Below are 502559 nucleotides of genomic sequence, written 5' to 3' on the forward strand. Positions count from 1 at the left end.
CTCTACCTTGGACCATGTCTGCCTGGGGTTTTCTTGCCACTCTGTGCCTTCAACTCACTTCCTCAGAAAAAACTCCCTGACAGCACTCCTCTTACTCATTTTCAGTTTCTCACATTTTCTCTCATACAATTCAGTTCTTTCCACCATGGCATTTGCCACTATCTGAAATTACACATTTGATGGTGTGTTGATTTATTTACTGTGTCCCCCACTGGGTTGCTTCCAGAAAACAGCTGGGACTGTTTCTGTTTCTCATCACTAAGCACAGAGTGCCTAGCTCAGGAGCAGCCGCAGCCAGGACGCTCCATAAATATTTGTTGAATGAATTCACTCTCTCCTCTTCTGTGCCTCAAAAGTGTGTCCTAGCAGGAAGGCTCCTCTGGTGAGAACACTTTCACCCAAAAGAAAATAGAAATAACAAAAATCTAAATTTTAGGAAAACCCAAAGACTTTGATTTACAAACATATAAATTATTTTATTTACAAAGCCATGTTACAAAAAAAAAAAAAAAAAAGCCAAAAAAAAAATACAATCGCTCACTGGAGAATGTCTCCAGGCCTGGTGCTGAACCACGGCAGTATCAATAGATACACGTTTGTTCTTTCCTTTTTAAAACTGTAAGCCATAGAATTTACTATTTACACCTACTTTAGACATTTATTCTGCTTACAATATCACAGGCATGGAATGAATTCTATCTGATAGTGCTAATACATAAAGGTGCGGGACAAAGAAGGAAAATATTTAGTGTTACAAAATATGGATCGTAGAAAAGAAACCCACTCCACAAGTGTGGCATTTGTTTAGAATGTTGGACATGCTTTCTTCAAAATTCTTCTGGAAAAGGTTCTAAAATCGGTAGTAGGAAAGGACAAATGAGCAGGTGCAAATTCTTGTCTGTGCAACAGTTATTTAATATACCCCATGACTGACCAGCTACGTAAAACCCACAGAGTTTTGTTAAAGTGCCATGGGCCAACAGCATAATAACAAAATAGAAGGTGTAAATAGAAAATTTCTTTTTTCCTTTTTTAAAACAAGAGTTCACTGAGAATCAGCAATAATAGAATATGCTGTATAAACTATTCTCTACAAAGGTTGATCAGCGTTATTTACAATTGGTACATTGATACAAAAGAAGGCATACAAGTTATCCAAGTCGCTTTGTTTTTATGGCTGACAGGTCTATGCATTGCGTTATGCTTAACAACCAGAGCTTTCGAGCCTCCGTGGCTGGCGACGACAAGTCACGAGATCTTCAGGCAAATGAGGGTGTGTGCAGTCAGGGGGCGGGGAGAGAGGGCTTAGTGGGGTGGGCAGAAAAGAAGTACCTAAAGGATATCACCCTAATAGTGCTTTGTAGGCGGGTCCAGTTGAACTCCATTAAAACAAACCCAAAGGAAATCTTATTTGCATTCCATTTTTCAAGCTGTAAGTTTTCAATACATCATTATAAAGTAAACCTGTGGTTGATTGTGAAGGAAGAAACACTGTGGGTTTTCCCTTTTTGCTCAGTTTTCCAGAAAAGTCCTCACCTTGGTCAGAGGCAGTCTTTCACCAAGTCAGCAGCATTCGGTGGGGGGCCCTCTTGATTCCAGCTTGCAATTCAAGATGCAGAGAGCTAAAATGTTTAAACCTACTATCGAATCGCTCCTTCCGTCCCTGTCGAGACATTATGTTCAGAAGCAGCCACTTAATCTCTCAACCTTTGTTTTCCCTCTTTGAATGTAAGAGTTTATAAATCAGAGGGTTATTCTGTTGCTGAGATTTTTTGTTTGTTTGTTTTTACTCCTGCAAGTTTTACAACTCAAAATAAATTATAAAAAACAGACTTCTAAAACCGAACAAGACAAAAATTGTGCAAAAATAACAAAGATATGTACATACTTTTCAGTTTGAAGAAATGTACAATAAAAACATAATTCAAAGGACATTTTAAAAATATAAACATTGCTTAAACTTTCCTAAGTTTCATATTGTTCTGAAACTATTCTGGTCAGTTAGCTCTGTAATATAGTAAAACATAAATTATTACAAAATTAACACTATAAAAATTTACTTTAAGAATATCTTCTAAACTTTTTTTCAAAGGGTCTAACCTTGTTTATAATTTCTTAAACATTTATATGTCTTAAAATCTGCCTTAACCTTTTTTTTAAAAAAAAGAAAAAGTAACAATCTTCCCTTCAATTTGCAGTCTCTTTTTTCCCAAGATGTAAATAAACCAGCATATAAGTGCACTTTTAACACTGTAGAAATAAAAATGAAATCATCTGAACTAATGTCCTGGTACCTAATATCAACTCATGATTTTTTAAAAAAATCTTCATTTTGTATTAAAAAGTTTAGTAATCCTATAAGAAATACTGTCAGTGCAACTCCATTGATGCAAATCACTCCATTTGCTCCCGTCTTTGTAAAATCCAATCGTGTGGTGAAACTGAACAGTAGTCTGATCTTTGGGTTGGGGGGATGGGAAAGAAAACATTGTTTTGGGTGGGGATGAGGTTTGTGTCAGCTGCGAAATTGGCATTAATTTCTGATTTAGGGATAAAGCAAAACCTCTTAGTATCTGTGCCATTATGTCGTTTGCAAAGTTACATGATGAGTAGTACAGAACATCTCTTTTCTACTGAGTTCCTTTCCTGACTGATTCCTGATTAGAGCTTATTAGTATTGCTGTTCTTTCCAAACTCCATTGTGAAGGTTCGTAGCTGCAGGGCTCCAGCTTCTCTCTTCCCAATGGCTCTTCCTCAGCAGGCGGTGGCTGAGCTTACCCCTCCTTTCTGGGGTGGCTGGATCCCAGTTGAGGCCTCTGATAAAGCAGCACATGCTGACTCATGGCCCGTGGCCCAGGGCAGGCTGGTAGGCAGGCCCTGCTAGTATTTAGTCTCACCAGGGCTCTGACTCCTTACCTGCCATGGAAGCTTCCCCCCAGACCCTTCCTTCCCTCCCTGCTTTTGGTCCTCTTGCCTAGACCTTCCACAGCTGTGGGCACCGTGTCTCCTCCTGAGTGGCTTCCAAGGGTCTCGCACCCTCTCCCCTGTGATGCTTCCGTCTCCGGCTTGCCCAACTTTGGGCCTGTGTACGCGGTGCTCAGGAAGGGATTTTACAGCATGGATTCCTAACAAGCTCAGAGGATCACAGGCACCCAGTTCCCATCATCTTTCGAGGGATGTCTTTCCCTACCCCGGCCTCCCCACATTCTGCTTCCGCCACCTCCCAGGTAGGTCCATTCTAGAACTGACCCAGTATATCCTCTCTGAGCTGCACAGCTGGACAGTGGTATTGGGGAAACCACATCATTAAAAGGCTGCTCTTCTCAATTTCACTCATAGCATCTGGTTCCCACCATGCTGGTGCACCACAGAAACCTGATGAGTGCCCTCGGCCCACCCTTCCGCTTCTGCTCTCAGCTCCCCAAACACAGGCTGAGCCCCAGCAAAGCTCCCTCTTCCCAGCACCTTGTCTGGAGGGGAACTTGTGAGAGGCAGCTCTTTCTCATGGTCTTGGGGACCCAGTGAGAGGCAGGTAGGAAGGGCTGAGAGGGATGGGCGGGAAAGGAAAGGAAAGGAGTTCTGCTCAGGCTAAAGTTTCAGTTTCCGACGATGCCAATCAGGAGCTGACATCCGGCACTGTCTGCTCTCACGACTGGAGCAAAAACGATGGTGCAGTAGCAGAACCAGAAGCTGGAGGAGTAACCCCACGCTTGGAAGGATGTGTACATGTGGCAAACGAAAGACAATGGAAACAAAACACTGGAATTGTTTTCTGTAAATCTCAAATTCACGTTCTTTTGCCTTTTTCTTTTTCTCCAAAACTAAAAATTGGTCATTAAAAAAAGAAGAAGAAAGGCCAGGCCAGAGCCATAAGCAGGGCCCAGGAAATGGACACCCCCACTGCCCACTCCCTTCCCTTCTCCCCGCCCCCCACAAGGCCTCCTAGGGTAGGAGTGGGTGGCCAGGCATTGGTTTGGAAGTGGCTTCATAGTCTTGTTATGGAAGAGTCCTTATCCTGCCCGTTCTGTTTGTGGTCTTCTAGGAAAGAAAAGAAAAGCAAAGCTTGTTTTAAAACCATACATTTGGGATTATCACGATGATTTGAAAACGGAGGCTCAGTTTCCTCATCTACAATAAAAAGGAGACCATCCCACTCCCTGCCTTTGGGAAAGGGCAGCTGTAATGAGCATCTGAGAGGATGGCTGGAAAGGACTCCATAATTGTAGGGGAGCCCCAAAGATCCTAGCTGTGGAGGGAAATGCAGGAACGAATCCTGGGGCACTCACGGGGCTCCTCCCCAGGAGACAGGACTTGAATGAGGGATCTGTCTTCATTTGCTGCTCTCTATTAGTCCACCTGTTCCTACCTAACCTACACACAGCATGGAGATTATCTAAGGAAGAGGCAGAGTGTCGGGGTTAGTACAGAGACTTGAGCTAGATGTTTTAGGTTCAAGTTACTGAGGCTCTTAGTCTAGGCATCTTCATCTATAACATGAGGATAACAATTTTGTCACAGTGTGTTAAAATGTATGTATGTATGTAAATTAAATGTATGTAAAGGGTTTAAATGTATGTAAAGGGTTTAGCACAGCACCTGCAGAGAAAGGGCTCAGGAAATGATAGCCATCATTATTATTATTATTATAATTATTATTGTTGTTGTTATTACATTTGTTAAGGCTGATCACCAGCATGCTGGGTTTCCACAGGCGTGCCTGGAGCTTCGGGCAGGGGGCGGGGCACTCCGCTAGCCGTGCAGAGGCAGACTGCCTGAGCACAGACCAGCCCCCCAGCACGGAGAATGGGCCCCAAAGGGCCATAGTGACTCAAAACGGTGGAGACACACTTCTTGATCTGGGGATACAAAGACTGTTTCCCTATAATCTTCACCCAAACTCTACCCAAGATTTGTGGGGAAACCCCAAAGGCCACAATGCAGATAAACACATTGCAATTTGTTGTCTGCAAAATCTATAGCACATCTAAGACAACACAACACAGCCCCATTTGTATTTTTTCCAATCACGTATAACATGCAGTCCCACTCTCTACCCACGCTGCCTCCCCCGGACGCCCACACACTCCACTGGAGGAAAACATTTACACACTGACTACTCTTATACCTCAAGTTTATAAAAACTCCTAAATCTACCCTGAATATTCCCACCATGAAACTACATCCTGAGCAGTGGAGCTCCCCAGAGGCCTTGGGAAAGCACTGAGTGGTATCTGCCATGAGCAAGGCCCTTTCGTCAACATCACCTTATTTAATTTTCACAATAACCTTAGGAGGTAGGTATCGATTTTGCCATTTAATAGATGAAAAAATTAGACTCAGAGAAGTAATCTGCCTAATATTACACAGCTGCTAATAATTAATAATAATAATAATAATAATAAAATAGCTAATACTTGTGTGTTGTGTGTCAGGCATTTTCTGGAGGCTTTATGTGAATAAATTACTTTGATCCTCATAAAAGCCGTATGAAGCACAGGCCATTATGACCCGCATCTTATAGGTGAGGAAATTGAAGCACAGAGAAGTTGATCACTAGAAGGGCCCACAAGGGCACACAGCTGATAACTAGAAGGCCTCGCTGTGAAAGCCAGGCTGCCATGCTCTTAACTGGAGATGACATTTGAACCGGGGTCTGACTCCAATGCCCACATTCTTTCCAGCCTGTTGAGACCCTACGTACTTTTGCCCCCCAGTAACTTACCTGTCGGCTGTGTCCTGGGCTGGATAGGCTTGAAGGACTGGATTGTGACAAAGCTAGGCTGCTATTTTTCCCAACCTGAAAGACACCAGCGAAGTCTTACTCCAATACACGAGCCAGCTTGGGAAAGACCCACTGATACCATGTGTTGCTAGGGGAAAGGATAGGGCTGCATAATAACGTCCTCATTTTCCTCACGTAGATTTGGAACTCGTGTTTCCATTCTTAAATGGCAGAGAAAATGAAAACGTTTCAGGGGGGTTACCCTAATGCGCCTCTCATCCCAGAGGGAAAGCATAATGGAGAAGAACTCTTAATTCTGCTTCCCGGATGTAGAGCCTGGCCCCTCCTGGGAGCATTTCACTCAGCAGACTGCCAGCTTTTCACCCTGTGGCCAGAGGGTTACACAGACTCATCTGCCTCTGACCTCAGTTCCAGATCTGCCTTGTTTCCAGCCCAGACTCCCTTGGACCAGCTGGGGATAAACGCCTGGGTCTTTTTCTGGGTCAGTTTTCCTAGCCAGGAGACACAGTGCACTCCTTACTGTTCTTGAGAAAAATAGCAAGATGGTACAGAGCTTCCCTTCAAGTGGGAGCCTGAGCTGGGTCCTAGGACAGCGCACTGGGAGCATGTGGGTGTGGCTGCCGGGCTCCTCCCCTTCCTGTGACTGCCCTTGGCTGGGTCCTCAGGTGAGTACCTTCTCATAGGCAGCTCCTGCCTCTGGCCTATGAAGAGCTCGTCTTCTACATTAACTGGACTTTGCATAAAAACATTTGCTTTACATTCAGTCTTCTGTTTTGTTCAATTTAATACCTCTGTGGCAAATTCTGGCTTTACACCTACCAGACCCAATTAATTGGTCCCCCAAACCCGTTTACCTTGAATTTCTCAACCTCACGCTATGCCCATCCCAGTCTCCTAAGAGAATCAACAGATTCCAAAGGCCTTTCCCCCAACACCTGGAAATCACTGGTGGTGACCCTGGCCTGGTGATGAGCACCCACCCTGCATTAGAGAACCAGTGCTGGCTAGCCCCAAGGCAGCCATTAAATTCATCATCTTTTCTGGTTTCCCTCCTGATGAGCACTTGCTGGTGGAGGTCCGTCTGTTCCTTTTACCACTGGTGTCAACTGATCCCTAGTGTTTGCTGAACATTTCTTATGGTCCTGGAGACCAGTCAACAGAGCAACATTTACTCAATACAGAGGCATGAGGGTTAAGAGCCCAGACTCCACAGCCAAATGGACGGGGCCTACATTCCAGCCCTACTACTATTTATTTGCTGTGTGACTTTGGGCATGTTGATTAATTTTGCTGTGCCTTGGCTCACTTCTCTATAAAATGGGGATAATAACAAGATTAAATGAGGTAATACATCAGAAGTGCTTGGAACAGAGCCCATCCCTTAAGAAAGCGTTAGCTGCTAGAACTTACCGAAACCGGGTGACTAGCCTTGCTGCTCAGGGTGTGGCCTACAAACCAGTGCAGTGGCACTGCCTGGAAGCCTGTTAGAAATGCAGATGCTCAGGCCCCACCCCAGACCTGCTGACTCAGAATCTGCATTTTAACAAAGCCCTGCGTGATTCATGTACACATTCAGTTTTGGGAAATCCTCGCTGTGCCCTCCATCCTGACACTTGGAGGTGGCGTCGACCAGCAGTTTAGCTTCGGAGTAGGGCCTGAAGGTGCTGGTCCCCCTCCCCCTGCACCCCAGGAACAGGGGAGTCAGAATGGCAGTACATCTGCTGCAGCTGCAGACGTGTGCAAGTGCCCCGGGCTCTACTGAGAGGACCTATGTCTCCCCCTCTCTCACCTTGGCCTCAGTTGCAGCTTGTCTGGCCCTTGGGATCCAAACTTGCTGTTTTTCAAGTGTTTGTGATTTGTGAATCCCCCTCAAGATGTTCTCTTCGTGAGGTTTTAGAATTTCATATAAAGATGACACAAAACAATAAAACATCTTTTTAACAACTGCCTCTCATCTCTCCAAAGTCCTCATCTCCAGACGGGGCGGGGCTTAGGGTCCGGCCCCCGTAATTGTGCGGTGGTAAACCTGGGGCTGCTGCTAGGGTCTGTGCACGCTGCCCTGGCACTGTCAGGCCCTGCGCAGGCCTGCAGACAAGGCCCTCCCGCCAGACTCCGCCCCTCCCGCTTCTGCTTGCTCCTCTGCGCTCAAATGGACGCCCCCCGAGTCCAATGAGGGTGGGGGTGGCTTTCCCAAGTAGCTCCCCCAGCCTGAGGAGAAGACTAGATTTGACGATGTGAACAGAGCTCAAGGGAAAGAAACACAGATTCTTCTTGGACCACGCCACATTCCCCCAGCTTTCCTCACAATACACCCTCCTATGTATACAATGGCATGGAACACTTCTGTGCTGGTGTGAGTTACAATTTTACTTTAGGAGAAAAAGAGTTATATCGGGAGAAGGTGGGGGTCAAGGCAGCCAGGTAAAGTGAGAATAGTTACCTGGGAGCTGCAAGCACAAGCTCCCACCCCCAGGTGGGACCCCGGGTCATCCTGTAACCTGCCTGGGCCTTGGCTCTTCCTAAGGGGACTCCAATAGATCAGATAAAACTTCTTGGCAACAGAATTCTTTAATAAAACTGTCCTCAGAACCTCAAGATATAAAATAGAAGTGGAGTGGGGAACTCAGAATCTCTCTGTGCCTCAGTTTCCTCATCTGTAAAGTGATAACAATCGCACCAACTGCGATGGGTTGTTGTGGGATTAAATGCATATTTGTGTACCGCTTCGAATAGCACTTAGCGAGAGCTGTAGAAAGTGTTTGTTAAATAAACTGCTCTCAGAGCAGAAGGGGACAATCGCCTATGGGGAAAATGAGACGAGAAGTCACGCTTGCATTACCTGTCTGACCCACCTGGCTAAGGGGCATTGCCCAGCTTCCCCTGCTCCCTGGGCTGAGAAGGTCTTGCCAGGAGGCCCCTGGAAGGATGGGTCCCTTACCTGCCGAGAGGAGGTGCTGTTAACGGGATCGGGCACCGGTGCGAGAAGGCTGGGTGGGTTCTTTTTGTGAACGCTATTCATACCAGGCATTTTAGTGATTTTACAGGCTTTGCTACTAGAACTCGAGTTCTTACGCTTTTTTCCTTCTGATTTGTCAAAAGAGAGGGGCAGAGAAGACACGGCATTGTGTGAGGCCAGAGAGAGGTCCCCTGCAAGGGAGGGCACCGAGAGGGCACAGGACTCACTGCTGCCGCCCACCACGCCCATGTGTCTCCCTATGTCCGCGGGGCCGCCGGGCAGTGAGGTCCGTCCTGAGGGCTCCAGTTTGGCACTGAGTGGGCTCACCCCATTGTTTGAGTTGTGCACAGACAGACTGTTATAGGGAGGGCCCGCCTGATAGGAGTTCAAAGCTGAACTGGCATTCAAAACACAGTTCTTTTTGTGGGGCCCTGACAATGGAGACGAGAGGGATGTCTGCAAGGAGAATGAGGAGGAGGAGGAGGAGGAAGTCGAGGACTGAGGCTTCCTCTTTTTGTTACTTGGAGACTCGTCGCTACGGGCTGACAGGTCTTTGACTTTTGAGGATTTGCTGGTTTTGGTTTTGGATGGCTTGTGGGATGGGGAAGGGATGACGGCTGGTATCGGGGACACGGCAGATGGGGCCTTGAAGGTTGAGTCCATGATGCTGAGGGTTGCAGCCACATGAGGGAAAGCTGTGGTGTGTGACATGAGGGCGCTTGGGTCCGGCGATGTCACAAAAGCTGCGTTTGAGAGCATGGCTGATGTCATTATGTAAGAAGAGGTGAGTCTCGAGCTGATGGGAGCTGAAGGAAGATACACAGCACTGGGGTTGCTGAAAGGCTGTAAAACGGATGCTGGAACAGGGGTGGTGATGTGGGCTGCTGGCGAGGGCATGGGGCTATCTGCCGCAGGAGGGATCTTCCTAAACATGAGAGAAGAGTGAAAGAGAAACAGTGAGAAACAGGCTTGGCATTGCTCCAGAGGCTCGATTAAATGTGAGCATCAGGGCCACAGAGAAAACCCCAGTAGAACCAGACTATGGAAAATGAAGCCTTGAAGGATGGTAAAATCTGAATTATGGCCCTTCCCTATGGCTCCCCGCATTGCAATATTCAGCAACCTATTTTTAAGCACTTTCAGGTTTTCAGATCCTTTTCTCCATGCTCGCCTATTGCATAATGGCTTATCTGGGTTCATGAATAAAAGGCGAATGTTATTTAGAATATAAATTTCCCCAACAGCATTCCACTCCTATTTTTTTTTTTTTTTTTGTAGTGATGAAGGTGGTTTTTAATGAGAAGTTGTCATTTCACACTTAGGTCCTGGCTTGAAGTAAGAAGTGAGGACAGGGCTTTGCCTCTTGCACACATGGGCCAGAGAGCCCCCCTGTGCCCCTGCAGGCTGTGTCCACTTCCTGTCAGGGCTTCCCAGCCTCCTCCTGTCCCTGCCTCTCCACCCAGCTCTTGGCTTGAGGCAGAATGAGAAACACCCCTCTCCTTACAGGCCAGCCACCGCCTGCATTTCCTGTCTGCAGCCTCTGGTTTACTCTGGAGAAAGGCATTTCCATGTTAGCTTGTGGCTGCTAGCTCCTGTTGGCCGGGCTATGGAGGCCACAGGGCAGTGGAGGGTTGGGGCTTGGGAAATGATGGGAAATGATGAGAGTTGTCAACTTGCCCAGACCCAGGATTGATTTTTTTTTTCCTGCGCACTGCACCCTTCACTCAGTGGAGCTATACCTGGGGTGTGGCTGCCCTTCAACAGGTCTTCTTGTCCATGTGTTAGGAATTGGTGAGTACAGACACCCTCATTTAATCCAAAGAGAGGGGTCAGGAATTTCTAGTTTGTTCTGAAGATCAATGCAGGGGATGGGCACAGGAGACCATACGGATGGGGAAGGTCTTCCTGGAGGTTGGGGGTGCCTGGGAGCAAACCCCATGCTTCTTACACTCCGTGGAGCCAAGGCCAGCACCAGGCAGTGGGCCACTTCTGGGGCCTCCCTGCAAACTCCATCTTTTCACTTGTGCTGGAAACAGCTCCTCCTTCCAAACCACGGCCTGGACGGATGCTGCTGTTACTTTGGGGAGGAGCACAGAGGCCTTGGAATCATCACTTGTTCCTGATTTTGCAGGAAAAGATGCTGAGCTCAGGAGCCAGGTAAATATTAAGCCGGCTCTTTCCTGTCTCTCTCCTTGACCCCCACCCCCAACTCATGTCCCCTGGAAATATTTCCAGCATAGCTGGGGCTCCCCAGCAGTTAGGAATTTGCTCTTCTTCTTCTTGGAAAGCAGCACTTGGAAGTGGGCAGGCCTGGGACCTGCACCCTGGGAGCTTGCAGCAAGGTGTGAGGTGGGGCTTCTCCAGTCCCTTCTTTCCTGGGAGGCTACCCTCCCAACTGTGGTATCAGGGAACTTGCCTCTCTTAGTTCTGCTCTCTTGGAGGAATCAGAGGAATCTTTGAATATAGAAGCACAGAGTCCTTGAAAAATATCAAAGCGAGGAGATCAAAGAGTAGAGAAAAATGTTGCCCAACCCAGTGTGGCCATGATGGTGTTTGAAAATTTACCTTCTCTTAAGCCTAAAGAATGTTGAAGATCCCATCAGCACTACTTAAGTGCTCTATCGGTACTTACTGCAATGAATGAATGAGTGAACAAATGAATGGATGATGGGTGAGTGGATGGGTGAGCAGGTGAATTCTCAGCAGCAACATAACTATGCATGCCGGGCAAGGACTCCCATAATCAGACCGGGAAGGTTAAGCACGCCCTTAGAACTGCCTGGTACTGCACACCCCTTCCCAACAGCACCACGGGACATTTGTCAGAGTACACCGTGTCAGCACACCTGCCCTGCTGTCTGCGACCTGGCTGTGGCACTGCAGCCCTCCCGCTCAGTCTGTCCTCAGCTCAAGTTTCTTACCAGAGTTACAGTCTGGATAGAAATATATGTGGGCAGAGGCCTGGCAGTTACTTGTTATACAAAGTTATTTACAAATACCAAACGGCTCATGTAGAGAGGACCCCATTCAATGACCTTAACTGGAATCTACTCCGAATGGCCCAATTTGTAAATTTCCCATTAAATGCTTCAGCTTGTGCTGACAAGCCGAGTTGAAGTCCTCAGTCTTGCCCGGCTGACACTCAGGATTAGGACGGGGGCTATTTTTCGGCACACTTTCTCTCCCTTTCCTTCCTCTCACACTGATCATAAGTGGGTAGCAGAGGCAGGAGGGGAGAAAGGGCAGGGAGAAGCAGGGCAACGGCCGCATGGCTGCTCACTGTCCCCGGGAACCCCTTCCCCTCACCCCCATGTTAAGCAGTTTATGTGTTTTCCTTGGGGCTGAACGGCAGTGGATTTCAGCTTTGCAGGCTGTGCCCGGATTAAGCTTTGCTCACTGGCCTAGGGACGTCCCATAAAAAGCCCACAGATGCGAATAAATTACTGACAGTGCCCATCCTCCCCTGCCAGCTGGCATGGAGCTCCAGATGCTGACCTGGCTGAAAGAGAATACTGTGTTGGCGTCTCCTGATGCAGAGTTAAATGCTTGTTAAAGAAAAAAGAGTCTTGGCCGTTCCTTTTCTTCCTAATGTCTTCCACGCCCCCATCGGCTGCCATCCCTCCAGGTTCGGGCCCGTCGGGGCCTGGGGTTTGGGCAGCGAGGTTGAGAGGGCAGCGGGGTGCTACGCTCTCCAGAGTTGACACCCAGGCAGCCCCAATGTTGCTCAGTGACAGCAGATTGGTTAGGCAAGTCCTGAAAAGGGGGGAGGGACCTGATGCCCTGTGGCTCGGGTTTCTGTGCCTGAGGAGGAAAGGAATATGGAGCTTGAGCTGACAGGACACCAGGTAGCGAAATACAGATCAACACATTCCTGCCATGTGTCCGGGATTTACACTTCCACAACACAGGAGAGCAAAGAGCTGCGAGAATCACCAGGACTGGCTGCCATCTCAGGGGAACCATCTCAGAAGCATACATCACCGAATAACCGCAAACAAGGTAAACCCGCACACAGCGCCCATTTGCAGCTGTTTAGAATGGACACAGGTAGGTATCAGGGTGTCTTTTGGACACAGCGGGCAGTCACTGAAATGGGAAGGAATGGTAAGCTTCTCTTGTGGCCCTTTCCTACTTTACAGGAAGTGTTAATATTTAGTCCTAAATCTACTATGAGCGTTTACTGCAGACACAATGGGGCTTCCTCCTCCTACAAGTTCAGGCCTGGAAGCTCTTTGGGCAATCGTGGTGAAAAGGGACTGAGATGCCACAGCTGCCTGGGAGAGAGGAGGAAACCTGAGAGAGAGGGATAAGTTTTGAATTCTGTTCTCATCCCCACTGTCAGTACTCTCCCATTTCTCAGGAATCCCTTTCTCGCCTTTCCCGGGCTTTGCTGGGCAGGGAGAGGGGTTCAGAGTTGCCTTTCCTGAATCATCTGGGCCTAGACCTGAGAGATCCACGATTCTAACAGGTTATGATATCTTAAGAGGAGTGGGGATGGGGGATAAAGCAGGCTGGCCTTGCTTTATCGAGGGGCCAGAACGGCAGTGCCTCATGTGCTGGGCTTCGAGAGGGCCTAGCCTGTCATTCCTTCACAATAGCATGTTCCTAAGTCAGGAAGGTTTCCTCCCCTTTTTATAAATCTCCAATGAAAATGTAAATACATTGGAGGTGTTAGAGAATAAAGGGGCATTAGAGAAATGGCATGTAAGCTTTGTGTTTAGGTTAGAGAGAAGTGTGAAGCGAGGTGAGAAGAGAGTTCTAGGGAGGTGGGAAGGGCCAGAGACAAGCTTAACCAACTTCACAACATCACTCAGGATCTGCCCTGTTGGCCGCTGAACATATTGTTTTCACAGGACATTAAACAATTAGAAATTGGTCCATGACCATTATGAAATTTTGAATATTGACTTCATAGCTTTAACATTACAAACAGAGCATATTCTTTATATCCTTAGATGTCCTTAGTCATAGCAAAAAGGCTCTTTCACATTGTTAAGTACATAAGATCTCATCTAATACCTTTTTCATTTAGAAGATCACTAACACAAAAACGATCTCCAAAGAAGACAATACATTGTATGTGTCTTTGACAAACTGTAGGCAAGCCATTAAGAAGAGCTGACATTTAAGAATTAATCATGAATCCTGCTTCAGAGTCATTTTGTTCTATGAAAAGCCAACTACTGATATTCATTTAGAAAGCTGAGGTTCAGATATTTGTGGGGCAGCTCTAATCTTATATTGCACAAAAACGGCTCACTTACTTCCACATCTGTGAATTCAAGTGTTTTTCTACCATGGAGTTTAGTGCGAATCGAAAACGATCCCATCTTCTGTCAAACACATAGTACCCTCGTCCCATGAGGCGACTCCCGAATGAGCAAAACTGTGAGAAAACAAATTTTAATTTTGATTACAGGTTAATAAGCGAATATAAACCATACAGAGAAAAATAACATTTGCATAAAAACACACAGGGGTATAATTTGACTCAAAATAAAGAAGCAAATAGTACTGAGGCCAAAAATACTTCTGTGAGGCATCCGTTTGAGCTCTGGATTTTCTGCAGAACCTCACATTATGACTCAACAATAGTACTGTGCAAATTTATGAGGCACCGAGGGCTACCTTCTCCACACGCAGGACTAAGCCACCATTTTAGGTTACAAAACCTCCAAACCACACAAGGAGCAGTTGGGGTGAGTTTTCAGCACCAGCTGCTTATCGAATCATCCATCTTCTTAAGGAACTTAGTAGTTCCTTGCTTCTCATCATAGTAATGGAAACACCTCGTTCTAATGTCTTGCCAGCTGGTCACACGTTTCCTATCCATTGTCAGCAGCGCCACTTCACTTCTAAGCAGGCTAACCTCCTCCTTTCGTCGTCCTGACCTCTCCTCCCCTCCTATCAGTACCTGCAGGCTGCCCTGGGACACATTACTGCCTCTAAGCTTCCATGTACGCGGTTCCCCCCACCTGTCATGTTCTCCCCTCTTCTCTGTCAGTCCCAACTCTTCCCACCCTCGGTGCCCTAATCAAGACTCTCATTTCCAATGGCCTTTATCTGACTGACCTTGCCACTTGAACCCCACAGCATACCTACTGCATACTTCATTATACCGTGTTTCCCTAAAAATAAGACCTACCTGGAAAATAAGCCCTAGCATGATTTTTCAGGATGACATCCCCCGAACATAATCCCTAATGTGTTTTTTGGAGCAAAAATTAACATAAGACCCGGTCTTATTTTGGGGGAAACACGGTAGTATTTCACCTTGGAGCACTACCTGGGTTTTTTATGTTGTATATAATGCCCATGTGCCTGTCTTGATTATAAGTGTATAAAGGCCAGGGACCTCAGGCTCCTCTTTAATATGAGGATGTAGGGATTTGGGCTAAATGATGGATTGGTGAGCTAAGGTCCCACAAAATGTTTAAATCAAACCATCACATTGAAAACATATGGCTGAAATATGGGAAGTCAGATGTTTAATAAACATCATTTTATTATGATGTTAGGACAACCAGAAATGCAAGAAACAGCCTCTGAGAAGGTGACATTTGGCTGGTCTAGAGCTCAGACAAGTCTGCAAATGACTCTATAACTCAAATGCCGCTTCTCCCCCTCCCCCAGGCCTCCAGCAGCTCCTGGCCTCCCTCCCAGACACAGTGCTGGATTGGCACTCGTTCCACAAACCCTTCCTGGAACCAGCCTTTAGAACAGTTCTCAGGAGCAAGTGCAACACCTTCCCTTTGTTTCGTTTCTGCTTATGTTTTGGGGGTTTTGCATTACAATCTTGCCACCCATCAAATCTGGTACTCCTGATAAAAAACCCTTTTCTGCACTTTCATATTAAGTGCTTGCTGACTAAGCAAGAAGCATACAAAGGGAACTCTCCAGTGTGGAAGCTGGTCCCCAGCATCATGTGGGAGCCATTCCAGGTCTAGACATCTTTTCTTCCTTCATCCCAGATGCTAAAGACACACTTAACGAGTATTCATTACAAAAGTGACTGAACATATCAATTGACCATGAGAGACAGGACAAAGCAAAGAAATAAATCCATGGCCTTTCCATTTAAATCAGCAAAACATTACGGGCGCACATATCCGCCATGCCCAGAGTTGAGCGAATCCTCTGTAGCCTGGCAGCTTGTCATTTGGACAAACATTTGATGTGCTCCAGAGTCTGGCCTGCTCATAGAACCCGGTCTCTCTTTCAGACTTGGAAGCTGGAGGCCCCTTTTTGTCTGCTATCTGTGTCTCTGTTTTCACAGAGACGCAAGGCCAGATGCCCTGAGAGGGTCTTGTTCCTGATCGCATATTATGCCCTCAGCAGAGCTGTGATCCAGTGTATTGGCCATGGGGGCAGACCCCACAGGTCGCCAGTCTCATCAACTCCCACGCCTCCCGCCTCTCCCTGCCTTTTCATTGCTAAAAGAACCACACTTTTGTTCTGATATTTGACATGGAGCAACGAGCAGGGAAGGTGGGTCTCTTCCTGGAACCTTGGGATGTACTGTGGCTGGCTCCATCTTGGGACAATGCAATCCCACCCTTCTATGCCATTGAATTGTATAGGGGTGGGTACGTGACTCACTTCTGGCAGATGTAAGGGCAAGTCTGCTAGAAGTTCACAGGAAGATTTTCTTCCCTATGAAATGATGTAAGATGGCACCTTAGGACTCCCCTTCTGTTTGTGCCTCTCCATCCCGGGTAGAAGGCTGCTGGGTGAAGATGGGATATTGGAGCCGTGGCAGACACAATGAGATCATGTGTGAAAGGTAAAGAGGGTTGCAGAGATTCTCCCCCAGCTTGGAACCACCTACCTCTAGACTTCTTGCTACGTGAGAGAACTAAGTGACTGCAGTGCATGCGCTGTATGAGTTGGGTTTTCTATTACTGGCAGTCAAAGGCATTCCTAATTATCCATCACTATTTCGGAGTTAGCCAAGAGGCAAAGTCTCAGGCTATGGGTGAACCACAGGTCATCATCATTCCTATCAACAGGAAGTGAAATTGGCCTTCATTCATCTCATAAACTGAAAGGAGGAGGGACTCACTCTATTTTGATGCAGGATTGATTTCACCTGCATAGTCCCGAGCTCTAACAAGAGTCCGGGCTATTCCTGTAGGGCTCAAGGTGGCAGCAGAGCAAATCAGCCGTGGGGTCCAACATGCCAGGCCCCCAGCATTCAGCCCTGTGATGGTAGCACCAGCATTCCTTTCTCAAGTGCTCGTACGGCAAACATAAACGAGCCTCCAGCTCATGCCTCCTTATGGTTCCCACCCAGATTTCAATGACCTGAATTGTTAAAGTGGACTCTAACAAGAGAAAGGATTGGGAAGAAATTGACCTTTCTGTTCATCAGCAGTCATGGTGACATGAAATGCCTTCTCATTTCCTCAACTCTCTCTCTCTCTCTCTCTCTCTCTCTCTCTCTCTCAGTACCGGTGCCATATGGTCACACTGACTAATAACAATAAAACTCCGAACCAACAGGGGAGAGAACCAGCCAGGGCTGGCACCTGGCACACTGCTAAGACAGACGGTTCTCAACGCAGGTGAGCTAGACTAGTAACTGTTGAAATGAGAGGCTCTGTTTTCAGATGGGCAAAGCCGGAAGGTCAGCTCCCCAGTGCACTTATATAAACACCATTTCTCAAGCATTATTGCTTCAAGGTGGACCACATACTCAGGTGTTTAAAGGATTGTACTCAGCTGGGTGACCTTTCCTTTCCTTCTGTGACCCTCAAGGGTATTCCTAAGGCAATCATTCAACCTCGGGGTAAGCCTTTCTGTAAAACACTGTCCTGACGATCTCTCCTTAGAAAAGTGTGCCCGCTGACACAGTCGCTTAAATGCCCACAAAGCACAGTGGAAAAATGTACACAGGGAAACAGCAGGTGGCCTACCGCAAGAGGTCTGGGGTGGTGGGTGGAGAACTGACAGTCTAACTTCTCGGATTCGTCGGCTCCGTCCATCTCCCCTTCATCACTCGACAGTCGGCTGGCGAGGTCACCTCCAACTGGGGGCAGAGGGAGTTCCGGAGTGTAGCCACTATGATTTGAAGATGTGCTGCTGCTTATGCTGTTTGCAGAAGATGGTCTAAGGGCAAGAGAGGACAAATGGAATAATGGAATAAGCGTTTCTGGGGAGACAAGACTCACCCAGTTTAACGGAGCTCAGAACGCAGCCCAATTCTTCTTCCCAGGTCCACGCCACTCTGCATCAGGGAAACAGTCAGGCTGAGAAGGTTAGCAGTGACCAGCTCTCTAGAGATCCGCGGGGCCTGACGTTCTGCCCTGCTTGAATCCAGGCACGAGGGAAAATGCCAGCAGTGTAAGCGGAATGTAAAATACAGTAATGTGACAGAGAGTTAATTTAACTTAAAATGAGTCTTCCATGAGTTCAGTTATAACTATTCAACCATTTGCATGTAATTTGTACCACCATGTATAGTTCCTTCTCTTCGAAAGCGGAACTTGACAGGTAGATCAACGAGGTAAACAAGTTCAAACCAACTGACAAAATATCAGTGATGATGAAAGACAGCCCTAGAAACACTTTTCTTTTGCTATTAAACTACAGCTTTATGAAACTGTTATCATACTGGTGACATGAAAGCATGAGAAAAGCTTTTGTCCCAGTGATGGAGCCACAAGTCCCTTACCCCATAACCAGGCCAGTTTCTTACTATCAAGCCACATGTAGTCTAATTGTGTCTTCTGAGGATGAATGTTTCCATTTAATTTTTGACAAGCCACTGGCAAGGTTGGCTCATAGTAGGTGGTGAAGAAATGGGTTTCTCAATGAAGGAATACATGAATTTCATGTGTATAAATTATCCAACAGAACTCATCTCAATTATGGCTCAGCTTGTAGAAAAGCAATGTCACAGTAAGAGGTAGTACTACACACTTCCCAAGCAGTAAAAAACAAAACAAGGCAAAAACAAAACAAAAAAACAAACACATCCATATCAGTAGAAGAGAAACAGTCAAAGTTAGTTATCAGTTGTTTTTACTGCTTCTCTATTTTCATCAGGGGATTAGCCAGGGAGAAAGGGAGAAAAAGAAGTTTTCGGGGGGAAAAAATCAAAATCCTTAAAAAAATTAGTTTTCTGCATATTTCATTGAAAGCTGCCCCTTCAAGTCACATGAAGCAGCACTGTTGATTTGCTTCCCTTCTCCCTCATTTTCACTCTGGATTCTTTGTTGCTTTGAAATCTTTCTAGGTGTCAAATACCTGCGTTCAAACTAGATCCCCAAAGCACAGTTATTTCAAAGTAAATCCATAAAGGCAGAAACAACTCAAATGGCCACCAGTAGAAGAATGGATAAACAAAATATGGCATATCCAAACAATGGAATATTAAGTCTTAAAATGGAATGATTCTTTTTTTTTAAGGAATGAAGTATTGATACAAGCTACAAAATGGATGAATCTTGAAGACATTATGCTAAGTGAAATAAGCTGATCACAAAGGACAAATGTTGTGTGATTCCAATTATATGAGGCACCTAGAATAGTCAGATCCATCCAGACAGAAAGTAGAACAGTGGTTACCAGGTGCTGGGAAGGGGGAACGGGGAGTTGGTGTTTAATGAGTGCAAAGATTCAGTACGGGATGATGAAAAAGTTCTGGAGGTGGACAGCGGTGATGATTGTACCACAGTGTCAATGTACTTACTGTCACTAAACTGTACATTTAGAAATGGTAAATTTTATTATGCATATTTTACTATAACAATAAAAAAAACACCCCAAACAAAGCCACAGGTAATGTTTCAGTGTTATTGCAAGAACTCTGTTAGTATGACAGTTTATTATTGACTGTCACCTTGCCATACTTATAAAACACGAAGATGTCATTGCTGCTGCGTGTCAAAAGTCACCAGTCCAGAGACATAGCTCCCCGGCTGCATTCCCGGAGACCGACTGCTGGACCAGAAGGGGCAACCACACTATTGCCGCTTTAAAGCCCAAACAGTAAAAACAATTTTGATAATGCTGAAACATATTCAGAAAGAAAACAGTATGTATAATCCTGCCACTCAAGATCAAATGCTATCACATTTTGATTTAAATCCTTCCAGACTACTGTGTATACATAGGCACCTGCATTTTTAAGCAAGAACTGGATCATACTGTGCATACAACTTTGCGACATGCTTTTTTATTAAATCTAATGAAGTAGAAATCTTTCCATGTGTAGAACTATATCATCATTTTTAATATTCCCCAGTATTCCATAATATGGATATTTCCCACTTTACTTAACTAGTCTATCGATGGACATTTAAGTTGTTTCCAAACTTTCTAGGAGGCTCTTTTTGAAGCCTTCCTCACTATGACAGGACCTCCAGGTCTTGCAGGAGATAGAAGTGAGCTGGATTTTGTTAAATGTGGTAATAGTGTCATGGTTATATAGGAAAATATCTTTATTTTTTAAGGATCCATTTGGAAATCTTTAAAGAGCCATGATACCTGCAATTTATTTCAAAATATATCATTAAAAAATATAGATGAAGTAAATATAATTGTAAAACCTTAATATCACAATTCTTAAAACTAGGTATAAGGGTGTTCATTATATTTTTCTCTTTTCTGTACATGGGAAAATTTTAATAACAAGAATCAAAAAGAACCAAAAGAAAAAAGAAAAGAAAGTGAGCTAGTTGGACAGGTATGTGTCAAAAAGTGGCTGAAGAACTTCGTGTTAAATGGGGCAGATGGATCAAACACACTTATCTCCTCTCCCTCCCAAAAGCCTACTAAAATCAAAAGTAAAGGAATAAAAAAAGCATTAGCCTCAAAGAACAAAAAGATCAGCAGAAATATGGTGATAGCTAATGGTGATGACTTCCTAACCTCCACTTAACCCCCAAACCAGTAACAGCATCTCATTCATTTTACTAATGATTGGCTTGGAAAAAGGCATGAGAAATTAAAAAAAAAAAAAAAAAAAGTGTTTTTTGGGGGTGGGGGGTGGGGGAGGGCAATGCTTTTGCAAAGATTATTTTTACCTTTAAAAGAGATACAAGGAAAAGAAGGTCTCCACCTTCACTGGACCTCGTTTTATCTGGATGTGCCTGAAAGTGCTGCTATAGACTTTGAAGATGAAGCTAAAAGACTGAAGACTGTGGAATGAAAGGGGCAGAGAAACAGAGTCAACTTCTGATCTCTGGGGACTGGTGCCCTTTTACCCCTGGACTTCTTATTACATGTGATAAGAAGTTTCCTAATTATTTAAGTGTTTAGTAAGACTAGGTTTGCTGCTACTTGTACCTGAAGAATCCCAACGGATGTAAGTGTGAACAAGAGATTTTAACATTTTCAGAAGACAGAATGTGGCTGGAGAAGTGTTAACTGATGGCAAAGGAGCTGACCTCCTATAGAGAAACAGGGCACCGGGCGCTACCTAAAGCTGTAAAAGTTGTGGGTGAGGTGAGGACTAACATGGCGGGAGAATTGAAAGTCTTAATATGTGGTAGTTGGACCTATAGGTCATCACTACTACCTCACCCAGCCAGGTTACTCACCATCTGTCAGGAACCCTTCCCCCCACCCCCATCAGCTCTCCAAGAGAACAAAGGCTTACTTTCCAGAGTAACTGAACTGGAAAGACTCTAGACATGGGGCCACCAGGCTCAGCAGAGATCAGGAGTAAGGAAGAGGGCTGGAAACAGGGTGACTGTGGGTCATCCCTAGTCAGATCCTTAGTCAGTGCTCCCAGAATGCCTATTTCCAGGCACACCACCAGGCAGGGTTCTTCCCTTGAGAAACTGAATGACACCAGAGAAAGGGCTTCCAGATCTTGCCTCTGGGAATCCTCCAGCAAAAGGATGATGGGTGACATGATGACCTTTTGGTTGATAGTTCCACACATAGACTTCTCATCAGCCTGTTGGAGCCTCTCTGCTACATATGAGTGGATAGGTCAGTCTCCAACACGAGACTGACCAACCAAATACCAAACGCATACACCGAAAAAACCAAAACCAAAAACAAAAAAACCTGGAGGAAATGAAGATAATGAAGAAAAGAGAAAAGCTAAAAAAACCTATCTTCACAGATGTTAGAATGGTATTATCTTTGCAAAATGATAGTATCGCATAGGATACTTTAAGAAGCAATTTGATAAAAAGAACAAGACTCTAAAAACTAAAAAAGTGAGTCATAAATTGATTACTTAATATACAGTTTTGAAGGTTAAAAAAATCTTTTAGAAAATAAAATCTTTCAGAAAGTGGAATAAGAGATTAAGAGAAAATAGGAGGAAAAAGGTAAGAGAATGAAAAGATCCTAGAAAAAGGTCCAACATCCAACTAATAGGAAGTTAAGAACAAGAATAAAGACAATAATAGTAGGCAGAAAATTATCCAAAATGTAACATAGGAAAATATCCCAGAAACAGGTATTTCCCGATTCAAAGGATGTACTGCATATCTAGTACCATAAGTGAAGAAAGACCTACATCAAGAGCAAGCCCTGCGAAATTTCAGAGCCCTAGGCTTCAGAGATAAAAACCGGTCATTGCAAAGAAATGGGAATCAGAATGATATTAAACTTATCAAATAAAAACCTTTGATACTAGAAGCCAATGGAAAAATGTCTCCAAATTCTGCAGGGAAATAATTTTCAATTTAGTTACATACTCAGAGAAATTATCAATTAAATGTGAGAATAGAATAAAAACATTTTCAAGTATGTAAGGATTCTAAAAATTGACCTCCCATGCACTTTTCACAGAAAGCTAGTGGAGGAGATATCCCATCAAAATAAAGGAGCAAACCAAGAGAAAGGGAGGCAATGGGATCCAGGAAACAGGTGCTCTAAGACAGAAAAGGTAAAGAGAGTTCTAAGAAGAGCAGGAAATACTGGTTTTCATTCTAAGTATTCGGTACTGTTTGATTTTTAAACTATGTGCCTATAGTACTTTGGTTAGAAAATGAAGTTTACTTAAAAAAAAAAAAAAAGGTTGAAACACTCAATAGTAAGTTCCAGTTGCCAGATAAAAAAGAGGAGATGAGGGGAGGAGAATCCTGGAGAATGAAGATGAGCATGGAGACTGTGTGCTCTGGAGTAGAACTGCATCTGAGAGCAAAGGCAGAAACATGAATGAAGGACGGCGTGCAGATGTGTACACAGGCACACTGAGAAGGAGCTCTGACCCTGTTCCTTTTTAGGCTTGTTTCATTCAGGATATGTACATCCTCCTGTGACGATGGTTCCAAGACCTCCAAGCTTCGATCGCTGCACTCTAGGAGGGGACTTGGAGGGAAGGAGCTCGCTGGAACCATCCTATGTCTCAGAAAAAACAAGGCTTGATAAGGAGTGATGGGGAACGGGGCAACCAGAAATGAGAAAATGTTTGGGCAAAATGAGAAATGAGAAAATCAGAAACGAGAAAATGGGGCAAAGAGAAAATGTTGAAAAAGTCACCCAAGTTAAAGCGGCCATCCGCCCTTTCTCCCGCATCACTACATCAACCATCCCCTCTCCATGTACCAGTTTGCTCTAAAGACTACGTATGTGATGATGGTTCCTTTCAGTTCCACTCAGGGAAGCTTAGAGAAAATCCCCACCCCTACTGCTTCAAGGAGGATGAGCATCAGTCTGTCTGAGGGCTCTGGGGAAGAGAATGCAAGGCAGCTGACCTTCACTGAGTCCCTACTATGTGCTAGGTGTGTCGTACATTTTCTCGTCCAAGTTACTCATTGCCTTCAGTGCATTTAACTATTATCTACATTTCTCAGATGAGGAAACTGGTTGCAAAGCTAAAGGTGGAAATGAGACTTGACTCTGCGTGACTTCAAAGCCCCCCATATTGAGAAATGAATGTAGAAAAAGCACAGAGACAAACATAAGTCAACGAAAGAAAAGGCTTACAGTTTGGCAACAACACTATCTTAATTAGTCGTAAGTGAAGTTGTTTTCACTCCAAACTCATCTCTGCCCCTTTTCAGGTATCTAGGACCTTCTGCCTCTCTCCCTGCTGCCCTTGTCAGTCTAAGATTCAATGGATTTTGCCATTTTATACTTTAAGATTAGATGTGTGAGCATCCTTAAGACAGATGGGAATGTGCCCAGATTTTGTCAGCGCTGGCTTCCACAGCCGACCTTCTCCCTTCCCTCCCAGGAGCCAGAGCCTGGCTTGTCAGCCCAGCTCAATCTTCTGTTCTTCTTTCCTTTTCCAACAGAGACCTGATGGGTGTAGCTGGACTGGTCATCCATAGCCCTTGGGCTCTTTGGGGCAAGTCATGTGTTGCCTTAGATTTGGGGGCAAAAAAACCAGAGCACATAGGTGTGTTATTTAAGGGCCCCTAGGTTGGGGGACAGAAGCCAAGAGGATGGGCAAATGGAAACCAGATACCACCAAAAACTGCACTTACTCACATTGCTTTCCCATTGAATACCACTACCACCTACTAACCGCTACCATTCATTCAGTGCTTAGTGTGAGCTTGGTACTTTATCTCACTTAATTCTTCTTAGCTCCATTTTACAGAACAGCAAGTTGAGGCTAGAGAGACTAACCAACATGCCAAGGCTAGAGAGACTAACCAAGCATGGAGTTGAGATATGCACTTCCAATCCTGTTTCAACCCATGTTAGCTAACTTTAACTTTTCCAATTCTTTTTTTTTTTTTTTTACTGATGCCACTGTTTTATATTTTGATTAAGGTGTCAGTTATATGCATTCCTGAAAATTCATAGACCTGAACACCAAATGAATGAATTTTACTGTATATAAATAAGAACATAAATAGAAAATATTCAACAATTAACTTTTCCAATTCTTGACCCAAGTTCTTTTTTAGGAACCCCTAAAAAGAATGTATTGCAATTCAAGATTATGATAGTTAAAATATTTTCAAGGTTACCAAAACAATATGTAAGAAATAAATTCACACGTTAGCATTTCCAACAAAATGAATTCACGATTGGGAAGAGATTACGATAATTCTATTCATGTATGATAATTTTTTTGGCCAATTATAGATTAGTGTTATTGAATTATCTATTATATGTATCATTAATATGAGTAAAATAAAAATTTTAAGGTTTATGTGATTCTAATATGAAACCCTGATCATGCTTTTTCAATCTCTGATTGCATGGGGTTTCATCCTAATCTAAAACAAGTGAAAGAGGATGTTATTCCCCAATACCATTGGACCAGAGTCCACCCGAGGTTTCTGGGGCCTATATCAACTTTGAAAAGCATCCTCAAAAATTACTGTTACCAATATTTGCAATGCTCTCCTCTGCCTCCCCCTTCTTTTCCGAGGGTTAACCTCACTGTCTTTTGTTGGTTAACTTCACTGTCTTCCTTCTGCTTCTGTAAGAGAACAGAACACCTGGCCTTTCTCTATCCACAGATATTCCCCTGAAAACTAAACCAAAAAGGAACAGAAAGAAGGTATTAAGGCTCCATTGCCTGTCTTATTTTTTAACAGCTCTCTGCTGGCTTCTCTGTTACGTCAGGTACCACTGCTCAGGTGAGAAGTGCCTTCATCAGTCAAAATCAATAGAGAAATGTACAACAGAAGAGGGTTTTCAAACTGGGTTCCCTGAAGTCCTTGAGGAACACGAGGTGATCCTTCGGACGACCCAGGGGACAGAAGGCTCTAGGTACATGTGTGATGAGAACAGAACTGGCTGGCTTCAGGTAGAGGCAGGTCTGCTTTTATATTGGATCCATGTAAGGGTTTGTGGGGATGAGAAGTCTACAGACACAAAGAAGTTGGAAAGCCACTGTATACAGAATTGAAGCCCTTCCTGGAAGTTTGGAACAGAACTGTCTCTCCATTCTAAAGCAAGGGTACTATATTTCACCAACATCTGGTATTATTGTGTGAAGGAATTATAAAATGAGCTTGCAAAATGAGGGGCAGCAAGGAAAGTGGCATGTAAAAGGATGACAATATGACAACGGTTTTGATGATGGAAATGTGTGTGGGCTGTGATTCCATCTGGCTGTGTCCTCCCGAATGCCTGAGGCTGAGGCTGGCCATTCTAATAGAGGGACTCGGGCTGTCAAACTGGGTCAGGCATGTACCAAAGTGGAAAGATATGAGGATGAGAACCTGGTAGATGAGGAACAACTGCCATCAAGTATTTGCTTTGCTTTAAAAATTAGTTCCTTCCCCCTCTTTTACAATGATGCTCTCTTAATGCCTACTTGCTGACTGGACCCTTTGAGACTCACACTGGATGCATTAAAAATCATCAGATAATACCAGGAGCTGTACTTCTCATATTGCATGTTTCCTTTTTTATGACGTTGCGGATATTCGACTCTTATCTCATCTTCTAAACTCTAAATAAATTCTTGAAAAGCAGGATCTAGTTTCATTCATCTCTGTACCCCGCCTGAGAGTACCTAACACAATACCTTGCTTACAGAGTAAGCACTCAATGAATATTTTTGAATGAAAGGTTTCCTGCCCTACTACCTAGAAATTGGTTTGCGGCTCAATATAGCACTTTACTTCCCATCAAAACAGACATGTGTGGATTGAAAATTGCTCTTAATCCAAACAGGGTTTAATTCTCTTTTCTGTTCTTTCCTTTCTGTCTAGGACAACCAAATAAAATCCCAGATAGGTAGGCTCGGCTTTCTGGGGGTGCAGGGAAATATATGGACAAAAACCCTTGGTTATGCCAATTTTCCCTTCACCTGGGACATCAGAGCGTTGTGGGGAAAATTTACAAAATAGTATGTTGAATGGGCTCCCAAGTGTGCTGACTACCCATCCACTCAGGTTTTCCCCACTGCCTGCTCCAGGAATGTTAACTAATCTAAAAACCGAGGCAGCTAGGAAGTTGTCTGGTGGCTAATGTGTCATCCTTCCAGGTCTTTCTTTCCACCTTACACTTGTTCTGATATGGGTCTGCTATGAAGGATGATGATGATGATGACGGTGATGATGACGATGACAGCCGTAAAATTCACTGAACACTGTACGGCAGGCCCTGTGCTGAGCCCCTTCTGCCCATTATCTCATTTAAACTGCAAAACTGCCTTAGAAGGCAGGACTATCACCACTTCCATTTGACATGTGATCAGACCACGCTCGCCCCGGCAAGGCAGAGTCACTTGACCAAGGACTCTGGGCATCTGGCGGCACAGTGGGACTTACCTAGGAAGCACTGAGTTAGGTGGCCTGGATTTTGCAGGGGATGCGACTTTAGGTTCTGGTGCAGAGCTCCCTGAAGACCCTGGCAGAGAGTCCTGTGCCGGCCCGCTCTGGTTTGGAAGTACTTCTCTTGTAGGAGTCAGGAGATGCTCTTTATCTTTAACTTCTTTTTCCCGGGACTTGGCTTTGTGTTCTGCCAGAAGGAGGTCAAACTGCTTTTTCCGGCCCGGGACTGCCCTCCGATGGCTAAGTGAATGTGTCTAAGGAGAAGAGAGATGAAAAGCACAGCCTCTTTGATCAGCACATAAACCTGCTTCCCCAGGCCCTTCGTTTCAGAAACAACAATTCATGGGAATTTAGAGGTGCTTGAAAAGTCAACTTCAAGGCAACAGCTCCCGTTCTGTGGCTGGGACGAGGCAGAGACCACACAAACGCAACCATGCCCTACTCTCCTGACGTTAAGAAGCCAAAGCTGCCTCCAGAAAATGGCACACGATGACGAGCTTCAGCGCAGAACCCAGGAACACCTCTCTGATGAAAGGCCAGCGTGAGGGAGTGCTCGGGTTAATCCAGGTGCAGGTGGGAGGCCCGCTGTGGCCCAGACACACAGAGCCACCAAGCACAGAGGGCCACAGCATCCATCCCAAGAAGCACTAGCAGTTCAGGAGGAAATATGCGCCTGGGGGCTACCCAATGGCGGCTGCCTTGGCTCAGCTGTCCCCTTGGCCACCCCGGTGTGGCCAGAGCAGGGGCGCGGCAGACCGTCCTCCGGTCTGCGGCCGCCTTTCAGGGCGCTGCCGCCGCCGCCGCCGCTCCTGCATACATTAAAACGTAGCAGGGTTTAGAACCGCCTGTGAGTGCCTATAAATACAATTTACTGTCTGGCCTCACAAGTAACAGGGGAAGCCTTTTTTTCCCCCCCTTCTTAAAAAGCCAGCCAGCTTGAGGCAGGCTCTCTGCTACCATGGAAGAGAAGAAAGCATTTCCCTTACAAAGAACAGCTGGGGGTCATGTCGAGTTCCACACCCTGCTGTGTGCAGAGAGTGGCATGCAAACATTTCGACAAAGGCCCCAGCGAGAGCAGGAAGTATTTTTTATGGAAAGAGAAATACCTTGCAGGTGAGGGATCTTGTGCAAGGTTTCTTTGTCTCGGGATCCAATACTCCACAGTGTTTATTTGGGTCAAATTCTCTCTCTGGTTTAAGAAACAAACAAAAAATATAAGGAAAAAAGGAGACTAAATAGGATTTGGCATTAAGACTACATTAAAAAAATGCACATTTGCACCAACAAGTGAGATATTGTTAGGCAATCTGTTTCTTCCCCCCCCCCCCCAACCAAGTGCTAAAATGCTTCAAGAATCACTCAGGGGAAAATGGTGCACCCCTCTGAACCCCAAGTTCCCAAGTCCAGCTTTGGTAGGATGTGGAATGCAGCACAAGGCACAGGAAATGGGGTAGGGCGGGCACTGGCGGGAAGGAGCCATGCTGCTCTCACACTTCATTTCACTTGAAATGGTTCTCTAGGTACTTGGCCCTTTGGGCATAGCTGGCTGCAGACCAGGGAGAGCCACCTGAGGTCCAAAGACCACTTCTTCCTGGGCGGCTCCCAGAGGACATCGCACTCCCCAGCCCCCACCCTGCCTTCCTGCTAGATTTAGCCATTTGAGTAACAAGTCAGTGTGACCTGCCCCTCCTGCTTGGCACAGTGCTTAGCACAAGGCTTTCCAGACAGCCTCGCTGACCAGAAAAACTGTTTACCTGATTCAGGAACGTTCTGGCAGCGTCGTAGGCAGGGGCAGGGGGCAAAGCCTGGGTGTGTGCCTCATGTGGGTCTGAACTTGAAGGTGCACAGAGGGCAGGGCCTGCTAGTGTCCCAGTTTCAGCTTGCTCTGCCCCCAGCACCTTGGGGCCTGCTGCTCCAAATGGGGAAGGGCCAGGGCAAGCCAGACCCTTGGGATGGCTGCAGGGAGGCCAGGCTTTCTCCAGCGTCTGCCTTCCCACTGCACTGTTGGTGCAGCATGTGGAGTTTCCTTCTAAGGAACTTGCTCTTTTTAGGCCCATTTTGGATCCTTTGTCCCCTCTGGAATACGAAAATGCTTCCCTCTCCAGGAAAATGAGGGGACGTGAGGCAATCTCCTAAGGACCCTTTAGGCTTTAAAGTTCCATCCCTCATGTGGCCTGTGTTGTTTCTGGAAGGCACCCAGCAAACATCTGCCTCCAGCAGAGCAGAAATGACACAGTTCTTCTGGGCGTTCAGGGAGCATGTTGGTGGGGAGGTGAAAGGTGTGTATAAATTTGGTGGTGTCCTTTAGAAATTTGAATAGCTGCAAACTAAAAAAAGGTTACCTAGCCTGAAAAACTGTCTGAAATTGGTGGAGTACACAGAGTGTAATAAATCAATGCGTTCTTTTTAAAAAAGAAGGTTTGGGAGTTATGGGATGGTTGCAATGGTAGTAACGATCACGTGTGCAACAAACCCATTCTTACATCCAAGACAGATTTCCTGGTTGGCTATCAAATGCCTCCTGCCCCTTTTTCCTCCTTTGTCTTCTTCCTCGTTTTTAAAGCTTCACTTTTAAAACAGAAAATGGCTAGACCTAGAGATGCCTGTTTCCTATGAATGCCTGGGTGCCAGGCCCAGACTGACCTTTGTCAGACCCATGCCCAGATCCAGCACTCAGGTTGGCCTGGAACTGAGCAGGTTGTTTGGTTAGGAGGAGGAGCTGGCTGCCACATGTGAAAGCGAGAAAAAACAAGCAAAAGACCAACAAGACAAAACAATCAACAAAACGCAAAACCAACAAATAGCAAAAAATTCCCCAAACAAGTTCAGATTGGGGAGCAGGCTGGAAGCCCTGGTCCTGCTCCTGCCATGACAAGGAATCACGGCCTCTGGACACCGTGCCCAGCCAGGCAAATTGTTTTTTTCCAGGGATGCTGCCACCCACCTCTGCAGCGTGAAACTAAACTTCCCATTGAGGAGGACAGCCAGGATTTGGGGGCTTCCGTCCACACAGTGAAGCCCCACAACGCTCAAAGAGAGCAGCAGGCTCTACCTTTCTCTCTTAATAGTGGGTGAACAGTACATGGAGAGATTTTCAAGGTATTACAACTATATCATTTCAGTGTTTTGGGACGAAGGTACTTTTAAGAGTAATTTTTTAAAAAGTTACAGATGTAAGATAGAAAAACTGAAATACAGATAAACATGAAGTAGAAAATAAAAACAACCCACAATTTTGGGGGTGCTTAAAAAAGTGTGCTCATAACAGAATATATAGTTTCTTTCTCACATGGTGGCTTTGACAATATTTTCTTTTCCTCTGGTCAACATTAGATAAATGCCCACTGTGTGTGAATATGTCGTGAAGCTTATTCTGGTCTTTTGGAAAAAGCAGAATTGCTAGATTTAGTTTTATAACAAATCCAAAGCAAACATCACCCACATGGAGGCCCCTATAGGGCAACCATTGCTTCAAAGTCTGGCCACCTGTACCTTTCCAGGTTCCCCAAGTACCTGCTCCGATAGCCAAGGAGTACACCCGAGAGACGCCCCCCAACACCTCTTCGGCTGTGCTAGAGCGACTGTGCCTGAATAGAAATTCCAACTGGTTATGTGGGAAAGGCGATTGTAGCCCCAGGCCACAGAATCAATCTGGAGACCAAGAAGCCAAAGGAGAGAGGTGTGTCTTTCTGTGGGGCAGTCCTGCGAGGACTGTCCCAAGCCTGACTTGAGCTCCCAGGGGATGTCACTGTGGGTTGTCCACCTTCACGGTAGTGAGGCTTCTGCAAAACCGAGGGGCAGCTTGGCCTTTCAGCCTAGGAAGAAGGCCCTCAGCACCCATGGACTGTTGTGGTTGGTGCAGAGCCTCCTGCCTCCTGGGTCACTAGGGTAACTCCCGCTAAGTTCTAAGCCGAGCGAGAGCCTCATCTGGCCGGGGAATAAGAGGACCAGCTCTCGCTTACATGTGGAGGTGGGGGTCCTGCTTGTAGGTGAACGCCAGGTCTGCCTTAAAATGAAACAGACCTACTTAATTGTAAGAACACATCACTCCTTGGTTATGGACATGACTCAGTTTCAAACTCATCATGAGCCAGACTCGAAGGACACAGACACGTACCTGAAAGTCTCCTGTAAGGCTTGTTGTTGTTTTTGGTGCCATTTTGGTGTTTCTTGTCTATTGTGGTGGACAAAATTCCTTTGCCGTTTAAGATCTTCTCTGGGGAAGGGGGCACTGCCTTGGACATCAAGACCGGCTTAATTAAGGGTGGGGTGGAGACGGCCGAGGACGAGGTGGAGCAGGCGGTGACCGCAGCAGTGGTTGTAGAGTTCATTTTGACATTGGCACCATCTGCCTTCACTAGGTTAGGGATTTTTTCTAAACTGACTACAGGAACCGGAACGCTGAAAAACAAATTAACAAACATACACCATTGCCTTTTTTGATAAATCTTGTCCGCTGAGAAGCTATACCCGCTTATCATTATAAGAATACTTCCTTATCACTTATTTATACTCCTAGAAGTGAGCAGCATGATTCCAGTTTTGATGGGAGGGAGATTCATGCCTCAGAAAGTACCGGCAGGGGGTGCGAGGCTGGCACGGTGCCAGGGATGGCATCAGAGCTGAGTGATTACCTCCTGTACTCACTGTCCCCATAGATTCTGCAGCTCCCCCTTCTCCGTCCCTATACATCGGCTGTCTCCAAGATAGCACCTTGGGAAGAACAAGGCGCCTGCTGTGAAGCTCAGGAAGAGATGCTGCTTGTCCCCAGACGACGGTGTGCCACCGTGCCACTTGCTGAATCATGCCCCTTCCCCCTGCTGCTCGGCTGGTCTCCCACCCGGAGGTCGGGCCTGACATCTGCTTAGCTCAGGAGTGCTGACAGGCTTATGCCACACAGAGGCATGGCTACAGGCCAGCGTGGCACGCTGCATGCTGTTGGAGGACTCCTGGATCACTCTCATATCCTGGGGATGGGCTCAAATTGACTGAGCCGCCATGTAACATTATCTAATATTCCATTTTAGGCAGCTAGTTATGTAAATAGGCAATTCTCAAGGCTGGCAGGTGAGAGGATGAATTTTAAGAAGACAGAGCACAAAGGTTTATGTTTGCTCTTCAGAATCTGTAACCTTAGCCCCACTTCCTGCTATTTCTCCTGTAATGGATATGGAGTTGATTTCTGTGCATTTAATGCTGGAGGACCCTATGTCTGGGGGACTGTAAAGGACTCTGTCTCCGGTTTTAAACGATGAGATAAGATGAATGAGCTTTGCTTTAGTTCCTGAACTAAATTTCCCTTCCTCCTTGCAGGAGGGCAGAATGCTAACACTTCAGTTCCCCCAATTATCTCCGAGCCATCGTAGCCTATTTGAATGCCAAATGGTCTAGAATATGGCTTATACATGCCTGCAGACGATGTCAGGCATGAAAGAGAGGCTGGTTTTGGCAGGGGAGGGATCTTATTTGTCCACATGGCTGGGTGGGTCTCTAAGATTCATTCACAGATCATTTCTTTGATCCATTTGTTCACGAAATTATTTCAGCAACCCTCAGCCCCTGCCTCCTCTCTGACTTTGAAACAGGATCACAGATGTTATTTATAGATCTCTGCCAGGGAAAGGGCACTCTGCGGTTAGGGCAGATTGTCACCGGGCTTCACCAACTTCACTGTGTGACCACGGGCTTTCCTGGCCTGGGGAAGGGTGGTGTGAGGCTTCAAGTACCATGGCGGAGGGGTGGGGGGTGGGGGGGACTGGGTTTTAGTGATACACCGAGTCACTGACCATTCCGCCCTCGATCAGAGCGCCCCAGTCACGGAGACATTGCTGCACTGTGGCTACTTTCTCTTTAATGGCAATTCTCACAGCACTCATATATTGCTGAAGAACAGCTCCAGAAGCCCTTGAAAAGTCAGCACACTAGAAGCGGTAGCGTATTACCTGGTGAAATTAGTGCTGCATTCCTGGTTTTGTCCCAAATGGTAAAAAATACAAAACCATGGAATATGGAATTCTTCTAGAATCATGTCTTCACTCAATTTTAAAGGACACAAATGATAGAAATCAGAGTTTAAAACGATACTTTGTACACCCATGTTTCATAGCAGCATTATTCACAAAAGCCCAAAGGTAGAAGGAACCCAAGTGTCCCCTGACGGAGAATGGGTAAACAAAATGATAGCCCACACAATGGAATATTAGCCAGCCTTTAAAGAAGGAAATTCGGACACACGGATGGATGCTGAAGACATTATGCTAAGTGAAATAAGCCAGTCAAAAAACACAAATACTGTATGATTCCACTTATATGAGGTGCCCAGTGTGGTCAAGTTCATAGAGACAGAAAGTAGCACGGTGGCTGCCAGGGGCAGGGGAGTCTAGGGGGTTGTTGAATGGGAATAGAGCTTCATCTTGCAGTCCTGTAGATGACAAGAGTCCTGGAGACTGGATGTACAACACTGTGACTGTGCTTCCCCGTGCTGAACTGCACATTACAAATTAAGATGGGCCATTTTGTGGGTATTTTACCAAAGTTAAAAAAATTTTAAAAATGTACAAACTAGAAAACATCCCCACAAATTACAAAACTCATACAACTAAATGATGCTTCAATATCTTGACTTTAAAAATACATAAGAGCCTGCTTAAAGAGCTCTTGTTGACTTATTTGTCACCCTTGTTCTGATCTGTTGACTTCTATTTCTTTAGAAAACAAAGTTAAATTTCACATGTGGCTGTGAATGCGTGGACTGGTAACCAGGTGAGAAGGTTCTCTAACACCTTCCTGATACACTTCTTCCTGAAGTTAGGACCTTCAAGTTCCGGCCCTAGCTCTTGTCCATGAGCCAGTGTGAGGAAAGGGAAAACCTCCAGTTTCTGTGAGAACTGCCCCAGGCACATGTTGAGTACTCACGAGCTCAGCAGACAAAGATATGATGTTAGGATAAAATAATCCAGAATAATTGTACAAGCTGAAATGCGTTTAAAAACCGAACCAGATGGTCCTGAAATGCTCATAGTACAGCCTGTTTCTCCCCTACACCCTGACCGTTCCGCCCTTGGTCAGAGCGCCCCAGTCACTCCTCCAGGCAGCCATGACAGCATGACAACACGGGTGCCCTAGGGCTGGCCATCGGGAACAGCAAGAGTTGACTCATCTCGTTGGTGATGCCTCTTCCCAATCGTGTTCAGTAACTCAGCTCGAGCCAGGCCAGCTAATCTGTAACTGATCTTCTTCTTTTTTTTTTTTAAATTGGGGAAGGGGAACAGGACTCCACTGGGGAACAGCGTGCACCTCCAGGACCCTTCTCTAAGTCAAGTTGTTGTCCTTTCAGTCCTAGCCGCGGAGGGCGCAGCCCAGCTCCAGGTCCAGTGCCAGCTGCAGGGGGCACAGCCCACCATCCCCTACGGGAGTCCAACCGGCAACCCTGTGGTCGAGAGGACGCGCTCCAACCAACTGAGCCATCCGGGAGCTCAGCGGCAGCTCAGCTCAAGGTGCCACGTTCAATCCCAGCTGTAGGGGGCACAGCCCACTGTCCCTTGTGGGACTCGAGGAGCCAAACCGGCAACCCGTGGCCGAGAGTCCACCGGACCACGTGGGAATCGAACCGGCAGCCCTCAGAGTCAGGAGCATGGAGCTCCAACCGCCCGAGCCACGGGCCGGCCCTGTACCTGATCTTCTAATCTGGAATTTTCTCCAATACATCATGAGTGTGGCCCAACATACCCTCTCCTGCCAATGCTTCCAGAACTCCAGTGGGACTTCAATCCTAGTGCCCCCAGGCAGGATGTGGAACTGAAGTCCATCATTAACAGGAAGGAAAGGCTGTGTTCTCTGGGGTTGAATTTTATTGGATTGGAATGGGAGGTGTTAGGGGAAAAAAATCGGATCAAGAATGTTTCAAAGGCTTCCAAAGACCAGGTGAGTCAGTAGGGAGCAGAGCCACCGTGTAAACACTCCTGATGCCAGATCAGTAGGCCACATGCTGGCAGTGGGAGAAGGGAGATTGAGTGGTGGGTGGGACTGTGAGGGTGTCCATTGGCTAACGGAAAAGGCTATGGATAGAGTGAAGGAGGAGAGCTGGGGGCCGTCCCTGATCATTTTTCTTTGGTGTCCCTTCTCTCCCCCAAAGGTTTTGGGCTTCCCCTCTAAGGCTACCTGCCTTTGGCCTGAGTTGAGAAGGTACTTCTGCTGGGAATTAAGAGAAGAAAGGGGAGCAGGCAGCTCAATAACAGTGGGAAGGGTCAAACACATCCCCAGAGGATATAAGAGAGAGCGAAGTGAAACTCATCCCCATGTGACCTTGCCACCCTTCTTCCCCAGTATGTATGTTAGCCATGGGTCCATCTGAGTATTCAGCGTCCTTTCTTCACTATTACTGGCAACAGCCCCAAGATCCTAAACTGATGAACGGAGAAAAGGATTGCAAGATGGTGCCACACGATGTGGAAAACCAATCCCAGAGCTTCGATCTTTTTCAGCAAAGAGCTCTGGCTGACATAGCAAACTGTTCCTGCCTCACTGACATCCAGATCACTGCGTGCGTCTATGCTCCAGGGAGTGAGGGAGTGTGGCTATCTGGAAGCCACCGTCTCGGAATTGTCTTCTGCTTTCTCCCATTGTCCCTTTTCTCACTCCCCTCACTTCCTCTGCATGACCTTTCCCAGCTAGGACAGTGTCCCAGCCGAGGGCAGGTGAGGACCCCTTCCAGATGGCAGTGGATCCTGAACAGGTTTAATTTTTTTGTTATTTTCCATTTGGAAAGAAGCCAAAAGATCCTGACCCCTGCTTTCCCAGTTCAGGCATCTCCCCCCTTTTCTGTGTCTCATCACAGTAACTTAAAACACCTCATGTGTGGTTAGGGTCTGAGAGGGGTGGAGAGTTGGCAACACCTGGATGACTAAGCAATTTATTATTGTTTGCTTAGGCAACAAACAAGCCGGGTGTTACCCTCAAGGTCAGCCAAAGCCCCTCAAGTTCCTTCCCTTTCAGTCTTAAGGGATGCACTTACACAGTTCTTGAAGTCTCACTATTAGTTGCATTTATCAACTCACTATTGTCCTTTCTTTGAGGAGCAGTGTTTGAAAGGGATAGATGAGTTCCCCTCTTCCCCTGCTGCTTTTATAATGCCTGTTTTGTTCGCTTGGGATGAACTCTTTCAGGGAGCCAGGCTGCAGCCTGTTCCCCTGCTGTGTCTAATACACTGGGAGTAGTTATCTCCTTGTTATCTCTGTACCTCTGTCTCAGGCCCCCGGAAGAGATCCCACAGCCCAGAGAGAACAACTCTCCCTCATCCTCCTTGTTATGTGGGGGCGATGTCCACTTTGCTTCTTTTGTGTTGCTTTGGCCGCCCATGTCTTCTTCCTGTGTTCTTGGCCTGCCTGCATTTATCTTTCTGGACCAAAGATTTAAGAAAACTGGTTCTCCTGGCACCATTCCCTTCCCTGCCCAGTGATGTCTGCAAAAGAGCAGAGGTGGAGAATCTTACAGTGCCACCAATTGTCATGGGGCCAGCTGCTCTCCTGCCAGCTACACTTTCCTGGCAATCATCATTTATTCTTTTATCATCAACAGATATGCCTTAAGAGAATGGTTCAGAAAATCTTGAGGCCTGCCGAAATCATTGCCAGCCCTGCTCCACTTAGCCGTGCGGGGCAAAGACAGCTTTGACAGGCAGGAGCCTGAAGACATATGGTGTTTGTGCTGTGACTTACGTGGCTGATGGAAGTTCTCAGCTGTCTGGTTTCTTTCCACCAATCCCTTTGACAAAGGCCCATGTGCAGAATTTTGAGGATCTCTGATTCACTGGCAGATCCTTAAAAGGGCCATCTCACCCGGCCCTTTGCCTTGTAAGCAGTGACAGCTTTAAGGCCTCCCAAGTGAAAAGGATTTACCCTATTTTGAAAGACTCCCAGAGAAGGAATTCTATTTGGGTCTCGTGGATGCATTTTGGTCTCGGGGCTCCTATGAGGACATTGTTTATATCAAATTTAAATTCTTCAAGTTGAAGAAATACTTGGGGCATCCTTAAATGTTGGGAGTCAGGCAATTAAAAATCAGCCTAAATAGTGGAGCTATAAGGTCTTGCTATGCTGCAACAATGCAGGAGGCACTACATAAATCCTGATGAATGAGTAAATGGTATTTTTTTTAACCTGGAAAAATATCGGGAAAACTTTCAGAAAGCCGATTTATAAACACCTTAAGCAAACAGAAAGCAGGGTAACCAACCACAAAACTCAGTCAATAAGAAAACCTGCCAGATTTAATCTAATATTATTCTGTGACTGAGTGTCAGGCCAGGGGGTCAGAGAAGAAGCACCGTATACAATCTCTGCTGGCCTTTGCGTAGCTGTGGATTCCCTCGCACATAATATACCCTCATTGGGAAAATGTGGTCAGGCCACACTGCTATTGGGCGTGAGTGGCCCTGGCAGCCAAGGCAAAAGAAAGATTGGTTAGCAGGGTCTCATGCCAGCCCAGAGTGGTACCCAGCAGAGCTCCCAGGGGCCCATCACTGGCCAAGAACGTCTTCATCAGTGACTTGGATGGGCCAAGACCACGTTCCTCAATTGGGGGAAGAGACGATTAGCTGCTGAGAATGATGGGGGACTTTCCCTTAAGCCAGTTAGGAGTCGGGAGTAGGGGGGGGGAATTTGCAAGCTGACTTTGATGAATTGTATATGTGGCAAGTAAATAAAGTCTGGGGGGACAAGCAGGGCTGGCTTGCGGGTCTGTGCCTTGTCACTGTTCTGGCAGATTCATAGAATGTGGAAGGTGTTGCAAGATAGTCTGGGACAATGGTTAGGAAAACAGGCTTTGAAAGCAGACAAACCTAGATCCGAATCCTGCCTTTTTTACTGCTAGATGTGTTATGGTGGGAAAGCATCTGATTTCCTGGCTTCAGGGCCTCGCGAGCCCAGGAGGATTTCTCTGGGAATTAGAAAAACAGTGGCAGGCCGAGCGGATGGCGGCTGGGTTCCGTTCTTCCTTGAGTCCTTGGCAGACACTCTTGTACAGCGCAAAACCCACACAAGCAGATGGAGCTGCCCTGCCTGGCTTCTCTCAGGACTTTACTATGCTGCGCCTCTGGCTCCTTATAGGTAAAGGTCATAATAGATATTCGAAATGATCAAATGAGATACGTAACACACATACAATGCTTAGCATAGTGCTGGGCACAGAGTTGGCCCTTGATAAATAGAGTTAGAATGAAAAGGAGAGTGGATCCCCTTTTGCCACTGACCCCAATGCTTCTGGGGTATACATCTGGGGTGTAAGTCATCGCCATCATTAGAAATTTCTGTCCTCTTAGCTTTTGTGGTCCCACAGTGGGAGAAGGGGTAGATAAAGCAGCAGATGTGTGGGAGCAGATAGCCTTCCACATTCACTGGGAGTGGAGGACCATTTCTGGGGGGTGCAGTGAAGAAGAAAAACAGAACTAGGTAGGAAGCCTTCCCAGACTCGATGACCCCTTTCTAGAAGCCTTCAGCCCTACTTCCCAATCCCATTGGCTCCTCAACCCCTCGTCTTTTAGGCACTGCCCAAACCTGGCTAGTGGGTCAAGCTCCCACATGGATAACACATTCTGGAAAAAGAACGAGCAGAAACTCCAGCTTCCTTGTGTGTAAACATGTTGTCTGCTGCAAGCCTGAGTACATTAGGCAATGGGGGCCCTGCTCTTAGACATCTTCTGGGGAACTAAGCGCATGCACTCCTATCTAGGCTGTCCCAGACTTCCTGGGAGCTGGAGCCCCGGCACCAGCCTCTGTTAGAACCTCCAGCACTTCTGTTAATCGGGGCTTCCCAAGGCCCGGAGCTCAGAAGGCGGTCTCCGTCCCACTGGGAGACCAACTGGCACTATGTGCCCCAACATTCCTGGGGAGTCATAACAGCCCACGATGGGGGGGGGGAATCAGCAAGGCAGAGTAGGGAGGAAGATAAAGAGGGAGAAACAGAGTCCTGGCCCAGTAAATGGTGCTGGATAGGCTGTCTCCGGAGTGCGCTTGGGACCAACTTTCCTCTAGTGACGCGGCCTTGGGCAGTCAGTCCAGGAGGCAGTTAAGACAACCCTAGACCAAGCCAACTACTCCTGCCCAGTGCCTTTTCTTCCAAAAGTGAGAAGTAAAGGTCTTATAATTAAAAACCCAGTGAAATTCACAGCAGTGCATACATGGTATCAGGACCTTTAGGGGGAGGATGATACGGTGGCGACCTGGAAACAAGTGGATTCTGGGGAGAACGCTGGTGCGGAGAGAGACAGAGCCCCAAGCACGAGACAGGAGCAGCAGGCAGGAGCGCTCCCGTCTGCGGCCACCAGAGGTCACTGGTTCCCACTGTTGGAGCCGCACGCTGCTGCTCTGCTCTCTCTTTGGGCCTGTCCCTCACCTTCCAGAGCCAGTGTAGCCAAGACATTTATTGTCTCCCTAAGCTCTGGAGCCAACACCGACCTAGTGGGAGAGAGGAGAACTCCTCAAAGAACATCCTCCATCCTGCCAGGGAAGGCCGGGGGCTGGGACCCAGGCTGGGTACTCAGCCTTCGCTTTCAGGAAGCTGCTCTGAGCACACTGGGGATGAGGAGATGGCACAGCAGCCCTGGCTATCGTCAGTCCCCAGTCTCTGCTCCCTAGCTTCCTTTGCAGAGGAGCAGCCCCACGGAGCACCTTCCCTCTCACATGGCCTGGGAGGCCCGGTGTCACTGCTCTTTCCTTCTCTGTATAGGAATCCAGGACTGGGAAGACAGTCCAGTGCCCAAACCTGCTCTACCCCAAACGCTAAGCACACTGTTTAAATCTTCAAAAGTGTAGTCTTCACATGGACCTATAGCAAACTCAGGAAATTCTTTGTCTCAAATTAAATACACGTTGTACTTGTGTGTGTGTGTGTGTGTGTGTGTGTGTTTTCCAGGACCCATCAGCTCCAAGTAAAGTCGTTGTTTCAATCTAATTGTGGAGGGCACAGCTCCCAGTGGCCCATGCGGGGATCGAACCGGTAACCTTGTTGTGAAGAACACCGCGCTCTCTTCAACTGAGCTAACTGGCTGCCCCTACACGTTGTATTTTTTAAAACCTCTGTCAATCACATCACGGTCCAATTAGAGACCCTGGCTCTCCACGACATCTGGTCACTCAGTCTACCTGCTACAAGACTCCTACTTGCATCATCAGCTCAGGCCTGCCATCATCGCTTGCCTGAATCTTGATGAAAATCCTCCTCACAGTCTTTCTGTCCTGGCCCTCTGTGCTTGAATCTGCCTCCACTCAGCCATCAATGCAAACTTGACCTTGCTACTCGCAGCTTAAAGGGCTCTGCGGGCTCCCCACTGCCCAGAGAACTGAGTCCAACTTCCCAGCTTGGTGTATCCACAGCTCCCGCCAGGGCACCTTCTCCCAGCCTCGTGCGACTCTCACAGCTCTTTGAACACCCAGAGGTCCGCCTGATGCCTGGCCTTTACATGGCCGGACGGCTCCTTCTGCTCCTGTGCCCTTCTCCCCTCGCCGGGCGAACACCCCCCGCATCTGTTCAGATCCGGTGAGACGTCCTCTTCTCTTGGAACGCCGGCTGTTCCTTCCTAAGTGTTTCTGCTACACGTCTCACCTCAAATGGCTAGGTTTTCGTTCTATGTCTGTGTGGCCTGACCTAAGGACAGGAACCTGGACCAAGCGCACACATCGCTCCGAAGTTATCCCAGTGACATATACATTGTCTGGCACTTAGGAAGGGCTTTAAGTGTTTGATGAATGAATTCATGCGCTCAGTGAACACTAAGTCACGGCACACGATAATAAAAACCAAACCAGCTCTCCACCGGAACAAATTCTTTAGTTAAGGACCAGCCTGCAGCTGTCTCTCTTCCTGGTAGGAGAGCCAGAGTGAGAGCCCGCAGAGCCTTGCTGGCCCTTGCGAGTAGCAAGGTCAAGTTCGCACGGCAAAGGTGGGGGGGGGGCTGCTGATATCCCTAAACTTTACTCTTCTCGTTCTACCTTGACACTGACACACTGCGCCCCTGCCCAGGCATGTGCAGGAGGCTGTGGACGCACATGAAAGACGGGGTTCTAGCCTCACTCCCAGTTTATAGAGGAGGAACCTGAGGCTTCCAAAGGTTACCCCAGGGCATTTATTCAGCAAAGTGAAGGGCAGACATGGGGTTTGACTTCAGGCAGCTCTAAGAGCTTGTTCTTTATCACAGCATGGAAATGCGAAGACCAGGGATCAAGTCCCAACTCCGCCACTGACCAGTCACCTCATCAGCTTGGGCCTCCATTTCCTCATCACATGACCAAGTAGACTTGAGGCTCCAAAGGGATTGGGGCCATGAAAGCATCTAAAAATTACAAGGGATGGGGTGGCCGGATGGCTCAGTTGGTTGGAGCACGAGCTCTCAACAACAGGGTTGCCGGTTCAATTCCCACATGGGATGGTGGGCTACGCCCCTGCAACTAAAGGTTGAAAACGGCAACTGGACTTGGAGCTGAGCTGCGCCTCCACAGCTAGATTGAAGGACAACGACTTGGAGCTGATGGGCCCTGGAGAAGCACACTGTTCACCAATAAAATTAAAAAAAGAGAGAGAAAATACTTTTAAAAAATAAATAAAATAAATAAAAATTACAAGGGGCTATGTAAGTATGAAGGACCGTGGTTCCTGATCTTTGTGGCTCATACTTCCTCTTTCCATCACACCATCTTCCCTTGCTGTCCTAGCCTATAGTTTCCGTCCCCAGACTCTAGTCACTCCCTATTCCTAAGCACTTGTGTGACTTGGCAAGGTCAGCGGATACCCAAGGAGCTGTCCATTGTCCTTACCTTATCGTCTGAAAACATAGTGAGGATGCAGCACTTACGTGTTTCAGTTCCTGATGCCTTCCTTTCCTGGAGGGGACTATCTCTGTCCCCCCCACCCCATGTCCTGGGGGTGCTTGAATATTCTGGCCTGTCTACCTCCGAGCCTCTTACCCACCTGCCCTTTATACTCCTTCCTTCTGCTCATCAGAGTAACCTCTACCTTCCTTTTGTCCACCCACCTTTCCCGTCTCATCCTCTGCCCCACTCCTTCTCTCCTTACTCCCAAACCTGAATCACTTAGGGGAAAAAACTGGCCTCAGAATGTATCCCTCATCCCTTGTGTGGAGGCTGTATTTGTACGTGGGAATCAGGGAGGGACTTTTGTGGAATGCCACACCAGCTCCCCAATTCCCTTCTGATGAGGGTTTTCCTCACGTGGTCAAGTGTATCCTGGGACGTGGGTACAAACACCATGAGGGCTGTGGTATGGGGGTACACCGCACACGCCTCCTCTTTAATCTAAAAGAAAATACCTTTCCCTTCGTGCCAGAGCATGGACGATTTTTCCTTTTAATCATCCAGGACCACCATAGTTCTCCCTTCCTAACTCTAATAACTGTAATGAAGAAAAATAATTCCATGATGGGAATTGGCACTCTAATTTCTCCTCAAGAATTCAAAAATTTATTTATACCTGTGATTTCCTTTAGCATCGGAAAAATCTCTGTGAGGAGGGGGAAGGACCAGTTCTATTTCACAAGCTCTTTTATTCATTCATTTATGAAAATACTTGCTGGGTGCCAGATTCCTGTTAAAACGTGGATGCCAAGGAGCTCAAGGGCCGCCTGGGGGCAGGGGATGATAAAGGTGCAAGTAAGTACAATATATGATGGCAGCTCTTATGCTGGCATCTTGAGTGTTAATGGGAGCTGAGAGGAAGGAGCATCTCAGTCTGTATAAAAAGTCCAGGAAGGCTTCATGGAGGAAGTGACGCTCAGGCAGAGACTTTAAGCACGTGTAGGGACAGGAAGGGAGTCTGCTCCTGGAAAGGGAAACAGCACGTGCCAACAACACATGGAGACATGATTGAGGAGCTACAAATAGATCGAGACATCTGGAATAGGAAATGAAGGGGGTAAAATTCTGGCAGCAGCAGTGGGAGAAGTGGCAAATACCAGATCACACATCTAACTGCAAAGGGCTTAAACGTCTACTCTGTGGGCCATCTATAGCTGAGGGCCATCGAAGAGCTGAGCAGCGGGGAGCTGGGGCAGGTGTAGAGGGCAGACTGGAGGAAGGACAGGACAAGGGGACCCGTAGAGGCCACTGCATGAATCCTGTTGAGGAATCGGGGTGGTCAGAGGAGTTAGGTCACCAGGAGGGTCCACAGCACGTGGGGTGTCTAGCATTTGCCAGCCTGAGTGGAAGCCCTGAGACCACTCCTCTGGGGCTACCAATACTGGCTTTTGTCCCCAGTTCATGCCAATACCAGGCAAGAAGCAATAAGCCAGCCTCATCTCTCCCAAGGCGCTCGGCCAGGGTTGCTCAATTATCATTTCCTTTCCAAAACGCGCTGGGAAAGCTTCCAGAGTACTTCTTCAGCTTGAGCCCTCACCACTCCACGAGGACAAGCCTCCCACTGGAAGTGTCCAGGGGAGGAGACGGTCTCCTCTCCTCCACACTGTCTGCACACATGGGAGGCCGGGCGGCTGACTTTTCTCTTGCTCTGGCTCATTTTCCTTCTGGAGCAGCAGACTCATCTCCTGCATTTTTAATAGCTGAGCATGTTTAGCATTCAGCACACACGTGTAGGTTGATAAGGCCCAAGGAGGAGGCAACACACCGTGCAGGGGAGGAAAACCTCCTCCCTGCCCCTGCCCACATCAGCGGGTTGTCGGGTTTTCAGTCCCCCAGCAGCTCAGCACTCTGGACCAGGGGAGCTGCAGCCACACAGCGGGTGGGAGGCCAGACTGGCTGATTTAGTCCCCATGCAAGGGGCCGGTACTCTGGCTGAGCAGATGCTCTTAAGAAAAGTCTGAAATGCTCATCTTAGCTTAAAAGAGCCACACAGTCATAATTCCCTCTTGACTTGCCCCTGGGAACAGACTCATCTTGCCCACCTCTCTGCCTCTACTGGCAGGACAGTGAACTGGCAGAGGGGCTCTGAGAGCCTGGGTGCTGGGCGGGTGGGGCGTGATGCCAGGGAGGTCTGCAGGGGACAAACCCTGTTTCCCCTTTCTCCTAATGCAGAGTTATTTTTAACCCCCTCAGACACAGAAGGGAGAAAACAACAAACCCACAGACCATTTAGTCTTGTGTGAGATGCCGGGAAGTCTGCCTGGACCCAGGAGTAGTGTTTATTGCTGTACACGTGAATTAGGCTATTGGGTAAGAGCGTCCCTGACCTAAAGGCCCGGCCCAGCACCTGCAGGCACGACTGGGCTCTCGAGGCCTTTAGGGGGTGCTGCAGAACACGGCCTGGCTGAGTCCTCCGTGCCCGAGTCTGCATTGACAACTGGGAGCACCAGACGCCCATACGCTGGCTCACGTGAGAAGGAGCGAGTTCCTTTTACTTTGGCATTTAGCAGCTCCTGCCTGGGAGCACAACCTTAAAGATAAGATCTAGGAGCCACCTGAACACGCCTGTGAGTCACAGAACCAGAGGGACCCTCCCAGGCTCACCTGGCCTCGGTGCCCAGGTCCGAGCATTCTGATACAGCAGCCATCAGCCGTTGGTGGCTACTGAGCATTTAAACATGTGGCAGAGGAACTCAATTTAAAATTCTATTTAATTTTAATTAAAATGTAAAAAAAGGTACCTGACTCAGTTGTTAGAAAATGTTTAAATATGTTTGGAACAACTTGAGTATGCAAATCTATTTTATAATCGCTAATTTTTAATCTAAATATGGATCAAATATTTCTGATGAAAATTTAGTGTCCAAATTGAGATGTGCTGTAAGTGTAAAACGCACATAGGATTTTGAAGACTTATATACATACATGTATATATATATACACTATCTCATTGATTCTATGTTGAAATGATAATATTGTGGGTATGTTAGGTTAAATAAAATATATTATTAAAAATTAACTCTGCTGATTTTCCACCTTTTTCAACTTGGCTACTAGAAAATTTAAAATTACATGTGTGGCACACATTGTATGTCCATTGCATAGTCCCAGTCTAAACAATTGTAAGGTTAACAGTCTCCAGGAATGAAAATGTTATAACCCCTTTCAATGGTCAGAGCCATTTCATTCAATTCAACAAATATTTCCTGATGAGGGGAAGGTGTTTGCTGGGTGTGAGCACTTGCTCTGTGCAGGCCCTGCAATACTCTGAGCAGCAGGCATACAGGAGGTCTCATCTATGGCACTAGAGTCATAGGTAAGGCACAAACGAAATGCCATGCAGATTAAAGAGATGCCAGTACATCAGGCGACTAGCAAGCAGGAAGTAAATGAGGTAAGGGCTTGGAGAAGAAGGTGACTGGTGGGCTGGGCAGTGAGGAACAGTGAAGATCTGGGCCAGGAAAGAAGGGACAGGATGCTGTGGAAAGAACCTTGGCTCACCAATCCATGCTTCCTTAGGCTCCTCTGCCCCCAGCTCCCCATTCTCCAGGGCGTGCCCTTGACCCCTGCTCTTCTCAAGCCTTGTACCTTCCCAGGAGGCCCCATCTATACCCATGGCTTCAATGCCCGTGTCTACACTGACAACTTCCAAATCTCCATTCCCAACCCATTCTCTCTCCTGACCGCTGGGTCCATACAGCCAATGCCCACCGACAGATTCATGTAGATGTTTCTCAGATGTTTCAAACTCCATCAACACTCCCCCCCACACACACACACTGAACTCATCTTCTCCTCCCCGCCCTAAACTCTGGACCGTTTTGTCCTTCTGTTGAGGAAGAAGCAGGACCAGTCACCCAGCTGTCCAAGTCAAGAATCTAGACATCATCTCGACTTCTCCCATCTACTGCAAGCCCTGCATACGACCACCCCAGCGTCCTGTGGTTTTCTGCCTTCGTATTTCTCTCATCTGGCCCCTTCTGCACATACCCACTACCGTGGCCTGGGTCCACGTGGAGTGGTCACCACGCCTCACCTAGATTACGTAAACGTGTCCTCACTGTTCTTGCTGCTTCCTGAGTGGCCACTCAAGCCACCCTTAAGCTACTGTCAGAGTGATCTCACTACAATTCAATAACTCCATGCAGCTTTCAGGGTGCAGGACAAATTCCTGAGCTCAGCACATACAGTGGACACTACAATCTGCCCAGCCTACCTGCCTAGCTCACCTCCTGCCTCTCCCCATATGCAAATACTTCTGACATTCTGTTCCGTTTGCCTGGGATACTCTTCCCACTTTCTTTAAAAAAGTCTTTTTAATGGTGGTGAAAAATATACAACTTAACATATACCATTCTAATTTGGTTTTCCTTGTCTAGCTCACTACTACTTATCCTTCCAATTCAGCTCAAGTGCGACCTCTTCTGAAAATGCTTTTCTGAGTCCCCTTTGGTGCTAACAGTATCTTCGCTTTTATCCCATTGTACTCTGTGTTCGCTTATGTCTCTTTTTATAGGCTCCCTAACACAGTGTGTGTCTTATTTAACTGCATCCCTAGGGCTGCAGGGTAAGTTGTACAGGTTTTCTACTGCACAAGGATGCCTGGTGGAGGAAGGGAGTAGGGGATGAAGACCATCGGCCAAGTGTGCGCCCTGCTCTGGGGCTGCATCCAGACCTTTTTCTAATCGGCACAAAGGTGCATAGGTGACATCGGTGGGCCCTACATGTCCCCAGTACTTGTTAGAAAGTTGACACATAGTATTATGGTAGATGCTCATAAAATGGTTGAGTAAAGACAGATGGACATCCTAGGCAAAGGTCAGGGGGACATGTGGTAGGGGAGCTGGAGCAACGGGATGGTGTTGTATGATCAGGGTTCGATCAGGGGGTTTGAGCACTTTGTGGAGAGTCCCTTATGTTGGGGGGAGGGCTAACTCTTAATTCAGTAGGAAGCTTTGAGAATTTTTGAGAGGATTGTGACTCACAATTTCGAGAGGATTGTGAATCACAAAGTCTTCAGGCTTGAAAATGAGATTCAGAGAAGTAGTAACTTGTTCAAGGTCACACAGAAAGTTAGTGGCCAAACCAGGACTTGAACTGGCTTTCCTTTTTCTTTGTAAAGATCTAATTGGCTTTATTAAGTGATTCAGGGATTGGGTAGCCTCCCATCTAGCACCTAGAAGGTGCTCCCTAGACCTGGCTTTTCTTGCCCCTAGCTCAGCGTCCGTTCTACACTGCTCCCTGCAGAAGCCTTCCTGAACTGAGGCTGACCCTTGGAAGTTTCCAAGCCAAATCTCCCCAGCCTTTCCAACACACATCCCTGGTGATGGTGGGTAGGGGGACAACAGCTGGGCTGACGGGAGGTGAGAGTAAGTAGTAGACTGCTGTAAGCAACGCTTAGCCTCTTTCACGATGCACCCCTGCGTCTGTCTTCAGAATGTCTACCTAGTTTGAGTTAGGTAAATCGTCTATTAGCTTTCTGTTCTTCACACAAGGCAAACACTCTAGTTTTGGGAGCCTTTTTCTCATAAGAGCTATTTCCCTCCTTGTAATTCTTCTGGTTGCTTTCCTTTGGGCCCTGGTTAATTTTTTCAGTTCTTTCAAAATCACCTTCTGCCTCTAGCCAAAGGGGTCTTGCCCACAGCAGGTCTTACTAAGTGTGTGCTGAGTCAGTTGAATTGAAGGTGGACAGAGAGCTAACCCCAGCGGTCTCCCCAAAGGCTTGCCTCATGGGAGGGTTCTTGGTGTCATGTTTCACTCTCCAGAGACCACATTTATCATTTACTGCGTTCATTTTACGATCTTCCGTGACTCCTGAGTCTCCTAGCTTATTCCTCCTGAGCCCCTTGCCTAGCTTTCCTCATTTGACAGCTCACTTCTGGACTCTGAATAAATGTTTTTTTTCCTTTTCCATTTTCAACTTCAGTCTGAGTCAGAGCCATTTCTCTACTTTTTCAGAGATTTGACTTCTCGACCTTTATCCCTGGTTGCGGAAGCTCTGTCCTTTGGCACATGTGATAATAATGATAACATTACCATCAAATATTTATCGAATGTGTACTCTGCTCCAGACATTGAACTTGCCGCTTTTCTAAAAAGTTGCTCACTTGATCCTCACAACAAACCATGGGGCAGAACTACTATTAGGCCCATTTTACAGATGAGGAAAACTGAGGCACACCAAGATCGAGCAACTTGCCCAAAGTCACCTAGCCGAGATTTGCACACAGGGGCTTGAGCTTACATCAGGACACCTGATGCTGTCGCAACAAACAACCTTCAGGGGCTTTTTGAGGTCACTGATAAGAGGGAGACTCACACTCCCCGAGGCCCAGAGCCACCACTGCTGTCACTTTCAGGTTGGATTTTCCCTAACCAGCTACATCCTCTTACAGGATGGACCCGAGAGCCTAACAATCAGAAGAGAACAAAGCTTGTCCACGAGGCCCACCTGCATGATGGTTAACTCCCCTCCTGGACAGCTGTGGCTAAACCTTTCCACTCCATCACAAGGCTCTTTACTTGACCTGGCATAATTAGCTCTTTACAAAGTCATCATAATTTGCATCGTGCAGTGACAAACCAATTGATGGACGGTTTTACTCCACAGCTTTCCTAGGTAAGAATGAAGTGTCATTAACTATCACTAATTAACAGACCACTTTTTCTCTTTAAATATGTAAATCAGATGGACGCCACACTTATCCCTTGTCTGCTTTCATGAGGCTTGAAAGGTAAGGCCAGAGGCTCTGTAAGAAGCCAGTTCTGAAGTGCTCCAAGTGAGGTGCCTCAGCGTTTCTTTGCATTTCATTTTGCTGCGCTTCAAGATGTGTTTTTTATAAAGGGGAGACAAGACCCTCCACCAACAAAAAGATTACAACTTGCTTTAGTGCGGTGGTCTGGAATCGAGCCTGCAATATGTCTGAGGTGTGCCTGTACTCCTCTCTGCTTCCTGTCTTGTTTTCATTTTGGTTCCCTATCAGTCCATGCCACAGGTAACCTTTTCTGATGTTTTGGTAAAGACTGAGATTAAAAAAAAAGAATTAAAAGCCTCTGATTTTTTCAGTCACCTGCAGTCAGCTCTCTCCCACCCCATCAGAAGAGTGACATTCTCTTTGGATTTCCTCTCTTCCTCATCCCATGGTCAGCTCCCAATTACCTGCCTCTGCTGGCAGCTATTCCACGGAGCAGACACCCAGCTGCTCACAGCAGGGAGACTCTGTGGGGGGGGAGGGGCTGCCTCCCAGGGCTGCAGGACCACCGATCTACCCCCACTTCCTTATATCACCCCCTCCACCTCAATCCCTGTTGGGCAGACTGACTATGCTTTTGATTATTTACACCAACGGTTCTCTTCACTGGGGCGGAAAATCGAGAGGTGACCGTATAACTGAGGAATATTTCCCTGTTATTCTTTTCCAAGACACAACTTGGTTCAGCTCTCAGGAGCAGACAAAATTCTCCTGTTAGGCATGTGGCAGTTTAAGGTCCTATGTTCTCTCTAGTGTTTAGCTTTCTGACCCTTCCCTCCTCAGTTTCCTCAAATCCTGAACACGATGCCCAGGAACAAAGCCAGAGGGTAAACACTGTTTCCTGTGGTGACAGGGACAAGCATGGAGGACAGACAGCTGCTGGCTGCCAGCACCCGACACTCACCATGGTTTGTCCCTTGATCCTTTCGCAGAAAAGACTGTGTGCTGTTTGCTGCTGGAGGTAAGTAGATTGTCTTTGGGCGTTTTGAATGGCTTTGAGGTGCTGCTGGCAGAGTTATGGCCGCTGAGACAGGCTTTTGTTTTCACCTGTACTAATGATGTCCTGGAATTGGAGGGTGGAGATACTGGAGAGGAAGAAGGTCTGCACATTGAACCGTGTCTTCTCTCTACAAAGGGAGAAAGGTTAGAACTCAGCACCTCATCTGTAGCAAGCGTGTCACACATTCATGTATACGCATAGGCAACAGGCAAAGAGAAAGTGCTCTTCTTGCAATGGCTGCATCCCTGAAGCCTTACTTAGTTCAGTCTACGTTTTATCTTGACATTGTTCCTCTCCTGCCAATTAGCAATGACGACATTCTGAATTTCTGTATCAAATGCTAAACACCATGGTTCTCATAGGAGGATTTTTCAGGCCATTCTTCTGCAAAACAACTTCCACAGGACTAAAGAGGGCACCAGGTGTCACCTGAACACAGCGGGATAACCACATAGCCTAAGTGACCCCCAGGTGGCTACTCTGAGGCCAAAAGGTCCCTCAGGGTGGTGGGCAGCGCAGGACTCTCAAGAAAATAAATAGGAAATCCTCAAACCTGACCCAGAGCAGGACCATTAAGACCAGAAGGACCAGCAAGGGCAGAATGAAAAGGGGCCTCGAGAGCTAGGAGTGGACCCGCATGTCACAAATGTTTGGGCTCCTTCCTTCCTGTGACTCCTAGAGTCTTCCTGCCCCACTCATGGCGGGCGTGGCCGGCTGTGCTCAGCATCCTGATGCCCACTCCGCAGCAGGCACAATGGGTGTTAGAGCAGGGGAGCCTTCTCACTGAGGCCAGCATGGGCCAGCGAAGGACGCAGGGTTAGGACTCAGCTTTCCCAGGGTGGAGTCTGGTATCTGAGCTTAGAGTCCATGGTATTTCCAGCTGTAGCTCCAACGCTGTGTTATTTGCCAAGGAGGGAATCCAGCGCCCAGGGCAGAAGTCACTGAGGGTTCATCAGGCAACTTTCCAGATGGAGAGACACTAAAGCCCAGAAGATCCCCCTTTCTTATGATTCCTACCAAGGCTGCGTCCATACCAGCTATGGCGTCTCCAGGGCTCACAGAGATCCCGGTAACCCTGTCCTAGCTGCTAAGCTAGGACGTGCAGGAGGACACCAATGTCTGAGGCAGAATCCACAGATGTGGGGCCTGGACTTGGGTCACAGGCACAGCTTCCTGGGGTTCTACAGAACATACAAGAGCACTGGGCAGCCAGGGGTCACTTGTTCACTCAGTCAGCCTCGTGGTCTCAACCCCACGGGTGGGATGAGCACGCTGCCCAGGACAGCAGGTGCACGAAGTCAAGTTCTAGGCTCCTCCCACTGAGGTGGGTCTTAACTGTTACAGGGTAACAGATCTGATGAAAGTTGAGAACTCCCCCCAAGAAAAATGCACCTTTATACCTGCCCCCAAACTGAGTCCACTGTTACAGGAAGGAATCCTGGACCCCCCAAAACACAAAGGCTCCGAAATCCTGGGTCCTCACTGGCTCTCTCATGTCTGTGACAGGCCGTCACCTACTGTTAGTGCTTAATTAATATGTGCTCAATAAATAAATGAAATGATAACAGATGGGAAGAACTAGAGATCACAAATCTGGAAATCTGGGTTGAATGGGATAATGAACAAGATGGGAGGCAGAGATGGCAGACCACACTCTCCCTCCACCTCTAAGCTGAATCTCAGGCTTTTCTCATCAGTGAGACATTTCTGGCTGTTACTCCAGGCATCTCACCTGGTCTGTCGGGGATGGGATTTGGGGTTTTCTCTGTGCTGCATTGTACCAACGCTTTCCAGGTTGTCTCAAAGCACATTGACTCTCAGCCTCTGATGAAGTGGGAATTGGGAGGAAAGTATGGATTTTTGAGGATCATCTGATCGTTGGGTATTTTTCCCTGACCAGTGGTCATAGTTTACCTACACTGAATTACATTACAGGGTAATTTTTCTTCATTGAGTCAGAGTAGACCTTGCATACGTGCTCAGTTCCCAGAGCCATCCCGCTGAACGTTTTGGAAACCAAGTTCCAGGGCCTCTGTTTTGATGTAGTAGAAAGAACCTTAGGCTGGGAGTCAAGAGATCAAGGCTCCAGCTCCAACCTAACCACATTATTAGGCTTATGGCTGGGGGTTCACCACTTCACCTTTCTCAGTTTCCATGTCTTTTTCTGTAAATGAAGTGGGTCCCTAGATGGCTTCTAAGGCCTCTTTCTACTCCTTTATCATAAATACAAGGCATACTTACACCTGCTCCTTCTCTTCTCATCCCTCATGATTCCTGAATGTTATAGCAATAATTACAGCCGAAGTATTGAAATATTTCACTCAGGCAGGATCCTCCTTGGAGGAATTCATCCTTTGTAAGATTTTACTGGCCTTTACAGCCGCTGTGAGACAGGCAGGAAGCAGCCATGCATCTCTACCCTCGTCGCGCCTGACTGGCCAGAGAAGACCCAGAGAAATGAGGTGACTTGCCAAGGTCAGGGCCAGTGGCTATGCAAGGAACGGGGACCTCTGTGCCGTGTGCAGGGGCCCAGCTGCTTCTCAGGAAGGCAGGAAACGGGGGGTACTGTGACCGGGATTTGGAACCAGGAAATTAGAAAGTGCGGGAATTAGAATCACTGAAGGTTACGTAGAACTGGGTGTTAAAAGTCAGCTCATCCCATCTCCTTGCTGACCGATGAGGTATCAGTTAGAGAGGTTATTAGTTACCAGCTTGCAGGCAAAACGAGTTGGAGGCAATGCTGAGACTAGAACCAACTCTTCTCGTTTCAAATCCATAGTTCTTTCTGCCCTTCAGAAATGTTCTCCTTAGCAATTTCTTTTTTGGCAGAGGTTTCCAAAACTAAAATAAGACTTTGATTTTTACCAGTACTGTTTTGGATTTTTCTGCAGTCTTCCTTCACTCATTTGCTGTCACTTGCTCAAGCTGGCAGAGGGGGTGGGGGGAAACGGATGTGCAGAAACATGCCTCAGTTCGGGTGAGGAGATAAGTCTTGATAACGAAGAGAAATTTTATTGTGCAAAACTCAGAGTTAAAAATTATACAAGTAAACAAAGATAAGTCACAAGGAAGGGTGCCATTAAGGACAAAAGGAAAGGGCCAGACCAGTGATTCTAAAATCACCTTCCCAGAGAATTCGGGTTAGTGACCCTGACAACACTTTCCGCTACTAAACTCACAGGAAAAAAAAAAAATTAAATCAATGGATAAGATTTTTTTTCCTTGGCTTTACATTTTAGTTCCATAAATTCTTCTTAAATCACCAATTGAAAGAGTAAGTCGCATATGAGAGAATGTTCATCAAAACTTGAAGACAATCCTTTATCCTTAAATTTCTAGTGTGTGATTTTGTATTGTACTAAACAAATTAAAAAAGTTATTTCCTACTAGTGAAACTGTTCTATGTTGTTTAGACTGAATTAAATCTACCCCTATTGCAAGGTATCCCACAAAGAGATCTGCACGTCTGTCCCCTGAGCCAGAGAACTAGCTTGCCAGCCACTGGTGCAGGCAAGAAAGGCTACGTGAGAATTTAATGAGGGGACCAGGGTCTGTACTTCACTAGGCCAAGCTTTTGAAAATGGTGGAAGTGATGTCCCCGGTAGGGCAGAGTGAGGCGATTTTTCAGAAAGATCCAGTTCCTATTCAATCTGTGTTTCCCTATTCTGTGAAGACCTGCCTGTAGATAACGTACAGGGTTTTGTCTTTTGGAAGAGAGGTGGGTGGGCTGGTGATAGGAGACAGGGTCTTCATTTCTTATAAACAGATGTTGCTGTGCAGTGGAGTGTCTCCGAGTAAAGTTTTCCAGGTTTATATTACAATCATTCTGATAGAAGCCCTCCCCTACTTTGGGCTTACTCATTATTTCTATTTTGCCTTAGGTAGAGTCCTATAATTATTTAAATTTCACTTGCCCTACCCAGAAAGAGCGTACAGAGCATTGTGTTGTTTACTTACCGTTACAATATTTTATAGAATGAAGCAATTTGAGAGAAAAAGAACCCATCCCTCCAAATTTTCTCATTCTTTGTTAATGTACATAGATCATTAACAAAACTATAATCAATTGATATTTTGGACTATTCTTTTTCAACTGGCATTACTCCATTTATACGTTTCTAATTTCCATACATGTGTCATTTTATATGGTTAGGTAATAATCATTGACATTCTGTAAATTATTTAGCAACTCTCTTACTATCTACTTACTGTCTGTTTTTTTTCTCCACAATTTATTTAAAAAGTGATTTAGGATCATTTCTTTGAGATACAGTGAAACGTTGCGGTAGTTTATAGCTCCTGCAGCACATTTCTTTCCAGACTGTGTGATAGAAAGACCAAACCAATCTATTGTGCTAATGGTAAATATGAGCACCACTTACCTACTGAAGTGAAACATAAAATCACCGCCAGAACACCCATGCAGAATTAAGTGTCCACAAGATGAAACAACCTCAGCGAGTGCTCTTGGGTCAGTAACCTCTGGCCTCACCTCTTCTGTCCTTTGGCCAGTAGTAATAATAATTTATTAAGACTTTCCTCTGTGCCAGGCACTCTACTAAACACCTGATTTACCTTACAGCATTTAATCCTTGCAACACCCCAAGAGAGGTACTGGAATTATCTCTATTCCACAGATGAGGAAACAGGCTCAGAGGTAGTAACAAGTTGCCGAAGCTCATAAACCTAGGAAACATCAGATCTGAGCATGTCTTTAGAGACTGTGGTCTAAAGTTAAGACTGTGGTCTTAACTCTGAGCTCTACCACCTTGAAATCCCAGATGCAAGCAGATGGAGATCATCTATCTGGAAGAGCCCGCTGGAAACCTCTCTACCCCCTGATTGGGCATTTCAGCAGGGCACCTGACTCTCCTAGGGAGAGGAAAGAAACACCTTTTAGGTGTTTCCACAGCTTTTAGGTACCAATCAGCAGTGCCATGCCACGGCCTAAGACCTCAATTCCAAAGAGTTGGGGACCCCAGGACCAAAGAAATGAGAAACCAAATCCTTTCACTTTTTTGCATTTCAGCTACAGGAAGTCCAGACCATGGCCTCAGCATCTGGTTGTCCTAAAACTCTGCTTCACCACATATGGCTTAACCATCCATGTTATGACCCCAGGGCACAATCCTGGAGACCAGCTGAGTGGGGCACTTAGAGACCCTGACTCTCAGCATTCTAAAAATCCGTTCGGTGCGGGGAGACCTCGTGTCTCCACAGTTCTCTCTCCTTACTCTCCACAGGTAAAATCCACCAGGTTCTCAGGCAATTCCATTTCAGTAAAAATTCAGAGCCCCTCCCCCCACTGTGCTTATTCACTGAGATATTTTCATACTCACAGCATGAATGTCCTGCATTTAAAACCTCAGCAGATACCTCGTGAATGGCTGAGGCAGCCGCCAATGCCCATTGTGGCTCCCTGTACCAGTTTTAGAAAGAACTTGTTGAGACTTTTCCAATATGGTTTTTAAGGGGCCAATTTGAACACCACAATCACTTAAGGCCCTCCTCGGTTGTGCAAGCCCCGTCGGGCTTAGGCTGGCACCTGGCTTTCTCATTTGACAATGCTGAGTCTCCGGCCCCCACCTCTGAGGGCAGGTGCTTGGCAAATCATTAGCCAGGTTCTATTTTATCAATGGATTCTATCTGCTTTAAGTAGCTGCAGTCAGGATGCTTTTCATAAAGGACAACCTGGAATTCCAGGAACCTTCTTCTAAAAGTCGACTGGAGCTGGAGGGTGAGGGGCAGTGCATAGACCTCAGCACGGGGAACCACGCAGGAACCACTTGGGGAGGCAGGTATTTCCCCAGTTTACAGCTGTGGAAACTGAGACCAACTGCATTTGAGAAACTTGCCCGAAGTCACAAGGCTATTAAGTGGACGAGCAGGGGCTGGAATCTGAGCTTATGTTCTCATTTGCCACAATTGTAGTTAGACACTAAATATAGTGACCTGGGGGTCAGAGGAGGGATACTGAATCAGCCTTCCTCAGCGGGGGAGGAAATGAAGACACAGGAAAGTCAAGTGACTAAAGCAGGCCATGAGTGGCAGGTGGAGTGTGCCAAGCAGTTTGTGTGCCAGGAGTATCTGTGGGCTTCTCTGGAGTGCCCACTCCCTCCTCAGGCTGGAGTACCTCTTTAAAGGCTATCAGGCTCCCAGTGGCCCGGGAAGCGTTCCTTACAGCATGGATGCCTGTCACCAATTGGCTTACACTATCCCTCACCTCCTATCCACTGCCAGGCAACACGCATGTTTGAGGCACTGACAAATGCCAGTGTGGGCCGGTGGCTCACATGCTCAGTTCTCAGTCATCTCTCTGTCACTCTGTGCCCATTCATTCAGTTAGGAAGAGAAGAAGCATTTCATGTGTCAGGCACTGTGCAAACTACTGTTACACTTACCAGCTCATGTCTTCTACCCAACAACCCCACAAGAGTGGATATTGTTAGCCTCCTTGTTAGAGATGGGCAATTAAAGCTCAGCAAGATTATGAAACAAGGCCAAGGTCACGCAGACCTTGGCAGTTGGGAGGAGAGCCCAGGTCTGCCTCGGCTGGAGCCAGTGCCCTTTCTACCATGCCTCCCTGCTGGATGTTCTCTTCTCCTTACACGTGAGCAACACAACTTCTGTGACGATTCTTGACAAAGCATTTCCCACAACTCTGAAGTTAGATAATGTGGGATCCTCCTTATCTCTCCCACTTGGTGGCATTCTCCCTCCTACCTGCTCTTCTATTGCTTGTTTATACTAAGGTGCAAATTTCTGGCATCCACCACTGCTCAGTAGGATTTGCTGAATCCCAAGGACTTTCCAGGGCCCTGAAATATTGCCAACAGCCCCCAAGGATGCCCTCACTAGATACCTAACCTAGCCAAAAGAAAGAAAACCACAGCAAATACAGACCTCTGGGGAAACACGCACATGTCCACACTGCTGAGGGTACTTTCAAGGGATGACTTTTCTTTGGAGAGCAACCTGGTGATAATAACAGTTACTAAAACACACCCACAGACCTTGATCTGGTCATCTGGTGATGTTAGTCTGGAGTATAGATCTCAAAGAAATATCTCCCTCCCCTTCCCCCCCCCAAAATTCAAAGATATTCTCAACAGCACTATTTAAAATAATAAAAATAAATAAAATAAAAAGTACCACAATCAACCTGAATGATCCATAATAAAACAACTGGAAACGAAAACTATGAGGGTTATCTCAAATCGAAGGAAATGTCAAGGGCAGGTGTCTTGTTCACTCTTTTGTCCCTGGTGTTGAGCCCAGGGTCTCGCCCTAATAGGCTCTCACTGTTGAGTAAGTCCACTGTTGAAGAAATGAGTGCTGTGAGGACGGCTCACACGTGGAAGGTGGTTATCACAGTGCCAACTCACAGCAGGCACTGCATGTGAGCTCCAAATACATGAAAATCCAAATCCACAAGAAAATTGAAAATATGTGAACACATCATTACTTTACAAAAGCATAAAATGTGAACCTATATATTATGTATGTAAATATGTAATAGAGATAGATGAAAAAAAGAGAAGCATATAGGATAGATTGCTTAACAGACTTTGTTTTTGCTAAAGCTGTTTAAGTCCGTACGAGAAAAAAGACAAACTCAAACAATAACGACAATACACATCCCTAACCAGAGAGGGCAAAGGGGAGAAAACACATGCAAATACCAAGGCAGGAAGGAGAGAAGAACATGGTGGAAGTCAAACCTCATTCATTCACTCATTTTTTTTTTCTTTAAAGCATTTCCTTGGCACGAATCATGTGCCAGGCACTGGGATATAACGGTGATGAGATAGGCACTGTCTTTGCAGAGGGTTCTGTCGGGGTGGGAAGATACTCCCCACCTCCTGGTTGGCCACCTGAACTAGAGAACTGCCTCCCTCTGGGGAGGAAGGCTGCTGCCTGGCGGGCCTGAGGTTAGTCACCGGCCCTGCCGCTCTGCGGGATTCTGCCCGCAGCCAGAGCCCTGACCTGATCCTCTTACTACTGCCCCAGCTGGTCCTGTGTCCAGAGCCAACCTGGTAGTGGAGGGGAGGACAAGGAGTTCCACCCGCACGGTGCTCACCTCCCCATCAGTGTGACCTCCCATCACAACCGCACAACATACCCACTGCACACATCACATGAGTTTAAACATAGGAGCCACCACAGCTTAGATGAAAAGTGTGGCTTCCAGTTTTAGAATAAGCTGTTGGTTCTATCTTAAAATGGCATAGTTGACATCATCCCTGCCCCAGGGGCACCAAAGGGACAGGTCTGGCAGGCAGCTGAAGCTGCACAAAGCGGGAGGCATTAGGCTGAGAAATCTTTGGGGAGAAGACACATGAATGGGGATCCCTAATGTCTAAAATACCTCAACAGTGGGACTGACTCTTCCCAATGCTGTCTTGAGGCAGTGTGGGAGCCTTTACCTGGGTGCCTTGGGTTAAGCGTATGGAAAAGCCCTGCCCCTGTCACAGGCATGCCCTGCCCACACCTCAAGGAAGGGAAGGAGGAGCCTGATACACGTACCGAGAAAATGCCCAGGCCACACGTACACTCAGAGGCCCCGTGGGTACAGCAGAAGGCTCCTCATTCCTGGGACAGCAAGGCCAGGGTCCCCAAACCTGTATTTTTCAAAAGGTCCAGAGGTGATTCACATGCTCTGTTCCAGCTTTGGTAGTCATTGGAAATATGGACCAAACACTGCTGTCTTTGGAATCAGAAAGATCTGGGCTCCAATCCCAGCTCTGCCACTCATTAGCTCTGTGACTTGGGCAAATAACTTAACCCCCTGAGCCCCAGGTTCCTTACCTATAAAAATGGGAACAACAATGCCCACATCATAGGGTTACGAATGGGAAGGTGACCCTACAGCACGCGGAGGGCCCCATCTTAACACACATCACATGTTGTGATCACTGGTTTACTGGGCCACGTGCACTGTCACTGGACATACCTAGAGGAGGGGTGTCCGGTTCGGTCTTTTATCCCTCGCTTTTAGCCCAGGGTCTCGCCCTAATGGGCACTCACTATGTTCACTGTTGAAGAAATAATTGTTGTGAGAATTGGTAGTACATGGAGGGTGGTTACCATAGTGCCAACTCACAGTAGGCACTTCATATAAGATCCCCTAATACACGAAAATGTAGATTAAAACAAAGTACAAGTAGTAGCTTTCCTAAGTGGGCACTTCTCTGCTTTCTCCCTGTCCTTGAATTAAAACTAGTCCACTTACAAGAATCCTATGGGAGCACATTGTTTAAGGAACAACGGCTGATCAAGGAGAGGCCACCGCTGCTTGATTTCTATCTGTAACCGACCTCCGGTTTCAACAGTACAGGGCCCAGCCGTACCTCCTACAATGGAAGGTGCAAAGTCTCAACACATGGCTCCGCTCACAGTGACCCTCAGAACCACTCACCCCACAGGCTGGCGCGGTCCTGCAGCAGCCACTAATAACGGAACCATTTCAGTTCTCCTTGGAGTGGCAGTTGGCAGTGGCAAACAGGAAGTTGCTTTGAAATAGGGTGTGGTTGTGCCCTGTCCATATATGCGTAGAGAGACACACACTTTACCCCCATCCTCTCTAGTCTCCTTCTGTTCCCTCCTGCCCCTTTCTTTAGGAGCAAAAAGTCAGAACTATTTTGGTGAAAACAAAGCTCTTTAAATGATTTAAGATCCATCATCAACACCATACAAACAAAAGCCTAGGGCAGAAAGGCATCTAAAACATAGCGTCAGTCACTCACGGTGGCATTGACTTAGTAACTGCATGTATGAGCATGTGGCAGCTTTGCCCGGTCTTTCTCCGCGAGCACACAGGAAACTACACCTGAGCTAGAAAGCAGGCCAGGTACACTGCCAATCATCCTAGTGGGCTGGCCACTGCCATTTCCTCAGGGCCCACCGTGTGCCCACACTGGACCCAGGACTATCCACGAACAGGACAGAAGGAAAAACACAGGTCGCTAGTTTCAAGCAATTTTTACAGTTTGAGGAAAAGAGGCCTGAAACATTTCTTAACACCAATTACATATACAAATGACAAAGAAAAATAATTGCCGAAGAAATAAATGCATAAAATGTAGTCGGAGCTGCACATAAATGCAGAGAAGTGGGGGTGACGAGTTGGTGAGGTTCACTACCGCTGGCTTCCTGGTGCTATGAGAGGTGTGCTATAAAATTTTCCACTCCACTCCTACCCAGGCCCTGAGGCTTGCGCCTCCAGAAAGGCTGTCCAAAATAGACTGGTCCCCAACCCAACCTCCTACTACTGACCTCTTTCTGAGGCAGCTCCTCTCCCCACTCCAAGCCTCAGCCCTGCTTCTGCTCTGGCACCAGCCCACAGCCCAGGAGCACCAGCTCTGCTAAAGCTTGGACTTGCTAACTGGATTGTGAGCTGACAGCACGCTCCGCCTGCCAGGCTCTCTCTTCCGTGACCTGGGCCCAGCCCCACGCCATCCTGTGTGGCCAACATGCCCTGTGCTCACACTTACACATCCCGGGGAGGCAGCCTTGCTGTTAGGATAAGGAGGCTGAGCCCGTGACACGCTGCTGGGCAATGCGACTCGTGGGAGACGTTTCCTGGCTCCTGGCAGAGGGCCCTGGCCAGTCAGAACGCACCACTTCCCCTTTAAGAGAGCACGCCCAGATGCGATTAGGGAAAGGCAGAAAGAAAAGCCCGGAACAGTCAGGGTTGTCCTGAATTTGGCAGATGAACTTGGCTTTTCCTGAACCATACACACGAGGTGTGGTCAGAGGCAGCGGGCTCCTCTGAGGCTGATGGGAGTCCCTGTTGGGGAAGGGCCGGGCCTTCCTGAAGCCCCACAGCGTGATGGCCCACGTGCAGGCTGCTGGGCCCCAGCTCCTGGAGCTGCTGTCCCCCTTGGCCTGGCGCGGCAGCCTCAGGGCTTTCCACCCCCCCTTCCCTCAGGGCCTGTCCATCCCGATGGGCAGAGTCCACCACGATATCTAGGACTCTGCTGTGTAGAGAGCAGAGACGTCATTAGAAAGATTGAAAAATACTTTTGTGGGATATTTTAACTGTCAATTCAAGCAGGGAATTTTCATTCATTCTATATATTTCAAAAGTTTATGCCCTGCTCTTGGCAAGGGGTGGGGGAGTGTGAAAAATAAACCAACAAACCATGGTTCACAAAAGGTCATGTGTTGTACAATTCCATTGATATGAACTATCCAGAACAGGTAAATCCATCGAGGCAGAAAACAGATTAGTGATTGCCAGGGGCTGGAGGAAGAAGGAAGTGGGGAGTAAGTGCTTAATGGGTAGAGGGTCTCTTGTGGGGGTGATAAAAATGTTCTAGAACTAGGTAGGGGTGATGGTTGCACAACATTGTGAATGGACTCAGTGTCACTGAGTTGTATGCTTTAAAATGATTAATGATTAATTGTTAAGTGAATTTAACCTCAATTTTTAAAAAAACACCCAGTGGTTGAGTGTGTTCTAGGCAACTTTATCTTCTACTAGAATCTCTCCTGTGTTACATCCAACATTTCTTTGTAAAATCTGGCTATTATCTGATAAATCTTTAGTTGGCCCTGGCTGAAGAGTTTATGCCTTTTTAATAAGGGAAAATAAAAGCTCACCGTTAAGAAACAAAAGCTTCCACGACCCAGAAGTATGGCTCTTATAGAGCATTTCAGACTGTCTGGATATGGTATCATCTCAAAGCATGCCACCTAAGCTAGACAGTGCCACCTGGTCTTTATGAAGCTGTCTCAGGTTGGGACCATCTCGTCAGCCGCTGGACAAGGTAACCAAAGCCAGAGAGAGTGAGTCTCCCACAGAAGAATTATTTAGAACAAGACTTCAGGCTCTGGGTTCTTGGCTTCCTTTTCCCCTCTTGTAGAATTTCTTCCCAGGATGGAGAATTAATCAGTTTCTGCGGGATTTTCTGAGGGGGCTGTGCTAGTTGGCAAAGCAGAACTGGTTTCTACAGTTTCATTTCTTTGGAATGGAGCCAGTGGGAATGAGGGGGGTGACGTGACCACCCACCTGACCCAGTCCGCTGGAGGGAGCATCCAGCCTCTCTTTCTATGTCAGCTGCAGCTCTGGCCAGAGATAACCTGCTCCTGAAGGTACGGCTGTGAGCCTCGTCCTCCGGACCCTAGGCCCGCGGGGCAAAGGCTCACAGGCACACTTCCCCACTCAGTCAAGAGCAGGCCTGCTGGTTGTTGCAATACTTAGAAGAAACACAGGTGACCTGGGAGCCTGAGCCTTTTCTAGAGACAAATGTGAACAGCTTTCCTAGAATCTGTTTACTGAAAGTTCCAGGATGACCTGGAAGACAGAGATGTGAGCATCTGCCATGGGCCAGCTCTCCCAGAGCCCTTGGGTCCTTCTGGAGCACCTTTCCGGCCTTTTCCACCCTGTTCTCTCTCCTCACCTCAGGTGCCAAGGTATAAGTAGGTGGCCTAAGTTCTCAGCAAACAGGTGGCTTACGAGAGTAAGATACAATGTTTGTACTGCTCTAGCATTTGAGGAGCATGAAGTTTGGAACCTTAATTCTAAATACAAAAACAAGCAGGCTCAACCCAATCAAAAAATGGGCAAAGGGCTTTGTAATACACATTTCTCCAAAGAAGGTATACATACAGCCAACAGCATATCAAAAGATGTTTGATATCATTAGTCATTAGGGAAATGCAAATCAAAATCACAATGAGATACCACTTCATACCTACTAGGATGGCTATTAAATTAAAAAACAAAAACGAAAAACCAACACCCTCCAAAACCCAGAAACGGAGACCCTTGGGCACTGTTGGTGGGAATGGAAAATGGTGCAGCCTCTGTGGAAAACAGTATGGTGGTTCCTCAAAATATTAAACATAGAACTACCACGTGACCCAACAATTCTACTCCTAGGTATATGTCCAAACGGACTGAAAACAGGTACTCAAACAAATTCTCATATATGAATGTTCATAGCAGCACTCTATGCAATAGCCAAAGATGGAAATAGCTCAAGTGTCCATCAATGGATGAATGGATAAACAAATTGTGGTCTATACGTACATACCGTGGAATATTATTCAGCCTTAAAAAGGAATGAAGTACGGATACCTGCTACAACGTAGATGAATCTAGAAAACATCCAAATGAAAGAAGCCAGAAACAAAAGGCTGCATATTGTATGCATTATTCATTTGAATTGTCCAGAGCAGGCAAATCCATAGACACAGAAAGCAGACTGGTTGTTGCCAGACACCAAGGGGATGGGGAAGGGGAACTAACTGTTTAATGGGCATGAAGTTTTATTTTGGAGTGACGAAACATTTGGAACTAGACAGAAGTGTGGCTGCACCACTTGTGAGTGTATTCAATGCCACTGAATTGTTCATTTTAAAATGGTTAATGTTATGCTACATGAATTTCACCTCACTAAAACAAAACAAAACAAAAAAAAACAACCCAAAAATCCCCCTACAGAATATAAGGGCTAGGACAACCCATAAACAGAACAATCAGTTTCAGGATAACTGAGAGTTTACTTTCTTGGAATCACTTAAGAGAGGTAATTTTTAAGTTAAGGTAATTAAGGCGGCCAGCAGGAGGGAGCATACAGGTACTCCCAGACAGCAGCTCTCAAACATGGCCAATGCAGGTCCAGGAAGAAGTGTTAATTGGTCTGAAACAATAACCCCCCCGCCACACACACACACAGGCAGGCTGCACCTGCTATTTACCAATGGCACACTGAGGCACAGCTCCCCTGTGGCGGCCCCCCCATCCCTGGTACAGCCGGCATTTCCACCAAAGGGACCCAGGTGTTAGACCTTGAAGTGGGACAGAGTAACAGACTCCTAACAGGCAGGAAGCAATGTCACAGGTAATCATTCCCCGCTAAGCCCTGTCGGCCCACTTGCAGGGCTGTGGTCCACTCGTCAGCCTCCACCCAAGGGGCTGCCTAGCCTGGCAAGTCCGCTGCAGGCCCCTGAGTGGATGGTGCCTTCCAGATGCACACCAGCTGAGAGTTCTTCCCTCCGCGGAGCTGCTCTCTAATGCCAGCATGGCACTCCCATTTCTGCCCCATGGGCATCACTTTGAACCACTCTGGTTCCCCTTCCATGGGGCACCTGGCCAAATATTTGGTCCTCGGAATCTCTTTCTCCACATTAAATGTCCCCCAGAGGTCTTTTTTAACCATTCCGCACAAAAGATCATTTTCACTATTCCTCTTGATCTCTGGATCCTTTTTGGCTCTTACTGTCCTTCCTAAACTGTGGAACTCAGAAGGGAGAACATTACAGATGGGGTCGGAGCAGCTTCTAGCTGTTTCCTCCTATTAACGCTAAAAACCCAATCTAGATTTTTTATTTCTGATAGCTGCATCACCCCTAAGTCTTTTTCATACACTTTGCTGCCAAGCTGCTTATCCACAGGTATCCTTGGAAATGCCATCTTGTTGGAGTCAGTCTGTTCTCCTTCCCAAACCTACCACCTGAAAACTTGATAAGCCTGACAACTACTGCCATTCCTCTTCCAAATCCTCATTTATAATGTGGAAGAGGATGGTGCCAAGTGTGCAACTTGACACATCCCCCAGCGTGGCAGCGACCTGTGAACAGCACTTTGAAGTGTGACTCTACCGAGCCACCTGCCATTCAGGGCAGGTGTGTCACTCAGCCCACGTTTCTTCATCTTGCCTGGTAAGGATCTCATGAGGCTAACACTAGCCCCCTCTGACCAGTGGTTGAAGACATTAAGTGTAAAACTCTTAGAGCAGCGCATTGCACACAGCGAGCTGTCAAATGTTGCCCTTACAACTTACAAGAAATACAATAACAGAAAAACAACTGGTTTTCCAAGTCTCAGACAAACTACCCTGCTTATTGGCATCCAAATACAGATATTAGGCAGCTGAAATCAATAGAAAGAGCACTGGTATCCAAGAGCTGGAGTCTGAATCCTGGCTCTCGTTCCAGAATTTCCACGCTCTGAGGTTAACAATACCTACCTTCTAGGGCTATAGGGGATAGTCAATGAGATCAGGCATGTAAGAGGTTTAAAAGTTGAGTCAGGCCAAGCAAATAAACAAACAAAGAAAGAGTATTATGATTATTACTGTTATAAGTCTCTCAAAGAGACCATTCCCATTGCCAGAAACCTGCCTGTTAAGCCAAGGAAGACCCTGCAGCTGCAGTCCAGCTGCCAGACGGCAGTCTTTCAGCACACAGCCCCTGGACCGTGGCATCAAACAGATTCCTGGTCTGCTCTCCCAGCAGCAATCACATTCTCCTATCTCAGATGCCGGGGTAATAAAGGGTAGTGGATCCTCCCACCAGCCTGCAGAAACACATTGTCTCTCTGTTGTCACCTTGTTGAGACCAGGATCTGAGTAATATGCAGCAGGTAATGAAGGGCTGGGAGGGCTGCTTTTAGCTCCCCTGTGGCTTGACCCCAACTAATCCTTGGGTTTCTGTCCTGAATCGCAGTTTCTAAGAACTGGCTTTTGGCTCTGGTGTTCTCAGGGCAGGCCCCCCCGAAACCCTGTTCTTGTCTCAGCTGAGGATGTTTTACTTCAGGGAAGAAATGGTCTTCATTGAGAAAAGATCTGGAAAGAAATATTTGCAAAAGGCTGTTGGAGGCCAACCTGCAGGCCTCTAGCATCTCGGGGTCAAAAATATCCCATAGCAGGCGCAGAGGGAGAGAGAAGAACTGGCATGGCCTACCCTATGCTCCTGGGAAAAGAGCAGCAGTTATTATAAAATGTGAGGCAATAACTGGCTAAATTCTCCTCTCCCAAGCCATGTAAGGTTCCCAACTTCCAGGGGCAACGAACACTGAGGGCAGATTTTAATATATATATATATATATATATATATATATATATATATATATATATATATATATATATATCAAAACACTGAGAGGAGCATGCCAATGAATCTATTAAGAGACGAGGGAGTTTGCTCGAAAAGCCACTGGAAGGAAGAGGCCCAGAGGGAAGGGGAGGTAACAATTTTTGTCGGATGAATTCTGGAGCCCAGTGGTCTGCAGGCTATTCTCAGTCACTCTACCCCTACCACAGTCTCCCCTCGAGACAGGTAGGCTGCTGAAGTCACCTAAAAATCACCCCAGGACACATGAATGCTAACTCAGACTTTCATAGCCATTGGTGACTTCTGAACATGTTCTTTTCTTTCTCGCACTGCATTTCCTTGACTGTGTACCCACAGAGGAGACAGTGCCTGGTTCTATACACGCACACGTGCAGGAACAAGCCACAGATGAATCTCTACATGGCGGTTCCTGCAGTGTTCTGATGCTTAACTGAGTTCCGGCAGGACCAGGCTTAGCTGATTGGTATTATGAGCTGCATTCTGCACCTAAGTTCCTATGTTGAAGTCCCAATCCTCAGGACCTCAGAATGTAACTGTATTAAAAAATAAGGTCTTGAAAGAGGTGAAAAATGAGATGGTTGAGGGGCCCTAATCCAATATGACTGGTGTCCTTGTAAGAAGAGTATGAGACACGAGGGGGTGTGTGCACAGAGGGACAAGCATATGAAGAGGCAGCAAGACGACAGCCGCCTGCAAGCCCAGGAGAGGGGCTTCAGGAGAGACCGACCCTGCCACATCCTGATTGTGGACTCCCAGCCTCCAGAACTGTGAGAAAATTAATTTCTGTTGTTTAACTACCCTGTGGTATTTTGTTATGAAAGCCCAGGCAAATTAACACAAATGGTTTACCTAAAAACTGTTCATGTTCATTGGATAAGGGAGAAAAAGTAAAGTATGGAGGGAGGGCAGAGGACAAGGGACTCCTAACCCCTGACGTAACATAGATGAAATGCAGCTTCCTCCGTGGTCTGTGGAATGCCACACTGATTCAAACTGTAGCAAGGTCAAGGTGGAGACAGTGTCCTGGTCCTTGACATCTGGTAAATCCTGCTTGCCCTGGAGGCCTGGCTAGGTAGCGTACAGGTACACAGCAGCTGGTCTGAAACAGTGACGTGACTTCAAGCCACCGACTGGTGGAAACCAACTCCTTTTCTCAGCTTACTTTCTTACCCTGTGGGTTCTGATGAATCTATTTGTCATTGCTGTCCTTCCAGAAAAAGATACGACGGTGGGGGTAAGTGGGCTAATGGCAGAGTGAGGTAGCCACCAGCACATTCACAGGTTTGACAAACTGACTCAGACCATCTGGCCCAATGCTGCTTTTCACCAGAGATCCACCCAATCTCTGGGTTTTGCCTGGATACCTTGGTCCTCCCTCAGTCTCCCAGGCCCTGCTGGACCCTGGGCTTCCCACTCACTGTGGGGCAGGTCAATCCACTCCCCTGGGGGCCAGGAGAGAGAGGGACCCACAAATGCTCACTGCTGCTAAGGGGCCCTGACAGATCGTTTAACAGTGATCAGTCCCACAACAGATATACAGCAGGTGCCAAAAAAATGTCACACACATTTTAAGAAAGGAAAAAATACATATTAAAATTATGTTGACGGTAACCACTTTGAGAACCTCTTGTAATTTCAGAAGTCAAATGTGACTTGTATTCATCTTTTGTTATTGGTATATACTGAGTATTACAATTTTAATAGTTTTTTCCTTTCTTAAAATGTGTATACATTTTTTTGGCACCCTCTGTATCGTTGAGCTCTCTTCTGCTGGAGGGGGCGGTGGTGTTGGGAGTCTGAGGTAGGGAAATCAAAGCAAGGAAGGAGGGTATTTGAAAGTATTGTCAGGCTGACGAGAGGAGGGGCTGGGAGGGGCAGAACTGACAGGCGGGCAAACGGTAGCGCCTTCACTTTCCCAAGGATAGCAGGGTGGGCAGGCTTGGCCAATTCAAATGCAAAAGCCCAAGGACAGGAGGACTGAGAATTCTTTCAGTATTTACCACCATCCCTTTCCAACAGAAAGGCCTGGAGGGTCCCTTCACATCTCTTCATTCCCTCTGGCCATGAGGTTATTTACACAGTGGGGTGAGAGCCCCCATAATCACTGCAAGCTGAGAGGCACAAAAACCAACAGAAAACTCAAATCTGAGGCCTTCAAAAGGATAGAATAGGACTCCAATCCTATCCCAAACTGAACCATGAGAGGAGAAAAGCGGAAGTGTAATGGGCCCCATCCACGGGGCAGGTCTGAATCATTAGACCAGTTTCCAACATCTGCCTTCAGCCACTTTGCCCAGTTTGGAAGGGCAAGGAGGAGGCCACAGTCTGACGAACACAGTCCAGCCTGAGGTCAACCTCCCCATCTCCACCGAGGAAGCCAAGTCCCATCTCCAGCCTTTTCTAGTGGGACCCAAGGGTTAGACTTATCGTTCACCAGCTCAGTGGGGTTAGCATGAGAAAGCTCAGGGCCTGCTCTGGAAAGCAAGGCAGCCCCATTACTATTCTCTGCAAGCAAGGTTAGAGGAGACCAGAAAAACAAACTCCCCCCTCCCCACCCCCCAGCCACCCCTAACTTCATATAGATGAGAGAAACATGGAGGAGAAAAAGAAATCTGCTCTTGGCAGCACTCAGCAGTTATAACTACGCCAAGCCGCGGCCTAATGGCCACATTTAGTTCCTTGGAAATTTCCGTTTCAACTCTCCATTTTCATTTGTGTGTGTGAGTCGTGATGGTGAGGGGAGGTTTGGGCCTGTCTGTGAGGGACCTAAGGACCAGGATCAGGACAGACTCCCTACTTAGACGGTCTTTCACACGGCGCAAAGGAGGCTTACCGTTTCGCCCTCCTTTTTGATTTGTTTGGTTTAAAATATTTAGCCAGAGGCACAATGAAGTGTCTCATTTACGACATTCTCCTGGACCATTAGTCTGGGACTCCACGCTCGTTACGCTGATGAACGTGGTACTTACCCATGCAAATTCCGGGAGCTGCAGACAGAGAAGGGAGGTGCTCAAGGTAAGCTGTCAAGGGCTGATTTAATTACACAGCCCTCAGTGGGCAAAGCGGAGCAGTTTTTAGCCAACTGTTCTAGTAAATATTATGGGAAACCCTTTCATAGAGTGCTAATTCTGGCTTCGTGATTTCAAACCTTGCCCAGCTTTAGTTCTCATTCAAACATGCACTGGGCCCCCAAAGATGCTACCGCCAGGCCAGAAAATCAAACAGAAAATGCATTAACGTGATGCCACCTTGCAGTTGATTATCATTTTTTAGTGTTATAAACACCTGAGTATTACTATCATTTAGGTGAGGACAAACTTTGAAAACCCACTAACTTTCCTGCGGCCATCCTTCCCCTGCCCCTCCCCCCAGGTTCTCAGAGTCCTGCCAAGGCTTCTGGGCAGCCTGGGGATGGCCAGCGAACACTGCTCCTGCGGGTTGGGCAAAACAACGACTGCAAACCCACTCTGGACATTTGAAACAATACCCAATCACGGCATGCACCCTCCCAGAGCGCCTCCGAGGAAATGGCATCGTTACTTTCATTTTATTCCGTTTGTGACCGACCAAAGGAAAACAACACGTTCTAAGACAACTATCAGGATATCTGAGATCAGCGGCCGGAGAGCGTGCTCTGGAATGTTATCAAATGACCTCGCGGAGAAATTAATTTTCAGGAGCTAAAATAGCCCTGTGCTGCGCACGCACTGCCATTTCTCCAACTGCAGAAACGATTTCACTTTCCACAGTTAGAACAGAAAACACTCACGCATCCCCGTTTCTTCAAGAAAGTCTATAAATAACCCAGGATCAGCAAAATTATGCAAAACATCCTGCTAGAAGAAGAAATGTAAACTAAAACCACTTACAGAGACTCAGGCTGCCAACTTAATCTGATTCTACGACGACTGTAAACATGCTGTACTTTTGGAACCTGAAGCAATCCACATTAGCACGGATGCCGTCACAAAAAAGAAAAAAAAAAAGAAACGCAAGCAAGAAAAACCCCAACAACTAAACAACAAAAGCCTGGCCCGATGGGAGCCCCGAGGTTCTGTGTGCTGCGTGGTCCAGGACCCAGGGCTGACCAGCTGCACTCAGTACCGGCTATCCTAGCTTGCACACGCCAACTGTTTTGACTACAGGCACTTGTTAAACACAGAGTTTCAGGTCCTACCAGTTGGACACCAGAAGTTCATAGAACTGACCCAGTGCCAAGAACAACAAGCACAGAAAGCGAAACGGCTGCCTCGTGCGCCGTGTTTTTGTTAACTGTTTATGCAAGTCCCAAAGCAATTGGGTAACAATCAAGAAGAAAACAGAACTTAAATAACAAAAGCAAAAGATTACCACCTTGAAGGAAATGCAGACGTTGGCAGAGAAAGGACAGACGTCAACCTAGTTTATTGGTGGGGTGGGTGGGGGGTTTTCAGAGATAATCAGTGGGGGGAGGGGCAGCGATCACATGACAAACTGCGGTTATTAGCAAAAGGAACTGGGTGCTTCCTTGAAGCATCTTTTACTTAGAGATTGACTCAAGAGATTTTGCAAATGAAGAGGCCTTGGTACACATCTGGGGTGACTGCAGCAGCATTGGAATTTGGAAGCTGGTAAATCCCACAGGAGAAAAAAGGGGCGTGCTGAATGGAGTTTTCAAGACACAGGAAAGTTCCCTGCTGGGCGCAGTGAGGCCATGAGCCACGCAGGAAGCAAACGGAGGGAGGGGACAGTGTCCCTGGGCTGTTTTTGACCTGGTCCTGAGGAAGGTTTCCCTTGCCCCTTTAAGTTTAGGGTTGCTGGGGGTCAACCTTTCTCCCTTTCAACCCTTTCTCCAGCAGGACTGGACCTGTGCTGTCTTGAGGTGACAGTGACCAAAGTATTTTCATCTGGCAGATTCACTTTTACTGTCGTTCCCCTGGTTCCGGGGGCCACCAGTGCAATGGTGGTGGGTATGAACCCACACAATGGCTGCCACTTGGCTCCCAAGGGAACCCACATTTTATTACAAACTATATATAGAAATGGTTTCACTGGGATCCGAAATGGAGCCCCATCAAGTAAGGTGCAGCAGCTGCCTGACAGATTCTGAGAGAAGAGCAAAGGCAACTCAGAGCATCCAAGACACAGGACAGAACAGGGGAGGAGGAAGGCTAGGTTTGGGTGACAAGAAGGGGGAAGGGACGCCCTAGAGAGAAGCTTCAGGACAAGCAAAGCGAGTCTTATACCAGCCCTGGCCTCGGGCGGCAACTGACTACTTAAAGCGGCCCCAGAACTGTTGTGACCCTGCGGCCCACGTGGAACTCCATACTTTCCTGGTCTCCTTCACGCATCTTCTGTTAGGTTGGTGCACAAGTAACTGCGGTTTTTACAATTATTTTTAACCTTTTAAACTGCAATCACGTGTGCAGCAACCTAATATTATTTGATCTCAGAAGCATTCTGCAGGATGAGCGCGGCTGGTATTAGCCCCATTTAACAAAGGAAGAACACTGAAGCTCAGAGAAGCCTTGGTCTCAGCCCTGCACATGATGACTTGTGCTGGGTGGTGCTTTATTGATATTATTCGCAGAGCACTTGAAAGTGGTGGGCTTTGTGAGTCCCACCTTCACAGACAGGTGAATTGAGATTTTGGAGAGCCCACAAATCACGTCCAAGGCCACACTGCAAATCGTGAACAGCACTGGGGCTCCCAATTCCTAACGCAGTCCTTGCTTGTTTCTATTACTTTACAGACTACACGAAGACAGAATGAAAGAAGCCAGTAAAGTTGTTTTATTATAAAAGCACATCATCTCCATTGATTTCCTCAAAACTCCCTGTCTTCAGGTTTTTCTGTACCGGTTCACAGATTGCAATTCCCTCACGCCGAAGGGTTGGTTCCTCTCCACACTGAGGCCAAGCTTTGGACGTCTGTACTTCAGAGCTACGATTTCAAGGGAAAGCAACCATCTCCACCTGCAGCCTGTCCTTCTTTGATTCGATTAGTTCACCCACGTGCTGACCTTGGCTCCTCACCTCACCCTAGCCTAAGAAGCCAGAGCGGAATGTCCTCACAGGCCTGTCAAGCTGTCCATCCCATAGCCTGCTTCTCCCAGCCGTGCGGACTCGCATGTGGACGGAGGCTGGCTCAGCACACAGCTTGGCGGATCTCTTCTGCAATGTGGTGTTTAAGTTAGGATTTTGCTGAATTGGTTTGCAAGAGGCCCCTGAAAGTAACGGGCCACGTGAAGAGTCCCACTGCCATGTGCCTTGTCTGTGCCGAGTGGGCACACTCAGCTTGATAGGGTGTGCTGTTACTATTATGTGACACACGTGAGCAGGTTCACTGCAGGTTTGGGGCATTTCCTCTGAGGGAACACGGCAATGAGTTACTACATATTCCACGGGGTTTTGCAGTGTTGAATGGAGGCATCTTGTCAGGAGTCCAAGTACTCTGGACCCTGCCCAGCGACGCCGAATGTGCAATGCAAGAGGGGAGATGGTCAGGAGGTGATGCTTAGAAAGTTCTGCCACAACCTCGTGAATCTACTTCTCCTCCTACTTGCTCCCTGAAAACACAACACAACAAAACACAGAAGCAAAGGCCAGACAAGCTGGGTGTCAAGCTGGCCTTTATGTGGAATGTCACTAAAGCAGCCCAGGTCGTAAAGACTAATCACATCTCCTGGTAGGTGACGCAGCTCTGTGCTTCGATGAGATACACAGGTGGTGCCTCTCCCTGGTTTATGTGAGGTTGTTTTGGTAACCACATGACATTTGCGTCCACGCTGCCTGAGGAGAATATGGGGACTGGGTACATCAGAACAGTCTCGGCAGGAAAACTCGTCTGCTCACAGGATACAAAGTGAGTAGAATACAGTATTTCCACATACCTTGTGGCTCCTCTGAGCATAGAGACTTTTTTTTTTTAACCCAAAAAGTAGGGCACACGGTTTGACAAGCACTGGCATATTTAGGGAAGACAGGTAGGCAATTTAAAATCAGAACATCTGAAAAATCTGTGAGGAATGGTCACCAAACTTGTAATATCAAATTAGTAAAAGTGGGCTGATAGGGGATATAGGACATTAGCAGAAATGTGTTGTAGTGAGTACTGGCGTGCTTCACAAAGGTAGTTCTACCACAGACCAGACAAATCCTGCTTTTGATACGGTGGGTTTGCGAAGGCTGGTGAGTGTACGACACCCAGCCCTTGAGGACGACAACCTCGATGGAGACAAAGCTGGGGCTCTACGCCCACACTCTGGGCATTTAGACACCCCCCTCCCCCCAGGGAAGGGAGCTTCATCAGAGTACATATAAAGAGGAAGAAGTGGATCAGAGACCAGTGAGGACTTTAAAACATGGCCTGGATATGTGCAAAGCTGATAAAAAAACAAAAAACCACGATGGAGCCAGGAAAGGACGGAGGCCTAAACTGTCCGTAGACTGAAAGGCAGGGTAAGCATGTCAGCGGCTGTGGCAGCCACTGGCTGCAGAGTTGGCTTTACCGTGATGTTTTCCTGCACACTTCCAGGTCAGAACCTAGGGCTCAGCTCCATGCTCACCATTTTTGCCGTTACCTGGGTTCACAGGGACTGAGCTGGCCTGCCTGACCTTACCTGGCTTAGACTTAATCCTCTGTGACGTGGGCTCATGGCCAAAGCCACGAGGCCAGTTTTGTACATATAGGGTCCACATACCCTAGATTTTTCAGGACAGTGCCAATTTCAATCAGCCTCAGCCAGTACTGCACCACTATTTGCATAACAACTTTATAGTGAAGGACAATAAATGCAGTTGACTGAAATCTGGGTCACTGGACTGTCAGTTCCTTGAGGGCCAGTTCTGAGTCTCTTATCTTTGTGGGCCAATCCCTAGCCAGAGCACGGAACCTTGCTGTGCATTGTGAATCCCTGTTTTGAATGACTGAAGTTCCTGTTAATGTGCAGCACAAAGATATATGCATACCTTAGCAGGTATACCTGAGATACATATCTTTATGTTAGAGATGTATCAAATTTGGTGTTTTCATTAATTAAAATTTTATTTTAAAATTTTTATTTTAAATTTTTTAGGTTTCTACCCCCAATGTCAAATTTGGTGTTTGTGATTCAAATTAGGGAGAAGGTAGAAAGGCTTTCCACTTAAAATTTAAAATACTAAATCTTCAAAAAAATTGTCAGTACTTTGTAACAGGAATCTTTCCAAAAGATCTTCACCCCACTGTCCTCTGTCCTCTTAAATGTTATACTTTGAACATTATTTGATCCTTGTTTTTTGATAACTCAAGGTCACTGTTAAAGGCATTCATTTTTGTACTCTGCCATAATGATGATGACTTCAGGGCCAACAAGTGTAGCTTTCACGCTTCCAAGTCTGCAATGAACTGCATATGCAACTTAGTGTGCACATGTGGGTGTGAGACAAATTCCAAAGGATACTATTTGCCTTTAATTAAGTAAAAAAGCACTGATATTTTCTCTTCTCTTCTAGTCCACTGTTTAAAATGTTGGTCAGAACTCACTAAACTGATTGCCTCACCATCACGGGTGGTGCCGGCCGTGTGCAAACACTGCGAAAGGAGGCAGAGCTATAATATTTGCCTTTGCACAAAGGGGCCTCGGCTCCCCCACTTTCTGCCTTTTACTTTTATTTTCTACAGCCTGGTGTCACTTCTTTTTACTCTCAGGGCAGCCTCCATAGACCTGCTCAGAGCGCTAATGTGCCCAACTTGGAAATCCGACTGTCAAGCTTGCTAGCATGATGTATAAACTGGGCAAGCTTTTCTCAATGAAAGCCTGAAGGGTGGTGCCCCCATTGGTGCCGAGTGGGGCTTGGTGCCCTTCAAGTGCTCAGAGCTGCTGGCTGGCTTCCCCAGGAGCACTACTCAGTGGCAGAGCTCAGGATACTGAGGTGTTATTGAACGCGCCATGTGTAAACACCCGCACGTGTGCAGGAGTTTTTCTTTTTTGAAAGGAGGTTTTTGACAATTGGGCTTCAGGCTGGAAGAGCTATTAAATGACAGAGGCTCCTGGCAGCAATGTTGCTTCGTGAATGACCAGATCTGGGCTCCAGTGTAGGAGGAAGCCGTTCCTACAGTAACTGACCCCACTGCAGGCAGTTTGCACCATGCAGGGTCTGGGCTCTCTACCCTGAGCTGCCCTATGTGGGTCCCTTACAGCAACTTCTAGTCCACACGTCAGCTGTCAGGAGTCCTTCAGCCTAAGTGCAAAGAAGACAGACAGAGAGATAATTTGAAACTTCTCCTGGGGGATTGTGGCAAATGTGCTAAGTTTGTGTGTGTGTTGCGGGGTAGATATCTTATATTGATTTAAAAATATATCAAAAGGGGTAGATGGTACACCCCTAAACAAACCTAAATACCAGGCAATCCCCTGGGGAAGTAAACTACTGGCACATCTATTCAGTGGAATGCTGGGGAGCTATAAAAATGATGACACAGGGCTATATTTACTGAAATGTGTCCACAATTTTAGATGGGGAAAAAAAGCAGATTTCAAAGCAATGTCTATAGTAGGATTCCACTTTTATGTTTTAAAGATATATGCATATAGGTACATATGTATAACACAGAAATAAACACATACACAGAAAAGATTGGAAAGTTTTACACCGACGCTGAAATATTTACTTTCTTATATTTCCTGAAATGTTGGCAGTTTTTATAATGTATTACTTTTGTAATAAAAAAAAAACAAGTAATTTTCACTTTGAAAAAAGTAAAATTCTATATTATTATGCAATGCAGTACTTCTGTTTGGGGCACCCCACCCCATCCTCACCTCATCTGTGACTGTTCCCATGGGAATGTGTGCCTCAGCTTTGCGTCAACAAGGAGTACACGCACGCTGAGCTTTCACACTCGCCTCTCACTAGGTATGTCTTCTCATCAGATGATGTCTCTCTAAGAGTTCTACTCATATAAAGAAGGGTAAGTTGAATCTTTATTGGAAAATTTTTACATTAATGCATCTTAAGGCAAAGGAAGGGCTTCTGGTTTTACTTTTAAGGGTTATGGTCTCTTCTCTGATGGAGTTAAGAGGAAATGTAAATTCCCAGGCAAAGGGCTCGGGCGTTACTTATCTGGCAGAACAGGCTATGGTCTCTCGATTCTCCAAGGAGACGCGTGAAAGAGCTACCGTGATCTATATGCTGAGGCTGGTTTTCGCCCCAGTCAGAGCACAAACCAAGGCTGGGTTTAAGAACAGGAATAATCCCTAACTTGTCAGCGCTGCTCTCTCTACACAGTTTACTCACACCCATGGCAAAGCTGGTATCTCCCCCAAAAATGATGAGGGAGTGAGGGAGGGCAAGTGTATATTATTCTCAGTTTACAAATGAGGAAAATCAGATTTATCAAGGAGAGACGATTTCCCCAAGGCCACCCTAATGGGAACTGGTAGAGACAGAATTCAAACCCACTTCTCCTGGCCTTGTTCTCTTTGTTCTTTCTATGAATAGAGTAACTTTATCATCCTAACTGGACACCTCTGAAAGTGAAAGGGGGTGCTACGTGGACGGGCCCCAGGACGGGCCCCAGGAGAACAGGTGGAAGCTGTGACTGTCCCGAGCAATCCAGGATGTACGGTCACTTTAGATATAATCCAGCCCTCACCCCTCCCCTCCCACACATACAAGGAATCGTACCTCTTGCATAGGAGAGAGAACTGAAGCATGGTTACAGTGCCTGTAATTTACTGTAAAATACTTGTATATGTAAATAAGTAAATGAGAAAGAGAAAGCACTTGAGTATAACGGGTGTTTTACGGTGTCTGAGCCAGTCTGGGCTTTACCTCTAGGGGTGGTAAACTGCACTGGGCAACTGGCATTAACCCAAGAGGGTCAACTTTAAGTCCTTCTGCCATCTGTATAGTTTGATCAACCTTCTGAATATAAAAAAAATGGGATTTTGTTGGTAAAACGTGTGACTTAATATAATGAATGCTAGAAGTGGGTGCTTATCGGTGCAAATAAAGGATTTCAAGACAGGCAGCCTGGCCCCAAACCTTTAGAGACTTCCCCATCCTGGTAAAAAGAGGGCACTGGAACCCAGCGAGGCCTGTCTCTTTACCCTTCACCTTCGAGGCTGCTCTGTGTGCAGCCATTGCATCAGAAGCGCTGATGACAGCATGCTGCTGATTCGGGGACACAGAGTCCCCGAATATTCTCTGGAATATTCTTGCAGCTGCCTCGAGTGAACCTTTCATACAAGGTTTGATGGAACATGTCAAAGCAGAGAGGACTGGGACTTCAAGTTTACCAAATAGCTTGAGTGAACTGCTTTCTCCCTACTTGTTGATAAACATTTATTTGTTTGATAAATGCCTATATCCATGAGTGAGTTCAGTCTGACATCCATGAGTGAGTTCAGTCTGACACTCGCATTCATTATAACAAGTGAGGTTATGGAGGAGAAGCTAATCCTCCCCACCTCAGCTTTCTGCAACCTTCGACAGTGGCAACTGTTTTCTACTAAAAAGAACCTATGAGTTCTGCATGGGCAAGGCAGCTTAGGTCAGCCCACAAAGAATGTGCCTTTGGGTGAGTCTGAGATGAGTAGATTTCAGGAAGTGAGTCCCTTTTCCTCTTCACTAGATTAAGAGTGTGTGACAGATATGTGTCCAACGAATAAAATTAGGAATTCTGTTATTTCTAGAATCGATTTTATTAACTTTAACCTGTGATTGTTCTTTATTTCACTAACGATAACTGATCTTCATCTACCACAATCTATTTCTTGCCCTGGCTTGAGTTAATACTTTAAAAAGCAAGGAATAAACTGGTAAATGAAAACCACTGGGATTGTACAGTTTAATCCTCAGAATAATGTGATGAGGTTGGTATTATCACCCACATGTTTATTTATTTTATTTTTATTAAAATTTATTGGGGTGACAATGGTTAGTAACATCACATAGGTTTCAAGTGTACAATTCTGTAATACATCATCCATGTATCACACTGTGTGCTCACCAGTCACCTCCATGCTTAGATGAGAAAGTCCAGAGAGGTTAAAAGTTAAATTAGTGAAGCCAGAATTTGAACTTAGGTCTGTCTGACGCCAAGTCCACGTACGTACTGCTACCCAGAGTTAGCAATCACTCAGTTTTGCAGGGATTTTTTTTTTTTTTTTTTTTACACCACACTCTACTCGCTTTATGCCATGCGATTGAACACACACATCTCTGTGGCACTTCATCTTATTTTATCAAAAGCTTTTTTTGGGGGGGAAGCTAGATGGATGTTAGAATATATGAACCAGCTTTCCGGTTCTTTTGCTTTTAATTATTTTGATTGACATGTGGCATTGAGGGATGTCTAATGGCCTCTCGTGTCTTTGAGCTGCAGAAGAATCAGCCCCTAGGAATCTGTCACAGCTCTCCTTGTCTCTAGGGCACCAGGCGCGACGGCTCATTCTGATGCCCTCCCCCCAGGCATCCCGCCCTCCAGCCACCCTGGACTACTGAGAGCCTTTTGTTTCAAGCCTCTGTGACTCGGTGCACAGTGTTCTTTCCCTGGAATGCTCGGCCACCCTTTCATTCTTCACCTTGGTTAGCGCTTTGTTTTCTTTTTTCAAGACCCGGTTCAAACATTCCTACATCTAGGATACCTGGGAGACCCCGTCACCCTGCACCTCTTGCAGGTCCCCTTCTCAGTGCACACAGGACACACTGGACACACCTCCCCCTCAGCACGTGGCACAGGACTTGGTAACCATGGCTGCCTGGCCTCCCTTTTCCACTACGCCATAAAGAGCCAAAGTCAGGGAGCTTGTCTTAGTACTGGCACACAGCAGGCACGCAAAGTGCGTTAGACAATGAATGGACAAATCAGGAAATAATTAGCCAATCCACAGTAAAGAAAGAGAAACGCAGGGATCAGTGGTTTGAGGGCTAGCTAACCTTAATTACTTGTCTTAGCCAGCACACTCAAAAATGATTTTTCAAGCCTAAGAGCATGATAGTGGGTTTTTATGAGAGGCAACAGACTATTTAATTCTGAGTGCTCTGCTCCTTTGCCTGTTATAGAAAAAAACCACCTCTGGAGAGATTTTTCCCAGCGCAGTCAGTTCCCACTCATGGGTGCTGTGCCAGCCACCGGCAATCCCTTGGGAGCTCGGGGTGATCCGACAGCACTCCCGTGACAAGGCTGCACTGGCTGTTCCAGGGTGCCCATTTAAGCTGAGAAGTTAGCAGATTCCAGATGCAGGCCAACACCTGACCTGAGTAAGCCACAGCTTCATCCGTCTGTGGGACTCTGGCCTAATGAAATAAACAATTCCCAGCATAGTCTGACCCTTCCAAATGTAATTCTTTCTAACCACACCGTGTAGATAAAAGTAATTTAGTGATTTTCTCCACTAAACTCTTGGGCACAGACCAAGAAATCTGCAGTGTGGCTATTCTGCTGCTACTGTACAACTGTAAATATTTCAGCTTTTCTGAGTTCTCATCAGCATGTGTCAGCAGGGATGCAGCTGGCGTTCTGGTGGGATAATTCTTCCTGGGATGGTTCCATCCCACGCATCGGACAGAGCTTAGCACCTCTAATTCAATCAATGCCAGTTACTATGACAGCCTCAAAAGGTACCTTTCCAAACATGTCTAGGAGTGAGAGTTGTCATGAGTGCTCGGATTCCCGGTCGATTAGCTTTGATTCATTTTGCAGCAAGAGAATCTGGGAAGGGACTGAAGAGGCCACCCCAAACAATGGTGGGTTGGGACAAGGCCCAAGGAGACAGAGAGAGCACACCCGAGGCAAGGGGGTCAGAGCAAGGCCTTTCTGTGGGAGGAAGCAGAGATCCTGAGAGCAGGGAGGACACACAGACATAAAGACAGCGAGGGAGCTGGCCTCATAGAACCAAGACACTGGAGCTGGAGCAGAGGTCAAAATGGGATTAAAAAAAGGATAAAGACTGAGGGGGGCGAGGGGGAAAGCCTAAGCAACAGCTCTGAAGCTGGGCTACACTCAGCCTTCTCCTCCCACCTGCAAGGGAGTCACAAAGGGGCCCAGAAGGTCACTGATTCTGGGCAGCTCAAAGGTCCCACATGTTAACTAGCTCTCCCCTCTTGTCTGGCCTTAACAGGGCAGTGACAACACAACAACCCTCTCGCTGACACCATCACCACTGTGGCCACACCGGAGAGGGCTTCCAAGTCTCTCAAAATGACCTTTAAGGGCATTTCAGTCGCCAAGTGCGAGAAGCTCTAAAACCCACCGCGTTAAGTGGAGGCTCCGCGAGCTTGGACTCATCGCTGATCACTGATTTAACGGCTGGACGCTCCCTGGCCCCAGCAGGATGGCAATGGGCTAAGTTGCTGTGAAGCCACTTACTCCTTTGTCTCATCTTTCTCACTTATTTTAAATTTATTTTATCTTGCTCTGTTGTTTGCTGCTTTATAAGTGGCTTTAAATCCTTTTGCAATAAGGCTGAGTATAAATAAATAAAACAAAGAAATAAAATACATGGCTGCATTGTCAGCACTGCTAGACTGGGCATGAAGTGTTTCAGCTCCAATTTAAGAGGAAGGAGGTGCTCTGTCCCAATGGGAGGGAGGAGGGGGAGGAGGAGAAAACGGAGAAGGCTGGCCCCAGGCCCTCAGAGCCTGCCTGCGTCCTGCCCCGGCTCGGCTCGGCTCAGCGTTAAGGAGCCACAGGGCCTCATGCAAGTTACTAATATCTCAGGGCCCAGTGTCCTTATCTTTAAAATGGGAGATTGGACTGGATGATTTCAAAGGTCTCTTTTTGTCCAAGCACTGAGACTCCTACGCAGTACCCACACTTGGCCTTGTTCCTTTCTCTCTATTCTTTCTCGATGCACTGCCTCTTCTCCGAGTGGAGTGGGTCAATCAGGGCTCCTTCTAGAGGAGTTTCTGGTGTGATGACAAGTGTAAGTTGTACTCAACACCAAAGAGATAACTGGCCACTCCACAGAGATTAATGTCCCATTAAAAGGAACTGAAGCACTACTCATTTGGGAGTACAGGACACCAGGGTTTTATTGGATAATTATTGACCAATTTTCCCGTTGTAAAATGGGATAAAAATACTGGCTTTTATTCACTGATCAGGTGGTAAGCCCTCTCTTTTTAAATAAGTTCCGTTATTGAAAGTAATACCACATTGTTTGTACAGTATCTGTGACTACTGTATCAATCATTATTAACAAAAGAATATTATTATAAGCATATGCCCAGGAAATGGAAGGCATTGCAAATGTTCTGGGACATTCTTTTCTTAGCTGTCCATTTACGATTTCAGCCTGGTTGTGGTGTCCTTCGTTTCACAAACCCACATCACTGGCCCTGTTTGTACCAGAATGGCGCAGGACATCTGTTGCTTTTAGCAGACCCAATTTACAATGTCAGAGAACAGTACCCTAGAGACGTGCTTCTCAAACTTGAGCATGCTCATTAATTACCTGGGGATCTTGTCAAAACGCAGATTCAGTGTATTAATCATGCCTTATTTTTCTTATTTCTGATGCTTTGACATCTTAGGGCTTTGCTGACCCTGGGCTAGCCAATTCCTGGAGATAATGAAGGACTCACCTGCAAGTGCACCTTTCATATGCAAATGAACCAATCTAAAGCCCAGACCCCCAGCCAGCACTTACATTCCAGGCCACTATTCCTCCAGCCCCAGTCAGCCCAGGGGCAGGTACCAGACAACTAGAGACATCCTTATACCCCAAATTGGCCAGTCTTAAGCCTGCTAACTCTGCCTCGCCGGTCCTTCCATGGAAACCACTATCAAGGCTCTTGCCCATGGTTTCCCTCTCCATCTGCCTCCTGACTGACCTGGTTGCTCTGTGTGACATGGCACGTGCCCTTCTCTTGGAAACTGAGTACCAAACTATCTTTTCAATGGCCATCATCTCCCGATCTGTTGGCCTCCCCAGACCTGGATAATAATAAAACCCACATCTTCAAATAGCCAGGGCTTGGGGCTGCCGATGCAGCTGATCTGAGAGCCCCACTTTGTGCAGTAAGCTCTAAGTTACTATGCTCCTGTCACAGCACAGGGAGCTACAGCTGAGCTCTACGGGGAACAATTGCATTGTGTACCTGTGTGGCCTGCCCTGGAGCCAAGCGTGCTCCTATAGGAATAAACGGCGAAGTGGCCGAGACTGCTACGGACACGGCCCTGAGGACAATTGCCAGGGCTTCTGTCTTACTTGCCCTGTGATGTGGATCTGTGGAGCCTTTCCTGGATAAAAATTAAATAAAAAGCTGCCATGGAAAAGAAGCAGGGCCTGAGGCCCGTAAGTTAAAGCAGGCACAGAGGCAAGAAGGGTGACCCGAGGCCCAAGGGTGAAAGGTTAGGACTCTGGCAGGTTAGTGGGCACAGGTTACGTGCTGCGCTGTGTGCTCGCCACCGGAGCCGTATCTAATGTGGGCAATGGATGCCTTGCGTGCAGCCTCAGGGACGCCAGTCAGGAGGCGCCAGAGGACTTCCAGGGTAAGCAAGCAACTTCTGGGTCTTCACAGCAAGAAGCTATCCAGGTACCTCCCCACCAGCCCTCCTGCCTGGAGGTGTACAAGGGCTCTGCAGATCTCCCTCCCAGGGCCAGGACGGGATCTCAAACCTCCTGACTCTAAGGCCAGAGCACTTCCGTCCACGCTAGGACATCGTGGCTCCATGTGTTACTAGTAGAAGCAAATTCTGATTAAGAACTATCAATTGTAAGTACTTCATGTGGCTTATCTCATCTAATCCTCACAACTCTAAGAAGTAGCTGCAATTTAAATCCTTATTTTCAAGATGAGTAAGCAAGCCCAGAGAGGTTAAGTAGCTTGCCCAAGCCACCCACTAATTGGCAGGGTCACAGTTTAAATCCAAATTCTGCAATACAGCCTCTGCTTGCAGTTGGCGGCCTCCATACGCAGGGCAATGTTATTCTAGGGCAGGCCTCACATCAGCAGTATCAGCATCAGCACCAACAGCAATGCCCCGCCCACCCAGACCTGCAGAGGTGGAATCTGTGCTCTCCATGGCCAATCTGCTGCACACAGAAGCTTGAGAAGCCCTGTATCAGAAGTCAACGTGATGGAAACTCGTTTCCCAGGCCAGACCGATAGTAATAGCACAGGTGTAACTTCGAGTGTAGATTTCACTGCTCACCCCAATGCTCTGGGAGGCGGCTTGGTATACCAGAAAGAACAGGCCTGGGTTCAAAACCCAGGCTCGCAGCAGTTACCAGCTCGGAAAGTTTGGGCAAAGAACTTAACTTCTCCGAATCTCCGTTTTCCTCACCTGGAGAATGGGAATGTAGTGTCTTCCTCCTAGAGGTCACGTGAGCATGAAGTGAGGTAACTGTATAAAGTGCTATGCCCCGTGCCTCGTACCCAGGAAATGACCTGTAAAGGGCAGCCCCAGTAATTCCTCAGAGTTTTCCAAGTTTCTGAAATTAATGTCCCTTTGCATTATTCTTCACAACAGTATGAATCCCGAATCTCTTTGGTGGCCAAACTAAGAATAGCTTTCAAAAAGAGTAAAGGTATAATTTTGGATAACTGGAGTAGTGAGCTATGTAAATAAAACCTACAGGCTTTATTTATTACTTTTTTTTTTTTTTTACAGGCATTACTTTTAACACCCACCAAAGGCCTCCAGTACTGTCAGAGGTTCTAACCCTGAGGGGTGGGAGAAAGTGCTCACAAATGAACAGGGGAAATTCACATTTAAGCAACAGCTTTGTTTCCATCTCTATTATCAGACTATTCCTGATACAACTGTTACCAGTGGCATGTCCATTAACAAAGTACCCAATCCCACACCCCGGAGGTGGAGCAGGGATCACATATGGTGACAAATCAACTGTAAGCAGACACCAAATACTGTAGTGGTGATCGCAGTCCTTTCTGAGCCCAAACAATTCTCCCATCTCCAGTCCTCTGCACACCTGGGGGAAGCAGCTCTTCATGCCTATTGTCCTTGAGGCATCTCAGCCAGACACCAGCAGGTATAAGCATAGGCAGAGAAAGGAACCCTTTCCCCCAAAAAAGAGGCGGGAGAGAAAAAAGAAAGGATGTGGGAGAGGAAGAAGGGAGCCTCAGTGTCATCCCTGAGCTGCCTTCAAGTCTGCTGTTCTATCAGGGGAAGGGGGGACAGTAGAATGCAAAGGATTTTTTGAAAGATGAAGAAAAAATGTAATACGAGCTCCATTATATAATTAAAATCCCACTGGGACATGTCAGTAGTTACTCTTCATATCTGTAAGAAAAAATTTCAATGAAAGGGTGTGGGTGGCAAAATGAAAACCCGAGCAGACCTCATCTTATTATTCCCTTCTGGATTTGGAGATCTCCACAAAGATATTATTTTGTATGGGGCCCCAGTTGTTTTACTGTCCTTTTAGATTCTGGCCCAAGTTAAAAACAAACAAACACACACACAAACCAAAATTCCCAAACCAAAATGGGTTCTCATGTATAAAAAGTTAACTCTGACTCTGCTGTCAAGTTATTTGTGCTTTAAAATGAAATATTAACATTTTAAAATCAGAAGTTGAAATTGTTTAAAATTGTTTCTTAATAAGACAACTGTGAAATGGATCATATTCTCAGACATTAAAGAGTTTTTTGTGTGTTGGGGGTGGGAGGAGGACAGGGGGAGTCAAGTTTAAATCAGATAAGAAAAATCTTTGTCACCAAACCTGACCTTGGAATTCTCGTTTTAAAACTGTTCCCCCTTTAAGGCAACAGCAATAACAACAAAACAGCAGACGTAAAACAACGACAAGGAGGTCTCTTATTGAGTCTGTGCCTATGTTAGGTACCTTCGGCCCTCTGAGGGGGAAAGAGCGTTCCGTAGGCACCTACCCACGTGGGTCCAGCCCCAGTGGCCACAGCAAGGGCAGGGCATTTTGCAGAGGTTCTTGTCTGGATTAGCGCCAGCCAGTCAGTGGTCCAAATTCTGAGTTCCTGTGTGCCAGCGGAGCGAGCTGAGTGATCAGAAGAACCCATAAAAATGTGATCCAGCTTCACCCTCAGGCTGGATAGGATGCGAGAAGACTAAAGGAAGCTACAAAACTGTCTGCTCGCCTCACGGTTCAAAAGAGGCGGGGCCACATCCCTTTTGGTGTGGATGCCGGAGGGCTCCCCCGAGAGGTGGGGCACAGACAGTGAACTCTGGAATTTCCCAGGCAAGGAAACAGCTCTTCACACACTTGACGCAGGAGGAGAAAATGTGGTCAGCCAGGTTGGGAGGGTGGAGGGTGAAGACTGATGAAAGGCGGCAACCACCTTACGCTTGGGGCAAACCCAGGTCACTAATTGCAGGGCAGGTATGCAGGTCGGACGCTTGCCATTCACAGGGGAGCTGCGTCTGCCAAGGCATGTGTCCAGGCTACAACTGTTCAAAAATAGAACAGGAAGTCCAGAACAAAACAAAGGCTGGAGAGAAGGCTGCAGCACGGGAGTGCAGGTTGGGAGCGAGACTTTCTTTTGGGGAGAGCTCTGAGTTGAGCAGAGTGCTCCGGGCACAGAAAGACATCACAAACAGGTGATGGATGGAAGCCGGCTCTCAAGGTGTCTGCTGCGTTTCCATGTTACATCCACATTCCAAGATGAGCAGGACGGGACACAGACCAGTTTACAGTAGACACCAGGCCCACGGCCAATACCCACTAACACAAAGATTTTTCTTTTCTTTTGTAATCAGTAGTTGAAGGACAGATAAGTGAGAGGAAGCTAAGGAACGAGAAAAAGGAGTGGGTGGGTAAGGAGAATGTTTGGTATCTGACCTGCTCAGCATTCATTCCCTCTGCATCTCTTCTTCCAATCACAGACCTTGATTTGTCTCTGGGGAACATCCTTATTCCACACTCCGTCCACGAGGCTCCCATGGGGTGGACCCTACCCCACTTCTCTGAGGGTTTGGGAGGCCCTCTCTAGGGGCCTTGCGTAGTTGATAAAGTCATTATTCCAGACATCTGTATAAGGCTTTATAGGTTAAAGAGCTTCCAAGTACAAAAAGCCTGGGGCTTGGATCTTTCTGGTTTCCTAAACTCATTCATTACCTGTCTCTTGGTTCACCAGGTTAGGATTCCAAAGACCCTCATGGCACTACTTGTACCCGAGGAAGATATCCTGGGGCTTCCTTTTAAGCACAGAAAATATTGGTCATGGATCTAGATCTCAGCATCCATTCCCCCTGTGTCTCATGGATCTAGAGCTCTAGATCGCAGGAAGTCTAGGAATGATTAGATTACGTTCTGGGAGAACCTGATACGTATTTAAATTGGGGGTGTACCTGGAGCCCATGGTGGAGAGGGGAAGTTAGGATCTGAGAACTGCATAGCACAGGACATACTAAAACCCACCAGAAAGCAATGGCAGGAGCGAGCGAGCACTGCTTTTGAACTAGACTTCTGCTTTTCGGCAAGCAGTAGACACAGAAAGAGCAGCCCTGCAAAGCCTGGCCAAGCATGTATTCGAAAATTACCCTGCCAGAGAGCCATGGAAGGGAACCTCTCTTCAGCCGTGCCCCAAATTTTGGATTCTTCCCAAACCCAGGGTGACTGCATAATCCCTTAAATGTCTTCTGACCCTCTAACTACCAAAGATATACTGAATTATATCTTAAGTTATAAGAAGTTTGATGGATGGGCTAGAATCTGGAACCTGGAATCTGCCTCTTGCCTCTTTAACTAGTGTGAATACTGCTTAGGAAGCCTGAAATCTTGATCTTGGTACAGCTCTGGGCAGTTATCCTCAGTGCGGGTGCTTAACTCAATACCTGCAGAGTGTAGACTTGAGCGGGCAGAGCTAACACCAACTCTTTGGTGATTTAGTAATCCAGGTACCTTCTCCTTACCTCAAAGGATCTGGTATCTTTTGGCCATCCACTGGACAATCCCAGGGTGCTCTCCACCTGTCTGGAAGAGCCAAGACAAACCTTGGCAAAGCCTTGAAGAGGCGGCCCTTGTTTCACCTCCTTCCTATGGCTTTTTCATTCTCTGCAGACCTCGGGCTATGGAAACTTTTCCTCAGCTCCACACACATGGCTTCTCTGCCCCTGCTCTGACCCCACAGAAATTCTAGCGAGGAGACCCTTCACCACCTAATAGTCCCGGCAGCAATGACCACCGCAACCGAACACCAAACACTGCCACCGGGGTGCTGAGTGGCAGGGCCAGGACGGCGGCTGCAGATGGTAGAGGCCTCCCACTCCACCTCTCTCCTGCCGGTGGGCAGTCAGCTGGCTTGGGGAGAGAGGACACAAATAGAGAATCACATGGTGAATGTCAGGACGTGGTGTCACCTCACATCTCTGACTGTGCTGAGGCCCCACAGCCTAGGGAGTGAGGCCCGACTCAAACAGACGTATGGCAATGGGCAGGGGACAACAGGCGGCTGGACTGAGCTGCTGGCACAGCCAACCTTGAAGCAGCTCATCACTAATAAATGTGCTCCAAAGCCACCAAACGGGTCTGCTGCAGGCCAACTGGAGGACAGCTTCCTTTCTCTTTGTGTCCTGTTCTCTCTTACATAACCCATCTATCACAGTCACTCCTGGAGGCCTTGCCATGTAGGGAAGAGGTCTTGTCCCAGAGCTGGCGGTGGGGGACAAGAGGGTTAAGACATGTGCTGGCCCTGACTTGGGTGTCATTTCTTGGTGACCTCATTTTGCAAAAACTGAACAGCCTAGACTAGAGGAGAGGTCCCTCCCAGAGGGAAACTTGGAAGAGTTCCCAGGGGCTGGCGTGGTGGCCTCAGCCTACCGCTCTGCCACAGGGTTCTGTCTTCCTGTCTGCTGGCTCCTCATATTGGGACAAGATGGCTGGTTGTGGCCTTCCTGGGACTGCCCCTCTTAGATCCAACTCTGACTAGTGTGCATTTTTGAGGGGAGGGAAACTCTCAGGTAAAACTTGTTTTGGAGAAACTTTTTACATTAATGAGAACAGCAGCTTAACTGATAACACAATGCAGTCTTTCTCCTAAATCCCTACCTCTAAGCTTTTGTTCTCTTGGAAGGAACTGGTGTTCCCTCTGTGTAAGAGAAGGGTATGTGTGTGTGTGCGTGCGTGCGCCTGCCTGCACATAAACTTGTGTTTAAAGTTGGGTCTATATTAAGAAGATACAGTACTACTTCAGATTTTTAGGCATTATGATTCCAGGTCTTGATATTCTCCTTCTTTGTGTGAAATGGGGCAAATCATTTTATGTTGGGTCTCTGTGGAGCAGAGGGCTCAAGATTCAACAAACCTGGCTTTGAATCGTGATTCTGCCACTTTGGGCAAGATCCTTTTCTCTCTGTGCCTCAGTTGCCTCATCTACAGATTGGTAATAATGAATCCCTATTGCAAAGCATTGCTGTGATGACTAAATAAGATACACAAGGCACTTAGAACATTTCCTAACAAATAGTATGTATGCAATAAATATTTGGTATTATTTGTATTATTATTCAACAAACACCAGATGGTATTATTATAAATAAAGTGGGGTGGGAAGTTGGACTGAATCATACCTTAGGTCTTTTGCAGTTCTAAAATCCCACAATTTTATGATACCATGGAAGACTCAATGGCTCCTGAATCAATCCTTTGAAGACCACCACCAGCCAAAGGCAGAGAGGCCACAGAGAACCTATGACTGGGCTGCCCGCCCTGATCCCGGGCCCCGTATGCGCATTTTTTGGCAAAGCATGCGTGTTTCAGGTCAGCACAAACCAGGATAGCCCCTGACACTGTAGCCTCTTCTCTGTGAATGCTGTAGAGCAAGGAGCTCAAAACCCTCCTTGTTTTACCTGTTTGTGAATTCTGGCTCCACCCCGAGCGGCAGCTCCACTATGCTGCACTGTTTAGCCCGTCCACTGAGGTCAGAGCTAACAGGCTTCACGTGTCCATGAGGCTGCTGGCCTGTTGGCACTTCACTTTGCCACAAAGCTGGGAGGAACAGAAGGGTTGCTCGCCGGAAAGGCTAGATTTTTGGAACTGAAAGGCGTTGCTAGATGTGGGACTGAATTTTGCTTCAATAGAAACAGGATATTTGGGTTTAAAGCCTCATTTATCAAGAAAACCAAAACACAGGGTGTATTAGTTTCCGAGGGTTGCTGTAACAAAGTACCACAAACCAGGTGGCTTAGAACAACAGAAATTTATTCTCTCACAGCTTAGGAGGCCAGAAGTCTGAAATCAAGTGGTTGGCAGCGTTGGTTCCCTTTGCAGGCTCTGAGGGAGCATTTGTTCCAGGGCCCTTTCCTAGCTTCTGGTCACTGGCAATCCTTGCCATCCCTTGGCTTGTGGCTCTGCGTCACTCCAACGCCTGCCTCTGTGTTCACATGGCCTTCTTCCCTGGCTGTCTGTGTCCAAACCTTTCTCTCCTTCCTCTTATAAAGACACCAGTCACTGGATTCAGGCCCCACTCCCACCCCACCCAAACCAACACAACCTCATCTTACTTAACTTTGCTGTATCTGAGACCTTATTTTCAAATAAGGTCAGATTCATGGGGGCGGGAGGGGGGTAGGTGGATAGTGGGATTTGAACACATTTTTCTTAGGGGGCAGAGTTCAACCCACTACATAGGACAAAAGGTCCAGAATACAGAGTTGAGGAAAGAAGAGAGAGAGTTTACTGTCTGACCACAGATAAAACAAGAGAAATTGCCTCTGTTCTGAGAAAAGGTACAAAACACTTAAGTGTAAGCTAGCTGACTTCTTCTATCTCTGTACTCTGGAGCCAGTCATGGCAAATTATAGGACTATTGGGAGAATAAAACCCCATTAATTAGTGTTCCAATGCAAGTTACTCCATAAAGCTTAAAAAAAGAAAGTCTGGCTCCTTCCCTACCCCCTCCTCAGAGGGTTCCACCTGTGGCTTCCCACAGTTGAGAGGCTGTGTGAGTAGAGCCCTCTCTGTAAGGAGTCTGCTCTTTGAATGGGAAGCACATACCTGGTTCTGATTAATCAGAACAGGGACATCGTGAGCAACTTTAATTTAATTTTTCTACTTCTGATTAAATGGCAGCACAGCAAGTTATTAGCTTTCACACATCCACCTGAACACCTAATCATCTAGGAAATAATTCCAGAAACACAAAGAAGGCAATGAGAGTGTGGTGGGATATAGTGCACATTTGGAAGGACTGAATCTACCATTCACATTATTTTAGGATACTTAACACATCCCCACATCCCTCAGGTAGCTCCGAAGTGCCTCACATGCCCCTTAGTATGGCCCAAACAAGGAGAGGAGAGTCCGAGGTGATGGCTGGCAGAGCCAGGTGTGAGCAAATCCCGGACAGCAGCATGTCACCCTCGCCTCTGTCTCTTCAGTACTGGGCTTCCTGCCTGGTATCCAACACGCACTCAACCAAATGGGAAATGAAGGTTCAGAAACACAGATGCATTCTGGGCATTTCCAGCCTGTCTGAATAACTGGATGGCAAAAAGGCATCCCAGTGCCCAGCTCTTAGCAGACAATCAACCATGACTACTGAATGAATGAACACATGAGCTTCCTACTCATCAGGAGCACATGGAAAGGCTATGAAGAATCTCACCTTGTGTCTCCCATCTTGGTCCTTTTGTGCTGTGGCATCCCAGGCCCCTGTCAAGCAAATAAGGAGGTCCTGCAGATTCATACAACTGCTGCAGCATCTACTTAAAATCAGTAACTGGGAGTGAGAATGGTAGACCAGTAGACCACACTGCCCCTCTCCTAATAACTTAACTATTAACATTTTAAAAGCACTTGAAATCATCACAGCATGAAGTTCTTTTAAATAACACACCATGAGTCTTACCCCCTAGTTACTACTCTCTAGAGAGAAACATTAAGAAAAATGAAATACCAGCAATCTGATTCTTTTTTCTCTCCCACTCAGCCACATAATATGGAACATGATTTTTTTTTCTAGCATGAGAATACTGATGGGCAATTTGACAGTAGCTGTTAGAATTAAAATGTGCAGCTCTATGACCCAGCAATTCACGGAGAAACACTTGCACATGTGCAAGAGAGCTCACTGCAGCACTACTGGTAACAGTAGGGGAAAAAATCCTCACAATTGTAACCAACACGTTTATGCTATGGAATGTTCTGAGGCACAGAGCCATACACAGACTTGAAAGATACCCAAGTTGAATGGTTTGGAGAAAATCGAGTTGCAGAAGTTATGCATGATACCATTCATGTTAAAGCACACATAGCAATACGAGGCATTTTCTTTGTGTACATATACGTAGATATAAACGCAAAAAAAAAGTATGCACAGACATATTTCAGATGAGCAACAATGTTTACCACTAGGAGAAGAACTGGGCTTGGAATAGTATTAAAGGGGAATTTAACTTGTATTAACATATGACTTGTATAATGTAAGAATTACTTTAAAAAACAAACAAACAAGAAAAAGTATGATCGCTCCGCCCTCCGCCCTCCTTCCTCCTCTCTCCTCCCCCACCCATTCCGGTTCAAGCCATTGTTTCTCAGTCTAGTTGTGCAGGACATAGCTCCCTGGCCCATGTGGGAATCGAACCAGTGACCTCAGAGTTAAGAGCACGGCACTCCAACCACCTGAGCCACTGGGCCAACTCGCCACTTTGTTTCTTATGGTGGTTGTTCTCTGTGATTTTTTTTTTTTTATCTAGCTGGAGATAATATGTTAAATTAAAAAGTATCCCCTAGGATCTCAGGAAGGAATGCAGACTTTGACAAGAGAATCTAATGGTATTACAAATGTATGAAACCAACTCACTAAAGAGGGTTGGGGAAAAAATGCTGATCTAAGTTACTTTGAAAATGAGTGAAGTCTGTAAGACCAAAGGCACGAGAAACTGCATGTAAGCACTGTACTCTAGTTGATAAAGTTGTTCCCACGGGGACATTTGTTAACAATTCTGGTACTGCTATGGATGCAGACTGGAATTGAGCAATTAAATGGACACCGTATGGTGGAAGCCAGGTTTCCTACTGTTGGAGTGGAAATTCACAGATAAGCAAGGGGAGGAGGCTAGAATGACCCATATGGTGATAGATTAGAATTGGAGACATCAGCATGAACTCATGCTTACCTTAACATAGGTACAGATGGCTATATATTTCTAATATTGTTCAATAAAAAGAACTAGGACTCACTAGGACAGGGATAAGATATACAAGATGAGCCTGGAGTATCTTGTAGTACCAGAAAGTAAGAAATTGCTCAAAAAGTAAAAACAAATAAACCCCTACAATTGATGGGTGTATGTCAAAGGACTCAGGAACCAACTGAAAGAGCTTCCAATGGCCGAAATTGGACCAATTTGAGAAATAAATAAATAAGTAAATAAGTAAGTAAGTAAGTAAGTAAATAAATAAAGCAGTATTGGACTAGAATCCAAAATATAAACTAAAGATCCATGAGTCCATATTGGTATAAATAAATGATTGAATAATAAATATATGGGTGAGAAGACAGATATTTCTCTTTCAGAAGAATTCCAAACAATATATGTAGACACTCCATCCTTAAGGGGGGGGAGAGAACAACTCTCCACTCTTTAGGCATGGGCTGTGCATACTGACTTCCTTCCAACGAGTAACTGTATGGAAAAAGGTTGACAGAGGGAGTAGCTTTACAGTGGAGAAACTTGACAAACGAACCACAGTCAGGTGATCCAGGTCAACTTCAACAGACAAACCATACTGATAGTATATTAGTCTTTATATGATGTGATGGAAGAGCACCTCTGTGGTCTTCACCCCCAAAACTCATAACCCAAGTCTAATCATGAAAAAAATTAGTAGATACATTTCAACATAGGGCCTTCCTACGAACTACCTAGTCAGTACTCCTCAAAACTGTCAAGGGCAGGGTGGTTTTTCCTCTGCTTCACTTCCTGTCAACGGCCTCTACAGAGAACAGTTACCACACTCATGGCGGGGATTTTACGCTCACTAGTTCAGAGGCCCCCAGGCAGACTACAAACTGTGACAAAAGGTGTGGAGTCTCTCATTTGTACAGATTGGATTCGTCACAAATTCACCAAGTCAAGAATTCCAGATAAAGTGTTTCAGCCCTCACCGGCAGATCATGAAAAATATGGTGGGGATCCACAGCACCCTCAGAAACTGCATGTTGTTACCAGGATAAAAAGTACAAAAAGACGTCCATATTGGGAAAAAGATATAATAAAGATGCTTGGATTAGAAAAAGCACAGACTCCCCAAGTTCACAAGAACATGCCTTCAGTGAATGCCAAACTGCAAAGTGGTGAAACATTTGATAAGAATCAAGCCGCTGAGGTTGCCGCCAGGACTTCCAGCAGAGGAGGACATGGCTCACACGTGCCTGAAGAGCACTGGGGAGTTAGTTGTGCGGTGGCGTCTAAGCCCCGTGGACCAGGACACAACTAGTCCTAATGCCAGGGTGGTTTCAGATGGCTTGGAGGTTGGGGTGCCACCTGGGTGACAACAGCATCGTTTGAACATGTAGGTTCCAGTGTCACCTTAGTAATCACACAGCAGGATACAATTTTCAAGGGTCCAAGTGACTGAAGCGTAGTCACTCTTTTTGTGTGTATATACACATATGTCAAAATCTGTTTTCTGCATCCAAACTTCTTTTCTCTTAATTGATTTTAAGACTGTAGCCAAATATTTAAGTTAGTTAATGAAGAATCCTTGGAAGTCTGGACAGTTTATAAATAAGAAACCGATATAAGGGCGGCCGGTTAGCTCAGTTGGTTAGAACGTGGGGCTGGTAGCACCAAGGTTGCTGGTTCGATCCCCACATGGGCCACCGTGAGCTGCGCCCTCCTTAAAAAAAAAAGAAACAGATACAAAATAGTCACTAAATAAACGTTTTATCCCTGTTAGAATGGCAGTCGATTAACAAATGTTGAAAATGCCTTTGAATAATTTTGTTTATGGTTCTTTCTGTCTCAGAATTATTAAGATAATATGAAGTAAATGCTCATGGAGAGAAAAAAAACTGTCAAGGTCACACAAAACAAGGAAAGTCTGAGAAACTGGCATAGCCAAGAGGAGCCTAAGGAGACGTGACAGCTAAATGGAACGTGGTGTGCTGAATGAGCACCTGGAACAGAAAAACATTAGGTAAAACTAAGGAAATCTGAATAAACTATGGACTTTAGTTAATAATAAAGCATCAAGATTGGTTCACTAATTATAACAAACGTACTATACTAATGTAAGATGTTAACAGTAGGGGAAGCTGGGTGTGGAGCATATGGGAGTTCTCTGTAATCTTCTCAATATTTCTGTAAATCTAAAACTGTCCTAAAAAAAATTGCGTCTATTAAAAAAAGTGTCCCCTTAATTTATGCATTATTTCCTATTTTATCTAAAAAAAAAGAAAAATCCAAAATTTAAGTACAGATTTCAAATGTAGGAGGATAGATCATGGAATTTTTTCCTTGAGAGAGATTTTAGGACTAGGAAACCAAATACTTGAGACTACAGCTGAAATGAATTTAGTCTGCTTTGGCAGCTTGGGGCAGTTGACCACCAAGGCCCGGTGGCACCCAGTGATGGCCGCTGAGGTCTTGGCAAGCCAAGTGTGCAGTTGCCCTGGAGTGGGCATTTGTAGGTCAGTACCGAGAAAAATGGAGCTTATGTTGGGTGGGGGTAGGGTCATCGTCAGCCTGTGTGTAATTGTCAGTCTACCCTGTCTGTCCCTGACTCACCCTGCTGATTTCGATGTGGGCAATAGCTGGCGAAAGCCAGAGCAGGCAGGCCTGGGGAGATTCCATCACTCTTCTGATCAAAATCCTTTAATCTGTTCTAATTCTCTGCTGTGTTTACTCCCCTCCAGTCACACTGGGCTCCTAGCTTTTTCGCAGACCCTCCAAGCATGCCCCTACCTCAATGCCTTTGCACCTGCTGCTTCATCTACCTCAAATGCTCTTCCCCTAGAAAACCTCATGACTTGCCTCCACCACTTCTTTTTGGTCTCTGCTCAAATGTCATGGTATCAGAGAAGGCTTTGTGGCTAAAACAGCAACCCGTACATCATTGCTTAATTTTTTTTTCTCTGTACTAATATGTTGTCTATTTAGTTGCTTATCATCTTTCATCTTCAAATAGGAGGTGGTTTTCACGAAAGCTGAGACTTTACCTTTTGTTTGTTGTTGCTCACTGTTGTATCACTGATAACTAGAATAGAACCTACTACTTAGCAGGCACTCAACACTCTCTGTTGAATGAGTACATGAATAAATGAGAAATTTTTTACATCCCAGTATGGTGAGTAATATGTGTGTTCCTTAGTAATTATGGGTATTCCATATTATATTCCTTAGTCCCTTCTATTCTTTAAAGCTCAGAGACTTACCTTCTTTACAAACTCTTATTTGTCTTTGTACAAAAGTATATGCATACATGGTGGATTATTCATTCAAAAATATTTAAGTGGGTCCTGTATATCAAAGCACTATGGTGGCCATCAGGAGTACAAAGGGGAGTAAGACCCACTTTCCAAATTCCAGAAGCTCCATCCATCCATCCATCCATCCATCCATCCATCCATCCATCCATCCATCCATCCACCCAATCCTTCTGAGGCTCTGCTAAGTGCCAGACATACATGTTAGTAGCATTTGGTACATCATGCTGCCTTTTTCTCTGGATTGTTAACCCTCCTACTGGCAGAGAACTAAAGAATTCAGCCGTAGCTCTGCCACTAATTTCTGACCTGAAAAATCATTAAACTCTGAGTATTAGTTTCCTCATCTTTAAATAAAAGTTTGAGACCTCTGGACTAGTGCCTCATAGTGCTACTGGGAGCGTCAAACGAGATGATCCAAAAATAAATGTGCTTTCTACACCGTGAAGTCCTAGACACATGTAAGGGATTCTCAGCCAGTACACGCTAAAATAAAAAATAAAACCCAAGCAAACAAAACCAAACCCCAAACTCAAGCGTTTCCTCAGACCGCTTCTCAGTGGGCCTCACAGCCTGAGGCAGCAGCTGCTGCTGGCAGGGCCAATCTGCCATCGCTCAAAAATTCAACGGTTGGACAAAAGTCAGGGTAGGCAGCCCAATTCCTGTCAAGGTAATCCTTTGCAGATTAAGTAGAGCATCAATAATCTTTGGTTAGCATTGAATTCAGTGTGCACCAGCTCGTCCCATCCTCGCCTCTGCTCTAGCTGAGGGTCTGTTGGGTATTGTGTGCCGTTCGAAGCTTTAGCAGCCCTCAGAGTCTCCTTTTACATTTTCAAAAAAACCTTGACTTGGCTGACTCTGGAGTTTCTTCTAAGGTGGAGCTTGCTAGTGAATGAAAGTGATTCCTGAATGTCGACGTAGTATAAACATCATTGACCAGGCCAGGTCCTCTTCAAAGGGAAGATATTATAAGTCTTCCAAAAACTAATCAAAGTGAATGGGGTGGGGGTGGGGCGATGGGGGGATAGGATAGAATACGAGTCAAAACGAGGGAGATGGAGCTAGCAAAGAGAGAAAACATGTGCGAGTCTCCGTCCTAGAACCATGATTGTATTTCTCCGTAAGCTCCGGAATTTTCTAGCTTCTATATATGTATGCTCCATTCCTGACGTGGTGCATGACATTGTCAGCATTCACTGAAAAGGGGGAAGCTTTCAGACAGAGCTGGCAAATTTATACTATGGAAAAAAAGACACCCCTCTTCTGTGTGCTCCCACTGAAAAGGGCTAAAATGGTTTCAAATTAAATACCTAGGAGAAATTATTTTTCCTCAGCCTCCTTCCTACTGGATCCCCAAGTTACAGTAACCATATCTGTAATGGGGTGGCCGGATTCAGTTGGTTAGAGCGCGAGCTCTGAACAACAGGGTTGCTGGTTCGATTCCCACATGGGCCAGTGAGCTGTGCCCTCCACAACTAGATTGAAGACAACGAGCTGCCGCTGAGCTTCTGGCTCAGATGGCTCAGCTGATTAGATAGTGTGCGAGCTCTCAACAACAAGGTTGCCGGTTCAATTCCCTCATGGGATGGTGGGCTGCGCCCCTGCAACTAAGATTGAAAACGGTGACTGGACTTGGAGTTGAGCTGCGCCCTCCACAACTAGACTCAAGGACAACGACTTGGAGCTGATGGGCCTTGGAGAAACACACTGTTCCCCAATATTCCCCAATAAAATTAAAAAAGAAAAAAGAATAACGATGATACCTGCTGGCGACCTTTTGCAGAGCACTGACTCTGAGCCAGGCGCAATGTGCAGACACTGCCAACCACGGGCAGCACTGTCTGCCCGGAGACACCAATCCCTCTCCTGGTGCCCCCCTTTTATTTCAGGGTCCAGAACCTTCTGTCAGTTATGTACTGATGGAAGCTCACCCCTACCCACATGTTGTCTCTCCTTGTATTATCCTTTTTTCTTATTCAAACATATACAAAAAGAGGACAGTACAAGAACCGCACATGTATCCACTATTCAGTTTCAACAATCAATATTCTGCGGCTCCCATTTCATTTATTCTCACCCCCAACTGTTCCTTTTAGGGAATACTGTAAAGCAAACACCAGGCATTGTACTATTTCACCACCACTCCTTGATATTTTTCGTCTTTTTAGAGTCACTGTTTAATGACGCAGTGACTGAGAACGCAGGGCGATTTCCTGCGGGTTATTAACTGTGGATGGAGCGGGTGTGGTGTACAGAGGAATCCAGTTTGCATTGCTCCTGTATTAACTGACCAAACCTAAGCCAACAATCAACTCATTTGTTTGTTTCTTATATTGTCATATGGTAAGAAATGTCCAAGTTGCCTTATTATTACCATGACTATTACTATTATTATTTAATGAAACAAGGAATAGAAACTAGATTTACACCTACAACTGGGGCTGAAAATAGATCATGTAACTAATAGAGTTGTCTTGGGTTCTGAGGAGGATGGGTGGTGAGAAGGGACTCTAAGAGTCCCTGCTCAGGGAACCACAACTACTGAGGAAATGGTTTCCAGGACACCTCTCTCTTCTCTGGCACTTACAGGACTGTTTGACGAGGCTTCAGCCATGGGTGGTAACAGTATTGTCCACGCTGTTGCCAAATACAGGAACTGGGGATGGATGAAGGAGGAGAAGATGAAAATTGTGGATTGACTGTGTGCATACTGATAATTAATTATTTATGGAACTGCTTACCACATGGGCTTAATTACCGTGAAGCACAATAATGAACAGGTCTGTCATTAAAGTCCTACTGGATTCCAGAGATTAAAACTCTCTATGGGCTTTCCTAGCCTTCCTTTGCAGCAGACAAAGTTGCTGGCTCAGAACTTCCACTATGAGTGGCCTTGTTGCTGACTAGGTCTTTGGTCTCTGAAGAGAGGGCACCTGCCGTTTTGTGGAACCCCTTAGGCTCTGACGGGAGGCTTGCATGTCTGTGGTCAGCGGCTGCTTCCTCTAGCTCTGATCACATCAAAGTTTGGCAAAAATCTCTCCTCGAATGGCTCTGCTGTGCTGGGATGGTTTGGAACCATAACCCAGGCTTGTGGACTTACGTGATTTCCAGTTTTCTTAAAGCAGTGGTTCTGGGGAGCATGAAAACATAACTAACTAGGGCCCAGCCCTTCCCTAGGCTAATGAAATCAGGAACTCTGGGAGTGGGGCCCATTGCTCCTGGTGTTCTTATGTGCCTCCGGTGGGGACCTACTGCCATAAAGCAAGAGCATGCTGTGCACGGAGGCTTGCTTTCTTCCCTATCCTTCTTTGTTAGGGTCATCTTTTTCCTCACAGCTCTTGAGACAGACGAGACATGTGCTTTTTAGGTTTGAATATTTAGGTCATGCTGGCTTCATAAAATGAACTGAGGGAAATTTTCGTCTTATGCTATGGGCTGAAATAGTTTGAATAACAAAGGACATACCTGATTTTTGAAGACTAGATTGTATGCAGTTATAAGACCAGAAAGGCCTTTAAAAAAGGGTATCTCTTTATAAATTTTCTGAAGTAGTCTATTGTTATTGGTCTATGCAGGTGTTCTATTTGTTTGGGGGCAATGTTGATAATTGACATTTTGCTAGGAAAGGCTCCATTTCCTCCAGATTTTAAAATTTATTACCATAGATTTTCATATTTTATATTTTTTTTACTTCTTTCCCAACTGGTAATTACATTTTCTTTTTCATTCTAATGCTGCTTTTCAAAATCCCTCCATGATAATAATAATAGCTAATGTTTATTGATCACTGGCCGTATGCTAGACACAGTTCTGTTTTCCTTGTACGAACTCACTTAACCCTCATGACAATTCGATCAAGTAGGTACACTTATGATCCTCACGTTACAGATGAATTCCTTTCCTTTGGGTGTGCAGAGAAGTGAAGCAACTTACCATTAGGTCACATAGCACAGCTCTATATGCTGCCTACCGATGTATGTGCGTGTGTGTGTGTTTGGACATAGCCCATCATTGGAGTATATTACAATAGGGTAAAGAATCAAGGGGGAGGAAGGGGAAGGAATAGCTACCTGTTGGAGCTGCAGGCTCCTGCTCAAAGCTCATAACTAGGGCATATGGTCTAGCTGGGAGGTGACAAGACTCCACTGGCAAAGAGTGGCCCTTTGGAGGTGTGGGGCTGTGAGCTCCAATGATTAGATGGATTCCATGCTATGTGACCCTTTTGGTGACCTGGCCCGAGGTCACTTAATAGCCTTGAATGTTCACTCAGACAATGAGAGAAGCTTGTATCAACACCACAAGGTAGACACGAAGAGAGATGAAGAAAATAATTGCAATTACCTAAAAGGGGGGATTGGTTATTACACTCTACTCAAAGCAACACAACACTGAACAATTTTTGTATGAAAAGGTATATTTAAAAGATCTTCTAGGACAGGCTGTCTATTGCTTCCAGAATAAAATCTGAACTCTTTAGTTTGGCCTTCAAGGATTTCCACCATCTGACACCAACCGACATTCTAAGCCCATCAGCTCCTGCTCCCTTCAGGCACACTGCAGCTTCAGTCAGACCAAAACTCCTGATCCTATAGGTCCTGTACGCCTGCCTCTGTGCCTTTGCCCATGCTGTTCCCACCACCATGAATACCCTTCCCCATCTCTGGAGGAGCCCAATGCAGTAACTACGCCAAGCTCCAGCAGGTACTGTTTTCAGTTCTCTCCTCCTATGGCTCAGTAATACTAGCACTTACATACAGCTTACCACGTATGCCAGCACTTCATATCTGTTCACTCCTCTAACCTTCAAAACAACCCTATGAATCATGTACTATTCTTATCACTATTTCATAATTGGGGAAACTGAGGCTCAGTGATTTATCCAAGGCCATACTGTTGGCAGCAAAGCTGGAATTTGAACCCATGCAAATCTGGCTCTGTGCTCTTAAGCTCTCTGCATAGTGCCTGTGCCTCCTAGGGGGCATGAGTTACAGTGACTTTCCCACTTGTCTTACCCTCCCCTACAGGACAGTAAGCTCCTCTAAGAAAGGCTGTGGGTATGGGTCTGGTGTACCTTTGCACCCACGCAGTGGGTGTGCCATAACTATTTGCTGATGGATGGAGCTAAGCCGGAGCTGACGACGGCATTGTTACCTTTAGCAGGAACCTTGCAGGGAAGATCTGTGTACAGCACTAGGTGAATGAGTTGGAGACAGCAAGGGTGAAGAATTTGGAACCAAGGTCAATGATACTATAAAGTACGGGCAGGGAGGCCAACTTTGGATAAATGATGCCGTGGGAAATCACTGTTAAAGAGAAAGCAAATGCAAATCCAGAGAGTACCAAGTGAGACAGGCAACAGAGATGCTGGCAGAGGTGAGGAAGTCTGTAGGTTCTTGGAGAGCTGGGACCATATCTTAAGGCCTTGCTACACAATGTGTGGTCCCTGGACCAGCAACAGGGAGCCTGTTTTGAAATGCAGACTCTCAGGCCCCACCTCAGACCATCGAAGCAGAATTTGCATTTGAACAAGACCCTCAGGGGAGTTACACACATAAAGTTTGAAAAGCACCCCAGAAGGCCATTTAGGCCCACCCCCAGAGAATGTAACTTAATTGGTTTGGGGGAGGCAGGGTGTGTGTGTGTGTGTGTGTGTGTGCGCGCGCGAGTGTAAATATAAATATAAAATGTCATCTGAAGCAATTGCTCAGGATAGGCTCACACAATCCCAGGTACAGAGTTTGCTTAGGAAGGTGAGGGAGCTAACCAAGTAGGAAGTACCAACCTGGGTTCAGAAAGCCTGCCAGCCTACAGGGAGTTTATAAAGGCACTTAAGTTCAAATGACACTTGTGGCAGATAAACAGCAGGAGTTCCATGCTGCAGAAAGAGTGTAAGTGCAAGGGAAAAACAACAACAAAGTGATCCAAACACACGAGTTCCGCCTTGGCTGGGGGTACTCGACCAGCTGGGCGCTAATGTTTCCTGAGCACATAGTGTGATGAACAGTGGTCTACATGCAGTATCATCCAATCAAAGCTTTAGAATTTAAGCCAGTTTCCCAGAATCAGTAACTAGTAAGTAAGCTAGTAAGTGACAGAGCTAGTAAGTGACAGAGTCAGGGACAGACCCCAGGTCAGTTCTAGGGCATCCATATTTTCAAAACCTTTTCAGGTAATTTACCATGCACTGCTTTGGAGTGGTTCTCCTTCCCTGGAGAACTGTGGAATGGAAAGATGGAGGAGGGCAAGGCATAGAGAATCCTAGCATTGCAACTGATGAGCTATGTGACCTTGGGCATGTCACTCAATGTCAATAAAGAACATAGATTAGACCACTGGTTCACAAACCTCAGAATCAGAAAATACATATTGTGGATGACGAGCTCAGGGAGGCCCGCATGGCGGCCTTACAAACCCAGAGACCGAAGTAACCACATAGGTGGTCAGAATGAAAAATTCCTAACTAAAAGCAGGTCATGGTGGGTAGTCACGTCCTAGGCCCGTAGCTTCCTTGATGAAGGTCAGTCTTTACCTTTGAAATTGTCTATTGTCTTTGTGCATCTGAGATAACATACCTTTGAAATGTCAGAGTAATTTTCTTTTCCAGATCTCTCGAAGGCACAACCGCTGGCACCAGAACACGAGACCACATCATTATCTTGTTCTCACATACCATCTCTATGTGCTGTAGATGTTAACTATCCTGTACCCACTGATATGAAAGAAGTGTGTGTCTCTCTGTTTTACTTTTTTATCCAACTCAGAGATTATCCCGCTTTGCTTTCTCCCACCTCCCTAATCTACCACCAATGAATTTCATGTAACCCTTCTTATATCTCCTCCTTTGATTCTAATGTATAAAATAGGCTGCAAAACTGCCATTCTCTGGAGCATTTTCTCAATCTGTTGAGATTTTGCTTCCTGGCAATTGTCATCAGTTTGGCTCAGATAAACTCTGATGAGACTTTTTCTTAGGATGGATGCTCTTTCATCAACATTCTCGGATTGAGTGAATTTTAATTACCAGGGCTGGGCCTAAGGATTTGGCATTTTAAACAAGTGTCCTAGGAGATCCTCATGATGGCTTTGTCAGGGTCTGAAAGCCAGGATCTGGAAGCATCACGTGGCAGACAGCATACAGCCCCAATGATGACGAGTCGAGCCCAGGAACGACCCGAGGCGCAGCTGATCATAAGATGTGAAACTACAAGGAAGGGGCATTGGTTGGGAAAGTTGGAAGTGACAAAAGGTTAGTGTAAGACCCCAGACTCAGGCTGAGGTATTTAGCAATTAATAAAGAGGCCACGTGCACTGTAGCTTCTGGACCAGGGGAGACTGCAGATCATCTAGAGCAGTGGTTCTCAGAACTGGAAACACATCTGAATTACCCGCAGCTCCTGCAAAATACCAGTACCCAGCGCACTACCCCAGAGTCGTTAGACTTCTATCCCCAAGCTCTCCCAAGTGATGAGGCCACGCAGCCCAGCTGGAAAAGCACTGATTTAAGAGTTAGGTAAAGAGGTGGGGTCATGTGAGATGAAAAATGTGGGCTTTGGGGTCCTATCATTTCTTTGAGATTTCCTACCTGTGCAGTGGGGGGATAAGAACACCCACTTTAGTGGCTGGTTGTGAGGATTAAGTAAGATAAGTTACATGCACCTTTAACCTCAGTCCAACGTCACTTCACTGTGAATCCAACTTCCTCAGTGGTCTAATGAGAACACTGAGCCCCGGAAAGTTCGCACAGCAAGGCAGCAGCCCATCGGGGTGGACACTCAGCTCCAAGTGCTACGTCTACCACTGGGGGCCTCCTGTGGGGACAGGAAAAGAGCCCAGAGAAAACTCAAATGACTCCAGTGGCCACTTCCTCCTTCCCACACTGACCTTCAGCCAGAGCGCGGGGATGGCGGTGAGTCCCGCGCACAAAATAGAGCCTTAGCGTTCTTCACTCAAGAAGCAGGTCGTACCGCTCCCGACGACACTGCCAGGGCTTGGCTTTCAACATGTTGCTGATGGTGTTTGATTTGGACCCATTTGAGCCTGATGGTCTTCTCCGATCACATCAGGAATGACACAGAGGCCTCGGTGGTGAAAAGGTAGTCAAAGAATGAGTTCTCACCCAGCGTGTGGAAGGAGGGTAAGAATGGGAGGTGGGCGTAACGGATCAGCTGCTGGAAGGCCAGTTTCAGCAATTCGGACGTGCGGGTTGAGGGACTGTGAGTGTTATGGGTTGAATTGTGTCCCCCGAAAAGATGCTGAAGTCCTCATGTCCAGTACTTGTGAATGCAACCTTATTTGGAAATTGGGTCTTCTGGACGATCAAATTCAGACAAAGTCATTAGGGTGGGCTCTAATCTAATAGGACCATGTCCTGATAAAAGGGAAATTTGGACACAGAGACAGACACACACAGGGAGAATGCCATGTGAAGAGGAAGGCAGAGAATGGGTGATGCAGCTACAAGCCAAGGACGGTCAAGACTGCCAGCACCCATCGGAAGCCAGGAAGAGGCCTGGGACAGATGCCCCCACAGCCCTCACGAGGAGCCAACCCTGCCAACACCTACATCTCAGATGTTTAGCTTCCAGAACTGCGAGACGATACATTTATTGGGGTACTTTTTGTTACAGCAGCCCTAAGAATAAATACAGTAAGTGTCAGATCCTTGTTCAAAGAACACAGTGTCATGTACTGGGGCAGAGATCCACATGTGTCCACTGAAGAACTAGAACTCCAGAGTGTGAGCATGCTCTGCCCCACGTGTGACCCTTATCCACTGTCAAGACGCTTGGTTTTATCTGGTGCAGGGGCCTAGCCTGAAATACAGCTTTTGTTCTAAGTTCACGATTACCAGCCTCTTTGTCGATGTTCTCCAGTATGCCTGGATTTGAGCAAAACCCAGTGGCAATTTTTTTCACCGACCTTCTCATCAGTACAGTAGGTAATAACTCTTACATAGTGCTTAATATATACCAGGTGCTTTTTTCCTAAGTTCCCAAGTACATGGATTCACTTAATTTTCACAATCTTATCCTGTAGGGGCTAGGATTATGCCCATTTTACAGATGAAGAAACTGAGGCACAGAGAGATTAAATTAACTTCCCCAAGGCTACATAACTAGAAATGTTGGAGCTGGGATGTGAATCCAGGCAATCTGGCTCGAGAGTCCCTGCTCTTAAACACTATAAAAATGGTGTAAAAATGGTGTACTATTCTAAAGTCTTACATTCTAAGCCATTTCACATTCACTACCGTTTATCTAAGCTATCAGACTGCTTACTTTTCCCATATTCATATTTCCAGGAAAGCTATTTTAATTTTGGGTGAAAAGGCCCCCCCACTTCCCACAGACATACACACAATCTGATTCCTCCAAGGAAACAGGTCATAGGCTGGTGAGCCTACAGCTACCCCTAGTGGGTATCTTCCAGCGTCCAGCTGCCAGCCCCTGCCCCTTTCAACACAGCCGTGCCTACCCCGATTTCCAGCCCTGATCCTTCAGCTATAATTATGAAGTGAATGCTTCTTTGGGGAAAGCCAGACCTCCTAAGGCCAAGCTCATTGCTTTCCACACTGTGATTTCATAGGTCTTCTTACTTTCCTGGTTGGAGACTCGAATTCCCAACCTCTGTATGTGATTTCATATTTTGGTACAAAACAATAACTCTTGTTTCTACTGAGGGAGTCATAGAGGGAAAAGGAGCAGCAGGCGAATGACATGGAGGAGAACAGATAGAAAATAGAGAAGAGAGAAGAGGAAAAACCAAGGATGACCGCATAGCTGGGCCAGGAACCGGGGCTGGGTGCTCAGCACACTGACCCCAGTGCTGGAAACTCCGAGAGCTTAGGTAGCGCGCTGCACAGAGCCCGCGCTGAACCCAGTACTCCCACCGCTGCTCATGAGAGTTGGGGTGGGGGTGGGCCAGTGGTCCTGCTCAGCGGTTCTGACAAGAAGGGTCTTCTCAAGGACAATTCTTGGTTGGGTAAGGAGGCGATGAGCACCATTGCACCAGTCTACAAGTGATCTCTCCAAGGTTCCATGTGCCCCTTGGCAACACTGAAAAGGCAGCTATGATTGTTGGGAGAGGTTGATGTCTGTGCCATGTCCCATGGCTGTGGCATAGCAGCAGCCCAGGCAGTGCCCACACGCGCATGGACTTGCGCCTTCTGACTCTCTCTATAAAAGCTAATGATGCCGGATGCAGAAAGACTTCCTTTCAGAATGAGCCAGCGAGACTCCCCAGTGGTTACTGGTTCCCTCCAAATCTGTCTGATAACTTCTGAGGAAATAGATCTTTCCGCCTCAGCAACAACAAAATTGGTCTTTGCATCTGTGAAAATTATGCTCTAGATGACAGCAATCCTGAACGTTAATCAAGTATCAATCACTGACATGAGTGGAAAATAGAGCTGGAGTCTTTATTCAAGCCTTGTTTTGAGCAAAGTAAGGGCTGATTGTGGACAAAACTAGCTAACAGGCTTGAAATAGCTCAGAGGAGTGCAAAGAGCGTGAGCTTGGGGACTGAGGCCTGCTGCATTCCTGGCTCTGTCTCGAAATGCATGTGCTCGCTGGGCCTCAGTTTTCCCGCTTGTAAAACAAGAGAAACATTGTCATCCCTCAGGTCCCCGAGGGACGGAGAGAACGCATGTGAAGCGCACAGCCCATGCAGGCTCTACTCACAACCAATGATCTATAGACACACTTGGAATAAGTGGGAGAGAATGAATCTACTGGAGAGAGGGTCCCTTTTCTTGTTAAATATTAGCTGAATGTGCTTATTTAACGGGTGCTGTGTCCACGCCAGGTGAATATTCTCTTTTCGTTCCCATTCAAGTTTCTGAGCTGTCTGGTTCCCAGGCAAAGAGCTAGTTTTTACTCAGTGGCACCGCCCCAACCTCCTTTGTCCTTGTCCCAACTTCCCAGAACTCAAGATCTTAGCCCTCTAAAGAGCCTTCCACCCCAAAACGCAAAATCTGAATCTAACCATGAGGAAACATCAGGTAAACCGAAACGAGGGACATGTGACAACATCCATGGCTTGTGGTCTTCACGAGTATCCAGGCTGCGCACAGTGGATGGATGACGGTCCCCGACTAAAAGAGGCTAAAGAGACACAACAACTCAGCGCAACATGTAATCCTGGGTGTTTTTTTTTTTTTTTAACTTTTTTCCCTTCTATATAGTGTAATTGGCAAAATTTGAATGAGGTCGGTATCCGTGACGTTAGTTTCCTGATTTTTATAATTATACTACAGCTACGTAAGAGAGTATCTTTAGGAAACACTTTGAAACATTTAGGGGTAAAAGGACATGATATTTGCAACCTACTCTCAAACAGTTCAAAAAGTATATAAAACATAAAAAATTTAAAAATGTGTCACATACACACACACACATATATATGGGGGGAAGAGTGTTTGAACGATTTTTGCAACTTTTCTGTACGTTTACAATTACCTTCCTGCACTCTGCCCCAGAAAAGCACTCCACAATTCATCGCACTGTCTCCCTTCACTTCGTGAACGTCCTTGTGATGATTTTCCCATGTGGGTGGGGTACAGGAGTTCCTTTCGTACTCTTCATACCACTTGACTTACAGGCACATAATGTTACAGCTGGAGGGGTCTTCAGAGACCCCCTAGTTTGAACCCTCCCAGGTGATGTGACCAGACCCAGAATTCCAGGTCCTGACCTCCGGCCCAGTTCTCTTTCTTCTTTTTCACACTGTGACCACACAATGCATTTGGCTGCCAAGCAGTGACTCCTGCTTCCCCCTGGCTTTTGGAACAATGGATGGGGACCTGTCAGGATGGCGTGGAAGCCCTGGTGTCAATGCCCTTTTCTCTGTTTATTTCAGAGGGACCATGGTATGAAAAATATTGGGCAGTGGCTGTAATCTCATCTGTTCCCAGGGCCTAAGTAACACTTATGTGCTAATGAGTCTGGTTTGTCTCTCTAACCCTCACCTCTGTCTGAGTCCACACTCCATATCCATCTGCCAACTCCTGCCATTGAATTGGCACCTCTAACGTAACATGTCCAAAACCAAATGCTAGACTTGCCTCCTCACGAGTTTCCTCATCTCAGTCCAGCGTTACTATTCACCCAGTGAGTTCAGCCCCAACCCAAGCCCCCTAGCCTCTGGTTGTCACACCTCGCAGCCAAACATCAGCACATCCAGAATCTGCTTCTGCTCAGTGCCACTGTCACCAGGGCGATCTAGGCCACCGTGATTTCTTGTCTGGACTTCCACAGGCACCTTCTGATGGTGTCCTGCTCCCACGCCTCCCTTTCCACTGTGTATTTCCCACTCAGCAACCAGAGTGAGTCTGTCTCTCCATAGCTCCAAACTGTCCAGCATGTCTGTGTAAATGAAAATAAAACCGAAGTCTCTATAAGGGTTTACCTGTCTGGGCCTCCCTGCATTGTCAAGCTCCTTACTCATCATTCTTCACTCCTAGAACCTCTGGGCGCCACACCCCTTGGTTGTCCCAGAAGCATGACTGGCCTGGCATGCCCGGGCTTCAGGGTCTTTCCCCCGCTGCTCTCCCTGCCCAGAGTCCTTCGGCCGTGGCCGGCTCTCTGGTTTCACTGGGGCCTGGCCTCAGGCCTTTGCAGACAGGCTTTCCCTGACTAGCTCACGTAAGGGAGCACGCTTACACTGACTTTTCTTCACTGGACGTCATATGCTTCTTCGTTCACTGTCTCTGTCCTCCACTAAGTTCTGGGAAGCCGGGAATCTAGTTGGTTCCCTCTCTATTCCTGCCATCGCTTGGCACTTAATAGGAGCTCATTATACATACCTGTTAAAGTAATGAATGCATGAATGAATGCATCATTAAATCAAAAAAGCAAGGAGCAGAATAGTGTATACGTGTATAACACATGTCCTTTTATTAAAAAACAAAAGGGAAGAAACACATCTATGCTTGCCTATCTTTGGGAAGATTTAATAGTTGTGGACTCTGGGAGGGTGAATGGGTGGCTGGGGGCAAGGGTAGCAGGGAGACTTGTCAGTAGGCCTTCTGGGTACCTTTTGATATTTTTAGTAGGTATGTGTATTACTGATTTGATGAATTAAAAAATATATCTACACACACACACCTATATCAAATTATGTTGTATACCTAAAACGAATACAACGTTATGTGTCAATTACATCTCAAAAAAACATCCACCTATAATTAAATCCACATTTCCTTCCCCCGAATGTTGTAAGGTAAACTCGATCATTATGTGAAAACACACATGCGTTACAAATATAAAATCACGATACACAAATTCCGTATGTATAGGACATAATTTAAGATATGATTTTTAAAAAGCGTTAAAACCATTCAGTGCCGTTTATCACAACTCAGGCTAAAAGACATTACATCTTGAGCCTATAGTCAGTTTTCAACATTTCACACATGCAACAGTCCCTTAGAGACCTAAATAAAAGGTTACTGAAAGGAGGACTAAGAAAGAAGAAACAAAGGCAAATTAGCTTTAAGGTGGATAAAAAACGTATATACCTCTTTAAAACATATTAATATATATTACATATGCATATATATTATATAAACATACCTATAGCCAGCCTGTTAATGTTGCTGGCCATCGATAATGCTGATAATCCAATAATTATGAGAAGAACATCATAGCACAATTTGCGTTTGTGAGCAGGGGCAGGGCAGTGGTGGAATGCTGGACTTGGAACACCTGGGAGAATGGCCCAGCTCTATGTCTACCAGAGGGACTCGGGGCAAGTCACCTGCATAGCCTCCGTGGGTCTGTGACAAGGGAGTGCAGAGGTTGAATCTGCCATTTTGGAGGTCTCTTTCCAGCTCTAACATCCTGCAGTTCTGTCTTGAGTAGATGTTACCTGACGGCCCACACTAGTGGACAGATACTATGCCTCTGAGATCCATGTGGGTGTAACAGTGATGTCACAGGAATCCTCCTGCCAGACAGTCACCCAGCTGGGTATCCTCTTGGACCCCTGAGCCTGTGTATGATTGAGCTAGAAAGCTGAAGCTCACCCTCCTTCTCCCAGAGACTTCCTCCTCAAGCCTGGGGCTTGGGGCGTTTGCACTCGGTGCCTCTGCCAACTTTCATTAGCCCAGTGAAGTGCTCTGGGAGCTGCTGCCTATGAGCTGATCAAAACGGCTTGGAGCCCGGTGTGGGCAGAGCTGCCTTTGTGTCCCTAGAGCTGGGGCCACCAGGTAGATCAAGGACATCAGGTGGTTCATGAACCAGCAGGCGGACTAATTCAAGTGAACCTCCTTTGCTGAGAAATGGCTGGAAGGAAAAATGGTGAAGGACAAGTGCTCTTGCCCTGTTTTGGGAAAGGCCCTCGTTGGGGAGGGGTGTGGGGAGTGGGAGAGGAAATTCGTGGACCTCAATTCTCCAACTATCTGCATAAGGGGAAGAAAGGAAATGGTACAGATGCATGGGAATGGGCCTCTCACTTTGCAATGCCCCAAGTTATCGTTTTCCTTATTAGATTTGTCTTGTTAACTGTGTTAGACTGAGACTAATGCTAAGATCGGTTTGCATTCCCTCTGCACATGCCAGCGAATATGTGGAGAGCTGTGTGGGAGTGTGTTGGGTTCCAGAGGGAATTCCCTGGGGAAATTCCACAAAGAATTCTCTCTGGATAGTGTTCAAAATCGAGTGTAAGGTATGGTTACAGTATGGGAGCGTAAGCAGGGATAAAGTGTCAATACTGCAAGGCGAACGAGAACGAGAACGAAAACGTCTTTCAAAATTAGTTTGATGATGCCAGTGGTTTGATTTTTCTCAACCAATGCTTTTCAGCCTACCTCTGCCCTTACTTGAAAGCTCAAGCATTCTAGTGTTTGGAGTTTGGGGTGGGGAGAGGGTGGTGGTGAGGGAGAGAAGGTGCACAAAGGGCCACTAAAAGAAGTTTTGAAAACTCTGTCCCTGGATATTAAAGAAGATACGAGAACGCATTTAGCTGGTGGATTTAAATAGAGGGTAGCTTCAGAATCGTTTGTGGATAGGGCCTGTACTTCTTCATTTCAGAAGTCCCAGAGAAGATTGTAATGCAACCCAATTCTCTGTTGTCACCCCTCATCCCCACCCCAGGTCCAACCCCCTTGTTGAGAACAACTGTTGGACCTGTTCTAGACACTTGTTGCTTAAAAAATGAATCAGCCTGTGAAGTTTCTCCCTGCACTATGGTTATAAAATCTTAATGTACCTACAACAGCTGTGCCCCACAGGAAACTACTAAGCCTTCAAATGGGACAATTGGGGCTTTAACTGATTTTCTTTCTTTCTTTTCTTTTCCCCCCTATTCAAATGCACTCCAGAACAGTGCATAAAAGACTGCAGGTACTTTAGAATGAAGTTGAGGTTGAAAAGTCTGTCTTGACCCCAAAGGAAGCAAACTGCCCATTTCTAGTGCCAGGGCCTGTCATTCACCAGTGTGCCTTTCAAACAATAATATATTTTGTGAGTAGTTAAATATGGTGGATAATGTAATTTTATATTTATATATGCACTTTTAAAAATGCTATTTTTATTCGCAAAATCTGTAAGCCCCTCCTCAAAATAAAGCCCCAACTCTTTGAAAGTGGCTTTGCTCATTTTCAGTCTGCCATTCAAAGCTTTCCATAGTCTGGTTCCAGTGTGCTCTTCCAAAGTGGCCCCTCTCATCCCCCTGCAACATACTCCTATCACGTGAAGCTCGCTGGCTGACTCATGGTTTCAAATTCTTCTTTAATGTTAGAATAATTGCATAGGATTGTAACATTAGGATTATAGACGCATCTTAACTACTTCCCAATTGCTGAACATTTTTCTGTTCTTCTCTAAATTTTGCTAGAAACTGTACAAGGAAGCATCTGGTCCAGTGGTTCTGAAGTTTGGCCAGTCACTGGCATATGGGATTATGGGGAAAGGTGGGAGGTGGGGTGATTTTTTTTTTTTTTCAATTGACATACAACATGCATACAGGAAGGGACACAAATCACAAGTGTGCCTCTGCAGGGGTGAAACTCCGGACCCTTAGCACGGTACCAACACCTGACGACATTGGGCACACAAAATACCCCCATGTCACCAGCACCCAGATCAAGACACAGACTATAACCAGCATCCCAGAAAGGCTGGGTAGGGGAGGCTTTTAAAAAAATTCTCGTGCCAGCCCGGTGGCTCAGGCTGTTGGAGCTCTACGCTCCTAACGCCAAAGGCTGCCGGTTCAATTCCCAAATGGGCCAGTGCGCTCTCAACCACAAAGTTGCCGGTTCAACTTACTCCTCAAGTCCCGCAAGGGATGGTGGGCAGCGCCCCCTGCAACTAAGATTGAACACGGCACCTTGAGCTGAGCTGCCGCTGAGCTCCCAGATGGCTCAGTTGGTTGGAGCGCGTCCTCTCAACAACAAAGTTGCTGGTTTGACTCCTGCAAGGGATGGTGGGCTGCGCCCCCTGCAACTAGCAACGGCAACTGTACCTGGAGTTGAATGCGCCCTCCACAAGTACGACTGAAAGGACAACAACTTGACTTGGAAAAAATCCTAGAAGTACACACTGTTCCCCAATAAAGTCCTGTTCCCCTTCTCCAATAAAAAAAAAAAAAATTCTCACTTTTCCAATCCCTTGAAAGTCTGATTCCCAGATCTGAGTTCATGAAGCCCAGGAATTTGCATTTTTAAGATCCTTCCCAGGGGTTTCCCACACACCATCAGACTTGTAGGTCAGGAATCTGAGAGGTTTTCAAATTGCCCCACAGGTGTCAGTTTGGGGGTATGGAGGTGGAGACAGGGAGCTGTTTCTTTCTTATACTGGGCCAATATCTATGGATAAAAACAATCTCTTACTCCACAATTCTGCAAACCAGTATCAGCCAGGGTTCAATAGAAAAAGCTGAACTACAAGGATGTATACATATATGTATATGAGGCTGGACAATTAAGTTCACGCACTCATCCTAGGAAAAGCGCTACACACCTCATTGCTGAATGTCACTACGGTCACCTCAGAAGTCCTCCCCTGGGGAAGCTGTGACCTGATGCCAGCACCTAGTCCACCCTTCAAAGCAGTTTTGGAACTCTTTTTCTGGAATGGCCATCAGAGCTGTCATTGTATTACTCTTGATGTCCTGAATGCCATCAAAATGTCTTCCTTTCAATATTACCTTTATCTTCAGGTAAAGAAAGAAGTCATTGGGGGCCAGATCAGGTGAGTAGGGAGGGTGTTCCAATACAGTTATTTGTTTACTGGCTAAAAACTCCCTCACAGACAGTGACGTGTGAGCTGGTGCATTGTCGTGATGCAAGAGCCATGAATTGTTGGTGAAAAGTTCAGGTCGTCTAACTTTTTCATGCAGCCTTTTCAGCACTTTCAGAGAGTAAACTTGGTTAACTTTTGTCCAGTCGGTACAAATTCATAATGAATAATCCCTCTGATATAAAAAAATGTTAGCAACATCGTTGCAACGTTTGCGAACTTAATTGTCAGACATCGTATGTATCTGTATATACAGAGGGTGCCAAAAAAATGTATACACATTTTAAAAAAGGAAAACTGCATTAAAATTGTAATACTCAATGTATACCAATAACAAAAGATGAATACATGTCACGTTTGACTTCTGCAATTACAAGAGGTGCTCAAAGTGGTTATCATCAACGTCCAGACACTTCTGATTATGGGAAACTACTGCTTGAGCAACATTGACCAAAGTGTCCACTTGTACACATTTTTATGAGTCTATAACAGATATTTGATCTTTGCAACAGTAATTGATGGTTAAACGGCCTCTATAAGGCTGCTGTTCTTGCATCTGATGCTGGAGTTACATGAAGTCCCCTGGGCAGGCAGTTGGGAAGGAAAGAGTGAAAATAGGGGGAGACCAAGAATGATCTGGAACCTACAAGCCTTAACTGGAACCCCAGCAGGATGGACTGAAATTCACGTTAGTTCTCATTGCCTTTGACCTTGATGGTAAGCTGGGGCCCTTCATCGTGGAGCTAAGCAACACACCTGGCCCAGGAGTCAGAGAACCTGAAGGGGGTTTAAGGGAAGGTGAAACAACCGCAGCCTCATGCCGGTGTGGTGAGCAGCAGACAGGTGACAATGCACGTGTTATAAAAAGGCTGCTGCTTCGTCCTCCAGATCACTCAAGAATCTCTCTGTGGCTCCATCCTACTTAGAAACCCACAGGACAGGGAATTCTGGGAAATGTAGTTCAGCCTAGCCAGGTCGACATGGGACAAAGCCACCATCACTCATCTGATCACTGTTTCTTAAGCTTGGCAACACACTGGAATCATGTGTGGAGTTAAAAACAAAACAAAATAAAAATCTAAAAAACTGATGCCAGGCCTGGCATCAGGATCTGTGAAAGCTTCCTAGGTCACCCCAATGTGCAATCGAGGCTGAGAAACACTGGCTGTAACACACTATCCCCAACCCAGGATCCAAGAAGATAAATTCTACTGTCTTTTTGCCCCAAGAGGAGCATGAAAAGATCTGGTTATTTTTTTAAAGGCCCTAAAAGATTTTCCCCATTATCCTGCCTTTCTGCATCTGTCCTCTCTTCATGAACCTAGCCACAACCCTCCTGCAGTCTCAGTACACAGGCTGTGCCTTGAATGAAGCCTTTGCTGGTTATCTTCCTGGTGCTAAGTGGATTAGGAACACAGCGGGCCGACTGAGGTCATCCTAATGCCATCGAGCTCACAGTGAACCGAAGACTTGGAAGTTTGCACTATTAAGCTTCTAAATAAAGCCCTCTTCCTCCCAGGCATAGACTAATTAAATGATTACAACACACACAAAGCGGTCAGTGAACACTTAACCACAGTAATACAAGAACGAGTTGGCAAGAGCCAGTGCTGTGGATTCGGAGGTGGCAGAGCTGCCACTGCTGGGTCTTTCTCAAGGGCGCTGAAAGAGAAGGCAGAGAAGGGCCACTGTAGGAGAGGAAGTGGGAAAAGAGTTAGGGGCTGGGAAGAGATCAGGTTCAAGTTCCAGTGCTGTCACTAATTAGCCGTGGGGCCTGGACAAGCCACGTATCATTTCTAAGCCTCAGTACCAGTCCCACATCCGACACAGGGGCACTGAGCGCATCAGGAGAAAGAAGGGATGTGAACCGGTTTTGGGGAGGGAAGGCTCAAAGCACGGACATTTCTGAGCTAGGAAGTCGTTGTCATAGACAACACTGATGTAAGTAGACAGATATCTAGATGGTGGATTACTTAAGCCCTTTGCTTTCCATTCCTATCCATGATGGGGATTTTTTTAATGAGCTCTGCTGAAGTGTGAGACTGTACAGTGATTAGTCTTCGGGCTTTCCTCTGGATTCCTAGTATTCACGCTCTCTCTCTCCCCCCATTGCAACATGATGAAGAATACTAACCACCCCCTTCCTATACTCTCTAAATAAATTTACATGGAGAGAACCTTTCTAAGAAACAAAAGCAGGAAAATAACCTTTCATTGCATCTCTGGGAAGGATCAGGCAGGCAGTGCTGCCAAATGTTTGTGGGCCTATCTTTACTGTTTAAGGCAGTTTTCTGTGTCTGAATTAGAGGTGAAGCATCTTGAGGGTAATGCTGGCTCCTGATGCCTCTTTATGTGGGTCTCCACCAGTGCCAAAGACAGTACAGCAAAGGATACTGGATGTAAGGTGCCAAAGTTCCAGGTTCTAGTTATAGCTCTGCTCCTCAAAAGTCATTTTTTGTCCTCTCAGCCTTAGTTTCCTCCTCCATAAAGTGGGAATTACCTACGTCATGGGATTACTGGGTAGTGCAAATTAGGTATGTGTGGGGAAATACTCTATGACTCCAAACGTGCTGTGCAAATGGGAACAAAATGTGATAAGAGCTGTTCCTTCTAAGAACAAGGCACTGGCTGATTTTCTTGTTGAGGACAGAGCAGAAGAGGCTGGGCCGAGGCTGCAGATCGGGGTGCAGGCGAGGGGAAAGGGGACGACCCCAGCAGCCTGGTAACGACAGCACTCCCTTTCTCACTGCACATCTTGGAGGGCTCTGTGCTCTCTCTCCTGCGGGAAGCTGTGTGTTTGGCCTGCTCCCTTGTTTACTCATTCATTTTTTTATCCAGAGTTCCCTGAGCACCTGCTTTGTGCCAAGCACGGTGCCAGGGGTTGCAGTTCCTTTCCTTATGGAGCTGAATCTACCCTGTTTATTCCCAAACAGGGCTGGACTCAGCTCATGCAGAGAGTTGGACAACTAGCTTCAGGCAGCCCCAGGGACAGATGTAAATGGAGTGTTTTAGTGGGATTCTAGATTGAAGCTGGAAAATGTCAACATGTGGAGGCCAGGTCTGATAACAAGAAAAAGGAGAAAAGGTAACCCCTGCCACCTTCTTTTGGGTTGTCCCTCACTGTGACCCCACCTCAGGTTTCCAGAGTCTTGCTCTTGATGACTTTACCCTCTAGTGAAACTAACTCTGACCTCACTAATTCATCCTAAAGAGGTAAATGCACTTAATAGGGGTGAAAGGCTTGAGGTCAAGGAATGATGTCTCAGCCCTAAAATCATACCACTAGGGTGGACACATCAGACTGGCAGATGCAGGGACAAAAGAAGTGAAGAAAGTGAGGGCTTATGACAGGGACAAGGTCCCCTAAATAAACCTTTGTGGTTTTTAAAGATTACCAAAGATCGAGAGGAATGAGGGCAAGAAGCAGTGTAGCTACTGTCAGGGTCCTAGCTCTTATTTAGGAGGGTGGGTTTGCAGGTACTTATTCCATTACGGAAAGCAATGAACTAAGTAATTAACTCTATATATGAAAGTCGGGCGGAAAAAAGACCAGGGGAATCTCTGGTAGCCAGAACCCAGAAAAACTCCACGAATAGGCCATTTCCCCCTCAATTCTGACCAAGCTTCCAGACAACCCCACTGGTCAATTTCTGGATGGATTTATAATTTTCCTCTTAGTGAGAAAGGTAAGACATCGTTTATTAGAAGACACCCAAAAGCCAAATTCCTGAAATTCCTGAAACACTGTAGGTAATGTGAACCCCACGTGGATTCGTTACAAGAAAGATTTTTACGGTACAATAAAGCACTGACATGCAAAACCACGCAAAACAAATGAACGCGGATGCCCTGGGACAAGCATGTGACCGGCTGGCCACCCCAGAAGCCCATCCACGCATCTGTCCCAATTGCAGCCCCCCCCCAAGTACCCACACTCCTGACTGACTCCCTTGAGTTTATTTATGGTTTTGTCACCCAAGTGTGTATCCTTAGACACTGTTTAGTCTTGCCCATTTTTAAGACGTCTCTTAAGCTCACTTAAAGCGACCAGTTCTCCCTCCATCTATTGCCTGTCCTTACTATTTATCTGTTGAAGACTCAGGCTGTCTAACCTGCAGTTTTCTACTGTATTTTCTACTGTACTGGATTTTGCTCTTGGTGCACACTAACACGTTGCGATGCACTCATTCTTAATGCAAATAATCAGCCATTAGGGAAATAAAAACCCCAAAACTGTCTGCAAGCCATGTTCTGAAGGAGGGCGCAACCCACCACAATCACATTCTCATGAGTGTGTGGGCAAAGGGAGCTCTCACAAGAGAGGCAGGGAAGAAAACACGACTTGGAGGGAGCTCTCTATGGAACTAGAGATTTATGAAATTATTTTTTGCAATTGGAAGTGACCGGGAAATGCTTCCCTTAAACGTCTTCCAATATGGTTTGCTTTAGTAGGAAGCATATTTGGAATGGGGTTTGGCATCACGTTATGCTCTGGGGGCTGGGGTGTATACCATTAGGTTTTATCAAAGATGATTGCATAATAAGAGCCTGGATGTAGTAAAAACCTAAGGAATCTAAACCACTAACCAGATTCACCAAATGTAATAAATATAAATGATAGATGAAAGGAAGATTAGATCTGGCCATTTACTTATGGTTTGGAGCAAGAAAAGTTAGCTTACAATTTTTTTCCTTTCTCTAATCTCAGCAGGCAGTCCCACAAACATAATTATTAGCATTTTCAAAAGACTTTATCAAATACTGCCTTAATAAAGGGCACATCCATTTAACAGTGACCTCCAGACACCCCCAATAAGTCGAGGACCCTAAATTATATACTCCAGGGCTATGGCACCCACACAATGAACAAAAGAAATGAGCAGTGCTATACTAGGAGACGGGAGTTTTTTTATACTTAAAATAAAATGTTTGGGGTCTGTTTTGATTTGCACAGGGTAAAAAACAGCTCCAAAACATATGGATGCAATAAAGATTCAAAAGTAAGGCACTCTTCAAACCTAATAGACTACTGACACTGCCTACAAAACTTTATTTTTTTTAAGGAGGGCACGGCTCACAGTGGCCCACATGGCGATTGAACCATGGTGTGAATTAGCACCACACTCTAACCAACGGAGCTAACTGGCCACCCCCTCAAAACTTTATTATAGTATTAGTTATTCAGCTATGAAAGCAGCCTAACAGACATCAGAAGAGAATAAAAGAAATTAGGCAGAGGCCCTAACTGATCACATTCTGGTTCTCTATTCTTATTTCTTTCCTTGGTTCTTCTACGGGCTGCACTTGTGAAAGAAAGCAGGATTGAGTATTCAGGGGGAAGGAGCAGGGCGGGAAAGATACTCGGGAGAAGGATGTGATTCAAATTTGACAGGCAGACTGACTTTTTTCCTGGGCACAGGGATTTTTAAAATCTGCTTGCAAGATTGGGTTCCTGCTCTTATGGTATAGATGGTAAGTGATTTCCAACCCTGGTTTTTATAATGCTTTAGGTATTTCCAATGATTACAACGCTCTAGGTATTTCCAGTGATTACAATGTGTGTGTTTAAAATTCTCAAAACTAAATTAATTTGAAGTCACTTTCACTGAAAAGGCAAATGTGATTCAAAAGCTGTTTTTCTTAGTTATTGTCTAGTTTTCCTTTCTGAGAGATTTAATACTCCTTGGAATTCCTTTCTGCCTGGCTCTGCAACACTGTTATTCCGATGTTTCAGGACTAACCACTTGTCTCCCTGACTGCTCTTGCTTCTCCCCGGGCCCCATCTCTGGATCACTAGGAATTCCTCAGAGTTCTTTCCTAAACCCTCTTCTTGTCCCTTCCCCCGCCCCCAGCCCTCCACTCCAAACCCCTTCGTGGACTCCTCTCTTTTCAAGAGTTCCAACTCCAGCTTCCAAGAACTAGCTAGTCTATGAAATACCCACTGTATGAAAATCCTGAAGGGCAGGCTGGGCTGGCACCTGTGGTGATGCTTGAAGGTTGAGCAGAACGTAGGAAGGGGGTTCGATCTAACATGGCTTCCATGCTTCCATGAGCTCATTTCTCATGCTGGGCTGGGGTTGGTCTAAGCACATTACATGCATTGGGACATTTAATCTTCCACCACCTCTGAGAAAGCATGATTATACCCATTTTCTACACATGAGAAGTTAAGCTTGGAGAGGGCAGGAAATAGGCGAGGTAGAGCCGAACTGTGACCCTAACTCAGGCCCAGCTCTTAACCATTAAGCTCTTCGGTGAGAGCAGGAGATATGTCCTCATGCTTCTGGACACTGAGGGACTCAAGAGCTTTGGGGTTTGCTCCTGCAGTAGAGCCAGAGAAGGACATAGAAGTGGTTATGGGTTCCAGCTCTGCTGCCCCTGCCATGCAACCCCCGGAAAGGGTCCTGCCCCGCCCATGCCCAGGCCTCCCTACTGAGCGCCAGCTTCACCAGGAAGGTACACCTGAAGGCAGATGGATGCGTGAGGTCCTTACTGTGCAACTCCTTCCACTTCCCAGGCTGGACAGTGGTGGGACTTCCAGGGACGATACCATTTGAAGGACGAGTGCCTCGGCATTCCTTCTTAGCAAACTGTATGCCTCAGTTCATAGAAAACCACTCTATTGATGAGACTGAACATTTGAACCCATCGCTGTCAAAGAAATCCTGGATCTGGAAGACGTGAGGAAGAGGAGAGCCATGCATGATGCTGTCATTAGATGAGGAGCATGCTCTGGAGCTACCCCGGCTGAAGACGCACGTAGGGGGCCTTCACACCCTCTCTGTGAACCATTCTCATGTCTTCTGGAATACTACCTCCTTTCCCCAGAGACCTGTGTTCCATACCATGGATGACTATATGGTAATGAAATCTTTGGTGGCCTTTTCTTCTAGTCTGTTCTTACCTTTTCCCCACTGAGTACCTAATTTTGTCAGCCCCGTTTAGAGCACTGGCGTGACAATGAATGTTGAAATAGCCACGGAGTTTCATTTATTCATCGTGTCTTTCTTACTCATCAGGAGTCAGCCCTGAGATGACCAGTATGGGGCTTGGGTTCAGCCTGGGCCACTCGTCCCCAAGACCTACACACGCAGACTGGCTAGATCAGGGCTTGGAGGGGAAGTGAGGGCTGAGCCACCACGCTGGAGGAGAAGCAACCACAGGATAGGAACACAGTGTATGTGTGTGTGTGTGTGTGTGTGTGTGTGTGTGTGTATGTGTGTGTGACTTACTCTATGTGGATGGTTGTGGTAGGAAGTAGGGTATGACCAAAGAGACAGAAAAAAGCTTACAGAAATGTGCAGTCACTTTCAGATGGACCTTTTACTACAGTTTCCTGCCTACACATAACAGCCTTACTCCTACCGGAACACAGGGAGTTAAACATTTAAACAAACAAAAAAAAATCCTTGAAACTGAAACCTTATTGTCCATGGCAATTTATTAAATAACTAAGGATTTCTAGGCCTTATTAGAATAAGTGTTCAGAGTATTCTCTTATCCTCTGAATTCACTTCTTCACTTGTCAGCACCTGCTGGCAGCAGCTGGAGTAATTTCGCCAACTTTGCTGTATGTGCAAATCAATTTGATTTCCCCCAAAAAGACAAAAATCAGTAAAGTGATTAAGTTACAATTAAGGCATGTCACTGAAAGCACAGACAACATGAAAAGGCTGAGAAAGATTTGCTTTGAGGTCACTACTGACTTCCTTCTACCCAAGTTCAATGGTTTTTCCCATCATTCTCCATGCCTGCTCTGCTACGATATTGTGGCTGATCAACAAGCCTCCTCCTCCTTTTTCATATTCTCTCCTCTTTTGGCTTCTATCATGCTATCTTTATACCAGGTTCCCTTCCTGGCTCTTGTACTGGTACCCTAATTGTTAATCCATCCATTCACCCATCCATCCATCCATCCATCCATCCATCCATCCATCCATCCATCCAATAGATGTTTAATGACCCAATGTGCCAGGCTCTGGAAAAAATGACAGAGTTTATGTATGTCTGGTACTACAATAAAAAATATTTTTATATATATATGATTTCATTAATTTCTTGCTACAACTGTGTGAGGTGGCTGTTGGTACTCCCCCTTTATACATGAAACAGGCTCTGTCTGAGAGGATCTGTGATTTATTTACAACAGCACAGCCAGCAGGTGGCAGTCTGGACATGAATTCAGTTTTATATCCGAGTAAGAATTCATACATACTGGTCAAGTGTAATTTCTCAACTGGCCTCATTATTCCTAATTAAAGGTCATGATCCAGTCAATATGTATTTATTAAGGCTGTGCTAGGCTCTGGGGGATGCCCTACCCTTACTGAGCTGTGGTCTAGTGGGAGAGACATATTAATCATATGTTCACACAATAAACATTTGTTTTCAAGGTATGAGGGAGAGGTGACCTTGTTATGAAAATCAGGGAAGTCTTCCAGGAGGAAGTAATCATTAAGATGCATTCTGAAGGATGAGTCAGAGTTAGCTTCGGGAAGAGAGGATGCAAAAAAATCATACACAGAGAAGGAAAATTATGTGCAAAGGTTCAGTGGCAGGAAGACCCAATGTGCTGAAATTCTGAAAGGCCAGCTTGACTGGCAAAGAGAGTGAAAGGGAGCCTGGCACAGGATGTGGTTCAGACCACGCAAGACTTTGCAGCCATGATAATGATTTTTACTTTTAGCTTAAGAGCAATGGGAAGCCACAAATCAAGAGAATGGTATGATTAACTTTGATTTTGATTCTGACTTCCATGTGCAGAATGGATTGTAGAGGAGCAAGAATGGAAGCAGGGAAAACAGCTGGAAGGCTTGTAGTTGTCCAGGCGAGAAGCGATGGTAGCTTGGACCAGGGTGGTGGTGGTGGAAATGGAGAGAAGAATTCCACAGGTGCCCCCTGCTCTGCTCATGCCCATTTTCTCCCTAAACCCTGTCACCAGAGTGTGCTCACGAATTTGCTTGTCCACATTTCGAGGCTCTGCTGGAGTCTCCTCTTCCAGGAAGCCTTCTCCAGACAATGGGAGTCCTCCGAGATCTTTCAGAAGTTGTGTCTATCTTCTGCATTGTCCATTCTCACACTTGATTCTTCTCTATGGCTTGGTTGTTCTCCGGTCCGTTCCTGGAGATGTTTTCATTTCTCTTGTCTTGCTTTCTCCCTTTGGAAAGTAAATGCTTTGTTGGCATTTGCTGAATGGTATCAACAGGGCTCCCTTGGAAACTACATTGGTAAATGATTACTCATGCCAATTGCCTTCCTCCCCCCCCACCCCCAATTAAACACTGGTTGCTGAAATCTGTCTTTATGATCTTGTTCTATCAAAACGTATGTCCCAAATTTTCTATTATTTCCTCTAAATGCTTTTCCATATTTCTCCTAGTAGAAAGCAGTTTCAGAATAGAGTGGGGGTGCGGTAGGGGCAGGAGTGTAATTCTGACGAGAATTCCTATACCTTTTAATGGGGTATTTGATTAATCTTTTCTACAGGCACCATTATTCATGCCTTGATGGAATCTCATTTTATAGCCCTTAATACATGGACCCAATTTATCCACATCACATTGTATTCTAATACTTGTCATCCAAGTTATTAGCTATCTCCTTCTCAGTGTAAAATCATCAGCAAGTTTGATTAGCTTATTCCTCAGGGATAATAGGGGAGATAAGAACAGACGCAATACAATATGACCACCAGTGGCTCTGCATCCTCAAAAGAACACTGCTAAGCAGATTCCATTTATGGAGCCGAGGTGGGCAAAATCAACACCTGCCCCATGGCAGAGTCTCCGTGTGGGACCCAGGAGCCATAGCCACAAAGGGCTGATGGCTGCTGTGCCTAGTGGTGCTGACCCATCATCCTCAGTGGGATCATTGTAATAAAAATAGTGGGGGCCCTCCCCCTCCCGCTTCCCCTTCCTAACATGCTCTCCACCCCCCAAACACCTTTCCTGAGAAGCGCAGCCCAGAGCTCCTCTTTATTCCAGGACAGGACTTCTGCCTTACACCCCCACTCCTTCCCCACCGGGGGCCTGGCAGGCCAGACTATCTAGAAGGAGATGTACAGTGCCATGTATGGCTGTCTCTCTAGCACACAGTTGGCTCTAAGCAGCCAGCTCCTTCTGTTTCTTCTCTGGAACTCAACCTGAGACATGGGACTCATTGGTGGTTTCAGTACTTAGAAGCAAGGTTGCCCTCTGGCCTAAAGAGAGACGGGGCCCGCGTGACCCCTATAAGGACCACGGGCTCAAAGCCCACAGAGAGTTTCTAATGCCCCCTCCTCTATCCATGCACCTCTCCTCAGCCCAGTTGGGCAAAACTCCCACAGCCCCTTGCCATCCTTTTAAAAGCCCCCATCATCTTTTCACCAAAGGCCCTACATTAATGATCTTTGTGCTCCTCTGAGCCCAGAAGGGGAGGATGGCAGAGGCTCCCCCTTTGTGGTGGTGCTGCTCCTCTGGGAGGTGGAGCCTTATTCCCTTTCCCTTCAGTGTGGGCCGGACTTAGTGACTCGTTTCTAATGAACAGAATACTGTGGAAGTGACAGTGTGTCACTTCTGAGACTTGGTCATAAAAGGCATTTTGACTTCCTTCCTGTCTCTCTGGTTGTTGGCTCTGAGAGAAGTTAACTGCTAAGTCGTGAGCAGCCCTATGGTGAGGTCTAAGGTACCGAGAGTGAGGAACTGAGGCCTCCTGCCAACAGCCAGCTGAGTGCGCCATCTTGGAAGTGGGTCCTCCAGCCCCAGCCAAGACTTCAGATGACAGACAGCGGCTCTGGACGACAGCGTCACGGCAACCTCACGAGCGACTCTGAGCCAGAACCACCCAGCTTAGCCGCTCCCAGCTCTCTGATCCATGGAAACAGTGCAAGACAATAAATATTTGTTGTTTTAAGTTACTAAATGTTGAGGCATTTGTTATGTATCAGTACGTTACTAATACATTCTCACTACCATGTTTCCCCGAAAATAAGACCTACCCCGAAAATAAGCCCCAGTTAAGATCATCAGCCAGACGGACACATTTAGTAAGTTACGACAATGTTCCAGAAGAAGATGACATGACTGTATTTGAATAAATGTAGATTGTTGTACATGAAAAAAATAAGACATCCGCTGAAAATGGAGCAAAAATTAATACAAGACCCCGTCTTATTTTTGGGGAAACACGGTACCTCAGAGGAAGGCCTTGGTCCTTTCCTTCCCTTCAATTCCCTGCACACGTTCCAGTTTGATCTCCTCTCTCTGTTCCGGGAGTCCGGTGTCCCTCTAGAACCCTCTATCTGACCGGTCTCGGGCTTCTACTGTGTGTCCTCATGGATAAGGAGGGGCTCCCTGAGGCCTGGGTTTGGAATCCCAGCTCCTCGCCTGCCATCCCAAGTGATCCCTGGGATTAGGACAATGGCTTTTTGCAGAAAGCAGCCTTCCTCAGGCCATGCATTCCTCTTGTTTCTTCTACCTGGGGGTGCCAGTGACTTCATTCAGGCTCACAAGCGAGCATGAAAAGACTTTGCAAATAATGTGTTCCCTTCTGTATCATGTTCATCTCCTGTAAGCATTCTGCTCACCTGCTCTTTCTGCAAAAGGTCATGTCTCATTTCAAGTTTGCAGTTAGGCGCACCTGACACTAAGGGAGGACTCCAAAACTGGATGGAGCTGCAAGCTGGCTTAAATATTTCCAGGTGGGCCACTCCACTCTACCCCTACTGGCCGTGTCCTGCCAGCACAGCCGCAATCATGAAGGAGGCGGCGATCCGATTCTCACTTCTCTCAATGATACAAGGGGTGAACGTAGTTTTTGATTAAAAAAAAAAGATCCAGGTTGCTCTTCTATTGCTCTTACTGGTCAAATACCAGTAACTTTTACAAAATCGATCTCAGTTCTATGGGGCAAGGTCAGATAGTTATAGATGTTAATCTCTTGGAGGGCTTGGAAAAAGTCACAGAGCAGTGGACCTACGCAGTGAAGGACCCCAAAGCAGTTGGTTCTCAAAGTAGAGCGCTCGGGCCAGCAGCACCAGCAGGCGTGGTGGAAATGCAGAGTCACAGGACCCACCCCTGACCTACTGAACCAGAAACTCTGGGGCCAGAGCCCAGCAATCTGTGTTTTAACAAGCCCCATGAACAAAGTATCACTGACGTAAAGGATTAAACATCTAAATTATTCATTCATTCATAAGACATTGATAGAGCAGGTACTATTTGCCAGACACTTGGGGCAGTGAAGAGGAATTAGAAGGAACTCCTTCCTCAAGGAGTCTACAGTACTCCCTTCCCTTGCTTTATGACAAAACTTGAAAAGAGAACTGGAATTTGAAGACGCTAACCCAAGAAATGGAAATCTTCTTTACGTGGAACTCTTTTCAATGGACAGGAGGCACAGGGAAATGTTTTCCCACCCAGGAATGATCATAGTCTCAAAATAGTAACTCTTCTAAAGTAAGTAAACATGTGGCTTTAATGTATCATGTGCAACTGGCTCAGCCTTTTAAGTTTAAAGAAATAAAAAGATTATGTAATTTCACCATGAATGAAACGCAGAATTACTTTAAGGATTCACTGAGGTGTGTGCCTGTCTTTTAATGAACAAACTGTAGTTTTATATTATTTCCGATTAAGCAGGAGTTTCTTCCCTCTTTTTCTATAAGCCTAAATAAGTCGTAACAGCTAAGATGTATTGTGTTTCCTATGGCTGGGCTTGGATAGCACCACATTCATTAACTCATATGATCCTCCCCAACCTTCTATAGGACATGCAGCAAACGTACACAATCTGTAGATGAAGAAGAGGTTGGAAGAGGCAGGAGAGGAACCTGGACCCATCTCTTAACCTCATGTGAATCACCCTCCTGTGCGGTACTCTCAGCCCCACTGGGTCATTTTGTGGCTCATTAAAACTACTGATTAATTGGGAAACCATGAAAAGAAATACCCCGCCCTTATAAGATTTCTAGTATGAAGCCACTGGCTGACGCTCAACTGGGGGACTTATGTAATGTTAAAGTTCATCCTAGATTTCTCCTTCAGTGCCATAAATAATTGGAAGCTGGCTAGGGACTCTGTGTGGCCGCCCGCATTCGTGGCCTGCGTGAGGACCTGCTCCATGATCAGCAGATGCAGCTTCAAGAAGATGCCCCATATATGCTCCTTTCTCAGGGCGCCTCCACGATACTCAGCCACTCACTATAACACCATCGGGACAGACGGTTTTCCTGTGCGTGGGGATGAACTTCACTTGATCCAGCCAAGCCTGGGCCCTTGCAACTGTGGATACCCAGCTAATCCGGCAGCTGCGCGGGTGATGGTGTGACGGATAGCCACGGGAGAAATCAAAGCTGTCTGGCCAGACCAGCAACACACTCAGCGCCCAGGCATGGGCACGAGGCCTGCCCTGGCTAGCCGAGTCCATCTGCCACACAGGCTTCTACTTCATTTGCAGAGCGTCATAGGTCACCCATGTTTTGGCCACTAAGAAGCATCAGGAGGCCTCATCTGCTTATTGCGCCCTTGGGAGGAAGCTGGTAACTTTAGATACACACAAGCAAGAAAATCTGCAGTCTACATGGGCTGTGTAGAAACAGTGCTGGCATCTTTCAAGCCACACACAGAGCATGCAACTCGAGGTGAACTGAAACACATCCACCTTTCCCATTGGCTCTCTGCAATCAAGGCTTTTTGGAACATCAAGTCCAACCCCTATCTATTTCTGATTCAGGGGTGCTTGTTGGCTTCTGCCGAAACATTGATTTGATAAGTGGCATTCTGTGGAACTACAGACATGAGATGTTGAGCTTGCAAATATATAATTCATTTCAAGATTCTGAAATGAGAAATACACCTACCAGTGGCACACTGGAGGCTGGGAGATTCTTTGAAAGCATCTCACGCATGTAAATGGGACATGCGATGAAAAAACGTGCTTATGGTTACAATCCCAAAGCCAGGGACCACCCTAGTGTGCTCCCCATTCTCACAAAGTGATGGCTCCACGGGAAACCGCTGGGATTAGCCGATCTGGCGTTTGGACACCCATATGCTGCCTCATTTATCTGCCTGTGACAGGGACAGTGTTGGAAGAGAATCAAAAGATGACAAATTGCTTCTGGTTTTAAAGGAGCTGTTCAGGATGGGTGTACGCCCAAGGGGAACCAGGTTTCATGCCAGGAGACATCACTACTTCCTATTTTAAGGCCACATTTTGGCAAACACCAACTAGCACATGACTGCTGTCTCCTTTCACCGGTGATTTTAAAGACACTTCCTCAGAAAGCCTGAAATCCAGTCATTCTGAAGATGTGTGTGGCAGAGAGCAGACCTGCCCACACACCGCAGTGAGGCAAGATGGCAGGCATCACACACAAGTCCCAGATGAGAGGGATTTCGCCCATGCTGAGGCAGACAGATAACAAAGGAATGATTTTACAGGATTCTAGAGTAGAGATACACTATTGGGAAATGACTCTGGGAAAGAGGGATTCCTGTGAGATAAGGAGACAAGAATTCCTAGGGCACTGGCCACTGGAATCTGCTTTTGCAGATAAACAATTCCCCAAGCTTCCAACTTCCCTGGGGATGGAAGGAGGCACAGGGTAAGTCTCACGGTGGCCCACCTGAGCACAGGCCAGACCTCCACAACCCTCTGCTTCCAGCTAGGGGTCCAGCCAAGGCTGGGCATCATTCCAGCTGTGGCCCTTCTTTCTTCCATCCAGCTGATGCTCTTTCTGGGAATGACCATATAGTTCACGGTTAACACACTCAATCCTCTGGAGCTGAGCTTGCCTCAACCAACCCAGTTTGTGTTTCTTCTTTGCCGTGTGCTGGAATTCGCAAGGCTGGAGAAGTGCCTCCCTATGCTTATTTATATAGGTACCAGGAGCTCTGCTAAGCATTGCACTCATATCTAGCCATTTTATCCTCCTGTCAATCTCTGGGACAGGTACTAATATTCTCATTTTGTAGATGAGGAAACTGAGGCCCAGAAAAATTGAAGGATTGGCTGAAGGTCAGAGCCACAGTCACTCCCAGACAGCTTGGCTCCAGGGTCTGGCTGGTTACTAACCCCTCTGATGCCTCGCTAACATAACCCTCCTTCAAATACAGCAGCTGACCCCCACATGGACACTGGTTTGCCTGGACCTTCCTCTTTCCCCAGGCCCAACTCTCTGGAATTCAGTGGATGCTCAGAGCTGGAGCACAGAGCCTGCAATGTGAAAAAGCAGGGGCTCATCTCCAATCCCTCTATTCGTTTATAAATGCAGGTCAGATGTCCAAACGTTAATTTCATGTTTGTTTGTTTTGACCATTTCATCATGTTGCCCCCGACTGCTTCATAGATGGTCTCTCCGTTTTCCTTCCTTAGACAAGCACTTGGCTCCCCAGCCCCACCTCCCATCTCTGGCAATGCTGCTGCTGCCAGTGACTGATGTTCCCTGCTTCACCTCATTATATGTTTCAGCTAAAAACTCCTATTTTCCACATGGCAGAGAGGCATATTTATAGCACAAGTCACATGCCAAGGCATTTTCAAGTTTATCATTTCTAATAATAACCTTGGCACATAACCACCATGTCCATTCCAGAGATGGGCAAAGGGAGGTGCAGGGTCACAGCAAGGTTGCAAAGGCGTCCTAAACTGCCAGGTCTCCTGAGCCACTTGTATACAATTCTCTCTCTGATTGCGTCCTCTCATCTTCCTGCTTCACAAAAGTTATCTAAGGCCTGGGAATGAGCGATGCTATCAAGATAGAGTCGTACTGTAGCTCTGTCGCTCTTCTAGTTCTCGGAATACTAACAAGCAACTCTAAGCTCTGGTGGCAGGAATATCAATGCTTAGCCTTCTGCCAAAACCCATTCTCATTAGTGGGTTTACTCACATGAAACACATACATGGAGTTTTTGGTCTGCATGATTTTCTCATCACCCATTGTAATGAATCAGAATACTGAACGGTTTATTCTCATGCAGAACACAACCAACTGCCCTTAGTGTCTGCTGAAATGACTGTAACTTCTGTTCTGATGGAATTTTCTGGTCAGGAAATGAAAGGGTAGATCATCACCTATAAGCACACTGTATAATATTCCTTCAGAGTCAAAACTGTAAGACTGTTTTTCAGATAGTTATTACAGAAAGCTCAGAGCCCATGTGAAAGAGATATGAGAAAGCTAGGGAATATGTTCGTTGCATGTAAGTCAGGAATTAGAAACTGCAAATGTTGGAAGTTTCATAAAAGCAAATTTGCCTCTGAGAGAGGACACACGATTTCACTGGTACTGCGCATTTTTCCCCCACTGGGGTATTTATTCATGGAAAATGAATTGGGGTGAGAGAGTCTGTACTACTAGTCCCAGCTCCGCCCCTATCAGTTGGGTGACCTCAGGAAAGTCACTGGAACTTCTTTAATGCTTATGAATCAGGGAAGCCAGCACCCACCCATCTGAGTTGTTATGAAAATCAAAATGAACAAGCTATGTGAGAGTGCTTCATAAACGGCAAGATGCTGGAGATATTTCTAAAGATATACAATCACCCTTAAAAGGCGGTAGTGAGAACAGAAGCCTCTCATCTCTGTTTTCAAAGGAACCATCTTCTAGAGCTATGGCTGAGAAGTAGCACTCGGGAGTGTGACCGTGGAAGGTCTACGTCACAGCACTGAAAAGCAGGCCAAAGAGCACTGTCTCACTTGCTCACCATCTCTACTCACATTTGCCCTTCACTCCTTATGTCACCATCAGTGCAGTGCATGGCACCTAGTGGGTACTCAGAAACGTGGGACAAATCAAAGGATGCCAGGTTAAGGATTCTGGTGCAGAATGGTCGTCCATGGGAAGGGAACGGGGGCTGAGGGGAAATTTCTGGAAGCCTGAGTCTAAGGAGACCAGCCAATCTGAACTTAAGGGGCTTCCTGGGATAAGCTGGTCACTCTACCTGAGCGTCATATTTGAATATCCATTTTGTCTCCTCCCAGCTGGCAGGAAATAAAATATCTGAACTAGAGGAAGTCTGGTGGACGATATATGTGCCTCTATGTTCCTCAACAGTGGCTCCTTAGAGACTTATAGCCTGGGTATCCTCCCGCTCCTTTTTTTTGCCCCCATTAGTTTCAATTTCCCCAGCTGACACCATGGTCTCACTGTCAGGGATCCAACAGAATCACACCCCTTCTATTTTTCTTGCATCAGATTATCACCTCTAAGATATTTCCCTGGTCCCTGTTAGTGGCTTCCTGCCACCAGCTAAATATTCTACCTAACAGCTTGAGGCATTCGGTCCAAAACTGCAGCTTTCAGCAGCCCGACTTGCACTTGGAATTGTCAGAAGTGCTCTGTGCAGGCTTCACCAGGAACACACGTGTGCTGCAGAACTGCCATCTGGAATGGAGAGGGCTGACTGGTGCTCACGGCAGGGAAATTACATTTTGGGCCAGGGAGGAGATGTGATCAGTGGGGATTTCCCCTTTAAAAACTTACAGCAAAAGCCTGCCTGAGACCATTCAATATTCATAAATGGAAAGCAGAGATGGCGTTTCTGTTCCGCCAAGAGCAATAGCTATTTGTCACGGCAAATGACTGAAATCGTTGTATGTACAATGCTTTACTCAGTGCTGTAAATTACGGTATACAGAAGATTAAACTTAAGCCTAATGCTACCCTTGAGCTTCAACAGCTGAGTCCTATAAATGGATACCCGTTAAGAGGAGAGAATCTTTTTCCTGGTTACTATTTAAAAGTGTATCTCTATTAAAAGCTTGTCTTAAACATAAATTACCAGGAAGCCTGTTCCTGGGCCCAGGCAAGCTCTTCCTTTGGGCACCGACTCACAGAGGCACATCTATGTGACACAGTGACAGGCCTGAGACTTAAAGTATGTGCTGTGCTGATCTCCAGAAGGATGGAGGCAAAAGGGACTTCACAGAGGACTGAATGAGCATTCACTTCCAGTCTGGAGGAGGGGGCAGGGAGGGCTCCGTTGGGCCTTAAGAAGACTTTTGGAATTAAAATGATCCCAAACCCCAAGCCACTTCAAAGACAATGTTTCTTCCTGTATCTATTGTTCTGTGAAACAGCAAGAAAACTTGGATGGCTGGATGGCTCAGTTGGTTAGAGCGCGAGCTCTGAACAACAGGGTTGCCAGTTCGATTCCCACATGGGCCAGTGAGCTGCACCCCCCCACAACTAGACTGAAGACAATGAGCTGTCGCTGAGCCCCTGGAGGGGCGGCCGGATGGCTCAGTAAGTTAGAGCGCAAGCTCTCAACAACAAGGTTGCCGGTTCAATTCCGGGATGGACAGCAACTGGATTTGGAGCTGAGCTGTGCCCTCCACAATTAGGTTGAAGGACAAAGACTTGAAGCTGATGGGTCTTGGAGAAACACACTGTTCCCCAATATTCCCCAATAAAATTTATATAAAAAAAGAATTTTTTTAATTAGAAAAAGAAACCCTGGTCTAGAGCCGAAACCCCAATTTTCCTAACAAAGCTTTATTCTCCAAGCACTTGCTCCTCAAAGTGTAGTCCGTATACCAAAAGCACCAGCATCACCTGGAAGTATGTTAGAAACAGACCTACTGAATCAGAACCTGTATTTTAGCAAGAAATCCCCAGGGAATTCACATGCACATTAAAAATTGGAAATCAAGACAAGTAAGCAGGTGTTAACAGGGAGAAACTGCCCCTTGATTTTCTCACTGGAAATCACTACACATGAGAAATAGCATTCATGGGGACAGGTCCCAGCAGTGGACCCTAGAATTCTAAGTTCTTTTGTCCAATCCTACTTCAGAACATTTTCAGGATTTGAGAGATAAATTTTTATGAGCTAAGAATGACTGTACCACTCTGAACTTGAGAGATAACCCAAAGGACCCCAGGGTGTAAAACAGAGTAAATTAGCAAAAAAACTCATGCTTTATAAGTCAATCTGGATGCTTCTAATCCCCGTGAGTCAGGAGGCTGAGAATGCATGGCAAGTTTTTGTGCCAGGATTTCAATTCTTTGTTGTAATTACCAGTTGACTTTAAGTAAGAAAAATATGCAAAGGTATTTGTGTTGTTTGAGAAGAAAGGTCCAGGATAATTGTAGTCTTTACTAGTAAAAAAAATATCCTTCAGTATGCATGTTAAAAATTTAATGATAATCACTGAACAAATTGATAGATTTATGTACATAGATAGATGGAGAAATGAAATAAAATCCATTGTGGCCAAACAGAAGAGGGGAAAAAACAGGAATAAGGTTAAGAAAACTTTGCTAATCTAATGGAAGGCAGGAAAGGAATACAAAGAAGCAAATAAAATGCAAGGTAAACAAAGCCACAAATTAAAAGACAGAAATAAGTCCAAATATATAACGTTCTCACAATAAATGTAAATGGATAAAACTCACCTATTATAAGACACTATCAGATTGGACTTTTTAAAAAGCCAGCTATATGCTGCTTACAAGAGAGACACCTAAAACAAAATAACACAGAAAAGTTGAAAATAAAAGATTGGAAAGAGATAAGGCAAATACACATTGACCAAAAGAAAATTGAGTAGCAATGTTAATCAGATAAAATAGGGCCTACGGCAAAAGCATTGATAGGGATGAAGGCTCCACCTCTAAAAAGATGTGAGTTATAAACTTACATGCACCCAATGGCACCGCCTCAAAATTGTAAAGTAAAAGCTGTTCGAGTCCCAGGAGAAATAGACACACAGACATCATAAGAGGCTTAAAACCCCATTCTCAGAAATTACAGACCAAGCAGACAAAAATGGTAAGGATACACAAGATTTGAATAACAACAATGAATATACGGACCTTTCTACACAAACAGATTATGCAAATTTTCTAATTACATATGACACATTAATAAAAACTGATCACATGCTAACTAGACACAAAGGAAGTATCGTAAGTTATAAAATGAATAACATAACTAACATTCTCTGGCGACCATCATAAATTGAACTAGAAATCAAAAATAAAACAAGAGTAAGGCTTCCCCTCATCATCTTTACACTTGAAAACTAACACCACACTCCAAAATTACTACTTGGCAGCCGTGTGATTTTTTTCTGTGTAGCCTAGTTGCCATGGGACCAGGTTAATTTACATGACATTTGTTGGGGGTATCACCAGAAACAGGAAACTCCCCAAGCCATTATAGCTTCATTATTTTGTACTTTGAACTAAATTCTAAACCAAAGGGAAGATGAAGTACCTGACTGCAGAAAGAAAAGAAGGGATGTGCGTGGGTTAATTATGACCTAGTCACATGGCACTAGAAGCTGCTACTGGCTTATTCCCCAGACAGTGCCCTGTTTTGTCATCTCGTTCTGCTCATCGATGCTGCTTGGATGAAAGACTGTCCTGGAGGTGCTCCTGGTACCTGGGAAAAGGTGCTATTCAATGGACATGGCATCATAAAATCAATAGCATCCTGGAATCAAGCAAATATTGTAGATAACAATTTGTATGAGACCTTCTGTCTGATTTTTCACAGGGCCAAGCGCTTCTGAAAAATGGTCAGGGAATGCTGCATAGGAGACACATAGGAAAAATATAGGTTCACTGAGTCCCCAGGGGGAAATCCCCCCCGCCCCCCCAAATCCCCCAAAATGAAATCCAAACAAGACCGATGATCCTTCCCTTGGGCTGTGCTGCCAGTCCAACACAATTTCAGTGCTGGCTGAATAATGAAACAAATATTAACAATAAATACACCAAACAACCTAAAAAGGATAGAATGCAGGATCAGAGTAACATTGATTAAATCACTGATGACAGGTCTGCAAGTTCTGCAGGTGAGTGGGGGTGGGGAGATGGAACAACAGGAAGAGAAAAGAGAGGAACATGGCTCTTGTGCCTGTGGCGTGGGAACCCGTGGTGGTCAAACCAGCCTGATGGTTTCCTGGCTCACAAACATTACAAGCCACAGAATAGGGCAGCTCTCATGGGCACCCCGTCTCCTCGGGGCCTGCTCACTGGTCCCTCAGCCCCTCTTGGCAAACACCACCAACTTCACCCCCCTTTCAAAGAACAGCTGAGGCAAACGCTTGTTGTGAGGACAGAGGTTCCTCACCACCATACCCTAGGGCGAGGGCGACTAGTGGTAAGAATATGACAGGGGTGGCTAAGAAAGCAGCCTTTTAAAAGAATTTTAAAAGAGGTGCTGTCCAGCCCTGCCTCCTTAAATGCATGGGGAACTTGATTCACCTGAAGTTGGAGATAGGCTCACCATCAGAATGACTCCTCAAACATGACAGGAACGCAGGTCACTGAGTCAGGGGGTCAGTCAGGGCCGGCCTCAATGTCACCTTACTAAGGGGATTGATCAGCAGGGCTGCTGGAGGAGGTGGGCACTCACTGAAGAGATGAGTGGGCTCATCACATAGAGATGAGCAGAAAACCATAGCCATGACACAGAGAAAGCCACACTTGTGTTAGAAAAACACCCTTGGAGAAGGCTCAGGAATTTGAAGAAATAATTCCTGCGGGAGAAAAGCAAAAGCATCTATGATGCTAATAAACAACCAAGAGGGTTAGTCAGTAACCAAACGTCAGAAATGTGTTATTCCAGTTTTGTAAAACAAAGACTACAGTTGCTTTCTCTGGAAAAAAATTATTATTCATTCCATGTGAAGTAGGATTCATCAAAGTGAAACGGTTTATTCACTCTTTCATCATTTATTCCTCCACTTTACATTTTCCCTTGGACCTATTTATTTCCCATGTGTCTCCTATGCAGCAGTGCCCAATGTGCACTCGTTTTTCAGAAGTGGCTGGTCCTGTGAAAGAGCAGAGGGAAAGTCCTACCCAAAATGGTAATGACAGCACTTCCTTGATTCCAGGATGCCAATAAGTGTAAGACACCACATCACTTTAACAGCACGTTTTTCCTGGGAGGGGCTGAGTGGGAAGAAAACCCACCATAGTAAATATACAATGATGGGAAGAAGCATTTTGGCTTTAGAAACAACAGAGCTTAGAACCTTCTTTAGACATCCGCACCATACCCAAGGTGACCCTGTACCTGGATTGCTCGTGTGTGACCCTTTTGGAGGCAGCTCTCAGTGACCGCAGGCAAAGCACTAAGAAGGAGCTTAGTGCTCCAGAGTGCTCTTAGCAAATGCTCCAGAGGCCCTTCCAAAATGAAAACTCTGACAGTGGAGTTGCAGCTTTGACAGGAGCTGGGTTCTAACATCATGATGTGAGGTGTGAGTCACGTATAAGCAAAACCACCCTCCATACCCTTCTGCTCATGAAGTACAGTCCACATGGTTTGGGGAGAACGGACTCTTTCCATGATCAGTTTCTCCTCCAGGGTCGGAAAAGATCTTTGTTTCTCTGCTTGGGCACCAGATGAAGGAATGGGCTTGTGTTATTAGAAACAAAAGTGCCTTATTATTATTACCCAGTGCATGTGGTTGAATTCAGATAAATTAAGAATGATGAGGCTCCAAAGCAAAAGAGGTACGCTTTTGTTTTGCACTCCAAGCCCTCTGAGTGCTGTGATAGGCGAATAGGTGCTGTGAACCTCCCCGCAGACCGGAATCTGGCTCACACGGTTTCCCAAGTATGTATCCACCCAAACTCGAGCTGTCAGAGTACTGATTCATTACTTCAGGGAAGGAACACTGTTTGGGAAATGCTGCTCTGCTCACTGCTCAGGATAGGGAGAATTCCAAAATGACCTTTTGAATCAGTACTGGCCACATTCTTTCCTCGGATTTAAATAAAGCGATGACTGTTCCCCTAATTTTCTGCGGTTGAAACAGCTCTGAGGAATGGAATGGAGCCTGCACAGTGAGGGCAAGCCAGTGATGAGTCAGAGGCCCGGGGTCATGTTACCGTGCCAGCCCTCCAGAACTCCGCTGTGGTCCCGGATCAAAGCAGCAGCGCTCAGTGAGTTAGGACGTTTCCCCTGCGTCAGCCTCTCCAACCTCTCCAACCGTATCTGAACAGAGACGGTCACGAACTTTCAAGGAGTCCTATCTTCTCAATGAATGTATTCTCTCACATGTGGAACTTGGCTTGTTCACAACTGGCAAGCCAACGTCCCTTTCTTGCTTGCTTCCTCTGTCCTTTCTCCCAAGATTCATTGTTTAAAAAGTATACTGAGCACCAACTGCAGATCCTACGCTCATCGTGTTAACTCAGGGAATACAATGGTGAGCATGTTGATGGGGCTTCTGGCTCCTTGAAGCTCCTAGTCTGGAGTGTGGGTGTGCATGTGCGCGCGCATGCATGACAGACACGGATGAGTAAACAGCACTTGCCAGAGCCGCCATATATGCTGGCGCTGGGGGAGCAGAGGGTGCTGGGAGCACATGAATGGGGGTTGGAGGACTCCTTCCTTCCACCTGTGTGTGCACCATCAGGAAATGTGCTCCACGCTGGGACTCGGGGATGCAAAAGGCACTGTCCAGCCCTCAGGCGCTCAGTGTCCCATGTTCACAGGTGACTCTGCAGTACAGTCGGTGACACACAGACTCAGGGCAGAGGGACCAGCTGACAATTTGGTTGAGTGGCAGCTGAGCTCAGCAGAAATAAGGAAAAACACTTAGGATGTTGCTAGCCTAAAAACAGGTCTATCAGTGACGTAAAAATGAAGTCACTTGCACTTGGAAAAAGTCCTAAGAGACACAGCTAAAATGGTGGTTGTCAAGGTCAATGACAGCCCCTCTTGTTTCCTCCTCTCACTCAGCGTCCTGGCATTTGACCTGGTCTCTGAAACGCTTTCTTCTCTCGGCTTCCGGGTCGCCATCCTCAGCTGCTTTCGGGCCAAGATCCCTCTTTTCCAATTCAATCTATCAGCAAATTCTGTCAGCTACATTTCCAACACGGATCTGAAGTTTACCCTTTTCTGCCCTGCTGCTCCAAGCAGCCAGAGTGACCTTTTAAAAATATAAGCCACATTACGTCTTTCTCTCACTCAATACCCTCCAGTGTCTTCTCACCACACTCAGAATAAAACCCAATGGCTGGACTCTGGCCTGGAGGGCTCTGCAGTTCTGTTCCCCACCCACCGCCCTGAACCCACAAACACACCTTGCCGGCTCTTCAGCAGGCTCGGCTGAATTTTTGCTTACGTTATTTAACCCACCAGAACGCAGCCATGCCCTTATATCTGCGGCACTAGAAGAATGCCTGGCACAGAGTAGGTGCTCAATAAATATTTTTCAAATAAATGAATGAATCAAAGTCACGTGACTTGAAGAAGGTAATCTAAGAGACTCAGCCTTCAAGAAATAGGCTTGGAGGGGCAACCGGACGGCTCAGTTGGTTAGAGCACGAGCTCTCAACAACAAGGTTGCCAGTTCAATTCCTGCCATGGGATGGTGGGCTGCGCCCCCTGTAACTAAAGATTGAAAATGGCGACTGGACTTGGAGCTGAGCTGCGCCCTCCACAACTAGATTGAAGGACAGCAACTTGGAACTGGAGAAACACACTGTTCCCCAATTAGAAAAAAAAAAAAGAAAAGAAAAGAAATACGGTTTGATAAGATTATAAGTAGAAGTTTATTTTCAATTAAAGATGTATTCAATAATCCTAAGGTTATGAAGATCCTAGTAATCTATTTCCAAATTTCAGCTGTACCCTTACATCTGCTATTTGTTTATTTATAACATTTCTACTTAATTCACAAAAACATGCAAAAAAGGGAATTTCGCTGAATTTAGAGGAAATCGTCTACTGCTTGTGGGTCTCCTGATCTGCTCACTTGTTAGAGACAAACAAGAAACTATATGCAGAACTGATGGTGGTGCACACTCCACCTCTTCTACAAGCTTCCTTCTTTTTATTTTTTGATTTAAAGGTCTATTTAAAATGCTGCGGCTAAGGCTCTAAACACATTCACTATAAAGGATTTTTTTCTCCTTTCCTCCTTCCCTCAAAATTGTGCCCAAGTTCGTCACTTATGCCAGTAAGCAGACAGGATCAGTGGCGTAGCTTAGAAAGGTGAGAAAGAGAGAGGGAGCTCCGCTGCTCCCAGGCACCTGTTATTTAGAATCCAGCATCCCACAGGGGACACAAATGACCTTTCTGTATCAAAGTTTAGTTAAGGTGTTGCAGGGAGTTTGAGATCCAACCTATATAGTGGTTAAAGTGATCTGGAGTCAGACATAGGTTGGAATCCTGGTCCTGCCACTTCCATCTGTCTGACCTTGAGCACATTTCTTAAATCCTGAGTCTCCCTTTCCTTGGGTGTGAGATGGGGATCATACGACCATAGCACCTTTGGGTGGCTATAGGATTAAATAACACATAAAAAGCTTAGCACATGTAAGGACTCAACAAGTGTATTAGCTTTACTGTTACTATTGTCATTGTTATTGTTGTCTTTCGTTAGCAGAGTAATAAGAAAAGCCAGGGATTGAGACCAGGTCAACCTGCTATGTTTTAGATCCAGCATTAACTCTAATTTGAGCAGCAGCAAGTTCAAAGTAGAACAATTCGAAGTGGAGCAAACTGTGGTCCTATTGTGTTGTCGATTCTCTCCATTGTAATGCTTGATTTAAGGTCTAACCATGTGGTCATCGGTCCATCATTTCCTCCCTTAGGATCGAGCATTATCACCCGAACTTTACACGGGACGATGGAAAGAGAAAAGAAGAAAACAACAGCAGGTATGGTTTCTGATCATAAGGAGCCCCAAAGACTTATCCGTCCAGGAGTTAATTCTGGATCAGAGATACATCCATCAAAGTTAGAAAAGAATCCTACTAACAAAACAAAGTTTGCACAGATTCACACGCTCGGGCCAAGTCTTATTGTCAGACTTGACCAAGAATATGTTCGATGAGATCAGTTTCCTTTAATTATTTTATACTTCTCGGCTGCACACAACCTAGTCTCATAAAAGACAACTAACACTAACAAAAACAGAATTTAATCTCAACAAACAAATTCAGCTTACTTGATCAAAAAACCCCACACCCTGCACTGCGGCACCTTCAGGAAAAATGTTCTGTGGGCCAATGAGCCATGATGAGCCCCTGGGGGCCAGGAGGTGCTGACATCGAGAAGGACTGTCTTTCTCTAGGGCTCAGAAGCACAAATAGTTTGGTTCCTCCTCAATTCGAGGTAACCTAGAGATGGATAAAATAAAAAGAACGATTGCAGAACACCCTGGAACCTCATTAATGAGGTTCCCATGTGTAGCACTGCTGGGCTCTGCTGCTCTTGGTACACAACCAATACTGGCATCTGGACGTGCCCAGAAGGAATGGAGGTGCCAGCCTCCAGGAGTGAGTTGCTGTCACTCATTTACTTTGCGGCTCAGCCTCTCTGCTTTAGCTCACAGTTCATTAAATTCTATGGATGCATCACCATCAACATGCAAAACAGCTACTTGAAGGGCACTGAAAAATATAATCAGAAAAGGGAATAAAAAGCCCTCTCTGAGAAAAAGGAAAAAATATTAATCCTCTCTTGTCTACTGAATATCTAGATTCGTTGGTTCTAATGCTTTTTTTTTTTTTTTAAAGTAGCAGTGACATCCAAGGATTATCTCTGTCTGATGGATGGGGTATAGGACTGTATGTGTCTCTGGAGAGTGAGCACGAAATGTGGCTGAAAAATTTTGAAGGATCTGTGTGTATGGATGTATTATTGCTTGGTTTTTGCCCTTAATTTCGAGGTGGGAAGGACTGTAATTTATGGATTTATGTAAGATATCATGTTCTACGCTTTGCATGTGACTCTGATGGCGACGTCATCCTGATGACCACCAGCTCTGTGGAAGCTGAAATAGTAAACTTGCTACATGTGATTCCACAGAAGTTATTTCTGAGCTTAGTGTGTGCATGTGGACACACATACATTTTAACCTGGAGAAAATTTTAAATATAGAAAAGCACAGAATATATACATGACAAATGGGGAGGTTATATTTTACAGCAGTGGTTTTCAGCTGGGGGTGATTTTGTCCCCTAGGGGACACTGGCAAAGCCTGGAGACAGTTTTGGTTGTCGTGACTGGGGTGGGGCTGCTACTGGCATCTAGTGGGCAGAGGCCAGGGAAGCTGTTCAATATCGGACAGTGCATAGGGCAGCCCCAGAACAGAGAGTTATCCGGCCCAAATGTTAATGGTGCTGCTGCTGAGAAACCTTGCTTTACAGTAGTTCATTATGTAATTATATTAGGAGATAAGAACAGAAAAAAATCATACTCCTTTCATTTAGGCAAATCATATAAATGCATAAATGTTCAATCCAATTACAAAACTACAACTTGGGTTCACCTATTATTTTTCTCTTTAATTCTAATATTCCCAATTGATTAAAAATATGCTACTACTAAAAGTCATAAAAATACTTTTCTATTGCAGGCACCATGCACTTGTTTTGAGCTTTTATACATGCCTGCATGCAGAGACAGGATTCCCCTCCCCTAATAAACACACATGCACGTATCTGCACGCACACACACGAATGTGCACACACCACACACACAGAGATTCTCTTTGGAAGAAATGGCAACAACACTCTCTGGGCTGAGGTTAGGACCCGCCACAGCACTGAGATAACAGGAAGAGTCCCACATAGCACTCTCCCACTCCGCAGTAATCACAACTGAAAGCCCTTTGGACAAGGTTTCATTATAGTAATTGTCTATAGCTCCTCATTTGGTTAATGATAGCTTAACTTTTTTTTTTTTAAACGCCAACTTTGTTTTACTACTGTGCTAAGTACATTCAATTTGTGAGTGCCTTTAATCATCACAACAACCTTATGAAAAAAAACTACTATCCCCATTTAAAGAATAAGGCAACTGAAGCACAGAGAGGCAAAGCAACCTGTCCAAGGTCACACAGCTAATAAGTTGTAGAGCTGGAAGAGAGGCTATTCCCAACCACGAGGCTCTCACATCAATGCATCAGGTTACAACGTGGGATGGACAGCTGAGAGGGACAGGGGGACTGCTGAGTGGGATCAAGACTCTCAAGGTAGGACTTTTTGTTTCCCCCGCTCTTCAGCCATCCCTAAATAATCTCATCAACCCATCTAAGGGATATTAGAAAAAAACCAACCCCTTAAAATTCTAGATCTCCAGGGAGGAGGTTTTTACAAAGTACCTAAAGGGCTTTTGCACAGACTTAGGAGACAGACCCCCAAGGTGACCAACACAGGTGGCGGGACGCAGAGGTTGGCTTCCAGAGGGCCTCCACGCTATGCTAAGTACAAGGTCTCCCGCACTTTTTACGTCTGGGACACCAGCTTGGGGCACAAGTCAGAAGCATCAGGAATGTGCCAGTCCTGGGAGAGGTGTGACCCCTGTACGCAAGGTTGCCAAGGCCAGATGGTCTTTGGCAAGGGACCCCAGAGAGATCCTGGGAGCTTCAAGGCAGTTTCCAAAGGAGCTGATGTTGGGGCCTAATGTGCATGTAAAGCATAGTTAGAAAGCCAGATCCTCAGGACTCCTGGCAGTGGGATCATTTTCAAGCAGACAATTCTTGCCTCCAAGAGTGTGGGAAGCAGAAGATGAATCACAGGCCACAGTCCATACGCTGAGCTCAGTGTGCAAGTCCCGAGATGGGGCAAGAAAAGAAGACAGGAAGTACTTGATTGAATTGGTTTCCCATTTTTTCATAAGAAACATTCAACTTAATAAAAAATAGCCACACTTTATTGACAATAATAGCTACTCTTTATTTCCTTACCGTGTGCCAGGAAACTACTTTATCTCTGTTTCTCCTAGTAACTCTGCAAAGCAAGAATGATCACCTTCCTTTCAAAGGAAAATGAGGCTCAAAAGGTCAATTAGCCCAAGGTCACACAGCTAGCAAATGTTAGTCAAGAGTCTAACCTGGGTCTGTTTGACTCCGAAATTCATGATTCTTCTACAATGGCTTTTTCACCAACCTCAAAAGTACCCAGAACCAACTGCCTAAATACACACACACACACACACACACACACACACACACACACACACTTTTTAAACCTAAACAAGTGGGATACCAAGATCTCCAGTGCTGCCATGTACCCATCTCTCTGCATGACCTTTAAAATCTGGGAGCCGAATCACAGGCGCTGAGAATGAGCAAGTTTCTAAGAGAACACATAGTCCAGTGCTCTGTCATCCAACAAGGTGACAAGTCTAGGGTCTCAGGGCTGAGCAGAGGCTGAGCTGGGATTTGGCCTCCGGGCAGTGTCCCCGGACTGCACCACAGCTCTGCTGCTCAGGACCATTCTGGGTGCTGGCAATAGGATGGAAAAGGGCCATTCCTGGTTTTGAAAGGATCCTAGAAGCTGCTAGATGTGCTGAGACAGTCCACAGAGAGCTGAAGTGCAAAGCAAAAGGTGGGAAGTGGCACAGGAAAACAGAGTTCTATGGTTATTAAGAGGGGTGAATCAAATCCAGCTGCAGCAAAGGGGAAAGATACCAAGGACAAGTGGGGAGGAAATGAGGCCACGCTCTGGTATATTTGCAGGACGGTCCCTCCCACCAGTAATTTTGCACCAACAACCCCACGAGGCAGGTAGGGTACCCATTTTACGGACAAGATGGAGAGACAGGAGACGAACTGTCCACACAGTTAATGGGGAGTCATGTGAATTGCTGTGTCTACCTCTAAAGCCCATGTTCCCTCTACTACAACAAACTTCAAATACTGTTCCGTGGAACCCTGGCAGGTTGGGAAGTCAGGAGCAGGCCAGGTAGGTGGGGCTCAAGCCCGACTGCAGCCCTGCTGGCTCTGCTTCGCATATATATTTACAGATTGGAATTCTACATGAGATTCCTTTGGGGAAAAAGCTCTGCTGCCAACAAAATTGAGTTTGAAGCCCTATAGTATGTACAACGTGCTACCTGGCAGGTGAATGCCAAGCCCCGGAGTCTGGAGTCTGTGCAGAGAGGCAGTGACTAGTACGCAGGCTAAGCACACACTTTTCTCACCTTGGAGAGATGCTGCTTGGGTTCAAAATCAGGCTCCCCACCTGCCTAGCCTTGAGACCTTGGGCAAGGCGTCCCTAAGCCTTAGCTTCCTCTAGCTCAAAATGCAGATCATACTGGCGCTACTTTGTAGGGCTGTTGAGAGGATTATGCACCGAAAGATATGGAAAGCACTTAGCACTGTTCCTGGCACTTGAGCACAACGGCATTCTTATTAACTTGTTGAAAATAGCAAGGCTCGTCATGGGAGGTACAACAACAAAAAAAGACAAAAGAAGTGTCATGAAACGATAGGAAGAATTCTTAGGGAAACTAAAAGAAATCCTCACTGCCCCTGAAGAGTTGCTATGTTTCTTAGCTCTGCCTTGCGTTCTCCTGGGCTTGATAAATGCCCGCCGGGAATCAACGGGACACACACCTGAAAGATAAGTGTCCTCATTGCTGCTGTCAGTTGTTTCAGCAAGAAGCTCAGTGGAGACGGGGCTTCGGGTGATGAGATCAGTAACCCAAACCCCCAAACTAATTTACTGCTACGCTCAGAGCAGATGCCCTGGCTCTCCCCCTAAGCTCGATTTGGCTCTTGCCCTGAAAGGCCTAGGATGGACGGAGGGACGTGTATCAGCCAAGTCAAACCCTAGAGGCTTCCTTCGCTGGCTAGATGGGCTCGTATATTGGGCAGAACTCTGCAGGGCACAGTGGGGTGCCGGAACCCTTTTAGGTTCCTTCCACTGAAGACTCTGTCAGTTAAGTTCCCAGTGAAAGTGTTAATGGCTTAGGGGGTTTTCATCTGCCTCATTCGCTGCTGTATTCCAGGGCCCAGAACATGACATGTAAATGAATGCATGGCATGTGAATGAATACATGAACGCATTCAGGGTGATCTAGGCTTTGTGTCTTCATGAGACCAACAGAAGCAACTGACCACAGCGCTTCCCTGGCCATTCACCGACCAACGAGTTGTGTGGACCTTCTCGCGGCTGCTCCACGCTAGAACCCCCACCTGCCACCTCAGCTGGCAGCACCACCACCTGGCCTCAGGTTTCCTTTGGGAGAGACGTGACCTTTTCTCTCTTCCCACGAAAGAGAGAGTCATTTGCTCCACAGCACTCGCAAGAAGGCTATCTCATGCCAAGCACAGACTTCTGCCTCTCGTGCTCACTCTGCCAGATGTGAAAATGCCAGAGCTAGAAGTGTCCGTGGAAGTCACTCCTCATGGAAGAGATGAGAACACCACAGCTTTGAGACATTAAGCAAGCAGCCCAAGGTCAGAGAGCTGGCTGAACTTTTAGGGGCCTGTCTGCCTGTGTAGGTCAGAAAGGCATGAAAATGCCTCTAAAGCCCGGATATTCTTTCTACTTACTGTAAACACAAGTTATACCTATAGTACATACACAAAGTTTATATATGTACATACATATGTCTAATCATATATCCACATATTCATAAATGATATTAAGATATATGAAAACCACAGCCATCCCTTGGTATCCATGGGGGTTAGTTCTAGGAGCCCCTGCAGATACCAAAATCCACAGATCCTCAAGCCCCTATGTGACGTGGAGTAGAACAATGCATACAGTTGGCCCTCAGCATCCGCAGGCTGCTGTTTTCGATTCGCTGTTGGTTGAATCCACAGATTCGAAACCCATGGCTACGAAGGGCTGACTGTATAGTTATTGAAAAAAAAACGCACTTATTATAAGTGGACCCATGCAGTTCAAACCTTTGTTGTTCAAGGGCCAACTATAGTATTCTATAGTCCCAAATACATTTACTGAAGAGCTTAGGTAAGCTCAACTCCCTTTACTTTATACTTATTATAATAGAATAGTCATAACTGAAGGGGTAGAGGAAATCGGAAATTCTGAGTGTAAGAAAGGAGAAACATGTAGTTTGCAAAAGCATATTCAATATTATAATTGCTTTGATTTTTTTAAGGCACAGTATTTAATGTGCTTTGAAATTTAACAGTAAAGGATTTAGATTTTATGTTCATCAAAAGGGAGCATGGCTTAAATAAAAAGATTGGGAAATACTGTTCTGGAACTCATAGCATATTACAGCATTGGAAATCGTCTGGTCCAACGCCCCCTTTAAAGATAAGGAAACTTCCACCCAGAGAGGTTAAGTAACTTTCTATCTCAGGTGAATAGCTATTTATTCATTCCTGAGGGGAGCAGCCAGTGTGGACTTTATCTATTCTATGTTCATGGCACGTGCATTGGAGGGGAGCCCAGGGTTTGCTGTTGACCAGCTGAAGGGAATTTATTACACAAAGGATATAAAAATACAGAGGGAAAGCAAGTTCCCAAACAAATCTGGAGGATTCTTGGAAGAAGGTAAGCTGAATCTGAGGCTTTATACACATAGCATTTCCTCGGGTAGCCCCTCAAAGGCCCCCACACGGGGCTGCCCTTGGCTCCCACCCCTCCTTTGTGTAGATCTGGGGAGACAGCCTGTCTGGCCCTCTCTTCCAGGAGAATACAATGTCAGGCTGCAGGAGGGGTTCCTCAAGCTACGGCTCTCCCCTCCCTTTTGTCACCTGTGGAGGCCACCAAAAGGTTGGGTTGATGGTTTCAGTCTAGTCCCATCTACCTAAACAAGTCGCAGGCTTTTTTCTCATTTGTTCTGACAGGACCGAGCATTTCGGCACAAGGACTACAGCTCCTAAAATAGTTAGCCTGTGAGCAGAGGCAGAACTCCAGGAAGAATGTGCCCAACACCTTGGGCTAAGACAGACACAGGGCCAGACTCCGTCTGGGAGCCAAACGGGAGGTGATATGCTCCGAGCGGCAGCTGCCAATGTGTCGCCGGGTGCAGGAGTCCACTTACCGCAGTGCGACTGGAAAACCTGTGGCTTGACGACCTGATTACAGGCACTGCACACTACGAGATAGAAGTCGTCATGTGCTGGATAATGGCCAAATAAGTGCATATCTGTGGGGGAAATGAAAACAGGTGTTTTTGAAAAAGCAATTAAGTCTCAGAAGGTGTATAGTTTCCTCTTGGAATTTCCTCAAGGACAGTTTTTCAAACAAGACACACAGAAAGGCAATAATCTTCACTAAAGGGAATGTGGTTTGTCATAACGCAGTTCCCCAACTCACAGAAGCAACTGCCTCAGAGAACCCCTCCTCACTTCATCCTTGGAAATGGGTTGCTGCTACTGCTGGCTTAGCTGGTGGTCAGGGGGCTGCCTGAGTCGCATTCACTGGGGAACCAGCCTGTCCTGAGAGAGCGCAAGTGATAGCAGGGACCACATGAGGCACAAGTTATTTTAGGGTGGGGTGGCTTCCCCAAACCTATTCCGACTTAAGCAGAGGTCTGTCAGGGGAGTGAGGAAGCGAGGGGGCCTGGGGAGAGAAAGGAGTCATCCTGGCCTCAGCAGTTGCCTATGTTTCGCCATCACCTGAGGGAGACCCCAAGGTGAAAGGAAGCCTCAAAACAAGTGACTTGTTTGCTGCCATCATTATCCATTATTCATTTGACTAGTATTTACCAAGTGCCAAAGTGTGACACGCACCATGCTAGGTGCCAGGATAACTGGTAAACAAGGACACAGGCCCTGCTCTCTTGGAGCTCATGATGACAGAAGAGGGAAACATTAAATAGATAATCACGCAAGTCATCGTTTGGCTGAAATCGTGGTACGTGCTAAGGAGAGGTGCAGGGTGTCATGAGAGCATGCAGACCTAACCTCATCTGAGGCACTGGAGAGACTTCCCTGAGGTGGGGCTATTTCAGCTGAGACCTCAGGATAAGTGGGTGTTAGATAAACAAAGGGCCAAGGGAGGCAAGTTCCAGGTCTGCCAAGGAATGAGGTTCTGTGTGTCGGAGGAACCTCTTGTCTGGAATAGAAGAACAAGGGGAGAGACCAGAAGACGTAAGCTTTGTAGACCAAGCTAACAATTTTGAACCTGATTTTAAGTACAATGGGAAACTACTGAAGGTTTTTATACAAAGAAATGACAGGCTCAGACATATACTGTTAAAAGATCAGTTATGTGGCTTAAGAGACATGAACGCATACGTTCACACAAAAACTTGTACATGCGTGTTCACAGCAGCATTACTCATAATAGCCAAAAGTGGAAATCACCCAGATATCCATCAACCGGTGAATGGAAAAACAAAATTTGGCATAACCAGGCAATGGAAACTATTCTGCCATGAAAAGGAATGAAGGACTAATATCTATTACAATGTGCGTGAACCTTGAAAACATTATGCTATGTGAAAGGAGCAAGACGCAAAAGGCCGCATATTGTATGATTCCATTTATATGAAATGTCCAGAACAGGCAAAGCTATAGAGAGAAAAATTAGATTAGTGTTTCCCTTGGGCTGGGGGGAGCTTGGAGTGAATCGAGGAGTGACTGCTAAAAAATAAAGGGGTTCTTTCTGGGGCAATAACAATGTTCTACGATTGATGGTGGTGATGGTTACCCAGTGCTGTGAATATACTACAAAACTAAGGTGTAAATTTTAAATGGATGAATTGTACAGTCTGTGAATAAAAGGGGTCAAAAAACAAAAAAGACATCAGTTCTGAGGAAACCGGTGGTCACTTCTCCGTGTGCACCACCGCGCAGAGGCAGAGTCTGGCGGCACCTGGGCTGGCTCTTCTGGGCCACTGGCTCTGCCGTGACTTTAGCTCTGAGAGCAGGGTGCTTATAACCACTGACAGAGGTGATGGAGGAACTAAGACAGTGTATGCATGAAAACGTTTTCTGTCACAGCCGCCTGAACTTCTTCTCCCCAACCCTCTAAGCCCTCATTTTCTAGACTCGACCTGAGTGTCTAATGACAACCACCAAACACACAATGGTTCCCCCAGCTGCAGTGCTGGGCCACAGAGAAGAGCTGAGTTCCTCGTGACATGGGATGGCTCATTTATAACCAAACAAATGCTTTAACGGAGGTAACGCAGGGCTCTGTGTTCTCTACCCAGAGCAGCCCTGCTTCTTCGAGGGAAGTGGAATCAATGTCTTTGTCATATGCAAGGGGCTGAGACCACCGCTGCCCTGGAGGGGGGGTGTGCCTGGAAAGGTGAGACTGGCTCCCACTATAGGGTCCTCCTCAGGTTTCTGGGGCATGAGGACACCAGTCACCCCCACAGCGAGTGATGGGGCAGGGCCAGGCCCACTGAATTTCTAATTTGTCGGTGGCGCCGCCTGTTGTTTATTTCCCCTCTCTAGGACTTGCCTCTGTTTCCACTTCTGACCCAGACTTGTTACTGGAGGGGAGCACAGTCAGTGCGGGTAGGCGGGGAGGCCTGTGGAAAGAGAGGCTGAGACCGAAGCCAGCTGTGACAAGAGTCCTGAAGCATAAGGAGGCCCACGCTGGGCCCACCCAACGTGTCAGGGCCCTCGGCTCACGGCCTCACAGCATGGACACGACGCCTCTCGCTCCCTAACTGCTGATGCCACTCCTATTTTACTTTTTATTTACAGGTTATTTTTAGAATATACATTCTTTTTAAAAATAAAAGTCATCCATGTTCTTTGAAGGTACATTTGAAAAATACAGAAAAGCCAGAAAAAAACTTGAAACCAAAAATCACTGGCAACCTTTATTAACACTTTGCATCTCATTTAGATTTAGTCACATTTTATACCCAGGAACATGTGAAACCAGGAGTTAGCAAGGGCTAAGACGCTTATTTATTCAACAAGCATTTCCTTGCCTTACATCCTTCCGCACTAGATCAAGTTATAAAGGAATAAAAAACATTCATTAATAAAAAAAACCAAGCATTAACAAAAATTTCTTGAGCATCTATGTACTTTGTGCCAGAAGCTGGAAGCTGAAACCAGACTCTGTGGGTGTGGGAGTGTGTGTCTGCTCCTTTGTCGTACACGCCTGATGACCGGGAGGCCTGTCAGGACTCCATTTGATGTTCCACTGCTTCTGTATTCCTTCAGAAATCTGTAGAGCCTCATTTATATACACACAGACCTCCTATGTGGCGAGTTGAAGGTAAAGGTTAGGCTAGTCAGAGACTGGCCACCTGGGGGTGTATTCCACTGCAGGCCCTTCACTACTCTGGGACTTTTCTTGATTTCCTCTAGGGAAGTTTTAACTTTGCATGTCTCTGCTCAGAGCACGTCTCCTGAGGAAATAGAGAGGACCTGCTTGCCTGCTTGATTTTTTCCTTGGTGGGTTGACCTTCGAGTCTCCTCTGAAGGCTGCCCAGGTTCTGAGAGCCTGGCAGATGGGGAGCAAGACAGGCCTTGGCTGCTTGGAGGGCCTCCACTTCATGTGGCTGAGCAGTCAGGTCAACCAGCTGTTTGCTCCGGGATGGAGGAAGGAGAGGGAGAACTGAAAACTAGTACGTCCAGCATAATGCTAGGTATTCTATTAATTCTCTCTCTCTCTGTTTACCACCCAAATAAAACATTCAGTGCACAGTTAAAATAAAAACGGTGTGTTGAGGTGGGCTTGTACCAGCTTGTGAGAGCCAGTTGTGCACATCTCTTCCAAGCCTCTTTAAAGCTATCATGGTGGTAGCTTGAAATCAGCCATCTGGGAGTATTTACACCATGGAAATGGGCAAACACTACAAATCAGGTCTTTTCTTTTGGTGAGCTGGTTGTGAAACATTAACCAGTGCACCACTGAATAAAGAGGAGAAAACAGGGGAAAGTGAGACCACCTGTAACATCACCTAGGGATAACCTCTGCTAACATATTAATATACATCCTTCTAGATGGTTATATGATAACAGTATCTTAGTTAATCCTCATAATTAACCTACAAAGTTGCCATCATCAACCCTTTCTAGGCAAGGAAACAAAGGTAATTTGCTCGAGACCCCATGGCAGTGATTTGCAAAATGGGATGAGCTTCTGGCACCCTGACTCTAAAGCCAGTGCTGCCACCTCACAACAGGCTGCTTCTTTCACAATAGAGCAGGACCCCGTTTCACAGGTGAGGAAACCAGTTTGGAAGGGCTGCCTGGATGACTAACAGGCTGTCCCGAGGCTCCCAGGTAGCTGTTGGCATGAGCACAGGCCTGGGGGGCGGCAGGGGTTTAGAGCACAGTGCTCACTTCTGTGCAACCACAGGGAAGGTGCCCCACCCTCCTGAGGGTCAGTTTCCTCATCTATGAAATGGGGCTAACAGTTCCTGCCTCATGGAGTTGGCTGGGATGGCTCATAAAAGCTGCCTGGCCTTATATTTTCTCCCACAAGGGATTTGGGGAGAGTGTGGAGAAAGCTTTAAACAAGGTCATCTCCTCTATTTTTCAGAAAGAACTAGTTCTCTCTCCAGTGGGAGAGGCCTGGCTCCAGGCAACACGATCTTTGACTCTCCCTCACGACCATTCCCAGAAGACCTCCTGGGAAGCCTGGGGGTCCCTCTGACCTGCTGAATTTCCTGTGAGTGCATGTGCACATTGTGCACGTGTACGGACAGATGAGGGCTGAGAGCGGTCGGGAGGGCTCTCCTCTAGGCGGTGGCTGGATTCCAAGAAAACGTGCACAAAGAGGATGAGACTTTGCCCAGTTTCAAAAACAGCGTTCAACCATCTCCCAAACAAAGTCAAACCTGTCTGGTTTGCTCCATTTTGTCCCTACAAATGGATCAACTGTAGGTCAGATAGGGTGCTGGCAGCACCATGGCATCACGGAGGTGGCCTCACTCCTCCTCCTGGTCCTGGGAAGGGAGGGCGCGCACTCCACTAGCTCCATTTTGCAGGAGGGGAAACAGAGGCATGTTTGCTCGTAGGTCAGTATTTTTTGGTTTTTGTCCCCAAGCCACTATACACATATACATACACATCTGTCTATGCGTCCACCCATGTATCCACCCGTCCATCCATCCACCCACCCGTCCATTTATCCATTTACCACCTATCACTCAAACATGTATGTTACACTCTGATTCTGTTCTATTCATTTCTTTGTTTTACTCTATTTCATTAAAAAATGCTCATTGGACATTTTAACGGGTCACAACGCAAATTTTGAAAAACATTCTTTAAGGCAACGCAGTGAGTCAGGGGCTAAGTTGAGCCTGAGAGTTAATTGGGGATTTACAAGGGTCTGAGCTGGTCTGCAGTGGTCACCTGGGAGTCGAAGCCATAAACTGAATCATTATTGCCAATTATATGCTAAAGCCTGCAGTACAGCTTGTGTGAGCTGACTGTGTCCTTTCCTAACTGCACTGAGTGAGGCATGTTGGTAGCCAGACTCGGCCAGGGCGGGTAGTATTTAGACCCTGCCACGCAGCATCCACCATAAAGCAGGGCTGCTTCTCGGAGACTTGGTGATTAAAATACCTACCAGCACACCACTGACTGTACCTACCATAGAATCACTCTTCCCTGGGTCAATTTCCCTAGTTATAAAAATGGAGAAAATTATATTCATTGTCTACCACACTGGGATGCAGAAAAGCTTTTTTGAACTTGGGAGGAAATCATGTATTAACATAAAATTATAGTTATGGTATTGATTATCAACCTCAGAACTCATGCACAAGAGAGCCAGGTAAACATGTCAATCACCTTCTGTGTCAGATGAACACAAAAATTCTACAAGTTGTCCATGGTCTGGTGGCGGGGTTGGGGGAGTGAGGGTGGAGAATTAAGTTACTGGAATTTTTTCCAATGTCTGTCAACTTAATGCTTACTCGTTAAGGGTTATTAATGGAGATTTATCACAGATTAGGCTCACAGTATTACACTAATGCTGCTTATAAGTTTATCAGTGCCCTTGTTCACTGCTCTTTCGTAACTTCTGGTAAAATTCTCATCTGCGGCAGAGTCAACTGTCAGTTGCATTCACGGTATCAACTTAGTCTGGCAAACTCAGTCTGCTTCCGGATAGCAGCCGAGGTTCCTGTGGCCTTCATCTAGTTCTCACAGCTTCACCTCCCCTGAACATACCCCCAAACTCTACGCTCACTGCTCTCCTCTCCCAGATGGCAGAGGAGGGAGGTAGGGGACAGGGCTCGGCTGTGATGAAAGGAGAGACAAAATTTAGGGCAACAGAATGGTTTCTATGAAAGTGGAATAACTGATTTCCTGTGTAGTTGGTTAACTGTTTCTTAAGTCAATACTGAAAAAGAAATTGACAAACGGGAGTAGCATTTTATTTAAGATAAACAGCTTTGTGATGGGAACATTTTCGACAAAATCGTGTGTATATAAACTGTAATTTGTATCTAGTGTTCACTTTTGGAAAATGCCCAGTTAAGAAAAAGGTAGGGTAGCATCAATTCACTATATATTTTTTTAATAAAACATACATTCCCCCAACTCTTTATCTTGAAAATATTCAAATCCACAGAAAGGTTCAAAGAATGGTAAAATGAACAGCTATATACCCTTTACCTAAATTCACCAATTAGAAACATTTGCCACATTTGTTTAATTGCTAGGAGTGTGTATATGAATACAGTTTTAATATTACATGTGCATGAATATAGTTTTACATTTATACATACACTATAGATAGTAAATATTTTAAAAATATATAGCTATATTTCTCTGAAGTGTTTGAAAACGTTTCAGATACCATGATGCTTTCTATATGCACCTTAGGAATAAGGACATTTTCCTCTGGAACTATATAATTATCATGATACTATATAGTATTTTGATACATAAAATTAACAGTAATACCATACCTAATTTACTATTTGTCTAGGACTGGTTTCTAAAATGCAAGACAGTTGGCTTTGTGGATTCAGGATCAAACTAGATGTGTGCACTTTTGACTTTGCCCCCGAATGCCTTCCAAAGATTGCGGTTTTGACATTAGAAGCCACAACTGGTTAGAGTTCAAAAGATGACAAACTTAAGAAAGAGTGAGTCAGGATTGATTCCTTCCTTTTGCAAGTGGGAATGCCAAGTAAAGCATAGGCTGCAAGAGAAGCTTCAAGAAGCAGGCCTGCTTTGAAGGCAGTGAACAGCTTATCAGCAGTTGGCGATAGCTACGCTTGCTACAGAAAACTCCGCAGTGGGAAAAGAAAGCAAAACACACAATTTTGAATTTTAGTTTCTTGAAGAAAAAACAAAGCCCCAGAAAATGGCTTAGGTTTACCCAAAAGTCTTTTCCAGGGTTGTGAAGCCACCTCAGTTGCTATAGGAATTATAAAAATGCCAAGGCAGCATACACTGTAATACTCTAGTGTAACAACAATTTCACATAATTTTAAAATTATGATTCTTTTTTTAACTGACTCTAAAAAATACTGTAATGAAAAAAACTGAGATTGTGTTTATGTAATTTCAACATACCAGGCCCTTTCCGGGAAGGTAGACGTGAGCCCTGCCTGCAAACGTAAGCCTCTGCCTGTGGAGGGTGAGGGGACACAAAGACCTCGGTAGGACCTAAAGACGTGGTAACACTGTGAGGATAGCTGGAGAGCTGGATGCTCCTGGGCTCCTTTGGAAAACTATCAAAAAGATGAGCTGGTGGCTGGCAGTGGTTCTGATTTGTGGGCTTCCACTTACATAACTCAGACGTGGGAAATTATTGGGGAGAACAATCACTGGTTCAAGGACACACATGACTGCTTCCAAGCTGACTCCAGTCCAGACACAGGGGGCACCTACAAAAATGATGTGTGTCACATCAGCAGGAGTACCTCTCACATTGTGCGAGGCTGGTCCTAAGAGCCTTCCTTTCCCCCAATAATCTTACTATGCTCATTCCACAGTTTTTATTAATTTGTCTTTTCCCTCTGCTAGTAGAGTTTTAAGTTGCATTTTAATCACTTATGTCAAATGGAAAGCTTGAGGGGATATTAAAGAAACATTTCTCTTTTGCTCTGACATAGTGATTCTATTTGTTCCCCAATCCCCAAATCTCCTTCAATTCATAGAACAAAACAAGTTGGGGTCTTCAAAGCAATGATCTCAGACCTGACACCTCCCATTCCCCAGCAGAATGTTCAGCTCTCCTCTAGGAAAATGCAGGAAAAAAAAAAAGGCAGCCACTTTCCATTTTTCAGATCTCTGAAAACCCAGGGCCTGACTCAGAGCTTCAAAAATGATGAAATCCGGAAACAAACACGAGGACTATAAAGCAAGCAGCGAGGTGAGCTCGAACGCATCAGCGAGGGCAGGCGAACATGTGTGGGTGGCAGGCACTGAGCCTTTCTTCTCTTACAAACCAAGGACTAAAAAGGGCCCAGCCTCCCCCTGCTGTGGCTGGGCCAAAGGCACTCCCTCACAAGGCTGCAGCCAGGAGCTAGGCCTGGTGGCAGCTGGAAGCTCCCCGTTATGGTGTATGAACCATCCCTTCCTGATCCCCAGCCCAACAAACCCACGAAGCCACGGAGACTGCTAAATCCCTCCTTCCTTAGAAGGGCTTTTCCAGACACGCATGTACTATGCCACTGAGGCGTGGGGGGCTGCAGGTGCTCCTCCAGGTCTTGGCCACAGGACAGCCCCTCTCACCAGCCTCTCCTCTGGCTTCCTTCCACTCAGACCCAGCAGAACACCTGTCCTGCAGCCGAAGGAGGAAAGAGAAATGGGACACAGACGGACCCAGGAGGTGACCGTAGCCCAAAGTTTAGAACAAAAACTATGAGTCCTGGGCCTTGTAAAAAGCAGTGCCTGAGAGCTGGGCCCTGGGGTAGGCAGCCTCGAATTCAAATCCTGCTTCTGCCATTTGGCATGATAATCCATCCCTTCTAAGCTTTTGTTTCTTCATCTGGAATTAAATGACATATTTGTGAAGGGGTTGGCACACAGTAAGGGTAGAAAAAACACAACATATTATTATTTACGGCTTTCTTCCTGTCTCTCCAACTCAGGCAGAGTCTCCCCCACCCCCACCTGCACATGGGCAGAGCTTTCCTAAGGCTGTACTGGAGTAACTGGTTACACCTCTCTGGTCAGGCTGGGGGCTTCCTGGAGTCCTGATCTCCATAGCCAGCCAGTCAGGCACATGGTAGCTGCTTAACACATGGTAAGTTAACCAGGCCGAAGTTCTCAAGAAGTTGATTTACTTGTCACACTCCTTAATTTTCTCTTTTCTCAAAAGGGGGACTTGTAAATGATAATAAATTGCCCTAATATCTATGTTGTTATCTAAGATTACATGGTCAATAATTAGGTCTATTTGTTCATTCTTTGAGCTCCTTGGAAGACAAGGGCTGTGAATCTCAAAAGGAAACATGCTCCCCACCTTAGTGAAGAAGTGGACAATTCCTGCCCCCCACCATGCCAAGCTCATGAAGGTTGGCTCCCTCCTCCTCTGGCAAATGCGGCTGCTTCCCACCCGACCCCAGCGACGGCCCCTTGGAGCCAGCGTTTGGGATGGGCTTAGGGGTGTTTTATGGGTGTTCCCTCTGGTCCCATTTTCTATTTCCTCACTCTGGGACTGCAGGGTGCCTTATACGTCCAGACAGTGAGTGCTCCAGGGCCGGGACCCCTCCCGTTTCAGCTGTCCTGTACCACACTGGGCCACCACGGCAGCCAGGCTCCGGCCAGGCCACACTGAGCGACCTGAGCCCCACCTGGCAGAGGACCTGATGGGCTGGCTGCTGGGCAGTGATGTCCCTGGTAGCCAAGAGTGTCATTTTCCAAAGGGCTGCCCTTTGCCTATGCCTGGCTCAGGGAACAGTGCCAACAATCTGTCCCTAAAAACAGTCCTGGGGATGTAAACTCGGCCCCGATCCTCTCTCTGAAGCAGCTACAGGACACCCCACTCCTCCCTGTCAGGTCATACACCTCCTTGTCCATCATTCCAGCCAGGTGGCTTCTGGCCTGACAGCCCAACCTCTGGCCCTCGGGACAGACAAGGGACTGTAAGCACTCTGGAAGGTTGCTGAGTCCCTATGAGGTACCCTGGCTAAAGCTATTCTTACAGCAAGGGTCGCATGGGCCTAGAGATCAGCGGCATGGACAGGACAACCCAATTCCCTCTCACCAAGTAAGTGTTCCCAGGGCCCTAGGCACCAGCCAGGGACAAGTTCTGTGTAGAGAACAATAATGGGCAAAAACTGTGTAGTTTACTATGACTCAATGAAAGAGAGAAAAAAAATCAATCTATGGGGGAAATTCTAGTCCCTTCCTCCAGCTTCACGCCTAGTGGAACTGACAGTAGATAAGTAGCAGAAACCATAAATCACCACAGGAGTCATCCTCTTGCCTCTCTCACCTTCTCCCATCTGCATCATCTGAATGTTCAAATGTTCACTTAAATCTTTATGCTCACATGACCTTCAACTTGAGGACTATGGTTTAGATGACAATATTCACAACATCACCAGGCCTCCTGGACATTTTTTCTCAACTCTTCTTCAGTATGCCTTGCTTTGTTTCTCTGAATAGGCCTTTTCTACCCTGAGCCTCTCTGGTCTATGTGAGGCCAATTTCCAGTTGATTCCTCCGACCTCCGTCCTGGGGCATCTCTTGGGCCCAGGCTGGGTCTCCTGGCACAGTCTGTGATGCCTTCCCTTTTTCCAACCCCACCCAAGAGTGACTTTTGTGAGGTGAAGGCAGGCACCATACTTCAGGTAAGAGAGCAGAGAGTTTGGGGAGGAGGGATGATGACCCACATATGACGCTTTCCTTATAAGAAATGTCATGATGAAAGATAATTTTTGGACTGAACAGAACAGCGATGAAATGGGGTCAGGGGAATCAATGGGACATGTCCTTTGGTGTCTTTTCATACAGAACGATCTACTTTCCTGTTGTGGGAATCTGACTGCGTATGAAGGACACGTGAGCTGGTCCTAGTTCCTTTCCAGCTCTTCAGTCACGATGACTGGTCCATTAGGGAGTATGTCAGGAGAAGGATGGGCAAGGAAGAGGAGAGAAAGGGGAGGATATTACATCCACGTTACTGAAGAAACCCTGGAAAAGGTAATCATAGCACAAAATCTGACTATTTTATTCTTAAGAGGAGTTAGGGCCATCTATCTATCTCTATCTCATCTATCATTATATCTATCTACCTATCTGTCTGTCTGTCTGTCTATCTATCTAATCTATCAATCTATCAATCTATCAATCAATCTATCAATCTATCAATCTATCTATCTATCTATCTATCTATCTATCTATCTATCTATCTATCTATCTATCTATCTATGATCTACCTATCTATGATCTATCATCTCTATCTTTTTACCTACCTCTATCATCTCTCGGCCTATCAGAGGAAGCATTACATTATTTGAGCCTGTGGCTCTGAAGTGGACTTAATGCAATCGCAATCTGTTTTAATGCAACACCCACTGCTACATTTATGGGTGATAGGGGTGATATGGCTTCACAAAAATAAATTAAACATTTAAAAGAATAAAAGAAAAAAAGAAACTCAGACAACAGCAAAAAACATCAGATGCTGTTCAGGGGCTGCATTATAAGCTACATGCGGCCACGGAGCAGGCCTCGGCTCAGCTCCACCTTCCCCACCCCAGCACAGCTCTGCACATGCACGCGGCAGGAGCTACGCAGAAGTCTGAGTCGAAGTTCTCCCTGGAGGCACCTGAATCCAGCCTTCTCTCTGAAACCTGAATAGACTCTAGGCTTAAAAAATGGCTGCTCTGCAGCACACTGAGGAGCTTGATGTCCACCACCTTGCTTCTTGAGATTCATATACCAAGAGGTTTGTTTATCTTGATGAAAACAAGACCAGAGCCCCAGACAAAGGAATGGGGTGGGGCTGGGCTACCCAGCTGTCTGTGGGAGTCAAACCATGTGCACTGAGGGCTTTCATAGCCCTGCCAAGACCACGACAATGATGAAAGAAGCACTTCTCGTTAGGCTTTCCGGCACTGTTTAGAGATTTTAATTTAGAAAAGGCCTGGAGGGGCCAGGCAGCATCTACTACAGAGCTGCTCCCCCTGTTCCAACACAGCGATCTGGGAGATTTCTTGGGTGATGTGTTGCCAGTCCAAGCTAAAAGCAGAGCCCATGAAGAAGGCCTGCAGAGGTACTTCCTGAATAGAGGAAATGTGGCATTTTACAAGGTACAGGCAGAGGCCTCAGGAGCCAGTGTCACGGCAGCTGTTAAGTTACTGCACCTCATGCCACCCAGTGTACACAGTAAAGACCACATGGTAAAGACAATGTCCAGCCCAGAAAGGGCCGCCCTCATTTCCGACATGGCAAGCCCTGCTCAGCTGTGGGGGGATTCCACGAATGCTCTGCTGGGAGACTCAGGGATGGAAAAGAGGTACACTCTCAGAATCTGTCAGACCGTGGCCAGGAAGGGCAGGCGGCCCCAGTGCCGGGTAGTCGTGCTGAGTCCCACAGCAGTGCTGAGCTGATTCCTAGACAGAGGGGCCCGAGACCCCTGGGTCCTGTGGGCCTTGTCAGTGGCTCTGAGCACAAAGCACAGCTGGCTCTGGCTGTGGTCCATCTGTAACTGACAAGGAGAAGGTGCCATTTTTTTTCAGAGGGCATTTGTCAACGCCCCTCATGTGCCCTCCCAGTTTACAACGATCACTCCAAAGACGCTGCTACCAGCTCGGAGGTAAACGTGTCATTTGGCTCTGTCACAAGATGCGCCCACTTGGTACAGCCAGACAGCAGTGGCAAGAAGTGCTTCATGTTCCTGGGAATCAGTGTCCACAGCACTAAGGCACCAGGCAGCCAGACTGCAGGAAGTGGTTAACAGACATCCCAGGTGTTCCCCTAGGAACGGGGTGCTTACAGGGAAGGCAGAGCCACTCCCGCTGGACCTGCCAATGCGCCAATGCGTGTGAAGGACAGAAATGTGTTAGGTCGGTGCGAAAGTAATTGCGGTTTAAAAGGTTACAAAATAATTGCAAATACCACAATTACTTTTGCACCAACCTAATACCTTTGCTCTAAGAAGACAAAAAGAAGTACTTGAGCATCTCATCACATCCAGGCTCCTCAAACCAGTCACACACTCCTGGCAACCACTCTGACGGGCTGGTGCTTAAAGCCAGGGGCCTTCTGAGCCCAGGAGGAAAAAATCCACCATCGACAGGATTACAGAAAGCTGTTTTAAAGTAATGAAAAATAGGATCGATCAGCTGGAGGAGAAAAATCACAGTGTCTTCAATCACAAATCACGCATGAAGCAAGTTCTGTGCCTGAGGAGAAAAGGGAGACTCTCGGCGACGTTCATTAGGCTCTGGGATCTAGCTGTACCCCTGGGCCCCAGGTTCAGCTTTCAGCACATCCTCACCTCCTGCTACCCCTTCCTCACCCTCTCTCCACACTAACCAAAGCCCTCCAGGCCAGCTTTAGTGCTGCCTCCCCCAGGGAGCCCTCTTGGATTCCCAAAGAGAAAATTAACCATTTCTCTGTATTTGTACAGTCCTCTGCCTTTACGGCTGCACTCAGCCCACTCTATCTGGTGTTTACAGATTTTGGTGGATATAACGATCTTCCTCATTTGTGCACTAATGTTTTATGTACAGACTCAGACATTTAACAGTCAAAACTTAAGACTGCCAGAAACATGCTCAAATGCTTAAGAGTGCCAATGCATCAAAGCCTTACTTTAGTCTAAGAACCACCCCGAGACTTGACTGTGGGGTACTGAGATTAGCAACAAATTTCCACTCTGCCTCTAGCTGGCTGTGCCAGAGTGGGCAAGTCACAGAACCTCTCTGAATCTGCCTTTCCTCTGTTGGAAAACTGTAGTCATACCTTGTTCATAAGGTTGCTGCAAGGATTAAGTAACTTATGCCAGTGGTAGCATCTTACAGGCATTTCATTAAAGGCCCATGAAAGTTGACCTGACCTTTCAGCCTGAGCTAGCCCAGGCAAAAGGCAAAGCCCCTCAGAGGAACACTATTTTACAGAGGCGGCTCAATGTCATTCTTAGAATGAAGGCTCTGAAGTCAGACTGCCTGGATTTGAATCCTGGCACCACCTCTTTGGGAAATTTCTCTAGGCTTTAGTTTACTCATCTGCAAAATGGGGATGGTAAAAATAGGGCAGTTGTCAGCATGAGATGGGGGGAATACACGTCTGATGTCTGGTGCTTGGGGCGCTCTCAATAAATGTATTAGTATGAGTTAGAATCAGAATAGTTAGCTATTAGTATGAGTTAGAATCAGATTTTGCACAGTGGGACTTTAAAAAAAACAACCCTGTTCCATTGGAGCAAAACAGTGAGTGTTGAGAAAGAAAGCATTATGTTAAAAGCCACCAGACCGTAAACTTTCAGTTTATCCCTGAGTGAGTCAGCAGTAGATGAGGGTTTTTCAAACTGTGAATTCTACCTGTAATTTGGTAGCCAGATGTAGATGCCTGGACCTTATCCCAGATCTATGAAATGAGAGACTTGGGGGGTAGATTCCAGGAGGATGAATTTTTGACAAGCTCCTCGAGGGATGTGATAACCCCTAAAATTGTCCAATTGGGGAAACTACTAATGTGGAGACACCTGGTCACGTGACACCCACCATACATCCCTGTCTTCGTCTGGCGATATGGAACTTCTTGCTGGTTAAAAGACTGTGTCAGCCAAAGGGAGGAGTGTTCTGTACATGTAGACAGAGGTGCCACTGCAGTACCCTGTTATGTGTTTTGGCGTGCCCCTCTTAGGTACCTCTACTGGAAACTCTTTGGATCTATGGGTTAGGGACATAGTTCAGTGGTGAGCTGGAGCTGACATGAACCGCTTGCCAGAGCTGACTGTCTGCCTCTCATCGGTTGTTTGAAATTCACCATGGTGCGAATATTTATACCTCGGAAATCGGCAATGGTACAAATCAGGGCTTTTAAATGTGTTCAGTATACCTGTACCACTGGTTCTCATCTGTAATGAAATTCTGGAACCCAACTCTGTGGAACATGGTTCAGAGCACTATATTGAGGTCCTTGGATGGTTTGGGGCCATTTAAAGCCTAGCTTATGAAAATCTACCTAAAATATGATGCTAGCGGTATTCTGGTATTTTAGCCCTCATGGCTTGGCTCAGGAGAAAAAACTTCCTTTGTGCTCTGTGGTCATACCCTAAATCCCAGCACTGGGCTGGCCATTTGGTGAATCGCAGTCTTGATACCAAAGTGGAATGGAGTCAGGGTGTGGACGCTTCAGGGCCAACCCCTCATCACCACTGAAAAAACAACGCTGTTCTCCCGAGGGCTGCCTCGCGGCTTTCATACCTGCAGGAAACCAATCCAACAACGCACAGGCAGGGCAGAGGTTCTTCAGTAAATCTTTCTTCATGCTGGGAGTGGGGTTCAGGTGCAAGGGTGGCCCAGCTAAGCTTCAGCCCCAATCCCCAGCCTGCTGTTCAGACACCCCAGCTGCCTTTCAAAAGGTGACCCATTAAGAGCCATGAGCCCGGCAGTCGGCCCTGGTCAGCAGACACGGCTCGAGAAACACACATTTTTCCTTTGAATTCCTCCACTCAGCAGTCAGGTGAGTCGGGGAGAATTCAATCCAATTTCTCAGTAAATCCTACTATGCTCTAGAAGGACACGGTTTGAAAAATCTATTTTTGTGCTTTTATTTACTTAAGGTCTGCATGCCTGGGGAAGCTTTTTCATAGTGTCGTCAACCTGCCTCTCACTTACCAGGAAGAAAAGGGTCCACCTTCCTGGAATACTCCCAGCAGCAGCCCCGCCGCACAGCCTTAGTTAGCTTCCCATCCCTGCAGGCCTGCAGCCGCTCCACACTCCCCCTGCACAAATGCCATCTGCAGCCCTGGGGTGAGCAGTTTTAGGAAGACACTTTTCCAAAGGGATTGGGGCTCTGGGCCCTTGAATCCCAACGGCAGGTGGCTCCGTCCAGCACCCTGCATAGCTGTCCCCATCCAGGGCTGCCCAGAGCTCACGTATTTTTGTTTTCCTGGTTTAAATGCTGCTTTTGATCCAGATGCACAGCCTGTCTCTGTGGGGTTTGCATCTGCTATTCCAGAGGCTTCCTAGTGTAAACTGCTGGGGGCAGGGCTGGGGATCTTTGGACAGTGTTATCTTTCTAGAAAGGCCCACACACTCAGCTCAGAAGACAAATGTACTCAGTGTCCTCAGGGCCTGGGGCTGTCTGTATTGGTAAATTTAGACCTTGTCCCAATGCTATTTTCTACCTCTGTGTCAAATCCACCCATTTGGGTCACCGTCCAGCCAACTCCAATGTGGACTCTTTACAGGAACCCAATGCAGGTCACACACTGCACCCTCTACCTGCTAGCAGTGGGGGGTTGTGGAGGTGCCATAGGCAGCTTGGGAGGCTGTGGGTGGACGTCAGGGCACCACAGGCCTTCTTAAGGAATGGCCTGAGAGCCCCTCTTCTCTGCCCTGGCCCCTTCCTCGGCTTCCCTGAGACCATGGCTGCCGGTCTACCTGAGACAGTGCCTCACTGCTGGCAATCACCCCAGTGACCCAGATGCCATGGTGGGTGGGAGGCAGCTCTGACCCTGGCTGTTGGGAGAAAAAGGCAGGGTTTGAGCAGTATGTGTGCAGCTTCAGGCCTCTGTCACTAACTTGTCAAGACAGGAGATCTCACTGGGTCCCCAGGGTACCCCTGCCTCTACTGGCAAAATGAAGCAATGGGACCAGGCTTGCGGTTTCGTATCTTACGGAGAGTCCAATCCCAGGAGCTTTGAAAGTAGATTCCTGGATCCCAGCCAGACCAACTGAATTGGCCATCCTGGAAGTGAGTCCCCAACAGCCTATTTTGAACCAAGATTCACAGGTGAGTTTGGTGCAGCTGTTGAACCCGGTGGAGGGCTGCGCTCCCCCAAGAACCCCTTCCCATAAAAACACCTATTATTTTATATACTTTAACTCAGTTACAAACTGGGCTGAGGAAAGGAAGGCAGAGGGGTAAGACTCATTTGCCTCTCCAATAAACAAAGATGGGGCTATGATACCATCTCTTCTCTGACCCAGCTGAGTAGCCGCCAGTCTACCCGCTAGGACAGCTTGTAAGGGGCCACCACAGGGGACAGACAAGTGTCGCCCATGTGAAGGTTTCAGTACTCGCCAAGCCCCCGACGGACAGGCTTTGGGAAGAGGAAGAGGGCAGCCCTCAGTCATGGTGCCCCCGAGGCTGGACAGGGGTTGCCTGTCCTGGCCTTGGAGCCCAGTCTGACCTGAATGCCTTGTCAGGTCCTTTAGGCTGCCTTTCCCTCACTGATGTGCCAAGAAAAACACTATAAGACAAGCAAAAGCCAAGCTGAGACCAGCTCAAACCAGGAAGGGCAAGCCCTAAGCACCTGATGTGAATGGATAGGAAGGGCCTGGCTGCCTTATCTCTTCAAATGCCTGGTTAAAAGGGACTCCTGGTGGCTGGCTGTCCCAGGTGCTTGGTGAATGGGTAAAGGGCAGCCACAACCCACCCAGTACCAAGATAAGAATCAGAACGGAGGTTATGTTCGTAGAGAAGAGGAAAGCTCTTGTTGGAGAAGAATGGAAATGCCACCACTTTCCCCTCCCATCCCAGAGGAAATTAGCCTCTCATTCCAACTAACAAGAGGTAGAATTTCAGAGGCAGCCACACGAAACCACTTACAGGCCAGTCTGACATTTCTACAAACACTTATTCCATGTGTTAGGTACCCAGAAGTTGATCTATGCTAGACCCTTAAGGGGAAGGTTTATTGATAAAATAATTATTAAAAACAGTATCAATAACAGCAGACAACACTTACTGAGTATTTTCTCCCTGCTAGGCACTGAGATAAATGCTTCATATTAAATGTTTCATTTCATCCTCACAATAGCCCTGCATGGGTGATACTACCTCCATTTTATAGACAAGGAAGTAGAAGCTCAAAGACCATAAGCTGTTTGCTCTCAGTTTCACAGCTTTAAAATGGTGAAACGAAAATGTGAGGCCAGGCCTGCTGACTCTTAAATCCTGGGCTATCTGTCTTCCCCAAGAGAACAGCAGCTCAGAGAAAAGGAGATGGGTGGGGAAGTGACAGGAAGTCCAAGCTTAGTTAGGAAGAAAGACCTGTGGAGTAGCATTGACCAAAGTTCCAAACACCAAGAAAGCACAAAAGAAGCGCAAACCAAAGTCTCAGTCCTCAACAAGGGCACGGCTCGGACAACGCACACACTTTAGACAATGAGACAATGAATGAGCCAGACAGTAGAATGTATGGATATAATAAAGGCTGAACTGTGACAGATGGAGCGTAGGACAGCATATAGTGGTGGGAGAACTGAGTAGAACAGGCAGGCAAGGCAAAAGGGACTGGACGAGGGAGTGGTGAACTCCGCGTAGGTGGCAAGGGGTTGGCTTTCTGAAGGTGGTTTATATGGGCAGATTTGGCAGGACCCCTGCTGCAGGGGGGCGGAAAGGGGAATACCCACGCCTCCCAGGCTTGGTAAGTCCTGTGTGCAGACTGGCAGCTGAAGGCACCTGTGCCAACAGGGCATCTGAGGTGATTCAATGCAGGAAAGAGGAGGTTGTGGACTCAACCACTGGCCTCATCCACTCATTCATTCATTCATTCATTCAACACTTATGGATTGTCATTATCATATGCTAGGCACTAGGGTACAGAGAAATGAATAAGATAATTCCCGCCCTCAAGGAGCTCACAGACCAGTAAGGGAAACAGGCTCACAATACACTGTGGCACTTGATAAGGGGTGGTGAGTATAGGGTACCAAGCAGGGAGAGCTCATGCTGCAGTGGAGCGCAGGGGAGGCCCCAGAGCTGGGTCCTGACGGAAGAGCGGGAGTTTCCAGGCTGTGTACGGTGGAGGAGCAGCCCAGGTGAGGGACCTGCAGAGGAGTGAAATGCCCCGTTTAGGTACTGTGGAAAGGAAAAAGGAAAGGCAGGAGATGGGACCAGAGAGGTGGGGATGCAGGGTTTTAAAGTGTGCATATGTGTATGAGGAGGGCGTGGAAACAGTGATGGGTGTGTTTTGGAGGCAATGTTGAACTTGGTGGGACAAGCCTGTGCAGTGGTCTATGCGGAGAGTGGTGATGTCTGAACCGGGCACAGTGGCTACAGGGATAGAGAAGATGAAGGACCCAGAGACAGTCGGCACTGATCCACTGTGGGAAATGATGTACCGCTTTCAAATTCGTATGTTGAAGCCCTAACCCCCAAGGTGATGGTATTTGGAGATGTGCTCACGGGGACCCAACCCATGCTGACACTCCGATCTTGGACCAATTGTAGCCTCCAGACTGTGAGAAATACATTTGTGTTGTTTCAGCCCCCAGTCTATGGGACTTTGTATGGCCATCCGAATGGCCTAAGACCAATGGTGTGGAGAGATTTGTTTTGCAGCCTGTTGAGTTTGAGCAATTGATCTGCAGTTCAATGGGCAACGTGGGGCCAGAGAAAGATTGAGACAATCATGATCAAGTAGCTGGTCCCTGAGTTGGGAGCATTTGGGGATTAGCCTGCGAAATGACACTGCGATAAGGACGGAACTGGGGGAACGCCAGCCAGGAAAGGACAAGAGGAGGGAAGAGTGTTGGTGCAGGAAGCTGAGAAGGAGCGCTCAGAGAGTGGGGGGTGAGTCACGAGAAGGCGCCAAGAAGGACAGAGGCGGTGGGGCCCAGCGCACAGAGGCGTCAGCTTAGACTGATACCTCTGACACGGAGCAAAAGCTATTCTGGGGACAAGGGGGGGTGTGGGAGCCAAGTGTCACTGCTGGGTCATAAGCAACCAAGGAAGAGTGACCTGTTTTGATTGTAAACAAATACTTGAAAAAGGTTTTAGTTTGCAAGATCCAGGAGCGCCTTCTTTGCCCTCCGGGGTCTTCACCTGCCTCCTGGGGCCTGGCAATGCTGTAGTCTAGGGCTCAGCCAGGCCTTCTGTGCTTGGGAAACCCCTGTCACCCTCTCTGCCCAACCTGCTAGCACACGTGCCCTTTAGCTGACCCCCAAGAAAGCAGCCAGTAGTGAGTGCAGACCTAACTCCAGACACCGCGCTACTTCACAAACATGGCCTCATTCAGTTCTGAAGAGCCTTGTGAGGCTTGCTCCGGCTAAGTGTACTGGTGAAGAAACTGGGCCTCGGAGAAGTCAAGGTACCCACCTAGAGTCACATTGCTAGTAAATGGGTGTGAAATTTGATCCCACATGTGTCAAACTCCATTATACTCTCCCGCCTCCAAAGAACCTCTCCCACTCCTATCTTCCGTGAGCGCTGCCCTATACTGACCCTGCACGTTCCCGTAGAGGCACAGAACAGACGTGCCTTAGACATGCCACTCCCGGGGCAGCTGTCCCAAGAATCACCCCCAATTTGTTTACTGTTCTGCATATCCATGCCTGTGGGTGTTCCCTTCCCACACTGATTCTGGGCTTGATCACGTGACTTGCTTTGGCCAGTAGGACAATAGCAAATGTGACCCAGAGACATCTAAAGTATTTGTACATTGGGTTTGTTTCCCCTCTCTTGCTGCTCTTTGGAACCCTGACACCTCACATGAAGAAGCCCAGGCTGGACTACCACAGACTGGGATGAGCGTTTCCTGTCCAGGCCACCCAAGATCGATCACCCAACCACCAGGGAGTGAGGACGTCCTAGACCCCCAGTCCCAGCTGAGCTGTGCACACCAGAGAACCACCCTATTGACCCACAGAATCCTGGTACATGATGTTTATTGTCTTAACCTACCAAGTTTTGGGGGGGATTTGTTTCAAAGAAAAAACGGACTGATATAAGTCCTGAAAGAGGCCCAGACCAGCTTCTCTTCCAGCTATGAAGCAGTGGAAGCGGATTCTTGGATCTCTGATGTCCACAGACTCCTTCAGCAGTGAAAGAACCACCATAAGAACATGGCAGTATCCTTGGCCTGGAGGGTCCTTGTGCTTGAGAGGAAGCAGGAAAAGGGACAGTCTCTGTACCTTTCCTCTGGGACACACAGTGGGCCTGTCCCCAGCCAGCAGTAGCCCCTGACGGACGCCGGGTTATTTGGGGACAAAGTGACACAGTAACATGTTTATGCCATATTGTCCACAGCCTAGTGTTTTTCCACTGATGAGAGAGGAAGATCATCTCTTTAGTGGGAGCAAAGGCTTCAAGGCAGCATTTCATCAGAGGTGTTGGAGGAGCCCTTTCAGGAGACTGCAGAACCCAGCAACCTCCAGCTTCCCTTAGCAAGGAGCTCAGAGAGGCACAAAAATGAGTGAGCACCCAAGAAAGCTAACCTGATCAGTGGCACTTTGATAAGGTGACAAAATTGTTCCCTCCTCCAGTCCAAACCCACTCTCTCTGTGGTGAACTATTATGGGAAGGAAGCATTGACTAATTAGAAGCATCTCTGGGACATGAGAAAAATCAGCACCTAAAATGCCTGAGCAGAGAATTCCTTGCTAAGAAGAGAGAAAACAACAACCAAAAAAATGCTAGGATGTCACTTTCCCCAAGCATATTTATAAAAGGAGGAGGAGATAAGAATTAATTAGGACAGAAGCTTCTACCCAAATGACACAAAAGATACAATTATTTTTTGCTGCTTTTATAGACCAAGTGCCCCTTCCAGGTGGGGACAGATGCCTGAAACTACCCACTATATTGAAAAATGACTTTTAGTCTTTGCTAGTTCTAATGAAGCTTGAAATGAAGATGGTTCTTTTGTTTACTCCCCCTGTTTGCGAAGCCCTAGCTGCCATCAATAACACCAACGTCTGGATTATTTATTTCTCATTGGCCAACCTATGGGGCATAAAAGAATTTTATACAGCCAAAATGTGAGGCATTTTTCTCCCACAGGAGTGTGGACACGCCTTTCCAGTACTGTAGAGCATGGCCCTTTAATAATCTGAAGTTTGACGAACAGGACTGATGCCCAACTTTCGGCAAAGAACCCGGAAAGTCAGAAGCTTGACTCTTGTTGCGCCCTTGCCTGCTAGATGTGAGGTCTTGGACATGTCCCTTAACCTTGAGAAAATTCAGCAAAACAAAGAGGTGACTAAAATATATATATATATATATGCACATATATATACATACATATATATTATATATGTGTGTGTGTGTATATATATATATATATATACATATATATATATATATAATTGTGGCAAAAGAAAAGTCATGAGATCTACCCTCTTACATTTTTAAGCATATAATACATTATTGTTAACTGTAAGCACAATGTAAGGCAGATCTCTAGAACTTTTTCATCTTGTGTAACTGAAACTCTATACCCGTTGAACAGCAAATCCCCATTTCCCCATCCTCCCGCCCCTGGCAACCACTATGCTACGTACTATTCTGTTTCTAGGAGTTTTATTACTTTACATACCTCATGTAAGTGGAATCATGCAATATTTGTCTTTTTGTGGTTTAGTTCACTTAGCATAATGTCCTCAAGGTTAAAACATATTATATTCTTAGAATAACACAGGGTACTCACTGTTAGAATGGTAAATAGTTACATATATTGACTCATTTAATCCTCACAAAAAACATTGTGAGGTAGAATATCATTATTATCTCTTTTTGAGGCACAGGGAGGTGAACTGACATGCCTCAGCTCACCTAGTGTGAACATAACAAACAGTGTTTCTGTACAGTCCAAAATTTTTATTGTACGTGAATAGGTTTACAGAGATACTAAAGTCACTGAGGATGATTGCAGAAGATAGGGCAGCAGGGAGCATAAAGGAGAGCGGTGTCTGAGGGAGTTACCTTTGTGTAGTTGGACGTAGTCCTTCATAGCAGAAAAGAGGGAGGGCTTGGAGCCGGGGGGATCTAGGTACAATTCTGGCTCTACCCCTGCTCCAGGCACCTGGGAAACAAAAATGAACACAACCAACAAGATCCCTGGCCGTGGAGATTACACTTTAGCAAAGGAGACGAGAATAAACAATAAATGCTTCTAACAATGTTTAGTATGTAGAAGGGGGAAATATGAAAAAACACTTAAGCAGATAGGGATTGGGAACACAAGTGGGAAGGCTGGTTGGAATTTTAAAAAGAGTATCACTAAGAAGAGGACATTTGAGCAAAGACTAGAAGAAGGTGAGGGGAAAGCCTCAATCAGAGGCAGGGAGCTACCCAGGGCACCTTCCCCTCCAGGCAGAGGGCAAATGCCCGGGGAGGGGGCGAGTCCAGGATGTATGAGGAAGGGCAGGAAGGCCAGTGTGGCTGGAGGGGAGCAAACAGGGGCCGGAGGAATGACATGAGGGCGGGGCACCATGAGGGTGCCAGGGGTAACTCTGAGTGACATGGAAGCTCCTGCAGGGTTTTGAGCAGAGGAGTGACGTGATCTGATGTTTGGCTTTCGTACTAATTTGGGTGATAGTGGCACAGATCAGAGCAGAGCAGCAGAGTCGGAGGTGGGAGAAATGGCTGCTCTGGACCTAACCCTAAGAGACAGTCGGCAGTGTTTTCTGGTAGACTGAATGTGGGGTGAGAAAAAAAATGGGACTCAAAGGTGACACCAAGTATTTGGCCCACAGCAACTGGAAGAGTGAAGTGGCTACTACATAAGATAGGAAGGCTGTCGATGAAACAAGTTAGGGGTGTCATTGGTTGCACTGTGTCCCCACAAAAGATATGTCAAAGTCCTGACCCCAGTACGTGTGAATATAACCTTGTTTGGAAACAGGGCCTTTGCAGAAGACATCACGTTAAGATGCGGTCATTAGCTGGCCCTAACCCAATATGACTGACTGGTGTCTTCATAAGAGACACAGACACACAGGGAAGGGGATATGAAGACACACAGGAAGAATGCCATGTGACAAAGGGGTCAGAGATTAGAGTGATGTGTCTACGGGCCAAAGAAAGCCAAGTATTGCTGGCAATCCCAGGAGCTACGAGAAAGGAATGGGACAGGTGCTCCCCCAGGGTCTTCAGGGGGAGCATGGCCAACAGCTTGACTTCAGACTTCCTTTCTCCAGAGCCATGAGAATACATTTCTGTGGCTTTAAGCCACCTAGTTTGTGGAACTTCGTCATGGGAGCCCTAGCGATGAATGTAGGGGGAAGACTAGTTCAGCTTTCAATGCTAATGTGGAGATGTCAAGTCGGCAGGGGACACACGAGTCTTGAATTCAGGAGAGAAGCCCAGGCTGCTGCTAGAAATGTGGAAGATGTCTCCAAGCAGAATGTATTTCAAGTCATGAGAGTGGATGAGATGAGAGCAGTAAGGGAGAAAACAGCCTGGGGTGGTGATCCAAAGTTGAGAAACTGGGGAGAAGCAGAAACTAGCAAAGGCATCTGGGATGGTACAGCAGTAAGGTCGGAGGAAAACCAAGGGCAGAGTCCTAGCAGCCAGCAGTCCTTCGGCAGCTCCCACTGCTCCTGCTGGGCTGGGGGCTCTCTGTTCACCCACCCCCCACTTCCTCTTCTCTCCCCCAAACATCTGAAGCTCCAGCTGGGCCACTGAACCCATCATTCTCAATCGCTTGTCTTTGGACAGGGTATCTCTCTGCCAGGGGTCACTTTCCCTCCCGTGTCTGCCAGGTCTCAGCCTTAGAGAGCCCCCTGCGCTGCTGCGAAGGCCCTGGACCCCCGCCCCCCAGTCTCCCTTCTCAAGTCCCCTTGCCCCAGTACTACCCCTACCTCTGCACTAGTGACCATCTCTTCTTACGCGGTTTATGGGCATGTCTGTCTTTGCACGCTGCCTGCCCCCTGCCACAGAGCAGATATTCAATAAACATTTGCTGAAATTAGTTAATAAATAAACGGATGATTGAAATGGGTCTCTTCTGGCAGCTATGTCATAACCTGTATTAACAGTAAGTTTAGAGTTAATGAAAATATATGAACTTTTAAATATGCTTACTAAGTTTGCTCTCCCCTTCTTGTACCTGTTGATATTTAAGTCTCAAGAATAAGAGTTTACATATATTCCTCGTTAAACTTTTATCTCGATAGATTCAACTCAGACTAGTGAGTGAGATATTTGGGGTCTTGGTTCTGTCCATTTAAATACTGTTTTCACAGAGAACAGAATGGTGGTTGCCAGAGGTAGGGGGATGGCGGGTAGGGGAAGTGGGTGAAGGGGGTCAAAAGGCACAAACTTCCAGTTATAAGATGAATGAGTCATGGGCTGTGACGCACATCACAGTGACTATAGTTAACAATACGTTGCTAAGAGAGTAGATCTTAAAAATTCTCTTAAGAAAGAAAACTGTAACTATGTATGATGATGGATATTAACTAATCTTCTTGTGGTAATTTAGCAAATATACATATATAAAATCATTATGTTGTACACCTTAAACTAATACAATGTTATACGTCAGTTATCTCAACAAAACTGGAAAAAAAATACTAGTTTTTAGGCCTTGCTCTCTGTTCTCCACAAACTTTAATGAGCATATCATCAATGTCTTTACTCAGAACAGGAAATAATCCTTTAATGTGCCCCTAAGGTTGTCTATCTCTCTGGCTTAGTAATGGCCCACTCATTGAACAGATATTTATTAAGCACCTACTATGTGCCTGGCATTGTTCTAGGTATCGGCGAACAAAACAAAGACTCCCTGCCCTCACCCACTTATGGTCAGACACAGACTTTCAATCTCCTATGAATTGATCTACCTGTATGATTTTTAGAACTAGATTTTTCTCTTATCCACAGACATTTCATGAGAGATCTTTTGTCAAATGCCTTATTAAAACCAGGGGCTGTGATTATAATATTCCCTGATCTCTCAGTCCAGGAGTCTCTCAGAAGAGCAAATGGTATTCCTCTAGTGTATGCAGTTTCTGTTAAACCCAGGTTGGCCCCTGGTTATCTGCCTTCTCCTTTTGTGTTTACAATCTATCTGTAACACGACAGACTAGACTCTCCCCTGGTCTGTAAATTCTGGAACTCATTTTCTTTCCGTTTTGGGAAACCAACAGAATCACTGACTACTTTCAGTCTTCTGGGACTTCTTTTGACTGCGATTCTGCCAGGCTCACTAAAAACAATTCCATCTCAGTTTTTTTCAGTATCTTAAAATATCATTATCTGGACCCCAAATCTGAACTTAAAATAGCTGCATCTTCTTTAATAATTTCTCCATCTATCCTGAATTCCAATTTCCTGTTACTAGTTATGAGTTCTGCCCTTCATAGTCTGCAAATCTTCCTTCTTCTTTTATTTTTTGAAAAATTACAAATTACTTTATTAGACGAATGCAGCATATATTTACATAATAAAAGCATTTCTATGAAAACCTTATTGAGTTCTTTCAACATATTTACAAACCATGGGTAAGATGTACTGTCGTAAAAACACTGTAAGTCCAATTTAACTTGGTTGACATTAATTTTGATCCAGTGATTGCGCATTTAAAGTGAAAAACTATGTAGATATTAGTAAATTAGCCATTTAGGAAATCTTTCTCCTTAATGCCTCTTTAGCCTCAGTCTTCTTTTCCCTCCTCTCCTCCCCCACTTTACCTTAGGTAAAAGCTGTTTTCCCCCTGGAGAATCTGCTGTTCCTCAGGAAATCTTCCCAAGAAAGAACAGATTGGCAGCACCCTACATCATCTGTAGCCTAACATCACCCCTGGGTGCTCAGACCCTGCCCTTCAGGAAGTGCTCTCTCTGCCAGGGGCCGGCCCTGCCTGCCTGCGCTCATTCTCTCTCTCTCTCAACTTCCAATCATTATCCAGAGCAAGGCCAACAACCATGCTGACCCGAAACTGATTTCGAGGTTCACGGTTCAGGCCAAAAAACATTTAGCAAACTCGAATAAACCCATCTTTGTCCCGCACTGGATTTGAGGCTTTAATAATGGCTGTCATCATGGTGATGCTGAAGAAGGGGTGGGGCTGGGGCGGCAGGATGGCCCCGTTGGTTAGAGCGCGAGGTCTGAACAACAGGGTCGCCGTTCGATCCCCACATGGGCCAGTGAGCTGCGCCCTCCACAACTAGATTGAAGGACAATGACTTGGAGCTGATGGGCCCTGGAGAAACACATTGTTCCCCAATATTCCCCAATAAAAAAATTTTTTAAAAAAAGAAGAAAGTGTGAGAGGAGGAGAAACTATCAATTCAGTGTTTTATAGTAATGTTTTTTTTATCAGAGTCTGTGTCTGAGGACTATAAGAGCTAGAATGCCCATATCCATATGGCTACTGGATTATGTTTACATACATTTGTAGGTTCTAATAGGTATTTTATTATTATTTGAACTTCAGGTGGATTTTCTTCCTTCCTGCATCGCAATTCTTGTTTCATTTCAGGGCCTCCTTTACTCCAGTGTTTAGCAATTTTTAAGGAATACATGCGAGGAAGGATAAAATGAAATATATGAGAAAGGAGGATAGAAAAAAAAGGACTCGAAGGGGGACTGACAAGAGTTGCAAAATACTTGCATAGTTTAAAAGATAACATTTTAATATGTCTCTTCTCACCTCCTCATGGCTAGACATTTCAGGGAAGATACAGAAAGTTTGAAGTAAAAATAAATTCTTCTTTAAATAAGAAGAGAATGTTCTGAACTGCTCCTTCCTGGGGCTTTGTATTTATTACTCTGTTTCACAGAAATTGCTGGTCTAGAACAATCAGTTGACAGGGCTGTTACAAAAGATCATTTATTGGGAACATATAAGAAACAGGGTTGTTGCTAAAAGGGATAGGAGGGCTGTGGGTGGGGCTGGTCTTTCTAGGGGAGGCCCCCCAGGATATTCTCCTACCTCTTGGCCCCACCTCACTGATGCCTCTTCAGGGGAAAGGTGAGAAATCACAAGTCAAGGCGCTCATTCCCTCTCTCAGACATTTTGAAAACTGCTTACTTGTGCCAGAGAACCAGGTATTATGGAGTACAGACCAGGAGAAGTGCCAGGTGCGAGACGATCTGAGAGTCAGAAACCACAGAAATCTCCCATCGGCACTTGGTACCTGGTTCTAGGGGAAGACGCACATTGCAGGCTGACTTTCTACTGTAGTATCAAGAGTGCTGCCATTTCCCTCTAAATATTCTATGTGTGGATATTTAGCTTAAAAAGAAGTATAGTTCCCTTAAAACATGGCTGATCTGACCACATGTGTTTATCTCCTTCCCCTCATAAGTCCCTGGAAGAATATATTACAGTGGCTGCACACTGGGGATGGAGCAGAGCAAGGAGGCCTTGGGGTGCCCACTGCAGGCACACGGGCTGGCATGTCCTCTGTGGGCTCGCAGTTCAGTGTGGCACATGAACTTGAAGCAGATCAATTCACCCCACAGGTCTGGGAAGGCTCAGGATTGGAGGCACCCACACTTTGGAGGGAGCGGAGAGGGGAGGGAAGGGAGAAGCCAGAGGGCTGGCTGAAGGCTGGCTAGAGCGAGGCTGCACCCAGGCCTACCCTACAGGTTCCCTCTAACCTCTCCCCATCTCCATCCCAGCACCATCAAGGGAACGAGAGCCTTATTCTCAGAAGAAACTGCTCCAGGTCGGCTCCTGTCAGGGCAGATTGTGATGCTGGATGAACAAAGGGAATGAAGTGAAAATCTACGTCCTGAACTGCAGACCTAGCACCAGCCAAGGCCTGCATGGTTCACACCTCCCAGGGAGAAGAAACAGAATGGCCCCCATGTCCTTCAGGGAGAGATGAACTTCCTGTGGATAAAAATGACCAGACATTTGAGGAAAGCCTCTTCAAATGAAGAAGCGAGACCAAAATCAGGAGGAAAGGAACTCAAAGTCAATTCAGGAAGAATAAGAGAATAAGAGAGGGAAGAGAAGAAGAGAGAAACATTAATTAATATCACCAGTGATATACGATACTGCATTCAGGAAACAAGGTACTTTGAAAAAGAATCAGAATCGGAAGTACTCCTAGAGATAAAAAAATATGTCAAATGAAATAAAAAATTCAGTGGAAGATATTGGAGAACAGAGTCAAGGAAATAGTCCAGAAACTGGAACAGATTCATAAAAGGATAAGGAATAAGGAGCAAAGGGAAAGGACAGAGGTCCATCTAGGTTGGCCAACATCTAATTAACGGGGAGTTCCAGAAAGAAGGAAGAGGAGAAACAATCAAAGGAATCACTTGAAGTATGAACACATTACAGGTATCTTCAAATGGAAAACTCCCAATGAATGGCTAACTCAATGAATGGACCAAGGAGAAAGGGAGGCAGAGAGGGAGGAAGGAAAAAAGGAAGGGACTACTCAAGGCATGTTATTCTGAAGGATAAAGAGGAGACCGCATAAAGTTCCAGAGAGAAAACAGGTCCCATTAAGGATTCAGAATGGCATTAGACTTTTCATTAGCAACACCAGAAGCTGGAAGGCAATAGAGTATTACCTTCAAAATTTGGAGGGAAAATTATTTTAAACCGAAAAGTCTGTATCCAACTAATCATCATGCAGTTTGAGGGAGGACAGAGGGGTTTTAGACCTATATGGCCTCAGCACATTTGCTTCCTATGCACCCTTTCTCAGGAGCTGCTGGAGGATGAGCTCCCCTCAGATAAAGGGGTAACGTATAAAAGAGTGACCTGGGGTCCAAGAAAAACAGGGATCTAAGACACAGAGGTGCTGTGAAGGGAATCCTTAGATGATGCCCAGAGAGTGACAAAGCTAGGTTGGAGCAGGAAGACGGAGCGGTCAGAAGCTGGAGGGCAGGGCTGAACTGACAGAGTAGGTGATACTGTGCGCACTTGGCAAATGGCACAGGGAGGCATTTGATAGATCCACAGGGGGTATTTGGAAAGAATGTGCAACAGGTATGTAGTAAACAAAGCAATTTTTTAAAGGCAATTAACTCTGAGAAGAACACAGTTGTATAAGAAAGGAAGTGTGATTCCAGTACAATAGCTGGTCCTCTAGTGAGTAACATTTAAATCATCACCGTACCATAAACACTGACCACAGATTTCATATCACTTGATGTATAATTCTACTGGGGAGGGGAAGTAAGGGTGGGTGGTACAAGGGGGCCAGATCCCTCTAACAGGAAGCCAGTAGGCAATGCTTAAAACCCATAAATCAGGAAATGCAGTACAAGCATCTAATTGATGGAGATCAATACCGGAAGAAATAGCTAAGAGATTTTAAAGAGGTTGCTCTGGGGAGTAGGGCTGGGGAGCTGAGAAGGGCACTGCTTGTATACTGTGTTTTCACAAAACTGGTGAAATAAACCTTAATTTAAAAAATAATGCATTTCCTTGAAATTTTTATATAAAGAAGCTTTTAATAGGGAAAATGGAGTGGCGAATCAACTCAAAATGAGGAAGATTAAAGTAGAGGAGGACAAAGAGGAAATATTACAAAATTCTCAGTGTGAAATGGTCCCGATTCAAAACCCATAAATGTGATTTTCTTGCTGCTGCAAACTTCCAAGCACAGCACTCCTGTAATACTATGCTTCTTTCCTCCGATCTGGAGCATTCCATGTCCCTCAGGGAGGGGTCCAGCCCCTGAGAAGTTTCCCCAAATCACCATCACCCTCACCACATCTGCTCTCTGGCAAGTGGAGGCCTCCAGTTAGGAAATATGTCTGTTGAGACTTGCCTCCAGCTGTGAGCGGAATGTTCAGGAATATTCTGGAATGTTTGCTTCCTAGGCAGGAGAAGCCAAGAACTCTAGGAAACCCACAGGCTGTGGGGAGCAGGGTGTGATGCAGCTGATGACAGGTGTCACAAACAGTGATCTCAGAGTTTAGAAAACAATTAAGAGAACAGGAATGGGTCACTTATCAGTGTTTTACCCCAGCTGACAGAGTTCATGATGAAAGTCAATCAAGGGGAAGCTGGGTGAAGAGGGTGCCAATAACATTTTATTTAACTGAGAGCTTGTCCTCCTTAAGGGTTGTAGACATAAAAAGGCAACATTTTCCCCGCAGACTAGGAAAGTATTAAATTATATTAGTGTTTACTCATTTATTTCCAAGGCCTGGGAGTAGGGTAGGATATTTATTTTTACTCTCCCTATGATATATTTAGAGACCCTAATGAAGGCAGAAAGTAAACAAACATTTGATTGAAAACAGAAATGTCAATATGTGCCCTCTACCTATTGTTGACACAGAAAGCAATTTTAGTTAAGATTGAAACAATTAGACTTGAAGATTACTGTATGTGAACCACATGAAAATGGAAGCCTATTGCTCAGTGTGCGGAAGAAAATAAACCACTGTCGGTTAGTGGTTTCTTCTGATTACATTAAAGTAAATGGTTAGAGGTTATATGTACTGAAGTTGATAACTGTATTGAGGTTATGTAAGAGAATGGTCATCTTCTTAGACAGACATGCTAAAGTAATTGGTAAAGTACCATGAAGAATGTAACTTGGCCTCAAATGGTTCAGAAAAGTATTATGTATGACTTTAAACACACACACACACACACACACACACACACACACACACGGTGTCAAAAAATTAATACACATTTTAGGAAACGAAAAAACTGTATTAACTGAACACTCAATATATACCTATACCAAAGATAAATACAAGTCACATGTGACTTCTGCAATTACAAGAGATGCTCAAAGTGGTTACCACCCGCGTCCAGACACTTCTGATTAGGACGAACTACTGCTTGAGCATAGATAACATCTCTTAAAATGTGTATACATATTTTGGGATATATATATATATATATATATATATATATACGTGTGTGTGTGTATATATATATGATAGATATACATATATATATATATATATATATATATATATATATATATATATATATATATATCACATGGATCTGGATCTATCTATTCCATCCATCCATCCATCCATCCATCCATCCATCCATCCCAGCTTGGCCTTAGGGAAGCAGCTGGACTGGGAGATCTGTAGGCTCCTTTCAATTTTGGTCTTTTTATAACTCCATAAAAGATCGGTTATGTGGATATCTGAGAAAGGTACTCAACATCAATATAGAACTCATTTTACAGGCAGGAGAGTAGAGTGGTTACAAGCATGGGTTCTGGAGACAGAGGGAGCTGGGTTTGAATGGTGGCTCCACCATGACCTTGGGTAAGTTACTTTTTCATCTTTGGCTCCCTAATCTGCAAAATGCAAATACAAACAGTGAGGATTCAATGAGATCGTGCACGTGCAGGTTGGCATACAGGAAGTTCAGTACAGTTACCTGGGATTATGGCTACAGTGCTCACAGCACTTACATTAACTGGTGCTTGGAACACTTTATCTTCCCCTTCCATAATGAATCCTCTACTACGCTTGAAGCCAGAGATGCAGTTTTGCTACATTGTGACATTGCACACAGTCAAAATGTGTAAGCCCCAGACACCTTCCAGTGACCTGCTTTGGGGCACACAGACTTGCCGCCAGGTAGCCCTCATAAGTCTATGAAGATTATATCAAGGTAATCTTTTCACAAGGCTCTGGTGCAAGCTACAAAATACACACCATTTAAATCTCCTCACCAAAAGTCACTGATAATAGTAAAAGGAAGACAAAGGAGCAGAATGACCTATTAATCTCCAGAGTTAGTAAGACACTCCCTCAAAGTGACCTCCAAGCTATTGTAACGCATCCATATCAGTTAAAATTTTTAGAGCTGGCACCACAACATATATGTATTTAATTATAAATTTATACGTATATACCATTCTATAATTATAATTTATAATATATTGGGAATATTATGAAACAAACAGATGAAAATTTTTTTTCAGTTAAAACTGTGAGCTAAAAATAACTAGAATTGCTGTGAACTTAAAACTGTTCTAAAAAAAATTAAGTATTGATTTTAAAAAGAAGAAAAAAATAGCTAGAATTTGAAGTTTTAGTGTTTCATCTCCCTAATGGATCATGCTGGGTGCCTGACACTTAGAAACAACTTGCTGGGAGAACGGAACTGAAGATTTGCTCACAGACCCCACCATCACAAGCCACTCGATTCTGGGCCTCCATTTCTCATCTGTGAAGGGATAATAAAAATACTGCAATTTCCCCATAGAGTGGTTGTGAAAAGTGACATGGGCTGACATATCTAGGGTATTTTAAAATCTGTAGAACACTCAACATGCAAACCCAATTGTGTGACCAGTTAGCTACCTCATGTCCCTGACCAACTGTTCTTTCTTACCACCCAGAAATCCTTCTGCTGGTCATAAGAAGTGATGGGGTGAAAGTGGGCAAGTGAAGTAGGGACAGTCTCCCACCTTCGCTTACAGAGACAAAGCCAAAAAGCAACCTCAAGCTCAAATCAGGCAGCTAATGAGTCAAGAGCATCGTCTCCATTCACAGAATGGCCTACAAAAAAAGGCCTCCACGTGCCGATAACTGAACACTCTCCAAAGAAACAGCGAGTTGGCAATGCAGTTCCCCTACACAAGAGGCCACCGTCAAAAGCTCCATTGAAACACCCAGAATCTCCAAGCTGCTTGTGCTTCACTCTCAGATATGAATGGCCAAGGATCACCAGACATTTGAAGAAAGCCACTAACCTGAAAGAGAAAAGAAAATTGCCAGGAATAGAGGGATGTGGAAGCCACATAATGAGCAGAAGAAAACTTCAGAAAAGCTGTTATTAATACCCTCAGAGAGATGAACCAAAAAGCAGGGTGCAATGGTCAGAGAACAAGTAGAGAACAATCAAGAGCTCTTAGAAATTAAACACAATGGGTGAAATAAAAATTTCAATAGAAGTTTTGCAAGATAAAGTATAGTAACGCTGCAAAAAAAGGCAAAAAGAAAGTAGAAACAGATAATCATAGAACCCATAAGGTCCAATATACAACAGGAATTCCAGGAAGAGAACAGAGTAAATGGGAAGGAAGAAAGGATCCCAAAAATAATACAAGAGGACATTCCAGAATTGAAGAACTGGTATTTCCAATTTAAATGGGCCCACCTGTGGAGTACCCAACTCAAAGAACGAACAAGACCTCTATGGCACATTATCAAGAAATTTCAGATCCACAGAGACAAAGAGACCTTAAAAGTTTTCAGGGAGTAAAACGGGTTGTTACCTATTTTACTCAAAGGACTGGAATCTAATATTATGAGTGACATTTGAACTATTATAGAAGGCAATACAAATATGGCCTTAAAGTTCTGAGGGAAAATTATTTCCAACTTTGAATATTGTATAGCCACTAAATTTTAATCAAGCATGAGGGCAGATGAAAGGCAGTTTTATATTTCAAAAACTTAACCTTCTATGTAGTATGCAGCTGGAGGACATGTTCTAGCAAAACCGGGAGTAAACGAAGTAGGAAGGACAGGCTGGCACTGAGTAGACTTGCCAGGACGATGGGGGAGGGAGGCCTCGAGGGCAGCGGCACAGCAGGCCTGGTATCTATCTAAGGGCTCCAGAAAATACAGGAGACTTCCTGGGTTATCTATTATCTCTGCCCAGCTGGGAAAAAAATGCTGATGGGACACGTCCAATCTAATACAAGAAATTAAGGATACATACATAGAAAAGAATGCAAATAAAAACCATGAAGTAAACGTTAATTTTAGGACAAGCAAAAATTTATACATGAGACAAAGTGTAAACACCAATGACTAAAATTGATAAGTGCAGATGCAGTCAATATACATATTATATGTTTTAGAGAAACGGAGATAAATACTCCTAAGCTATGCATTGAGCAACACAGGTGGCATTCCCTCTCCAAACCCTCACTCTCTGTCCTCTGGAAGTACATATATTTGGATATTTTGGGGTACCTGTTCCTTACTCTCTGAACTCCCACTGCTTACATCTGAAACCCAGAAACCAAATAAATTTGGACCATGTGGTGTCCCTCACTTTCTGAACTTGGTATCTGACTCAGGAACTAAATAGATTGAGATGCATGATATTTACATAAGCTTACTGTAACCGCAGACCCTTAACTGGGAACTCCAAGCCGAGTCTGACACACGCAGCATGGAAGGAAAGGTTGAAAAGGAAAGGTTGGGAACTCTCTCTTCACTGGCATAAGTAAGCCCTAGCGATCAAGGGTACAGAAAAAAATCTGACACTCATAGTGGCATCCGTATTTGTTTAAACTGACTTCTCTTGTTGAATTCTGAATCTCTTTCCAAAATAAATAGCATATTTTCTTCTTGTTCAGGAACTAAAGTTCATTTTTATACCATTCATTAAACACTTAAACCGTTCAATAAAAGAAATAAACATCTTTATTGAGGTAAAATAAACCCTTCATACTTAAGGACATAGTATTTTTTCATGTCTTTAGAATAATAATAGCTAATATGTGAGTACTTTCAGTCTAGCAACCATTATTCTAAGAGCTTAATGCAAAATCCCTTGTTTAATCTTGCCAACAACCTTACAAAATAGCAACTATGGATCCACAATACCTTATCCAAAACTCTTGGGCTCACTGGGTTTCCCAAATCACATTTATCAGGTTTTAGTAAGATGGTACATATTACTGTACATAACACTCCAGCAGCATCTGGGGGAGCATATTAATCAAAACCATTAATATTTCTGCAGTGAAACATAGGACTAATTGTACTAATTTGGATAAATAAAGACTACAATAAATAGCCACATGTCAGTTCTGATCAGATTTTGATGCCACATGAGTATGCCTCAAACTGAAGAAAAAAACTTTCAGTTTTCAGAGTATTTGCGTTTTAGAAATGCAGACCCCTAATAATGAACTAGTATATTATCCCTATTTGATAGATAAGGAAACCGAAGCACAAAACATTCATGAAATTTGTCCACGATCACACATCTAGACTCTTAACTGCACTGACATACTGCTTCCTTGCTTACAGGTTAGGATTGGGGTTGGTGGAGGGTAAATGACATTGTCACCATGTAAGTAGTCAAAAAACCTGGTACCCAGATTCAAGCCGAGCCCTGCTGATACGTAAGGCCGTGAGGTGACATCAACGCTTCTCACCCCCAGAGAACACGGAGGATGACTTGTTAGAAGATCAAGGCTTGGAGTTATACACAGCTGACCATAAACCAGAAAGCTCCTGGACACACAGAGCACCTCAGAGAGGGCTGTGCTTGCTCTGCATTCCACGGAAAGGTCAGGATGAGGAAAACACAGAAAAGTCCCCGGTGTAACCAGGTAAATCAGCTTCAGTGACCAGTGAGACTGATGAATATGAACATGAGAACTGAGAAGACAATGAAGAGAAAAGTAACAAGAGCTGTTTTTCAAGCATATACTATATGCCACATGCTGCATTAAGCACTTCGTACGCAATACCACATTTCATCCGTTCAACAATCTTTTGAGGGAGGAACCATTACGGTACAAGCTCACACGGTACAGTTTATCAAAGGCAGAGCCCAAAGAGAGGAAGGAGCCGAGAGGAGGGAAAGCACAGAGTTTGGAAGCTAGAGCACTCCCCGAGGGAGACGAGAGGTTGTGAGCGTCACGGATTTCTACAGGAGAAACGCATGGGCTCCACTGGCAAGGGTATCAAGGCTTACTCAATGAGAGCTACTTCCTATGAAGATACTTTTCAAATTATGTCTTCATGGGATAATGTCTTTGGCAGAGTAAATGAAAAGAGAATTTAAATACTAGATAAGCAGTCTTATTTGCTTTTTCGCAAAGGAAGATGAGAAGATATGTAGCTGCCGCTCTCCAACTTGGAGAAGACAATCAATACCTCTGACAGGCTCAGTCTTCAAACAGCAAAGAGAAAATACAGCCATTTCCCACACAGACATGAAGCTCCTATGGGCCAGTGTGGAGGAGGGAAGAGAAATAATCATGCAATTTTGTGATAATTTGATTAATTTAATTAACAGCGACAAAACGCCCACAAATACACACTCACTGAGATTTGCACTACTGCCAGCTTCCCCGTCTTCAACATTGACCAAAATTGTAGATTCAGTGTGAATTACTAAAATGCACGTACCAAAGTAAGGCGATTTCCACTAGAGGGGAAAATCTTAAAACTCCCTTTCTGAACAGGCCAAAGACAGAAGGTTGTTAACATTCCACACAAAATCACACTTAACAACTGATGTTACCATGATCTGACAAGGACCTTCTCTGGAAAGAAGGGATTAAAAAGACAATATGTAGCTATTACAGACTACTGCCGTAGGTTGGGGTAGAGTCAAGTTTTCTAAAACATTCCCCACATGAAGGCCGTAGGGAAGCCTGTGGCTCCCCCTTCAGTGCCAGGGGTTCTGAGTTGGAGGCCATAAGAAGAGTCCTAGTGGCTAGGACAGTCCAAGTAGCTCACTCAAAGATGACGGCTGCAACCCCACTTTACTGATGAGGAAAAGGACGCTCTCGGAGGTTGATCACTTGTTCTAGGTCATGCCCAGTATAGAAAGTGGAACTAGAAATGACACCGGGGTCTGTCGCACAACCAGGGACTCTGACAGAAGAAGTTGGAGGGATTGCCAGAGGGTCTTCCACCTTCCCTGTCCTACCCCTCAACCCGAGCTGGGGTTCCACTTTACCTGTCCAGTTACTGATCAGACTTTTGCCTAAGAGTTTTTTGGAAAATGGTCTTATTCTGCAAACAGGATGAACAACAAAGATGACAACTTTGACAACCACGGCCCCACTCCTGGGGCATACCTCAATTTGCAACTAAAAGAGTTTTTACCTTCTTTCTCCCTACCCCCGTGGAGGTGTGAGGTGTGGGCAGTGGTGACTGTAGAAGAGGATAAGATGTCGCTGTGTGGGAAATGTTATACATACCTAACGCGTGATTTGGCAACAGAAAATAACAGCTGAGTCATACAGCAGTCCTACATCAAAACAGTAAATCAAAAGCAAACAATGTGGGAAGGCAAATTCCTGTATTCTTACAGAGCCTGCATTCGGAGGACTCTCATCCTAAGGCCCTTAACCCATAAATCAACAAATCCATCCCTTCTCGAAGAGGCAGTGAAAACCAATATTCCCGCCTCTACGTGGGGAAATGGAGATGAGGACAGCGCGTGCCATGCCAGTGGCATGAAGCTGACATGTCCAGTGCCCTGGAGACAGGAGGAGGCTGCACGTCCTGTGATCCCACCTGCGTGTTATCAGAGATTCCTGCAGACCAGTAAACATTTTAAAGGGTAAGGTTCACAGAGCTGTCCTATCGGGAGCTTAGAGACACCTCAAGTCATGTTCTCAACACAGGTCCCCAGGAGCCCTGCGTGCCTCAGAAGTACCTCAGGGTTCACCCCAGGGCCATCTGCTCGTCCTCCTTCAACCTGAACAGTTCCTCTCTGTGTTTTATAGAGAGAGATCTAAGTAAAGTTTGGCTAAGAAATGAGGTGTTTAGCCCACCTTTATCATATCATTCATGAGTCCCAGAGAGGAAGAGTAAGTTGTGCCCTGTGACACAGCTGCACAGCAGACAGGCTCCGGCTGCCTGCTCAATGCCTGCCCCATTCGCCACCTGGTTGCAGGAAGGATTCTGCTTCCCAATAACTGAATAAATTCGAATGCTGTGTAATCTCATCACTGTAGTGGTAAGAACTGAAGGCACCTCAGGTCCATTCAGGAGGCCTCCTAAACTCTGGGAAAATCATAAGGGATTTAAAATGCCTGGAAAGCAACTGGCTGTGGTATGACCCTTCCAAATTCCTAATTTCCAACTCTGTGGACTGAGATGGGCAACAGGTGGACAAATTATTATGCAAGGAAGGAACATCTGCTGACATCCATTATGAAAAGGTTGTGGGCTAGGAAGTATGAAAAGTGCTCTGGAAGACTTCTGGTTAAAGAGGGCAGATTGATCACATTTATCTCTACTCTCTCCTAAAGCCCTACTAAAATAGCAGTAAATTTAATGTTAGAAAGGCATGAACGATAAGAACAATGGGAATAAGAAAGGAGATGAGAGTGAACCCAGGATGTCAACGAAATTTTGGGTGCTGCTGGGGAGCAACTACACAAATGGTGAAAGACTTACAAACCTCAACCAGTGGGCAGTGTGGGGTAGGAGGTGGACTCAGACTGATGTGAGCCCCAAAGATGCAGGATTGCAGGCGCAGGCTGCCCTTAAAAACAGAAGTATGTGCCTGGCTAAACATAGGAAGCTTGCTGGAACATCTGTATAAACTGACACCTCATACCCTCTGCCTCATCCCAGCAAAAGACTCCGGAAACCAAAGAGTTGCTTAAGAAAAGACATGGAATAATAGTATACTAGGTGACTCAGCTGTGAGTAATACTTAAATGGTCATAATGATAGAAGCCCCCGTACTTATTTAGTGAAAAATTGCCATGTAACTATGTTGGAAGGATGGATGGAGGAGTGTTGTGTGGAGGACCTATCAAAATATAAACCTTCAGTAAAACAGTAGTAGAGATCCAAGATGGCAGAGTAGATAAACACTATGCCTGCGTCCTTCCGTGAACACATTAAAATTACAATTAAATTATAGAACAGTCAACCTGGAGAACCATCTGAAGTCTAGCTGAACAGAAGTTTTATTAACTAAGGATATAAAGAAGAAGCCACATTGAGACTGGTAGGAGGGGTGGAAATGTGAAACAAGCTGGCCCCAAACCTCTGTGTGGTGGCTGAGACTCAGGAGGGATATCTGGGCCAGAGGTTCCCCAGGAGAAGTGAGGGACCCCAACCTCCCACCAGGCTCCCCAGCCCAGAGTACTGGTGCTGAGAAGAGGAACCCCGACAACATCCGGCTGTGAGAAACAGTGGGGATTCCGACCATCTTGGTGGGAAGGAAAGCTTCGAGAATCCCAGACGTCCTCTTAAAGGGCCCATGCACAGACTCACTCACTCGCAGGTACTCACCTTGGCTCCAGCAGAGGGACGGTGACTCAGGAGGCATCGGAGACATACAGGGGTACAGACTGAGGTGAGTGGTTTCGGGTGGGGGAGGACTGGAGGACAGTCAGCAGTTTCCCTGTGTGAGGTCCTTCTTCTGTGCAGCCAGGAGGCGGGCACCATCTTTCCTGTGTTGAGCCCGCCCCCACCATCGCCAAATCTGAATTTGACTGGTTTCGTGAGCTCTGCTGCTCCACCTTGCTGACTCACTGGGACCCCGCCCCACCCAAGTCCTCCAACACAGGAGGCACTTTCTCCGAAAGCAGCCAGCCCTACCTACATTGCACACTCTTTCTTAGAAAACTATTGGAGTCCTTAGGCCCCCAGCAGGGGGCGACTGGCACCAAACTGGAATTTACATTAACCTGGTGACCTCAACTCTTCCCACTCTAGTGACTCCCTGAGACCCTGCTTCACCCAACTTGCATACCGCACCAGGCTCTATCAGCAGCTGAACCGTAAGGTTGCCAGCAGGTGGCAGCAGGTCTCAGGGTGTCCTGACTTTTTGTGGAGATACCCCAGGCCTGGTACTGGTGGCAGATGTCCTTGGTTCATAATGTGGCCTCTCCCACACACCTCTACATTTAGCACAAACAGCGAATAACAGTGGATCACTGTGTAGCTACTACCAGACAGTCCCTGAACAGTCACAGGCAGTGGGTGACCTGGGCCTGCACCGGAGCCCTTCCCAAGAGGCTCCAGAACCAACACACTTGGAGGTTGGCTTCAGGCCACAGCAGAATACCATACAATTAGCCCCACAGCAGCACACCCAAAGGGTGATCTCAAAAGGCACCAGAGCCCATTGGGGTGAATCCCACTACAGGGGGTAAGCCCCCTGCACAGCAGCCCGTAAGCTGTGAACATAGCCAAACCCCACAGCCAGTCAGCCTAAGGATCACCCCCACCCACTGATGTGCCAATAGCAATCAAGGCTCAACTATAACAGGTGGACACACACAACCCACACAAGGGACACTCCTGGAGCACCCAGAGCAGGTGACCAGGGAGACTGACACTGGGCCCCAAAGTACATCTATTACCTGAGGCCACCCAGCAAGACTGCTAGACATAACAGATCTACCTAATACATAGAAAAAACACAGAGAGGCAGCCAAAGTGAGGAAACTAAGAAATGTGTCCCAAATGAAAGAACAGGAGAAAAATCCAGGAAAAGAACTAAATGAAATGGAGGCAAGCAACCTACCAGAGACAGAGTTCAAAACAATGGTTATAAGGATGCTCAAGGAACTTAGTGAGAACTTCAATAAAGAGATAGCAAGCATAAAAAAGGACATAGAAATCACAGAAAAGAACCAGTCAGAATTGAAGAATACAATAACTGAAATGAAGAATGCACTAGAAAAAGTCACCAGCAGACTAGATGAAGCAGAGGATCGAATCAGCAATTTGAAACGTAAGGTAGCAGAAAACACCCAATTGGAACAGCAAAAAGAAAAAAGAATCCAAAAAAATGAGGACAGTTTAAGAGACCTCTGGAACATTCACATAATAGGGGTACCAGAAAGAGAAGAGAGAAAGCAAGGGACTGAGAACCTATTTGAGGAAACAATGACCGAAAACTTTCCTAACCTGGCAAAGGAAATAGAAAGTGCACACAGTCCCAAATAGGATGAACCCAAACAGGCCCAAACTAAGACACATTATAATTAAAATGGCAAAGGTTAAAGACAAAGAGAGAATCCTAAAAGCAGTGAGAAAAGGCAATTATAATTCATAAAGGAGCTCATAAGACTGTCAGCTGATTTCTCAACAAAAACTTTGCAGGCCAGAAGGGATTGGCACAAAATATTCAAAGTGATCGAAAGCAAGGACCTACAACGAAGATTATTCTACCCAGCAAGGCTATCATTTAAAATTGAAGCACAGATAGAGTGCTTCCCAGAAAAGAAAAAGCTAAAGGAGTTCATCACCACCAAGCCAGTATTGCAAGCATTGTTAGAGGGACTTCTTTAAGATGGAAAAAATAAATAAAAAATATGAATAATAAAATGGCAATAACTACATACCTATCAACAATTGCTTTTAATGCAAGTGGATGAAATGCTTCAATCAAAAACATAGGGTGGCTGAATGGATAAGAAAACAAAACCCTTACATATGCTGCTACAAGAGACCACTTCAGATTGGAAAGACACACAGAGATAGAAAGGAAAGGGATGGAAAAAGTTATTTCATGAAAATGGAAACAAAATGAAACAAAATAGCTGGAGTAGCAATACTTATACCAGGCAAAATAGACTTTAAACCAAAGGCTCTAAGAAGAGATAATGAAGGACCCAGCAATACCACTTCCTGGTATTTATCCAAAGAAACCCAAAATCGCTACTTTAAGGGGACACGTGCATCCATATGTTCACTGCAGTATTGTTTACAATGGCCAGATATGGAGGCAGCCTGGGTGTCCATCATTGGCTGAGTGGATAAAGAGGAGGTGGTACAAATACACAATAGAATATTGCTCAGCCGTGGAAAGGAAAGGGTTCTTGCCATCTGCAGCGGCATGGATGGACCTGGAGGGTATTGTGCTAAGTGGAGTATGTCAGACAGAGAAAGACAGATGCAATGTGATTTCGCTTATATGTGGAATCTAAGAACAAAATTAACAAACAAAACAGAAACAAACTCATAGATACAGAGACTATTTTGATGGTTGCCAGGTGGAGAGGGGGGTTTGGGGTGTGAGTAAAAAAAGAGGATGGGATTAAGAAGCACAAATTGGTTATTACAAAGTAATTATGGGGATGTAGGGTATAACATGAGGAATATTGTCAATAATATTGTAATAAGTATGTATGATGTCAGGTGGGTACTAGACTAGTCAGGGAGATCACGTCCTAAATTATATAAATGTCCAACCACTATGCTGTACACCTGAAATTAATATAAAATAATACTGAATGTCAACTGTAATTGAAAAATTTAAAAAGGGGGGAAAAGGTGAAAGGGATTAAGAGGTCCAAATTACCAGGTATAAAACAAATAAGTTATGGGGATGTAATATACAGGATGGGGAATATAGTCAATAATATTGTGATAGCGTGGTACAGTGTCAGATGATTTCTGGACTTATGGTGATCACTTCTTTAGATATATAAATGTTGAATAATAATGGTGTACTCCTGAAACTAATATAATATTTTATGTTAGCTCTATTTTTAACAAAAATCTTTAAAAATAAAATAAATTAATTAACCTTTAACTTTTGTGGCAGGAAGTTATTAGATAATATAAAACGTTAAAAAAAATCAAGAAATGGCAGAAAAAAAACAGTTATTTTAAATAATAGAACTAAATATCTGAAAAAATAGTGAAAAGTATTTTGGAAATATTTGCATGTGAGAGTAGTTGGACCCCCAGAAGAAAGGTCTGGGCCTGGAAGCCACCAAGGGTAGGTGGTGCCCTCCACAGTACCTGGCCCTGAACAGATAGTTAAAGAGTATCTGTGCACTTGAGATTATCTTGAAGACAGTCATCAGACCACTGACTGGACTTGTGATTACTCCCCATTTCATCAAATCTATGAGGCCATAAGATGTACCATTATTTATGTACTGGTAAGAAAGAAAACACCAACTGACCAGTTTAACTATGACACAGTATCGACTCTAGAGATGTTAAAATTGTGAAAATAGTGCCTATCTTAAAAGCGTGGATGTGGTAGGTTGAAAGGATACTATCTGACTGTTTTGAGAAGGGGTGTCTGGAACCATGACACCATCTCTCTCCCCCTCCCCACAAGCCCCTCTCACCAGCCTAATGGAAGGGGAGCCAGAATGTAGCGCCACATGATTCGGGAAAGCTGAGGAGTAGGTGGCTGCATGACAAGGGAGCCACAGAACAAGCAGGTCCAGGGCCATATCGACTTCCTGTGGCTCTGACTCAGTCTCTGTGGAAGGGGGACTGGCCAAAGGGTGCAGGTCTCTGGCCACCCTTCTCCACTCACATGCTATGTGGGCCAATGCCAAGCCCATGGCCTCTGTAGGGTGAGCCGTGGGTGTGCTGGGCCTTTGGGGACATTTGCCAAGAGCTCGCCTCCCTCACGAATGATGCCCGCACCTGCGCAATCCCTTGCTGTAGCGCAGGTCCTAAAAGCAGGAGTCGGTGCACAGGAAATGTCTGTGCAAAGAATGAACCAAGTCTTCTCCCTCAGAAAACAGCTTCCCGCCAGTCTCCTTCAAGGGAGTTGAAAAGGAATGCTGCCCATTTGCAAATCAATAACTTACATGGGCTGTGTAGACAATAAAGTGCAATATGTGATCCTAGAGACCCATAATGGCTCAGTGTTCTAACATAATCCTGTCCTCTAAGAAGCAGACAGGAAAATGGCCAGGCCTCCTGGCTGGCCTAGCCAGTGTCACGCCAAGGGCTGGTGGTCTGCCTGCCTGCCTCCCTCCCTCCCTCCCTCCCTCCCTCCCTTCTTTTTCCCTCTTCCTCTTCTTTTTTTTTGCTGGGAAATCACAAGCTTCAGAGGCGAATGCTGCCAAGAGCCAATGACACTCGACATTTTCCCACTTCCCACTTTTCACAGCTATTTGCATAAGGGTTGTTAGGAAAATACCTGTACCAGAAAGGCGACGATTTAATGGAAAAAGCATTTCGATCATTCACTTTCAGCCAGAATTTCACACACTCAGAGGCACTTGACATTATCCTTGGAAACCAGAAGAGAAACAGCTGCCACACAGGCCACACCCTCAGGGCTTTCAGCCTTTTGATACAAGAGGAGGCGCAGTGCAGAGATTTGTTAGATTCTATGAAATCCAGGCCAAGACAGAAGCTGGGAGACCAGGTAATAAAACTGATGTCCATCCCCCTGGATCAGGCCCCTTCTCAACCCGCAAAAATGATAAAAGGCCTGTGGCTGGCGAACTTAATTTTCCCCTGAATGGTCCACTCCCTTCTAATTACTCTCCGAGTCTGGCATTGCAGCACGAGCCCGGAGTGATGTAGAGATGATCTGAACTCCTGGGTCCCTGGGAACTAAGCCAGCTAGGGCTCTGGGTATCTAGGAATGAGCCATTATCAACCCACTTGCCCATCTGAAGGTTGGCTGGAGCACGCCTCTGCTTCCTGTCTACTCACTCCCGAGAGAGACAATCTTAGGAACCTCACTCACTCCCAGCAGAAAAGCAAAGGAACCCATTGCTTCATGAAGGGCAATCCCTGCTCCAACATGCGTCCCTCAGTTCAGACAAAGTCACTGAAGAACCAGCCCCAGCGGGAGGCCCCCATGCAAAGCAACCCGCCAAATGAGCCAATATCTGACACATTTGGCTGTGGGTGTTCTAATACAAGTGCAGAGGTTTTGCCTTTTACAAAGGCCAAATGGCATGCTGTTATGGGCAGTGGCTCAGCTGAGAGAAGTTTTTAGGAAGCTGTTGCTGTTGCATGAAAAAAAAAAAAAAGCTGGTGGATTTTGTGCACTTGCAATGAAAATCAAAACTTGAACCTGGATGATGAGATGCCCGATGGCTTGGCATTCCTAAGCACACCAGCTCCAACATGGAGATTCCCACACATACGCTTTAGCCCCACACACTCTTTACCGGATCTTGCCCCCAATTTGTTGGGCACATGGGTATAATTGCTGGCAACTTCCCTATTTGGACTGGGCTCCAAATGGTGCTTGATGAGCACGTCAGAGTCTGTTTGGGCCATTTGGCCTGCATCTGGGGTGTCTGAGCGGCAGCTGTGACGCAGTTTGAACACAGGAGGTGAACCTTCTCCCCTATCTCCCCACTCAATGTACCTACAAGAGAGGGAGGACCTTCCACCCCCCACGAGGGCTGAGTGCAGGACAGAGAGGACTGGCAGTCTCTACCGCCACAAATTCAGACAACCCAGGAACCCCCATGGAGAAATACACCTATTTCCTGGACACAGGAAAGGGATATAAACGAGTATGAGACACAGACCTTGTCTTAAAGGAACCTGAAGACCACTAGGAAGAAAGACAGGTGAAACAAGAAACAGTAATACAATATAATAGCTGCTATAACAGAGCCACCTGAAATGTGCTGGAAACGTACGAGGACTTGGTTCATTGTCCGTCGGGCTGGGGTCAGGGAAACCTCATTTAAACCGGCGCTTCAAGAATGCGTAGGAAGCTGCCGATTGAACCAAGACAGACATCAGAAACAGGAGCAAGAGGGGAAGGTGACTGGGGCTGGGGCTGGGCTGTGTGAAGGGCCGTATGCTTCCTTCACTCAGCAGACCTCAGGAAGCTACTGACATGATTTAAGGAGCAGAGTGACAACTGGATCTGAGTTTTGAAAAAAATCACTTTCCAGATGGTAAGACGGGATCAGAGAGGCAATGACTAGAAAGAGGAACATCAGTTAGGAGGCTGCTGTTAAGGTTCTAGAGAATGAGGGCATGGACAAGGGCCACGGCGGTGGGGGAGAAAGGAGGGGCTACAGCAAAAGTGCTTCAGGGCTGAGGTCCGCAAGGCTGCAGGCAGGACGGGAGAGAGGCCTGCCTGGGGCCAGCCTGGCATTGCTGCGGTTAAAAAGCCTGGTGCGTCCAGCCTGCCAACACACCTTCCTCTGCCATATTTTCTGAACTTACCTGACCCTCAGATTCTCCTCTGCCATAACGTGAGCAACCTTCTGGCTTCCAGCTCCACCTTTTATATCCTCTCCAGGTCATGCATCCCGTCCCTCCCCCACAGCTTCCAAACCTCTCAGCCACCAACTGGCAAACACGGAGCCTCCCTGTGCTTCCCTGCACCCCCTTGGCCTCTAGGAGCAGAAACCTCAACAAGGAAATGGGGGTGTACTCCCCAATGGATCCCATGCACGGGTCAATTTCCAAATAGAAACAACAAATAATTTACTAGAGGTGAGGTCACCCTCTGTGTCTACCTGCCCCGCCTGGTATCAGGAATTCCAGGACCCATCTGGTCTACTTTGTCCCCAAGTCCTGGCTGGCCCGATGGAGTAAGACAATATTGGTCTTCCCAGACACATTTTTGGTCCATTTTTCTGTGACCAGACAAATCTGGACATGAGATGATAATCCTATTTCTCTGGTGAAGTCCAAAAGGAATGCATCTAGGGTAAGACCAAGAGAAATCACTGGGGCAGACGAGCCCCAGATGTTTTTCCTATCAATCTAATTGCTAATATCTGAGGCAGGAGTCACACTGGGCCTTGTGTGTGCTGTATAGCATTTATGTTTATAAGAGGGTTTCACAGTATATAATTGCATTGGATCCCCACCAGGACATGGGGGTGGGGGGTGGTTACAAACTCCTAGGGGCAGAGCATGAGAATACAGATCTGTGACCATAATGCCTGCATTGGAACCCCACTTTGCCATTCACTGCCTATCTGGCCTTGGACAAGTACTCTACTTCTTGGGCCTCAGTTTCTCCAGCTGGAAAATGGGACAAATACTAATGCCTGGCACATAGTGAGCACTCTGTAAGTATTTCTTAAAGAAAGATCTCTAATTCAGAGATGACTTGAACACTGTGCTGATGGGCTGAGGCACTGGCCTGACGCTGATTGGCTGAAATGTGAGGTGGAAAACTAGACTACCTTGGCTCCTAGGCCATACTCTTCATGCCATGTCAAACCACTCTGGGAATTACTTATTCTTTGGCATGTCCCCACCATCCTGCCTTGGAAAGGGCCTTGACAGGGAAAATAATGTACATCATCATCCTACAGCCATAACCATTAGAGTAAAGTACATCTTTCTTTGAAATTTGTATTGAGATAAAATGTATATAACCTAAAATTCTTCCTTTAAACCATTTTAAAGGGTACGATTCAGTGTTTTTTAGTATATTTGCAATGTTGTACAACCAGTACCACTACCTAATCCCAGAATATCCACCACCCCAAAAAGAAACCCTGTACTTCCCAATTTCACTTCTTTCCCAGCTCATGGAAATCATTAATCTATTTTCTATCTCTATTCTGGATGTTTCATATAAACGGAATCATACAGTATGTGGTCCTTTGTGTCTGGCTTCTTTCACTGAGCATGTTTTCAAGGCTCATCCACGTCACAGCTGGTATCAGTACTTCATTCCTTTTTATGGCTGAATAGTATTCCATTGTATAGCTGTACCATGTTCTGTCGGTCCATTCATAGCTGATGGACATAGGGGTTATTTCCACCTTTTGGCTATTGTGAATTGTGCTTCTATTCACAAAACACTGGTGTACAAGTTTTTATGTGAACTTAGGTATACAGTTAGGAGTGGAATTGCTGGATCACATGGTAACTCTATGTTTAATTTTTTGATGAACTGCCAAAGTGTTTTCCACAGTGGTCGTTCCATTTTACATTCTCACCAGCAATGTCTAAGGGTTTCAATTTCTCCACATCCTCGCCAGGATTTGTAATTTCCCCTCCCTACCAAATATATATATATATATATATATATATATATATATATATATATATATATATATATATTATAGCCAACCTAGTGGATATGAAATAGTATCTCACTGCAGTTTTGACTTGCATTTCCCTAATAACTAATGATCTTGAGCATTTTTTCACATGCAATACAACTTCATGCTCTTGATATCATGGAAATTGAGATAAAAGGTAAGAAGCCTTGGGTCCCTTTTCTTAGGTAAAGAAGTGGGCCTGGTGTATATGGGCAAACCTGACCTACACACAGACATACAGATTACAGCAGGGAAACCTACCGTGTTTCCCCGAAAATAAGACCTAGCCAGACCATCAGCTCTAATGCGTCTTTTGGAGCAAAAATTAATATAAGACTCGGTCTTATTAAGACCAGGTTAATATAATATAATATCGGGTCTCATATTAATTTTGCTCAAAAGACACATTAGAGCTGATGGTCTGGCTAGGTCTTATTTACAGGGAAACACAGTAATACCCAACAGACAGGTTCCTTTGGTCAGTTCCTACGTGTAGGAAGCAAATGTGGTCGCGAGGTAAAGTGAGATTTGGGAAGGCTGCTCAGGCCCACAAGAGCTTTCAGATTCATCTGAAAAGCCCATCCTGCTTTGTTCCTTTTGCTGGGTATTGGGTCACATGTATTTCTATGGGCCTTCTTGGCTGTCTCCACCTTTAGTCTCCACACTTGTCCACAGGTGTGAAGGTGGAATTAAGGAGGCTGTGAGATCCTCAGTGGGTAAAGCAACTGCAGGCCTAAGAAAAGCTGGGGAGCTAAGCGTAAATGCCACATGACAGATCCATCTTGGAAGCTAAGGGAGCAGATGGCCTGCAATGCCAGCCAATGTCAGAGATGGGCACTTACTGAAGCGAAACCCTCCTGTGGTACAGGGGCAGCAAAGTGATCCCTGGTAGACTGGTGCATGAGCACTGTGAGATTTTGAGCCATCTGCCAAAAGCAAAGGCAGAGCACACCTGGGCAACCACCTTTCTGAAAATAGATCACTGGCCACCATGGCAAAGGGTGGTTACCTCAAGTGTGAGTGTCCCTGGCCCGACATTGCCTCTTCGTTACTGTCTTCTAGCCATTTCATCTTTTCCTCAGGGCCTTCCCCAGAAATAGGAGAAGAGAAATCACCTGTGTATGCTCCCACAATCCTTGTGGAAAGGTATGATTGAGTTAGTCAGGCTGAAGCCAATGGAGTCCTGGATTCCTGCTCTAATACTATGTAATAAACTACTCCCCAAATTTTTGGCTTTGAAGCATAATTTGTTTTTATCTCTCATAGTTCTGTGGATTGACTAGACTCAGCTGGGCAGTTTTTCCTTCGGATCAGATGTCAGCAGAGGTTTTAGTCAGATGGAGGATCTCCTGGGGTGGATGTTCAAGACGGCCAATTCACATGGCTGGGATTTGATGCTGGTTCTCAGCTGGAAGTTTAGCTAGGGATGTCCACTGAAGCGCCTATACTGCAAAGGGCATGGGCTTCTTATAGCATGACAGCTGTGTTCCAAGAAGGAGACCATCAAGAGAGAATGTTCTAAGAAACTCAGGAAGAAGTTGCAAGGCCCCTAAGACCTAGCCTCAGATGTTACACAGTGTCACTTCTGCCATGTTCTCTTGGTGAAAAGGGAGTCACAGGGAACCGTTCCCAACTCTACGAGGCCAGTATTACCCTACCAGATAAAGATATCATGAGAAAAGAAAACTACAGGTCAAATCCTTTATGAACATAGTTGTAAAAACCCTCAACAAAATAGTAGCAAACCAAATTCAGCAACCTATAAAAAGAACTATACACCTCGAACAAGTGAAATTTATTGCAGGAATGCAAGGGTGGTTCAACATATGAAAGTCAATTCATGTAAGATTTTATAGAATAAAGGACAAAACCACATGATCATATCAATGTATGCAAAAAAGCATTTGGTGAAATCCAACACCCTGTTCATGATAAAAACACTTAGCAAACTAGGAATAAAAGGGAACTTCCTCAACTTATTAAGGGTATTTATAAAAAGTCCACTTAATGGCAAAAAATTGAAAGCTTTCTTCCCAAGATCAGGAACAAGAAAAGGATGTCCACTCTTACCAGTTCTGTTCAACATTGTGTTGGAGTTTCTAGCCAGGGAAATTAGGCAAGAAAAAGCAATAAAAGGCATCCATATTGAAAAGGAAAAGTAAAACTCTATTTGCAGATAACATGATCATATATGTAGAAAATCCTAAAGAATAAACACACACACACACACACACACACACACACACACAACTATTAGAACGAGTCAACAAGTTGCAAGATAAAAGAACAGTAACAAGAATGAATAATATGAAAATGAAATTTAAAAAAATTCCATTTGCAATAGCACCAAAAAAAATTTCTTAAAATAAATTTAGCCAAATAGGTGTAAAACTTGTACACTGAAAACTACAAGTATAGTTGACAGAAATTAAGATCTAGCGTTAAGATCTTAAAGACATCCTGTGTTTGTGTACAGGAAAACTTGAAATTGTAAAAACAGCCATACTTCCCAAACTGATCTATAGATTTAATACAATCCCTTTAAGAATTCCAGCTGCCGGGCGGCCAGATGGCTCAGTTGGTTAGAGCGCGAGCTCATAACACCAAGGTTGCCAGTTCAATTCCCGCATGGGAATGGTGGGCTGTGACCCCCGCAACTAGATTGAAAACAGTGACTGGGCTTGGAACTGAGCTGCGCCCTCCACAATTAGATTGAAGGACAACGACTTGACTTGGAGCTGATGGGCCCTGGAAAAACACACTGCTCCCCAACTTTCCCCAATTAAAAAAAAAGAATTCCAGCTGTCTTTTTTGCAAAAATTGATCTAAAATTCTGATCTAAAACTGATATAAAATTCATAGGGAAATTCAAGGGGCCCATGTTGTTTCAAGTTGAAATAACCTTAAAAAAGAAGAAAGTTGGGGGGCTCATATTTCCTGATTTCAAGCTTACTTTGAAGCTACAATAATCAAGACAGTGTGGAACTGGCATAAGGATAGAGATATAGGTCAATGGGATAGAATTGAAAGTCCAGAAATAAGCCCTTATATTTATGGTCAAATGATTTTCGACAGAGTTCCAAGACAATTCAGAGGGAGAAAGAATAGTCTTTTCAACAAATGATACTAAGACCGTGGGATAACCAAATGAAAAAGAATGAATTTGGGCCCCTACTTCACACCATTACAAAAAGTAACTCAAAATGGATCCGAGATCTAAATGTAGGAGCTAAAACTATAAAACTTTTAAAAGAAAACATAGGAGTCAATCTTTGTGACCTTAGATTAGACAATGGTTTCTTAGATATGACACCAAAAGCACAAGCAATGAAAGAAATAATTGATAAACAGGACATAATAAATATTAAAAGCTTTTGTGCTTCAAAGGAAACAATCAAGAAAGCAAAGAGACAACTTACAATATGTGGAAAATATTTGCAAATCATGTATCTGATAAGGGACTTATATTTAGAATATATTTTAAAAAACTCTTACAACTTAAGAAAAATGTTTAAATCACCTGATTAAAAGTTGGGCAAAGAATTTAAAAACTTTTCTCCAAAAAAGATTGTATTTACAATCTTTTAATGTTGAGCCATGCTCAACATTATTAGTCATCAGGGAAATGCAAATCAAAGCCACAATGTGACACCGCTTCACACCCACTAGCATGGCTATAATCAAAAAGATGGACAATAACAAATGTTGGCAAGGATGTGGAGAAATTGGAACCCTTATGCATTGCTGTGGGAAGATAAAATGATGCAGCTGCTTTGGAAAATATTTTGGCGGTTCCTCAAAAAAGTTAAGCATAGAAATACCATATACTTCAGTAATTCCACTTGTAGATATATATCCAAGAGAAATGAAAAAAATGTCCACACAAAAACTCGTAGCACACAAATGCTCATAGCAGCACAATTCACAGTAGTCAAAAGGTAGAAATAAACAAATGTCAACTAATGAATGGATAAACAGAATGTGTGGTCTATTCATACAATGGAATATTATTAAGTCATAAAAAGGAATGAAGTAATGATTCATGCTACAACATGGATGAATTTTTAAAACATTGTGCTAAATGAAAGAAGCCGGACAGAAAAGGCCACATATTGTGTGATTCTATGTATCTGAAATGTCTAGAATAGGTAAATCCATAGAGACAGAAAGTAGATGAGTGGTTGCCAGCAACTGGGGGTGCGGTGGGGGGAATGGTGTGATTACTAACGTGTATGAAGTTTCTTTTTGGGATAATAACAATGCTCTGGAATTGGGTAGTGGTGTAGTTTGCACAATTTTGTGACTATGCCAAAAATACGGAATTATACACTTTAAAGGGGTGAATTTTTGGTAAATGAATTATATCTCAATAAAGCTATTGTTAAAACATACACACATTCTCTCTCTGTCTCTCTGTCTCTCTGTCTCTCTCTCTCCCTCCTTTTCTCCCTCCCTCCGTCCTTTCCTCCTTCTCTCTCTCTGTCTCTCTCATCCAAGAGTCAGCCAAGTATCACACAGAGGAGACTACATTGGAAGGAATGCTCACTGCAAAGCCTTCCTTGCAGACAGTTATCACATGCTCTCCAACTTCTTTGTGGACGTAGCTGAGGAAGACCTGACTTGTAAATGTGGTTTAGCCTGACAGTGAGAGTCATCTTGGCAGAGTAGAAGGCACGTGGGTAGTAGAGATGGGAAGATACAGGTTCAAATCCTGGCTCTGCCACTTTTTAGCTGTGTGAGCTCAATCGAGGTACTTAATTTTTCCCTGTCCCAATTTGCTCAGCTCTTTCAAGGTAATAGGATTAAAAGGCTAATACTACATGTGAAGTGCCATGTAAAAAGAGTTGTTCAGTAAACGGTAGCTCTTATTCTTAGTTCTGTGTTGTCAGCATAATTATTAATACTAGTGGTCCTTGCCAGCATTCAGTAACACCTACAATGTGGCTTGGGAATTATCTGGGAATTCTAACTACTTTGGTCCTCCAGTCTAGATGAAAGAGTCACAGAATTTTTGAGCTTTAAGATTTCATAAAAATCATGTGATCCATATATAAATGACAGACATGATAAATTACCTTAATATATACAGAGCTCTTACAAATCAATGAAAAAAAGATTGAGACCAATAGAAAACTAAGCAAAAACTATGAAAATTCAACCCATACAAGAACGTACAAATATTCACCCTCATTAGTAATCATGCAAATTAAAAGATAACATTTGAACTTACTAAATCATCAAATATTTGAAAATCTTTAGTGAGATATTGGCCGAAGTTCAGAAAACAGCCACTCTCATACATTCCTGATGGAGTATTAATTGGTACAATACTTCTAGAGGGCAATTTAGCAATGAGTATCAAAAGCCTCAAAAATAATCTTCCTCTTCTAAATGTTTATACTATGGAAATAATCACGAACATGTGTAAAAATTCAGCTGCAAGGATACTCATTTATTGATTGCAATATTATTTTTAATAATGAAAAAATTAAAACAACCAGTATATTCAATGACCAGGAATTGGTTACATAAATTATGGAACTCATATACAACACAATAGTTAATAATTTGGAAATGCGCTCACTATAATAAAAACAATACAAAATTATCTCTTTTGTAAATTATTTTTTAAAAAGGTCAGCACTGGTTAATTCTAGGTGACAGGATTATAGGCCAATTTATTTCCTGCTTTTGTTGATTTGTCTTTTCTACAGTGATGATTTTTGTATTACAAAATTTTTTAAAAATACATTTGCTCATGTATTTATCTTAAAAATGTACTCAGGGAGGCCCAAAGCCTCCACAAATGCCTGCTCAGTGCGCCCAGCGTAGAGCACACTGCTGTCAGCTCACTGATATCCACTCTTCCACCTTCAAGTCCCTTCCTCCTCCAGATGAGAGTGTGTCCTCAGAGCCAGGTCACTGCTTTCTGCTTGGCTCTAAATCCCCCCTCCTCTGCATTAATTATCACGCCAGGGAATTACATGGCCTCCCAGCACCTCCATTCCCCCATCTGCAGCCTGAAGAGGTAATGCCTGCCTCCCCTCCAACTCCCACCCAGCACTCTGACAAACAGAAACTCTCCACACAAGCTGGTGTGATTCCACTTCCCTGCCAAGGAAGTGGCAGAAGGCTCCCTGACAACACCAGGACTGCCCATGGGCCTGGCCCCACATGGTCATATGCAGGTGGGAGCAGAAGGGTCCTGGCAGGGAGAAAGAAGCTCCAGCAGATCCCTCTGGCCCACCTGAGACATGCCACAAATTTTTTAAGGGCAGCAGGGCGAGGCTGATTGTCCTCCAAAATCTTCGCCAAGACATCAAAACAGCAGGGCTAGGAGCCCACTGGGAGATGCGCAGCCTCCAGCCCTTTTGGAGGCATGAATGGGGTTGTGAGCTTGATTTCATGATCCTTCCCTCCTCCTCAAAGTGCTATATGTACATTGTCCCCCTAAGTGAGCACAGATGATGGCTCCCTGAGGCGCCAGGATGACAAGGGGCGCTCTGGAGTCTGGGGTCACTTCTCCCACCCCAACACTTCCATCGAAACTTACAGGAAGCTCAAACGCAGCCAGCTTGCCCCTCCCCACGCCCAACCCTTTAAATAGTCACCCTGATGGTGGAGGCAAATTCACACACACTGTTTCACATTCTGGAGCTACACCAAGAGCTTTCGGTGTTTCTTAAACTGTCTTGTTTTATCTTAAAAATTAATGTAAATTTGCTTTACACTCTATTTTTGCCCTATTATATTTCATTAATTCTAAGCTGTATCCCCCTGCCACCCTCCCCCCCCCCACACACACACATTGTAACATCTTAAAAATCAGGATGGATTCTCAGACTCAAAAGTGCCTGTAGTTTAATTGGCAGGATTTTTTTTCCCTATGAAATGTACCAATAAAAAATTAATACTTTCCGCTAGAAAGAACACTTGGAGTAGAACTGATATTCTGAATGATGTACCAGGTTTGCACACTGCCAGCTCCCTGCTTGGGGGCCCAGTTTAAGGGCCATTTCTAGATGCTGTTTCCTTAGGATCTGTTAAGGCCAGTGGCATCAGCGTGACAAGGCACTGTGTCTCCTTCTGAAGAATGTCCCCAGTCTCCCCTTCTTAGCGGCAATGAAAGGAAACGTTTACTAAGCATTTACTGTAGGCTGTGCATTGAGCTAAGTGTTGTCTGTTCCCTTCCTTTACTGTTCCCAGCAAATCTATGCGGTACCTGTGATTATCCCCTTTAATAGATGGGCAAAACGAGGCTCTGAGGGGTGATGTGACTTTCCCAGGACGGCACTGAACCCAGGCCAACTCAAGAGGCCTAGCACTGACCCCTGTGCAGCTCGATGAGTAGGCACAGAACAACCATGGGATTTCTGCTGTCACAGTCCAGACCCCCTCCGTTCACTGAGTGGGATCCATGACCCAAGCGGCCTACCTGTTTGGAAGTAGGGCCCTTCTCAGGAGCTCCCCAGTGTAGGGTAAACTGGAAAACCAGACAAAGTCAGAGCCCAGACAGAATGACAGTCGGTATCAAAAGAGACAGAAAACAGGTCTCTGCCCCCAAGACCTTCAGTTCTTACCTCTTCCTATTGCCCCCTTCCTTTTAACCCATCTCTTCATTTTGGATGGTGAGCTTCCAAACTCACCTTCCCACAACACCTCCCTCCCTTGGTTCTCAAATTCTGGCCCATTTTTTGCTCCTTCTACAATTTATGCACAACCCAGCAGTTAAATTTTGGAAACCACCCGATTTCTTAGACCTTTCCCCTCTGCCAGGCAATAATAACAGCTGCCATTTCCTGACTATTAACAGAGTGCCAGCTCGAGTCAGCACTAACCCTCCATAGGACCAACACTGTTGTCAAAATGAGCAAGTTGAGGCACAGAGAGGGGAGGTAATTTGCCCAAAGTCACACAGCGAGCAGGTAGTGGGACCAAGATGTTAGCTAAGATTTGAGTGCAAAGCCTGTGTTTTTCCTTCTCCACGAACAAGCTCCTCTACTATCAGTTATACTCAGGGCTGAGATGCAAAGGTGGCTTCTTCATCTAGCATACGACATTATCTGTCTTGATGTCTGTCTCCAGGTAAAAAGCCTGTCATGTCAGCAAATCATGTCAACAGGGTTCGATTTTAAAGTGGCCCCACTACCCAGGCTTCTCTCCAGCTTTGCACCCCAACCCAGGGAGAACACTTCCTCAAAGAAGATTTAAAGGTGTCATGAACCCTAATACCAAAATTCAACTCTTAAAGCAGCATACACATTCCCTGTTTGCTTGGATCTCATTCCACACAGCTCACTCCATGGTTGTACCTGGGCACATGCATATCTCCCCCAGGGGCTGTCAGTTTCTTTAAACACTTTTTTTTAAAGTGGGTGGGGGGCATGTCTTTGAGGAGGAGCTCAGGAAAGCCACAGTACCCCTCCACAGAAAAAGTGTGCACACACAACATATACCCTGCTGCCTCCGTGAGTCCTCATGCAATTGGAGGGCTTCAGCCACCACACGAGTCACTATTCTGAGTCCCTCCCACAGCGCAGCAGGGGGCTCTGTGCACAGTTAGTGCTAAATAATTTTATTAAGGAAAAATGCCACCACTTCTTTCTCCTCCTTCTTCCACCACCATCTTTGGTCAGAAAGGATGTAGCTGTTCTCTTTATGACACTTTCAATGAGGCACTTTCTGGTTTCTCCCCCTTCAGGTCCCCATTCCATCCTCCCTGTTCTCGGTGAAGGTCCCCCACGTGTTCCAGGCCCTGAGCCTTTGCACCATCCACACCCTACCCCAGAGGCCTGCCTGCTGTGGTCTGAACATCTGTGTTCCTCCAAGTTCACTCGCTGCCATCTGGACACCTAGGGCGATGGCGCAGGCGGTCAGGCCTCCGGGAAGTGATTTGTAGGAGCCCTCAGCTCGAGGTTGGGGCTGTTATGAAAGAGAGCCCAGAGACCCAGCCCCTTCTGCCATGTGAGGACACGAGGAGATGTCTGTAACCCGAAGAGGCGTCTCACCAGAACCTGACTACGCTGGTGCCCTGATCTCAGACCTGCGGCCTCCAGAACTGTGGGAAACACGTCTGTCAGTTAAAAGCCCCCCTGTCTGTAGTGTTTTGTCACAGCAGCCCAAGAGGACTCTTCTCTCCCTGACATATTTGGCTGTCTGTCTGCACTGGGGACCTTACAGTCCTACCCTTCTCTGAGAGATGAAGCTCACCAGGCCTTGCCCCTGCAACTGCCCACGGTTGCCCTGCTTTCTGGCAGAGGGAGACCCAGTTCCAGAAATCCTGACCCAGTTAGTTCCAACCTCCGCACCGGCCTCTACCCAGCAAGTGCTTCCCCTTGCCCAGACGTGCAGTCTGGCCTCTCGGACGTTCAGCCCCAGCAGGGCTCCTCTGGATAGTAAAGCACCTTAGTGCAAGTCACAAAAAGATGACCCTTCTGGGCAGATGCAGCCCAGAGGGCACCCAGCTCCTCTGACCCTTGGGTTGGCACACCTGATCAGGGCCCTCCTGCACAGAATTCCTGGCAGCTCTGACTGGGGACAGCTGAGCTGAGTTACCTCGAAAGAGCTGAGGAATCATCCCAGACAAACCCATTCTCCAGGCCTCCACCTGATTCCATCTGACACCCACAACCCTAGCAGCATTATGCACAGCGTCCAAAAGGAGCAGAGAGCCCAAGAGTCCTCAGTGGAAAAAAATGTGGTATAGACACACAATGAAATATTATTTAGACACGAAAGGAAGGAAATTCTGATACATGCTACAAGATGGATGACATAAGCCAGTCACAAACGGACAAGTAACTGTATGATTCCACTTATCTGAGGTTCCTATTCTGACAAATTCGTAGAGACAGAAGGTAGAGTAGAGGTTACCAGGGCTGAGATGAGAGAGGAATGGGGTTATTGCTTAATGAGTAGCTTCTGTTTGGGATGACGGAAAACTTCTGGAAATAGATAGTGGTGATGGTTGTATAATACTGTGCCACTGAATTGAATACTTTAAAACAATTAAAATAGTAAATTTTATGTCATGTATATTTTTAAAAGTTTAAAAATTAAATATTCTGTATATTATGGCTTTAAAAAAAAGGAAATAGCCGCACCTGCCTTTACCTCATTTTGAAAAGATACGAAGATTTATACTTCCCCTAAGAGCTGGACACACCCAGAACATTACCTCAAACCTAATTCCCATAACTGACAACCTCTTCATAGGGGCCTAACACTTTTGGATACGTGGCAATTTGTGACTCCGCTTGATGAAAGGTGCCACATAAATATAAGCATCCCCTTTTTCTTGCCCATTCCCTCCACCCAGACTCTGTCCGCATAGGCAGCTGGTTTCTTCAGCAAGGCAGTGGCAGCCAGGCACATTCTGGGTAGGCATAAACTGCCAGCCTGTTATAAATCCTTCCCCACAAAGCACTGGAGATTGGTCCTCTTCCTGTGCCAAGAAGTCTTTTTCTGACCATCTGTAATCCATTCAAAGGCAATCGGCAGGAAATGGCGGCAAGAAAACCCCTGCAGAACTCAACTGGTGGGAGCACCTCTCCTCTCCTCATGGCCAGAAACAGGAAGTTGGCCTTTCTCAGGACACAGTACATCTGGGGCAGTTCTGAAAGCTGTTGGGCATCTGTCAGGGGCTAAGTGGGCTCGAGACAGATGCTCACAAAATTTGGTAAGAAACGCGTGTTGTATTGAGTTTTTAAATTAGCTCTGAAGAAAACTCATTTGAAAAACCAAAACAAACCACAGGCCCTAAGAGGGAAAAAAAAACATTATATGAAAACTAACCTCAAAAATGCTTTCTTCTGATTTCTATGGACAATTAGACCATGATTTCAAGTAGTTCAAATCCTGCTTTTTATGGCTCCCCCTCCAATCTGGTATTGTTAGCTGCTTCTTCCTCATAGTGACAGCTTCATTTTTTGGCACTAAAAGCTGAAGCCCTACGAGCCCTCAAAGGTGACCTGGAGGTGGCCCACACAGGCTCACAGGAGCTGATTGTTAAATTTTCAGGAATTTGGTGAGCCAATTAATAAATTATTGAAAATTATTTGACATAAGCTAAAATTAAATGTGTTATATTTTTTAAAAAAGAATAAACACTCAAAACTTGTCACTTCCTATTTATCTTGCCACATTTTACTATTATCTATGCTTTGAGCAGCGGTTAACAGCTATTTTTAGAAAGGTAAAGGTAGTAAATATTTTAGGTTTTGAGTGTCTTTGTCTCAGCCACTCCACTCTGCCATTGTAATGCAAATGTAATCGTCCCACTGCAGGGACAATACGTAAATGAATGAATGTGGCTGTGTTCCAACAAAACTTTATTTACAAAAACAGGTGACAGGCTGGATTTCAAGGATGGGCCAGTTTGCTGACTGCTGTTTTTGAAGTTATTTACATCCACTATATCTGTATGGTGGAAATCCCACATAACAGTGTTCTAATGTACATCTCTTCCCAACTCTGAGTTCAGCAATAGCATATGGACAGCTTGAAATGTGGTAGTAAGAGAGTTTGTATCACAGAAATCACCAAATGCTACACATCAGGGATAGATTTATTATTATTTTTGATTATCTAGATTTAGAAAGTGATAGAAAAAATTTTAGCAATGCAGTTTTAAAAGTTTCATTTCTACAGGCGTAGTGTGAATATGCAAAAAAATGAGGACATAGTCTCTTGATACTTAAAAACTATTATCCAATTCAGCAAGGAAGTCATTCTTGTCACCAACAATCGAGCGAAGATTCTAACATACCTCTTTGTTCTTTCACTTTCATCTTACTCACTGACTTAAATGAAAATATCAACCAACACTTATGTCAGACCAACACTTATTTGTCAATTTCAATCTTAGGTTGGCTGGGAATAGAAGAATTTGGCAAAATTCAACAAAGGCATTCTGTGAGAATCAATTGACTATATGACATTTTACAATAAGGAGTATTAAATATTTTATTATTTTTAAATTGTATGCTAAACAGCCTTTTTAACAGTATAATGTATAATAAACATATATATGTGCAAATTTATATAGAGAGCAAGTTGTTGAACATTCACTAGCATAACACTGATTGTGATAGAATAATTACAGATTAATTGGGCAGCAAGACATAAAAATGTATGTGTGTGTGACAGAGACAGAGAAAAAATAACCCTACCGCCAGTACACTGAACAGACAGCAAAACACATACAAACGTTACCAGACAAAAAAGGAGCCTGTTTCCTGAAAATACTACTTCATTAAAAAAAATGAATCGTCTCAGGTATCAAGTAGGTGTACAACTGGAATAAATTTTGAACTGTTTCTCTTCAATATTAATGGCAGATCCAGGACTCATCCTAACTCCTTTTTCCAAAAGCGACTTTCTGTAGAACTCACAACCCTCACTAGGCCATATGTTGTTCTCTCTCTGTAGAATGTCCAGTGTCAAATCCTAGCCATCCGTGATAAAGCTTGCTGGCTTGCATTCATTCATTCATTCATTCTTCAAAAATTAACTTGGCTCCACTTATACACCTTTCACAGTGCTCCAGATAGAACCACAAACCAAAGAGCCCCGGCCCTCAGGTCAGAGGTCTTGCAGATAGCAAATGAAATCTCTCCCTCGCCTGGGCCCTAGGGCATTCAAGCCACAGTTCACTCTCTAGGCGGCATCAGTTTCTAGCCTGCTGCCTGGAGAATTCCTGAGTTCCGGGAGGGCAGGGGCCAGGGCTACATTACCTTTACATCCAGCATACAGCCCATCCCAGTGCCAGGGGTGTGTGTGTGTGTGTGTGTGTGTGTGTGTGTGTGTGTGTGTGTGTGTAGCCACTTTCTAGTGAATTGTGATTCAGGAAGCACTGTTCTAGCTTCATAACCTGCAGACAGCATCACTCATCCTGGTTTGTAACTGAACTCCAGCAGTTCACCGAATCCAGCCAGGCTAACTGCAGGGCCCCAGCTGGAAGGTGGAAGAAGGATTATTTTAAGTGTAATTATCTTCTTCCTTTCCCAAATTAAAGAAGAGGGTCGCTTGAGTGTGTGGGAAAATGTTTCTTAATGCTTTTAAACTCATGTTCTGCCAACCAAGATGTGGTCACACTTTATTTCTGAGGTTGAACTACAAAGCTCCGTCTACATACCTAGATTTCCCATTATGAGTTTTCACACTATACACACATCTTACTGAAAAGTGCCCAGTTCTTGCCCTTGCCCCTCCTTTGCTTAAATCATGGGTGTTCAGCTCCTTACTCTGAAAGTTGTTAATTAGAGGGTACAACTTTACACTGCCTTTTAAGAGGAATTTAACAGTTGATCCCTGTTGATGAGAAAGAGGTCTTCTTTACAGATGAATGTCAGCCAATACATGCAGATCAGAATGACAGAATTTGAAGATGACCATTCCACAACCCCACCAAAATAACTGATCCAGGGAAGGATCAATAGATGCCAAGACGATTCCAGGAAAGTTGTTGTTGCACAACAAGGTATTCACCTGCTACCAAAGCATCACCCACAGAATGCCAGGCTAATTGCCGAAGGAAAACCTGTCTGCAACGGAGAGAGGTCACCACCTGACCAAGTGATCAATGGAGTGGTGCCCTGACGTCACGCGCCCCCTGAAGAGATGCATAAGGAAGTTCTCAGAATCACCTGGGACAGCGTTCTTGTCAAAATGGCAAGTCTGAATCTGAGACTTTAGCTCTAACTTGCAGTATGGGGGACAAACGGCATAGAAAAAGAAGGTAAATGACACCATGAGGAAGTGATTAGGCAGGTCAGAATGTGAAGCATTTTACACACACACACACACACACAGAGAAATATATGTATACATACATACACACCTTCAGAAGGCACTGTTCTAGATTAAAACTGACTAACGAGACATAACAACCAAAATGCAATGCACGAACCTTGATAGGATCCTGGTTATATGTATTTTAGAGAGCAGCTATTAAAAAAGCAGCTATAAACTTTTGGGAGGATGGACAATATGGGAAATTTGAGTAGGAACTAGATATTAGATGCTATTGAGGGACAGCTATTAGTTTCCGAAGTATTAGGGTGGTGCAAAAGTAACTGCGATTTTTGCAATTATTTTTAACTTTTTAAACCGCAGTTACTTTTGCACCAATCTAACATGATTGGTATTATGATTATGTAGGAGAATGCTTTTATTTTTAGGAAATGCATGCTGAAGTATTTAGAGGCAAAGTGTCAGGCTGTCTGCGACTTACTTCCAAATGGTTCATACATACATATTTATATAAGATGAGGCTCTGAGAACTTTAATAGCTCAAGGTTATACAATTAAGATGTGTCAAAATGATAAACATTTAAAGGTGAAGTGTCACGATGTCTACAACCTAGTTTCAAATGGTATAAAACATATATCTTTATAAGAAGGCAAATAAGATGAAACGTGGACTAATTTTTAACTCTAAGTGGTACTTACATGAATGACCATGGTACTATTATTTCAACTTTTTTACACATTCGAAAACTTTTACAATCAACATTAAGATGGAGGGGCAAAAAAGAAAATCTGAACTGAAACTTTAGACTGCTCAAAGGTGTCTGTGGCTCTGGGCCTCAACTGTGGCACTTTTCTACGGACTTTTCATTGCTGACGGAGTAACCGGTGGAGGGTCCCGAGCTGGACCTGTTTGCCTTGTGGCTGCAAATATCACCTGAACAGAAACTTTAGGAGTCCCGCCAGTTCTTGGAATCTCAACAACTCTGAAATATCGGGTGATAAATCAAAGAAACGCATAGGTCATTTCCAGACTGCTTTTAAAAATGAAAATACTTATAAATGTAGAGTTGTTTAAAGGATATAGAGTTTCAGTTTTACATGATGAAAAGAATTCTGGGGACTGGCTGCACAACAATGAGAATGTGCTTCAACGGTTGAACTGTACCTCTAAAAATGGTTAAGATGGTATTTATGTGGTTTGTATATTACCATACTCGAAAAAGAAAAAAGAAATTAAAATACAGGTATAGCAAGACATGTACCTGGAAAACAAACTGGATGCCTAGACAAACCGTAATACTCCACTGGTTGAAAATAACTCAGGAAAGAAAGAGGGAAGATATGGTCCCTCATGTCCACTTCTACAAGATTACAAAGCAGTTGTGAAAATAAGACACCAGGTAAACAACGGATTGCTTCTGCAGACAATCAAATGGCCATGAAGTGTAACATTTAGGGGCCAAAGTGCATGGTGGACACAGCCAGCAGTACGGGGTCCAGAGGAGATCCAGGGTGTGCAGCCTGAGAGGCTGGGGAAGGCTTCCTCAGGGAGAGAATGTGGCCTGGGCCCTGCAGAAGGAGAAGCATTCATGTGTGGGGAAGGAACTAGAAGCAGAGGACCCCCGCAGAGGCAAAGACTGGGACAGGGAAGGAACATGGTTCGTCCAAAAGGCTGTCAGAGGCAAACCACCCGTCAGGACTTGAAAGGACTGAGGTATGGTGGATCTGGGACACTGTATTAACTGTGGTCGATGGTGAAGTGACGAAAGGGTTTCACTTGAGGAACAACCTGATCAAATGTAACTTTTCGGGAGATTGATTTTGAAGTGGGATGTGGGGAAGATGGAGACAGGGAGGCCAAATAAGCAGCTCTTATAAGAATCTAGGTAGGCTGTGAGGCAGGCCAGGCTGGGGTGGGGGCTGAGGAAGTGGAAAGAAATGGAGAGGTGGAGAAAGTGCTCTGAGGACAGAGCGGGAGGGCAGGAGGGAGGGAGACCTTCCTAACGACAGTGGATAATGGAACATGCACAGGGCCCAGGGGCTCTGGGGTGCAGTAAGAACACTCACAGGGGGCTGTCAGCCAGGCACGCTGAGCCAGGCACGCTGTGGAGACGAGGTCGCACTGGAGGTGGAAGTGCCAGAGTCACCACACAGAGGAATGCCCTAGGTGTGAGCAAGAGGAAGGGTGACCTGACAGAGCAAGCTGGAGGGAGGAGCTGGCAGAAGAGGCCTTAAAGGTAGGTGCCAGCAAAGCTTTGGTAAAGAAAACACGGTTTTCAAAAAGCTCTAGGGCAGGGCTGGCCGGATGGCTCAGGTGGTTAGAGCGCGAGCTCTCAACAACAAGGTTGCTGGTTCAATTCCTGCATGGGATGGTGGGCTGCGCCCCACCCCGGCCCCCGGCAACTAAAGATTGAAAACAGCAACTGGACATGGAGCTGAGCTGCACCCTCTGCAACTAGATTGAAGGACAATGACTTGGAGCTGATGGGCCCTGGAGAAACACCCTGTTCCCTAATAAAGTCCTGGAAATACACACCGTTCCCCTTCCCCAATAAAATCTTTTAAAAAACAATCTCTAGGGCAGTCTACTACTTAACGAAAACCCCAATGATAATTCAGCCCCTAATCGAAGGCTGGATTATTATATATAGGGTTTGCATAAAACGGAGTAGATCTCTATTTTCAACTGTCTTCTGCCAGTAAGTGTTTAGTCTGAGCCTCTGAAAGTGGCAGCATCATGTGTGGGGAAGGAACTAGAAGCAGAGGACCCCCGCAGAGGCAAAGACAGGGACAGGGAAGGAACATGGTTCGAACAAGTTTCTGTCAAGGATTTTGAGGTCAAGGTTAAGGGTGTAGCTCAAAGGAGCAGAAGCCTCAGCTAACAGGGTTGCCATGGGTGGGTAGCCAAAGGGGGCCAATCTCACCCAAACATGAGCAGTTTCACTTTCCTGGTGTTTCCTTTCTTCCTGCCAGTTGGGACAGATTCTGCCATGTGTGAAAGGTACCAGCCCACAAGCTCTTGGCCCTTACCAGAAGGATCAAAACACCAGCCAGCAGACCAAGCGGTCTGGGGTCTGTCAAAGAAACCCCACACTGATGAGGCCACTGAGTAGGTGAAGGGACAGAGCTGAAGAGGAAACATGTCAAGGGCTCCCCTGGTCTCTGAAACCACTGGGGAGAGAGGGGGGGGGAGAGGGAGAGAGAGAGAGAGAGAGAGAGAGAGAGAGAGAGAGAGAGAGAGAGAGAGGGAGAGAGAGAGAGAAATACCAGCTCTTCCAGGATTAGCCAGGTCACTGAGTAGGAAATGCTAAATGCGCTGGTTAATGGAGAGTAGGTAAAGTCCGAAGTCACGGAACGGGCATTACCACATCGCCCTGTCCTCAATGTGAAATGTATTCTGTGCTTTTCTTAGCTGCTCCAGTCAAAAAGTTTTCTTTGTCACTGCCCCTCAGAGCCAGTGACAACTAGGGCATCACTGTGGCTGAAGAAGGGAAAGGTCTTTCACACCCACTTAGCAGGACATCCCCATCTAAAGGCCACCTCTAAGTGGCAATATTGAAAAGCTATCTCTGTTTCATCATCCAAAGGAGCGAACCCAGCAGGCTAGTGGCACAGGTGGTTGGAGCGCTGTACTTCTAATGACGAGGTCACAGGTTTGATTCCCACATGGGCCAGTGAGCTGTGCCCTCTACAGCTAAGATTGTGAACAATGGCTCTCCCTGAAGCTGGGCTGCCGTGGGCTACCGTGTGGTGCCCTGAGTGGCCAGTGGCCAGTGTGAGTGATTGGTGGCCAGCGTGAGCGCTCAACAGCCATCGTGAGTGGCCGGCCGTGAGCTGCTGTGAGCGGATGACCGACGACCGGCGACCAACTGCCTCAGACGGGGGGGTTGGGGGGGGAAGTGCAAGGCTCATAATACCAGCATGGGCCAGGGCGCTGTGTCCTACACAACTAGACTGAGAAACAAAGGCCTGAAACGGAGTGTGGGGGCGTGGGGGAGGTGGAAGAAGGGGGGGTAAAATAGAGAGAACCCTTCATAAAAACACTGAAAATCCCAACGCCAAGAAGGAAACTGAAAAGTGGCCTAGAAGATGTTCAAAAGAGGAAAAGGAGAGAGAGAAATCATCACTGTAGATAGATACCCCTGGAGTTGCTTGGCAACCATCTTTGCTAACACCTTCTCCCCAAAAGGAACAGTTTGAGTCAGCTCCTGAGATTTCCCTGAGGCTCGGACACTAACCAAAGAAGGGGCCTTGGGATGAGAAAGTATTTCACTGAGGGGGAGACCTGGGGCCCTCTCAGCGGGCCACTGCTTACAAACACCAGGGAAAAAAACTATTTTGCTTATAGAATATGCTCTCTGAGGCAGGACTGATACTAGGGTGAGGCGCCCAGTGTGCACCATTTAAGGAGGTCCTCACTCTGCGCTCACAGGAGCCTGCACGTGCCTCACCTACCTGACCTCTTCCTCCCCTTGCTCCTAGGACAACAGTATGACACAGTGCTTAAGAGTATAGCCTCTGGAATCAGCTTGCCTCTGGGTTCAAATCCCAGCTCTATTACTTCCCAGCTGTATCACCTTGGGTAAATCTCTTAACCTCTCTGAGCCTCAGTTTCCTAATCTCTAAAATGGGGTTGATAATAGGAACTGCCTCATAGGATGGTCATGAGGATTAAATGAAAAAATGCACATTTAGCCTTGTGCCTGGCTAAATGTGCCTAGCCTTGTGCCTAGTCACTGCCGAGTAAATGGTAGCTAGGACTTTCATTTTTAAAAACACACAAGCAGCTCCCCAGAACCTCTTAAACTGGACCTGTGGCATCCAAATCTCTAGAGGTTGTCCTAGTGTCTCTGCTTTCAAAAAGCTTCACAAAGCCTTCTCAAGGTGGGAGGGGTTGAAAGCCATTTCTTGTACCCAGTGAACAGTGGTTCTCAAATTCCAATGAACACCAGAGCCACCTGGGGAGTCTGTTTAAAATGCCCCACTCCTGTACCCCACTCTCATTCCTTCTGGTTTAGCATGACTGCAGCCTCAGATGCTAACCACCTAGGCGATTTGAACACAGGGGCCCCCAAATGGCCACACTTCGGAAAACTGAAACTGATTCACTCTTGAAAACTAATAGCACAGAAACTTCAGTCCAACTCCTTTTGTTTTTATTCCTGGCGTCCTTAAAGAACCAGGGACAAATTTTGACCTACGATGCCCAGTGAACCCCAGGCATACTCCTGGAACAGGAAGGAGACGTCTGTCCCCTGAAAGTGGCAGCTCTGCTAAGGCAAGGAAGACCCAAGTACCTGGTAAAAGTAACAATCATCATAACAAAAGCTTACATTATTGAGTACTATGGTGTGCCAGATAGTATCCCATTTATTTTCACAACAATCCTGAGAGCTACCATTATTCCTATTCTGAAAATGACGAAATTGAGGCTCGGAAAAGTTATCTTTTCTTCTTACTACACAGCTAGTAAGTCAAGATTTAAGATTGAGTCAAGATTTAAATAATGCTCCATGAAACTTCCAAGTCTGCAATGCCAATGAAACTTTTATGGTAAAATTTACAAAACACAAAATTTACATTTTAACCTTTTTTAAGTGTATGTAGCTCACTCACCACCCCCCGCATCTGCGGAGCTTTTTCATCTGTTCCAACTAGAATCTGTACCCATGAAACATTAGTTCTCCACTTCCTCCTCCCCCCAGCCCCTGGCAACTACCATTTCACTCTCTGTCTCTGTGAATTTAACTATGCTAGGAACCTCATGCAAGTGGAATCATACAGTATTTACCTTTTGTGGCCAATATACTCTGGGAAAGTGCTAGACACTATCTTGGTCTGACAGGACCAAACTAGGAATGTGTCTCAGCCAGGTGCCTACCTGGGTTAGTGTAATCAGTCTGGGTGTCCTGCCTCCCCACCTCCCCCCTCAGCACTCCTTGATCTACTGTACTGGTGTATTGGGGTAGGGTCCCACAGCTATCCCACTTCTGCCACCCCCCAGCCAAAGGTGTCCTTGCACTATTAATGTTCAGAGAACCACCACTAGCATCACGGAGCAGGTACCCTAATAACTGCTTCTATGTTCAAAGAGACCATCACCGCGTCACATTTATCTTCCCCATTATGGTGATCTGGTGTCACTTTGTTCTGCCCTAGAGAGTATTTATTTGGTTTTCTTTTTTTCTTGAAGCACCTGATTCCTAAAGTTGGCAAGCAGAATTGTGTTACGAAACCACAGGTACAAGGATAAAGTATCTACATAAAAACAAAAACTTTCCCACAGCGGAATTTCAGGTTTACTTAGAGGCAACTGGATGAGCCAAGTCTAGCCCTGAATGGCAAGGATCCACAGCCTCGGCCCACTTGCAGAAAGGGATTTCCCGGGCTCTCATCATCAGTTCAAGCGCCTCAGGGTCCAAAACCAGGTCCATTTGGCTGAAGTGCCAATCTGGGTTCTGCTATAAGATACAAGCCAAACAGCATTCGCTGGGAGCCCATCATCGGCAGAACGTTGCACCAAGGGTTTTAGGAGAGAGGCATGGAAGTCAGTCCACGATATTCACTTTGTACAACTCAGAAAGAAGCCAACCCATGGGTCCACGCACTGTCTCCCTCTGGTTATGCTTGATTACTGCAGTCACCGTAAGATTCCCAGTGTCAAGCCCCGCAGACTCCCCCACAGACCCTCTGAGGCGAGACAGAGTGTGGACTCCCAAGAAGCACCCCACACTGGGGGAGCTGTCTTCCCTGGGCTCTGTTTTGCCACTGGAGGAACTGCAGGCCCAGGGAGACCTGTTAGTTAAGGCTGTGCGGCTGGGGGGGGCAGCAGTCAGCATGTGGGGGTTCCTCTTACACTTCTAATGGGGTCCGTCTCGGTCTCTGTGGTCCAGGGGGTGCTTCAGTCCCTCCCCCTTATTCCAGAATTTTCTCAGCAGTGCCTCGTCCGTGAATAGTCGCCAGTTGTTCTTCTTGTGAGGAGGAGTGACGTCAGGAATGACTTCCGTTGCCATCTTGGTGAAGCCACCTCTACTGCAGTCGGCAAAGGATCCCAGTTTCCAGGTGTGAGCCCTGGGCTACCTCAGAGCTTGGGGTCATTGGATACAAGGGATTTGACGAGCACTAGGTCTCACTGTGTTTACTAGTACCATTGATGTCCACTTCCGGATGCCGCGAAGCATCCTGAATGAAAGGTGAGCCCAAAGGATACAAACACGATGTACCCAGAACACCGTGCAGAAACTGAAGCTGCCTAACTTTTCTAAAGCAATTCTGAAGCAGAGACCACAGGCCCCTGTGAACAACTGGCTAGAGTGAACATGCCGAATAGTCCTAACTAATGCTCCAGACCACGTGGCACACAGATCAGAAGCCCTCAGGAATGATACCCTCCTCTGCCCTTTCTGTTTTCTAATTCACAGCCAGAAATCCTGAAACTAGCCCCCTGCTTTCCATCATGTGCACCCCTATTTCAGACAACTCCGATGAGTAATCACACTGCACAGAACGCCAGTCGTATTTTCAGCCTGACTTTAGTTATAAGCTGAAATCCTTAATGCTTCCCTTGCCGTCAGGGGCCACTGTGTAATAAATGCCATCATTATCAGAATCGATGCCTTGGGGGCTCCTCCACCCACAGTGAGAGAGGGGAAGCCACCCAGAATTAACATCTGAATCTCACTACTGTCACCATTTTCTGCAGAATGGAGCTAAAGATTTGGAGAAGCCCCCTGGAAACCTCTGGAGGCAAGCTCCTTGAGGGAAGAAGTCTCTCTCTTCAGATCCTTCTGAATGTAGCCCAGTACCGGGGCAGTCACAGCTCCATACATGTCTGCTGAGTATTCAGCAATAAGGCCGCCTCACCTGGAATGGAGGCCTAAGACATGGACAGACTAGCAGAATATTTCTGTGAATATTTTAGTCTATTTTTCTTGTGTTCTTGCCTTGCCAGCTTCAGCTTACACCAGTGACTCTCTATCAGCATGAGTTTGCCCCCTTAGGGAGCCTAGACAATGTCTGGATACACTTTTGGTTGTTTCAACTTGTGGGAGGGGGAGGTACTGCTGGAACCCAGTGGTAGAGGCCAGAGATGCTGCTAACTAGGCTGCAATGCACAGGACAGTCCCCAGCACAAAGAAGTCGTGCCATTATGAGAAAGTTTATACTACACTCTGCTTTGCCATCTTCACTCCAGCAACAGACATTTTAGTTTCTAGAATATTCTATATTCTTTCACACTTGGGGCCTTCACAAATGCTGTTTCCTTTAATTCCACCATGCCCAGCCCTGCACATGGATAACTTTCATTGATCCTCCAGGTTTCAGTGTAAATTAAATTTCCTGAGGAAGGCCTTCCCTGAGCCCCTAACCTAAATTAAGTCCTTCTACCAAGGCTTCCAACAGCACTGCAAATTCCCATTTCAGAGAACTCACCACAGTAGCCATGACTTTTGTAATGTCTGCCTTTGCTGATAGGGTGGAACCACCATGAGGCAGTGGCTGTGCTTTTTCATCGCTATATCCGCAGGCCTAGCCCAGTGCTGGCACACTGCTGAGAGTTCACTCCGTCTCAAATGCACAATGGAGGCCAAGAAAGCAGGAGGGGGTATTAAAACTAAGCAAGACACCCAGAGGCTTAAATTATCATCCTACTATGCAGGCACCAAAAAGAGAATGTGGCAGCGCCTTATGAATTGATATGGACCCCTCTCTAAGATGAAAGGAAATGGCAAGATACTAGGCAATACTTATAGTATGTTATCATCCACACGGGAAAGCAAGAAGAAAAAACTATTTATGTATCTACTTGAACGCACATAGAATATCTCTGGAAGGCTACACGAGCAGCTGGGGACAGGGGAGGAGGGAGACTTCCTTTCCCTGCATACCCTTTTTAATTTTGTAACATGTGAACATTAATTTAAAAAACAAGAATCATTTAAATGTGTGTGTACATGCACGTGTGTGTTTATGTAACATTTTATATCTAGAGCTAAAAAAGTTACTCTTGTAGAACCACCTCTGATGAGAACCCAGCACAATGTAACTGTGTTTAGAAGACAGTACCATATACAATATTTCAAAGTGTGCCCACACTGCCTAACTTCCAGCTTTGGAAGGAGCCAGAGTCACATTTTCTCCACATGAGAACCCAACACATGGAAATACATATAATGTGTGTGTAAGACACGCTCACTTAGAAGCTAGGTGGTTTTGAAAATGCCCTCTCTCAGCTTTGCTGTCTTGGTCATGGCACCCCAGCCCCGTTCTCCACTGGTTGGATGAAACTGTAAAGCTTATTCATACTCCAAGCCCTTACTTCTCCTTTTCATCTTCCCTTCATACCACCGTTAGGCCACTCGGTGTCTCCTGTCCTTTCATCCCAAATGCTGGACAGGAGAAAAGTGATAATAATGAACCATTAAAGTGAACAAATGTTGCTGCTTGTTAGCAAAAGGGGAGGAAGGAAGGCTTAATGGAAAAAGAAGTTGAAATTAATGGTGAAAATGAGGTTTATCTGTGTAATCTGTGGACTTGGTGTCATCCCATCTCCTATTAGCATAGATAACGGAGTTGTCTGTAAAATGATAAAGCGAAGCCCTCCACGGTTTCCCATAAATTTCCACCAGCTTTTGCTGGCTTCCCTGGCTTGGATTCTAGGAACACTTCACTCTCTCCATGTCAGTTGCCATCTTTTCCTCCAATTTGCTCCCATCCAGCCATAACTGCGAGACTCCTAAATTTGAACTGAACATGTTCTCACATTCCCTGCTTCCTCCTGTGTTCCAGCCCAATTCCACCAGCATCTCAGGAGAAAAGCAAACTCTTATAGTCACAGCAAGATCTTACTGGCTCCCAAACAGTTTTCAAATTGGAAGCACTCCATAAGTTTACCTACATCAAGTCAAAACATCTGGGACCATTAAAACACAAATTCCCAAAGTAACTAGTAGGGCTTCCAAAAGACCCAAACAAAGTTCTACTGGGGACTTTCTTTTCCCAGTGATCAGATGAAACAGTCATTGATCTTGATGAAACCATCATTGATGAAACAATCAGTATTGATCATTTTAAAAATTATTTTTTAGACTTCCATGTCCCCAGAAAGAACTCTGTAAACACTTCTTAGCCATAGGCCCATAGGAATATTTTCTCTAGCTCTTGATAAAACTTATCAGTGACTACACAATAACTGCATTCCATTAAAAACATGGATATCATATTATCAGTTTTTAAAAAAATCATTAGTGTTATAAAATTATAGCACGGTTTACTCTAACAATGAAATTTCTGATACAGTCTATCTTTTCCATTCATCACTAATTACTTAAAAATCCCAGTTAATTATAATAAAGTTTCCTAGAAATAGCTTCATTAATAAGTGATGGTAATCATTACATTTAAAAAACAATTTGTATTATCTCAGTTAATCCTCACAACAACCTTGCTATTATCTCCATTTTAAATAGTCCAGGACACTTAGGAGCCGTATGCATGCACCCTGCTCCTTATTCACAAATTGACATTCTTAAAAAAGTTCAGGTGAAGCAATTAGAAAAGGGGAACAGCTTTCTAAATCATAGAGCTTTCCCCCCAATTAGCTTGAATGAAGTCTTCAGGTAAATCTAGGAAGCTAGAGAGAAAATTATTTTAAAAGGTTAGCTAGATAAATGGCCTTCCTTGGAATTTTCTATCATAAATGCATTTTATATCTCAGATCAGACTAACAAGGTTTCTGGGACCCCACTTCTTAGGAAAGCTCAGTGCCTGACTGATCCAAGCTGACCGAGGTCAGAGCACTCTCCACATGGGGAACACATCACCCTGGGTTTTGGACTCAAACCCTCAGTCATCTCAGTCTGAGAGGCCATACACCATTCACAACTATACTTGCATATGACATGCAGTGATTTTTTTGCCACCACGAGACTATAAAATGAGAAAATAAACTCAGTATGTAGTATTTAAGATACTTTTAATGTGAGGCTTTGGGTTTTTGTTTTTTTTTTTAAGTTTTTTCAAAAATAGCCTGTCTGGTATAACTGCATCTCAAGTGTAGGTACATTCAATAGAGAAACTGAGGTTCAGAGGTCAGAAAGGGGACCTTGGAGAATATTAAACCCCATTTCCTCACTTCACAAGTGAGAGAATAGGCCCAGAGAAGGGACGTGATGTCCCAAGGTCATACATGGGAACGTAGGACGCTGACTCAGAGCCCTCTCTCCTGACCCTTTCGCCACACAGGTCGCCCTCGCCATCACCCCATATGACCACATCCATACATGGAATTAGCAGCACCTGCTATCCAGGTGACGACTTGGCAAGGTTCAAAAGTATTTGCCAAATTCCTCTTGACTGCAATTTTAGCCAACTTTGGACAAAATAATAACACTGGTGTGAAGAGGTTATTACCGAGATTTCAAAGCACTCAGTTAACATTTCCTACTGATATAGGTAGAGAACTGAAGCACCAAAAAGCTTAAAGGAATGAGGAATGGAGAAGGAACAATAATCATGTTATTGAAAAAGTTTGCATCCTTCTAGTGTCTTCTGAAGCTGTGGCCAGAGAGAGACAGAAGGCAAAACAATTCTTTTTTCACATTTCCAGCCTAACTTCCCTCCCTGAGCTTAGTTTATAAAAAATAATGCATCACAACAATGTTCACAGCAGCGTTATACACTATAGTTAAAAGATAGACATAAGTCAAATGTCCATCAACAGATAGACAGATAAACAAAATATGGTATGTACACACAATGGAGTATTATTCAGCTGTAAAAAGGAATGAGATTCTGACTTATGCTGCAACATGGATGAACAGTGAAAACATGCTGAGTGAAATAAGCCTGTCACAAAGGGACAAATATTGCATGATATATACATATATCTAGAATAGGCAACTTCAGAGAGACAGAAAACAGAATAGAGGTTACCAGGGCTGAGGGGGAGAGGGGAATGGGGAGTTTAGTATGATGGGTACAGGATTTTTGGTTGTGAAAATTTAGGAAATGGGTAGTAGTGATGGTTGTACAACATTGTGAATGTACTTAGTACCACCGAATCGTACACTTTAAAATAGTTAAAATGGTAAATTTTATATTATGTTTATTTTATCACAATGAAAATAACATATCAAAATCTGGATCACAGCCCTTCATTTCTCAATTGGAGTTCCTAAGCTTTATTTTATTCATTCATTGCTATTAAAGCCCAGATTTCCTCTTAAGACCTGCTTACCACCAACAGCATCACGGTCATGGTCAATCTACGTATGTTCACACACATAAATAAACGCAACCACACCTAAGTCACTCTGTGTCCTGCGGAGACCCCTCACAAACGCGCAGTTATCCATCCTGAGACCTCCCACATGAAGCCTCCAAAAAGAAGACCCATGGCAAAACTAATACAGCCAGTGTTTCTGGAGATCCTGGCAAGAAACACTGTGACACAGAGTCTCAGCTCGACCCTTACATTCCTCACAATGGGTGTGTGTGTGTGTGTGTATGTGTGTGTGTATTTAGTATACATGCACTCTATCTGTAAAGAAAGCTGTGTGCATATACCAGGAAGACGTTCCGGAATTGCTAACCCAAGTCTGCTCCACCAGGCCCATGAACAAAGAGATTTCAGCCCATGCATGGGTAGTTGGTGAACTCAGCAATTGCGTGTTACACTGAACAGTGGGTGTCCTTAATGCAAATACATATAATTAGGAGCTAAATCTTTGTACCTTTACAGGACAAAGGACATAATAAGCAAAATGTACCACATGTGACTTCTGAGGAAAGGCGAGCTTTTCATTTTTCCTTAAAAGAATCTATTTCTCATGAGGCAAAGAGAATCTGAGAACAAGAGTCTTTTGAAATAGAAGCAGGAAGGAGGGCGCAGAATATGACTTGTGTGTATTATAGTCATAACTGATCACCAGGCATGAGAAGTGCCAATTCTGTGTCATACTCTGACCTTTACTCAACTTTAATTTAAACATTTTTACAACCTCATGTTCTTTCATGGAAACCTTTTCATTGCCAGTGGTCTCATAACTGAGTCCCATAAGGTTTGAAAGATCTCAAGAGTTTGTGAAGAAAAACAACCTCTAGTATACTTTCCATTGCCAACACACATGGATATTTAGCACAAATAAGCTGCCACTTGTAAGAAGTCCACTTGACTTCGTTCCCTTGTGCATCCTAAAGACACTTCAAGATCACACGAAGATATTTAGAGGCAAACATCTTTAGAATAAGGTTTCATTCCCAATCAAAGTGCTTAATTAGCAGAATCACTATGCCAGAGAACTGTCCTTGAATATGCATGCATTTTAACCTCCATGTTATTTTTTTCTCTGAAGCATAAAGTTTGCTCTCACTGGATGGTCAGGAAATGATTGGCACAGAAAACAGACTGTCTTAGGTGTCAGTCCACAAAATGAGTTCCATCTTTCCAAGCAGGTTTCAGCTGCCTTATAGGATGATATCCCGTTTTATGGGGAGACCATTTTTTGGAGTCTAATGGCCTTTTCTCCATTCACTTTGGATGAGCAATGCCTCTATGGCCTAGTTATGGCTGAATTCGTTCAACACTTCCCACCAACTTCTTCTGCCCCCTCATGCCATCCTCCCTCCCCCAATGTCAACCAATGATGTTTACAAGACATCAGCCAGTAAATCACAATTCAAATGAACCCATCCATTTGTTCAGCAGAAGGTGGCCTCTGGAGTTGCTCCGCACGAAGCCCATAGGCCGGAGTTACATATGGTAGGCTTGCAAACACAAACGGGATATGATTTATTTATGACGACCATGTGTATTTGTTGCCCAGTTCCAGCAGGCTGTGGCTTCACTTGCCTGCCTCAGTCTGGGATGACCTCTCTACTCACTGTGTCCTATTTCAGGTACATTCCATGCTGGGGAAAGAGAGATGGGCAACCAGCTGGGGGGCTGCACACACACATGTCCCTAACCCTGCTGGCCACATAACAATCTGAGACCAAGCACAAAGTGGGCCCAATGTAACTTGCTGCAAAGGTTTGCTATGTACCATGGGTTTCAGTGGAGAATGGAGCAGTAACTGCTGGAATGACTGACCATGTGGGGTTCATTAAAATGTTGTGTATTTACCCACAGGAAGGCTGGGATGCTTGTGAGGGGAACCCCATTGCTCATTTCATAGTTTCAACTCCCCACCATTTGGCAATGATGCTGCAAAGGTGAATGGCAGATAGGCATCAGAAGGTCCAAATGTGGACTTCAGCTGAAGTGCAGTAAACTTCTGCCTCCAACAGCCTCCCCCTCTTTACCCCCCAGTTGTATTTATACTTTGAAAGAAGTTAACACGAAGCAGTAGTCACCTGGGCGTGCTCAATTTTTGACAAGCCTTAGTCACTCTGTACCCAGCAGAACAATTCACATTATAGTCGAAATCCTGTGAAGATTCTGCCACACATGCTAACACTAAAATGCCAGTAGCTCCACTTACCTTCTTTATTAAGCCTCATAACCTCCCTGCTTTTTCCACCCTCTTTTCCAGCCTCTTCTAAATCTACATCTGCAGATGAAAAAGAAAAGGAAAAGAGAAAATAAGGGAAAAAGCAAAAAAAGGGGGGGAGCCAAAGTCAAGGGGGGAAGGGAGAGTGTTTATTTGCACACAGATGGATATAAATACTGTATATGAAAATCTTTCCAAAATTGACAATGCAACGTTTTCTCCCAAGTCCGGATTTCCATCTACCTGGCCCAGATAGGTACCAAAAAAACTATGCAAGCAGCAACAGAGTAGCCTTTTAAACAGATACACCGTGGGGCTGTGAAAGCCCACCCCGCGGGGTGCCACGGGGAGCCGGGAACAGACAGACAGACAGACAGCCCTGGCAGCAGGGCCTCTCTCTGTGCATTGATGATCTGTCTCTGTGTGTATTTATTTAGAGAGAGAGGGAGAAGCATGGAGGACACCGGGGGCCACTCTCTCTCTCTCACACACACACTTTTTCCCAGTGGCTCTAGGTGAATGGAAAGGTTACAGGATAATAAAAGGAGGAGGAGGCGGTGGGGTTCTTACTGTCGGAGCAGTGTAATTTGGCGGCGTCGATCCAGGAGGACCAGGGTTTGCCCAGAAACGCCTCCGGACTGGGCACTTTGCGATCCAGTGTCGCCATTGCTCTTCCTTCTTGTTGCTTTTTCCCTGTTCCTTCGGCAGCAGCAGCCGAGAGACACGGGATTCGAGAACGCTCCGACGTCATCTTCGGAACGTTCCGACATTGAGTGTTCTGAAAGGGGGGGGAGGGCGGGACGCGAGGAGGGCGGCGGGAGGAGGGGAGCGGGGGGAGGAGCAGCCGGCGGGCTCGGCTCGCTGCGCGCACGGCCGCCGGGGGCAGCAGAGAGGCGCCGGAGCCCCGCGCCCGCCCCGCGCCCGCCCCGCGCCCGCCCCGCGCCCGCCCCGCGCCCGCCCCCCGCCCGCCCCCCGGGGCGGGGCCGCGGCCACACCGCGCCGCGTGCCGGGGACCCGAGGCGGCCGCGCGCCGGGACCCGAGAGGCAGCGCCGCCCCGAGCCCGGCCGGAGGGGCCGGGGCGGGCGGCGGGGGCTGAACCGGGACAGGCGAGACCTGGCACCGTAGGAAGGATGGTCTTTCCCGCAGAGTTGCCGCTAGAGAACGGAAAGTTTTTGCATGCAGCCCTTCCAGCGCGCCCTTCCCTAGCCGGGTCCCTGTCGCTTAGAGTGAGGCGCCCCTGCGAGCATCCTCGCGGCGTAGTGGGGAGGAGACGAGCAGGTCTGCACCCCCCTCTATCACCCTAAGCCAGAGAAGGGACTCTGGTGACCTCGCCTCCACGCCACCACCCCCTTCACCCTTTCTTCTCTTTCACGGTGGACCTTGGACCGTGGAGGATTCTGCGGAAGCCTTTGGGAGCTGAGACTGGAGGGTAGATGGAAGTGGCTCTAAAAAGCAGGTGAGTTTGGGGCGAGAGGAGCTGCCTTCCCATCTCGGGCTGCGGGCCATGGAAAGCCCAAACTCCGCGTCCGGCGCCCCCAGGTTGTGTGCGCGGTGCGCGTCTCTGGCTCGCGGACAACCACTGCGTGGACTTTGTTCCGGGATCACAACAGCGGCAGAGCAATTCACCGGCTCCCGGAACGTGATGCTTAGTGGCCCGAGCCCCTGGAGCAATTTTCGGCGCTCCCTACGGTGAGACGAGGATGGCCGGACTAGCGCAGGAAACCTGCGGCCGGGAATCGGATTCCTGGGGGAATTCACTTTAGGCTTAACTGCGCCAGCCAGCTAGAGAGAAAGCGTCAGATTTCCTCTGGATTCTGGACGTCTGATGCTTTGAGATTTCCCCCCTCTCCCTAGGGGTAGGCAATAAAGGCCATAAAAGGTCTTTCGGTATCTCTTTTTATATATTAAAAAAAGTCCTTTTGTTTACTCGGACTTACCTGAAACATGGACACTCCCCACAATACTATTTCCTCTATTTCCCCAGCACCCTTTTCGTTCTTACCATTTTTGTTTCTGCCCATGGCTGAAGCGCACCATTTGAAGTTGCTCTGTACTGACTTGGTTCTGCCCTGGCTGTGCCATCTAATTTCCCTGCACTTGGCGTCCTGTACCTCAGAGCCAGGGTTAGATGGGCGATGGAGGAGGAGTTATGGATTGGTCTTCAGTTGTGATGTTTGTGTGAATGGGCTTGTTTTTTGTCAAACCCAGATAAATTTCATTTGCCTTTGCTTCCTTTGGAAGGATTCCTGCATAGGGACCACTGCGTGGCTAAGGTGCCACTGGGTGAAGAACTGTCACCTTTAAGGGTTGGTGGAGTTAACAAATATTTATTACTTATTGACCTCTTACATATGATAGACACTGTGCTTAACATTTCCTTCGTCCCTCCTCCCCTCCCTCGCTCCCTTTCATCTATCCATCTATCCATCTTCTCTTTTGAACAAGTATTGCCTCTCATGGACCAGCTTCCCTCAGCAGAGGAAAACAAATGAGACCCAGCCCGGCTCTGGGAGAGATGCATTCTGGTAGTCTCTGTGGAAGAAGGAAGGTGTGAAACTTACCAATTTCTTAGGAAAACAAGACTTGTGCACAGTGACTGGCCAGGGCAGTAAATTGTATGCCTCTGAGAGCTGTGCCTGTTCATAGGAGAAACTGAAATCTAGTTTGGACTGACCTGAAAATATTTGACTGAGAAGATGGGATCGATCTGCTTTGCATCTTGGAAATCGAGAAGGATTTATAATAATAAGGTGAAGACTGGTCTTGCTAAGGGAGGGAAGGTGATGGTATTAGCAGAAGCTTCAAGCTGAGCATAAGCCTGATGTGTTTGGATGTTGAGTGTGGTTTTCCTGGGATGATGGTTTACCTGTTTGGGGTTAGGGGTGATGAGTTTGTGTATTTAGACCTGGGTCAAATTACGGAAGACATAGCCTAAAGAGTTTGGATTTGTTTGACAATGGGGAGCCACTAAAAGGGCTTCCTGCAGCATAAGGATAAGTAGAAAGTGTGACTTAGAAAGATTACTCTGGCCTTGGTGTCCAGGATGTATTGGACCTTGGAAGCTGGTTGGAAAAGTAGTGTTGCACCATTCATACTGCGAAGAAATGAAGGCCTGAATTTTAGTGGTCCCATGCAAGTGGAGAGGAGGGGACAGACAGGTTAAGAGTTGCTATGGAGAAAACATTGTATCAGAAGGTATGTGTATGGCTGGATTTGGGGAGATTAAGGGGTGGGGGGGAGAGAGAGAAAGAAAGAAGAAAGAAGGAGAAAGAAGAGGAGAGGAGAGGAGAGGAGAGGAGAGAGCTGCGAGTCATAAGTAATTAGATCCTGGACCGTTTTCCCTTTCCCACTACTTTCCGATTCCTTCCATTTTGGTGTTTGTTCCTCTATTATGTGCATGCAAGAGGAGATATGGTTGGCAGCCTCTGAGATGATTCCAATAATCCCCATATCCTGGTATTCATATCCTGATGTGATCCTCTTCCCTTCAGTGTGAGCGGGGCCTAATGACTTGCTTCTAACATAGAATATGGCAAAAGTGATGGAATGTCACTTCTGAGGTTAGGTTACAGAAAAACAATGCCTTCAATCTTGCTCTCGCTGTCTTGCTTTAAGGAAGCCTCCTGTCATGTGTTGAGCTGCCCTATGGAGTGGCACATGTGGCAAGAAATGAGGGAGCCCTCTGGTCAACAGTCATCGAGGAACTAAAGCCCTTAGCCCCAAAGCCCGTGAGGAGCTGAGTAACTGTCTCCAGCCGTGGGAGTGAGTTTGGAAGCTTATCCTTCTCCAGTTGAGCCTCAAGATTAGACTGCACTGCGGACCCACACCTGTGAGAGAGCTTGAGGCAGAGGCACTCAGCTAAGTCAAGTCTGTACTCCTGACCCACATACACTGTGAGATTATGAGTGTTTGCCATTTTCAGTTGCTAAGTTTTGGGATAACTTGTTACATAGCAATACATTACTATAGGATGGTTTGAGTATAAAGTGATTGAATAACAAAAAATTTATCAGAAAGTAACTTTAACGAAGGAAAAGTCTGATGCCAAGGTCATGATGTAACTTTGGAGACAAACCTCCTGATAGCAATGTCATCACTCTGGTGGCTGTTGCAACCCTGCCCTCCTCAAGGTGTGTGGAGTGTACAGTGATGAAAGGATGCCAGCCCAGTGGCTGGGAGTCACGGACTTGAGCTTCCAGAAAATTCTGTTTCCTCTCCTGGGAGCCACTTAAAACCACTCAAAAAATCAAAGGTGGCTTTCTGTTAGATGAAGTCAGGACACCACAGTTAAAGAGAAGGCAATGGTTCGATATTTTAATATTAGCTTACTCCCCCAGCTGAGTCTCTCAAGTAGAGGTTATTTCTGCACAGCACCGTGAAAAATGGTATGGCAGCCTTAATATTATTCTCTTCTGGCTGAGAGGATTTTACTTTGCAACATAGTAAAGAATGGGCTGGAATCTAAACTGTGGTTTAGCATCTATACAAAGTAAGACTGGTTACAGTGCCATTTTAACTGATTATCAGAACGGGTATACATTATTGCACTTAGAGTTTGGGAGTTAATTGTAGAGTTTCTACTCTAAGCCTTCCACAGTTTCTCCACTGAATACAGAGATAACAATACCAACTTTGTGAAAATATAACCCACCTATCACTTTGTAAATACAGTAACATGGCTGTCAATTAAATTACATTGCTAGGAGCCAGAGAATGAAGAAAGCGCTCATCAAACTACTAGACTTTCACACTTGACTGTTGATGAAAATTGAGGTCAGTTGGGATTAGTATTCAGGTTAACATAATGCATATATATTATAATATACATGTCTATACTTATACGCGTATGTTAGTGAGGTATATTGCAAATTTATTGCAGATCTGAATTCCTTTTGGTAGTAAATAGTTACAAATACTGTTAGTGACAGTAAGAATCGTACACATTCTTAATAAGAATAAATTGACCTGAAAAATAGTAATTTAAGGCATGTTAGCAAAATGTTTATGTGATAAAACTATCTTGCAAAGGTATAACACCTTCTTCCCCTCATGATTAATGTTTAGGAAGATAAAAGGGAGGTAAAGATTTTTATTGTTTTATTATCTTAGAAAAACGACAGTGGTTGGTCTAATTAAAAAGGAGACTCTCCATAGACCAAATAAAGAAATGAGCTCAACGGAGATGACAGTGGGAAATACCTCTTTAATTTGAGTAACACCTGGTTCTGTAGAAATGTGCATTGAATACGTAGCCTGCATTTATTTCGTCTGATTCATGTGCTGTTCCACCACATTATTGAAAAGAAGAGAAGAGGGAATATTAGCTCTCTCATTTGAGGATATGAACTCCTGGTGGGGTCGAGGCTCTCTGCACATCCTCCTCCCTTACCTAGACTATTGTTGGGGGTTACCTGGAGGCGCCGAGGAGAAAATGACATGTTCCATTAAAATGAGGCATCCTTGGAATTGTTTAATGTTCTTTGCCTTAATTGAATCCATCTATCCCATCTGCCACTCTTCTCTCTAAATTTATTTCCCTAACCCACTCTCTCTGAGAATTGTAATTCTGGGGGAAATTTGTTACATACGTTGTTCCCTTCTATAAAAGCTCTCCACATCTGGAGGGCAGGTGTGCTGTCTCCCTGGCCTTGTTAGACAAGGTTGCCTGCCTCTTCTCTGCCCCTGCACATGTTGCTGGATCAAACGAGACTGGGATAAAAGACCCCCAGTAGCAACAGGAGGAGAAAAGAAAATAGGAATTTCAGTCTTTTGAATATAATGCCTTATCCTTGTGCTGAATAAACATGGGCTCAATAAATATAACTACAAAAATGTGAAATTTGCATTCCGACGGGAGCAGAAAAACACGATTGTGTTATTATTTTGAGGTAAAGCTGCTTTGAAACCCCTGGCAGATTCATCTGTGACTTTGATCACCTGGGGTTCCCTTGAACTGCTCTGATGCTGCAAGTTGAAACCTCTGTTCCCCAGAGTGTCGCAGAGGCAGCCCCATTCCTTACCACGGCTCTTTCTCAGGGGTTAGACAGGAGAAAAAACAAAATACAGGTTCTCATTAACATTCTCGTAGAAATCATTTTGGGGTCTTAATCTAAATGTAAATAAATACTAATTTAACATTAATGTACACATTAATTGGAGCAAAACCCACATACTCCTCCAAACTGACCATTTAATATAGTTGAGGACACAGCTATATTAAATGGCTCTGTGCACACACAGTGCAGGGTGGAGGCCAGAGCACAGGCTTGAGATTGGCAGGTGTAAATTAGAATTGCCCTTCAGTCATTTGCTTGAGAACCTTTCTTAATCCATCTGAACCTCAGTTTCCTCATCTGTTAAATGGGTAGTAAGGCTCTTCAGTTTGTTGTGAAAATTAAGTGAGATTTTGGGTATTGAGGCCCCAGCGTAAGGCCTGGCACACAGCGGACAATTGTAAAATGTCCTCTGTGATTATAACTTTTGTGGCAATGCATCGTGTAGACAACAACAGCCAGTCAGAAGGAGGCTGACCCTCTGATGCTAGGAGGGCTCAGGTGGTTGCTGCTGACAAATGTCCTCCTCCTTCAAAGGGAAATTAAAGCTCTTCTCTTCCTTTTTTACCAGTTTGCTTTTCTGCATCAGTTAGTGGAGACCTCTGAAACTTCTTTTGCCTGAAACTTCATCTGGACAAGGACTTCGGGGAGGGCAAACACCCTCCTTGTTCAGGGAAGACCCTTTAAGACCTTTCAGTCTGTAAAGGAACTGCGAAATCCAAGGTGTTCTTGGAGGCAAAACTTCCTTGCGTGACAATGTAAACAGTTGTCTTCATGGTAAGCAGACTGGGGTCTCTGCCAATTACTTTTTTCTGAGAAAAATTTGTATTTGTTAAAGAAACTCAAAATTGGATTCTAAAAATCATGTATGAATGTGTTCTCATGAGATAGTAGTAAAACAATAGAAACAGGAAAAATCCCTTTGAATATATCCCCTTCAAATGTGGTCACTCCCATAACTCCCAGTTCCAAAGGCATTTTTCATACCATTTTTTATACATTTACTTACTGGATATATTTATCATTACAGATATAGGTGATATTGCTGTGCATTTTTTAAAACATGAATAGCATCATTATGTGGATACACATACATACACAGGGTGCCAAAAAATGTATACACATTTTAAGAAAGGAAAAAACTATTAAAATTACGCAGATAGTAACCACTTTGAGCACCTCTTGTAATTGCAGAAGTCAAACGTGACTTGTATTCATCTTTTGTTATTAGTACATGTTGAGAATTGCAATTTTAATACAGTTTTTCCCTTTCTTAAAAAGTGTATACCTTCTTTTTGGCACTCTCTTATGTACATTGTATTTTCACTCTGTAAATTGCAGTTCATATCTTCTGATGAGTTCGTATTGGTATTTTTAGATCTTTTTATTGATTCGTAGAAATTCTCTATTCATTCTAGATTTAGATCTTTTGTCTGTTTGAAAATAATGTAATTTTCCATTGTTGCTTTTCTTCTTTTAACTTTGTTTATGGCATCTTTTCTGCACTTTTTTTTCCAATTGGATGTATCGGACTTTTCCTTCCTTTTGCTTTTTGTGTCTTGCTTAAAAACACGTTCTGTTCCTCAAGGCCTTAAAATATTTTCTTGTATTTTCTCTTTATGCATTGTAGGTTTTGGTTGTTGTTTATCTTATACATTTAGACCTCACACTTTTTTGGTTAATGGTATGAGGTAAAAATTTGATTTTTGGTCTTTTTCCAAATAGTAACCAATTTTCCCCAACCAATATATTGAGTACTTTATCCTTTCTGTAGAGAGCCATCATGTATTCAATTCCCAAATACGTGAGTCTGCTTCTGAACTCTCTTTTCGGTTCTATTGCTTTAACTTTTTTTCCAGCACTAATTCTATGGTTACGATTACTCTTGTTTTATAATATGTCTTGTTGTTGATGTTAGAAAAAATGTTCCTTTTCCATTATGAATGTAGAATACTCCGTCTTAGTCTGTCGGGCGGCTCTAACAAAACATCACAGACGTAGTGGTTTATAAGCAGAAGAGATGTCTTTCTCACAGTTCTGGAGGCTGGGAGTCCAGGGTCGTGGTGACGCAGCTAGGTGTTCAGTGAGGGCTCACAGGTTCATACATGTCACCTTCTCACTGCGTCCCCAACGGTGGAAGGGGTGAGCCAGCTCTCGGGAGTTTCTTTCATAAGAGCACTAGTCCCATTTATGAGGTCGTTACCTGCATTACCTGATCACTTCCCAAAAGCCCAACCCCCTAACAGTGTCACCTTGGGGATTAGGATTTTATCATGCAAACTGGGTGGTGGTAGGAGGGAGGAGCACACCGTTTGGACCATAGCACTCTATCTCTAAAACAGTAGTTTTTCCATTCCTGAGAAGTGTGTTATGTGAGTCATTGCTCAACATTTGTCAGAGGACAGACATCTCATGTGCCTTATCAGGAAGATCCTTGGAAACATGACTTCATTTCATGGTCACAGGGCACCATAAAGGTGGACCCAATGTCTACAGCGGCTTAGACTCTCGATAAAAGGCTCCCCCAAAGTGATTTTCCAAACCAAATAGCTCAGACTTAGGGAACTGAACTATATAGAGAGATGTCTTTAAGTATCTGAAAAGGCCAACCCCTGTGGGTGGTGACTGAGACGTTATGTAGATATTTACATGCCAGTCATCCCAAAGGAAAAAGGAGCCACGGAAAGTGAAGGCTGGCAGAGAAAGTGAGGCATGTGATAGCCTGTTGTGAGCTGGGAGCCGGACGAGGCAGTATTCAGTTAGGAAACCTGCATGGGACAATCTGGGCATGACTCTGGTGTCCTTCAAACCCAGTATTCAGTTGTGTTGTCATTTCTCTGGCTTCCCCAAGTTTTTAAATGACTCGGTCTTAGATAGCTGTGTGCGGGAGGTTGTGGGCTTACACTTATATGGGAGCCACAGTAGCGAGGTTGAAAGTTGCTAGCTTTACGTCATGCCAGCCCTGTGTGTTAATAGCACCAGTATTCAAGAGAAGATGGCAGGGGGCCGGCCTGGTGGCTCAGGTGGTTGGAGCTCCGTACTCCTAACTCCGAAGGCTCCCAGTTCGATTCCCACATGGGCCAGTGGGCTCTCAACCACAAGGTTGCCGGTTCAATTCCTCGAGTCCCGCAAGGGATGGTGGGCAGCGCCCCCTGCAACTAGCAACGGCAACTGGACCTGGAGCTGAGCTGCTCCCTCCACAACTAAGATCGAAAGGACAACAACTTGACTTGGAAAAAAGTCCTGGAAGTACACACTGTGCCCCAATAAAGTCCTGTTCCCCTTCCCCAATAAAATCTTTAAAAAAAAGAGAGAGAGAGAAAATGGTAGGCCCTGGACCCTAAAAGTGAGCAGGAGGGATACCTCAGGTCAGTCCCAGCAGTCACTAACACCTTTCCTGCAGCCCCAGCCCACTACCCTCCAAAGGAGGAAATCCTGAAAATGAGAGGCCAGAGTGTGGGTATATTTATGACAAGAAATGGAAGCCTAGCGTCATTAACGTCTCTGCTATTTGAAGGCCAGATTGGTCATAGATTACTGCTCCCAAGAATGACGCTAAGGCTATAAATGTAAATATCCGTGTAGTCCAGTGTTTCTCAGCCAGGGATTTTGCAGCCTCCTCCCTTCTCCTCCCCCGTCCCAAGGGCATTGGCAATGTCTAAAGCCATTTTTGACTTTCAGGACAGGGATGGGGGTGGAGAGATGGGGGAGTACTGCTGGCCTCTGGTGGGTAAAAGCCAGGGGCACCCGTAAACATCCTAGCACGAGATACACAAGACGGCCCCCGGCTGTTTGGGACTGGAAGATATATCCAGTCCCAAAATGAGAGTGAAGGGATTGAGACATCCTGATGTAGGACAATTCATTTCAGGTTTTATTTTTTTCTTTTTCGTTTCCAGAGGATGAACGCCTGTCTTGTCCACTATTTTGCCATCAATGGGCGTCTTTTATCACACAGAACTGTAGCAAGAGTGTGGTGGGGGCTGCAGGACCCATCATCACTGCAAGACAAATCCAAGGTCTCTTCACTTTCAATATATGAAAGCCAAATTATGTTATTGGATGAATCCAATTTGTAGAATCAAAGGAAATGTGAGCTCTCTATCTTATGGATGTAGTTCTTATGCAATAATCAAGTAATATGATCATCTCTTTCTTATTCTTTGAATCCTTTATGGACCATTGCTTTTTTTATTCTAATGGGTAGGTTGATCAATGCTAAGACACCCATGCTAAATAGTTCTTATTATTCCCAATTTATATGTTGAAATTGAGGTGCAGAGGGAAAATAAAGCGTGGCTCCGTCCCATTAGCTTATCATATTCCAAAGTTATCAAACTCCTGGCCAGGGCTACTGCATAGGTTGTACACTGCACAGTCGTGACACTTAAGGAAGGACCATGCCCATCACAGACATCATAGATTTATTGTGACAATTTTCCTGGCAGATGGCACTAAAGTGTCTTGTTCTAACAAAGTCAGGAATATGAAGATGATTTTCTACCAGATGGAAGTAGTGTCTTGAAAAAGGTGTGCCTTTTCCTAATGCTCATTAAGGTCTAGACCAGGGGTGTCCAAACTTTTTTCAACGTTTTTCACCAAGGGCCATATGTGAGAAAATACACAAACAGCCGAGCCACTCACTCTAGGTGAAGTACGTATTGCCTCACCTGGTTTATTTAAGTAAACTAAATATGTTTTTGGAATTTGCTGTGGGCCAATTAACAATGGATTGCGGGCCGCAGTTGGCCCGTGGGCGGCAGTTTTGACACCCCTGCTCTAGATGGAACAGCAAAAGGAATGGGGTTATTGCTGACTCTTTGTATATGAAAACAGTTCCGCTGGAGTTTGACTATTTGATTGAATTGGGGTCACCCTGCCTTGCTGAATACGTGTATGATTTTAAGTATTGTAGAGTGATGCAGGTTACAATGAATGCATTTGAGTTGGCAGATTTTCCAAGAAGACTCTCCACTGTGAGAAATATAGTGCTTTGGGTGACGGAATAAACCAACCAACAAACAAATAAATAATCTTGGTACCTAAATTTGGATGTTCACATTTCAGTTGGGGTTTAAGTCACCCTAAGCTTAACTTGTAAGAAGAAACATTGACATGTTTGTCAGCTTAATGAATTTGGCAACAGGAGGCGCAAAGTGTGCCATTTCAATTAAGGATTGACCCATGATTGATTTCGCAACCGTGTTGCTTAGGTTGTGATCGATGACCAGTAATATCAGGTGCTGGACCTTTAGGAGGGTGAGGGTGAATGTTGGAGAATTGATCGACTAATGAGCTCCATGTTGGCCCTGTACAGGAATCAAAATGCCAGTAAAATACTGTAAGATGGGAGTATGGTATTGCAAGTGTCAACAGAGCTTGTGCAAGCTTTCATCCTTTGTACCTAATGGAGCCACTTTAACACATGGACACTACTCTCCCTCCGACAGAAATGTTCTGTTCTAACTTTGTTCTGAATCTTTAGTGTGTGACACTTTAGCGTGTGACACTTAAAAGGAGAAAGGCCTCACCAATTGCCTCAGTGGAGGTGGCTTTAATTTTTCTACCAATGCAAATACCTTGGCATTCAGGGAATTTGGCTAATTAAAAAAATGTTCTCCGAATGTCTAGTAACTACCCAAGTTGGGGTGGGAGGTGGAGTATGTAAAGGAATTACAACCCCCATTTTCTTATTGGACTAAGAGGTTGATGAGTTTACCTTGCCTGGCTACGTGCCAGGTGGCATAAACTGTGAGAAGTTACTTCTCACAAGGAGCTTACAGTGTCGTTTGAGGGAGATGTATATGCAACCAAACACTGGAGACCAGGATAGCCTGTGAGACAGTGCTGACCCCAGGCGCACATAACAAACGCTGTGAGAGGCAGAGCAGACAGGTTGCTGTGGTGGGCGTGGAGGCTTGGCAGAGGAGAAATTTAAGCGGGGCTGTGAAAGACTGGGGGATACAAATAGCCTGTGGGCAGAGTAACCCAGGGAGCCCTGGCCATCTTCACTAAGAGCCCTGGGTCACAGAGATCATAGTTCCCTAAAACAAAGCCCTTATTGGAAAACAGATAAATCATGAGGGGATCTGGAGTCAGGAAGGGTTTAAAAGAGTTACAGGATGTTTCCAAGATTAAAATCTACAGCATGCAATAACATGGGTAATAATACTGTGTGTTCTTAGTCAAGTGGTACATTTTTTTGAGAAACACTTTTTATCAAGAACAAATCTCTAAAATGAGAACAAATCTCTAACATTGATCTGAATGAACTAATTAGGGGAGAAACTTAAACTTTTGGACATTCTTTAACCATCTGGCTGGCATGTTTAGAAAGTGTACTCATAAAAGGATAGTTTCTACGTTTGTGTTTCCTCTCTGACCCTCCAACACTGGGTCATTTCCAAAGACAAGTTAAACAGACTTTTTACTCCAAGTAGGCTGAACAAATGACTGAGTTTGCCTAGGGAGTCCCAGATAATGCAAAATTATTAACAGCTTCCTGTTTCAGTCTCAAAAATGTCCTGGTTTGGATAATAAATTATATAGCTACCTTCATTCTAAGTGATCCACTGTGGGCTTTTTTTGCTCATTCTGTGAATCCTCCGTGGCCGAAAGGATGCTTCCAGCTGAAGGGTATTTATTCACATGTGCATTCTATCTTTTTGAAATGGTTGGATTTCTCCCTTGCATATAAAGCAATCATGGCAAAAAAGAAAAATAAACAGCATAAAGGAGTTATCATAAACCTAGGAATGTGTTAATATTTTAATATATGTCTATATAGATCTATATCGATCTATTGTATTTTTATATGTTTTTAGATCCCCAATCTCCAAACCAAGCCACTTCATTTGGAGTGGCATTTCATACATACATATATAGATATGGATATACATACTATGTAATGTGATAGATTTAGAACTATATAGTAACAGTCAATATAGACAGATGTAATCACCTTTTAAAATAATCACTTTTAAAGAGTGCATAGTACGTATTCTTAAACTATAACATATTTAAATTCTCAATTTGGGGTATTTATGTTGTTTTATATATATGAGTATATATACATACACACACACACACACACACACACACACACATATATAAAATTAATGCTATAATAAATACTTTCTGTAGCCAAATCTTTTCAAACACCCATGATTATTTAGCATGCTTTCTTATGAATGGAATTGATAAGTCAAAGGGGATATGCATTTAAAATTCTGAAAGTGTCAAATTGAGCCAGCAGTGGGAGAACTCCTGTTTCTCATCTGTGGCCTCGTCTGTGCTGTAGCTGTCATTCTTTTCCATTTTTTAGTCTGATAGGAAAGAATTTTATCTCCTGGTCATTCCAGTTTTATGTCTGATTTTTGATGATTTGGATTTCTTTTTTCATAAATTGATAATTTTTCTATCAGAGTGTTCACTTTTATCAAATTGTGAAAGCTCGTTATGTATTAAATAAAGTTGCTCTTTGTGTTATGTTACAAGATTTTTCCCTAATTTACTATTTGTCTTTTAACTTTTTTATGGTAGATTTATGTGTGTGCATGTGTATGTGTAGATTCAGAAGTCTTCACTCTTTATAGGGTTAAACCTGTCAGTCTTTTCCTTTATGGAGTTATGTACTTCTTTAAAGCACCAGATTTTCAACAAAATTAACCTGAGAAATTTTTATAATCGAATCTGATGCCGTCAAACCGCTTGAGCTCCTTGTTTCAAACTTTACAGTGTGGGCATTGTAGATATAGATGAGACATAATTTTTGTTTCTGTTTCTATGGTTCAGTATATTTCCCATAAAGGGTTTAGTCACACTACAAATTCATAGATAAGTGACTGCAAGTAAGAACTGGTGATATGCATTCTTTTCCTCAACCACAAAACATGTATGCCTCCCTTTGTGAAAAGCTATAATGGGAGTTAAAAGAGACTAGTTTGTTTAGATTCTTTGCAGAGTGAATCATTGTCCCATTGATATGCTTTATAATTGCACTGAAGTGTTCGCAGGAAGACTGTGGCACCAATCCAAGGTTCTAATATACAGTTAAGGGAAGGCCACAGCCTATCATAGCTCCCCCAAGGCAAGCAGCTTTTCCTGAGATGGCATCCCTGGGCTTCATGGCAGAGTTACTGTGTGGGAAGCAGGGCACTCCCAGCAAATGCACATCTAGTTCTAGCTGGGACTGTTGTGGGTGTGCTGGGTGGACCCACATGTGAGCCTCAGACACCCCTCTTCACCTTTCTTAAGTGATCTCCATCTGACATGCTGCTCGATAGTTAGACCTGAGTATCCTGCGTCCTCTCCCATTCTTGTTGGGCCCTCTCAATATTTATTCCAGGGCGTAAGGAGAGAAGAGAATTCTCCCCCATGACAGGGCGAGCTACCTCCCTTCTCAGCTCTCAGAGCTTTTCCCCTGCTGCTTAGCAGTGGGGGTTCCAGGGCCCAACCCAGGTGCAATCTGGGTACCAAACCTCACCAACTGACTTCTCAAGAGAACCCCATTATGGGTTGGGGCCTGGGGATGGTGACCAAGGTCTCCCACATTAGGCAGTCTTCTCGCTCTGGTGTTGCCAAGGAATTATTAAAGGCTAATATAAGCAATAACTGTAGAATAACCTGCTGTATCAGCAGGGAGTCAAGTTTATGATGTCACTCTGGGGGGCCAGACCAGGGATTTGAAAATAGTTTTTCACTATGGAATGATGTGATTATGAATGAGTGTGGCCCCTTTCTCAAATACTGTACTTCTATATGAAGTACATCAGGGCTCTCCTCGATCTGGGGAAGATAATCTGATTTCCCTTCTGCCTAGTCAGTGCCATTTGGTCTCTCTCGCCCCATCCTCCTATTCAGTATCACAAAAGCCAAAAAACTAATTTGGCTACAACACAACTCTCCTCATAGTGCCGGAGAGGGAGAGAAATCAAATGAGCAAAGCCCAAGCCCTCTGAAGTGGGCAAGGCTTGTATGTAAATAATATTCGTTGTGTTACCCATTTAATAACCATATATCTTTCCCAATGCATATTGGCAGCATGTCAGATGGAGACCACTTATGAAGAGGTTCTGCATTTCCAAACTCATTCTGGCTTCTCGAGAATCTGAACTAAGGAAGCCAGTTATACTAAAGGGATTAGAGGCTCATTCTTTTCTCCGTTTGAGGGCCGGGGTGGGAAATGATAGAGCAGAACATCAACTTCTATGCATTTATTCACTCAAGAAACATGTACTACTGCATAGAAGAAAACATAGGTACTAAACCTATGGACCTTTGGTTCAAAGAGCATTTTATGAATTTGACTCCAAAGGCAATGGAAGTAAAAGCTAAAATAAACAAATGGGACTATATGAAACTTAAAAGCTTCTGCACAGTAAAAGAAACCATCAACAAAATAAAGAGGCAACCAACTGAATGGGAGAAGATTTTTGCAAACAGTGTCTCTGATATGGGGCTAATATCCAAAATATGCAAGGAACTCATGAAACTCAACAACAAAAAACAACCCAATTGAAAAATGGGCAGAGGACCTGAAGAGACATTTCTCCAAAGAGGACATACCTCACATGGCAAATAGACATATGAAAAAATGCTCAACATCACTAATCATCAGAGAAATGCAAATAAAAACCACAATGAGATATCACCTCACCCCAGTCAGAATGGCTTTCATCAACAGGACAAATAGTAACAAGTGTTGGAGAGTCTGTGGAGAAAAAGGAACCCTCATACACTGCTGGTGGGAATGCAGACTGGTGCAGCCATTATGGAAGGCAGTGTGGAGGTTCCTCAAAAAATTACGAATAGATACCCTCTCGTGGGTATCTACCCAAAAAAATCTGAAAACATTTATACATAAAGACACGTGTGCTCCAATGTTCATTGCAGCTTTGTTTACGGTGGCCAAGACATGGAAACAACCAAAATGTCCTTTTTTGTTTGTTTTTTTCTGTTTTCTCAAAAGTAGTAGCTAAACTGTATTTCGGGATTTGGCTTTCTTCTCTCACCTGGTTTCCCACCGGTGATATGAAAGTTGCTTTAATTTCTCTGAACCCAAGGAGTCTTGTGGTTGGGCGCACAGCATAATACACCTTACGTGTTTCTCCCTCTCCTACAAATTAATAGTGTTCTCTACTTTTGTCCCCTCCAAGTATATAGCATAAATCCCAAAAGAAAAAAAGCAAGATCACCTACTTCTTCTAAAATTGATGTCTTGTGTTCATTGTTCAGAATGATGTCTTGTGTTCATTGTTCAGAATGGAGGGTCTGACTCTCCATTGCCTGTATCATAGAGGGACCTGTCGTTCATTCATTCATTCATTCATCCAGTTATGCAGAATGCCCCTACTGTGTGCCAGGCACTGTTCTAGGCTCTGCAGAGGCAGTGGTCAACCAAACAGGGACCTGTCCCCACCAAGCCTCTCTAGTGCTGGGACACAGACTAAAACAAGCCAACACATAAATGCGTCAGGTGGTGCTAAGTGCTGGGAAGGAAGCAGAGCAGGGCCTGATCAGTGCTTCTCTTTTCTGCCTCTCATACCCCCACCGCCCCCTGCACCCTTCACAGGCATTGGTCCAGCCCTGCTGAAGTTTTTGTCTGGTTCTCAAGTCTACTGGCTCCCACTGGCCTCCAGGTCTATCCACGCTGTTCCCTCTGCCCAAACCTCTCTTCCTTCCACCGAACTCCTACTCAGGCCTCAGTTTCTATGTCTGCTCCTCAGAGATGGTCCCTGATCCCACAGACTTGGCTAAGGCACCCTGAGTCTGAGGCCCGACTGCTGCTTACTCATCTTATCCTTCGTTACACTCCAAGTAAGGTCCTTTCGGGCAGGAACCGACCCTTGTCCTCATCCTTCCATAGATGAATGGATAAAGAAGTTGTGTTATATATACACAATGGAATACTATTCGGCGGTAAGAAAAGATGATATAGGAGCATTTGTGACAATATGGATGGATCTTGAGAGTATAATGCTATGCGAAATAAGTCAACAGAAAAAGCAGAGAACCCTATGATTTCACTGATATGTGGTATATAAACCAAAAACAGCAAAAGAACAAGACAAACAAATGAGAAACAAAAACTCACAGACACAGACAATAGTTTAGTGGTTACCAGAGGGTAAGGGGCTTTAGGGTGGGAGATGAGGGTAAGGGGGATCAAATATATGGTGATGGAAGGAGAACTGACTCTGGGTGGTGAACACACAATGGGATTTATAGATGATGTAATACAGAATTGTACACCTGAAATCTATGCAACTTTACTAACAATTGTCACCCCAATAAATTAAAAAAAAAAAAAAAGAAACATGTACTGTGCTTTCCTGTGTGGCAGACACTACCAGAGAAATGAGGAAGAGAAATCCTGGGCACATGATGTGTCTCGATTTTGCAAACGCATTTCACAGAGCCACTGACAGTGTCTACAAGGGCTGAATGGTGGCCTCCAAAGATAATCAGCTGCTAATCCCTGAAATTTATGAAAGTCCTACCTAAGGTAGTGCATGGTAAAGTCTTTGCAGATGCGATTAAGTTCAGCATCTGGCAGTTAGAGAGATTATCCTGGATTATCCAGTGGGGCCTTAAATGCCGTCATGTATATCCTTTTTTAAGAGAGGGAGATTTTACAATGATATGTGTAGGGAAGAAGGCCAGTAAAGATGGAACAGAGGAAGGTGTGAAGATGCTGGCCTTGAACGTTGGAGTAATGTGGCCACAAGCCAAGGCACGCTGGCAGCCCCCAGAAGCTGGAAGAGGCCAGGGACGGAGTCTTCCCTAGAGCCTTCACAGGGGGTGTGGCCTTTCTGACACCTTGATTTCAGCCCAGTGACACTGATGTTGGACTACTGGCCTCTAGGCCTGTGAGAGAATAAATTGTTGTTTTTAGCCCCTAAACTTGTGCTAATTTGTCACAGCAACCCCAGGAAACTAATATAACATCCTCGCAGATAAAACAGACATGGGCCTAGAAGATAGTTCAGGTAGGTGAAGTCACAGATATCTGACCAACTCTGTTTGTTCATTTACTCAGCAAATATTTATTGAGTGACTACAATGTTCCAGGCCCAGGAGACAGAGCATGACACTGACATGCTCCCTGCTGACAGTGGGCGGGGGGAGGAAGCAGGTAGCAAAGAGGTTAGCAAAAAAATATAAACAAGGTAAATTTAGTTATTGATAAGTGCTTTAAAGAAAACCCAACAGGGTATTGAGGTGAGAAGGGCGTTACTTTAGATGGGGTAGTAGAAAGGCCTTTCTGATGAGATAACTTTAGAGCCGAGTCTTCAGTATCAAGAAAGAGTTAGAGTCTGGAGAAAGCTTTCCAAGCGGAAGGAGGTATAACTGCAAAGGCCCTGAGGTGAGAAGGAGCTTCATGTGCTTAAGCTTCATTGTGCACAGGGAGACCAGATTGCTCCAAGTCCACGCAGAGAGCCGTCTCCTACAGAGGCCTGCAGCATTCTGTTGGAGGCCCTGTCCTGTGTGCTTTTGTTTATAACTAAATTGGAAGTAAACATATACGTCATATTTACCAAGTGTGTGGGCGACATAAAGTTGGTGGGACTTGAACATGGTTAGTTGTCAGGGATTGGCTTTTAACATACCTTGGCAGTGTGAACAAAACCACAAAGATGAAATTCGACAGGGACAAAATGTGAGCCCTGATTTAGGACTCAAAGAAATTATTTGTCGAAGTCAGGAGGGAAAACCCAGCTTGCGTCCAGTACTTGTGCGGATGTCCTGAGCTCTACATCAGCAAACAACCTGATGGGAGGGCTATAAAAAGGCGACGCACTTTTACAATTTTTTAAAGTAATGGAGTGCAACTCAACAGAGAAGGCAGCCACAGCTCTGTTCCCGGAGTACTGAACTGAGCATGCCATGTTACGGGGTCACAGAAACGGTTCATTCATTCCCTTGTTCATTCCATTAACAGTGTTCCATGAGCGCCTACCACGTGCCCGGTACTCAATTGTGGGAGACAATACTGCCTAACAGAAGCATTTGCTGATCTCAGAGAGCTTACATTCCAGGGAGGAGAGAGACACCATAGACTTAATTTTATAAATATTGTCTTTTCCCCTGTATTGGATTTTTTCAGGGTATAAATTATTTTACAGTAATAAAATAGCAAAATCAAACATTATAGAAATATATAACAGAAAAGAAAGTGCCCCCGTAAACTCATCCTTTTCCAGAGATAGCCGCTGTGAACAACATTGTGCATTTTTCTCCAACTTTTAAAAATGCACATGCAATATATTTTCAAAGCATACTCTTTAATTTTTTCGCTTAATGTGTCATAGACATCTTTCCACATAAATACAACAAAACCTAGCACGTCCTTTTAGCTGGCTGAGCAATACTCCATTTTATGAATGTACTAGTTTATTTAATTAATGTCTTATTGATAGACATGTACTGTTTCCACTTTTTCACTACTATAAACAATTTTGAAAAGAACATTGTTCTGCATAGCTTTTTACACAACTGGTGGGAGTATTTTCTGAAGGATAATTTCATAGAAGTGGAAAAGCTGGGTCAAAGAATTATGAAAAATTTAAATAATAGATGCTACCATATCTCCTACTATTCAGGTTGTACCTGAATTAGAATGTTAATCTGTGCATGTTTTCTTGCAGCCTCAGCAACACAGGATTTATCAATAATTTTAATCTTGCCATCTGATAGGCAGAGGACAATAATACCTTGTTTATATGAACCACTTCTGGCCTACAACTGAGATAACAGTTATGCAGGGGTGTGCAAATCACCTGTGTAAGTCAGAGAGGCCACAAGTGCTGAGGTCTGAAATTAACTAGGCAGGGGTGTGGTGAGGGGTGCCCAAGGCTGCTGGATAGTTCACACAACACCTGCAAAGGTCCTATGGGGAGCTGGCGAATCAAAAGGACTGAAAAAATGGGGGGTGGGGCACAAGGAGCAGAGCAAGGAGGAGAGTGAAGCAGGAGGCAAAGGCTAAAACTTCTAAGGCCTTCTGGTTCATTTTAAGGGTTTTGGTCCTTATCCCAAGAGAAAAGGAAGCCTCTGAGGGTTTTGAACAATCTGACTTGAACAGATCCTTCTGGCTGCTTTGTTAAGAAGGGATTCAGAAGAGAGGAGAGTGGATGTGAAGGGAGCTGTTTTCAGAATCCAAGTGAGAGATGGTGGTAGCCTGGTCTAGGGCGGAACCTGGGCTAAGGTGGAGGCTAGCCATGGAGACAAGTGGGTAGATTTAAGGCTTATTTAGGCCATAGAATTGATAGGAATTGATGCATGAATAGGCTTGCATGGGGAGTGTGGAAGAGGGTAGCCTCACGGAAGACTCCCAGGTTTGTAGGATGGATTGGATGGGGGTTGTCATTAGGATCATGAGGTATCAAAGGAGCAGGTGATGATTAGCCTGCAAAGTGAAGATCCAGAGGAGATAATTGCTTTGGAGCGGCCACTGTGCCCACCGCTCCATCTGAGGCAAGTTGGCTATGTGATTCTCCTTCTGTGGCCACCGCCAGTTGGACTGGGAGAGTGCCCGAGCTGAGGTCGATAGGGTCTGTAAGAAACCCTTCCTGTGAAGGGGACCAGGCCCTACGGAGCTGATGAGACCTCCTGCAGGGAGTTTGAAGAAGAACCTGAGTGAGTGAGAAGATTTAGAACTAGAGGCCAAGAAAGGTCATACAAAAAGGCAGAAAGTGGAACTCATGAGTAAGCCGAGGTCATGAGGAAGGAAGGAGGAGAGAAGACAGAAACTGGGCAGGACAAGTGGCCAGGGCCATAGAGTACTTGAGGGGGGACTGATGAGCCCCTGACTCTGAGTGCAGCCAAGTGGTTCAGAGGCAGCCTTGCAGGTTGAGCAGACTTAGGTTGGGTTTCCCAGCTCTGATGCTGATTGCTGGAGGGCCTCGAACAAGTCACTGCCTCGACGTTCTGTTCTGTTCCCTCAGCTGTAAGAGACACCATCATATCTATTTCTCAGGCTTGTTGTGAGGATTAAAGAGGTACACATGAGAATGGGAGAAGATAATTGCAACACATAAAAAAGTATCCAGAATTAAAAGCTGAAGAAAAAACTACAAATCAATAATAAAAAGCCAACACAATAAAAACAAGCAAAAAAACTTGAATAAGCACTTACCAAAAGAGGATATTAACATGGCCAAACAAATATATGAAAATATGATCAATCTCATTAATGATGAGGGAAATACAGTGAGATTCCACATGCCACAACATGAATGAATCTTAAAAACGCAATGCTGAGCAAAAGTAGCAAGATTGAGATGAATGCATGAAGTATGAGTCAATGCATTAAAACTTAAAAAGTTAACAAAATAGGCATTTGAACTACAATTAAATACTATACACACACATCAGATTGGCAAAACTTGAAAAATCTGTTAATACCAGGTGTTGTTGAGGATGTGAAGCAATAGGAAATCCATGTGCTGATGGGAATGTAGATTAGTATAATTCTTTTAGAAAACACTTTGGCATTACCTAGTAAAACTGAAAACATACACATTGCACAACTCAGTGATTCTGGCCTTGGATACAGAGGTCTGAAATTTAAGTTCCCAAACTTGTTGCAATGATGTTACTAACTTTTTTTGTTATCAGAGAGGATTATTCATTATGAATTTGTACCAACTGGACAAACAGTTAACCAAGTTACTCTTTGGAAGTGCTGAAAATGCTGCATGAAAAAGTTAGACGACCTGAACTTTTCACCAACAATTCATGGCTCTTGCATCACGACAATGCACCAGCTCACACGGCACTGTCTGTGAGGGATTTTTTAGCCGGTAAACAAATAACTGTATTGGAACACCCTCCCTACTCACCTGGCCTCTAATGACTTCTTTCTTTACCTGAAGATAAAGGAAATATTGAAAATAAGACACTTTGATGACATTTAGGACATCAAATATGACAACAGCCCTGATGGCCATTCCAGAAAAAGAGTTCCAAAATTGCTTTGAAGGGTGGACTAGACACTGGCATCAGTGCATAGCTTCCCAGAGGAAGTACTTTGAAGGTGACCGTAGTGATATTCAGCAATGAGGAATGTAGCACTTTTTCTAGGATGAGTTCACAAACTTAATTGTCAGATCTTGTATGTATCTAAGGAATTTCTCACATACTCTGGAATATATAGAGAGGCCTATCCATAACTTTATTATTCATGGCCTCATGCTAGAAACAATGCAAATATACATCAGTTGTAGAATGGGTAGATTGTGATATATTCATGCAGTGGAGTACTCTACAGCACTGAAAAAGAATGAACTGTGATATAGGGAACAACATGAATGAACCTTATAAACACAATATTGAAAAAAAGAATACATAAGAATATGATTTTATTTTAAAATTCAAAAAACAGGCAGAACTAAACTATAAATATATAATGGAGTTTATATTGTATAGCATATATTGTTAAGCAAACTGTAAAGAAAAGTAAGGAAGTAACTATTACAAAAAGAATAGTGGTTGCTTCTGGGGAGCAGGGTTATAGGACCAGAAGCGGATACCAAGGCAAGGGGGATTTGATGATGGTTGGAAGTATTCTATTTCTTGACCAAGGAGGTAGTTATGCAAGTGTTTGCTTTGTGATCGTTCATTATACTGTACATTTGTTTTGAACAGTTTAATCTAAGAGTATTTTATTCCACCATTTAAAAAAGTTAAAAAAAATAGCTAACACGTGTAAAATGCTTGGCATAGTGCCTGGCCCATATTAAGAGCTCAACAGATGGCAATTTTATTTACTGTTACAACCCAGTTGGTAGAGTCACACTGTATCCTAAGCAACCTTCCAGCCTCTGGACTGAGCGGTAGTCTCCATGAGGTCTGGCTTGGAGGTGGAGATTCTGGACTGCTTTGTGTCCCAGGGTGGCCTCCAAATAAACCTCATTATTTAAGACAGTGCTTCTTAATTGATGTGTGGTAGTTTTACTGCATTGCCTCAAACTCTTTTCCAAGCGTGCTGGCAAATTTGGCAATGTGTAATTTTTTTTCTTTTTTCTTTTTTTCAGCATCTCTGTTATACAGTTCCAGAAAGCAAGATTGTGAAACTGAGCTCCATGTGAAGTGGGGCACAGTCAATCCAGCCTGCTGCAGGTTAGAGGTCAGGGGTCAAAGATAGAACCCGATGGCAAGCGGGTGCCAAAGAACTGAGAACATGTGAGAACGTGGCCTTGTGAGGGTCTATTGGGGTGGTAAAGTCACACTCAAACAGTAGTGTGCAGAAGGGGACCAAGTGAATCACAGGATAACTGGAAGCCATTTAAACCCTTCACATGTGTAGCCCCCAAATCTAGCATTCCACAGAACGGTTGACAGTCACTAAGGTAATCTGAGAATGTCTCTGTTCTTTGCAAACCTAACAGTGGAATCAACATTCCAGAGTTATTGGAAGGGTTGGGGTGTGCAATAGCTACTAATTATAATAATAGCTACTGATTATGGGGTGCTAACCATAACCAGGCAGTGTGTTAATATTTTGTCCTGGTTTCCACCCTAGGAAGTAGGTGCTGTTATCTCCATTTCAGCAGATACAGCTGAACACACAGCTGGTAAGAACTGGACCCAGGAAGAGAGATCATTCTTATTCTTGGGTTCTAGAGGGAGGGTGTAACCCAGCGTCCAGGAGTTAGATGGAGTCGGGTTTTGCTAGTGATAAGCAAAACATCCTAAGTGTGCAATGGGGAGTTTTAGAGAATAGCAAATTCTCTCTCTATGCAGAAGCAGCAAGATGCTTTATCAAATACGCTTTAGAAGGGATTCCTGCCTTGGGTGGCAGGTTGGACCAAATGCCTTTCAAGGGCCTTTCAAAGAAACCAAAATTGTAATTTTGCCTCTTAGTAGGATTTCCAATAGGGGAATGGACTATACACTTATTTTCTTTTTAAATATGAACCTCCAAATGTCAGTGTATACCCTGACATGTACTCTATTTGAGTACATTTTCATGTAAATGGTCATGAACTTCCACAGAACTCTTGAGGCACAGTAAACTGATTTTCCCTATGAGGTTGTTTTGTTTTAGTTTTTTAGCTGACATTAGTTGTAAAGAGCCTTTCTGACCAGCAATGAAACACCTTTATAAGCTTCAGAAGAGAAATAGTTTGCATAAAGCATTCCCCCACACTCATTTCTTTAATTTTAGACCAGAGGTTCTGATTGTTTCACATGGACCTTCCTGCCACACCTCCCACAAATAGCGTGTGTAGTGTGAAGACTACGTGTGTGGCATTAACAATGGCGCTGATAGCATTTGGCTGTTTAGAATCTGCCCTTTAGACTAAAATATGTGTGGCTTTGTTTCCAGGGTTACAGAAACTTCTTTGGTCTATTTCCATGACTGTGCCCAGTGGAAATGCACTACTCTGTGCTATTCAGAAAGCAGAGCCTCTGCTACCACCCTGCAGGATAATGGAGGTGATGGGCCCGAGAAGGAATATACCTGTCAAAAAAGACTTCTTATAGTTAACTGGGCCCAAATTCATAATCAGAGTCTAACAGCTGTTGTTTACAGGGGGTCTTCACGTATGCTGCATTCCAGGAAAAAGCCACAGATGTGGCTGCCCAGCCTTCTGCTGTCTGAGCCAAACTTTATAACCGAGTTCCTGGAATTGCATTTCTACCAATGAGTTGAGACCCGCCCTCTCCAATCAAAGCTGTGCAACTATATTCTCATTTGCATCTTTACTGACCAATCACAGTAGCTCCATAATGCAGTCAGAATATGCAGTTCTGACCAATCAGGACAGTGCTATGTGGAATAATCAAACTGTGTAAATTTGGATTCCTTATTGGCATAAAAATGGACCAATCAGGGACCAGGGCAGGCACTTTATAAGTGGAGCCTCCCGTTTGTCTTGGGGGAGAATATTTTCAGTTTCCTTCAGAGGTTGCATTTCTTGGTTTGCAAACTGTTCAACTGAATGGAGTCTCCTTTTTCTGCACCTCAGATTAGGGACTTCTGTTGGCATTGGATTGGTGGCATTGACCTTTTGGTGACAGAGGCATAAGGTGGCATCTCTAGCTGGAGTTGGCTTTGGTTGAGCCTTTGATATGACTTGACAAAACTGACTTGGTTGTGATTGATTTTTTGGCCTGATGGTGTGAAATAGATGTTTTCCATGACCAGGCTATAAGAGCTGAGTTGCATATAGTTGCTTTTCAGGTCTTAGAATAATAATTGGCTTAACCAAATGTATAGAGGCTTAAGGTTGTCATATGTACAACTTAATTTAACGTTGCATCTACTGGTAAGTAGTTAATTAAATTATGTCAATTAAATTGAGTTCATTGAACATATACTGTTTTTTAAATCGACTTTATTTTATTTGAGCAGTTTGGGTCAACAGCAAAATTGAGTAGGAAATACAGAATTCCCATATACCTCTTGCCCCAATATACACACACCCGCCCCCACTATCAGCATGCCTCACCAGAGTGGTATATTTATTATAACCAATGAACCTATATTGGTACACAATTATCACCCAAAGTCCATATTTTACTGTTCACTCTTGTACATTCTATGGGTTTGGATGAATGTATAACAACATGTATCCACCATTATGGTATCATACAGAATAGTTTCACTGCCCTAAAAATACTCTGTGCTCTGACTATTCATCTCTCCCTCCCCTCAGACCCTGGCAACCACTGTTCTTCTCACTCTCTCTGTAGTTTTGTCTTTTCTACAATGCTGGGTAGTTAGAACCCTATAGTAGGTAGTCATTTCCACTTCTCTTCTTTTACTTAATAATCTGCATTTAAGGTTCCTCTGTGTCTTTTCATGGCTTGATAGTTCATTTCTTTTTAGTGCTGAATAACATTCCATTATCTGGATGTGCCGCAGTTTATTTATCCATTCATCTCCTGAAGAACATTTTGGTTGCTTCCAAGTTTTGGCAGTTATGAATAAAGCTGCTATAAACATCTGTGTGCAGGTTTTTGTGTGGACACAAGTTTTCAGCTCTTTGGATAAATCCCAAGGAGCACAATTACTGGGTCATATGATAAAAGTATATTTAGTTTTGTAGGAAACCCCCAAAACTGCCTTCCACAGTGGCTGCACCGTTTTGCACTCCCATCAGCAGCGAGTGCGAGTTCCTGCTCCACATCCTCTCCAGCATGTGGTGCCGTCAGTGCTCTGGATTTGGCCATGCTGATAGGTGTATAGTGGTATCTCAGTGTTTTAATTTGCAATTCCCTAATGACATATAATGCTGAGCACCTTGTCATACACTCATTTGTCATCTGCATATCTTCTTTGGTGAGATATCTGTTAATATATTTTGCCCATTTTTGAAATTGGGTTGTTTGGTTTCTTATTGCCGAGTTTTAAGAGTTGTTTGTATATTTTGGATAACAATCCTTTATCAGATATATCTTTTGGAATTATTTTCTCCCAGTCTGTGGCTCATCTTCTCATTCTCTTGAACATATACTATTTTAACAGTGCTCTGCTAAATGTCGTATGGGCATATAATATTTAAGACAGAATTTCTACCTTTTAAGTGGCTTGTTGGGAAATACCTATTTCCTGGATGCAGAAAGACCTCTATTGTTTCTTCTGTTGGCTACCGGTGAGCTCTTAAGTGGGCTGTGGCAGTGGTAAACACTCCAGAGAATTGGTATATTTGGGAAACTTGCTTTAAAAGTGAGAGTTCCATGATAAATCATACTCTGGTAACTTATGTATAGAAATGCTTGAGACTCTGACTTGTCTGGGAAGACAAAATGTCACTAGTATTCTAAGAAATATTACTGATATTTATATATTTCTTTACAGACCAATGTCACTGATATTACAGCATTTCAAGATTATGAAGTAGCGATGACTTACTTAAATAAGAAATATGGTAATCTGGCTAAGAGAAGTTTTTAGTTTATTTGTCTGTCTTTTCTTTTTACTTTGATATGTTTAAAAATATTTAACAGAAGGAGATCGTTTCTGAGTAGCATGGAGTCCTAGATAGTATACCTCCCCAGAGTCAGCATTAGCTTACAATGAATTACATAATATTAGCAAATGGACATAACGTGCTTAAACTTCAATAAATATTAAACAGAACTCTTCAGCGTATCCATTCACAAGCACAAAACAGGGCCTGAAAACTCAGTGTGAATTGGATGTCAGGTATGGTCAGTTTGGCTGCACCAATCAGCTGGTGCCAATGTCATTTTGGAGCATAATGTCCGACTCTAAATCTTAAATGAAAGTAAAATTCAAACACTGAGCTGAGAAATAGAAGAACAAACACTACTGAGCCGGATCCAATATCTAGGACATGTGCTCTCAACACTCTGTCCAAATCCCAAAGGAGAAGAAATAGTCACTGTGTCCAAATGTATCATTCCTCTGAGGAAGCCAGAGATTGAGAGAGGGCAAGATAGGGCAAGAAAGAGAGGGGACAATCATATCTCCAACCAGGAAGATATACTGGGTCCCTCAACTGCAGCTCCTTCCTGCTGGTGATACTGATACAAATGTACTTCAGAATTGCCCAAGCTGTGAGGTTTCCAAAGGCAAAGATAAGAAACCAGCTGTGGAACATTCAGAAGAAGGAATCTGTGGCTACGGCTCTGTGCAGTGCAAAAATCATGGCTGTGGGACCCCTGCAACTCAAGCTCCAGTCCTTGCTGTGTCTTTAATAGTTATATGACCTTAGGCAATTTATTTAAACCTCTGGGCCTTGGTTTCTTCATTTGTAAAATGGAATAATAATTTCTGCCATTCAGTACTACTGCAGGGATGAATGATAATTGGCCCATAGTAGGGATTCAATAAATGTTAAGTGATTTAAAAGATCATTCAGGCCTTATTCATGTGTTTGATGATTGCACTGGAAGGAAAGCCCAGAAGCACTCCATTTTTTGTAATTGTTAAAACATGTATTTTTTTCAGTTACAGTTGACCAGGTGCACTTTAAATACTCTTCTGCTTGTACTGCTTTCCTTGGAAATGAAATACTAATGTGTTACTTCTTTAACAGGATTGTTAAGCATGTATTTGCTAGGATGCCTTCAATTGCAAGTGGCAAAACCCCCAACTCAAAGTAGCTGGAAAAAAATGAACTGAATTTACTGGTTCATGTAATTAGAAAGTCCCATGATAAAGTTAGTTTGAGTCAGCAGCTCCGAGATGGATTGAAAGATCCAGTTTCTTTTTATTTCTTCTCTGCAACCCTTGTTATCAGCTTTATTCCAAGTCTGCCTTCCTTCGTAGTTGCAAGATGCTTGTCAGCAGAAGTCTGGGTCCATCTGTTAAAACTGAATTTACTCTAGGTGATGGAAAATCTACTATAATAGTAGCTATATTAAGATAGAAGTATATATCTCCCCTAAGGGAAATTCAGAGATAGGCAGTGCAGGGCTGGTATGGTAGCTCCACTATGTCATGGGCTGAGATGTCTAACTTGATGTTCTACATCTTAGGGTACGGCTCCTTTTCTCAAGGTCACGTCAAGGTCCAAAATGACTGCTGGAGCTCTAACTATTATATCTACGTTCTAGGCCAGAGGAAGGAACATAAGAAAGGCTTGCCTCTTCTCTTGTAAAGAGACTCTTTGAAAGTACCACACAAGCCTTTTGCTTTCATCTCCTTGGCTGAAACTTAGTCACATAGGGCAGACTCAAATATGCCCAGCTGGAAATTGAATCATTTTTATTCCCAAGAAAAAAAGGGACAATGAATATTTGAAGGCAACCTTTTGTTGCTACTCAGGGTCACATGCTTCCTTATTCGGGCCCAGTGGACACAGAATGTCTTTTTTTGAGAGCTTCTGTGGAAGAGAATAAATGTTTCTTTCTTGGAAAACCCCAGAAAACACACTTCATGTCTCATTGACTCCAATTGTATCTTGTACCCATCCTTTCATCACTCACTGTGGGGGAGTTTGTGGGAGATGGTCAATGCTGATGGGCTGAAGCACATGAGAGCTCTCCCTTGGATGAAGGGTGGGGCGCTCAAGGACCCTTGGGGAAAGGGAAGGGACGTCAGTACTAAGTTTTCCTCCACTCTACACTTTTCTGCAGCCCCCTGTTCACTATGCTAAACAATTCTAGGACTTTTCACCTCTTGATAAAAGCCTTGAATTTTAGATCCCTTATTTATCTTTACGGATCTTTTCTGAATCTTCTCCAGTCTTTCCTGATTCACACTGGGCACAGCAATAAGCAGGCAAATCTTGAAACCTCTCTAAGCTTCAGTTTTCCTTCCCATCTATTGAGGATCATGGTATCTATCTTTCTCCAAATATCAAATGAGCTGATGCATGTATGCTTGGAGCACAGTGAGCCAAGGTTAAAGGTTAAAGGTTAAATAATAAATATAATCATGCTTCCTGATTCTCGGATCTTATTCTTCTATTTGTGTTTTTCTCTACCATGAATTTTTCTTTACCTGATGCCTTAGAAAGCACTTTTTGCTTTGCTTCATCTTTTGTTTCTGTAGTTTGTTTTTCTCTCCCTAGAAATTCTTCTCAGTAAATACCACTGTGTGTATTTCTGACCTCATCTCTAATTTGCCAAGGTGACTTTCCGTGCCCAGAGGTATGGCAATGAGGGAAAAAGATTCAGGCCTGCAGAGAGGAGAAAAGAAGCTGAGGAGCAGGTGGAGGGAAGGCTCGTGTGGTCCTGCCCCCTCCCCCCACTACAGCTTCGCCCTTGCCTAACCAGATGTTGACTTCTTCCCAGGTGACTGAGTTTCTTAGGAAAGGAAGAAGGATGTACTGTACTTGTTCATGTGAATTTATTAAAAAACATATCCTCAGTCATTAGGTCATGAAGCTAATTGGTCTACGTACTACTAAGAGTTGAGTGTATGAGTTTATTTAATTTAGAAATTCAAAGGATGGGCTCTGTCTCTTGAGGAGCGGAGAAAGCCTCTTCTAGTTGCATCTCATATGATTTGTCCTCCTTCCGGCCTTCCTCCCTTGCTTTTGCAAAGCTAGAGGAGGATTTGCACCCAGTTTCCCATGCAAAGATCTGCTTGTGAATTACTGCCCTTGCATTTGGTGGAAGAGACACCAAATGTTTCCCAGAGTGCTGCTTGCAGTTCAGTCTTAATTATCAGGGAGGGGCTAAGAGCTAACATCAACTGCCAGTCACTTTCAGCACTTTTCAGGTACAGTAATAGTAACAGCTAACAGTTAATAGGGTGCTGACTATGTGTCAAGTGTCGTTTAAATATATATTAATGTATGCTATTCTCCAGTACTCCTCTGCATTAGTAACAACCAGCATCCTCGTATTACAGATAGAGAACTGGGCTCAGAAAGGTTAAACAATTTGCTCAGGATTATTCAGCTAGTGCCAGGGCCTGGATTAAAACTAAGATCGTTTGACTCTGTGTTCTTATCTGGTACACTACTACCTCCCCATGAGGAGATTTTAGATAAGGAAACTGAGGCCCACAGAGAAGAAGTAGTCCTGGATTCAAATGCGGTCAGGAGACTCCAGAGTCTGGGTCTTATGTGCTATGTCATGCTACCTTTTCCAGGGACGTGTAAGAGCATCTCCCGGCCCCACATGTCACACGGGAGAAGCCAAGGACCACATGCGATGAGGAAACCAGTGTGGGTCAACCAGTGGCGTGGCTCAGGACACAAACCTGTGGGTCCTGGTGCTGCTTCTGGGGCCTGCAGGGCAGTGAGGAAGACAGGCCCTGTGGCCAACAACAAATCCTGCCTCTGGCACCAGGAGCCGAATCCACCTGTGCTTTTGTTGCTCCCTGATCTCCTTTTCCTTTTACCGCAGAGCTATTGGTCAGGGTGTCCTGGGACCTGCACGGGGCTTTGAAGCCTGAGACAATTCATAGTCACACCAGTTACACATAAGGGAACTAACAAGAGAAGATGTCGTTTAAAATGTGATGATTTATTCACACCATGCCTCGTTCCCTGAAGGACTTATGACAGTATACAGAAATGCCTCCCTTTCTGGGGGAGAGCTTTGGTTAGGCATGTGCGACAGTGTAACTGGAATACCAGCTCTTCTCCTCCCCTCCCCAGGGACCTAGACAGAGTCCATCATCGTCCTGCACCTGCATTTCTTTGTCTTTAAATTGGAAATGACGTCTTCCTCGTTGAACTGGCCGAACATTAATGACGATTCACGGAAAGTTCCGGCACAAGCCTGGCCCCCAGTAGGTACTCAGTGGATAACGGTGGCTATGGTGGTGTTGATTGTTACAGGCAGAGAACGATGTAACATAAAGGAAACAAGGGGCACGGTCATAAAATGGAGCCAAATTTGAGGCCCGTCCAAAAATACCTGCCACGAAGTCATGCTGGCTCCCCGGGCCACTGTGAGGAGAGAAGCCTGCTGAGTGAACTATTCACGATGCTTCTGGGAGGAATAGTGGGCTCAGGAGAGGCAACCGCCCAGGCTGAGGTGGAAAGGAGGACCTCTCCAGAGTCCTTTTGAGGAGGACACTGCAGTGCTATAAAAGTGTCCTCAACAAGTTCTTTCACATCAACCCAGTGACAGGTGCCACTGGTGTCCCTTCATACAAGCTAATGGCAACCAGCCACAGCATAATCCAATAGAAAGCCTTGCAGTGAGAGGCCGTGTGACTTAACCAAGGGCGTGAGAGCGGCTGCTTCTGAGAATTCTGAGCGGCCAGGGAGACGTTTGGCCCTTTGCATGTATCACCTCATTTAAGTCTCAACACAACCATGTGAGACTAGTAATATGATCACCCCCATTCTGCAGATGAGTCAACCGAGGCCCAGAAATCAGGCCCAGGCCACTGAGCTCCTGATCCCTAGCCAGCTTCCCCCGCAAGCAGGCAGGCTCTGGAGCTGGTGCCACCACCCTCTGGTTCTCTGGAAAACTGGTTGGACTGAACTTCCTGTGGTGGTCCCTGGCAGCTGAGCCTTTGACAAATACTGGGCGGCAGGGAGTTCAAGAAAATGTGTAAATCCCAGTGGGCAGCTATCGTGTGGCCGGTTAGTGTGGAGTGGTATTCATTCCCTGCCAGCCAAGATGGCATAGGACTGACATACTGTTCAGGGGCTTGAACGGAAGGTGCCCATGACCTCAGCTCAGAAAAGGGAAGGTCAAACAGGGGAGCAAGGCCGAGATGAACCTTAGAAAGGAATCTCCAGTCCACTCTAAGGCACAGACAACTGGATGATTGAAGACCCAAAGTTCTCCATGTATCATGGCTATAATCATTTTAGTCTGAAAACGCATCCAAGCAGTTAAATTCCTGTTTTGGCTATTTCAAAAAATGAATATATGGCACCTATAGAATACTCAGTGCACATTCCTTTTACTGTGATTTTTGCCTCATACACTGGACCCCCTAACCTATCTGGCAGGAAACGCTTCCAAAGCCTCCCCATGCTGTAACCACCATCAGAGTGGAATGTTCCAGAAATGCCAAATATACTATTTGTCATGCTGTTTCTGTGTGGTAGGCACTGCACGGTTATAACTGTAGCACAAACAGGACCCTAAGTGGTGCAGCCTTTGAGCTCCTCCTCTTCTGTTTATCCGTATAAATTGGCAGAGTCCCACGTCCCCTTCTGTGAGAGCTGGGCTCTCCTCAGGATTTCCCGACTGTCTCTGAGGGCTTCTGGTCTCCTGCTCAGCCCACCTCCCCATTCCAGTCCTGTCAGGTCCTGGCGGTGACTGCTTTTTCTCTGCCCATGTCACCTCCTGCTGTGCAGGGCTCACTCGTCCTCACAGTTTGGTCTAACGTGGAGGAACTGGAGCGCAGCACAGGCAACAACAGAAAGCCAAATGTCCTGGCCCTTATCAGGATCTTGGGCCGTGTTCCCGTGAAGCCCTGGCTTGCCGTTAGCTTCTTGGGTTTGCTCTTCCCCAGGACCTGCTGTCTGCAGCTAACTGCTTCTTCCAATCCCCAAGTTACGGTTACTTCCTTCCAGAGCACTATTTAGCTCATTCTTTGTTTTCCCCTTTCCTTCCAGGCCATGCCCAGAGCTTGCATATCTTCTGAGCATGAAGTCTCAGCCAGGCTCACAGGGCAGTATGTTTTTTCACTGTAAGATATTTATGCCCTAATATGTGAACGTGGCCGCAGTCATGGTTTTAAGTAGCACTCCCGCCACCCCTCCCCCAGCTACATCATGTGTATCAGAGCTTACAGAACCGTTGGGAATCAAATTTTCAAAAGGAAGGACAAAATAATGGTATAATAAAAATGATCAGAAATGAGCTGTTAAGCCATGAAAAGCCTTGGAGAAGACTTAAATACATATTACTAGGGGAAAGAAGCCAATCTGAGAATGCTACATACTCTGTGTTTCCAGCTATATGACATTCTGGAGAAGAGACAGTTCAAAGATCAGTGGTTGCCAGGGGTTGGGGAGAGAGGCATGACTAGGTGGAAGCCAGAGGATTTTTAAGGCAGTGAAACTATTCTGTATGATCTTGTAATGGTGGCTACATGTCTCTCCATATTTGTCCAAACCCATAGAACGTAGAGCAACAAAAGTTAATGTAATGAATGTAAACTATGGACTTTGAGTGATAACAATGTGTCAGTGTGGGTTCATCTATTGTAACAAATGTGCCACTCTGGTGGTGAATGTTGAGAATGGGAGAGGCTGGGGGCACAGGAAGTGTATGGAAAATCTCTGCACTGTCTGCTCAATTTTGCTATGAACCTAAAACTGCTCTAAAAAATAGTCAATTTTTTAAAAAAATGACTCCATACATGAGATGGCCACACAGTATAATTAAGGATCAGTGGTGCCAAAAATAAGGGAGGAGAAGAAGAGATGGCTGTTGGCTAGGGTGGCCCAAGTAGGCTTTCCAGAGAGCAAGTGGAAGGTGGGCTGAGGTTGAGGGATGGGTGGGATTTGTGAGTGAGTAAGAGGTTGTCACGTGGAGGAGAAACAGCCTGAGCAAAGGCATGGAGGTGGCATAACCTGTGACCCACAGGACGGAAGTCTGAGCAGGAGTCCAGGCTGGTGGGAAGAGGAGAGGTCCCAGGGACAAGGAGAAGCAGGAGCGGTAAGCTGCTCTGGAGCCCCTGCCGGCGGTTTTCTGGTGGCTTTCCTGAAGCGAACGTGTTGATTGTGGTTCCCCTGTAAGAGACACTCAACAATGTAAACTGCTAGGGTACAGCTCTGGAATTAAGTCTATTTTCTTACAACATGTGTTTGTTTGTTACAGAGAGCTGTGATAACTTGAGGGCGTCATGTCAACCTTGTCTCATGCACCAGCTGAACTCAGTGACACTGGCATCTTGGATCCTGCCAGACAGGGTGTTATTACTGAACGGCCCGGGAGGCTGCTCAGGGCTGGGTTGTGCTTCCTGTATGGGGTGAGCCCACTTGACCTGTGAAGGCAACAGAAACACCGTGAGCTGGAACCCCATGCTAGTGTCCGTTACGCCAGGGGGTTGCACACTTCAGCCTGTGTCTGAGTCACCTGGGGGGTTGCCAAAACATAGAGTGCTGTGCCCCACCCCCAGAATTTCTGATTCACTAGGTCTGGGGCACAGACAGAGAATTTGCATTTCTAGCAAGTTCCTAGGTTGTGCTGATGCTGCTGGTTGGGACATCATACTCTGAGAACCACAAGTCTACTCTTAGGGCTCTATTGCTAACTTCTTAAAACTTTCCCTCTCCAGTTCTGCTTCTGAAAAGGTGTGGTCTAAGGAACTTCAGATTTGGAAGAGTGAATGGAAGCCAAAAGATAGAAACAACCCAAAATCCATTAACAGAAGAATGCATTCATAAAACGTGGTGTATATTCATACAATGGAATATCATCTGGCCGTAAAAAGGAATGAAGTACTGAAACCTGCTACAACATGGATGAACCTTGCAAACATGTTAAGAGAACGAAGTCAGTCAAAAAGACCACATGTTGTGCGATTTCATTTATATGAAATGTCTGGAATAGGCCAGTCCCTAGAGACAGAAAGCAGATAGTCAGCTGCCAGAAGCTGGGAGTAGGAGGGAATGGGGAGTGACTGCTTCCTTGGTTTCTATCTGAATGATGAAATAGTTCTGGAACCAGACAGTGGAGATGGTGGCACAACATTGTGCCTGTACTTAGTACCACTGAATTGTACTCTTTGAAATGGTTAAAATGGTCAGTTTTATGTCATGTATATTTTACCACAATAATAAATAAAAAGAGTGAATGGAGTGCTTGTTCTAACTCAAACTGGGGCCAGATGAAAGGCTTACAGGATTAAGGTTGGAAGGCCTTATACTAGTGGTCCTTAGCCCTATTGCTTGAAAAGTAACCTGGGGAGTTTCTGTAGGATACCCTTGTCTTAGGTGTACTAAGACTAATTAAATTGAAATCGCTGGAGATGAGGTCTAGGCATCAAACATTTTAAAATTCAGCCCCAGATGATTCTAATGTACACCCAAGACTGAGAACACCGGACTCAAATCTCAAGGGCTAAATGGGCTGATGAACGATGTGCAAACTGACTGGAACTTCACCACAGACAACAAGCCTTTCATCGTCTGCCAAATTTGCTTGAAAGTGGTGTATAGAGTAGAAAGAGTAGGCTGTGGAATCAGTTTGAAATTGGCTCTATTACAAACTTGCCGTGTGACCTTGAGCAAACTACATAACCTCTCTGAGCATTTGTTTTAGCCGATGAACTGTAGGAACCTGTTTTCTCCTATGGAAAAAACCCCACTACTTCACAGGGTTAGTGTGAGGCTTACACGAAACAAGCCAGGTCCCCACTGATAACAGTGTCAGGCACTGTTTTGTCATCATGCATACCTGCATGTCCTTCTAGACTGGGGAGACACAATGCCTTATTTATGTGAAAACCCTAAGACCCTAGTATCTTGTACCTGAGAGGGAACATGTTTAGATTGGGAGGTAGTGAAAGTGGCCTCTCAAATCTGTATCTGGAAGCAGAGGAGATTGTCGGCCTGGTAGAAATACTTTTTGCACTCATGCGCAGACTTTCTTTTGTGTACCAAGCTTTAGAATGGTATCAATATACTTTAAGATAAAAGCAGATCAAATTCACACACAAATTCCTGACAATAAATAAAAGCATCTGGATGTTTTCATGTTTCTGTTCAGTCTTCATTCGTAGGTAAGATGGGTAATATTTAACTACAATTATGGCATAGATACAATTTTATATTCTGCTTTTTTTCACTCAGTACTTTATCTTCTGCATTTGTCATGTTTCTGTAGTTCTTCATTATTGACATTTTTAATTTTTTTTTTTTTTTAAGATTTCATTGGGGAAGGGGAACAGGACTCCAATGGGGAACAGTGTGTACTTTCAGGACCTTTTTTTTTTTCAAGTCAAGTTGTTGTCCTTTCAATCTTAGTTGTGGAGGGTGGCATTCAGCCTCAAGTTGTTGTCCTTTCAGTCTTAGTTGTGGAGGGTGCAGCCCAGCCCCAGGTCCAGCCGCCATTGCCAGCTGCAGGGGGCACAGCCCACCATCCCCTGTGGGAGTCGAACCGGCAACCTTGTGGTTGAGAGCCCACTGGCCCATGTGGGAATCGAACCAGCAGCCTTCGGAGTTAGGAGCATGGAGCTCCAACCATCTGAGCCACCGGGCCGGCCACGACATTTTTAAATTAAAAAAAAAATTTTATTAAAAATGTAGTTAGCATACAATATTATATTAGTTTCAAGGGTACACTATAGTTATTCAGCATTTATATACCTAAAGGAGTGATCACCATGATGAGTCCAGCAACCGTCTGACACTGTACCACGCTATCACAATATTATTGACTATATTCCCCATGCTGTACATTACATCCCCATGACTTATTTGTTTTATACCTGGAAATTTGAACTTCTTATTGCCCTTCACCTTTTCTCCCCTTTTTAATTTTTCAGTTACAATTGACATTTAATATCATTTTATATTAATTTCAGATGTACAGCATAGTGGTTAGACATTTATATAATTTAAGAAATGATCCCCTGACTAGTCTAGTACCCACTGGCACTATACATAGTTATTACCATATTATTGACTATATTCTCTGTGCTTTACTTTACATCCCCATGATTATTTTGTTAACTCCCGATTTGTACTTCTTAATCCCTTCACCTTTTTCACCCTGCCCACCATTACCCCTCCCATCACCCCAATAAATCTGTACCCATCTGACACCGTATGTAGTTATTACAATATTATTGACTATATTCCTTCTCTTATACCCTACATCCCCATGACTACTTTGTAACAACAACTAATTTGTACTTCTTTTTTATTTGTACACATTTAGTTTTATTGTAACAAAGCAACTTGTACACTTTTAACGTTTAAAACTGAGCATCATCTTTCCTTTCCAGTGAAACAAAAAGGAAATTTAAAAATCAAGAGGAACAAAATTACAATAGAGGATGTCAATTCCGAGTAAGATCCTACAGCTTCTGCTGATTCTCCCACCGAGTGGCAGGGCTCAAGTCACCATTAGGAGAGAATTTTATTTTAAAAGTGTCATCTTAAACTGCGAGGATGTCCGTTAAACATCACAATTAAACATGCCAAAGGAGAAGCCATGTTGTCAAAATGCCCACTTAACCCACCCAAACGTCTCAAACCCACCCTTTGCTGACCTTCTATAACCCCATTTTTTTGTTTTTTTTTCTTTTTTTAAACAAGAGAAAGTAGACAGGTACATGTTGGTAAATGCTAACTGTCCATATTCACATAGAGACACAGTGTAATCTCTGAGCCCAATATACAGGGAAAGGAGGAAAAAAGCTAGAATTCTATGCACTACTACACAGGAGCCTAGCACCCTCCAGCTTCCAGCAGAGCTAAGGGAGCAGAAGGTTTTTCTTTTTTCCCACAGAGCACAGTGGTGTTGATTCCATAAAGTTTTTGTTGCGACAGGAAGGGATAAAAATGAATTTGGAACAGAAAGGGGCAGAGATTCTTTTCCCAATGTATTCTGCTGAAATTATCTCCCCCCATATAAGGTGAGAACCATGTTGTAAAGGAGAGAAAAGAGACCTCAAAAACAGGGCAACTGAGCACAAGAGGAAAAAAAAAAAAAGAGACTGCAACTTGCTCGCAGGGAATGGAGAAAATTAAAAAAAGGTTGGAATCGATCAATGTTCCATTAGCCATCTTCTCCTTCACCTTCCTCTCCTTCCTCCCCCCATCATCATCTACGTCTCCTTCCCCTTCATTCTCATCCCCTTCTTCATCAATATCTTCCAACCCTTCTTCCTCCTCCTCATCATCATCTTCTCCTCCTTCATCATCATCATCATCTTCTCCTCCTTCATTATCATCATCATCTTCTTCTCCTTCCCCTTCTTCATCATCCATGTCAGGAACCCAGTAGTGCTGTGGCAGATTTGGCCAAGTACCATCTGTGATGACTGCTTCTAACTCATCTGAGCCTGCCTCAGAATGGTCGGTAATCCAGGTAAAGAAGCTCTCTGGTTCCTCATGCTGTCGCTTCCTGCCGCTTTATTCTGTGTTTGACCTGAACGTTTCGTCACATCCTTTCCAGATTGCCATTTGGTTTCAGTGGACTTTGAAGATGGATCACCACTCTCACTCAGATGAAATTCTTTGGAGAGAACTTTATTTTCGAAGTAAGGATTTTCATCAAAATAAAACTCTATTCTGTAACCTGATTTTATATCTTCAAATTCTGTCACTTCCACTCTTGTCAAATAATGCAGCGCTTCTTCTTCTTCCCCAAGCAGTGCAGACACTTGTGGGTGGTTGACAAATGTTGTTACCCCAAAACTTGGGATTTTGGCGATCAATTGGACCTCTTCTGAAAAAATGGTTGGCGGAGTTTGTTATATTTCTGTTCTGCTTTCAAAATCTCCTCACTGGTTTGTTCATTAAGTCTGTCTATTTCATTTTGTACTTCATCAATATGTTCAATTGCTTCTTGCTGTTCTTTTTCTCCCTTTGGCAAGTCCAGAGAGGTTGATGTCTTCTCCAGCTTGGGGGCAGGAGGCAGTCTTGGTTTCTTCGTTTTGAGGTGGGAGTGAAGACTGGCGTTTGGGTGCCACACTGTGAGGAAAGTCAGAGAACGAGACCCAAAGGAGGATGAACGTCAGGAAGAAAATGAAAACTCTAATTTGTACTTCTTAATTCTTTCCCCTATGTCACCACCCAAACCCCCTCCCATCTGGCAACCATCAACATGTTCTTTGTATCTCTAAAACTGTTTCTGTTTTGTTTGTTTATTTTGTTCTTTAGATTCCACATATAAGTGAAATCACATTGCATCTGTCTTTCTCTGTCTGACACTCCACTCAGCACAACACCCTCCAGGTCCATCCATGCCGCTGCAGATGGCAAGAACCCATTCCCTTCCCTGGCTGAGCAATATTCCACTGTATATACATATGTACCACTGCCTCCTCATCCATTCATCCATTCAAGGACACCCAGTCTGCCTCCACATCTTGGCCATTGTAAACAATGCTGCAATGAACATATGGAGGTACACATCCCCTCAAAGTAGCGGTTTGGGTTTCTTTGAGTAAATACAAGGAAGTGAGATTACTGGGTCCTTCTTTGTCTCCTCTTATAGCCTTTGTTTTCAAATCTATTTTGTCTGGTGTAAATGTTGCTACTCCAGCTTTTTTGTTTTGTTTCTCATTTTCATGAAATATCTTTTTCCTTCCCTTTACTTTCAGTTTGATATCTTTCAATCTGAAGTGAGTCTCTTGTGGCAGAATATATAATGGTTTTGTTTTCTTATCCATTCAGCCACCATATGTTTTTGATTGGAGCATTTAATCCACTTACACTGAAAGCAATTGTTGATAGATACGTAGTTATTGCCATTTTATTATTCATAATTTTTATTATTTGTTTTTTCCATCTTAAAGAAGTCCCTCTAATATTTCTTGTAATACTGGTTTGGTGGTGATGAACTCCTTTGGCTTTTTCTTGTCTGAGAAGCTCTTTATCTGTCCTTCAAATTTAAATGATAGCTTTGCTGGGTAGAGTGATCTTGGTTGTAGGTCCTTGCTTTTGATAGCTTTGAATATTTTATGCCAATCTCTTCTGGCCTGCCACATTTCTGTTGAAAAATCAGCTGAGAGCCTTATGTGAGCTCCCTTTTAAATACTAGTTGCCTTTCTCTTGCTGCTTTTAGCATTCTCTCTTTGTCTTTAACCTTTGAATTTTAATTATGATGTGTCTTGGTGGGAGTCTGTTTGGGTTCACCTTGCTTGGACTTTCTGTGCACTTCCTGGACTTGTATGTCTATTTCCTTCACCAGGTTAGGAAAGTTTTCAGTCATTATTTCTTCAAATAGGTTTTCAATTCCTTGCTCTCTCTCTTCTCCTTCTGGTACCTCTATGATGCAAATGTTATTACGCTTGATGTTGTCCCAGAAGTTTCTTAACCTATCCTCATTTTTTCGGATTTTTTTTTTCTTTTTGCTGTTATTTCAATTGGGTATTTACTACTACCTTCCAAATCACTGATTCGATCCTCTTCATCTAGTCTGCTGGTGATTACTTCTAGTGCATTCTTCATTTCAGTTATTGTATTCCTCACTTCTGACTGGTTCTTTTTTATGGTTTCTATGTCCTGTCCTATGCTTGCTATCTCTTTGTTGAAGTTCTCACTGAGTTCCCTGAGCATCCCTATAACCATTGTTTTGAACTCGGTAGCTGGTAGATTGATTGCTCCATTTTGTTTAGTTCTTTTTCTGGAGTTTTCTCTTATTCTTTCATTTGGGATGTATTTCTTAGGTTCCTCATTTTCACTGCCTCTCTGTGTTTGTTTCTATGTATTAGACAGGGCTGCTATGTCTCCCAGTCTTGTTGGGTGGCCTTATGTAGCAGGGACCCTGTGGGGCCCCATGGCAGTCTCCCTGGTCACCTGCTCTGGGTGCGCCAGGAGTGTCCCATGTATAGGTTATATGTGTCCTCCTGTTATAGTTGAGCCTTGATTGCTGTTGACATGTCAGTGGGTGCTAATGACTCTCAGACTGACTGGCTGTGGGGTTTGCCATGTCCACAGCCTACAGGCTACTGTGCAGGGGCTTACCCCATGAAGTAAAATTCCCCCCAGCAGACTCTGGTGCCTGTGGAGACCGCCCTTTGTGTGTGCTGCTCGTGGGGCTAAATGGATGGTGCTCTGCTATGATCTGAAGCCAACCTTCAAGTATGTTGACCTCTTGGGAGGGGCTTTGGAGCAGGCCCAGATCACCCACTGGGATTACCCAGTAGGAGCTACAAAGCAATCCAGGGTTGGTCATTGCCCGTGCTATACCTGGAGGTGTGTGGGAGAGGCCACGCTGTGAACCGTGGACAGCAGCCACCAGTACCAGGTCTGGGGTAGCTCCAAAAAGGCCAGGACGCTTTGAGGCCTGCTGCCACCTGCTGGCTTCTGTAAGTTTCAGCCACTGATGAAGCTTCCTGCAGTTTGCACGCTGGGTGAGGCTGGGTCTCAGTGAGTCAGCAGGGTGGAGCAGCAGGGCTCACCAGGCCAATCAGATTCAGATTTGGCCTGTGGGGGCGGGCTCACTACACCAAAGATGGCACCCACCTGCCAGTTGCAGGAAAGGAAGGCTCCACACAAGGAAAATGGGGATTGTCCATCCAGTCTTCGCCCCGTAGTTACACACCTCAGTCTCTCGCCCCCCAGAGTCACTGTCCTTCTGCTGGAGCACAAGGTAAGTGCCTGCAAGGGCCCTTTAAGAGGACGTCTGGGTTTCCCGCAGCCTTCTGTCCCACCTGCATGGTCAGAATCCCCCGTGTTTTCCACAGCTAGAAGTTGTGGGGTTTCTTTTTCCTGTAAGCAGTACTCCAGGAGTGAGGAACCTGATGTGGGGAGCTGGGGTCCCTCACTCCTTCATGGGGAACCTCTGTGGCCAAGATATCTCTCCCAATTTTCAACTGCCACACATAGGTGTGTGACAAGTCTGTTTCACGCCTCTGCCCTTCCTACCAGTCTCAGTGTGGCTTCTTTATATCCTTAGTTATAAAGCTTCTGTTCAGCTAGACTTCAGATGGCTCTCCAGGTTGATTGTTCTATAATTTAGTTGTAATTTTGATGTGTTCATGGGACAAGGCAAGCACAGCGGTCATCTATTCCTCCATCTTGGATGTCAGCTATTCATTATTGACATTTTAATGGTTTCATAGTATTTCATCAAGTCACCTTACTATAATATAATTTGCTTTAATATTCCTCTATTGTTAAGCCTTTTGATTGTTTCCAAGTTTTCAATATTAGAAATTATGCTCAATAAAAAATTTTCTGCATATAACTTTTAACTTCCTTTGGCTTATTTCCTTAAAATAAAATTCTCATAGTTACTGAATCAAGGGGTCTGAACATTTTAAGGCTCTTGAATGCACAAATTGTTTTGAAAAAGAATTATATCAATTTACGTTGCTATCAACAAGGTATGCATATATCATTTTCAATAACTTGCCAGCACTGAATTTCATCATTTGGAAAAGGTTTACGAATTGTACAGCTATAATCTAATTTAATAAAAGCTAATAAGTTATTGTGTCCAACTCTTTTGGCAGCATAACTTTCCCTCTCCAATTCCTTTGCTGGTGGCAACCCATTATTTTGTAAAGTGCTGGGGGGCAGTTTACAAACCCTGCACATTGTAGAAAATCAATGATTACTTTTTGAAGCAATGAATAATTCAGGAAATCCCTCTTCCCAATAATATTTTGGATTTTTAATGGCAGAGGGTCTTTTTATTTTTAATAAATTGAATTACACTTTTTTTCACTTGTGTTGGCAGCCTTACAGCTCTGCTTGTTGGAAAAATGTATGAGATTTTCAATTGGTGGGAAGTAGGTCTCCCCACAACACAAAAGGAAAGCAGCTAACTTATTGCTCTTTCCTCCAGCCTCTCTCTGCACTCCCATCTTGTTTCCTGTCTACTCTGGAAGAGTAGACATGAATAAAGGAAAAGCAATTTATAGAGTGCATATGAGGAAAATGAACCCAGAGAGGACTTTCCTAAACTATGGAGCTTACTTTTCACTCTTTCAAACAGGAGAAAGTTCACATATGCCCAGATGATAGTATTTGTACTTTAGCACCCATGGATTGGGACATTTCAGTTTGTGATGATGAAAAGCTGCTGTGAATTCAGTAATGCTCTTAACTAGCAAGGTAGGCATTTTATTATTTTCAATAGTGTCTATGTAACTTCAAAAATTATAGTAAAGAACATGCAGGAGACCAATTTATCCAGCTACATGCAATAGTCGGTGCACATTTGCGTTCTCGAATTCTTTGTGTCCGCCTCTGCACAAGGTTGGGAAATGTTGCTCTGAGAATAAGCTGCTATCTTAATATTATAACTAAGAGGTGCTTAACTAGTTAAGAGGACTGCGGAAGTGCTTATCGTTGTCACTTGGACTTGACTAGTATTTCATACTGTAACCTGCTTCCCACTAGGCACTCCTAGGCACTCCTCCTTAATTTTTGAAGATGGTTAATTTTAAAAGTTCACTTCCTGCTTGTCCACTTTCTTCTCATCAGTGACAGCAACTAACAATTAATGGCATTTCTTAAATGTCTTGCTGCCTGAAATAACATCTTCTTCCAATTAAAAAGCATAAAAGTCTGCACCTCTTCTCTGTTCCCTTCATTGGCCATAACATCTTGACATCTGCCTCTGTCTCCTGTTTTGTCTAAGCCTTAGTTGACTTCTCAAAACAGTATGTTGTGTGTTTCTGTTGGGGAGGGATTATTTGTGACTATGGATTTCAAAGGAAATTTATGCTGGTGGTTTGCTGAGTGTTGACATATACCTAAGGGTCCCCTTGTCAGAGGGTAACAGGGCAGCCAGGAATCACATCACCTCCTGAATGAGGGGTGCAGGTGTCCTGGCCACGCTGGGTGGTTGCAGGGATGTGTAACCCACTTATTTTCATCCTTTCCCCTTCCCCATTTCCTACAAAGACACAGCTGCACTCTTCAACATTCAACTTAGCACATATCACATCATGGATTCATTTATTTTTTTTTTAATTTTTCAGTTATAGTTGACATATTAGTTATACTAGTTTCAAGTGTACAGGCATAGTGATTCAACATTTATATAATTTATGAAGTGATCACCCTGATAAATCTAGTACCCATCTGACACCATACATAGATATTACAATATTATTGACTAAATTCCTTACGCTGTACCCTACATCCCCATGACTACTTTGTGACACCAAATTTGTACTTCTTTTTCTTTTTTTCTTTTTAAAGATTTTATTGGGGAAGCGGAACAGGACTTTATTGGGGAACAGTGTGTACTTCCAGGGCTTTCTTCCAAGTCAAGTTGTTGTCCTCTCAATATTAGTTGTGGAGGTTGCCGTTCAGCTTCAAGTTGTCCTTTCAGTCTTAGTTGTGGAGGGCGCAGCTCAGCTCCAGGTCCAGTTGCCGTTGTTAGTTGCAGAGAGTGAAGCCCACCGTCCCTTGCAGTAGTCGAACCGGCAACCTTGGGGTTGAGAGCCCACTGGCCCATGTGGGAATCGAACCGGCAGCCTTCGGAGTTAGGAGCATGGAGCTCCTAACCGCCTGAGCCACGGGGCCAGCCCCCAAATTTGTACTGCTTAATCTCTTCTCCTTTTTCACCCATCCCATGCCTTCTCTGCTGGTGACCATCAAAATGGTCTCTGTATATATGAGTCTGTTTTTCTTTTGTTTTTTTGTTTATTTTGTTCTTTAGATTCCACATATAAGTGAAATCATATGGCATCTGCCTTTGTCCGTCTGACTTACTCCACTCAGCACAATACACTGTAGGTCCATCCATGTTATTGCAGATGGCAAGATTTCATTCTTTTTTATGTTTTTATGGCTGAGTAATATTCCTCTGTGTGTGTGTGTGTGTGTGTGTGTGTGTGTGTGTGTGTGTGTGTGTGTGACCCTTTCTTTATCCATTCATCCATTGATGGACACCCAGGCTGCCTCCATATCTTGACTATTGTAAATAATGCTGCAATGACTATACAGATGAACATGTCCTTTCGAAGTAGTGTTTTGGGTTTTTTAGGGAAATATGCAGAAGTGGGATTACTGGGTCCAGATCTCTCATGTCTTTATAGATAAGACTGAACAGTAATACGTTAGGTGTGTTCACATTTGGGTGCGTAACTGTACCCAAGCGCACTCTTGCACCCTAAGGACGCATCAAGGGGCAGGGAAAGATCAAGAATAGAACAAAGGCAGATGTTCTTTCAGGGAGCAACCCAGCTGGGCAGGGAAAGGCTGGAGGCTGATGTTTGACTGAAACGAAGAAAGCCCAAGGGTCAGGGAGGTGAAGGTGATGGAAGAGTGAGGATTCCTTTTGGAGAAGTGAGCTGCCTCATCGGCCTTGTAATTGGACAATTCATTCCCTGTCTCAGTGAACGACATTAACTATCCATTGTCCAAACCAGAAATCTGAGTCTCCTTCTAGAATTCTCCTGCTCCCTCAGCCTCCCCATAGCCAATTTAATTACCAAGTCCTATAATTTCTACCTCTAATGTTTCCTGAAACTGCCTATTTTTCTACATTGCTCTGTCATCCCCCAGCCACTGTCATCTCCCTCTTGAACCACTACACAGCTACCCTACGGGCCCTCTTGCCTTCAGATTTGGCTTCCCATTCAGTCTGTACATCGTAGACTGAGTCCTTATTTTGAAACACAAACTGGATCGTATCTCTCCTCTGCTTAAAAGTCCTTCAGTGGTTTTTCAGTTACCTTCAGAATAAAATCAAGCCCTTCGGCAGGAAATAGCTGCCCTTCCTTGGGGAAGCCTCACTTCCCAATCCCTGTTTACCTCATCTTGCATACCTCAGGCTCTGGTGGTTCAAGTTCCGGGTGAGCATATCGTAGTTGCTTTCTTTTATGCTATTTACTATGTTGCTGCCAGACATACCTGCCCCCCCCATAACCCCCAGCTACCTCACTAATTGCTACTCCACTCAGCATGTGTCCCCTGCCTACCCCCTGCTTCTCCTCTCCATTATGAGGAATATGACCTTCTCTGAGCGCCCTTATTTCTTTCATAGAACATAATTACTTTGTACTGTAAAAGCAGATTCATTTGCTTGTCTCTCGCTTGTGAACTTCTTGAAGGCCAGAAAATATCTTGGGGTCCCTAGTGCTTAGCACTGTGCTTGGCACATAGAGGTGAACAAAAAATGTTTATTGAATCCAGTTGTCCATACATTCATACATTCAGTACGAGTGAGAAAACAGCCCTTTCTGAAGACTAGCCCTTTACAATGTCCTCTATCTTGAGGCATGATTTTCCCCTACCCAAGGCTCAGTCGGCTGATACATACTACTTACTGGTGACAAAAAGACGTCATTATTTAGAGTTCATTAATGTAGGATTTTTCAATACAAGGTCAAATCTTCTAGTTCATAGGGAACTGAAGCCTTTTTGGCTGAAATCCTTTAGTATCTTTGCTGGAATAAGAGGCAGTGTGGTGCAATGGTTGTGACAGGGCATCAAGCTTGGTGGCCAACAGGAGGGGATGAGGAAGAAAGGGGGTGAATTTTGTAGTCTGGAGGAGGACCTATGGCTCAAGTCCATTGGAACGGATGACCCAGGCAATGGGAAATAGGACTAGGAAGCGTTATCCGTCTCCTTAGAGTTTTCAATGTATGGAAGAATTGGGTGAATATCTATACTAGACTCCTGACATGGAGAATTTCTCCAAAGAGACAGTTTGTTCAACTTAATCTTATAGACAGACCTGATCTGGTATAAGATTATGTATAAAATGGCCTGTCAGCAGGACATTTGTACTGGTAGTTATTCCTATCGTGATGGCTTTAAGAGATTTGGGGGCTGGCAGGAACTGGGGTAAATGTAGCAGAACAAATGGGTGTTATAGGGAAAACTTAACTGTAAGAAGCAGTGATCACTTGGTGATGGTGGCAGTAGAGCATAGAGGAAAAGTCATCTTTAAACTTCTGCTTTGCAAAGATTGGGGCATAAACTGAAGCTACAGTATGGAAGCAACCTAGTCGGGAGCATCTGTAAAAACGAAACGCATTTCATATGCACATATGGGCAGCTGGGTTTCTTGTGGGTCTGACACAAACGAGCTGTTAGTGAATGCATTAGTCAATATGATGGATAGTAGTGAAAGGCTCTGCCTTGGGGATCTCAGGATAATACAGGTTACACCCATAACCCAGTTACTATGTTGAATTACTGGGCATGTGGCAGAGACTGAATGAAGAGTTGATGTAGGAACACTCACTGAATATGTCCATTTTTGTTGCATCTCCTAGAACTGCTAGCAGCTCCAACTTACAAAATGTAATGGCAGATGCAAAGTGAGGTGTAAGGCGTGGCTACCATATCTGGGTGTGAAGGGTTAGCTAGAAAGTTTGCCATGCAGTTGGCACAATGGCCATGTGCCTTTTGCTGCTGTTCTCTACTGAGAGATACAAAGACAGCAAGGCTGAGCTGTGGCACATTTCTGGGCATCCTTGCCCATTGAGCCTGCTGCCTTGAATGGGGTCAGGTAGTCCTGCAGGCCAGAACACAAAACCTGTGGTTCTGGATGCTGCAGAGGCTGTGTGCATTGATGTAGAATCAGCAGGTTTGGTGCTTAGCTTCAGCCTCTCAGACTCTGGAAATCCTTGAGCTCGCAGTGACCCATGCACAGTGTAATGGAGTACCTGCTCCTATCCCTCTAGATGGCATCAGCAGGGTCAAACTATGACCTGATGGCTGAGTTCTCCTTTGTCCCAGGTGGTCTATAGGTGACCAAAATGGTAGCCAGTAATTATATGTGGTGTTTATATTAGATTTAAATTGATTAATCAAAATAAGAAATTCAGTTGCTTAGTCACACTAGCTACATTTCAAGTGCTCAGTAACCACAAGGAGCTAGTGGCTACTGTATCGAAAAGTGCTGATTATAGAACGTTTCTATCACTGAAGAAAGTTCTGTTGGATGGTGCTAGGCTAACTCATTGACGGAGACGAATTTGTGAAAAGATGGGCTCCTGTAGGGTCACCATGCTGGTGGTTTTTAGACCAGGTGAGGATGAAAGAGGTTCAGTTGTGATGATGAAGGGGCGCTCCCTGTCCAAGGAAAGGTTGCTGTGAGTCAGAAGAGAGGTAACTCATTTCTTCAGGTCATCAAAGATCCAGTGGGTGACTCCTGAGAGGTATACATTTTTGGGCAGCTGTTTTTTTGTGGGGAGTCCTCAAAATATAAAGACTGATGACCTTGGAGCTGAAAGCGGAAGGTGTGTGAGGATGACGTTGATCCATCTCAATGTCATGCTTTAAAGTTATTATGGCCCAGAAATTTGACGTCTACCAGTTTGAAAACAAAATGTACTTCTAAAATTTTGTATTTAACCTGTAAATCCAGAGGCATGTAAGAGCCTTCTGGATAAGGGGTGAGAAATTAACATATACGTAATACCTTTACCTTAAAAGATCAAGCACTAATTACTATGCCCTAGATGATAGTCCTACCTCAGATTATGGGCTTCAGCAAACACTCTTTGACAAATAATTTGTTCTGTGATGCTACTAAGTTTAACAGATGAAAGATGGTCCTTCCCTTAAAAAATTGAGAGGTACATACCCATCTCATAAACTTTAATTCACAAACCCAGGGATTATGAGAGGCACTTAAAGTGTGTGTGGCATTAAAATTACCCTTTATTTTTGTGGCATGTGGAGTAATGGCCCCCCAAAGATGTCTGTGTCCTAATTCCCAGAATATGTGAATATGTTAGCTTACATGGAAAAGGGGCTTTGCAGATGTGATTATGTTAAGGATCTTGTGATGAGGAGATTGTCCTGGGTTATCTGGCAGGGCCCAATGTAATCACATGAGTCCCTAAAGGTAGAGAACCTTCCCCATTGCTTGGTGAGCATAGGAAGCTCACTTAATGATTAGGCTGAGTATAGAAGGCTGTTATGTCTGTGTCTACCCCTTACTTATCTGGGTAGGTGTAAGACCTCTGAAATTGTAACCCGGTAGAGAACATGTCTACCAAGAGATGGCCTAGTGATTTGGGCAGCAGCCATGCATGACTATGGCATTTGAAAGCATTCTAGCCATTTCATAGCCTTAGCAAACTGGCTTTATTTTTTCATAAAGAGGACCAAAGAAGATGGATGGAAAATAAATAACTTTGTAAACCTTGATCTTGAAGAACTCTTTGTGGGAGCAGCAGGTGGGTACCATGGGATCTGAGCCCCACCGTACACTGGTGTGAGACTGGTGGTCATGCTTGTCATGGGCAAAGAAGTCAAGATCACAGCTTCTGAGGACTGAATGTGTTCTCCGCTCTCAAATATGAAACCATGAATGGCCTTGACATTCAGTGTTAGCCTTGACTCAGAGGAGAATGTCCCTGAGTCTTACCTACCTCTCCAAGCTCCCTCAGTAGCCCATGGCTAGGACTCTGGGAGATGGAGCTCCGTTAGTGATCCCTTGTCTTGCTATGGCACAGCACCTGCTTGACTTCCAGAAAACAGTGCTTTACCTTCATAGAGAAACGATGTAATAGCGGCCATGAGAGACTCTGGAGTTCTGCCCACCAGTTCTAACTCCCACTGGCTGGCTCACCATTCATCCACTTTTTTTTCATATAATAACAGCTTTGTTATGAACTTAACTTTACATGCAAAGTTAGAATGGCAATTACACTTAAAATGAACTCATTAAAAAGTTTAAATATCATACCATAGATATGCATTATCCAAAATTCCAGAAGATATTTAAACAGGTAACAGATATTGCTACCCATTTTTGGACAGAGAGGATAACAGAATTGCTGAAACTGGCGCCCAGACAAGCATGGACCATCTGCTCTCGTGTCTTCGGGAAGAGAGGAAGTCATGATATAGGCATTGCTAATGCAGTAATTCATGGGTAGTTTTCCTTATAACAATGCCAAAATTGGGCTCACGTTTTTACTTTGTGAGTCAACTGATGACTGTTGCCCTTCTTCTGTTCCTTGAAAGGAACCACTCAAGGTATCGACGTTGTACCCATTCATTCCAAAGGCACCAGTGATGGGAATATAAACCTTTTCACAAAGCAAGGCACTTCAAATTCTTAGATGGCATCCAACGTTGGTCTATAATTGATCATAGATAATAGGACAACATCACTTTCTGGAGGTGATGAAGACATGGTCTCCTTAGGGAGCAGAAGAAGGGGCCAAGAGTTCTTCCGTTTCATGGATCAAACTGCTGTGATTGGGCCTTGAGCCAGGATAGGGTACTGATTCCTACTGCTGGGCTTGCCTGGGAAAGGTAGGGCTGGCATACAGGTGAGGCTAAGGGTAGAATCAAAGCTGGAGGTAGGGGCCCGCCCGGCTCAGGCGGTTGGAGTGCAGGCTCTCAACCACAAGTTGCCAGTTCAATTCCTTAAGTCCCGCAAGGGATGGTGGGCTGCACCCCCTGCAACTAACATTGAACAGGCACCTTGAGCTGAGCTGCTGCTGAGCTCCCGGATGGCTCCGTTGGTTGGAGGGCGTCCTCTCAACCACAAGGTTGCCAGTTCGATTCCTCGACTCCCACAAGGGATGGTGGGCTGCGTCCCCTGCAACTAGCAATGGCAACTGGACCTGGAGCTGAGCTGCGCCCTCTACAACTAAGACTGAAAGGACAACAACTTGACTTGGAAAAAAGTCCTGGAAGTACACACTGTTCCCCAATAAAGTCCTGTTCCCCTTCCCCAATAAAATCTAAAAAAAAAAGAAAAGCTGGAGGTAGGACTCGTGCTCATTAAGGGACTGGCTAGCATCCCTTGAATGAGGTTGGCAAGCATTTGGTCAGCAGTGCTGGGAATTAAGACTGAGAAATGGGCTGAGGGTAGCTCAGGAGTCATGGTTGCAGCACAGGTATGATGAAGGAAGATGCATACAAAGAAAGGCAGTCTGAGAAAGGTCTGAGAAAGAGAGCCGGCTGAAGCCAGGTGAAGTACACAACAGGTAAGCAGAGGTCACAGTGGGCGACAGTGGGGTGCCATGGTCAAGACATAGGTTTTTCATTCATGTGGAAGGCTTGAGTTTAATCCTGTCCCGCCAGTTACTATCAATGTGATGTGGGTCAACTTATTTAAGCCTGTCCTCGTTAAATCATCTCTAGAATTAGAATAATAACAGGTATCCTACAGGTGATTTTAAGAATTAGAAATAATGCATATGAAGCACCTCACACACTGTTTCTTCAACTGGGTTCATGGATGTACTTTCAGGGATCTAAATATTCTCTACAAAAATTTATTTTACATTCTTAACTTTCTTTTTTTATTAACACAACTTTACTTTTTTAAGGACAGTTTTAGGTGCATGGCAAAATGGTGAGGAAAGTACAGAGTTCCCGTACTGCATAGCCTGCCCCACTATCACCATCCCCATCAGAGCGGTACATTTGTTAGTCAATGACCCTACCCTGACACACCTTATCATCCAAAGCCCGTAGTTTACATTAGGATTCACTCTTGGTGTGTATTCTGTGGACAAATGTACAGTGACATATATCTGTCATTCTCGTATCATACAGAATAGTTTCACTGCCCTAAAAATCCTCTGTGCTCTGCCTATCCATCCCCCCTTTCCTACCTCTGCACCCTTGCCAACCACTGATCTTCTTACTGTCTCTGTATAGTTTTGTCTTTTCCTGAATGTCATATAGTTGGAATCAGAAATAGCCTTTTCATATTGGTTTCTTTCAGTTAGTAATAGACATCTAAGTTTCCTCCATACTTTCTCTGTGTGTCTTGATAGTTCATTTTCTGAATAAAATTCCATTTCTGGATGTACCACAGTTTATTTTACCCATTTACCAGCTTTCAGTTTTTAATGTGCTTTTCAAACTAGGGGTCTCTGGATCTCTGTGGGGCTGAACACGTAGTCTTCGAGTTTTAGAATTGCTCAATAAATGTAATTAATGACAGGATTATTACTCATATATATAAGAAAAGCTAAAAGTACGTATAGTGAAACAGGGCTGCGCTGAGGCCTGTGTAAGCAGGATTTACCCCAGAGAGGAGAGTCTTGTCACTTGGATTTGCAGTCAGAGCTGCTTTTCTGTGGGTAGGGCAGGTACGAACTTCTTGGACAGCTGCCTGGGGCTGCCCAGCCTTCAAGGGACACAACCTCAGGGCACATGCTGGACACTGTCGTGGCCTGACAGTTTCTGACAGCCCTGTATTTGAAACTTGGAGCGTTTTCTCATCTTGGGTTTTCTGGCACTGTTCCCTTGCTCCGTGGTTTTCAGAAATTACAGCATGATTCCTCAATTACCTCTGCAAGGTCTTCCAGTTCCCAGGCTGTAATTCATGGGCCTGGAGACCTGCAGTCATTTAGAGCTGCTTGGGGGGGTTCCGTCTCTATCTCTCCATCCATCTGCAGCCTCTGTTTCCTCTTAACCATCTGTGTTCTGTTTTACTGGGGTTGGGAATTCTACTTCCAGAATTCCAGAGGGCAAGGACAAAAGTAAAACTGCAGGTGGGCAGTTCCATTCTCAGTTCTCCTGTACATTGTAGGCCATCACCCTTCTCATTCACCTTCTTTCCTCAAACACTTTTGATGAGGTCCATTTTTGCTGAGAGTTTCACAGGCCTGAGGCCGAAGCTGTAACAGCACCAAAGCCTCTCTGTCCTGCCCTGTCCTTCTTACGTGCTCCTTGCTCTGCCTCCTCAGTGAAACGTTCCCTGTACAGTCACAGAGAAGTTGTAGGGACCTCCTCAATGTTCATTGGAGTTACGCCTTATTATATTTTCAGAACTTCATTTTATAGAGCCCTCTATATGTCAAGTCATATTTCCTTTTAGTGCTGGGCTTCTCAACGCTGGCTGCACATTGGAAGAACTAACAACCTTTATAAATCACCAATGCTTGGCCCCACCACAGACCAGTTGAACCAAATCTCTGGGTCAGGGCCCAGACATAAGTTTTTGTTTGTTTGTTTGTTTTTAGTTTCCCCAGATAACCATAAAAGAAAAAGAAGTGTTAAAATGGACTTTATCAAAATTAAAAACTTTTTTTGCTAAGAAAAAGAAGAAACAAGTCACAGACTAGGAGAAAATATTTGACGTACATACTCGTATATCCAACAGAGAACTTATCCAGCATTATCTTAGCAATTCCTGCAACTCAGTAATAAAAAGACAAACAGCCCAGTTGAAGATTGGACCAAAGAGCTTGAATAGGCACTTCACCAAGGAAAATATATAAATGGCCAAGAAGCACATGAATGTGTCCAACGCCAAGTCCTCAGGGAAATGCAAATTAAAACCCAAATGATATACCCACTAGTGGCTAAAGAAAATAAAAACAAAAAGGAAAACAAATAAACAAAATCTCCCTGACCACATGAGGACGCAGCGCAACGAAGAACTCTGATTCCTTTCTGCTGGGAGAACAAAATGGTGTGAGCACTTTGGAAATCAGTCTGGCAGGTTTTCATAAAGTAATCATATACCCACCCCATGACAAAAACACTACTTCCAGGGTTTTATCCAAGAGAAACGAAAACGTGTATACTAAAAGGCTTAGCAGCCTCATTAATAATAGCTCCAAACTGGAAACAATCCAAATGTCTCTCATCTAAGGAATGTATGAACAAACTGTGCCACATCCACACAATAAGAAGCTACTCAGTAAGAGAAAAGGAGACAACTACTGATTCACATGGCAGCATTGCTGGACCTCAAAATCATGATGCTGAGTAAAAGAATCCATGCACAAAAGAGTACCCACTGTGTGATTCATGTCTATGAAGTTCTAGAATAGGCAAAACTAAGACGTGGAGAAAGGAATCAGAACAGAGGCTGCCTCCAGGAAGGGAGTCTCTCTGAGTGTGTGGGAAGTTCATGAGGGATCTTTGTGGGATGACAGATAGGTCCTTTATCTTGATAGCAGTGTGGGTTTATGCATTTGTCCAAACTCATTTTCAAAGCGAGGTCTTTAATGTTGTACATTTATATTGGTACATTCAATTTATGTAAATTATACCTCAACCAGGGAAATTCAATGAACAAAAGTTCCCTAGATGATTTTGCTGTACAGTAAGGGTTCCAAGGCAACGCTATGGGGCCTCAGTTCATAACACACCTTCTATGAAACACCTTCTTTCCTAACACCCAGGCCCCTCGTCTGCCAATCCTCTGCATTCCCTCTCTTGTAATTAGGAACCCCAGAAGACTATGAGCACCTCACCTAAGACGTCTCTCACTTCTAGCACACCAACTACCGCTCCTTGTTGGTCAAAATGAAATCTAAAACACAGGGTCTCCTTGCCTAGCAAGGGAATTGTCAGTAAGATAACTGGAAAGGTTACCTGCTCTTCTGGCAGCACCTGAGACTTGCAGCAGGTGTGTGGGGAGTCGAGGCCCTCTGGCTTTGCTCTCTTATCCATGTGCAAAGGTTCCTACTATGTTTTGGGAAGACACCTTTCATTGACTTCATCAGATGGGCATCTTTTTGCTCCTAGACTTACTGATTTTGATGTAGTTGAATGTGTTCTTATTTAAAGTTCTGTGTCTCTTTTGTTAGGTTACTTCTTTTGAATGAAACATACTTTTAAAAATGACTGTTTCCATTCTAAACTCTCTCCCACCAAGACCCAGGGACTCAGCTTAACTGCCCGGGACTCAGCTAATAATTAAAAAGTGAGTCACAAAGAGACTCTGAAGACAAAAAATAGATGTCACACAATCCATATACTTTACTCAGAGCTGCGCCCCTTGGATTCCCACACGTAGTCAATTTCCTCTTACCTGAGGCACACATGTGTCAATCCCCAGCCTGGTTTGAAGCACCAAGCTAGAAGCAAACCAAGATGGCTCCTATGGTCAGGTACATTGGTCGCTGTGAAAAGGGACAGCCAATGGGAGAGAAGAGACAATCGCTTCCGCCTTCACCTTAACCTATTAAAATAAAAATGATAGAAAAACCCGGTGGCCATTTGGTTTAGGACAACATATGAGAAATAACTCTGTCTCTGGGGGCACAACCCTACTTGAGGTCAACACAAAACTCTCCTTGATGGTAATGCCTTTAAGTCACCAAGAAAAGGCTCAATGTTCCCTGCACTTCTGTTTTTGAGGAGGCAGAGGAGTGTGCAATACAGTTTAGAAAGGTTCCTGCCAAATTGGGTGGAAATAAACGTTTTGAAAGTTCAAGTGAACAAGTTTTAGTCTGCCAGGCTCTCCTGGCTCTGCGCCCTCCCTGGCAGTTCTTGGGTGATGACGTCACACTGCCCAAGTGGCGATCACTTGGCCCTCCCTGTTCTCCTCCATGACAACCTTTGTCCCCTTCTGGACATGAGATAGGGAACTCCCATCCTTGAAAGTGGAGCCCTCATGCGTGGCTTTTGGCCTCTAACCTGCCATTCTCAGTGTTTACTCAGAACTCTCTGCCTTTCTTCCTCTCAGCCGTCCCAAGTCCTAGTTCCTCAAATCCATAAGACTCTGGCTATCTCTGGGTGGACTCTTCACTCTGCAACTCAATTTGAGGCTCATCAAATAAATCTGAAGCTGAAGAGAAAAGAAGCAATGTATACAGAAATTCTACAGATGAAATGAAAATGATGCTTGGAATTTGTTTTTAAATAATTCACCAGGGGTGGGGTAAGGGAAGACACAGAAACAACAAATTGGTTACTGATAACTGCTGGCTTTGGATGTCATGGGAGCGTGTCGTATCATGCATTCTGTTTGTTTGTATTAGAAAGTGTACGTTAAAAAAGTTACAAAAGAAAATATGTGATGTCATACAATCTAATTTAAAGTTCTTAAACTCATTTTCCTGTGATACTAGAGAGGGAGCATGCATTCACTTTATCATCAGCTTAAGATCACTCAAAATTGTTTCCTCAGTAACTTCATCCAAAAAACAAAATACCTGGGAATTATTAAAAATAAAAAGAAACACTCTCACAAGTATGTCTGCCTTTTGCTATCCAATATACTTCATGGTGCAGATTAGTCAGAGCAGCTTTAAAATGTCAACATTAAGGGCAACTCCATGGAGTCAGGGCCAAAAGCCAAGGTGAAGTGCTATTTACCTTTGGAGACTTCTGGCACCGAAGCTCAAACCTACAATTCAGCTCTACAACTGGAAAGTCGAAGAGGCAAAGTTTGAATCCAAGTGAATTCTTTGCATTTGAGAACTTGAGTCTTCAGAAACTTGGCTCTCTTGGTAACTTCCATTCTCCTCCAATGGCTCAGCTTTCCTCCCCTTCCTTTCCTTTCCCTTTGATTCCTCCCTTCCCCCTCCCTCTCTCCTTTCCTTCCTTCCTTCCTTCCTTCCTTCCTTCCTTCCTTCCTTCCTTCCTTCCTTCCTTCCTTCCTTCCTTCCTTCCTTCCTTTCTTCCTTTTTGTTCTTTTAAACCATCACTACCACCACAAAAATCCATAATACGTTCATGTCTGACTGCATAGAGTCATTGTAAAGATTAAGATACAAGTGTGAAATATCAGGGGAAATCTGAATTAAGTAGAATAAAAAAAACTTTGATGATCATAATTTTAGTTTTTATTATGGACACTTTTGAACACATAAATGCCTGTCTGACTGATACAATGAACCCTTTGTACCTGTCTCCCAGCATCAATAGATGTTTACACATGGCCAGTCTCCTTTTATCTGTCCCTCCCACCCCACCTCAGATTATTTATCAACAAGTTCAAGGCCTCATCGTATTATTTCATCTGTAAATACTTCAGTAGTATCTCTAAGAGCTAAGGTGTATCTTTCTCTTTTCAACATAATTACAATACCATCATCACATCTAAGAAATAACAATAATTTAAGACTATAAAGTATTCAAGCAGTGCTCAAATTTCCCTGATTGCCTCATGATTTCTATTTATTCTTGGTTTGCTCAGATCAGGATCCAAATAAGATCTACACACTGCATTCAGTTGAAATGTCTCTTGTCTTTTCTAATCTATAGACCTTCCTGCCCTCTTGTTTAATTCCCCTTGCCATTTATTTATTGAAGAAACTGGGCTCTTTACCTTGTAGAATTTTCACCATTTTTGATTTTACTGATTGTATCGTCCTGGTCCTGTTTAATGTGTTCCTCTATTACGTGTAATTCCTGTCAGCTGATAGTTATACCTGAAGGCTCATCGTTATTAGTAATATCGAAGACATCACTTCCAAGACTGACAATTTCCATGTATGACACCTTGCCATGGTGAGTATGGTGGGTCCCAAACTTTCCTGAGGCAACAAAGAAAGAAGATAACCATTCTGCAGTAATGTCAAGCCCAGTTCCTGTTGACTTTACAACAAACAAATAAACAAAACCCTGACCAGAATCCATCATTAACTCTGTGATGACTATCAGCTAGAACACGTTGGGCCTTCCCTCTGTGCTTGAGAATGAGCATAAACAGGCGGAAAGAATGTGAACTTGGGAGTCATACAGCCCTGGATTTGAATTCTGACTTTGCCCTTTGTTAAGTGCATGCCCTTCCTAGTTACTTAATATTTTTTGGTCTCAGATTCTTTATATATGAGGATAACATTTCTCTCACCAGGCTGCTGAGATGCAGTTGCCAAGTCACATGCATTAAATAACTGTTACTTTTCCAGAGTAAGTTAAAAATGAGAATTTGTGTCTAAAACTACAAACCCATAGAGTTTGTTTGGATCCAAATGCAAATATGGCTTTCAGCAACTTCATAAACAATAGAGAAAGAAGGCCTTAAGAAAGGACATGCAGAAAGGAACGGATAAGAGAAGAGAAAATATTGCTCTCCTTCCATCCTTCATGTACTCAGGAAATTCTTTCCAAAAGAAAGCATGACCTGTTTTCGTCTAAAATTTTGCTCTTCTCTGGTCTGTGCTGGCTTGAGAACATATTTCTTTTTACCAAAAGATGAGTTCACAGTAAATTACTCAGAAACATATGGATGAAATTTCCCTTAAGCCACTCAGGGGATTAGAAATTAAGGGAAAGAGTGCTTGGCGAAATGCATTTGGGGTTTTGCCAAACCTAAACCAACTGAGAAACAGTTAAAACACAAGGCAGATCTCAAATGCTGCCAACTGTACCCATCTTAGCAGGACAAGGATTTATAATTAGGGCTGCTCAGAAAAGCAGTGCCTCACAGGTGGCAAAGGACACAGAAGCCTTTGTCCTTAAGGTCTCAACGGGTGGACCCTTTACAATGTCCACACCCTCTTAATCACCAGTGTCCCAAAGCCACCTCCTAAGCTGCACGGTTGTCTTTCACACCAGGTCTCTGACATTCTCTCCAGGCCTCTTTTGTTTCCAGGCCAGGCTGGATGTTTCTCACAGTGGATTCCTGGATGACAGGGAACAAATCTTGAATTACAGTGAACAGCTGTAATGGGGAAATATGACAAAGCAATTCCCTACTCTGACATACACTTTTTTTGTCTTCTGTCTCTTACCTTTGTCACCTTTCCACATTTTTCTGCTTTGCATGCATTTCTTTTTCTGTAAATGAAGGGACTGGATTGGCTGGGTTTTTTTTCTCATTGGTACATAGTGAGTATTACAATTTTAATACGTTTAAAAAAATTAGTTTCAGGTGTACAAAACAATGTAATAGTTAGACATTTAAATCTCTCACAAAGTGGTGACCCGCATCCCCCAATCTACTACCCCTCTGACATCGTATGTAGCTGTTACAATTCCAGGGACTCTATTCCCTACGCTGTACTCCACATCCTGTGACTATATACATTGCCACGGAGATATGACAGACAGTTTGGGGAATATAATCAATAATGTAAAGATTAGGTAGGGTGTCAGATGGGCACTTGTCTTATTAGGGAGACCACTTCATGGACGGTGTAGACGCCTGATCACTGCACTGTACACCTGAAGCTGAAGCTGAACAATAATGAATGTCAACTACAATTTTATATATTTATATTAAATATATATATTTATATAATAAAAATATATTTATATATATTTATATATAATTAATATAAAAATATATATCTATATAAATATATATTTATATAAATATATTTAATTAATTATATATTTAATTAAATCATACATTTATTTATATATTTAATATTAAATTATATTTAATTAAATATTAAATGTTAAATAATTAATGTTAAATATTAAATATATTAAATTATATATTTAATTAAATATTTAATTATATATTTAATTAAATATATATTTAATTAATATATTTATATTAGATATATATTTAATATTTTATATATTAAAGTTACATATAATTTTATATATGTGTTATATATATGTATTTATATACATATAGTTATGGATTGGCTGTTTTTCAAACTGTGCTGCTGAGAGCCTTTTCAAGGCTTGGCTGGGCCCAGAGGAGATAGTTAAAGGGGCTCTCTTTAGAAAAGAGGAGGGGGTTCTAGCTTAAGATTTCACATGAAGCAAGGGCTCTGGGGTTAAACAATTTGAGAATCATGAGACTAGACAAAGTCTTGGTCTCTTCTGGCGAGACAGTTCTGGTGTCACACGCCACACTTCTCAGTTTCCATTCCTGACACCAAATATTACTAAAGATGTGCAGCAGCTTTTCTCGCCAGCATTTGTCAGGGCGTGCCTGTGTGCCGGGCCTCATGCTGAGCACTAGGAATTTAGCAGTGACCAGAACAGACCTGGTCCCCATCGCATGGAGTTAACAGACTAGTTGGGGATACTGGCATTACACAAGTGGGTACGTAAATCTAAATCAAGATATATGCTCCTTGAAAAAGAAAACCATGGTTGAAGCCTGAGTAGGCCTGGGGTTTGAGAGACACTACAGAATGCTTCCTGTTCAAAGCATCTGCCCTGCCAGCCTGGCTCGCCACTCCATAGACTGGCTGATCACTGTTAAGTCATTGAAAATTTCCATTACAGTACCTCTTCCACTTGACAGGGCAGGGTCAAGAAACACAGAGTACAAAGGAGATGATGGGTTGAGCCAGCAGGTACTTCAGAAAGCAAAGAGGGCAGACTTGGGGGAGCAGACGGGAGGCTTTAGGTGAGTGAGGGAGAAATGGTTTACTGCTTGGTGGGCCTGGTGAGGTGTGAGAGGTTCAGAAAGGAGGTGACCCAAAGTTCAAGTGAAGGCCATGCCAATGTCTCCCTTCATTGATTTCATGGTTGTATCTAGAACTCTTCTTAATTTCTTTTCCCCATTTCTCAGTGAGTTTAATATGCCATACACAGTGTTAATTCATTACTAAATCTTAATCCTATTACTATTCCTTTGCCTCTGTCTAGCTCTTTCCCTTTGTACATTTTATAAAGAGAAAAGGGATTTAAAATAATTTCTGGATACATTTGCATGGTTCTTACTGTAGGTAAAGGGGCATTCTCCACCAATTTTGGTCTGTGGCGTACATGATTGCTTATCTGGGTGGGGAGGGGCTAGGCAGAGGGGACACTGGCTTATTGGCTCAAAGAGTTAAGACTCCTGTGGGGCAGTAGATGGCAACATTTTTCTAAATCTAAACTCAGCAAAGGCGAGGACCTGTTGTTATTGACAGAAAGTCAACCCTGCACAGCTGCCAATCCAACACATGCTATGAAACTTAAACTTATGGAGAGAGAAGACTGAAGCCAGATCTGGTGGAAGGAGAATCCTCAACATTTCATCTCTCAGGACCTGTGATCCATAGGTAGGGTGTAGTGGTGTTAGTTGTTATTACTCTACCACCACCATGACCATCACGACCATCTCTATCGTGACTGTCACCATCACCACCACCACCATCACCACCACCACCATCCCCCATCACCACCATCATCACCATCACCACCATCACCACCAACACCACCACCACCACCATCACCACCATCATCACCATCACCACCATCGTCACCACCAACACCATCACCACCATCATCACCATCACCACCACCACCACCACCATCACCACCACCACCACTATCCTCACCACTACTAATTGAGTCACACATGCTGCTATTGTTTTTGTGGGTGTTGAAAATTAAAACTTTATTCAAACCAATTCTGGGAAGAGATATCTAATTAGAGATACATTTTTTTTTTTTTTTTTTTTTTGCAAATATGTGCTACAACTAGATTAGCAAAATGCTGCCTGGTATAGAAACTTAGCAGAATTGCTTTAATGAAGAATGATTTGTATTTGACTTATCAGTTTTTTGGTAAGGAAGTAGTTGTTTCTAATCTACTTAAGCAATATTTGAAAACAGAGTGTCCTTCTGCGTTGCCTGAAACTATCCTCCAGAGATTTGTTTGTATTACCAGTTTATTTAGCACACTCTTTCTGCTTAGCAGCCACCCCCACTCCCCAGACCCTGTCCTTTTAATTAACAACCTGTCACTGTATTTCAGTGTTTCTGTAGAGGCACACCAACTGAACCACAATGAGTCAAAACATATCACTTGACATAGAAACAATATTTGCTGAATTTCGCATACAGTTGGGCTGGTCAGATGAACTGTTTCTTGAGGACCAGAATTTAAACCTAGGTGAGCTTATGTGAAAGACTGGGAATGACGGTGTACAGGGGGTGAGAATGGCAGGGGATGAGGGTGGCAAAGCAGAGTTACAGGATCAAAAGTCGATGGCTGGCCTCTTATTTTAAACCACCACTTTTGTGCCTCCTAGGTGCCACCTGACAGAGGTAGATTTTTTGCATAGGCCCATTAATGTGTTCAATTAACACCTAATCATTAACTTTTAACATATGCCCCATATGGTTCCATGCTCTAGGGATACAGCAGTGAGCCAGGTATCTGCCCTAATGATGCTTACGGACTGGTAGAGGAGAAAACCAAAAACACATAAACAAAGTGTTAAATGTAATTCAGGTTTGATAAGTGCCAATAAGAAAAATGAAGCAGGATTTGGACAGAGCGATGACAGAGGATGGCGTATATGTGTGTGTCTCCATTGCATAATTTAGTTAGGTTCATCAAGGAAGCCTGCTCAGAAGGGATGACACTTGAACAGAAAGACCTCAATGCAATGAGGGAGGGAGTCATGTGAATGTCCCTGGCCTAAAATGAAACCACGTATCGCCACTATTACGAACTGACCTAAGTCAATTTGCTCTCGATGCACAGCTCATAGGTTCTTGGTAGTTGACGATAAGCTATTGAAAGAAAATTGAGGCAAATAAGGGTGAACTCTTCCCCTACAGCTTTCTTTTCAGCTTGTAAAGAAAGTAAGTCTTCTGCCAAATTTGGTCATTCATACAGAAATTTATTAAGCAGATTTTTAGTATCAGGTACAAACAGTTTATACAAACTGTTTGGTAAGCTCATTGGAGACTCAGCACTCTCCTTAGGAGCCCTTTCTGCTGCCTTGCTTAAGAGGGTCCCTTGAAGTAGAGGCAACGACACACCAAAACTAGGATTCTATTCCACTGACGCTCAGCAACAGGTGCCCAGAATGCCTCCTGACCAATGCACATGCACTGGACTGTACAGGGTCAAGCCTCGGGACCCATCCTTAAGGCTACGCATTTGTGGGGCTTAATTTTATGTTTCAGCTTGGCTAGGCTATGGTGCTCAGAAGCTTGGTCAAACACCAGTGTCGATGCTACTGTGAAGGCATTTTTCAGATGTGATTAACCTTCAGTTAGTAAACTCGGAGTAAAACAGATTTCCTCCATAATGTGAGTGGGCCTCATCTAATCCGTTGAAGGCCTGAATGGAACAAAGACCAAAGGTATCCAGCCTTTGGACTCAGCAGTTGACTCAAGAGTTGCAACAATAACTTACTTGAATTACCAGTCTACCACCGTGCATTTTGGGTTTTGAACTTGCTACCTTCTATAATCACGCGAGACAATTCCTTAAGATAAATCTCTCTCTCTCTCTCTCTCTCTCTCTCTCTTTCTCTCATTAAATAAATAAATATAAATATATATATTTATATATATATATATATATATATATATATATATATATATATATATATATATATATATATATATAATCTTCTTTTGGTTCTATTTCTCCGGAGAACACTGAATCATACAGATTTGGGTACTGGGAAGTGAGATGCAGTTGTAACAAATACCTAAAAATGTGGGAGTAGATTTGGAATTGGGTAAGGGTTGGGGTTGGACAAATTTGAAGCACATGGTAGAAAAAGTCTAGATTGCCTTGAAGAAATTGTTGGTAGAAATATGAATGTTAAAGGAGATTCTGGTAAGAGCTCAGAAAGAAAAGAGCTGTAGAAAAAGTTTCTATTGTCTTAGAGAATACATATATCAACAGGAACAGAATGTTGCTGGAAATAGGAATATTAATGGTGACTCTTGTGAGGTCTCAGCATTTGACACACAGACACAGACAGGCATGGAGGCAAGATGATGTGAAGAGACACAGGGAGAAGAGAGCCACTGACGAGCCAAAGAGAGAGGCCCAGAACAGAACCTTTCCTCAGCCCTCAGAAGGAACCAACTCTGCCAACATCTTGATTTTGGACTTCCAGCCTCCAGAATGGTGTGACAATAAATATCTGTTGCTGAAGCCCCCCAGTCCGTGGTGCTTTGTTACGGCAGCCTCGGCACGCTAATACAGTGCTGTAACCCTCAATGCTTTCCTCCAGCCTATCTGTCACCAGTCAAGTTCTCTGGGAGCAGGTGCTGAGCTAACATATGGAATGTGAAATGTTGACTGGGGATCAAACCCTGTAAAAGGAAGGGAAAGGACCCATCATCAGAACCACATGCAAATGACATGAAACCAGTTAACATATATTGCCAGCTAGTTCTGCTTAAAAAAAAAAAAAATCTCAAAATAATTGAATATCAGAAAAAGTATAAATGATCTTTAAACTTCATTTATCCTTATTGCACTTGTTTCCCCTTATTAGTTTATAAAGAGTGTGGCATAATTAGGGGTTTATCTATTTCCGTATTGATGAAGCTTTATTATGTTATCTAAAACTTGAAGGGAATTTTAATGCTAATTACAATAGATTATGAATGTTAATAAAATAATATTAATAATATTTAGTTAGAAGAATTTAAGTTAAATAAAATTTAAAGTAAATTTTTTTTTTTAATAAAGGAGGAGGTAGGAATCGAGATTGGGCAGAGGGAAAAGTTGAGTGATAATGCACATCTGAGGAGGCCTCCAGACGGAATACTGCCCATCAAGGTTGTCTTGCGTTGGGTCAACATGATTGAGACTTTTTCCCCACGTTGCTCAATCACTGCAAGGGCTGTCCCAGGAAGGGTGGCCTCTGGCAAGGAGGCTCTCTACAATGGAAGCCAACCATGAAGGAGAGGGCAGTGGGATGTGTCTGCCAGTCACACACCCCACAGCCGGGCAGTGAGCCCTTCCTGGAAGGGGGAACCTAGCCACACATCTTGTGTCTTCCATGCTGCTCATGGAACAGTGAAGAATGATACCTGGCTGAAATATTTTAGCTAATCTACATATTTTGAATACCTTTATTTCACCACTGAGAATCCACTTCTAATATTCATCATACTTATTAACAATGAACTAATTTCAACCATAAAAATCCATTTCCGACATTCACAATGCTAATTAATAAAGCTCAGGTATTCAGTGAGACCTCAAGTCACCAAAGCTCTTGAGGTGGCTGCCTCTGGAGTGTGGCTTTTCTATAAAATACTAGCTAACTACCCTGGAGGGGAATGTCCCATTAAAGCAACAGGCAGCCCTTAGAGCAAAAGCTAAAGCTTCAACAAATGAGTACATATGCAATATGACCAACTCTACCTTGCAGAAATATTTTAAAGTAAATCACAGCCCTCCCAACAGACAAGATGGGGTGGCCGCTTAGCTCAGTTGGTTAGAGCACTGTGCTAATAACACCAAGGTTGCCAGCTCAATCCCTGCATAGGCCACAATGAGTTGCACCTTCCTTAAAATAAAATTAAAAATGTCTTCCAATAGACAAGATATGTTTGTCTTTGGGGTCTTTGACACCTACTCTCTCTTCTTATCCAATCAGACTGTCTTAGGGATTATTCGGTTGCAAAGAACAGACACCTACTGGAACTAGTTGGAGTTTAACAGGTTTGCTGTCAGGATACAAGTATTTGACAGGAAACCAGCAGACACTGAGATTAGCAATGAAGCCTCTTTGGACCACTCAGAGTCGAGCTGGGGTGTTGGGATCTCAAATTGTCCCTGTCTCTCATAGGTCTTAGGCTCCTCTTCTCCTCTCTGCTTTTCTCTGTGTGTCTGCTCTTGTCTCTCATTTCTGCCTTTCTACTTACTCACCGGCACACTTCCCCAGTCTTCATTCTACAGAACCACCATCATTTGACCATCTCCATGTCCCTTAGGTCAATGTCTTGAGGGGGGGGGGGCACGAAAGGAGTAAATATAACTGGCACAGCCCTGCATGTGGCCTGCAGTCCCTTGAATTATTTGAGCACTGTGGTTGAGTCATCTGTGGTCAGGGGTATGGTATGCGCAGGGTAAACGAGGCTTCTCCTTCCAGGGGCTGTGGGAGGACAAATTCCCCAAGAAGAGGGTGAAAATGGGGAGGCTCTGTCTGACCAGCTTCTCTGGCATACCCACTCCAATCCTACTTAGTGCAGTATCTTGTCAGAAAATTCCCTCACCTGCACTCTCCTGTGTGTGTGTGTGTGTGTGTGTGTGTGTGTGTGTGTGTGTACACACATACATGCATGCACACCACATGTAGTCAATCAAACCAATCCAAGAGTTACTGCCATGTGTTCCAATTATAATATTCAAATATGCACAGAATGTTTCTTTTTCGCTCTGGTTCATAAAGAAATGTCTTCTCATTATCTTTCTCTGAAACCTCATCTGCTACAGATACCACCTTCTTGGATGCAACCCAAGGAGCTCTGAATTGACTCTTCCTCAGTGTAGGCCACTTCTACCCAATCCGGGTGTCACCAGGGCTAGAATGGTGCCGTCTCTCCCTCCCAGACCACACATTGTCAAAGTCTGTGAGTCAAGTAGTTCACAACCAGCCCTACTCTAGAGTTGACTCTCCAAGGAAACTCTGGCCTCTATCCCAGCTCAACAACTAGACCTCAGCATAAGCTATCAACCTGGGGATGTGATTCATGAAAGCAGAGCTGTTCTGTCGCCTGGATGTAAAGAAACCTCAGATCATTCTCACTGTGTTCTTTCATGCATGTTTGCGTCATTTGCAATTTCCCAGGGACACTGGTGTGCCAACTAATCTTATCAGCCGGGCATTCTTCAGCAGGCACAGCAAGGAGTCGAGGGGTAGCCTGTGTCCAATTGGCTGTAGTCGCTCACTTCTGCCTAGGGCACAGACGGGACAGCCCCTGGCCATGTTCGCAGGCTCTCTCCCTTGCCTCATATCCCTTTAACAGAGGTAGAGAGCCTTTATCCCCACCCAGTCAGAGGAAATACAGAAAAAGGAGACACATCTCAAGTACCCTTTTTGAAACCTCAAGGACCCTTTTTGAAACCTTGAAACTTGAAATTGAAAACTTCAGAATTGAATGTTAAAAACTGAACTTTCAAATTGAAAACTTCAGAAATACTTAAATAGCAAAGGCATACAGTTCCTTCCCAGACCCCGTTTGTTAGAGGGTAGGAATAGGGGAAACCTGAGTAAAAACCTATATTTACCTGTTCTCCTTCCCCTTCCTCGCTCAAGTTCATATGCCCAGAGAACTCCTCAATTTTATGAATAATTAGATAAGTGTTTGCTAGAATATTCTCTCCTGAAAGTCTGTTGGAAAGGTGTCTGAAACTGAGGGTACTGAATAATATCTTTCTTCTTTTCAATTTCACCTCAACCTGTCCACCATAGCAAGTATTCCCAAGGGCCAAGGGGTCTGGACCTGTGTGGCTCGGCCAGTAGTACTGCCCTTTGCGGCCCAGGAGACCTCCACCTGCGATAGGGCAGGACCACAGGGCATTCGGGCTGCTGCCCTTTGCTGTCCCCAGGGCTCTGTGTTTGTGGGCCTTTCCACATGCCAACTTTGCTATAGAGCACCTCACTTAGAAAGAGGACCCATGGCTCTTGGATCAGCCATTGCCCTTAGGAGTTCCCTCGCGGCAGACCCCTAGTCTGGCTGGATCAGTCATCTGCCTTCTCAGCCCCCCTTCCCAGGCCTTTGCCTAGGAATCCACAGGGGTTGGAGCTCTTCTTATCTCCCCAAACAAAGCCCACAAAGCATTCATTCATTCTGTCCCTTTTTCCCACAGTCAAGGTTGATGGTTCATTGGTGAGTGTTGATGGCCCATTAGGGAGATCCCTGAACTTAAAACAGCAACAGCCTGTCCGCTCTCTTTGAGAGCCAGGAGCACCCCTTCCTGAGAAACCAGAAACCCCTTCCTTTCCTTCCTGAGGAACAACTCCTCCCCAACCCATCCGCTTAGTGATTGACAGTGGGTCTTCTTGTTATAGCAGCAAACCACAAACAAAAGAACAAATCCAAACCAAACCAGATTTAATTTTCAGTTCTGTAGGTTCTTTCCCTATACTCCTAAACACAAACACCATTTCCAGTTACTTTTCTTCCCAATGAATCCAGGAGCAGTAACAAGAGAGAAGAAGTGGTAGGAGAAAGGGGCACCATTCTATTAAAAGGACACATGTGATATCTACGTATGTGGGTGTTCTGTACGGTTCAATCATCGGGGTCAGAGGGACTATCAGTGTAGTGACCTGGAACCCAGATTCTGGAGCCCTGGATCCTGGCTCTGTCACTTCCTTAGATGTGTGACCTTGTGTCGCGCAGGGGACCCTGCTCGCTGCGCCATTTGTCGTGCAGGGTCTCAGCTCCCACTCCCCGCCCAAGAACGCAGGACACGGTAAGGCCAAAAAGGAACACCCACGGAGCCATAGATAGGGGAGTCAAACCAATATATTCTCGCTGGCGGCTGGGCTGGAGACACAGGAAGCAGGATCTACATAATCTGCCTAACAGCAGTCCACGCTTGCCAGCCACCATCTTCTTGCTAGCCCCCATTCTCTTCTGCTAGCGTAGCCACAGCCGTTATATTAGTGGCCAATGGCCTACGGGTTACAGCTGACAGCCAACTAGCCACAGCTGCTGGCCATCTGATCACAGTTGATGGCCATTTACTACCCGAGCCAGCACCTTTCTATGTGAGGCCGAGAGCCTGGAAACTGTTTTTTGGGGTTTTGTCCCCACACTCCACCCCTACAGGGTCTCGCCTCACAATCTACGCGACAAGCGTCTTCTGCGAGGGGCCCTGTGCAAGGAGCCTGGAGGTAAATGCACTATCCTGAACACAGCCAGGCTCTCTGGGCACAGCCAGGGTTTCTCAGGGCACCACCAGTACTTCTGGGCACAGCCAGACTTCCTGGGCTTCTTAAGGTACCACCAGTCTCCCCGGGCACAGCCAGGGTTTCTCAGGGCACCACCCCAGTACTTCTGGGCACAGCCAGACTTCCTGGGCTTCTTAGGGTACCACCTGTCTCCCCGGGCACAGCCAGAGTTTCTCAGGGCACTGTCACTCTCTCTGGACACAGCCAGACTTCCTGGACACAGCCAGGGCTCACAGGGCACTGCCACTCTCTCTGGGCACAGCCAGACTTCCTGGACACAGCCAGGGCTCTCAGGGCACTGCCACTCTCTGGACACAGCCAGACTTCCCGGACACAGCCAGGGCCTCAGGGCACTGCCACTCTCTCTGGACAGAGCCAGACTTCCTGGACACAGCCAGGGCTCTCAGGGCACTGCCACTCTCTGGACACAGCCAGACTTCCTGGACACAGCCAGGGCCTCTCAGGGCACTGCCACTCTCTCTCTGGGCCTCTCGGGGTACTGTGCTGGAACAACAGCGGCTCACATCAAGGTGCTTACATATTATCAATGGCGGCCAGTCAAGACACAAAAGCAAACATCAAACCAGTCCCACTAGATGGTGGTATGTTCCCAAACAGTCAAGCGTCCATTAAATTAGGGATGGAAGTCCATAGTTCATAGTCATTAGCCAGGGCTGTCCTGGGGGTGAGGGATGACCTTGACCTCACCCTCATCTCCCACAGAGGACTCAGCAAGCGTTTCCTCCTGGGACTAAAAGTCCTGCATCCGGGCTGCCTCAGCAAGCAGTTCCCAGCCCACAGGGCGGCAACAACCTCCGCTTTCTCCGGCCTCTGCTGGTTGGGGAACCGTCCACGTCTTCCCATCCCTCCACGGGAATCGAGCTCTCCAGCAGCTGCTCCTCCTGGTCTTCCTCAGACTGAGCTTTCATACGCACAAACTGCTCCACTGCCCTTCGGAAAGCTTTGGCCAGCACCGTATCCTGCCGACTACGCCATGTGTCGCGCAGGGGACCCTGCTCGCTGCGCCATTTGTCGTGCAGGGTCTCAGCTCCCACTCCCCGCCCAAGAACGCAGGACACGGTAAGGCCAAAAAGGAACACCCACGGAGCCATAGATAGGGGAGTCAAACCAATATATTCTCGCTGGCGGCTGGGCTGGAGACACAGGAAGCAGGATCTACATAATCTGCCTAACAGCAGTCCACGCTTGCCAGCCACCATCTTCTTGCTAGCCCCCATTCTCTTCTGCTAGCGTAGCCACAGCCGTTATATTAGTGGCCAATGGCCTACGGGTTACAGCTGACAGCCAACTAGCCACAGCTGCTGGCCATCTGATCACAGTTGATGGCCATTTACTACCCGAGCCAGCACCTTTCTATGTGAGGCCGAGAGCCTGGAAACTGTTTTTTGGGGTTTTGTCCCCACACCTTGGGATAGTTACTGAACTTCTCTGTGGCTTGGTTTCCACATCTAGTAAAATGGGGGATAATATCAGTACAACTGTCTTATAGGGTTATGGCGAGGACTAGACAAGTTAACACATATTAAGTGTGTAGCACAGTGTTTGGCATATCGAAGAACTTGGTAAAATGATTGCTCTGTTATTACAGATAGCTATGATACAATATTTCTCTTTCTGTCACTATAAACTTGGTTATCACAGCTTATAAGTGGCAAGTCTAATTTATAATTTACTTATAATGAACAGCTGGCTACTTCCAAAAAAAGATTTAAAGTCTCTGAACAGTGATGTAACTGGACAATTCATCAATGAGGGTCTTTGTCGTGCGGGGTCTCCTGTGGGGTCTCTGCTCCCCACATAAGAACGCAGGACATGGTGAGGGCAAACAGGAACACCCACGGAGCCATAAGTAGGGGAGTCATATCACTATATTCTCGCTGGCGGCATCCGCCTCTCTGCAATCCACTCTTGCTAGCCCCCATTTCTTCTGCTAGCGTAGCCATGGCAGTTATATTAGTGGCCAATGGCTTACAGGTTACAGCTGACGGTCAACTAGCCACAGCTGATGGCCATCTGATCACAGTTGATGGCCATTTACTACCTGAGCCAGCACCTTTCTATGTGAGGCCGAGAGCCTGGAAACTGCTTTCTGGGGCTCTGTCCCCACAGTCTTGTTTGTAGTTCTTTTGTAAAGGATAATAATTTTTGACTGGAGGGGAAAACTGCCTTCTTTTCCATTTGTTTGTTTGTTTGTTTGTTTGTTTGTGATGGTGTATAGTGGAAAGCCCCCTAACCCTTAAACAGGAGACCTTGATAAAATAATGGGAATGATGCAGTGCTCAGTACCTCTTGGTGGAATGCAGGAATACTGTTTTTGAGCAGCTATGGAGTTCCAGGGCTGGACAGTTTACATAGATGGTCCCTTTGAGTTTTGCAATCAGCTCTGCAGTGGAGAAGGCACTGTTATTTCCACTTTGCAGATGAGGAAGCAAAGTCAGGGAGTTTAAGTGACCTGCGCAGTTCATGAAGCAGGTAAGCCGGGGAGCAGGGTTCAAGGCTAAGTCTGAGGCCAAAGGTGCTCTGCCTGCACCCACCTTCTGACTGGGCAAGATGCTTAGCTTCTCCAGATTCTACAGAGGGAAAATGAGGGGAACTAGTACTCCTGGCTCTTCACATCTGGATGAGGAAGGATAGGCCCCTTGCCTGGGTATCTAATAATTTAAGCTTGTGGAATTCATATCAATTTTTGACATGCAAAAGAGGCTGTAAACAATGAGCCTGACCTTAATTCAAACACTAAGTGATTATGTTTCACAAAGAAATGTAAACAGGGCTTTAATTGATTCATGTGCTTGCAATTGGTGGTTCATTTATTACTGTCTTCTCTGTAATAGCCTCCATCTGGGATCTAGGGACTGGGTTGCTCTACAGAACGGTGACACTGGTTTGAGCTCAGGTCCAACATTTCTTCGTTGATTCATTCATTTGTTTAACAAGTTAATGGTGCTGTGACTGGCACTGGGCTACAATCATGAACAAAGCAGCCATGGCCCTGCCTCATGGCGCTCACAGTTCAATAGGCTGTAATATGACCACACAAAGAAATAGACACGGTGAAAATTCTGGTGAGAACCACGATGGAAGGAACGAAGGTGCTTGGAGGGAGACTGATTGGCAGTGGGTGATCAAAGAAGGTGTCTTTGAAGAGGAACTGTCATGTGCTGTGTCATGAGGGGTCTCTGGTCCCGCTCCCCACATAAAAACGCAGGATATGGCTAGGCCAAAAAGGAACACCCACGGAGCCATAGATAGGGGAGTCATACCACTATATTCTCGCTGGCGGTTGGGTTGGAGACACAGGAAGCAGGAGCCACACTGTCCGCAACCCTCACTGCTCCGCTTGCAGGCTCAGCCACCATCTTCTTGCTAGCCCCCATTCTTTTGCTAGCGTAGCCACGGCAGTTATGTTAGTGGCCAATGGCTCACTGGTTACAGCTGACGGCCAACTAGCCACAGCTGATGGCTGTCTGATCACAACTGATGACCATCTACTACCTGAGCCAGCACCTTTCCATGTGAGGCCGAGAGCCTGGAAGCTGCACTCCTGGCTCTGCCCCAACAGGAACATTTAATCGGAAATGTGCAAGTTGAAAAGAAGCCAGTCGTGGGGAAGTGGAGAGTGTTTTCTACAAAGTAACATACATGTATTAGTGATTTACTGCTGCTGCCATTATTAACAACATTTTTAGAGTAGAAGAAAGATAACAGGGCTGAGAATCTAGAGGCCTGCCTCCCTTCCTGGACCTCTACTAACCAGCTTTGTGAGCTAGGCCGTAGTTTAAATTGTTTTCTTATCTAGAAAATAAAATGCTTGCATAACTCAACTAGAACATCTCTGTGGTCATTTCAGCCTCTAAAATTCTATAGTTCTACACAGTTTTTACATTTTCTAGTTGTTTAAGGAAACCCCGTGAGTGTAATTTCCTAGATGTCAAGAAAACTTTTCATGAAAGGCAGATATGTCAGAAGCTCAGCGAACAAAGAGTTTTCGTGTTTTTAATATAGTGCAGGTTTTAAATGCAGATTAGAGTGAGTCCAAAGGAACACAGAGGCTGTTCAAAGCCCAACTGCTTGAATTGGAACTTAGTTTTGATTGTAGGTTTATCCACCTACACACACACACACACACACACATACACACGCACACACACAAATCTTATATCAAAGGATAATGTTTCTGAAAAGATGCATATTAAGTTAAATTTTTGTAAATTGAAATCTTTTGATTGCACAGAGTAATTAAATTTTTTTAAAGGAAGTAATTAAAAGAGTAATTAAAACAGAGTAATTAAAAGTATTTTTTAAAAAGGAAGAAAATCCTTATAAGTCCTCAAAGCCAAGCAAAAACAAATAAATGCAGCTCTAAATTTTTATATTGTAAGAATCCATATTATTCTTTATTTGTTTTGAAAATTAAGATTTTTTTTCTTTTGGAGATCAGTTTTAATGAGATATAGCTAAAAATAATTATGATGAAATAATAAAAATGATTTTCATATGCTATTTGTAAATTTTGTATGTTATTTTAAAGTTATGCTTCATGTACAGTAAGTCTGGTTATCTGACACTATTCAGCAGGAGTCCTGATTTATAGGTTTTTTATCAAATCTATTTATGCCAATGGTTTTGAAAGTACAACATAACAAAACATCTTTGAAAATAATACCATCATCTACTCAGTAAATACGTGTGTCACTTGACAATAGACCATATGAGCTTTACATGGCAGAACTCCCTATAAACAAAATCAAATGGTAAACTGGCAAAATATTTGCAATGCATACTTATTACAGACAAATGCTAATTTCCTTAACATGACAAGACATCCTACAAACCAGTAAGAAATATACCAACAACCCAATAGAAAAATGATAGAACTGAACAGATAATTTACAAAAACTGAAACACTAGCGATTCTTAAAATATTGCGAAAAGATGCTCAACTTCACTCATAAGAAGGGAGATGAAAATTGAAACGAGACACCATTTTTTACCTAAAAGATTGGCAAAAAGAAAAATGTCTGATAACACTACGTTGGAAAAGATTTCAGGGACTCTCCCACACTCTCCCATGTTTTCAGTAGGAGTATAAATTGAAACAACCTCTTTGAAGAATATTTTGGCAACATCTACCAAAAAGTTAAATGTACATTTCCTTCAATTCAGCAATTCCATGTTTAGGAGTTTAATCTACAAATATACTCTCACAGGTGTGATGTTATGTATACTCAAGGATGTTTATTACAGCATTATTTGTAACAGAAATAATTGGAAACATAGCAAACATCCATTAAAAAGGGACTGGATAAATCATATATGGCACACATACCCAAAAGACTACTACTGTGCAGGTTTAAAAAAGAATGAGGCTGCTCTACGTGCAGGAATATGTTAGAATTTCCAAAATATATTAAGACCCCAAAAAAAGAAATACCTAGGTAAAGTACTGAGTATATAACTGGCTTCTACTTGTACTAAAGCAAAGACTACGTAGATGAGTATATGTTTGCATATGCACAGACTATCTCCAGAAGGATCAAAAGACTGACAATAACGATTGCCTCTGAGGAGAGAAAGAGCTTCTGGGATACGGTGGGAGCAGCAATATTTACTTTTCATTGATTATTCTCTTGAATACTTGGAATTTTGTATTGTACGCATGTATTACCTATCCAAAAAACATTCTTTTTAAAAATTGAGCTTCCCCGGGATGTCAGCTGGCAGAATACCACAGGATGAGCCACGCTATTTCATAACTCTGCGCTGTTTATTCCCTTGTGGAATGGCCTTTACCCCTCATTTCTCCAGCTCACTCCTGCCCTTGGAAACCTTCTGGAGCAGCCACACTACCGTCTGAATTTGATGCTCTTCCCCGCACTCTGTCATGCCTCTGCAGCCCGCTGCATGCCTGCAGCATAGCACATGGCCCACCTGATTGTAATGGTGGGTTTTCCATTTTGTCGCCGAATTAGGTTTGAGCTCCTTGGTGGGAGGACATGCCATATTAGACCTTATAGCGCCCAGTGTGTCGCCTGACACGTAGGAGGGTTCTATAGGAGTGATGGCGGACTGGAGGGATGGAGAGAGTGCGGCTGCTAGCGTGCCATTTCCTGTTTTATTCTGTGCTGTAACCTTAACATGCACGACAAGGCGTGGCACACAGTAGGTATTCAATATTTGTTGAATGAATACAAGAATGCCACCTAGACAGAGAAGGGGGAAGAAGTGAGCAACAGAGGCCTACAGCTTGGGGCAGGTCTCTAGCAAGGCCAACAGAGGACACGAGAGGAGCTGGTGTCAAAGCTAAGTTAGATATTTGCCTGCAAGAATGGTCTGGCAGCTGCTGCCTCAGCGACCAAGATGATGGCAAGATTGCTGCCTTCCTCAAGAATGCCTGGGCCAAGGAGCCAGTGCTGGTAGTGTCTTTCATCATTGGGCGCCTAGATATAATTCTGCCCCTACTCAGCCCTTACACCAATGACACCGTCATGATCAATCAGGCCATACTCCAACTCCCAGCACCCTCTGAGACAATGGGAATGGTTGACGTGCCAGCCACCCCAGACTGCCAATGCCCAAGCTTGGAGTGGCTGAAGAAACTGTGAGCATCTCTGTTGACAAGGAGGAGACCCTCCCTTTCGGGGTCCCCAATAAAAGTGTGAAAACCAACCCCAGTAAAAAAATTATCTCAAAGAGTTACCATATAACTCAGCAATTACACTCCTAGGTATTTATCCAAGAGAAATAAAAACACATGTTCGTGCAAAAACTTGTATAGGAATGTTCACAGCAGCACTATTCATAATAGGATAAAGGAGAAAAAACCCCAAATGTCCATTACTGATGAATGGACAAATTAAATGTGGGTTATCCAGACAATGGAATAACACTATTCAGCAACGAAAATAAGTGATGTACTCATCCATGCTACAACATGAATGAGCCATGAAAACATTATGCTGAGTGAAAGAAGTCAGTCAAAAAGACCACAGGTTGTATGATTCCATTTATATGAAACGTCCAATACAGAGAAATCTGTAGAGACAGGAAGTAGATTCGTGGTTGCCAGGTGCTGTGGGAGGGAGTTAGAGGAACATGGGGAGTGACTGGTAAGAGGTGGGGCGTGATGAAAATGTTCTAAAATTGATTATGGTGATGGTTGCTCAACTCTGTGAATATGCTTTAAAAAAAACAACCCACTGAATTGTACACTTTAAGTGGGTGCATTGTATAGTATGTGAATTATACCTCAATACAGCTCTTATTAAACATGAGAATGATCTGGAGTTTCCTGGAGGCGTGAACTGAGCTCAGGCCCATGCTCGCCACCATTTTAGGACTCCAGAGTTCTGTTCCCTGGAGTTAGGTGGGGCTACACTAAGCCCCAGGGAAATCACGCTTATTCACATTTCAAACCCTGAAGCCAGGGGCCCTGCCAGTGGGTCCTGAGAGCTGAAGGGTAGCAGAATGTCACCCCAAAATATGACGGTAGAAGTTCAAGACATGATACTTCAGAATATGCTGCTTTGTATATTGATACTTTTGTGCTGAAGGCAGTGGAAAAACAGCAAACGCAAGGAGAGGCCTTCTCTGAATTCCTCCACTTGCCTAAAGACAGATTCTCCAAAAGAAATTCAATTGTCTTTAATCCCCTGCCTGGGAACTTCATCAACCAGGGAAGATTGGCTGTTAGCACAGGAAAGGAGATTATTAGTGTACACACACAAACTTTGTTACAAGCTGTCACATGTCCCATCTATTCTTTCTTTTAAGGGCTGATTCTTTTTCCTGAAAGTCATTTATTTTCCCCCAAGATTATTTACATCCCTCTCCCCTTTCCCTGTTAAGATGGTGTTTAAGCGTGAATTCTAAGACCAGGAGTTACTCGTTTTTCCCTCAGTCTCTCCCATGTTTACATGAGGTATACATGTTCATAAACTTCTGTTTGTTTTTCTCTTGTTAATCTGTCCTTTATTACAGGGGTCTCAGCTAAGAACTCAGAAGGGCAGAGAGTAGTTACAGGGCTCTGGTTTCAGAGGGCCCCCTTCCTGTGATCCTCAGGGCTAGTGAAAGAGTGACTGCTCCTGGGGTTCCAGAAATGAGAAGGGCTGTAGAACTTCTTTATTTTGTTTCCCACAAAGCTGAGGGGCTCTCATTGGATGGGTGTTTGGGGTAGGAAGAGAATGGCACAGAGCAAAGGCATATAAAGTAAAAGTATTAATTCCACAATTTTTTGAACACTAGCTGTGCACCTGGCACGGTGTTACCTGTGAAGCAATTGGGATACAAAGAAGTATAAGAGCCCCTCTGGCCTGGACGCTTGCTGAGACTGGCTGCAGACATGTGTGAGAGAACGGTGGAAGGGTGGTGCTAAAGCTGTGTGCCGGCTAGTACAGTAGCCCACAAAGAAGACACAGGATAGGACTCATTTCCATTCCTACAAGAAGCTTCGTGACATCAGCATAGCTGCCACTACTGTGATCCTGGGCCTGGCCTGAAGTGCTCTCTTCCTAAGGGGGACCTACAATGTAGGGGTGCTTGAATGGTGGAACCTTGGTACTGTGTCCTAGGGTTTGGGTGCCTGAAGCCCATAGTTCCAGTACTGTGCAAATGGGAACCATGGGCAGAGCTTCCCCACAGATATAAAGGTGACTGGGTTTGCTGGCCAGCCCCCCAATTCCCATGGACCTGCTAAAGGAGCTGAACATAATTGGACACTCACAGCAATGCTTCTTCTTCTCATTTGAAGTCTATAACGTCTCAAGTACATTATAGATTATGTAAGGGTTTGTAAGCTGAGAACATCTATCCATAGGAAAGTGTATTCCAAGTTCTAAGTCAAAAAGTGTTGAGAATACAACTCCTTTGCTAGTAAATTAGACACTTGCAGTGGCTAGATTTCAGGAAAGTCCTTTTAAATACTTTAAGGGTCTGAACTAATGCTGGGCCAGACAAGATGTGGGAGAAGGCTCCTCAGGTCTTTCATGGGAAGCTGGAGGAGTGCCTACCCCACAAGTTCCAGCTCTGCCTTTGAGCCACCCATTCATCTCACCTGGCTAAGACCCCAGTAGCACCAGAATGCCAGAGTCAGGAAAAGAGAGCAGCTTCTGTGGTTCTGGCCTAGCTGCGTCCTGGGTGCCGGGACCACATGCTTTCAGAAGGAGATGGGAGCTGACAAATGGAAAACAGAACATCATAATGGCAGAAACAACCTCTGAGCTGGAAACAGAAGCTATAACAACAGGAGAAAAAAAACCACAACAAATTCCAGACTATTACCCTTATGATTCCTGGACCAGGGAGGGGAAGGATGGGGAGACTCACCCTGTTCTGCTGAAAACAGGGCAACATAAAGAACACTATGCAGTCAGGCTGAAAATTAAACAGATGTGAATTTCTTTAATTCAAAGGCTTAATTATTCTGACGTTTGCCATAACTTAATCTGAGACATCACTTCAGCTTTAATTATGCATAATGAAATGGACTATTTACAGTAACTAGTATGACAGGAAAAACTAGAGGTGAGAATTGGTAACTTAGCAACTGTTTATTCATCTTTTTTTTATCCAGTGTTTATTGAGTATCTACTATGTTTCAGCCTTTGCCATGGTCCTGCAGATGTCGTATTAGGAAAAAATGGTATCACTAGAGCCCATACTATCGGCTTCTTTCACTTCATTATCTCATGTACTGCTTGCAATAATGCTCCATGGCAGGTATTATTGTCCTTGATTTATAGGAGCAAACCTGAGATTCTGAAAGGCTAGGTAATTTGCCTAAGGTTACACAGCAAAACCTATGCTTTCTGCAATCTAACATACCTCACACAGAAACCTACAGACTGACATTGTGAATCTTACTTCCTACTTCATGCAGGAAAAGTCACCTTTTCCTAAGAGAAATGTTGCTTGTTAGTTTAAGCAGGCAAGAGAGTGATCAAAATTGTCCTTTGGGAAGTTAACCTGACAGTTTCCTGTAGGATACCTCGGATGCTACTGAGACAGTCCAGGCCAGAGGCCAGGACCTTAGCCAGAGTGGTGGCAGCAAGACTGGAGAAGGGCTGCAGGTGGCACTGTGGAGGCAAGAAGGGCTCTGCTGAGGATTTGAATGTGGTGAGACCGGGAGGAAGACAGCTTTGCTGCCCTGGGTTTGGGCACGAGTCCCAACGTGGCCACTCACTAGCAGCTTCACCTAGGGCAAGTCACTCAAGCTCTCTGAGCCTTACTTTTTGTGCCCAGCAGGGGCTATAACCAGCTTATTTAGCAGTCTCAATTCAGAAGCATATAAACTGAACTGGCTTTGTTTTTCCTCCAGTCATTGTTTGTAATGGCTTCTGTTAAATCTCCCTCCATATCTTGTTTCCTGGTCACTTTCAGTTATTCATGGTCCACCATCGTTTTTATGGCTCCCATCTCAAAGTTGACTTCAATCTTATTTCCTGGCCCTCATTGCTGTATCTCTCTATTGGCTTTGGCAGCTCCCCTGGCTCATACTGACTAACTGGCCAGTGGTGACCAAAAGCTGGTTCGCCTGTGGGACACACATGGTCTTCAGAGCTTCTGTGGGGACTCCCGCTGCTCATGTCCTTGATGGGGAGGATCTGGCTCAGTGCTCCCTACCCACCTCCTGCCACTAACCTTGAGCTGCTGGGTTTTCCTTCCCCAGCGATCAGTTCTTGAGCAAAAGAAGCGGGAGAGAGGGTCCAAATCCAGCTTCCTTCCACACTGTATCCAAGATTATTCTTACTGCGCCACCACCATCCTCCCTCTGCGCTGCCATTGCTCCTGCTCTGAGTGGAGGCTGGACCCCAGCCTTGCCGTGTTTCACTCACCAGGCCGTGTCGCCTGGCATGGAGCTGCCTGGGACATGAAAGCGCCATAGAGGGCAGCGGCTGCCTCTGAGGAATAGGCAGAGACCTTCCTCCTGCAATACTCTTCCTCCACAGACTTCTCTGAGGGCTAGGGCGGCAGTGGTGATGGATCAAATCAAAAGGCAGTGTCTATAGCCAACTGAGGAGGGGTCTGGTCCCAATTGGGAATCTGACTCATCAATTCAGTGGTCAGAAAAATTCCCATTTCCCTACCCCTGCTTCTGAGAAAGACAAAATGCCCGGTTACGGGGTTACTGAGACCATCACGGATGACTATGCTTATGTCCAGCTTTTACTATCATCCCAGTCTCTCTGGTCTTTCTTTGCTCTTTGACTTCTCTTTTGGGGCTCTCTGTCCATACAGCAGCTGTGGAATTCTAAGATGGACTCTGAGCTGACCAGGGCGTGTTGGTTGTTGGCCTCAAGAGTATCCTGCAGTCACAGAAACAGGTAATCAAAGAGCAAACAGTCCTGTGGTGTTTAGAGTCTCCCTTAGTTACCACCAAGCCTCTGTTTGATTTCTCTCGTGGCAACAAAACCAGGAGGGGAAGATGAGTGGCATCTGGAATACACTTTAGGTAAAAGGTAGGATTCTGCTCCTGGATGATTTGCTGGAAGTGTGCAGAGCGGTCAACTATCAAATATGCAGGAAGCAGTCCTTCTCCTGGTTCTCCTGGGCACCATGTCAGGTAGGAACTTCATTTGTCACCTTGCTTGCCTGACTCAGTTTCCATGATATCATTGTTTGATAAAATCCCCAAAGAGGAAATTGTCTCTGGGAGACCTTGATCAACTGTGGGTTTATCTGCACTGATGAAGCAGTAGCAACAGGGGCTCTGGGAGGTTCCGGTAGGGGTAACCTGGGGAACAAGGTGGCTAGAGAAGCCACAATCTAGTCTGTGTTTGTATGGACTTCACTTTCCTTCTTGTGTTAAATGGCCTGAGCTAGAAGTCCTTCTAAGATCCAAAGTTGTGAACATAATTTTCAGAGCTTTGTTCCATTCGGGGAGGAAAATATTTTCTCTACCCTTCTAGGTCCTTTTGACTGGCCTATTAATTAAATTGACAGAAGACAGATTAACAGTAGAAAAGCAAATTTAATTATGTACATGGGGGCCCCATCAGAATATGAGACCTACAGGTAGTCAGGCAATTGAGCCTCATAATTAAGGGGACACAGAGAGGACTCTGAGCTCCAGGCCCTTCTGAGCTCCCCCAAGCCCACCATTCCTCACTCATATTCTTTGTATTTATCTTTGCTGATAGCTTTCTTCCCAAACCAGGCCCTCTATCTAAACTCTTAGGCAGTTAAGGGGGAGGTAAGAAACAAAAACAAACAAACAAAAGAAACTATTCCTGAATCTTTTGGACCTTGATTGTCTTCAGCTCAAAAAAATCTGCATATCAAATTGGCACATTCTGAGGAGAGTTATATTAAACCCCTTCTGTGTGCATCTCAAGTCAGTTTGTGGAGCTTCTGGCCTTTCTCTGAAGGCAACTTGAGGTTGGCAAATCATCCTGTGGAAAACTTGAGATATTGAGGGTGTATTATCTTAATCTTGAGCGGAGAAAATGCTCAAGATTCTGGTGGAAGAGCCAAAGATTCAAACTAGTGCTTCTTGCATTCTCTCTTCCTTATTCAAGAACTTCAAGAATCTGGGATGATCTTTTTTAATGTTGTCAGGTTGGATTATTGAAATTGAGATTTTTAAATTAAATTTTATTTTTAAATAGGTATATGAATAATATATGGAATTCAATCATACTAAATTTGAAGATTAATTTAGAGATAATTCACATTTTTGATGAGTTATACTTTAGTAAAACACTTAGAGGATTGTCTGGTACATAGTAAATGTTAGTTATTATTATGTATGGCATTGAGTCTTTCTATCCAAGAACAGGATTCTAGATATTTGTGCAAGTCTTTATTTGTTTTCCTCAGGAGTATTTTAAGATTTCCTTCATATAGATCTTGCACATTCTGATTATATTTATTTCTAATTCTTTCTTTTACTTTTTTTTGGCATTTGTAGATGGACTATTTCCTTCTCTTGTATATTTTAATTGATATTACAATGTATGGAAGTGTATTAATGAATTATTTTATTCAAGGCCTAGCTCAATGGTTTTTCAGTTGACTCTGATGCATTTTCCAGGTTTGAAAATAAACATTTGTGCTTTTCCTCACCTATTTTTCTATCTCCTATTTCTTTCTCTTATCTAATTACTGGGACTGTACCTTCAGGCTTTTGTTAAACAATGATAAGAGTGTACATTCTTGTCTTGTTCCCCATTAAGCATGATGCTAGCTTTTGGTGTGAAGTGTTTTATATGCTCTAAATAAAAATAGCTCTTATTTTTATTTAGGATACTTATTTCTAAATCAAAATAGATTTTTAAATCTTTTCAAAATCTATGGATATAACCATTTCATTTCCCCCTTGATCTGCTAATGTGATAAATAAATAACTGGGTTTCTTAATACTGAACACTCTTTAATCTTAAGTTTTTAAACTCAGCAGAGGGAAGGAGGAAGCTGGGCCTTGAGCAGCTCAGACTCTCAAATGAAGTAAACATTTGAGGTTTTCCCAGAAACATAGGCTTTTAGGACCATAATCACTTAAGAGGTGACATTGATTGTTATTGGGGGAAGTGTGAGGTTAGAAAGAACCTAATATCTCATACTGAACACTACTACCATTTAGAACTTTATCATCAGATGTATGAAAGGAACTGATCGCAAAGGTTTGCAAGAAATACTTGAGATTTCTTATAAAAACCACATTCAAATCTCTTCCTCTCCAAGGACCGTGCACTGTACCAGGCTTTTGCTCCTAGTCAAATCCTATTTTGTGGGGGAAGGTCTGCTGTGATGCAAACTGTTTCTCTCTCACTTTTTTGTGAGTCCAAGGACCTGACCCTCACCATCACTCTGAAACATCAGGGTCACAGAGGATTGGGCGAGGGGAACAGTCTCAGCAGTACTTGCCTTCAGAGTGAGGCTTGGAAACAGGCATCACCATAGTCAATGGCAGACAAAGTAACCAGCTCCGGTCTCCTCTTTCTTCTCATTTGATCTAACTCCTGCGCGTCTTCTAAGGCCCAGCTCAAGTCCTTCCTTCCCCACGGAGTCTTCCCAGATTGCCCTCGCTCTTGGTAGGTGCTCTTGCTGCTGCAGCCTGGAGCAGCCTTGCCTGCTCATGGAATGCCTGCCAAGGGTTTAGTACAGTGCCTAACCGAATAAGAGCTCAGTGAAAGCTACAGTATGAGTTATCATACTATAATTCATCTGGTATGTTTCTGTCCCTGTCTCCTCGACTGAAATGTCAGTCCTGAAATAATAGGTTTCACATCTCTTATTGTTCTGTGGTCCCCGAATGCCACATTCATATGAGGTATCCAGTAAATGTTTTAGTTGATCGTCATCCCTTTTTGGGTCCATTTCCCCCCCCACATTTACTAATACCCCTAAATGCAGAAATTTGGATCTTCTGCCTGCTTAATATTGTCTTGTAAATTAGCATCTGTCCTTTCCACCTCCTATTAAGATGAGGGAAATGAAAGTTTCCCTGTGAGATGTTAATGTCCCATTCTAACAGTGGCTTACAAAGGAAGGCCCCATAGGAACATAAACTAGACAAAACTTCCCATTGAACCTGTGGAAAAGAGTTAAGACAAAACAATCTTCTGGCTCCACAGGGCCATGTGCCATTCCTGGAAGGAATGGACTTAGCAAAGGTCCCTTGGTATGTTGAAATCCACTATACACTGAAGTTGTCTATGTTTTGAGAACTCCTCCAGGGATCTAGCTTTTGTATTACTCTCATGGAAATGAAAAATGCCAGTGTTTAATGAAAGAAGGGGTCCATGGTAGCTGGAAGCTTTGTATGAATATGAAAAAGTTACCAGGCCCATTGCCCCGAGTTTTGTCCCCCCAACCACCAGGCATGAGGCTATCACAGGTCCCTTTAGGACAGGGGTGTCAAAACTGCGGCCCGTAATCCATTGTCAATTAGCCCGCAGCAAATTCCAAAAATATATTTAGTTTACTTAAATAAACCAGGTGAGACAATATGTACTTCACCTCAAGTGAGTGGCCCGGCTGTTTGTGTATTTTACCGCATATGGCCCTTGGTAAAAAAACGTTGAAAAAAGTTTTGACACCCCTGCTCTAGGAAGACACCACCCACCCAGCCTGCCTTCTGGGTCTGGCCCTCTGCTGAGCAGTGTCAGGCAATTAGAAAGAGGCCCGAGACTCAGTGTCTTGTGCTCCTTGAGGACTAGCTGCAACCCCTTCTTAATTCTGTCATCCTTTGAAAAGGCAGGAAAATGCAGTCCATTTCCAGAAAGTCTTTCTGTCACTGGTTAATCCTATATAATAGGTCCAAAGAACATTGCAAAAGGTCTCTACCTCTTCCATCACGTCCCTTTCCTGTTCAGAGCTGACTCAGAAGAGCAGAAGGCCATCCTCCTCTCGCTCTCCCTCCTCCCTCCCTCTGGTTGGCCCCCTGTCACCTCCAGTTCAAGCACTCGGTCAGTGGAATCCACCTGTTTTTCCACCTCGTGGAGTCGGAAGAGATTTAACTCTTGCCAATTATGACCTACGGTAATTTACGGTGTCGTGCAGGGTGTCAGGCAGGGTCTCTTCTCCCGCTCCCCACATAAGAACGCAGGACACAGTGAGGCCAAATAGGAACACCCGCGGAGCCATAGGTGGGGAAGTCATATCACTATATTCTCACCGGCGGCATCCGCCTCTCTGCAATCCGCTCTTGCTAACCCGAGCCAGCACCTTTCTATGTGAGGCCGAGAGCCTGGAAACTGCTTTTTGGGGCTTTGTCCCCACATACGGCGTCACTAGTAGAGTCGCCATCCTTTGTTCTGTGTTCCTCGAAGGGCTCCCTTCTATTAGCCTTGCCTGGAATGGACCAGGCCCCCCAAAGGGGGTGGGTGAACACCCCCTCAAGGAAGGTATCCACTGTAGAAATTAAAGGCATAGGAAGACGTTGCATATACTGAAACAACAACATGCTATAATATTTTAGAATTTATCGAGCGTATGCATTTTCTTACATGGTACTAGTGCTGTGAGAGTGAATTCCAGTAGGCCTGGAATTAGCCTGAGTTGCTTTGCTAATATTTCTGCACAGGACTGACCCTTGGTCAAGGCACGAAGCATGCTGATTAACAGCGCTGCTTGGTAACCATGGGTCCTGGGATTTCGAGGATGGTTTGCACAGGCTTTTAAGTGTCGTTGGTGGATAACAGTGAGATTAATGATTTGCACCTGATCTGGGCGAGACCCTTTGAGGGTTCTGCTGTGGAGGTTGGTTACCTAGCAAGATGCAGCTACATGACCAACAAAATAGAAAACCATCCAGCAGAGATTCTATTTGGGGCTCCCTGGTTCCAAGGTATTGGTAGATAATGTTAGTGGCTCCTGATCTGAGCAAGTGCATCTTGTCATGGCTCTTAGAGAAAAGAGGACAACGGGAGTAGCAGCTGGCCTCCCAGGCCCTCATCTGTGAGGCGCCTTCAGCTGTGATGCAGATCCTCACTTTAATGTTGTTGTTATACTGCCTTCTTCTTCTGTAATAAACTATAGATTTGGAAACATTCTCATTTGGGTCCTGTGAGTCTTCTTTGGCAATTGAACCCTGTTTAATGGTCATTGTTAGTGTGGCATCACAGTCCTGAGAGACAGAGTTGACAAAGGGCCCCAGAGAAGTTAAGGACAAGCCCAACGTCCCACAGTCAAGTAGATGCAAATTGCTCTTGTCACACTCCCCTCTGATTTCTCTCACTACCTCTAGAGAGAATAAAGAGGCATTTATTGAGAGTCAGTCTCAGATGAGTACTGCCCTGTGTATTGAAAACAGCTGTAAATGAGAGCAGCAGCATGTCGGAGAAAGAGATGGCATCAACCCACATCCCTGAACCACATCATTACCTTCAGTGTCTGAAGTCCCGGGTGGGCAGCTTCCCCAAAAAAACTGAGGCTTCGGAGGCCTTAATTACTCTAACACACGCCCCAGAAGGAGGCCTCATTGGTCCATTTCTGGCAAGGCAGTGATTTTGCTCGTTTTGAAACAAGTGACAGCATCAATCCAGATCTCAGCCACAAGCAGGACATTGCAGTGGGCTCAGTGGTTGATAATAAATCTCTGGCAGGCTTTTTCTTTTTCAAAGCTTCAGGCAACTTTGATTCTTAATTAAAATATATGTGTAAGTCAGATTCCATTAAAGCCTCTTTCTTGTTCTCCAGCATTCAGACCAGCAAAGAAAGTTTGGGTGACCAGCCTTGGAAGGCATGTGTGTAGTGTCTTGGGGAGAGCCACCAGTCCCTGGCTCCTACCGTTTCCTCTGCCCCTGATTAGCTGGATGCCTTTGGGCACGTCCTTTAAAGTTTTTTTGCATAATGAATGGGTTAAACATGTTGTAAATTTTTATCTTATTAATGCTCTATTTTTAAGATGTGGACCCTAGCCACTAATTATTATTACTATTGCTGTTACTGCTGCTGCTACTACTTGTTTTAAATAGTAAGGAAGCTCGAGGAACTGGGTCCTGAACTAAGAGTTGAGCAATCCCAGCTTAGCTCCTTTTTTTATCAATTTCCCCAGAGTGTCTACTGCAAAGGCTTCAGAATTCAGTTCCATGGTCCCGGCACATGTGACCTTGCCCTGGGAAGGGAAGCCACCAGATGAAGAGCAGAACATCTCCAACAGGAATGCCAGCAGAAAGGGCATGTCCAAGGACACAATCTGGCTTTATCCATCCATGGAACAGGCAGTTCCCAACACAAATTGCCTGAGGGGCACTGGATAGATCCACTTCTCCTTCCAAAATACCTCCTTCACTGCCATGAGAAATATGACCATTCAAGGAGGACTACAAAAAGCTATGCTAACATAAGGAGAAAGCATGGAGCCATACAGAGTCCAGTCCTTGCAGTCAGAGGCCTTGGATTGGAAGGCTGGTTCTTCATGGAATTAGTCTCTCAAACGCAGGGCATATCAAAGTTATAATTAATGCAACTCCCAGCAAAGCAAACTGTCAGCTGGAGATATGTTCATCTGACCTGGGTGAGACCCTTTGAGGGTTCTGCTGTGGAGGCTGGTTACCTGACAAGATGCACCTACATCTTAACCAACCAAATAGAAAAATTCCCAGCAGAGACTCTATTTCGGGTTCCCTGGTTCCAAGATATTTGTAGATAACGTTGGTGACTCTGATCTGAGAAGCATCTCTTCTCCAGCTTCCCCAGTTCTCTAAAGGAGGCACACCAAGGTTGGTGGCTACAGTAATCTGCCTGTTCAGAGGGAGGCTGGGGAAAGTCCTGAGTGGGGCTTCGCAAGCCTCTCCTACCCGTGCCCACATCAAGCTAATATTCCAGCACAATTCCTTATGTTTTTCCCCAAATAGCCTCTTACAGATCACATCACCCAAATCTAACATCTGTGTTGAGGAGCCAAATTCTTATCAGCCCCCGGCGCCATCTTGGTCCAGTTTATGAGTGCGTAATCTCAGGTGTGTGAAATGGCTACAGCAATACCTACAATGTGTTTAGAGTGGATGAAATCAGGCAGTAAAATAGCTACCGTAGCACAACGCCTGATGAGTAGGATCTTAGTATAGACAAGTGGTTACTTGTTTTGGTCTATTCATTTGGGCTGGGCACTACCTTACCCCAGCCTATTCTTGAGAAAAACCTAATGAGTTATATCTTTGCTTAAATATTTATAGAGGCTTCCCTCCTCCTTGGCGGGAGGGGCACAAGACCCTGGGGTGGGTGGGAGGAGGCAACAGAAGGTGGGGGGGATCCTTCAAGATAAATTGCTAATGTTTCATTTTGCTTATGACTGTCCTTGTCCTATTGACCAGTGAGGAAACACACTCATGAACAGTGAGGAAACGCACTCATGAACAGTGAGGAAACACCCTTGCGAACAACAGTTCAGAGGGCCCTGGGGACTTTTGTGGGAAAAGAGGGCATGAGGGAATTATGCCTAAAAAAATCCAACCTACCAAAGCAACTGATAATTTTGCTCATTTTGAAAAACCATTTTTGGGAACTTTTTGCCTCTAAATACTCCAAGTGTACTATTTTGCTCTTGGTTTTTATCACAAAAATGCGATAATACTAAAGTCAATTTTAATAGATTAAAAAAATCTATTCATAGAGTCAGGGGAACTGTAACAGCTATGTATGATGTCAGAGGGGTAGGAGATTGGTGGTGGGGGGTTATCACTTTGTCAGGGGTGTAAATGTCTATTACATTGTTTCGTACACCTGAAACTAATAAAAAAAAGTTAAAATTAAAACAAAAAATCTGTTCATATTCACATCACCCTGAACTGCAGCTGTTTTGGTATTTCTTTTTTTTTTTTTTTTTAGATTTTATTGGGGAAGGAGAACAGGACTTTATTGGGGAACAGTGTGTACTTCCAGGATTTTTTCCAAGTCATGTTGTTGTCCTTTCAATCGTAGCTGTGGAGGGCGCAGCTCAGGTCTAGTCGCCGTTGTTAGTTGCAGCGGGCACAGCCCACCATCCCCTGCAGGAGTCGAATCGGCAGCCTTCAGCGTTAGGAGCACGGAGCTCCAACCACCTGAGCCACCGAGCCCATGTTTTGGTATTTCTGAGTCCTTGCACAGTCCTTGTCCATAAAACCAGATAATTCTGTGAGCAAAAATAACTTAGGTATAATGAATTTTAGTCTCTAATCTAAATAAGATGATTTTAGATTTATGAAAGCTCGTATCAATGAATTTGTTTGTATTTTGATTTTTCCTACATTTCAATTATTCCTCTGGATCCCCTCCCCCAAATTTGAACCCAAAACACTCTCTTACGAAAGCCAACATTTTTCCATGGTTTGTGTCTAGAAATTTTACACCTTTCAGTAGGACAGATCCTTCTACTGTCACCCTGTACTTCCTCCCACTACAGGTGGTTTGTCTCTAGTGTCTAATAATGGTGGCCAAGATCTGGAACCTGACTGAGATGTAGCATCTTGGTGTAAACTGTGGCTTTGTTACCTACTATAGCAGTCTCCCTTTCTCCGTGGTTTTGCTTTCTACAGTTTCCATTACCTGTAGTTGACTGTGGCCTGAAAATATTAAATGGAAAATTCCAGAAATCAACAATTCATACGTTTTCAATTGTGCACCGTTTTGAATAATGTGATGAAATTCCATGTGGTCTGTCCTCATCGTACTCTGTCCTGCCAGGACGTGAATCATCCCTTTGTCCAGCATCTTCATCGGTAGCTGCTCCCCCACCTGTTAGTCACTTAGGAGCCGTCTCTTGAGGTATCACGGGGCTTGTGTTCACGGAACCCTTGTTTTACTTAATAGTGGCCCCAACGCACAAGAGTAGTAATGCCAGCAATTCAGATATGCCAAAGAGAAGCCATAAAGTGCTTCCTTGAAGTGAAAAGGTTAACTACAGTACAATAAGATATTTTGAAGGAGAAACCACATTCACATAATTTCTATTACAGTATATTGTTATAATTGTTCTAGTCTATTATTGTTGTCGGTAATCTGTTACTTGCCTAATTTATAAATTAAACTTTGTCATAGGTATGTGTGTATAGGAAAAAATATAATACATGAGGTGAGACAATTAAGTTTGTGAACTAATCCTAGAAAAAGTGCTACATACCTCATTGCTGAATATCTCTACGGTCACTCAAAGGACTCCCCTTGGGAAGCTGTGCACTGACGCCAGCGCCTAGTCCACCCTTCGAAGCAATTTTGGAACTCTTTTTCTGGACTGGCCATCAAAGCTGTCGTCATATTACCCTTGATATCCCGAATGTCATCAAAATGTCTTCCTTTCAATATTTCATTTATCTTTGGGTAAAGAAAGAAGTCATTGGGGGTCGGATCATGTGAGTAGGGAGGGTGTTCCCATACAGTTATTTGTTTACCGGCTAAAAACTCCCTCACAGACAGTGCCGTGTGAGCTGGTGCATTGTGGTGATGCAAGAGCCATGAATTGTCGCCGAAAAGTTCAGGTCGTCTAATTTTTTCACGCAGCCTTTTCAGCACTTCCAAATAGTAAGTCTGGTTAACTGTTTGTCCAGTTGGTACAAATTCATAATGAATAATCCCTCTGATGTCAAGAAAGGTTAGCAACATCGTTGCAACAAGTTTGCGAACTTAATTGTCAGCCATGTGTAGGGTTCAGTACTATCCGCAGTTTCAGGCATCCACCGGGGGTCTTGGAACGTATCCCTGAGGTGGTGGGGAATGCCTGTATTTACTGTGTGTCCATTAACTCAGTTCTTCGTCTGTAAAATGATGACATTAATACTTATCTAAGAGGACTATTTTGAGGAGTACATGAGAGAAAGAATTTTACATGATGACCTTATTTAGAACATTGGGTAAAATGGTCATTGTATTAGTTTCCTAGCGTTGTCATAACAATTAGCACAAACTGGAGGGCCCAAAACAACAGAAATACATTCTCTCACAGTTTAGGAGGTTAGAAGCCTGAAATTAAGGTTTTGGCAGGGTTGGTTCCTTCTAGAAGTTTTGAGGGAGAATGTGCTCCATACCTACCTCCCAGCTTTTGGTGGTTGCTTGCCATTCCTGGTCTTCAATTTCTGCCTCTATCATAACATGGACTTCTTCCTTGTGTGTGTGTCCTCGTGTGGACAATCGTCATTGGATTTAGTGTCCACCCTGATCCAGGATGACCTCCTCTTAACTAATTACATCTGCAAAGACTCTATTTCCAAGTAAGGGACATCCTGAGGTTCTGAGAGGAATGGATTTGGGGTTACTCCTTACAGTAACCATCATTATGGAAACAATACAGAACAACCTGTTGCTGTCTTGCAGAGTGTCACGGAGACCTCAGAATGTCCCAAGGCTTTCCTGGAAGAAACACACTTTCTCTTAAATTGTAAAATCCCTGTCTGTAATGCAGTCTAAGACAGTTCACTTCCCTGAATGTCTCATTTCCTTCTCTGTGAAACAGGAGTTACTCTATCAACCAAGAAGTACTAATTGACTCTCTATATGACACTTATGGCGCCCAGTAATAACAAATAATTGTCCTTGAGATTTCTTATGGACGTGGGAAGATCCACCATGACTTTGGAACGTTCCAGTCACGCACACTCAATTCTCAGATGACCTCATGAATCAAATACTGACACAGAGAAGGAAAATAAACTCTTATAAACTACCTTGTAAGAGAGAGAATGTCATGGCTAGACGAGGTCCTTCAAGTGGGTGTCTATCTGCTAAAGTGTCATGTTTCCCTTTCCCTGGCTCTTCACAATGACTGGGAGAAAAGAGAAGGGAAGCAGGGAGACAAGAGGAGCACAGTCTCTTTATTTATGGAATGACAGAAGCAGATTTCATGGCTGTCGGTGGTGGTTGTTTTCTTGGCTCCGAGAAGATCTCTCATTCCCATTTCCAGCTCTTGGCAAGAGTATTGGTTCTTGGGGAGTGACCAGGTTCCATCGTTGCTCTGAGCTACAAGTTGAAGCCACAGAACAAGCTGTTAAGTTCCTGTTCCCAGCACAAGGCTTTGTGTTCTTGTCATTTTGTATCCTTTTTAAATCCACAGAAGCAGAGGCGCTACACCTAATCCATTTACCTGCTACAAGCAACGTGGCAGAGAATTCTCCACCTGAGACTTCAGTGCACGAGTTTTCTGTGAACTTATCAGCATCACTGTCACCTGTGATCCCAGGGTTTCCCCTGATAATCAACTCGAGTCCCCTCACCAAAGCCTTCAGGGTGAACTGGCTGTCAGGCACCGACTTTGAGGTAAGTACCATCTTGCTCCCAATGGGAGCTGTCTGCAAAGAGGGTCCTGAAGATGAGGGGCAGATGGGATTCTAGATCAGTGGTCATTTCCTTCTCTTTCCCTGCTTTAATCTCCCTTCTTGTAAGATCCAGAAGTCCTGTGTGGGGCATCTTAGAGCCTTCTGTGCTAGCTTTTGAACATTTGTGCTCCACTTAATCCAGTCCAACTGAACATTAGGCTCAATTTGTTACATATACAAGGCTTGTTTCTTATGCCAACCACCCTCACATGACATCAGGTATTAGGTGTGCTGGCAGCTACTACATTCTTCAGGTGGGATAGTATGAGTATTGAGCTCCTTACAATCCAGGCCCTGATGAACTTGTGTCTGATGATTGTGCTTTTCTAGGATTCTGTGATTTTTCTCAGAAGGAAATCTACAAGGAGACTTGTTTAATATGCAAGAACATAGTAAAAATATAAGTCTAAATGTCCAGCCCTACTGTGTGAATATTTCCTCTTGGGTAATTCAGACCCAATCATTGACATTCGAGAACCATGGCACCACTGCTGTCTTCCAGTTTGTCATTTGAGACTTTCCAAAGTTGTCACTCCTTCTTGTAGGACAAATCTCCTCACTGCAGATTTTCCACTGCTAACTTCAGAAGCCTTCTAAGGATGTCTTAGGGTCCTGGTGTCTGGACCTGCTTATACTTCAGCGTCACCCACCCCCTTTCCCTCGGCTGGCTGGGGTAGGAACCGCCTATTGTTATCGTCAGCCCTGCCGCTGGCCCTGCCTGCCATTGCTGTGGGGTTCTGGTGGGACCCAGTGGGCCCAGCTCGCTTGGTCTCGGCACAGTCACCTCCCTGAGGGACACACTACATGTGCTTGAACCCAGCTGATCATTAGCGTCACTGTGGAGCCCACGAATTGAGGGCCAGAGCCCGGGCATCTGATGTTTCACCCCCGTGGTAGGCCCTCAGGTACATAAGGAGCGCACAGTCTGGCAGTCTTCACCTCAGCACCCAGCACACATTCCCAGGCCCCAGACGCTGGTTCTGTGACTTACCTGCCTGTCTAGCTGCTCCCTTGACAGCTGGCTCTTCTTTAACAGCTGTTGTTCGTCTATTCCTAAAAGCCTTGCCAATTGCTTGCAGTTAGAGAACACCTAATATATGGCAGACACTGTTGAACGTGCTTTACACGTGTTTATTCTTGATTTTTACTTGCATTATTTTATTTGTATTATTCTATTATTTTATTTGTATTATTACTTCTTTTTACAGATGGGGAAAATGAGCAAAACTTAACAGACAGGTTAAATGACTTGTTCTGGGTTGCACAAGCTATTAGGTAGCTGAGCTGAAACTGGAATCCAGGCAGTATGACTTCCAAGCTCTCATCATGTTTTTAAAATGACTTGATTGAGATATAAATTCACACAGCATACAATTCACCCATGTAAAGTGTACAGTTCAGTGGTTTTTACTATATTCAGAGACCATCACCACAATCTAACTTTAGAACATTTTCATCACACCAAACGAAACTCCAAATCCATTGGCAGTCACTGCCCTGCCCCTGTCTATCCCCGAGTCCCTGACAACCACTAATCTACTTTCTGTCTTAATGGATTTGCCTATTCTGGACACTTCATATGAAGGGAATCATATTGTATGTGGTCGTTGACAACTGGCTTCTTTCTTGTAAGCATAAAATTACCCACTTTGTAGCATGGATCAGTACATCATTCCTTTTTATGGCTGAATATTATTCCAGTGTATGGATATACCACATTTTGTCTGTCTAGCCATCCGTTGACAGGTATTTGTTTGTTTCCACTTGAGAACTTTTACTCTCAGCCTCTACAGTCTACTGCCTTTAATGCCGTTTCAGATCTGCAAAGGTTCCAAAGCACATTCACAGCCTGATCTTTCAACGCTTCCTACTCACACTGGTATTATCACTATTTAAATTTTTTTATTTCTATTTTAGAAAGAAGATAACAAAAAGGTAGCAAGGTTAATTGATTTGCCCAAGATCACATAACCATGAAGGTTGAAATAAGAACTCAGGTCTTCTGACTCCCAGTCTCAGGCTCTTTCTCCTGCACTGATCTGCACATCTGTTGCTCTTTCGATGAGACCCTAAGTCCTCTATGGACATGGTCTTCCCACACGCCATGTGATTCAAGCAGAGCTGTCAGTCAAGGAAGAATCCCAGCCTGTTCTTGAGAAATGGCGTGTTTCTTAGGCTGATGGAGGCTCGAATGTTCACCCTATTGCCCCAGTCCTGGTGCCCTCCTGGCACCGCAGCCTGCAGCTGCCCAGCTGTACCCTGTGTGGGACCTTGGCTGGGTCACAAGTTCACAAGTAGCTCTTCTTAAGAATTGGTTGCTTTCTCCAGAAACTACCCAATATCATCAAACATCTCCCTTGAGGAAGATCCTAGTATCCAACCCAAACTGCTCACACGAGCCACTCCTGCTGCCCAAAGCACATGTCAGGGCCCTCTCTGTGGAAGAACCTGGCTCCTCCTTGGGCAGGCTTGATACTCTGCAGGATGACAAGTCTAGTGATGAGGTGTTGAGTCTCTGGTCCAGAGGTCTGCTCAGTGCTGGCCTTGGCACTCAGTCGTGCAGGGCTTTCTGAGGGTGACCTCCAAACCATGCCAAAGGCCTGGCCTCTCAGCTTTCAAACACAGCTGCTGAGACTTCTGGTGGGGTTGGGGTAGAAGGGGAAGAGGATGAATGATGATGATGATGATGGTAAGCATTTAGGAATGCTTCCTCACACTTAGGAAGCATTTACCATATACTAGGAATTCCCCTGAACATTTTGTAAATTCATTTATTTAATCCTCATAACAACACTTTGACGTGGTGTACTATTACTATTTGCATGTTAAAGATGGGGGAACTGAGGCATAGAGAAGTCAAGAAACTTGTCCAAGGTTCACATAGCTAATGGTAGCAGACTTGAGATTTGAGATCGGGCAGGCTGGCCCCAAGAACTTGCTCAGCCCCCACACTGCGCTGGCTCACTATTGCCCAGCAAGGGAGACGCTGGGGCCGCACTGGCCCATGTGGGTAATCACTGGTCAAGGGATTTTCTCCTGGAGCAGCACCAGGAAAGATAGCTCTGAAAAGCTCGGGAGGTGTGATGGCAGGCTCGGCCGCTCCAAAGACTGCAGCCCTCTGAGGTCACATGGAGGCCGCACCTGTCCTCTTCCCTTTGCGCCTCTCTGTGCTTGACTCCTCTGTCCCATCTGCTGTCACGAGCACTGTGGTTTTGTAAATGCACTCAGCCCTGTCCAGAAAGGCCTCCAACTTGACATGCCTTAAACCAAACTTACTGCCTTTCACCACAACTGCAGGCAGATGGCCTGCAACCAAACTGCGGACCACCCCCTAGCCCCCAGCGCCCCAGCTGGGGCCTTTGGAATCCCTCCCTTCCTTGTTCCAGTCTCCATGTGTGTGAAATTAGGAGACGTTCTACCAACCTACGGTTGTTGTGATGATTAAGTAAAATACTCCACAAAATGGCTTGGCAAGAGCCAGGCACACAAACATTGAGTAAATGCTGGTAACAACAACAAAAACAACTTTTCCCTTTGTGTTGACAGCAACCCAATTCCTTTGGTTCCAAGATATAATATGGTTGGAACTTTTCTGACTGTTCTGTTTCCTCCCTCTGGGGTGTTTAGGGCTAGTTCTCGGGGTGGTGGAGCTGTCAGTAGACAACACTGTGGCAAAGGACTGTCTCGGCTTGGGGCTCAGAAGAGGGCTCCAGGCTCAGCAGGAAGCTAGAGTATAAATCAGGACACAGAGTGGACTGTCTGGACAGAGGGGGCTGCTCTGGGAGACGTACCTTCCCTAGACAGTTTTGACTATCTAATAATAATAATAAAAGCCAACATTTGCTGAGGGTTTGCCCACTGCCAGTGATCTCTAAGTATTCCATGGATTAGCTCAGTTAACCCTCACAACAACCCTACAAAGTAGATGCTCTTATTATCTTCATTTTACAGATGGGGAAACTGAGGCACAGAAAGGTTTAAGTAATGGGAAGGCTGGGCCTTGAATCCACTCAGTCTTGCTCCAAAGTCTATGCTCTTGAGCCCTGTGTTAGGCTGTCTCTTACCTACCATGTGCCAAGTATACATACAAGGTCCTCCTCATTTGTGTGGATATCAGCTCAGCCTGCTTGTGGATAGAGACAAGACTACCTCGTTTTCCTCTCAGCCCTCCTCCATACGTTCTCCCCCCACTGTACACACTCATTCATATCTGTGGCTGTCTTCTGTTCTTTACCCAATCCAGATCTCACAAAGGTAAACAGGATACCCACCACCTCCTCCATGAAGCCCTCCCTGACTAAACACAGCTCACAATGAACTTTCTTCCCTCTGATTTTCCATAGTCCCCTAATCGAGCTCTTCCTTATAATACTTTATGTTATAACATAGCCATTTAACATGGCAACAATTATTTACCTAATTCTAATGAGGGAAAAACAAAACCAGGAAATGGTGACGTGACTTTCCCAAGGGCGCATAGCAGTTCAGTGATGGAAATGGGATTGGAGTTAAGTGATCTCCTCACTACAGGATACTGAATGCCTCATTGTCTGGCCCAAGTTGTATTAATAACCGAAAGATTCTCTTAGCATAATTAAGATATTTATGAAATTTCGTCCTTGATGTCTCAAAGGACTCTGTGCCTTCTCAGAGCTCAGATGTCACAGGTTACAAACTGGCTTCCAGGTAGCCTCAGCAGCACACTCCCACCACAGACCCTGGGCTCCTGCTGGCAATGGGCTACATGCTGGGGAAATCTCTCTGGCCCTGCTTCTAGGTAACCCTCCTACATCTCCAAAACACTTGTGGTACAGAGGACAAGTTTCCAACAGTGGAAGAATGTGTGGGAAGGCACACACACACACACACACGCACACACACACACACTGAACAGGCTGTTGATGTTAGTAAATATCATTTCCTATTTCTGCAGATGTATCCTTCTTCTCTTCTTGGAAGGGGCCTTGGGAAAATTAGAATGGAGTGATGAGTCAAGATGTAATTTAACAACAGTCCCAGGAAAGTGTGGTATCTCATTCTTAAAGAGGAGAAAATCTAACTATATTTAGGGTTGCTAAAGGGACTTGTGTGGGAGCCTACCCCAAGTAATCATAGGTTTTTTTTAAATTATGGGGCTTTCCATCTCCACTCATTGAAACCAGAATGTCTCCTAAATATTTTTCTTTCCCATGAAAAGCATCATCACACACAGCAGTCTCTTTAGTGAAGTATTGTGGGGCTTATGTTGGAAGGACTAAGGCAAACAACCAGTTTCTGTGACAGCGAGTGAAAAATGGTTTCCAGGACGCTTCCTTCATAGTAATACCTCTTCGCAAAATGCATGCATACAAAGCAGACTTTCTTTCACATGATTACTAAGAATTCTGCACTTACTTTTTAGGTTGTCACCACTGGGAAGGAACAACTAGATTTTGAAACAGGACCAAAGATATTTGATTTGCAAATTTATGTTCAGGACGATGTTGGTGTCACTGACCTGCAGGTCCTAACTGTCCAGGTAACAGATGTGAATGAGCCGCCTCAATTTCTAGGCAACTTGGCAAAAGGTAAGATACACCTAGGTGTGCAATGCAGCCCAGACGGTGCCTCAGGGGGGACCCTGGGGAAAAGAGAAAAACAGCAAAGTTAATACACAAGCAGCTGTTCCCTGCAAAAGGCAGCTGCTTAATGAGCAGGGAACAAATGAAATGTCCTCCAGCCTAGGAGTCCCATGATAATGCCCAGCAATGTACAAAGTCCTTCACAGCCATGGTTTCTCTTGGGTGTCTCCCAGTCCCGGGGAAGAAACTGAAGCTTGGCAACTGAAGCTTGGATCATTCTGGAAAAAGCTGGGCTAAGCTCGTCAGGCTCATCACTGTGTACTGGTCATTGACTGACCTGTTCATTCTCCCCGTGGACGCTGACCCCTGGTGTGTCTGGGATCCTGTAGAGCAGGGACCAAACGTGTAAGAGCATAGGGTAATTTCCCTGAGTGATCTCCCCCAGCCTCATGGCTTTGAACGATATTCATACCGACAAGCTCCAAGTCTATGGGGTTAGCCCAGGTCTTCCCCTGAACTTCTGACTCAAATATCCAAGTATCTTACCTAACATCTCCTCTTGGATATCTAATAGACAGCTGTGATATTGTGATTTATAATAAGAAATGTATAGTTGGTCTTCCTTTTGTTCCTGACACAAAGCTCCTAAAACCCTTGGATTTCCTGTGATGAGAGTCATAAAGTTATCTTTTGTTATGTTAATGACATGACATTTGAAATGCCCCTAGGTCACCTAAGTATGGCAGTTGTGACCAGTGGAACCAAGCATGTGTTTAGAGGGTTGGAACTTTCAGTCCCCCAACACACACACACTCCCACCCACCCCCACCACCACAGGAGGGGAGAAGGGGTAGAGATTGAGTTCAATTACCAACGGGCAGTGATTTAATCAATTACACCCCTGTATTGAAGCCTGCATAAAAACCGAAAAGGGCGGGTTTGGTGGAGATTCAGGGAGAGTGGTGTGCCCAGAGAGCGTGGAAGCTCGCCGCTCTCTCCCTGTGTTGTGCCCTGTGTATCTCCTCCCTCTGGTTATATCCTTTTATAAGAAACCAGTGACCTAGTAAGTAAAAGATTTCGCTGAGGTTGGGAATTCCCTCTAGCAAAGTAATTGAACCCAAAGAGGGGGTTGTGGGAAACTCAGATCCGTAGCTGGTAGGTCAAAAGCACAGGTGACAACCCGGACTTGAACTGAGTTGAATGGTAGAACACCCAGCCGGTGTCAGAGAATTGCTTGGTGGTGTAAGGAAAACGTCCACACGTTGGAGTTGGTGTCAGAATATGACATCTCATACTTAATGTTCCTCAACCAAACCCTTGACTCCCACTCAACCCCCCTGATGCCCACCATCCCCACCCAAAGCTGCTTCTCCTGTCTTTCCCATTTTAATTAATGGTTATTCCATCCGTCCAGTTGCTGGGATCCAAACTTTGAAGTCAGCCTTGACTTCTCGCTGTCTTTCACACCCAACTTCAAATCCTTTAGTAAATCTTGCCAACTTCTAAATCTACGCAGAGTCCGACTGGTCCCCGGCTTTTCCACCACTACCTCCGTGGTGCAAGCCACTCGTCCTGTCTCGCCCGGATTACTGCCACGGCCCACTCATTGGGCTCTCTGCTCTGCCCTGACCTCTGCTACTGATTCTCCATACAGCAGCCAGAGGGGTCCTGTTCACTATCAGTTAAATTGAGAAATTCCTCTGCTTGAAACCCTACAAGAAACTTCCCATCTCACTCAGAAGGAGAGCCCGAGTCTCCTTAAAGCCCCACCAGGTCTGGCAAGCCCACAGGACTCTCAGCCCCCGCATACCCCATGCCCCAGCCCCGCTCCCGCCAGGGCGTTTCCCACACATCTCCCCACCACCACTTCTGCTCTAGCGGTCCTGGCCTGCTCACCGATCTGTGAGTGCTCCAGGCACAGCCCTAGCTCAGATGTAAGACGCCTGGGTTCGAATTTTGATTCTGTTACTTACCAGCTGAGACAACCTCATAACGCCTCCTTATTGATAAAAGTGGAGAAAATGACAATACATTCTTTCTAGGGCCACTGTGAAGATTAAAGCAGAAAACATACGCTCAGTCCTCGGCACAATGCCTCAAAGAAGAGTGAGTTAATGTTAACCTTGTCAGTCATGTGTCAGGCACAGATTCTCAGAAGGAAAGATGCCAGAGCAGAGAGAGAGCATGGCGGCCCCTCAGGCAGGGCGGGTGGTGCCAAGCGGGGCTGCCTGCTCCTCCCTCCCCTGACAGCCAAGAACCCTGAGGTAGATGAAATCAATATTTGGTCCCTTCTTGGAGCCTTTGTAGCCCTCTCTCCCCGATTATTCCATCTCTCTCTATTTCACTGTCAGGCCTCATTTTAGGGACTCATTTCTGCTGAGATGCTAAATGCACTTCAAGGGATGACCTCAGCTCAGCTTAGGAGCAATTTACACTGAAGAGGATCTGGGGCATGGAGCAGCCTCCCCCTGGCGGTTCCTACCTGTGGTTATGTTCCAACTCTGCTCTTATCACTTCCCTCTCTCCCGCTAAACAACAGCACCCTGGGTCACTTCTCATTGGAGGAAACATGGGAAGACTTGGTACCAGCTTGGCCCACCTAGAATTTTATTAATTCCCGTAAACGGACCCACTCCTGCAAGTCGGCCCTTATTATTGCTGCCCCCTCTTTCCCACGATGCTTGATTTCCTTGGCCATGTTTGGTTTCCTTTGGCTGCCCTGGTTTTGGAAATCTTGTTTGCTTCATTTAACAAAATGTTTCTTATTCCACTATGGTTGTGGCTGTAGGTCTAAGCCTCTACATCGTGGAAGGAGCAAACCCTGGATTCATTTACCAGGTTGAGGCCTTCGATCCAGAAGACACAAGTCGAAACACACCCCTCAGTGTAAGTTTCCGTGTTAAACTAGAGAAGGGCTTCTCCACATTGCCTTCGACTCAGGAGCCTAGTGTCCTGGCAGGGAGAGCTTGGGCACTGGCAATGGGAGGGATATGCTGCCCACTGCCAAAGCGTAGAGGGCAGGGGAGGCTGGGATGGACACGAGGGCTCTGGAGAAAGACACCCCAGACTGGACTCTTGGCTCTGTGTGATCTTGGACAAGGTCTTAACCTCTCTGAGCTTCAATTTTTTTCATCTGAAAAAATGGAAGAATAACAGCACCTGACAGAGTAGGGGGGATTGTAAGTATTAGAGAAGGAATGTAAAGCCACTTAGCACAATCTCTGGTGTATTGAAATTGCTCAATATTTCTTAATTCTAAGATGATAAAAATCCAGCTATATTATTTTTAAAATAAGCATAAAATGCATACTCCAGAGACAGGCATTTACAATTCCTTTTCAGAGATAAAGCCAAGCTGCTTAGAGCCAACAAGAGAGAGAGAGAGAGAGAGAGAGAGAGAGAGAGAGAGAGAGAGAGAGAGAGAGATTGAGACCCAGGAATTCCAAAGACAAAGAGGAATTCCATAGAGAAAGCATGAGATTGGGTCCTGGAAAGTTTCCTCATGGTTTAGTCTGAGACAGCTGATCTCTCTTCTCTCCCTTTCTAATTGGTTCCCTTGATGGAGCTGCCCGCTGAGCTCTTGTAACCACCAAACCTCAGGCAAAAAAGCCTCTTGGCCTTCCTGGGCAAAGCTGCTCCAGCGCCTCCTCTGCCCACTGACGTGGCCTTGTGCACCCACCTTGTGCAGCTGAGCAGCCCAGGGAGGAGAGAATAATGCCACTGGATTAACCTTGGAGCAGGCAATGTTCCTACAAACGCCACCTTCTAGAGAAGAGAAGACTTGAAATGTAACACTCAGGGGATTGGCAACACCAGGCGGCTGTTTCTGCTGTTTGCTGCGTGATTTGCTGCTTCAATGGGATTACTTATTCTAACGAAGGAAGTAAGCCTCGGGAATAAACTCCAGGACCAATATAATATGGTCTACAGGGTTTGAATAAAAGCTGTTTAAGATTATTGGACACATCTTAAATTAGGGAATAGTCTGTTATTATTAGAAGATAATCCTTCTGTCAAAAAACAAAAACAACTGTTGACAAATCCAAAGGCACTGGAGAGAAAAGGGGGAGACTTTATTCAGGTAACAGTTTGCAGACTGTGGAGTCAGCCTCTGGCCAACCTTGAAAGCATGCTTTTTAAAGACAAATGGAAGGCTGCATTTTATAGAGAAAATTTCCACCCTGGTTCCCAATTGGTCCAATTTTATGCAAATGAGGAATCCAAATTGCCCACTTCTGTTAGTCCAAATCACACAGTCCTGATTTGTTGTCATTATGAGCTCTGATTGGTCGTCAGGGAGCTGCTGTGATTGGTCAGTAAAGATGCAAATGAAGAGATAGCTGCATGGTTCTGATTGGATGGGGCAGGTCTCAGTCCATTAATTAAAAGATGAAACTGGGAACTCTCTTATAAGGGTCAACATAGGAGCACAGTGCGGGAGGTTGAAAGCTCAGTCTGAGATTCTTCCCGGTATACAAAGTATGTGTGCAGATGGACACTAGATTCTTATTATTTATAAACTATGGGCCCTCAGTTGGCTGTGGGGTGTCTAACTCAGCAGAGAAATTCCTTCTTGGCGTTCACATCAAATCAATCTTTCTTCTTGGGATACACAACCCCTTTATTCATTGAAGATTCAATTTGCATGAATAAGTAAATGAATATGCAAACAAAGGATCCCTGCTATGTGCTAAGAGCGATAATAGGTGCTTTAAATTCATACTTATTAATAACATACTTGTTATATCAGTTACTAATGTGTTTGTCTGAAAATAATAGAAAACTTAACCACAGTGGTAGATATGAGGTTGAGGTTTTGGTTTTGTTGTTTTCAAGAAGTCCAGAGGCAGACAGGCAGGCAATCCGGAGCTGGCACAGCCGCTGCCCTCAGAAACCTGGGCTCTTTCTATCTTTCTGCTTTTCCATCCAGAGCAGTTTGGATTTATCCTCTTTGTCTTCACCTCAGGATTACAAGATGGCTGCTACGCCTCCAGCCTTTACCTCTAAGTTCCAGGCAGGAAGGACAAGAAGAAAACGAAAACAGGAAGGGGTACAGGGTGAAGGGGGCAGACCAACTCAGATTGTCCCTTTTTTGGTAGGAAAACAAAGACCCTCCTGGAAGCCCTACTCAAAGGACTTCTTACTTCTCACTGTCCAGAACTGTTTCCTATGGCCACTGTTGCTTGATAGTGACCAGGGGAAAAGAGATTTTGGATGGAGATTAGGACAGCAACTCAAAGTATGAAACCTCACATGTACATTTAGTTCATTTCAACATTCACCAAGAATCCACTATGTGTCAGGTTCTCTATTAGATATTTTGGATACAATGATGAATAAGACACATCTTTGTACCTCAAAAAGTTTAGTCTGGGTGGGAGACAGTCATGCATACACCAAATAATTATAATTTAATAAGATCATTACTGTAAAGTTTGTACGAGACTCAATGGGGGCAAAGTGGAAGGAATCTCAGGTGTGAAGAAAAATATTTTTAAATCTTCATTTTTAATATATTTCCAAATTATGCAGAAGGAATAAGGTCATGGACCCTTTATAAACACCTCCTAGATCAGGTTGTTCCTGTCAGATGAAGGGAAGCTATCCAGGTAGGGAACCAATGCAGCAGGTGTTGCTCCCTTAAAAAACAATGTGCCATGGAAAGAGGGCTGACAGCAGCTAAAAGGGTGTGGGACCTGTGGAACCTGCAACGGGTGGCTGCCACTGTGGCTTCTGCAGTGCCTTTAGGAGGTGTTTGGGAAGGGCACACTTCCAGTTGCAGCAGAAAGTATTAATGAAGTATTTAACATGTGGGGGTGGCCGGTTAGCTCAGTTGGTTAGAGCTCGGTGCTCTTAACAACAAGGTTGCCAGTTCGAACGCGGAATGGGCCACTGTGAACTGCGCCCTCCACAACTAGATTGAAACAACTACTTGACTTGGAGCTCATGGGTCCTGGAAAAACACACTTAAAAAAAAGTATTTAACATGTGTGCTAGAAGTAACAGCTGCAGAGAAAGTCAACAGCCAGCCTGCAGGAGCAGGGAACATAATCTAGAATGAACCTATCTCAGACTGGAAAAAGGTAATAAGTTTAGGAAGTAACATATGATGGCCTTTGTACTTCCACGTTTTATCCTGGGCCCTTTGGGGTATTAAATGACATGTTTTGCCCTGTACAAGGAGAAAGGAGATGGGTTAATTTGCTATTGACCAAACCTGTTCTTCTCAACCTTGGTTGTAAACTGAAAGCACCAGAGGACCTTAAAAAAGAAGCACAGATGTCTGGGTCCCACCCCCTAAAAGTCTGAAGTGGTCATCTTACCTGGTGGGTTCCAGGAGTCACCTTGCTGGTGGCAGCCACTAGAGGAGGAAGTATGAATGAAAACTAGTTCTAGGACACTGCCAGAAATCCCAATTCCTTTAACATGACAAATCCTACAACCATTATCCGGCTTAATGGAGTGAAATTGTGTCACAGATAATGTAAAATTGGGGCTAATGCAGAAACCACTGGTATTTGCTTCCTTCTTTTTAGAGAAAGTTAAAGAGCATGTGGTACATAGTTGGGACCAGAACTTCTCAATAGACCTGGAGTGCGAGCCAAAAAGCAGTGCTATGTATGAACTTTAAATGTTCCAGTAGCCACATTAAAAAAGTAAAATGAAACAGGTGAAATTAATTTTAATAGTTTATTTAACCCAATATATCCAAACTATTATCATTTCAACATCTATAATCAACATAAAAACGATCCATGCAATATTTTAGATCCTTTTTTTCATAGTAAGTCTCTGACTCATTGTGTATTTCACACATGCAGCTCGTCTCATCTTCCAGACTAGCCACACTGCGAATGCTCAGTAGTCACAGGAGCTCATGGCTAGTGGCTTCTGTTTTGGCTGTCCCAGGTTTAGACCAGCTTCAGCTCCCCCTCCCTGTACACCCTCTGTACTGTGATGGGGCGAAGGTGGGGCTCAGGATATAAATACGTGCAGGAGGGTCTGTATGTGACCAATTATAGTTACCGCCATTTCTTCCCTGGGCCCTCTTTCCTTGCCCTTTCTCCATTTCCTGAAGGAGGCTCCATGAGCCCCACTCCCGTCCCACCCACTCCCACTCTCCCTCCTCCCCCTCTGCTTGCCAATGGCCACCAGGACTGCCACACAGCCTTCTCCTCAGAGACTCTACACGTTAATCAGTTTTGCAGCTGGAGGCAAAGTGATTTAGTGCAGCCCTTCCTCCATTAAGGGGCTTTCTCTTGGCCTTTCCATTAGGGAAGGACTTTTGCATAAAGCGAAATGTGCTTTGTCTTCACCAGGGCAGACAAAGGATTAAATTAAAAGAGCCATGACCTTGCTAGTAGCTGGGCTATCGGGAGGTCAACAGGGAAAGTAATTTTCTCTCTGCCTCCATCTTGGTCATGGTTCTGAGAAATGGCAGCAAGTTGTGACTTTTAATCTTCCTGGGACTAAAGTAATTGCCATGGGATGGGGTTTTTTAGTCCTTTGAGCACCCCATATTTCTGGGCCTTGCCTGGGCCACGTAACTCTAGTGAGGATCGAGGTCTCTGACCCAATTCCTGCTCATCCCCTTCTACTGTGCTCTGGAAAATTCTGTCGTTGGTGTCCCATCCCTTTTCTTTCCTGAGTGACAGTGCCCTTTCTCCTCCCCAGGCACCTCCACCCCCCCCACACACACACAGATGTACACCCATTCAGGGCCCCCCCATCCCACCCCACCCCACCCCATCTGCCTGCTAACTCAGGAACTACCACTGGGAGCCTTTGCAAAGTGCATTCTGCTCTAGGTTCTTGTTAAAATGCTCAAGAAATGAGAAAGCAGTGGTATTGGACAACTCCCATTCCAAATACATCACCACTGACCGTTCATTGGGAGAGACACTTTCTCAAATAGACGGGGATCATTGTCCTTAAGTGAAGGCTGAATTAAAGAACGGGACCCAGACTGGTTATAAAGAAAGAATGACGGAATAGAAGAGGACAGGATCTGCAGCTTTATCAGTAAAGGATGACATATCTACAGCGTTTTGCATTTATAAATGTGGCTCTTTTAAAAACATCAAATATTTACCTACAACCCACTTAGCTCACCCTGATAACAATACAATACAAGCCTGAGCCAAGTTAAGGGCTTGCAGTAGGTTTTCTTGTTTTTGTTTCTCCCCCTAGGCAGCCTTCCTTCTCAGTCCCGTCTCCCATCTCCCATCTCTGAAGTGGGATTGGGGTGGGATGGAGGGAAAGAGAGGAATGGAGGCTTTTATCAAATACTCAGGTTACACTGACAAATATAATGGGAATGTGGCATCACATTTATAACTTATGACTGCCGGGTTGGAAGATGGCTCCTGTGCTGTTGGCCCTCTGGTGGGTCTGGGGCACGTTCTCAGTGGCTCTTAGTAATAGGCACTCCCTGGACCTGGGAGGAAAATAAGGGTCCTTTCTTCACTCTGGAAACTTGGCTGCTCTGTTCTTAGGAGAGAGGAGGCTGAATTCCTGTCGCTCAATTCCACTGCAGGCCTGAAAGCAACTGATGGCTGCAAACCGGCACAGGTGGAATCATTGTGTGCCTGTGACTCCAACTGCAGTGGGGGAGCTGGCCCGGAGGTGGCGCCCTCCCCAGGGAGCCTGACATTTCAGGAAATTGGGCCAGCTCCCTCTCACCCTCCTTCCTCCCTACACCAATGGCACCGTAAAGAGTGAATGGGGCAGGAAGCATGGCTCACCGTCTTCCACACTGAGGCTTTTGTGTCTGTGAGCAAACCGCAGCTGCCAAGGGGCTGCAAGCAGAGAAAGCTGGGGTGGTGGTAAAGGAATATTCCCAGCAGGGAAACTGGAGAGCTTGTCTGACAAGCATTTGTTAACGGAATTGATCTGATTACTCAGGACTTTTCTTAGCCAGTGCTGGAGTAGAGAGGGGCTGCAGTCGCTTTTCATTCTATTTAATTTCTGTTTTCCAAGAGTGAATATCAAGGGAGCAGCTTTGATTAAACAAGCCTTTAAAAAGGGGGAGAGAATGCCAGGTTTTACAGAAAGCTTTCTGAGTTGCTGGCAAATGGCCACATGACACAATATTTTTAGTCTATGGATATTATCTCCTTTCTAAGTACAAAACTGCTTTTCCCATTAACACAAGCTCGCAGATTCAGGGATAAAGGAAATTAGCCTGGCTCTAAAAGAAAAACAATCAGGATTCCAGGAAATCAGCCTCTTAACAAAAGCTAAGAAGAAATTCCCCATGTTCCTAGTTCTGCAGTTTTACCCTTTCTATCTGGTGCTGTTTCTTTTTTCTTTCTTGTAGGCAAATTGGAGGTTTCAAGACTAACATTACCAAATTCAAACAGATTTTTTTTCGAAGTTTGGCAAGACTTTGTTGTTGCCTTTTTAAAGATTTTAAAGATTCTTTAAGGTGGGAATGCTGATCTCAAATGGGAAATAGGCAAGAGGGAAACCCCACCATTTAACATTTAACAACTATTTATTGAGCATCTATTATGTGTTAGGCAGCAGGGATATAGCAGTGAATAAAATGAAGCCCTTTCCCTCTTGGATTTACATTCTAACTGGACAATAGTAGCTAACATACATTGAGGGCTTAACTGTACCAGGTATTCTTCTAGAACTTTACATGATCACCCATGGGACGTGCCCTATTATTATGACTCTTTGTTGCACAAGCTCTCACATCTGGAAAGTGGTAGAATCAGGATTCAGACTCCGCAGTCTGGTTCCAGAGCCACTGCACTGAACTCGCCTGTCCCAGGTGATGACTCTTACGTTCCAGCTGGGCCGTATAGTCCTCCTGCTCCCATCACAACCTATGTTTATGCCTCTCAGAGCTCTTCTACCACATCTTCTTTGTATGTTCCCTAAGTTGACCATAAGCGTTTGGAGAGGGAGGCATGTCTGTCATCTCTGCATTTCAAGACCTTGCAATGTTGCGGACCACCCAGAACAGGGGAATTATTTTAGAGAGCATTTCAAAACACACATGGAAGGATATCCCCACTCAGGAGCATGTGGTAAATGCCCCCTGGCGTCTATAAATTCTGCCATTCCATTGCATCCAACTTGAGCCTCTGATCTACGGCTACGTGGGGATTCGCTACAGGGAAAGCTCTGCTCAACGACATGGGCTGCTCTGTGTGAAGTTCCCACAGGAGCTGCTCCTCTTGGCCCTCTGGGTGGATCTGGGGGGACGTTCTGATTGGTCTTTAGAGTCATTGGCACTCCCCGGACTTGGAAGGAAAACAAGGGTCCTTTTTTTTTTTTTCAAAGATTTTATTGGGGAAGGGGAACAGGACTTTATTGGGGAACAGTGTGTGCTTCCAGGACTTTTCCAAGTCAAGTTGTTGTCCTTTCAATCTTAGTTGTGGAGGGCGCAGCTCAGCTCCAGTCGCCGTTGTTAGTTGCAGGGGGCGCTGCCCACCATCCCTTGTAGGAGTTGAACTGACAACCTTGTGGTTGAGAGCCCGCACTCTGTCTGAACCACCCTGGAGCCCAGCGGCAGCTCATTGACTTCATTCTAGTTGCGGAGGGTGCAGCTCGCTGGCCCATGTGGGAATTGAACGGACAGCCCCGTTACCCAGAGCTCGTGCTCTAACCAACTGAGCCACTCATCTGCCCCCAACAAAGGTCCTTTTTTCCCTAGTCCACTGCTGCCCAGGCAGTGAGCTCGAGTTGATGAAGGCGTGGGATTTAAACATTGCACTCTGAGTGCTGTCAAGGTGCTTATACAATTTGGGGGTGCTGGGAGAAAGGTGCTCTTTGGCATTGCCCAAATATTTCCTCCCAAAAAAGGGTAGGAACTGCCAAAATGACCAGCAAGAAAGACTTAGTAAAATAACCGCCTACAGTAGAGTGCTGTGCCATCATTAACCAACCGGCCTGTAAAACAAGATTTAAGAATATGGGGAAATGCTCAAGCTATAAAGGAAAAGAAAAAGATATTATAATTTTGATTAGAAAATCATCCCAATTTTTTGGAGGGTGTATGTTTGCCTAGAAAAGAACAGGTTCTCCCCCAAAATGATGAGATTTTATAGGTGACTAACTATTGAGTTTCTTTTTTATACTTTTCTGTCTTTCCCATATTTTTTGTAATACGTATGTTCATTACAACTAGGAAAATGTTATAATAAACAGAAGGTAAACACTTTTAAAAATGGTTTAAAGACCTTACCTTGGCCCCAGCGGAGACCTTTCGTCTATTTTCTGTGCACCCTCTCCTCTCCGATGCGGAGCTCAGCTGCGATCACAACATAGCAAATCACTGGGTTGGAAGCATTGGCTGGTGTTTCCTCTGATTCTAGACTTGAGGGGCTGTGGCTCTGGTTGCAAAACCTCCATTGATAATCTGATCCAGAGATCTAAGGCCTTGAGGAGAGATTGTCCCTCAGCCTCGTAGGACATAATGAAACCTTCTAACCTGAGAGTCCTTAGGAACAAATGTATATACACATGTAAGCCTCGAGTGTACACTCATTTCACAATGTGCATTTGGATCTAATCCTCACAATAATATGGATGAGCAGTTGGTGATATCATCCCCAACAGGGGAAGAGACTTGTCCCAGATCCTGTGGTGAGAACCAGAACTTGAACTTAGCTCTTCTGATCCAGGCCCTTCCCCTGCATTGTTGACTCCAACATGGGAGCAAGGACGCGGTCATGATGAGTACAGGGTGGTCCTCCTCTGGGCTGGCCCTTCCTGGGCCGGGCCAATGAGCCTGTGTTCCTGTCACAGCAAATGGTGCTGGACAGGGACCCGTCAAGAGAGCTGGGCTGGGCACTACAAGCCAAGGAGGATGAGGACTTTCAAGTCCCCAAGATGTAAAAAGACTGACTAGTGGGCGCAAGGTCGAGCTCAGATTTCAAAACAGCCCTCTATGTCTCTAAACCAGATGCCTACTCGGACTCTGCTAAGTCTCATTCTCTCTCACTCTTGTCCCTCCCTTTGCCCTTCCATCATTTCAATGAATGATGCTTGTGCCCCCCTACATCCTCAGTTTTGTTAAGGGGAGGGACCAGGTCTCATTTCCTTTGGTATCACCCTATCACCTAATGCAGGGTAGCTGTGTTTAAACAGTGTTAGTTGAAGCCAAGACAGAATCAAAGCCAGACATCGTCCTGGGAAACAGAGTGAGAATGCGGTGACTGAGATATGGCGATGAGAGAGCGTCAGCAGCAGAATGCCTCGGTAGGGACCCTGTAATTGGTGCAGCTTCTCAGGGTGTGGCTGATCAGGGTCAGAGGCTCACCAACAGATCCGGAGGTTTCTTGGCTTAAGAACCAGTAAGTCTGAGAACTGCCCATGTGGGCCTCATCCTAAAGCATCAAGAATGTTCCATGGGCTAAGAATATAAAATGGGAAATGAACAAACTTGTCTCCTGGGGAAAGATGCTTAGTTATGTTCTTTTTTTCCTTGTTTCTTAGTACTTCCTGATTTCTCCCACAAAGAGCTTCATAATGTCTGCTAATGGGACCCTCTCCTCCACAACAGAATTTGACTTTGAAGCGGGAAACAACAGGTAGCCTTTGTCAATGACCTTGCTTGAAGTTCCATTTATCTGAGGTTCGAGGAATAGACAGTGCAGCCTGAGGGCAACTAGGGAGGACCCGAGCAGTTTGCTGCCTTCCTGCCAAGTGCAGGGGGCAGTGAACCCCAAAGGGGAAGAGGGCATAAGGCAGTTATCTGGAAGGCCTCTGTCCCCATCCAAAATCTATCCTTAGATAAGAAGAGTGAACATGTAGGAGAGGGCCCCCAAAGCACCTGGAGGCCTGCCTCAGATGCCCTGCTAGCCCAGTAGAGGCAGCTGTCGGAGCTGTTTGCTAACATGAAAGCAGCAGGGTAGAGGGGAGCAGGCCTCTGAGAAAAGACGTGGGCAGAGTCCTTGATTTGAGGATGAAAACACACAGATCTTGGGGTCAACCCAGGTTTGGCTCTGGGCTCTGCACCAGGTGTGAGAACCTGGGCGAGTTACTTAATCCATGGCAGTCTCGGTTTCCTCACATGGGCGCAATAGACACTTCGGCAGGATGTTGCGAGGAGGATGGCGATAAAGAGTGTGCAACAGGGAGGGCACGAGCAGTGAATGAGAACTACAGGGTGAGAAATGTGAGAGTGGGTTTCTAGAGACGGGGAAAGAAGCTTCGACATAGCAGTTCTGACCCTGCAGGAGCATCTGGAGGGGGTGACAGAAAGCGACAGACTTCTCCCTCCCCCCACCTCGCTTTTCCCCACCCCATTTTGAGGTTAGTGTCAGCAAAGCTTAATTCCCTCACTTGGGATGTTTCCTGACAGTTACCATCTCACCGTGGAAGTGACAGACAGCCAAGGGCTCAGAGCTTCCACATACCTGGAGGTGAACATTGTGAACATCAACGACGAAGCCCCGCGCTTTACCAGGTAGGCTTGGCGGGGGTCCGGGCTCCGTGGGCTGCAGGCACGTCTCTCCCCGGTGGCCGAGCCTCCTCGGACACATTTAATACAAGACAGAGGGGTGCCCTGCGCTGGCCTGGAGGAGAGGTAAGAGGTAAGGGATGTTCAGCGTCCTTTACCTGAGGAAACCTCTGGACTTCCATCTTCTCTCTCTGCCCCCCCTGCCTCTGCACCCCCACATTCACACGCACCACAGGATTGTGGGGACAGTGGGCAGGGGGAGGGCCAGACGTGATGCCCCTGGAGGGAGGCTTGCCAATGGGCTTATGGAGAAGGTAAATACAGTAGTCTTCCCTTAACCACAGTTTTGCTTTCCGTGGTTTCTGTTACTTGGGTCAACTGCTGTCCAAAAATATTAAATGGAAGATTCCAGAAATAAACAATTCATAAGTTTTTGATTGCACATGATTCTGAGTAGCGTGATGAAATTTCACAACGTCTGCTCCATCCCAGCTGGGTGTGAAGCACCCCTGTGTCCAGCGTCTCCACGCTGTGTGTGATCCCCTCCCCGTTAGTCACTGAGTAGTCGCCTGAGTTATCAGATCAAGTGTCATGGTAGCTCAGTGCTTGTGTTCATATAACCCTTATTTTACTTAATAATGGCCCCAAAGCACAAGAATAGTGATGATGGCAGCTTGGATATGCCAAAGAGAAGCCGTAAAGTGCTTTCTCTAAGAGAAAAGGTGAAAGTTCTTGACTTAATAGGAAAGAAAAAATGGTGTGCTAAGGTTGCTAAGATCTATGGTATGAACAAACCTTCCATCCATGAAATTGCCTAATTTATAATTACACTTTATCACAGCTATTTATGTATAGGAAAAACATAGTGTATGTAGGGTTGATACTATTTCTGGGGTTCTTGGAATGTATTCCCCATGGATGAGGGGGGACGACTGTGTAAGGCAGGTACCTTTATAATAGAGCGCTCCACACTAGTAATGGCAGAATCCTGGAGCCACATCATCAGCCAAGACTCCGTATAGCGCACTCTTAGAGCGTCACCCTCTCTGAGTGAGGGCAGGGCTCTCAGTGGAGCCTCAGGGGCCTGCCCTGCTGGGTGCTCTAAGTTCCTTCCTGCCATGGTGCACCCAGTAGAGGTCTAGCTGTGTCTGGCAGCTCCTGCGTCCAGCAGAGGTGAGGAAGGTAAATGAATGTGGTGGAGGCAGCCTGTGGAAATGTGCCTGGGACCGGGCCAGGCACAACAGGGAGAGCCACGCCTGTCAGAGATAGGGATTCAGGGGGGAAGATGGGATTCTGAGCTGGCTAGCATATGACCCTGCAAATAGCCTGGCTCACAAGGCTCTGCCTGCCTCAGTGGCTGAGGTGGAAGGAGTCAACCACAAGGAAACTGGCACAGTTACTTGCCTGGGGTCTTATCTGCATTAATGGCTCTGAATAAATTCAGCCTAGGAAACTCCACAACAAAAAGCCACCAGGACCCAGAACCAGGCAGAATGCTTGCAAAAGTATCCTGAGGTTGGGAGGCATGAAGGCCCCCCATTCCCAGGCTAACCTGTGCCATTTGGCGAAACACACCACAGTTGTGAAGCTCCTGTGTTTCACCGTGGTCTGCAGGGTGTTGACATAGAGCAAACAGCAGCAGAGCCACCCCGTGTAATATTTCCCACCAGTGCCTGTAACACTGATTAAGTTCAGAAGGATGATGCAGTACGTTGCTGCTGACAATTTCCTCCAGGAGCACAGGCCAGGCCATTCATAAAGCGTTGTGACATCTCAGCCTGGATTCAAACAGAAGCCTTGGCGCACTCAGCACTGTGGCTTCATCAGCGGCCCCCAGAGGAAGGTGATGCCTGTGGGGCTGGACTGACGTGCTCCGCAGTGCCCTCCCCCACCCCCAGTCTGTGAGGAGGGAAAGCAGGCTAGTGGGGTTGCAAAGGGGAAGATGACTTCTCCCACGGGGCAGAACTTGTAGACCATCTGGTTTGGACTATATCTTCCAAAATAAAGCAATTGATCTCAGCAGAAAGAGAACGTGGCCTTAGCTGGTTGTTGGGGCCTCAGAGATCAGTCTGGAACTCTGGTTCTCATTTGTGGTTTGAGAGATGAAACGGTTAGGCTCCATTCTAGAAAGAGAGCGTGACCTATGTGACCGTCCAACCATTTTTTAAAAATAACAGTGTGTTCCAAACAGTGTTGTGTGGATGTTGGCAGGGATGGGTCTGAGGGAGCCTGTGTTCTAGAAGGAGGATTGGGGGCAGCGGGGTTGCCCTGACATTGCACAGGCTGCTCAGTCAGAGTCAGCCCAGAGCCTCAGCCATCCACGATGATTCCAAAGAGTTTGCTCAGTCTCTAACTGGGTGTTGACATTGGGGGCTTTCATGGTTCCCTTGAACCATGATACTTCTTTTTTCCAAAATCAGTGCTAGGACTAACCATCAATTGTTTAATTTGGGATTAACAAAATTAAATCCTCCAACTGATCCAAGTACAGTGGTACCCCAGATTTCGAACGTCTCTGTTGACGAAAATTTCGGTTTACGAACACCATAAACCCGGAAGTCAATGCTTCGGTTTTCGAACACGCTTCTGCTGAGTGCAAAATCCTGAGGCCTAGCTGTCGGCTGTTTTCAAACGTTTCAGAACTCGAACGGTCTTCCAGAATGGATTACGTTTGAAAACCGAGGTACCACTGTGTACTGAGTTAGAATATAAAGGAGAAATGTAAAAGCTGGAAGCAACTCTTCTATCTTTACTATTCGTTAAGGTCCCACAATTACTACAACCAAAGCAAGTACTGTTAATATTTTGGTTGTTGAAAATGCCTCACCATTTTATCCCTGGGTGGTGACAAACATCTGAATGCTTTATAGTCTCATGATGTGCACTGTAGGATTCTGCTATTATTCAAGTTGAGTGCTTGATGATAAAAGTACCGAACTTATATGTAGTATCTGGACGGCAAACACAAGGCTTGCTGTTTTTTGCAGAGCACATTTTTCAGAATTGAGGAGGTAGTTCTTTCTCTCCTTCTGCCCATTTCTTTTGTATTTACTCATAGCCCCTTTCAACCTGGTGCCTGGCAGTGTATACACACCTTATGCACTTATTGAATACTCATTCATAGTGACAAAGTCACCGAGGTCCCCCAGGTTTCACCTCCTTTCCCATGAAAATGGCCACTGGTCCTTGTCTACCCATCTCCCAAGCTCTGGAGATGCCGTGTTACGGGGGAGAAGGTGCAGGAATGTACCTGGTATGACAGCATTACCCTGTCGGGTGGTTGCAGGCCCCGTGGCTTCACTGTGCTTTGAATAGATCTTAACTGTGGTCTGAGGGTAACGCCTTTACGTTAAATGATATTTTATTCATACTTGGGCTTTGGAACCCCAAAACAAAGATTTTTATCTTCTGCCGGGCTCAATGTCAGGTCAGCCAAGGGGAGAATGTTTTACCTGAGGAGCTGTGCCTTCATCGATAGCCTGTCCCGTCCCTGTTACAGGAACCTGATTTCCTGGACCTTCCAGCACGGACTAGATGAGCTAGCGGAACAAGACGTCTTAAACAGCGGCACTACTGACATTTTGAGTTGGATGCTTCCTTGAGATTGGAGGGCTATGCTGTGCATTGCAGGATGTTTAGCAGCATTCCTGGCCTCTGCCCCCTGGATGCCAATAGAAGCCCCCTTCCCTATTTGTAACAACCAACATAATCTCCTCCAGCTGAGAACCACTGCCTTGGGGAATGGTGGGAGGGAGGGGATTCTCCTCCCAAGGTGTCCTGGGTCTGTCCTGTGAGAGGTTAGGAGCCTGTGGTTGTCACTCTGGTGATTCCTTCTAATCATCCTGCTCAAACTTTAACGTGCGTGTGTATCAGTCCCCCAGGCCTCTTGTGAAAATGCAAATCCTGATTCCTTTGGCTAGAGTGGGCCTGAGGTCTGTACCCCAGGGAGCCTATTATAAATGCAGGGACCAGGGCCGGCCTGGTGGCTCAGGCGGTTAGAGCTCCATGTTCCTAATGCTGAAGGCTGCCAGTTCGATTCCCACATGCGCCAATGGGCTCTCAACCACAAGGTTGCTGGTTCAATTCCTCGACTCCCGCAAGGGATGGTGGGCTGCGTCCCTTGTAACTAACAATGGCAACTGGACCTGGAGCTGAGTTGCGCCCTCCACAACTAAGATTGAAAGGACAACAACTTGACTTGGAAAAAAGTCCTTGAAGTACACACTGTTCCCCAATAAAGTCCTGTTCCCCTTCCCCAATAAAATCTTTAAAAAGAAAGAAAGAAAGAAAGACAGACAGACAGACAGACAGAAAGAAAGAAAAGATAGAAAAGAAAAGAAAAGATAAAAAAGAAAAGAAAAGAACAGAAAAGAAATGCAGGGACCAAACTTGGAGTAGCAGGGGCAAGGCTGTGACAGTGGCACAAGTGTCTTAGAGATTCCCCTTGTTGGAGATTAACACAGCCCACTCCAAGTAACCAAATAAAAAATATAACGAGTTAGAAACACGTTCTCTCAGACCACGGATATAAGGGCTTTGTCCAGCCTTAGGAGTTGGGGCACCCCCTCTGTCCTCTGGTTCCAGTTTCAATTCCTGCCACCCCTGCCTCCTTGGCCCCACCCACTTGTCAATTCCTGGACCCATCATCAGTGGGCACAGCACGATTCCCTGAGAAGGGTGTGTGTGAAGTCAGTAAATGGATTAATAGGCTGCTTCAGTGGGATACTGGGTGGGGAGAGGCCCAGAACACCCAAGTGGCCTCCAGAAATGGAATGGACCTATAGCAGGTCACTTCACAGGTAGGCGGTAGGCCCAGGGTCCAGGCAGGAGCCCTCGCTGGGGAGGGTCTGGGTCCAGCCTTTCTCTGCCTGCTTCTGATGCTAGCTACAGGTTCCCTCTCCTTTCTCCTACCTCTGGCCCCACCTACCCTACAGGGATGATGAAAAGGAACTGCAGAAAGGTTCTGAGCTCAGGAATGAATGCCATCACTAGGATCTGAGGTGTAGTCTTCCTTCTTGAAGATCCCACATGGGAAAATCCACACTTAGGAAACTGGAGAATTAGAGGTGACTATTTCCCCCACTAAAATGATTTTCCCTCAGCAACAGGGCTTCCTGTGGAGTTATTTTAAAACAATAAGCCTCCTTTAATGCATTCAAAATTACTCAATTTACCCAAGTTGTGTAGTTAAAACTTCAAACCTATCTGTCTTATTACTGGAATTTTCCAAATAATAATTTTCCAAATAATAATAAAAACTTCAAACCTATTTGTCTTATTACTGGAATTTTCCAAATTCCAGGAGGTCTGAGAAGGATGGTAAATTGGTGATTTGGTGTTTGGCGTTATCTTGTAGAAGCCATCCTTGGAGGGCAGTGCGCTGACCTTGGCTTCTGCATGGTGGTGGGGGTGGGGGTGGGGTGGCTGACCTCATGATTAATGTTACTTGGGAAACTGCACAAGTTCTGTGCATAAATTCTGCCTCCTCAGGCAAAAAATTAAAAAAAGACAAGAAGAAATAAAAACTGAGCAGAGGCTCTAGCATAGAGAAGGTTTACAATCTATTTGGCTTTTGGTGGTTGCCGTGGGATGGGAGTAAGGAACCTATAGTTCTGGACATTACGTCAAATGGATTTAAAAAACAATTCAGGGAACTTTTGTAAAAGAAATGGGAGAAAGAGAGAAGGTGACTGGATAGACCAACTCTCCTTATTTTAAAAGATGTCACTGCTGATCTGCAAAGGCCTTGGGCGGGGAGGAGTCTGGCACTATGGCTGATGGAAATCATTGCAGTGAGTGTGGCACTTTCTTTGCACCCCCAGGAATATGATCTTTGGAAATACAAAAGCCAGTGTCCCCTCCTTTCTGCTGCTAAGTTCTCCCGCTGAGCATGCTGATGCAACTTCAACAGCTCAGAGCTAAATTTAGCATTAACCAAAATACCCATCTTACAGACTCCACCCTCCCATGCCCCTGAAAACCAGCTGTGCCTGCTGTATTTCTGTTCCAGCTCAACGCGAGTGTATGTGATTCCGGAGGAGCTGGGTCTGGGAACCATCGTGGCCAATATCACAGCCGAGGACCCCGACGATAGAGGTTCTACCAGCTTCCTCCTCTACAGCATTACTGCTGGTAACAGCTATTTCAGGATAAATGAGTGTAAGTCTCTCTCAATCTCTCTCTTTCTCTTTCTCTTTCTCTCTGTCTCTGTCTCTGTCTCTCTCTCTCTCTCTCTCTCTCTCTCTCTCTCTCTCACACACACATCATTTATGTGCATCTTTTATTTCAGCCAAATGGATCATTTTTCAAATATTTTATGTGTCTTCTGATATGGGCATGCCTTTCTGTCTAGAATACTGTAAGTTACCAAGGTAATAGACATAGTAAAAGCAGCTGGCATAGGGTTTGGGGAAACTAAACAGGGACCCATGTCGACAGATGGATCACTGCTCCATCGCCGAGGCAGCTTCTTGTGTAAGGATGGCTGAGTTCCCCACTGGGAGGGTACCTCGAAGTCCTCTGAAGAGAGGGTCTAGACCAGTGCTGTCCAATAGAAATAGAATGGAAGCCACAGAAGTCATTTAAAAGTCTCTAGTAGCCACATTTTTAAAAAGTAAAACTAAACAAGTGAAATTAATTTTAATAAGGCATTTTATTTAAACCAACAGATCCAAAATACCATTTTAACAAGTAGTCAATATTTAAAGGTTATTAATGAGATATTTTACATTATTATTTTTTGTAGCAAGTCTTTGAAGTTTGTTATGTATTTTCTATTTACTGTGAATATCAATTTGGACTAGCCACATTGCAAGTGCTAACGAGCCACATGTGGCTTGTGGTTACCAGGCTGGACCCCATCAGCTTAGATCAATCTGCTGGAGCACTGGGAGTTATTTTCCCATTTAAGTGTCTCAGAGCAGAGAAAGTGCAATAGCCATCTCTTTTAGGATTTTGGTACATAGCAGGCTCTAATGCTGAGTGATTCACGGGCGTTCCATCTTACATTTTCAGCACAGCAACCCAATGAACTACCATAATCCGCATTTGGCATCTGAGGAAACCGAGGCTTAGAGAGAGACTCAGCCAGGTTAAGTGACTTGTCCAAGGTCTCACAGCTTGTAGGTTGTAAGGCAGAGATGCAAACTGAAGCTGCCCGACTCCCGAGCCGGCCCTCTTCACCACTCCTAGATGGTACCACCTCCTAAATTCCTGTCACATCACCAAAAAGGACTGCACTTTACATAATGCATTTGCAGAGGCCAGCATTGGACAATCCCAGAACGACAGTGTGGTATTTGCCCCATAGACTGTAGGGCAAAGGGTACCTGCTCCCAGGAGAGGCAGGCAAAGGCCATAATCACACTTTACCTCGGAAATGTCCCAGTGCGCTGCAATCGAGGGCCTTACTCGACGGACAGTGTAGCGATGGACAAGCACGGTTTAGAATTCTGTCCACTCTACTATTGAAAAATGGAACTTTCAACAAATACAGTGTTTTGGCAGAAGCATATTTAAGAATCTTTTGTTGCAAGTAACAGAAACTGAGGGAGTCAAACCAAGCAAGAGAGAGGTAAATGGTAGGGTCACATAGCAACAGGACACTGGTTATGTCATGGGAACGAGTGTGGAGTCCGGGCCTAGGCAGGGTAGGAACAGCGCTGCTCCAGCGACCTCGGCGGTTGGTGCTCTGGCCTCTTACCTGTAGCTCCAGTGTTAACCTGACTGGTTACCCAACGGGGGCCTCTCAGTTACAAATTCTCCAGGAAGGAAACCCAGTGGGTCAGGCTGGAGTCAGCTGCCTACCAGTCCAGTCAACTAGGCTGCTGCCAGGGGCCCGACCCTGAAGTTTGGGGTGAAAAGTTCTGTTAGGTTGGTGCAAAAATAGTTGTGGTTTTTGCAATTATTTTTAACCTTTCAAACCTTAATTACTTTTGCACCAACCTTATAGAAGAGTCAGGCCAGACACCCCAATCAATATCTAATATAGAAACTTACAGGAATTTTTAAAAATGTGTTTGTATGAGGATATTCTTTGTGTAAGCCAGTCTTTATGTCAGAATTTTCTTTTCAACTTACTACAAGTCTCCATCTGCCTTTACTCTTTATTTCTCTCCAAAGAGTCATGTTCTAATCTTTGCTTCGTAGTGACTGGTACCATCCACGTGGCCCACAGGCTAGACCGAGAAGCAGGTGAATTAAGACACAATCCCACCATTTCTCTGGAAGTTCTGGTGAAGGATAGACCCTTCGGGGGTCAGGAGAATCGCATGCAGATAACCTTCAGGGTGGAAGACATTAATGACAACTCTGCTACTTGTATCAAGTTCACCTTCAGGTATCCGCATCCTGAGACATGTGCTGGGCATTTCTCCTCCTCCATGGTCTGTGGCCCTTTGGCCTCTCTGGTTCTTCTCTGGTGAAACTGGAGAATTATGGGCATTGGGACATGGCTCACGAAAATAAGTAGATTTGAACTGTCCATTTTCACTGATAAGTTTTTTCTTACATCATCCTTTTTTTCCTTCTCTTTCATTTTCTTTCCTCTTTGTTGCCTCCCTTCTCCACTTTCTTACTCCGTTAAGAATATTTTTATTTTACTCTTTTCTATATCTTATTCATCTCCATTAGTGTGAAGTACCACAGGGACTTGTCAGATCCTCTCTGGGCTGTGCCCTCCTTTGTTTGTTGCCGATGGTGGCAAGATGGTACTGTTAGTTAGCAGTTATAATAGGTACCTGAGATTTAGGATTACTCACTGGAGATCCCAGAGAAACGTGCCACCAGTAATATGAATAAATCAAACCAAATATTTATTTAAAACAAAGCAAAGCATCTAATTTACCTTACACAACTTAATTGCATGTAAACAAAAGGAAACGGAAAGTAGGGGGGAATGCAAATCCAAGGGGGATATAAGTTACTTTATGTGTTTTGACCTGTTCTTTGTTTCACAGTCTGTTCACCATTATTTTAAAATAAAGTCCCCTGTGATTCTGGGTTAATATGCTTTTTTGAAAATAGTACTTGTCTTTCTAGCAACTATTTTGTCTAAATGCCACAACTTTAGCAATTCTCTGTGTTAGCTTCATCTCTGTGGTGGCTTCAGATCAGCTAGTCTCCAGTTTCTCAGGAGTCTGAAGGTGGCTTCTCTTGGGCATGGGAAGGCCACCTCTGCAGTGACCTTTGCTGAGAGAGTGCCCTGCGTCTGGAACCAGGCTGAAGACAAGAGCAGGTCTCACTTGTAGATGTCCCCAAGGAGAAAGACTCCTGAGTTTATCTTTGAGTGGTTTTGCAAGTTGACTGTTTAAACTTCAGGTGACTTTGGACAGACCCAATGCATAGTGTGGCTATGCAAAGGACCCTAGACAAAGATGGTCCGAGGCAAGCAATATAAAGTTAATTTAGAAATATAAATTCCTTTATTATGCTGATGCATATCTCCCTGTTCTCCTAATTGGCATGCCCTGCACAATGCCAAGATTCAGGCCTTGAATCTGATATCAAAACCCGTAAACCCTGTTCTGGACACATCTTACTGCCCCCTCAGATCCAGCCTCCTTACCCTGCTCTGTGCCCCAGGATGCTGACCTGTGTGGATCTCAACTGACTCCTTTGCCTGCAGCTTCTGGTTGGCCAGTGGGGAGCCTGGAAGCAGGGGGAGAGTGAAGTCGAGGTACTTATCCTCCTGGCTCCTTCCCTGTCAGCTGGATGAGTCCCTCCACTTCCTGAAGGTCTCAGTTTCTATGAGGCAGCCCTCTGCACACAGTACTTTCTGTCCCTGGCTTCCGGTTTTAGGAACTACTATCTCCGCTGGCTCCTCCTGGCCTAGAGATGGAAGGAAGCTCCACTCTTACCAGCCCTGGTAAGAGCCCATATGGCACCATCCCTTGAGATGTCCATGTACTCTGTGTGTACATTTGTAATAATCCCTTTACTAAACCTCCCCTAAAATTATCCTAATTTGCCACCTGCTTTCTGCTGAAGCCCCATCAAGTCAGTAGTAGCCTTGACCATGTGATAGGTTCCTATCCCAACTCTAACCTCAGAGTCCATTTGATGGGCGGAGATTGTTGCCATGGGTAGTTCGCATTGTAACTTCCACCCAATTACATGCACAAATTGAACCCACCTCTGTTAAGACCAGTCTGGGCCCTGGGGATAGAGTAGAGATGATATGCAGAGTCATACTTCTACTTTCTTTGGAAATCTAAATCTATGCTAGCATTTTTGGGTAGCTCCAGGGTACCCTAAGGAATTCCTCTCCTAATATCCCCCCCTCCTTGGCCCTCCTGCTCTTCTTCTGTTTTCCTCCCCTGACAGGTGGGGGATAGGGATTGAGCAGTAAGAACTCTGGCTATCAGTAACTGAAGAGGATTGTGCTGTCTCCAACCTTCCTTGTCCGCTTTCTCCCTCTGGTGCAGTTCTGTTAAGCACATACTGTGGCTTCCTGCAGTCCAGAGTCCCCTGATGTGTGGAATGACAGTTTGCAGACTGCATTCCAGATTAGCAGATAAAATCACATTTTGAATATTATAGACTGTCCAGGCAAGCCCATGTGGAATCCTGCTCTTGATAATCTTCTCTCCAAATTAGCCCTGAAGGTCAGTATGCCAGCCAGTAACTGGGCTAATTGTATTTATTACTGAAGGTAGTAAAAATCATTCAGGTCCCTCCCTCCTCTCGGCTTTTCCAGTGAGAGAAACTTGCTGCCATCTTGTGAAAGCCAAGATGGGAGAAGAGACAAAAAAAGGGCTCTTTCCCTTGCAGTCCTAGAAGTCCCAGACTCATTTGCATAGTTCAGGGGCTGGAAAACCCTCACCCTGCATCACCCACCATCCTCCCATCCATACCACCTTCTCCATTCCCGCAATGCCAGAGTGGAGGCACATAGGCAGGTCAAAACCACACCAAACAGTACCGGTGCTACCACCATCTCTAATAACACTGTCCCTGAATATTTTACTCCTTCTTCAGTGCTCTTGGCGCTGTCCCTGTAAGGGAGTTTGGGAGAGCATATAGAAGAGGGTGGGAGAGAGCCAGCATCACTGGGTGGGAGAGGCAGAGCCCTGTGTGCCTGGCCCCCTGCTGCCCCGTGGCGTGGTGCTCTCAGGCTGGACAGGGATGGAAACAAGCCTTAGCCTGAGGCCCCTGGGTTTTCCCAGGCTAGTAATGAATGAGCCCCTGGCCCTGATGGAGGCAGCAAAGACTTGTGACAGCCCCTGCAATGGTTGTAAATTGTCAGGTGCTTGGCTGAAAGCGCTTTGCAAGCTGTGAGCCAGAGGCGGAGAAGGTCAGCTGATTCAGAATGGGGGAGTGGGGGGCAGTCACCTTCGCCTGGGGAGGGCCCTGTGGTCAGAAGGCTGAAAGCAGGGCAGCCGCCTTTGAGACAGGGATTGATGAATGAGGGGGAGTGGTTTTCCAAGTCAGGGATTTGGAGGAAGAATACCAAGTGTCAGGGAAGAATGAAAAGAACAGGCCAGAGAGCCCTGAGGGGCCGAGTATGGAGGCCTCTTCTGGGGTGCATGAAATGTCTGGATTCAGGACCCTGGATTCTTTGGATGATGCAACCTTCGGGCCTCTGCAGAGTTGGAATCAAGGCTCAGGTTCCCAAACTATCTGTGAGCCTTGAGCTTCATTGATTCTTGGAACTTTAAGCGGAATTTATGGTGACTAACACTGACAGACAATAGGGAATTGTGCCTGGATGTATCCACTTTCTTGGACGGGTCTTGAAACCACTCTGAACCACTCTTTCTTCACCTATAAAGTGAAGACAAGAATACAAATCTCCTGGAGATGAGGGAATTAGAGATACTGTTTTCAAAGTACTTAGAATGAACAGCATATTGTTGGTGTTTAATAAAAGATATATATTCTAAGTACTTATGAATAAAACCGTGACATTGCACATGCAAGGCAGGAATGGAAATGTTTGGACTCCAGTCTTGTTGAAACCTTTGCCAATGAGGCATCATGAAGATTTAGTTACACCTGTCAGAAAAACTGCTTTCCAAGACGCAGACCCAGCCATCCTCAGCAGCCCAAGACCATTCTTGCTGCCAGACTTTGCTCCATGTTTGCTGAGCCCAGAGCTCATTTTAGCTGCCTTTAAGGGATGACATGGAATGTCGAAGGGAACATAATTTGGTTGCAGAGAGAGGTGATAGTACAAAGGATTAAAGAATTTAATACATGTTAGTCTGGGTGCTATGAGAACAAGATGCCAAGACAGGATTAAATGTGCAAGGTTTTTGTTAAGAAAAATGCCTGCGGGAGACAATGAAGAGAGAACTAAACATGGCTGGGAGAGTCCTCAGACCACAATGCAAGTCTGACCTGAGTGAAGGAAAGGGGGAGCGAGGGTGGGCAGAAATGTTCTCGCCTGCCATGCAATCTACGGAAGGTTTGGCTAGGGCACTGGGGAGTCCTGGAGCCAAAGTCAGCTGTAATAGAACAAGAATAAGCCTGCCTTAGTACCTCTGCCACGCCCAGTCGTCGGCACATAGCCTCACTGCAAACACAGCAATGGATTTCAGAGTATAGCAGCTGGGTCTGTGGTCAGTTATATTCCTGTGGTGGCAGGTCTTCCAGGCACGTTCTCATGGCAACCACAATATATTTTTTGTAAGAAATTCTGCCCACGACAAAAAGTGATTGAGGTAGGTGGTAGGAAAAAAAGAAGAAAAGAAAAACCCAAAAGAAACAAGCAAACAAACAAACAAAATAAACCCAAAACACCACCCACAAATTCCTCCCTGCCTGTATAGATGCCCCTGTGAAATGTGATTTTGCCATTTTTCCCATCAAGAGATGGGTTTTTCTTTCTACTTTCTGAATCTGGACTTGACCACATCAATTGCTTTGGCTATTGGAACATTCGTAAATGTGGCACAGCAGAGGCCTAAAGGACATGTGTACACTGAGGCTGGCCCTCTTTTGCTACTTTTGGAGACCTGAGATTTCCATGTAAAGAGCCTGGACTAGTTTCCTGAAGGATGAGAGACAACATGAAGGAGAGACAAACCACCTTCCCACCACCAGACATGTGAATGAGTCCGTCCTAGACCATCCAGACCCAGCCAAGCTGCCAGTGACAACAGTGTCCAGCCAAGCTGGACTAGACCTCAAAGAACTAATGGCTAACCCTTAGTATTACAAGAAATAATAAATGCCTGTAGTTTTAAGCCATTCAATTTAGGGCTGGTTTGTTAGGTAGCAAAAACTAACTGATATCATTTATACCCATTTTATAGATGGAAAAACTGAAACCTAAGGGTATGATAAAGTCCCTCAATGAAGCGAAGTCTTGAGGTGTTAATCACTCTTTCTCAGTCTCCCATACCAGGCTGGGCTTGACCAGATGGCTCTAGTGTGGGGTCAGCGTTACTCATCTGTGCTATTGGCCTATACCCTGGAATCAGTGGAGATTTGGACCTCCGATTTTGACTCTTTTTTAAAAAAATTTTATTGGGGAGCAGTGTGTTCTTCCAGGACCCATCAGCTCCAAGTTGAGCTGTTGTTTTCAATCTAGTTGTGGAGGGCTCAGCCCACCGACCCATGTGGGAACCGGCGACCTTGGCGTTATGAGCACCGTGCTCCAACCAAATGAGCCAACGGGCCGCCCCCCGATTTTGACTCTTAATAAACCTCTATTGAATGAATGATGCTAAAGTGTTAGGAGGCCCTTCTATGACATCGAAGCCATTATAACACATGTGGAGGAATTCCCACTCTTCAAAGCATAGGAGGTGAGGGGTGTAGGGGTACAGATTATAACCTCCTGCAGGCAGGGGCGGAATTTATATTTTTCTTATATTCTTTTTTATGTTCTTCTTCACTACTATGCTGGTCTCATAAACTGCCAGAGTGTCATTTGACAAATATTTATTGAGCATGCCCAGAACAAAGCAGACAAAGACCCCTGTCCTTGTGGAGCTTACAATCTAGTGGGGAAAAGGTAATACGCGGAATAAATAAGTGAGCTATAGTATATTGGAAAATGATAAGTGCCAAGAATGAAAACTAAAGGGGGGAATGAGAGAGAGAGAGCAGTGGGCAGGGGTTGTTGACATTTTAGATAGGGTTGCCAGGATATTCTCCTTAGAGACTAAAGAAGGTGCAAGAGCAAGCCATATGGGCATTGGTGGGAAGCGTGTCCCACAGGAAATGGAATTGCCCTGAGCAGAGCCTGGGGAATGTTTAAGGAGCAGCAAGGGGCCAGAGTATCTGGAGTAGAGTAAACAAGAAGTGTTAGTAGGTGAGAAGCTCAGACCGGTAAGGGTGAAGGGAGTTGCTGCTCATCATAAAAGGTCCTGTAGATCAAAGTGAGGACTTTGAGTAAAATGAGGAGCCATTGGGGATTTAGGAGCCGGGGAGTGACATGACCTGACAACATTTTAAAGGGATGTCTCTGGCAGCTGTGTTAGGAACAGTCTGAAATGAGGCCAGGGCAGAGCAGAGTCCAGTTAGGTGGTTACTGCAATAACCATGGACTTGCTTTAAATAGAAATTGAAGTAGAGATGCCTAACCTAGGGCTTATGTCAGAAGGAACACTCAATCACCATTTATTGGGGAAAATGTTGAATCTTGTCTCTTTGCCAGCATTAAGGTGCCTGAAAGAGCAGCCAAAGGGACTTTGCTTCTGGACCTGGACATGGTCTGCTTTGATAATGACAGCGAAGCACCAAACAGCCAATTCAACTTCACCGCACCATCTGGAATGGGGAGCAGCGGCAGATTTTCACAGGATCCAGCTGGCTCTGGGAAAATTGTGGTCAGTTACTGGTCATTGCATCGTTGAATGGTCATGGGGGAAGCTGGTCTAACATGCATAGGGCTTTCGCTGCCCCAGAGAGAGAAATTTCCAAGGTAGCTCCCTCTCTAAGCGGCTGTAACTGACAAACTTAGTAATGACTCTGTTTTCCCCATTTGCTCTTAATTTTACCCAACTTCCAGGAATCACCTGGTATGCATACTTGTACCTGGGGTGCTAAGTACTGGACTCCTGCATAGCTGCCCTTCGCATGTCTGCTTAGCTGCCTGACAGTGACATTAGCGCCTCTGGGCTCAAGCACGCGTGTGCACTTGAGTGCTCCTACCCGGCCCACAGAGGAGTGAGGGGAGAGAAAGCAGGCCCAGAGCCATGTGTGTGTCCTATTAAATTCAGCGGAGTAGAACCACTGTAGACCCAAAGGGGAATTAGAAAGTCGGCTGTGTCGGTAGCCCCACTCCACAGCACCTCAGGGGGGCAAAAGCAGAGCTGGAAGCAGGATGGGCATAAAAGTCCGGTCTCAATGAGCTGTGTGAGACCTTTACCTACAGTTCCTGCTGGAGGGTGTTGGGAAGGAGGAGTGAAAAATGGAAGGTCAGGGGAAGGTGGGGGGAGGATCTTGGAAGGGAGTGGTCCTGGTTAGAGACTTTGCATCAGAGAGAAAGCCTCAGGGAGGAGAGCCAGCAGCCCACAGGAATCCTCTCACGCACCTCCTTCTCCACCTTCCATCCTAAGCCCTTGTTCTATCCCCAAGAAAGTCTTACCAATTTTACTCAGAGTGTCAGCTAAAATCTAGTTTCTATTTTTTTCTGTTTAGGAAATGAATACATGCTCACTGTAGAAAATATAGAAAAACAGGAAAGCATTACCATTCAGTGATAACCACTGTTAACATTTTGATATATTTTCTTCTTTTCTTCTTCCATGTACACAAATTTTGTGTATTCTATACATATACGCATAAGTATTTTGAATAATGGAAATGTCCCTGCCTATAGAAATCTATATCATGTTTCTTTTCAAGTCACCTGAAGTCTTGAGCTTATGCTGTTGGACAAGAGTGTTCGATGACCATCTTTAAACATAGATTCTCTTTCCTTGTAAATTCTTTCAGATAAGTTGTCTAGCAGTGAGTAAAGGTATGCATGTAACTTTTTAAAGTACTTCATGTGGGCAAAATGCTTTCCAGAAAGGATTTCCAATTTACATTTTCACTAACAGATAGGACAATATCATCAGTTCAATGAAAAGGATTGATTGATATCTCTGTTTTAATCTAGTTGATTGGTGATCTAGATTATGAAAATTCAAGTAATCTAGCAGCCGGCAATAAATACGCTGTGACAATCCAGGTGCAGGATGTTGCCCCTCCTTACTATAAAAGCAAGTATCATTTTGATTTATTTCATGGAGCATCTTCCTTGAGTAGCAATGACTAGTCTTGGCAATATTCAGTATTGGGCTAGGTATTTGTGTTCAAAAGGAGACTTCAAAAAACCCAAACACTTGGGAATCAGCCCAGCCTCCTCCTGTCTTTCATCAGCCGCATGTAATTGGTCCCCAAGTCCTTTCCTCTGTCATCTCCGAAAATCTCAAGGATTTGCTGCCTTCTCCCCGCCCTACCCCCATCCCACTAGAACTGCTCTAATGCAGACCCTCCTCTTTTTTGGCTGAATCACAACACTGAGAATCTTTAAGAATCAGTCTGCCTGCCTTTCGTCTTGCCCCTTTCCAAGGCATTCTCCACATTGCTGACAGTGATTTTTCAGGAAATGCAAATGCCATCATATTACTTCTTGGCTTAAAGCCCTTGAGTGTCTCCGCATAACTGTCAAGTTCAAGTTCAAACTCTTTGGCTCAGCAAACAAGTGCTCTCATCGTTTGGCCCCTGCCTAACTTTCTAGCTTCAGCTCCAGTTGCTTGCCCCTAACACCTTTTTGTTTCTAACTAGGCCAACAGCTTGCAGTTTCTCTGAGTGAATCATGCTTTTATTCCTTGCTATCCTTGCATATGCCTAGAATCACCCCCATTCCCCACCCCAGCTCTGGTTACCCTTGTAAGGTTCAGCTTGCATTTCCTCCAATGTCCTAGCGTTTGTATGTTTATCAAAAGGCAGCTACCCTAAGCATCTCGAAGGCAGAAACTGCCAGGTCTTATTCACCTTGTATCTCCAATATTTTGCACAGAATGTGTTTGTCATGCAGGGTGTCAGGTGGGGTCTCTGCTCCCGCTCCCCACATAAGAACGCAGGATGTGGTGAGGCCAAAAAGGAACACCCACGGAGCCATAGGTAGGGGAGTCATACTACTATATTCTCGCTGGTGGCTGGGTTGGAGACACAGGAAGCAGGATCTACATAATCTGCAACCCGCTGTCCTAATAGCAGTCCGCGCTTGCCAGCCACCATCTTCTTGCTAGCCCCCATTTTCTGCTAGTGTAGCCACAGCAGTTACATTAGTGGCCAATGGCTCACTGGTTACATCTGATGGCCAACTAGCCACAGCTGATGGCCATCCAATCACAGTTGATGGCCATTTACTACCTGAGCCAGCATCTTTCCACTTGAGGCCGAGAGCCTGGAAACTGCTCTCTGGGGCTCTGTCCCCACAGTGTTACACAAAAGATGCTTTTAAAATATTGAATAAACAAGTCAATGAGAATAGAATATTGTGATTTAAATTTTTTTCTATTTCTGTCTCCAGATAACATCTACATTTATGTCCTAACAAGCCCGGAAAACGAATTTCCTCTTGTTTTTGATCAGCCATTCTACGTATTTGACTTGTCAGAATTAAGCCCAGGTAAGTAACAGATGAGAAAGAGGCCACAGGGCCCTTAGCAGACTCCATTCATTAGGCAGAGAGGAAGCTTCCTTCCAGAGGGCCTGAGTGGTGGTGTGCACAGCGGCTCACAGGCTGAATTGTGTTTATTGCATCTCTTATTTCTCTTTAAATTGTCCTCACTGCTGAGGAGTCCTTCAGGTGAAATCTAGATTTTGAAAACTGTTGATTAAACTACATTTCTCTGAACCCCTGATTGTTTCCTTGTCTGTGTCTGATTCCCCTAATCCTTCTTTTTTGTAGCCAAAGTCGTCCCTTGGTCTCCACTGTGATTTTTATCCATCTCATTCAGAGAATTAAAATTTAAAAACAGAGAAAAGATTTTCCATTTCTAGAGTTCCTTCATTTAAAAACAAAATAAAGACATTTCCTCTCTCCCTTAATAGGATTCACTGGAAGCCTCTTGTTTGCCCTTTACAGACAACTTGGATTTCTGCAGGCTCTTCCCACCTTAAAGAAAGGACTCCCCATTTCCAGCTTCAGTTTCTCCCCATCTCTTCCAGTTTGGAGGTGGTCTTGTTAGCTCTAGTATAATCAGACTTCGCCACAGTGTTTGATCCTTTTATCATGGATACTTCTATACTTGAAACAAACAAACAAAAAGCCAAAACACTCCCCCTAAGATTACGTCGTCTCCATTTTATTCTTTCATTATGATGGTTTCCATTTCCTCACATTACAGTTTTGTTTTGTTTTTCCCCTCCCCCCACCCCCAACTCCAATGCCTTACATTACGTTTTAAACAAAACACAAAAAGTGGATTTGAAGGAAAGGCTTTTAATTCTTTACCAGTGAATAACAAGTGGAATAGGAAGGGGCTTTTTATGAATTCACAGATCTCCCTATGGTCATTGATCACCTACTTTGGGTCAAGCTCTTCCTTCCAGGGCTATGTAGTTGAATAAGAGAAGGTTTCTACCCTTGAGGAGTCTAATTTATGAAAAAGGGCTTCTACAAAACAAATAAGCCAGAATTCCAGCGGCTCCACCAACAAGATTTGTAAAATAAACAAAATGGAACAGTATTTAAAAATCTATATTCTGTCATCCTGTTACAAAACTCTTAAAATTGTTTTTTATCTTGTGTATAAGAATGATTCATGAGTTTTGTTTCTTCATTTGTTTTTCTTGTTCGTTTGTTGTTTTCAGTTTTATATACCACATATCAGTGAAATCATATGGTTCTCGACTTTTTCTGTCTGACTTATTTTGCTTAGCATTATAATCTCAAGATCCACCCATGTTGTAACTTTGCTAACAATTGTCTCCCCAATGAACTTTAATTTAATTTAAGTTAATTGTCTCCCCAACACACACAAAAGAACGATGTATACTCATCATAGAAAATGTGAAAAATACAAAAGACTTTAAGACAACACTGTTGCAAAAAGATGTGTATGTGAGGAAGTTCTTTGCAGGGTTGTTTATGACAGCATAATGATTAGCGTGCTACGATTCTGTATAAAGGTATGACCTGTGTTTAGCACCTCACAGTATGCTTGGGTCATAGGGCCAGTGACCTAGTGGGTGTTCATTCGTATAATTTGAGTTTAATAGAATTGAAAATATAAGACACACAGAGTTTGAACAGCACTGGGGCCTCTGAAAACCTTTCTGCCCGTGGCAATAAGAATGTCTGCTCCTAGATCCTCCCTTTACCCCGTAAAGCAGGACTAATCTCAGGTGCTTTATTCTTCCAGCTAGAACCCGGGTGGGACAGGTGCGCGCCACTGATAACGACTTTCCCCAGAGCAACGTCGTGTACTCCATCTCCTCCGGTGGGGCCAGCCTCCAGCGCCCAAACATATTTTGGATTAATCCCCAAACCGGAGAACTCCAGCTGGTGACTAAAGTGGACTACGAAACAACCCCCATCTATATTCTCAGAATCCAGGCCACCAACATTGAGAATACAAGCTCAGTCACTGTGAGTGGGGCTATTTGGTGTGTTCACATCAGCCCAGATGGTTGATTTAAGGTCTCTCTGGAACCCTCCAGGGGTGGCTATAGCAGCAAGGAATCTCATTAGGGCACATCCTGCAGATGTGACGGGAAATGACTAGTTGAGTTCAGGACAGCACATTGGACACACAGAGCAGTGCCCAGGAAATAAAGATTGACATTCAAGCGTGGGTGGGTGGGCGGAGTGCTGAGATGGGTGGCCACTCTGTGGGATAAGTATCCTCCTCTTGCCCTTTAAATCTCCCTTCGCTCTGGAGCTGGGCTGGTGGTGAGATACACGCTGCCAGAAGTGGGGCGTGGTTTTATAGCTATGCATGTCCTACCCCCCTCCCAGTAGTTTTGACATCTTCCTACCCCACCCCCATCACACCAGATAGGGTAGATCCTACAAAGATGTGGCTTGACACGGGGCTATACGGCTTCTCAACCTTTGATGTTGAGAATCTGATTAAATACAGATTCTGAGTCTGCAGCTCTGAGCGGGGCCTGAGAATCTGCATTCTTAACATGCTTCCAAGTGCTGCTGATGCAGCTGGTCCAGGGCCCCACTCTGAATAAAAAGATTCTTCAGGGCTGTGCTGTCCGTGGTTAGAATTATCTGAGGGTAATATGATAGCCACAAAGATGGAACTATTTCTTGCTCTTTCCCACTAGTAAAGTGACAAAGCATAAGGTAAAATGAACTCTGAGCTAGCGGCAGGCAGGCCTGCGTGATACTGCGGATGACTGGTTCGGAGTCAGGAGACGGGGTTCATGTCTCAGCTTTGATCCCAGTTTTTCAAGGGGGTCTGAGCCATGCTTATCATCTTTGTATCCCAATTTCTTAATCTCAAATGGAGAGTCGCGCGGTCACCCAATGCCTGACTAGTTCTGTTCCTCTCATGACTTGCTTTGAATTAACGGGACGTTGGTTTTAATGATGCGTGAGGCTCAGCATTGCATGCTGAGGAAGAGATGGGCTAAACTGGAGATAATTGTAGTGTTTGTTAGGCTGGCTTTTTGAGAAAAATGAATGGATTCCACTTTGGGAGCTAACTAGAGTGAACGTTTCAATTTATTTCTGGACTCAGAAATAGCTGAAATCCCCAAATTTCAAAGGTAGAATAAATACAACTCAAAATGTATAAGCTTTTTAAAAGGGTGCTGATCACATAAGTCCCTTTAAAGCCTGACAGTCTATGATTCTGTGCTGGCAGGCATCCCAGTCCATATTCCAATTCACTGGGCATCAAAGACAGCGTGAAAGAGAATAGGATGACCCTGCTTGTGGCAGGTGAGTGCCCCCAGCTTAGTGCAGTGCCACTAGCCCAGGTCACAGAGGAGGGCCCGCTTAGCCAGGTGCACTCGTTCCATCCCAGCAGTTCTTGACCCTGGCTGCCTATTAGATTCAGCTGGGGGACATAAAAAAAGTGCCTGGGCCCACCCTGCAGAGTCCAATACTAAGAAAGTAGAGCCAGGGTTGAGAACCATCACTCTATATCCCAGAGTTAAAGATGCAACTTCCGATTCACAAGAACAGTGAGCAAGGAAGTACAGGGGGTCACCATAAATCCATAACCATTACTGGAAAAACAATTCAGCCATTATCTGGGGATGGGCCCCGTGTGTCTTGATGCATGTGTGTGGGGGTATGTGAATGTATACATATAATATGTATTTGTGCATACACACACACACACACACACACACACAGACACACACACACACTATAGTAGTTAACAGTACCATATAGGACTTGGAGTACGACAGACCTACATTCAAACCCTAGCTCTGGCCCTCACCAGCTGAATGGCCCTAAGTCAATTTTCTAATTTCTCTAAGTCTCAGTTTCCTCATGTGTAAAATGGGAATGATCATATTATCAATCTCAGGAAAGGTCCACAAAAGTGCAGAGCCCAGGGCCTGGCTCCCAGCAGGCACTCAGTAAGTTTCAGCTACTGATGATGGCCATGTGTTTGCTCTTCTAGGTTACTGTGAACATCCTGGAAGAAAATGATGAAAAGCCAGTTTGTATCCCAAACTCTTATTTCCTGGCCATACCAGTGGATTTGAAAGTTGGCACAAATATTCAAAATTTCAAGCTGCAGTGTACTGATCGTGATTCCAGCCCCAGGTCTTTTCGTTATTCTATTGGCCCAGGTACAGTAGCGGACATTGACAGTCCTGGCCTGGTTTCTGGGGTCAGAGGCCTTAGCTGCTTTTCAGGGAGAATGCAGTGGGGGTGGGGGTCTGTGCTCACATGCTGATCTGGGCACAGTGTGTGTGAGTAGGAGACTGTGAAGGCGGAAAGTAAAACAAGGATGAGGGGTGCAATGGCCCCCTTGCCTCCGGGTCCTCCTCTTGGCTTCCCCTTCTCACCTGGGTCTTCCCAACTCCCACACAAGGCTGCCCAAAGGACCAAGGGAGGGTGAATCCCATTGATGATGACCCATCCTCCCAAGTTCCCAGACTATCGTAAGATTCATGAATCTTATGATTGTAGTTAACAAAATTTTTTTAGTCCAGCTGCTCAACCACCTCTTTTCCTGCAAGCTGCAGTGGGGGCAGGGAATCCAGTCCTCTCTCTGGATAATAATAGATTAAATAGATTAATGCATTTTGAAATGTGTCCTCAGGAATTCTCTTCTGCTTCATTCATTTTCTCTTTAAAAATATACCACTGGGGGGAGGGGGTGGGAAAGAGCACCCCTCAGTGGAAATGAGACCAAAATAGCTCATCTAATGAAGTGCTGGGGCCAGAGATTTAAACCCAAACACGCAGAGCAATTCCATGGGAAAGACTGAAAACCCATCTCAGCCACCTGCTGAGCGCTGGCAGAGTGTGAACTCTGAACAGTAGGAAGCCTCTCGAGCAGGCAGTGTCACAAAACCCAGGGGCAGAGACTGCAGTTGCAGAAGATGGAAATAATCTATACTGAGAACCCTCAGGCCTTTATGGAGCACTTTGCTGCTAAGGGAGTAAAAATTGCATCATCTCCTGCTCCATTTACTGGTTTTCAATCGGTAATGAGTCTAGAGCCACCGGAGGAATGAACAGCCCCCTTTTGGGTGGGAAGCCTCCCTGCCCAGCTTCCTGAGCTGTGAGCCCTGAGCCCTGACAGACTGCTGGGGAGGCGAGAATGGGGCAGATTCAGGAGGACCTGGGACTGGAACCCCTGCAAAGCTGGGAGGCACCTTCCTTTAGGGGAACTCCACGGACATCTGTCACCAGTTTGTGTGACCAACCAGGCATGGAGTGAGCTTGACCTATGGCTGGGAATCTGGCCCCCTCGACCCTCTTGCTGCCCACTCGTTGACCTGAGTGTGAGTTACACATTGTTATCAAATAAATGCTGGATGATAGGACTGGCTAGAGAGGCCAGGATTGTGAAATCTGCCTGATGCTGTAAGATGGCGGCCATCTCCTGGGACAGGTGTGTTGTTGTCCTTTTCTGCTCTTGTTCTTGTTGTAGCCACACTGGTGGTGAACAAGAGTGACTTTTGTACACTCTTGTGCAGTTAATGAAATCTCTGGTGCAACTAAGGCCAATATCATAACCCGGGTGTATCAGAAGCTCAGTCTACACATGAGATCTGGACATGTAGGGAAATGTTGGCTGCAGTTTTCCTCTAAACCTTCATTTCTTGCTCTCTTTTCTTCCTTTCCCCTAAATCCTTGTCTTAAATCTCATTTAGGCAACATCAACAGCCACTTCACCTTCTCTCCCAATGCTGGGTCCAACGTTACACGCCTGCTCCTTGCAACACCCTTTGACTATACTGGTGGGCTTGATAAGATCCGGAACTACAAACTACTCGTCTACATAACTGATGACAACTTGCTGTCCAGCAGGAAGAAAGCTGAGGCCCTTGTTGAAACAGGGACAGTGACATTGATTATTAGTGTCATTCCTTACCCAACCACGATTGTCACCACGACCACGAGGGTAAGGGCTTTGGGACGGGGACACCCCAGTTACATCCTTTGTGATTTAACATTAATGGAGCCCTTTGGCCCAGGAGAAATGTGGGATGGATTGAAAAGAGCTGACATATTAGGATGTTGTGAGGAATGGCAATCATGGCTGCTGGACTGAAGTCGGCACTGGGTGGTAAAGACCTGGGTGAAACCTGGGACTTACAGAGTCATTAACTTCTTCTCTTCTGGTAAACAGGGGTGTGCTTTGGTGCAGGGACTTGTGATAGATCAGGTACTGACAACCTACAGTGCTTGTGGCACAGGAGACAATTTTCATGGGCATGTGGCCAGTGGCTACCTTCACAACCTGTTCTCCACTTGCTCTTAAGAGCCATGACAAGCCCATGTCTATGAAAGCAGGTAGCCACCAGGTGCTTTCCTCCACTTCTTTCAAAGACTTACCATGCAGCAGTCTGTATCCTACTGCCCACTTCCAATCCATTAAAATTGATTCATTCAATCTACAGATATTGACTTAAGACCTATAGTACTCCGATCACTTTGGTGAACACGCCCCAAATGATCTCTGCTCTCATGGAACTTAGAGTAGAGCAGCAGCAGCAGCACCACCTGGAAATCTGTTAGAAATGCACATTCTGGGTCCACCAGAATAGTAGAGTTACACCTTACCCAACCTTGATCATTACTGCAACCTCCCGGAAAGGATGTTGGAACCTGGAATCCCCAACTACATCCCCAGACCTAACCCCAGATCAGAAACTCTGGGGGGTGGGGTCCAGCAAACTGTTTTTAATAAGCCTTCCATAGGATTCTGATGTGTATTAAATTTGAGAGCCACTGATCTAGAGGGGGTGATAAGTTACAAATAGGTATGCAATTTAATAAAATAACTACAGATGGTGATAAATGGTAGGAAGAAAAATAAGCAGGTGCCATAATAGAACCAGTGTGACAAAGGAAGGGAGAGTCTTGGAATCTGACAACAGGATTATCTCCCTCTGCACCCTGGAGGAACTGGCTTATATTTGTGCTGACTATTTTGTCCCCTTTCCTCCTGTTCCTAGTAAAAGTTACGCCCTTGGTTGGCCGCCCCCTACTTGTAGTATGCTGGAGGAAAAGTCATCTGCACCTTAGATTACTTAGAAAACCACCTATGACAGTGGGCCACTTCTGTTTCTCAGAGTCTTACCAAGAGCGGGTTCATCTCCATGGGCTTGAGTCAATATTACCACAGGGAATGGAGGCATAAGGTAACCTTAAGGACTTTCAGTTGCCTTAGGAGCCAGTAAGCAACTCTGAGTAAGGAATTGCCCCCTTTCTGGGGCTTACAACATGTCCCATTTGTGGCATCTCTATTCCTGAAAACTCTATAACTTGTTTGTTATCTGTCTCCCACTCTAAGAAGTAAATGCTGAACTTGAGGTTTCACTGTGATATCAGCCCACTCATCTGGCAGTGCAGCTTGTAGAGAGTGAACACTGACAAACCTACAAAGTGTTACAGAAACAACGTTCATGGCTCATGCCTTCCCAGTGAGAGACAACGGCTATATAAATCCCTGGATTATGCCCTGATTTGGCAGGGGAAAAAGCCAATGGAATTTTTAGCTTTTGGGAACGGGAAGAAAGACAGAGAATAAAATTAGGCCTAGAATTGCTTTTCAGTTCCCTAAATTTTTGGGGTTTTGATCTAATGGATGTCTGGAAAGACTATAAATAAGGTGATGGGTTGAAGCAGCAGAACTATGAGGACATAGATGTCAATTTATAGAACAAGAACAAAGAACGAAATAAACACTCAGCCTGTGGGAGTGCTGATGTCAGAAGCGCTACCACCCTCCACTCACACTCCCGCCTCTGTGTCATTCAAGCCCAAGATCATCTACCAGACCCTGAGGAAAAATGTTTATTCTCCATCGGCATGGTACGTGCCGTTTGTCATCACTTTGGGCTCCATATTGCTTCTGGGCCTCCTGGTGTCTCTGGTCATCTTGCTGGCCAAAGCCGTCCACAGACACTGTCCCTGCAAGACTGCGAAGCACAAGAAGCCTCTGTAAGTTGCCAGTGGGCTGGGCCCTACCACCGCTTCCCTTAGGGCACTGTTTCCAGTGACTTCAGAAGGAAAGCTAGAGAATTAGAATTTCTTTACAAGGTACAACGGGGGGACGGAGTGAAGGAAGGAAAAGGACCTATGGCCTAGAAATGCTAGCTCCCCTTGGTCCTGGCGTAACCTCCTCATCACCTGCTGGACCAGGAAACTCTTCCTTTGGTTTTCATGGCACCTGCCCTGTCCTTGATGTGTTCTCAGTGAAATTGGGGCTACCTCTTGGTGACCTCTCCTGCATAAATGCTTCAGAAAAAGCCCAATTGTGGGTAGGTTAGAACATGCTGTTCTCTTATTTGTGGAATATTTAAAGGATGAGATGGAATTAGAGGAAGCACAAAAAAACTGATAAGGAAATTAAGCTTTTGGCTCCAGTGATTCAATTGGGCTTTTGTGTGACTAAATAGTCATTGTTCTTTCTCACGTGGCCTTGATCTCTCACTCTAAAAGGCTGTAAACACAGGCCTGTGTTTCCTCTCTGGTGACACCCTGCGGAGTCTCTTTTACTGGCTGAAGTGAAGTACTAGAGTGAAGTAATCACTGAATTGTTACAAACTTCCCTAGAGCCAGTTTCTTGAGTCCCAGTAGCTCTTACAATGACAGCATGATGGTTCTGAGCCTGGGCTTTGGACTTAGACAAGTCCTGGGTTCAGATCTTAGCTCTACCATTTGGCTTTGGGCAAGTGACAACTTTGTGAATCTCAGTGTCCTTATTTAAAAAACAAACAATTAAATGAGCAAATGCAAATAAAGCACTGAGCACTGTTACTGATATAGAGTAAATGCTTAATACAATATTTAAAAATATACATTGTTGCATTATTTTTCATGGTTGATTGAGTGCAGGATTCTAGATTCCAAGTTTAGGAAAAAGCCAAAGAATCTTGTGGCATTGGAACTTGAGTTTTGGAATTTCTCATTGGCAAAAAGTAGGGGTGATAAGACTCGTGCGCCTTTTAAAGGTATTTTGAAGATTACCTAGTACTGTCTGATAATTTAAAATCTATGGATGAAAGACTATAAAACTACAAGGCATTAGCATAAAGATGTGCTTTGTATTTTGTCATATTTATTGGGGAAGTTTGTTGCTATTGGCAACCTTGACTTCAAGGTAAGAAATCTTTGAGCACCTGCTAAAATTTAAAAAGGCATTTTTGTTTGGACTCTACTCACAAATTGATTTGGGGGGAAAAAAATTGGCTCCAAAAGAGTGATGCTTAAGCTTATAAGGATTGTGGTGTTCTGAAATGGGATTTGGGCAGAAGTTCTTAAAGAAAGTCATCTAATAGATGCCACAAGTCACATGCAATTTATGGTTAAATGTTAAATATGCACCTTGCACTTGGTTGTTTTAACTTACATTCTAAATATTAATCATTTTCAACATGGTTGACTTAAAAAAGAAAAACTAGCTAGTAATTCAGACTCAGATCTGGCCTCTCTGAAAATTAGTTGTATCACGTGGCCCCCAACGTTATCCAATAGCAAAATAGAATAAAATTAGAGTCATAGAATTACAGAATCCAAGGTCATCATGGGAAAGGTCTTAGAGTCTAATTCCAGCTCTTCATGTTAAGGAAATCAGGCTTCAACTGCTAGCCCTCCAACCTTCCCGCTGTGAGCTAAGCTTTCTGCTCCCTAGCTACAGGGGAGAAAAACGGGGCGGGAAGAATTGCCAAGCAGTCCAATTGGGGTTGTCACGCCCAGTGTTGTCAGAGAAGAGATGTTCCCTGAAGTTCTACAAAGCAAGAGTTTTCAAACTTATCCAACTCTCAGAACCTCCTTTGTCCCAAACCAATAGTGATGGAGCTGCTCTACCTGGAGCAGTGGTGGGAGCCCCGCCTTCCATTTAGTCCTCATCCCTGGCCCCTTTCAATCAACTCCAAAGGCCTGTTAGTTGTGGCATGTGTACCAGCATAGAATGCACTCAGGTTAATTCTTGTCCATCATTTCCCCCCGCACAGGGTGAAGAAAGGAGGTATGTATGGTGCCTATTGCTTTTGTTTGTTGCTGTGTTATTTATTTATTTATATCATTTATTTATGTATGTATGTATGTATGTATGTATGTATGTATTGCTTATTCTGTTGTACATGAAAAGGCTTCAACTTGGCAGAGAATCAGGATGCAATCCTGTTTCGATAGGTTTTCAGCCACATCATCCATGGGTGGACTGAAACAGAGATCAAGCATAGCTGGAGAAAGGGAAGGGCAGCGTACAGGGTGCCGCGGCCCATTGGATCTCTCATTTTGGTCCTGTCTGTTCCCTACCCAGAGTCACCTCCAATCAACTCACCTTAAGCACCTAGAGGTCTGTTTCCCACCCAGTGGGACAGGAAGGAGAAATTCTCTGTGGGTTAAACACGGACAGTATCTACTTGCTGCTGCTCACAGAAGGGCGTGACCCCTTCTGAGGACAGCTAATGCTCTGTTTGGACAGATGCCTCTTTTTAAAACAAATGATACTTTATTCTCAGATTGTAAAGGATTTGATCATTTTCACAAGTTACTTAGGTCAGGCTAGTTAGAAAGGGGGGGCTGGATGCAGTCCAATGGGTTAAGAGAACTGAATGCTTTCAGGGAGGTTGGTGAATTGAGTAAGGTCCATCTGACCAACTCTGAGTTTGAGGAGATGTCACCACCTGACCCCAAAAGTTGTTGCCTCAAGGAGAATCCAGGCTATGGGGAGAGATGGGACAAAGAATTGCAAAGTGTGTTTTTAAAGAATGATTGCTTTAATTACTCCATCCATAGGCATGTGTCTGACATGCACAAAGCACAAAACAGGGTTAAAAATTTGATTATAATGGTTATTAATTATATCAAGTGAGATGATTTTAATAAATGAGATTTTTCACAAACTGTCTCCCACCCTAGCTACTTTATTTTAAAAAGCATAGGGAATGGATGCAAAAAATCTCCACATTATGAATAAACATATCAATCCAGTCTTTCCTTTTTACCCATAAAACTATTTTACAATGAATTTCCTAGGTCCAATAATAACAATAAGCTGGAAAAAGAGTAGAAAAGACTGTTTTTAGTTCTGTGTATTGTGTGTGTGTGTATGTGTGTAGCGTGTGTGTTTCTGAGTAGATGGAAAGCCATCAACAAACATGTCTACAGACAGAAAATGTTTTGCCATGTCTGCAATACTGATTTCAAAGCCTGTTTAAGAGATATTCCATTGTAGGGGTAGAATTTTAAGGTCAATTTACTGTTCAAGAAGCTTAACTTCTGCCTATTTCATTCCCTGCAGAAATGAAAAATACAAAGAGAGAAGTTGTGGTGGTAAGTATGGTTGGCTATGCAGTACCTGGCTTAGTGAAGGGTGGGCTCTGGTCCAGCCCTCGCCCAGGCGGGCCCTGCCAGAGCCTCCTGGGCATGTTTATCATTCAGGGAGATGCTTGTATTTGGCCACTGGAACAGATTGCCGTGTGACGAGCTCCTGATAGAATTTGTTCCCTCCACTGAACATGTCTACTGATATATTTGCAAAAGAACTGGATTTCATAAATATTGAATAGTGGTGTTTATTATCTACACCAGCTCTCTAGGAGAGTGGACTGGGGGAGAGCTTAAAGATCAGAATTGAGACTATAACCTTCAGTGGGATTTATATTTCTTTTGCCCTTCCATAACCTTTCAGAAAAAGTGATAAAGAGCAGTGCTTGGGTCTGGGATTGGCTCTGCCCACTTGTCCATATGACCTTGTGGACTCTCTCAACCTCCTTAAGCTTTGGATGCCTCATCTGTGAAATGGGAGTGAGAACACCTGCCCTGAGATAATAGGTGGGGAAATATTTTGAAAAATGTTAAGACTCACACAAATTCAGTGTTATCGGAGAGCTGGAAGTTACCTTCCACCTTACCTTTTTATTTTTTTTTATTTATTTATTTTTTTTACTGAATGTGATCCACCCCCTGGAAAGTGATGGAACCCAGCTCTTCCCTACCCGCTGCTAATAAGACTTTTGTATGATCCAAGACCCATAACTTTGGGGAATGGTACGTGCAATGAGGAGGACAATCCAGTGTGCTGGAATTTTTGTTCCGTGCACATCAACTAAGTGCTTATATGTATTAATTGATCTATAAGTGGGAGGAAGAGGTGATCTCTTGTCTCCAGGTCTTATTGTCTAAGGCAAGTACCCTTGGTGATGCCAGTCAGAGACTGACTTAGAAATACATGATATTAAATTAATCGACTAAGTAAAGAAATCCCCATGACCGTAAAAAGCGGGGCTACTAAGCTGATCAAATAGATGAAACCCATACAGCCACCATTTCCTCTCTCTTCCGTGTTGTGCAAGTGAGTAGTGATGGCTTCTGTGATAAAAACTGGGGGTTGAAGGGCCCACTAAACGCCCAACACTGTCCTCATTAGCATACTAAAGAATGGCCCCATTGGAGGGCCCTATGTGAGGGAAGGGAGTGTTTCTCTGGGCACAGATGTCAGGTCCTGGAAGGTGGCACAGAGTACGGATCAAGGGAAGAAAAAGATATGGAGCACAGGGCTTAGGTAAGGCAGACCAGGCCCTGCTGCAGCACTGCCCTGGCCTAGGCAAGGGTCCACAGCCAGAACCCGGGGTGGAGCACATGCGTGTTCATCTGTGCCTGCCTTGCACATCTGCCGGACAGCTCCCACGCAGGCAATCCGGATCTCAGCCGGTGTTGCGTGGCGTTTCTGCTCGTCCTTCTATGCAGCTTGGATATCATTTACTCAGCCTGCTTTCCTACCCCCCGTGTCTGGAATGAGTGTCCTCCTCCCACTCCCACCTGTGCTCCCAAAGCATCCCATATGCCCCCTCATAGACTTTATCACTCTATTGAAGAACCCGTTTGTCAGCGGCTCCCACTTGACCGCAAGCTTTGTGCGGGCAGTAACCACGCCTGCCTTGTTCAGCGCTCTGTCCGCGGCACCTAGCACAGGGCCTAGTGAATAAATAAATGTCAAGAAGACCCTGGGTAAGGAACTCGGGCTGTGAGGATGAGCGGCCTTGCCTGGGGGATGGCATGAAGGGCTGTGCTTAAAGATGTCTTTCTTCTCCTCAGGAAACAATCCAGATGAGCGTGAGCACTGCTTTTGATGGAGAAGCCATAGACCCAGGTAGTTAAGTGGCAATGCCACCTATAAGAGTGTTTGTATACGCTAGGCCGGTAGAGTCATGGAGGACATTATCCAATTTCCTCTCTTAATTCAGTCTGTTGATCCATTCAGCTATATTGCCTATACATTGCTGACCCTTCTGGGCTGCCATACAACATGAGATCAGCTCGGAAGAGCTGACCTGCGGATACAGCATATGGTTAGAGTGTCCACCTCCAGGCTGCACTCAAAGACCACACCTCTGTCTAGCCTCCCTCCCCAAATCACGAACCAATTCAGGGACTGGTGAATTCAAGAATCCACATTTTTTTTCCTGCTCATTGGGATTCAACCCACACGCCCCCATCCTTTCTGAATGCTTCCAACACCGTCCTATTGGTAGTGAGAGATATGAAGAAATGGCAAGCTTGGCTTCTTTTTGCCGAGATGAGGGCCAAGAATTTCTTCTTGGTTGGCAAGATGAACATAAGGTAAAGCTGGCCTCCAGAGCTCTCATCACCCCCCTGAAATCAGCTCCAAATTTAGCTCCTTTACACACATCCCTCCACTTACAAAGGCTCAATTATAGACGTGAATAAAGGGAAGGAAAGCAAATTCCGGAGGCAAGTGTGCTGGCTCCCTGCCACACTCACACGCAAACGGCTGGGTCCTCCTCAGAAGGAGGATGGCTCCTCTCCAGGAGAGGCTGCTGCTGCTGCTGCTGCTGGAATTAAATTTCCCTCTATTATTAGGTACTTGTTACCATAATGTGCCCATATTAGCATAAGTGCTGGTGGGACCCTCCCCGGAGAGGCCCCTCATGCTGCATGGAAATGGCAAGAGAAGGGCCTCGCCTGAAACTCCAAACTAAAAGCTGGACAGGACCAAGGTTGTTACCTTGCATTTGTACGTTTGAAAGAAGAAAAAGGGAAGAAGAAAGCCCACCAGATGAATGGCCCAGACACAACCAAAATGGCTCCCTTGCATCATCTCAGCGGGAACCAGATTTGCGTGTCTGTGTCCTCAAATCTCTGCTGACCTACCATAAATAAAAATCAGCCTTTTCCTCCTTACTTGGTGAATTCCTTTTAATAGCAAGGATTCAGGGGACTGCTAAAACAAATCAGACGAACTGGGTAGCCCTGTTAGAAATTGAACCTAATTTATCCGAAGTTCCCATGGAGTTCCAGGTTTATGTGGTTTTCTAATCTTGAAATGAAGATGGCCTTGAGCCTCTCCTACACCTTTCTAACCATGGAGCCGTGGTATTTGCTGCCTGTGTGGTTGGAGCTTTACAGCTCGTGGAGAAGGCAGTGACGATTGCACTGTTCACAAGACTGCTTCCTATCTCAGTAATCCACACCTTTTAGCATGCTTCATCTTTTCCCTGAGGGTGAGAATAGAGCAGGGTGGAGATGGGGGAGGAGAGAATCATTTGAACTCCTTCGTTTACATGATCATATTTTTTTCCCCTAGTTACTGGAGCAAAATATGAATTCAACTCGAAAACTGGAGCTAGAAAGTGGAAAGATCCCTTAACACAAATACCAAAGTGGAAAGCGTCCGGAGCCCAGGATGCTGCTCAGAGCAGAGCTGTCTCTGCAGAAGGCACTGGGCCACCGAGGAGCACCACCAAGGAAGGAGATGGGCTGAGTGGCAAAGGACAAGCTGAGGATGCAGGGCCCGCTGCCAGAAACCAGCATGGCAAGCCGGGCACTCCAAAGGACAGAAACCCAGCCCTCACAAGCAGGTCTTCCCCAAAACCTCACCCAGGAAACTAAGCCATCTGGGTGCAGGTCTCACAGCAGAGCACAGGGGAGGGACATTGACTGTCTGAGGGTCGCTGCCTCACCCTAAATTCTGTGAGGGCATATGAGGTGCCATAGGAGTGAAAATGTGGCCTGAAGGGAGTCAGAGATCCAGAGTCCCAAATGGGACGTTTAAAACCACAGAAAGGAGATTGATTGCGTAGTTACCTTTTTCTGACATGGCACAGGTGAAATTTTTCTCAGGTCTCTGTGCTTCTGATCAGTTGGACTATTAAGTTTTGGATGAGGAATCGTTGTGTTTCTTTTTCTGTTGACTGCTAGGACGCGCCATTCAGTTCACCCCCAGGAAGTGCACAGGACTTCCTGACATAAATGCTGAGGGTCACCTTCATGTCTGATTTCATCTTATTTTGCTGCCCTCATTTCAGTATCACCCAGATTTCTTCACTTATGCAGTTCAACACCATAAACCTTTGCAAGTCACCTCAAATCTTTTTCAAAAGAAGCAGAGCAGTGAAAACCATGGGTATATAAATAATGAGTTATTCATCTCAGGAGAGGAAAACAATACACACCTTCTTTTATTCTTTGTTTATTGAGGTATAACTTATATTCAATAAAGTACACGGGTCTAGGGTATTCAGCTCAGTAATAGACTCCTCCCAGAGGCAACCGCTCTTCTGATCTTTATCATCATAGATTAGTTTTGCTTTTTTGAGTTTTATATAAACAGAATTACACAGAATGTGCTCTTTTGTGTCTGGTTTTTGTGCTCAGCTCATGTCTGTGAGACTCACCCACGTTGTACTGTAGATCAGCAGTCCAGCACAATTTAGTTTTCTGTTCTATACTTGGCTGACTGCTTCAGGTTCTTCACTATTATATAGTCTGCACTCTGCACTTTCTTGTGCATGTCTTCTGGTGAGCACAAACACGTGTTTCTTCAGAGCATATTCCTAGGACTGGAATTGCTAGAACCATTGCTGGAATTTGCTGAGAATTCCAGAGTTGGTGGCTGCAACCTACACTTGAACAGGAAATACTTAAGAGTTCTCATTGCTTTACTTCCTTGCCAACACTTGTCAGTCCTTTGAATTTTTGCCATCCAGATTAAAGTTTTTCTTGAAATGAAGAAATGCACTTTTTGGTGCATTTTAAAAAGATTTTTATTAAAAATATAGTTAGCATACAATATTATATTAGTTTCAGATGTACACAATAGTTGTTCAACATTTACGTACCTAAAGAAGTGGTCACCTGGCCGGCCCAGTGGCTCAGGCGGTTAGAACTCCATGCTCCTAACTCCGAAGGCTGCCCGTTCGATTCCCACATGGGCCAGTGGGCTCTCAACCACAAGGTTGCCAGTTCAATTCCTCGAGTCCCGCAAGGGATGGTGGGCAGCGCCCCCTTCAACTAAGATTGAACATGGCACCTTGAGCTGAGCTGCCGCTGAGCTCCCAGATGGCTCAGTTGGTTGGAGGGCGTCCTCTCAACCACAAGGTTGCCGGTTCGACTCCTGCAAGGGATGGTGGGCTGCGCCCCCTGCAACTAACAACTGCAACTGGACCTGGAGCTGAGCTGCGCCCTCCACAACTAAGACTGAAAGGACAACAACTTGAAGCTGAACCCTCCACAAGTAAGATTGAGAGGACAACAACTTGACTTGGAAAAAAGTCCTGGAAGTACACTGTTCCCCAATAAAGTCCTGTTCCCCTTCCCCAATAAAATCTTTTAAAAACAAAGAAAGAAGTGGTCACCATTATAAGTCCAGCAACCATCTGACACTGTACCACGCTATCACAATATTATTGACTATATTCCCTACGCTGTACATTACATCCCCATGACTTATTTGTTTTATACCTAGAAATATTTTAGATTCTTTTTAATTTTTCAGTTACAGTTGACATTCAGTATTATTTTATATTAATTTCAGGTGTACAGCATATGGTTAGACGTTGATATAATTTAAGAAGTGATCCCCCTGACTAGCCTAGTACACAGCTGGCACTATACATAGTTATTACCATATCATTGACTATATTCCCTGTGCTTTGCTTTATTTACATCTCCATGATTATTTTGTAACTACCAATCTGTACTTCTTAATCCCTTCACCTTTTTTCACCCTGCCTCCTACCCCCTCCTATCTATCACCCCAATAGATCTACTTGACACCATACATAGTTATGACAATATTATTGACTATATTCCTTATACTATATCCTACATCCCCATGACTACTGTGTAACAACCAATTGTACTTCTGAATCCCTTCCCCTTTTTCGTCCACACCCTCAACCCCCTCCCATCTGGCAACCATCAAAATGTTCTCTGTATCTATGAGTCTGTTTCTATTTTGTTTTATTTTGTTCTTTAGATTCCACATATAAGCGAAATCACATTGCATCTGTCTTTCTCTGTCTGACATACTCCACTCAGCACAATTCCCTCCTGGTCCATCCATGCCGCCACTGGTGGCAAGATCCCATTCCCTTCCACAGTTGAGCAATATTCCATTGTATACATGTACCACCTCCTCTTTATCCATTTTTCCATTGACAGATACCCAGGCCGCCTCCACATCTTGGCCATTGTAAACAATGCTGCGATGAACATATGGGTGCACAAGTGACCTTGAAGTAGCATTTTGGGATTCTTTGGATAAATACCAGAAAGTGGAATTATTGGATACTTCTCTGTCTCTTGTTATAGCCCTTGCTTTAAAGCCATTTTGTCTGGTATAAGTATTGCTACACCAGATTTTTGTTTGTTTGTTTCAATTTTCATAAAATAACTTTTTCTATCCCTTTACTTTCAGTCTGTGTGTCTTTCAATCTGAAGTGAGTCTCTTGTAGCAGCATATGTAAGGGTTTTGTTTTCTTATCCATTCAGCCACCCTATCTTTTGATTGGAGCATTTAATCCATTTACATTGAAAGTAATTGTTGATAGATATGTAGTTATTACCATTTTATTATTCACATTTTTAACCCTTTTTTTTCAAACATAAAGAAACCCCTCTAACATTCCTTGTAATACTGACTTGGTGGTGAGGAACTCCTTTAGCTTTTTCTTGTCTGGGAAGCTCTTTATCTGTCCTTTGATTTTAATGGATAGCCTTGCTGGGTAGAGTAATCTTGGTTGTAGGTCCTTGTTTTTCATCACTTTGAATATTTCATGCCAATCCCTTCTGTCCTGTTTTTCTCTTGCTGCTTTTAGGATTCTCTGTTTGTCTATAAACTTTGGCATTTTAATTATGATCTGTCTTGGTGTGGGCCTGTTTGGGTCCATCATTTTTGGGATACTCTGCATTTCCTGGGCTTGTATGTCTATTTCCTTTGCCAGGTTAGGAAAGTTTTCAGTCATTATTTTTTCAAATAGAGACTCAATCCCTTGCTTTCTCTCTTCTTCTGGTACCCCTATGATGTGAATGTTCTTAATCTTGATGTTGTCCCACAGTTCCCTTAAACTATCTTCATTTTTTTTGGATTCTTTTTTCTTTTGCTGTTGTGATTGGGTGTTTCCTGCTACCTTGTCCTCCAAATTGTTGATTCAATCCTCTGCTTCATGTAGTCTGCTAGTGTTTCCTTCTAGTGCATTCTTTATTTCAGTTATTGTATTCTTCACCTTTGACTGGTTCTTTTTTATGGTTCCTATGTCCTTTTATATGCTTGCTATCTCTTTGTTGAAGTTCTCACTAAGTTCCTTGAGCATCTTTATAACCATTGTTTTGAACCCTGTCACTGGTAGGTTGCTTGTCTCCATTTTGTTTAGTTCTTTTTCTGGAGTTTTCTCGTGTTCTTTCATTTGGGACACATTTCTTTGTTTCCTCATTTTGGCTGCCTCTCTGTGTTTGTTTCTATGTGTTAGGTAGAGCTGCTATTGGGTTGGTGCAAAAGTAATTGCAGTCTTTACAATTATTTTTAACCTTTTAAACTGCAATTACTTTTGCACCAACCTAATGTATCTCCTGTTCTTAGCAAAGTGGCCTTATGTAGTAGGTGTGCCATGGGTCCCAGTGGCACAGTCTTTCTGGTTACCTAAGCCAGATGCTCCAGGAGTACCCTTTGTGTGGGTTGTGTGTGCCCCCTGTTATAGTTGAGCCTTGATTGCTGTTAGCATGTCAGTGGGTTGTAAACCCCTCAGGGTGACTGGCTGTGAGGTGTGGCCATGTCCACAGTTTATGGGATGCTGTGTGGGGGCTTACCCCATGGAGCAGGATTCCCCCCAGTGGGCTCTAGTGCCTGTAGAGACAGCCCTTTGTGTGTTCCGCTTGTGGGGTTAATTGGGTGGTGCTCTGCTGTGCTCTGATGGCAACCTCCAAGTATGTTGATTCTGGGGTCTCTTGGGAGGGACTCTGGTACAGGATCAGGTCAGCCACTGCCTGTGACTGGCCAGGGAATACCTGGTAGGAGATACAAGCAGTCCATGGTTGGTCACTGCCTGTTCTGTGCCTGAAGGCATATGGGAGAGGCTGCCACCAGTACCAGGTCTAGGGTAGCTTCACAAAATGTCAGGACACTCCAAGGCTAGCTGCCAGCTTCTGTAAGGTTCAGCCACTGATAAAACCTCCTCCAGTAAGCATGTTGGGTGAGGCAAGTTCTCAGTGAGTCAGCAGGGTGAAGCAGCAGAGCTTACCAAGCCAATTGGCCTGTGGGGGTGGGCTCAACACAGGAAAAATGGTGCCTGCCTGCCAGCTGCATAGGAGAAGGGCTCCACACAGGGAAAATGGGGACTGTCCCTCAAGTCCTCACCATATGTCTCCAATGCCCCCAGAATCACCAACCCTCCACCAGAGCCCAGGGTGAGTACCTGTGTGGGCCCTTTAAGAGGATGTGTGGTTTTCCCAAAGCCTTCTGTCCCACACAGATGGTCAGAATCCCCAGTGCTTTTCTCAGCTAGAAGTTGGGTAGGGGCTCCTATTCCCAGCAGCAGTACTCCGGGTTGAGGATCTTGGAGTGGGGGGCTGGGGTCCCTCACTCCTTCATGGGGAACCTCTGTGGCCAAGATATCTCTCCCAATTTTCAACAGCCACACACGGGTATGAGACCAGCCCATTTCACATCTTGGTACCCTCCTACCAGTCTCGATGTGGCTTCTTCTTTATATCCTTAATTATAGGACTTCTGTTCAGCTAGGCTTCAGATGGTTCTCCAGGTTAATTGTTCTATAATTCTATAATTAGTTGTAATTTTGATGTGTTCATGGGATGGGGCAGGCACAGCATTTATCTACTCCACCATCTTGGATCTCCACTTAGTCACTCCTTTTCTGAAAGCTGAAAAACAGCAACCTTACAATCTCCCTGCCATGCTCATCCTGTGATTGGAGGGAACCACTAGACTCAGAGTGAGGACACATGGGAAGCTCTAATTAACCCTACAAGTGGGACTTTCACCTGTGGGTGTGAGCAATGAACTGAAAATGGTATAGGAAACAGAAGTTTTCAGCGTGTGTCTAGTGAAGGTTGAGCAATCCTCATTTTACCTTCATGTCCTACTCCTTAACTGCTGAGGCACTCATTCAAACCTACCAGATAGGACCAGATGAGAGTCTATTAGGACAGTACCCCCTCTCAGTTGGGGAGTGAGGTAAGAACTCCCCACAATGGCCTGTGGGGGGCAGGCAGGATCCATCCTGCAAATGCAGAATTTCAGAGGGAACAGCTGCTAGTTTATAGTGTGTCTGTTCACCAGTGTGACTTCCCAAGAAAAGAAACACTTAAAAAATGCCCTGTCCTGGCCTAGAGCAGGCATGATTTATTAATAAGGGTTGGTTGCCAGGGAACTCCCTTGAATAGGTTTAAATTTTGCAAAAGAAGGCAGAGCTGTTTATTTGTGGAGGTTAAAGTGGGTGAAGTGGCTGATTACCCATTTAAGACTCTGAAAATCTGTGGAGATCCGAGTAAAACGCCTTCTTCAGGAGCTCTCAGCCTCAATGCAAGTAAAATGAGGCTCAAAGAAGGCTGAAGGGAGACCTAATAACTGTTTATGAGCCCATTAAGGATGATTAAGAGGAGAGCAGTGAGTAGCTGTTCTCCCTTCTCTAGTGATGACAGGATGAGAGGGGATTATGCTTCTCAGCCAAGAAGAGATTTAAGTTAGAAATAGGAGGGACTTCCTGAAGGCTGAGGTCAGCTTGAAGAGCTCACTTTCTTCCCTGGTAATGGGCAGGAGAACCGCTTGTCTTCCCAGCCCCAAGATGTGAACCCTGAGGAACCCCAGACATGGGTTCAGGAGTGGCACCAGGAGGCTTTGGCCAAGAGAAACTGTCTTTTCTTTTGCACACTTGGCTATTTTATTAGAATTCGGAAGTCTGAGGTCCAGGGCTGAGGCCATTTGTTTCGCACATTTACCAGGTTTGAAAAAAAACAAAAACAGTTATCTGAATGAAACAGTTATCAGATAACATTGTGGAGCTTGTGAAAGTTTTCTCTCATTTCTCTCCCAAGGCCTTAAACACATATGAATTTATTGTAGCTAATGTTGACCTGTCTGATTCTGAGTTATTACAAAATTGGGGCAAAGATATTCAGGGATTAGACCACGGAGGGATCCATAGTTGTTGAGGGATTTGAAACCGTATGGTGAGTTCTCAAGCTCAGGCTTTCCCTTGTGCTCAGTAGGAGGCAAGCACTGCACATCCATCTGCCTGTGTTAAAAGCATGTGTGGCTCAGTGACAGAAACGGGGCAATGACTCTTCTGCTCCTCAGCGCCCTCTTTCTCATCTCCAAATCTATCATTTGCCTTTTTATATAATGTGTTTTGTGACGGCTGAGAAAATTAAAGCAAAAAAATGAGTGAATATAGAAAATGATCACTATTTAAACTTGGCATTTCTCAATTCAAACTTAATGTGTGTGTTTCTACCGCCCATTCATTCAACAAATATTTATGGAGCATCTACTGTGTGCCAGGTGTTGACTCATTAGTAAACACAGCAGCCCCAAGCCCCTGCCCTTGAGGAGCTTACATTCTGTCTACCACATCTGGATGCAGCCTGCCCAGAAGCCATCTCCAGAGGTTCTATTTCCACTTCCATCCTGACCTATTTATTTCTTGGTTCCTTGAGTGTTCTATTCGAAAGGTAAATTAACCCAAATCTGGAATCTCCTTCCTAGAAGAACAGATAATTCAGAACCATTTAAATATTTTTTTAAAAAAACTTAATTGGGAACCCTTGTGAGAAAATGGTTGAGATGCCCAAGGGGGGGCCCCAACTTTGGGTTATCAGCTTTGGGTTATCCTGTTTATGCACCACCCCATTCCCCTCCGGGTGGCAGCTCTAAAGCTCTAAAGCAGGTGTGACTTCTGTGTGAGGAAGATGGAGGTATCCTGAGGTCAGTGAGACATTTGATTTTGGGTTCAGGGAAAAGGTCAAACATCGGATGGGGGTGGGTTGGGGGAACACTCAGATCACTGAGACCCTCCTATGTGTCACTCACCTGTATTGGGGGCAAGATGTGGTTCCTGTTTTAAGGAAATAATCCATCTGAGAAAACAACCAGCTCATTGAAAAGACACCATACAGGCACTTTATGAGAACTGAATGAGTTTCATAGGTAGTGAGTGCTAGAGAAAGTAGATGTGGGCCAGAGCAGTCGCTGAAAGTATAATGGGAGCCTGGGACCTGAAGGGGTCTTCAAGGTAGAAATAAATTCAAAGAAGGAGAGAAGAGAAATTTTGAACAAAGTCTAAAGCATTCAAAATTCGGGTCTTTCAAGTAATAACAAGTGTTTGAGAGGCTGTGGAGAAAAGGAACCCTCATACACTGTTGGTGGGAATGCAGACTGGTGCAGCCGCTATGGAAGGCAGTGTGGAGGTTCCTCAAAAAATTACAAATAGAATTACCATATGACCCAGCAATCCCTCTCCTGGGTATCTACCCAAAAATTCTGAAAACATATATCCATAAAGATATATGTGCTCCAATGTTCATTGCAGCTTTATTTACAGTGGCCAAGACATGGAAACAACCAACGCATCTTTCAATAGATGAATGGATAAAGAGTTGTGGTATATGCACTGACCCGGTGGCTCAGGTGGTTGGAGCTCTGTGCTCCTAACGCCAAAGACTGCCGGTTCAATTCCCACATGGCCCAGTGAGATCTCAACCACAAGGTTGCTGGTTTGATTCCTCGATTATCCCAAGGGATTGTGGGCTGTGTCCTCTGTAACTAACATTGGCAACTGGACCTGGAGCTGAGCTGTGCCCTCCACAACCAAGATTTCAAGGACAACAACTTGACTTGGAAAAAATCCTGGAAGTACACACTGTTCCCCAATAAAGTCCTGTTCCCCTTCCCCAATAAAATCTTAAAAAAAGAAGTTGTATATATACACAATGGAATACTATTCCTCCATAAGAAAAGATGAAATAGTACCATTTGGGACAACATGGATGGATCTTGAGATTATTATACTGAGAGAAGTAAGGCAGACAGAAAAAGTAGAGAACCGCATGATTTCACTGATATGTGGTATATAAAACTGAAAACAACAAAAGAACAAGACAAATGAAGAAATGAAACTCATAGACACAGACAATAGTTTAGTGGTTACCAGAGAGTAAATGGGGAGGGTGTTGGTAGGTGAGGGTAAAAGGATCAAATATATGGTGATGGAAAGAGAACTGACTCTCGGTGGTGAACACACAATGTGATATATATATAGATGATGTATTACAGAATGTATTACACCTGAAATCTATGTAACTTTAATAACAATTGTCACCCCAATAAACTTAAAAAAAAAAATCTGGTCTTTAATCCATTTTCCGCCAATACTTGTCCTGTGTAACCTGGAGTGAATAACCACAACCTAATACAGAGTCTCCTGGGTATGTAACAAGCATTCAACAGACATTTGTAGAATTGGATTGGATTAAGCAGCTTGTAGTTGGTTTTCTACTCAGGTCATATAGCCAAGTCACAACTTTTCTAACAGATCTAGGCAAACATTACAATCAACAGCAATATGTGCTGAGTGCTTGCTGGGTACCAGGCATTGTTCTAGGCTCTGGGGATCCAGCAGTAAGTAAAGCAATGTTCTTAGTGTTTATGTCGTAGCGAGGGATGAGACTAAATAAATAACTGGATGATGGCCAGACTGTATATAAAAACAATTCTGACCTACAACCTACAGCAACCTGCCCAGGAAACCAATCTCCTTTCCAGGAAGCTGAGCAATCACTTCTGTAACAAACAGCCCTGAGTGGGCAGGATTTTATTAATATAACAAAGAGCTTCCCTAATTTTTGTCCCCACTTCCATCTTAGGCCCGACCAGAGAGAGCTAAATATACACTCCTAACCAATCACACGGGGTCTCCCCCTCCTAATTAGCATGCCTACACCTTCCCTGTGCCAACAGCCTCCAATCCAGGCACACCTGAAGTCTTCCCTTTTTCCGTTATAAAGATTTCCCACTCCTCTGTCCGCCTTTGAGTCTCCGAAATGCAAGGGACGGTGGCTGACTCCCTTGCTATAGTAAGCTATGAATACATAGTCTTTGCTTTTCTCCTATGATTGGTCCTTGTTTATTTTCACAGGGATGATATATACAAATATGTATTATTTTGTGTTAATGGTGTGTTAATGGTGATAAATGCTACTGAGAAAACTCAGCAGGGTCAGGGTTACGGAAGGTAGGGATGCCCATGTTAAATAGGGGAGTCAGAGAAGGAAGGCATGTAATGTGAGAGTGGTAATGTGAGAGTGAAGCAGTGGAAGTGGGGAAAGAGCCATGCAAGTAACTGGAAAGAACCTTCCAGCAGAGAGCGTGAAAGCAAAGGCGAGTTGAGAATCAGCAGGAGCAACAAAGTGATGAGCCTGTGGACCAGAGGAGACACTCCAGACAGGTGAGTGGAGAAGGGGCCGTGTACCTGGCGGCATGGGGCAGGGATGTGTGGTCCGTGGGGCATGTATGGTCAGGGGTTAGGAGATGGTATGCTCATCACGTAGGGCCTTGTGGGCTGTCGTAAGGACTGGCTTTTACTGAGTGTGATAGGGAGTCACTGCAGGGTTTTGAGAAGAGGAGTGACATACATAATTTGATTTATGTTTTAAAAGCATCTCTCTGATTGCTGACTTGAGAATAAACTTCAGGGAGGCAGAGAACAGGGGTAGAAGGAGAGAGACCAATTAGGCGGCTATTGGATGAATCCAGATATGACATGGCAGGGGGTTGGTCCAGGGAGGCAGAGGTGGAGGATGGTGGAAGGGGGTGCATGAAAACCTTGCACCGTTTCTGAAGGAGTGTCCCAGCTATGAAAGGAGTCCCGAGTTTTCCTGGGCCCTACGCCCATATAAAATCAAGCGGCCCCAGCATGTTTGGCCCCTCCTTCAGTAGAAGCTACCAGATCCAGCTATTTCTGATCACACTGAGCAGTTCTTCCTGAATGCGACCGCTCCATGCCTTGTCTGTGAAATCCACTGCTATTGGGGGATGGTGGTCGCGTGTGTTGGGGGAGTAAAGAGTCAAGTTTTTGCCACACTGAACTTCCTGTCAAGATTCCAAATCAGCTTCAGGGAAACAGGCCTGGACAGTGTTTTCTAGGTTTGGATTCTATAACTTGCTGTGGAAAAGGTGGCAGGCACCTCATTCAACCTGAATGGTGCAGTAGATAAGCTCTCAGGCTGAAAAAGTACAGTTCTGATTAAATGCCTTTCACCAGGAGACCTGGGTTATATGAAAAAAATTATTGCCTGTGACTTCCAAGAAAGTCCATGTTCTTAGGCAACTCGGTTAGAGGGGAAAAGAAGGAGATGAGTATGTCCTGGAAAATTGGAGCATTATGATCAGACTTTTGGAGATCGTCCCTACTTAAAATGGTGCATCCTACCATTCCCATGAGTACAAACCGTAATTATCAGTCCTGATTTTTGGTTTGAAAAACGTGATCCTTGTAAGTGTTCAGACCAAGGTAAAGCATGCTTATGAGCTTTGTCTTCTTCCTGCGTGGTGCCTGCTTGGAGGTGAGCACCCTACTGCCCTCGACTGGGCCGCAGTATACTCAGAAGCCCTTTAATTTCTGGGTATTCAGAACCAGTCTGTGGCTGCTGCAGCCCCTCAGAACTAGGCGGGGCTGGGGAGGGACGCGAGGTACTCTGATTCATACGCAGAGTACTCTGATTTATATGCGAGGCTTGCCAGAGCTCCAGTCCCCGCTCTGCCCATTGCACTTTTTCATCCACAGTCAGAGCACACGCCAACTGGCATGCTAAGTGGTCTTTTTCTTTCTTTCCTTTTTTTTTTTGTAACAATTTTATTATTTGTGTTGTGATTTAATTCACATACCATAAAACTCAGTGGTCTTTAGTGTGTTCACAGAGTTGGGCAACCATCATCACTGTCTAATTCTGAAATATTGTATCAACCCCCAAAATAAACTCTGTACCCAGTAATAGTCATTCTCCATCCCTAAGCCCTGGCTCCCAGTAATCTACTGTCTGTCTCTATGGATTTGCCTATTCTGGACATTTCATATAAATAGAACCATACATTATTTGTCCTTTTGCATGTGGCTTATTTCACATAGCATAACGTTTCAAGGATTCATCTGTGTGATAGCAGGTGTCAGTACTTCATTCCTTTCATGGCTAAATAATGTTCTATTGCATGGATACACTCATTTTATTTATCTGTTCATCAGATGATAGATATTTGGGTTGTTTCTACCTTTTGGCTATTATGAATAATGCTGCAATGAATGTTCATATACAAGTTCTTACACAAACACATGTTCTGATTCTTCTTGGATCCTCTCTAGGAGTAGAATTGTTGGGTTATATGATAATTCTGTGCCTATCTTTTTGAGAAACCGCCCGACTGCTTTCCAAAGTGGCTGCACCATTTTACATTCTCAGCAATGCATGAGGGTTTGGGAAACATTTAAAACAGGCAAGTGAGGTTCCCTCAGCCCAGGCTGCAGTGTGGAACATTCAGAGCTGTCAGCTCTGGCATGGCAGTCTGGGTGTGGTCTGGATGCTGGGCCACCCACCTCCCTGAGCTTCACAGTAGCAGCTTCCTCTGTACCTGAGTCCTTGCAGGTAGGTCTCTACAAACCTCAGGGTTGCAATTGTGTATCTAACCTGTGCTGGGCATGTTACCTACATGATCTCTAATCCTCACAATACTCTCTTGAAGATGGTCTGGTTACCTGCATTTTACAAATGAGAAAGCTGAGGTGTGGAGAGATAAGAGAATCTACCAGAGGTCACAGAGCCAGGACACCAGTGTGGGTGTGTCATCTCCAGCCTATGTGGGAAGGGCTCAGCTATGGCCTTTGATTGTGTTCTGGTATGGAAAGATATCGGACAACTGAACCCTCCGAATGGATCTTCTTCGAATAACTCTCTTCCCTGAAAGTCCGAGGCTTCTCATGGCTACAGAAATCAAACCTTCACACATGCAGCATCAATAGTAGCTTCTGGACGAGCAGATTTGCTCTGAGAGTGTCCTCTTCCACTTGGGTTGGGATCTGAAATAGCTACTGTCCTCCCACATCCCTGCCAAGCCAAGCTCTGGGCTTTGTAAAGGCAACGTATATTCTTCTTTCTGTTCTATACACGTTCCTCACCTGTCTGTTTCTCAATAAAAGCAGGCTTTTCTCAGCTATGAGTATTCATGTGCCTTCCAGAGATGTTAAATCAAGATCTGGATCACTCAGAAGCAGCCTCCTCTTCCCAAAAGGGGAAGGGGCTGCGGTTACTAATGTTGGCCAGCAGGGGCTCCTTTGCCATTTAGCTTCCACCAGGTGGTCGAGAAAGTCCTCTGGTAAAAGACCAGCTCCTTCTTCCCACCTTTCCCGGAGCTTTCCAGGGCCTGTGGTCTCAGGACCTGCAGAGAGCAGCTGCAGGGCACCCCCGCGTAGGATTCTGCTTTGTGGGCACCCACAACAACTCACCACAGCCATCCCAAACCTGGGGAAGAAAATGAGCACCGGCACCACCCACAAGTGGCCTTTTCCCCCTCCCCCCCAAAGGCCCAAAGACAGCTATCGGCATTTTGCCAAGCAAGCTATGGCTATTGACCAAGACACCTCCCAGCTGGGCTCAGAACAACTTTATCGCTGTTAACATAAGTAGAGAGGGTTAGACTCTGCTGTGGTGCTTGGCATCTCTGAAGACATACTCGTAGCTTTTGTTTTCTTAACACACCATCTTGCCACAGATTCAGGAGAATGAGACTCCCTAAAGCTAAGCCTTTGTTTGGTTGAGTGTGGCTGATGTGTCTGTAATAATAATTAAAATCATTTTACATTTATAGAATGCTTGCAGAGTGCAAGATCCTTTGTATTTATAATTTTATTTAATATAAGCATCTGGAGGTACTACCTAATTTACTCATGAAGAATTGAGGCTCAGAAAGGGTGAGTGACCTGCCAAAGCTCTCACAGCTAGTAAGTGGCAGGGGGAGGTGGGGTTTGAAAGCAGGTGTGGCTTCTAGGCCCCTTTACGCCAGGACTAAGGTCTGGGATTCCTGCTAGGAGGCTTAGCCTCTTGTTGCTCCACCTGAACACTAACTTAACCTTGCCCAGCTGCTTTGGGAAGAAAGAGGAAGCAAGGCTGGTGGTAGAACCAGAAGGAGAAGGTGAGGATGGAATTTGCTACATGCGAAAGCAGATTTGGGCGCCTTGAAATTGACCAGGGCTTGGACAAGCCTTCTGGGACGAGGCCCTTGACGCCGAGCAGCTGGGAGCTGATTAGTGTCACTGGGCACCGGGAGAGAAAGACAGACAAAAAGGGGACTGAAGAGGCAAAAAGAGAGGGGGCGGGGAAGGTAGAGGCAAGGGATGTTCCTAGGAGGAGAAGAGCGTGGCTGTGGCCTGAAGAGCCTTGCGGGGGAGCCCGCTGCCTGGGGGGCTGGTAGAGCAAGCACAGGCTTCATTCTCTGAGCAGGGCCAACAAAGGGCAGCTGAATCACAGGATTTCTCAAGAAATAAAAATTCCCAGTACATCCCTAGGGCCTCGGGGGGAAAAAAACTGACAACGTGTTGATTGAAAACAGACCACGCTGGTGTTTGTGCCCGAAGCGTAGCCTGGCTCTCGCAGATTCACAGCGACATCTAGTGGTCTCCGCGGGCACTTGCCACCTCCGTGGAAATGATCAGGCCTGGGATCTGTTGAGGGGAGTATTTGGGTCTAGAGCAGACATTTCCTCTTTTCCCTTGCTGTCAGAGCCCATATTTTGCTTTGCGGAACATGTCAGTATTCTGAGGGGAGTTCCTCACATCCCCGGGGGTGGGAATGGGAGGCCACTGGTCAAAGACTGGACTTCCTAGTGTAACCATTTGTGTATATCCAACGAACTGCACTGGTTAGATTTTCTGAAGTGGTCATTATTTCCTCTGATTTTATTCTTTTCATTTATTAAGTATAACTAAATGTATTTAATGATGATTCCTTTAGAAGAGTTTTACGCAAATGAATTCTCCCATCCAAGACATTTCTTTGTTGGACTACGTGTTTGGAAAATATAATGACTATACTTTTATATTAGGTCCAAAACCTTGGCTTCAATAGAGCAGTGACCCTGATCAATAAATCTGCTTAAAAATGCAAACTAGGCATCTCTTTATGAATAAGGACGCTTGAACATTTTTCTTCCCGTCCTTGCCTCCCTTTGTTCCATTTAAACTTGGCTAATTTACTTGCCTGAAGGCTCCCTAGGGGCAGAGTATATTCTGTGTTAGTACAATACCTGGGATATGGATGATACTCAAAAACTCTTTCTTAATTGAATGACTTCAGCTCCTGAAAGAGCAGTAGGGAGCAACGGGAGGGAGGTCAGATAATCCAAGCTCTCGCGCATGCTGCTGTAGGATTCTAGACTCTGAAGAAAACTTATCAGACTTGCAAGACACTTGCCATGCAACCCCATCTAGCAACTGAGCCTCTTGTCAATGGCTAAGGATAATCTGTGGTTAAATAGTAGTGCAGTGTGGCATTTGGAGAGCTGTGTGAAAAGGCCTCTTAAATGTCTGTGGGTTGGCACTCCTGGGAGGGCTCCATGCGGCCAAGCTTTATAGGCCCCCCTCAAAAGATGCATTGAAAGTTTTCCTTTTGAAGAAGAAACCACGAACTTCAATATGGAAGAAAGAAAAGCAAGGAAGCAAACTTACTGGGAAGGAAACTACCTCCAAGCTCAATTTTATCCAAATTACATTGGCCAAATTACTTGTATTAACTGGGTTCTATTGATTGCAAAAGTCAGACTCATAGGTCTATCGGGAAGCCACATGTGGAAACGAAGAGACTTGGCCTGATTACTTGATCTCTCCAGAATCCAAAAGATGCAGACGACTCGACTAATATTGGATGTGGGTCATATTGGTGCCAGCCCAGCATCATTTGAATAGCCTTCCTAAATTAGGAAAATAGGCCATGTTAGGGGCATTACCTCACCAGAGTAGAGATCAGAACTCAGTGTCCCTGACAAACTCTGCAGTGAGGACACAGGCAGGAGGACTGGGCTCTGCTGATTGGATGCAGCAACATAAAACTTCAATACGAAGGAATGAAAAGCAAGGAAGTAACTGCTGTGTAGGGCTGCATCTTGGTGATGGGGGCAGAGCACGGCAGGGGACATGGAGTCCCTGGAGGCAGCAGGGACCGAGATGCGCCCATTAGTATGCTCCAAAGGTGGTGGGATCAAGCCTGTGAACAGACCAGTGTGGATTGGGGTATGTTCATGGCTGCAGAGCCTCTCGCCCCATTCTTAAACTCTGCCAGGCATTCTGTGAGCCATGAATAGCTTTTAATACATTCTGTTTCTGTTTAAACAAACTAGAGTGGGTTTCGTTGTTTGTGAATAAGAATGCTGATTAATAAACCCATCATAAAAGTATAGTTAGACTTCATGGAGATTGGGATCAGAAAGCCATTTGGTGGGCTGGCCTGGTGGCTCAGGCGGTTGGAGCTCCGTGCTCCTAACGCTGAAGGCTGCTGGTTAGATTCCCACATAGGCCAGAGCCAGATGGCTCAGTTGGTTGGAGAGCAGGCTCTCAACCACAAGGTTGCCGGTTCAACTCCTCGAATCCCTCAAGGAATGATGGGCTGCGCCCCCTGCAACTAATAAGGGCAACTGGACCTGGAGCTGAGCTGCGCCCTCTACAACTAAGACTGAAAGGACAACAACATGACTTGGAAAAAGTCTTGGAAGTACACACTGTTCCCCTGTACCCCAATAAAGTCCTGTTCCCTTCCTCCCCCCAAAAAAAGAATCCATGATCTTAGTTAAAAAAAAAAAAAAAAGAAAAGAAAAGAAAGTCATTTGGCATTCAAGACAGCTATCGGACATTAATGTCAGGAATTCAAGGATCATCACTCCAGAGAGGTTGTACTCAACTATTTTCTTTGGGACCGAGGTGGCTCAACTATTTTCTTTTGGGACCGAGAGATGTTGTGTTCAACATCTCTCCGGTAACGACCATTTCCTACTGTTAAGCCCTGTGTTCTGGTGCTTGACATCATTCCCTAGATCCAGAGCTGAGCATACAACCCAGGCCAGACCAATCAGATTGCTGCTTCTCCCTGGTCCCAGTGATTGGTTCAGGGACTGATACATGTCCCAAGGGGACCGATGAGAGCTGTCTGTGGGACTTGTGCTGTATGCCTAAGGAACTTCTTTTGTGATTTTTCCTGAAGCTGCTAAGGAGGTAAGCATGAAACATGAAGCCCATGTCAGCCAGCATGTCAAGTGTGGGAACAGCCTGCCAATGAAAAATAAAGCCAGGGGGAGGAAAGAAGAATAAGAGATAGAGAAGTACTAATTCCTGATGATATTGCACATTTGGATCCAGCCATGACTGAATTTATCCTTAGATTTTTCAATTATGTGAGTCATCAGATTCCTTCGTAAATTAATTTGAGTTGAGTTTCCGTCACTTGAAACCAAAAAGGTCCTAACTGATACAATGGTGCATATTCAAATGCTAGAATTATTAGTACACATTAAAGGGATTAAATTACATCCCTACTTATCATACCATTCACTTGGTTACTCTTGAAGCCCATGTCTTCATTGTGGATAGCTATTATGGCTCCAACTGTGCTCTCTGCTATTTCACAAGCCCAAGTGTTCACACATCCTGGGAAACCTGTTCTATCGCACATGCTTGCCATTATACTCTACGTCTCCCCTCAAGTGTGCCAGTTTGGGATTCTCCCATTCTATGTGAAGCATTCCTCTCAACATTCTGTTTGAGGAACACTGTTGTAACAATACATATCTGCAGTTGAAACAAAAGTGCATCTTTCACCATGAACACAAGGTGATACCATCTGTGAGGGTACGCTGCCAGCCCATGTATAGAGACACTTGGGTACAGAACCCCTGGTCAGTGTGACTCAGTGACTACATTCTTCACTCACCTCATCTAAGTATATCTTCATGGCTTGGTTTCTCTTTATTTCCAGAATCAATTCCCTGAGAGAGAAAGAAATAATTTGATTGATCTAATTGCTAATTCTCATTTGGACAGAGTTGACTGAGCTGGCCCACATCAGACAATACCAGCCAGTCTGTGGGTAGGAAGCCCTGGGCAGAGAAGCCACCCCGTCCAATCACATGTGTCTAAGACAGAGTGTGGGTCACGTGGTGTAAACAGCAAAGTCAGGACTAGGAACAGCTTGGGGACACTTCTCTCTTTGGGAGTTTGACTGGGGCCGTTTTTCTTAGCCAGGAATGGTGGGTATAATGGTTTCCATGATTGATGTGTCTATTATTTTCTCCTGTCCTATAAATAACAGGAGAAAATCATGATGATGATGATAGGGATGGGGCTGTTAACATTAGCTTGGTGCAAAAGTAATTGTGGTTTAAAAGGTTAAAGAGAATTGCAAAAAACGCAGTTGCTTTTGCACCAAGCTAATAATAATTGTGAAAGGCTGGCTTCACCTCCAACACCGCTATTCTTCCTGTATCAAACTTACCGGCTGTGTCTGTGAAAGTTGTCAACTTTTATTTTTCTGTAAGCCAAAGGGCTGACTGTGTTCACGCTCTCTGAGGGACTGTAAGGAGAAAGGAACTGCTGAGCATCGATGTGGGGACAAAACCCCAAAAAACAGTTTCCAGGCTCTCGGCCTCACATAGAAAGGTGCTGGCTCGGGTAGTAAATGGCCATCAACTGTGATCAGATGCCAGCAGCTGTGGCTAGTTGGCCGTCAGCTGTAACCCGTAAGCCATTGGCCACTAATATAATGGCTGTGGCTACGCTAGCAGAGGAGGAATGGGGGCTAGCAAGAAGATGGTGGCTGGCAAGCGCGGACTGCTGTTAGGCAGATTATGTAGATCCTGCTTCCTGTGTCTCCAGCCCAGCCGCCAGCGAGAATATATTGGTTTGACTCCCCTATTTATGTCTCCATGGGTGTTCCTTTTTGGCCTTACCGTGTCCTGCGTTCTTGGGCGGGGAGTGGGAGCTGAGACCCTGCACGACAAATGGCGCAGCGAGCAGGGTTCCCCGCGTGACACATGGCGTAGTCGGCAGGATACGGTGCCAGCCAAAGCTTTCCGAAGGGCAGTGGAGCAGTTTGTGCGTATGAAAGCTGAGTCTGAGGAAGACCAGGAGGAGCAGCTGCCGGAGAGCTCGATTCCCGTGGAGGGGTGGAAAGACGTGGATGGTTCCCCAACCAGCAGAGGCCGGAGAAAGCGGAGAAAGCGAAGGTTGTTGCCGCCCTGTGGGCTGGGAAGTGCTTGCTGAGGCAGCCTGGATGTGGGACTTGTCCCAGGAGGAAATGCTTGCTGAGTCCTCCTTGGGAGATGAGGGTGAGGTCAAGGTCATCCCTTACCCCCAGGACAGCCCTGGCGAATGACTATGGACTATGGGGAATTGCCTTCCATCCCTAATTTATTGGACGCTTGACTGTTTGGGAACATACCACCATGTAGTGGGACTGGTTTGATGTTTGCTTTTGTGTCTTGACTGGCCGCCATTGATAATATGTAAGCACCTTGATGTGAGCCGCTGTTGTTCCAGCACAGTACCCCGAGAGGCCCAGAGAGAGAGTGGCAGTGCCCTGAGAGCCCTGGCTGTGTCCAGGCAGTCTGGCTGTGCCCAGAGAGAGAGTGGCAGTGCCCTGAGAGCCCTGGCTGTGTCCAGGAAGTCTGGCTGTGCCCGGAGAGAGTGGCAGTGCCCTGAGAGGCCCTGGCTGTGTCCAGGAAGTCTGGCTGTGCCCAGAAGTACTGTGGTGGTGCCCTGAGAAAACCTGGCTGTGCCCGGGGAAACAGGTGGTACCCTAAGAAGCCCAGGATGTCTGGCTGTGCCCAGAAGTACTGGGGTGGTGCCCTGAGAAACCCTGGCTGTGCCCGGGGAGACTGGTGGTACCTTAAGAAGCCCAGGAAGTCTGGCTGTGCCCAGAAGTACTGGTGGTGCCCTGAGAAACCCTGGCTGTGCCCAGAGAGCCTGGCTGTGTTCAGGATAGTGCATTCACCTCCAGGCTCCTTGCACAGGGCCCCTCGCAGAAGACGCTTGTCGCGTAGATTGTGAGGCGAGACCCTGTAGGGGTGGAGTGTGGGGACAAAACCCCAAAAAACAGTTTCCAGGCTCTCGGCCTCACATAGAAAGGTGCTGGCTCGGGTAGTAAATGGCCATCAACTGTGATCAATGCCAGCAGCTGTGGCTAGTTGGCCGTCAGCTGTAACCCGTAAGCCATTGGCCACTAATATAACTGCTGTGGCTACGCTAGCAGAGGAGGAATGGGGGCTAGCAAGAAGACGGTGGCTGGCAAGCGCGGACTGCTGTTAGGCAGATTATGTAGATCCTGCTTCCTGTGTCTCCAGCCCAGCCGCCAGCGAGAATATATTGGTTTGACTCCCCTATTTATGTCTCCATGGGTGTTCCTTTTTGGCCTTACCGTGTCCTGCGTTCTTGGGCGGGGAGTGGGGGCTGAGACCCTGCATGACAAATGGCGCAGCGAGCAGGGTCCCCTGCGTGACAATCGATTTAAATATTCCTTTTCCCTGACACAGAGCAAACACCCAGCTGCAACGCTCACTGAGGGTTGAGTGGCCTCAGAGACCTGAACTTCTCAACTTCTTTCCCAATCGCAACTTCTTTCCCTAAGCTGGACCAGGGCACATTTCCCTTACAACATTCCCCTGTAACTGGGAGAGGGCTATGAATATTGATGTACTGACATCTGGCTTGTTCCTAGTTTGTTCTGCAGTGTTGCCTCAACCCCTGAAGGCCAACTCCAGAAGCTCCAGCTTCAAGCCAAAGTGCTTTCCCAATAACTAGGAGGTTCATACCTAGGAGGCCTGTCTCAGACCAGTCACACACGTGCCGTGTTAGAAGCTGCGCCACTAATTCACTGTGTGATTTTTTTTTTAGTGAATTGAAAGACACCAGATGCCTCCTTTCTTAATAAAATAACTATAACCACCAGAGCTGGCAGCGGGAGGGAATCTGGTGAGGAGGGCGAGCTGGCCCAGAAGTCCCCATTTCACCTTGGAGTTTCCCTTGGCCTGGCATTGTCCCTGGCTGGGCCAGCTTATTCAACTGTGGAAGCAACCTCTCAGCTTGGGCCAACTTCTGCAGGGGCCTGGGGCATCTTCCCTCAAATCTAATCCCTTTTGTATTTGATGACTCCTAGAATGCTAGAAATATAACTTCTCAAACTAAAAAGCAACGTTGTAGGGTCTTTGTTTGAGGTTTTTTTTATTTAATCCACCAAATTCTGGTGACTCTTTTGACTTTTGCTGTGATCATAGTGTCTCAAGACAAAAGATGGTCTCTAGTTCACATGAACACCAAGGTGGTCTGTTCCCACTTTGGAGAAGAGGTGGCTTAATGGTTAAGGGTGTGGATTCTGCTATTAGGTACACTTGGGGTCAAATATTGGCTCGTGGTGACCTTGAGTAAGTTTCTAACATCTTTGTGCTTCTGTTTCCTACTGTGTAAAATGCTGGTGATGACAAACTGCCTGCCCCGAAGCAGAGTGTGTGTATTAAATGAGGTCATGTACACAGTAAGCAGTAAACATTCACTGTTTCTTTCTAGCTAGGTAAGATTTCCCTGGGGAGCCACTAGACCTTTTCCCTAGAGACCTGCACGGGCTGCCTACACTTTGGAACCAGTCCAGGCGAGGGGGACAGAAATATAGCCAGGCACCATGGGGTCCTTCTCTCAGCTCTGTTCCTCCTGCCTCTCCAGGGGTCTCGGGCCAAATATCGCTGGTCCCAGAGGAGACAGTCAAGGCAACAGCTGACGAGTAATGTGCGAGTCTAGACTTGGACCATTCACCCGGTGGAAAGTGTGTTGAGCACTGGTGGACGTGAGTGACCCACCACTCTCAGTTTAGGGGGTTCTTTTAGGGCCTATTGCTGCCTGATTACTGAGCACAGGACTTTCATTGCAGAGGAGGGACATGGGGAGGAGCCCCCAAGTCTGCCACCTCCCTGATCTGTGACTGTCCCTGCCTCTGATAAAGTGGCTCGCCAAGACAGGCCCCTTGAGTCCAGGCTCTGAGAAACCTAATCCGGGCTCAGCAGGCTTTTATTAAAATTGCTGATCTAAGGAAGTGGCAGATCCAGTCAGAGCAGTATCTGGGAGGGGAGGGCCCAGGCTGGTCCAGGACTCACAGACTCAGCGTCATTAGAAGGGCTGATGTGCAGAGTGATTTTCAGTTTGCGGGGGCGGGGGGGGGGCGGTTCACACACCTCCTACCAATCTTGGAACAATCTTGTGGGTTGGGCAGAGTTTAGAGAAAACTCCCCATGGAGTTTTAAATCTGTAAACTTTTGAGGTCATCTACCTCAATCCTTTTGTTATATAGATAAGAAGAGGAAAGCCCAGAGAGGGCAAGGTGACAGAGCTAATTAGGAGCAGTGCTAGAGCCAGCATGGGAGCGCCTTCCTTTTACCACACCACGCTGTACCTGAGGCGGGGGAGCCGCATGCTTGGTTGGGAAAACAGCCACCCTGAAAGCCCAGACAGAGAGCAGTTCTTGGCGGCCGAAAGGGGATAAGGGCCCCTGGGTCACTGCTTCAGCCTTCAGCTGCCCTAGGGAGCCTGTCTGAGTCTTTGCAAATCCAAAACTGGGAATATCAGACCTCATCCAAGAATTCTGCAACCCTGAAGATGAGTCAGCCAGGCTCAGTGAGCATTCTTTGGCCTGTACTGATTTTCCCAGAATCCCCTAAAGTATTGGAATTTAGTTAGTATGCAACTTGAACGATTTATTCCTGGTTTTAATCCATCAAAACTGTTGAGCACAGACTATTTTCCCAGCACTGGACTGGTCTGTGCCCCTTGAGATCATGGGCATGGGCTGTCCCTTCCTCGTTGAAAGATCCCAGAGTCCTTAGCGCAGTGAGGAAGGGAGGGGAGGGGAGGAAGAAAAAAACTTTGTGGGGAGAGATGGGGTGGCTTTTACATTTTCACTTCCCCCAGACAGGCGGCACCACGGGAGGCTGGCCGTGCCTGTGGTTTGTCTGGGTAGCAGGGCATTGACTAGAGGTGCCTTTCAGGTGACGTTGCCTACACAAGCACATTTCCTCAGAAACACATCTGCTCAATCGTACTAAAAACAGCATCTTTGCTGACAAATTTAGCATCCATTAAGTTCATATTCAAATAATCATGTAGGAGGCAACTGGATGGCTCAGTTGGTTAGAGCACAGAGCTCTGAACAACAGGGTTGCCGGTTCGATTCCCACATGGGCCAATGAGCTGCGCCCTCCACAACTGGATTGAAGACAATGAGCTATGGCTGAGCTTCTGGTGGGGTGGCCAGATGGCTCAGTTTGTTAAAGCGCGAGTTCTCAATAATAAGTTCTCAACAATAAGGTTGCCGGTTCAATTCTCACTTGGGATGGTGGGCTGCACCCCCTGCAACTAAGATTGAAAACAATGACTGGACTTGGAGCTGAGCTGCGCCCTCCACAACTAGATTGAAGGACAATGACTTGGAGCTGATGGGCCCTTGAGAAACACACTGTTCCTCAATATTCCCCAATAAAAAAAAATCATGCAGGTAGGAGAGAGGAGGGGTTACAGCACCCACATAGGGTGGGAGAGGCATTTAAAAGTATGAAGATCTGTATACCAGGTGTTTGTTTCACCTAAAGAAAATAAGAAAATAAAATAATAAAACAATAAAACAACACAGTGACTTAAGAGTAGGAAGGGAAAGTTTGGTGTGTTAAAAAACAAAATTCAACCAAGTAAATTCAAAGATCTAATTGGCTTTATTAAATGATTCATGAATCAGGGAGCATTTCGTCTAGCAAGTAGGAAGGTGTTCCAAGGGGTTGTACAAAATGGAAGATTTTTCTTAGAAAGAAGGGTGGAACAAGGGAGCTATTAACAAAAGAAAAGAAAGGATTATTTGGGGCCGATCTCTTCTTTTGGGGTAGGGAGAGGAGAAAGCAGGAAGGGCTTTTATCATGCAGATTTCCTCTTCTTTCTGTGAGGGGTGGAGTGGGGCCCTGTGACAGAACACCTCTTTGGGGTTAATGAGAAAATTCCAGGCTGGTTTATTAAGATTACGATTCTGGGAGAGGTTGAAACTGCAATTTGATCAGTTATTAAACCTAGGTTTGTATTATGGGCTTTTAGCATGAATGATGCCATTTTGGGCCCGTGGTTTTCTCTTCAACAGGTTCACAGTGGGAGGCCACCTCAGGTCTGTCCGGTGGGGGACTCTAGTCAGTCCTGGGGTCCCAGCGATTTGTGTGATTTACACAGTTATGGCTGAGGCAACCAGGGCACATGCAACAGCCCCTCCAGAATCTCAATGACTCAGGGGCCTTGCACAGGGTTGTTCAGAGGGCTGTGCCAGAGGCAGACCTGAATTCTGAGGAATGCACAACTTCCCCTGGGTCAACGGGGCAAAGGGAAGGGGCATGGGAATGAGGCTGGGGAGCTCTCTCTGCACTAGCTGGGCCCAGGCCCCCTCTCCCAGTGGCAGGGGCAGCACACAAGCTCAGTTCCTGCAGACCAGAGGTTTCCTCTTTACCCCCACCAGTGCCTAGGGAGCACTGTGACACTATAAAATGCCTGTCTATATTCTGTGTCAAGTAGCCATGATCCCCCACGATCATGGTAAAAGGAAGGCGCTCCCATGCTGACTTGGGGGAAGGGTCCAGCTCTGCACCTCTCCTGGAGGCCCAGCTCTGCAACTCAGACCTCTCCTGGAGGCCCAGCTCACTCCGCCCCCAAGAAGGATGACAGGATCGGGGGCACTTGCTTGCTTGTTCCTTCGTGCTCTCCTTTGGCCTTGTGAGTCCCCCAACCCCTCTCCAGCCTATTTCTTAACCCATGCTGTGTGATATTATGGAATTGTCTCAAACCTGTTTCAGCAGGGGAGGAACCCAGGTAGAACACCCGGGGCAGAACATCTGGACATGGTTATCTAGCCACTCACCAGTGATGTCTCCGGCCATTGCACTTAGAAGCCAGAGACCCAGTGACCATGAGCCTCTAATGCCACCTCTAAAACCGGGCCTTTAATGCCACCGCCAATCCTGGAGGCCCAAAGCCAAGGGAATAGCAGGGCTCTCTAATGAGCTCCAGAGGAGGACTGTAAGTGGTGGCTACACAAGGAAGAGAACGGGCTGCTTCTCTCAGTGCTCCTGGGACAGTGCTCCTCATCTCTCCCTAAGATGAGAGCCCCTCCCCACCCCAGCCCACCCTGCCCATGGCCTCAGCACTCAGCTGTCACTGCCTGCTTGACCACTCTCAGAGTTTCCCGGAAATGGACAATTCTGCTGGTTTACCCAGACACAGTTCTGTATCTTCCTGAAGCCTTTGCGATAACTAGTATTTCTCACTGAGAAATGTAGATGGCCTTCCCTTCCCGCCAAGGTGGGCTCTTCCAAACATTTGCCTGTAGCTTGTGTCCCTGGGAAAATCAGCCCCTTTGCTCTCTGACAAAGCAAAGGAGGAGAGTTGTCTGCCTGAGAACATACCAGGCAGTGAGGTGTGGCCTGTGCCTTGTTCAGCTCTGATATTCATAAGCCAGAGCATCACAGAGAGGATATCTGACCAGTGGGTCTTAGGGTTGATCAGCAAAGAAACTCACAGGGGTGGAGAGAGAAATATCCAACTTAGAGGGCAATCCACGAGGACTGGAAATTCACTCCCGCGCTTTCCCAGTGTTCATCAGTGCAGTGGCTCTCCAACTTTTTAACCATGGTTTACTGAAAGACATAGGTCTGACATTACAATCCAGTACACACAGGCATGTAAGCATACACATATGAATATAGAAACAGCTGGCAAAATTTTATAAGATATTACCAACCTTTACTATAGGTGATGAACTCGGATATATTTTTTATCCTATCCTATCCTATCCTATCCTATCCTATCCTATCCTATCCTATCCTATCCTATCCTATCCCTATCCTATCCAAAATGCTGTTCATGAATTTTGCAGTCCACTAATGGAAAGCAAATGTCAGTTTGAAAAACACCTAAGCAAGGAAAGGAAGAAAGGTGACACTGTGTGTGGCAGAAAGAAGTTACAATCAAATCTTATTTAAAATGCATTCAATGAACCCTATACTTAGATTCTTCGATAAATCGAATCAGTCTACTCTTAATTTGCATTTATGAAGATCCAACCGTCTGCTTTTGCGTTTGCTTGAAGCCAACTATGGCCTACAGGTCAACCCAGCCCTCTGCCTATTTGTGTGGGCCTGTGAGCTAAGCATGATTTTAAACGGAAAAAAATAGAAAGAAGAATAATTCCACAACACATGAAAATTATATGAAATTCAGTTTTTGGTGTCTCTGTATTGAAATGAATACACTCATTCATTTGCATATCATCTGTGGCTGCTTTTGCTCTATAATGGCAGACTTGAGCATGACCCAAAAAGCCTAAATATTTACCGTGTGACCCTTTACAGAAAGACTTTGTCATCCTCTGGCTTAATGCGTGGTATTTCTTATGCAAGGGATGGGGAGACATTCCCCCCTGCCCAAAAACAGTGTTTCTGCCGGTGTGGTGCCTTTGAAGGACTAGCTGAATGAGAACGTCTGGCTTTGCCAAGGCTTCCTTCTCAGAGCCTTTGCCTTGGCCAGCAGCAGCGTCCCACCGGTGTGGTGACTCATCTTAATCACCTGACTGGTGGGGCGAGCAGCCAACCAGCAGCTGCCAGAGACCCCTGGCAGCTCTGAGGCACGGGGTGGGCTGGCCCAGGGGGCTGGGTTGGGGGTGGGGCTCAGCGCGTGCAGCCTTTGAAAAATTAGCCAGCACTACACTCTGACCTCTCCACTTGACCTTTCTCTCCTTCCTATCTTGCCAGCAACACTTTTCTGTGGTCTTTTTCTATTTTTTCCTTGGGCTTATATGGTCTTCAGGTGACAATTTCCCCACAAAGTTGTAGCAAAGTCAGTTTTTTTGAAATATCAATAAACATCTTTTCCCCGGTCTTTTTTTTTTTTTTAACCCCTCCTCTCCTCAAACTCCCCTCCATCCCCACCAGCCAGGCTGTTCTGTGCCTTTGTCTCAGGGGAGGTGGGATGTGGGGACAGGAAACCTCTTGACTTTAACTTGAAGGACAGGGAGGTCCTGAGAACGCTCAGCAAACCCTGGTTCAGGGGGCTGTTAGGGTAGACAGCAAGGCCCCCGCCTCTGTTCTCTGGGCTGACACGAGGGGGGCCGGGGGAGGGGGTGCGGGGAAGGGGGGGAGAGTAGAGGCGAATGCTATGTGCAGAGAAATCAGTGAGGTGAGGGAGGGAAAAACACCCTGGAAGACACAGACTCTAGCACGCAGAACTCGGTCAGCAGGCCACCCTGATGGTCAGCTTTCACTGAAACAGTGCCACTTAAGGCCACTTGCTGGCCTCCTTCATCTTGGTGGGAATTTTCTTCTCTAGCAGCCAGCATATCCCTACAGGGCATGACCCCTCCTAGCCTCTGGCTGTGGCCCTATCCCCATCTGAGCTGCCCGAAGAATTCACTAGCCGTCTTGCAATTTCCCTAGATCTGATTTAGTCCCAAATAGAGAGAGAGGGGCCTAGACATTTAGCTGACAATTGCCAACCTGAGATTCCTCTCCAACCTGGGACAATCTTGGTGACTGACATAGCCTAGGTTCTGTGACTAGAGTTGGGACTGGACAAACCAGGCTGGTGGTATCCCCACCAGGGTGTGTGTATGTCTGTTCCTGTGCACGCACATACATCTGTGTCTCTGTGAGAGTGTGTGATGATGGATTGGGATTTGGTAGAGGATGAGAACGAATAAATGGAGAGCTAAGGAGCCAGACAAATGTAGGGGTGTGACAGAAACAATACCAGCTCCCCACATGTGTCCAGTCTGCGGGGCCTGGAGGGAGCTGGGCTGGATGCTAGCCACCCTGACTTTGGGATAGAATCCTGCTTTTTCTGCACCATTCCTAATTTTGGTTCTTCCCATGAAGGCACCACGGTAGAAGAACAGCAGAGGAGAGATTAAATTTCCTCATCGCCCCACACCTTTGGACTGGACCCATAGTAACTTTTTCTAATTGTTACTATGGTGGAGAGAGGCGTTCTCCAGCTCCCGCACCCCCACCAATGGACAATGGCCAAACTTCTTTCTTCTCATCTGCCAGGTTTAAAAGCTTGACCTACATTTCACAGAAGTCAGCTTCAGTTCAATTACAGTAAATTGCCTGATCTCATTTATTTTCTCCTGTATACTTGAAGTTAGGACAGCTATAATTTGAAATTGAAATTTATGCAAATACTATGTAAATCAGGTCATTCCCAGATTAACAGGGGGAAAAAATCTGGTCGCCTTAACAGGCACCATCTGTTCCCTCCTCATTCTTTCCATATCTGAACCCCAGCCCCCTTTCCCCAGTCCACTTCCAAACTTGTTTTCCTGTGGCTGTGAAAAGAGATCTTTCAAGGGAAACAAATCATCCATCAGTTTTCCAGGTGGGCCATTCTAATGTCCATTCTGCTGTGCGAAGAGGCTCAGCTGAGGAGTTGGGAAGAGGTTCAGGGGTCACTACAGGCTAGTGGCACTTTCAGAGAGCCACTGGGGCTGGCTGTGCTCGCCTGACTTGTTCTGAGCTGAAGAATCTTGGAGTGATAGTCTTGCCAAAGACTGACCCTAAAGCTAATCAAGCCTCTCCCTCTAAGCTAGCATTTAGAGGAAATGCGGGGGGAAAGAGAGACAGTTTAATGACACCACAGAAGAAGCAATCAGTCAAATTTAAAATGCGATAAATCTTAAGGAAAATCGACCTGGTTCCTCCAACAAATTAATGGTGTTTTTTAAAAAAAGAGGGGGGCTATTTTTAACACTTAGGCTTACTACCTACATACAATGTATGGATTTATCTATATCTTAATTTGAATAACTTAAAAGAAATATTTTTGAGACAATCAGGAAAATTTGAATATAGACTGGGTATTAGAGGATATTGGGAAATTGTTGCTAATGTTTTAGGTGTGAAAAATTGTATTGTGGTAATGTTTTAAAAAAAGAAAAATGTACATTATAGTATTTACCAGGAAAATGATATGATATGTAGGGATTCTTTAAAATAGTTCAGCTTATTTAAAAAGTGGAAGAGGCAAATAAAACAAGATTGGCAAAATATCACTGATTGCTGAAGGAAGTTGTACATTAGTTTTCATTACTATTCTATGTATACTTGAAATTGTCTATAAATATCATTTTAATTTTTAAAAAAATAAGGTTTCCCAAGTGACATAAGATAAAATTTGTGCTTCACTGGAAAACTATGCATTGAGTAAACTCTAGATGACACGCTCTGGAATATCTAACTCTGATTCTATCTGGGCTATTTCATAATGGAAATTTTAGATAACTGAGAGCAATGTCAAACAAGTCTTGTCTAAGAGCGTGCAAATTCTGTCTTACCTGGTAGAGTTTCAAATGACCTTGGTCTCTCCTTACAGAAGTTACTTTTGCCTGCATTTGCACATTCATTTCAACATCCCTTGCTCCATATAAATATGTGTTGTTTTGATTTCCTCTTTGATCCTCTATGACATCTGCCTGGTTCCTTGCTTACAAGTTAAATAAAATCTTTAACATGTTCAAAAAAAAAAAAAAAGAATCTTGGAGTGAGCTGCCACACCCACACATCTACCATGCACCCTCTCTCTCCTCTTGGCCCCTATTTCCCTTATAATTCTTCCTTTCCTCCTTCTCTTTGCCTTTTCCTGAAGCCCTCTCATGGCATCCAGAAGTTCTCTAACCCCCTATTGTGGTAGTTAGAGAAGAAAGGTTAGGGGGTTGTGCCATCTTGGGAACTCTTGGGTGCACGTGTATGTTGGTTGAGGGGCTCCAGTGTCCAGACCCCCAGCTCTCCCCCACGGCTGTAGCCCTTTCCTGCTTTGGGGGCAGTGACAGCTTCAGTCCTGCTCTGCGTCGGCAGAGCCTAGTATCCCTATTGCTGGAGGAAGTTTCAAATCCATAACACTTTAGTCTTCCTTTCCTCATAAAGGCTGTTAATGTGAGGGAAGAAGGGTGCTCCTGGCTCCTTCATTCAGTGTCACATTCTCCTTGAAGCGGGTGAAAATAAGGAGATTACCCAGCAGTTCATTAGCTCCTCCATCCTACAATGCAGAGGCCTCATGGAACAGAGCCACAGCTCATTCACAGCAAGCCACTGAGATTTTGAAGTTGTTTGTAATAGCAGCACAACTTAATGAGAGCTAACTAATATACTTTCTACAATCGTCATTAACCTTTCCCCAAAGCCACCTCAAATTTCAAAAAAATTCTTCAGTGTACTCGTGTGATATTTTCTCCGTCTGAGGCCAAATGAGAATAAAATCATCATTTTGAAAATTTTCTTTTTTTCTTGATTCATACATGACAGTACAAACTGTACTTGCGTAAATGGCTTCAAAAGCAGACTTCCAGGCAGTGGGAATACTCCATGCAAAGGCCCTGAGGCAGCATGTAAGGGGTCTAGTGTGGCTGGATCAGAGTAAGCAAGTGGTAATGAGGTCAGAGAGACGGCGGGTGGAGAGTGGTGGGCTTGCACTTGGCCCCAGAGAAGGTGCAATTTCAGATCAAAAGCACAAGGTGGCACCATGACACTCTTCACCGTCACCCTTGACCACACACACTGGTGGTAGAGGAGAAGGTACAGACATATTTCCAAGAGGGTTCTGCCAGGAATTGAAGTCCAGCAGGCTCTAAGCAAATCATTAGCCATAGGCTCTGAACTCGGAGAAGTTCTAAGATCTCCCAATCCAGTCGGTTGCCATGTGGGGTCTGTGAAGTGTATGCAGGGATCCCAGAATTCTGGGAATCCTCTGAATTGCAAAATGCATTTTTCAGGGGAAACCTCCAAAGCTTTCACTCCAAGAGGTTTATGACCCAAAAAGGGTAATGAACTTCTGACTCCAACCAGTCCTCCACACAAGGCCAGACTTGATGAGAATTGCTCAGCAGTAGGCAGCCTGGGCCAAATCCATCATACAGGTGCCCTGGAGACCTGGGTTTGTAAGACCTGTCTTCTCCCAGTGGAGGAACCCAGAGAATGTTCCGAACCTTCCGACTGAGGACCCTGGGGCAACCTTCAAAAACTGGAGCTTTTGTGATGGTCCTGCAAGTTCCCAGGCATACTCTCTACTGTCTTTAGACTGAACAGACAACCTTGCCCAACAATACACTGCTGGTTTTCAAAGATGTTTAGATGCTCCTGTGATAAATAAAATATCATTGCACTTAATGCAGTTACTGAATTCACAGTCACTTTGATTACTATATAGTTTCTCACCTACTGGATGCTCTATGTAAGCCTAATATATAATTAGTTTCATATAAGTCTAATATATATTGGACTCCACTTATGTTTATTATAATGGGGGGTGTCTGCCAAATATTTTTAGCTAAATGGGAACATTTATACTCAAAATGGTTGGAACCATGGTCTGTTGCGAGAGAGGGGGGAGACCGTGGTGTGAAGTCTGATAACCAAGAGGTGGACAGGGATGGGCGTATAGGTGGGAAGTGAGACTCAAGCCTAGCGGACTGCTCAAGTGGAACCAGAGACGGAAACCAAGGCTCACTCCTCTGACAGGAAAGATGCAAATTTTTAATTCAATATCTTGTTAAAAAAAAAAAAAAAAAAGCCCATGATAGTACTCTACTTATTACTGGTGTTTTAAATATCAATTAAATACCACATTTATCAGTGTCACTTCTAGAAGCCCAAATGCCCCCTCCTTGTTCCCTGAGGGCAGGCTCAGAGAACCCAAACATCGACCTCAGGTGGTTCAACCTGCAGGTGGGTGGTTCCCCGGGGACTCTTTCAAGCCGAACCTTGAGCAGAAAGCAGAGGCTCAGGATTGGGGTACCTCTCAGCTTTTCCTCACTTCATTGCCTAAGCATGTCCTCCAGACCTGGGCTCAGGGGCCAGAGCTACTGCCCCTGAGATCAGGCACCTCCTGGGAGACTGAGATCAGGAAAATCAGGCCCAGGTGGGTGTCTGTGGAGCCTGCCTTGCTGTTATCCAGATTATGCAAGATTCAAGTCGCCCGACGTGCTGGCTGAAACACGCCCGCCCCGCCCGGCCCCGCCCCGCCCCGCTCCCCTCCTCAGGAGGCAGGTGTGGATCTGGCCACTGCCCAGAGTTGCCTCCTTCTTGCCATTCGCGGCACCGACTTCCACTGCCCACTCAAACCCAACTGTGGCTCCATTGTCCACAGTGGCCTGGGCTGACCAGCTCGGCCTGGAGCCCTGCCCTGAGAGGACGCAGGCTACCACAGCATCACAAAGCGCTACTTTGTGGCCCTGACAGGAGGGTTTGTCATTAGCTGAGATGGCCCCTGGCAGATCCTGACATGTGGGGAGCAGACAGCTCTGTGCTGGTGGCAGGATTTCGAGTCCCCAGCTGGATGCAGCAGCCAGTCTGTCTGGGATGTGTTGCCTCCACCTCCACGTGGATCCCTAAGGCCCCAGGTTCACTGGCAGCGTGTGCTGGCCCGGAGCAGGGGTAGAGGTGGCCCAGGAGCCGTAGTTGGAGCCTGGAGCCCAACTGTGCAGGGAGACAGCGATAGCGGCATGATGGCTGTGCAGGGCCCTGACGTGCTCGTCAAGATGGGCTCGGGGCTCGGGCATCCCCGCCGTGGGCGAGGGTCCCTGCACAGCAGCAGCCCCCTGTGGGCGTGATAGGCTGCCAGGAGGAAACGGGAGTGGATACCGTGGGACAGGGAAGGATTTCCTAAACAGCACACACACACACACACACACTCACACACACACTCACAAACCATCAAATAAAAGATCAATAATTTCAACTACATTAAATTTGAGCACCTCGGTTCAGCATAGGTACTTTAAAGAAACTCAAGAAATAAGCTACAAACTGGGAAGAGATATTTGTCACACATAAGTGACAAAGAATTAGAATCAAGAATACATCAAGAGTTCCTGGGGTGTGGAGGGAGTGGGATAGAAGATAAATGGTTCAGTAGAAAAATGGGCAAAAACTGCGAACAGACATTTTACAGAAGAGGAAACGCACAGGGCCAGGTGAACCCGTGGAGATGCCAAGTTGTCAGCATCCACGACAGCGCAAACCAAGCTACAATGGGAAGTGACTCCTATAGTGCAGGCATCCTGGACCCTACTCAGATGGTTCTCAGTCACCTGGGAGGCCTGGCCCACTGGACTCTGTGGGCCTCTGGTTTGTCTTTCCCCAGCTACCTTCCCACCTAAAGCCTGAGTGGTACTCCTGTTCTCTCCCTTCCTGTCTCCACTATGGGGGCGGCCAGGGGGTAGACAGCAGATCACCCTGTCTCAGGCAGATCCCCCCATCTGCTCCCATTCTCAGCATCTTCCCTCAGCTCTTCTCCCAGGTCTCAGCCTAGCCAATGGGGCTATGAGGACATCTTCAAACAGAAAATCAGGCCACTTCATCTTATAAGCCCACAGGGATCTCAAAGGAAGCTATTTATGACAAGGGAAATATGCTGACAGTTAGCACCTTCTAGGCCAAATCCAGGTAATAAGAGAGAATCCCTCAGCTGACTCTAAAGTCCCTCTCCACCCAGCAGCAGTGTTGCCACGTGTGACAAGGAGGCCCCACTCCTGACAGCTGCTCCCTTGGGCTGCTCACTCCAGAATCTTGCTTGCACTTTTCCTTTGGAGACCTTTTCTGATCAGCCTTGAAGAACCAAAACAGGCAACTAAAAGAATTTCCTGAAATGGCTGAACATATGCTTGGAATGACAACCAATACAGCTTAGCTTATGGAGAACTTTTGCATAATTATGTGTCCAACAAATAGCAAAATACTGAGCAGTGGGGTCTGGTGCTCTTAGGAGTGGGTGAGACCCTTGGTCAGCTGGGGTCCACTTCCCTTGCTGCTCTGCTCCCAGAAATCTGGATCACAGCTCCTCTGTCTCCCTCAGGGCCCACCTGCGTGTGTGCCAAGCCAGCCCAGGCACCGTGGTTGCCATCCTTTATCATGGCCTTTAGAAAAACAGCAGGCAGGGTAGGTTTTTGCTCTGCAGTGGCTCCCTCTGGACAGTCCCCAAGGAGATTTACTTCTTTCTTTCTTTCTCAGTCCCTTTCTCTTTTTTTCGGTCTTTCTTTCACTCAACAAGCCAAGCTTTCAGTTATGCACCAGATAGTTTTCTAGGCACTAATGATACAAGAGTAAAACCAAAATAGTCACAAATCCCTGCCTTCACGGAAATGACATTCTGATGGGGGAGGTGGGACATCAAATAACAAGTGAGATCTATGCGAGTGAAGAGTGATGGGCAGTTGTCCTGGGAACCACTTCTATTTGCACGGCACTGCCCACTGAGTGGTGATGAGCATGGATTGAGCAGTCACTGTAAGCAGGCGCTGCATTCAGTGATTAGGGCCATTGTCTCATTTAAATCATGTGGTAGGGCCTATTGTTATCCTCAGTTTCCAGATGAGGAAACTGGCACATAGGGACTTCCTAAGATCACGCAGGTGCTAAGAAAGGGACTAGGATTTGAATCTAAACCATGGGACTCTGATGTCTTTGTTCTTATGCATCCCAGCTCTGCCCTGACTCCTCAACACTCACTCAGCAGCCTTCAGGTTGCACCCCAGTGAGCAGGTCGCCTCTCGGCCACATCGCGATGAGGAGGTCAGCTCAGGGCCACACTGAGGTGAGGAGGTCACCTCTAGATCTCACGACACTAAGGAGGGGAGTGTAGCCTCTGAATATTTGGGTGCTGAAAGGAGTTTTCAGGTGGGTCTAAAATGACCAGTGTTCTCTGGTGCAGAAGGCCTCACCTGTCCTGCATACCACACTCTAACCTGGCCCTGGCAACAGCTGCCTGGTAGTGCCTTTTAGTCCCTGCCAGGTGCACAGCTCAGATCCCAACACGCAGCAGCCTGAAACAGAGCACAGATCAGAGGGGCCTCCATGGCTTCGCTGCCTAGGAGCTCAACAAAGCGGGGACTAAGCGGGAGCCTGGCTATGGGGACAGCCCGAATGTGCCCGGGGTAAGACTAACGGTGATCTCAGGCTCCAGAGAGGCCCCACCGTGCAGCCCTTCATATTGTTTTCCCAGAGTGGGGTCTGTAGTGTGGGGAAGAATCTCCACGTCACATCCCTGACCATAGTGACAGGGAGCTGAACCCTGAACCCAGGAAAGTAATACAGCGCGCGCGCGCGCGTGTGTGTGTACATGTCTGCGTGTATGCAAAATGTCTTATCAAAGCTCAATCCATGAAGCTGAACAATGACACTCCCTCTTTTCTATAGTGAAGACAGCACCAAGTCTACGCTAAGGGAATGAATTCCAGTCCTTCCAGTGATAAGCTGTGTGACCTTGGGCAAGTTGCTCAACCTCTCTGGGATTCCGTGCATTTTGTCTATAAAATGGGGCTACAAACTCCTTTCCTGCCAGCCTCCCAGATTTGTGGTGAGGATCACAGGAAATGACTTACCCAGTGTGCTGGTAGACTGTAAAGTGATATGCATATCCATCATTTTCACAGCAATTCAAATGCAGGAATCCCACCAGAAGGAATCACCATGAGGCTTGTTTAGATTTAGGGCAATCAGGGGTTAAAATTCCCGCTCATCCTGCACAGTAACACAGGCCACAAGTATTGAAAACCTTCCACACTGTTCCAGAAACATTACTCTAAGACCTGTCCCTCCTCTTCCTTCACTGCTGCCAACAGGTAAGAAGCCAGTTGGCAGGAAAAGGTGTGGGCTGCGTAGGGCAGATGCCTTAAGGATTGGGTTGTGGGGAGGTCCTTCCACAGGGTGGGGCTCATCCACATTGCACTTCAAAAGGGCCATGCTGCACATGGCACCCCTATCCGAGCAACAGCCACAGCATAAGGCCTCTCCCCAAGCTAAGTATGAGTACAGCAGATGTGCCATCTGCTCTCCATAGTGACAGATGTGACCCTAAAACCAATAAGTTTTTGCCCCAGCAGGTTCAACCGGCTTGGCTTCTCATTCTCTCTAGAGGGAAGTTGGTTGGAAAAAGAGAACTCTCATGTACTGGGCCCCCTCCTGCTTGCCATATGTTACTTGGTTTAACCCACCCATCAACCCTGCAAGTATTAGCCACATTTTATATCCGAGAAAGCTGAGCTTAGACAGGCGGAGGCATTGATCTCCGCTCTGCAGCACCAGTGGGAACTTGAATTTGTTGGACCCCAAATCATGGGCTCTGACGGGGCTCATTATTACCCAGGTAATACATCCTTCCTCAGTACCTATGGGTGCGGGGCTGCTGGGTATTCGAACCTCTCAGGAGGCAAGGTCTGTCTCAAGGTGTTGGGACAAACCTACAGTGCTGCAAGGCAGGGATTCCAGGGGCATTCTCTCTGCACTCACACTCTGGGCACGAAGAGGGTCGAATGGGACAGCCGAAAAACCTCTGTGACCTGCTGTCACTCAGGCTGGGGAGACAGCTATCAGCGTGAGAAGGACTGGTGAGTCCTCCCAACCAAACCCTCAGTGGGTTAGAGGCTCCTCCTGGGTCCTGGGGACCACGGTCAATGGCTCATGGTGACACTAGTTAGGAGTTCAGCCAGGACTTAGACTGCCAGCCCAGTGCTCCTTCTCGGCCCACCCTGTGCAAGCTGAGGCTTGAAGGGGTGAGGTGGGCGTGGCTGTGGCAGCTAAGGGCCAGGCCTGAGGGACCAGAGCCAGGAGTCAGCACTGATCTGAGCTTCTGAGCCCACGGGGCAGGGTGAGCAGCTGTTTCCACTTTCTCAGCAGCCTGGGTTCTGGGAGCCAGGCCAGCATTCATAGCCTTTCCTCCCCTTTTCCTTTCTGTGAGAGGGAAACTGCTCAGGGCTGCCAGGGCAGCAGCTTGCTCTTGGGTGCACTACCTACCCTTTGGCCGGCAAGCCCTCTTGGGAGCCCGTTCTCTCTGGGCCAGGCCATTTGGGGCCTTCCCCTCCTACAGCAGCTGGAATCCACTCTCCTGTAGCCCCCTCTCCTCATGGGGCTCCCTCTTCCCAGTCTCAGCCGCCATGCCCTTTGTCCCTTAAAGCAAGCAGCTTGTTTTCAGTGCAATGTTTTCAGGGAATGGGCTTCCTCCTGGTGAAATGTTCCCAGAGAAGGTCCGCTGTCCATGGTGACATGGGTCACTGAAGACAACTTTACCTGAGACCCTCTGAGATGTGTCTCAGAGAAAGAAAGCCACCTTCACCCTGTCCCCAGGCTCAGCCTCCAGAGCTCGCTGTTCCTGTTTGAAATCCAGTGTCCTGGGATGAGTGGGTTATCTTCCCAGTATGCTCTGTGGCCTGTTTGCTCATGACTCTGGAAGGCTTCTCCCAACCTCAGAGCGCCCCATGCCAACTGCAAATTGTTCCACACAACATGCATAGGACATTCGTTTACAAGCCTCTTGTTTTGTAAAGTGATTTTCTATGACTTTCCCTGGAGGCTTTTATCTAAATAAGCTCTTCTTCTAGGCAAACAGGAGGGGAGATTGATTCACTCTCCTCAGAAATTAGGAAGCATGAAATTATGCAGGCTGTGCTGCTGGAGGACAATGAGCAGGGGCTCCTGGGAGCAGGGCTGGCTCCAATCACAGCCCTCGAGGCTAGCAGTCTCAGCAGAGTCAGCGGGTGCCCTGGCTTTGAGCTGGGCTGTGCCCCTCAGCTCTCTCCTGGAGGATGGGGGGGGGGCTCCCTTGACGCTCCTCCAGGCCCCGAGGACCCGGGCCCCCGCATCTGTGAACAGGGCACCACTCCATGTCCCCAGACCCTTTTGAGAGTTTAGTGTGCAAAAAATGCCAGGGCAGCCAGTTCTGGGCATTTCCACACATTTGGTAGTTACTCTTGGGTCTGCAGAATTTTGGAAGTGCCCCCCCGCCCACCGCCCCCAGACACTGGTGTCACCTTAAGCTTTTTAACATTGGGCCATAGGTGATTCTGAGTTCATGTTAATTTAGCCTCAAGACCTGTGATTACTTTCCATACAATAAAGTTATAAAACAACAGTGAATTCCACAGTCAGTTGAACACATTTTTTAGACCCTAGAAAGAGTAAGCCAGGCTAGGAGGTCAGGTCCTACTTACTTTGTCTCTGAAGGGCAGTGTGCAGGAGTGAAAGAGTCAAACATATCTGAGATCAAATCTTGTCTCTGCTATGTGACTTTGGGCATATTAATTAACCTCTCTGAACTTCTGTTTCCTCATCTGTCAAAGGGGAATGATAATACCTGTCTCACTGTGTTGCTATGAAGATTAAAAAAGGAAATGGATGTTAACTTCCTCATATAACAGCTGACACATAGCAAGCGCTTAATAATGAGAATTCCCTTTCTCTTCTATAATCTGGAATGCCTGAGGAGTCTACTAGGAATCTCTCAACATTTACTGGTGGAGCTGCCTGAGAGATCAGAAATGTTTGGAAAGGAAATGGGGGTCTATCATAATGTCTTGTGGTCACCAGGAAACAAGGATATGAGAAGTTCTTTAGCAAAACTCAGGAGCTTGCCTCTTTCCTTTGAATCCTAGTGATGGATGCTTTACAGTACGAGTATGAATACACAGAAATGAAAACATTTCCATTTGTGATATAGGAAAACCATCCCTTTCACCTAGGGCTACAAGCTGTAGTTAGCTCAGTGCCACTCTCCAAATCCATGGATTCCATCTCCTTCCCCAGACTTGGGCCTTGGGAAGTGTATAAAATTCTTCGTAAGTGCATGAGAATAATTGCTCAAGGCCACTGGTGTGCTCCCCCCACCCCAATCCTTCTGCTCTTTAACAAAACAGAAACAATCGAGGTAAAGTGACATTACCCTGGGTCACTGCGACTTGAGTTCGTGTCCAGGGCTCCTTGCATCTGCCAGTCCCCAAGGCTGCCTTGGGCAGAGACCAGCAGCAAATTCCAGGCCTTGTCAGTATGGTTTTCCTTTAATAACACCCAACCACACCCACAAAACATGGGCTTCCTAGAATTATCAAAAGAGACTAGAGACAAAAAAAAACTTCAACAAAAAAGAACCTTGCAGTTATATTCCAAACAACCCAAATGCCCATCAACAGGGGAATGGAAAACAAATTGTGGTACTTTTATACAACGGAATATTACATGGCTATAAAAAAGAGCAAATGTTTGAAACACGCAAGAGTGTGAAACTCAGTCATTATGCTGAGAGAAAGAAGTTACACACTAAAAAGTACATACACGTATAACTCTATTTACATGAAGTTCAAGAATTGGCAAAACTAATCTAAGATGATAGAAGTGAGAACAATGATTACCTTGGTGTGGGGATGGTTCCCTTGGACTTGGAAGGGGCACAGGGAACTTTCTGGAGAGATGGGGATGTTCTGTGTCTTGGTTTTAGTGGTGGGTATATGTGTATGCACAGATAAAAATTCATAGAGATGTGTACTCAAAAACTGCATTTTACTGCATGTAAATATAAAAAATTAAAAATTTTGTGTCAATAAAAATACTGAGGAAAAAAAATTGGAGAAGTATGAAAAAGTCAAGTTAAATGGGGGCTGTCCATCTCAGAGCTGGCCTCAGTCATCAGAAATCCCTGTAACCTGCTTCTCCGTCGGTCTGTGAGCCATAGGACTGAGTCACACCCCTGCTACATTCTCCAACAACAGACCACTTGCCATTGGATTTATGTCAAACAATGCCTCCAGGCTTTTCCCACAGTTTTGCAGATAATATTAAGCCAAAATTTTGCCCCTTTTGAGTCCCCTCCTATGTATTCCCCCATTTCGCCTGGACTTCCTGAAGCATTCACCTAGCCACCTCAATAGCTATCTGTGACTCACTTGTACCCACATTCAGTTACCAAGTCCTATCGGTTCTACATCCTTAATAGCTCTAACACTCCTCCATTTCTCTCTACCCCTAATGTCCTAAATCAGAAAAGCGTCCTCCTCCTAGATTACGCAATAACCTTCTACCTGGCCGTCCAGCCTCCCGTGGTCTTGCTGTCCTTCAATGAACTCCCCACACTGCTAAAGGGATCATTGCCCTAAACTGCAAATCACAAAATGCTTTAAGCGATTTCCATACTTCCCAGACAGATAGAGTGGTCATAGATAGGATGGTCAGGGAAGGCCATTGTTATGAGGTAATATTTGAGCAGAAGCCTGAGGATGAGATGGCCTGCTACCTCACGCCCAAATGTGTGCCATAGTCATTCTGATCTTCTAGTAATTCTTAGAATAGGCTGTGCTTGTTGGGCCCCAGGACCTTTGCACACACTTCTTCCTGTACCTGCAATTTTCCATGCTGTCAAGAACTGTGCATGAGATTTTACCCTACTTGTAGGCTAATACATTAACCTATCACAATTTTATGGATGTTGGTAGGAGACATGAGTCTTTTGGGTCAGAGAAGGATGATTTTATTGCTCCTAGAAATAGTAGTAGCCAGAGTAAGTAATTTTACCATTGTTTTCTGACCCCAGACGACCCAACACCACAATTCAGTAAGATAGGTGAGGTCTAAATAAGTTAGTAAACTGTTGTGGAAGAAAATGGAACCATAAAAAGTAAGATGAGAATAGTTGAGAAAAAAGTATGTGGAACTGAATGTAACATTCACAGAACTAGGGGATTGGTAGAGGCCTTGGTATTAGACCACGGAAGCCCCACAGCGAACCCATCCTGCCCTTGGGAATCTGCTCAGGGCCTGCTGGGGAGATGGATACACCCACAGATAGGTGCAGGCTGTGGTCTTAAGCTCTGGTCGAGAAGGAGTGTGGACGCCCAGAGGACCTACAAGAGGACCTACCAGAGGAGGCCACTGGGACTAAATTCCGACAGCTGGGCAGGATTCCTCAGAAGGACTTAAATATGGGCCTTGAAAACAGCCCGGCGTACAGAAAGAGAAGTGCATTTCTGAGGCAGGAGTTCCTTAAGTTTCACATTTACACGAAATAACACGTTTTTTGGGGGAGGGGAACAGAGGAGTATGTGAAATTGCTCAGGGCCCAGATGAGGTGAAATTCCTTTCAAGTATTGCAACACAAAGAATGGAAAGAGAGGGCTGCCGGGCTGGGGGCATGCTCTCTAGGGTGGGTTGGCTGAGGTACTCACCATTCCAGAACACATGGTCAGGACCTTTGCCACAGCCAGAATTGACTCTGGTTCCTCTGGTGAGAACATGCCCTGGATTCCACCAGGCCTGCTCATCATGCCCAGTTGGCAGGATTTCAGAACCAAGGCTGCCAACAGACTACTCCCCACACACAAGGCAATTTAGGACACCCTGGGCCAGCAGTGGCTATCTTTGGTTCCTGGAGTCAGGATGAGCCTGGCACATGCCAATTCCACCATCCCCTACCAGCACTGCTGTCAGGCGGGGCTGTCTTTTGAGAACAAAAAGTTCTGCAGAGGTGTGTGTGCGGGGAGCCACACACATACCAAGCCAGCAAGGGTTTAGAGTTGATCCCCAGGCTCCTCTAACTACTTTGTCTGGCAGGGAAAGAAATGAAGGCCCTGGAAAGGGCAGAGGACCTGGCCAGAACAATGTAACAGCTTAGGAGAGAGCTCTCTCCTCACCCAAGGCAGGGATCTACTACGTCTTTCTGGCTTTTTCTGAGGTTCCCTGATACTCCCTGAGGCCCAGGTCAGAGCACCAGCCTTTCATTTCATATTGAAGACATCCATGAACTTGTCTTCCTCTGTCCAGACTGCAAACCCCCCTGAGAGAAGAACTGCCCCTTTTTCATCTGGCACATAGTAGGAGCTCAGGGAGTGCTTCATGAATGGTGACTAAATGGATGGGTGCCATAAGGCTGGGTAGGAAAGGCTTGCACTATTTGGGGTTGTTGCTTCTTAAACACAAGCGATGGGGCTTTGCTTGACCAAAGTGTAGAAAAAAAATGTCTGTCTTTATTCAAAAAGTAATGTTACAAGTTAAAACAAAACAAAAAACTTAACATTTTCTTTCCAAATCTTTGAGGAGAATTGAAGCGATTACGCCCTTTGATTCTGTGGCTCCTTTTATCCTTTCCACAGCACCTCAGCCCCAGTGCCACAGCCGTGTCCTCTTAGATACCCATCCCTTCATCTGAGCAGTAGTGCTGGGAGAGCTGGGCTGAGCCAGTGATTTAATTCCTGGCTGTCCCTCTCTGCTTCTCTTTCACTGCCTCGACTCAGCCTGTCCACTTGGCCTCGAACAGGAAGGAGGAAGTAAGAAGCTTGGAGGCAGGGTGGGGAACAGGAAGGAAATCTCCACATGTGCCCAGTCTCCCATGAAGCATTGTCTTTTAAGGTTCCCAAAGGAGCTAGGACCTCCTGCTTACCAACACTGAGAACACAGCTTTCCCAGGGTGAGAGAGAAGTGAGGACAAAAAAGGGGCCACAGACTAAACCTGACAAGCTCAGGGAGGCCCACATGGCGGTCTTACAAACCCAGAGACCAAAGTAAGCACAAGCGGGGTGTGAATGGAAAAATTCCTAACTAAAAGAAGGTCATGGCGGGTAGTCCCATCCTAGGCCTGCCTGTAGCTTCCTTGGTAAAGGTCAGTCTTTACCTTTGATATTGTCCATTGTCTTTGTGCATCTGAGATAACATACCTTTGAAATGTCAGAGTATGTTTTTTGGGGACCCCTAAATGCACAACCACTGGCACCAGAAACCGAGACCACATTGTTGTCTTGTTGTAAATGTTAACTATCCTGTACCCACCAAAGGAAAAGAAGTATGTGTCTCTCTGTTGTACTTTTTATCCAATCCCAGAGATTTCCTCGCTTTGCTTTCTCCCACCCCTTTTATCTACCACCAATGGATTTCATGTAACCCTCCTTATATCTCCTCCTTTGATTCTAGTGTGTAAAATAAGCTGCAAAACTGCCATTCTCCGGGGCATTTTCTCAATCCTTTGAGATTTTGCTTCCCTGAAATTGTCATCAGTTTGGCTCAGATAAACTCTTGTAAGATTTTTCTTAGGCTGGATGTTCTTTCGCGGACAGAAGGGAGACAAGGGCAAGAAGAAGGGTCAACTCCCTGTCGTGTTGCCAGTACTCTCCCTTTTCAGACCTTAACCCTCTGCTCTGAGTTCTGATCTTCAGCACTGCTCTGGTAGATTCTACAGGAAATAGGAAACATGGTTTAGCAGACATCCCCGTGAGACTCAGTGGAGTAGCCTGGCTGTACTGCTGCAGCTACACGCTTGAACAAAGCTTTGCATAATGGGTGAACACCAGATTCCACCATGGTTCTTACCCGAGAGACTCTCGGTGATTGGCTGCCATTCGTACCTTGTGGGCATGTATGCATTCTTCCGACCTGTTAGGAAATGATCTTTGCAGGGATTAAAAAGCAAGAGTACTTCAAGTTCCCTTCCTGAGCCTCTTGGGTGGCACGAAAAGCAGAAAATCAATTCTAGGCACAGATGCTGGTTTAGAGTTTCACCCCACAAACTGAGGACCCTGAATTGTTTACCCAATGGAAGACACGAAGGTTTGGAAAGAGGAAAAGGGTCATCTCTGAGCAGCTCTGGGTTTGTGGCAAGCAGAGTGCTCATGTTAGATACAGAGCTCAGAGGTAAACAGCAGAATGGTGGGGGAAAGGACAGTATTAGCTTCCTGTTGATGACAGACTCCAGCTTTGGCCTAGGGCCCAAAGTTCTTATCCCTGAAAAACACATTTTGCAGATTGCTGGCAATAACAACCAATCCATATTAAGCTACCAGACCTAACTATTTTTGATTTCCTCCTACACCTCTTGAAAAAATATGAGATAAAGATTTCCTAGGATGCTTATTCTCTTGTCTTCCCTGAAAGAGATAAGAACAACTACAGGAAAGGGTGTGGCTGGCTCCTTTACTCTGCAGCCTCCAGAAAGCCCAGTGTCAAACTTCAGGCCAGTTTAATAACCAGGAAAGTATTTGCATTTCAGAAGGATTCTTCAGTTTCTAATAGGGTTCCTTCAAATGGCAGATTCCTGAGGACATTTCAGGATTTGTTTACAGATCCTTAACATTCCTCAGAGAAGCTAAAGGGCAGAGAAATTCTGAGTTTTGGGAGTGCCACCCTCAAAGGGTGATCAAGCAGAAAGAAAGATAAAATGCTTTTGAAATGATAATGTGAAGTCATGGGGACAAGTATTTGTTTCATAAGCACCATTTTATCGTCTCCAGTGTAAAATGAAGCCCAGATGTGTCACTCTGCACTGATTATATGATTAATATTTCAATGACTGGTGATCCTCAGTTCTCCTTATGCAATTTTTTTCTAGAAACCACCACGTGAATCAGATCATCACAGGTTTCTGCAAAGTGGATTATATTCGTTATCATCAGAACAAGGTTATAAACTTCGAGCTACATTCCTGATTAGGGACTTGACATCAAGCACACCAGATATAATTGGCTGATTTTGTCAGAAATGCAAAAATGAAATAACTCTAAAATTCGTGGTCATCATAACAGTAAAATCATGCTCCAGGACTACCAGGTGGGTGTAAAGGCACACGTCCCGGTGGTCTCCTGTCACCACCCCCTGATCTGCTGGCTCTTGCTCGACTGTTGACTCTTGACATAAATTATGTCATCACACTAACTGTGAGGTGTGAAAAGCAGGCACGGGTCCCCGAGTTCTGCAGATGAGGAAACAGGTTTATAAGAGCACAGCTAGCTGGAACCACAGCAGGGACCTCTGGTATGGATTTCCTTTTTTCTTTCTACTCCTAAGTCCAGTCACTTCTACCATACCATCGTATCCCCTTTGAAGCTCGGCTCACGAGATGGTGGACATTGTGTATTTGCTTGTCAGGCTTCTGGAGGAATGCTGCTTTAAATGCACCTACATTCTGAATTAGGATCCTGTGGTATTTTCCCGGGAACGTGAATGTAAACGCGGATCAGAGAGGCCAGGTTTAAACAGAAGCAATTTTATTGCAAAAGCGTAAGACAAAAAGCGCAAGAGGACAACTATCCGCGGAGAGGGGGAAATCGAACTAAATGTCCCGTGGGCTGGGCTGAGCTGGGCAGTGCTGGGCACTATAAGAGTTCTGAGTCATAGCTGATCGGTCTTCTATACTTGCGGGCTGATAATTTTAGCAGGCTTTTCATCTTGAATGGCTTTGTTACAAGCTGAATGGCCCTCCTCTCCCTACACCTGAGTTTTGGCGGGCTGGTCCTGCAGCTTGAATCTATTAGCTAGCTATTAAAGTTATTTCCTCTGGCTTTCTTATGGTCTCGGCCTTAATCCCCTCTACCATGACCATTTTCCTGACGGCCTATAATTTTTCTATCTCAATTCTAGTCTTCCCAAGTCCCTCCACCTTTCTACGTTTTTATGTGGAAACTCAGGGTTATATAAAGTTATAAAGAAAATTTTAATAATGAATCACGCAGAAGGAAAGTGTTAAGGGTGTTACAATATAAATGTGACCTAAAATGCTGACACTTACAATAAATATTTACTTAATCTTATTTGTTTTTTCTAGAATTTAAATGAGTCTTTTGGAATCAGATTTTTAAAACAAACTAAAAACTGTCCCTAAGGAGCCTTCGCCGACACCTTTTTTGTTTCTTTCCTAAAGTTCCCAGCTAAAGTTTTCAAAATCATCCCCCTGACCTTAGAGCTGCTGGAAGTGGCAAAGTCTGGCCCCACAGTTTGTTCACAAGAACAGCGACACTTCACACTCTATTGGAAAGCCACAGAAACATGTTCCAGGTCATTAACTGAGACTTTAAAAAAAACTTTTATTTTATTTAAGTGTGTTTTTCCAGGACCCATCAGCTCCAAGTCAAGTAGTCATCTCAATCGAGTTGTGGAGGGCGCAGCTCCCAGTGGCTCATGTGGGGATTGAACCGGCAATCTTGTTAAGAGAAATACGCTCTAACTAACTGAGCTAACCGACCGTGCATTAATTGAGACTTTTAAAAGGAGTTGCTTGCAGCATTGGGCTTGTGGAATTAAGAAAATTTTCTTTTACAGTTTTCACAGACCTTTAAAAAATTGTGGGGGAGGAAGAAATTTTTATCTTCTCTTCCAGGTTCTTCTGACTGTTCTAATAATCAAATTGACATGAGACAGATTAACAAGAGAAAACAATTGAATTTAATTACATACATATGTATGGGAACCCCACATACACAAGCGTCAGAGACCACACATATATGAGAAGTTTGGAAACAGAAAGGTAAAATAAGGTACATATGACATGGGGCTTCAGAGGGGTGAAAGATCATTGCAGGTCAATAAGAGCAGATGTTCAGTAACTAGATGTTTGTCCTGCTATATAGATAAGTCATAAAGAGTTATCTCTGGTAATATCTCTTATTATAGGCAAGGCCCCTAATTTGGATTCTTTAAGGAAGAGGCAGAAGTTTTTCTTAGGGCTGCAGGGTCTCAATTGCCTTCAGCTCAAAATAATCCAAATGCCAAAATAATCCACACGCCCAAATAGCACATCTTAGGGAGGCCTGTTCTGAACCCCTTCAATATTAAAAATGGATTTCAAATGCACAGAAAGCAGTTAATTAAAATTCTCGATTCATGACACGCTCTCATCATTCGTCCATGCATGCTCTTATTTTACTTTATGTTATTTTTTTTGCTAATGAACATTCACTGAAACCAATGTCCAACCAAAAACTAGGTCAAGTGAAAACGGTAGTGCTATCATCCCAGCTCTCTGCCTTTCACATAAGTTACTCCTCTCCTAAACTTGGTGTTTAACATTCCTTTGCTTTTTAAAAATTAATTTTACCAAATATGCTTGTACACCTAAATAATATATAATTACTTACGGTTTGCTAGGTTAATAGCATTAGTGTCAAACTATGTTTAGTCTTCTGTAGTCTGTTCTTCTTACTCAACATTGTTTCTGAGACACCAATGTGGTTAGTAAAACAGTAGCTCATGAATTTTTACCTCTGCATTATAATCCATTGTGCGACGCTACCAAATTTTATTTATATTTTCTCCTGCCATTACATATTTGGGTTGTTTCTATTTCTTTTTCTAATACTAACTCTCCTGCTATGCATACTCTCATACGTATTTCATGTTACAGAGGTGCCAATGTTTTGTGGGGATCTACACGTGGAATTAGTGCGTCTTAAAGCATGAACAATTTTACAATATAATGACAAATTATTTTCCAAAACACTTCTATTAATTTACACTCCTACCAGTAATGTGATCACATTAACTCACATTCCCTTCAAACTTAATGTTGTCAGGCTGCTTAATTTTTATCAATAGTTGTAAAATGGTATGTCTGGCTTTAATTTACATTTCCCCAATCATGAGGTTGAACAGTATTTCAATTAGCAATAATCCTGCCTTGGATAAACCTCATTGGCTACTAGTATTTCATATTTACTAGTTGTATCTATTTCCTCTTCTGTGAAATGCCTGTTTGAATCTTTTGCATAATTTTCTATTAGGGTATTTTTCCTTTTTCTTATGTTTGTAGGAATCTTTCTATATTCCTCATGCTAATTCTTTGTGTTGTAATAACTTCTCCCAGTTGCAACTTTTATTTTCTTTAAAGTATCTTTTTTTTTTCTTTTCTCCCCCTTCTTCCGTCTCCCCCCCCCCCCCCGCCCCCCACACTCTGGTTCAAGCCTTTGTTTCTCAGTCTAATTGTGTAGGACACAGCTCCCTGGCCCATGCTGGTATTATGAGCCTTGCGCTCCCCCCCGCTCCCCCAGGCAGTCGGTTGCCAATCGTTGGTCAGCCGCTCACAGCAGCTCATGGCAGCTCTTGCTGGCTGCTGGCCGCTCATGCTGGCTGCTGGCCACTTCATGGCAGCACACGGTAGCCCACGGCATCACTCAACAGCCGGCGGAGGACTCGGCAGCTCACAGCAGCCCAGCTCCAGGGAGAGCTGTTGTTCACAATCTTTGCTGTAGAGGGTGCAGCTCACTGGCCCATGTGCGAATCGAACTCGACATTAGGAGCATGGCGCGCCAACCACCTGAGCCACCAGGCTGGTCCTAAAGTATCTTTTGATGACTCATTTCAATGTATCTGAATTGTTAATAGCACCTTTTTTTTTTTTGTAAGATTTTTACTGGGGAAGGAAACAGGACTTTATCGGGGAACAGTGTGTACTTCCAGGACTTTTTTCCAAGTCAAGTTGTTGTCCTTTCAGTCTTAGTTGTGGAGGGCGCAGCTCAGCTCCAGGTCCAGTTGCCTTGCTAGTTTCAGGGGGCACCACCCACCATCCCTTGTGGGAGTCGAACCCGCAACCTTGTGGTTGACAGGACGCGCTCCAACCAACTGAGCCATCGGGAGGCAGCTCAGCTCAAGGTGCCGTGTTCAATCTTAGTTGCAGGCGGCGGAGCCCACCATCCCTTGCGGGACTCAAGGAGTTAACTGGCAACCTTGTGGTTGAGAGCCCACTGGCCCATGTGGGAATTGAACCGGCAGCCTTCGGAGTTAGGAGCAAGGAGCTCCAACCACCTGAGCCACTGGGCCAGCCCAAATAGCACCTTTTATGATTAGCATATTTTTGTGTCCTGTTTAGAAAATTATTCCTTACCTTAAGATCAGAAATATATTCACTTATATTTCCTTCTGAAAGTTAAAGTTTGCTTTTGACATTTAAGCTCTTTAATGCCTCTAGGTTTGATTTTTGTATACAGTGTGAAATAAAATCTTATTTCATTTTCCCAGCTTTATTTGTTATTTATGGTTTCCTTGTCCCACTTCTCTACTTTCAGTATGTCTTAAAATTTCAAATGTACATGGGTCTGATTCTGGGCTCTCTATTCTTTCCATTGGTTGGTTCATTTATTCCTGCATATATGTTACAGAGGTGCATATATGAGAGGTGTTAGAGTCACTGCCACACTATCTTAATTACTGTAACTTTATAATAAATTATTACATCTGCCAAGATAATTCCCTCTCGTTATTTTTTTCTTCAGAAATATCTTGGCTATCCTTGGCCTTTTGCTCCTGCATATATACTAGAATCAACTTTCTCATGTTTTATGAAAAACCTTGTTGAGATTTTGTCTGTTGATTCACAATTGATTGCAATACATCTTTAGATCAATTTGGAGAGAATCGACATGTTTATAATAAAGTCTTCCTAGCCGTAAAGATGGTTATTTCTCCATAGATGCTCTTAATGTTTGTTTTTTGCTAAAATTTTATAATTTTCTATGTATAGATTTTGCACATCTTTTGTTAGATTTTGTTCCCATAGAATTTTTATAGTTTTATGTATTGTAAGTCAATAATATTGACATTTAAAAATAAATTGTTTTTAAATTGCTTGTGTCTGAAATATGGAAGTAAAATTGAATTTTTTATATTGACTGAATCAAAATTTTCTGTTATGTCTAATAATTTATTTTTAGATTCTTTGGGAGATTTCTATGTAGACCATATCATTTCCAAATAATGACAGTTTTATTTCCTCCTTTTCAATCCTTATGTGGTTAATTCCCATGGATGGGAATTGAACCGGCAACCTTGTTGAGAGCTCATGCTCTAACCAACTGAGCCATTCAGCTGCCTCTCCAGGGGCTCAGCGACAGCTCATTGTCTTCAGTCTAGTTGTGGGGGGGTGCAGCTCACTGGCCCATGTGGGAATCGAACCGGCAACCCTGTTGTTCAGAGCTCGCGCTCTAACCGACTGAGCCATTCGACTGCCCTTAACCAGTTTTAATTACCAGTACCATTTGCTGCCCTACCACCGTTGCTTCCTCGTACTTTGAAGGCATCCCATCAGCCCAAGAAGCTAAGACACTACACTTGGTAGGTTGTTTCCAGAGAAATGTAGAGGGAATCAAACGAGTTAATGCTCAGGTCCCATATATTCAAAATATAATTTTTGCAGTTTCTGGTAGAGAAAAGGCTTAAAGAGCTTGTTTTTTTCTTAGCATACTGGGTCTAGATCCTGGCATTAAAAAAAAAAAAATAGCCATAGGAAAATAAACCAGAATAAGATTTCCAGGGCTGGGGCAGGGAGAAGAGAAAGTCAGATGCTCCTGGGAGTCTCCAGGAAACAGTGGGAGCCTTGGTTGACGCCTCTGGTGAGGACACGTAGGTGAGAAACGATAGAGCGCCAGACAATTTTGAGGATCTGAAGGCGGAGAACACTTGTGTCTGCTCCTTGGGTGGGGCAGTGGGTTGGAAATGCTGGTAAGACAGTTTTGTCTCTCATGCCTCCGAGCAGTGCAGAAACATCCAGAAGAAAGTGGGAAAATGACTGAGAGTGGGCGGGCAGACCTGAAGGGGCTTTGGGAGTTGAGGAAGACTCAGTTCACAGGACCATTTGCTGGCCCCAGGAACATGTCAGTGTATTGGGTACGAGGGTGAGTGTGGCCTCATCTGAGACCACATGGGGGACGAGGCCATCAAGGGCAGATGGCATCTTTCAGAGCTATGATGAATGTAAGCTCCCCAGAAGCTAAATGCCACTTTGCAGAGGAAGAGGGGGAAATTTAAAAATTGAATTAACTGAGTTTAATCGAAAACAATTAAATTTACCAGAAATTTTTCTAAGATTATATTAATAAAGCTTCAAAATGAATATGTCATAGAAAATAAATAGGAAGTTACATTTTTATATATACCTGACTATATAGTAAGAAAATATTTTACCTTTTGCAATTTTAAGATTCTAGGTATATATTGCAAAACAACCCAGCAGAATATGGGCTTCTGAATTGCAGGAATAGTACACGCATCATATCTCTCTGTCCTGCATCTAACAGAGTGCATAGCACTTAGCAGATATTTAATCAATGTTTATTGGATGAAATTGTTTTCCAGAAAGGTTATTAGCCATTTGTGTTTCTACTTTAAATGTTATGCATTTACTTATTTAATAAATCTGAAATTTCTTTTGAGAAATTGTATGAGTCTCACATATTTTTCCCCTAAATGTCTAGTTTTCTCAATACCAGTTATAGAATGATGCTTCCATTATCCATTGACTTCTGACATTTCCTTTTATTCTAAGTCATTATTTTTAAATGGTATATTTCAGGGCTAGCTATTGTACAATATGTCATAAACTGCTTAGTTATTTATTTTATTATTTTTTATTTTTTTAAAGATTTTTTTGTTGGGGGAAGGGAAACAGGACTTTATTGGGGAACAGTGTGTACTGTGTACTTCCAGGACTTTTTTTTTTCCCCAAGTCAAGTTGTTGTCCTTTCAATCTTTAGTTGTGTCCTTTCAATCTTTAGGAGGGTGACATTTAGCTTCAAGATGTTGTCCTTTCAGTCTTAGTTGTGGAGGGCACAGCTCAGCTCCAGGTCCAGTTGCTGTTTCTAGTTGCAGGGGGCGCAGCCCACCATCCCTTGTGGGAGTCAAGGAATTGAACTGGCAACCTTGTGGTTGAGAGGACGCGCTCCAACCAACTGAGCCATCCAGGAGCTCAGCGGCAGTTCAGCTCAAGGTGCTGTGTTCAATCTTAGTTGCAGGGGGCACTGCCCACTATTACTTGCGGGAGTCGAGGAATTGAACTGGCAACCTTGTCGTTGAGAGCCCACTGGCTTATGTGGGAATCGAACCGGCAGCCTTCGGAGTTAAGGAGCACAGAGCTCTAACCACCTGAGCCACTGGGCTGGCCCTAATTATTTCTTTTTAAAATAACAATTACTCCTCAGCTCAAAACTCTGCAAAGGGTCCTCATTTCACTAAGAATAAAAGCACAGTCCTGACAATGTCCTATAAGACTCCTTATGACCTGGACCCCAACATATATCTCTGACCTCATCTCTCACTACTTTCCCCCATGCTCACCCAGCCTGGCCACATTGGCTTTCTTGCTCTTCCTTGTGATTTTTAAAGTGTCAACTTAGAAAAGTTTGAACTACGTGTCCCAGAATTCCCTTCTCTTCCCCTTGGCAATGGCCTCAAGGGAACTTAGTATGATGTCTGCAAGGAAGCAGTGAAACAGCCACCAGGATGCTGTGAAGGTAGGTGTGGGGTGCCAAGCCTTGCTGCAGGTCATGCGTGTTGTTGCTGACCAGCTGGCTCACTTTGTTGATGTGGGCCAGCTCCTCCATCTGCTGCCAGATTTCCTTCTCTGAGTCCTCAGTCAGGTGTGTGCAGCTCTGCAGTGAAGGCGAAGGCTACCTCTGTAGCTCACCTGTGCAGCTGAGGTGGGAAGAGAAAGATGGGGTTCTGGTTTGGCTTTAGATTCCAGTTGTTCTACTGTTTCCTATTTCTTCTGTTTCGTTTCTTCAGCTTTCCTTCCCGACTATTGGTCCTGCTGTTCTACCATGACTTCATATCTACCACCAGATGCAGAGGCAAACTTGTTCCACACGTTTTCATCAGCTCTCAAGATTGCAAGAGGCCCAATTCTTTTAATAAATCCCATATTCCATATCACTTATAGTGGTTCTGCGTTTCTGACTGAACTCTGATACTTATACACGTGAGACATGTTCCCACCTCAGCATCTTTTTCCTGGCTCTTCCCTCTGCTTGGACGCCTTTCTCTAAGACAACATGGTCACCAACAGCGTCACTTCCTTCAAGTATTCATTCTCCCTTTCCAAAGATGCCTGTCTTAACCAAATACTCAAAATTTCAGTCTCTCTTCTCCAAACCTTCCTCAAACTCTTGAACCTCCTTTTTTTCTCCTCTTTTGTTCCTGTCCCAAAATATTACACTTTTTTTAACTTATTAAGATTATGTGTGTTCTTTGTTGTTTCTTTCCCTCTAGAATGTAAGCACCATGAGGCACTTTATCTGTTTTGCTTATGGATGTATCCCTGGCACAAAGCAAATATTTAATCAATATTTGAATTATTATATTTGAATATATTATAGTATATTTACATTTTAAATAATTATGGGGGGCATAAAAAACATGTCCTTTACTTAAAAAACAAAAAGCCACAACATTTTAAAGAAGACAATGATTGGTTGAACAAATCAGTACAGGACTTTTTCCGTATTTGTTCTGGTAAATCATCTAATCACCACAGCCAGGTAGCATAATTAACTACAACCAAAACCTCACCCATATGTATAAGTAATTTGTCTTTCTTTCTCCTAAGTAAATTACAATGTATATGAGTATCTTTTGTAGAGGGGAAGGGTGGGAAAGGAGTGATTGTGATCCTTTGCTCCTGAAGGCAGAATTTGACCCATAGAGAACGGAATAATATGTGTATATGTGACGGAGGAGAAGGCAGAACTAAGTTCCTGCTGTCTCTAGGCAGTCGGAGAAAACAGTGTAACTCAATCCAAATGGTAGGGACAAGAGTGGTTTGGGTAGTAACAGGGAGGGAGACAGAGTAGAGGCAGGAAGGCTGTTGGAGGACGGCCAGTACCTTGTCTTGAACAAGGCGATGGACATAGAAAGGAAGCAGAATGGTCTGCATGATGAGCAGGACAATGTTAAGTAGACAGTAAACAATGAGGTAAGATTTGTGATTACTGTAAACAATGAGTTAAGCTGAGAAAAGCCATAGGTGGGCCTTGCCTCCATTCATAGCGGTTGTCTACAAGTCTCATTGGGCATATGTTAACCACGTATTTTAATTGTTTTTCTCCCCTTAAATGTTTTTATTATGTAATATCTGATACATTCCAAAGGGTTTATTTAACATCTTTCATTATGAAGTATAACAATAAATCAAACTCACACGAACCCACCCCCCAATTTATGAACGAGAGCAGTACCAGAGCTTTTAAAACCCCTGTGCTGCTCCTAGGTCCCAATCCTTTTCTCCCTCCAAGGTGAGCATGTTTTCAATTTTATGTTTATCATTCCCTTGCTTTTTTAGAAAAAAAGTTTTTAACCAAATATCAATGTGTATCTACACAATAGTTTGCTTTGCTTCTTCTTGAGCTTAATAAAAACAGAATTATATTGTATTTAGTTTTTTTGTACTTTGCTCTTTTCACTTAGCATTTTTTATGATATATGTGTTGTTGCATGTAGATGTAACTTCATTTTCATTGCAGTGAAGTCCTTACCTTTCATATAGTTGATATAGTTGAATTTGTCAATTATCTCATTTGTCCCAAACAAGGTGAACTCAAAAAGGCCCACACCAAGACACATCATAATTAAAATGGAAAAGGTTAAAGACAAAGAGGATCTTAAAAGCAGCACGAGAAAAGCATTTAGTTACCCTCAAGGGAGTTGTCCGATGATTTCTCAACAAAAACAGAAATCCTTCCTTACCCTAAAGTCTGAAAGATACTGTTACATAGTCTGTTTTAAAATTTTTTAAGTTTTATCTTTCACATTTAGGTTTCTAATTTATCCGAAACTGATTTTAATTATGGTCTGAAGGAGGAATCTAATTTTTTTAATATGCATAACCAATTGTCCAAGCATCAAGTATTAAAGAGCTTATTCTTTTACTACTCATTCATTTATCCCAACATTAACTCAAAAAATGTATGCCGAACACCTGGTGTATGCTAGGCACATTTTAGGCACTGCAACTGCAATATCACCTGTGTCATGTATCAAATGTACATGTTCACATAGGCTTCTTTCTTAGATATTTCTTTTATTTCACTGGTCAGTTTGTCTCTCCTTCACATTATACCATATTAATTGTATTATAGTTTTAGTGTTGCCATTTATTAGGGCAAATCCCTCTACGACCTTCTTCTCTAGGGTTGTCTTGGGGTTTTTTACTATTCCATAACGTAAGAATCCATCACATAAGAATCCATAACATAAGAATTAGCTTGTCAAGGTTTTCCCAAAACTTTGGAATTTTGATTGTAATTCAGTTAAACCTGTAAACCAGACAGAGGAATTTTATAGTATTTTTAGTAACAAACTTGTGAATTTTATTAGCTTTATTTCTTGCTTCTTAATCATTTTTGTTGCTTTAGATGATATATTTTCTTAAATTGCGCTTTATAACTGTTTTTATATAGTATATTGATCTTATTATATTCAGCTATCTTTCTAAATCATTAATTTTAGTACTTGGTATATCATTTTCGATTGTCTATGTGAACACATACTATGTATTAATAACATTTAGGTTCTTGCTTTCTATTATTTATGACATTTTTTGGTCTTACTGTGTTGGTTAAGATCCCCAGTACAATCTTACCAATTTTCATGAGGTCTGACAAGTTAGCAAACTTGTTGCAATGATACCAGAGGGATTATTCATTATGAATTTGTATCAACTGGACAGTTAACCAAGTTTACTATTTGGAAGTGCTGAAAAGGCTGCGTGAAAAAGTTAGACGACCTGAACTTTTTGCCAACAATTTATGGCTCTTGCATCACGACAATGCACCAGTTCACATGAGAGTTTTTAGCCAGTAAACAAATAACTGTATGGGAACACCCTCCCTACTCACCTGATCTGCCCCTCAATGACTTCTTTACCCAAAGATAAAGGAAATATTGAAAGGAAAACATTTTGATGACATTCAGGACATCAAGGGTAATATGATGATAGCTCTGATGGCCATTCCAGAAAGAGTCCCAAAATTGCTTTGAAGGGTGGACAAGGTGGTGGCATCGGTGCATAGCTTCCCAAGGGGAGTGCTTCAGAGGTGACCTTAGTGATATTCAGCAATGAGGTATGCAGCACTTTTTCTAGGATGAGTTCGTGAACTTAATTGTCAGACCAAATGGAAATGCATTCCATTTCATTTGTTCTCCTCTATTCAAAAATCTACACTTCCTCTTTACTCATCCTCAGTTGATGACCTTGCTTACTTTGCCAAGAAAACAGATGCAGCGAACTTTCTTAGTCTGATTACCACCACATCTACAAACCTTTAAAAGTTCTGCTTTTCTCTCCATAAAAACATGCTATAGCAGTAGCTTAAATCTTAAGCACATAGAAAATGCCTCCCTTGACCCCAACCCACATCCTCCTTCAACCCTTCAATTCTCTGCTTCACTTTACAGCAAAATACCTCAAAAGTCATCCATACGTGTTTTTTCAATTTCTCACCTCAAATAATTTTGTTGGACTACTTTAATTAGGTTGTTGTTCCCAGAATTCCACTGAAATAGCCCTTGTCAAAGACAATACATTCCACATTATCAAATGCAATGGTTGATTCTCAGTACTTAATCTCTCAGCAGCATTTGACAGAGTTGATCGCGCACGCATGTAGGAGAGGTAAATACATGGGGTTTGTACATTAATTCATAATACATTTTTTCAGAGGTACAGGTAAAGCATTTCGTTGCATAATACAGATAAACCTCTGTAAACTACTACAGTATTTTTTTCTGTTATTTGCAACATAACACATTCCCTACTGATTTACCATTTCCCTGAAAATAAGACCTAGCCAAACAATCAGCTCTAATGTGTCTTTTGGAGCAAAAATTAACATAAGACCCGGTATTATATTATACTATATTATATTATATTAAGGTCCGATCTTATAGTAAGATAAGACCAGGTCTTATATTAATTTTTGCTCCAAAAGATGCATTAGTCCTGATTGTCCGGCTAGGTCTTACTTTGAGGGAAACACAGTGTAAGTTTATATTATCTTCCTAGAAGTTCCAACAAAAGAAACCCTGTTATTAGAAGCATCATGGTACACCAGGGGAAAAACTGAATTGGAAGTCCAGGTTTACTTCCCATTTGGGACTAGCCTGAGTGTTATTTCCATTCAAGCTTGCTGCACTTCAGATCCCATTTGTAAACTGAGAAAGTTGTAGCTCTAATAAAATAATTTTTTAATTTTTCAATTACCATTGACATACAATATTAGTTTCAGGTGTACAACATAGTGATTATATTTTGTATAACTTCCGAAGTGATCACCCTGATAAATCTAGCACACATCTGACACCATAGTTATTACAATATTAATGACTATATTCCCTATGCTATACTCTACATCCCATGTCTATTTTGTAACTACTAATTTGTTCTTCTTAATTCCTTTCCCTTTTACACTCATCCCCCCAACCCTCCTCCCATTTGGCAACTCTCAAAATGTTCTCTGTATCTATGAGTTTGTTTCTGTTTTGTTAATTTTGTTCTTTAGATTCCACATGCAAGTGAAATCATATGGCATCTGTCTTTCTCTGTCAGACTTACTCCACTCAGCACAGTATTTTCTAGGTTCATCCATGTGGTTGCAGACGGCAAGATTTCATTCTTTTGTATAGCTGAGTAATATTCTATTGTATACATGCACCACCTCTTCTTTATCCATTCATCCATTGATGGCCACCCAGGTTGCCTCTATATATTGGCTATTGTAAATAATGCTGAGGACATATACCGAGAAGTGGGATTACTGGGTCCTTCTTTGTCTCGTTATAGCCTTTCTTTGGTAGAAGTACTGCTACGTCAACATTTTGCTTATTTTCATTTTCATGAAATATCTTTTCACCCCTTTACTTTCAGTCTGTGCATGTCCTTCGATCTCAAGTGAGTCTCTTATAGGCAGCATATGTAAGGGTCTTGTTTTCCTATCCATTGAGTCACCCTATCTTTTGATTGGCGAATTTAATGCATTTACATTGAAAGTAATTATTGATAGACATGTAGTTATTGCCACTTCATTAATATTTTGTTTTTTCTTCTTAAAGAAGTCCCTTTTGGGCAGCTGGTTGGCTCAGTTGTTGGAGAGCAGTGCTCATAACTCCAGGGTCACTGGTTTGATTCTATGGCCAACTCACATGGGCCAGTGAGAAACAATGGCTTGAGCTTGGAGCTGAGCCCCTGGTGGGCCGCCAGTTGGCTCAGCGGTTAGAGTGCAGTGCTCATAACACCAAGGTCACCAGTTCAATTCCCACACGGGCCAGTGAGCTGCACCCTCCACAACTAGATTGAAAATGACTTGACATGGAGCTGATGGGTCCTGGAAAGACACACTGTTCCCCAATATTCCCCCCTCCCCCCAGCAAAAAAAATTAAAAGAAAAAAAGTCCCTTTAACATTTTTTGTAATACTGGTTTGATGGTGATGAACTCCTTTAGCTTTTTCTTGTCTGGGAAGCTCACCACCTGTCCTTCAATTCTAAATGACACCTTTGTTGGGTAATTTTGTTTGTAGGTCCTTGTTTTTCAGCACTGTGAATATTTCGTGCCAATCCCTTCCGGCCTGCAGTTTCTGTTGAGAAATCAGCTGACATACAGCTCCCTTGTAGGCAACTGCATTTCTTTTGCTGCTTTTAAGATTGTCTTTAACATTTGGAATTTTATTTTATTTTATTCTTTATTTTTTTTAAATTTCTTTTCTTTTTTCTTTTTTTTTTATATTTTATTTTTATTTTTTTTAAAGATTTTATTGGGGAAGGGGAACAGGATTTTATTGGGGAACAGTGTTCACTTCCAGGATTTTTTTCCAGGTCAAGTTGTTGTCCTTTCAGTCTTAGTTGTGGCGGGCGCAGCCCACCATCCCTTGCAGGAGTCAAACCGGCAACCTTGTGGTTGAGAGGACCGCACTCCAGCCAACTGAGCGCAGTGTCAGCTCAAGGTGCTGTGTTCAATCTTAGTTGCAGGGGGCGCTGCCCACCATCCCTTTCGGGACTCGAGGAGTTGAACTGGCAACCTTGTGGTTGAGAGCCCACTGGCCCATGTGGGAATCGAACCGGCAGCCTTCGGAGTTAGGAGCACGGAGCTCCAACCGCCTGAGCCACCGGGCCGGCCCCAACATTTGGAATTTTAATTATGACGTGTCTCGGTATTGGCCTCTTTGGGTTCATCTTGTTTGGGACTCTGCACTTCCTGGGCGTGTGTCTATTTCCTTCACCAGGTTAGGGAGTTTTCAGTCATTATGTCTTCAAACAGGTTTTCAATTTATTGCTCTTTTTTCTCCTTTCCCTGTGATGCAAATGTTGGTATGCTTGATGTTGTTCCAGAGGCCCCTTAAACTATCCTAATTTTATTCCATTTTTTTGGTTTTCATTCAGTGTTTTCTGGTACCTTATCTTCTAAATCACTGATTCGATCCTCTGCTTCATCTAATCTCCTGTTGAAATCCTTTAATGTATTCTTCATTTCTGACTGGTTCTTTTTTTTTGGTTTTCTATCTCCATTTTTGTTTCCTATTTCTTTGGTGAAGTTCTTACTGAGGTCATTGAGTAGCCTTATAACCAGTGTTTTCAACTCTGTATCTGGTAGATTGCTTGTCTCCATTTTGTTTAGATCTTTTCTCTGGAGCTTTGTTCTATTCTTTCATTTGGGATATGTTTGTCTATTTTAGCTGCCTCCCTGTGTTTGTTTCTATGTATTAGGTAGAGCTGCTGTATCTCCTGTTCTTAGTCGAGTGGCCTTATATAGGAGGTGTTTTGTGGGGCCCAGAGGCACAGTCTCCCTGGTCACCTGAGCCAGGTGTTCCATGTGTGTCCCTTGCGTGGGTTGTGCGCGCCCTCCTGCTGTAGGTGAACCTTGGTTGCTGTTTTCATGTCAACAAGAGGGACTGACCCTCAGGCTGATTGGTTGTGAGGAGTGGCTGTGATTGGTGAAGGATCTGACCACACAGAATATTTGCTTTATCAGGTCTCTGGTGCCTGGCCAGTCTGCCCTTGGGGTTTTTTCTGTGGAGGCTGCCGAATGGGGCCAACTTTAGCTGCATCCAGTGCCCTGACTTGGGACACCTACTGTATTTTGCCATGTTGTGCTCCCACGTATAATGCGCATCAAACCATGTTTTTGGCCCAAACTTTCAGGGGAAAAAATCTTTCGTTTTAAGTTTTTAATTTAAATTTTTGTTTATATGTAGGTACTTGTTTTTTGTATTATACAGGAATTTTAGCATTATTTTACTTTTAACTCATAAGCATATATAAAATAATTTAAAAAATCTATATAGATATGGAATTAGTACTACCCATGTATAATGCGTATCCTTATTTTCCCTGACGCACAAATTTGGGCAAAAAAATGTGCATTATACACGGCAAAATATGGTAGCATGAACCACAAAGCAATCCGCAGATGGCTGCTACCTGCGTTGGGCTTGGAGGTCAAGACTCAAATTGGAGGCTCACCAAGAGATATGGGGCAAACTGAGGCCAGATGCTGCTTGTTTGGGGTTTGTGAGCCTCTGAGTTTAGTAACATTTGCAGCATAAGCCAAAACAGGCAGTTTGTATGTAAAAGCTACTGGAAGCAACTTGTGTGGGATACCAGTTGGGTTGGTGCGGTCTCAGGAAACCACCAGGGCAGGCCAACACGTGTGAGCCACATTGATGATATGGTGGCCACCTGTGTTTGCACACTGCGTGGGGGAGGGCTCAACAAAGAAACAACAGCTTCTGCCAGCACTTCTGTCTGGGAGAAGGGATCTCATGCAGGAACTGAACCGGCAACCTTGTTGTTGAGAGCTCATGCTCTAACCATCTGAGCCACCTGGCCGCCCCTCCGGAAGCTCAGTGGCAACTCATTGTCCACAATCTAGTTGTGGAGGGTGCAGCTCAGTGACCCATGTGGGAATCGAACTGGCAACGCTGTTGTTCAGAGTGCGCTCTACCCAACTGTTTGTGAAAGAAGGAAAGCACATTTACCTATTCCACAATCTTGACTGGAAATGTAATGAAATGATTTAGATCTCCAATTATCTCCTTTCAGATAATGGCTAACATCAGGAGCATGGACACAACCTCTAATATAAAATGAAATTATAAATGATTATTTTGGTTTGAGCTCCTGGAAAAGGAAAAATTTGTGTTAAAACAATTTCCACACTTTAATTACTATTCTAGCACTTCTGACCATTGTACTAAGCAGGAGGAGAAATGACTGAGAGAACAGTACATTTTCTCTACTAAGCCTTCCCTTTCCTCACTGACTAAAAATGTAGTTGGGCCAATAACAAAATGCTGAATTCTGCTTCCTAACATGTGGAATAGATGTACTTTTCCTTATTTCTCTCTTTACAAGAAAACCCCGAGCATTATTTATAAAACAAACATAAGGTGTTTCTGAAAGGTGGAAAGATGAAGCAAGACTGGTTAGGGAACTTAAGACCCAAGGGATACACAGCATGGTGGTGAGTTCTCTGGATTAATTTTTTACCTCATAAATCTCAGAGTTGGAGCTGAAGAAGTTGGAATCTGGAAACACCAATTGGTGTGGGGGAAAAAACAACAAAAAACAGAAGGGTTAAGTCCCAGAGTCTCATTAATACTCCAAATTTGCAGTTTTCAAGTAAATAATCACTCATCATATCAACAGCTAGTTGTATTACTGTGTCTTTCTCCCTTTGTATACTCAGGTGCTCCTATGTTGGATGTGTAGTAGATACAGATGTTATCCTTTTGTGGAGATCTCTTTATAATTATGTAATGTCCTTTTTAATTTAGTTTGTTGTTTTAGTCTATTTTGTCTGATATGTTTTTAGGTAATTTTCATAGTTGTCTTTTCTTCTTTTCTTGATCTCTTCCCTTGCTATTCTGACCATTGCCAGATTTTTTTCCAGAAACAGAAACTGATTTACACGTCCGTCTTTTGACAGCATGTACTGATCTTTATCATCAGAACTGAGGCGGAGGCTATCTGACCCTAGCAGAGATCTGATAAATGAGTAGCACCTTAATCACAGTATCATCCTGAAGAACCTGGGGAGTACTCTGCTTTTCCTTATCTCTATTACATGTCATTCACTTCCTGCGTAACGCCTTCTTACCCTAATTGTCCCTCTGAATTCTTTCTGACCACAACCAGTCATTCTGGTAGTTCCCATGTATCTGTTCTTTGAATTTACCAGCATTGCTGGTCGGTCTCCTTCGTTTCTCCCCATCTCTTCTGGTTTCACTTTCGTCCCTACCTAGCTACTCTACTTCCATGTCAATATTCTCTACTTCCTTCCTTGCCTAGCAGAAACCAAACTAGATCGTGGTTTTCTCAGTTCCTACATTTATTGGTTTAAAGACCTAAAAGTGAAAAACAAAACTAACATATTCAGAAGAAAACAGAGATGCATATCTTTATGACACTGAGAAGGACTTCTGAAGACACAGAAAGCACAAACCATGAAGGAAGATGAATGGGCAATACAGAGTATGGGAAACCTATGTGGCCAATAAATACAGAAAAAGATCACTAACCTCAGTAGCCATCAGAAGAATACAAATTAAAAAACATCAAAACACGATTTCAAACTCATCAGATTGGCAATAGTCCAATAACATCAAGTATTGGCAAGGATATGGGACCAAAGAGACCTTTACATGTTGGTGGAAGACTAAATTGGTAAAACTTTATTGAAGAATTTTCTAAAACCTACATTACAACCGAAATGTGAATATCTCACATTCCAACAGTTCCACTTCTAGTGATAGTCCTAGAGAAGCCTTCACATAGTTCACCACAATATTTCAGTGCTATTTGCAATAGTGAAAAGTGAGAAAAATCTAGCTGTACTTCAGTAAGGAAAAGGCTGGATCTATGTTTTATTTTCTTAAAAAGACAAAAGCAAAGCAAATATGACACAGAACAAAATGTTAGCATCTGTTCAACTCAGTGGTGAGAACTTGGTTATGTATTATTGTTTATACTTATCTCTCTGAAATACCACGTAATTAAAAATTTAGAAATTAGGTGTGAAACAAAGCACATAACAAGCAATACTGTCCTTAACATTTACAGCAGGTTAATAATTACTTTAAGTATCTTTATCCAAGTGACTTCAATTCACAAAAATATTAATGATGCTGTTTAAAAATAACCTGTCACCTAGTAAGTTCAAAGCTTCTATTGCCCCTGTGCTGCAAACTAGTCTATAAATTGCTTAACCCTGTAATGTTGACTCAAAATCAGGGAGTGAAAAGGCAACAAAATAAACTCTTTTCTAGATTTACTGTATTCTCATTAGTATTAACTTAATGTCATTAACTTTATGTACATTTACCACCAACAGAAAAATACCAGAAACATCCCGGACTCTCTGAGGAATGAATATAAAGGGAGACCCATGTAATCGTGCAGCTTACCCTGCCTCTCTGCCCAAGACCCTTCCCCTTTCCAGCCCATGGACTCCAGGTTAAGTCTCTGTATTACGTGCTATCAAAAGTTAGTATTCACAGTCAACATTTATAAAGTGCCTACTATATTCTGAACACAGTTTCTGAGGACTTTATGTTAACTCACTTCAGCCTCATAAATACTGAGGTCAGTAGTATTCTTATTCAGATTTTTCAGATAAGCAAATTGAGGCATACAGAGGGTAATTTGCCTAAAGTTAATTAGCTAGTTAAGTGGTGAAGCCAAGATTCAAATTCAGACAGTCTGGCTCCAGAGCACACACCCTTAATCAAGAATCTTTGTGCCCAATTGAATGGACAGTCAATTAGAAAAGGTTTACAGGAAAACCACCTGAAAGTTACAAACAAGAATTAAAATGAGATTGAAAGAAAAAAAGGATAGAAACACAATCTCCAAAGCATTTTCTGTCTCTTTTATTCCTTGCCAAACACTTAAAACAACTATTGTGATATTCTATTTCTTGCTTTGGATATTAATTCCATTTTGCATTGCTCCTGACTTTAAGATGAAGATTTCTTTGTAATATATCAATCAATGCACTCTTTCTTTTAACTTCTTTATTAAGTTGGTTGCATAAAAGATATACATTCTTATACTGACAATTCTTGTCATAAACAAAATCAACAAAAATAAGGCACTAGCAAGATGTGCTTCACATATGAACAATCATGTGGTTAAGAGTAGGATATCTGGCTCTGTACAACAAAAACATTAGAAAGCAAAATGTGAATAAGCCCTGTATTCAGAACATACCTAATGTGTATGCAAAAAGACAGTACACCCATAATAAAGCTACTTACGCTCCTTGTTTATGATGCATAATTCCTTAATCCATTTGTGAAATAAGAATGAACATTAAGAAACATGAAATCCGAATCTCATTTATTTTCACACTATCAATGCTCAACTCAAAATAGCAACTTCATTGAATCTAAGTCTTAAATGTTTCAAAAGTAAAACGCAATCTTAATTTTTTTAACTCTCTGAATACGGTCTGCAAAAAAAAAGGTGGGTTATATTTTACTCTACTTGCAAGGACACTAGGTCTCAGCTGGCACTTAAGTGGTAAGACCAACAGAAGACAGCAAACAACTATTACTAAGAATAATGCCCATACATATCAAAAATCTAGTTGAACCATGTTCTTCCTACTTATATAGCAAGTCTATTAAACAACCAGCATAATGGAAGCTTACATCTCATGAGACAGAATTACTAAATTACCCATACATCTATCAGAAATTTTTAACCCCACTCCCCAAAACAACTTTAGCACACCTATTAAGTACTGTAGGTCATTTAGAAAAACAGAAATAAAACATACACCCAGTCTTTGCCATTAAAAATTTTTCATAACATATAAACAATGTTCAGATATAAATTCTGAACTAAATGTTTCTTCTAAATATGACTTAGTAATCAAGGCTTTCTTTAAGACAGGTCTTAGGTATATGATCTGTACAAACTTACAGAAGTGTATATATTCCAAATACAGATTTTCTTCCTATTATATGACAATATAACTCTTTTCTGAGTGAAGATATATGTTAAGGCTTAAGGTGTAAACACTTTGGAAGGCAAACAACTTAGTGAAGAAATTATCATTCATTTAAAAATGTGCATCATCTCATAATAGGCCCCTGAATTTTTAAACTTACATGTGAGAATACATTTACATCTTCAATTTCCAGGAGAGGCACAGGCTTTATGTAAAAAAGCAGCAAAATTTTAAACCCACCAATTTACTGAAACTGCCATTACTTTTATTAGAAACAAATAATGCTTCTCAAGATGTTGGCAAAGTATAAACATATTTCATAGTGTACTTTCTCCCTTCAGTTACATTCCGGTAGGAGGTGAAATACCTCCTTGGGTATGGGAAGCAGAAGTATTTGATGGACTGTGTAAGCTGGTCTCCTTGTACACAAACCATGCATTTCCTCCCCAAAGTATCATATTCAGAAAGCCAAAGATCTAAGAAAGAGAAAAATAAACATGACAATCTAATATTTACTTAAAAATTCTGGCGCATTTTAGTTTTTATTTAAACATTTAATATTTCCAGGAACTATACTATTATTTTGTTTCAAGTTTAAACTACGTATGAAGTGGAATAAAAAGACGTTAATTTCAATGCCAAATTTGGATATATAATGACTTATTCACAATGAAATAAAGCTAAATGTCTAAATTTGTAACATAAAATCATGACTAAAAGAAATCTTATTTTTACACGCTCATTATTACCAAAAAGATGGGATTAAATTTGAGAAAACTAAAACCCGCATTTTAAACTGCCTTGTATATCTTTTCCTATTTCCCTACTTCATCGCTCCACTACCTTTTTTCCTACTCCAACAGCTGCAGCCAGGAGAGAAAAAGAATCAGAAGAACTTTATTTCACATCTTGCATTAGTCAACCTAAAAGAAACCAATCTTCTCAGGTATAAATCTGACAAGATGAAAGTCTCAGAGATGAATAAACTGAAGCTACACTATCTTCACAGTTTTGTATAAGAAATATATAAATATATTCTTCTAAGAACGATAGCACCAATAAAGAGCGGAGTAAGAAGCTTGAGAGTACTATCATATTTCTGAAGGCCAAATGCCTGATAGCTCTTTGTATATTTGCATTCGATAACATTTCTGAAACTGTCCATCTCAGATATTTTCAGCATAAATGCAAAAAAAGGTGACTTTTAAATTATAATTACAAAGTTATAAAGCAAAAATTTGACCAAGTTGCTTTATAAAGTCGTGCTGACTTCATTCATGCACAGGAAAAACAACTTTCTTGAAGAAACGAGACCTCCCTAAACATAATATCCTCAGTATATTAATGTTATATATTTAATATGTTTATCTGTAGTTTGGTAAAATAGTGGACTACTAGTTAATTTATATAGACCTGATTTTTTTTTTTGTTATTTAAGAAACCACGAAAGTATTATGGAAAGATTCAGAGAAAGTCAGATTAGAGAATGGACTCTGAAGTCAGATCTGGTTCAAACCTTGGCTTGCCAATTTACTAGTTGAGTCAATTTAGGCAAATTAATACGAACTACATTTTTTCCCAATTGTAAAATGAAGATGATAATACCACTTCCCACATTCCTCTTAGGATTGTCAGATAACGTATGAGTGCAATGGCTTTAGTGTAATGCCTGGCATATAGTCTTAATAAATGTTAGCGACTACTATTAGTGTCTTCCAGGTAAAAGTCTGGACCAGTCAATTTTAATAAAAAGAAAAACTCAATTACCATCTTGTTCAAACTTGTTGTCTAATTTTCTTGATAAATTTTTCTTCGTTGTTATAAAGGTAAAGACTATATGGTAACTAGGATTCTGACAGTGCAGTAAAAATAAAAACCAACATATTCATCTAGAGATTATTAAAAGCGATTGTTTTCTTAAATTACTAGTAAGGTTTTTCTAATCAGTGAAATAAAATATTTTATAAATACGGCATACGTACCACAGATACATTTAGGGATCCCATACTAGTCACAGAGCCAAAAGAACACGTCACCCCATGTTTACAAGGCGTGAGCTCCTGGATGATATTGTGACCCGTGGCTACTTTAATGTCCGTAAGAGCTTTGGCCCAGGCTGAAGTGCTCACCAGCCACAAGAAAGTGGCCACAAGAGTAACAACGAAGTCCTAGAGCAAAAGAAAGTATGAGTTAATAATGAACAGTTAAATGACTCTGGGTGCTGAGCACACAATGTAACAGATAGATGATGTATTATAGAACTGTAAACTTGACACCTATGTAATTCTGCTAACCACTGTCACCCCAATAAATTTAATTAAAAAAATTATCATTGGCACCAAGTAACAATAATAATAAACAGTTAATTTAAAAATACTAAATTTTACATCACATGATGAAGGAACTGAGATCACACTGAACCCTATAGCTAAGAAAGAGCCTTCGTGGTACACTTTATTAGAAAAGCCAGGGTCAACACAGTAACCTTGCTGTTTAGTACTGCTAGCTCAGTGATAATAAATAGCTATAATACGAAACAAGTCACTGTCATCTCTTTAGGAGTAAAGATATTTACAACAGAAATCAAGGTTTTACCCGGCCCTTTCCACAATCACACCTAAGGCACCCACTCCTGGGATTATACCTTAGATGTGTTATCATGGATAACTATCCCTCCACAATCTCTATTTCAATCATCCCACTCCCCAATATCACTTCTCTTTCCAGCTCCCTCCCTCTGGCACCCCAACCTCAAAAATCTGACCTTAGCACTTGTTTTTTACTGTCTCTCAACCTCACTTATACTCTCATTTCCCTCAATGTATATTCTAAGGTTCTTCATTATAATCCCTCACATACACTCTCAACTACCTTACCCTTTTACTTTTTCATATTGTCTGGCAAACTCTAACTTTAATTAAATCTAATTCTCTGTAATACGGATAATGAAATGGTGAAAAGGATACATCCAGCAAGACTTGTCTTCTTAAATTCATGACGAAGGAATTTTAAGAATACTCATTATAAGAACAAAAGAAATCTCTCTGATATCTTATCACTAATTTTCTACTAAAGTCTCTTCTACTTATTACATGTCCAAGAATAGAACTGGTTTTTATTATTTTAGATAGTTTCTTATTGAACTAGTAAGACGAAGAAAGGAAAAAAAATTATTCTCCTTAATCTATTCTACTGGGAAACTAAAATTCTGTCAACTAGTATTGGTACAAAGATCTAAAGAACACATTTTTAAGGTATGCATTTGTATAATATAAAGTATAAGTCCCACCTTGCTTGGTCCTCCTTTAAATTAATGACCAACGTGGGAAATACGTAAAATTTCTATCTTTTAATGTTATGTATTGAGCACTGGGGTATAATTAAGGTTATGAGTTTGTACACAACTGCCAAAAAACTCTGTCCAAGCTCAGAAATGGTTCTGGAGCTTACCACTGAAGTGTTTTGTTTTTAAAATAAATCTAATTGGTTTTTAATTACTTTTGCCAATGAGCTTTTCTTTTAGTTCTTTATTTAGGATAAACACCAGTGACCACTTATGAGATATAAAAACTGCTATATATAGCTTGTCTACCTATTTGAACAAATATCTTGTGATTTCAGTACCAAAAAACATGATTAATTCTACAAACATGGAGGTATTTGCATTTTGCACTGGAGCTCTCCACTGTTACTGGTCCTCTTAAAAAGAAAAGTAAATCAAAGAGAAAAGGACAGAAACATAGCTTAAATTTTTACACTGAGGGAGTACTCTCCTTTTTGCTCTTGTACTCCGCTATACTTTTTTGCTGCGGTAGACATTTCCTGAACACTTGCTTGAAATACAGTGCTTTTTGGAGAGCTGATAAATAGTATGAGGTTATCATATATTAAACAAGTTCTCTCTGGGCTAACGTTCATAGCTTTGACCAATGCATGTCAAATCCTCTTTATTTTCAGGTTTCTTCCTTCCAAATTCTTAAATAACATAACTGCTTTTTTCTGATTATTCTCTTTAAAAAAAAAAGCACATTCTTGTATTTCAAATGTAGGTTCTTTTCTGAAAATGAGGCACAGGGTAGCCTTAGGAGAGGGGGAAACATGGACCTCTGAAGACAGCCTTTGTCCTACTCGGGACTCTAGGTAACTGCACAGCGTACACCCAGAGTTCTGCACTGGGCAACCTGCAGTGGCCTATGGCAGCTCTGCTCCTACCAATAATCAAAATATGATTCATAACAGAGTTTTAAGATACGGTACTTCTGATTATCCACATGATCTAGGACCCTTAAGCTCCTGCTAGGGTCACAAAAATGTATCACAAAAAAGTGGTACATTTACTTACAAAAGAAACTAAAGTTGATTTAAAATATCAAAATCGCAATGTTCCTAGAAATACCTTACCTGACAACTGAGAACACTGCAAAAATAAAATCATATCCTCAGTAACAAATAGTACTTTAAACAAAATCTGTATCATATTTGGCTATCCTTAAAAATTTGGGTATCTCAAGAAAACTTTTTATGTTGTATATTTATATGGTTAAATTAAAGGCAGAATTCAAAATTTAATTTAGAAGCTGGACTTTTAGAGAAAAGTGTCCATTATATATTACAGCAATAAAAAAAACCACTTAAACTAATTCTGAATTCTCTCTCTGAATGACCACTAATTGATCACTCTTGAGGTGGAAAATCACTTTTGACTTTCTGAATAATGCAACTATATCAATTGTATAGTTTTATTAGACAATAAAAACCCTCTAAAAAAATAGATGACTGTTGTTTTTTTTAAAAAGTGTGGTAATTTTAAAGCTTACTAAATAAAATGAGAAATAAAAAGCTCGCTAAATTTAACTTAAAAATTTGTTGATATAATGACAAAATGGTAAGAAATGTCTTCATTTAGAATTTATAAATTAACTTTAACAAAATATAATATCTGATCGTCATAGTTCCTTTTAAAATAAGGCTTGAAAAGTCTGCAGAAGTTATAGATTCCTAATGTCACTTCTGTTGTTGAGTAAGCATTGAAAATTAAATAGTTAATGTCTGTTTTTTTGAAAGGCAACTAACAACCAAGAAATATTTTACAAAAATGTCAGGATTAAAAATCTCTTCTCAGATACAAGAAACGAAATATGAAGACAAAAGATTGTTTTATTCCTTACTTACCATTTGCATTCTTATGATCCACGCAGCAAAATTAAAAACAAATAAGTAAATAAATAAAACCTGTTATCTTACTTGCTAATTTTTTCACATTTAAATAGCCTTCCCTTTAAAGTAATTTCACAAATAATTAGCATATATCAGTATCTTCTCAAGATAATAAATGACCAGTATCCCCAAAACACCCATTCTCCCTTCGAGTAAGTAAGACTACAGCTGACTCTGTCCTCCTTCTTTTGTGGTGGAGGGAGGTCCATCTTCAAACCAGGACTTATCTTTGGATCTGCTGCCAAAGAATCCCAGGCAGATTCTACTAACTAAACATTGGAAATTATTTTTATTTTTAGCTCAGCAGACTGAAGCCAAAAGGTGTAAGAATTCAAATCCAAATCCTTTGTTGCCATCTCTAAGTTTCAAAAATAGCTTATGAACGGTACCATTGCTGAAATCTATAATTGTTGTAGAATTATCTGGGTCAGATTTTAAAGTAAAAAAAGGAGTTAGCAAACTTTTCCTGGAAAGGGCCAAATGTAAATATTTGTGATATTTGTCACAAATAACTCTGCCACTACAACATGAAAGCAGTCTTAGACAATACGTAAATGATTAGGTATGGTTGCCTTCTCAAAAAACTTTATTTAAAAAAAAAAAAAATCAAAGAATGAATTAGATTTGGCCTGTGGGCTATAGTTTGCTGATTCCTGATATAGACTACTCAGCTCAATAAGAATGCAGAGGTACAAAGTGGGCCTTTGAGGAAAAAGGAAAAAGGTAAGAAGTAGAAACACAAGTTATGAGACTATTAGCATGGCCAGTAATTCCTCAAATCAAAGGCATTAATTAATTTCTACTTAAGTTCTCTGCTACTTGCAACCTACTACAGTCTATCACATACTTGAGTTTTTCCCAGGTTAAAATAGTTAGAAACAAACCTCTGCACTCCCTAGAGTGCAGAAAAAGTGCTGCAAACAGGCTAAAAGAATTGGCATAAACATGACAAAAGGACAAGGCTCAACCTCATGGCAAACACAGGTCACAATATATTGAACTGCCTCATGCTAAGAATTTTTATTTCCAGTGTATGAAAATCTACATTTAACTTCAAATATAATGTACACTTATACAAATTATTTTTTTTATAAAAAGAAAGTGATTACTTACAACCATGGTAAGTTTGCGACTATCCCGATACAGGTTTGTGTAACCAACATAGAGCAGAAGAGCAGCAATGCAGTACAGGAAGACAAAGACTGCAAACGTCACGTAGAATTGCGCAGAAGAAGAGTAATCTCCAATAAGGACTTGAGTTTTCCAATCTACACCACACACATTTACATCCGGTAATGCCTTAAACGATGCTTGATTCAACCTATTAAAAAAAGGCTCAAATAAATTTATGAATTACCTGGACTCTCTCAAAAGAGACATACAAGCAGAATACTGAAATGACATTTCAAAAAATACTCCCCAAATATATTAAAAACGTTTTCCTTTTGGGAAGAAAAAATGGGGAAATTCAAATATTTGAGTACATTTAAAATTTTCTAAGATATATACATAAGTTATACCTGGTAACTGATTTGTGACAGATTGAATACAGACTGAATTAAACACTTTCAAGCCCAGATACTATCTTCCTGCAATAAAAATTTAGCAAATTAGGAGGGCCGATACAAAATAGTTTACAATTTGAGACCTGATAATCCATTCTCGGAGACAGTTTGCGACTAGCACCACAAGAGCAACTATAATGATTCACATTTTCACCCTGGATTAATTAGCTGCTAACTTCACACTGTCTTTAATTTTCCCTATCCATAAACCACACGAGCATTTATCACTAGGATGCAGTAACAGTTCTTTGTACTGGAACTTTATAGAAGGGGTAGGAGATGGAAGCAGTGATACCAAGCACTACCTATCTGACGTATCTTTAATGTGTAAGATTTTACTTAATCATCAAAACAACCTTAAAAGGTAGTATTTCCAATTTACTGAACAGAAAAATTGAGTCCTAGAGAGGTCAAGGAAGTAGTAAATGGAAGATTCATACCCTGGCTTAAACATAGGACACATTCAATAAACTGTTCAATAAATACTAAAGTCAAACAGAAAAATTGACAAACAAAATATTCATTTTAGTTTGAATATTTTGTTTGAGAGTAAAAAAAATAAAGTTTTATGCTAGTGAAAGAAGCACGGGAACTCTTCATATAAATACATGTCCTAAAACTATAGAAAGAATACTACTATTTAGTAATGGCAAACACCTGAGAAATTGGGATTTTTCCTAAGTTGCATTTGCTCCCTCATCATGGCTTCTCACACTACGGTGATGGAGCAGCCTCTGTATTGTTTTCAAAATTTCTAACCCACTGTGGGATGACAGAATAAAGATGTCAAATAAAAGTTTCTAAATGCTTACTCTCATTTTCTATCCTTACTTCCTCACAGATCAGGAAAGCAGTGTGTATGTAGACAGACACTGGTCCATGTACAACAGCCTGAATCGCAGTCATCACCATTTACAAAAGAGGATGCAATGTAAAATTTTCTACCCCCCAAGATTAATAAATTCCTGGAAATCTTAATGGCTCATTACGAAAGTAAAAAGAGCTGTTAAACCATAAAAACAAGTAACTCACCTGAACGGATAACCAAAAGAAGCTGTAATCGTTTTATTGTCAGGACCTTCTTTAGGACAACCCACTAGAATTTCTGTTTGGCCCTTAAAACCTCCACAGGTGGCAAAAGCAAAGATAGACGCAATCTACACAAAGTGAAACCAGAAAAAGGGAAGAAGTATTACTATACCCAAAACATGGGTTCTTAAAACCTTAAATATTGGTTATTAAAAACTGGCTCACTAACTATAGAAATATATAATGTTATAGAAAATATACATTCTTGACCAATGATGTGAATGGAATGCATCTGAATAAAAATTATGATCAATCACTATTTGAACCACTGAGGTCCATTGCAAAAAAAAAAAAAAGACATATATATAAATTCTTAATTACAAATTAAACATAGATGGTGAAAAACATTTAAAAGTTTACTTGCAACTCTCAACAAATGTGGTTTTATTTTCCCTTGAATATAAAAATTAGTATACCAGTCAATATAAAAATTCATTTGCTCACAGTACCTACTAAACATTAGCATGAAACGCAGAGGAAGTCTTATTTATTACTATTAAAATCAAAAGGGGTGAATTGGAGGAATTTTTATTTAAACACAAGAGTAACTGTAAAGCCAAAAGATGCTATTTCATGAGCTTAGCAAAGGCCTCACTGAGGGTACTCCAGGTCTCAAAAAGTAGTTGGAAATTTGTTTTTCTGATCAGGCAATATGTTTAAGAAAATGTAATGATGCTCTCTCAAATTCTATCCATAACAGGAAAAAACTGGAAACATCCTAAATGGAACCAAATAAACTATAGTTCATTCATACAACGAAGTATTATGCAGTCATTACAATGTTAGGGACTATCCAATGATACAGAAAAACGTTCATTAAATATAAAGTTTGTTTAAACAATCCATTGTATATGTGTCTACATCTATGCATTCACACACAACAAACACTAGAAAGGTTATGCATCAACATTTTAACAGTGGTCACCTGTGAACAGAAGACAAAAGATAATTCCTTTTTCTATTTATATATTATACATTTTCTACAAAAAAACAAAACAAAAAACAAAAAAACCAACCCAGATACGGTATAGTGACCAAGAGATCAATCCTTCAGCAAATGCTGATGGCTCTATTTAAAAATGTATTTGGATCAAATATATGGTGATGGAAGGAGAACTGACTCTGGGTGGTGAACACACAATGGGATTTATAGATGACGTATTACAGAATTGTACACCTGAAATCTATGTAATTTTACTAACAATTGTCACCCCAATAAATTTTTTTTAAAAAATGTATTTGGAATCGTGATCACTTACCACCACCATCACAACATCGTGACCTAAACCACCATTACCTCTTGCCTGAATTATACATTAACAGTATAATTAATACTGTTAATTCTCCTGTTTCTGTCCTTGCCCTTGCTTTAATCTATTATCAATGTATCAGCCAGGCTCTTTTTAAAATATAAGGCAGAAAATTTTATCCTCTGTTCAAAAAAGTCTCCAATATCTTCTGAGTACTCTCTGAATAGAAACCAAAGTTCATACCATGGTCTTCAAGATCCCATCTTCCCTTTATTTCTGACCTCATGTTGCTACTTTTTCCTTGCCAAATCTCTTTACACAAAATGGTCTCCTTGGTATTCCTTAAAGACATTGGATAAACTCCTCTTTCAGAGCCTTTGCAATGGCTATTCCCTCTGTCTGGAATAAAGTAGTCTACCCTTATCCATGGTTTCAGTTACCCATGGTCAACCGTGGTCCGGAAACATTAAATGGAAAACTCCACAAATAAGCAATTCATAAATTTTAAATCGCATGGCATCTGAGTAGTGTGACGAAATCTTGAGCTGTCTCACTCCGCCTGGGATGTGAATCCTCACCTCTCTGTTCAGGGTATCTTCACTGTATCCACTACCCACCCATTAGTCACTTAGTAGCCTTCTTGGTTATCAGATCGACTGTCACGGAATCACAGGGATGGTGTCCAAGTCACTCTTATTTTACTTAATAATCAAGAGTGATGCTGCTGGGCAGTTTGGATATGCCAAAGAGAAGCCTTCAAGTGCTTGTTCCACAGTCAGTCAGAAGGTCAACAGTAGCCTAAGGTCACACACCTAAGTCACTCGCCTCACTGCATCTCATCACACAGGCAGTGCATCATCTCACATCACGGAGAACGGAGCACAGTACAATAGATTTCCAGAGAGAGCATATTCACATAACTTTCATTATAGTATACTGTCATAATTGTTTTATTAGTTATGGTTGTGAATCTCTTACTGTGCCTAATTTATAAATTAAACCTTCTCATAGGTATATACATATAAGAAAAAACAGCATTTGTAAGGTTCAATACAGTCTGTGCTTTCAGGCATCTACCGTGGGTCCTGTATTGTATCCCTGTGAATTGTATCCCTGTGAACGGGAAACTACTGCACTGGTTCACTTCCGACCTCACAGCTCCGTTAAACATGGCCTGACCACAGAAGCCTTTCCTTAACCACAGCACATTGAGTAACAGTGTCCCCAACCCCACACTACCTATATTCCCTTTATCCTGCTCTGTTTTTCCTCCATTGTAACTACCATTGTCTGACAGTATTGTCTCGTTTTTTTCCCTAGAATGCAAACTCAAAGAGGTCAGGGACTTTGTTTTGCTCAAGGTCACGCATATCCAGCAAATAGATAAAATCCAATGCAGGTCTGATATCAAAGCCTATACTGCTGAACAGTGTTATTTATAATGTGCAAGGATATGCAGAGTGAAAACAGAAGGCCAGAAAATAAATCTTGGGTGTGTACCCACATTTTAGAAAAAAGCAGCAGAATATACAAATTAAACCAATGGAACAGAAGAGTTCAGAAACAGATTTGTGTGTATAGACCAATTATATCTCAGAGTTAGCACTGCAGATAGCCAAGGAAAGGAATGTGGTGGTTTTAAAGACATGTCTACAAATGCTTTGATACTCTTCCCCTCAAGAGATGATTAGTTTTCCACCCATTAAGTGTAGACAAGACAGTGATTACTTCTGTTGAATAGAACACGGTAGAAGAAATGGAATGTTGTTTCTGAGAGTAGGTAATAAAGAGATTACAACTTCAGTCTTCCTTTCTCACTCTCTTGAGCCATTGGCTCTGGGGGAAGCCAGCAGCCGTGTTGGGAGGATAACTCAGGCAACTTATAGAGACTCATGTGGTGAGGAGCCCAGTACTATTAGAAAGCATGTGAGTGACCTTGGAAGTGTAAGGTCTGAGGCTCCCCAACAGCCATGTGAGCGAGCTGGAGGGCATGGGATGACTGCAGCTTCAGGGGAGACCCTCAGCCAGAACCACTCAGCTAAGCTGCAGCCAGAAACTGTGATATAATAAATGTCTATTATTTTACATGCTAAGCGTAGGGCAATTTGTTATGCAATAATAATACAAGAAAGGACTGTTCAATAAATGGTTCAGATGAAATAAATATTTAAATGTAAAAAAGTGAATGTTTAAAAATTAATTTAAAGACAATATAAAAGAAAATCAGTGACCATAGAGAAGGGAAGAATCTCTAAGATTTTTTCAAAAAACCACGAACCATAAGAGATTGTTAACTTCAACTACAGAAAGAATTTTAAAATCAAAAGTCAGCTTTTGAATGTAAAACAAGCTAAAATTAGGTGAAAGTATTTGCAATAATGTCACAAAGGATTAGTGTCTACTATTAGGTTGGTGCAAAAGTACTTACAGTTTAAAAGGTTAAAAACAATTGCAAGAACTGCAATTACTTTTGCACCAGCCTAATAGTATATAATCTAAGAGAAACTCTGGTTCATGTGTCCTGACACAACCATGTTCATTGTGACATTGTTTACAGTATCAAAACATGGGGAGGGAGGAAGCAATAGGAAAATGGATAAAATGTAGTGGTATATATTCACAATGGGAAGTTATATAGCAATAAAGATACATGAACTACAGCTACTCAAGTCAACGTGGATTAATCCTAGAAACCTAATGCTGAGTGAGAAGTGACCTAAGACTGCATCGGGTATGACGGGTAGTCTTTTCAAAGCTGTTTACTCGCCTATATCGCTCCTGCCACTACTTTTGTTCAGACCCTCACCATTCTTCACCATGACTAATCCAACACTCTTCCTCCCATTTCTAATTTCATTCCCATCACCATTCATCTTCTCTAGTGTGGGTTCTAAAGCTGCAGTGTCCAGTAAGGTAGTCACAAGTAACACGGCTATTGAGTATTTTAAAAATGGATAGTCTGAACTGAGGTGGCTGTAAGTGTACAACGTGCAATGGATTACAAAAACTGCATGAAAGAATGTAAAATATCTCATCAATAATTGTTTATATTGATTACTTGTTGAAGCAATAGCTTGGATGTGTTGGATTAAGTAAAATATATTATTAAAATTAATCTCACCTGTTTCTTTTCACTTTTTTAGTGTGGCTAGCAGAACACTTAAAATTACTATGTTGCTTGCATTTGTAGTTTGTTTTGTGTTTCTATTGGACAGAGCTACTTTAGTGATGTCACACTGATCTGAAATAAAAATTTGATTACATCACCCCCGTTTAAACACATTTCCTCAGTGGCTTCCTTAGGTCTGGCTTTCCAGACCTAAATTTAAGAAAAAAACCCTAAACTTCTTAATTTGGCATAGTTATAGTCGAGGTAGCTTCAACTTTGTCTTTCTAGATTTATGTGCACTATACTCCCTACCACGTACTGTGCAACTGTGCCACCCTGTACTACCTACTGTTCCTGAAACACACCATGTATTTATGTCTTGGACGTATAGTTTCTTCTGCCAGAGATTGCCTCACCTCCCACCCCCATTTTCTAACAAGCTCATCCATTAAGACCCTACCCATTCCTTATGGTAGAACTATTCTGTCTCCTGGGCTGCCACAGACTTGGGTCATTAATTTTATCATAGGCATTTTCCTTGTGTATCTTGCTTTGTTTAAAACAAACAAAAAACCCCAAAACAAAAATAAAATCTAGGGCCGGCTTGGTGGCTCAGGTGGTTGGAGCTCCGTGCTCCTAACTCCGAAGACTGCTGGTCCGATTCCCAGATGGGCCAGTGGGCTCTCAACCACAACGTTGCCAGTTCCACTCCTCAAGTCCCGTAGGGGATGGTGGGCAGCGCCCCCTGCAACTAAGATTGAACATGGCACCTTGAGCTGAGCTGCCGCTGAGCTCCTGGATGGCTCCGTTGGTTGGAGCGCATCCTCTCAACCACAAGGTTGCCGGTTCCACTCGCGCAAGGGATGGTGGGCTGTGCCCCCTGCAACTAGAAACAGCAACTGGACCTGGAGCTGAGCTGCGCTCTCCACAACTAAGACTGAAAGGACAACTTGAAGCTGAACGGCACCACAACTAAGATTGAAAGGACAACAACTTGACTTGGAAAAAAGTCCTGGAAGTGCACACTGTTCCCCAATAAAGTCCTGTTCCCCTTCCCCAATAAAAAATCTTTAAAGGAAACTAATCTAGTTTCCGCTTAATATAAAAATTAGTAAATAAATGGCGTACTGTACTTTAGCTTATTGCTTTTTGAGCACTATGTCTTTGTCTTTGCACTTGGTCTTACACAGGACTTTTAGTGCCTAATTATCAGGCCTGGCACATACCAAATTTGCATTAACTGTTTAAAGAAAAAAAATCAATTTCCAATAATCTACAAATAAAACCATATTTTAAGTTTTACAGAACCATAATTTAAAAGCTGCCTTTTTGTTATGAGGACAAGTGTCATGTTTGTGTTTCTGGTCTTTACTTATGAGAAAAAAGGACAAGGACACACTTTTACTAAATGGAGTCCAACACAGTCTCAAGGTAAATTATCCAATCATCTCACCTCTCCCATTCTACTACTATTTTGATTTAGTTTAGTAGTTATATACTGGTAGCCCATGGGTGAAACCTGGCCTGCAGATATATTTGTGTGGCCTTTCCAGTATTCATAAAAAATGTGAATTTGTTATCAATATTTTGTTATCAGCATACTGTACATAAAAATTTGGATTTCCTGCTTTTCTTGAGTGGGTGTGGGAAAACTAAAGATTTGGCAACATCGGGCCCATACTCTCATAAAGCAACAATCACATGGAATTGAGTGACATCACACTTAAGTTAGGGCATAGGCTTTCCAGATTGTCACCACTCTCTAGTGTCTCAACAATCATCAGGATGTGTTAGGGTTTACAAGTTAACAATGAACTTATAATACTGTTTTTCTTCTGAACAGCTTGTTTCAGTCATTTACTTTATGAGGGTGGTTCCTGAGCTCTTCAGTGTGTACTCCTCATCTAAAATGAGAAGTACTGGAATACTAATTTACATTTCTTGTCATTTGTGAAATTCATTTTCCATCCCTCTCTATCCCATGAAGAATGACTGAAACTGCTGACATGAAATTCTTATCTATAGAGTAACAGTAAGAATCCAGGGACAGAATGACAACAAGCTTCTCTTCTGATCAAAAAGGCTCCATATTCATTATGACAGCCTCAAGTTACCAGACACAGTTCCATTTATCCCCTTGTCTACCAGACCCATACCAGCGACACGGCAGATCCCTCTATAATTAAGAGATCTGTAACTCTGGGGTTAATATTAAAGCCTGGTTTCTCAGAACACTACTCTCCAAAACAGACTGCAGAACTCAGTTAACTGGTATACAAGAAGAAAATATTTGACCTTCTATTTATATCTACTTTTAGACCTACACAAAGAATCAAAGCTTTATTGAAATGAATACACCACTGAAACCAATGCTGGACGTGCATGTCAGAGAATCACGTGTCAGTACAGTATGCGGGTGTCCTGAAGGTTAAGGGGAGTCCCACCACATGGAAGCACAATGACAGCTTCACCTCTTCTTTCACTTGTAGTGTTCAGGTGCTACAGCAAAAGTGCACCTGGCCAAGTGACTTTATGGAATAAATTACCTACTTTTAAATAAAATTTCACAAAATAGACCAGTGGCTTAAAAACGTCTTCACAGAAAACTAGACCAATAATACAAAAACTCACAGCCAAAATAGAAGCATTAATACTTTTATGAGCTATATTCATCAGCCACATTACAAGGTAAAAAGACTAATCAGATCACACAAAGGGGGAAGGGAAATAGGTATTATCAGAAGAGTATCTGAGGTAAAATTTTAAAATATAAATGAAATTTACCCTCAATGTATGTAATATGCCCTAAGATACTGACACAGTAAAATATGTATCTAAGTTATGTAGATGCATATTGGAGCTCTGTGCATAAAATTTTATACTGATAGGGATTCATGATTGTTAAAAAAGTTTGACGTCCTCTAGTATTTTCAATGAGTTATTTATCCTACAGCCAGTGCCCAATCTTCACTCCTATTCCTAGACCCTGCTCAGCTCAGAGGGTTCTACTGGGGAACATTGGTACTCATCTAATTTATGGGTGTCTCTTAGCATGTTTCCAGTTGCAGGATCCTCACTGCTATTTGGTTTCATTATTAATTTGACATCATCTACTTAAATTTCTTTCTATCCAAGGTTTAGCTTAGGAAAATGATATTATAGGATAGTTTAGGAAAATGAATATATATTTGAAATCTTCAGAAACAGACAAAGTATACCATGCATAAGTGTTTATGTGCAAAACCAAATGTATGCTTTTACTAAATCATCATTTAGTATTTAACATGATCACATCATGTTTGCCTTCATAATCAATAAGATTAGAGCCTAGAGCCAAGATATTTATTTTTGAGTCAAAGTCTGAACCATTTAGTGAACACATTTCTTTTTAAAAACATTTTGTTATTGACGCTAACGTTTCAGTTTATTTCCACTGAGCAGTGAAGTCAGTTACCTGTGCTTCAGTTTCACCCTTCTACCATCTCCTCTGTATAGCTTAAACTTCCCTCTGCTAAAATACAATCACAGAAAGTTCTAAATAGTACAATTCCTGCTAGTACAGTTCCACAATCCTTAAGAATTTGGATCAGGCAAATAAACTTGAATTCCTGCTGAAATAAACAGCTAGAAATTTTTTGCTAACTCTTAATTATATCTTGAAAACACCTATGTCACCTTTATTAAATGTTAACCTGAGTATGGTACTAGAAATCTCCAAGGAACCTATACTTATTTTAAAATCATTTCAGACTACTCTATTATTTTTATGTGTTTTGGAGTGAATCAATATCTTTATTGTTGAGCTGGCTGGTTGTCTTAAAGTGAGTCTGTCATTTATTGCCGTCATGTAATTTGAGCTTTTAAGTGAAAATTTTCTCCATGTGTTTTAGGATATTTGATGTGGGCTCAACTTGAAAATTTGTTTTTTCCCCCCTTTCCTATCACTGTCATTTCCTTTTTTTATAGTAATTTCCTTGTCTGGTAGTTTTATGGCTGTTTCTACCTGGCCTTCTGAGTCACCTAGCCCACAGACACATCTTAGGATGGGACCCACAAATTACCAACATATGAAAATAATACTTATCAGAAATCCAGACCTTAAGTGGGCAGGTAGATTGATACAGGTCTCAGTTCAGAGGCCATATCTCTTTCTACTTCTTTCAATACTCAGCTCTATATAAGTCATAAATCCAGAAAACAGGTTAAAATCTTTTTCCAGATTTCCCAGAGCTGGGAACTGTCCTTCTCCCACCAATATTTCTTGTCCCATTCCTGGCCCCCAATGACGTCACTTTACACAACAACAATTCTCAACGTGTGGTCTGTAGACCCCTGGGAGTACCCAAGACTTTCAGGGAGTCTATAAGGTCAAAAACATTTTCATAATTTTTTTTAACTTTTTGTTTTTTAATTTTATTGGGGAATACTGGGGAACAGTGTGCTTCTCCAGGGCCCTTCAGCTCCAAGTGGTTGTCCTTCAATCTAGTTGGGGAGGGTGCAGCTAAGCTCCAAGTCCCATTGCTGTTTTCAATCTTTAGTTGCAGGGGGTGCAGCCCACCGTCCCATGTAGGAATTGAACCGGCAACCTTGTTGAGAGCTCGCGCTCTAACCAACTGAGCCATCTGGCCGCCATCATAATATTATTAATACATTATTTGCCTTTTACACTGTGTTGACATTTGCACTGATTTGAGCAAAAGCATTCGTGGGCTAAACTGCTGGGCTTTAGTAAGAATCAGCAATAACACCAAACTGTCACGCACTTCCAGTTAAAAACTAAAACCAGTTTCACTTAAGAATGCCTTTGATGAAACAGTAAAAATTATTTTATTAAATCCTGACACCTGAGTCTTCTTAACATTCTGTGATGAAATAGGATGTACAAATAAAAAACTTTCACTGCATACCAAAATACAGTGGTTGTCTCCAGGGAAAGCATTTAAACAATTGAATTATACGCTGAACTAGTTACTTTTTTTCTGGAACACCAATTTTACTTGTATGAATAAGTCACAAAATACAGTTATTTAGACTTGGATATTTGACAGATACTTTTCTCAAAAAACAAATGAAGTGAGCCTTTCACATAAGGAAAACTGGCAGGATTTGTTGCCACTGATGTAATTGAAGCTTTCAAATGATTATTATTTTAAAATAAATGTTTTAAAAATGTATAGCTTATGGGCCGACCTGGTGGCTCAGGCGGTTAGAGCTGCATGCTCCTAATTCCGAAGGCTGCCGGTTCGATTCCCACATGGACCAGTGGGCTCTCAACCACAAGGTTGCCAGTTCAACTCCTCGAGTCCCGCAAGGGATGGTGGGCAGAGCCCCCTGCAACCAAGATTGAACACAGCACCTTGAGCTGAGCTGCTGCTGAGCTGCCAGATGGCTCCGTTGGTTGGAGCGTGTCCTCTCAACCACAAGGTTGCCAGTTCGATTCCTCGACTCCCACAAGGGATGGTAGGCTGCACCCCCTGCAACTAGAAACAGCAACTGGACCTGGAGCTGAGCTGAGCCCTGCACAACTAAGACTGAAAAGACAATAACTTTACTTGGAAAAAAGTCCTGGCAGTACACACTGTTCCCCAATAAAGTCCTGTTCCCATTCCCCAATAAAATCTTAAAAAAAAAAAAGTATAGCTTAAATTTTCCAATATGGTAAATATCGATATACAATCCACATAAACAAAAACTCCTTGAAGTCCTCAGTATTTAAGAGCATAAAGGAGTTCTGAGACGAAAGTGTATGAGAGTATCGCTCTGTTATCTTTTATGTTTTCCCTTTCATATTTTATCAGATTGTTATTTGTGTGTGTGTGTATCTGTATGCGTTTGTGTTCTGAAAGCACTCACAACACATATATTTTGTCTATGAAAATTACATCTGATCCACCCCATGAAAGTGAGAGGATTCCAGGTAGAAAAAAACAAAGCAAAGACATAGGGGTATTGTCTATAAGCCTATTAACAAGCGTTAATAGCGCTTAAAGTGTATACAAGAGTCCTGGCAGGCACAAAATGCTATTTGAAATCCTTTTCCTCTTTCCCTAATAGGGGAAAAAAATGAACACAAATGGCAGGGTTTCCTAAAAAGTAGTCTGTGTTACAGGCTGATAGCCTAAAAATGTAAAAACTAAGCAAATGGATGAGACAAACATCAGTCTACATATGCCCTATCACCCACACTCCGTAGTACAATTTTTATTACCTGGGATGTTCCTCTGTGCTATATTGTAAACCACAAAATTAGGATAAAACATGGTCCCTGTTTGCAGAAATCTTGAAATTTACTTGGGATGACTAAACTTTACATATTTTACGTAAACTAATATATTTCTGAAAGTTTGTGGTTTAAAGAAATTGATATATGTAATGCTCAAAGTACAGGTTTTCTTAATGTTTTTTTACACTACTTTTCCTGAATAATAATTTACTCCAAAGTAATGTTTTTAAAATCAGAAAAAAACTTCAAACTTGATAAATGAATCAAGAAGACCCTAACTGTTTTTAACACAAGATCTTATAAACATGCATCTAACAAACAAGAAAAAATTACTTCAGATACCTTGTTTTGTTTTTTTAAGCTTGAAATTTTTGGTGATCTTTCCAACAATTTATTAAAAGACCAATTAGAAACATCAAAGTAAATTATCAAAACGACTAAGAACAGACAGTTAAGAGTCCTTGATGTAGTAACAATCATAGGATATTGGGTAAATTACTTCAATTTCTCTAAACTGCAGTATCATCGAGATGATAACCCTCACAGGTTTTAAAGGTAAAGACCTAGCACATATAATGTATTTAATAAATATCTCTTGTTAACAGAATAAACATGGCCAGCAGACAAAATTATTCAGAGATGGTTAATAATTCTAAAATTCAACTTAATTAGCCTGTAATTCCTTATATACTCCCCAAACAGTATCTCTTCCACCTCACTTCCATAATTTTGTGTGTGGAATCCGAAAAGCATTATTACTCAGATTCAGTGTCTACTCAATGCAAGATAGCGACATAAAAGCCCAAAACACAGTGTTCAATATTAAAAGGCAATAAAATCATTTTAATGAAAAACCGTGATCTAAATAGTAGTGATAACTGACTATAGAGAACCAAATTAAAATTTACCAGAGAAATATTAAATACTTTAAAAAGCTGCTTTGGTAAAATTAATCCTTGACTTTTACTTCTGTGTTCAACTCCTACACGTGGGTCATCTACTCTTATGTAAATTTTATATTGTCACCTTGATAGGTGACACCTTGATGGAGATGCTAAAGGCAGGAAAACATGCAGACAAATGAAAAGCATACAATATATCATTTCTAAAGTTTAAAATATCTAATAGAGAATTCAGTCATCTTGAAGGACCAGGAGACGCTGAATTCTACCTGCCCTCTGAGTCTAGTCTTCTATAAACACAGGATCTCAGTCCTGAAGAACCAACTAAGAACTGTTCAAGTACATTATCACTGACATATTTATATGCTAACTTAATCATTCCAACAGCCCTGTGAAGCACTGATATTCCCATATAAACGCAACAAAAATTCAACTTTACTGAATTATGAATTACATAAAGAGAACTAAAGCAATGCCATTGCTAGGCACTGTAACTAGGGGCCAGGAATAGATTTTTAAAAATATTACACACACACACAATAGGGTGGCTGCAGTTTAGAAGCAACATAAAAATGCTTCTGCTTCAGCAACTGTATTTTTATTCTGTCAATAAATATTTACTGGGCATCTTGCCTTCATGTCTGTGAGGCATTCAGATTTGTAATCCACTGCAAGTTACATATTATCAGGTTATAGCTCTTAGTCTAACATCATTGAGAGCCTTGCTAGAGATAAGCTGATTTGGGGAATTATTAGATTTGTTTATAAACTTATTTATTGACTATTTTTAGAAGTAACCCTCCCAACACACCTCAATGCCTTACGAAATTTGAACAAGTCATTCAAAACATTTTAAAAGTCCTACAATGGGCCTTTCTCCCCTAGAACCTTTTATCACTCATCCCCTCTGCCTGTTTTTAACCTCTAACAATTCTATTCATAAGTCTCTTCTCTACAGCCCACAAATGGGTTACCACCAAAGTTCTCCCACTTTCAACCAAGTAATGGCTTACCCGCACTGTCTTCACTTTCTTACATCTGTTTAGCCTACCACCAACTGGTTTTTGATTTTACTGAAACTGCTCTCATTAAAACCACCAACAGCCTCCTTAATTACCAAAACCAAAGTATGCATTTTAGTCCTCATTTTGCTTAACCTCTCTTGCACCTGATACTGCTGAATACTCTTTTCTTGAAATTCTAATAGTGACACCAAGGTGTTTTTTCTCTCCGTATTATAAACCACTCCTCTTTGCTGGCAGTCATCTGTTGAATCTACCCAGCCCGTATTTATCTTTTAAATTCTAGATCCATATATCTAAATGCCTATATACCTCCACTTATATCATCTAAAGAGACAAACTCAATACATCCAAAACATTATTTACCCTCCACTAAAAATTTGCTTCTTCTCCTTAGTGATCCATCTTTGATCGAGCTGTCACTACCAACCCGTCAGAAATATAGCAGCCATGTTAGAGTCCTCCCTCTTCTTCAAATATATTCTAATTTCTAAACCTCTCTTCTCTATTACCACTGCAATTAATTTTAGGCCTTCATAATTTCTCAAGCAACAAGTCTCCCTTCCTTCAATTATGATCTAATCCACCCCCTACACTGCTGACAAAATGCAGTATTTTAAAGGCAAATCTAATCATACCATTCACTTGTTGAAACCCTTGAATGAGTGAGTCCTCACCCTATGGTAGGAATTCTGGGTTTAAATGGAAGCTCTCCAATATATTACCCAAAATTCTGTACCCAGCACATTAGCATTTTCCTAAGGAAAGGGCCCAGAGGGTTTAAAACCATAAAAACCACTGGCCCATAGAATAAACTCCGAACTACAGAGGGTGCCAACAAAATGTACATACATTTTAAGAAAGGTAAAAACTGTATTAAAATTTAATACTCAATATATACCGATAACTATACATATTTTTGGCCAAATTGTACAAGTTCTCAAATAGGGCTATGCTGCTTCAACTTTTCACACCACTGAAGGTAAGATTCCCTTTGCCAGTAAGCCACTCCCCAGTCAACAAATACTCATCTTTCAAGTGTTCTTTCATCTATGAAATCCTCCCGAGTTCCTCTAAGCAAGTGATTTCTCCTTCCTTTTCCCTACTACACTTTGCCTCTACCTTCATATAGTATTCATCATATGCATTTTCACATTTGTTTTCTATCTTTCTTAATAGTTCATGAGGAAAAGACCATGTTTTATTCATGTTTGTATGCTAGTGCTTACTTAGCTCACCACCTGTATATAATACATACTCAAATATTAGTTGAATATTCGTATCATTAACAATCTTTTATCAAATGATTCTCCTGTGCAATAAGTTGTTCAAACAGTATTTTCTTAAAAAGATTATTCAAAATATATGGAACCTACAATCACTAATAAACGTACCGTTATTTTAATAGTAACAAAAAACGTATCGTTATTTTAATAGTAACAAAAGTTAAGTCTCTGTCTCTTTAAAAAAAAAAGGCAATTATCAACTGCCCCTTCGTTTAAGTGAAAATTTAAATTATAAATTTAATTATAATCCTAAATGAGATGAAATCTACTAGGTATAAAACTTTTTCTTAACTTTTACATTAAAGAAAGTTTCTCTCCTGTAATTTTACATACTCATAATAATTTTCTTTATGGTTAAATGCGTACCTAGGTTTACAGAACCCTTAGTATATAGATTTATGTGTCTTTAAAGTAATTTTTGTGAACTTAGTACGATTTCAGTTTTCAGAAAACAAGTGAAATTTTGAGCGAAGGGTAGGAAACTATGTAGGTAGGAGATCAGAGAGAGTACTCATTAGAGAATCTGAGTTTGTGTTCCTTTAAAAAACCTCCCGGGTGGGTTATTTAAAACAGGAAGTAGTAAGTTCTTACTCCTCACCACTCTATCGCTAAAATATAAAGCATACGGATGTAAATTTTGCTCGTTATGAAAACAACCGGCCTGCACACGCTGGACGGATGCCAGCTGCCTATTAAGGAGACCCTGAAAACCAGCACGAACATATGTGCTAGGCCATGGAGTCTGAGGAAATCCGCAGTGACCGGTGCGAACACACTAACTCCTGCGAGTGACTGGTGATTGCCAAGGTCGAATTAGTAAGTCGCCTTTGATGTTAATGGCTGAGTGTTCCCGGGAAAGGGCTGAAGGCCGACTGCAGGTTGCTGCTCGGCTGTACCTAACACAAGTGATGGCGACTCCTCGCGCGTGTGTAAGTGGATCCGGCTGACCAGATGCCCCCTCCCTCGCCACAACCCCGCCCGCTCCCCTGACCCACGGTTTATTTTTACCCATTTTTAGCTTGGAGCCAACCTGAAAAGCAAATTAAGAAGTGAATGCTCGTCAAACCGCTTGGAAAAGGCACAACGAGCTCTCAAGGGAGCGGCCTCCCGTCGGCACAAGACAGAAAAGCTCGGGCGGGCCGGCCGGGGCGCGACTCGGGCGCCCCTGGTTTCGGAGAGACCGCAACAGGAAGTTTTCTCTTCACTTGCGGGAGCAGTGAGGCCAAAGAGAAATCTGAGCTCCCACCGGGCACCGAGAGGTGCGCTCCGGCGTGGGAGGGCGGCTCCGCCTGCGCCCCGGCGGCGGAGGGACTCGAGAGTCCACGCCGACCGCGGCGTCCTCGCCCCGCGCAGGCCCAGGCCGCGGCCTCTCGTGCCCGCCCTGCCCACCCCGTCCCGTCCCGCCCGTCCCGCCCGTCCCGTCCCGTCCCGTCCCGTCCCGTCCCGTCCCGTCCCGTCCGGGGGAAAGCGACCACCTCGGGGCCCGCGCGAGCCCGGCCGCGCCCCCGCTTCCGGGGCTCCCGGCTCCCTCGCCGAGGGCGCTGGCCCGGCCGGAGAAGGAGCCGGCGCCGCGTCGCGATTCCCGGCCTCGCCGCTGCGGGCTGCACTCACCCACTCGAGGACCTTGATGAAGCCGAGCGGCTCCTTGAGCGGGTTGAGGTTGAGCTGGAAGGAGGACATCCTCTGAGGGAAGGAGGGAGAGACAATCAGGACAGCGGGGCGGAGGAGGAGGGGGACCGACCAGACCGTGCAGCCCCGCGGCGTGGAAGGGCAGGAGGGGCGGGCTTCGGGGGCGGGCCCCGGGGGCCGGGGGCGGGGCGGCGGCGGTTGGGCCGCCCGGCCCCGCGTGGGGGCGGAGACGGGAAGGAGCGGCCTCGGGAGGGGAGGGGGAACAGGGGCTGGGAAGGGGAGGAGCCTCCCTAGGCCGCACCTGGCCGAGCCGGCTAACCCTCTGGCGAAACAAATATATGTTGGACGCCATGCTTCGTGCGGCGCTCGCCCTTCCCTGAAGTCCGGCCCTCGGCGCTGCGGCTGCCCCCACGCATGCGCGCGTCCACCTCCGCGTCTGCGCAGCGAAGTTCGGAGCCCGGCGCACACCTCGCGCTGCGGGGGTTGGTTTGGCTCCCACGGGGCTGGGCAACTACCCGGTTCCACCGGCTTCCGTGCACAATTCTCAACTTTTAGATAGATTTGTACAATATGGATACAGGTGAAGCCGCGTTTCAAGGCTGTTGGAGGCCTTTTATTAAAATGGTGGAGAGTTATTGCACAACAACGGATTTTGGACGATCACGATGTAGGTATTTCAGTAGCGTGTTTCACCATTCTTACGGAAATTAAAGTTATTGTCAGTTATCATTGGAGTCAGGGCTGAAGGATGTAGGAGACAGGTTGTACATAATGGGAAAAGGCTTGTCCCGACAGGCTCCTCCTGACCCCCCACCCAACTTTCCTACCCTTTCTTTGGGGGGGGTAGTATTGGGGGACAGTGTGTTTCTCCAGGGCCCATCAGCTCCAAGTCCTTGTCCTTCAGTCTAGTTGTGGAGGGCACAGCTCAGCTCCAGGTCCGGTTGCCGTTTTTCAGCCTTTAGTTGCAGGGGGTGCAGCCCATCATCCCATGCGGGAATTGACCCCGCAGCTCCGGCTGGAGCCATCAGGCCTCCCTTCTACCCTTTTGCAGTTGTCCTCTCCTTGGGGCGCTTTTAGTGTCTTTCTATAGAAGACTAATTCCTGCTCCCCCTTAAAGATTTAGCTTAGGTGACACTTTCCTCCTGGCACCCAGTTATCGGGGACCCAAGGTAGTGATCTCCTTATAGACTTCCCCAATATCTTAGAAGTTCTTGGAGAGCTGGAATGGTGGCTGTTGGCACATACGGTAAATAAGGTAGTTAACACCATGTGACACTTAGTAAATAAGGAGGAAAGGAATTTAGTACAGTAAGATCTCAATACCATGTTCCAAGTAATTGCCTATTATACTAACTGATTTTCCAAGCACTTACCTAGGACTTAGCAGGTTCCTTGCCATTGAAGTTATTCTAGGAGGGTTTGACAACTGTTATTGAAGGTCATTTTGGAACCTAAGCCTTTCTCTTTTGAGACCTATTTACCTCCTTATCTGCTTCCCAGAGAGTGCAAAGAACACATTTTAGTTTCCTTGTTGACAGAGACAATCTTTTTCTTTTTTATCCTGACTCCCACTGCTCAGTCCCTAGCACAATGCTCTCTGCTCATTGGGCACCTTGTGGATGATTGCACATTCCTCTTACTAAACAAAAAGGCATCAGAGATGCCCCTCAGGGCTACATCACTGGAAAGTGACCATGCGTTTGATACCCAGTGCACCTGAGACCACCATAAGGAATACTCCAGGTCTTCCTACTTCCTTTTTTTCTTTCTTTCTACTTTGTTTTTGCACCTTTTCTCCCAGTTATCAGAGTCCCAAAATACTGATCTCCTTATAGCTTTCTTGATACTCTTTGTATTCTCTTTAACCTACTTTTTTCTAAACTTTTACTCCCATTCTGTTGAGGATTTGGGGCTGGGCACCTGGAAGGTGAGTTGTGGGTACTAGTGCTATTTGGCTTGGTCTTCATATTCACAAAGAATCAAATTAGACTAATGTTACTTCCAAATGAGACATACACTGCCAGATTAGAATGAGGTTCACTTTGCAATTTACAAACTAAAAATCTAACTCTGAATCTATTTATAACTTAAAAAAAATCTAAATTCTGTGATTTAGTAACCCAGTTTTGGCATGTCTCCAAATTTTTTTCATGTTTTGAAGGTCTCAGAAATTGGAATTGGCCACGCCCTTTCTCAACTTCTGAGAAGATTAACTTTCTATTTCCTCTGTTCTGACTCTCCTGGCTTTCTCTCCTGCTTTTCTTGTTCATGCCAGCCAGTGGAAGGCATGGTTGTTTCTCCTCTGAAAACCTTTAGTGCTAGAGTACACGTCGTGAACTTTAAAAAGTTCTCTTTCTTGATCATGTGCCAGTAGTTTTTAAAAGATAGAGACCACTTGCAGTGAACAGAAGAATAGTATCTGGTCACCTGTCAGAACTCATGCACAGGATCTGATTGGGCAGAACAAAGTAGGAGTAAGCTACAGCTGTTACCTTCGGTTACATGTAGCCCAACACTGCTGCCAGTCAGCTGAGCTGGGAGGAACTCCTACTTTCCTGAGGAACTGGTAGTGGCTGGCAGAGCAAGTGAGATCTGATTAGGCAACCAGAGGGTTGTGAATTTTTTTCATCCTAAAAAAACAAGGGTGTTTAAACAATAGCATCTCATTGAAGGCACAACTGTTCAAAATCTGGGAAGAATGTTCAGATGACTGTATCACATTGACTGCAATACCGATTATTTTCTATTTGTTTTTCAAATCTGAGGAAAGAGCCAGAAGCTTTGGGCACAACATGTTCCACTCTCCCAGGGCTGTTATAAAAAATAATATTTGTAATGCAAAATGATCCTATCTGAGGTATTATAATTCAGTCCTATGTGGTAGTATAATTATCACTAAGTTACCTACCTAATTTGTCATTGTTTTACTTCTCTTTGCAGTTTATAAAGTATGTGCCAGGTTATGATACTTGGCATTTAAAGATGTGCAAGAGGTCAGAAGGAAGCTGTGTATAGGGAAATTGTATCACCTGCTAACTACAACATTCTTTTGTGTTTCTCAATAGTAATACAAGGTTCTATTCATTTTGTTGGGAAGATAAGACTTTGGAACGCATTCCTAACCAATATTTGTCTTTTTTCCCCCCTGGAAAGATAGTATTTATCTTGTACTCATTTGTACCAATGAGTACAAAACTTGAGTTTTACCTATAAACAATTCTTTTCGTCGATGAATGCAATAGTCATTTTAGAAATATCTAAAAATGACTAAATTTAGGTGTACAGAAAAGTTGCAAAGTACAAAGAATTGCTATATACACTTCATCCAGTTTCCCCTTTTGCTAACATCCTCTATAACCAAGATATACATGTATTTGTCAAAACAAAGATATTCACATTGGTATATTACTATTAACTAAACTACAGAATTTTTCAAACTTCACCAATTGTCCGCTAGTGTCTTTTTACTGCTTCAGGATCCAATCCAGAATACCACATTTAATCTAATGAGATCTTTTCTGAAGGCATGTTCAGGAGTGGAGGGAAATGAGTAAGACAAAGTCATGTTCCATTCTGGTGAAAACTGAACAAAATGCATGAAAAGGATTGAGTATGTGGTAAATTGTTTTGACACCCGTAGCCCCCTCCTCTGTGGCTGCTGCCTGGGTGTCAGCACCTGCCCCACCTTGGCTCCCTTAGGTCTTGGTGTCCCAATTTGGGACAGAGGCCTACATATGATTGTTTCACCCAAAACCTGGTGTCTGCTCACACCGCCCTGGGACCCTACCACCTGCACTAAGTGTAAGTTTCTGGAGAGCAAGGGAGCCCTGTCATTGCTACACAGTCCCTTAGAGCTGGGGTACACTTCAGTGGGTAACAGTGGGAATATGTTGCCAACTTCTGGGTAAATCCTGCCTCTACTTTGTGACCTGCAGCAAGAGGTTTACTCTCCTAAGTTTCCATTTTTTTCATGCCCATCTTTCAGAGAGGAAGTTTGAGAGTTGTAGTGAGGTTTAAATTTCATTATCTTCAGAGATCATACAGAAGAGTGCCTGGTACAGAGTTAAGCACTTAGTAAAAGTTAAACCTGTTATTATCATTTTGTTCCAGAAACAGTGCGTGGGTCAATCTCTGGATTGGGTAGTCAAGAAGCAACAGACTCAATGCTACAGCAAAATTCATTTAAGGAAGTCAAACTTAAGGAAGACGATTCTGTTGATAGAAGGAAAGAAATATGAAACTTGGAAATAGAATTCTAGAAAGCAAATAAAATGCAGGTTATCACTACTGAAAACTCATGTGGGGCAAAAGGTTATTCTAATCCTCTCTGTGTGGGTCCAATTTTAATCTATTTTTGGCTGAAGTGAGCATCGTTCTCATCACCATTTTAGCTCACATTTAACCAATGAGTGAACAAGGAAAAATGTTTTAATTGGTAGAACTTAATTTTATAATAATTTTGTCGATGAATAAAACATCCAGCCTAAGAGAAAACTTATAAGAGTTTATTTGAGCCAAACTGATGACAATTGCCGGGAAGCAAAATCTCAGTGGATTGAGAAAATGCTCTGGAAAATGGCAGTTTTGCAACTTATTTTATACTTTAGAATCAAAAGAGGAAGGATACATGAAATCCATTGGTGGTAGATTAAGGGGATGGGAGAAAGCAAAGTGGAGCAATCTCTGGGATTGGATAAAAAATAATTTGAGGAGACAGATACTTCTTTTATATTGGTGGGTACAGGATAGTTAATAGCATTTTACAGCACATAAGATGAAATCGAGGGACGAGAACAAAAATGAGGGATTCTAGGGGTGGCCTATTAGCTCAGATGGTTAGAGCGTGATTCTAATAACACAAACGTTGCAGGTTCAATTCCCACATGGGTCACTGTGAGCTGTGCCCTCCTAAATAAATAAATAAATAAATAAATAAATAAATAAATAAATAAGGGATTTTGTAGTTTCCTGCTCCAGTGAGGTTGTGCCCTGAGGGGTCTGGAAAAAGGGATGACTCTGACATTTCAAGGGTGTGTTACCTTAGATGCACAAAGACAATAGAGGGGCTCACTTAAGGTAAAGATTGACCTTTGTCAGGGAAGCTACAGGCCAAGGAGATGACTACAGGCCATGACCTTTTAGTTAGCAATTTTTCTGTTCAGACCAGCCTATGTGGTTACTTTCGGTCTCTGAGTTTGTAGGACCTGCCATGTGGCCTCCCCTGAGCTTGTCAGGTTAGTATGCGACACTTTTTTGTCCACAAGCTTTGCAAGTACTGTAATTAGGTTTCTAAAGAAATAAGGTTCATTGTATAATCACTTTTATCATAGCATAACTTGGAGTTGTATAGTTATTGGCATTTTTTTTCAGAGACCTGTCATAGTCAGTTTTCTCACGTGACCCTTGAGTTAAGAGAGGTTGTATGAATTATTTTCCACATTTTGCTGTGAAGAAAGCTCAGCGGGAAGAAAGCACCAGGAAGGGCCTCCTAGAGGAAGTGACACAGCACTGACACATAAGAGATGTGAAGGGGGTTCCCCAGGTGGATGGGGGGTTTGCTGGCAGAGATGCAGCAGAAAGTAGGTCATGGTGATAGAGGAGAGGGGAGTTCTTAGAGGAGAGTGGGACCAAAATCAGTGTATCTGATGCTTTGGGTAAGGGGAGCAGTATAGAGACAGCGTTATATGCCAGACTAGGAATTTGTACTGGAGTCTCTGGCAGTGAGTTGCTTTGAGACAAGAGAGCAGTAACATGATCAGATTTCAGTTTAGGAAGATCATTATGGCAGTATTACAGAAGATGAACTCGGAAAACCTTTAGTAGATAGGGTCAAGCTGGTTGATATTTTCAAAACCTGTTGGACATGAGATCTCAGGTCCCAGATGTCGTGGCAAGGAGCAAGAGGGGACAGCCAGTTTAGCACTCACTAGCAGCACAATACTGCCTGCAACAAAGCACGAGATTTAGATGCAGAAACCCGGGTTCCTGCCCTGGCTTTATCAGATCTACATTTGTCTTGGAGCATTACCACTTAATTTCCTTTGGCCAGCCTCGGTGGAATGGGAGTATTTGTGTAGCACCAGCTTTACATATGTTAATTAACATGATGGAGTACTTCCGGCAACAAATCAGGATTTGGGGATTAAGACAAATGTGAAGAAGTTACAAGATGGTCCCAGATTCGGCAGGCTGCCTAAATTGATGTAGCAGGGTGGATATGGGGATTTTAGAATCCAATTTTGAATTGCTTCTATCATAAGTAATTATTCCAAGGACTTCCGTGTTTTATTGTCTCCCTGGAAAGCAGAGTGTCCCTAAAGATTTATACAGAGATTTCAAGTTTATATTATATTATACCCAGGACTCTCTCTTGAAGTCAGGTGGGAAGCAACACAAAATGTTCACTATTTCTGTCCAAGTGGTTTGTTTATTCTATTTGCAGGTATGGAGACTTGACTTCCTGCCAGGAAGAGAACAGGGTGTGATAGATCTGGGATCGTCAACTGAGCGCTGAAGTGCTTTGTTTTTGCAGGCTGTACAGGATCTCCCCAGGATCTGAACTTCCTGTATTTAACATGGGAACCCAAAGGAAGGCACAGTAGCCCTTCCCTCCTGATTCTGTAGATTTTGTGTCTGGACCACTATGATCTGGATGACAGTATAGCATTTATTAACTGAAAATAGATCACCGAAGATGAACATTTTTAATGTTGACGAGTCACATGTCCAGGAAGCCTGCAATCTTATCGAAAATACAAATCCATCTTCTAACATGATAGGAAGAGAGAAAATAAAGAAAAGCCTGAGTAGGAGCTAGCCAAGAAAATTCTGATGCTGATAAAATGATGGCAATGAAGTTTGTTGTTAATTTCTCTAGCAGATGAAAATATTTATACAGTAGCTTGGTTTCTAGAAAGTTAACTGTAAAGGTAATTTTTGCAAATGGAATTTCATTTTAAAACTTTTTAGGAATTGGCTATTCATGTAAAGGGTTCTTTTGGAGAACCTCTTTGCAATCATTCTTTAAGCTTCGTAGGTTTGTATTTTTTATATCTCCACCCATCCCAGTGTGTTTACCGCAACAATCATTTCTAATTTTTTTACAAGCTAAATAAATTGGTTTTTGCTTTCTGAAACAATTCCTTTGATTATTTTTGTTTTTTCTAGAGAAAAGCAAGTATTTATTTGTTGTTATTCATATGTATTTAAACTCCTCTGCTTTCTTTTTTCTCTTCATTGTTTTTCTTTTTTTCATTTCTTAGAATGACCAAATGACGAGAAGGCGAGGAATTTGTTGACTTTGACTTTGTTGTCAAGGTATAACCTTGAGAGGATAGGGAAAGCCCCAACCATTCCACCACCTGTCTCTGGTAGTGACATACATCCTACTGCACTGTCCCATGAATCCTGAAAGGCCATCACATTGCATTCCTTATCTTAGGTTAAGAGCTTCATGTTTTAAAATACAAACATACTGGAAAATTATTGCATCCAATGGTTTATTACAGTATAACATTCAATGGAAAATTATCTTACTTTTTTTCTACTGGCAGTGAGAAAAATGCGAGTTTTAATGGGAGTGTAGGAAAAAAGGAATAATCTTGGAACCTGGGGTTCCATTGCAGGGGGACAGCCTTAAGTAAAGGAAAAAGTTCTGGGCTGCCAAAAAGTTGCAATAAGGATAATGAATGCTTGGGAAATACTGCGAAGAAGCTTCTCAGGACTGAAGAAAAGGGAAACGGGAAGCAGAAATAAAGCAAACTTGAATTCTTGCGCAATTTAGGGAAGACTGAAATTTCTTAGCATATTTAATCAATGATTGCCAATAATTTGAGAAGAGAGACCTGAATACAGCCCTATTCCTTCCAGTATTTATTGATCACCCATATGGACCAGGTATTTTGCTAAGTGCTAAGATATTCTTGTCCTCAAAGAGTTTACATTCTAAGATAGACCAAAGGAAAAAAAAGATAAATGAAAATATATTTTCAAGTTGTAATATATATAATGAAGAACACAAAACATACACTTTTTAAAAATTTATTTTACTTTATTTTTAAATTTTTTTTTAACATACACTTTTTATATTTTTGTTTTCTGCTCTACTCTGCAAGAACAAGTAAGTTGGCAATGACTGCAGTCTTCATAATCTACAGAATCAAATATTGTTGACTTAGGTCTTATGTAAACAAATGAACTACACTAATTCAACAATGTGGATAAATCCTACTAATGAAACAATAAAACATTAAGTGAAGAAAGTAAATGCCCAGAATATATACAAAATGATATAATTTTTATAGAGTTGAAAACAACTAATATAAGAATATACTTTATAGAAATATATATATATATAGATATATAGATGCAATTAAATATATATTTTAAAAAGCAAAGGACTTCTGGATGTTGGTTATATTGTGTGGAGAGAGGTGGGAAATGGGTGGGGGGTCACATGTTTAGATGAAGGTTGTGTCAAGGTTCTACCTTTTGTTTTGGGTGGTAGTCTTACAGATACTTATCACATTATTAAGAATAATGAAATAAGTAAAAAACAAACTAGAAAGCCTGGGTTCCCTAGGAAAGAGCCTGAGGCTGGTGTTTCATTTGGAAATCTCCGAGCAATGGTGATGAGGAGGTCCTAAGTTAGGAGGTTCTATGTAAGAAACTGTATGTAGGATTTCCAGGGATAATCTTTCAACATTCTCAGAACCCTTTGAAATTCTCAACATCATAAACACCGAGGGGCCCCTCAGAGCCAATTCTAATTAAATAGGTGAGGTTGATCGCTGCCTGTGAAGTTTGGTTTTAAGACATACTTTCTGTTTGCTATCTCCTTCCCAACACAATGCCCATCCTCTGGCTACTTTTCCAGAAATTCCAGGATTGAGAATTCTAATACTGTTTCCCTGAAAATAAGACCTAGCCAGACAATCAGTTCTAATGCGTCTTTTGGAGCAAAAATTAATATAAGACCTGGTGTTATGTTATATTATAAAGACCCGGTCTTATTTTACTATAAGTCATATTAATTTTTGCTCCAAAAGATGCATTAGAGCTGATTGTCCGACTAGGTCTTATTTTGGGGGAAACAGGATATACTGGTCTAAGGAGAAGAAAACAGAGAAAGGTGATTAGTCATGGAATTGCTGGTGATAAAGAGAGAGATGAAAAAGGGATATATCCAGAGCTCCAGAAAATTAAAAAGAATAATGACTGCAACTCTTCCACATACCTAGGAGAGTGAGCTCACAACAGTTCCAGATCAATTATCCAGGTAAAGCAAGGAGGCAGAGTGGGGAACAATTCCTCCTGAACTTACGGTGAAGTGTGGGGAGCCACTTGAGTTCCCTGCTTGCTCGGCTTTTGGGGGGACTGTAAATATATAACTGTGATAGACTGCTGCACAGCCCTAAATATCCTTTTCTGCATGTGATTACTAAGGCCATTAGAAGCAGGAAGTCAGGTATATGACTTACGTTATTTTTATATTACAAGGATAATTGTGCTGTAGTTGATAGAATCCTGAGGGGAATGTAAAATGTATTTACGTCTTGTTCTCATATTTACGCCTTGTTCTCACATACCCACTGTCGTGTGGGGTCTCAGCTCCCGCTCCCCACATAGGAACGCAGGATATGGTAAGGCCAAAAAGGAACACCCACGGAGCCATAGATAGGGGACTCATACCACTATATTCTCACTACTGGCTGGGTTGGAGACACAGGAAGCAGGAGCCACACTATCCAGAACCTGCCGTCCACTTCTCTGCAATCTGCAATCCGCAATCCACATTCCGCCGCCTGCTGGCTTAGCCACGGCAGTTATATCAGTGGCTAATGGCTAACCGGTAACAGCTGACGGCCAACTAGTCACAGCTAATGACCGTCTACTTCCCAAGCCAGCACCTTTCCATGTGAGGCTGAAAGCCTGGAAACTGCTCTCTGGGGCTCTGTCCCCACATCCACTAGTGAAAGAGGTAATAAGAGAAAAATGAACTAGAGCAATCAAGTAAAACTATCTTGAGCCTTTTTTGTGTGTGTGCCCTTTATTGTTTTGGGGGAACACATCCCCCACCCTCATTTCAAAGTATTCCTGTTCAGGTGGTTTGGCCCAAGGATGCGGATGTGAGCCAGAATCTGTCAGAGTATTTTATCTTCCTAGGCACAGTGATTGGTTCATGAAAGAGTATGTGATATAACTTTAACCAGTCAGACGTCTCTCTAGGCATTTTATCAGCTCTCCAGAAAAATACCTTTCTCTAGGATCATAGGCTCTAAGAACTCCAGAGGTCTGGGGCAGCCAAAGTCCATCTTGTTGCCACATGGCGTCAACTGGAAGATGCAGCCAAGCAGAGACAAATAATGGGTAAGGAGTGGTGGAAGAGAGGTACCAAATAATACTATATCCGTTCTAAGCGGTCCTTGTGTCGATGAAGCTGAGTGGGACAGGTTTCTACCAGTCTCTGAGAATGGGGCAATCAGAGTTGTGACTCACCATAGAAACAATCGTCCTTGTCAGGAGGAGCCAAGCTCTCCCGGGAAATTCACAGTGGAAAGGGACTGATCATAGCAAATAACCATACTGGGACTTCTTGAAGTTATTGGCCTTTGGGTAACTTCAAGGTTAGAGCATCCCACTCTCCCTGAAGCCTTCCTATGTGCTCTGCTGCTTATATTAACCTGAATTACCCAATTCACCTGGGAGAAAGAGTGAAGAAGAAATAGCATCCAAGGCCAATATAATTAGTCTTCTTGTCTTTCTCATACATCAGACTTTCAGATGTTTGAAGGCAGGTCCCGTGTCTCCTACTAACTACTGGATTGTCAGGCTTAGCACAGTCCCAGAACTCAGTAAGCCTTTAAATGAAGCACTGAATAGTGAATCTGATATGGCATGCAGATATGGAGGCCCTGAAATATTCAGTCTGAGAAATTCATTGTTTTGGATTAAAGCACTGCCTCTCCAAGCATCCTCTTAAAAAATGCAAATACCCAGAGCAGACATAAGGTATTTTTTTTTATCACCCAGCAATTCTTATGTTTGGCAGCTATCAGAACAAGGACAACTATAAAAATTTGATTTTAGAGAATAATCTTAGTGTGATAGAAAGGATACAACTTTGTGTAACTATTTTGGAAAACAGTGTGGCATTACCTCCTAAAATTGAACATTCATATACATAAGACCCAACAATTCACTCTTGAGTAATTGATCCCAGGGAAACATGTGCAGGTATACAACAGGAGATGAGCAAGAATGTTCATAGCTGCAATAATCACAATGCAAAAACCCGGAAACAAGTCAAATGCCCATCAGGAGAGTGGATGGATGAATTGTGATACGTTCACAGAATGGAATATCATGGCAATAAAAACAAATGAACTACACTAAGTCACAACAATGTGGATAAGTCCTAGTAACAAAACAATAAAACATTAAGTGAACAAAGTAAATGTCCAGAATATGTACAATATAATTTTTATAGAGTTGAAAACAGCTAAAGAAGAATATACTTTATAGAAATATATATATATATATATATATATATATATGCAATTAAAGTATATATTTTAAAAAGCAAAGGAGTTCTTGATGACAGTTATATTGTGTGGAAAGAGGCGGGAAATGGGGTGGGGGGTCACATGTTTAGATGAAGGTTGTGTCAAGGTTCTAGCTTTGGTTTTGGGTGGTAGTCTTGCAGGTATTTATCCCATTATTAAGAATAATGAAATAAGTAAAAAACAAAACTAGAAAGCCTGGGTTCCCTTGGAAAGAGCCTGAGGCTGGTGCTTCATTTGGAAAGTACAATCTCAGAGCAATCATGGTGAAGAAAAAGTGAAGGGAGGCAGGGAAGGATGGGAATCAATTCCAGGGGACACCTTAACATTGCTTCACGAAGAGCTCTGAAGACACGGCCAATACGTCGGCAGTTGTGTCTCTTCGGCTACATGGAAAGTCTTCATGAAGGATGTCCAGAGCGACCGTGCTTTGGAGCAGTCCTTGGGAGGGAGGAGGAAGAGGAAAATTATGGGTCTCTCCAATGGGAAGTGACTTTCCCTGGGAACCACTTCTGGGTTGCTTCTCTGGCTTGCCTCTAGGTGGCAGAAGCAGATCCCACAGCCTTTGTTTTGGGTAAATCCAGACTGGTGGGAGGAGCCAAAATTTCAGGGCCTGTAGCTTTATCAGGCCAGCTGCCTGGTGGCAGCAAGGGGAAGGTCCTGACCCTCCCAGGCAAGACTCTGGTTGGCCCGCCGTGCAGCAAGTTCCTGGGCTGTGGAAGCAACTGAGCCAGAGCTGGTGGCCAAGGGTCCAGGCCAGAACGGCACCGAGAGAATCTAAAAGGTGCATAAGATGTGTCCCGTGTGAGTAGGGGCTTGGGAGTCAAAGCCAGGTTTAAAACCCTTTGTGAATCTGGATAAATTCCTTAACTTCCCTTAAGTCTCATGGAATATGAGAATAATGATAACTGTTGTGAGAATTCAAAAGAGATAATGTGTATAAGGCAACATGCAGAGGTGCCTTAAGGCACCTAAGCAGTTCTCAGAAATGGTATTCCCATTTGTCCTACCCCATGCCATGAAGCATAATTAGACAGTACTAGGATGGGGGAGCAGGTCTAACTTCATTCCCCTTTCTTCTCCTCATTCCACCCCACCCTCTACCTGGCCCTGGGCAGCCTAAGGGCACTAGCACCGGTGTTTAAGATGAAAGAGAAAAGACAATTTTTAGCCCCTTCCCAACATTGATGGTCCTGGGCTTCTACCTTTCCTCCGCACTCTCGGTTTGAAAAACTATTGGGTTTAAAGAGGCATCCCAAACACAGATGGGTATTTCAAGCAGGCAGATAATTTGCCACCCCCTCCAAATGATATTCTTCAAATATTTGTCCAATATTTATTTTGCTTGGCAACAGAGCTGGCTCCAGCATGACAAAGGCACCTTTCACGAGTGTGTTGGGAGTGAGCATGGGACCTGAGGTCACCAACGGCAGATTTCCAATTCATTTCAGGGATGTGTTCGCCATCCCCTTTATGACTTGCTACTCTGGCCACCTGTCCACTTGGTCATTCCTTTATGTTTTTAGAGCTCCTCAAAAGGGCAACTAGGTCAGCCAGAACTTTTGGTAGCTGATAGATATCATTTTAACTCAAGACCCCCCACTTTTTTGGTCATTTAAGAATATCCATTTTCTGATTTGCTTGCCTTATACAATTAAGTGCCAGTGCCTTTCATAACACCTCCATAGGCCCTTATGTTTGCATACATGCCAGGGACTAAAATAAATGCTTACGGCTATTTTGCTGATGAAATGTAGTATTGTGTATGAGGTCTGCAAATTAATTTTGCGAACTTGCCACCGTGCGCTTACATTGACAGCACTGTACAAACAGCTCGGTAAGGTTTCATAACCTTGGTATATCAGTGTCTCACAGCTGTGTTCGTTGGACGTGTGGCGGTGTCTTGCTGAGAGGCTTTCATTATTGTTGTTGTGTGTTTTCGTGTGCCGTCGCAAGAATATTTGAACTTGAATTAGAGCAACAAACATTAAATTTCTTGCTAAACTTGGCAAGAGTGGAAATGAAATCAGGGACATGTTATCCCAAGTTTATGGGGATAATGCCATGAAGAAAATGGCAATGTACGAATGGATTAAATGTTTTCCTGTGGGGAGAGAACGCGTCACTGATGAAGAGAGGTCAGGGCAGCCACTAATGAGCAGAACTGATGAAAACATCGCAAAAATTCTGTGAATTGTGCATCAAAATCATCGGCTGACTGTGAGAAGTATACCAGACCAGGTAAACATTGACAGAGAAACAGTTAGGAAAATCTTAACTGAAAATCTTGGCATGAGAAAGGTGTATGCAAATAGTCCCAAAGGAGCGCACCGATGAACAAAAGCTAAGGAGAGTTGAAGTTTGCCAAGATCTTTTGGAGAGTCAAGACGATGCTTTGGGCTGTGTTATCACTGGTGATGAAACATGGGTGTACCAATATGACCCTGAAACAAAGCATCAAAGTGTACAATAGAAGTCAGCCAATTCTCCACGACCAAAAAAGTTCTGTCAGTTCAAATCAAGAGTCAAAACAATGTTGCTGACCTTCTTTGATATCAGAAGGATTATTCATTACGAATTTGTACCAACTGGACAAACAGTTAACCAAGTTTACTATTTGGAAGTGCTGAAAAGGCTGCATGAAAAAGTTAGACGAAAATGACCTGAACTTTTCTCCAAGAATTCATGGTTCTTGCATCATGACAATACACCAGCTCACACGGCTCTGTCTGAGGGTTTTTAGCCAGTAAACAAATAACTGTATTGGAACACCCTCTGTACTCACCTGATCTGGCCCCCAATGACTTCTTTCTTTACCCGAAGATAAAGGAAACATTGAAAGGAAGACATTTTGATGACATTCAGGACCTCGAGGGTAATAGGACGACAGGACTGATGGCCATTCCAGAAAAAGAGTTGCAAAATTGCTTTGAAGGGTGGACTAGTAGGTGCTGGCATCGGTGCACAGCTTCCCAAGGGGAGGACTTGGAAGGTGACCAAAGTGATATTCAGCAATGAATTATGCAGCCCTTTTTCTAGGATGAGTTCGCGAACTTAATTGTCAGACCACATAAGTGTGAGTTTTAATTTTGTAGATTTAGATGAGTGACTTAAAATTTTCTTTTCTTGTTCGTAATTTGTTTTCTAATGGGGATAAAATGAAGTTATGTGGGGGCTGGAAGAAACTCTCAAAGTCAGCTCTCCTTATCATTAATGCATATTTTCCTCATGCCCCAGCTCCAAGATACTCCTCCTCAGAGCCTTTTTTGGGACAGAGTACATTCCTAATCCCTAGGTTTCCTCTCTTTCCTTTGAGGTCACTGTGTGGCCTTCACAAACATGTAAAAAATTCTGAAGGAGTGGCACTCCTGAGCACTCTTGGCACATTTCCTTTGGCTTCCCCCTTCTGGCTCACTTCCTATATCCATGGATCCAGCTGGCCCCAATTTCTTTCTAGTGGGCAGTGGGCAAGGGAGTAAGAAGTCATTTAAAGACTTCACAGCCCCGACTCAAGTATTACTGGTGGAATGATTTTTCTGCCTGTCCTCTAAGTTCAAAGCCTGGAATTCTACTACTGGAACTTCTTTCCTTTGGCTAAAATTTGACTGTCCCTAAAAGATCAATGTACTGGAGGACTGGCATTGAAGGTCCTAAGTCACTCTTGTCTTTGTTGTGACTGGAGAGCTGGTTGGGTCAGAGGAGGCTCTGAGGACAGCTGGAGGGTGGAGGAGGACGAGATGCTGTAATTAGGTGGCTCAGGACCCAGAGAGAGCTGCCACTTTGATAGGAGCCACCTGAGCTTGCTTACAGGTGGCACATATCATTTTGTCCTTGATTTTTCCCTCTTGCTGGCATACCTGCTCCCTGCCTTTAACTTTCAAATTCGAGATGTTTATTTACGGTAGCAACGGAAAATATTGTAGGTTACCGAAGTCAGCAGAGGTTGGAGAATCCATAAAAAATAAATAGCAGAAAAGTGTCACCCAAAACTCAATATTTAAAAAAAAAGTTAGGGCCGGCCTGGTGGCTCAGGTGGTTAGAACTCCATGCTCCTAACTCCGAAGGCTGCCAGTTCGATTCCCACATGGGCCAGTGGGCTCTCAACCACAAGGTTGCCAGTTCAACTCCCGCAAGCGATGATGGGCTCCGCCCCCTGCAACTAAGATTGAACACGGCACCTTGATCTGAGCTGCCTCCCGGATAATTCAGTTGGTTGGAGCACGGGCTCTCAACCACAAGGTTGCCAGTTCAATTCCTCGACTCCCGCAAGGGATGGTGGGCTGCGCCTCCTGCAACTAGAAAACGGCAACTGGACCTGGAGCTGAGCTGCGCCCTCCACAACTAAGATTGAAAGGACAACAACTTGACTTGGAAAAAAGGCCTGGAAGTACACACTGTTCCCCAATAAAGTCCTGTTTCCCTTTCCCAATAAAATCTTTTTAAAAAAAAGTTAAATATTAAAAAAACGTGAGACTGTCGTGCAGGGTGTCAGGCGGGGTCTCTGGTCCTGCTCCCCACATAAGAAAGCAGGACACGGTGAGGCCAAAAAGGAACACCCACGGAGCCATAGATGGTGGAGTCAAACCAATATATTCTCGTTGGCGGCTGGGCTGGAGACACAGGAAGCAGGATCTACATAATCTGCAACCCGCCGTCCTAACAGCAGTCCGCGCTTGCCAGCCACCATCTTCTTGCTAGCCCCTATTTCTTATGTGCTAGAGTAGCCACGGCAGTTATATTAGTGGCCAATGGCTTACGGGTTACAGCTGACGGCCAACTAGCCACAGCTGATGGCCATCTGATCACAGTTGATGGCCATTTACTACCTGAGCCAGCACCTTTCTCTGTGAGGCCGAGAGCCTGGAAACTGCTTTCTGGGGCTCTGTCCCCACAGAGACCCAAGAAAAAAGGCTCCTCAAAGGAAGAAAACATGCGTTTTCAAAAGAAACATATTTTCTACCCTGTCTTTTTAATTGTTTTTCTTGCCCTGTGATATTAGGCCATCTTTTATGAAGGTCATCTGTTATGAAAATCAATAACTTTAACTAATGTTAGTATGTCTCCTGAGGCGATGTGAGATAATATGGTAAGTAAATAGCGGAGTTGCTGAATCAAAGTAAGGGATCATTCAGGACCACAATTAGCCCAGCATGGTGGGCTAATCAGATTCCTCACTCTCTGTGGGGCTTGCCCTTTGGCCTGAATTTCATTGAGCTGCAGGATTAAAGGCATGAGAGTTGAGCTTCATTTCCTTCCATTTCTACTCTTACAGCATCCGTTTCTCTTTTTATCGATTGTCAGGACCAGTCCTAGAAAATGTTGAGAATTGGGTGTGAATAATAATTACTAATATTATAAGGTTCTCTGTAGTTTGCAAAGCACATTTACATGCATTATTGCATTTAGTCCTACCAATCACCCTGTGAAGTAGGCATTATTATTTAATTATTATTATCACAATTTTGCAATTGGGTAAACTGAACCTTAAAGAAGTGATATGACTTGTCTAAAATCATAGAGAAAGGGAATGGCTCTAAAGTCAGGTTTTCTTGCCCAAGTCCCGTTGCTCCACAATTCACATTGATTCTGAGGAGATGTCAGTTTTCCACCATGCTCCCCTCATTCTTTATTAATAATGACAGTGGTAATAGTGGCTAACATTTGGGGTTAGCCACATGATGCCAGGCACATCTCATTTAATCCTCATGCCAATCCCATGACATAGAGTTTGTAACTAAACTTATTTTACAGTTGAGTAGACTGAACACAGAGAGGTTAGGTGTGTTATCCCAGGGTGCACAGCTAGTAAGTGACAGAGACAGGATTCAAACCCAGGCCTGTTTGGTTCCCCAGCTCTTAATCACTCCACTCTATGACCCTGCTGTGTCCTTTGGTTTTTCTCTCAAGGCTTCTAGTTCCTTCCAAATGTCTGATTCAAAACAGAGAAACATATAGGGTGCTTTCAAGAGCAAAAACCAACGTACATGCTGTGGGAGGACACAGGATGAACAAAGGGTCCTCCAGGACTTACCCCAGCGGGAAATACAGCTGACCAGCAGAGCAAAGCGATAACACATGTTAGTGAGGATGGGCATGGAGCTGGTGGAGAAAACGGGACTGACCAGCTGTCGTGCGGGGCAGTCTGCGGGGTCTCTGGTCCCGCTCCCCACAAAAGAATACAGGATATGGCTAGGCCAAACAGGAACACCCACGGAGCCATAGATAGGGGGAGTCATACCACTATAGTCTTGCTGGTGGCTGGGTTGGAGATTTAGGAAGCAGGAGCCACACGATCCGCAACCTGCCGTCCGCTTCTCTGTCAACCCACCTCACTTGCTAGCTGCAATCCGCTCTTGCTAGCTCAGCCACCATCTTCTTGCTAGCCCCAATTTGCTGCTAGTGTAGCCACGGCAGTTATATTAGTGGCCAATGGCTCATTGGTTACAGCTGATGGCCAACTAGCCACAGCTGATGGCCATCCAATCACAGCTGATGGCCATTTACCATCTGAGCCAGCACCTTTCCATGTGAGGCCGAGAGCCTGGAAACTGCACTCTTGGCTCTGTTCCCACACCAGCCCACATTGAGGCACTAGGTTCCTCACTAAGGGACTCAGTACAGACCCTCCGCTCTAAATCATTCTCATTTTATAGGTGGATGGGTGCTTAACACCAAGGCATCTGTGCGGACAGAGCCAGGAGCAGTTTCCAGACTCTTGGCTTCATGTGGAAAGGTGTTGGCTCAGGTGGTAAATGGCCATCAACTGTGATTGGATGTCCATCAGCTGTGGCTAGTTGGCCGTCAGCTGTAACCAGTGAGCCATTGGCCACTAATATAACTGCCGTGGCTATGCTAGCAGCAAATGGGAGCTAGGAAGAGGATGGTGGCTGAGCCAGCAAGAGCGGATTGCAGTTAGCACGGTGGATTGCAGCTAGCAAGTGAGGTGGGTTGGCAGAGAGAAGTGGATGGCAGGTTGCGGATAGTGTGGCTCCTGCTTCCTGTGTCTCCAACCCAGCCGCCAGCGACACTATACTGGTATGACTCCCCTATCTATGGCTCCGTGGGTGTTCCTTTTTGGCCTCGCCATGTCCTGCGTTCTTATGTGGGGAGCGGGAGCTGAGACCTCGCATGACACTCCGCGTGACAGCATCCCTTACTACTGAGGACCTAAGGCCCAGCAGAGGGTGCAGTGTCACCAGGTGGGTGTGGAGGCAGCACACACTGAGGATTATAAAACCTTCTGGTTAGTTGCAAATGTTCCCGTTCTGAGTAAATCCTAAAGGATAAATTTCTTTGAGGTAAAGGCCATTGTGGGGACAAAACCCCAAAAAGCGGTTTCCAGGTTCTCGGCCTCACATAGAAAGGTGCTGGCTCGGGTAGTAAATGGCCATCAACTGTGATCAGATGCCAGCAGCTGTGGCTAGTTGGCCGTCAGCTGTAACCCGTAAGCCATTGACCACTAATATAACAGCTGTGGCTATGCTAGCAGAGAGGGAATGGGGGCTAGCAAGAAGATGGTGGCTGGCAAGCGCGGACTGCTGTTAGGCAGATTATGTAGATCCTGCTTCCTGTGTCTCCAGCCCAGCCGCCAGAGAGAATATATTGGTTTGACTCCCCTATCTGTGGTTCCGTGGGTGTTCCTTTTTGGCCTTACCGTGTCCTGCGTTCTTGGGCGGGGAGTGGGAGCTGAGACCCTGCACGACAAATGGCACAGCGAGCAGGGTCTCCTGCGTGACACTTGGCGTAGTCGGCAGGATACGGTGCCAGCCAAAGCTTTCCGAAGGGCAGTGGAGCAGTTTGTGCGTAAGAAAGCTCAGTCTGAAGAAGACCAGGAGGAGCAGTTGCCGGAGAGCTCGATTCCCGTGGAGGGGTGGAAAGATGTGGATGGTTCCCCGGCCAGCGGAGGCCGGAGAAAGCGGAGAAAGCGAAGGTTGTTGCTGCCCTGTGGGCTGGGAACTGCTTGCTGAGGCAGCCCGGATGCAGGACTTTTAGTCCCAGGAGGAAACGCTTGCTGAGTCCTCCGTGGGAGATGAGGGTGAGGTCAAGGTCATCCCTCACCCCCAGGACAGCCCTGGCGAATGACTATGGACTATGGGGAATTGCCTTCTATCCCTGATTTAATGGACGCTTGACTGGGAACATACCACCATGTAGTGGGACTGGCGAGAATGTTTGCTTTTGTGTCTTGACTGGCCGCCATTGATAATATGTAAGCACCTTGATGTGAGCCGCTGTTGTTCCAGCACAGTACCCCGAGAGGCCCAGAGAGAGTGGCAGTGCCCTGAGAGCCCTGGCTGTGTCCAGGAAGTCTGGCTGTGTCCAGAGAGTGGCAGTGCCCTGAGAGGCCCTGGCTGTGTCCAGGAAGTCTGGCTGTGCCCAGAGAGAGTGGCAGTGCCCTGAGAGCCCTGGCTGTGTCCAGGAAGTCTGGCTGTGTCCAGAGAGAGTGGCAGTGCCCTGAGAGGCCCTGGCTGTGTCCAGGAAGTCTGGCTGTGTCCAGAGAGAGTGGCAGTGCCCTGAGAAACTCTGGCTGTGCCCGGGGAGACTGGTGGTACCCTAAGAAGCCCAGGATGTCTGGCTGTGCCCAGAAGTACTGTGGTGGTGCCCTGAGAAACTCTGGCTGTGCCCGGGGAAACAGGTGGTACCCTAAGAAGCCCAGGATTTCTGGCTGTGCCCAGAAGTACTGTGGTGGTGCCCTGAGAAACCCTGGCTGTGCTCAGAGAGCCTGGTTGTGTTCAGGATAGTGCATTCACCTCCAGGCTCCTTGCACAGGGCCCCTCGCAGAAGACGCTTGTCGCGTAGATTGTGAGGCGAGACCCTGTAGGGGTGGAGTGTGGGGACAAAACCCCAAAAAGCAGTTTCCAGGCTCTCGGCCTCACATAGAAAGGTGCTGGCTCGGGTAGTAAATGGCCATCAACTGTGATCAGATGCCAGCAGCTGTGGCTAGTTGGCCGTCAGCTGTAACCCGTAAGCCATTGACCACTAATATAACAGCTGTGGCTATGCTAGCAGAGAGGGAATGGGGGCTAGCAAGAAGATGGTGGCTGGCAAGCGCGGACTGCTGTTAGGCAGATTATGTAGATCCTGCTTCCTGTGTCTCCAGCCTAGCCACCAGCGAGAATATATTGGTTTGATTCCCCTATCTATGGCTCCGTGGGTGTTCCTTTTTGGCCTTACCGTGTCCTGCGCTCTTGGGCGGGGAGTGGGAGCTGAGACCCTGCACGACAAATGGCGCAGCGAGCAGGGTCCCCTGCGCGACAGCCATAATACACTTAAGAGCTATTTCAAGTTTTGCTTCCATTAAAAACAATAAATATTCCCCAGCCACGTTTCTGAGCTACTGAGCTCATTCCTATGCTGGCAGAAAGGTGGGGGAAGTTGGTGAGGGAAGGTCTGGAACAAGATAATTTGTCCAACCCCATGAAAGGAAACCCTTTGAAGATCTGGAGGAGGCAGGTGGGAGAATCGACGTCTTTCATCTGCCCCCCTTCCCTGGGGAAACAGTAGATCATTCTCCTTGTCATGGCTCACGGTTCTGGTTGCACATTAGAATCACCTGGGAGAGCTTTTTAAATCTACCCCTGCCTGGGACCCCCCACCTAAGAATCTCTGGGGGTGCAGCCCAGGTACTGTAATTTCTATAAGTTCCCCAGGTGACTGTAGAGCACAGAGGGTATTATTGTTCTAGAATTTCAGAACCAGAAATGAACTCACACATGTGTCCGATTAAACTTTCCACCATTTTGGTGAGTTTGGAATGGAAATAGGCATTGCAGACCGAGTTTAAAGAGAAGAGAGGCAGAGGGAGGAGAAGCAATTTGCCAGGCTAGAGGGCTGGTGAGGGCAGGGTTGGGGTAGGAGGTAGCCTCCTTTATGTTCTCCACACCCTTTTTTTCTGGTAGTATATTACAGAACCAATAGTTCTGGAGGCTTAGCTTTATAGGTACACAGGCATGAGACTCCCTCTTATCTGGGACAACCTTTCCAGTTAGATCTATACTATGTTTTAATATGTTTCTGGTATGGAAACCTAAATCTTTCACTTGTAATTCTTAGCTCTTTGCAAGCCAGAGCAGTGGGTGATGAGATTCCCACATGCATTTAGAAGAAGCCAGGACCCTGTTTGGTGCTTTCTGGATAGAGCGTAACACGTGCAGGTGCAGTGAAAACGCATCAGTGGGGGTGGAATTCAGACCTAACTCCGTCTCAGATTTCAATCCAACTGTAAACCCAGCATGTCTGCCACTGGATCTACAACAGTTAATTCTTTCAGAACACAGAGCTAAATCCCCATGGAGGCCTGACCTGGAAAGGCCACCTGAATTGCTGCCTGTTTAAAGGTGCACTCATGTTTCTAGATTTAACTGGGTCAGTTAGGCTGTTGAGTTTTGCCATTTGATTTCAGGGCTGGGCTGGCTTCAGTGTACTGGCAATTCCCGGAGAGTGCAGGCTCTGAGTGACTGGGGCAGGTGTTCAGAAACCTCCAGTGACTGTTATTTAATTTTGTTCCTCTCCTAGCCTCACGGTGTATGTATGAGTTGTTATGTGACCGAGTTCTATTTTTAACTGCAAACATGCTCTGTTCAAGTGAAATCATGTTCTTTAGACACTGCATTATGCAAGCTGGCTCCAAAGTTTGCCAGGAGTGCTAAAGTAAACTGTGACAATTCCCAGTCATAGCCATTGAAACCCCCACAGTGAGGAAACAGCATGCTTACTTGCTGCAAGACAGAGTTTCAGTTGTGTTAAATAATTGTCTGGTGCTACCTGATGAGAAAGCCCTGTCTGGCCACTTCCATCAGCTTCTCTCATCTTGTCTCCTATCTAATCCCAGAATAAATCCAGTGGGCCTTGGGGGGTGGGGGAGGGGAGCATTAAAAAGGCTTCTGGGATGACGATTAACTTGAAACAAGCCACAATGAGGTGAAAGCAATGTAATGCTCATTGTAATGTATCTTCTCAGGTCAAAAGCAGGAGAGGAGAAAAGCTGGTTTAGATTGAGGGCATCCAGTTAAGAAGCCGCTCTTCCGCAGGTTCGTGTTCCTATTGTACCGTTCGTTCTCCTAAAGTGAATACATTAGAGAAGACCACTAGTGGGTCTCAGGTTTTTACTTGAGGTAATCATAGAGAAGTGGCTTTCAAGAACTGCATGGGGTCTTTTCCTCTGACTTCTTCTGGGGGACTGGCATCTGGTTTATCCAAGATGACCCAGAGAAGGCGCACAGCTAGCTGTCTCTGAGGGGAGAAGGATAGTATCAGTCAGGACTCTTTGGTGGCAAGCAACAGAAATCAACTCTTTCATAGGAGTTAACCTACTTAAGAAGGACTTTTTAGAAAATAAGGGCCTTGAAAGCAGGGCTAGTTTGTTCACTGCCATTTCCCCAGTAGAACACTACCTTGTATATAGTGTGCTCTTAGTAAATGTTTGTAGACTAAAAGAAGATATAGGATGGATCAAAGAATTGTTAGGAGGGCTGAGAACCAGTTTCAGAAGAGTGAGAATGAGAGTATCTCTGGAGGTGGTTTAGGTAGCAGGAGCTAGCTTCCTGACAGTCTCATCCGGGATGCTAGAATGAATGCTCAGTTATTCTTGTGTTTATACTCACGCATCAAAATCCAGAGGAAGAGCTTCCCTTTGGGAATAAGTATCCTCACGTTATTATTCTTCCCTGGGCTATGTTCTCGGAAGTGACTTACCTAACTTCCCAGTTGGTATATTAGAGTTCTCCAGAGAAAAACAGAATCAGTAGGAGATATATTTACATCTGTATCTGTATCTCTATCTGGGTCTGTATCTATCTCTATGTATTTAGAGAGACAGAGAGATATTGATTTACTATAAGGAATTGTCTCACACGAATATGGAGGCTGACGAGCCCAACCTGCAGGATGGGTTGGAGCTGGAGACCCAGAAAGAGCCGATGTTCAGGTTCAAGGGCTGTCAGGCAGGAAAGGCTGACGTTGCAGACGAAGCCGAAAGGCAGTGTGTGGCAGAACTCGCTTCCTCAGAAAGGTCTTTTTGTTCTATTCTGTCCTGTTCAGGTGAAGACCCACCCACATATGGAGAGCAATCTGCTTTACGCCATTGATTAAAATGTTAATCTCGTCCAAAAATACTCTTGCAGAAACACCCAGAATAATGTTTGACGAAATATGTGGACACCCTGTGTCCCAGTCAAGTTGACACATAAAATTGACCGTCACAGAGAGGGAGAAGGAGAGCATGTCTGGCTAGGCTGGAGTCACGTGACATCTCTTTAACCAGTAGAAGGCAGCGTGTTTTGTTTGGAAATTCCAGAAACTTTCCCCATGGGGATTGTCATAATGTACTGATTATGGGGAAAGTGGGGAGCTGTTACCAGGAGAAAGGGGAATGGGCAGCCTCAAGACTACAACTGGCTCTTGCGCCAGGAGAGCCATACTTCATCACTTGCTTCTGTGGGGGTTGACATCACAGCTTTGCCTGCCTCTTCCGGCTCCTCTTCTCTGTGTGAAAGGGAGAGCAGCCGGGATGAGGAAAGACATAATTGCTGCTCCTTTGTCCCTTCACCTCCAGTCATGAGTAAAGGTGACTGTTTGAAGGTACACCATCAGCTCTGGGCCCTTTCTCTTAGAGGTTTGCGTTAACGATTCAGCACTCACACGCTGGCTCCCTCTGGAATGTCCCCCTGCACTGTACAGGGTATTCACAAGACCTGTCCTCCCCAGAAGAGTTTGAATCTATTGTATTTTGTGCATTTTCTTCTTTTCCATTCTTTACCTACTAGACGTGTCATGTAGCTGTGGCTGCTGCTAGCCCGCAGTGCCTTTGTGGAATTAAAAAGGCACCCCTTCCTCAAGACACTTTACATTGGTCCGCAATTGTCATAATGCACTGATTTTGTTAGAACGAGATGCTACTATATACCAGACAGTTGTCACAATAAGTGTAAGTCTACCATGTTTACAATGTGAATGATGTCTCCTTAGGTATGGTATCTTGTGCAGTGTACAATCTGTCTACATGTACATGGCAGGCCTGAACTACCAAGAGAGAGGGAGACCACCAGAGGCCAGGAAAGCACAACGTGTTCAGTGCTCCTGTGAATGGTGTGATGGGGAGATGGTGTGTGCGTGCAGGAGTGGGGGGGAGTCCCTTTCTTTTGGTTTTGACCAATACCTGGGCTGCTGATCAGACCAATCAGCAGAACTGCGAGTCCAAGACTCCTCTAGTATGGAAAATCCACCAAACTCCCTGAAGAAATTGCCTGCAAGGAATTAGGGACCACTACTCTCTGCTTGAGGGAATTCCTGGGAGACACGCATAGTTCAGACCAGACCAGCAGGGAGAGATAGTGGGTAGATATTGTCACTCCAGGGTACAACGTCTGCTGTTGTCTTCAGAGGTTTGCGCACCTGACTGCTGATTAGCACATTATATAGAACTGACTCGCCGCAGATTCCATGGATCCATGACGGGATAGACATGATCACAGTGGGGTAGTCGAAAATGAAAATAGACATGATAAAAATAAACAGAAATTCTCTTGATTTTTTTCATATATCTCAGTGGACCATGTAGGACACATCTGGGGCAGGCTCAGCCCACTTTGTGGGCCACTGTAGTTAGGGCTGAAAACTTGATTAGATTCGTCTCGTTTTAATTTACGTGCTGGATTTCTAAGGAGACTGAGCACCTTTTTGTTTGTTGGCCACCTGATTTCTTCACTTGTGATGTGCCTATTCAAGGGCTTGCCTATTTTTGTACTCTATTGTCTCTCTTTTTCTTACTGATGTGTAGGAGTTATTTATTCTCATATGTGTTGAATATCTTCTCCCATTCCATGGTTTGACTTTTTACTTTTGTAAGGGCATCTTTTGATGAGCTGAAGTTCTTAACTTTAATATCCAATATATCAATATTTCTGTAACTTTTCTAAGGGAACTGCCCTACCCTGGGGGCAAGGAGATATTGATTTTGTCCTCAGTTGCCTTTATAATTGGATCCAGAGTACCCCTGGGAGAGTTTTTGTGCATGGGGTGAGTTCCAGGGCAGACTTCATCTCCTCCCCCGAGGACCCCACAGTGCTGCCTCCATCAGAAGTCAAGAATCCCTGTGTGTGGGGGGGGGGTCTCTTCTATCCACTGGTCTATCCTTGCACCAACATATTCTCTTAGTTATTATAGCTTCATAATAAGTCTTGACATACAACTATGCAAGTTCTTCCTCTGCATTACAAGAATGACTCGGCTAAGATTTTGACATTTTACATAAGAACTGACTCAAACCTGGAGCTTCCCTTTTGGAATAAGTATGCCAGGGTTATTATTCTTTCCTGCGCTATGTTCTTGGAAGTGACTTATCTAACTTCCCAGTTGGTTCTTTCCAGGGGCTTTCCCATCCATGGCTTAAATAAAAATCTGATTTGAGCCCATGCAAATCCGATGGAATACCAATATTTATTATGTTCTACTTTTGGAACAGGCTAACGTGTAGAAATTGAATCTGAAATAGCCGGTGACCTTTTTTAAGACAAATCATCTGATTTTTGGAAATGGGTGGCTGACTGCGTGATCAACCCTTCTCTGAGGGCTGCACCCTGAGGAGAGAATGAGCTCTGCAGTTAGATTTCAGGTTCAATTCCTGGATATATCAACCAGTAGCCATGTGACAATGGGCAAGTTAGTTAACCTCCCCATCCTCAATTTCCTCGTCAGTAAAATGGGATAATAAGAGTATCTGCAGCATGGGTGTTTGTGAGGATTAAGTGCAATAATATATGAAATGAGCTTGGCATGGAATATGTTCTTGATAAATGTTAGCCATTATTGAGAAGAATTCCTCTTCCTTCTAAGGGTTTAGAGACTCATCTAGGAGAATGGCAAAATAGCATATTCCTTTTGCGTTTCTGAGGTGCTGAGGGGGAACATAGTTTATGTTCAGTTTATTGGGGAACCAAAATGAAAGAGCCCAGTGGGGTGAAGCAATGAGGTTATACCTCTAACAGACTGGAAAGTAGCTAGTACCCTGGAGTGTACTGGGTGGGCTGAAGTTTGGAGAGGAGTGGAGAGTTGGATCCTGTGAGAGTTGAGGGGCTGGGGTGGGGGAACCGCATGGGGTAGTTGGTGTCAGCCAGAAAAGTCTGCATGCCCAGGGGCATGCAGCCAGCCCGCCACTGTCCCAAGCCATGCCAGCTGATTACAGTGCAGAGAAGACACTGTGATTACCCTGGTCTCAGTGCCGTTCTCTGAAGATCCCTTAAAAGCCCTTCTAGAAACAGAGAGAGAGGTGGCATATGGGAAAAACAGTTCCAGGTCCAGTACCTGGGTGGAGCTGGGCAGGGGAAAGATGCACTTGTTACACTGAAATGGAAAGATGTTGGCATGCACTGTGAAGGGGTGGCAATACCACAATTACAATACCACAATTGTACCTATAGCATGATCCCATCTAATAATAAATGCGTATATGTATATATATAGCTGTCTGAAAGGATCTGAGAGGTTATTTCCATGGCATTAAAGTTGTCTCTGGGTGGGATTATCGATACTTTTTCATGTCTTTGTGTTCTCTGTATTTGTATTATGGATCTACAGAGTTTTCTGGTTAAATGAGTTTTAATGTGACTTTTGTAATTAGAATAAAAAGAGAAGGAACATTAATATGTTTCCTTTAACTTAGCAAGTCAGGGACGGGAGAAGGGAGGTGGATTTGTGGATTCCCATGGGAAGAGTCTGCTCAACAAGACAGTTCTTTAGCTGCAGTTGGTCAGCAGGGATCTTCTCCAGTTCACCTTCAGAGCCCAGAGGTGCCCACCTGCCGCTGGGTTGGCAGCTGTCAGTGGTGTGCAATGTTCTCAATGCGGATGACCAACGCAAATTTAGTACAAGAGCAGAGGGTTCTCATGTGTCACCCCCCGGGTTTCTCTCTATGCCCATACGGTAGGGCCCACTGGTGGTTTTTTGGCAGTTACTAAAGTCACAGACATGGTTGGCCTTGCGGTTTTTAGAGGGAATCCTACACCCTTCTGGGGGTAGGAGGTCCTGGAACAGTGAGACCCAAAGACCCCCAAGGGCCAGAGTTGGACTTCTTGTAAGAAAAATGCTTAGAGTAAAAGTCGTGGAATTTCTTTTTTAACATGTGCTCCTTAAAAAGTTTGGAATAAAATGTTTTCTAGCCTGAAACAAAGATGGTCTCTTTCCAAACCTCAGTGGGTCTGCTTTAACTAGAAAGAAACTGCTGACTGGAATTAGGTAAGGCAGAGGAAGAAAGTCCAGAGAAGAAAAGGCTGCTTCAAAAATCGGCGCCACTCTCAGAACGGAGGGCACGTTCTCCTCGGAGAATTCCCAGGGAGAAACATTATTAAGAAGGAAGGTGGTTTTCTTAGGAGGCCGATTTTGAGTTAGGAGGAAGGTTGCTACAGGACATTTCATAAAAGAAAATGGAGGCCTCTGACCCCCCCCGCCCCCCCCTTCAGGCCGCTCCGCCCCCCGAAGTCTGAACTTTGAACAAGTGCAGATCCCATCAGGGCTATGGCCGCTTTGAGATCCCAGAGGCGTGTGGAGCATTCTAGCTCTGCGTGTTTTCTAACTCTGAAACGTTCTGCCTTAAAACGTGCGATTGCCCTGGGTCCGCCCACCCGGACTCAGCTCCTAAAAGCCCCCCGCAGCCCCGAGCAGGTTGCCGCCCTTCCCTCGGCCCTCTGCTGCCCTCTGCTGGAATGGTGCTGCCAGCACCACCGGAGTTTATCCTCAAAGCTTTCTGGGGCTCTGGGCCAATTCTTGACACGCCTTTTTGGTCGGTAACAGAGAAGCTGACGAGCAAATGACAGAGTTTTGCGACTTATAACCGAACAGTAAGTAAAATCAATGCTTTATTATCACAGACTGAGCAACGTTATTGTTAAAAAAAAAAGCAACGGATGAAAAGAATTAATTACCAACCAAGAAAGGCAAGACAAATTTCTTCTTAAAAACAAACAACTTATCAATGACTATACTGTCCAAGATATTGTGCTCATCCTTAAAGCCATAAAATGAGTTATACAATTTCTCTTTGCAGCGAGTTTATAATCGTATCATTCAGGAGGAGGGGAAAGTAATTATAAATTGAAATAGATCAAGATAAATCCCATGAAGAGAGTACCCAATAGTGATGGGACTCCGATAAGAAAGGGCTCAGATTCAGGCAGAGATCAGGGTGGGTCTCAGAAAAGCACCATCCAGCTTTGCTGTGAGGAGGTGTGTCTCTGAGGGAATCCTGTTTGGAATCAGGGAGTTTTCAATTGTGTCTTGAGAGATTAGAGTGCATTGGAGTGGCAGGGAGAAGCTGGGGAAGGCAGGGAGAAATTTACTTCTCTTTTCTCCCCTTTATTTTAGGTTCTGATTTTGTTTTAAATTTATGGTTAATAAATGAAATTTACTTACTATCATGCTAACTATCTACATATATATACACAAATGTGAAAGACCTATATGTATTTGTACCTATATGTTTGTAAAAGAGTGGTATGAGGTTTCCTTGGGTTTCTTAGAAACTAATCCTGAGAGCTATTAAATGTTCCATGTGGGATTGAACCACTAAGACTATACATGAGATAATATTTTGATATATGAATCATTTTCCCTGCCTTTGTCATTTTTTATTGTAAAATTCAACCAGATAAGAAAATTATGCAAAAGTATACCTTAGTGAATTGTTACAAGGTGAACATCCATCTTGTGTGAACATCCAAACACAACTGCTTCCCTCCCCCCAAAAGTCACCACTGCTCTTTTGCAGCAGTTACTTTCTTGAGTTTATTTCATTTCTTTCTAGTTGGTCTCTAAGTGTGCAATTCTAGACACTGTAGTTAAAAGTGTTCCCCCTTGTAAAAATGATTTGATATATCCCTCAAGTAATTTTTAATCTACAGACCCCCCTGCCATCCCTTTCTTTTCTTTAAAATGTATTGGTTGCCAAGCCTGGAGCTTGTGGAGTTTGGATCTTGTGATTGCATGCACCTGTCATCTCTTGTGTTCTTCTGACCTTCACGTTCCCTGCAGATTGGAAGCTGGATCCAGAGGCTGGACCACGCTTGGGTTTGAGCCCATCGGTAAGATGTTAGGTGATGAGATTTCTTTTATGCAAAACCTCTGACTGTGTGATGTCAGCAGCCATTGATTCTCAATGTCTAAATCTATTGATTCATTGGGCATTGAGAAATGGTAATATACTGAAACTGTCATTTCTTTTTCATTTCATTTATTAGTTAGACCGTATCTCCAAGGAGATGCTTTCCCATGGCAGTAGTTCTTTAGAGAAAGGTAATGCTAACCTCTTATGCAGTCCTGGGATACTCAAAGCCTCCTAAGCTTCACCCCTTAGTAGTCAGTTCTCACAGGACTTTGCTAAGCACAAGCTGGCCCAAGAAATACTGGCCCGCTTATGCTGGCACTGGCCACCTGGGGACCAAGAATTAAAGGACCTTTACTCCTTGGTGACCCATTCTCCATGGGGTGAGATTGTTGTTTTTATTCATATGGCAGATTAGATATTCTAAATGATCTTCCAGTTGAAAAACACCAAAATGCTAGGTAAGTATTTAAAAAATAAATCGTTGAGCTTCCCTAAAATAAATATGCAGATGTTGACCAAAAGAAAAGAAAGGAACACCTGAAACTAATATAAAATTATATAGTCACAGATGTAAAGTACAGCATAGGGAATATAGTCAATGTGTTGTAATAGGTATGTACGATGTTAGATGGGTAGTAGACTTGTTGGGGTTATCATTTTTGAGGGGTGTAAATGTCTAATCCTTATATCATGTTGTATACCTGAAACCGAAAAATGAAAGAAAGAAAGGAAAAGAAAGGAAAAGAAAAGGAGGAATCTTGCAAGATAGTTGAATGACAAAGCTGGCTTTTGCACAGAGGGTTTCTGCTAAAATGTGGAGACTGAGCTTCCTCTTTGCTAGTTGCTAGGGACTCGGGGATAAGGGACGAGGGTAGGGCATCCCCAATGGGGAAGTTTAGGTTTGGAGACCCTTTTGCTGAGGATGGGAATCCAACAGGTTACAATCTGAGGGTTGGCATGAGCAAGCAATGAATCTGATATGCTGCAGAGGGCAGCAAGGAGTTCACTGTTTCTACCTTGACACCAGATGGAAGCGAATAAAGAAATCTCCCCTGAGAATTCGTAAGGACAAGCTGGCTCTCTTAGAGTTGTGGTCCAAATTTATGTAATGTGTGTGTTGAAAAAGACCTCCAACAGATAATTAAATTTAGGATAGTTCTCAGTTGATAATGCCTCCAGGAAAATGGCAGAATCAAACATAAACCTTTTCTGGAGGAATGCAACCTCAGCAACAGCTTCAGAGATTGTCTACAGAGAATGTTTTCACTTCCAAGTATGTGAACAGTTCAAGGTAAAAAAAAAATTTAAAGGGAAGAGGAAGCACATGACTGAGGGCCAGTTGAAAAAATAGGTATCAAAACAGACCCTAAAGACTTTGCATATTGGAATTTTCAGATACAAACTATAAAACAGACATAATTCATGTATTTAAATAAAAGCAACTTGAAAATATGATTGGAATAGAGACTGTAAAGAATGTCCAAGTAAATTTGAAAAAAATAGAATTTCTACTAATAAAAAAGTAATAATTGAAAATAAAAATTACAAGCGTGGTTTAAATACCAGGTTTTAGATGAAGTTTCAGGGAGAACTAATCAACTGGAAAATAAATTCAAAGAAATTATTTATAATGCAGATCAGAGGGACGAAAACATGAGAAATGAGAGCGGTAACAAAAATTGAAAGAGACAGATCTACCAGGTGACCAGCTAGAGTTCTAGAAGGCAGTGTCAATGAGGCAGCATTCAAAGAGACAGTGGCTGAGAATTTTTCAAATCTGGTGAAAGCAACCATTTCTTATATTCAGGAAGCTCAAGGAATCCCAAGTAATATAGATGAAAAGAAATCTACTGAGATACACCTTAACCAAACCACAGAACACTAATTTAAAGAAAAAATCTCAAAAATAGCCATATTAGAAAGGAACAGTAATTAGAAAAGCCTAATTTTTAACAACAAACATGGAAGACAGAACACAGTGTCATAATAGCTTCAATTTGCTAAAAGAAAAATTTTGCACTAGAATTATATACTCACAAAATTTTTCTCACGTATTAGGACAAAATAAAGATATTTTCAGAGAAACAAAAGTTGAGAGTTTACCAGCAGAACTCCACTAAAAGCAAATTAAAGATGAACTTCAGGAAGAAAGGAAAGTTTCTAGAAATGCAAAAAAGAACGGTGAACAAAGATTATGGTTAATGTGTGGGTATATGTGAACTAATATTGACCCTTTAAAATAATGATATTTAATAAGTGTATATTTGTGGAGGTAAAACAAAATAGTCAAAATACTGAACACTAGTATCATATGTTATAACTGTGTGATTGAAGTTGAAACAGTCTGTTTTTGTATTATTTGGGAGGTTAATGGTGTTAAATTCAGTCTTTATAAAAATATGCATATAAAAATGCATGTTAAATATTTAGGGGTTTTTATTAAAGGAAGACAGGGAGAAGTAAATGGACTACAATCTAGTTAAAAGATAAAGAATGTCAGACTGGATTTAAAATAAAATCATGCTGTTAAATGAGACATAAGGATGCAAAAAGTCAAAGGATAGAAAAGCTGGTTAATGCATAATGATTAAAAATCTACTTCACTGGGAAGTTATAATAATTCTAAGCTTGTATGTACCTGGTAGAACGGCATCACAATATTTAAAGCAAAATGACAAATCTACCAGGAGAAAGTGACAAATCCATCTTTATAGTGTAGAATTTTCACACATCACTTTCAGTAAGTTTTGGGTAAAGCAGACAACAATCCGTGAGAGATGTAAGATTTGAACAGCACAATTAGCAAGCATTGTATAAAGAACATACACGAACAATTGGAGAGTACACATCTTTGTTCTTGGAACATACAGAATTTAATAAAATTGCCCACATGCTAGATCACTAATTTAGCTTTTATAGATTTCAAAGATTCAGTATCATACAGAACATATTCTCTAACAATCCAATTGTGAGATACACGAGTAAATAGTGAATACCAAAAACAATCTTCTGTATCATTCAGCATTCAGTGACTCAAAAAATCTCGAGTAATTTTAGGCAAAAAAGGAATTAATACTGGGAACTAAGCAATTACAAAATTGTTGGAAGAGACAGAGAAGTGAACTTCTTAGCTGAGGCTTCCAGAGATTTCCAGAACAAATGTCCTGAGTGTAACTGCTTTGACCTCCACCACAGGCAGTAAGATGGGAGCCAGAGGCTGTGCGGGGGGTGCGGGGGTGTTCTTGTGGCAGTCTGTGGTGACACTGGGACTTTTAGTTGAAGACAGACCACCAGGCTGCAATCCAGGGATCAGGCAGCAGCCCCTGCTTCCTCACCACACCCTTGTCTCGCTACACCCCTGAAGCCAGGGACTGGACTTAAGATTCTGGAGATTAGTGCTACCACCCTCAAAACTAACTCTCAACATTCAAAAAGATGGAGATGAGACAGTGGAACGCTGCTGAGGAAAAGCCGCAGTTCTATGACCTTGTTTTTCAGCAGGGTTATGATGTTTACTGCTTTTTAAAAATGTAATTGACATATAACACTGGAAGTTTAAGGTGTACAGTGTGCTGATGTGGTATATTGCAAAATGATCACCAAGATAGCCTTCGCTGACACCTCCATCACCTCGCATAATTACCGTTCTTCTTTGTGGTGACAACATCTAAGATCTACTCTTAGCAACTTTCAAGTATATAATACAATAATATTATTAACTATAGTCACCACGCTGTGCATTACATTCCCAGGACTTATTCATCTTCTAACTGGAAGTCTGTACCCTTGGACCAATGTCTCCCCATTACTACTCCCCCCACCCCAACCTCTGGTGACTGCCATTCTACTCTCTGTTTCTATGAGTTCAGGTCTTTTAGATTCCACATATAAGTAAGATTGTGCAATATGTGTCTTTCTCTGACTTATTTCATTTAGCATAATGCCCTCAAGGTCTATCTATATGGTTGCAAATGGCAGGATTCCCTTCTTTCTTGTGGCTGACAAATATTCCATTGTATATATATATATATATATATATATATATATATATATATATATATATATATATATATATATATATATATATATACACACACACCACATCTTATCCATTCATCCAAAGGTTTACACTTAGGTTGTTTCTATATCTCGGCTACTGTGAATAATGCTGTAATGAACAGGGGGGTGCAGATATTTCTTCAAGATCCTGTTTTCATTGTTATTTTGAACTCTATCAGGTAAATCACTTATCTCTACTTCATTAAGATCTGTTTCAGGAGTTTTGTTCGTTTGTTTGGAACATATTCCTCTATTCCTTCTTTCTTCTGGACTCCCTGTGTCGTGTCTGCGTTAGATACAACCGTCACCTTTCCCAATCTCGGTAGAGTGGTCTGTGTAAGAGATGAATCTCGTCAAGCAGCCTGGCTTTGCTCCTGGTGGCCTCTCAAACCTTTGTGATTGTCCAAGCTGCGTTCTTTGTGGCTCTCAGGACTTGAGGGAGTGTCAAGACCCATAAGTGCCCCAAAGGGGAGGGTCTGTCGGAAGCTGGACCCAGGCAGCAGCTGGGCAATTAGGCTCATTCCAGGGAGGAACCATGAATCTGGATGTACAGCCGAGGGAGGGCGCTTTGAACCCTGTTAAGAACTTCTTGCTTGACAGTCTTGTGGGACTGCTGAATAAAAGCCCTACTGGCTGTCAGAAACAAGTGATCTCGGGGCTGGAGGGACTGTTCCTCAGGCAGCAGCAGCAGCAAAAACTTGGGCACCAGATACTGTGTGTATAAGGCTCCTTCCGGGGAGCTCCTGGCAAATTGGAGTGGGCTAGAGAGGAAGGGCGGGGGAGGTGTCTGCAGGCCGCCACTGTCTCTGCGGAAAACCACAGCCAGGCTCTAGATGTGTGCAAAATTAGAAGTCTGACCCTCAGGCAGCAGCTTTGGAAGTATACAAACAGACCCTTTCAGGAAAAGACGGGAGGTGAGTGTTTCTACCTGCTGCTTTGCCTGAGTCCTGGCGGGATGGCTGTGGCGAGTGCTTGCTCCTGTTACTAACTGCTTCTTCACTTGCTATAGCTTTGTGGGTCTCATGGAGTCAAGCCCTGTTGTCTTTCAGAGCTAGGTATTTTGGGGGCCCATCTCTCAGGAGGAATTCTTTTTTTAAATTAAAATATAGTTGACATTATGTTAATTTCAGGTGTACAAGTCTACATTTATATACTTTATGATGTGATCACTCTGATAGGTCTAGTAACCATCTATCACTGTGCAAAGTTATTCCAATATTATTGACTATATTTCCTGTGCAAAAATATGGATTGCTTCACAAATTTTCATGACATGCTTGCACAGGGGCCATGTTAATCTCCTCTGCATTATTCTAATTTTAATGTATGCATGGTTGAAAGGAGCACTCAGGTGGGAGTCTTATTATAAGTTAAGGCTGTAAATGTAGGGTCCAACCTTCTCACTCCTCAAGGAGAATCTGGGAGTTGGGGGTTCCTCCGATCATGCTGTGACAGGGTTTATGGCAAGAGTGTATGTCAGCCTTTTAAACGTGTTTTGATGTGGGTATTTTTTGGTTTGCCCAATATATAGGAGTCAATCAGGTAGCTTCTGGATTTCTTTCAGAGGGAATTGCTCCATGTGTAGCTATTCATCCTGGGTGTCTGTCGGAGGAGGGGCGCCATCTTTAAGGATTGCCCCAGTGGTTTACTTTTGTCCCACCTTTCAAACCATGTGTTGGTGCATTCAGTGAAAGAATTTAAGTCACATCTAGAATTGTAGTGCAAGGGAGTCTGACATGAAGCTTTTATCTTCCCAGGTTCTGAAGGATTGAAAGGCCGTTAGAAAGAGGTTTGACACTGATGATAAATGTCAATTTACTAAATCCACCACAACTCATGGGTCAAGGAAAAAAATCATAATGAAAATTTAAAATTATTTAGACTTAAACAATACAACACTAAATGTCAAAACTTGTGAGGTGCAGTTAAAAAGCTACTCAGAATTCAGTACCTTGTATGTTTACATCAGAAAAGAAAGGATCAACCTTAATGAGCTAAGATTCTAACTTCAAAAATTGAATAACAAACCTAGCATATCAAACCCAAAGAAAGACATTGGTTTAGAAATAAAAAAAGCAAAATTACTGACATAAATATACAATAAAGAAGAGAAACAAGGGGCAGTTGCTTAGCTCAGTTGGTTAGAGCACAGTGCTCTTAAGAAGGTTGCTGGTTCCATCCCCACATGGGATACTGTGAGCTGCACCCTCCACAACTAGATTGAAACAACTACTTAACTTGGAGCTAATGGGTCCTGGAAAAACACACATAAAATAAATAAAAAGTTTAAAGAAAAAAAGAAGAGAAACAAAACCAGAAATTGGTTTACAGCAATAAAATAGACTTCAGGTAAAATTGTTCCATACAAAAAAAAGATATAAATAAACAATGATAGGAATGAAAAGGGAAATAGAAATACAGATGCTGTAGATTATGATAATAAAAGGATATTATGAACAACTTTTGTCAATACATTTGAAGACTTAGTTTAAATGACTAAATTTGTAAAAAAACATAACTTAGTTAACTTGATCCAAAAGTAAATAGAAGGACAAATAGTCTTATGATCCTTAAATAACTTGAATCAGATAACATCATCCCTTAAAGAAAACACCAAATTTAGAAGGTTTTATAGGTGATTTTCATCAAAATTTCAAAGACAAGATAATTCTGATTATAAGCAAATACTTTCAGGGGACTTATTTCAATAAGAGCTGGATTTTTAGTAAAAGTATCCCTATTTTTAACTGTTGGCAACTATGGAAACACTTTTGTCAGTGCAGACAAAACAAAATATATCTGTAGGCTAGTTTCGGCCCACAGCCTGCCGTTTGCAACACTTGATCTAAACTTTGTAGAAGAGGTGACACAAGTCACAGTGCAATTATATTGAACGATTTGGGTCCCACATCAAGATGGAATTATGAGACACTGACATGTATTTCCAGAGCCGGTTGTGAAAACTGTCTCTGAAGACTAAAAATCACAGCTCACTGAAGTGTTCCTACTAAAGCTGATGTACGGCCCTGCTTTGAGGCAGAGGAATGCAAAGATGGCCTTTCTGGGTTGTCTTATAGACTCTTCTAGACTTTCTAGTTAAGGGCAGTTTTCTGAATGGTTCCCTTCTCTGTTACCATCTCAACTAATAATAAACACAGAGATTTGATGCTTCTGGTACACATTCTGTCTTCAGAAAAATCGCATTACTGATACGGGCCAAGCAAGTGGCCGCCCCCACTCACTGAAAAACCTTTAAGTTTTGTTTCCTATCCTATAGGGATTTTAGGTTTCTCTTTCTTTAAGTTTCCTTTCCCCCAGTTTCTTATCTCCCTAGTTCCGGATCTTAACCACCTTTAAACAGAGCCTGAATCATAGGAAGTCCCCTGCCCCCTGCTCCAGGCCATTCCAGGCCCAGCTCCTGAGTGAACACCCCACCTGAATAACCAGACTAACCAGAGGAGACCACAGGCTTCACGAAGTGAAACAGAATTTCTATCGCACAGCCGCCTCACATCAATGGCTCTGAGCTCTGCTTCTTGGGCCAACACTTTTAACTGTTTAACCAAAATCTATTTTTTCCTGGGACTGGCCTGGTGGCTCAGGCGGTTAGAGCTCCATGCTCCTAACTCCGAAGCTGCCGGTTCGATTCCCACATGGGCCAGTGGGCTCTCAACCACAAGGTTGCCAGTTCAATTCCTCGAGTCCTGCAAGGAATGGTGGGCTCTGCCCCCTGCAACTAAAATTGAACACGGCACCTTGAGCTTAGTTGCCTCCCGGATAGCTCAGTTGGTTGGAGTGCGTCCTCTCAACCACAAAGTTGCCAGTTCGATTCCTCGACTCCCACAAGGAATGGTGGGCTGCGCCCCCTGCAACTAGAAACGGCAACTGGACCTGGAGCTGAGCTGCGCCCTCCACAACTAAGATTGAAAGGACAACTTGACTTGGAAATAAGTCCTGGAAGTACACACTGTGCCCCAATAAAAGTCCTGTTCTCCTTCCCCAATTAAATCTTTAAACAAACAAACAAAAATCTATTTTTCCTCATTCAGGGGCCTTGGAGATACAGATAATACCCCAGAGAGATTACCAGTCCCAACCAAAGATGCCAGCACAGTCTTGCAGGTGGATCTCGAGATCCCTTCCTCTCATCTAAGATCAGATGGGCAAGAGTTCCATGAATCCCCAATAGGTAGGAACAGCTCTATGCCCCTGCCCAGCAGGAAGCAGATACAGAAGAAAAGACCTCCTGTCCCTCAACTTCCCATAGAGGTTTTATGGGGATCATGTCTCTCAGGGGAAAACAAGGCAGGCAGCTAGAGACAGGCATCGGGTCTCTGCATTCCTGCTCAACCCACAGAATACAACCCCCCAAAAGACCTCCCCTCTCTGTCCAAAACTTCCCATTCTCACTGTAATTATCTACCCCTCTGAGGAAACAAATGGGTACAAAGTACCCAATTAGGTTAAACCAGTCACTCACACCTGAGCAGTAAAGGCCACAATGACCTTCATTTCACCTGGGCCTCATTATACCATCATTATGACATGCATATGCCTGGAAGTTTGTTGATATCACGATAACAGACTGAATTCTGGGAAGGAACATGCGCAGTCTAAAAAGATGAGGTAATAGCCTTTCGTCAATCACAGGTGTCAATCAAGTGGTCCCACGCTCCAAAAGGAACAGCCCTTCTAGAGAAAAAAAGGGATAAAACCTCCAAGTCCTCACCAGTCTGCGCCTCATGAGCCTTGCCTTTGCTCGGGGCCCACTCCTATTTCTTTGGAGTGTACTATCTCTTCTAATAAACTGCTCTTTTACCACTTTATTTTCGTGTCTCGTTCAATTCTTTGCTTGAGACCCAAGAACCTGGACACCGTGCCGAGGAGGACTCACACTCCGGTAACACCCTGTTTCCCCGAAAATAAGACCAAGCCGGTCTTACATTATATTATATTATATAAGACCCGGTCTTATTTTACTTATTTTACTTATAGTAAAATAAGACCGGGTCTTATATTAATTTTTGCTCCAAAAGACGCATTAGAGCTGATTGTCTGGCTAGGTCTTATTTTCTGGGAAACACGGTAGCTAGCCACAGAATTGCCCAACCAAGCCTGGCCTATATTTGCCAACTCCACAGCTGGCTGGCAGATAAGTGAGAATTAACAAATTATTGTTATTTTTAAGCCATTGAGTTTTGGGTGTTATGTTAAACAGCAATAGCTGACAGATAAAAATATTTATCAAGGTCTGCCCTAGGTCCTTTGTGCCCATCTAATTTAATTAAATAAAACTTATTTAACTAAAATTTAATGGAAATTTGATGTATAATAAAAATATGAAGTCTCAGTTTATGTGAAAAATCTTGAAATAAAACAAGTATCTACATCTCTGTCTTCCAGACACATTTTGTCAAGAATCATGTAACTTACAAGGTTGGCTTGTAAACTGTGCCAACTTGACAATGGAAATGCCTGATATTCTTTGTCGGGATTGGCCTTAAATTATTGAGTCTTCCCTAATGTGAAGTCTTTTTTGAATTCTTCCTATAAAATGCACTTCCTTGGACTATCATTCTCTCCATTTAATTGATGAGAAAACTGAGATGTAGAGATGCTGAGATCACACAGTAAGTGGCTACTACTCTCTAGGATGACAAATAATACAGGAAGTTAGAGGAATCCCAGTTGCCTAAAGTGATTTTCTTTACCACAGGACTCAGTTCCGAAATGTACATTCACTGTAGGTGATTTGAGTCAGTTCTTTGCGCAGGCCGAGAGGGGCAGCGCAGGTTTACTGGTCCACGTCCCCTTTACTTTCAGAATCTCCTTTACTCAGAATCTTGACTTTCTAGTGATTTATGACCTTGGTTTGACATAGTCTCCATGGTCCTTGATGTTTTCAACCCTACATATAACATTTCTAGTAACACTGATCCCTGCATTTATGACTTTTAAGTGTAACCTACTTTATTTTCTTTGCTGCTTTGAATTAAATTTTTAAGTTTCTCAACTCTCTCTTCATCGGTTCTTTGGAAGAATGTTCTCACTTTTGTCCTTTGGTTCATACAAACTGGGCCTCAATTGGGATCAGGTTATTCCTACCCCCTCACTAGACTTCCTTGACTCTACAATGAATTTCGGCCCTTTGTTGCCCTCTAGTGGCCTCCTGATTTACTGCTTCATATGGATGAGATGATTAACCCTCAGTATGCTGGAAACAGTTTTGGGATCAACAGTTTTAAAGGACATGGTTAATGACTTCATTTCATCTGACTGGATTCAGCATCTTTTATAATACTAAGTGATGTGTTTAAAGAATGTACAGTCATTTAAATTAAATATTGAAAGCAAATTAACGAAAATTATGTCAGAGAACTCAAGGAAAGGTCTACTCTAACATTTTGACTTCCAGTTGACCCCTGTTTTAACAGATACTTTTCCTCTTAGTGTTAATGAGAAGTCAACGAAGAAGTCAGTCAACAAACATTTACTGAAGACCTACCAAGTACCGCACACTCTTCTGGCTACTAGGACCCAGCTGAAAGAAAATGTCCTCCACTGTATTTCAAAAACAATTCTGCTGTTATCATCATTAAAAACAAAACAAAACACAAAAAAGTTACATGACTTATGTGAAAAAGAGAAGTTCACATTGCTCTTTCTAATCCCAAGTGAATATACGTCACTTTTTATAGTGTTGGCTTGGCTAATTGTAATAAGATCAAAGAAATCATAGACAATACAAGGTTTACAGTAAACCAAAATTTCCATAACAAATGGACAATGAGTAAATTAAATTTTTACAGTGAAAAGTAAAACAAGTGTCATAGTAGTCTCTAGGTTAAGATTATGTAACAGTAAATCATTGCAGCTAAAACAGACTTTCAGAAGAAGGCTTACAGCAAGCTAAGAACCCAATTTTATGATTTGGCTTGAAAGGGCCTTCACCGCAACTTGGTCAATTTTTATATTTTTGGTGTCTTCAAGATTAGCTCTGGGCTTGGTATTTTCAAAGTATTTGTGATAATATAATGATAGTTTCATTTTCTTAAAGTTCCTTAACCATTTTTGGAGCGAGTAGCCTGATTTCAACTATAATCTCAACCAAGGTCAAGTCAAGTTTCTGAAGTTCATAATTTTCTGTTTTTACACTGACATAACACTGATGGCTAAATTTGCTGTTAAGAGCTTACATCCTTGTAGGGGAGAGAGCCAATGAGCATGTTTATACAAATGTAAGCCCAGGGGAGCATGCCTGTGTCAAACACCACGTGTTTCTTTGCCCCCACTCTTTGGCCCTTCTACTTCCAAGGAGAATATTGAAAATACTACTTGACTTAACACCTGCTGCAGTATTTCTTACAGGCATCTACTGACCCTGGCCAGGTTTCACCTGACCCTGGGTTTTGGAGGGACTGGAAATCTGGTGACCAGTGTTAGTGGGGAGGTCACTTCCTTGTGTCATGCCTGAGGCCATGAAACCTTCTCCTAGGAGCTCAGTGCTTGTAACACTTTCTAGAAGGTCAGAAACTTACAATGAGTTTCCCTCTGCCCATTTGGGAGAGGGAAGAGGGGGAGACGGTTCCAGGACATGCTGGACCCTCAGCCTTCTTTCCTTGTCTCAAGGCCCCTCCCATGAAGGCTGACACATGGGGGATCTAGATTTCGTGAGGCCTGAGCTGATATTATGTGTGTGTGCACGTGCATGCGCTAAGGAAAAGAACACAAAATCAGGAATAAAAATTAGACATGAAAATGATTATTTATTTAGAATGAGAAAAAAAGTCCTAACAGATTAAAAATATTTTAAGCTAACAAATACCAGAATATCACAAAAATACAGCAAAATAAAAAAATACATTCACTGCGCAACATGCCGCTGCAGTGCTCTTTTCCTGATTTGTGGTGCATACTCATTGAACATATCATCACATGTAAAAGATTGTATAATATCGTTTTGTAAGAAATGACAGAGCGTGATGCTATGGATTGGATGTTTATGTCCCTCCCACCCCAATTTCAATGTTGAAGCCTCATCCCCATGTGATGAGGTCATGAGGGCAGACCCCTCATGAACGGGATTAGTGCTCTTATAAAAGAGAGCTCTCGCTCCTTTCTGCCATGTGAGGACACAGCAAGAAGACAGGTGTCTGTGAACCAGGAAGTGGACTCTCACCAGCACTGAATCTGCCAGCACCTTGATCTGGGACTTCCCAGACTGCAGAGCTGTGAGAAATAAATGTCCGTTGTTTAAGCCACCCAGTCTATGGGATTTTTGTTATAGTAGCCTGAATGGATTAAGACAGATAAATATATATTTTTTCCTTTTAGCATGGTTTGATCAAAATTCGTTTTAAGAGTTTACTTGTAAGAGTTTAGAAAAGTTTTGAAAAGTCTCAGCTTCACGATACATTATTGATAGTGTCATTTAGAAGTCTAGAATGAACTTGTAAAATTTGGGAAATCTTCTAACACATTTTTTCATGATGAGTTATGAAAGTTGGAAGAATTTTCCATAGTCCAACTTCTGGTTCTACGTATTTCAAACTTAGTTTCTCCCTAACTGCCCTCATACTTCCAGAGCTGGGTACCATAAGGCATGCTCACATGGTTAAAAAAAACCTCTGACACGGCCCCCAGGTCGCAACCCTGGATAAGTAGTCGCAGGATTATTCCTGGTAGACATTCTTGCACTGGGACAGCTAACAACACTTAGCTGTATATGGAAGTAACCGTAAGCCACATAAATATATCCCACTAAACTCAAACCAAATATTTTTCCAATTTCTCTTTAGTTGGTTCCTCCAAAGCCTGTGTTCACTCCAACATAACTGACAGGAGGAGAAACAGGAAGGAGGTGAAGTGACATTGGATAAAATGCTCTTAACCAATTGCGGCTCAAATATTTTACTTTTGCAAATTTTACAAGAATGTGTGGCCATGTAATAATAAATTACTTAGGGCCCTTCCCAGGACTTGGCAGGGGTCCATGCAGGTGCCAGACCTGAAGTTTAAGATTCACTTGATGCATGATAAATATTCCGCTGCCGTTCCCTATCAGTGAGAAACACTTCCTCAAACCTCAAAAGCTTTCTCATCACCATCTCTTCAGTATGGAAAGAATTCTTCTCTTCTCGGCTCCTTTACGTCATCTTATGTCTGCTCCTCAGCTCTGGCATCAAGCTTCCCTCCACCTCTCTGCTGACAGCACCTCTGCTGAGGCTGCCAGCCAACTGGGGATCCCAACAATTTTTTTCAGGCCTTATTTCCCTGGGCCTCCCCACTGCATTTTACACTGCTGAGCATTTTCCCTCCTTGAAAAGATTCCTTTGGTTTTTATGACATAACCCCTGCCCCTCACCTTGCAAGTTTCGTCCCTCTCTTGCTAAATGTTGGCATTCCTCCATGCTCCATCCTTTCCCAACTTCTCAGTCTACACACAGCCCCGGAGTGAAAGCCTCCACTCCCACGATGGTGGCCAGTACCCACATGCTCTGGCTGCCAAGTCCTGGTCTTCAGCCTGGACCCCTGGAACCACCCATTTGTAGCTCCCTCTTTCACTAGATTGTGACTAGATTGAGGCAGGGGCCATTTATTATTCACGTTTATAGCCCCAGTACCTAGCGGGTGCTTACTAAATGTCTAAATGAATGAATACATTAATGAGTGCTTGCTAATAAGTTGGAATGCTCAACCCTGTGTGAGGTACTATATACAGAGTGGAAAATACAGCAGTTCCGGCCAGGGTGAATTTTAGTCATCTATTTACATATCGGAGAAAGGAATTCCTAAACATGAGAAGAAATCAAAACAAAACAAAAATACCAACAGATCAATTCCATTTCAAATGGAGCTCAGAGTAAACGCTGCAGTATTTCCATCAGAAACCCTCTGAAACCACACCCTCTACCATTTTCCATTTTGGGTAGTTCTGAAAATTTGGGTAGTTCTGAATCTAAGTTTGGTGAATAAAGAAATACAGAATTTCTTTGAACATTTTTCTCTGTTCATTCTGTTGCGGTTGATGACAACTTCAAATTTTCTGAGACTGACATATACAAAATTGGATGGCATATCTTTGTTGTGCAACTAATAAAACAAACCATTTCATCTGTTTTGAATATGTTTTCCCCTTGAAGTCTGATGACACGCCTAGGCTCTGTCTAAACATAAATTGGTTGCACAAAGAGGAAAAAGATTTAAGAAATTATTGTCTCTGAATGGCATTGAAATCTAATTTTTTGACTTGTCTTTTTCTGAATTGTTTACTACAATAAAAAATTGTTAATTAAATTATGTTAATTAAATTAATGCACTATCACTTAGGTAATAAAATTCTGTTAGGCAAATCAATTAAAATTCTACTGTTTCTCATATTTTAAGCTCTAAAAGTATTCTAGTTCCAGTTTTGTTACTCTTTAAGCAAGAGGAGACGTGGTACCCACACTCACCACTTTTTTTTTTTTTTTTAATTTATTGAGCACTCACCACTTTTTAAAGAGGAACTGTGGAAATCCTGCAGTGACTGGGAAATCTGAAATTCTTTGAGGAAGTTAGCAACATGAACGGGTTGCCTTTCTTCGAGGCTAGGAGAAATTTCAGAAGTGAAAAAAAGGGTATTGGTTGGAGAAGCAGCAAGCCTGAGAGATGTGAGCGTTCTAGAGGCCACGGGAATGAGCATGGGCCGGCAGTGGCTGTGAGAGGAATTAGTTCATTTAGACTTTGGAGCACTGTTCTCGGGTATGGCCCCCAACCACCAGTAGCAGCATCACCTGGGAACTTGGCAGAAATGCAGATTCTAGGCCCTTACCCCAAACCAACTTTTCAGAAACTCTAGGGATAGGGCCCAGCCATCTGTGTTTTAATAAGTGCCCCCAGATTATTTAGAAGCCCACTCACGTTTGACAACTTGATTTAGAGGGAAGTGGAATACCACTGTGCATGTGAAAATGTAATATTAAAAACATAATTACTGGCATTTTTCTTTAAAAAATATGTATTTTAGGCAATACTACACAGATTATATATTTTCTAAAGCAAATCAATTTATCTGGATTTTTTTCATGGTGGAGTATCTGGGAGACAACTGAGATTGCCTACCATGTTTGGGTGCTGAATAGAATACATTTTAAAGATGGGTATAGAAGGGAAAATTCTCAAGTCTCAGTATTGTCTAGTATAGTTTACTAGCCAGAGAAATATGATAGGTTATCTTTCTGCTAAAATTATGTAACTGATTGTCAAATTTTCACATCATTCATATACCGATATTCTTTTCATTTAATTGGCATTGCAAAACAAAATCAAATTTTAGGTAGTAATTTTACTGTTTGCCACTAACTGAGCTAAACTTATTTTTATTTTAAATTTCCTTTTTTCCCCTTACACTTTTCCTTCTGTTCATGGTTGGGGTGTAATAGCATGTCAAACTAATTGCACTCCTGATGGTCTAATTCTTTTCACTGTCAATTTTGGCACTAAAAGTCTGAGTTTGGCATGCTCTCACACTGATACAGGCATGCTAAATCAGCTGGGAAGAATCTCAGAATGCTAGGATAAATCCAGGCAGAATAAATCCAAAAATATCATCAAGGAGTATGTAGGATGTTTAAGAATTCTGGTTGGCTTACGCATTCACGCCAAGAAAAGCTTGATGTCCTCACCGTTGCCACTCTGATTTTATTGATGATGGTATTTGCTTTCAGTGTGTGTATTAATGTTTAACGAAGGACTCCTTGCGCTCCACGAGATATGACAGAAACTGATTTCAGCAAAGAGACACTGTTACTTCTCATAACTGAAAAGACCAGGAAGTGTCTGGTCTTTAGGCATGGCTGACTCCAGTGGCTCAAATGGTGGTGTGTTAGTCTCTAAAGTGGTTCCCAATGATCCTTGCTTCCTGGTATTCATGCCCTATGAGGTCCCTTCCCTTGCGTACAAGTTGGACCTAAAGACTTGCTACTAACAGATAGAATATGGAAAAAGTGACAGGATGTCATTTCTGAGATTATGTTGCAAATGGACAGTGACTTCAGTCTTTCTTTCTTTTCTTTTCTTTTTTTTTAAAGATTTTATTGGGGTAGGGGAACAGGACTTCATTGGGGAACAATGTGTACTTCCAGGACTTTTTTCCAAGTCAAGTTGTTGTTGTCCTTTCAAATCTTAGTTGTGGAGGCTGCCGTTCAGCTTCCAAGGGACTCGAGGAATTAAACTGACAACCTTGTGGTTGAGAGCCCACTGGTCCATGTGGGAATCAAACCGGCAGCCTTCGGAGTTAGGAACACGGAGCTCCAACCGCCTGAGCCACCGGGCCGGCCCGACTTCAGTCTTTCTTGCCATTGCTCTCTCATGCTCTCATAGGCTCTTGATCTGGGGGAATCTAACTGTCCTGTTGTGAGGAGCCCTGTGGAGAGGACCAGGTGGTAAGAAACTGATGTTTCCAGTCAACAGCCAGCAAGAACTTGAGGCCAGCCATCAGCCAAATGAATGAGTTTGGAAGTGGGTTCTCTGAGATCTGCAGACAGCCATTTGAGTGCAGCGCTTCCCACAGTGGAGCCTTGGTCAGTATTTCATAGTCCTGGCCAGCATTTTGACTGTAGCCTTGTGAGAGACCCAGAGTCAGAACCACACAGCTAAGCTTCCCTGAGTTTCTGATCCACAGCTACTGTGAGATGATAAATGTGTATTGCTTTAAGCTATGTTTGGGGTAATTCATTACATAGCAGTACATAACAAGTACAGATATCATCACCCTAAGATTCACTTTCTGGCTCCCAGCAGTGCTTTTCTCTGTGTGGCCTTTATTTAATCAAGCAGACCTTTCTCATGAGGTGGCAAAATGGCGGCTGGTAACTCCAGGCTCACAGCCCTGCTCCCTCAAGGAGTAAGTGGCCTTCTCCTTTGCAATGGATAAAGATTCCTGGGATTCAGCCTCATGAAACTGACTTGGATTGCTCTCTGCTGGAGGAGCGTTTAGTGTTAATTTTTCCTTGTGCTGCTCGCTCTGGTGGCTGGGAAACATCTGAGTGATTCTAACTGGAGAGTCCAAGGATAGTATACATGACCTCCCCACTCTGAGCCTCTCTGAGTTCTAGCTTAGGCCAAAAGTGAGCCTGGAGTTCGGTGTCCTTGTTTTCTTGCCATAGGTGAAGCTTAACTAAAATCTCGATGGTAAGACAGAGGGCACAGATGGCTCAGATGAGGCAGTGGTAGGTGTCTCCACAAGATGTCAGTTTATTATTGACTATTATTTACCAATAGTCACTGTATGATTATTAAAGTGTTCATGATTTTTGTTATCATTTCCTATCTTCATGACCAATCGCTGATTAGTTGATATCATGGGCCCAGTGATTGGTTAAGTCCTGAACTCATAACACATAGGCATGTACCAAATGTTGAGAATGTCTGCCGCAAGAGTTCTGTTCCCAGGAGTCCTCGCTGCTGGAACATTCCTCTCTAGTTTGGACTTTCTCTGGCCACCCTCCAGTTGGGAGTGTTAGAATGTCACGGGCAAAGGCCATGGCTTTATCTTTAGATACCCTGCCTTGGCCTCTCTGAGCTGCAGTTTCTTATTGCATAAAATGGGGGTTTTCATATCTGCCTCATGGTGTGCCTATTAAATGGCACAACACTTATGGTATAGCTTAGTTTGCAATAGATCTTTTTTTAGTGGGCGGCGGGGGTGGAGTGGGTGGTAGATAGCCGCATCTTTTTGTTGACTCAAATTGATCTTAAAGGAACAAAAACCCCTTCCAGTTCTTTTTTTACACGAACTAGTGATAAACCACATTCCTCCTAGTCTGCATTCATCCCATTGAAATTCTGTCCTTAAACACTTGGCTTCACATCGATGCCTATCACATTCTGCTTTGTTGTTTGTGGGCACATCCATTTTATCTGCCTAGCCTTTCTGAATCTTTCCCTTTGTCCAACAAGTCAGTTGGGTGTGCACTATGGGATGAAGAATGTACCCACTGGATGGGCAGTCTTGTCACTCAAGACTTTGACAGAGCCCAGTCTAGACCCCCTTTGACTGGCATTAGCTGATTAACCAATCTGACCTCTGCTTAGTTAGCCAGCTACGGATACTCCGAATGGTTCTAATTGTCAGCCCACATAGCTTCATATTTTCCACTTGGATGCCATGAAAGCCTTTGTCAAGTCCTTTGTTAAAATTCATAGCCTATGTGTGATCTACAGTGTTATCTTTATCAGAAAAGAAAATGAAAGGTATTATTCCCTCTTTATCATCAGCTGTCTCTTGGGCAGAAGTCCCAAGAGGCAGGTCCCTTTAGTACTTTTGAATGTACAATTGCTAATATTGTGCATTCCACATTTTTGCTAACACTGGTATTATCAGACATAATTTTTGTCAGTTTTCTGAGTTTGGGTTTTCTTTCCTGTGGTTTTCTTTGCTGTGTATTCTTTGATCATTTTTCTGAACTTTGGTTTTTAAAATTTAATAATATATGTTGGAGGTCTTTCTATACCTGTACACGTGTAGAGTGTTTGCATTTTGTTTTTCTAACAATTGCAGAATGTCCCATTTTGTGGATGTAAAATTTATTTATTTAATCATGTTCTTCTGATATTTTGAATATTTCCCATTTTTATTTCCTACTATAAACACTCTTTACTTGATGTAATTTCGTTAGCATATTCACAGACATAGCATTCTAGGAGAGAGATTGTTGACCAAACAGTATGGGCATTTTATATTTCAATAAATATTGTTAAATAACCCTCCAAAAATGTTGCACCAATTTATACTCTTCCCCTAACAATCTCTCTTCTTACCATTACTTCTGTCCCCCTCTTTATTATCACCTGAGTGCTCTCCAAGATGAGATTATCCTTTCCACATGACTCGGGGGGAGATGATATTTTTATTTAGCAAGTATTACTCTCCCTTTATTCCTACCTCCCTCCCCCGCCCACATATAGCTTCACATGCAGAGTATATTTTCTTATCCCACTGATGTTGGGTTGGCCATGTGACTTGCCTTGGACAATGGAATGTGAGTGAATGGAACACAGGCAGAGATTTTTTTCCTATTTCTGTTTTTTTTTTATGGAAATATAATTGACACATAACATTGTGTAAGTTTAAGGTATACAGTGTTTATTGATACATTTATATTTTGCAATACAATTACCACTGTAGCTTAGGTAACAACTCCATCATGTGATATAATTTTCATTTCATTTTTGTGGAAAAACAATTAAGATCTAGTCTCTTAGCACCTTTAAAGGTTATAATACAGTATTGACTATAATCACCATACTGTGCACTAGATCTCCAGAACTTATCCACTACTTGCAAGTTTGTACCCTTAAACAGCATCTCCCCAATTCTTCCACCCCTCAGCCCCTGGTACTACCGTTCTACTCTGTCTCTGTGACTTGAGTGTATTTTAGATTCCACATATAAATGAAATCATGCAGTATTTGTCTCTCTGTCTGACTTATTTCCCTTAGCGTAATGCCCTCAAGGTCCATCCATGTTGTCACGGATGGCAGGATTTCTTTCTTTCACATGGCTGCATAATATTCCATTATATATATTTTACATCTCCTTTATTTATTCATCCATTGATGGACACTTAGGTTGTTTCCATATCTTGGCTATTGTGAGTAATGCTTCAATGAACGTGGGGGTGCAGGTAATCTTTTCGATATCCTGTTTTCATTTTCTTTGATATATACCACGAAGTGAGATTGTTGTATCATATGGAAGTTCTATTTTTATTTTTTTAGGAAACTTAATATTGTTTTCCATAGTAGCTGAACCAATTTACATTCGCAACAACTGTGCACAAGAGTTTTTTTTTTCCTTCACATCCTTGCCAACACTTTTCTTGTCTTCTTTTTTTCCCCCCCGGTAATCGAAGCCTTTTTATTTTATGTACAAAGAGCTGACATTGTTTCTGCTGAAAGGTAGTTAGCTTGCATGATTCATTCATGGAAGTTCACTTAGTCCAACTTAATGAAGCCTATATCCTTCGCGTACTGACGGAAACACTGGCGACACCTATTGAGGCTGTATTTCCGGATCAGACCGTGCCGGTTTGAGCAGACGCGGCAAGAAGGGGAACCCTGGCCGAATTTTCTTGGATGGCTCCAGTAGAGCTGCTGGTGACCCATCTTGCTCCCTCGGGCGCAACGAGGTAAAAGGCTTCTTGTCTTCTTGATGATGGCCATTCTAACAGGTGTGAGGTTATAGCTCATTGTGGTCTAGATTTGCATTTCCCTGATGATTAGTGTTGTTGAGCACCTTTTCATGGACCTGTTGGCTATTTGTATGTCTTTTTTGGAAAAATGTCTATTAAGTTCCTCTGCCCATTTCTTAATAGTATTGTGGGGTTTATTTTTTGGTTATTGTTACTGAGTTGTATGAGTTCTTTACATTTTTGCACACTAACTCCTTATACAATGTATGATTTGCAAATATTTTCCCCCATTTCATAGGTTGATTTTTCATTTTGTTGATTGTTTCTTTTGCTGTACAGAAGCTTTTTGGTTTGATTAGTCCCAGTTGTTTACTTTGCTTTTGGTTTTTGTGCTTTTGGTGTTCCAATCCAAACAAATTAATTGCCAAGACCAATGTCAAGGAGTTTCTTCCCTGTGTTTTCTTCTGGGAGTTTTGAGGTATCAGGTCTTATGTATAAGTCTTTAACCCATTTTGGGTCCATTTTTGTGTGGTGTAAGATAGGGGTCCAATTTCAATTTTCTGCTTGTGGTTATCCAGTTTTCCAAACATCATTTGTTGAAAAGACCATCCTGTTTTCATTGAATATTCTTGGCTCCCTTGTCAAATATTAGTTGACTGTATATATGAGGTTTATTTCTGGGCTCTCTATTCTGTTCCACACATCTATACATCTATTTTTATACAAGTACCATACTGTTTTAATTACTCTAGCTTTGTATTATATTTTGAAATCAGGAAGTGTGGTGCCTTCAGCTTTGTTCTTTTTGTCGTGGGATTGTTTTGCTATTCAAGGTTTTGTGGTTCCATACAAATTTAGGGTTTTTTTTTTTTTATATATACTTCTGTGAAAAATGCCATTGGACTTTTCATAGGGATTGCTTTGAATCAATCTGTAGATGACTTTGGGTAGTATGGACAGTTAAACAATATTAATTCTTCTAGGCCATGAACATGAGATATCTTTCCATATGTTTGTGTCATTTTCAATTTCTTTTATGCAAGTTTTGTAATTTTCATTATGTAGTTCTTTCACCTCTTTGGTTAAATTTATTCCTAAGTATTTTACTATTTATGATGCTATTGTGAATGGGATAGTTTTTTTCATATCTTCTTAAGATACTTCATTGTTAGTATATAGAAACACAGCTGATTTCTGTATGCTGATTTTATATCCAACTTTACTGAATTCAACTTTTGTTTGTCTGGAAAAGTCTATTTCTTCATTTCTGAGAAATGACTTTGCTGGGTAGAGTATTCTTGGCTGGCAACTTTTTTCTTTCAACACTTTGAATGTGTCACCCCACTTCTCGCCTGTATGGTTTCTGCTGAGAAACTGCTGATAACATGATTGGACTTCTTTGTAGGTTACAATCTTTTTTTGCCTTCTTTTTTTATTACTGGCTGCTTTTAGGATTCTCTCTTTATCTTTGATTTTTGACAGTTTCATTATAATGTGTCTTGGAGAAGGTCTTTCTTGCACTGACATAACAGGGTGATTTATTTGCTTAGTAAAATCGGTTGTCCACGTCTCTTCCCAGGTTTGGGAAGTTCTCAGTTCTTATTTATTTAAATAAACTTTCTGTCCCCTTCTCCCTCTCTGCTCCTCCAAGAATCCCAATTATTATAATATTTGTATGTTTTATGAAGTCTATAATTCATATGGGCTTTGGGGGGCTCTTTTTCATTCTTTGTTCTCCTCTGGTTGGGTTATTTCAAAGTTCCTATCCTCTAGCTTACTTGTTTTATCTTATTTGGTCTTCTCTGCTCTAGATTGTATTTTTGTAATTTTTTATATTGTATTTTTTTCATTTTATTCATTGACTTCTTCAGCTTCAGAATTTCTCTTTGGTTCTTTTTATTATTTCTATCCTTGTTAATTTTCTCATTTTGTTCATGTATTTTTTCCCCATCTCATTGAATTCTCTTTTTGTTTTCTTGCAGCTTGTTGGGTTTTCTCAAAACGACTGTTTTTAATTCTTTATCAGCTAGATCACAAAATTCCATGCCTTGGAATTTGCTTGTTGGAGGATTATTGTCATCTTTGGTCATGATCTGCTTTCTTGATTCTTCATGTTCCTTAGAGTTGTTATGTGTTTTTTTTTAAAGACTTTATTGGGGAATATTGGGGAACAGTGTGCTTCTCCAGGGCCCTTCAGCTCTAAGTTGTTGTCCTTCAATCTAGCTGTGGA

At 44.3% G+C, this 502559-nt stretch overlaps 4 protein-coding genes, 1 long non-coding RNA gene and 2 pseudogenes across 18 annotated transcripts; 3 read left to right on the plus strand and 4 right to left on the minus strand.

Annotated features, from left to right (window-relative positions):
- Nucleotides 1-458: 458 nt before the first annotated feature.
- ATXN7L1 (ataxin 7 like 1) lies at nt 459-221731 on the minus strand (the record flags this gene model as incomplete). 10 transcript variants are annotated; one of them, XM_081079564.1, is made up of 13 exons in its annotated part: nt 460-4038; nt 5723-5797; nt 8682-9624; nt 12195-12500; nt 13964-14085; nt 17615-17807; nt 26852-27108; nt 27961-28043; nt 30972-31255; nt 49375-49597; nt 144629-144733; nt 220954-221022; nt 221533-221731. In XM_081079564.1, 13 exons carry the CDS (start codon nt 221711-221713, stop codon nt 3997-3999), a joined length of 2883 nt encoding a protein of 960 aa, XP_080935690.1. In that variant the 3' UTR covers nt 460-3996. The 10 variants fall into 10 exon arrangements, with proteins under 10 accessions (XP_080935693.1, XP_080935697.1, XP_080935696.1 ...); XM_081079567.1 differs by lacking the exon at nt 12195-12500 and having other exon boundaries at nt 459-4038; XM_081079566.1 differs by lacking the exon at nt 144629-144733 and having other exon boundaries at nt 221533-221665.
- LOC308510244 (large ribosomal subunit protein uL30m-like) lies at nt 92179-92742 on the plus strand (annotated as a pseudogene). Its single transcript has one exon. The product of its transcript is annotated as a large ribosomal subunit protein uL30m-like (transcript).
- A 270-nt stretch (nt 221732-222001) lies between the features above and the next one.
- LOC308510397 lies at nt 222002-257057 on the plus strand. Its single transcript, XR_013995336.1, has 3 exons — nt 222002-222419; nt 244053-244137; nt 255184-257057. It is a non-coding gene; the product is annotated as an uncharacterized lncRNA (long non-coding RNA).
- A 2035-nt stretch (nt 257058-259092) lies between these two features.
- LOC308510439 lies at nt 259093-300090 on the minus strand (annotated as a pseudogene). The gene is made up of 5 exons: nt 300043-300090; nt 299196-299283; nt 295142-295413; nt 291497-291780; nt 259093-260009 (listed from the first exon to the last, which is right to left on the minus strand). The product of its transcript is annotated as an uncharacterized misc_RNA (transcript).
- A 535-nt stretch (nt 300091-300625) lies between these two features.
- CDHR3 (cadherin related family member 3) lies at nt 300626-365120 on the plus strand. Its single transcript, XM_081079691.1, has 19 exons — nt 300626-300770; nt 311676-311878; nt 317339-317504; nt 320287-320384; nt 329952-330046; nt 330820-330924; nt 336929-337077; nt 339067-339256; nt 345524-345695; nt 346973-347075; nt 348395-348493; nt 350232-350458; nt 352461-352632; nt 354169-354419; nt 356283-356464; nt 358480-358493; nt 359775-359806; nt 361571-361625; nt 363081-365120. Exons 1-19 carry the CDS (start codon nt 300725-300727, stop codon nt 363383-363385), a joined length of 2664 nt encoding a protein of 887 aa, XP_080935817.1. The 5' UTR covers nt 300626-300724; the 3' UTR covers nt 363386-365120.
- Nucleotides 365121-421698: 56578 nt separating this feature from the next.
- SYPL1 (synaptophysin like 1) lies at nt 421699-455344 on the minus strand. 3 transcript variants are annotated; one of them, XM_081080256.1, is made up of 6 exons: nt 450742-455344; nt 450423-450494; nt 434963-435087; nt 433479-433686; nt 429131-429316; nt 421699-423720 (listed from the first exon to the last, which is right to left on the minus strand). In XM_081080256.1, exons 1-6 carry the CDS (start codon nt 450790-450792, stop codon nt 423679-423681), a joined length of 684 nt encoding a protein of 227 aa, XP_080936382.1. In that variant the 5' UTR covers nt 450793-455344; the 3' UTR covers nt 421699-423678. The 3 variants fall into 3 exon arrangements, with proteins under 3 accessions (XP_080936382.1, XP_080936381.1, XP_080936383.1); XM_081080255.1 differs by lacking the exon at nt 421699-423720 and adding an exon at nt 423997-427624; XM_081080257.1 differs by lacking the exons at nt 421699-423720; nt 433479-433686; nt 434963-435087; nt 450423-450494; nt 450742-455344 and adding exons at nt 423997-427624; nt 432321-432392.
- A 44788-nt stretch (nt 455345-500132) lies between these two features.
- On the minus strand, nt 500133-500303 carry LOC308510315 (small ribosomal subunit protein uS14-like; the record flags this gene model as incomplete). The annotated part of the gene is made up of 1 exon (XM_081079504.1): nt 500133-500303. The coding sequence occupies one exon, from the start codon at nt 500301-500303 to the stop codon at nt 500133-500135; it is 171 nt and encodes a 56-aa protein (XP_080935630.1).
- Between the last annotated feature and the right edge of the window lie 2256 nt (nt 500304-502559).

Source organism: Rhinolophus hipposideros (genome assembly GCF_964194185.1).
Source record: "Rhinolophus hipposideros genome assembly, chromosome: 18".
Lineage (NCBI taxonomy): Eukaryota > Metazoa > Chordata > Mammalia > Chiroptera > Rhinolophidae > Rhinolophus > Rhinolophus hipposideros.

Bases quoted from the DNA above. Each gene is read 5' to 3' on its own strand.
- SYPL1 (XM_081080255.1), bottom strand. From the start codon at position 450,792: ATGGCGTCCAACATATATTTGTTTCGCCAGAGGGTTAGCCGGCTCGGC. The intron at 450,495-450,741 runs GTGCGGCCTAGG...TCCTTCCCTCAG, and splicing joins GGGTTAGCCGGCTCGGCCAG to AGGATGTCCTCCTTCCAGCT. The intron at 429,317-433,478 runs GTAAGTAATCAC...CTTTTGCTCTAG, and splicing joins GTCGCAAACTTACCATGGTT to GACTTCGTTGTTACTCTTGT.
- CDHR3 (XM_081079691.1), top strand. From the start codon at position 300,725: ATGCAGGAAGCAGTCCTTCTCCTGGTTCTCCTGGGCACCATGTCAG. The intron at 345,696-346,972 runs GTCAGTTACTGG...GTTTTAATCTAG, and splicing joins CTGGCTCTGGGAAAATTGTG to TTGATTGGTGATCTAGATTA. The intron at 361,626-363,080 runs GTAGTTAAGTGG...TTTTTCCCCTAG, and splicing joins TGGAGAAGCCATAGACCCAG to TTACTGGAGCAAAATATGAA.